Source organism: Microcaecilia unicolor, chromosome 3, assembly GCF_901765095.1.
Source record: "Microcaecilia unicolor chromosome 3, aMicUni1.1, whole genome shotgun sequence".
NCBI lineage: Eukaryota > Metazoa > Chordata > Amphibia > Gymnophiona > Siphonopidae > Microcaecilia > Microcaecilia unicolor.
This window is the reverse complement of record NC_044033.1, coordinates 354,291,982-354,868,697: the sequence shown is the minus strand read 5'-3', so window position 1 is coordinate 354,868,697 and position 576,716 is coordinate 354,291,982. Positions and strand designations below refer to the sequence as shown.

At 44.2% G+C, this 576,716-nt stretch overlaps 2 protein-coding genes across 2 annotated transcripts; both read right to left on the bottom strand.

The window, feature by feature from the left end:
• Positions 1 to 234,762: 234,762 nt before the first annotated feature.
• SLC35D3 (solute carrier family 35 member D3) lies at positions 234,763 to 239,090 on the bottom strand. Its single transcript, XM_030195517.1, has 2 exons — positions 238,655 to 239,090; positions 234,763 to 235,982 (listed from the first exon to the last, which is right to left on the bottom strand). The coding sequence occupies exons 1-2, from the start codon at positions 239,088 to 239,090 to the stop codon at positions 235,159 to 235,161; spliced, it is 1,260 nt and encodes a 419-aa protein (XP_030051377.1). The 3' UTR covers positions 234,763 to 235,158.
• A 41,125-nt stretch (positions 239,091 to 280,215) lies between these two features.
• Positions 280,216 to 576,057, bottom strand: PEX7 (peroxisomal biogenesis factor 7). Its single transcript, XM_030198517.1, is given in 11 exon segments — positions 280,216 to 280,530; positions 303,278 to 303,377; positions 369,000 to 369,055; positions 387,881 to 387,921; positions 387,924 to 387,993; positions 423,738 to 423,844; positions 518,351 to 518,459; positions 528,952 to 529,029; positions 539,667 to 539,817; positions 560,409 to 560,466; positions 575,835 to 576,057. Coding segments are annotated over 11 exon segments (969 nt in total). The 5' UTR covers positions 575,965 to 576,057; the 3' UTR covers positions 280,216 to 280,461.
• Between the last annotated feature and the right edge of the window lie 659 nt (positions 576,058 to 576,716).

Genomic DNA, 576,716 nt, shown 5'->3' with positions numbered 1-576,716 from the left:
TATCCCACATTTTCCCACCTATTTGCGGGCTCAGTGTGGCTTACAATACATTGTAAATAATGGAAATACAGTTTGTTACATTACGATTATGGTTACATTGTGAATAGTTAAGGAAGACAGAGTTATATCGGTCACTTTTGGGGCGTAGAAACTATAGGATGTTATGTAGCTGGGCTTCATTTCATTTTTGTTCAAATGAAAAGCATTTTTAAAAGAAATTCCTAAAAAAAGATGGCACATTTCTTTTACTAAATGACCTCTTCGGCTTCATGGCAGATGGTCTTCATAAGCGTATCCCTGCCTTCTGCCTCGTTTTCCACATCACTGTTGCTATCCTGATATATAGCCATTGCCCAGTCAGTAAACCTTAAATGTTGCAGAACTGGGGCAAAGTTTTTTTAACAGGGGGCCTTGGTGAAAGGTGCAAAAAAGGTGCCTGTTTTATGCAGGTAGCACAGGAGCCTAAGCACCTTTATAACACAGACTCATACAATAATCCCCAGTAGTGCACGAATGCTCTCGAACAATTGTACTTTGGCTCGTAAGAGGGAGTAAGTCTGTGAGTGAGTGTGTGTGTGTGTGTGTGCCCAAGCTTCTCCCCCAAACACTGCCTGCAGGAATTCCTTTGTACCAACCACACATAAGGGCCCTTTTACTAATTTGCAGTAAAAGGAGGCCTGTGCTAGTGTCAGCGTATGTTTTTGATGCACGCTGAGGCCCCCTTTTACCGCAGTGGGTAAAAGGCTCTCTTTTAAAAAAAAAAAGGAAATGGCTATGCGCTAACCTGCTTATTTTCGAACGAGAAGGCCGGCCATCTTCCGAACACAAATCGGGAGATGGCCGGCCTTCTCCTAAAGCCGGCCAACTCGGAATAATTGAAAGCCGATTATGGCCGGCTTTAACTGCTTTCCGTCGCAGGGCCGGCCAAAGTTCAAGGGGGCGTGTCGGCAAGGTAGCGAAGGCAGGGCAGGGGCATGGTTAAGAGATGGGCAGCTTTGGCCGATAATGGAAAAAAGAAAGCCGGCCCTGACGAGCATTTGGCCGACTTTATTTGGTCCCTTTTTGTTCACGACCAAGCCTTAAAAAGGTGCCCCAACTGACCAGATGACCACCAGAGGGAATGGGGGATGACCTCCCCTTACTCCCTCAGTGGTCACCAACCCCCTCCCACCCCAAAAAAAATATATAAAAAACATTTTTTTGCCAGCCTCTATGCCAGCCTCAAATGTCATACCCAGCTCCTTGACAGCAGTATGCAGGTCCCTGGAGCAATTTTAGTGGGTGCAGTGCACTTCAGGCAGGCGGACCCAGGCCCATCCCCCCCTACCTGTTACACTTGTGGTGGTAAATGGGAGCCCTCCAAATCTCCCCCCCCCAAAACCCACTGTACCCACATGTAGGTGCCCCCCTTCATCCCTAAGGGCTATGGTAGTGGTGTACAGTTGTGGGTAGTGGGTTTTAGGGGGGGGGGTTGAGGGGCTCAGCACCAAAGGAAAGGGAGCTGTGTAGCTGGGATCATTTTGTGAAGTCCACTGCAGTGCCCCCTAGGGTGCCCGGTTGGTGTCCTGGCATGTCAGGGGGACCAGTGCACTACAAATGCTGGCTCCTCCCACGACCAAATGCCTTGGATTTGGCTGGGTTTGAGATGGCCGCCATTAGTTTCCATTATCGGCGAAAACCAATGGCAGCCCTCTCTAACGCCAGCGATCTCTAAGAGATTTGACCGGCCCCGACCGTATTATTGAAACAAAAGATGGCCGGCCATCTTGTTTTGATAATACAGTCGGGTACGCCGCTTGACAGGGCCGGTATTAGAGATGGCCACCCTTATAGATGGCCGGCCCCATTCGATTATGGCCCTCTAAGTGAACCACTTACCGCATGGACATTTCAGGGGACAGCACTTACCGCCACTCATCGAGGTGGCGGTAAGGGCTCCTGCGCTAACCCAGTGCTAACCGGGCAGCTGATTACCGCCGGGTAAACACCGGTGCTGCAAAAATAGAAAATACTTTTTGTAGCACCGGAAATGGTGCATGCTGGGGGTGGGAACTACCGCTGGGCTGCTGTGGTAGCCCAGCAATAGTGCCTGTTTGGCACATGGTAAGCCCATCATGGGCTTACCACCACTTAGTAAAAGGGCCCTATAAGTAGGTGGTGTCTTATGGTGAGCCTGCTTTTAATGTGTGTAAACCACGAACAATTCTTGTAGCACTTCTACATGTAACACATGTTGTACATGCAGAAAAAAAAAAAACCTTTTTCATAGAAATAGCACTTTCCCAGCTTACATTTGAAGGAAACAGTTTGAACAAGTTCAGATCAAAGCCAGAAGTCATCTTACTGTATACAAAATGTTTGAGTATCACTACCAGTCCAGGACTGCGAAGTGGATCACAAAAGCATTGCAGACATAATGGAGGTATTTGTAAAGCCTATTCTAAATTAAGAAAAGGCCTCATAGAAAATTGTAAGAAGTAGAGCAGAGAGCAGAACAGAAGTCCAGTGAATTCTTTATTAAAAGAGGCCCGACGTGGCCACGTGTTGCCAAAATGGCTGTATCAGGGGTAAGAGAAAACACTAACCAGGGGTGAAAGCTATGCTTACACCAACCGACAAATGTATATCCAAGATTACAATCAGCAGTTCTTGAAAAACAGAAAAGCAGTTGGAGACAGGGCAGCACCCTCTCTTCTCTTTCCCACAATAGAACCTTCACCTCTGGTTAGTGTTTTGTCAAATCTCTGATGCAGCCATTTTGGTAAAACGTAGCCATCTCGGGTCTCTTTTAATAAAGAATTCTCTGGGCTCCTGGTCTCCTCTGTGTCCTACTTCTTGCTGTTTGCTGCGGACCTGAAAAAACCACTCTTTTCGTACTGTGCTCATATCAAATTGTGCAGTGGTACACGTACATATAATTAAACATGGTGACAAGACAATAAAGCTCATTTTCAAAGCACTTAGACTTACAAAGTTCCATAGGTTCTAAGTGCTTTGAAAATACGCTTCAATGTGTACTTACACATGCACCATCTACAGGCATTCCTAGGAACATAGGAGTTCAATATTCACTGTTATGGGTGAGTGGGAAATCTCTCTCTCTCTTCCAATTTTGAACCCAATTTTAGGCAGTGAAATGATTAATCTTCTATCTGTGGTTCTTAGTTTAGGGGTTTGGTTGGATTCTGCACTGAAGGGAAATTTTCAAATTAAACATTTATCCTCATGGGTATTTTTTCAGCTTTGTTTAATATGTCAGATTCGGTCTTACTGTTCTTTGAACGGTATGCAAAAAATGTCTCATGCTTTGATACTCTCAGGAATTTCTTACTGCAATTTGTTGTATTTGGGTCTTTCTAATTCCTTATCTAGGATTTAATTACTACTGCAGCAACAGTTCTGCTTTACAGATCTAAGGGCTTCTTTTACAAAGCCGTGTTAGCGAGGCAGATGAGAGGAAGTCCAAAGGAACTGAATGGGCTTTCTTTCATTTGCAGTACCAAGAATCAGTACAGCGGCTTTGGAAAAGAGGCCCTAAGTTTGACAGGGTAACTCCTTCATTAAAATCTCTGCATTGGTTCCCTGTTGCTGCTAGGATAGAGTTCAGGGGTCCTTTTACTAAGGTGCGCTGAAAATGGTTTGTGGTAGTGTAGCCACGGGTTTTGGGTGCACACCGATCCATTTTTCAGCATGCCTGTAAAAAAGACCTTTTTTAAAAAAATTTTGCCGAAAATGGACGTGTGGCAAAATCAAAATTGCCGCGCGTCCATTTTGGGTCTGCGACCTTACCACCAGCCATTGACCTAGCAGTAAATTCTCACGCAGTAAACGGGTGGTAATGATCTATGCGCATCAAATGCCACTTGGCATGCGCCCAATATGCGCATCTGAAAATAAAAATTATTTTTTGGTCGCGCGTATTGAACGTGCACCAAAAATGAAATTACCGCAAGAGCCACATGGTAGCTGGGCGGTAACTCCATTTTGGCGTGCATTGGACGCTTACGTGGCTTAGTAAAAGGGTCCCTCAAAATTTAAAGTTTAGATTTTTTAAATTTTGTATGGATGTAGGCCTGAGTATTTAGCCTTTTTAGTTTTCTTTAAGGCTGGTCGCAGGTTTGCAGGTTTGATTCTCAGGAACAAACTTAATCCTTCTTGTAAGAAACTATTTAGCTTTTCAGCAGTTGGATTATGAAACTCTTTGCCAATAGACCTTAGATTGGAGTAAGATTATCTGAAATTTTGAAAAGAGCTGAATTTTTGGTTATTTCAGAAGTATTTTAATTATTAGAAAGACTGATTTCTGATAGCTTTTTTAGGGCTGATTTTTGATTAAAATTCGTAACTACAATTAATCGCGCAATTAAAGGTATGTTTTATTTATTTATTTTCCAACTGCAGCTCCTTGTGACTGAGCAGTGGCAGGTTGAGGGGTCCTTTTACCAATCTGTGGGAAAAAGGGTCCTGTGCTAGCGGCACAGGAGCCATTTTTTCTGCGCACCAGGGCCCTTTTTACCACAGCGGGTAAAAGACCCCAGGCAACCATGGCCATGCAGTAAAAGCACTCTTACTGCATGGCCAAGCGACAAGGAGCCCTTACCACCACCCAATGGCCGATTAACGCTGGGTTACTACCACGTAAGCCATTTCTGGGGGTTTTTTCCCCCTCCGGAAATGGCAGCGCTCGGGGTGGGACTACCGCCGCCGGCCACGTTGGGCTTACTGCCGCTGTGTAAAAGGACCCCTGAGTGATTTGCCCAGAGTCACAAGAAGCTGCAGTGGAAAAAAAATAATAATTAAATAACATACCCTTAATCGCATGATTAATTGCAATTAAAAATTTTAATCAAAATGCAACCCTAAATTGTATGTAATATATTGTTTTTGATAGTTATTATTTTGTAAAAACCATTCAGAGATACTGGTTGATGTGGAGGGGCATAATCGAATGCGAACGCCTATCTCCATGGGCGTCTATGTCCGAAAACGAGTATGTGAAGAGGCGGGATAGACCGTATTTTCGAAAAAATGGACGTTTTTCAGCTGGGCGTTTGTTTTTTTTAGCGATAATGGAAACTAAAAATGCCCAGCTCAAAAACGTCCTAATCCGAGCCATTTGGTCATGGGAGGGGCCATGATTCGTAGTACACTGGCCCCCCTGATATGCCAGGACACCAACTGAACACCCTAGAGGTCAGTGTGGTGGACTTCAGAAACATCTCCCACATGCATAGCTCCCTTACCACGGGTGCTGAGCACCCAATCCCCCTCCCCCAAAACCCACTACCCACAAATGTACAACACTACCATAGCTCTTAGGGGTGAAGGGGGCACCTACATGTGGGTACAGTGGGTTTTGGGACCTCCCATTTATTTTATTTATTTATTTTGTTACATTTGTACACCGCGCTTTCCCACTCATGGCAGGCTCAATGCGGCTTACACGGGGCAATGGAGGGTTAAGTGGCTTGCCCAGAGTCACAAGGAGCTGCCTGTGCCGGGAATCGAACTCAGTTCCTCAGTTCCCCAGGACCAAAGTCCACCACCCTAACCGCTAGGCCACTCCTCACTAGGCCACTCCTCCACCCCTTTTGGAGGAGTGGCCTACCAGCACAAGTGTTACAGGTAGAGGGGGATCGGCCTGGGTCCACCTGGCTGAAGTGCACTGTGGTACCCACTAAAAGTGCTCCAGGGACCTCCATACATGCAGGCCTCTAGGACTTGTTGCTGCTATATAACATTGGCACACCAGTTGACATCTGAAGACTAATCTCTCCGAAAACGTCCTTTATTGGAATAAACACGCTTACTCACAGTTAACTGCAGATCAGAGGTTGTGCCCCACTGGCAACGAGTCTCCCTGGTACTTAGATTAGCAGTAGGTCAGAGCTGGCAGAATGCTATACAATGTCCTCTTTCAGCCACATTCAAGGTAAGAACTAAGTTCTGTAAAGTGGCTAACACGTGAAAGGGATCTAAAACTGGCTTACAAAAATGGCCACTACCTCATGGACTACCGGAAACAAAACAGGGCACACCCTGACCCAGTAAGCAGGGGGAAAAGCACCATGGGAGTAGAGCCTACCAACTACCAACATCGTGAGCATTTAACACAAGCTAGTGGAATCACGGAGCCCAATACCCTACACCCACATAACAGAAAAGGTGTCACACTCACCCGAGAGACACATCAGAACCAGGGAAAGGCTGTCACAGGATAGAACACATTCTGCTGTCATAGAGGTGGGTACGGCATTTGAGGTTGGCATAGAGGCTGGAAAAAAAGTATTTAAAGTGGGGGGGTTTTGATGAGAGGGGGTTAGTGACCACTGGGGGAGTCCGGGGAGGTCATCCCCGATTCCCTCCAGTGGTCATCTAGGCAGTTGGAGCACTTTTTTGGGACTTGTTCGTGAAAAAAAAGGGTCCAACAAAAGTGACCCAAAATCGTGGTAAAAACGCCTTTTTTTTCGATTATCAGCTAAAGACGCCCATCTCTCCTCGGCCGATAACCATGCCCCAGTTCCGCCTTCACCACGCCTCCAACACGCCCCCATCAACTTTACCCGTTTCCGCGACGGATTGCAGTTGGAAACACCCAAAATTGGCTTTCGATTATACCGATTTGGGCACCCACGGGAGAAAGACGCCCATCTCCCAATTTGGGTAGCAATATAGGCGTTTTTCTCTTTCGATTATAAACAGGAATGTATACAATATTTTTAGGGCACTGTTTACTAAGGTGTGCTAGCGTTGTTAGCATGTGATAAAAGTTAGCATACCTACAGCATAGCTTAGTAAATAGAGCTCTTAACATTATGGACTGTTTTGTTCCACTGTTTCTTCTCCATACATTTCTCCTTTTTCTTCTTTCATATCAATTTCTAAAAATGTCTATTAACCTTTTTTTCTCTCTCTCTTTCCCTGTCAGGCCTTAGTTCAGAGCAGTGCCGTAGCGAGGATGCCTGACACCCGGGGCGGGTCGCCGCTGCGCACCCCCCCCCCAGGTGCAGGGCACGGCGCACCCCCCCCCTCCAGAGTGCTCCCCCCCGAAACGCACCCTACCTTTCAGCGGGGGGCAGGCGGGAGGGCTGATCCGCCCCCAGTGCACGTCACTGGGAGCTGCGTCGGCTCTGCTGCTTCCCTGCTTTCTATGCCCCGGAACAGGAAGTAACCTGTTCCGGGGCAGAAAGAGCAGAGAACCAGCGAGCCGACACCCCCCCCCCAGCGCGTGCACCCGGGGCGGACCGCCCCACCGCCCCCCCTTCCTACGCCACTGGTTCAGAGCTTCCCAAACCCTTATCTAGTTAGGTTTACATAACAGACACAATGACTGAGCATGAAGCAAATTTACACATACTGGGTTTCCCAAGTAGGCCATATACCTTATGCATATTCATTGTGGGCATACTCTGAAATTCAACTGACTAGTGAGTCACCAGGGGCAGGTCTGGAGAGTCCTTCCTTAATTTAAGGTGTATTTCCATGCACATAGACAGCTTATAAAGCACCAGTTGCTACTGCTATCAGTTGAAGGCTAGCCTTCCACCGGTGGTGCTGCTCCTCCTGCTCTACACCAGGATGTCAGCTTCAGGTAACCACTCGTCTATGACAGCTTAGCGTAATAGAGCCCAGCAACCACACCTGCTTTTTAGCTTACTTTCGCAAAGGACAGTTTTGTAGAGATGTCAATGGGGTTCTTGTTAACCCATATATCCCCCAAAATAGGGTCCAATACAGTGTACAAGAAAATAAATGGCATAACATATAAATCTGTCAAAATAGTTTACAGTTAACCTAGAACAATAACATAAAATCATAATCTATCAATCTATCAACCAGTCCATAAACCGCTACTAAATGGACTTGGGGAAAAATCCACAATTCCAGGAATAACATGTATAGAATGTTTGTACGTTTGGGAAGCTTGCCAGGTGCCCTTGGCCTGGATTGGCCATTGTCGTGGATAAGATGCTGGGCTCGATGGACCCTTCGTCTTTTCCCAGTTTGGCATTACTTATGTACTTAGTTGTGGGCCCTCGCTCCAGCTGGTATGAGAGCTTTTATGAAGCGTGCATCTGTTTTGGGTAAAAAGACTATTCTTGGCAATTGGCTCTCACCGGATTCCCCCACAGTATTGCGATGGAGGTCATCTGTGATCACTATGAGCACCTTGGATTGTAAGGATATCCATGATCATTCTTCTGTTAAAGGTGACCAATATCTCAGACTCTGGTCTCCTTTTTGGGACACGTTGACTTCACTTGCTCGTAGAAGAATATTGAATGGCTAGCATTCTAGCACAGACTGAGAGGACACTGAGTGAGAGGAGAGTTAGGTTGTTTTCAGTTATTCTCTGGAGTATTACTGGCTTTGTGGCTTTTGTTACCTGTTCTCTTTCCTTGAGTGTAGTGTTCGCACTCTAGCTCTACTGTTGGCCTATTTACCTTTGTTATTTAAATAAAAATAATTTGGGGAAAAAAATCATAATCTATCAAACAAAATTTTTTTTAAAGTTTCTTGTGAAACCTGAAATAACTCATCTCATTCCTGATAAGAAGAGGAAGAGAATTTCAAAAAAAGATTGCCAAAACCGAAAACATAGTATTTGCCATTTTAACAGAACGTATATCTTCTAAAAAATGGAGGCCCAAGAGTGAGTTGATTATATAAGTGAGAGGAAAATCTAGACAGAGCAATAGCAATTAAATTTATCACTAATTCCCAGGTAACCCCATAAAGCATTTGAAACATCAAACAGGCTGATTTGAACAGAATCCTTTCATGGAAAGGCAACCAATGTAATTTAGCTATATAACGCAATATACTACTAAACTTATTGAGTTTGAAAATTAATCTAGCCAACAGTGGCGTAGCCAGACTGCCAATTTTGGGTGGGCCTGAACCCAAAGTGGGTGGGCACAAACTTTTTTCTCTACCCCCCCTCCCCAAGCAAAATTTAGTCACACTAATCAGATGCATTTGTCACACAGGGGTAAAGTGCTGCTTTTCAGTGCATCAGGTTTCAGAAAATAATTTATTTAATAGCCTAACACCCTTTTCAATGAGCTTTCAGAGGCCAAAACCTCCTGCCTCAGGTCAGTATAATGCTGTTATGGTATCCTCTCCTGACCTAAGGAAGTATTGGTCTCTGAAACGTTATTAACACAGGTACCATATTACTTTATCCTAAATTTAAAATAACATTATTTTCTTTACCTTTGTTGTATTGCCATTTACTTTTTCTCATTGTGTTGCTCCCAGTCTCTAGATTCTGCTTTCCTTCATTTTCGCTTAACTCTTCTGCACCATTTGTCATTTTTCTCTCCTTTTTCTTTGCCGTCTTCAATATTTTTCAGTCTCTCTCTCTGTCCAGATTTAATTCATTCTTACTATCCTTTCTTTAATTTCCTTCTTTTTCCTTCATCTACCTATGGCTTTTCATCTTTTTCTCACCCTTGTTCTCCCCATGCCCCTTCCTCTTATTCTCCAGTCTTTCTCTACTCCCCTTTTCCATCCGGCAGCTCTCCTCTTTCTCTCCCCATCCTTCCAATGTCTTTCTGCATCCTTCCATCCAGTGTCTCCTCTTTCTCCCTACCCTTCCATCCAGCGTCTTCCCTCTTTCTCTCCCCATCCTTCCACCCATCTACCCTGATCCTTCCATCTAATGTCTCTCTCCCCCTCCTTCTATCCAGTGTCTCTCTATCTCTCTACCCTTTTCTGTTCAGTGTCCCTTCTCTCTCCACATCCTTCCAGTTTCTCCCCTTTCTCTCTGCATCCATTCATCCATCTCCCCCTTTCTCTCCCCATCCTTCCATCTGTTTTCCCTCTTTTTCTCCCCATCCTTCCATCCATCTACCCCCTCTCCTGATTCTTCCATCCAGGCCCGCCCACCCAACACACACCTGCCAAGTCTCCCATGAAACACGCAGCTCCCATTTCCGGCCTCTGCTGCTTCTCCTGTTGAGCAGCAGCGGTGCTACAAAACAAAAAGAGATAAATTAAACAACCAAAAATGTTTTTAAAAAGCAAGCACGGCACCGCAGGCAGCCATCAGGCATTGGCTGTCGGCTCTGCAGCCGCTCCCCTCGCCTCTCATGTCATTGCCCCTGGAGCAGGACCCCGAGGTGTAGCGGCCGCTGCTGCTCAACAGGAGAAGCAGCAGTGGCTGGAAATGGGAGCTGGCACCGCGTGTTTTGCGGGAGACTTGGCAGGTCTGTGTTGGGTAGGTGGGCCTGGGGAGAAAGTGGCTGGGCCTGGGCCCGCCCGTGGCTATGCCCCTGTCATAATTACCAAGCAGAAAACCAATTAGCAGACTACTTGCTGGTGATTTGGAAACACAACAGGACACGCTGTTTATGCTGGGTTTTTTTTGCATTTCCTTTTGCCTTGTCCTGATATGCAATTTGCAATTGTTCTTATTCGTAGAGATACAGACTAGCCCCTGATGCAGCCCTTTTGTGGGCGAAACATGGCTTGTGTCGGGCAACTGTCTTAGATACGGTATCTTCAATAAAATATTTTGGATACTATACTGATCTGCTTGCTCATTTTCCAAATAACAAAACTTTTACTTAAGTACAGTAGCTAGTTACATTTACTTAATTACTATATAACACTGCCTTTCAGACATGCTGACTAGATCTGATGCTAGACTCCAAGTCAGTGGGATCCTGAGTGCTGATTTAGGTCCTTTGCAAATAAAGAGAAAATTGAAAGGTTTCACTTCCTTCCACTTGAAGGAATCTTGAAAAAAGACAGCAGATAGTTTGAGGAAGAGGACAAGGATCAACAGTCAATATTTGATGTTAATTGGCAATCATTTGGAGTTTTGTGCGGATCTATCCTGCACCCTTTTCTATAAAATGCGCACCTAAATTTCATAGTGTGCTGCTCAAAAGGGAGAGTGCCAATGGGAGGGGCATTGACGGGCCAGGGGCATTCCCAGAAATTAGGCGTGATGTTATAGAATAGGGTCATTTACACACCCAACTGCCGTTAGTTCCGGAACCGTGATACCATTTGATTTTGGATTAGTTGCGCATCAGCGTTTACACCAGGTTTCAGCATGCGTGCGTGCCATTCCCAAACTTATTCACGAGATCCACGCTAAACTGGTATTCCATAAAGGGTGGTTCATGCAGATTGCCTTTTGCAGAATACTAGCTTAGGGGCCCTTTTACTAAGCCGCAGTAATTTTCTATTTTCTACCACGGGGGCGTTCCCGGTGGTACTACTACTTATCATTTCTATAGTGCTACTAGACGTACACAGCGCTGTACACTTGAACATGAAGAGACAGTCCCTGCTCGACAGAGCTTACAATCTACTTAGGACAGACAAACAGGACAAATAAGAAATAAGAGAATATTAAAGTGAGGATGATAAAATAAGGGTTCTGAACAAGTGGATAAGGGTTAAGAGTTAAAAGCAGCATCAAAAAGGTGGGCTTTTAGCTTAGATTTGAAGATGGCCAGAGATGGAGTTTGATGTAACGGCTCAGGAAGTCTATTCCAGGCATATGGTGCAGCCAGATAAAAAGAACGGAGTCTTGGGTTAGCGGTGGAGGAGAAGGGTGCAGATAAGAGAGATTTACCCAATTGTAAGAAATATAACGTGAAAAGAGTTGAAAAAAGTTCACAGCAGCAGGAAAGTGCTGACAGTGATTGATTAATGCAACCTCCCCCCCATGTCTTGAGAGAGAGTGCTGCAGAACGGGCAAAGGCAAGGCGCCTGAGTGTCTGTAAGAGAAAGTCTGTGGGATAATGGGAACCAGATGCAGCATATGTTCTGCTGTAGGATTTATGGTATGGTACAGCCTGCAAGCACGTGATATCAGGAGAAGATTATAAGGAGAGTGGAACAAAGAAATAAGTAAGCATTTTGAATTTTTCTTTGTCTGTCTATAGCATTTTTGATTTGCCTTAAGCTTGCTGTATATTGCTTGTGTGTGTAGATGTGTATTGAGTACAGAAATGCTTCCTGACTACCCCTATTGATGGTAATCAGCTTGTACACTAAACAAATGAGTAAATATTTTATATTAAATATGAAATTCGTCTAGCCGTCTCTTCAAGTGGCGAGCCAGCCAGGAGTAGGCCGCACACGGAAAAGAGAAGGCGAGACGAAGGACAAATTAAGTGGTTGTTAATGAAGTTTTTTACAGGATTGAAAGTAAAGCAAGCGTTGTTTAAACCTGATGATTTCTGTGCTCCATTGATGTGGGATTGATCAAACTACTGACGTGGACATACAGGTGATAACTCCTGGGCTTGCTAAAAAGAGAAATAAGAAGACGCGTGAGTAAGCTTACACTGTGGCCTTATTACCGATATATTTGTTTAGCTTTGTAGTTTTCTTTTTTGTATATTTTCTTTGTTTAAGTGCATTAGTATATTTTTGTAGATTGTGGCTTTATAGGAGAAATTGTAATAGTCAGAATACAATGAAAGGGAAAGGGGCAGATAAGAAAGAAAAGCCTCCTGTATATGCTATGTATTTAGATTTAGATAGTTCAAAAAAATGCTCCCCTTTGCAGCATGTCATAGAATTATTCCCATTAGAAAAAAAACAGATTGAAAATATACATGAGAAATGGATCAAATATGATGCAAAAGATTCTGTTTTGAGCTGGTCTCAGGATGGATCGTTTGATCGTCCAAAATTATTATCTCTCCTGAGCTATTTACAAGAAAATAAAAATAAAACTAGGCAGAAGAAAAGCTTAGAGAAGCATCTTACAATTTGGAATTTATTTTCTTTAGCAGCAGATCTGTTTCATGCTGATGTAGATAGGATACAAAAAGAGGCAGAAAGAAATAATCCCCCGTCGTATGAATCTAGCAGGGACATGTTGTGCCCCATAAGGGCGACTGATAAAATGAAGGAATCAAAGTCAAAGCGCCCTGTGCCATGCGCTGGGTATTAGGCTCTTGATGACCCCCCCAGTGATTCAGAAAGTGAAAAGGGAGGGGATAATGAGGACAGTGATGTGGGGACTGGGGAACAGAAAAAGGAAAAAAAAAAACGGGTGAGACAGAAAGAAAAAGGAAAATCTAGTGCAGAATCAGGCACTTACCCTGATTTGAAAACTCTAATTACATCAGAACAATATGATTTGGCAACGCAGTTCCAAATTGAGGGTAAAATTCGAGTATGCTCTCCAGAAAAGGACATATTCCCTGGTAAGGTTGACAAAGTAACAGATAAATCTGTTCCTGTTATCTTCCGGAAAGAGAATGTTAAGAAAGAAATGGCTGACACAGGCTGCACTAAATATGGTGAGGACTGGTGGGGGGCAACAAAACATTTTTTTGATTCGCGCCGTATTGAAATGCCATGCCACCAGGGAGGTCCTGGAACATTACAGGATATTGAAGTCCTTGCCTCAGCAGTACTGCGCCATGGTTCAGGTTTAGGAAAAGATTCCTTCGTAAGGGAAGGCTTAGAATACTGGGATAATTGGTTTAAGATTCTGGCCAAAATGGAGGCTGAGGACGCTGCCCATTCCTTACATTCCTCATCGAAATTGGAAAAAGGAAAGGAAGGGCTGATGGAGGGGGCATGTAATCAATCAGCCTTCCCAGTCATGACACGAATAGATGCAGGAGGAAACCGCATGCAGCATTATAAACCATATACTCCTGTAGATGTTACAATGTTGATTTCCAAAATTCCTAGTGTTGTGAAAGGAGCCCGCATGTGGTTAGAAGGGATAGAACAGGTTACAGCAGGCACTCTATTGACTATAGGTGATTTTAAAGCTTTGTGTGCAGCCTCGGGCATTAATATTTCTCAATTGGCAGTACAATGTGGATATCCGCGCCTGCCGTCATATACGGCCGACGGGGATATCTACGCGGGACAAATTAAGGCGCAGCTTTCTGCAGCGTTGCATATTATGTACCCAACCCCAATTGATTTTTCAGCCATTACCGGTAGTAAGTGGGATCCAAAGACTGATTTTGCAGCCCACTTAACGCAGTGTTTGACCTTGTATAAAGCACAGACAGGGCAGGATGCGGATGTAGCTCATAATGTTGCCGTGTTTTTGCATCTTTTTATGTCTACCTTGCCTGGTAATATGCGTAAAAATTTGGATGCTGTTATTGCTCTGTCTTCAAAACCATGGCCAGAAATAAGACAGACTTTGATGCATTTTAGCAATGTGCATCGGAAAATGATAGAAACCCCTCAGAAAGAACAGGCAAAATTAACTTCTAAGTTAATGACTATGCAGTTAAAGGATTTGGAAAGCAAGGAACAGGATAGAAATAAAAAACAAGAAACAATTGTAACACCCTCTGCCTCACCTCCACAGGTCATTTACTATGTACAACCGGGATATAGCCGGCCGTACCAACCAAGGGGACGAGGCATGGTTAGAGGCAGGGGTAGAGGTCGAGGGATGCAAGGATCAGGACTATCACCTAATAGAAGGGCACATGTACAATGTTGGGGATGTCAGCAATTTGGTCACTATGCCTCAGAATGTTATCAGAATGCAGGAATGCCCCAAGTACAAATGCAGACGCAGCAAGGATTAATGCCACAAGTAGTAGGGATACCTGCGAGTGCCCCGCAGACTGCAATACAGCAGCCAGCGACGCAATCACAGGGACCAGGAGCGGCAGTACAGAGACAGGGTACTGTAAATGCTTTTCCAACTTGGCAGAATACTCCAGACCAATGCTATTGACTGGAAGCAGACCAGTGTCAGGAAGAGGGAATGATTTTCAGATTAGACACAAGGGAACCCTTTATTACATTGACAATTGGCAAATATGGAACTCCTGTGAGATTTTTGATAGATACAGGGGCGAGTACCTCTGTGTTGTGTGCAAAACCACAGGGAGTTAAACTTTCAAATCAGTATAGAACAACAGTGGGATTTATGGGGATAGAACAAAGAAAAAGGCTAACAGAACCGACTCTGGCGCGACTGGAATGCCAACCGCACGGTTCAAGGGAGGCTGTGGTACCCTTCTTAGTGGCACCTGATTGCCCAGTAAATTTGTGTGGTAGAGACTTATTGTCTCAATTAGGATTGTGTTTAGATTTTGGAAATAAAGAAATACCAAGTTTGCTCACCATGGTTCAACAGTTGAATAATGAAAATAAAGTAAAGGTTATGGAAGAATTACCACAACATATTTGGAGTACAAGTGATTCACCATATGGACTAGCCATAAATGCAAAACCCCATAAGATAGAATTAATAGAAGGGGCAAAGGGGCCGAAGCAAGACCCTTACCCCATACGACCTAAATTAGTATCCAAAACCTTGGAACACATTGGTAAATTATTGAAATGTGGTATTATTGAACCTTCAGTATCCCCGTATAATACCCCATTGTTTCCGGTCCCGAAAGGGGAAAACAATGTAAGGATAGTACATGATTTAAGAGAGCTAAATGAGATTACAAGAAATCAATTTCCGATTTGTGCAAATCCTGCTACTCTTTTACATACCCAGAATATATATGCATATAACACTGTTATTGACTTGTCTAATGCATTCTTTTCAATACCTCTTCATCCAGAGTCTAGGGATTTGACGTCATTTATAGTACAGAATGAGGCATACAGGTGGACTAGGATGCCTCAAGGCTTTACTGATAGTCCATCGGTATTCTCAAAACAACTAATGATGGATTTAAAGGATTTCAGGAGTCAATTGCCTGGCACGGTGTCATTGTTTGTCTATGTAGATTAGGATATAAATGTAACAGGGAAAAATGTGTTATAGCTCAGTCTACTGTCACCTTTTTAGGACAAAATGTTTCAGCAGAACATAAGGTCATTATACCGGAGGTTATATCTATTTTAAATGAGACTCCGGTACCGCAAACAGTTACCCAGTTACGTGCTGTTTTGGGAATGTTAAATTACTGCAGACAATGGATACCAAATTATACACAAAAAGTAATGAGACTTTATAAACATTTGAAACTGCCCGCAGCCACACCAAAGAATACACTAATTGTATTGGAAGAACAGGATAAGATGGTATTGGCTAAGATTGTGAGGGATTTATTATCTCCAGGACCGTTAGCAGTAATAGATATCCAATCACCTGTGCATCTGTGGGTAAAAGATATGGGAAATAGTTGGGCAGCTATGATTAATCAAAACAATGAAGTAAATGCACCAGTAGCTTTTTTGTCAGGCTCTTTTAATCATGTGGAGAAGGGAATGAAAGAAATACCAAAGTTACTGACAGCTATAGTGGCTGCAGTAGGTAAATGGAGAGCACAAATGCCTTTTGTTCCTATTGTAATACATACCAACCACACGATTAAAACGCTGTTGAGCCCTAGCCAGACGGCATTGACAGCCACTAGATTTGGAAAATATCAAGCAGTACTTTTAGGACAAGATATAAGAATAATACCATTAACTAAAGAACAGAGAAATAAGATAGATCTGCTTTTTCCTGTCGATCAAAAGGGTGAGATCGATACTATAGAAATCCCTACATTTCACTGTCTTACTTTTGAACCCTTATCTGATGGATTAATATGGTTTACAGATGGAGCTTGTGAAAGGACTGTTGCAGGCTTTGCCTGCGTGCAGGTAGATGAGAATCTAAGAAAGATAATGCAAGTACAATATAAAACCCCTCCTGACCAGACTGCACAGCATGCTGAACTTTTAGCCGTTATTACGGCCTTACAACACACTGATATGACTCAAAATGTCACTATATATACTGATAGTGGTTACGTTGCAAATTCACTACAGTATCATATATTAAAATGGCAGCGTAGGGGGATGATAACCAGTGCAGGTAAAAATTTACAACATTACACATATTGGAAATTGCTGTTTGAAATTTTGGCAAGAAGGGAACGTGAAGGTAGAAAAACTGCAGTTGTGTGGACCCCGGCCCACACTGAAAGGCCAACCTTTGAGGCACTAGGTAATGCAATGGCTGATGCAGCAGCAACGGAGGTGGTTAAGCAAAGTGAAAAGATTTTGTATAATACTAGACAGACACAGGAAGGGCCACTTACGAATGTAGATAAGATTGAAATGTGGCAGCCAGAGGGACAGGAAAGTGAAAAATGGTTGAAGAGAGGATGTATGAAATTGGGAAGTGAATGGTTTAATGCAGAAGAAGGATTACCTTGCATGCCAATGAGCCAGGCGATTAAGGTATTGGCTGAGTGGCATGCAACCATGCATTGGAATAAGGAAACAATGAGACAACAGTTTGAACAAAGGTTTTGGACTTTGAAAATTGATAACCTGATTCAACAGGTTGTGCAAAATTGCATGGTATGCAATATTAACATACCTAAACGAGGTCCTAAAATATCACCTGGGACACTTCCAATACCAGAAGGCCCAGCAAAAGAATGGTATATCGATTTCACCGATATGATTGTTCCAGTGCAGGGAAAAAGATATTTGTTAGTTTGGGTGGATGCTTTTTCAAGGTGGATAGAAGCATTTCCATGTAAAAGGGAGACAGCACATGAAGTGGTACAATGCCTGGTAACTCATATTATGCCAAGACATGGGTGTCCGTCTAGAATAATTTCTGATAGCGGGACACATTTTAATAACAGTGTTTTGAAAGAAATGGAAACGATTATGGGTTTAACACACAGAAAAGTATCAGTGTAACGCCCCACCTCCAATGGTTTGGTGGAGCGCTACAATGGTATTTTAAAAACTAAATTGAGAGTATTACTGAAGGCTTTAAACAAGGAAACAGCAGGTAAACCATATACCTGGCTTGATTTGTTACCATTAGCTTTGATGGTTATAAGGGCCCAACCTAATGGGCGTACTAAATTGACCCCATTCCAAATTCAGACAGGACGTCATTTCTTCCCGATGCAGACAGCAAGTACTGATAGCACAGCTCAGTACTGGCAAAAGCTACAACCTATGTTGAACCTGACAAGTGATATGATCCGAACAAATGTAGCATCACAGGCAGGGACTACTAATGATGTTTGTGCTTTTAAAGTAGGTGATCTAGTACTACGAAAGAACTTTACACATAAAACATGGAAGGATCCTGTGTATGTAGGACCTTTTGCTATCACGGCCCTTACTCAGACTGCTGCCCGTCTGGAAGGTCATACTTCTTGGATACATTTAGCAGATATTCGACGAATTAATAACATTGAAATGGACAAAGAATAAACAAACATCATGTCCCTAAACATGATGGTATTGGGATGTTGTTGTTTGTTAATGGACAATGAACACATATGATAATAGACTTGTTGCAGCGGCCAAAATGTTGAATTTGACTGATTGTACCATATGTGCCCACATCCTTGTCCTTGCCAGCTATGATGTATGGGACTACAATGATAAAATTGAGTGGGCACCATGACTGTGATCCCAATAATACCTGTGTAAGAGATGATGAAAACCTTCATTGGACAAATGAGACTATTTATAAGCAAGCCTTGCTTATGGACAAGTGCCCACAGACATCATGTTGGTGTCTGATTAATAGTATGACAACTGAACACATTCCCCCGATAAAGTGCACTTACACGCAGAATGTTGTAACAACTGATTCAATGAATGTTATGCTTTTAATTTGTGTAATTTTTAATGCCACATCAGCTAATGAAAAGTAAGAATGAATGACAGTGTATTCCCCTTTGATGAAGCTCACTGTCTGTATTCAAAGGAAATATAAATTTTGTACCCTAGTACAATTGAATCTGTTTAATGCAACATGTATTAGCATGTTTGCAAAGATGTGCCAGGATGTTTTTAAAATGATAATGATAACTGAAATCAGGAATGAATAGAACTTTAATATGTCAGCTGAAATATTGAAAGATGTATGATAAAGATGATGGAAAGACAGAGCTTGCAGGCATAGCATGCCATAAATAATGAGGGGGTGGATTAGAGGAGGTATATATATATGAATGTCCTATTTTCTAATCTCGCAGACAAAAGGAAGCCAGTACCAGACCCAAAAGAATACTTGCACGCACATAAGAAAGTGTGAGACCTGACAAGTCAGATCTCACAGGGAGGATTGTAAGAAATATAACGTGAAAAGAGTTGAAAAAAGTTCACAGCAGCAGGAAAGTGCTGACAGTGATTGATTAATGCAACCTCCCCCCCATGTCTTGAGAGAGAGTGCTGCAGAACGGGCAAAGGCAAGGCGCCTGAGTGTCTGTAAGAGAAAGTCTGTGGGATAATGGGAACCAGATGCAGCATATGTTCTGCTGTAGGATTTATGGTATGGTACAGCCTGCAAGCACGTGATATCAGGAGAAGATTATAAGGAGAGTGGAACAAAGAAATAAGTAAGCATTTTGAATTTTTCTTTGTCTGTCTATAGCATTTTTGATTTGCCTTAAGCTTGCTGTATATTGCTTGTGTGTGTAGATGTGTATTGAGTACAGAAATGCTTCCTGACTACCCCTATTGATGGTAATCAGCTTGTACACTAAACAAATGAGTAAATATTTTATATTAAATATGAAATTCGTCTAGCCGTCTCTTCACAATGAATGGAGTTCCCTGGGAGGAGTGTATGGAGAGATGAGAGTGGAGAGGTACTGAGGAGCTGCAGAGTGAATGCACTTATAAGTCAATAAGAGGAGTTTGAACTGTATATGGAAACGGATAGGGAGCCAGTGAAGTGACTTGAGGAAAGGGCTAATATGAGCATAGTGACATTGGCAGAATATTAGTCGTGCAGCAGAATTTGGAACAGATTGAAGAGGAGAGAGATAGCTAAGTGGGAGACCTCTGAGAAGCAAGTTGCAATAGTCTAAGCAAGAGGTGATAAGAGTGTGGATGAGGGTTCTGGTAGTGTGCTGAGAAAGGAAAGGGCGAATTTTGGTGATATTATAGAGAAAGAAACGACAGATTTTAGCAGTCTGCTGAATGTGTGCCGAGAAGGAGAGGGAGGAGTCAAAGATGACCCCAAGGTTACGAGCTGATGAGACAGGAAGAATGAGAGTGTTATCCACAGAAATAGAGAATGGGGGATGAGGAGAGGTTGGTTTAGGTGGAAAGATAAGAAGCTCAGTCTTGGTCATGTTTAGTTTCAGATGGCGGTGAGACATCCAGGCAGCAATGTCAAACAGGCAGGCTGATACTTTGGCCTGGATTGCTGCTGAGATTTCTGGTGTGGAGAGGTAGATCTGGGAGTCATCAGCGTAAAGATAAAACTGAAAACCATGGGATGAGACCAAGGGAAGAAATATAGATGGAGAAAAGAAGAGGTCCCAGTATAGATCCCGGAGATACACCAACTGACTGTGGGATAGAAGTAGAGGAGGATCCACCAGAGTATACACTAAAAGTACGCTGGGAGAGATAAGAAGAAAAACAGGAAAGAACAGAGCCCTGAAATCCAAGTGAGGACAGCGTATCAAGGAGTAGGCTGTGATCAACACTGTCAAAAGCAGCAGATAGATCGAGAAGGATGAGGATAGAATAGAGCCCTTTGGACCTGGCCAGGAACAGGTGATTGGAGACTTTTACAAGCGCTGTTTCGGTTGAATGAAGGGGTGAAAGCCAGATTGAAGTAAATCAAGAATAGCTTGAGATGAAAGAAAGTCAAGGCAACGATGGTGAACAGCACGTTCAAGTATCTTGGATAGGAAAGGGAGATAGGGCAATAGTTGGAAGGACAGGTAGGGTCCAATGAAGGTTTTTTTAAGGAGTGGTGTGACTAAGGCATGTTTGAAGGCATCAGGAACAGTCACAGTGGAAAGTGAAAGATTGAGGATATGACAGATAAAAGGGATTGCAGTAGGATAGATAGTGTTAAGTAGATGGGTGGAAATAGGATCAGAGGAACAGGTAGTTAGTTTTGAGGAGGAAAGAAGATGTGTAGTTTCCTCTTCAGTGACTTCAGAAAAGGATGAAAAAGAGGCAGGGGTTGGAGGGCTGAGAGAATGGACTAAGGGAAGGAGAGGTGGAGGTGACCTGGTTGAGAATTCAAGTTTAATCTTGTGAACCTTATCATGAAAGTACTCAGCCAGAGTCTGGGGAGAAAGTGAAGGGGGAGTTGGAGGTGAAGGCACTTTGAGGAGAGAGTTCAGTGTGGCAAAGAGACGTTGAGGGTTTGAGCAAAGAGAATTTGTCATCTGGATGTAATAGTCCTGTTTGGCAAGTCAAAGAGCAGACTGGAAGGACGTCAACAAGAATTTGAAATGTATGAAGTCAAAAAACAACACAGAGTGGAGGAAAAAAACAAATCCAAGTGACCAGCCAAGCACAGCGGTGAGAGCTCCAAACAAAGTTTATTAGGCCCCAACACGGTCCGTGTTTTGGCAAAAAGCCTTCCTCAGGGATCGATAGATCCTCTGCAGAACGTATAATCAACTGTGCGTGCTTGGAAAGCACAAATCTAATGCCATTGGAATCCGTGAAAATGGACACTGCCAGTGCGATTGAGAAGATTGAGAAGCATAAGAGTCAGAGGGATCATTAGCATGAATGTTAAAATTCCCAAGAATGAGGAAAGGAGATGAAGGTTCAAGAAAGAAGGAAAGCCAGGCATTAAAGTCAGTGAGAAAGGAAGAAAGGGACTTATCAGGGAGTCGATAAATGACTGCTACTCAGAGAGGCAGAGGAGCGAATAGACGGATGGAGTGGACTTCAAAGGAAGAAAAGCAGTGAGACTGAGGTGGATGAAGAGGTTGAAATCTACAAGAAGGTGAAAGTAGTAGCCCAACACCACCTCTGCGGCCAACCGGGTGAGGAGTATGGGAAAAAAGATAAACTCCATGGCATAGGGCTGCGACTGAAGCAGAGTCTTCAGGGTAAAGCCAAGTTTCAGTTAGGGCAAGTAAATGGAGAGTACGAGAGATAAAGAGGTCATGGATGTAGGAAAGTTTGTTACAGACAGAGCGGGCATTCCACAGAGCACAAGAGAAAGGCAGAGAAGAAGGGGGGAGGAGAGGAACAGAAATTAGATTGGAGATATCATGGTATGACCTGCACAAATAGGATGAGAGCTGATGTGGAGGACTAGGATTGGGATTAATGTCCCCAGCGGAGAGCAGGAGAAGGAGCAAGAGAGTATGGAGAAGAGTAGGAGAGGTATGATGACAGCGACGAAGGCGAGATGTACTCAGATAGAAAGGAGAGGGATTAATGGAAGGAAATGTTGAAGGTTGAGAGCTGAGAAGAAGCAAGAGAAAAAAAGAGATGGTGAGATGATGAATACAGAGGGTGGACAATGTGTTCCTGCAGTGTACAGTGGTTTCAGATGGAGAAACAGTTTAGGAAGGGACAGTACCAAGAAGAGAAAGTGTTCTGGAGCCATAAGTAGTAATTCGGAGAAAAACAAATGTAGAGAAAAAAAATGTGGCGCGGCACCTAGAGCAGAGGCCCTGAGTGGATCGGAGTGGACCTGGGAGCCACCCCGAAGAAGGCTGTAAGGATATGCAGATGAGCTGCAAGTCCTCCACAGCACCTGAAAGGTGCTGCTACATTGCCACACGTTGTCTCACTATCATAGGAATAGCGTGTGAGCCCTTACCGCCAAGTAAATAGGTGGTGTAATGGGCTCAGGCAGTAAATAGCCGCTCGCTACTTTTTATTTTAGCGCATAGCCATTTACTGCCCCATTTTAAAAAAGGCCTTTTTCCCACCATGGTAAAAAATGGCCTACTGCATGACAATTTCAAGCGCTCACACTAGCATAGCTCACTTTTTACCCAAACTTTTTTTTTAATTGAATTTGTACCCCACATTTTCCCTCCTAGTGGTAGATTCAATGTGGATTACAGTTTACTGAGGGATTGAGCACTTTACATGTTCAGGGTGATAGATTACAAGTTTTAGGGGGGAAGAGAATACATGTTCCAGGGTGAAGAGAATAATAGGTTGCATGTTTAAGGGGGGGAAAGGTTAAATGTTTGAAGTCGTGCAGTACGGTTAAGCCTGGTTCAGTTTCAGTTCTCGTTTGGTCAGTTGAAGATTTGTGGTTGTATGGGCATTGTCCAATTGGTTGCATGGTTGTGAGGTTGTCGGGGAGGGGGGGGGGGAGTTGATTTGTACAAGTAAGCTTTCAGGTGTTTTCTGAATTGTAGGTAGTTGTTCATGTTTTTTAAGTCTTTTAGAAGGGAGTTCCAGGTTTTGGTGCAGATGTAGGCGAAGCTTGTTTCATATGAGGTTTTGTATTTCAGGCCTTGGCAGCTGGGGAAATGGAGAGTGAGGTAGTATCTTGTGTTCTTGTCTGTGTTGCGTTGTGGTAGCATTATAAGGCCTGTCATGTAAGCCGGGGAGAGGCCGAAAATTATTCTGTAGGCTAGTGTAAGCTTAGTAAAAGGATCCCTTAGTGCAGATCTTCCCGGCATCTAACATTGAGCTCCATGTACTGAATTTCTCCCTATCTGGATATTGGCACTGAACATCTGGATTTTTTGTTAGCAGTGGCAGCTGGATAGTTTTTTATTTTTTTAAATGCTAACTGCCCTTGTTGAATGCTGACCTGTATATTTTGAATTGTTTTTCCAGAGAGGACAGAAGCATTTTTGAGTAAAGGAATCCTGGCATGAAAGTCTGAAAGACACCGAGAGAGAGTAATTGTCCATAATCTCTTCCTTACACCCTTAAGGACCCACAAGAAAAAGGTAAGGAAGTGTCCTCCTCTTTCATCTGAAACCTCTAGAGCTGAACACACAGTCCAACTGGGGACCTGCTACAGAGTGATACAGTTAGTGCTTTGTGCTGTGGAAGAAAACATGTAAACTGCTTCTCTGAAACAGGGATTCAAGAAAAGTGTTATTGTAAATCTGGGTGTCAAGGAAACCAAAAAAGGGAAAATAAAAGTGAGGTAAGAAATCTGTTTGACCAGCAGATGGCAGCAGATAGACAATTATGAAAAGCTGGGAGATACATTCAGACAGGAAAAAAGTTCACAAGAAGTGAGAACTGAAGACTTGGCTAAAGCCTGAGAGGGAATGTGTGAAGGATAGGTGCCTGTTTCTGGCCTAGCTTATAAAGATATGTGGAATGGCATTTTCAAAAGGACGTCCAAGTCAGAATTGGGACATCCTGCTCATAACGTCCCAAAAAAGTCCATCTCATAGCCATTTTCTTTTTTTTTTTATTGATGCTTTTACAATACATTTACAAGTCATACATAAACTTGAACTGGTAATGCGGAGCTGAATATATAAAAACATTGGTAAATTTACCCAGAAGAAATTATAATATTTTGTCCTCTTTAGACAACAATATTAGGAGGCCACATGAAGGAAATACAACAGGAGAAGTTTTAAGCAAAAACAAAATCAAATTATATAGCTTAGTACACATCTATCCAATCTAAATATCAACAAACTAAATCTACCCAGTAGTGAATTTCTTTATTTTTACAAATTCACTAAGATGTTCTGGTTGAAAAAACACATATTTTATCCCTAGGAATTTAACCACACATTTACAGGGGTAATTAAGATAGAAAGATGCTCCCAGAGCTATGGTTTTGGCCCTAAGAGATAGAAAAGCTTTCCTTCCCTCCTGGGTTAATTTAGTTACGTCTGGGAACTTCCATATTTTTTTTCCTAAGAAAAGTGAGTTTGCATTTCTAAAGTAAAGGCGTTTAACCGCCTCCAAATCTTGTTCAAATACAAAGTTCACTAATAGTGTCAATCTTTCAGAGTCTTCAGTCATAGAAGTTTCTAGAAAGTCAGTTAGATTCACAATATCCTTGTTTTTTGGCATTTCGGAAGCCCCTGGATCTAGCTGTACATCAGATACTTTCTTTGGCTCTATATGGTAGCGCTTTAGAAATGTTAAGTAGTAGTAGTAGTATAATAAATCTTGTTTATTGGTGGAAACATTTCAGGGGAAAAATGTAGGACTTCCAATAGATATTTCTTAAATGCATCAGTGGGCTAACCCCCGAAGACCTTGGAAAATTCACAAAACGTAGTGTTATTCTACAATGAAAATTTTCAATCTGTTCTAATTTTCGATGGAGAAAAGTCCTATCTTTAACTGTTGTCACTTTAAACTCCTGTAAATTCTTCATTTCTTGTTTTAAGTCCAACACATGCAAGTTAAATTCTTGCTTTGTATTTTCCATAGTTTTAGAAAGTAAATCCACTTTACTTACAAGTGATGAGATTTCTTTCGTGGAATTCAAAAAAGATTTGCAACAGAGTGGACACCCGGGAGGGAGTGCAAAGCATGAAACAGGATCTGAGGAAGCTAGAAGAATGGTCTAAGGTTTGGCAATTAAAATTCAATGCGAAGAAATGCAAAGTGATGCATTTAGGGAGTAGAAACCCAAGAGAGACTTATGTGTTAGGCGGTGAGAGTCTGATAGGTACGGATGGGGAGAGGGATCTTGGGGTGATAGTATCCGAGGATCTGAAGGCGATGAAACAGTGTGACAAGGCGGTGGCCGTAGCGAGAAGGTTGCTAGGCTGTATAGAGAGAGGTGTGATCAGCAGAAGAAAGGAAGTGTTGATGCCCCTGTACAAGTCGTTGGTGAGGCCCCACCTGGAGTATTGTGTTCAGTTTTGGAGGTCGTACCTTGCGAAGGATGTTAAAAAAATGAAAGCGGTGCAAAGAAAAGCTACGAGAATGGTACGGGATTTGCTTTCCAAGACGTATGAAGAGAGACTTGCTGACCTGAACATGTATACCCTGGAGGAAAGGAGGAACAGGGGTGATATGATACAGACGTTCAAATATTTGAAAGGTATTAATCCGCAAACAAATCTTTTCCGGAGATGGGAAGGCGGTAGAACGAGAGAACATGAAATGAGATTGAAGGGGGGCAGACTCAGGAAAGATGTCAGGAAGTATTTTTTCACAGAGAGGGTGGTGGATACTTGGAATGCCTTCCCGCGGGAGGTGGTGGAGATGAAAACGGTAACGGAATTCAAACATGCGTGGGATATGCATAAAGGAATCCTGTGCAGTAGGATTGGATCCTCAGCAACTTAGCCGAAATTGGGTGGTGGAGCAGGTGGGGGAAGAGGGGTTGGTGGTTGGGAGGTGAGGATAGAGGAGGGCAGACTTATACGGTCTGTGCCAGAGCCGGTGATGGGAAGCGGGACTGGTGGTTGGGTGGCAGGAAATACTGCTGGGCAGACTTGTACGGTCTATGTCCTGAAAAAGGCAGGTACAAATCAAGGTAAGGATACACATATGAGTTTATCTTGTTGGGCAGACTGGATGGACTGTGCAGGTCTTTTTCTGCCGTCATCTACTATGTTACTATGAATTGGCTACTGAAGTATCCAAACGCTGGAGAGCATTCCAAATACTCTCCAGCATCACCGTCCCAGACCTAGAAAATGGAGCTCTTTGCTCAGGAAGGGAAAATTCCTTTCCCTTCCCTCCGTCGGTTTTTGCCCCTCCACTCCTCGATCCGTGGGGCCCTGTATCACCACTTCTGGTCCCAGAGTCTCACGCTGGAGAAGGCGTCCTTCGGGTTGGGGCGGCGATTCGAGTTCCGGGGGAGGAAAGGTAACATCGAGTCCCAAGCCCCGAGGGTCTCCTTCCGACGAGGCAGCGGGACTATTCCCGGATATTGGGGTAGATGTGATTGTGGCGTATCTCTCCATTGTCTGGTGCCCTCTGGGGGGTCTAGGCATCGAGGTCTCGCCTCTGACCGATCCCTTCTGCTTGGTATGGGGCATTTTTGGGAAAAGAGGTAACGTTTTGGGAAACAATTTTCAGGAGCTCACAAGCCACAAACTAACGTGCCGCCATCTTATCACGTGACCTCATCTCATAGCCATTTTCAAATGGGAAATATGTTGGGGTTTCCTATTTGAAAATACGTGAGAATTCTCTAAAATGAGCAGCCATTTTACAAACCGAGGAGCCCTTTTATTAAGCTGCAGCAAAAAGTGGCCCGCGGCAGTGCAAGCACATCTTATGGGTGTGCGGCAGACCATTTTTTATCACGTACTGGAAAAAGGGCCTTTTTTTTAAGGGGCCAGAAAATGGACGTGCGGCACAATGAAAACTTTTAGCCTGAGACCTCACCACCACCCATTGACTTAGCGGTAAGGTCTCCCATGCTACCCAAGCAGTAAGCATGCATCACACGCCCACTGCCGTTTACCACCAGGTAAGTGCCCTGTGGTCAAAACTAGAAAATATATCTGTTTCTGAATATGTATGTTACCGGAGGGCTCACAATTTAAAGGGGGGGGGGGGGGGAAAGAGTGCTGAATTGGGATTTGAACCTGGATCCCCTGGTTTACAGTGCACCACACTGACAACTAGGCTACTCCTCAGACCTGTTTCCTGTTTTGTTCAGAATACCCATAATATCTGATGCTGTCATAGAGCCTTTCCAGTTTCACTTTCAAGGGAAAGAGAAGAGGGATAGCAACCAATGTAGGATTCATGAGGGGTCATGCCTTAATCTCTCCAGTGGCTGTCTGCTCAATAAGAGCACCTTTTTGTACCCTAGACATGACTGAAGCAGGACTAAATAAAAGCATCCTTCCCGTTTTTCCCATTCGATTATCGCTGTTGGATGTCTTAATTATGGGCCCTCTCTATTCCTACCTAAAATGCACTCACAACATGCCCCCTTGCTATTTGGACAAACTGCAGTGTAGGACGTCCAAAATTGTGCCATTCCAAAATCACAATTTGGACATTTTTGTCAGATGGACTTTTTTTTTTTTTTGCCATTTTGAGATGTCCATGTGCTTTCACAATGAGCCCTTAGTAACATAGTAGATGACAGCAGAGAAAGACCCATACTGTCCATCCAGTCTGCCCAACAAGACAAACTCATATGTGCTACTTTACGTGTATACCTGACTTTGATTTGTATCTGCCATTTTCAGGGCACAGACCATGGAAGTCTGCCCAGCACTAGCCCCACCTCCCAACCACTAGCCTCGCCTCCCACCACCAGCTCTGCAACCCAATCTCCGCTAAGCTTCTGAGGATCCATTCCTTCTGAACAGGATTCCTTTATGTTTTTCCCTCACATTTTTGAATTCCGTAACCGTTTTCATCTCCACCACCTCCCGCGGGAGGGCATTCCAAGTATCCACCACTCTCTCCATGAAAAAATACTTCCTAACATTTTTCTTGAGTCTGCCCCCCTTCAATCTCATTTCATGTCCTCTAGTTCTACCGCCTTCCCATCTCCAGAACAGGTTCGTTTGCGGAATAATACCTTTCAAATATTTGAACATCTGTATCATATCGCCCCGTTTCTCCTTTCCTCCAGGGTATACATGTTCAGGTCAGCAAGTCTCTCCTCATATGTCTTGTAACGCAAATCCCATACCATTCTTGTAGCTTTTCTTTGCACCGCTTCAATTTTTTTTACATCCTTAACAAGATACGGCCTCCAAAACTGAACACAACACTCCAGGCGCGGCCTCACCAATGACTTATACTGGGGCATCAACACCTCCTTTCTTCTGTTGGTCACACCTCTCTCTATACAGCCTAGCAACCTTCTAGCTACGGCCACCGCTTGTCACACTGTTTTGTCGTCTTCAGATCCTCAGATACTATCACCCCAAGATCCCTCTCCCCGTCCGTACATATCAGACTATCACCACCTAACACATAGGTCTCCCATGGATTTCTACTCCCTGAGTGCATCATTTTGCATTTCTTCGCATTGAATTTTAATTGCCAAACCTTAGACCATTCTTCTAGCTTCCGCAGATCCTTTTTCATGTTTTCCACTCCCTCCCGGGTGTCCACTCTGTTACAAATCTTTGTATCATCCGCAAAAAGGCAAACTTTACCTTCTAACCCTTCAGCAATGTCACTCACAAATATATTGAACAGAATCGGCCCCAGCACCGATCCCTGAGGCACTCCACTACTCACCTTTCCCTCATCCGAGCGAATTCCATTTACCACCACTCTCTGGTGTCTGTCCGTCAACCAGTTCCTAATCCAGTTCACCATGTCAGGTCCTATCTTCAGCCTGTCCAGTTTATTTAAGAGCCTCCTGTGGGGAACCGTGTCAAGAGCTTTGCTGAAATCTAAGTAGATTACGCACGTCCATGATTCAATTCTCCGGTCACCCAGTCAAAGAATTCAATGAGATTCGTTTGACACAATTTCCCTTTGGTAAAACCATGTTGTCTCGGATCTTGCAACTTATTGACTTTCAGGAAATTCACTATCCTTTCCTTCAGAATTGCTTCCATTACTTTTCCAATAACTGAAGTGAGGCTTACCGGCCTGTAGTTTCCAGCTTCTTCACTATCACCACTTTTGTGAAGAGGGACCACATCCGCTGTTCTCCAATCCCATTGAACCTCTCCCGTCTCCAAGGATTTATTAAACAAATCTTTAAGAGGACCCACCAGAACCTCTCTGAGCTCCCTCAATATCCTGGGGTGGATCCTGACCGGTCCCATGGCTTTGTCCACCTTTAGGTTTCCTAGTTGTTCATACACACTCTCTTCCTTGAACGGTGCTACGTCCACTCCATTCTCATATGTACTTTTGCCAGTCAATCGTGGTCCTTCTCCAGGATTTTCTTCTGTGAAAACAGAACAAAAGTATCTATTTAGCAAATTTACTTTTTCTTCATCATTATCTACATAGCGGTTCGCAGCATCTTTCAGTCTCACAATTCCCTTTTTAGTCATTCTCCTTTCACTAATATACCTGAAGAAATTTTTGTCACCCTTCCTTACATTTCTATCCATTTGTTCTTCCGCTTGCGCTTTCGCCAGACGTATCTCTCTCTTGGCTTCTTTCAGTTTCATCCGGTATTCCTCTCCATTTTCCTCTTCTTGAGTTTTTCTGTATTTCAGGAACACCAACTCTTTAGCCTTTATTTTCTCAGCCACTTGCTTGGAGAACCATATCCTGTTTTAAAGATATTCAATGTTCAGCAATCTAATTGGGATAAAAAAAAAAATCACTTTGTATAGAAAGGGAGTTCATGCACTTCTTAAACACTGCCCAGTCAATGCTTGATTGCATCAAACCGGCTCCAATGATTGAAATCTGTGAATCCAATGTGCCTCTCATCTTTGCAGGAAGATTCAACTTCAAGGTCAAGGAAAAAACCTTTCAAATCTGTAAATTTATGTGAGAAAGCTGTACAATGTTTCACTAATGGTTCATCCTGTTTATAAATCTTGAAATTGGATTTATGTTCCAACATATGAATCTTCAGACCACTACTTGTTATCCCCACATAAATCTTAGAGCATGGACACTGGATAACATAACTAATATACTCAGTTTTACAATTGCTAAAGTGTCTCAAAACATATCTCTTCCCATCAGAAGGATTGATAAATTCTTTTAGCTGTAATGTTACTGTACTGCTAATACAGTTCATACACTTAAAGTGACCTAATGGAAGTACTGAAGAATTTTTAACATTTCTTACAAATGCTGGACATAGCAGTTCTTTTAAATTTTTTCCTCAAATATCCATGTAAAAACATTGTAAAGTATCAATCTATTAAATATATATATATTATTTGAGCCCTCTCAACTTTCATCTTTCATTAGCAGTAAGACGACAACTTCTAGTTCACCGGTCCAAGTGGGAACATAGTAGTATGTCATTTGTTGGACTCTCACCATTTAATTTTCGTAATTGCTGATATGATAATAATTTTAATTATAATTTTTCCTATGATTTTCTATTGATATTCTCCCCTATTTTTATGGACTTTAATAATCGTATTATTTTCCTTTAAGGTTGACATTGTCTGTTTTCTGAAATATTTCTTTTTTGGATTTCTAATATTTCTGTACACGTGTTTATCCTTGGATTATATTGAAAAATTGCATTAAGAAATAAAAATGTTTAAAAAAACAATAATAATAATAATAACAACAACTAAATATTAGCATAGCATATAGCTAGAAATCTTAAGGGACTAGTTTCTATATTCCCACTCCATTAGCAACTTAATTAAGAAATCATCAGTAGTCCAGCAGCGAGATGGGGGCTATCCAGTCTTTTGCACTGAGTGTCACATGTTTGATTATCTCCCAGTTGCTGAGAAGTCATTATGTGTGTACTCGTTGCAAACAGCTCCTAGCACTCAGGGAATGGGTCTGACCTCTGGAGGCTAGAATAGCAGACCTAGAGGAGCTGAGTCAGACAGAGAGGTTTATAGAGGAGGCTTACAGAGACATAGTAGAGAGGTCCCACCTCCAGTCTGGCAACTTCTGTGCTGCCATAGAGGAGAAAGGTCTCCTGAAGGCAGAGCATCACTGTGGAGTGGCAGGAAGTGGACCTGCCCTCCAGGGGATGCACCATTCTATTCTCTCACACCAAGGATGTCTCTCCAGGGGCTTCTGCCCAGCAGGGAACGGTTAGGACTGCTGTTGTAGTTGGAGATTTGATCATTAGGAATGTAGATAGCTGGGTGGCTGGTGGACGTCAGGATTGCTTGGTCACTGGTGCAAAGGTGGTGGACCTCATGCGACACCTAGATAAAATTTCAGACAGTGCTGGGGAGAATCCTGCTGTCTTGGTTCATGTGGGTACCAATGATATTGGAAAAAGTCGGAGGGAGGTTCAGGAAGCCAAATTTAGGCTCTTAGGTAGAAAGCTCAAATCCAGAACCTCCAGGGTAGAATTTTCAGAAGCACTCCCCGTTCCATGCACAGTGCCTATGAGACAGGCAGAGCTCCGAAGTCTCAATGCATGGAGGAAGCGATGGTGCAGGGAGGGTACCTTTAGATTTTTTAGGAACTGGGCAAGATTCTGGGGAAGGGGGAGCCTATTCTGGAATAATGGGTTCCACCTTAACCAGGGTGGAACCAGGATTTTAAAAGGAGATAGAGCAGCTTTTAAACTAGAAACTGGGGGAAGGCTGATGTCTTTAAATAAAAAGCAATCAGATTTTCAAGACTGCAAATTATCACTGTCAACTGCTGAGCAAGTTGTAAATAGGAACAACAAACATGTCTATATGCAAATGCCAGAAGCCTAGGAAATAAGATGGAAGAGTTAGAATATGTTGCACTAAATGAAAAGAGAGATAAAATAGCCATCACTAAGACCTGGTGGAAGGAGGATAACCGGTAAAACACTGTCATATCAGGGTACAAATTATTTTGCAGTGATATGGTGGATCGAATTGGTGGAGGGATAGCATTAAAAGTTAAGAAGGGCCATGAATTGAATAGACTAAAAATTCTGCAGGACATAAAAATATCTTGGAATCCCTATGGATAGAAATTCCACGTGTAAAGGGAAAAAGGATAGTAATAGGCCAGGATGAACAGACAGATGTAGAAATGTTATCAGAAATTAGGAAGGCTAACAGATTGGGGAACACAATAACAATGGGTGATTTCAATTACCCTGATATTGACTGGATAAATGTAACATCAGGGCATGCTAGGGAGGTAAAATTCCTTGATGAAATCAAGGACTGATTTATGGAGCAGCTGGTTCAGGAACCAACAAAAGGGAGAACAATTCTAGACCTAGTCCTTAGTGGGGGCCTGATCTAGTGCAGGAGGTAATGGTGCTGGGGCCAATTGACAACAGTGATCATAACATGATCAGATTTGATATAAGCTCTGGAGTAAGTACACACAGAAAATCCAACATGTTAGCATTTAGCTTTCAAAAGGAGACTATGATAAAATGATAAGAACAGTAAAAAAAAAAAAAAACTTTGAGGAGAAGCTGCAAAGGTGAAATATTTACTTCACACATGGATGCTGTTCAAAAGTACCAACCTGGAAGCCCAGACCAGATATATGCCATGTATTAAAAAAGGAAAACAGAAGGCCAAATGACAGCCGGCATATTTAAAAAGTGAGGTGAAGGACGTTATTAGAGCTAAAAGAATATCCTTCAGAAAATGAAAGAAAGATCCAACTGAAAATAATAGGAAACAGCATAAGGAATGGCATGTCAAATGTACAGCACTGATAAGGAAGGCAAAGTGAGACTTTGAAAAGGAGATTGCATTGGAGGCAAAAACATCTAGTAAAAACTTTTTAAAGTATATTAGAAGCAAGAAGCCAGTAAAAGAATCAGTTGTTAGTAATATATAATTTATCTTTAAAATCAAGCATGATACCGAACGATTGGAGAGTGGCCAGTGTAACAATAGGGTCCCAGGGGTGATCCGGGAAATTTTAGACCAGTGAGCCTGACACTGGTCCTGGGCAAAATGGTAGAGACTATTATAAAGAACAAAATTACAGAACATATTCAAAAGCATGGATTAATGAGACAAAGCCAATGTGGACTTTTTTTTTTTGTTACATTTGTACCCCGCGCTTTCCCACAAATGGCAGGCTCAATGCAGCTTACATGGGGCGATGGAGGGTTAAGTGACTTGCCCAGAGTCACAAAGAGCTGCCTGTGCCTGAAGTGGGAATCAAACTCAGTTCCTCAGGACCAGAATCCACCACCCTAACCACTAGGCCACTCCTTAGTGAAGGGAAAGTTTGCCTCACCAATCTACTACATTTCTTTAAAAGGGTGAACAAACATGTGGATAAAGTTGAGCCAGTTGATATTCAGGCTTATTTTCAAAAGAGAAGGGCGACCATCTTTCGACACAAATTGCAATATGGGCGTCCTTCTCACAGGGTCACCCAAATCATCATAATCGAAAGCCGATTTTGGGCGTCCTCAACTGCTTTCCATCGTGAGGACGACCAAAGTTCACAGGGGCATATCGGAAGCATAGTGAAGGCGGGACTGGGGCGTGGTTAACACATGGGTGTCCTCAGCCGATAATGGAAAAAAGAAGGGTGTCCTTGGCGAGCACTTGACTGACTTTACTTTGGTCCATTTTTTCTTGCGACCAAGCCTCAAAAAGGTGCCCAAACTGACCAGATGACCACTGGAGGGAATCAGGGATGACTTCCTCTTACTCCTCCAGTGTTCACTAACCCCCTCCCACCCTAAAAAAAACTTTAAAACTATTTTTTGCCAGACTCTATGCCAGCCTCAAATGTCATACCCAGCTCCCTGACAGCAGTATGCAGGTGCATGGAGCAGTTTTAGTGGGTGCGGTGCACTTCAGGCAGGCGGACCCAGGCCCATCCCCCCTACCTGTTACACTTGTGGTGGTAAATGTGAGCCCTTCAAAACCCACCAGAAACCCACTGTACCCACATGTAGGTGCCCCCCTTCACCCCTTAGGGCTATGGTTGTGTTGTACAGTTGTGGGTAGTGGGTTTTGGGGGTTTTGGGGGGGCTCAGCACCCAAGGTAAGGGAGCTATGCACCTGGGAGCTTTTTCTGAAGTCCACTGCAGTGCCCCCTAGGGTGCCCGATTGGTGTCCTGGCATGTCAGGGGGACCAGTGCACTATGAATGCTGGCTCCTCCCATGATCAAATGGCTTGGATTTGGTCGTTTCTGAGATGGGCGTCCTCGGTTTCCATTATCGCTGAAAACCATGGACGACCATCTCTAAGGTCAACCTAAATGTTGAGATTTGGGCGTCCCCAACTGTATTATCGAAATGAAAGATAGCCACCCATCTTGTTTTGATAATATGGGTTTCCCCACCCCTTCGTGAGGACGTCCTGTGAGGACGCCCTCAGGAAAACTTGGGTGCCCCGTTTGATTATGCCCCTCATTGTGTATCTGGATTTTCAAAAGGCATTTGACAAAGTACCTCATGAAAGCCTCCTGAGAAAATTAGAGAGTCATAAGAGGTAATGTCCTATTGTGGATTAAAGACTATTAAAAGATAGAAAACAGAGAGTAGGGTTAAATGGTCAGTATTCTGAATGGAGAACATAGTAACATAGTAAATGACAGCAGATAAAGACCTGTCCAGTCCATCCAGTCTGCCCAACAAGATAAACTCATTTTACAAGGTATGTGATACTTTATACCCAAGTTTGGTTTGTCTCGGGTATAAAGGGTAGATAGTGGGGTTCCGCAGGGGTCTGTGCTGGGACCGTTGATTTTTAATATATTTATAAAATGATCTAGAGATGGGAATAACTAGTGAGGTAATTAAATTTGTTGATGACACAAAGTTAATCAAAGTTGTTAAATCACAAGAGGATTGTGAAAAGTTACAAGAGGACCTTATGAGACTAGGAAACTGGGCATGGTAGATGGCATTTAATGTGAGCAAGTGCAAAGTGATGTATGTGGGAAACAGGAACCCAAACTATAGCTACGTGATGCAAGGTTCCAGATTAGGAGTCACTGACCAAGAAAAGGATCTAGGTGTCATCGCTGATTATACTTTGAAACTCTCTGCCCAGTGTGCAGCAGTGGCTAAGAAAGCAAATAGAATATTAGGTATTATTAGGAAAGAAATGGAAAGCAAAAATGAGAATGAATTCTGAAAGTTGACTGCCAGTTGCAGAAGTTGCCAGTAAAGTTACTTTGCATTAAATGACAACTCTTGGAGTGCCATGTGGTCTTGGTTTGAGAGCGAGACTGAGATAAGTACCACTATATAGTTCATCCTGGTCTCCCAATCCCCTGGATCGCTATTCTGGACCATTGGTCCACTCCCAAGCTTGATGACTGGCGAACTGGAACTGTGAATGTGGTGTGTGTGGTCCTCTGTGACTCAGAGATGAAAATTTAGCTTGTGGCCTGGGTCAGACTCCGGATGCAATGGAGCTGAGCTAGTGGGGCATGAGACCCGGGTTACACTGTCATAGAGGCTGGTTTCTTTCACATCATTGGGGGATAGGAGGAGGTCAGTGACCAATAGGGGAGTAAGGAGGGGAGTCATGCCTTAATCCCTCCAGTGGTCATCTGGCTATTTAGGCAACCTTTTTGTGTTCTTTGTTGTGATTGAAACAGGTCTAGACCAAAATGTCTAACTTTTAGCTGTTTTTGTTTTGTTACATTATGACAGAAAAACATCCAAGTTCTGGAAATACCCAAATCCCATCCCCAACATGCTCCCTTGTGATCTGGACACACTGCAGATGAGCTGCATAGAAAAATATCATAAAAATGTATTTCAAAAATAGCAATTTGGACGTTTTGGGGAAAAAAGGACATCTTTTGCTTTGCAGTGCTGCCAGAGAGCTAAGTTTTGAATATTCAGATTATTGTTTTGGTTTGATTTCATAGATTCTAATCTGCTCTTACCTGTGGTCCTTTTCTTAATATCGCCTTGATAATCTGCTGACCTTACCTCCATCTATCTTATAAGGGAAAAAAGCTCCCTTTCTTAACTCCTTATAATTTATTATTGCTCTCTTGCATTGTGTTTTTATATTTTATGCAGAAATTATTTTAAGGGTGCTTTTATTATCAGAACTGTGTTTTGTACCTTTATTCTACTGCAGAGTTGCCTGTGATTTAATCTAATCAATTTGATTCCATGATTTGCCCTTAAATGTGGGACGGCTCTGTGGAGACTTGATAAATCCTGAACCGAGAACACATTCTTTAGAAAAAGGATTCTTGGGGACAAATTCAGACAGTATGTTTCTAGACATTTAAAGTAGAGGGTGGGGGTGACAAAAGGAAACAAGGGAATTCAGAAAGTCACTCCTAGAAAAAAACATGATGGCAGAGGGAAAGGTCATGTAAATATAGAAAACCATCCTAACTCACTTAGCACATGGAAAGCAATAAACACAGATGCTCGTAGTCTAAGTAAAAAGGTTCAAGATTTGCAAGCAATGATGTCTGAGGAAAACTTGGATATTGTTGTATTGCAGAGACATGGTTCAATGATTCCCATAAATAGGATGTGACCATACTGGGCTATAATCTTTTTAAGAAGTATAGGGAGGGCCGAAGAGGTGGAGGAGTGGCGCTGTATGTGAAAACCAGTATCAGAGCGGCTGAAATACAGGGAACCTGGGGAAAGGAAGAAACTATATGGATCATCCTGGAAAGAGAAGATGGAACCTATATCCACATGTGTGTTATCTAAAGACCTCCGGCACAACTGGAGAAGCTGGACAAGGATTCGATATTCATAAGCTTGGAATGAAAGGGGAGGCACTATTGAGAGGGATCCGATATTCATAAGCTTGGTATGAAAGGGGAGGCACTATTGAGAGAGTTCAACTTGCCTGATGTGGATTGGAACATCCCGTCTGCAGTATCGGAAAGAAGTAGAGAAATTGTGGATGCCTGTCAAAGTACCTTGCTCAGACACATGGTGACAGAACCCATGAGGGAAGGGTCGATAATGGATCTAGTGCTCAGAAATGGAGGAAATGTTTCCAATGTCCGTATGGGTGCCCACCTAAGTAATAATGATCATCACACAATATGGTTTGATATAAGAGCAAAAGTGGAGTGCAGATGCACAAAACTCAAAGTACTGGATTTTCAAACATACTGATTATGGTGAAATGGGGGAATACCTGAAGAAGAAGCTAATGGCATGGGTGGAAGCGCAGTAGTCCAAGCTGAAAACTGCTATAAATATGGCAACTGATCTTTACACAAGGAAAGTAATTAAAAACAAGAGAAACAGGAAGCCTATATGGTTCTCCAAACAAGTGGCTGAACAAATAAGGACAAAAGAGGTTTCATTCAAGAAATATAGAAAAACACAAGAAGATCACCCAATAGATTACTGGATTAAACTCAAAGAAACAAAGAGAGAAAGCGCAGTCTGAAGAAAAAATGGCTAAAGATATAAAGAGAGGTGACAAGACCTTTTTCAGATAAATTGGGAAAGGAGAAAAGAGAGGAATGGAACTGTGAGACTGAAGGATGCTGAGAATAGCTATGTGGAGAGTGATGAGGATAAAGCAAACATGCCAAACAAATACTTCTCGTCAGTATTCAAAGAAGAAAATCCTGGGGAAGGACTGCAGTCGGCTGCCAAAGGAATATCTGAGAATGGAGTGGATATTGTTCCGTTCACAGAAGAAAGCATTTATAAACAGTTTGAGAATCTGAAAGCGGAGAACGCTATGGGGCCGGATGGAATACAACCCAGGATACTGAGGGAGCTCAGAGAAGTCCTGGTGGAACCTCTTAGGGATTTATTTAATAGATCTTTAGAGACTAGAGAGGTTCCATGGGTTTGGAGATAAGCGGATGTGGTTCCTTGTCACAAAAGCAGAGACAGGGAAGAAGTGGGAAACTACAGCCAGTAAGCCTCACGTCGGTGATAGGCAAAATAATGGAGTCACTGCTGAAGGAAAGGACAGTTAACTTTCTAGAAACCAATGGGTTACAGGATCCGAGGCAACATGGCTTTACCAAAGGAAAATCCTGCCAAATGAATCTGATTGACTTCTTTGACTGGGTGACCAAAGAACTTGATGAAGGACATGTGCAAGATGTAATCTACTTGGATTTCAGCAAAGCCTTTGATGTGGTCCCTAACAGAAGAGTCATGACAGGTGACAGAGGGTGGTGGTAAATGTAATCCACTCGGAGAAAAAGAAGGTGATTTCAGAGTCAACTTTAGGGCCTACTCTGTGTCAGCTTGAGACCTCTGGGAGAGCAGTTCTGACATTCCCCCTCCCCTCTCCTAGTCTGATCCCTGGGAATGTCAGTGAAAGACAGGATGTTTCCTAACACCTGTGCTTCCGAGCAATAAAACAAACCATAACCAACGCTCAGGAAGAACAATAGAAATAACCCACTGTCTCCATGAACTGTGCCTTCACAAGAATTCACACCTCCTTGGTAAAACTAACAGTGGCGTTCCTAGGGTGGCTGACACCCGGGGCGGAACACCGATGCGCTCCCCCCTCCCCCCCCCCCCCCCCGCGTGCAGAGCGCCCCCCCCCCCCCCCCCCCGGCAAAAGGAACCTCCCCCTGGTGAAAGGACACCCCCCCCCCCCGGGTGGATTTTTACCTGCTGGGGAGGGGTGCCGCGTGCCTGTCGGCTTCGCTTGTTCCATGCTCCCTCTGCCCCAGAACAGGAAGTAAACTGTTCCGGGGCAGAGGGAGCAAGGAACGAGCAAGGAACGAGCGGAGTCGACAGGCGCACGGCACCCCCCCCAGCGGCATGCACCCGGGGTGGACCGCACCCACCGCCCCCCCCCCCCCCCCACCCCTTGGTACGCCACTGAAAACTAATTAAATTATATCATAGGCCAGTGATTGGGAAAAGAGTTCAGTTATGTAAAACTCAGAGAGGGACAAAGAGAGACAGAGATACATACACACACACACACATGTAAAAAAGGGAAGGGGGATGAAGGGATATATTTGGAGAATTACATTAACCTGCACTGTAATGTTTAAGGACATGTGCTCAGAACATAAAGATCAGATGTTTACCTTTAAAATGTTTATTTACAATACAGGTAATGCAATAATGTTAAAAGGCAGTTTTTAAGGATTTTACACAAGGGAAATGTGCCACAAGATAAATATTGTTAGAAAGTCTGAATTATTAATTAGGCTGGATTAATAGTAACTCACTTTGATGAAGGCTGCTGGTTGGAGAGGTGAATGAGATCCTTGATGGAAAAGGAGTCTTTTTGTTGCAAAGTTGTGTGTGAAGTCCATCAAGGCCCAGAGATTCAGTGAAGGTCCAGAGAGGTACAGATCATCCAGCAGGCAGGGTGCAGAATCCAGAGTGAAGAGAGGAGAGGAGGAAGCATGGCCGACTGTGAATGTTCCAGGGTTTTATAATTTCTTGTTGGACCAATAGGCTGAAGTCAGGTGGGGTGTATTTGATCCAGTGAAAATTCTGGGATAGCTGAAAACTAATTCCATCTAGATGGAGAATGATGGCTGATCACATGTTTAAATCACATCATAATAATTCCTGGCTGACTATCTGCTGTGATATACACCCAGAAGGTATGACAGGATTAAGAGTCATTGTCTGGAGTAGATGGGCTTTCTTTTGTCAGATTAGGTGGGTCATGATCAGGGAATTTCACTGTCTTTTGTTAACTCCAGTCTCTGTGATTGCTGTCAATATGCAGATTTTTGTTCTTTGGAGATGTGGTAATTGACTTTTTAAGTATCCACCGGCTAGCCTTTCTTACACTGGTATCAGTGGTCTTCAGGGGGAGGGTGAAGGTCAGACCAGTTTTTCTGATACTGCTCCAACTATATATATATATATATATACAGTGCACTCCATTTAAGTGCACGTCGGATAAGCGCATGCTTTATTTAACTGCATGCCGTACTTCCACCCCGTTTTTGGCACCATCAATTTCTATGAGGACAAACTTTGGTTTAGCGCACCACTGATAAGTGCAAGATTCGCTTACATGTATGGTTTAAGACCGCTCCTCTGCAGGGAAGACTCCGCATAAGCGCGCACACGGAATTTGGAAGCCGATTGGCGCGTGACAACCAATGAGATTTCAAATTTACCGCCCCTTTAACTGCCACAAGCAGAATAAGCGAAAGAATGTTGTTAGAGTGTACACTCGGGTAGTCGTTGTTGTTGTTGCGGCGGAACTGTAAGACTTTAACACTGGCTGAACGAATAGAAGTTCTTAAAAAATTAGAAAACAAAGTCAAGCATCTATTGCTAAAGAATATGGTGTCAATCCCAGTCAAATTTCATGTGTCTTGAAGCAGAAAGACCAGCTTCTGGAAGACTGGCAAAACAATACAAATCCACAACGGAAACGAAAATGGGCGGGAAAAGCTGAGGAGGTAGAAGATGCTCTTCTTCGGTGGTTTTCTTGAATCAGGAGTAGACAATTTCCTGTCAGTGGTGCACTGCTTATGGAGAAAGCTAACCAGCTAGCTGAAAGTCTTGGACTAACTGAATTCAAAGCCATTGTTGGATGGTTGGAAAGATGGAAGGAGAGGAACAACATAAAATTCAAGAAACAGCATGGTGAGAAACAAGACACTGATGACTTTGATGCTGAAAATTGGGTTGTTTCAGTTCTTCCTACCATCTTGATTGAGTTTGCACCTCGTGACATTTTCAATGCTGATAAAAACGGTCTCTACTGGCGAGCGATTCCTGATGGAACACTTGCATTCAAACATGCTGAAACTACTGGAGGTAAAACGTCGAAGGACCGACTGACGATCCTCCTTTGCTGCAATACGGATGGGAGTGAGAAGTTGGAACCCCTCATCATTGGAAAGAGCAAACAGCCCCGTTGCTTCAAGAAAGTTAAGCGACTTCCTGTGTCATACGAGGCTAACACAAATTCATGGATGACTGGGGAAATTTGGAAGCAGCGGCTAAAGAAGTTAGACACTAGAATGCGGGCACAAAAGCGTCAGATTTTGTTGCTCTGTGATAATTGTGCTGCACATAGGGATGATGTCAGGCTGTCTAACGTCAAGGTGGTCTTCCTCCCACCAAACACTACCTCTCTGATCCAACCTATGGATAATAGCCAATTTCAAACAACATTATCGGACTCTTGTGCTACGTCGTCTGATGAGCGTTATGGATAACCAGACTGGCAAGGATAAACGTGCTGTTGAACTGGCTTGTAATCTATCATTGTTGGATTCCCTACATATGGAGAAAGAAGCCTGGAATCATGTTACACAGGCAACCATTGTGAACTGCTACAAGCGGGCAAGCTTTTTTAAGGATGTGGAGAGGGACGAAACAGATGCAGCTATTGCAAACGCGTCAGAAGAACAGGTTATTGACATCCCAGCCAGTGTTACTGAAGAGGAGTTTCATCGTTATGTAGCTGTTGATTACGATCTACAAACAGCTGACGACAGCACTGATGTCAAGATATGCGCCTACACACAGGCAACAATGGCTGATGACGAAACAGATGATGAAATGAGCAGCGAGGCATATGCTGATGAAATTCAACAACCTCCTCCTGTCACTTTTGCAAGAGCGCTGGAGAGTCTCAACACCGTGCGGGCCTATCTGGAGGTCACTGGATGTCAGTACTATGACAGTTTTTACTGTCTGGCATATGTAGTCTATGGAACTCACAGACCCAATAGTGTACAGAGGACTATAACTGATTACTTCAAGTAAGCCTAATGTCAGTTAATGGAGACTGTATACTTTACGTATAATAATAAACAGTACTGTACATGTTTATCAGATGTCAAGCTTCTTTGGGTCACAACGGTAAAGTGCACGCTCCGGTTAACTGCATGCATTTCACCCTTGCACTTAAGCGGATTGCACTGTGTATGTATATATATATTGTAACCAGGTACCTCTCTTGTGCAGCCAAGGATAGAACAATCTCCTCCAGCCACAGGCTCCCGGCACAATGAAGAAATAGATGTCCACCAGTAATTTCAATCTTAAGGACTTTTATTCCATTCAGGTTTCTAGTACACAGTTCCAACAGCAGCATAGCACATACCAGGATTCAATACAGGCTTACAGGCTCCAGTCTGGGCTCTTTATCCAGTGCACAATAAACAGTAATTCAATTCCCAAGACAAACAGTTCTTTCAGTTCATCATCACAGTTCAGTCACCAAGCAGCAGTTTCTCCCTTCTATCCTCTTTACCTTCAGGAGATGTCAATATTTTAGGGACTCCTTCTACCCAAGGGTTTTCCCCTGCATCAGCTTCCCAGTGAATTCAATACTTTTGGGACTTCCTCTCACCCAAGGAATCTCAGCCTGCTTCAGTACTTTAGGGACCTCCCTGCCCAAGGATTTTCAGCCTGTAACTACCAGTACTTTAGGGACCTCCTTGCCCAAGGATTTTCAGCCTGCAACTGCTTCTCTCCTTCTGCTTCTCTCTCCTGAACTGAACTCAACTGCTGGGACTCCTTCCCACCTGCCTAATCAATCCCTGGCTTCAGCTACCACCACCAATCATTCTCCTTCCATTAGCTTCCCCACACCCATACCAGCTGAGTTGAGCATTAAAATAATGAGACCAATGATGAGCTCCTGCACACAGGGTTTCCTAACTCTCTTTCCACCTAGTGGCAGCCACTCTACACCACCTGCCAGCTTACACCCATGTCTGATTGCAGCTAGGAGTCCAGTCCGGGTTCTTCATCTCCCCCTCTGGCTCCTTGCCTGCAATGCCTTCTGGGACTTGTATTTCAGACTGAAACTGCCTTAACCCAACTACCCTGGATGTGACTTTATCACTATATATATATATATATATATATATATATATATATATATATATATATATATATATTTGTATCTGATTCCAGCAAAATCAATAACTCTGAAAATTCCTCATATCATACTACACACACACACACACACACATTCAGACACACATCCACACACCCTCTCCCACCTGTAGCCATTCCACCCACATCCTCCTGCTCAGCACAGACATTCATTCACTAATAGATATCAGGAAGACCCTGAGACACACAGAAGCAGTGCTATATTATCTTTCTGCCCTAAGCATGTATGCCTATTTCCAGATAAAATATCTTTTGCCAAGCCACCTTTGTGTATTGTATTATTCTGATAAAAAATCGACTTCCCCTAAGAAGTGGACCTGGGACCAAAAGGAAGGAATCCAGAGAACCAGACCAAGCCAAAGGCTGACATCTGACCTCTAGGCCTATAATGGACAGGTGAATAATTGAATGTCTCAGGGATCGGTGCTGGGGCCAATTCTGTGTAATATCTTTGTGAGAGGCCTTGCTGAAGAGTTAGCAGGAAAAGGTTGCCTTTTTGCAGATGACATAAAGATAGCCAATAGAGTGGATGACCTAGAGGGAGTAGAAATCATGAGAATGAATCTCCAAATCTTGGAAGAATGGTCAAGAGTTTGACAGTTAAACTTTAAAATGCCAAGAAGTGCAGAGTGATACACTTGGAGTGCAGAAATCCAAATGAGATTTATCAGATAGGAGGAGAGAGAGATTGGTAAGCTTGGCTCAGGAGAGGGATCTTGGGGTGATGGTGTCCAAGGATCTCAAGGTGACAACATAATGCAATGAGGCAGTGACTGTGGCCAGAAGGATGCTAGGCTGCATAGAGAGGGGTATAACCAACAGAAGAAAGAAGGTATTGATGCCCCTGTATAAGTCATTGATGAGGCCTCATTTGGAGTATTGTGTTCAGTTTTGAAGGCCATATCTTGCTATGGACGTAAAAAGTCTTGAAGCAGTTCAAAGAAAAATATCAAAAATGGTATGGGGTTTGCATAGCAAAACATACGAGGAGAGACTTGCTGACTTGAACATGTATACCCTGGAGGAAAGGAGAACCAGGGGTGATATGATACAGACATTCAAATATTTGAAAGGTATTAATCCACAAACAAGCCAGAGATGGGAAGGCAGTAGAAGTAGAGGACTTGAATTGAGGTTGAAAGGGGGCTGACTCAGGAATAATGCCCAGAAGTATTTTTTCGCTGAGAGGGTGGTTGATACCTGGAATGCCCTCCTGCAGGAGGTGGTGGAGATGCAAACAATATCGGAATTTTAAAAATGCATGGGATAAACACACAGGAATCCTGTTTGTAAGGAATGGATCCAAAGAAGCTTAGCGGAGATTAGGTAACAACACCAGTACTTGAGAAACAGAGCCAGTACTGGGCAGACATCTACAGTCTGTGCCATGATCAAGGCTGAATAGAATTGGATGGGCTGGAGTGGAGCTTTTTAGGGGCTTTGACGACAACTTCAGAAATTTTAGAACAAGGACAGTGCAGGACAGTCTTCTCCAGTCTGTGCCCTTAAAATGGCAAGGACAAATCAAGATCAGGTATACATATGAAGTATCACATACCATATGTAATGAGTTTATCTTGATAGGCAGCAGGGTGGACTGTACAGGTCGTTATCTGCCATCATCTACTGTGTTACTATCTGCCGCTTTGTGCTGCTTTTTGAACATTTTTCTGTTTCGAAAATTAGCCTCTAAATCAATTTATCATGCACTAAATTTTATAAGGTGTTCCTATGAACCAAAATGTGCACTAACAAATCACATTCCTATTGCACATATGAATAACAAACCAAATGTTCAGGTCAGAGATTGTACTCAGGGTTGTTAGAAGTTAAAAAGGATAAAAGTACTCTGGGTGGGGGGTTGTTCTGCCTCCAAAATTCTAAAGGCAGTCCCCTCCTCTGAAAATGTGGGATCTCTCTCTCTCTCTCTCTCTCTCTCTCTCTCTCTCTCTCTCTCTCTCTCTCTCTCTCTCTCTCTCTGTCCAGGTGGAGGTAGCTAGTCAAACCCGTATTCACACACTCTCGCCATACAGCAGGGAAAAATCTATTTATTTATTTGTTACATTTGTATCCCACATTTCCCCACCTATTTGCAGGCTCAATGTGGCTTACATCTTACCGTAAGGCGATCGCCAAGACCGGTATGGAAACAGATACAATTTGATATTAGGGTCGGGTAAAGTTAGTATATTCAGGTGCCTAGGGATCGAAGATAGGAAGTAATATATAATGTCCAATACAGTCTATGGTTTTGCTGTGTTGCAGATTGGAGGCATCTAGGTTAGGTCGGTGGGGAATGCTTTTCTGAATAGGTAGGTCTTTAATGATCTCCTGAAGTTTAGATGGTCGTAGATTCATTTCACAGTCTTTGGCAGTGCCTTCTACAATTGTGTGCCTATGTAGGAGAAGTTGGATGCTTAGGTTAGTTTGTATCTGAGTCCTTTGAAGCTTGGGTAGTGGAGATTCAAGTAGGTACGTGATGCTCTGGTTCTGTTTCTGGTTGGGAGATCAATCAGGTCGACCATATATCCTGGTACTTCACCATAGATAATCTTGTGGACCAAGGTGTAGATTTTGAAGGTGATACGTTCCTTGATTGGGAGCCAGTGCAGTTTTTCTCGAAGGGGTTTGGCACTTTCAAAACGTGATTATGCAATCTGGCACCACTGTACCCAGTGACAAGGTCTGTGAAAACAGAATCTGCAGCATCTCATGGGGCTGGGGAGTACGGGAGTCCTGTATCATGCCTGTATTTCTGTAAGCACAGATAACTAGGGCTCTTTAAAGTAATCCTATTTTCCATCACAGTTCATGGTATTTCAAACCACTGCATTGGGAAAAAAAATGAATAGTTATGTAGCTAAAATAATTTTCACCGTGCTTCAGTCTTTTTGAATGTTCCAAGGGCACTAGTCAGTAATTTATTATTCCATAGAAGTCTAGGGTCTTATCTTCCCTATTGCATTAGGTACAATTTCATATGGTAGAGGGTATAAATAAAAAGTGCTTTAGTGTATACAGTACTTTTATTCAAAGGAATGAAAGCTTTTCATACACTGCATATGCAATTTTTTTGTGCATTTTCATCAGTATCTTTTCTGCTTTAGAAGTGTGCCTTGGAAACCCCTCACCCCACCCCTCCAGCAGCTTGCTTCGTTACCTTTGAAAGAGCTCCTAGAATTTCAGAAATTTCAAGCATGACATTAAAATGCAATCAGTGTATCAATCCCTTGTATTGCTTTAAAAGTAATTCACAAATCCAAGCACTTCTGATTCCAATTTGTCCTTTTCAAAGGAGTTTTGTTCCAAAATGGACACCAGCCTCTACACTGCAGCAGCCCAAGCTCCTTTCCCATTAGTGGCTTAGTACAGAGGGTCTTGCAGGAAATCAAAGCAAGCTGGCTCTAAATACATTTCCTAATACAGATAACCAAACAGTCTAATTTTCTGTCGTATTTCATATTGAAGGAGTCAGTGGAAAGGAGGGGAGCTCATGAGCGAGAGCTTTGAAAGCAGGTCAGGAATAGGCAAGACCAGTGTTGAATTCAGAAACATTGTTCCAGGAGAGGGGGCAATCAAAATAATGGGGGATCACCAAAGTTAATACTACTTTTGGGGGTGAGGAGGGCAGAAAGATCACCCAGGTTTCTAGGGGGTGAGAATTTGGAGAGGCAGTGCCTATGTTCAACACAAGATAGCATAAGAACGTATGTGGTTCCATGCTGGGCTGAACCAATGATCCTTTAAACCTAGTACCCTTTCTCCAACAGGGGCCAATCCAGTCCCTTGAAAAAGAAACCCAACATATCCTAATGGGGAACTCCATGCCTTCCTTCTTGTTCAGGCTCAGGTGATGATCCTTCAAGTCAAAAACTGACCACTAAGCATTAATGGACCTGTTCTCCAGAAGCTTCTCCCAAACTGTTTTAAAGCCACTATACTATTGGCCCTGATCACAGTCTTTGAGGCTATTTTACTTAAGTGTGGTAAAAATGTGCTGTTACCATGCATTAGTTGCAAACTGTAAGGCACAGAAACTGGAAATCCTTTGCTGTAAATGTTGGAGCACACCCAGCATCTTCCCCTACTATTAACACTGTATTAACTGCATTGCAGATAGCACAGATTCACTTGACAGCAACGACTGAAGTGGTATTAAGGACTAGATTCTGTAAATGGTGCCCGAATGTGGACGCTGAAAAAAATGAGTGCAATTCTTTATTTATTTGGATTTTTGCTGACATCTTTTTAGTAGTAGCTCAATGTGACTTATATTCAGGTACACTGGGCATTTTGCGCAATGTGTAATTAAATTTGTTGCCAGAGAATGTGGTAAAAGCAGTTAGCTTAGCAGGGTTTAAAAAGGTTTGGCCAAGTTCCTACAAAAAAAGTCCATAAGCCATTATTAAGATGGAGTTGGGAAAATCCACTGCTTATTCCTAGGATATGTGGCATTAAATCTGTTTTACTCTTTGGGATCTTGCCAGGTACTTGTGACCCGGATTGGCCACTGCTGGAATCAGGATACTGGGCTTGATGGACCTTCGGTCTGTCTCAGTATGGCGATGCTTATGTTCTTATGTTCTAATACGGGTGCCGGCAGTATTTCTAGCCCCTGCACATGCCACTTCCTGCACTGGGGAAAATAGAGCTCGATTTTTTTGTGTGGTGATTACCAGCAGGTTAGCATGGGGGCTTTTACCGCCATCTCAATGGGTGGCAGTTTAAGTGCATAACTACAAATTAGTGCTAATTAGTATTTGTTGCTGCCAATTATTGGTACTTAATGTCAATTTAGATCATTTAGTTTTGTTCATAAATGACCCTGGCACGCCCAATTGTGCGCATGGTTTTTAGCACCCTTTATAGAATTTGGGGGTCTGTGCTTGACCTGCTTCAGTTAAGAGCTCCTTTGCCAACAAATTCTACATCTTAGTTGCACGTTGACTGAAGAAATGTTTTCTTAAATGAGTTTTGAATCTGTTACTAATTCGCTCCATGGAGTACAAAGACCAGGGGACACTCAATGAAATTACATGGAAATACTTTTAAAACAAATAGGAGGAAATATTTTTTTCACTCAACAAATAGTTAAGCTGTGGAACTCTTTGCTGGAGGATGTAGTAACAGAAGTGTGTGTTATCTGGGTTTTAAAAAGGTTTAGACAATTCCTGGAGGAAAAGTCTATAGTCTGTTATTGACATAGACATGGGGAAGCCTCTGTTTGCCCTGGGATTGGTAGCATGGAATGGTGCTACGATTTGGGTTTGTGTCAGATACTTGTGACTTGGATTGGTCACTGTTGGGAGCAGGATATTGGGCTCGATGTACCATTGGTCTGACCCAGTATGGCTATTCTTATGCTCTTGTGATCTTAAATTGCTTCAGACCTATGGGAAAGTAATGGTTAAAGGGAAAGGGGGAACATGAAAAGGAGCTTAGAAGGAAAAATAGAAACAAACAGTACAAACAGGGCATCAGACTGTGTTAGCTGCAGTAGTCATTACTTGCCATTACCCAGCTTTTCTGCATTTGCACTATAACTATAACATCCTGTAATCTAGGTTTTGCGAGTGGCATATCAATAACTTAACTTCATGTTGCTTTGACTCTCTCATCAGAAGTCAGCATTAAAAATAAAATTAATGTATTCAATCTCCTTATGAAAAGTAAATTTCAAGTATATTATGCTAATTGCTAAAGCTATAGATTTTTTTTCCTATTCTTTTGCAGCCAAAGTGAGAATCTATTTTAAGATGCTGCTTTTACTTATTGTACTTTCTATCAGGACTTGCTGTTACCGGGAATTTCTAATTTTATACTTTAATTACTTCACTTGTCCTAATTGTTATATTAATGAGCTATCTTTCTTCTAGCTGTTAGAAATGCATTATGTGGATCCAGCTCTACTTCAAAAGAAGTTAATTTAAAAAATTAAATATGATCTAAATGTAAAAACTGTCAAAAATCAAATTGAAGGTTAAAGCCTCGATGACTGCTCAGAAGTTTCAAAGTTGTGCTAACTCAACACCTTTTTCTAGGGGAAAGAAATTCCATGTGTGAAAGGAAAGAATATATGCTTAGGGCTATATTACCATCCACCAGGTCAGAACGATCAGACAGATGAAGATATGTTAACAGAAATTAGAAAAGCAACAAATTTGACAACAGTATAATAATAGGTGATTACAATTAACACTAGTAAGGAATCTGTAGAATACCAATCACACAATTCAACGAAAAAATTCTACATGTATGTTCTGTATCAGGAGAATCGCATTAATCATAAAAAAAGTGGAGAAAAAAAGGCCTCAGTAGAAAAGGACACACACCTTTCTGTAAGGCAAGCTTTCAAAGTATATAGGCGGCTCACAATAATCATCAGTCGTAAAAATCTCCACTTCAAATATTTAAGTCAAAAAGTTTCTTTAAATAGCAAATATTCTCACTGATAGAGCATCCATTATAAGAACTCATACGTTGCAAATACATAGATCTTTTACAGTACTTATCTTGGTCTTTATCTCTCTTTCAAAATTGTTTTCTTCAATCCTGAAAGGGGGTCCCTGTTTCGCAATCAAAGCTGCCTCAGGGGAAAATAAGACTTTAAACAAATCCATGACCAAAAAAAAAATGTTTTTTAATGAATTGCAACCAGAAAAAAATAGCACTGGCACTCACAAAATGATGGTGAACAAATGAAAAGATGCCCCGATTTTTATGACTGATTATTATTGGAGCCGCCTTTATACATTGAAGGCTTGCCTTACAGATAGGTGTGTCTCCTTTTCTACTTTTTTATGATGAATGCAATTCTCCTGATACAGAACATTCATGTAGAATTTTTTCATTGAATTGTGTGATTATAATTAACCCAATTTTGACTGGTTAAATGCCACATCAGGGAACACTAAGGAGGTAAAATTCCTAGAAATAATAAATGACTGCTTCTTGGAGTAACTGGTCCAGGAACTGAGTAGAGGGAGTTTATTTTAGATCTAGTCAGTGGTGTGCTGGTAAATTTTCAACAACAGGCTCTCTCCCCGGTCCACCTCTGCACCCCCCTGTCCACCTCTGTGCCCCCCCTGTCCACCTCTGCGCTCCCCCCCCCCCCCCCCCCACAAATTGTAGAGCTGGCTGTACCCAGGGAGAGAGCCGGGGGGGGGGGGGGGGTCATGCATTACTCTCTCCGGGAATTTTTTTTTTTTTAAATGCTCCAAGGTTCCAAATTTAATTCATGTTTAATGTGGGATAAAATACCATAAATAAGTAAATAGATAGAAACTCTGAACATTGAGAACCTGATTCCCATATCATGATGTCTGTTTTAGAAGCCCATTACCAGGAGAAAAAAAAAATCTCTGCACCAGTAACAGGGTTAAATGTCATAAACAAGTAACCAAATAAATAAATAAATAGAAACTCTGAATTTGAGCACCTGATCCTTATAATATGACATCTATTTTAATGGCCCTTTACCAGGAGAAAAAAGATCTCTGCACAAATATAATACATGCTAGGGTGTCCCTATAACCAGCCCCTCTAAATGACACACTGATTATGATTTATAACAAATTACTACTCTATCTATGAAAAGTTATTCCATTACTATACTTCCTCTGACCTCTGTGTACATCTGGGGCGTATCTGAGGTTCAGCGGTAGGGGGGGGCAGGGGCTAGAGTGAGGGGGCACATTATAGCCTCCCCCGGCCGCCGCTGCCGCCGCCGCCCCACCGCCGTCAACCCTCCCCTGCCTACCGCCGTCGCCGTCACCTACCCCGCCTAGGTCCGCTTCCTCCTGCCGGTGCCTTTAAAAATATTACTTCAGCTGGCAGGGGACCCCAACCCCCACCAGCCCAGACAAGGTCTTGTTTTAAGTTCTTCTTCCTCGTGCTGTTGAAAGTTGCAGCCTGCATCCCTTCCAGTTTCGGACGGAGTCTGACATCGCAGCACGTTGACGTCCTGCACGTACAACATGCTGCGACGTCAGACTCCGTCCAAAACTGGAAGGGATGCAGGCTGCAGCTTTCAACAGCACCAGGAAGAAGAACTTAAACAAGACCTTGGCTGGGCTGGCGGGGGTTGGGATCCCCCGCCAGCTGAATAATATTTTTAAAGGCACCAGCAGGAGGAAGCGAACCTTGGCGGTGGTAGGTGATGGCGACGGCGGGGGAGGGTTGACGGCGGTAGGGGGGTCCAGGGTGAAATCTGTGGGGGCCCAGGCCCCTGTGGCCCCACGCAGATACGCCCCTGATCTGTATGCGGCAAAAGCTGGCATGTTTGAAAGTATAAGTGAGATTAAATTAAAATGCTACCAGCAATAAAGAATGACAACATAGAAGCAGCAACTCATAAGTCTGCTTGATTTTGTTTTGGTTTTAATGGCGAAGACAGCTGCGCAGGAAGGGGAAACAGACTAACCTAAATAGCTTCAACTTTTTTTTTTTTACTTCATAGTAACATAGTAAATGACGGCAGATAAAGACTTGTAGGGTCCATCCAGTCTGCCCAACAAGATAAACTTGTGATACTTTATACCCAAGTTTGATTTTGTCCTTGCCATTCTCATGGCACAGACTGTAGAAGTCTGCCCAGCACTGTTCTTGTACTAAGTTCTGAAGCTAACATTGAACCCCTGTTCTAGATCATTATGATCATCATCTGCCCAACAGAATTTTCTCATGATATCATCTTTTCAATAATTCACCTCAATGCTATTCATCACTCTATTTTTAGTGTGGTGGAAATTTTTATTTTATGGAAACCTACCTAATTATCTCAGACTAGAAACCTCTGATCAGATATATAAGTAAGGTTTTAAGACCATTTTGCTTAAGGATGTCTTTGGAAGTGACTCTGTAGTACCTCTAGGCAAATAATTAACATAGTAGTTTGTCTAAGCAATCACAGTGTAATTCAGCTGTTAAAATGGGGATTACTGGAGTCACTGGGGGGAGGAAGAGAGGGATGTCCCTGGGTGGGAGGAAAGCCCAGCCCAGTCCAAGGGAAGTGTATTGTGGAATAAGTTGCAGAAGAAAATGTTTCTGGTTTATGATTGACTGTAGAGGTGGAGTTTGAAGGTAATAAAGTTCCTGTTTGTTTGTGCACATGGTCTTTTGTTGCCTTCACCCCCACTGGGACCCTAGAAAAAGAGGGGGTATCCTGGAAACAACACAGTTTATACCTAGTTGTTCAACCACCAGTAGGATTCACCTTTGGGTTTAAAAAGCAAACCATTTGTATGTAAGGTCTAGATAAACAAATTAAAACAATCAAAGTTGAAAGCAAATGCCCATATGCAATACGTGGTAGCAATAATGAAACAATGATGGAACATTCACATAGCAGGCAGACCGAGCCAACAGATTTATTTTCCACTGAACATAATTAACTTTGTATGAACTTGGCAGCTAATAGTGTGCTGAACTGGACAATGTTGGCACATTTAGACTGACTCTGGACTTCTGCATGAAGGCAGCTCTGTCCTCATTATTCCATGCCTGTCTTTTAAATAATAGTAATAAAAATATCAAGTGCATTTTTATAATATACCTCTGCAATCCACAAAATGAGCAAGTTCCCACATGCCATCTTTTTCTTTTGATGTAAGCACAGGAAAAAAAAAAGATTTAAAATGCTCCCAGGTTTCAACCTAATTCATGAGTAATGTGCGGTATAAATGTAATAAATAAATAAATAGAAAAACTGAGTGTTAGGCACCCGATTCTCATAACATGATGTCTGTTTTAGTGGCCTTTACCAGGAGAAAAAGAAATCGCTGCACGAATATAACACATGCTAGAGTGTCCCTATAACCAGCCCCTCCAAATGACACCCTAATTACGATTTATAACAAACTAGTAAAAAAGGCCCGTTTCTGACACAAATGAAACAGGCGCTAGCAAGGTTTTCCTTGACTCCCCTGCAGCTACCCGTGTCCAGCGACCCTCCTCTCCCCCTGCCCCCCCTGCAGCCACCCATGTCCAGCGACCCTCCTCTCTCCCCTGCCCCCCTCCAGCCACCCATGTCCAGCGACCCTCCTCTCTTCCCTGCCCCCCACTCCAGCCACCCATGTCCAGCGACCCTCCTCTGGACATGGATCAGCTGTGAGGCATGTTTCCCCCCCCCCCCCCCCCCCGGGTTCTGAAGTTGACATCATAATGGCTACGGTGATGTCAGCCTGATCTACGGAGCCGTCCTGACCAACTCGGAATGAGCCACAGTCCCAGGCAACAAGTCAGAATGTTGGAGGTGAGAATTATTATATAGGATTACTACTCTTCCTATGAAAAGTTATTTTGTTATAATAATTCTTCTGTGTATATCTGTATACTGCACAAATCGACATGTTTGAAAATATAAGTGAGATTAAATACAAATGCTACCAATAATAAAGAGTGACAATGTGGATGCAGCAACTCATAGGTTTGCTTGCTTTCTTTTGCGAGTATGGTGATGATAGCTGCGCGGAGAAGGGGAAACTGAGACTGGCCTAATTGGTTTTAACATTTTGACATCACTTGGTCTCCTGTCAATTAAAACCTCCTTCGAGCTGCCAGAGGATGAACCGTGGGAGCAGGCCAGGGAGATATGTGGCCCCAAGGAGGATGGGGAGTGCTGAAAGAGACAGGGAAGAAGGTTAACATGGGGAGAGAGAAGGATATAATAAATGCTGGACAAGGAGGGAGAATTACACAGAGTCAATACTGGACAGGGAGAGGGTAGGGACATTGGAACGCAAAAAGGCAGTGCTAGAAAAAGAAGAAATGGGGACAAAGGGCACTATGGAAAAGGGGGAGAGATAGGGGCTCTACTGAAAAGGAGGGGGATAGGGACACAGGGGAATTACTGGAAAGGGGAGAAGGAGATAAGGACACAAAGAGGGCACTACTGGAAAGGGGAGGAGGAGATAGGGACACAGAGGGGCACCACTGGAAGAGTGAATGGGGATATGGCGACAATGGTGAAAAAGGGGTGAGATGGGGACAGAGAATGCTAGAAAAGGGGGAAGATGGTAACAGGGGTAATGCAGGAAAAAGAGGAAGATGGGGACACAGGACAATGTTAAAAAAAAAAGGGAGAGGTGGGGACACCAGGACAGCAGATGCTAGAAAGGGGGAGATGAGGAGACCAGATAGGCTTATGCTGAAAAAGAGGGGAGATGGGGACACAGAAAGGGCAGATGCTGAACATGGGGGTAGGATAGGGACAAGGGACACAGAAGGAAGATGCTGGACAGGACAAATAGTGGTGCAAAGGAAAAAAGGATGGTGCACTTGGAGACAGAAGAAATGTCAGATGGGCAAGAGACCCTGTAAAGGCAGAAGAAACAGAGAAAAACAGAAAAGAGACAGTGGGACCAAAGCAAATGAGAAAATAAATTGTTCAAACAACAGTAGAGGGGTCCGAATACATTTTCTTAAGTCATTTTGGATGTCCTGCAGCACAGATTTTGATGGGTAGAACCAGGGACTGCAAATCCCACATGAATTTGGGATGTGAGTTCACACTAGGAATTGGCAGCTCTATACACAGCTATTTGATAGTGGGGACATAAAATGAAAGATCAATACCAAACAGATGTAGAGAAGGAAAGGAAGAAGACAAGAGGCGAGAGAAGAAATGGAAAGGCCAACCTGGAAAAGAATGTGTAAGCCTGACTCATGGAACATGGAAAAAAGACTGGGGCCAGCCAGATTCCCAGACAACAAAGGTAGAAAAAATGATTTTTATTTAATACTTTGTAAGGACTGAGATGTACCTGCTTTGTAAAATGTACATTTTTTCCTATTTTTATTTTGCAAAGTACAGGAGAAAATGCATTTCTGTCTCTTTTTTTTACCAGTATTGCACTGTTTACAGCCTGGCTTCCTTGGGCGGGGGGGGGGGGGGGGGGTCTCTATTTCAATTTTTGTTGTTGTTGTTTTTTTTTGGGGGGGGGAGTTTGTGGCTCCCTATTCTGCATTAGATTAGTAGCATGGAATGTTGTCACAATTTGGGTTTCTGCCAGGTGCTTGTGACCTGGGTTGGCCATGTTGGAAACAGGATACTGGGCTAGATGGACCATTGGTCTGACCCAGTATGGCTACTCTTATGTTATATAGATGAAGATCTGGCCATGTTCTGCATGTGTGGCTGAGGTGAAGGATTCTGCTAGCATGTAGTATCTGTGTAGGAATGTGTAACAGTGCAGCTTGTTCCAGTTTCCCAATAGTAGGTATATTGGTGCTCCAGAGCCCAGTGTAATATAAATAGCACTGTCTTCTGATAGGTGGGTTAGGGCTGTTATGGTGTGGTGAGTTTTGTGTTCTAGGGCAGTCCTGGAGTATCCCCTTGCCAGTCAGGTTTTTAGGATATCCACAATAAATATGCATTGATTTGCATATACTGCCTCTATTACATGCAAATCTTTTTTATGCAGATTCATGTGGATAGCCTGAAAACCTGAATGGCAAGGGGGTACTCCAGGACCACCTAGGGAAACACTTTTCTAGGTCCCACTGTAATATTTATAGCATTGTCTTTTCATAGGTGGGTTAGGACTGTTTTGGTGTGGTAAGTTTTCAGTATAGGTTTTGGGTGTCTTTTTGCAGGGGTTTGTGTTACTTCACAAAGTGTCTAGCCCTATTTGAAAGTAGGGTCTGGGGCAAGGGCCACCAAAGGTCACCCAAAATAAAAATGCTCAAGACTAGTATTCTTCACATCCTGTAGAGTTGCCACACAAACAAAAGCCCATCTGATTTAAACAAGGTGTCTAGCGGTGGAAGGACTGGGTGTGCTATTCCTGAGGTGATGGTCATGATTTGAATATTTTTATTTGAAGTTAAGAAGACAGGTTGCCTGCTCTGGCCAGTCCAGGGACCTCTTCTGCGTCCTGCCTCCTGATGTAACTTACTGTTTCCTTGTAGGCAGGACACATCAGAGACAGCCTGTATTAATCACTGCCCGCCACAGCCCCTGAGCAACAACACAGGCACTGCTGTCTAGCTGACACCAACTGGCGCCTATTTTATAAAAGTCTGCTCCCCCTGAGATAAAAACCTGGCTACACCTCTGTCTCATGCCCAAAATCTGGCACAGAAATCATCTCTAAGTTCTATTCTATAAACAGCACGCAACTCGAGGCAGATTTTTTTCAGTGCCCAAATTTGGATGCCATTTATTGAATCTAGTTCTATATGCAATCATTGGCATGAGTTTGGTTGAGTTTGTTAAATATTTTTCCAGATAAACCAATGTTTGCATATCAATGGAATAGCACTATAGGAAAATGTGGAGCCCTTTTACAAAGACGTGCTGAAAAATGGCCTGCGATAGTGTAGCTGCATGTTTTGGGCGTGTGCAGAATCATTTTTCAGTGCACTTGTAAAAAATGCCTTTTAAACATTTTTGCCGAAAATGGACGTGCGGCAGAATGAAAATTGCCACGTGTCCAATTTGGGTCTGAGACCTTACTGCCAGCCATTGACCTAGCAGTAAGGTTTCACACGGTAACCAGTTGGTAATGGTCTACGCATGTAAAATACCGATTACTGCCCGTGCGCCAGAAAATTAAAATATTTTCCGGGTTGTGTAGTGGATGCGTGTCAAAAATGAAATTACTGTAGGGGCCACGTGGTCGCCGGTTGGTAACTCAAAACTTACATTTGAGCACATGTAGACACCTACACAGCTTAGTAAAAGGGCCCCTGTTTTTCTTCTGAAAAAAACAAGAAGTCGTGGATCGAAGAGAGGAGGTCAGTCACATTAAATGTAGCCATTGCCAATGGTGTTCATCTTCTATTGATGTATCGCAAAACTGGACATAAATACAAATCTCAATTTTTAACATCATGTGATACTCTGTTTACAATTTATCTTAATGAATGCCCATTAAGATTGGTAGAAGTTGAGAAAGTGAAATTGAGTTTAAATGAATATAAACTGAGGATTCGCACTGGAAATGAATCAGCTCCAATGGTGACCCACTGGATTTCAAAACATCATTCAACAACTGATATTAAATGATGAATCATTGATGTGGTGACGAGAGGGTGGGAGGAAGGTAATTATGAGCGATTTCAAAATTATAAGGAACAGTGGTAGGTCAGACTTAGTGACACGAAACAAGCTTAATGAAGAGCGGGAATGGATGACTCTCGTGTAAGCCAGAACAGCAGGTCAGCTAACTTTAATATAAATGCCATTTATAAATGCTAGTGTCATTTTGAGATGAAAGCAAAATGTGAGCACTGCTTTAGCGTATGTTGTGTGGATGTTTTACAAGTATGCTACTGTCAGGGGCATTTTCAAAACAGAAGGGCGCCCATCTTTTGACACAAATCGCGAGATGGGAGTCTTTCTCTCAGGGTCGCCCAAATCAGCATAATCGAAAGCTGATTTTGGGCACCCTCAACTGCTTTCCGTTGCGGGGACGACCAAAGTTCCCAGGGGCGTGTCGGAAGTGTACCGAAGGCGGGACGGGGCGTGCTTAAGAGATGGGCATCCTCGGCCGATAATGGAAAAAAGAAGGGCGTCCCTGATGAGCATTTGGCCGACTTTACTTGGTCCCGTTTTTTCACGACCAAGTGTCGAAAAAGTGCCCGAACTGACCAGATGACCACCGGAGGGAATCGGGGATGACTTCCACTTACTCCCCTAGTGGTCACCAACTCCCTCCCACCCTCAAAAAAAATAAAAAACAACATTTTTCCAGCCTCTATGGCAGCCTCAAATGTCATACCCAGCTCCATGACAGCAGTATGCACAGTGGCGTACCTAGGGTAGTTGACACCCGGGGCCAGTCATTTTTTAACACCCACCCCCCCCAAAAAAAAAAGAAATCCAGTACTAGGCATGCCGAGAATACAAAACACTCAGGACCTGTAGAGCAATTCTACCATACCATAAGCAGTCATTTCTACGAGTCACACAAGGAAAAGGAAAGCATCTTAAACACTACAGTGAGCACTAGAACATCAATTCACCTATTGTAAAACGAAACCAGACAGAATAGTACAGATCGTAGATCCTGCACAGTCAATGCCAACTGAAAGCCATGTCTTTTTCACAAACACAGATACACCCTAATCCACTATAGGATAAGTAATCATAAACTTTCTATTTAGACAAAAATTAAACTGAACCCCCAATGCCAGACTCTGCATACAATGCAACACCACAGAAACAGAAACTGTCCCCTAGTACTGTGCAAAATATAAAGACAGCAGATGTAAATTTGAAAAAAACTAACAAGTACCAATCACCACTTTACAAATTAACAAATAGAAATAAAACAAATATAGAAAGTAAAATAATACCATTTTATTGGACTAATACATTTAGCTTTCAGAGGCCAAAACCTCTGTCCTCGGGTCAGTACAGTATAGTGCTGTTACAGTATCCTATCCTGACCTGAGGAAGGGGGTTTTGTTCTCCAAAAGTTAGTCAAAATGTATTAAAATTAGTCCAATAAAAAGATTACCTTGTTTACATGTTCTATTATAAACATTTATTAACACAGCTACAATACTACTTTATCCTAAAGCAAAAAACAAAAATATATATTTTATTTACAGTTTGTTGTCTCTGGTTTCTGCTTCCCTCATCTTCTTTTCACCATCTTACTTCCATCCAGCATCTGTCTTCGTTCTCTGCCATCCAGTGTCAGCCCTCTCTGCTGTCCCCTCCATCCAATGTCTGCCCTCTCACCCTGCTCCTTCCATCCACATCTGCCCTCTATCTCTGCCCCTTCCATTCACTGTCTGCCCTTTCCCTTCCATCCACTCCACTGTCTGCCCTTTCTCTCTGCCCCTTCAATCCACCATTTGCCCTCCCTCTCCCATCCATCCAGGGTCTGCCCTCCCTCTCGCTCCCCCTTCCATCTAGGATCTGTCCCCTCTCTAACTTCCCCTTTTTTCAGCCCCCAGTTCCAGTCCCCTTCTCCCCTCCCCTTCTCCTGTCTGTGACCCCCACCCCAGTCCTCTTCTCCCCTCTGAACACCCCCACCCCAGTCCCCTTCTCCCCTCCCCCTCCCCTGTCTGAGACCCCCACCCCAGTCCCCTTCTCCCCTCCCCGTCTCCCATCTGAGATCCCCAACCCAGTCCCCTTCTCCCCTCCCCCTCCCCTGTCTGAGACCCCCACCCCAGTCCCCTTCTCCCCTCCCCGTCTCCCATCTGAGATCCCCAACCCAGTCCCCTTCTCCCCTCCCCCTCCCCTGTCTGAGATCCCCACCCCAGTCCCCTTCTCCCCTCCCCTTTTCCCCTCTGAACACCCCCACCCCAGTCCCCTTCTCCCCTCCCCTTCTCCCGTCTGAGACCACCACCCCAGTCCCCTTCTCCCCTCCCCTGTCTGAGACCCCCACCCCAGTCCCCTTCTCCCCTCCCCTTTTCCCCTCTGAACACCCCCACCCCAGTCCCCTTCTCCCCTCCCCTTCCTTCTCCCGTCTGAGATCCCCACTCCAGTCCCCTTCTCCCCTCCCCCTGTCTATGACCCCCACCCCAGTCCTCTTCTCCCCTCTGAACACCCCCACCCCAGTCCCCTTCTCCCCTCCCCTTCTCCTGTCTGAGACCCCCACCCCAGTCCCCTTCCCCCTTCCCCCTCCCCTCCCCTGTCTGAGATCCCCACTCCAGTCCCCTTCTCCCCTCCCCCTGTCTATGACCCCCCACCCCAGTCCTCTTCTCCCCTCTGAACACCCCCACCCCAGTCCCCTTCTCCCCTCCCCTTCTCCTGTCTGAGACCCCCACCCCAGTCCCCTTCTCCCTTCCCCTCCCCTCCCCCTCCCCTGTCTGAGATCCCCACCCCAGTCCCCTTCTCCCCTCCCCTTTTCCCCTCTGAACACCCCCACCCGAGTCCCTTTCGCCCCTCTCCTTCCCCACCTCAGTCCCGTTCTCACTACTGTCTGAATCGGCGAAGCAGCATCGCAGGCAGCGCCTCGTCTGCCCTGCTTGTAAAAATCAAATCTCCTTCTCCTCGTCTTGACGTCAACTCGGGCCTTCCAATCAATCACTATGTCCCGCCCGCCCTCGCGGAATTTACCTTAGAGGAGGGCGGGACATAGTGATTGATTGGAAGGCCCGAGTCGACGTCAAGACGAGGAGAAGGAGATTTGATTTTTTTCACAAGCAGGGCAGGCGAGGCGCTGCCTGCGACGCTGCTTCGCCGATTTTTGTTTAAAGGAGGCTGCGGGAGCGGAGCACCCCCACCCACTGGCACCCGGGGCGGACCGCCCCCACCGCCCCCCCCCTTGGTACGCCACTGAATATGCAGGTCCCTGGAGCAGTTTTTAGTGGGTGCAGTCACTTCAGGCAGGCGGACCCAGGCCCATCTCCGCCCTACCTGTTACACTTGTGGTGGTAAATGTGATCCCTCCAAAACCAACCACAAACCCACTGTACCCACATCTAGGTGCCCCTCTTCATCCCTAAGGGCTATGGTAGTGGTGTACAGTTGTGGGGAGTAGGTTTTGAGGGGGGGGTTGGGGGCTCAGCACCCAAGGTAAGGGAGCTATGCACCTGGGAGCAATTTCTGAAGTCCACTGCAGTGCCTGGTTGGTGTCCTGGCATGTGAGGGGGACCAGTGCACTACAAATACTGGTTCCTCCCATGACCAAATGGCTTGGATTTGCTTGTTTTTGAGATGGGCATCCTCAGTTTCCATTATCGGTGAAAACCGAGGTCACCCATCTCTAAGGTCGACCATCTCAACATTTAGATCTCTTAGGTCGACCTAAATGTTGAGATTTGGACATCCCCGACCGTATTATCGAAATGAAAGATGGCCGCCTATCTTGTTTCGATAATATGGGATGCCCCGCCCCTTCGCGGGACCGTCCTCAGAGATGGGCGCCCTTAGAGATGGTCGTCCCCGTTCGATTATCCCCCTCCACATCTTTCTAGCTTTTTATAATATTTATTTAACAATTTTTTACCCCGCTTACACCTAAGCGGTTTACAAAAAATACATAAAATATCATAAATCCACAAGATCAATCACGTATAAACATTAAAGTACTGCTGAGCCACCTTCCACGTCCCACCATACTATTAAAAACTGAAGGGCCCTTTTACAAAGCAGCAGTAAGCCTAGTGCAGGTGTACCACACACTAAAACTGAACTATCACTGGGGCAATACAGCCACTGGCGGTAGTTCCAGGTTAACTGCAGAGGCAGTGCTAAAACCAAGATGAAAAGCACGCTTAATCGGGGTTACTGAATGGGATCTCTCAGCAGCAGTTTTCAGGCCCAAGGATCAACATACAGTGCTGTTCCAACATGTAAATTAACTTGAAATAGCTTTGACATGAAGCGTCGCTTTACTCTTTCCAAAAATACTAGGAGTTGGAGGCATTCAATGAAGCTACAAAGTAGTAAATTTAAAACGAATCAGAGAAAATTTTCTTCACTCAACATGTAATTAAACGCTGGAATTCGTTGCCAGAGAATGTGATAAAGGCAGTTAGCATAGCGGGGTTTTAAAAAGGTTTGTACGGCTTCCTAAAAGAAAAGGCAATAGAACATTATTAAAATGGACTCGGGGAAAATCCACTGCTTATTTCTGGGATAAGCAGCATAAAATGTTTTGTACTTTTGGGGGATCTTGCCAGGTATTTGTGACCTGGATTGGCCACTGTTGGAGACAGGATGCTGGGCTTGATGGACCTTTGGTCTGTCCCAGTATTGCAATACTTATGTACTTATCAGCTAATAAGTTCATGAAATGTGGAGCTTATGCAAAGTACCACAGTACCCATTGGCACAGAAAATGGATACCTATGCAAACTGCACTGCAGATGCACTAATCCAAAAGCATAAATAGATCTCAAGGAGGTCTAGTTATGCTTTTGTAACACTGTCCATATGTTCACAAGAAACTGTATGCAGGCACTTTGTGGTCTGCCTCATCCACATGTCATTAACACCCACTGCTAGTGCATGCAATAGATACTCGGTTTGTGTGCATTCATGGCCAACATCAGTGCACAGGATTCTCAGTCTATGATTATTTTTATCTGCTCACATTGCTTAATACAGTTTTGCTAGAAATTTATGTAAGTCTCAGGCAGGGGTAGGGGGGAGGGGCGAAGTCAACCATGAGGTGTTTGTGCTCCAGATTCACAGATGAATTAATTTGATTGTATTGTCCCAGCAGCCCCCAAAGCCACCCTGCACATGCAGTAAAAAGCATCTCCTGCTAAGAGGCCGTACCTGCTGAGGGGCAGGCGTATGAGCAGTTCAGTGAAAGCAATTAGCATCTCAATAGCTGCTATATGAGGATAACTGCAGGAAATTATAGGGTTTTACAGTAACAGCTGTTAAGTGAACTACAACTTTGAAAGCTCCTTACAAAAATTTGAAAACTGTAATAGTAAAAAATAGTAACATAGCCATATGTGGGGCCTATAAAGATGCCGTGCTCAGCTAATTTAAGCAAGGAAGGTTTGGATATCAGACATGAATTGCAGTGCCAAGCACTCGGGGGAATTTGAGTTTAAAGTTACACTCTCAAGATTATATTTTTGAAAGAATATATTTAATGCACATTGTGTACAGAGAAGTCAACAAAAGGGTGTAATGAATGGCTAATTCAAGCTATAAGAGTCTGATAGATAAAGCAGGAATTATGATCAGAGCCAACGGCATAACCAGGAATTTTTAACAGGGTGTGTGTGTCCCCAGTGTGTTTCTTCTAGCAAAAAAGGTGCCGGTACTCAAATGTCAGGCCACCCTTCAGGGATGAGGTGATCACTGAGGGACTCACCCCACAATAGCCAGGACCCCTGAAACCAGTCACAGAATCTATGACAAGACAGAATTGGTGTGTAGAGCCTGAGGTCTTTCATTAAAACTTGGGAACCATGGGCCAATTTCAGCACACAATGGAAAAGGTGTCGGTACTCAGTACCCCCTCAAAAAAAGCCCTGCCCCCCCCCCCCCCCCCACACACTTCTGTTCCAGTCCAGGGCAATGGCAGCTACACTCATAGCCGGCCTGCACCAGGACTTTCTCTCTGAACTGTCCCTTCCTTCACAAAACAGGAAGTTGCATCAGAAAGGGTGGAACGGTTTAGAGAGAATGTCCAGGTGCAGGCCACAGGAAGCCTATGAGTACCGCTGCCGCTGCCCTGGCAAACACAGGAGCAAAGATTATTTTACAGCATGGGCAGGGAGGCATCTACTTCATAGGACCTGTTTTTATCTGCCAGGCTGTGCTCTGAACTGAATTGTGCTGGCTGATTCTGCTAATTGTTGTGTCTGTTGGACTACATTTGAAGATACGGTATTTATGTTTGTTTTATGTATGTTTTATTCTCCACCCTGAATAAGGATGGATTATAAATAATACATGTAAAAAAAAACTAAAATTGGTTGACAGAGTGGCCTCATGGTTTGCCACTCATTGAAGGCTGCTCATTTAACAAGGCCTCAAAATCAAATATTATCAACTGCAAGACCCATAGCATGAAATCAATCAACCCCCCACTCCCACCCCCATCCCACCACCACCACTTAAATTATGAACGTCAGAATTTTTATCTTTTAGGATGAGACTTAAAACCTTTCTGTTTATTAAGGGTTTTGGGGAAGTAGCTTCATAATTTAAATTTTAACCAACTGCTTTATAGTGATACTTTTGTAATTAGATGGATGACTTATGAAACATGTGATATAGATTGTAGTGATGTTGCAACTCTTTTAGGATATATGTTGGATTTTATTTTATTGTTTCTAAGAGATTGATTTTAGTTGTGTACTGTATTTTATAACTATAAGTACATAAGTAATGCCACACTGGGAAAAGACCAAGGGGTCCATCGCAGTGGTGTTCCTAAGGGCACTGACACCTGGGGCGGATCGCTGATGTGCCCTGCCCCCCCGGGTGCAGCGCCCCCCCTCCCCCGTGCAACGCAACCCCCCCCCCCCCCCCCCGGTGAAAGGACAACCCCCCACCCCGGCGAAAGAACCCCCTCACCCCCAGGTGCATGCCGCTGGGGGGGTGCCGCGCGCCAGTCAGCGTCGTTTGTTTCCATGCTCCCTCTGCCCCGGAACAGGTTACTTCCTGTTCTGGGGCAGAGGGAGCATGGAAACGACCGCCCCCACCGCCCCCCCCCCCCCCCCCCTTGGTACACCACTGGTCCATCGAGCCCAGCATCCTATCCACGACAGCGGCCAATCCAGGCCAAGGGCACCTGGCAAGCTTCCCAAATGTACAAACATTCTATACATGTTATCATAGGAGCCACCTTTTCAAAATTATTGGGGGTGCTAAGCCCAATGGAAATGACCCCTCCCTGGACACATACAACGAATTTTCTCAATACTGGGGGTGCTCAAGCACCCACAGCACCCACAGAGTTGGCTCCAATGCATGTTATTCCTGGAATTGTGGATTTTTCCCAAGTCCATTTAGTAGTGGTTTATGGACTTGTCCTTTAGGAAACTGTCTAACCCCTTTTTAAACTCTGCCAAGCTAACCGCCTTCACCACATTCTCCGGCAACGAATAGCAGAGTTTAATTATGCATTGGGTGAAGAAACATTTTCTCCGATTTGTTTTAAATTTACTACACTGTAGTTTCATCACATGCCCCCTAGTCCTAGTATTTTTGGAAAGCGCGAACAGACGCTTCACATCCACCTGTTCCACTCCACTCATTATTTTATATACCTCTATCATGTCTCCCCTCAGCCATCTCTTCTCCAAGCTGTATAGCCCTAGCCTCCTTAGTCTTTCTTCATAGGGAAGTCGTCCCATCCCCACTATCATTTTAGTCGCCCTTCGCTGCACCTTTTCTAATTCTAATATATCTTTCTTGAGATGTGTCAACCAGAATTGAACACAATACTCAAGGTGCGGTCGCACCATGGAGCGATACAACGGCATTATAACACCCTCACACCTGTTTTCCATACCTTTCCTAATAATACCCAACATTCTACTCGCTTTCCGAGCCGCAGCAGCACACTGAGCAGAAGGTTTCAGTGTATTATCGACGACGACACCCAGATCCCTTTCTTGGTCCGTAACTCCTAACGTGGAACCTTGCATGACATAGCTATAATTTGGGTTCTTTTTTCCCACATGAATCACCTTGCACTTGCTCACATTAAACATCATCTGCCATTTAGCCGCCCAGTCTCCCAGTCTCGTAAGGTCCTTCTGTAATTTTTCACAATCCTGTCGCGAGTTAACGACTTTGAATAACTTTGTGTCATCAGCAAATTTAATTACCTCGCTAGTTACTCCCATCTCTAAATCATTTATAAATATATTAAAAAGCAGCGGTCCTAGCACAGACCCCTGAGGAACCCCACTAACTACCCTTCTCCATTGTGAATGCTGCCCATTTAACCTCACTCTCTGTCTTCTATCCTTCAACCAGTTTTTAATCCACAATAGGACATTTCCTCCTATCCCATGACACTCCAATTTCCTCTGTAGCCTTTCATGAGGTACCTTGTCAAACGCCTTTTGAAAATTCAGGTACACAATATCAACCGGCTCCCCTTTGTCCACATGTTTGTTTACTCCTTCAAAGAATTGAAGTAAATTGGTCAGGCAAGATTTCCCCCCACAAAAGCTGTGCTGACTTGGTCTCAGTAATCCATGTCCTTGGATGTGCTCTGTAATTTTGTTTTTGATAATAGCCTCTACCATTTTCCCCGGCACCGACGTCAGACTCACTGATCTATAATTTCCCGGATCTCCCCTGGAACCTTTTTTAAAAATTGGCGTTACATTGGCCACCCTCCAATCTTCCGGTACCACACTCGATTTTAAGGATAACTTGCATATCAGTAACAGTAGCTCCGTAAGCTCATTTTTCAGTTCTATCAGTACTCTAGGATGAATACCATCCGGTTCAGGAGATTTGCTACTCTTCAGTTTGCTGAACTGCCCCATTACGTCCTCCAGGTTTACCGTGAAGTCAGTAAGTTTCTCCGACTCGTCCGCTAGAAATACCATTTCCGGCACCGGTATCCCACCCAAATCTTCCTCGGTGAAGACCAAAGCAAAGAATTCATTCAATCTCTCCGCTACATCTTTATCTTCCTTGATCGCCCCTATGGATTTCACCTGTAACTCACCAAGAAGAGTTTGACTGGCAAGAAATAAATACTGTGATAATAAGAATAGGAATAATATAGATTAAACGAGGATCATTGTTCATACTTGAATCATATAAACAAACTTGGTTTTGCAAATATTAACTAGTTGAAAAGTGAACACTTACAGCTCCACTTCCACAATTCACACACGATGAAAGTAGACAGTAGGCTGGTAGCAGCTGTGTAGCTGAGTGGGTAGGGGAGACTATGAGATCTATGTGGTGATTGGTATGATATCCATGTTGTGTCTGTGGACTATAGATGACTACATATGCATGGTGTGAGGGTGTTTCTGGCTCTAAGCATTTCTTTCCCCTTCACTTCATGTACTCTCACCTTTTCTCCTGCACTGTCTTCCTCACCCCCCCCCCCCCCCCATATTGTCTCCCTTCTCTCTTGCAGTCTGTAATCTGCACTCCCTTTCTCCATATGCATCTTTCCTTCTCTTCCTACCTGTACTCCCACGTCATCTGTCATCCATTGCACTCACCCTTCATGCCTCTCTCTCCCATTCTCCTTTGCACTCTCTTCTTCCTAACACAAAGTCTTCCATCCTCCACTGCTCCCTCTCCATTCTCCCTCAATACTCATATAAACCCCCTGGTGGCAGAGCAAGGTATTACAATGATGGTACCAAATATGTCACAGTGTTTCCCCGAAATGACTCAACACCAATCAGGGAATTTAACAATAAAAAGAAAATATTTTTTATTAGTGAATTATATTTAAATGCTAATGAAATTTTATCAACTTGCAAATTTAACATTTGTATTCCAATTACAGGTTAGCAACACAAATCAGTTTAGTCCTCAGATAATTATAAATATTAGTTACATAAATCCATTTGAGTACATTCAATTCCACAAAACACCAGACTCTTCAAAGTCTCCCCTCTCCTGTCCCTCAGACCCCTGGAGACCCCCAAGGATCTCAACATGTAAGTTTTCCTTTACTCTTTTCTTTCTTATTTTAGTTATCTCTCACTTATTGTTCAGGTTTCCTTTACTATTTTCTCTTATGTGCACTTTTTAAAATAGTTTCAGTCACTTAGCTGCTCTCTTTGTTTTCTCTCTCTGGCTCTCTTGAACGGTGGGCACCTTTTCTTTCAGGTGATGATCTCCAGCATCAACTTTCTTCCAGTCTTTCCCTAGTAACATGTTCTCACCAATAGAGCTCTCTCCCAACTGCCAGCCTGAGCTGTTTTTCACTCTCCTGAAAGTTCCATCAGCATGCGGAACACTCAGCGCATGCACACAGACCACTCAGTTTCCTGCACTGCTCACTGTCTCCACACCAGATCCAGAATGAGCCAGGTAATCTTTTAACATTTAACCCATAGGGTTACACTCACTTTTTGGTCTCCCTCTCCCTGTCTATTCCCCTTGTATTCACCCTTCCATCCTTCCCTACTTCCGTTCCCTCCTTTTCTCTCTCTTCCTTGCTGTCCTTCCTCCCTTGCATTCTCTCCTTTTTCATCAATCTTCACTTCCTATTTTCAGTGCCTTATTCTGTGATTGAACTCCTTTACTCCTCCTACCTGAAAGTTAGGTCCCCAGTGGCAATTCAGCCCTGTCTATGCTGTAGCTGAAGTTCCTATGTGTCTTCTGCTGTGTGATTGGGGGGGGGGAGGGGGTGCTGGCAGCATCACTGCATGTCTTGGCTATGGTTGCAGCTCCTGTATTTCCCCTGCTGCTGGAGTTTGAATTGCCTCTGTAGGTTTCATTCTTTTTTTTTTGGGGGGGGGGGGGTATGGCAGGAATTGGAGTCCCTCTAGCACCAACTTTCTCAATTTTCCACTAGTCTTCAGTTAGCAGGGCTTGGCTTTCTCTTTATCCCACTTGGTTCTACATTGGGTGCTCTTGCCAATGCAGATAGATGGACAGACAGACAAGCCCTGCCCCACAGATACTATTGTATATGTGAAATGCAATTTAAAATGAAGTTTTGCAACAGTGGGATTCCTTGAATTGTAAAAATGTTACCTGTTTCTACCTGCACTTTTGGGCTTCCAGCTCAATCAGCAACACATTGTGTTGGGCTACAGTTCCATGAGCTTTCATTCTCACTGCCCAAGGACTTTTCCCTTTTATGGGGTGAATGAATTCTATAAATCTCGCCTAAAAAATTGGTGTGGAAAAAAACCCCTAAATGTATTCTATAATCCATGCCTAAAGTTCAGCTTGGTTTATAGAATAGCACATAAGCAGAGAGGTCGCACATAAATTTAGGCGCTGCCATTTGCACCAACGAAAACATGGTACAAATGCCCGTACCTAAATTTATGTGTGGAACCACCATATTCTATCATTTTTTTTTGTTACATTTGTACCATGTGCTTTCCCACTCATGGCAGGCTCAATGTGGCTTACATATTATATATAGGTACTTATTTGTACCTGGGGCAATGGAGGGTTAAGTGACTTGCCCAGAGTCACAAGGAGCTGCCTGTGCCTGCAGTGGGAATCAAACCCAGTTCCCCAGGACCAAAGTCCACCACTCTAATCACTAGGTCACTCCTCCACTCCAAAAAATTATGCGTCTAACTCAAAACCACACCCCTGATCCACCCAGAAACACCCATGACCCTCCCATTTCCATGTCCCATTTTTCAGGCCACATATACCGCACCTAAATTTACACATGTAAGTTCCAATTAAATCTAATTAGTGCCAAAGATTGCTTGTTAAAAAGCCAATTCTTGGCACTAATTGGCTCGTTATTCTATTAAATTGCACGTACAAATTGGGCATGCTCACAAATTTTGACAACTTTTATAGAATCAGGGGGTATATGCAGTGGTGTGCTGGAGCCGGCTCGCACCGGCTCGCAAGAGCCGCTTGTTAAATTTATTGGCATCTTGCGAGCCGGTTGTTGGCCAGTGTGAGCCGGCTCGCCTCTGCTCCCCCGTTGCCCCGGTCGTCCATCATCCGTCTGCCCTCTGCTCCCCGACAGACCTGGTTTCCTTCCTGCGCTGCTGCCCTGCCTTTAAAAATTTTATTTTCCCTCGAGGCGCGCCGGCGTTGAAGTGAAGGCAGCAGGCTCAGCTCGGTTCCAGCCTTCCGTTCCCTTCCTTCGCATCATGGCTCCGCCCTCTTCTGACATATTTCCTGTTTGCGCGAGGGCGGAGCCATGATGCAAGGGAATGGAAGGCTGGAACCGAGCTGAGCCCGTTGCCTTCGCTTCAACGCCGGCATGCCTCTTCTGACATATTTCCTGTTTGCGCGAGGGCGGAGCCATGATGCAAGGGAATGGACGGCTGGAACCGAGCTGAGCCCGTTGCCTTCGCTTCAACGCCGGCATGCCTCTTCTGACATATTTCCTGTTTGCGCGAGGGCGGAGCCATGATGCAAGGGAATGGACGGCTGGAACCGAGCTGAGCCCGTTGCCTTCGCTTCAACGCCGGCATGCCTCAAGGGAAAATAAAATTTTTAAAGGCAGGGCAGCGACGCAGGAAGGAAACCAGGTCTGTCGGGGAGCAGAGGGCAGACGGATGATGGACGACCGGGGCAGCGGAGGGGGGGCTGGAAGAAGGCAGATGGAGGGGAGGAGGGGAGGAGGGGAGGAGGGCAGGGGGAGACGAGGGTCGCTGGACATGGGTGGATGGAAGGCAGGGGAGAGGAGAGGAGGGTTGCTGGACATGGGTGGATGGAGGGCAGGGGAAGGGAGGGTTGCTGGACATGGGTGGATGCAGTGCAAGGGAGACAGGAGGGTTGCTGGACATGGGTGGATGGAGGTCAGGGGGAGAGGAGGGTTGCTGGACATGGTGGATGGAGGGCAGGGGAGACGAGGGTTGCTGGGCATGGGTGGATGGAGGGCAGAGGAGAAGAGAGGAGGGTTGCTGGACATGGGTAGATGCAGGGCAGGGGGGGAGAGGAGGGTTGCTGGACATGGGTGGATGCAGGGGATGGCAGGGGGAGAGGAGGGTTGCTGGACATGGGTGGGTGGATGGAGGGCAGGGGAGGGTTGCTGGACATGGGTGGATGGAGGGCAGGGGAAGGGAAGGTTGCTGGACATGGGTGGATGCAGTGCAGGGGGGAGAGGAGGGTTGCTGGACATGGGTGGATGGAGGGGAGAGGAGGGTTGCTGGACATGGTGGATGAAGGGCAGGGGAGATGAGGGTTGCTGGGCATGGGTGGATGGAGGGCAGGGGAGAGGAGAAGAGGGTTGCTGGACATGGGTTGATGCAGGGCAGGGGGTAGAGGAGGGTTGCTGGACATGGGTAGATGCAGGGCAGGGGGAGAGGAGGGTCGCTGGACATGGGTGGATGGCAGGGGGGGAGGGTTGCTGGACATTGGTGGATGGAGGGGAGAGGAGGGTTGCTGGACATGGGTGCATGAAGAGCAGGGGAGAGGAGGGTTGCTGCTGGACATGGGTGCATGGAGGGCAGGGCAGGGGGAGAGGAGGGTTGCTGGACATGGATGGAGGAGAGGGAAGGGAGAGAGAAGAAATGCTGGACATGGATGGAGGGAAGGGAAGAGTGAGGAAAGAGATGAAAAGATGGAAAAGGAAGAGAGGAGAATAACTGCACATGGATGGAGAAAATAGGCTGAAGCTGGATCCACTGGACAGTCAAGTCTGCGGAGGACCCAGCTTTTACTTACAGATGTAGGGCAAGAAATGAAGAAGAAAGGCAGAAAGTAAAGAAATAAATGGAAAGGAAGCCCTGGAAATGGAGTTAAGAGGACAGATAGCAGCAGAATCGGAAACTGGGCCGGCATGATCAGAAAAACAAAGTCACCAGACAACAAAGGTAGAAAAAATCATTTTCATTATAGTGTTTGGAATATGTCCACTTTGAGAATCAGGTGCTCAACATTAAAAGTTTATTTTTATTTACTTATTTATGGCATTTTATCCCACATTAAACATGAATTAGATTCCCCCCCCCCCCCCCCCCTCCAGGCTCTCTCCCCGGCTATAACCAGCTCTGCAATTTGGGGGGGGACGCAGAGGTGGACGAGGGGCGCAGAGGTGGACGTGGGGTGGGAGTGCCGAGGTGGACCGGGGAGAGAGCCTGTTGTTAAACATTTACCAGCACATCACTGGGTATATGCCCCATCCCAAAGCACTTAGCCAAGCCATGGCAGAAACAATCTTTGGCTAGGGATCATACAACAGGGCTCCTTCTGGAATCCTGCATTCATGGTGTGAAGAAACAGTATGTTTTACGCCTATAAAATGTATTGGATATTTTCCTGTCTTAAATATGTCTGAAGTGTATTTCTCCTGTTTGTTCAGCAGATGGTTCATGTTTATGTTTAAAGCTGTTACAGAGGACTGACTTCTCTTTCTTTTATTTGTCACACAGATAATAGGAAGGGCCTGAAGTGATGTAACCAATTTTTATTTGAAATTTGACTGTTAGCTTGTTATTCAATTATCAGCCCTAATTAGCTTGTTATTCAAATAAATTGCATGTGCAAATTCAGTATGCACCCAAATTTTAAAGTGCAATTTTTAGCAACTTTTATAGAATTTGGGGAATAGTGGCATTTGATATTAAAAAAAAAAATTTAAGTCATGACTAGCTTTTAGAAATCCTCCTGCTTGCCCCTTTTCAACAAACTTGGGAGTATGAGGACTGAGGCCGGGGGTTGTGTGCCAGGAGATTGACAAAAAGGAAATCCCGATGTGTACCTGGGGGGAAGGGAGAGCAAACTTGGAGGTATCAGCTGGAGAGAGAGCTGCAAGGAATTGGTCCTACGAGAGCTTGAGGAGAGAAAGAGAAGTAGGATCTTGCTGGGGGGAGGGATAAGAAAGACAAAAAGAAAGCTGGTAGATGCAGTGGAAAGACCAAACTTGTGGGCAAAGAGAGAAAGCTGGGGGGGCTGGGTGTGTTATACTGAAGCCACTGCTACTAGAGACACAGCTATGCATTCACCACCACTAGAGGGCGTACTATGATGGAGCATCAATTGGTAAGTCGAGGGGAGGAGCATGTAATTCCCCTCTCCTTCCACAGCACAGAGTAAGATAAAGGAGGAAAAGGATGACAATCAGATCTAAAGCAGGTAAGAGGCACTATGGTACAGAAAGAGAAAGAAAGATGGGAAGGAGGACCAGGGATGGTCTGACCATTCAGGCAACCAGACAGTGCCCAAAGATCCAGGGCAGTTTTGGAGCCCAGTATCACCTCCCCACTTGACTGACATCTCTACTACTACTACTACTACAAATCATTTCTATAGCGCTACCAGTCGTACGCTCCCCTCTGTCCCTGAGTCTGATACTCCCCCTCTCTCTCACCCCCTCCCCCACTCCGGCATTTCCTCTGTTGGATTTGGGGAGGGGAGAAAGATGTTGGATCTTAGGAGGGGGAGGGGAAAGAACTGTTAGATCCAGGGGGATGGAGGAAGAGAGGGAGAAATGTGGTACGCAGGGTGGGGGCATGGCCCGTATTGCCCAGGGGCTCAGATCCCTGTCAGTACACCCCTGAAGAGGACCAGAGATGAGTATTGGAGAGAGAAAGATGAGAGGAAATAAAAACTAGGAGACAGAAGAAATGGGGCATTTTCTAATATGTTGCAATTGCCAAAATTTACTGTGTAGGTAGCAATCCATCTTTCAAGCACACAAGTAGGTACCTCCAACTAGATAACTTTCTTCCTTTTCTGCTTCCTTAGTGATGCCTGCATGAAAGATGGTGAATATTAAAGTTTGAGATTATTACTCTTTAATTTCCTCAGAAAGGCTCTTCACTGTAAATCTTCTTCACAGTTTTAGTTCACATTAATTCAGCCTTCAGACCTCTAATGTAGTTCCTATTATCTGCAGCAGTTCAAATTGTAAATTCATATTGCTGAGGAACAGTTTAATAGTCTCCATATTCACAGATATCAATGGGAGCTTAACACCCTCAACTGAACCAAGTAATTCAAAAGCATCAGCATTTTACAATCTTATCTCTTTTCACTCCCTAATGCTCACAGGTTTGCTCAAATTAAGCAACAGTCACAGTTTTCTTTAAAGTTTGACCCTCTGGGGCTCATTTTCAAAGACTTACCATGGGGCTTATTTTCGAAAAAGAGAGAAGCGTTTAAAAAATGGCATGAAAGGCTGTTGAACGTATTTCTCGTCAAAAAACATCCAAAGTGTATAATCAAACAAAAGAAAAAAAACGGTCTAAAGCACCAGTACATCTACGTCACAACAACTCCAGAAGGGGCGTTCTGAAGGCGTGATGTGGGCGTGACTCACCTCCTTACCTTTACCTACTAGCCCCTCCAGCCACACCCATTCCCCTGCATTTCTCCCCCTTCCCCCATCCCCCAACTACATCTGCTTACCTGCTTCTTCTCTGTCTCTCAGTGTTCCTCTGTTTGTCCAGTCACAGTTTGTCACCGCATTCCTCTCTTTTCTTGTCACTGCTAGCTTCTAGTCTGTCCCAGCTGTGAACACAGGGCCTGACCCAGCCCACCATTTCCATTGCCTTACCTTGATGACTTCCTTACCCACATCTCAGACTACATCACCTTTCCCACTACCTACCCCCCAGGCCCTGAAGAACAACATGGCTCAGTTCTATGGCATAGCTCACTTCCCCTCGGTTATAGGCATCATCGACTGTACACACCAGTGGCGTAGCCAGAAGTCAATTTTTGGGTGGGCCAACAGGTTGGATGGGTGGGCACTAGACAGATGTGTGCTGGTAAATGTTTAACAACAGGCTCTCTCCCCGGTCCACATAAGGGGAGCATGGCTTGCCATTTGTCTAATTTGGGATGCACACCTCCACCACATGTTTACTTCCAGATGGGGTGAGAAAGAGAATGAACCCAACCTGGCCGGTGTGGCTGGCATGGTGGGGTATTTCTCTTGATTGGGCTCTTGAGATAGTTTCAAAAGCTTACACCACTGCTCTTGTGTCACCAGGTTACCCTTCCAGTGGTTGACCTGGGTTGCACCTGCTTACCTTGCTGCTTTTATCTTCTGACATACACCTTTGCCACATGTGTGGCTCCATGTAAGGGGAGCATGGCTTGCCATTTGTCTAATTTGGGATGCACACCTGTGTGGCTGGCACTGTGGGGTATTTCTCTTCATTGGGCTCTTGAGATAGTTTCAAAAGGTTACACTACTGCTCTTGTGTCATTGGGTCTCCCTTCCAGTTCTTGGCCTGGGTTGCACCTGCTTAGCTTGCTGCTTTTCTCTTCTGACATACACCTTTGCCACATGTGTGGTTCCACATAAGGGGAGCATGGCTTGCCATTTGTCTAATTTGGGATGCACACCTGTGAGGCTGGCAATGTGGGGTATTTCTCTTCATTGGGCTCTTGAGATAGTTTCAAAAGGTTACACCACTGCTCTTGTGTCACCAGGTCCCTCTTCCAGTGGTTGACCTGGGTTCTACCTGCTTAGCTTGTTGCTTTTCTCTTTTGACATACACCTTTGCCACATGTGTGCCTCCTCATAAGGGGAGCATGGCTTGCCATTTGTCTAATTTGGGATGCACACCTCCACCACATGTTTACTTCCAGATGGGGTGAGAAAGAGAATGAACCCAACCTGGTGGGTGTGGCTGGCACTGTGGGGTATTTCTCTTCATTGGGCTCTTGAGTTAGTTTCAAAAGGTTACAGGACTGCTCTTGTGTCACCAGGTCTCCCTTCCAGTGTTTGGCCTAGGTTGCACCTGCTTAGCTTGGTGCTTTTCTATTCTGACATACACCTTTGCCACAGGTGTGGTTCCACATGAGGGGAGCATGGCTTGCCATTTGTCTAATTTGGGATGCACACCTGTGTGGCTGGCACTGTGGGGTATTTCTCTTCATTGGGCTCTTGAGATAGTTTCAAAAGGTTACACCACTGCTCTTGTGTCACCAGGTCTCCCTTCCAGTGCTTGGCCTGGGTTGCACCTGCTTAGCTTGGTGCTTTTCTCTTCTGAGATACACCTTTGCCACATGTGTGGCTCCACATAAGGGGAGCTTGTATTGCCATTTGTCTAATTTGGGATGCACACCTCCACCACATGTTTGCTTCCAGATGGGGAGAGAAAGAGAATGACCCCAACCTGGTGGGTGTGGCTGGCATGGTGGGGTATTTCTCTTCATTGGGCTCTTGAGATAGTTTCAAAAGGTTACACCACTGCTCTTGTGTCACCAGGTCCCTCTTCCAGTGGTTGACCTGGGTTGTACCTGCGTAGCTTGTTGCTTTTCTTTTCTGACATACAACTTTGCCACATGTGTGGCTCCACATAAGGGGAGCATGGCTTGCCATTTGTCTAATTTGGGATGCACACCTCCACCACATGTTTACTTCCAGATGGGGAGAGAAAGAGAATGACCTCAACCTGGTGGGTGTTGCTGGCATGGTGGGGTATTTCTCTTGATTGGGCTCTTGAGATAGTTTCAAAAGGTAACACCACTGCTCTTGTGTCATCAGGTCTCCCTTCCAGAGTCTGACCTGGGTTGCACCTGTTTAGCTTGCTGCTTTTTTCTTCTGACATACACCTTTGCCACATGTGTGGCTCCACATAAGGGGAGCATGGCTTGCCATTTGTCTAATTTGGGATGCACACCTCCACCACATGTTTGCTTCCAGATGGGGAGAGAAAGAGAATGACCCCAACCTGGTGGGTGTGGCTGGCATGGTGGGGTATTTCTCTTCATTGGGCTCTTGAGATAGTTTCAAAAGGTTATACTGCTGCTCTTGTGTCACCAGGTCTCCCTTCCAGAGTCTGACCTGGGTTGCACCTGCTTAGCTTGTTGCTTTTTTTTTCTGACATACACCTTTGCCACATGTGTGGCTCCACATGAGGGGAGCTTGTATTGCCATTTGTCTAATTTGGGATGCACGCCTGTGTGGCTGGCACTGTGGGGTATTTCTCTTCATTGGGCTCTTGAGATAGTTTCAAAAGGTTACACCACTGCTCTTGTGTCACCAGGTCTCCCTTCCAGTTCTTGGCCTGGGTTGCACCTGTTTAGCTTGCTGCTTTTCTCTTCTGAGATACACCTTTGCCACATGTGTGGCTCCACATAAGGGGAGCATGGCTTGCCATTTGTCTAATTTGGGATGCACACCTCCACCACATGTTTACTTCCAGATGGGGAGAGAAAGAGAATGACCTCAACCTGGTGGGTGTGGCTGGAATGGTGGGGTATTTCTCTTGATTGGGCTCTTGAGATAGTTTCAAAAGGTTACACCACTGCTCTTGTGTCACCAGGTCTCCCTTCCAGTTCTTGGCCTGAGTTGCACCTGCTTAGCTTGCTGCTTTTTTTTTCTGACATACACCTTTGCCACATGTGTGGCTCCACTTAAGGGGAGCATGGCTTGCCATTTGTCTAATTTGGGATGCACGCCTCTGTGGCTGGCACGGTGAGGTATTTCTCTTCATTGGGCTCTTGAGATAGTTTCAAAAGGTTACACCACTGCTCTTGTGTCACCAGGTCTCCCTTCCAGTGCTTGGCCTGGGTTGCACCTGCTTAGCTTGGTGCTTTTCTCTTCTGAGATACACCTTTGCCACATGTGTGGCTCCACATAAGGGGAGCTTGTATTGCCATTTGTCTAATTTGGGATGCACACCTCCACCACATGTTTGCTTCCAGATGGGGAGAGAAAGAGAATGACCCCAACCTGGTGGGTGTGGCTGGCATGGTGGGGTATTTCTCTTCATTGGGCTCTTGAGATAATTTCAAAAGGTTACACCACTGCTCTTGTGTCACCAGGTCCCTCTTCCAGTGGTTGACCTGGGTTGTACCTGCGTAGCTTGTTGCTTTTCTTTTCTGACATACAACTTTGCCACATGTGTGGCTCCACATAAGGGGAGCATGGCTTGCCATTTGTCTAATTTGGGATGCACACCTGTGTGGCTGGCACTGTGGGGTATTTCTCTTCATTGGGCTCTTGAGATAGTTTCAAAAGGTTACACCACTGCTCTTGTGTCACCAGGTTACCCTTCCAGAGGCTGATCTGGGATGTACCTGCTTAGCTTGCTGCTTTTTTCTTCTGACATACACCTTTGCCACATGTGTGGCTCCACATAAGGGGAGCATGGCTTGCCATTTGTCTAATTTGGGATGCACACCTCCACCACATATTTACTTCCAGATGGGGAGAGAAAGAGAATGACCTCAACCTGGTGGGTGTGGCTGGTATGGTGGGGTATTTCTCTTCATTGGGCTCTTGAGATAGTTTCAAAAGGTTATACCACTGCTCTTATGTCACCAGGTCTCCCTTCCAGAGTTTGACCTGGGTTGCACCTGCTTAGCTTGCTGCTTTTTTCTTCTGACATACACCTTTGCCACATGTGTGGCTCCACATAAGGGGAGCATGGCTTGCCATTTGTCTAATTTGGGATGCACGCCTCTGTGGCTGGCACGGTGAGGTATTTCTCTTCATTGGGCTCTTGAGATAGTTTCAAAAGGTTACACCACTGCTCTTGCGTCATCAGGTTACCCTTCCAGTGGTTGACCTCGGTTGCACCTGCTTAGCTTGCTGCTTTTCTCTTCTGAGATACACCCGTGCCACATGTGTGGCTCCACATAAGTGGAGCATGGCTTGCCATTTGTCTAATTTGGGATGCACACCTGTGTGGCTGGCACTGTGGGGTATTTCTCTTCATTGGGCTCTTGAGATAGTTTCAAAAGGTTATACCACTGCTCTTGTGTCACCAGGTCTCCCTTCCAGAGTCTGACCTGGGTTGCACCTGCTTAGCTTGTTGCTTTTTTCTTCTGACATACACCTTTGCCACATGTGTGGCTCTGCATGAGGGGAGCTTGTATTGCCATTTGTCTAATTTGGGATGCACGCCTGTGTGGCTGGCATGGTGAGGTATTTCTCTTCATTGGGCTCTTGAGATAGTTTCAAAAGGTTTCACCACTGCTCTTGTCTCACCAGGTCTCCCTTCCAGAGTCTGACCTGGGTTGCACCTGCTTAGCTTGGTGCTTTTCTCTTCTGAGATACACCTTTGCCACATGTGTGGCTCCACATAAGGGGAGCTTGTATTGCCATTTGTCTAATTTGGGATGCACACCTCCACCACATGTTTGCTTCCAGATGGGGAGAGAAAGAGAATGACCCCAACCTGGTGGGTGTGGCTGGCATGGTGGGGTATTTCTCTTCATTGGGCTCTTGAGATAGTTTCAAAAGGTTACACCACTGCTCTTGTGTCACCAGGTCCCTCTTCCAGTGGTTGACCTGGGTTGTACCTGCGTAGCTTGTTGCTTTTCTTTTCTGACATACAACTTTGCCACATGTGTGGCTCCACATAAGGGGAGCATGGCTTGCCATTTGTCTAATTTGGGATGCACACCTGTGTGGCTGGCACTGTGGGGTATTTCTCTTCATCGGGCTCTTGAGATAGTTTCAAAAGGTTACACCACTGCTCTTGTGTCACCAGGTTACCCTTCCAGAGGCTGATCTGGGATGTACCTGCTTAGCTTGCTGCTTTTTTCTTCTGACATACACCTTTGCCACATGTGTGGCTCCACATAAGGGGAGCATGGCTTGCCATTTGTCTAATTTGGGATGCACACCTCCACCACATGTTTACTTCCAGATGGGGAGAGAAAGAGAATGACCCCAACCTGGTGGATGTGGCTGGCATGGTGGGGTATTTCTCTTCATTGGGCTCTTGAGATAGTTTCAAAAGGTTATACCACTGCTATTGTGTCACCAGGTCTCCCTTCCAGAGTCTGACCTGGGTTGCACCTGCTTAGCTTGGTGCTTTTCTCTTTTGAGATACACCTTTGCCACAGGTGTGGCTCCACATAAGGGGAGCATGGCTTGCCATTTGTCTAATTTGGGATGCACACCTGTGTGGCTGGCACTGTGGGGTATTTCTCTTGATTGGGCTCTTGAGATAGTTTGAAAAGGTTACACCACTGCTCTTGTGTCATCAGGTTACCCTTCCAGTGGTTGACCTGGGTTGCACCTGCTTAGCTTGCTGCTTTTCTCTTCTGAGATACACCTTTGCCACATGTGTGGCTCCACATAAGGGGAGCATGGCTTACCATTTGTCTAATTTGGGATGCACACCTGTGTGGCTGGCACTGTGGGGTATTTCTCTTCATTGGGCTCTTGAGATAGTATCAAAAGGTTATACCACTGCTCTTGCGTCACCAGATCTCCCTTCCAGAGTCTGACCTTGGTTGCACCTGCTTAGCTTGCTGCTTTTCTCTTCTGAGATACACCTTTGCCACATGTGTGGCTCCACATAAGGGGAGCATGGCTTGCCATTTGTCTAATTTGGGATGCACACCTGTGTGGCTGGCACTGTGGGGTATTTCTCTTCATTGGGCTCTTGAGATAGTTTCAAAAGGTTACACCACTGCTCTTGTGTCACCAGGTCCCCCTTCCAGAGGCTGACCTGGGATGTACTTGCTTAGTTTGCTGCTTTTTTCTTGTGACATACACCTTTTCCACATGTGTGGCTCCACATAAGGGGAGCATGGCTTGCCATTTGTCTAATTTGGGATGCACACCTCCACCACATGTTTACTTCCAGATGGGGAGAGAAAGAGAATGACCTCAACCTGGTGGGTGTGGCTGGCATGGTGGGGTATTTCTCTTGATTGGGCTCTTGAGATAGTTTCAAAAGGTAACACCACTGCTCTTGTGTCACCAGGTCTCCCTTCCAGAGTCTGACCTGGGTTGCACCTGCATAGCTTGCTGCTTTTTACTTCTGACATACACCTTTGCCACATGTGTGGCTCTGCATAAGGGGAGCATGGCTTGCCATTTGTCTAATTTGGGATGCACACCTCCACCACATGTTTACTTCCAGATGGGGAGAGAAAGAGAATGACCTCAACCTGGTGGGTGTGGCTGGTATGGTGGGGTATTTCTCTTCATTGGGCTCTTGAGATAGTTTCAAAAGGTTATACCACTGCTCTTATGTCACCAGGTCTCCCTTCCAGAGTTTGACCTGGGTTGCACCTGCTTAGCTTGATGCTTTTTTCTTCTGACATACACCTTTGCCACATGTGTGGCTCTGCATGAGGGGAGCTTGTATTGCCATTTGTCTAATTTGGGATGCATGCCTGTGTGGCTGGCATGGTGAGGTATTTCTCTTCATTGGGCTCTTGAGATAGTTTCAAAAGGTTACACCACTGCTCTTGTGTCACCAGGTCTCCCTTCCAGAGTCTGACCTGGGTTGCACCTGCTTAGCTTGGTGCTTTACTCTTCTGAGATACACCTTTGCCACATGTGTGGCTCCACATAAGGGGAGCTTGTATTGCCATTTGTCTAATTTGGGATGCACACCTCCACCACATGTTTGCTTCCAGATGGGGTAAGAAAGAGAATGAACCCAACCTGGTGGGTGTGGCTGGCACTGTGGGGTATTTCTCTTCATTGGGCTCTTGAGTTAGTTTCAAAAGGTTACAGGACTGCTCTTGTGTCACCAGGTCTCCCTTCCAGTGTTTGGCCTAGGTTGCACCTGCTTAGCTTGGTGCTTTTCTATTCTGACATACACCTTTGCTACAGGTGTGGTTCCACATGAGGGGAGCATGGCTTGCCATTTGTCTAATTTGGGATGCACACCTCCACCACATGTTTGCTTCCAGATGGGGTAAGAAAGAGAATGAACCCAACCTGGTGGGTGTGGCTGGCACTGTGGGGTATTTCTCTTCATTGGGCTCTTGAGTTAGTTTCAAAAGGTTACAGGACTGCTCTTGTGTAGCCAGGTCTCCCTTCCAGTGTTTGGCCTAGGTTGCACCTGCTTAGCTTGGTGCTTTTCTATTCTGACATACACCTTTGCCACAGGTGTGGTTCCACATGAGGGGAGCATGGCTTGCCATTTGTCTAATTTGGGATGCACACTTGTGTGGCTGGCACTGTGGGGTATTTCTCTTCATTGGGCTCTTGAGATAGTTTCAAAAGGTTACACCACTGCTCTTGTGTCACCAGGTCTCCCTTCCAGTGCTTGGCCTGGGTTGCACCTGCTTAGCTTGGTGCTTTTCTCTTCTGAGATACACCTTTGCCACATGTGTGGCTCCACATAAGGGGAGCTTGTATTGCCATTTGTCTAATTTGGGATGCACGCCTCTGTGGCTGGCACGGTGAGGTATTTCTCTTCATTGGGCTCTTGAGATAGTTTCAAAAGGTTACGCCACTGCTCTTGTGTCATCAGGTTACCCTTCCAGTGGTTGACCTGGGTTGCACCTGCTTAGCTTGCTGCTTTTCTCTTCTGAGATACACCTTTGCCACATGTGTGGCTCCACATAAGGGGAGCATGGCTTACCATTTGTCTAATTTGGGATGCACACCTGTGTGGCTGGCACTGTGGGGTATTTCTCTTCATTGGGCTCTTGAGATAGTATCAAAAGGTTATACCACTGCTCTTGCGTCACCAGATCTCCCTTCCAGAGTCTGACCTTGGTTGCACCTGCTTAGCTTGCTGCTTTTCTCTTCTGAGATACACCTTTGCCACATGTGTGGCTCCACATAAGGGGAGCATGGCTTGCCATTTGTCTAATTTGGGATGCACACCTGTGTGGCTGGCACTGTGGGGTATTTCTCTTCATTGGGCTCTTGAGATAGTTTCAAAAGGTTACACCACTGCTCTTGTGTCACCAGGTCTCCCTTCCAGAGGCTGACCTGGGATGTACCTGCTTAGTTTGCTGCTTTTTTCTTGTGACATACACCTTTTCCACATGTGTGGCTCCACATAAGGGGAGCATGGCTTGCCATTTGTCTAATTTGGGATGCACACCTCCACCACATGTTTACTTCCAGATGGGGAGAGAAAGAGAATGACCTCAACCTGGTGGGTGTGGCTGGCATGGTGGGGTATTTCTCTTGATTGGGCTCTTGAGATAGTTTCAAAAGGTAACACCACTGCTCTTGTGTCACCAGGTCTCCCTTCCAGAGTCTGACCTGGGTTGCACCTGCATAGCTTGCTGCTTTTTACTTCTGACATACACCTTTGCCACATGTGTGGCTCTGCATAAGGGGAGCATGGCTTGCCATTTGTCTAATTTGGGATGCACACCTCCACCACATGTTTACTTCCAGATGGGGAGAGAAAGAGAATGACCTCAACCTGGTGGGTGTGGCTGGTATGGTGGGGTATTTCTCTTCATTGGGCTCTTGAGATAGTTTCAAAAGGTTATACCACTGCTCTTATGTCACCAGGTCTCCCTTCCAGAGTTTGACCTGGGTTGCACCTGCTTAGCTTGATGCTTTTTTCTTCTGACATACACCTTTGCCACATGTGTGGCTCTGCATGAGGGGAGCTTGTATTGCCATTTGTCTAATTTGGGATGCATGCCTGTGTGGCTGGCATGGTGAGGTATTTCTCTTCATTGGGCTCTTGAGATAGTTTCAAAAGGTTACACCACTGCTCTTGTGTCACCAGGTCTCCCTTCCAGAGTCTGACCTGGGTTGCACCTGCTTAGCTTGGTGCTTTACTCTTCTGAGATACACCTTTGCCACATGTGTGGCTCCACATAAGGGGAGCTTGTATTGCCATTTGTCTAATTTGGGATGCACACCTCCACCACATGTTTGCTTCCAGATGGGGTAAGAAAGAGAATGAACCCAACCTGGTGGGTGTGGCTGGCACTGTGGGATATTTCTCTTCATTGGGCTCTTGAGTTAGTTTCAAAAGGTTACAGGACTGCTCTTATGTCACCAGGTCTCCCTTCCAGTGTTTGGCCTAGGTTGCACCTGCTTAGCTTGGTGCTTTTCTATTCTGACATACACCTTTGCCACAGGTGTGGTTCCACATGAGGGGAGCATGGCTTGCCATTTGTCTAATTTGGGATGCACACGTGTGTGGCTGGCACTGTGGGGTATTTCTCTTCATTGGGCTCTTGAGATAGTTTCAAAAGGTTACACCACTGCTCTTGTGTCACCAGGTCTCCCTTCCAGTGCTTGGCCTGGGTTGCACCTGCTTAGCTTGGTGCTTTTCTCTTCTGAGATACACCTTTGCCACATGTGTGGCTCCACATAAGGGGAGCATGGCTTGCCATTTGTCTAATTTGGGATGCACACGTGTGTGGCTGGCACTGTGGGGTATTTCTCTTCATTGGGCTCTTGAGATAGTTTCAAAAGGTTATACCACTGCTCTTATGTCACCAGGTCTCCCTTCCAGAGTCTGTCCTGGGTTGCAACTGCTTAGCTTGCTGCTTTTTTCTTCTGACATACACCTTTGCCACATGTGTGGCTCTACATAAGGGGAGCATGGCTTGCCATTTGTCTAATTTGGGATGCACGTCTCTGTGGCTGGCACGGTGAGGTATTTCTCTTCATTGGGCTCTTGAGATAGTTTCAAAAGGTTATACCACTGCTCTTATGTCACCAGGTCTCCCTTCCAGAGTCTGACCTTGGTTGCACCTGCTTAGTTTGCTGCTTTTTTCTTGTGACATACACCTTTTCCACATGTGTGGCTCCACATAAGGGGAGCATGGCTTGCCATTTGTCCAATTTGGGATGCACACCTGTGTGGCTGGCACTGTGGGGTATTTCTCTTCATTGGGCTCTTGAGATAGTTTCAAAAGGTTACACCACTGCTCTTGTGTCACCAGGTCTCCCTTCCAGTGTTTGGCCTGGGTTGCACCTGCTTAGCTTGGTGTTTTTCTCTTCTGACATACACCTTTGCCACATGTGTGGCGCCACATAAGTGGAGCATGGCTTACCATTTGTCTAATTTAGGATGCACACCTCCACCACATGTTTACTTCCAGATGGGGAGAGAAAGAGAATGACCCCAACCTGGTGGGTGTGGCTTGCATGGTGGGTTATTTCTCTTGATTGGGCTCTTGAGATAGTTTCAAAAGGTTATACCACTGCTCTTGTGTCATCAGGTTTCCCTTCCAGTGGTTGACCTGGGTTGCATCTGCTTAGCTTGTTGCTTTTCTCTTCTGACATACACCTTTGCCACATGTGTGGCTGGCACTGTGGGGTATTTCTCTTCATTGGGCTCTTGAGATAGTTTCAAAAGGTTACACCACTGCTCTTGTGTCACCAGGTTACCCTTCCAGAGTCTGACCTGGGTTGCACCTGCATAGCTTGCTGCTTTTTACTTCTGACATACACCTTTGCCACATGTGTGGCTCTGCATAAGGGGAGCATGGCTTGGCATTTGTCTAATTTGGGATGCACACCTCCACCACATGTTTACTTCCAGATGGGGAGAGAAAGAGAATGACCTCAACCTGGTGGGTGTGGCTGGTATGATGGGGTATTTCTCTTCATTGGGCTCTTGAGATAGTTTCAAAAGGTTATACCACTGCTCTTATGTCACCAGGTCTCCCTTCCAGAGTTTGACCTGGGTTGCACCTGCTTAGCTTGTTGCTTTTTTCTTCTGACATACACCTTTGCCACATGTGTGGCTCCACATAAGGGGAGCATGGCTTGCCATTTGTCTAATTTGGGATGCACACCTCCACCACATGTTTGCTTCCAGATGGGGTGAGAAAGAGAATGAACCCAACCTGGTGGGTGTGGCTGGCACTGTGGGGTATTTCTCTTCATTGGGCTCTTGAGATAGTTTCAAAAGGTTACGCCACTGCTCTTGTGTCATCAGGTTACCCTTCCAGTGGTTGACCTGGGTTGCACCTGCTTAGCTTGTTGCTTTTCTCTTCTGAGATACACCTTTGCCACATGTGTGGCTCCACATAAGGGGAGCATGGCTTACCATTTGTCTAATTTGGGATGCACACCTGTGTGGCTGGCACTGTGGGGTATTTCTCTTCATTGGGCTCTTGAGATAGTATCAAAAGGTTATACCACTGCTCTTGCGTCACCAGATCTCCCTTCCAGAGTCTGACCTTGGTTGCACCTGCTTAGCTTGCTGCTTTTCTCTTCTGAGATACACCTTTGCCACATGTGTGGCTCCACATAAGGGGAGCATGGCTTGCCATTTGTCTAATTTGGGATGCACACCTGTGTGGCTGGCACTGTGGGGTATTTCTCTTCATTGGGCTCTTGAGATAGTTTCAAAAGGTTACACCACTGCTCTTGTGTCACCAGGTCCCCCTTCCAGAGGCTGACCTGGGATGTACCTGCTTAGTTTGCTGCTTTTTTCTTGTGACATACACCTTTTCCACATGTGTGGCTCCACATAAGGGGAGCATGGCTTGCCATTTGTCTAATTTGGGATGCACACCTCCACCACATGTTTACTTACAGATGGGGAGAGAAAGAGAATGACCTCAACCTGGTGGGTGTGGCTGGCATGGTGGGGTATTTCTCTTGATTGGGCTCTTGAGATAGTTTCAAAAGGTAACACCACTGCTCTTGTGTCACCAGGTCTCCCTTCCAGAGTCTGACCTGGGTTGCACCTGCATAGCTTGCTGCTTTTTACTTCTGACATACACCTTTGCCACATGTGTGGCTCTGCATAAGGGGAGCATGGCTTGCCATTTGTCTAATTTGGGATGCACACCTCCACCACATGTTTGCTTCCAGATAGGGTGAGAAAGAGAATGAACCCAACCTGGTGGGTGTGGCTGGCACTGTGGGGTATTTCTCTTCATTGGGCTCTTGAGATAGTTTCAAAGGGTTACACCACTGCTCTTATGTCACCAGGTCTCCCTTCCAGAGTCTGACCTGGGTTGCAACTGCTTAGCTTGCTGCTTTTTTCTTCTGACATACACCTTTGCCACATGTGTGGCTCTACATAAGGGGAGCATGGCTTGCCATTTGTCTAATTTGGGATGCACGCCTCTGTGGCTGGCACGGTGAGGTATTTCTCTTCATTGGGCTCTTGAGATAGTTTCAAAAGGTTACGCCACTGCTCTTGTGTCATCAGGTTACCCTTCCAGTGGTTGACCTGGGTTGCACCTGCTTAGCGTGCTGCTTTTCTCTTCTGAGATACACCTTTGCCACATGTGTGGCTCCACATAAGGGGAGCATGGCTTGCCATTTGTCTAATTTGGGATGCACACCTGTGTGGCTGGCACTGTGGGGTATTTCTCTTCATTGGGCTCTTGAGATAGTTTCAAAAGGTTATACCACTGCTCTTATGTCACCAGGTCTCCCTTCCAGAGTCTGTCCTGGGTTGCAACTGCTTAGCTTGCTGCTTTTTTCTTCTGACATACACCTTTGCCACATGTGTGGCTCTACATAAGGGGAGCATGGCTTGCCATTTGTCTAATTTGGGATGCACGCCTCTGTGGCTGGCACGGTGAGGTATTTCTCTTCATTGGGCTCTTGAGATAGTTTCAAAAGGTTACGCCACTGCTCTTGTGTCATCAGGTTACCCTTCCAGTGGTTGACCTGGGTTGCACCTGCTTAGCGTGCTGCTTTTCTCTTCTGAGATACACCTTTGCCACATGTGTGGCTCCACATAAGGGGAGCATGGCTTGCCATTTGTCTAATTTGGGATGCACACGTGTGTGGCTGGCACTGTGGGGTATTTCTCTTCATTGGGCTCTTGAGATAGTTTCAAAAGGTTATACCACTGCTCTTATGTCACCAGGTCTCCCTTCCAGAGTCTGTCCTGGGTTGCAACTGCTTAGCTTGCTGCTTTTTTCTTCTGACATAGACCTTTGCCACATGTGTGGCTCTACATAAGGGGAGCATGGCTTGCCATTTGTCTAATTTGGGATGCACGTCTCTGTGGCTGGCACGGTGAGGTATTTCTCTTCATTGGGCTCTTGAGATAGTTTCAAAAGGTTATACCACTGCTCTTATGTCACCAGGTCTCCCTTCCAGAGTCTGACCTTGGTTGCACCTGCTTAGTTTGCTGCTTTTTTCTTGTGACATACACCTTTTCCACATGTGTGGCTCCACATAAGGGGAGCATGGCTTGCCATTTGTCCAATTTGGGATGCACACCTGTGTGGCTGGCACTGTGGGGTATTTCTCTTCATTGGGCTCTTGAGATAGTTTCAAAAGGTTACACCACTGCTCTTGTGTCACCAGGTCTCCCTTCCAGTGTTTGGCCTGGGTTGCACCTGCTTAGCTTGGTGTTTTTCTCTTCTGACATACACCTTTGCCACATGTGTGGCGCCACATAAGTGGAGCATGGCTTACCATTTGTCTAATTTAGGATGCACACCTCCACCACATGTTTACTTCCAGATGGGGAGAGAAAGAGAATGACCCCAACCTGGTGGGTGTGGCTTGCATGGTGGGTTATTTCTCTTGATTGGGCTCTTGAGATAGTTTCAAAAGGTTATACCACTGCTCTTGTGTCATCAGGTTTCCCTTCCAGTGGTTGACCTGGGTTGCATCTGCTTAGCTTGTTGCTTTTCTCTTCTGACATACACCTTTGCCACATGTGTGGCTGGCACTGTGGGGTATTTCTCTTCATTGGGCTCTTGAGATAGTTTCAAAAGGTTACACCACTGCTCTTGTGTCACCAGGTTACCCTTCCAGAGTCTGACCTGGGTTGCACCTGCATAGCTTGCTGCTTTTTACTTCTGACATACACCTTTGCCACATGTGTGGCTCTGCATAAGGGGAGCATGGCTTGGCATTTGTCTAATTTGGGATGCACACCTCCACCACATGTTTACTTCCAGATGGGGAGAGAAAGAGAATGACCTCAACCTGGTGGGTGTGGCTGGTATGGTGGGGTATTTCTCTTCATTGGGCTCTTGAGATAGTTTCAAAAGGTTATACCACTGCTCTTATGTCACCAGGTCTCCCTTCCAGAGTTTGACCTGGGTTGCACCTGCTTAGCTTGTTGCTTTTTTCTTCTGACATACACCTTTGCCACATGTGTGGCTCCACATAAGGGGAGCATGGCTTGCCATTTGTCTAATTTGGGATGCACACCTCCACCACATGTTTGCTTCCAGATGGGGTGAGAAAGAGAATGAACCCAACCTGGTGGGTGTGGCTGGCACTGTGGGGTATTTCTCTTCATTGGGCTCTTGAGATAGTTTCAAAGGGTTACACCACTGCTCTTATGTCACCAGGTCTCCCTTCCAGAGTCTGACCTGGGTTGCAACTGCTTAGCTTGCTGCTTTTTTCTTCTGACATACACCTTTGCCACATGTGTGGCTCTACATAAGGGGAGCATGGCTTGCCATTTGTCTAATTTGGGATGCACGCCTCTGTGGCTGGCACGGTGAGGTATTTCTCTTCATTGGGCTCTTGAGATAGTTTCAAAAGGTTACGCCACTGCTCTTGTGTCATCAGGTTACCCTTCCAGTGGTTGACCTGGGTTGCACCTGCTTAGCTTGCTGCTTTTCTCTTCTGAGATACACCTTTGCCACATGTGTGGCTCCACATAAGGGGAGCATGGCTTGCCATTTGTCTAATTTGGGATGCACACCTGTGTGGCTGGCACTGTGGGGTATTTCTCTTCATTGGGCTCTTGAGATAGTATCAAAAGGTTATACCACTGCTCTTGCGTCACCAGATCTCCCTTCCAGAGTCTGACCTTGGTTGCACCTGCTTAGCTTGCTGCTTTTCTCTTCTGAGATACACCTTTGCCACATGTGTGGCTCCACATAAGGGGAGCATGGCTTGCCATTTGTCTAATTTGGGATGCACACCTGTGTGGCTGGCACTGTGGGGTATTTCTCTTCATTGGGCTCTTGAGATAGTTTCAAAAGGTTACACCACTGCTCTTGTGTCACCAGGTCCCCCTTCCAGAGGCTGACCTGGGATGTACCTGCTTAGTTTGCTGCTTTTTTCTTGTGACATACACCTTTGCCACATGTGTGGCTCCACATAAGGGGAGCATGGCTTGCCATTTGTCTAATTTGGGATGCACACCTCCACCACATGTTTACTTCCAGATGGGGAGAGAAAGAGAATGACCTCAACCTGGTGGGTGTGGCTGGCATGGTGGGGTATTTCTCTTCATTGGGCTCTTGAGATAGTTTCAAAAGGTAACACCACTGCTCTTGTGTCACCAGGTCTCCCTTCCAGAGTCTGACCTGGGTTGCACCTGCATAGCTTGCTGCTTTTTACTTCTGACATACACCTTTGCCACATGTGTGGCTCTGCATAAGGGGAGCATGGCTTGCCATTTGTCTAATTTGGGATGCACACCTCCACCACATGTTTGCTTCCAGATGGGGTGAGAAAGAGAATGAACCCAACCTGGTGGGTGTGGCTGGCACTGTGGGGTATTTCTCTTCATTGGGCTCTTGAGATAGTTTCAAAGGGTTACACCACTGCTCTTATGTCACCAGGTCTCCCTTCCAGAGTCTGACCTGGGTTGCAACTGCTTAGCTTGCTGCTTTTTTCTTCTGACATACACCTTTGCCACATGTGTGGCTCTACATAAGGGGAGCATGGCTTGCCATTTGTCTAATTTGGGATGCACGCCTCTGTGGCTGGCACGGTGAGGTATTTCTCTTCATTGGGCTCTTGAGATAGTTTCAAAAGGTTACGCCACTGCTCTTGTGTCATCAGGTTACCCTTCCAGTGGTTGACCTGGGTTGCACCTGCTTAGCGTGCTGCTTTTCTCTTCTGAGATACACCTTTGCCACATGTGTGGCTCCACATAAGGGGAGCATGGCTTGCCATTTGTCTAATTTGGGATGCACACCTGTGTGGCTGGCACTGTGGGGTATTTCTCTTCATTGGGCTCTTGAGATAGTTTCAAAAGGTTATACCACTGCTCTTATGTCACCACGTCTCCCTTCCAGAGTTTGACCTGGGTTGCACCTGCTTAGCTTGCTGCTTTTTTCTTGTGACATACACCTTTTCCACATGTGTGGCTCCACATAAGGGGATCATGGCTTGCCATTTGTCTAATTTGGGATGCACACCTCCACCACATGTTTACTTCCAGATGGGGAGAGAAAGAGAATGACCTCAACCTGGTGGGTGTGGCTGGCATGGTGGGGTATTTCTCTTGATTGGGCTCTTGAGATAGTTTCAAAAGGTAACGCAACTGCTCTTGTGCCACCAGGTCCCCCTTCCAGAGGCTGACCTGGGATGTACCTGCTTAGTTTGCTGCTTTTTTCTTGTGACATACACCTTTTCCACATGTGTGGCTCCACATAAGGGGATCATGGCTTGCCATTTGTCTAATTTGGGATGCACACCTCCACCACATGTTTACTTCCAGATGGGGAGAGAAAGAGAATGACCTCAACCTGGTGGGTGTGGCTGGCATGGTGGGGTATTTCTCTTGATTGGGCTCTTGAGATAGTTTCAAAAGGTAACACCACTGCTCTTGTGCCACCAGGTCCCCCTTCCAGAGGCTGACCTGGGATGTACCTGCTTAGTTTGCTGCTTTTTTCTTGTGACATACACCTTTTCCACATGTGTGGCTCCACATAAGGGGAGCATGGCTTGCCATTTGTCTAATTTGGGATGCATACCTCCACCACATGTTTACTTCCAGATGGGGAGAGAAAGAGAATGACCCCAACCTGGTGGATGTGGCTGGCATGGTGGGGTATTTCTCTTCATTGGGCTCTTGAGATAGTTTCAAAAGGTTATACCACAGCTCTTGTGTCACCAGGTTTCCCTTCCAGAGTCTGACCTGGGTTGCACCTGCTTAGCTTGCTGCTTTTTTCTTCTGACATACACCTTTGCCACATGTGTGGCTCTGCATGAGGGGAGCTTGTATTGCCATTTGTCTAATTTGGGATGCACGCCTGTGTGGCTTGCATGGTGAGGTATTTCTCTTCATTGGGCTCTTGAGATAGTTTCAAAAGGTTACACCACTGCTCTTGTGTCATCAGGTTACCCCTCCAGTGGTTGACCTGGGTTGCACCTGCTTAGCTTGCTGCTTTTCTCTTCTGAGATACACCTTTGCCACATGTGTGGCTCCACATAAGGGGAGCATGGCTTGCCATTTGTCTAATTTGGGATGCACACCTGTGTGGCTGGCACTGTGGGGTATTTCTCTTCATTGGGCTCTTGAGATAGTTTCAAAAGGTTATACCACTGCTCTTGTGTCACCAGGTTTCCCTTCCAGAGTCTGACCTGGGTTGCACCTTCTTAGCTTGCTGCTTTTTTCTTCTGACATACACCTTTGCCACATGTGTGGCTCTGCATAAGGGGAGCATGGCTTGCCATTTGTCTAATTTGGGATGCACACCTCCACCACATGTTTACTTCCAGATGGGGAGAGAAGGAGAATGACCTCAACCTGGTGGGTGTGGCTGGCATGGTGGGGTATTTCTCTTGATTGGGCTCTTGAGATAGTTTCAAAAGGTAACACCACTGCTCTTGTGTCACCAGGTCTCCCTTCCAGAGTCTGACCTGGGTTGTACCTGCTTAGTTTGCTGCTTTTTTCTTCTGACATACACCTTTGCCACATGTGTGGCTCTGCATAAGGGGAGCATGGCTTGCCATTTGTCTAATTTGGGATGCACACCTCCACCACATGTTTACTTCCAGATGGGGAGAGAAAGAGAATGACCCCAACCTGGTGGATGTGGCTGGCATGGTAGGGTATTTCTCTTCATTGGGCTCTTGAGATTGTTTCAAAAGGTTATACCACTGCTCTTGTGTCACCAGGTCTCCCTTCCAGAGTCTGACCTGGGTTGCACCTGCTTAGCTTGCTGCTTTTCTCTTCTGAGATACACCTTTGCCACATGTGTGGCTCCACATAAGGGGATCAAGGCTTGCCATTTGTCTAATTTGGGATGCACACCTGTGTGGCTGGCACTTTGGGGTATTTCTCTTCATTGGGCTCTTGAGATAGTTTCAAAAGGTTACACCACTGCTTTTGTGTCACCAGGTCTCCCTTCCAGTGCTTGGCCTGGGTTGCACCTGTTTAGCTTGGTGCTTTTCTCTTCTGACATACACCTTTGCCACATGTGTGGCTCCACGTAAGGGGAGCATGGCTTGCCATTTGTCTAATTTGGGATGCACACCTGTGTGGCTGGCACTTTGGGGTATTTCTCTTCATTGGGCTCTTGAGATAGTTTCAAAAGGTTACACCACTGCTTTTGTGTCACCAGGTCTCCCTTCCAGTGCTTGGCCTGGGTTGCACCTGTTTAGCTTGGTGCTTTTCTCTTCTGACATACACCTTTGCCACATGTGTGGCTCCACATAAGGGGAGCATGGCTTGCCATTTGTCTAATTTGGGATGCACACCTGTGTGGCTGGCACGGTGGGGTATTTCTCTTCATTGGGCTCTTGAGATAGTATCAAAAGGTTGTACCATTGCTCTTGTGTCACCAGATCTCCCTTCCAGAGTCTGACCTGGGTTGCACCTGCTTAGCTTGCTGCTTTTTTCTTCTGACATACACCTTTGCCACATGTGTGGCTCCACATAAGGGGAGCATGGCTTGCCATTTGTCTAATTTGGGATGCACACCTGTGTGGCTGGCACTGTGGGGTATTTCTCTTCATTGGGCTCTTGAGATAGTCACCTTTGCCACATGTGTGGCTCCACATAAGGGGAGCATGGCTTGCCATTTGTCTAATTTGGGATGCACACCTGTGTGGCTGGCACTGTGGGGTATTTCTCTTCATTGGGCTCTTGAGATAGTTTCAAAAGGTTATACCACTGCTCTTGTGTCATCTGGTCTCCCTTCCAGAGTCTGACCTGGGTTGTACCTGCTTAGCTTGCTGCTTTTTTCTTCTGACATACACCTTTGCCACATGTGTGGCTCTGCATGAGGGGAGCTTGTATTGCCATTTGTCTAATTTGGGATGCACGCCTGTGTGGCTGGCATGGTGAGGTATTTCTCTTCATTGGGCTCTTGAGATAGTTTCAAAAGGTTACACCACTGCTCTTGTGTCACCAGGTCTCCCTTCCAGAGTCTGACCTGGGTTGCACCTGCTTAGCTTGCTGCTTTTTTCTTCTGACATACACCTTTGCCACATCTGTGGTTCCACATTAGAGGAGCATGGCTTGCCATTTGTCTAATTTGGGATGCACACCTCCACCACATGTTTGCTTCCAGATGGGGAGAGAAAGACAATGACCCCAACCTGGTGGGTGTGGCTGGCATTGTGGGGTATTTCTCTTCATTGGGCTCTTGAGATAGTTTCAAAAGATTACACCACTGCTCTTGTGTCACCAGGTCTCCCTTCCAGTTTTTGGCCTGGGTTGCACCTGCTTAGCTTGCTGCTTTTCTCTTCTGAGATACACCTTTGCCACATGTGTGGCTCCACATAAGGGGAGCATGGCTTACCATTTGTCTAATTTGGGATGCACACCTGTGTGGCTGGCACTGTGGGGTATTTCTCTTCATTGGGCTCTTAAGATAGTTTCAAAAGGTTACACCACTGCTTTTGTGTCACCAGGTCTCCCTTCCAGTGCTTGGCCTGGGTTGCACCTGTTTAGCTTGGTGCTTTTCTCTTCTGAGATACACCTTTGCCACATGTGTGGCTCCACATAAGGGGAGCATGGCTTACCATTTGTCTAATTTGGGATGCACACCTGTGTGGCTGGCACTGTGGGGTATTTCTCTTCATTGGGCTCTTAAGATAGTTTCAAAAGGTTACACCACTGCTCTTATGTCACCAGGTCTCCCCTCCAGAGTTTGACCTGGGTTGCACCTGCTTAGCTTGCTGCTTTTTTCTTCTGACATACACCTTTGCCACATGTGTGGCTCCACATAAGGTGAGCATGGCTTGCCATTTGTCTAATTTGGGATGCACGCCTCTGTGGCTGGCACGGTGAGGTATTTCTCTTCATTGGGCTCTTGAGATAGTTTCAAAAGGTTACACCACTGCTCTTGTGTCATCAGGTTACCCTTCCAGTGGTTGACCTGGGTTGCACCTGCTTAGCTTGCTGCTTTTCTCTTCTGAGATACACCCGTGCCACATGTGTGGCTCCACATAAGGGGAGCATGGCTTGCCATTTGTCTAATTTGGGATGCACACCTGTGTGGCTGGCACTGTGGGGTATATCTCTTCATTGGGCTCTTGAGATAGTATCAAAATGTTGTACCACTGCTCTTGTGTCACCAGATCTTCCTTCCAGAGTCTGACCTGGGTTGCACCTGCTTAGCTTGCTGCTTTTCTCTTCTGAGATACACCTTTGCCACATGTGTGGCTCCACATAAGGGGAGCATGGCTTGCCATTTGTCTAATTTGGGATGCACACCTGTGTGGCTGGCACTGTGGGGTATTTCTCTTCATTGGGCTCTTGAGATAGTATCAAAAGGTTATACCACTGCTCTTGTGTCACCAGATCTCCCTTCCAGAGTCTGACCTTTGTTGCACCTGCTTAGCTTGCTGCTTTTCTCTTCTGAGATACACCTTTGCCACATGTGTGGCTCCACATAAGGGGAGCATGGCTTGCCATTTGTCTAATTTGGGATGCACACCTGTGTGGCTGGCACTGTGGGGTATTTCTCTTCATTGGGCTCTTGAGATAGTTTCAGAAGGTTACACCACTGCTCTTGTGTCACCAGGTCCCCCTTCCAGAGGCTGACCTGGGATGTACCTGCTTAGTTTGCTGCTTTTTCTTGTGACATACACCTTTTCCACATGTGTGGCTCCACATAAGGGGAGCATGGCTTGCCATTTGTCTAATTTGGAATGCACACCTCCACCACATGTTTACTTCCAGATGGGGAGAGAAGGAGAATGACCTCAACCTGGTGGGTGTGGCTGGCATGGTGGGGTATTTCTCTTGATTGGGCTCTTGAGATAGTTTCAAAAGGTAACACCACTGCTCTTGTGTCACCAGGTCTCCCTTCCAGAGTCTGACCTGGGTTGTACCTGCTTAGCTTGCTGCTTTTTTCTTCTGACATACACCTTTGCCACATGTGTGGCTCTGCATAAGGGGAGCATGGCTTGCCATTTGTCTAATTTGGGATGCACACCTCCACCACATGTTTACTTCCAGATGGGGAGAGAAAGAGAATGACCCCAACCTGGTGGATGTGGCTGGCATGGTAGGGTATTTCTCTTCATTGGGCTCTTGAGATTGTTTCAAAAGGTTATACCACTGCTCTTGTGTCACCAGGTCTCCCTTCCAGAGTCTGACCTGGGTTGCACCTGCTTAGTTTGCTGCTTTTCTCTTCTGAGATACACCTTTGCCACATGTGTGGCTCCACATAAGGGGATCAAGGCTTGCCATTTGTCTAATTTGGGATGCACACCTGTGTGGCTGGCACTTTGGGGTATTTCTCTTCATTGGGCTCTTGAGATAGTTTCAAAAGGTTACACCACTGCTTTTGTGTCACCAGGTCTCCCTTCCAGTGCTTGGCCTGGGTTGCACCTGTTTAGCTTGGTGCTTTTCTCTTCTGACATACACCTTTACCACATGTGTGGCTCCACATAAGGGGAGCATGGCTTGCCATTTGTCTAATTTGGGATGCACACCTGTGTGGCTGGCACTTTGGGGTATTTCTCTTCATTGGGCTCTTGAGATAGTTTCAAAAGGTTACACCACTGCTTTTGTGTCACCAGGTCTCTCTTCCAGTGCTTGGCCTGGGTTGCACCTGTTTAGCTTGGTGCTTTTCTCTTCTGACATACACCTTTGCCACATGTGTGGCTCCACATAAGGGGAGCATGGCTTGCCATTTGTCTAATTTGGGATGCACACCTGTGTGGCTGGCACTGTGGGGTATTTCTCTTCATTGGGCTCTTGAGATAGTTTCAAAAGGTTATACCACTGCTCTTGTGTCATCTGGTCTCCCTTCCAGAGTCTGACCTGGGTTGTACCTGCTTAGCTTGCTGCTTTTTTCTTCTGACATACACCTTTGCCACATGTGTGGCTCTGTATGAGGGGAGCTTGTATTGCCATTTGTCTAATTTGGGATGCACGCCTGTGTGGCTGGCATGGTGAGGTATTTCTCTTCATTGGGCTCTTGAGATAGTTTCAAAAGGTTACACCACTGCTCTTGTGTCACCAGGTCTCCCTTCCAGAGTCTGACCTGGGTTGCACCTGCTTAGCTTGCTGCTTTTTTCTTCTGACATACACCTTTGCCACATGTGTGGCTCCACATAAGGTGAGCATGGCTTGCCATTTGTCTAATTTGGGATGCACGCCTCTGTGGCTGGCACGGTGAGGTATTTCTCTTCATTGGGCTCTTGAGATAGTTTCAAAAGGTTACACCACTGCTCTTGTGTCATCAGGTTACCCTTCCAGTGGTTGACCTGGGTTGCACCTGTTTAGCTTGCTGCTTTTCTCTTCTGAGATACACCTGTGCCACATGTGTGGCTCCACATAAGGGGAGCATGGCTTGCCATTTGTCTAATTTGGGATGCACACCTGTGTGGCTGGCACTGTGGGGTATATCTCTTCATTGGGCTCTTGAGATAGTATCAAAAGGTTGTACCACTGCTCTTGTGTCACCAGATCTCCCTTCCAGAGTCTGACCTGGGTTGCACCTGCTTAGCTTGCTGCTTTTCTCTTCTGAGATACACCTTTGCCACATGTGTGGCTCCACATAAGGGGAGCATGGCTTACCATTTGTCTAATTTGGGATGCACACCTGTGTGGCTGGCACTGTGGGGTATTTCTCTTCATTGGGCTCTTGAGTTAGTTTCAAAAGGTTACAGGACTGCTCTTGTGTCACCAGGTCTCCCTTCCAGTGTTTGGCCTAGATTGCACCTGCTTAGCTTGGTGCTTTTCTATTCTGACATACACCTTTGCCACAGGTGTGGTTCCACATGAGGGGAGCATGGCTTGCCATTTGTCTAATTTGGGATGCACACGTGTGTGGCTGGCACTGTGGGGTATTTCTCTTCATTGGGCTCTTGAGATAGTTTCAAAAGGTTACACCACTGCTCTTGTGTCACCAGGTCCCCCTTCCAGAGGCTGACCTGGGATGTACCTGCTTAGTTTGCTGCTTTTTTCTTGTGACATACACCTTTGCCACATGTGTGGCTCCACATAAGGGGAGCATGGCTTGCCATTTGTCTAATTTGGGATGCACACCTGTGTGGCTGGCACTGTGGGGTATTTCTCTTCATTGGGCTCTTGAGATAGTTTCAAAAGGTTATACCACTGCTCTTGTGTCATCTGGTCTCCCTTCCAGAGTCTGACCTGGGTTGTACCTGCTTAGCTTGCTGCTTTTTTCTTCTGACATACACCTTTGCCACATGTGTGGCTCTGCATGAGGGGAGCTTGTATTGCCATTTGTCTAATTTGGGATGCACGCCTGTGTGGCTGGCATGGTGAGGTATTTCTCTTCATTGGGCTCTTGAGATAGTTTCAAAAGGTTACACCACTGATCTTGTGTCACCAGGTCTCCCTTCCAGAGTCTGACCTGCGTTGCACCTGCTTAGCTTGCTGCTTTTTTCTTCTGACATACACCTTTGCCACATCTGTGGTTCCACATTAGAGGAGCATGGCTTGCCATTTGTCTAATTTGGGATGCACACCTCCACCACATGTTTGCTTCCAGATGGGGAGAGAAAGACAATGACCCCAACCTGGTGGGTGTGGCTGGCATTGTGGGGTATTTCTCTTCATTGGGCTCTTGAGATAGTTTCAAAAGATTACACCACTGCTCTTGTGTCACCAGGTCTCCCTTCCAGTTCTTGGCCTGGGTTGCACCTGCTTAGCTTGCTGCTTTTCTCTTCTGAGATACACCTTTGCCACATGTGTGGCTCCACATAAGGGGATCATGGCTTGCCATTTGTCTAATTTGGGATGCACACCTGTGTGGCTGGCACTTTGGGGTATTTCTCTTCATTGGGCTCTTAAGATAGTTTCAAAAGGTTACACCACTGCTTTTGTGTCACCAGGTCTCCCTTCCAGTGCTTGGCCTGGGTTGCACCTGTTTAGCTTGGTGCTTTTCTCTTCTGAGATACACCTTTGCCACATGTGTGGCTCCACATAAGGGGAGCATGGCTTGCCATTTGTCTAATTTGGGATGCACACCTCCACCACATGTTTGCTTCCAGATGGGGTGAGAAAGAGAATGAACCCAACCTGGTGGGTGTGGCTGTCACTGTGGGGTATTTCTCTTCATTGGGCTCTTGAGATAGTTTCAAAAGGTTACACCACTGCTCTTATGTCACCAGGTCTCCCCTCCAGAGTTTGACCTGGGTTGCACCTGCTTAGCTTGCTGCTTTTTTCTTCTGACATACACCTTTGCCACATGTGTGGCTCCACATAAGGTGAGCATGGCTTGCCATTTGTCTAATTTGGGATGCACGCCTCTGTGGCTGGCACGGTGAGGTATTTCTCTTCATTGGGCTCTTGAGATAGTTTCAAAAGGTTACACCACTGCTCTTGTGTCATCAGGTTACCCTTCCAGTGGTTGACCTGGGTTGCACCTGCTTAGCTTGCTGCTTTTCTCTTCTGAGATACACCTGTGCCACATGTGTGGCTCCACATAAGGGGAGCATGGCTTGCCATTTGTCTAATTTGGGATGCACACCTGTGTGGCTGGCACTGTGGGGTATATCTCTTCATTGGGCTCTTGAGATAGTATCAAAAGGTTGTACCACTGCTCTTGTGTCACCAGATCTCCCTTCCAGAGTCTGACCTGGGTTGCACCTGCTTAGCTTGCTGCTTTTCTTTTCTGAGATACACCTTTGCCACATGTGTGGCTCCACATAAGGAGAGCATGGCTTACCATTTGTCTAATTTGGGATGCACACCTGTGTGGCTGGCACTGTGGGGTATTTCTCTTCATTGGGCTCTTGAGATAGTATCAAAAGGTTATACCACTGCTCTTGTGTCACCAGGTCTCCCTTCCAGAGGCTGACCTGGGATGTACCTGCTTAGTTTGCTGCTTTTTTTTTGTGACATACACCTTTTCCACATGTGTGGCTCCACATAAGGGGAGCATGGCTTGCCATTTGTATAATTTGGGATGCACACCTCCACCACATGTTTACTTCCAGATGGGGAGAGAAAGAGAATGACCTCAACCTGGTGGGTGTGGCTGGCATGGTGGGGTATTTCTCTTGATTGGGCTCTTGAGATAGTTTCAAAAGGTAACACCACTGCTCTTGTGCCACCAGGTCCCCCTTCCAGAGGCTGACCTGGGATGTACCTGCTTAGTTTGCTGCTTTTTTCTTGTGACATACACCTTTTCCACATGTGTGGCTCCACATAAGGGGATCATGGCTTGCCATTTGTCTAATTTGGGATGCACACCTCCACCACATGTTTACTTCCAGATGGGGAGAGAAAGAGAATGACCTCAACCTGGTGGGTGTGGCTGCCATGGTGGGGTATTTCTCTTGATTGGGCTCTTGAGATAATTTCAAAAGGTAACACCACTGCTCTTGTGTCACCAGGTCTCCCTTCCAGAGTCTGACCTGGGTTGTACCTGCTTAGCTTGCTGCTTTTTTCTTCTGACATACACCTTTGCCACATGTGTGGCTCTGCATAAGGGGAGCATGGCTTGCCATTTGTCTAATTTGGGATGCACACCTCCACCACATGTTTACTTCCAGATGGGGAGAGAAAGAGAATGACCCCAACCTGGTGGATATGGCTGGCATGGTGGGGTATTTCTCTTCATTGGGCTCTTGAGATAGTTTCAAAAGGTTATACCACTGCTATTGTGTCACCAGGTCTCCCTTCCAGAGTCTGACCTGGGTTGCACCTGCTTAGCTTGGTGCTTTTCTCTTTTGAGATACACCTTTGCCACATGTGTGGCTCCACATAAGGGGATCATGGCTTGCCATTTGTCTAATTTGGGATGCACACCTGTGTGGCTGGCACTGTGGGGTATTTCTCTTGATTGGGCTCTTGAGATAGTTTGAAAAGGTTACACCACTGCTCTTGTGTCATCAGGTTACCCTTCCAGTGGTTGACCTGGGTTGCACCTGCTTAGCTTGCTGCTTTTCTCTTCTGACATACACCTTTGCCACATGTGTGGCTTCACATGAAGGGATCATGGCTTGCCATTTGTCTAATTTGGGATGCACACCCGTGTGGCTGGCACTGTGGGGTATTTCTCTTCATTGGGCTCTTGAGATAGTTTCAAAAGGTTACACCACTGCTTTTGTGTCACCAGGTCTCTCTTCCAGTGCTTGGCCTGGGCTGCACCTGCTTAGCTTGGTGCTTTTCTCTTCTGACATACACCTTTGCCACATGTGTGGCTCCACATAAGGGGAGCATGGCTTGCCATTTGTCTAATTTGGGATGCACACCTCCACCACATGTTTACTTCCAGATGGGGAGAGAAAGAGAATGACCTCAACCTGGTGGGTGTGGCTGGCATGGTGGGATATTTCTCTTCATTGGGCTCTTGAGATAGTTTCAAAAGGTTATACCACTGCTCTTATGTCACCAGGTCTCCCTTCCAGAGTCTGACCTGGGTTGCACCTGCTTAGCTTGTTGCTTTTTTCTTCTGACATACACCTTTGCCACATGTGTGGCTCCACATAAGGGGAGCATGGCTTGCCATTTGTCTAATTTGGGATGCACGCCTCTGTGGCTGGCACGGTGAGGTATTTCTCTTCATTGGGCTCTTGAGATAGTTTCAAAAGGTTACGCCACTGCTCTTGTGTCATCAGGTTACCCTTCCAGTGGTTGACCTGGGTTGCACCTGCTTAGCTTGCTGCTTTTCTCTTCTGAGATACACATTTGCCACATGTGTGGCTCCACATAAAGGGAGCATGGCTTACCATTTGTCTAATTTGGGATGCACACCTGTGTGGCTGGCACTGTGGGGTATTTCTCTTCATTGGGCTCTTGAGATAGTATCAAAAGGTTATACCACTACTCTTGCGTCACCAGATCTCCCTTCCAGAGTCTGACCTTGGTTGCACCTGCTTAGCTTGCTGCTTTTCTCTTCTGAGATACACCTTTGCCACATGTGTGGCTCCACATAAGGGGAGCATGGCTTGCCATTTGTCTAATTTGGGATGCACACCTCCACCACATGTTTACTTCCAGATGGGGAGAGAAAGAGAATGACCTCAACCTGGTGGGTGTGGCTGGTATGGTGGGGTATTTCTCTTCATTGGGCTCTTGAGATAGTTTCAAAAGGTTATACCACTGCTCTTATGTCACCAGGTCTCCCTTCCAGAGTTTGACCTGGGTTGCACCTGCTTAGCTTGATGCTTTTTTCTTCTGACATACACCTTTGCCACATGTGTGGCTCTGCATGAGGGGAGCTTGTATTGCCATTTGTCTAATTTGGGATGCATGCCTGTGTGGCTGGCATGGTGAGGTATTTCTCTTCATTGGGCTCTTGAGATAGTTTCAAAAGGTTACACCACTGCTCTTGTGTCACCAGGTCTCCCTTCCAGAGTCTGACCTGGGCTGCACCTGCTTAGCTTGGTGCTTTACTCTTCTGAGATACACCTTTGCCACATGTGTGGCTCCACATAAGGGGAGCTTGTATTGCCATTTGTCTAATTTGGGATGCACACCTCCACCACATGTTTGCTTCCAGATGGGGTAAGAAAGAGAATGAACCCAACCTGGTGGGTGTGGCTGGCACTGTGGGGTATTTCTCTTCATTGGGCTCTTGAGTTAGTTTCAAAAGGTTACAGGACTGCTCTTGTGTCACCAGGTCTCCCTTCCAGTGTTTGGCCTAGGTTGCACCTGCTTAGCTTGGTGCTTTTCTATTCTGACATACACCTTTGCCACAGGTGTGGTTCCACATGAGGGGAGCATGGCTTGCCATTTGTCTAATTTGGGATAAACACTTGTGTGGCTGGCACTGTGGGGTATTTCTCTTCATTGGGCTCTTGAGATAGTTTCAAAAGGTTACACCACTGCTCTTGTGTCACCAGGTCTCCCTTCCAGTGCTTGGCCTGGGTTGCACCTGCTTAGCTTGGTGCTTTTCTCTTCTGAGATACACCTTTGCCACATGTGTGGCTCCACATAAGGGGAGCTTGTATTGCCATTTGTCTAATTTGGGATGCACGCCTCTGTGGCTGGCACGGTGAGGTATTTCTCTTCATTGGGCTCTTGAGATAGTTTCAAAAGGTTATGCCACTGCTCTTGTGTCATCAGGTTACCCTTGCAGTGGTTGACCTGGGTTGCACCTGCTTAGCTTGCTGCTTTTCTCTTCTGAGATACACCTTTGCCACATGTGTGGCTCCACATAAGGGGAGCATGGCTTACCATTTGTCTAATTTGGGATGCACACCTGTGTGGCTGGCACTGTGGGGTATTTCTCTTCATTGGGCTCTTGAGATAGTATCAAAAGGTTACACCACTGCTCTTGTGTCACCAGATCTCCCTTCCAGAGTCTGACCTGGGTTGCACCTGCTTAGCTTGGTGCTTTACTCTTCTGAGATACACCTTTGCCACATGTGTGGCTCCACATAAGGGGAGCTTGTATTGCCATTTGTCTAATTTGGGATGCACACCTCCACCACATGTTTGCTTCCAGATGGGGTAAGAAAGAGAATGAACCCAACCTGGTGGGTGTGGCTGGCACTGTGGGGTATTTCTCTTCATTGGGCTCTTGAGTTAGTTTCAAAAGGTTACAGGACTGCTCTTGTGTCACCAGGTCTCCCTTCCAGTGTTTGGCCTAGATTGCACCTGCTTAGCTTGGTGCTTTTCTATTCTGACATACACCTTTGCCACAGGTGTGGTTCCACATGAGGGGAGCATGGCTTGCCATTTGTCTAATTTGGGATGCACACGTGTGTGGCTGGCACTGTGGGGTATTTCTCTTCATTGGGCTCTTGAGATAGTTTCAAAAGGTTACACCACTGCTCTTGTGTCACCAGGTCTCCCTTCCAGTGCTTGGCCTGGGTTGCACCTGCTTAGCTTGGTGCTTTTCTCTTCTGAGATACACCTTTGCCACATGTGTGGCTCCACATAAGGGGAGCTTGTATTGCCATTTGTCTAATTTGGGATGCACACCTCCACCACATGTTTGCTTCCAGATGGGGAGAGAAAGAGAATGACCCCAACCTGGTGGGTGTGGCTGCCATGGTGGGGTATTTCTCTTCATTGGGCTCTTGAGATAGTTTCAAAAGGTTACACCACTGCTCTTGTGTCACCAGGTCCCTCTTCCAGTGGTTGACCTGGGTTGTACCTGCGTAGCTTGTTGCTTTTCTTTTCTGACATACAACTTTGCCACATGTGTGGCTCCACATAAGGGGAGCATGGCTTGCCATTTGTCCAATTTGGGATGCACACCTGTGTGGCTGGCACTGTGGGGTATTTCTCTTCATTGGGCTCTTGAGATAGTTTCAAAAGGTTACACCACTGCTCTTGTGTCACCAGGTTACCCTTCCAGAGTTTGACCTGGGTTGCACCTGCTTAGCTTGATGCTTTTTTCTTCTGACATACACCTTTGCCACATGTGTGGCTCTGCATGAGGGGAGCTTGTATTGCCATTTGTCTAATTTGGGATGCATGCCTGTGTGGCTGGCATGGTGAGGTATTTCTCTTCATTGGGCTCTTGAGATAGTTTCAAAAGGTTACACCACTGCTCTTGTGTCACCAGGTCTCCCTTCCAGAGTCTGACCTGGGCTGCACCTGCTTAGCTTGGTGCTTTACTCTTCTGAGATACACCTTTGCCACATGTGTGGCTCCACATAAGGGGAGCTTGTATTGCCATTTGTCTAATTTGGGATGCACACCTCCACCACATGTTTGCTTCCAGATGGGGTAAGAAAGAGAATGAACCCAACCTGGTGGGTGTGGCTGGCACTGTGGGGTATTTCTCTTCATTGGGCTCTTGAGTTAGTTTCAAAAGGTTACAGGACTGCTCTTGTGTCACCAGGTCTCCCTTCCAGTGTTTGGCCTAGGTTGCACCTGCTTAGCTTGGTGCTTTTCTATTCTGACATACACCTTTGCCACAGGTGTGGTTCCACATGAGGGGAGCATGGCTTGCCATTTGTCTAATTTGGGATGCACACTTGTGTGGCTGGCACTGTGGGGTATTTCTCTTCATTGGGCTCTTGAGATAGTTTCAAAAGGTTACACCACTGCTCTTGTGTCACCAGGTCTCCCTTCCAGTGCTTGGCCTGGGTTGCACCTGCTTAGCTTGGTGCTTTTCTCTTCTGAGATACACCTTTGCCACATGTGTGGCTCCACATAAGGGGAGCTTGTATTGCCATTTGTCTAATTTGGGATGCACGCCTCTGTGGCTGGCACGGTGAGGTATTTCTCTTCATTGGGCTCTTGAGATAGTTTCAAAAGGTTATGCCACTGCTCTTGTGTCATCAGGTTACCCTTGCAGTGGTTGACCTGGGTTGCACCTGCTTAGCTTGCTGCTTTTCTCTTCTGAGATACACCTTTGCCACATGTGTGGCTCCACATAAGGGGAGCATGGCTTACCATTTGTCTAATTTGGGATGCACACCTGTGTGGCTGGCACTGTGGGGTATTTCTCTTCATTGGGCTCTTGAGATAGTATCAAAAGGTTACACCACTGCTCTTGTGTCACCAGATCTCCCTTCCAGAGTCTGACCTGGGTTGCACCTGCTTAGCTTGGTGCTTTACTCTTCTGAGATACACCTTTGCCACATGTGTGGCTCCACATAAGGGGAGCTTGTATTGCCATTTGTCTAATTTGGGATGCACACCTCCACCACATGTTTGCTTCCAGATGGGGTAAGAAAGAGAATGAACCCAACCTGGTGGGTGTGGCTGGCACTGTGGGGTATTTCTCTTCATTGGGCTCTTGAGTTAGTTTCAAAAGGTTACAGGACTGCTCTTGTGTCACCAGGTCTCCCTTCCAGTGTTTGGCCTAGATTGCACCTGCTTAGCTTGGTGCTTTTCTATTCTGACATACACCTTTGCCACAGGTGTGGTTCCACATGAGGGGAGCATGGCTTGCCATTTGTCTAATTTGGGATGCACACGTGTGTGGCTGGCACTGTGGGGTATTTCTCTTCATTGGGCTCTTGAGATAGTTTCAAAAGGTTACACCACTGCTCTTGTGTCACCAGGTCTCCCTTCCAGTGCTTGGCCTGGGTTGCACCTGCTTAGCTTGGTGCTTTTCTCTTCTGAGATACACCTTTGCCACATGTGTGGCTCCACATAAGGGGAGCTTGTATTGCCATTTGTCTAATTTGGGATGCACACCTCCACCACATGTTTGCTTCCAGATGGGGAGAGAAAGAGAATGACCCCAACCTGGTGGGTGTGGCTGCCATGGTGGGGTATTTCTCTTCATTGGGCTCTTGAGATAGTTTCAAAAGGTTACACCACTGCTCTTGTGTCACCAGGTCCCTCTTCCAGTGGTTGACCTGGGTTGTACCTGCGTAGCTTGTTGCTTTTCTTTTCTGACATACAACTTTGCCACATGTGTGGCTCCACATAAGGGGAGCATGGCTTGCCATTTGTCCAATTTGGGATGCACACCTGTGTGGCTGGCACTGTGGGGTATTTCTCTTCATTGGGCTCTTGAGATAGTTTCAAAAGGTTACACCACTGCTCTTGTGTCACCAGGTTACCCTTCCAGAGGCTGACCTGGGATGTACCTGCTTAGCTTGTTGCTTTTTTCTTCTGACATACACCTTTGCCACATGTGTGGCTCCACATAAGGGGAGCATGGCTTGCCATTTGTCTAATTTGGGATGCACACCTCCACCACATGTTTACTTCCAGATGGGGAGAGAAAGAGAATGACCTCAACCTGGTGGGTGTGGCTGGTATGGTGGGGTATTTCTCTTCATTGGGCTCTTGAGATAGTTTCAAAAGGTTATACCACTGCTCTTATGTCACCAGGTCTCCCTTCCAGAGTCTGACCTGGGTTGCAACTGCTTAGCTTGCTGCTTTTTTCTTCTGACATACACCTTTGCCACATGTGTGGCTCTACATAAGGAGAGCATGGCTTGCCATTTGTCTAATTTGGGATGCACGCCTCTGTGGCTGGCACGGTGAGGTATTTCTCTTCATTGGGCTCTTGAGATAGTTTCAAAAGGTTACGCCACTGCTCTTGTGTCATCAGGTTACTCTTCCAGTGGTTGACCTGGGTTGCACCTGCTTAGCTTGCTGCTTTTCTCTTCTGAGATACACCTTTGCCACATGTGTGGCTCCACATAAGGGGAGCATGGCTTACCATTTGTCTAATTTGGGATGCACACCTGTGTGGCTGGCACTGTGGGGTATTTCTCTTCATTGGGCTCTTGAGATAGTTTCAAAAGGTTACACCACTGCTCTTGTGTCAGCAGGTCCCCCTTCCAGAGGCTGACCTGGGATGTACCTGCTTAGTTCGCTGCTTTTTTCTTGTGACATACACCTTTTCCACATGTATGGCTCCACATAAGGGGAGCATGGCTTGCCATTTGTCTAATTTGGGATGCACACCTCCACCACATGTTTACTTCCAGATGGGGAGAGAAAGAGAATGACCTCAACCTGGTGGGTGTGGCTGGCATGGTGGGGTATTTCTCTTGATTGGGCTCTTGAGATAGTTTCAAAAGGTAACACCACTGCTCTTGTGTCACCAGGTCTCCCTTCCAGAGTCTGACCTGGGTTGCACCTGCATAGCTTGCTGCTTTTTACTTCTGACATACACCTTTGCCACATGTGTGGCTCTGCATAAGGGGAGCATGGCTTGCCATTTGTCTAATTTGGGATGCACACCTCCACCACATGTTTGCTTCCAGATGGGGTGAGAAAGAGAATGAACCCAACCTGGTGGGTGTGGCTGGCACTGTGGGGTATTTCTCTTCATTGGGCTCTTGAGATAGTTTCAAAGGGTTACACCACTGCTCTTATGTCACCAGGTCTCCCTTCCAGAGTCTGACCTGGGTTACAACTGCTTAGCTTGCTGCTTTTTTCTTCTGACATACACCTTTGCCACATGTGTGGCTCTACATAAGGGGAGCATGGCTTGCCATTTGTCTAATTTGGGATGCACGCCTCTGTGGCTGGCACGGTGAGGTATTTCTCTTCATTGGGCTCTTGAGATAGTTTCAAAAGGTTACGCCACTGCTCTTGTGTCATCAGGTTACCCTTCCAGTGGTTGACCTGGGTTGCACCTGCTTAGCTTGCTGCTTTTCTTTTCTGAGATACACCTTTGCCACATGTGTGGCTCCACATAAGGGGAGCATGGCTTACCATTTGTCTAATTTGGGATGCACACCTGTGTGGCTGGCACTGTGGGGTATTTCTCTTCATTGGGCTCTTGAGATAGTATCAAAAGGTTATACCACTGCTCTTGCGTCACCAGATCTCCCTTCCAGAGTCTGACCTTGGTTGCACCTGCTTAGCTTGCTGCTTTTCACTTCTGAGATACACCTTTGCCACATGTGTGGCTCCACATAAGGGGAGCATGGCTTGCCATTTGTCTAATTTGGGATGCACACCTCCACCACATGTTTACTTCCAGATGGGGAGAGAAAGAGAATGACCTCAACCTGGTGGGTGTGGCTGGCATGGTGGGGTATTTCTCTTGATTGGGCTCTTGAGATAGTTTCAAAAGGTAACACCACTGCTCTTGTGTCACCAGGTCTCCCTTCCAAAGTCTGACCTGGGTTGCACCTGCATAGCTTGCTGCTTTTTACTTCTGACATACACCTTTGCCACATGTGTGGCTCTGCATAAGGGGAGCATGGCTTGCCATTTGTCTAATTTGGGATGCACACCTCCACCACATGTTTACTTCCAGATGGGGAGAGAAAGAGAATGACCTCAACCTGGTGGGTGTGGCTGGTATGGTGGGGTATTTCTCTTCATTGGGCTCTTGAGATAGTTTCAAAAGGTTATACCACTGCTCTTATGTCACCAGGTCTCCCTTCCAGAGTTTGACCTGGGTTGCACCTGCTTAGCTTGATGCTTTTTTCTTCTGACATACACCTTTGCCACATGTGTGGCTCTGCATGATGGGAGCTTGTATTGCCATTTGTCTAATTTGGGATGCACACCTCCACCACATGTTTGCTTCCAGATGGGGAGAGAAAGAGAATGACCCAACCTGGTGGGTGTGGCTGCCATGGTGGGGTATTTCTCTTCATTGGGCTCTTGAGATAGTTTCAAAAGGTTACACCACTGCTCTTGTGTCACCAGGTCCCTCTTCCAGTGGTTGACCTGGGTTGTACCTGCATAGCTTGTTGCTTTTCTTTTCTGACACACAACTTTGCCACATGTGTGGCTCCACATAAGGGGAGCATGGCTTGCCATTTGTCCAATTTGGGATGCACACCTGTGTGGCTGGCACTGTGGGGTATTTCTCTTCATTGGGCTCTTGAGATAGTTTCAAAAGGTTACACCACTGCTCTTGTGTCACCAGGTCTCCCTTCCAGTGTTTGGCCTGGGTTGCACCTGCTTAGCTTGGTGTTTTTCTCTTCTGACATACACCTTTGCCACATGTGTGGCGCCACATAAGTGGAGCATGGCTTACCATTTGTCTAATTTAGGATGCACACCTCCACCACATGTTTACTTCCAGATGGGGAGAGAAAGAGAATGACCCCAACCTGGTGGGTGTGGCTTGCATGGTGGGTTATTTCTCTTGATTGGGCTCTTGAGATAGTTTCAAAAGGTTATACCACTGCTCTTGTGTCATCAGGTTTCCCTTCCAGTGGTTGACCTGGGTTGCATCTGCTTAGCTTGTTGCTTTTCTCTTCTGACATACACCTTTGCCACATGTGTGGCTGGCACTGTGGGGTATTTCTCTTCATTGGGCTCTTGAGATAGTTTCAAAAGGTTACACCACTGCTCTTGTGTCACCAGGTTACCCTTCCAGAGGCTGACCTGGGATGTACCTGCTTAGCTTGTTGCTTTTTTCTTCTGACATACACCTTTGCCACATGTGTGGCTCCACATAAGGGGAGCATGGCTTGCCATTTCTCTAATTTGGGATGCACACCTCCACCACATGTTTACTTCCAGATGGGGAGAGAAAGAGAATGACCTCAACCTGGTGGGTGTGGCTGGTATGGTGGGGTATTTCTCTTCATTGGGCTCTTGAGATAGTTTCAAAAGGTTATACCACTGCTCTTATGTCACCAGGTCTCCCTTCCAGAGTCTGACCTGGGTTGCAACTGCTTAGCTTGCTGCTTTTTTCTTCTGACATACACCTTTGCCACATGTGTGGCTCTACATAAGGGGAGCATGGCTTGCCATTTGTCTAATTTGGGATGCACGCCTCTGTGGCTGGCACGGTGAGGTATTTCTCTTCATTGGGCTCTTGAGATAGTTTCAAAAGGTTACGCCACTGCTCTTGTGTCATCAGGTTACCCTTCCAGTGGTTGACCTGGGTTGCACCTGCTTAGCTTGCTGCTTTTCTCTTCTGAGATACACCTTTGCCACATGTGTGGCTCCACATAAGGGGAGCATGGCTTACCATTTGTCTAATTTTGGGATGCACACCTGTGTGGCTGGCACTGTGGGGTATTTCTCTTCATTGGGCTCTTGAGATAGTATCAAAAGGTTATACCACTGCTCTTGTGTCACCAGATCTCCCTTCCAGAGTCTGACCTTGGTTGCACCTGCTTAGCTTGCTGCTTTTCTCTTCTGAGATACACCTTTGCCACATGTGTGGCTCCATATAAGGGGAGCATGGCTTGCCATTTGTCTAATTTGGGATGCACACCTGTGTGGCTGGCACTGTGGGGTATTTCTCTTCATTGGGCTCTTGAGATAGTTTCAAAAGGTTACACCACTGCTCTTGTGTCACCAGGTCCCCCTTCCAGAGGCTGACCTGGGATGTACCTGCTTAGTTTGCTGCTTTTTTCTTGTGACATACACCTTTTCCACATGTGTGGCTCCACATAAGGGGAGCATGGCTTGCCATTTGGCTAATTTGGGATGCACACCTCCACCACATGTTTACTTCCAGATGGGGAGAGAAAGAGAATGACCTCAACCTGGTGGGTGTGGCTGGCATGGTGGGGTATTTCTCTTGATTGGGCTCTTGAGATAGTTTCAAAAGGTAACACCACTGCTCTTGTGTCACCAGGTCTCCCTTCCAGAGTCTGACCTGGGTTGCACCTGCATAGCTTGCTGCTTTTTACTTCTGACATACACCTTTGCCACATGTGTGGCTCTGCATAAGGGGAGCATGGCTTGCCATTTGTCTAATTTGGGATGCACACCTCCACCACATGTTTACTTCCAGATGGGGAGAGAAAGAGAATGACCTCAACCTGGTGGGTGTGGCTGGTATGGTGGGGTATTTCTCTTCATTGGGCTCTTGAGATAGTTTCAAAAGGTTATACCACTGCTCTTATGTCACCAGGTCTCCCTTCCAGAGTTTGACCTGGGTTGCACCTGCTTAGCTTGATGCTTTTTTCTTCTGACATACACCTTTGCCACATGTGTGGCTCTGCATGAGGGGAGCTTGTATTGCCATTTGTCTAATTTGGGATGCATGCCTGTGTGGCTGGCATGGTGAGGTATTTCTCTTCATTGGGCTCTTGAGATAGTTTCAAAAGGTTACACCACTGCTCTTGTGTCACCAGGTCTCCCTTCCAGAGTCTGACCTGGGTTGCACCTGCTTAGCTTGGTGCTTTACTCTTCTGAGATACACCTTTGCCACATGTGTGGCTCCACATAAGGGGAGCATGTATTGCCATTTGTCTAATTTGGGATGCACACCTCCACCACATGTTTGCTTCCAGATGGGGAGAGAAAGAGAATGACCCCAACCTGGTGGGTGTGGCTGCCATGGTGGGGTATTTCTCTTCATTGGGCTCTTGAGATAGTTTCAAAAGGTTACACCACTGCTCTTGTGTCACCAGGTCCCTCTTCCAGTGGTTGACCTGGGTTGTACCTGCGTAGCTTGTTGCTTTTCTTTTCTGACATACAACTTTGCCACATGTGTGGCTCCACATAAGGGGAGCATGGCTTGCCATTTGTCCAATTTGGGATGCACACCTGTGTGGCTGGCACTGTGGGGTATTTCTCTTCATTGGGCTCTTGAGATAGTTTCAAAAGGTTACACCACTGCTCTTGTGTCACCAGGTCTCCCTTCCAGTGTTTGGCCTGGGTTGCACCTGCTTAGCTTGGTGTTTTTCTTTTCTGACATACACCTTTGCCACATGTGTGGTGCCACATAAGTGGAGCATGGCTTACCATTTGTCTAATTTAGGATGCACACCTCCACCACATGTTTACTTCCAGATGGGGAGAGAAAGAGAATGACCCCAACCTGGTGGGTGTGGCTTGCATGGTGGGTTATTTCTCTTGATTGGGCTCTTGAGATAGTTTCAAAAGGTTATACCACTGCTCTTGTGTCATCAGGTTTCCCTTCCAGTGGTTGACCTGGGTTGCATCTGCTTAGCTTGTTGCTTTTCTCTTCTGACATACACCTTTGCCACATGTGTGGCTGGCACTGTGGGGTATTTCTCTTCATTGGGCTCTTGAGACAGTTTCAAAAGGTTTCACCACTGCTCTTGTGTCACCAGGTTACCCTTCCAGAGGCTGACCGGGGATGTACCTGCTTAGCTTGTTGCCTTTTTCTTCTGACATACACCTTTGCCACATGTGTGGCTCCACATAAGGGGAGCATGGCTTGCCATTTGTCTAATTTGGGATGCACACCTCCACCACATGTTTGCTTCCAGATGGGGTGAGAAAGAGAATGAACCCAACCTGGTGGGTGTGGCTGGCACTGTGGGGTATTTCTCTTCATTGGGCTCTTGAGATAGTTTCAAAGGGTTACACCACTGCTCTTATGTCACCAGGTCTCCCTTCCAGAGTCTGACCTGGGTTGCAACTGCTTAGCTTGCTGCTTTTTTCTTCTGACATACACCTTTGCCACATGTGTGGCTCTACATAAGGGGAGCATGGCTTGCCATTTGTCTAATTTGGGATGCACGCCTCTGTGGCTGGCACGGTGAGGTATTTCTCTTCATTGGGCTCTTGAGATAGTTTCAAAAGGTTACGCCACTGCTCTTGTGTCATCAGGTTACCCTTCCAGTGGTTGACCTGGGTTGCACCTGCTTAGCTTGCTGCTTTTCTCTTCTGAGATACACCTTTGCCACATGTGTGGCTCCACATAAGGGGAGCATGGCTTACCATTTGTCTAATTTGGGATGCACACCTGTGTGGCTGGCACTGTGGGGTATTTCTCTTCATTGGGCTCTTGAGATAGTATCAAAAGGTTATACCACTGCTCTTGCGTCACCAGATCTCCCTTCCAGAGTCTGACCTGGGTTGCACCTGCTTAGCTTGCTGCTTTTCTCTTCTGAGATACACCTTTGCCACATGTGTGGCTCCACATAAGGGGAGCATGGCTTGCCATTTGTCTAATTTGGGATGCACACCTGTGTGGCTGGCACTGTGGGGTATTTCTCTTCATTGGGCTCTTGAGATAGTTTCAAAAGGTTACACCACTGCTCTTGTGTCACCAGGTCCCCCTTCCAGAGGCTGACCTGGGATGTACCTGCTTAGTTTGCTGCTTTTTTCTTGTGACATACACCTTTTCCACATGTGTGGCTCCACATAAGGGGAGCATGGCTTGCCATTTGTCTAATTTGGGATGCACACCTCCACCACATGTTTACTTCCAGATGGGGAGAGAAAGAGAATGACCTCAACCTGGTGGGTGTGGCTGGCATGGTGGGGTATTTCTCTTGATTGGGCTCTTGAGATAGTTTCAAAAGGTAACACCACTGCTCTTGTGTCACCAGGTCTCCCTTCCAGAGTCTGACCTGGGTTGCACCTGCATAGCTTGCTGCTTTTTACTTCTGACATACACCTTTGCCACATGTGTGGCTCTGCATAAGGGGAGCATGGCTTGCCATTTGTCTAATTTGGGATGCACACCTCCACCACATGTTTGCTTCCAGATGGGGTGAGAAAGAGAATGAACCCAACCTGGTGGGTGTGGCTGGCACTGTGGGGTATTTCTCTTCATTGGGCTCTTGAGATAGTTTCAAAGGGTTACACCACTGCTCTTATGTCACCAGGTCTCCCTTCCAGAGTCTGACCTGGGTTGCAACTGCTTAGCTTGCTGCTTTTTTCTTCTGACATACACCTTTGCCACATGTGTGGCTCTACATAAGGGGAGCATGGCTTGCCATTTGTCTAATTTGGGATGCACGCCTCTGTGGCTGGCACGGTGAGGTATTTCTCTTCATTGGGCTCTTGAGATAGTTTCAAAAGGTTACGCCACTGCTCTTGTGTCATCAGGTTACCCTTCCAGTGGTTGACCTGGGTTGCACCTGCTTAGCTTGCTGCTTTTCTCTTCTGAGATACACCTTTGCCACATGTGTGGCTCCACAGAAGGGGAGCATGGCTTGCCATTTGTCTAATTTGGGATGCACACCTGTGTGGCTGGCACTGTGGGGTATTTCTCTTCATTGGGCTCTTGAGATAGTTTCAAAAGGTTATACCACTGCTCTTATGTCACCACGTCTCCCTTCCAGAGTTTGACCTGGGTTGCACCTGCTTAGCTTGCTGCTTTTTTCTTGTGACATACACCTTTTCCACATGTGTGGCTCCACATAAGGGGATCATGGCTTGCCATTTGTCTAATTTGGGATGCACACCTCCACCACATGTTTACTTCCAGATGGGGAGAGAAAGAGAATGACCTCAACCTGGTGGGTGTGGCTGGCATGGTGGGGTATTTCTCTTGATTGGGCTCTTGAGATAGTTTCAAAAGGTAACACCACTGCTCTTGTGCCACCAGGTCCCCCTTCCAGAGGCTGACCTGGGATGTACCTGCTTAGTTTGCTGCTTTTTTCTTGTGACATACACCTTTTCCACATGTGTGGCTCCACATAAGGGGATCATGGCTTGCCATTTGTCTAATTTGGGATGCACACCTCCACCACATGTTTACTTCCAGATGGGGAGAGAAAGAGAATGACCTCAACCTGGTGGGTGTGGCTGGCATGGTGGGGTATTTCTCTTGATTGGGCTCTTGAGATAGTTTCAAAAGGTAACACCACTGCTCTTGTGCCACCAGGTCCCCCTTCCAGAGGCTGACCTGGGATGTACCTGCTTAGTTTGCTGCTTTTTTCTTGTGACATACACCTTTTCCACATGTGTGGCTCCACATAAGGGGAGCATGGCTTGCCATTTGTCTAATTTGGGATGCATACCTCCACCACATGTTTACTTCCAGATGGGGAGAGAAAGAGAATGACCCCAACCTGGTGGATGTGGCTGGCATGGTGGGGTATTTCTCTTCATTGGGCTCTTGAGATAGTTTCAAAAGGTTATACCACTGCTCTTGTGTCACCAGGTTTCCCTTCCAGAGTCTGACCTGGGTTGCACCTGTTTAGCTTGCTGCTTTTTTGTTCTGACATACACCTTTGCCACATGTGTGGCTCTGCATGAGGGTAGCTTGTATTGCCATTTGTCTAATTTGGGATGCACGCCTGTGTGGCTGGCATGGTGAGGTATTTCTCTTCATTGGGCTCTTGAGATAGTATCAAAAGGTTATACCACTGCTCTTGCGTCACCAGATCTCCCTTCCAGAGTCTGACCTGGGTTGCACCTGCTTAGCTTGCTGCTTTTTACTTCTGACATACACCTTTGCCACATGTGTGGCTCTGCATAAGGGGAGCATGGCTTGCCATTTGTCTAATTTGGGATGCACACCTCCACCACATGTTTACTTCCAGATGGGGAGAGAAAGAGAATGACCTCAACCTGGTGGGTGTGGCTGGTTTGGTGGGGTATTTCTCTTCATTGGGCTCTTGAGATAGTTTCAAAAGGTTATACCACTGCTCTTGTGTCACCAGGTTTCCCTTCCAGAGTCTGACCTGGGTTGCACCTGTTTAGCTTGTTGCTTTTTTGTTCTGACATACACCTTTGCCACATGTGTGGCTCCACATAAGGGGAGCATGGCTTGCCATTTGTCTAATTTGGGATGCACGCCTCTGTGGCTGGCACGGTGAGGTATTTCTCTTCATTGGGCTCTTGAGATAGTTTCAAAAGGTTACACCACTGCTCTTGTGTCATCAGGTTACCCCTCCAGTGGTTGACCTGGGTTGCACCTGCTTAGCTTGCTGCTTTTCTCTTCTGAGATACACCAGTGCCATATGTGTGGCTCCACATAAGGGGAGCATGGCTTGCCATTTGTCTAATTTGGGATGCACACCTGTGTGGCTGGCACGGTGGGGTATTTCTCTTCATTGGGCTCTTGAGATAGTATCAAAAGGTTGTACCACTGCTCTTGTGTCACCAGATCTCCCTTCCAGAGTCTGACCTGGGTTGCACCTGCTTAGCTTGCTGCTTTTCTCTTCTGAGATACACCTTTGCCACATGTGTGGCTCCACATAAGGGGAGCATGGCTTACCATTTGTCTAATTTGGGATGCACACCTGTGTGGCTGGCACTGTGGGGTATTTCTCTTCATTGGGCTCTTGAGATAGTATCAAAAGGTTATACCACTGCTCTTGTGTCACCAGATCTCCCTTCCAGAGTCTGACCTTTGTTGCACCTGCTTAGCTTGCTGCTTTTCTCTTCTGAGATACACCTTTGCCACATGTGTGGCTCCACATAAGGGGAGCATGGCTTGCCATTTGTCTAATTTGGGATGCACACCTGTGTGGCTGGCACTGTGGGGTATTTCTCTTCATTGGGCTCTTGAGATAGTTTCAAAAGGTTACACCACTGCTCTTGTGTCACCAGGTCCCCCTTCCAGAGGCTGACCTGGGATGTACCTGCTTAGTTTGCTGCTTTTTTCTTGTGACATACACCTTTTCCACATGTGTGGCTCCACATAAGGGGAGCATGGCTTGCCATTTGTCTAATTTGGAATGCACACCTCCACCACATGTTTACTTCCAGATGGGGAGAGAAAGAGAATGACCTCAACCTGGTGGGTGTGGCTGGCATGGTGGGGTATTTCTCTTGATTGGGCTCTTGAGATAGTTTCAAAAGGTAACACCACTGCTCTTGTGTCACCAGGTCTCCCTTCCAGAGTCTGACCTGGGTTGTACCTGCTTAGCTTGCTGCTTTTTTCTTCTGACATACACCTTTGCCACATGTGTGGCTCTGCATAAGGGGAGCATGGCTTGCCATTTGTCTAATTTGGGATGCACACCTCCACCACATGTTTACTTCCAGATGGGGAGAGAAAGAGAATGACCCCAACCTGGTGGATATGGCTGGCATGGTGGGGTATTTCTCTTCATTGGGCTCTTGAGATAGTTTCAAAAGGTTATACCACTGCTATTGTGTCACCAGGTCTCCCTTCCAGAGTCTGACCTGGGTTGCACCTGCTTAGCTTGGTGCTTTTCTCTTTTGAGATACACCTTTGCCACATGTGTGGCTCCACATAAGGGGATCATGGCTTGCCATTTGTCTAATTTGGGATGCACACCTGTGTGGCTGGCACTGTGGGGTATTTCTCTTGATTGGGCTCTTGAGATAGTTTGAAAAGGTTACACCACTGCTCTTGTGTCATCAGGTTACCCTTCCAGTGGTTGACCTGGGTTGCACCTGCTTAGCTTGCTGCTTTTCTCTTCTGACATACACCTTTGCCACATGTGTGGCTTCACATGAGGGGAGCATGGCTTGCCATTTGTCTAATTTGGGATGCACACCTCCACCACATGTTTACTTCCAGATGGGGAGAGAAAGAGAATGACCCCAACCTGGTGGATATGGCTGGCATGGTGGGGTATTTCTCTTCATTGGGCTCTTGAGATAGTTTCAAAAGGTTATACCACTGCTATTGTGTCACCAGGTCTCCCTTCCAGAGTCTGACCTGGGTTGCACCTGCTTAGCTTGGTGCTTTTCTCTTTTGAGATACACCTTTGCCACATGTGTGGCTCCACATAAGGGGATCATGGCTTCCCATTTGTCTAATTTGGGATGCACACCTGTGTGGCTGGCACTGTGGGGTATTTCTCTTGATTGGGCTCTTGAGATAGTTTGAAAAGGTTACACCACTGCTCTTGTGTCATCAGGTTACCCTTCCAGTGGTTGACCTGGGTTGCACCTGCTTAGCTTGCTGCTTTTCTCTTCTGACATACACCTTTGCCACATGTGTGGCTTCACATGAGGGGATCATGGCTTGCCATTTGTCTAATTTGGGATGCACACCCGTGTGGCTGGCACTGTGGGGTATTTCTCTTCATTGGGCTCTTGAGATAGTTTCAAAAGGTTACACCACTGCTTTTGTGTCACCAGGTCTCCCTTCCAGTGCTTGGCCTGGGTTGCACCTGCTTAGCTTGGTGCTTTTCTCTTCTGACATACACCTTTGCCACATGTGTGGCTCCACATAAGGGGAGCATGGCTTGCCATTTGTCTAATTTGGGATGCACACCTCCACCACATGTTTACTTCCAGATGGGGAGAGAAAGAGAATGACCTCAACCTGGTGGGTGTGGCTGGCATGGTGGGGTATTTCTCTTCATTGGGCTCTTGAGATAGTTTCAAAAGGTTATACCACTGCTCTTATGTCACCAGGTCTCCCTTCCAGAGTCTGACCTGGGTTGCACCTGCTTAGCTTGTTGCTTTTTTCTTCTGACATACACCTTTGCCACATGTGTGGCTCCACATAAGGGGAGCATGGCTTGCCATTTGTCTAATTTGGGATGCACGCCTCTGTGGCTGGCACGGTGAGGTATTTCTCTTCATTGGGCTCTTGAGATAGTTTCAAAAGGTTACGCCACTGCTCTTGTGTCATCAGGTTACCCTTCCAGTGGTTGACCTGGGTTGCACCTGTTTAGCTTGCTGCTTTTCTCTTCTGAGATACACCTTTGCCACATGTGTGGCTCCACATAAAGGGAGCATGGCTTACCATTTGTCTAATTTGGGATGCACACCTGTGTGGCTGGCACTGTGGGGTATTTCTCTTCATTGGGCTCTTGAGATAGTATCAAAAGGTTATACCACTGCTCTTGCGTCACCAGATCTGCCTTCCAGAGTCTGACCTTGGTTGCACCTGCTTAGCTTGCTGCTTTTCTCTTCTGAGATACACCTTTGCCACATGTGTGGCTCCACATAAGGGGAGCATGGCATGCCATTTGTCTAATTTGGGATGCACACCTGTGTGGCTGGCACTGTGGGGTATTTCTCTTCATTGGGCTCTTGAGATAGTTTCAAAAGGTTACACCACTGCTCTTGTGTCACCAGGTTCCCCTTCCAGAGGCTGACCTGGGATGTACCTGCTTAGTTTGCTGCTTTTTTCTTGTGACATACACCTTTTCCACATGTGTGGCTCCACATAAGGGGAGAATGGCTTGCCATTTGTCTAATTTGGGATGCACACCTCCACCACATGTTTACTTCCAGATGGGGAGAGAAAGAGAATGACCTCAACCTGGTGGGTGTGGCTGGCATGGTGGGGTATTTCTCTTGATTGGGCTCTTGAGATAGTTTCAAAAGGTAACACCACTGCTCTTGTGTCACCAGGTCTCCCTTCCAGAGTCTGACCTGGGTTGCACCTGCATAGCTTGCTGCTTTTTACTTCTGACATACACCTTTGCCACATGTGTGGCTCTGCATAAGGGGAGCATGGCTTGCCATTTGTCTAATTTGGGATGCACACCTCCACCACATGTTTACTTCCAGATGGGGAGAGAAAGAGAATGACCTCAACCTGGTGGGTGTGGCTGGTATGGTGGGGTATTTCTCTTCATTGGGCTCTTGAGATAGTTTCAAAAGGTTATACCACTGCTCTTATGTCACCAGGTCTCCCTTCCAGAGTTTGACCTGGGTTGCACCTGCTTAGCTTGATGCTTTTTTCTTCTGACATACACCTTTGCCACATGTGTGGCTCTGCATGAGGGGAGCTTGTATTGCCATTTGTCTAATTTGGGATGCATGCCTGTGTGGCTGGCATGGTGAGGTATTTCTCTTCATTGGGCTCTTGAGATAGTTTCAAAAGGTTACACCACTGCTCTTGTGTCACCAGGTCTCCCTTCCAGAGTCTGACCTGGGTTGCACCTGCTTAGCTTGGTGCTTTACTCTTCTGAGATACACCTTTGCCACATGTGTGGCTCCACATAAGGGGAGCTTGTATTGCCATTTGTCTAATTTGGGATGCACACCTCCACCACATGTTTGCTTCCAGATGGGGAGAGAAAGAGAATGACCCCAACCTGGTGGGTGTGGCTGCCATGGTGGGGTATTTCTCTTCATTGGGCTCTTGAGATAGTTTCAAAAGGTTACACCACTGCTCTTGTGTCACCAGGTCCCTCTTCCAGTGGTTGACCTGGGTTGTACCTGCGTAGCTTGTTGCTTTTCTTTTCTGACATACAACTTTGCCACATGTGTGGCTCCACATAAGGGGAGCATGGCTTGCCATTTGTCCAATTTGGGATGCACACCTGTGTGGCTGGCACTGTGGGGTATTTCTCTTCATTGGGCTCTTGAGATAGTTTCAAAAGGTTATACCACTGCTCTTATGTCACCAGGTCTCCCTTCCAGAGTTTGACCTGGGTTGCACCTGCTTAGCTTGATGCTTTTTTCTTCTGACATACACCTTTGCCACATGTGTGGCTCTGCATGAGGGGAGCTTGTATTGCCATTTGTCTAATTTGGGATGCATGCCTGTGTGGCTGGCATGGTGAGGTATTTCTCTTCATTGGGCTCTTGAGATAGTTTCAAAAGGTTACACCACTGCTCTTGTGTCACCAGGTCTCCCTTCCAGAGTCTGACCTGGGTTGCACCTGCTTAGCTTGGTGCTTTACTCTTCTGAGATACACCTTTGCCACATGTGTGGTGCCACATAAGTGGAGCATGGCTTACCATTTGTCTAATTTAGGATGCACACCTCCACCACATGTTTACTTCCAGATGGGGAGAGAAAGAGAATGACCCCAACCTGGTGGGTGTGGCTTGCATGGTGGGTTATTTCTCTTGATTGGGCTCTTGAGATAGTTTCAAAAGGTTATACCACTGCTCTTGTGTCATCAGGTTTCCCTTCCAGTGGTTGACCTGGGTTGCATCTGCTTAGCTTGTTGCTTTTCTCTTCTGACATACACCTTTGCCACATGTGTGGCTGGCACTGTGGGGTATTTCTCTTCATTGGGCTCTTGAGACAGTTTCAAAAGGTTACACCACTGCTCTTGTGTCACCAGGTTACCCTTCCAGACGCTGACCTGGGATGTACCTGCTTAGCTTGTTGCTTTTTTCTTCTGACATACACCTTTGCCACATGTGTGGCTCCACATAAGGGGAGCATGGCTTGCCATTTGTCTAATTTGGGATGCACACCTCCACCACATGTTTACTTCCAGATGGGGAGAGAAAGAGAATGACCTCAACCTGGTGGGTGTGGCTGGTATGGTGGGGTATTTCTCTTCATTGGGCTCTTGAGATAGTTTTAAAAGGTTATACCACTGCTCTTATGTCACCAGGTCTCCCTTCCAGAGTTTGACCTGGGTTGCACCTGCTTAGCTTGTTGCTTTTTTCTTCTGACATACACCTTTGCCACATGTGTGGCTCCACATAAGGGGAGCATGGCTTGCCATTTGTCTAATTTGGGATGCACACCTCCACCACATGTTTGCTTCCAGATGGGGTGAGAAAGAGAATGAACCCAACCTGGTGGGTGTGGCTGGCACTGTGGGGTATTTCTCTTCATTGGGCTCTTGAGATAGTTTCAAAGGGTTACACCACTGCTCTTATGTCACCAGGTCTCCCTTCCAGAGTCTGACCTGGGTTGCAACTGCTTAGCTTGCTGCTTTTTTCTTCTGACATACACCTTTGCCACATGTGTGGCTCTACATAAGGGGAGCATGGCTTGCCATTTGTCTAATTTGGGATGCACGCCTCTGTGGCTGGCACGGTGAGGTATTTCTCTTCATTGGGCTCTTGAGATAGTTTCAAAAGGTTACACCACTGCTCTTGTGTCATCAGGTTACCCTTCCAGTGGTTGACCTGGGTTGCACCTGCTTAGCTTGCTGCTTTTCTCTTCTGAGATACACCTTTGCCACATGTGTGGCTCCACATAAGGGGAGCATGGCTTACCATTTGTCTAATTTGGGATGCACACCTGTGTGGCTGGCACTGTGGGGTATTTCTCTTCATTGGGCTCTTGAGATAGTATCAAAAGGTTATACCACTGCTCTTGCGTCACCAGATCTCCCTTCCAGAGTCTGACCTTGGTTGCACCTGCTTAGCTTGCTGCTTTTCTCTTCTGAGATACACCTTTGCCACATGTGTGGCTCCACGTAAGGGGAGCATGGCTTGCCATTTGTCTAATTTGGGATGCACACCTGTGTGGCTGGCACTGTGGGGTATTTCTCTTCATTGGGCTCTTGAGATAGTTTCAAAAGGTTACACCACTGCTCTTGTGTCACCAGGTCCCCCTTCCAGAGGCTGACCTGGGATGTACCTGCTTAGTTTGCTGCTTTTTTCTTGTGACATACACCTTTTCCACATGTGTGGCTCCACATAAGGGGAGCATGGCTTGCCATTTGTCTAATTTGGGATGCACACCTCCACCACATGTTTACTTCCAGATGGGGAGAGAAAGAGAATGACCTCAACCTGGTGGGTGTGGCTGGCATGGTGGGGTATTTCTCTTGATTGGGCTCTTGAGATAGTTTCAAAAGGTAACACCACTGCTCTTGTGTCACCAGGTCTCCCTTCCAGAGTCTGACCTGGGTTGCACCTGCATAGCTTGCTGCTTTTTACTTCTGACATACACCTTTGCCACATGTGTGGCTCTGCATAAGGGGAGCATGGCTTGCCATTTGTCTAATTTGGGATGCACACCTCCACCACATGTTTGCTTCCAGATGGGGTGAGAAAGAGAATGAACCCAACCTGGTGGGTGTGGCTGGCACTGTGGGGTATTTCTCTTCATTGGGCTCTTGAGATAGTTTCAAAGGGTTACACCACTGCTCTTATGTCACCAGGTCTCCCTTCCAGAGTCTGACCTGGGTTGCAACTGCTTAGCTTGCTGCTTTTTTCTTCTGACATACACCTTTGCCACATGTGTGGCTCTACATAAGGGGAGCATGGCTTGCCATTTGTCTAATTTGGGATGCACGCCTCTGTGGCTGGCACGGTGAGGTATTTCTCTTCATTGGGCTCTTGAGATAGTTTCAAAAGGTTACGCCACTGCTCTTGTGTCATCAGGTTACCCTTCCAGTGGTTGACCTGGGTTGCACCTGCTTAGCTTGCTGCTTTTCTCTTCTGAGATACACCTTTGCCACATGTGTGGCTCCACAGAAGGGGAGCATGGCTTGCCATTTGTCTAATTTGGGATGCACACCTGTGTGGCTGGCACTGTGGGGTATTTCTCTTCATTGGGCTCTTGAGATAGTTTCAAAAGGTTATACCACTGCTCTTATGTCACCACGTCTCCCTTCCAGAGTTTGACCTGGGTTGCACCTGCTTAGCTTGCTGCTTTTTTCTTGTGACATACACCTTTTCCACATGTGTGGCTCCACATAAGGGGATCATGGCTTGCCATTTGTCTAATTTGGGATGCACACCTCCACCACATGTTTACTTCCAGATGGGGAGAGAAAGAGAATGACCTCAACCTGGTGGGTGTGGCTGGCATGGTGGGGTATTTCTCTTGATTGGGCTCTTGAGATAGTTTCAAAAGGTAACACCACTGCTCTTGTGCCACCAGGTCCCCCTTCCAGAGGCTGACCTGGGATGTACCTGCTTAGTTTGCTGCTTTTTTCTTGTGACATACACCTTTTCCACATGTGTGGCTCCACATAAGGGGATCATGGCTTGCCATTTGTCTAATTTGGGATGCACACCTCCACCACATGTTTACTTCCAGATGGGGAGAGAAAGAGAATGACCTCAACCTGGTGGGTGTGGCTGGCATGGTGGGGTATTTCTCTTGATTGGGCTCTTGAGATAGTTTCAAAAGGTAACACCACTGCTCTTGTGCCACCAGGTCCCCCTTCCAGAGGCTGACCTGGGATGTACCTGCTTAGTTTGCTGCTTTTTTCTTGTGACATACACCTTTTCCACATGTGTGGCTCCACATAAGGGGAGCATGGCTTGCCATTTGTCTAATTTGGGATGCATACCTCCACCACATGTTTACTTCCAGATGGGGAGAGAAAGAGAATGACCCCAACCTGGTGGATGTGGCTGGCATGGTGGGGTATTTCTCTTCATTGGGCTCTTGAGATAGTTTCAAAAGGTTATACCACTGCTCTTGTGTCACCAGGTTTCCCTTCCAGAGTCTGACCTGGGTTGCACCTGTTTAGCTTGCTGCTTTTTTCTTCTGACATACACCTTTGCCACATGTGTGGCTCTGCATGAGGGTAGCTTGTATTGCCATTTGTCTAATTTGGGATGCACGCCTGTGTGGCTGGCATGGTGAGGTATTTCTCTTCATTGGGCTCTTGAGATAGTATCAAAAGGTTATACCACTGCTCTTGCGTCACCAGATCTCCCTTCCAGAGTCTGACGTGGGTTGCACCTGCTTAGCTTGCTGCTTTTTACTTCTGACATACACCTTTGCCACATGTGTGGCTCTGCATAAGGGGAGCATGGCTTGCCATTTGTCTAATTTGGGATGCACACCTCCACCACATGTTTACTTCCAGATGGGGAGAGAAAGAGAATGACCTCAACCTGGTGGGTGTGGCTGGTTTGGTGGGGTATTTCTCTTCATTGGGCTCTTGAGATAGTTTCAAAAGGTTATACCACTGCTCTTATGTCACCAGGTCTCCCTTCCAGAGTTTAACCTGGGTTGCACCTGCTTAGCTTGCTGCTTTTTTCTTCTGACATACACCTTTGCCACATGTGTGGCTCCACATAAGGGGAGCATGGCTTGCCATTTGTCTAATTTGGGATGCACGCCTCTGTGGCTGGCACGGTGAGGTATTTCTCTTCATTGGGCTCTTGAGATAGTTTCAAAAGGTTACACCACTGCTCTTGTGTCATCAGGTTACCCCTCCAGTGGTTGACCTGGGTTGCACCTGCTTAGCTTGCTGCTTTTCTCTTCTGAGATACACCAGTGCCACATGTGTGGCTCCACATAAGGGGAGCATGGCTTGCCATTTGTCTAATTTGGGATGCACACCTGTGTGGCTGGCACGGTGGGGTATTTCTCTTCATTGGGCTCTTGAGATAGTATCAAAAGGTTGTACCACTGCTCTTGTGTCACCAGATCTCCCTTCCAGAGTCTGACCTGGGTTGCACCTGCTTAGCTTGCTGCTTTTCTCTTCTGAGATACACCTTTGCCACATGTGTGGCTCCACATAAGGGGAGCATGGCTTACCATTTGTCTAATTTGGGATGCACACCTGTGTGGCTGGCACTGTGGGGTATTTCTCTTCATTGGGCTCTTGAGATAGTATCAAAAGGTTATACCACTGCTCTTGTGTCACCAGATCTCCCTTCCAGAGTCTGACCTTTGTTGCACCTGCTTAGCTTGCTGCTTTTCTCTTCTGAGATACACCTTTGCCACATGTGTGGCTCCACATAAGGGGAGCATGGCTTGCCATTTGTCTAATTTGGGATGCACACCTGTGTGGCTGGCACTGTGGGGTATTTCTCTTCATTGGGCTCTTGAGATAGTTTCAAAAGGTTACACCACTGCTCTTGTGTCACCAGGTCCCCCTTCCAGAGGCTGACCTGGGATGTACCTGCTTAGTTTGCTGCTTTTTTCTTGTGACATACACCTTTTCCACATGTGTGGCTCCACATAAGGGGAGCATGGCTTGCCATTTGTCTAATTTGGAATGCACACCTCCACCACATGTTTACTTCCAGATGGGGAGAGAAAGAGAATGACCTCAACCTGGTGGGTGTGGCTGGCATGGTGGGGTATTTCTCTTGATTGGGCTCTTGAGATAGTTTCAAAAGGTAACACCACTGCTCTTGTGTCACCAGGTCTCCCTTCCAGAGTCTGACCTGGGTTGTACCTGCTTAGCTTGCTGCTTTTTTTCTTCTGACATACACCTTTGCCACATGTGTGGCTCTGCATAAGGGGAGCATGGCTTGCCATTTGTCTAATTTGGGATGCACACCTCCACCACATGTTTACTTCCAGATGGGGAGAGAAAGAGAATGACCCCAACCTGGTGGATATGGCTGGCATGGTGGGGTATTTCTCTTCATTGGGCTCTTGAGATAGTTTCAAAAGGTTATACCACTGCTATTGTGTCACCAGGTCTCCCTTCCAGAGTCTGACCTGGGTTGCACCTGCTTAGCTTGGTGCTTTTCTCTTTTGAGATACACCTTTGCCACATGTGTGGCTCCACATAAGGGGATCATGGCTTGCCATTTGTCTAATTTGGGATGCACACCTGTGTGGCTGGCACTGTGGGGTATTTCTCTTGATTGGGCTCTTGAGATAGTTTCAAAAGGTTACACCACTGCTTTTGTGTCACCAGGTCTCCCTTCCAGTGCTTGGCCTGGGTTGCACCTGCTTAGCTTGGTGCTTTTCTCTTCTGACATACACCTTTGCCACATGTGTGGCTCCACATAAGGGGAGCATGGCTTGCCATTTGTCTAATTTGGGATGCACACCTCCACCACATGTTTACTTCCAGATGGGGAGAGAAAGAGAATGACCTCAACCTGGTGGGTGTGGCTGGCATGGTGGGGTATTTCTCTTCATTGGGCTCTTGAGATAGTTTCAAAAGGTTATACCACTGCTCTTATGTCACCAGGTCTCCCTTCCAGAGTCTGACCTGGGTTGCACCTGCTTAGCTTGTTGCTTTTTTCTTCTGACATACACCTTTGCCACATGTGTGGCTCCACATAAGGGGAGCATGGCTTGCCATTTGTCTAATTTGGGATGCATGCCTCTGTGGCTGGCACGGTGAGGTATTTCTCTTCATTGGGCTCTTGAGATAGTTTCAAAAGGTTATGCCACTGCTCTTGTGTCATCAGGTTACCCTTCCAGTGGTTGACCTGGGTTGCACCTGTTTAGCTTGCTGCTTTTCTCTTCTGAGATACACCTTTGCCACATGTGTGGCTCCACATAAAGGGAGCATGGCTTACCATTTGTCTAATTTGGGATGCACACCTGTGTGGCTGGCACTGTGGGGTATTTCTCTTCATTGGGCTCTTGAGATAGTATCAAAAGGTTATACCACTGCTCTTGCGTCACCAGATCTGCCTTCCAGAGTCTGACCTTGGTTGCACCTGCTTAGCTTGCTGCTTTTCTCTTCTGAGATACACCTTTGCCACATGTGTGGCTCCACATAAGGGGAGCATGGCTTGCCATTTGTCTAATTTGGGATGCACACCTGTGTGGCTGGCACTGTGGGGTATTTCTCTTCATTGGGCTCTTGAGATAGTTTCAAAAGGTTACACCACTGCTCTTGTGTCACCAGGTTCCCCTTCCAGAGGCTGACCTGGGATGTACCTGCTTAGTTTGCTGCTTTTTTCTTGTGACATACACCTTTTCCACATGTGTGGCTCCACATAAGGGGAGAATGGCTTGCCATTTGTCTAATTTGGGATGCACACCTCCACCACATGTTTACTTCCAGATGGGGAGAGAAAGAGAATGACCTCAACCTGGTGGGTGTGGCTGGCATGGTGGGGTATTTCTCTTGATTGGGCTCTTGAGATAGTTTCAAAAGGTAACACCACTGCTCTTGTGTCACCAGGTCTCCCTTCCAGAGTCTGACCTGGGTTGCACCTGCATAGCTTGCTGCTTTTTACTTCTGACATACACCTTTGCCACATGTGTGGCTCTGCATAAGGGGAGCATGGCTTGCCATTTGTCTAATTTGGGATGCACACCTCCACCACATGTTTACTTCCAGATGGGGAGAGAAAGAGAATGACCTCAACCTGGTGGGTGTGGCTGGTATGGTGGGGTATTTCTCTTCATTGGGCTCTTGAGATAGTTTCAAAAGGTTATACCACTGCTCTTATGTCACCAGGTCTCCCTTCCAGAGTTTGACCTGGGTTGCACCTGCTTAGCTTGATGCTTTTTTCTTCTGACATACACCTTTGCCACATGTGTGGCTCTGCATGAGGGGAGCTTGTATTGCCATTTGTCTAATTTGGGATGCATGCCTGTGTGGCTGGCATGGTGAGGTATTTCTCTTCATTGGGCTCTTGAGATAGTTTCAAAAGGTTACACCACTGCTCTTGTGTCACCAGGTCTCCCTTCCAGAGTCTGACCTGGGTTGCACCTGCTTAGCTTGGTGCTTTACTCTTCTGAGATACACCTTTGCCACATGTGTGGCTCCACATAAGGGGAGCTTGTATTGCCATTTGTCTAATTTGGGATGCACACCTCCACCACATGTTTGCTTCCAGATGGGGAGAGAAAGAGAATGACCCCAACCTGGTGGGTGTGGCTGCCATGGTGGGGTATTTCTCTTCATTGGGCTCTTGAGATAGTTTCAAAAGGTTACACCACTGCTCTTGTGTCACCAGGTCCCTCTTCCAGTGGTTGACCTGGGTTGTACCTGCGTAGCTTGTTGCTTTTCTTTTCTGACATACAACTTTGCCACATGTGTGGCTCCACATAAGGGGAGCATGGCTTGCCATTTGTCCAATTTGGGATGCACACCTGTGTGGCTGGCACTGTGGGGTATTTCTCTTCATTGGGCTCTTGAGATAGTTTCAAAAGGTTACACCACTGCTCTTGTGTCACCAGGTCTCCCTTCCAGTGTTTGGCCTGGGTTGCACCTGCTTAGCTTGGTGTTTTTCTCTTCTGACATACACCTTTGCCACATGTGTGGTGCCACATAAGTGGAGCATGGCTTACCATTTGTCTAATTTAGGATGCACACCTCCACCACATGTTTACTTCCAGATGGGGAGAGAAAGAGAATGACCCCAACCTGGTGGTTGTGGCTTGCATGGTGGGTTATTTCTCTTGATTGGGCTCTTGAGATAGTTTCAAAAGGTTATACCACTGCTCTTGTGTCATCAGGTTTCCCTTCCAGTGGTTGACCTGGGTTGCATCTGCTTAGCTTGTTGCTTTTCTCTTCTGACATACACCTTGCCACATGTGTGGCTGGCACTGTGGGGTATTTCTCTTCATTGGGCTCTTGAGACAGTTTCAAAAGGTTACACCACTGCTCTTGTGTCACCAGGTTACCCTTCCAGAGGCTGACCTGGGATGTACCTGCTTAGCTTGTTGCTTTTTTCTTCTGACATACACCTTTGCCACATGTGTGGCTCCACATAAGGGGAGCATGGCTTGCCATTTGTCTAATTTGGGATGCACACCTCCACCACATGTTTACTTCCAGATGGGGAGAGAAAGAGAATGACCTCAACCTGGTGGGTGTGGCTGGTATGGTGGGGTATTTCTCTTCATTGGGCTCTTGAGATAGTTTTAAAAGGTTATACCACTGCTCTTATGTCACCAGGTCTCCCTTCCAGAGTTTGACCTGGGTTGCACCTGCTTAGCTTGTTGCTTTTTTCTTCTGACATACACCTTTGCCACATGTGTGGCTCCACATAAGGGGAGCATGGCTTGCCATTTGTCTAATTTGGGATGCACACCTCCACCACATGTTTGCTTCCAGATGGGGTGAGAAAGAGAATGAACCCAACCTGGTGGGTGTGGCTGGCACTGTGGGGTATTTCTCTTCATTGGGCTCTTGAGATAGTTTCAAAGGGTTACACCACTGCTCTTATGTCACCAGGTCTCCCTTCCAGAGTCTGACCTGGGTTGCACCTGCTTAGCTTGCTGCTTTTTTCTTCTGACATACACCTTTGCCACATGTGTGGCTCTACATAAGGGGAGCATGGCTTGCCATTTGTCTAATTTGGGATGCACGCCCCTGTGGCTGGCACGGTGAGGTATTTCTCTTCATTGGGCTCTTGAGATAGTTTCAAAAGGTTACGCCACTGCTCTTGTGTCATCAGGTTACCCTTCCAGTGGTTGACCTGGGTTGCACCTGCTTAGCTTGCTGCTTTTCTCTTCTGAGATACACCTTTGCCACATGTGTGGCTCCACATAAGGGGAGCATGGCTTACCATTTGTCTAATTTGGGATGCACACCTGTGTGGCTGGCACTGTGGGGTATTTCTCTTCATTGGGCTCTTGAGATAGTATCAAAAGGTTATACCACTGCTCTTGCGTCACCAGATCTCCCTTCCAGAGTCTGACCTTGGTTGCACCTGCTTAGCTTGCTGCTTTTCTCTTCTGAGATACACCTTTGCCACATGTGTGGCTCCACAGAAGGGGAGCATGGCTTGCCATTTGTCTAATTTGGGATGCACACCTGTGTGGCTGGCACTGTGGGGTATTTCTCTTCATTGGGCTCTTGAGATAGTTTCAAAAGGTTATACCACTGCTCTTATGTCACCACGTCTCCCTTCCAGAGTTTGACCTGGGTTGCACCTGCTTAGCTTGCTGCTTTTTTCTTGTGACATACACCTTTTCCACATGTGTGGCTCCACATAAGGGGATCATGGCTTGCCATTTGTCTAATTTGGGATGCACACCTCCACCACATGTTTACTTCCAGATGGGGAGAGAAAGAGAATGACCTCAACCTGGTGGGTGTGGCTGGCATGGTGGGGTATTTCTCTTGATTGGGCTCTTGAGATAGTTTCAAAAGGTAACACCACTGCTCTTGTGCCACCAGGTCCCCCTTCCAGAGGCTGACCTGGGATGTACCTGCTTAGTTTGCTGCTTTTTTCTTGTGACATACACCTTTTCCACATGTGTGGCTCCACATAAGGGGATCATGGCTTGCCATTTGTCTAATTTGGGATGCACACCTCCACCACATGTTTACTTCCAGATGGGGAGAGAAAGAGAATGACCTCAACCTGGTGGGTGTGGCTGGCATGGTGGGGTATTTCTCTTGATTGGGCTCTTGAGATAGTTTCAAAAGGTAACACCACTGCTCTTGTGCCACCAGGTCCCCCTTCTAGAGGCTGACCTGGGATGTACCTGCTTAGTTTGCTGCTTTTTTCTTGTGACATACACCTTTTCCACATGTGTGGCTCCACATAAGGGGAGCATGGCTTGCCATTTGTCTAATTTGGGATGCATACCTCCACCACATGTTTACTTCCAGATGGGGAGAGAAAGAGAATGACCCCAACCTGGTGGATGTGGCTGGCATGGTGGGGTATTTCTCTTCATTGGGCTCTTGAGATAGTTTCAAAAGGTTATACCACTGCTCTTGTGTCACCAGGTTTCCCTTCCAGAGTCTGACCTGGGTTGCACCTGCTTAGCTTGCTGCTTTTTTCTTCTGACATACACCTTTGCCACATGTGTGGCTCTGCATGAGGGTAGCTTGTATTGCCATTTGTCTAATTTGGGATGCACGCCTGTGTGGCTGGCATGGTGAGGTATTTCTCTTCATTGGGCTCTTGAGATAGTATCAAAAGGTTATACCACTGCTCTTGCGTCACCAGATCTCCCTTCCAGAGTCTGACCTGGGTTGCACCTGCTTAGCTTGCTGCTTTTTACTTCTGACATACACCTTTGCCACATGTGTGGCTCTGCATAAGGGGAGCATGGCTTGCCATTTGTCTAATTTGGGATGCACACCTCCACCACATGTTTACTTCCAGATGGGGAGAGAAAGAGAATGACCTCAACCTGGTGGGTGTGGCTGGTTTGGTGGGGTATTTCTCTTCATTGGGCTCTTGAGATAGTTTCAAAAGGTTATACCACTGCTCTTATGTCACCAGGTCTCCCTTCCAGAGTTTAACCTGGGTTGCACCTGCTTAGCTTGCTGCTTTTTTCTTCTGACATACACCTTTGCCACATGTGTGGCTCCACATAAGGGGAGCATGGCTTGCCATTTGTCTAATTTGGGATGCACGCCTCTGTGGCTGGCACGGTGAGGTATTTCTCTTCATTGGGCTCTTGAGATAGTTTCAAAAGGTTACACCACTGCTCTTGTGTCATCAGGTTACCCCTCCAGTGGTTGACCTGGGTTGCACCTGCTTAGCTTGCTGCTTTTCTCTTCTGAGATACACCAGTGCCACATGTGTGGCTCCACATAAGGGGAGCATGGCTTGCCATTTGTCTAATTTGGGATGCACACCTGTGTGGCTGGCACGGTGGGGTATTTCTCTTCATTGGGCTCTTGAGATAGTATCAAAAGGTTGTACCACTGCTCTTGTGTCACCAGATCTCCCTTCCAGAGTCTGACCTGGGTTGCACCTGCTTAGCTTGCTGCTTTTCTCTTCTGAGATACACCTTTGCCACATGTGTGGCTCTACATAAGGGGAGCATGGCTTACCATTTGTCTAATTTGGGATGCACACCTGTGTGGCTGGCACTGTGGGGTATTTCTCTTCATTGGGCTCTTGAGATAGTATCAAAAGGTTATACCACTGCTCTTGTGTCACCAGATCTCCCTTCCAGAGTCTGACCTTTGTTGCACCTGCTTAGCTTGGTGCTTTTCTCTTCTGAGATACACCTTTGCCACATGTGTGGCTCCACATAAGGGGAGCATGGCTTGCCATTTGTCTAATTTGGGATGCACACCTGTGTGGCTGGCACTGTGGGGTATTTCTCTTCATTGGGCTCTTGAGATAGTTTCAAAAGGTTACACCACTGCTCTTGTGTCACCAGGTCCCCCTTCCAGAGGCTGACCTGGGATGTACCTGCTTAGTTTGCTGCTTTTTTCTTGTGACATACACCTTTTCCACATGTGTGGCTCCACATAAGGGGAGCATGGCTTGCCATTTGTCTAATTTGGAATGCACACCTCCACCACATGTTTACTTCCAGATGGGGAGAGAAAGAGAATGACCTCAACCTGGTGGGTGTGGCTGGCATGGTGGGGTATTTCTCTTGATTGGGCTCTTGAGATAGTTTCAAAAGGTAACACCACTGCTCTTGTGTCACCAGGTCTCCCTTCCAGAGTCTGACCTGGGTTGTACCTGCTTAGCTTGCTGCTTTTTTCTTCTGACATACACCTTTGCCACATGTGTGGCTCTGCATAAGGGGAGCATGGCTTGCCATTTGTCTAATTTGGGATGCACACCTCCACCACATGTTTACTTCCAGATGGGGAGAGAAAGAGAATGACCCCAACCTGGTGGATATGGCTGGCATGGTGGGGTATTTCTCTTCATTGGGCTCTTGAGATAGTTTCAAAAGGTTATACCACTGCTATTGTGTCACCAGGTCTCCCTTCCAGAGTCTGACCTGGGTTGCACCTGCTTAGCTTGGTGCTTTTCTCTTTTGAGATACACCTTTGCCACATGTGTGGCTCCACATAAGGGGATCATGGCTTGCCATTTGTCTAATTTGGGATGCACACCTGTGTGGCTGGCACTGTGGGGTATTTCTCTTGATTGGGCTCTTGAGATAGTTTGAAAAGGTTACACCACTGCTCTTGTGTCATCAGGTTACCCTTCCAGTGGTTGACCTGGGTTGCACCTGCTTAGCTTGCTGCTTTTCTCTTCTGACATACACCTTTGCCACATGTGTGGCTTCACATGAGGGGAGCATGGCTTGCCATTTGTCTAATTTGGGATGCACACCTCCACCACATGTTTACTTCCAGATGGGGAGAGAAAGAGAATGACCCCAACCTGGTGGATATGGCTGGCATGGTGGGGTATTTCTCTTCATTGGGCTCTTGAGATAGTTTCAAAAGGTTATACCACTGCTATTATGTCACCAGGTCTCCCTTCCAGAGTCTGACCTGGGTTGCACCTGCTTAGCTTGGTGCTTTTCTCTTTTGAGATACACCTTTGCCACATGTGTGGCTCCACATAAGGGGATCATGGCTTCCCATTTGTCTAATTTGGGATGCACACCTGTGTGGCTGGCACTGTGGGGTATTTCTCTTGATTGGGCTCTTGAGATAGTTTGAAAAGGTTACACCACTGCTCTTGTGTCATCAGGTTACCCTTCCAGTGGTTGACCTGGGTTGCACCTGCTTAGCTTGCTGCTTTTCTCTTCTGACATACACCTTTGCCACATGTGTGGCTTCACATGAGGGGATCATGGCTTGCCATTTGTCTAATTTGGGATGCACACCCGTGTGGCTGGCACTGTGGGGTATTTCTCTTCATTGGGCTCTTGAGATAGTTTCAAAAGGTTACACCACTGCTTTTGTGTCACCAGGTCTCCCTTCCAGTGCTTGGCCTGGGTTGCACCTGCTTAGCTTGGTGCTTTTCTCTTCTGACATACACCTTTGCCACATGTGTGGCTCCACATAAGGGGAGCATGGCTTGCCATTTGTCTAATTTGGGATGCACACCTCCACCACATGTTTACTTCCAGATGGGGAGAGAAAGAGAATGACCTCAACCTGGTGGGTGTGGCTGGCATGGTGGGGTATTTCTCTTCATTGGGCTCTTGAGATAGTTTCAAAAGGTTATACCACTGCTCTTATGTCACCAGGTCTCCCTTCCAGAGTCTGACCTGGGTTGCACCTGCTTAGCTTGTTGCTTTTTTCTTCTGACATACACCTTTGCCACATGTGTGGCTCCACATAAGGGGAGCATGGCTTGCCATTTGTCTAATTTGGGATGCACGCCTCTGTGGCTGGCACGGTGAGGTATTTCTCTTCATTGGGCTCTTGAGATAGTTTCAAAAGGTTACGCCACTGCTCTTGTGTCATCAGGTTACCCTTCCAGTGGTTGACCTGGGTTGCACCTGTTTAGCTTGCTGCTTTTCTCTTCTGAGATACACCTTTGCCACATGTGTGGCTCCACATAAAGGGAGCATGGCTTACCATTTGTCTAATTTGGGATGCACACCTGTGTGGCTGGCACTGTGGGGTATTTCTCTTCATTGGGCTCTTGAGATAGTATCAAAAGGTTATACCACTGCTCTTGCGTCACCAGATCTGCCTTCCAGAGTCTGACCTTGGTTGCACCTGCTTAGCTTGCTGCTTTTCTCTTCTGAGATACACCTTTGCCACATGTGTGGCTCCACATAAGGGGAGCATGGCTTGCCATTTGTCTAATTTGGGATGCACACCTGTGTGGCTGGCACTGTGGGGTATTTCTCTTCATTGGGCTCTTGAGATAGTTTCAAAAGGTTACACCACTGCTCTTGTGTCACCAGGTTCCCCTTCCAGAGGCTGACCTGGGATGTACCTGCTTAGTTTGCTGCTTTTTTCTTGTGACATACACCTTTTCCACATGTGTGGCTCCACATAAGGGGAGAATGGCTTGCCATTTGTCTAATTTGGGATGCACACCTCCACCACATGTTTAATTCCAGATGGGGAGAGAAAGAGAATGACCTCAACCTGGTGGGTGTGGCTGGCATGGTGGGGTATTTCTCTTGATTGGGCTCTTGAGATAGTTTCAAAAGGTAACACCACTGCTCTTGTGTCACCAGGTCTCCCTTCCAGAGTCTGACCTGGGTTGCACCTGCATAGCTTGCTGCTTTTTACTTCTGACATACACCTTTGCCACATGTGTGGCTCTGCATAAGGGGAGCATGGCTTGCCATTTGTCTAATTTGGGATGCACACCTCCACCACATGTTTAATTCCAGATGGGGAGAGAAAGAGAATGACCTCAACCTGGTGGGTGTGGCTGGTATGGTGGGGTATTTCTCTTCATTGGGCTCTTGAGATAGTTTCAAAAGGTTATACCACTGCTCTTATGTCACCAGGTCTCCCTTCCAGAGTTTGACCTGGGTTGCACCTGCTTAGCTTGATGCTTTTTTCTTCTGACATACACCTTTGCCACATGTGTGGCTCTGCATGAGGGGAGCTTGTATTGCCATTTGTCTAATTTGGGATGCATGCCTGTGTGGCTGGCATGGTGAGGTATTTCTCTTCATTGGGCTCTTGAGATAGTTTCAAAAGGTTACACCACTGCTCTTGTGTCACCAGGTCTCCCTTCCAGAGTCTGACCTGGGTTGCACCTGCTTAGCTTGGTGCTTTACTCTTCTGAGTTACACCTTTGCCACATGTGTGGCTCCACATAAGGGGAGCTTGTATTGCCATTTGTCTAATTTGGGATGCACACCTCCACCACATGTTTGCTTCCAGATGGGGTAAGAAAGAGAATGAACCCAACCTGGTGGGTGTGGCTGGCACTGTGGGGTATTTCTCTTCATTGGGCTCTTGAGTTAGTTTCAAAAGGTTACAGGACTGCTCTTGTGTCACCAGGTCTCCCTTCCAGTGTTTGGCCTAGGTTGCACCTGCTTAGCTTGGTGCTTTTCTATTCTGAGATACACCTTTGCCACATGTGTGGCTCCACATAAGGGGAGCTTGTATTGCCATTTGTCTAATTTGGGATGCACGCCTCTGTGGCTGGCACGGTGAGGTATTTCTCTTCATTGGGCTCTTGAGATAGTTTCAAAAGGTTACGCCACTGCTCTTGTGTCATCAGGTTACCCTTCCAGTGGTTGACCTGGGTTGCACCTGCTTAGCTTGCTGCTTTTCTCTTCTGAGATACACCTTTGCCACATGTGTGGCTCCACATAAGGGGAGCATGGCTTACCATTTGTCTAATTTGGGATGCACACCTGTGTGGCTGGCACTGTGGGGTATTTCTCTTCATTGGGCTCTTGAGATAGTATCAAAAGGTTATACCACTGCTCTTGCGTCACCAGATCTCCCTTCCAGAGTCTGACCTTGGTTGCACCTGCTTAGCTTGCTGCTTTTCTCTTCTGAGATACACCTTTGCCACATGTGTGGCTCCACATAAGGGGAGCATGGCTTGCCATTTGTCTAATTTGGGATGCACATCTGTGTGGCTGGCACTGTGGGGTATTTCTCTTCATTGGGCTCTTGAGATAGTTTCAAAAGGTTACACCACTGCTCTTGTGTCACCAGGTCCCCCTTCCAGAGGCTGACCTGGGATGTACCTGCTTAGTTTGCTGCTTTTTTCTTGTGACATACACCTTTTCCACATGTGTGGCTCCACATAAGGGGAGCATGGCTTGCCATTTGTCTAATTTGGGATGCACACCTCCACCACATGTTTACTTCCAGATGGGGAGAGAAAGAGAATGACCTCAACCTGGTGGGTGTGGCTGGCATGGTGGGGTATTTCTCTTGATTGGGCTCTTGAGATAGTTTCAAAAGGTAACACCACTGCTCTTGTGTCACCAGGTCTCCCTTCCAGAGTCTGACCTGGGTTGCACCTGCATAGCTTGCTGCTTTTTACTTCTGACATACACCTTTGCCACATGTGTGGCTCTGCATAAGGGGAGCATGGCTTGCCATTTGTCTAATTTGGGATGCACACCTCCACCACATGTTTACTTCCAGATGGGGAGAGAAAGAGAATGACCTCAACCTGGTGGGTGTGGCTGGTATGGTGGGGTATTTCTCTTCATTGGGCTCTTGAGATAGTTTCAAAAGGTTATACCACTGCTCTTATGTCACCAGGTCTCCCTTCCAGAGTTTGACCTGGGTTGCACCTGCTTAGCTTGATGCTTTTTTCTTCTGACATACACCTTTGCCACATGTGTGGCTCCACATAAGGGGAGCTTGTATTGCCATTTGTCTAATTTGGGATGCATGCCTGTGTGGCTGGCATGGTGAGGTATTTCTCTTCATTGGGCTCTTGAGATAGTTTCAAAAGGTTACACCACTGCTCTTGTGTCACCAGGTCTCCCTTCCAGAGTCTGACCTGGGTTGCACCTGCTTAGCTTGGTGCTTTACTCTTCTGAGTTACACCTTTGCCACATGTGTGGCTCCACATAAGGGGAGCTTGTATTGCCATTTGTCTAATTTGGGATGCACACCTCCACCACATGTTTGCTTCCAGATGGGGTAAGAAAGAGAATGAACCCAACCTGGTGGGTGTGGCTGGCACTGTGGGGTATTTCTCTTCATTGGGCTCTTGAGTTAGTTTCAAAAGGTTACAGGACTGCTCTTGTGTCACCAGGTCTCCCTTCCAGTGTTTGGCCTAGGTTGCACCTGCTTAGCTTGGTGCTTTTCTATTCTGAGATACACCTTTGCCACATGTGTGGCTCCACATAAGGGGAGCTTGTATTGCCATTTGTCTAATTTGGGATGCACGCCTCTGTGGCTGGCACGGTGAGGTATTTCTCTTCATTGGGCTCTTGAGATAGTTTCAAAAGGTTACGCCACTGCTCTTGTGTCATCAGGTTACCCTTCCAGTGGTTGACCTGGGTTGCACCTGCTTAGCTTGCTGCTTTTCTCTTCTGAGATACACCTTTGCCACATGTGTGGCTCCACATAAGGGGAGCATGGCTTACCATTTGTCTAATTTGGGATGCACACCTGTGTGGCTGGCACTGTGGGGTATTTCTCTTCATTGGGCTCTTGAGATAGTATCAAAAGGTTATACCACTGCTCTTGCGTCACCAGATCTCCCTTCCAGAGTCTGACCTTGGTTGCACCTGCTTAGCTTGCTGCTTTTCTCTTCTGAGATACACCTTTGCCACATGTGTGGCTCCACATAAGGGGAGCATGGCTTGCCATTTGTCTAATTTGGGATGCACATCTGTGTGGCTGGCACTGTGGGGTATTTCTCTTCATTGGGCTCTTGAGATAGTTTCAAAAGGTTACACCACTGCTCTTGTGTCACCAGGTCCCCCTTCCAGAGGCTGACCTGGGATGTACCTGCTTAGTTTGCTGCTTTTTTCTTGTGACATACACCTTTTCCACATGTGTGGCTCCACATAAGGGGAGCATGGCTTGCCATTTGTCTAATTTGGGATGCACACCTCCACCACATGTTTGCTTCCAGATGGGGTAAGAAAGAGAATGAACCCAACCTGGTGGGTGTGGCTGGCACTGTGGGGTATTTCTCTTCATTGGGCTCTTGAGTTAGTTTCAAAAGGTTACAGGACTGCTCTTGTGTCACCAGGTCTCCCTTCCAGTGTTTGGCCTAGGTTGCACCTGCTTAGCTTGGTGCTTTTCTATTCTGACATACACCTTTGCCACAGGTGTGGTTCCACATGAGGGGAGCATGGCTTGCCATTTGTCTAATTTGGGATGCACACGTGTGTGGCTGGCACTGTTGGGTATTTCTCTTCATTGGGCTCTTGAGATAGTTTCAAAAGGTTACACCACTGCTCTTGTGTCACCAGGTCTCCCTTCCAGTGTTTGGCCTGGGTTGCACCTGCTTAGCTTGGTGTTTTTCTCTTCTGACATACACCTTTGCCACATGTGTGGCACCACATAAGTGGAGCATGGCTTACCATTTGTCTAATTTAGGATGCACACCTCCACCACATGTTTACTTCCAGATGGGGAGAGAAAGAGAATGACCCCAACCTGGTGGGTGTGGCTTGCATGGTGGGTTATTTCTCTTGATTGGGCTCTTGAGATAGTTTCAAAAGGTTATACCACTGCTCTTGTGTCATCAGGTTTCCCTTCCAGTGGTTGACCTGGGTTGCATCTGCTTAGCTTGTTGCTTTTCTCTTCTGACATACACCTTTGCCACATGTGTGGCTGGCACTGTGGGGTATTTCTCTTCATTGGGCTCTTGAGATAGTTTCAAAAGGTTACACCACTGCTCTTGTGTCACCAGGTTACCCTTCCAGAGGCTGACATGGGATGTACCTGCTTAGCTTGTTGCTTTTTTCTTCTGACATACACCTTTGCCACATGTGTGGCTCCACATAAGGGGAGCATGGCTTGCCATTTGTCTAATTTGGGATGCACACCTCCACCACATGTTTACTTCCAGATGGGGAGAGAAAGAGAATGACCTCAACCTGGTGGGTGTGGCTGGTATGGTGGGGTATTTCTCTTCATTGGGCTCTTGAGATAGTTTCAAAAGGTTATACCACTGCTCTTATGTCACCAGGTCTCCCTTCCAGAGTCTGACCTGGGTTGCAACTGCTTATCTTGCTGCTTTTTTCTTCTGACATACACCTTTGCCACATGTGTGGCTCTACATAAGGGGAGCATGGCTTGCCATTTGTCTAATTTGGGATGCACGCCTCTGTGGCTGGCACGGTGAGGTATTTCTCTTCATTGGGCTCTTGAGATAGTTTCAAAAGGTTACGCCACTGCTCTTGTGTCATCAGGTTACTCTTCCAGTGGTTGACCTGGGTTGCACCTGCTTAGCTTGCTGCTTTTCTCTTCTGAGATACACCTTTGCCACATGTGTGGCTCCGCATAAGGGGAGCATGGCTTACCATTTGTCTAATTTGGGATGCACACCTGTGTGGCTGGCACTGTGGGGTATTTCTCTTCATTGGGCTCTTGAGATAGTTTCAAAAGGTTACACCACTGCTCTTGTGTCACCAGGTCCCCCTTCCAGAGGCTGACCTGGGATGTACCTGCTTAGTTTGCTGCTTTTTTCTTGTGACATACACCTTTTCCACATGTGTGGCTCCACATAAGGGGAGCATGGCTTGCCATTTGTCTAATTTGGGATGCACACCTCCACCACATGTTTACTTCCAGATGGGGAGAGAAAGAGAATGACCTCAACCTGGTGGGTGTGGCTGGCATGGTGGGGTATTTCTCTTGATTGGGCTCTTGAGATAGTTTCAAAAGGTAACACCACTGCTCTTGTGTCACCAGGTCTCCCTTCCAGAGTCTGACCTGGGTTGCACCTGCATAGCTTGCTGCTTTTTACTTCTGACATACACCTTTGCCACATGTGTGACTCTGCATAAGGGGAGCATGGCTTGCCATTTGTCTAATTTGGGATGCACACCTCCACCACATGTTTGCTTCCAGATGGGGTGAGAAAGAGAATGAACCCAACCTGGTGGGTGTGGCTGGCACTGTGGGGTATTTCTCTTCATTGGGCTCTTGAGATAGTTTCAAAGGGTTACACCACTGCTCTTATGTCACCAGGTCTCCCTTCCAGAGTCTGACCTGGGTTGCAACTGCTTAGCTTGCTGCTTTTTTCTTCTGACATACACCTTTGCCACATGTGTGGCTCTACATAAGGGGAGCATGGCTTGCCATTTGTCTAATTTGGGATGCACGCCTCTGTGGCTGGCACGGTGAGGTATTTCTCTTCATTGGGCTCTTGAGATACAGTGGGGGAAATAAGTATTTGATCCCTTGCTGATTTTGTAAGTTTGCCCACTGACAAAGACATGAGCAGCCCATAATTGAAGGGTAGGTTATTGGTAACAGTGAGAGATAGCACATCACAAATTAAATCCGGAAAATCACATTGTGGAAAGTATATGAATTTATTTGCATTCTGCAGAGGGAAATAAGTATTTAATCCCTCTGGCAAACAAGACCTAATACTTGGTGGCAAAACCCTTGTTGGCAAGCACAGCGGTCAGACGTCTTCTGTAGTTGATGATGAGGTTTGCACACATGTCAGGAGGAATTTTGGTCCACTCCTCTTTGCAGATCATCTCTAAATCATTAAGAGTTCTGGGCTGTCGCTTGGCAACTCGCAGCTTCAGCTCCCTCCATAAGTTTTCAATGGGATTAAGGTCTGGTGACTGGCTAGGCCACTCCATGACCCTAATGTGCTTCTTCCTGAGCCACTCCTTTGTTGCCTTGGCTGTATGTTTTGGGTCATTGTCGTGCTGGAAGACCCAGCCACGACCCATTTTTAAGGCCCTGGCGGAGGGAAGGAGGTTGTCACTCAGAATTGTACGGTACATGGCCCCATCCATTCTCCCATTGATGCGGTGAAGTAGTCCTGTGCCCTTAGCAGAGAAACACCCCCAAAACATAACATTTCCACCTCCATGCTTGACAGTGGGGACGGTGTTCTTTGGGTCATAGGCAGCATTTCTCTTCCTCCAAACACGGCGAGTTGAGTTCATGCCAAAGAGCTCAATTTTTGTCTCATCTGACCACAGCACCTTCTCCCAATCACTCTCGGCATCATCCAGGTGTTCACTGGCAAACTTCAGACGGGCCGTCACATGTGCCTTCCGGAGCAGGGGGACCTTGCGGGCACTGCAGGATTGCAATCCGTTATGTCGTAATGTGTTACCAATGGTTTTCGTGGTGACAGTGGTCCCAGCTGCCTTGAGATCATTGACAAGTTCCCCCCTTGTAGTTGTAGGCTGATTTCTAACCTTCCTCATGATCAAGGATACCCCACGAGGTGAGATTTTGCGTGGAGCCCCAGATCTTTGTCGATTGACAGTCATTTTGTACTTCTTCCATTTTCTTACTATGGCACCAACAGTTGTCTCCTTCTCGCCCAGCGTCTTACTGATGGTTTTGTAGCCCATTCCAGCCTTGTGCAGGTGTATGATCTTGTCCCTGACATCCTTAGACAGCTCCTTGCTCTTGGCCATTTTGTAGAGGTTAGAGTCTGACTGATTCACTGAGTCTGTGGACAGGTGTCTTTCATACAGGTGACCATTGCCGACAGCTGTCTGTCATGCAGGTAACGAGTTGATTTGGAGCATCTACCTGGTCTGTAGGGGCCAGATCTCTTACTGGTTGGTGGGGGATCAAATACTTATTTCCCTCTGCAGAATGCAAATAAATTCATATACTTTCCACAATGTGATTTTCCGGATTTAATTTGTGATGTGCTATCTCTCACTGTTACCAATAACCTACCCTTCATTATGGGCTGCTCATGTCTTTGTCAGTGGGCAAACTTACAAAATCAGCAAGGGATCAAATACTTATTTCCCCCACTGTAGTTTCAAAAGGTTACGCCACTGCTCTTGTGTCATCAGGTTACCTTTCCAGTGGTTGACCTGGGTTGCACCTGCTTAGCTTGCTGCTTTTCTCTTCTGAGATACACCTTTGCCACATGTGTGGCTCCACATATGGGGAGCATGGCTTACCATTTGTCTAATTTGGGATGCACACCTGTGTGGCTGGCACTGTGGGGTATTTCTCTTCATTGGGCTCTTGAGATAGTATCAAAAGGTTATACCACTGCTCTTGCGTCACCAGATCTCCCTTCCAGAGTCTGACCTTGGTTGCACCTGCTTAGCTTGCTGCTTTTCTCTTCTGCGATACACCTTTGCCACATGTGTGGCTCCACATAAGGGGAGCATGGCTTGCCATTTGTCTAATTTGGGATGCACACCTGTGTGGCTGGCACTGTGGGGTATTTCTCTTCATTGGGCTCTTGAGATAGTTTCAAAAGGTTACACCACTGCTCTTGTGTCACCAGGTCCCCCTTCCAGAGGCTGACCTGGGATGTACCTGCTTAGTTTGCTGCTTTTTTCTTGTGACATACACCTTTTCCACATGTGTGGCTCCACATAAGGGGAGCATGGCTTGCCATTTGTCTAATTTGGGATGCACACCTCCACCACATGTTTACTTCCAGATGGGGAGAGAAAGAGAATGACCTCAACCTGGTGGGTGTGGCTGGCATGGTGGGGTATTTCTCTTGATTGGGCTCTTGAGATAGTTTCAAAAGGTAACACCACTGCTCTTGTGTCACCAGGTCTCCCTTCCAGAGTCTGACCTGGGTTGCACCTGCATAGCTTGCTGCTTTTTACTTCTGACATACACCTTTGCCACATGTGTGGCTCTGCATAAGGGGAGCATGGCTTGCCATTTGTCTAATTTGGGATGCACACCTCCACCACATGTTTACTTCCAGATGGGGAGAGAAAGAGAATGACCTCAACCTGGTGGGTGTGGCTGGTATGGTGGGGTATTTCTCTTGATTGGGCTCTTGAGATAGTTTCAAAAGGTAACACCACTGCTCTTGTGTCACCAGGTCTCCCTTCCAGAGTTTGACCTGGGTTGCACCTGCTTAGCTTGATGCTTTTTTCTTCTGACATACACCTTTGCCACATGTGTGGCTCTGCATGAGGGGAGCTTGTATTGCCATTTGTCTAATTTGGGATGCATGCCTGTGTGGCTGGCATGGTGAGGTATTTCTCTTCATTGGGCTCTTGAGATAGTTTCAAAAGGTTACACCACTGCTCTTGTGTCACCAGATCTCCCTTCCAGAGTCTGACCTGGGTTGCACCTGCTTAGCTTGGTGCTTTACTCTTCTGAGATACACCTTTGCCACATGTGTGGCTCCACATAAGGGGAGCTTGTATTGCCATTTGTCTAATTTGGGATGCACACCTCCACCACATGTTTGCTTCCAGATGGGGAGAGAAAGAGAATGACCCCAACCTGGTGGGTGTGGCTGCCATGGTGGGGTATTTCTCTTCATTGGGCTCTTGAGATAGTTTCAAAAGGTTACACCACTGCTCTTGTGTCACCAGGTCCCTCTTCCAGTGGTTGACCTGGGTTGTACCTGCGTAGCTTGTTGCTTTTCTTTTCTGACATACAACTTTGCCACATGTGTGGCTCCACATAAGGGGAGCATGGCTTGCCATTTGTCCAATTTGGGATGCACACCTGTGTGGCTGGCACTGTGGGGTATTTCTCTTCATTGGGCTCTTGAGATAGTTTCAAAAGGTTACACCACTGCTCTTGTGTCACCAGGTCTCCCTTCCAGTGTTTGGCCTGGGTTGCACCTGCTTAGCTTGGTGTTTTTCTCTTCTGACATACACCTTTGCCACATGTGTGGCGCCACATAAGTGGAGCATGGCTTACCATTTGTCTAATTTAGGATGCACACCTCCACCACATGTTTACTTCCAGATGGGGAGAGAAAGAGAATGACCCCAACCTGGTGGGTGTGGCTTGCATGGTGGGTTATTTCTCTTGATTGGGCTCTTGAGATACTTTCAAAAGGTTACACCACTGCTCTTGTGTCACCAGGTCTCCCTTCCAGTTCTTGGCCTGGGTTGCACCTGCTTAGCTTGCTGCTTTTCTCTTCTGAGATACACCTTTGCCACATGTGTGGCTCCACATAAGGGGAGCATGGCTTGCCATTTGTCTAATTTGGGATGCACGCCTCTGTGGCTGGCACTGTGGGGTATTTCTCTTCATTGGGCTCTTGAGATAGTATCAAAAGGTTGTACCACTGCTCTTGTGTCACCAGATCTCCCTTCCAGAGTCTGACCTGGGTTGCACCTGCTTAGCTTGCTGCTTTTTTTTTCTGACATACACCTTTGCCACATGTGTGGCTCCACTTAAGGGGAGCATGGCTTGCCATTTGTCTAATTTGGGATGCACGCCTCTGTGGCTGGCACGGTGAGGTATTTCTCTTCATTGGGCTCTTGAGATAGTTTCAAAAGGTTATACTGCTGCTCTAGTGTCATCAGGTTCCCCTTCCAGTGGTTGACCTGGACTGCACCTGCTTAGCTTGCTGCTTTTCACTTCTGACATACACCTTTGCCACAGGTGTGGTTCCACATGAGGGGAGCATGGCTTGCCATTTGTCTAATTTGGGATGCACACCTGTGTGGCTGGCACTGTGGGGTATTTCTCTTCATTGGGCTCTTGAGATTGTTTCAAAAGGTTACACCACTGCTCTTGTGTCACCAGGTCTCCCTTCCAGTGCTTGGCCTGGGTTGCACCTGCTTAGCTTGGTGCTTTTCTCTTCTGAGATACACCTTTGCCACATGTGTGGCTCCACATAAGGGGAGCTTGTATTGCCATTTGTCTAATTTGGGATGCACACCTCCACCACATGTTTGCTTCCAGATGGGGAGAGAAAGAGAATGACCCCAACCTGGTGGGTGTGGCTGGCATGGTGGGGTATTTCTCTTCATTGGGCTCTTGAGATAGTTTCAAAAGGTTACACCACTGCTCTTGTGTCACCAGGTCCCTCTTCCAGTGGTTGACCTGGGTTGTACCTGCGTAGCTTGTTGCTTTTCTTTTCTGACATACAACTTTGCCACATGTGTGGCTCCACATAAGGGGAGCATGGCTTGCCATTTGTCCAATTTGGGATGCACACCTGTGTGGCTGGCACTGTGGGGTATTTCTCTTCATTGGGCTCTTGAGATAGTTTCAAAAGGTTACACCACTGCTTTTGTGTCACCAGGTCTCACTTCCAGTGCTTGGCCTGGGTTGCACCTGCTTAGCTTGCTGCTTTTCTCTTCTGACATACAACTTTGCCACATGTGTGGCTCCACATAAGGGGAGCATGGCTTGCCATTTGTCTAATTTGGGATCCACACCTCCACCACATGTTTGCTTCCAGATGGGGTGAGAAAGAGAATGAACCCAACCTGGTGGGTGTGGCTGGCACTGTGGGGTATTTCTCTTCATTGGGCTCTTGATATAGTTTCAAAAGGTTACACCACTGCTCTTGTGTCACCAGGTTACCCTTCCAGAGGCTGACCTGGGATGTACCTGTTTAGCTTGCTGCTTTTTTTTTTCTGACATACACCTTTGCCACATGTGTGGCTCCACATAAGGGGATCATGGTTTGCCATTTGTCTAATTTGGGATGCACACCTGTGTGGCTGGCACTGTGGGGTATTTCTCTTCATTGGGCTCTTGAGATAGTTTCAAAAGGTTACACTGAGGCAGTGGACAAAGAAATGATATTAAAAGTCTGGTGTTTAAAAAGTTCAATTTTTTACCTTGCAACTAAAGTGAAGGAATGCCAGATGGTTCAGATTATTTTCAATGTCTAGCTTGGCCGAGCAAAAGGTTAGAAAGGTCAGTGAGAAATGAAACTCTGTCCCTTGTGAATGATGAAGGCTAGCTCAACATTTGTATACTATTAGGCATATTGAATAGTTTTGCAAGCAGGCATGAGCCAGACATATGACATATTGTAGTTTAAGGAATAGGCTGAAATACTATTTAGAAGTTCTTAATATGTAGATATTCCTGATGTTTAGATTTGTTTTATAGGGAATTTGATTATGCTTATTTTAGAATATGTATTCTGTGTAGTTAATGTGTAGAATGTCTTTCTAAATTCTGTATTACTCTTTGTCTGACTTTCTAAGCAAAACTGTAGTTGAAGAGATCAACATATGGTTTGACTTAGCCATAGTTCTGGCTGGTTCAATGTATAAGCTGATAGGTGAAAAAGGTCAGGACTAGTCAGCTCTCTTCTCCTTGATTAATTATAGGTAAAATGTAGGAATGGTCCTGAAAGAAATAACAAACTATAGCTGTATGCTATTAAGTAAGATTGGCCCTTGACCCCTTTAATGAATGCCAGAGTTTAGTTAGCAGTTAGTACTAGGAATATGAGAATAATAAATGTAAGAATATCCATTATCCTCTAAGTGAACCCAGGTTAAGCTATAGATGAGAAATCAATCATAATAACATGCAGGAGTTCTGGAGCCCAATTGTCTAGCTTGAGGGGCCCCCAGGTCATAGGTCAGTTGAGAAATATTAAACCTATATAACTGATATTTGTATAGAGCTGATTGGTTGAGGCAAGGTAATCACTCTATTCCTTAACCAATTGGAGAGTAAGGGGGGCTAGGCTAGGCTAGATAGAACTGTATTTAAGTGGGAGAAGAAGCAGTTTACGTCAGAAGGAGCTCAGAAGAAAAAGAAGAACAGAAGGAACAGACAGAAGAAGGAGAAGACAGCATAAGAAGAGAAGCAGCTGAGACAGAAGCCACAAAGACACAGAGAGCTGAGAAAGAGAAGAAGAGACTTAATGCTGATGTTCTACTTTGTTTGCTGGCAAATAAAGAAGATTTCTCTCTCATTCTGGTGTGCTGTCTGACTCCTGAAGTATCATAAATTCATGCATCCATTCCTGCAACAATTATTGGTGGCAGCGGTGGGATCCTGAATCCTGCATTAATCCCAGCACCCAACTGACTGGAGAACATTCGCCGGGTATGTATTCTGTATTCTGTATTGTAATCCTAGCTAGGAAATTGTAAACCAGCCCCTCAAAAATTGGGGGAAGGAGAGTCTGATCAACTCTCAGCGAAGGCCCTAGTACCTTCTAGTCTAGTGGAGATTAGAAGCGAAAACGCTTAAGCTTATCTGTATCTGAGAAATCTGAAATTGTTGGGTGGGATTTTCTGTACTGAATGAATGTGTGATGCCTGAATGTTAATGAGTGCGGACTTCTTATAGCTGCGTTTCCAATTAACGCGAGTTCAATTGGCCAGCAACGGAAGGAAGCGATTGTTGTCTGTCTACCATTTTGTTTCTGGATCTGCGGACCCCTTACCGCAAATCCAAAAAAAATCCCCCCCCCCTCTTTGTGTGTTGTAACTGTAAGCATTATGGGAGGGAAATCGTCTAGACAAATTGATACTCCCCTAGACTGTATGCTTAAGAACTTCAAAAAAGGATTTTTAATTAATGACTATGGACAGACTTTAAGCTCAAGTACTCTAAGAACCTTGTGTGAAGTTGAGTGGCCATCTATGGGAGTGGGGTGGCCCCCTAGTGGCAGCTTAGATATTGAAGTAATCCGGAAGGTCTACAGCATAGTTGTAGGAGAACCAGAATATTCTGAACAACTCCCTTATATAGATTCCTGGGACAGTCTTGTGACTGACCCTCCCTCTTGGTTGAAACTTATATGGGATCCCCAGTAAAATTCATGTTAGGCCGTGCTCAAAGAAAGATTAGAAAATCTAAATTGGAAGAGGGAAAGAGCCCCAGGAAGCCTACCACCCAATCGGTGGCTTCCGCCCCTACCCTGTCTGAGAAACCCATACTCTCTGATGACCCCTCAGATCTTGAGCCACCACCTTATGGCCCATTGTTGGGGTTCCGTGCCGCCCCTAGAGATCCACGCCGCCCAGCCCAAGCTTCTCCAGTACAGGCTTCTCCGGATAGTTCCTCCCCCACTGTGCGAACCCCACCACATCCTAGGTTGGACTTTTCAGCCAGTCTCTACCCTCCTCTGCCACATCCTTCCCTGTTAACCTCCGAAGACCCGCTTTGGGCTCCACTCCCTGATTCCTCAACTCCTGACAGCCCAGCCTCTCCCTCTAATACCCCTCCCCACTCATCAGGGGCCCGGCATCCCTTTCAATGGACTGAATCACCTGTGACCACCTCTCAGTCTATGAGTACCCCTCCCCATCCCTCAGGGTTTCAACCTACCTCCCCTGAATGGGTTAGACCTGCTGCAATCACCTTTGAGCATGATAGGAGGGTAGCTCCTAGCTCTACCTCAGATTCCATTCCCACCTCCTCGAGAGTTCTGCCACTCCGACAGGTAACCATCACTCGACCGGATCCTAATAATCAGGGTCAGGTTATACAGGCACAGGCCTATCAGTATGTACCCTTCACAACCACCGATCTCCTGAATTGGAAGACGCATTACCCCTCTTATACTGAAAAGCCTCAGGCAGTGGTGGACCTAGTGGCTAGCATTATGGCCACCCATAACCCAACCTGGACTGATTGTCAACAACTTCTCCTGACCCTCTTCACAACTGAGGAGAGGCGGAAGATTTTGCAAAATGCTGAGGCCATCACGCGAGCGCGTGCCCCCGAGGGGACACAGAACCTAGAGGAATGGGTTAGAGCTCGGTTCCCTCGCGCAGCTCCAGCTTGGGATCCAAATAATGGGCAGCAATATGAACTGTTGTCTGGCTATTGCCGGGACTTGCTGTAAGGTATGAGGAAAGGCATAAAGAGGCCCATTAATCTGGCAAAGGTTTCTGAAATTCTCCAAGGGGCAACAGAATCCCCTGGGGCCTTTTTAGAGCGACTAATTGAAGCCTACAGAACATACACCCCATTTGATCCTGAGGCACTAGAAAACCAGAGAATGGTGAATAGTGCATTGGTGGCCCAGAGTATGCCAGATATCCGGAAGAAGTTGCAGCGTCAGGAGGGATTCGCAGGGATGAATACCACCCAGCTAATTGAGATCGCAACCAAGGTTTTCATTAATAGAGATCAGGAGGTGCGCCGAGAGGCTGACCGGAAGATGCAGAAGAAGGCCGACCTTTTAGCGGCAGCCATTACTAATTCCACCCTTAATCGAGGTCGACCTCTAGCTAATGGGAAGCCAAAGTGGGACCCCGGACCACCAGCCAGGCCCCGAGATTCCTTCAATCAATCCCGGCCAAGGGGGGAGAATCCCAGACCAAGATTGGAGAGGGATCAGTGTGCCTATTGTAAGGAAAGAGGGCACTGGAAAGATGAATGCCCCCAGAGGCGCCAGGGACTGAGAAGGGGACCAGGAGATCGAGGAAGCCGAGGCCGAGTTCGAGAGGGAAGATATGAGCCTCCTGAATCTGACATCATCGGGATAGCCGAGATGGCAGAATGGGACGAATAGGACAGACCGGGTTCCTACAAACTGGGCTCCCAGGAACCTATGGTCAAGTTAACTATAGGGAGCCGTTCAATTCCATTCATGATTGATACAGGAGCTGAACATTCTGTTGTGACGGAGCGATTAGCGCCTGTGTCTGGAAAAACTGTCCGAGTGGTGGGAGCCACGGGGGTGCAGAACCGGAGGCCCTTCCTGACAACCCATAGATGCCAATTAGGCTCACACACAGTCACTCATGAATTCCTGTATATGCCAGACTGTCCAATCCCTTTGTTAGGTCGAGACCTGCTGTCCAAGCTTAGGGCCCAAATTTCCTTTGACTCTGATGGCCAGACTTCGGTCTCCTTTTGGCCCCCGATATCCAGCCCTAAGGGTATATTGAGTTTCTGCTGCCCTCTTGAAGAAGAATGGCGGCTGCATCAGTCACATGGCCAAGTTGACCTACCCCTGGCGGACAGCTTTCAGGTCAGTGGGGTATGGGCAGAAGATAATCCCCCAGGGTTGGCCCGAAATATTCCTCCTGTCCATGTAGACTTACTTCCAAGTGCCCGGCCAATCCATCTTCGCCAATACCCAATTCCCAGAAAGGCTCTGGAAGGGATCCAAGCACACCTGAATCGTCTGTTATCCCATGGAATTATTCGTCCTTGTCAGTCTCCATGGAATACGCCACTGTTGCCAGTTCAGAAGCCAGGGACTGAGGACTACCGGCCAGTCCAAGACTTACGAGTGGTCAACAAATCCACTATTTCATTACACCCTGTAGTGCCTAATCCATATGTCCTGTTAGGATTGATACCTTCTGGAGCTACCCATTTCACGACACTAGACCTAAAAGATGCCTTCTTTTGTATTCGGGTGGCCCCCGCCAGTCAACTGCTTTTTGCCTTTCAATGGGAAAACCCAGTAACAGGAAGGAAGCTTCAGTATACATGGACCCGCCTGCCACAGGGGTTCAAGAATTCCCCCACTATTTTTGGGACTGCCCTAGGACAAGACCTTAAGACTTTTAAATCTGAGCCTTCCAGGCGAGTTTTACTCCAGTATGTAGATGACCTCTTGATTGCAGCAGTGACTCAGGAAGAGTGTTTTGAGGCTACCAGAGAATTGCTGGAGCTACTCTTGGATGCAGGCTATAAGGTCTCACGCTCAAAGGCCCAACTTTGTCAGTCAGAAGTGAAGTATCTGGGCTTCTGTATTTCCCAGGGAAGTCGGAGACTGGATGTCAGTAGGAAGCAAGCAGTTGCTGCAATTCCTCAACCCAAGTCCAGAAGAGAAGTTAGGGAATTTCTGGGAGCAGCCGGATTCTGCAGAATTTGGATTCCAAATTTTGCACTGATGGCGAAACCCCTTTACCAAGCCACAAAGGGGGGTGAAAAGGAACCATTTGAATGGGGACCTACTGCTCAACAATCCTTCATTGCCATAAAGAAAGCCCTATTCCAAGCCCCTGCGTTAGGCCTTCCTGATGTGGAGAAACCTTTCTCATTGTATGTCCATGAGCGACAGGGGGTTGCTCTGGGTGTGCTGACCCAGATGATGGGATCCTGGCAGAGGCCTGTTGCATACCTGTCTAAACAGCTGGATGGAGTGGCTAAAGGATGGCCAGCCTGCATGAGGGCCATTGCAGCAACAGCCTTACTGGTCCAGGAAGCTGATAAGTTGACCTTGGGGCAAGAACTGGTTGTTAAAGTCCCCCACGCAGTTCTTACCCTCATGGAGTATAAGGGCAACCACTGGTTTACAAATAACCGCATGGTTAAGTACCAGGCTAGCTTATGTGAGAATCCACGGATACACCTGGAAACGGTGGCTACATTCAATCCTGCCACTCTTTTGCCAGCATCTGAGGGACCACCGGATCATGATTGTATCCAAACCATGGATGAAGTGTACTCCAGTCGACCAGATCTTAAAGATGTTCCGTGGAGGGACCCAGATGTAATTTATTTCACAGATGGAAGCAGTTATGTGGAGAACTCCAAGCGATTGGCAGGCTATGCTGTGGTGACAGAGGACAAGGTGATAGAAGCAAGAGCCCTGCCCCAAGGAACTTCAGCCCAGAAAGCAGAACTTGTGGCCCTCATACGAGCTCTGGAGTTAGCAGCAGGACTGGTGACCAACATTTATACTGATTCCAAGTATGCCTTCACAACTTTACACGCTCATGGAGCTTTGTATAAGGAAAAGGGACTCATAAATGCTGCAGGCCAACCTGTTAAGTATGGACCTGAAATACTTCAGCTGCTAGAGGCTGTGTGGGCCCCTAAGAAGGTAGCTGTTATTCATTGCAGGGGACACCAAAGGATAGATACTCCAGTGGCCCGAGGGAACCGCCATGCTGATCGGGTGGCCAAGGAAGCTGCTCGAGGACCCCCAGCAAGTACTGTGACTCCCCTGTTCCAAATTCGATTGCAAGAATGGACACCTATGTATACCCAAATGGAAGAGAAATGGGCTCAAGAGGAAGGTGCAGTAAGGAGACCTGATGGCTGGTTACATCTCCCTGATACCAGAGTTCTGGTGCCACGCCACCTAGCTTGGCCTGTAGTGTCTCAAGCTCATGACCTATCACACTTAGGGAAAACAGCACTAGCCCGCCTACTCAGTCGAGTAGTGGTGCTGGAAGGATTGGATAGTCTGGTTGCCACTGCCTCTGCCCGATGTACTCTCTGTGCCCAGAATAATGCTCGTCAGGGACCCCGTATTTCACCAGGAGTTCAGTCTAGAGGACTAACACCCTTTGAGTCCCTAGTTATAGACTTCACAGAAATGCCCAGGAGCGGTAGGCTCCGATACCTCTTGGTCATGGTCTGTACCTTTTCTGGGTGGGTGGAAGCATATCCTACAGTCACTGAGAAAGCCACAGAAGTAGCTCGAGCCCTCCTTAGGGATGTCATCCCCAGGTATGGACTGCCCCTTGCCATAGGTTCAGATAATGGTCCCGCCTTTGTTGAAGCTACACTTCAGGCCCTGTCCCGCGCATTGCGCATTACCTGGAAATTGCATTGTGCCTATCGTCCCCAGAGTTCAGGGCAGGTTGAGCGGGCAAACAGAACCTTGAAAAATAGCCTAGCAAAGATTTGTCAGGAAACCCAACTGAAATGGCCACAGGCACTGCCACTAGCCCTCTTCCGCCTCCGATGCACCCCAACTAAAGGAACAGCCCTCTCTCCCTTTGAAATTGTGTATGGGAAGCCCCCAGCCATTTTGCAGGGAATTAAGGGAGACATAGGGATTTTAGGGTCTGCCCAGGTGCAGGAGCAGGTAGCCCTCTTGGGCAAGATAATTTCTGAGCTTCAGTCTTATGTGAGAGAAATAAACCCTGTCCCCTTCCAGGCTCAGGTACATTCCTTCCTGCCAGGGGATAGAGTTTGGGTGAAAGACTGGAGGCTCCAGCCTTTGGGGCCCCGATGGAAAGGACCTTTTACTGTTTTGCTTTCTACCCCTACAGCTGTGAAGGTCGCAGGGATAACTCCATGGGTCCATTGGTCTCGAATTAAGTCTGCTGACCAGACTGAGCCCAGCACGGATCAGACGGAGCCTAGACAGTGGAGAGCAGAAAGTGATCCAGCGGAGCCATTGAAGTTGCGCTTGACCCGAACCAAAGAATCTACTAGCTGAAAAGAAGGGTCAACTGCATACTGCAGGAGCTGCTGAACTTCGGCTTCACACTGAGACTCTTTCTTGCCCAGATTCTGGCTTTCTTGGAATTTGAGAGCTTGATCCTTGTCAGTTGAGGGTCTATCCCAACTGGTATAAGAACTCAAAGACTGAGAACATTATATTAGAATAATCTGTGATTAGCACAGACTGTTGAAATATTATTGCTTAATTAGTTTGCTGTATTTGTTTTAGATTAGGAAGAAAGAAAATGTTAGTAGTTTGGATGCTTTTGTTGTTTTCTACTCCTTGCCTCCTTGTTCCTAAAACCCCAACTCGCTCCAACCTTTGGTTACACTCTGTCCAGGAACTAATTAGCCAGGCAAAGATTACTTCCCCTTGTATTGTGTGTTCCCGATTTTCTCCTTATACTACAGATGTCCCAGCTGTTCCTGTTCCTGTGCAGCTCCCAGCTCTTATACCTCCCTACTTTTCGAGTTCAGGTCCTTGGAGCCAGGATTATACTTGGTGGTCCTTTTATAATGCTACTTCCCCCTCTGACTCTTCTCTAAGGCCAGTTTTTACGTCTCCCTATCCAGCTTCTGGAGTGTTTTGTTTAACAAGAGACATCTCAACTGTTCTTCCCATTCCCTGTAACTATACTAATGTTCTCCCAGAGAAGGAGGAACCTGTGTGGGTAGTTTCTCCAGGTACTCCTATTTGCCCTACTACCATACCTGCAGATTATGACCAAGGTGATTATCTGGCTCCTAACTATACTACTGAGAAGACTATAGTGTCCCATCCTATTTTCTACTTTCATAAGTCCCCGGGGTATGAAGGGGTTGCATCATATGAGCGGTCTGTTACAATTGGGGATTGGCACCTATGGTGTACAAAGTCTCCATTTCTTCTTCGTTCCCCCTGGGATAGGGGCTCGCATTATGGGCATCCTAATCTCCATCCTGTGCCTACATTTATTGGGAACTTTCGTCGCCCTCTCCTTGGTCATTACTGGCTCTGTGATAATGTCCTCCACATGATTCTTCCCCCCACATATGATTTTTGTGTATTGGTAACCTTGAATTATTTTCCTAAAGTTATTCCTCTTCTCAAACCACCATCCCCGCACCGCTCTAAGCGAGAGGCCTTGTCCTTACCCTCCTCCGTTGCCACAGAGGATGAGGCGATTGAATTAGCCCTCCAGTATATCAATTCTACTTATCCTCTGACTAAAAAGAGACTTGTAGCCCTTTCTGCTACGGCCTGGATTCCAATTGGGGGCCCGGTAGCTGGTATTACTGAACTAGGTATGGCCACCCGGAGACTTCAATCCCTACTTCATGTTCTAGTTCATGAGCTGAACGTGGTAGTCAATGCATTGCAGGATCAAATTAATGAATTAAGTATAGTTTCTCGGTATAACCGTATGGGCCTTGATTATCTCTTTGCAGCCCAGGGTGGCCTCTGCACAGTGCTAAATTCTTCAGAGTGCTGTACCATTGTCATAAATAGGACGCATGTAGTTAGGCATGCCATGGATAAAGTCCTACAGTTGGCCAGCCTTAATGTGGAGGATTTTCGAGGAGGATTAGACCTTACCTCCTGGTGGTGGTCATTGACCTCCTGGATACGTCCCTTGCTCATTTCCCTAATAGTCTTAGTTCTAGCAGGGTTGTTGTTTTGTTTCCTGGCCTCATGTACTTCGGCAGTATGCCGTCGGACCTTAACAAGTAGGGTAATGGTGGTTCATAAGTCTATTCCCAGTTAGGATCACTATAATCTCCAGAGTTTGAGTTGTGAGACTTATCTCTGCATAAGCTGATTTTAGTCTCAAAGGGGGGAATGAGGCAGTGGACAAAGAAATGATATTAAAAGTCTGGTGTTTAAAAGTTAAATTTTTTACCTTGCAACTAAAGTGAAGGAATGCCAGATGGTTCAGATTATTTTCAATGTCTAGCTTGGCCGAGCAAAAGGTTAGAAAGGTCAGTGAGAAATGAAACTCTGTCCCTTGTGAATGATGAAGGCTAGCTCAACATTTGTATACTATTAGGCATATTGAATAGTTTTGCAAGCAGGCATGAGCCAGACATATGACATATTGTAGTTTAAGGAATAGGCTGAAATACTATTTAGAAGTTCTTAATATGTAGATATTCCTGATGTTTAGATTTGTTTTATAGGGAATTTGATTATGCTTATTTTAGAATATGTATTCTGTGTAGTTAATGTGTAGAATGTCTTTCTAAATTCTGTATTACTCTTTGTCTGACTTTCTAAGCAAAACTGTAGTTGAAGAGATCAACATATGGTTTGACTTAGCCATAGTTCTGGCTGGTTCAATGTATAAGCTGATAGGTGAAAAAGGTCAGGACTAGTCAGCTCTCTTCTCCTTGATTAATTATAGGTAAAATGTAGGAATGGTCCTGAAAGAAATAACAAACTATAGCTGTATGCTATTAAGTAAGATTGGCCCTTGACCCCTTTAATGAATGCCAGAGTTTAGTTAGCAGTTAGTACTAGGAATATGAGAATAATAAATGTAAGAATATCCATTATCCTCTAAGTGAACCCAGGTTAAGCTATAGATGAGAAATCAATCATAATAACATGCAGGAGTTCTGGAGCCCAATTGTCTAGCTTGAGGGGCCCCCAGGTCATAGGTCAGTTTGAGAAATATTAAACCTATATAACTGATATTTGTATAGAGCTGATTGGTTGAGGCAAGGTAATCACTCTATTCCTTAACCAATTGGAGAGTAAGGGGGGCTAGGCTAGGCTAGATAGAACTGTATTTAAGTGGGAGAAGAAGCAGTTTACGTCAGAAGGAGCTCAGAAGAAAAGAAGGACAGAAGGAACAGACAGAAGAAGGAGAAGACAGCATAAGAAGAGAAGCAGCTGAGACAGAAGCCACAAAGACACAGAGAGCTGAGAAAGAGAAGAAGAGACTTAATGCTGATGTTCTACTTTGTTTGCTGGCAAATAAAGAAGATTTCTCTCTCATTCTGGTGTGCTGTCTGACTCCTGAAGTATCATAAATTCATGCATCCATTCCTGCAACAACACCACTGCTCTTGTGTCATCAGGTTACCCTTCCAGTGGTTGACCTGGGTTGCACCTGCTTAGCTTGCTGCTTTTCTCTTCTGACATACACCTTTGCCACATGTGTGGCTCCACATGAGGGGAGCATGGCTTGCCATTTGTCTAATTTGGGATGCACACCCGTGTGGCTGGCACTGTGGGGTATTTCTCTTCATTGGGCTCTTGAGATAGTTTCAAAAGGTTACTCCACTGCTCTTGTGTCACCAGGTGTCCTTTCCAGTGTTTGGCTTGGGTTGCACCTGCTTAGCTTGGTGCTTTTCTCTTCTGACATACACCTTTGCCACATGTGTGGCTCCACATAAGGGGAGCATGGCTTGCCATTTGTCTAATTTGGGATGCACACCTCCACCACATGTTTACTTCCAGATGGGGAGAGAAAGAGAATGACCCCAACCTGGTGGGTGTGGCTGGAATGGTGGGGTATTTCTCTTGATTGGGCTCTTGAGATAGTTTCAAAAGGTTACACCACTGCTCTTGTGTTATCAGGTTACCCTTCCAGTGGTTGACCTGGGTTGCACCTGCTTAGTTTGCTGCTTTTTTCTTCTGACATACACCTTTGCCACATGTGTGGCTCCACATAAGGGGAGCATGGCTTGCCATTTGTCTAATTTGGGATGCACATCTGTGTGGCTGGCACTGTGGGGTATTTCTCTTCATTGGGCTCTTGAGATAGTTTCAAAAGGTTACACCACTGCTCTTGTGTCACCAGGTCCCCCTTCCAGAGGCTGACCTGGGATGTACCTGCTTAGTTTGCTGCTTTTTTCTTGTGACATACACCTTTTCCACATGTGTGGCTCCACATAAGGGGAGCATGGCTTGCCATTTGTCTAATTTGGGATGCACACCTCCACCACATGTTTGCTTCCAGATGGGGTAAGAAAGAGAATGAACCCAACCTGGTGGGTGTGGCTGGCACTGTGGGGTATTTCTCTTCATTGGGCTCTTGAGTTAGTTTCAAAAGGTTACAGGACTGCTCTTGTGTCACCAGGTCTCCCTTCCAGTGTTTGGCCTAGGTTGCACCTGCTTAGCTTGGTGCTTTTCTATTCTGACATACACCTTTGCCACAGGTGTGGTTCCACATGAGGGGAGCATGGCTTGCCATTTGTCTAATTTGGGATGCACACGTGTGTGGCTGGCACTGTTGGGTATTTCTCTTCATTGGGCTCTTGAGATAGTTTCAAAAGGTTACACCACTGCTCTTGTGTCACCAGGTCTCCCTTCCAGTGTTTGGCCTGGGTTGCACCTGCTTAGCTTGGTGTTTTTCTCTTCTGACATACACCTTTGCCACATGTGTGGCACCACATAAGTGGAGCATGGCTTACCATTTGTCTAATTTAGGATGCACACCTCCACCACATGTTTACTTCCAGATGGGGAGAGAAAGAGAATGACCCCAACCTGGTGGGTGTGGCTTGCATGGTGGGTTATTTCTCTTGATTGGGCTCTTGAGATAGTTTCAAAAGGTTATACCACTGCTCTTGTGTCATCAGGTTTCCCTTCCAGTGGTTGACCTGGGTTGCATCTGCTTAGCTTGTTGCTTTTCTCTTCTGACATACACCTTTGCCACATGTGTGGCTGGCACTGTGGGGTATTTCTCTTCATTGGGCTCTTGAGATAGTTTCAAAAGGTTACACCACTGCTCTTGTGTCACCAGGTTACCCTTCCAGAGGCTGACATGGGATGTACCTGCTTAGCTTGTTGCTTTTTTCTTCTGACATACACCTTTGCCACATGTGTGGCTCCACATAAGGGGAGCATGGCTTGCCATTTGTCTAATTTGGGATGCACACCTCCACCACATGTTTACTTCCAGATGGGGAGAGAAAGAGAATGACCTCAACCTGGTGGGTGTGGCTGGTATGGTGGGGTATTTCTCTTCATTGGGCTCTTGAGATAGTTTCAAAAGGTTATACCACTGCTCTTATGTCACCAGGTCTCCCTTCCAGAGTCTGACCTGGGTTGCAACTGCTTATCTTGCTGCTTTTTTCTTCTGACATACACCTTTGCCACATGTGTGGCTCTACATAAGGGGAGCATGGCTTGCCATTTGTCTAATTTGGGATGCACGCCTCTGTGGCTGGCACGGTGAGGTATTTCTCTTCATTGGGCTCTTGAGATAGTTTCAAAAGGTTACGCCACTGCTCTTGTGTCATCAGGTTACTCTTCCAGTGGTTGACCTGGGTTGCACCTGCTTAGCTTGCTGCTTTTCTCTTCTGAGATACACCTTTGCCACATGTGTGGCTCCGCATAAGGGGAGCATGGCTTACCATTTGTCTAATTTGGGATGCACACCTGTGTGGCTGGCACTGTGGGGTATTTCTCTTCATTGGGCTCTTGAGATAGTTTCAAAAGGTTACACCACTGCTCTTGTGTCACCAGGTCCCCCTTCCAGAGGCTGACCTGGGATGTACCTGCTTAGTTTGCTGCTTTTTTCTTGTGACATACACCTTTTCCACATGTGTGGCTCCACATAAGGGGAGCATGGCTTGCCATTTGTCTAATTTGGGATGCACACCTCCACCACATGTTTACTTCCAGATGGGGAGAGAAAGAGAATGACCTCAACCTGGTGGGTGTGGCTGGCATGGTGGGGTATTTCTCTTGATTGGGCTCTTGAGATAGTTTCAAAAGGTAACACCACTGCTCTTGTGTCACCAGGTCTCCCTTCCAGAGTCTGACCTGGGTTGCACCTGCATAGCTTGCTGCTTTTTACTTCTGACATACACCTTTGCCACATGTGTGACTCTGCATAAGGGGAGCATGGCTTGCCATTTGTCTAATTTGGGATGCACACCTCCACCACATGTTTGCTTCCAGATGGGGTGAGAAAGAGAATGAACCCAACCTGGTGGGTGTGGCTGGCACTGTGGGGTATTTCTCTTCATTGGGCTCTTGAGATAGTTTCAAAGGGTTACACCACTGCTCTTATGTCACCAGGTCTCCCTTCCAGAGTCTGACCTGGGTTGCAACTGCTTAGCTTGCTGCTTTTTTCTTCTGACATACACCTTTGCCACATGTGTGGCTCTACATAAGGGGAGCATGGCTTGCCATTTGTCTAATTTGGGATGCACGCCTCTGTGGCTGGCACGGTGAGGTATTTCTCTTCATTGGGCTCTTGAGATAGTTTCAAAAGGTTACGCCACTGCTCTTGTGTCATCAGGTTACCTTTCCAGTGGTTGACCTGGGTTGCACCTGCTTAGCTTGCTGCTTTTCTCTTCTGAGATACACCTTTGCCACATGTGTGGCTCCACATATGGGGAGCATGGCTTACCATTTGTCTAATTTGGGATGCACACCTGTGTGGCTGGCACTGTGGGGTATTTCTCTTCATTGGGCTCTTGAGATAGTATCAAAAGGTTATACCACTGCTCTTGCGTCACCAGATCTCCCTTCCAGAGTCTGACCTTGGTTGCACCTGCTTAGCTTGCTGCTTTTCTCTTCTGCGATACACCTTTGCCACATGTGTGGCTCCACATAAGGGGAGCATGGCTTGCCATTTGTCTAATTTGGGATGCACACCTGTGTGGCTGGCACTGTGGGGTATTTCTCTTCATTGGGCTCTTGAGATAGTTTCAAAAGGTTACACCACTGCTCTTGTGTCACCAGGTCCCCCTTCCAGAGGCTGACCTGGGATGTACCTGCTTAGTTTGCTGCTTTTTTCTTGTGACATACACCTTTTCCACATGTGTGGCTCCACATAAGGGGAGCATGGCTTGCCATTTGTCTAATTTGGGATGCACACCTCCACCACATGTTTACTTCCAGATGGGGAGAGAAAGAGAATGACCTCAACCTGGTGGGTGTGGCTGGCATGGTGGGGTATTTCTCTTGATTGGGCTCTTGAGATAGTTTCAAAAGGTAACACCACTGCTCTTGTGTCACCAGGTCTCCCTTCCAGAGTCTGACCTGGGTTGCACCTGCATAGCTTGCTGCTTTTTACTTCTGACATACACCTTTGCCACATGTGTGGCTCTGCATAAGGGGAGCATGGCTTGCCATTTGTCTAATTTGGGATGCACACCTCCACCACATGTTTACTTCCAGATGGGGAGAGAAAGAGAATGACCTCAACCTGGTGGGTGTGGCTGGTATGGTGGGGTATTTCTCTTCATTGGGCTCTTGAGATAGTTTCAAAAGGTTATACCACTGCTCTTATGTCACCAGGTCTCCCTTCCAGAGTTTGACCTGGGTTGCACCTGCTTAGCTTGATGCTTTTTTCTTCTGACATACACCTTTGCCACATGTGTGGCTCTGCATGAGGGGAGCTTGTATTGCCATTTGTCTAATTTGGGATGCATGCCTGTGTGGCTGGCATGGTGAGGTATTTCTCTTCATTGGGCTCTTGAGATAGTTTCAAAAGGTTACACCACTGCTCTTGTGTCACCAGATCTCCCTTCCAGAGTCTGACCTGGGTTGCACCTGCTTAGCTTGGTGCTTTACTCTTCTGAGATACACCTTTGCCACATGTGTGGCTCCACATAAGGGGAGCTTGTATTGCCATTTGTCTAATTTGGGATGCACACCTCCACCACATGTTTGCTTCCAGATGGGGAGAGAAAGAGAATGACCCCAACCTGGTGGGTGTGGCTGCCATGGTGGGGTATTTCTCTTCATTGGGCTCTTGAGATAGTTTCAAAAGGTTACACCACTGCTCTTGTGTCACCAGGTCCCTCTTCCAGTGGTTGACCTGGGTTGTACCTGCGTAGCTTGTTGCTTTTCTTTTCTGACATACAACTTTGCCACATGTGTGGCTCGACATAAGGGGAGCATGGCTTGCCATTTGTCCAATTTGGGATGCACACCTGTGTGGCTGGCACTGTGGGGTATTTCTCTTCATTGGGCTCTTGAGATAGTTTCAAAAGGTTACACCACTGCTCTTGTGTCACCAGGTCTCCCTTCCAGTGTTTGGCCTGGGTTGCACCTGCTTAGCTTGGTGTTTTTCTCTTCTGACATACACCTTTGCCACATGTGTGGCGCCACATAAGTGGAGCATGGCTTACCATTGTCTAATTTAGGATGCACACCTCCACACACATGTTTACTTCCGATGGGGAGAGAAAGAGAATGACCCCAACCTGGTGGGTGTGGCTTGCATGGTGGGTTATTTCTCTTGATTGGGCTCTTGAGATAGTTTCAAAAGGTTATACCACTGCTCTTGTGTCATCAGGTTTCCCTTCCAGTGGTTGACCTGGGTTGCATCTGCTTAGCTTGTTGCTTTTCTCTTCTGACATACACCTTTGCCACATGTGTGGCTGGCACTGTGGGGTATTTCTCTTCATTGGGCTCTTGAGATACTTTCAAAAGGTTACACCACTGCTCTTGTGTCACCAGGTCTCCCTTCCAGTTCTTGGCCTGGGTTGCACCTGCTTAGCTTGCTGCTTTTCTCTTCTGAGATACACCTTTGCCACATGTGTGGCTCCACATAAGGGGAGCATGGCTTGCCATTTGTCTAATTTGGGATGCACGCCTCTGTGGCTGGCACTGTGGGGTATTTCTCTTCATTGGGCTCTTGAGATAGTATCAAAAGGTTGTACCACTGCTCTTGTGTCACCAGATCTCCCTTCCAGAGTCTGACCTGGGTTGCACCTGCTTAGCTTGCTGCTTTTTTTTTCTGACATACACCTTTGCCACATGTGTGGCTCCACTTAAGGGGAGCATGGCTTGCCATTTGTCTAATTTGGGATGCACGCCTCTGTGGCTGGCACGGTGAGGTATTTCTCTTCATTGGGCTCTTGAGATAGTTTCAAAAGGTTATACTGCTGCTCTAGTGTCATCAGGTTCCCCTTCCAGTGGTTGACCTGGACTGCACCTGCTTAGCTTGCTGCTTTTCACTTCTGACATACACCTTTGCCACAGGTGTGGTTCCACATGAGGGGAGCATGGCTTGCCATTTGTCTAATTTGGGATGCACACCTGTGTGGCTGGCACTGTGGGGTATTTCTCTTCATTGGGCTCTTGAGATTGTTTCAAAAGGTTACACCACTGCTCTTGTGTCACCAGGTCTCCCTTCCAGTGCTTGGCCTGGGTTGCACCTGCTTAGCTTGGTGCTTTTCTCTTCTGAGATACACCTTTGCCACATGTGTGGCTCCACATAAGGGGAGCTTGTATTGCCATTTGTCTAATTTGGGATGCACACCTCCACCACATGTTTGCTTCCAGATGGGGAGAGAAAGAGAATGACCCCAACCTGGTGGGTGTGGCTGGCATGGTGGGGTATTTCTCTTCATTGGGCTCTTGAGATAGTTTCAAAAGGTTACACCACTGCTCTTGTGTCACCAGGTCCCTCTTCCAGTGGTTGACCTGGGTTGTACCTGCGTAGCTTGTTGCTTTTCTTTTCTGACATACAACTTTGCCACATGTGTGGCTCCACATAAGGGGAGCATGGCTTGCCATTTGTCCAATTTGGGATGCACACCTGTGTGGCTGGCACTGTGGGGTATTTCTCTTCATTGGGCTCTTGAGATAGTTTCAAAAGGTTACACCACTGCTTTTGTGTCACCAGGTCTCACTTCCAGTGCTTGGCCTGGGTTGCACCTGCTTAGCTTGCTGCTTTTCTCTTCTGACATACAACTTTGCCACATGTGTGGCTCCACATAAGGGGAGCATGGCTTGCCATTTGTCTAATTTGGGATCCACACCTCCACCACATGTTTGCTTCCAGATGGGGTGAGAAAGAGAATGAACCCAACCTGGTGGGTGTGGCTGGCACTGTGGGGTATTTCTCTTCATTGGGCTCTTGATATAGTTTCAAAAGGTTACACCACTGCTCTTGTGTCACCAGGTTACCCTTCCAGAGGCTGACCTGGGATGTACCTGTTTAGCTTGCTGCTTTTTTTTTTCTGACATACACCTTTGCCACATGTGTGGCTCCACATAAGGGGATCATGGTTTGCCATTTGTCTAATTTGGGATGCACACCTGTGTGGCTGGCACTGTGGGGTATTTCTCTTCATTGGGCTCTTGAGATAGTTTCAAAAGGTTACACTGAGGCAGTGGACAAAGAAATGATATTAAAAGTCTGGTGTTTAAAAAGTTCAATTTTTTACCTTGCAACTAAAGTGAAGGAATGCCAGATGGTTCAGATTATTTTCAATGTCTAGCTTGGCCGAGCAAAAGGTTAGAAAGGTCAGTGAGAAATGAAACTCTGTCCCTTGTGAATGATGAAGGCTAGCTCAACATTTGTATACTATTAGGCATATTGAATAGTTTTGCAAGCAGGCATGAGCCAGACATATGACATATTGTAGTTTAAGGAATAGGCTGAAATACTATTTAGAAGTTCTTAATATGTAGATATTCCTGATGTTTAGATTTGTTTTATAGGGAATTTGATTATGCTTATTTTAGAATATGTATTCTGTGTAGTTAATGTGTAGAATGTCTTTCTAAATTCTGTATTACTCTTTGTCTGACTTTCTAAGCAAAACTGTAGTTGAAGAGATCAACATATGGTTTGACTTAGCCATAGTTCTGGCTGGTTCAATGTATAAGCTGATAGGTGAAAAAGGTCAGGACTAGTCAGCTCTCTTCTCCTTGATTAATTATAGGTAAAATGTAGGAATGGTCCTGAAAGAAATAACAAACTATAGCTGTATGCTATTAAGTAAGATTGGCCCTTGACCCCTTTAATGAATGCCAGAGTTTAGTTAGCAGTTAGTACTAGGAATATGAGAATAATAAATGTAAGAATATCCATTATCCTCTAAGTGAACCCAGGTTAAGCTATAGATGAGAAATCAATCATAATAACATGCAGGAGTTCTGGAGCCCAATTGTCTAGCTTGAGGGGCCCCCAGGTCATAGGTCAGTTTGAGAAATATTAAACCTATATAACTGATATTTGTATAGAGCTGATTGGTTGAGGCAAGGTAATCACTCTATTCCTTAACCAATTGGAGAGTAAGGGGGGCTAGGCTAGGCTAGATAGAACTGTATTTAAGTGGGAGAAGAAGCAGTTTACGTCAGAAGGAGCTCAGAAGAAAAAGAAGAACAGAAGGAACAGACAGAAGAAGGAGAAGACAGCATAAGAAGAGAAGCAGCTGAGACAGAAGCCACAAAGACACAGAGAGCTGAGAAAGAGAAGAAGAGACTTAATGCTGATGTTCTACTTTGTTTGCTGGCAAATAAAGAAGATTTCTCTCTCATTCTGGTGTGCTGTCTGACTCCTGAAGTATCATAAATTCATGCATCCATTCCTGCAACAATTATTGGTGGCAGCGGTGGGATCCTGAATCCTGCATTAATCCCAGCACCCAACTGACTGGAGAACATTCGCCGGGTATGTATTCTGTATTCTGTATTGTAATCCTAGCTAGGAAATTGTAAACCAGCCCCTCAAAAATTGGGGGAAGGAGAGTCTGATCAACTCTCAGCGAAGGCCCTAGTACCTTCTAGTCTAGTGGAGATTAGAAGCGAAAACGCTTAAGCTTATCTGTATCTGAGAAATCTGAAATTGTTGGGTGGGATTTTCTGTACTGAATGAATGTGTGATGCCTGAATGTTAATGAGTGCGGACTTCTTATAGCTGCGTTTCCAATTAACGCGAGTTCAATTGGCCAGCAACGGAAGGAAGCGATTGTTGTCTGTCTACCATTTTGTTTCTGGATCTGCGGACCCCTTACCGCAAATCCAAAAAAATCCCCCCCCCCTCTTTGTGTGTTGTAACTGTAAGCATTATGGGAGGGAAATCGTCTAGACAAATTGATACTCCCCTAGACTGTATGCTTAAGAACTTCAAAAAAGGATTTTTAATTAATGACTATGGACAGACTTTAAGCTCAAGTACTCTAAGAACCTTGTGTGAAGTTGAGTGGCCATCTATGGGAGTGGGGTGGCCCCCTAGTGGCAGCTTAGATATTGAAGTAATCCGGAAGGTCTACAGCATAGTTGTAGGAGAACCAGAATATTCTGAACAACTCCCTTATATAGATTCCTGGGACAGTCTTGTGACTGACCCTCCCTCTTGGTTGAAAACTTATATGGGATCCCCAGTAAAATTCATGTTAGGCCGTGCTCAAAGAAAGATTAGAAAATCTAAATTGGAAGAGGGAAAGAGCCCCAGGAAGCCTACCACCCAATCGGTGGCTTCCGCCCCTACCCTGTCTGAGAAACCCATACTCTCTGATGACCCCTCAGATCTTGAGCCACCACCTTATGGCCCATTGTTGGGGTTCCGTGCCGCCCCTAGAGATCCACGCCGCCCAGCCCAAGCTTCTCCAGTACAGGCTTCTCCGGATAGTTCCTCCCCCACTGTGCGAACCCCACCACATCCTAGGTTGGACTTTTCAGCCAGTCTCTACCCTCCTCTGCCACATCCTTCCCTGTTAACCTCCGAAGACCCGCTTTGGGCTCCACTCCCTGATTCCTCAACTCCTGACAGCCCAGCCTCTCCCTCTAATACCCCTCCCCACTCATCAGGGGCCCGGCATCCCTTTCAATGGACTGAATCACCTGTGACCACCTCTCAGTCTATGAGTACCCCTCCCCATCCCTCAGGGTTTCAACCTACCTCCCCTGAATGGGTTAGACCTGCTGCAATCACCTTTGAGCATGATAGGAGGGTAGCTCCTAGCTCTACCTCAGATTCCATTCCCACCTCCTCGAGAGTTCTGCCACTCCGACAGGTAACCATCACTCGACCGGATCCTAATAATCAGGGTCAGGTTATACAGGCACAGGCCTATCAGTATGTACCCTTCACAACCACCGATCTCCTGAATTGGAAGACGCATTACCCCTCTTATACTGAAAAGCCTCAGGCAGTGGTGGACCTAGTGGCTAGCATTATGGCCACCCATAACCCAACCTGGACTGATTGTCAACAACTTCTCCTGACCCTCTTCACAACTGAGGAGAGGCGGAAGATTTTGCAAAATGCTGAGGCCATCACGCGAGCGCGTGCCCCCGAGGGGACACAGAACCTAGAGGAATGGGTTAGAGCTCGGTTCCCTCGCGCAGCTCCAGCTTGGGATCCAAATAATGGGCAGCAATATGAACTGTTGTCTGGCTATTGCCGGGACTTGCTGTAAGGTATGAGGAAAGGCATAAAGAGGCCCATTAATCTGGCAAAGGTTTCTGAAATTCTCCAAGGGGCAACAGAATCCCCTGGGGCCTTTTTAGAGCGACTAATTGAAGCCTACAGAACATACACCCCATTTGATCCTGAGGCACTAGAAAACCAGAGAATGGTGAATAGTGCATTGGTGGCCCAGAGTATGCCAGATATCCGGAAGAAGTTGCAGCGTCAGGAGGGATTCGCAGGGATGAATACCACCCAGCTAATTGAGATCGCAACCAAGGTTTTCATTAATAGAGATCAGGAGGTGCGCCGAGAGGCTGACCGGAAGATGCAGAAGAAGGCCGACCTTTTAGCGGCAGCCATTACTAATTCCACCCTTAATCGAGGTCGACCTCTAGCTAATGGGAAGCCAAAGTGGGACCCCGGACCACCAGCCAGGCCCCGAGATTCCTTCAATCAATCCCGGCCAAGGGGGGAGAATCCCAGACCAAGATTGGAGAGGGATCAGTGTGCCTATTGTAAGGAAAGAGGGCACTGGAAAGATGAATGCCCCCAGAGGCGCCAGGGACTGAGAAGGGGACCAGGAGATCGAGGAAGCCGAGGCCGAGTTCGAGAGGGAAGATATGAGCCTCCTGAATCTGACATCATCGGGATAGCCGAGATGGCAGAATGGGACGAATAGGACAGACCGGGTTCCTACAAACTGGGCTCCCAGGAACCTATGGTCAAGTTAACTATAGGGAGCCGTTCAATTCCATTCATGATTGATACAGGAGCTGAACATTCTGTTGTGACGGAGCGATTAGCGCCTGTGTCTGGAAAAACTGTCCGAGTGGTGGGAGCCACGGGGGTGCAGAACCGGAGGCCCTTCCTGACAACCCATAGATGCCAATTAGGCTCACACACAGTCACTCATGAATTCCTGTATATGCCAGACTGTCCAATCCCTTTGTTAGGTCGAGACCTGCTGTCCAAGCTTAGGGCCCAAATTTCCTTTGACTCTGATGGCCAGACTTCGGTCTCCTTTGGCCCCCGATATCCAGCCCTAAGGGTATATTGAGTTTCTGCTGCCCTCTTGAAGAAGAATGGCGGCTGCATCAGTCACATGGCCAAGTTGACCTACCCCTGGCGGACAGCTTTCAGGTCAGTGGGGTATGGGCAGAAGATAATCCCCCAGGGTTGGCCCGAAATATTCCTCCTGTCCATGTAGACTTACTTCCAAGTGCCCGGCCAATCCATCTTCGCCAATACCCAATTCCCAGAAAGGCTCTGGAAGGGATCCAAGCACACCTGAATCGTCTGTTATCCCATGGAATTATTCGTCCTTGTCAGTCTCCATGGAATACGCCACTGTTGCCAGTTCAGAAGCCAGGGACTGAGGACTACCGGCCAGTCCAAGACTTACGAGTGGTCAACAAATCCACTATTTCATTACACCCTGTAGTGCCTAATCCATATGTCCTGTTAGGATTGATACCTTCTGGAGCTACCCATTTCACGACACTAGACCTAAAAGATGCCTTCTTTTGTATTCGGGTGGCCCCCGCCAGTCAACTGCTTTTTGCCTTTCAATGGGAAAACCCAGTAACAGGAAGGAAGCTTCAGTATACATGGACCCGCCTGCCACAGGGGTTCAAGAATTCCCCCACTATTTTTGGGACTGCCCTAGGACAAGACCTTAAGACTTTTAAATCTGAGCCTTCCAGGCGAGTTTTACTCCAGTATGTAGATGACCTCTTGATTGCAGCAGTGACTCAGGAAGAGTGTTTTGAGGCTACCAGAGAATTGCTGGAGCTACTCTTGGATGCAGGCTATAAGGTCTCACGCTCAAAGGCCCAACTTTGTCAGTCAGAAGTGAAGTATCTGGGCTTCTGTATTTCCCAGGGAAGTCGGAGACTGGATGTCAGTAGGAAGCAAGCAGTTGCTGCAATTCCTCAACCCAAGTCCAGAAGAGAAGTTAGGGAATTTCTGGGAGCAGCCGGATTCTGCAGAATTTGGATTCCAAATTTTGCACTGATGGCGAAACCCCTTTACCAAGCCACAAAGGGGGGTGAAAAGGAACCATTTGAATGGGGACCTACTGCTCAACAATCCTTCATTGCCATAAAGAAAGCCCTATTCCAAGCCCCTGCGTTAGGCCTTCCTGATGTGGAGAAACCTTTCTCATTGTATGTCCATGAGCGACAGGGGGTTGCTCTGGGTGTGCTGACCCAGATGATGGGATCCTGGCAGAGGCCTGTTGCATACCTGTCTAAACAGCTGGATGGAGTGGCTAAAGGATGGCCAGCCTGCATGAGGGCCATTGCAGCAACAGCCTTACTGGTCCAGGAAGCTGATAAGTTGACCTTGGGGCAAGAACTGGTTGTTAAAGTCCCCCACGCAGTTCTTACCCTCATGGAGTATAAGGGCAACCACTGGTTTACAAATAACCGCATGGTTAAGTACCAGGCTAGCTTATGTGAGAATCCACGGATACACCTGGAAACGGTGGCTACATTCAATCCTGCCACTCTTTTGCCAGCATCTGAGGGACCACCGGATCATGATTGTATCCAAACCATGGATGAAGTGTACTCCAGTCGACCAGATCTTAAAGATGTTCCGTGGAGGGACCCAGATGTAATTTATTTCACAGATGGAAGCAGTTATGTGGAGAACTCCAAGCGATTGGCAGGCTATGCTGTGGTGACAGAGGACAAGGTGATAGAAGCAAGAGCCCTGCCCCAAGGAACTTCAGCCCAGAAAGCAGAACTTGTGGCCCTCATACGAGCTCTGGAGTTAGCAGCAGGACTGGTGACCAACATTTATACTGATTCCAAGTATGCCTTCACAACTTTACACGCTCATGGAGCTTTGTATAAGGAAAAGGGACTCATAAATGCTGCAGGCCAACCTGTTAAGTATGGACCTGAAATACTTCAGCTGCTAGAGGCTGTGTGGGCCCCTAAGAAGGTAGCTGTTATTCATTGCAGGGGACACCAAAGGATAGATACTCCAGTGGCCCGAGGGAACCGCCATGCTGATCGGGTGGCCAAGGAAGCTGCTCGAGGACCCCCAGCAAGTACTGTGACTCCCCTGTTCCAAATTCGATTGCAAGAATGGACACCTATGTATACCCAAATGGAAGAGAAATGGGCTCAAGAGGAAGGTGCAGTAAGGAGACCTGATGGCTGGTTACATCTCCCTGATACCAGAGTTCTGGTGCCACGCCACCTAGCTTGGCCTGTAGTGTCTCAAGCTCATGACCTATCACACTTAGGGAAAACAGCACTAGCCCGCCTACTCAGTCGAGTAGTGGTGCTGGAAGGATTGGATAGTCTGGTTGCCACTGCCTCTGCCCGATGTACTCTCTGTGCCCAGAATAATGCTCGTCAGGGACCCCGTATTTCACCAGGAGTTCAGTCTAGAGGACTAACACCCTTTGAGTCCCTAGTTATAGACTTCACAGAAATGCCCAGGAGCGGTAGGCTCCGATACCTCTTGGTCATGGTCTGTACCTTTTCTGGGTGGGTGGAAGCATATCCTACAGTCACTGAGAAAGCCACAGAAGTAGCTCGAGCCCTCCTTAGGGATGTCATCCCCAGGTATGGACTGCCCCTTGCCATAGGTTCAGATAATGGTCCCGCCTTTGTTGAAGCTACACTTCAGGCCCTGTCCCGCGCATTGCGCATTACCTGGAAATTGCATTGTGCCTATCGTCCCCAGAGTTCAGGGCAGGTTGAGCGGGCAAACAGAACCTTGAAAAATAGCCTAGCAAAGATTTGTCAGGAAACCCAACTGAAATGGCCACAGGCACTGCCACTAGCCCTCTTCCGCCTCCGATGCACCCCAACTAAAGGAACAGCCCTCTCTCCCTTTGAAATTGTGTATGGGAAGCCCCCAGCCATTTTGCAGGGAATTAAGGGAGACATAGGGATTTTAGGGTCTGCCCAGGTGCAGGAGCAGGTAGCCCTCTTGGGCAAGATAATTTCTGAGCTTCAGTCTTATGTGAGAGAAATAAACCCTGTCCCCTTCCAGGCTCAGGTACATTCCTTCCTGCCAGGGGATAGAGTTTGGGTGAAAGACTGGAGGCTCCAGCCTTTGGGGCCCCGATGGAAAGGACCTTTTACTGTTTTGCTTTCTACCCCTACAGCTGTGAAGGTCGCAGGGATAACTCCATGGGTCCATTGGTCTCGAATTAAGTCTGCTGACCAGACTGAGCCCAGCACGGATCAGACGGAGCCTAGACAGTGGAGAGCAGAAAGTGATCCAGCGGAGCCATTGAAGTTGCGCTTGACCCGAACCAAAGAATCTACTAGCTGAAAAGAAGGGTCAACTGCATACTGCAGGAGCTGCTGAACTTCGGCTTCACACTGAGACTCTTTCTTGCCCAGATTCTGGCTTTCTTGGAATTTGAGAGCTTGATCCTTGTCAGTTGAGGGTCTATCCCAACTGGTATAAGAACTCAAAGACTGAGAACATTATATTAGAATAATCTGTGATTAGCACAGACTGTTGAAATATTATTGCTTAATTAGTTTGCTGTATTTGTTTTAGATTAGGAAGAAAGAAAATGTTAGTAGTTTGGATGCTTTTGTTGTTTTCTACTCCTTGCCTCCTTGTTCCTAAAACCCCAACTCGCTCCAACCTTTGGTTACACTCTGTCCAGGAACTAATTAGCCAGGCAAAGATTACTTCCCCTTGTATTGTGTGTTCCCGATTTTCTCCTTATACTACAGATGTCCCAGCTGTTCCTGTTCCTGTGCAGCTCCCAGCTCTTATACCTCCCTACTTTTCGAGTTCAGGTCCTTGGAGCCAGGATTATACTTGGTGGTCCTTTTATAATGCTACTTCCCCCTCTGACTCTTCTCTAAGGCCAGTTTTTACGTCTCCCTATCCAGCTTCTGGAGTGTTTTGTTTAACAAGAGACATCTCAACTGTTCTTCCCATTCCCTGTAACTATACTAATGTTCTCCCAGAGAAGGAGGAACCTGTGTGGGTAGTTTCTCCAGGTACTCCTATTTGCCCTACTACCATACCTGCAGATTATGACCAAGGTGATTATCTGGCTCCTAACTATACTACTGAGAAGACTATAGTGTCCCATCCTATTTTCTACTTTCATAAGTCCCCGGGGTATGAAGGGGTTGCATCATATGAGCGGTCTGTTACAATTGGGGATTGGCACCTATGGTGTACAAAGTCTCCATTTCTTCTTCGTTCCCCCTGGGATAGGGGCTCGCATTATGGGCATCCTAATCTCCATCCTGTGCCTACATTTATTGGGAACTTTCGTCGCCCTCTCCTTGGTCATTACTGGCTCTGTGATAATGTCCTCCACATGATTCTTCCCCCCACATATGATTTTTGTGTATTGGTAACCTTGAATTATTTTCCTAAAGTTATTCCTCTTCTCAAACCACCATCCCCGCACCGCTCTAAGCGAGAGGCCTTGTCCTTACCCTCCTCCGTTGCCACAGAGGATGAGGCGATTGAATTAGCCCTCCAGTATATCAATTCTACTTATCCTCTGACTAAAAAGAGACTTGTAGCCCTTTCTGCTACGGCCTGGATTCCAATTGGGGGCCCGGTAGCTGGTATTACTGAACTAGGTATGGCCACCCGGAGACTTCAATCCCTACTTCATGTTCTAGTTCATGAGCTGAACGTGGTAGTCAATGCATTGCAGGATCAAATTAATGAATTAAGTATAGTTTCTCGGTATAACCGTATGGGCCTTGATTATCTCTTTGCAGCCCAGGGTGGCCTCTGCACAGTGCTAAATTCTTCAGAGTGCTGTACCATTGTCATAAATAGGACGCATGTAGTTAGGCATGCCATGGATAAAGTCCTACAGTTGGCCAGCCTTAATGTGGAGGATTTTCGAGGAGGATTAGACCTTACCTCCTGGTGGTGGTCATTGACCTCCTGGATACGTCCCTTGCTCATTTCCCTAATAGTCTTAGTTCTAGCAGGGTTGTTGTTTTGTTTCCTGGCCTCATGTACTTCGGCAGTATGCCGTCGGACCTTAACAAGTAGGGTAATGGTGGTTCATAAGTCTATTCCCAGTTAGGATCACTATAATCTCCAGAGTTTGAGTTGTGAGACTTATCTCTGCATAAGCTGATTTTAGTCTCAAAGGGGGGAATGAGGCAGTGGACAAAGAAATGATATTAAAAGTCTGGTGTTTAAAAAGTTAAATTTTTTACCTTGCAACTAAAGTGAAGGAATGCCAGATGGTTCAGATTATTTTCAATGTCTAGCTTGGCCGAGCAAAAGGTTAGAAAGGTCAGTGAGAAATGAAACTCTGTCCCTTGTGAATGATGAAGGCTAGCTCAACATTTGTATACTATTAGGCATATTGAATAGTTTTGCAAGCAGGCATGAGCCAGACATATGACATATTGTAGTTTAAGGAATAGGCTGAAATACTATTTAGAAGTTCTTAATATGTAGATATTCCTGATGTTTAGATTTGTTTTATAGGGAATTTGATTATGCTTATTTTAGAATATGTATTCTGTGTAGTTAATGTGTAGAATGTCTTTCTAAATTCTGTATTACTCTTTGTCTGACTTTCTAAGCAAAACTGTAGTTGAAGAGATCAACATATGGTTTGACTTAGCCATAGTTCTGGCTGGTTCAATGTATAAGCTGATAGGTGAAAAAGGTCAGGACTAGTCAGCTCTCTTCTCCTTGATTAATTATAGGTAAAATGTAGGAATGGTCCTGAAAGAAATAACAAACTATAGCTGTATGCTATTAAGTAAGATTGGCCCTTGACCCCTTTAATGAATGCCAGAGTTTAGTTAGCAGTTAGTACTAGGAATATGAGAATAATAAATGTAAGAATATCCATTATCCTCTAAGTGAACCCAGGTTAAGCTATAGATGAGAAATCAATCATAATAACATGCAGGAGTTCTGGAGCCCAATTGTCTAGCTTGAGGGGCCCCCAGGTCATAGGTCAGTTTGAGAAATATTAAACCTATATAACTGATATTTGTATAGAGCTGATTGGTTGAGGCAAGGTAATCACTCTATTCCTTAACCAATTGGAGAGTAAGGGGGGCTAGGCTAGGCTAGATAGAACTGTATTTAAGTGGGAGAAGAAGCAGTTTACGTCAGAAGGAGCTCAGAAGAAAAAGAAGGACAGAAGGAACAGACAGAAGAAGGAGAAGACAGCATAAGAAGAGAAGCAGCTGAGACAGAAGCCACAAAGACACAGAGAGCTGAGAAAGAGAAGAAGAGACTTAATGCTGATGTTCTACTTTGTTTGCTGGCAAATAAAGAAGATTTCTCTCTCATTCTGGTGTGCTGTCTGACTCCTGAAGTATCATAAATTCATGCATCCATTCCTGCAACAACACCACTGCTCTTGTGTCATCAGGTTACCCTTCCAGTGGTTGACCTGGGTTGCACCTGCTTAGCTTGCTGCTTTTCTCTTCTGACATACACCTTTGCCACATGTGTGGCTCCACATGAGGGGAGCATGGCTTGCCATTTGTCTAATTTGGGATGCACACCCGTGTGGCTGGCACTGTGGGGTATTTCTCTTCATTGGGCTCTTGAGATAGTTTCAAAAGGTTACTCCACTGCTCTTGTGTCACCAGGTGTCCTTTCCAGTGTTTGGCTTGGGTTGCACCTGCTTAGCTTGGTGCTTTTCTCTTCTGACATACACCTTTGCCACATGTGTGGCTCCACATAAGGGGAGCATGGCTTGCCATTTGTCTAATTTGGGATGCACACCTCCACCACATGTTTACTTCCAGATGGGGAGAGAAAGAGAATGACCCCAACCTGGTGGGTGTGGCTGGAATGGTGGGGTATTTCTCTTGATTGGGCTCTTGAGATAGTTTCAAAAGGTTACACCACTGCTCTTGTGTTATCAGGTTACCCTTCCAGTGGTTGACCTGGGTTGCACCTGCTTAGTTTGCTGCTTTTTTCTTCTGACATACACCTTTGCCACATGTGTGGCTCCACATAAGGGGAGCATGGCTTGCCATTTGTCTAATTTGGGATGCACACCTCCACCACATGTTTACTTCCAGATGGGGAGAGAAAGAGAATGACCTCAACCTGGTGGGTGTGGCTGGCATGGTGGGGTATTTCTCTTGATTGGGCTCTTGAGATAGTTTCAAAAGGTAACACCACTGCTCTTGTGTCACCAGGTCTCCCTTCCAGAGTCTGACCTGGGTTGCACCTGTTTAGCTTGCTGCTTGTTTCTTGTTTCTTCTGACATACACCTTTGCCACATGTGTGGCTCCACATAAGGGGAGCATGGCTTGCCATTTGTCTAATTTGGGATGCACACCTCCACCACATGTTTGCTTCCAGATGGGGAGAGAAAGAGAATGACCCCAACCTGGTGGGTGTGGCATTTCTCTTCATTGGGCTCTTGAGATAGTTTCAAAAGGTTATACCACTGCTCTTGTGTCACCAGGTCTCCCTTCCAGAGTTTGACCTGGGTTGCACCTGCTTAGCTTGCTGCTTTTTTTTTCTGACATACACCTTTGCCACATGTGTGGCTCCATTTAAGGGGAGCATGGCTTGCCATTTGTCTAATTTGGGATGCATGCCTCTGTGGCTGGCACGGTGAGGTATTTCTCTTCATTGGGCTCTTGAGATAGTTTCAAAAGGTTATACCACTGCTCTAGTGTCATCAGGTTTCCCTTCCAGTGGTTGACCTGGGTTGCACCTGCTTAGCTTGCTGCTTTTCACTTCTGACATACACCTTTGCCACAGGTGTGGTTCCACATTAGGGGAGCATGGCTTGCCATTTGTCTAATTTGGGATGCACACCTGTGTGGCTGGCACTTTGGGGTATTTCTCTTCATTGGGCTCTTGAGATAGTTTCAAAAGGTTACACCACTGCTCTTGTGTCACCAGGTCTCCCTTCCAGTGCTTGGCCTGGGTTGCACCTGCTTAGCTTGGTGCTTTCCTCTTCTGAGATACACCTTTGCCACATGTGTGGCTCCACGTAAGGGGTGCATGGCTTGCCATTTGTCTAATTTGGGATGCACACCTCCACCACATGTTTGCTTCCAGATGGGGTGAGAAAGAGAATGAACCCAACCTGGTGGGTGTGGCTGGCACTGTGGGGTATTTCTCTTCATTGGGCTCTTGAGTTAGTTTCAAAAGGTTACAGGACTGCTCTTGTGTCACCAGGTCTCCCTTCCAGTGTTTGGCCTAGGTTGCACCTGCTTAGCTTGGTGCTTTTCTATTCTGACATACACCTTTGCCACATGGGTGGCTCTGCATAAGGGGAGCTTGTATTGCCATTTGTCTAATTTGGGATGCACACCTCCACCACATGTTTGCTTCCAGATGGGGAGAGAAAGAGAATGACCCCAACCTGGTGGGTGTGGCTGGCATGGTGGGGTATTTCTCTTCATTGGGCTCTTGAGATAGTTTCAAAAGGTTATACCACTGCTCTTGTGTCACCAGGTCCCTCTTCCAGTGGTTGACCTGGGTTGTACCTGTTTAGCTTGGTGCTTTTCTCTTCTGACATACACCTTTGCCACATGTGTGGCTCCACATAAGGGGAGCATGGCTTGCCATTTGTCTAATTTGGGATGCACACCTCCACCACATGTTTACTTCCAGATGGGGAGAGAGAGAGAATGACCTGATAATATAAAAGAATCAGTTTTGATGTTACAAGATTCTTAATAGTGTACGAGATCGAAATAACACTAAGTGCAGAAGATGTATTTTATTGCATAAATTAAGATGTATTTTATTGCCTAAATTATGTCTAATGTTACATGAATAAACAGAGTAAAAACTGTTAAAATTACTTTGAAAGTCTAAAATAATGTTAAAAAGTTAAAATGTATTAAAATTATAAAATTCAGTTTAAAATAGCCTTAAGACCTAAGTGGATCCAGTTTACACTTAATAGTTCTCTAATTTCTTCCTAGCAGCAACAATACTGCTGTGAATACAATTCAACTTTTCCCCATGTAATAGAGTAACATTCAGATATGTATAAAGTTTTAAGTTTTTTGTGCTATTTCAAATTTATTTGAACTTAGAATTTGACTGTTTGTGTATAAATGTTAATTTTCTCTTCAGTATCACTGAAGGACAGTAGGTATCTTCTTAAGTCATGGTTTTGTGTATATGTGTATTCAGGGGTTTTTTCTGTTATCTTTAAAGTTCAAAATGCCCATTTAAGCACTTCTTTCTTTCTACTTATCTGATTTTCAAACTCTGTTGATTAATTCTTCATCTGTATGGTGGAAAATTGCTCTTTATCTTCTGCTTTATACCCATATCTAACTTTAAATAAATAATGACTCTGCCTACCTCATGGGCTATTACTCAGAACCTAATGCCAGCGCTAAAGTTGATTAGCGCTGGACTAGTACCAGTGTTAATCTGTGCAGAATGTTCAGAGGGCTGCAGCACAGGAAACAAAGTGTGCGCCAAGGATTAGTTCAAATTGTATGTAAATGAGTCAAACAGATGTATATGAGATCCTTTGCTATTTCCTCCCAATGCTCAGAGAATAGCACACAAGCCCTGTCCTTCAGTGGAGTAGCTATGTGGGGCCAAGGGGGGCCTGGGCCCCCGTAGATTTGGCCATGGACCCCCCTGCTGACGATCCTCTTGACCCCTCCTCCCGCCACCAACTCTCCCCTGCTGCCGTCATCACTGTCAGCTACCTTTGCTGGTGGGGGACCCCAACCCCCGCCAGCCGAGGTCCTCTTCTTCTGGCACAAGGCTTCATTCTGTTTCTCTGAGTCAGACTCACAGAAACAGAACAAAGCCTTGCAGATCAGCCAGCAACGTGTTTCTGTGAGTCTGACGTCCTGCATGTTGTACGTGCAGGACATCAGACTCGCAGAAACAGAACGAAGCCTTGCGCCGGAAAAAGACCTCGGCTGGCTGGGGTTGGGGTCCCCCACCAGCAAAGGTAGCCGGCGGCGGGGGAGGGTTGAGCGGGTTGGCGGCAGGAGGGGGGTCAGAGTTGGTGGCAGCGGCAGCAGGGGGTGTTGAAAATGGCGGGGGGGGGGGGGTCGGCGGCACCAGGGGGGCTAAAATGTGCCCCCTCACCTCAGGCTCTGGACCCCCCTCCCGCCAAAGTCTGGCTAAGCCCCTGCTGTCCTTACCACTGAAAACCTAATGCCAGCTCAGAGCTGGCATTGGGGTACTTGAATAGAGGATTTCTCACTTTTTTTCGTATAAAATCTGCTGGTTCTGATTTATTTCGGAAGTGGAAGGAAGCCAATGCAAGCCTCTAAGTGGTGGGAATGAAAAACAAACGTGTGCAAGTCCGAACAAAGCCAAAAGTGAAAGCACACATTAGTGCCTGTTTTCTGCGCTATAAATATAAGCCTTTCAAGTGAAAAACATTTTTAAAAGCTTATATTTAAAGGCGCAGAGGAAAGGCGTCAATGTGTACTTCACTTCCTGGTTTGCCTGGGCATGCACAGAAGAGCTGTGCTTACCGTAAAACTCTTCAGTGGATGCTCCAGACACAGTCCTCCTCCTTACATTCAGTCTCACAGTATGCATACCATTAGCATTGAGGAGCTAAGTTTTGACACTGTTCTCTATTGTAAAGGAGTTCTGAGCATCACCCCATCACTGTGTGTGCATCTGTTTTATGTTCCTGTCGATTCAGGATTCTTTTTCACTGTAACGTATAGCTAAAGAAATCATTGTTTTTCCCCTGTTAGAACTATGAGGAAGGGTTTGGCTTTTCTTCAGCTGCAAAAGCTAAGCAGTCCTGCACTCACTCACTCACTCACTCTCAGACTCACAGAAGGAATGTTTAATATTACTACTACTACTACTTAACATTTCTAATATTTCTTTATTATTTTCCAAATTTTCTTAAAGCAGATACTTACGTCAGGAATTCTGTCAGCAGACCTTTTAATTAGTTTTAGCCCTGCATAACCTCACTGCTTTCAGTTAAAACTCGTACTAGTCTCAAAGTTATGTTTCTCCTAAAGTTCCAGTTTTAATTTATCTTATACTTGAATTACTGCAACCAACAAAAGTTTTCCCTTTGTCTGTATTATTTTGAATTAGGAATATAAATTATGAGGTATTTCTCTATATCCAGTGTACTCTGCCAAACAAAAGGGTTTTTTAAAAAATATAAAGTGGATTCTTGGCAGGCAATATTTATCTATGAAATTAATCAAATTCAGCTCTTTTTTTAAATTAACTCTCACTCCTCAAACACATCCACAACAGCACCTCCTTCTTCAAGCTCCAAACTGTTACTCCCCAACGATTCTCTGAGGCATCAACATAAATCAAATACTCCTGCCGGAATTGTATGCCAAAAGATTTGAAATTCTACAAGTTTAAAGTTTCTTTAAACAGTATTTTTAATCCACCCTTGTTCCCATCCCCCCTCCCTGCACTCGCACTTAACCCATCTTACAGCCCACCTCCCTGTACAGATAACATTCATATTTATTTTTTCCAGCCCTCCATCCCACCCACCCTCGCACCCACACTTCACCCACCTTACAGCTCCTTCCCTCCCTTTACACAGATACCAATCATCTTTTCCAGCACCCCCCCCCCCCCCACCCCCACACTCACTAGTCCAGCACAGGAGAACCTGCAGAGGCACAGATTGAGAGTACCTCTTAGGGCAGGAAAGAACCTCACTCTTTTCTGCCCGCTGCTCTTGCTCTTGCTGGTACCACTGCGTCTTCAAAATGGCCACCGAGATGTCCTGTGGCAGCCTCATGAGATTGCTGCTGGTAATCTCGACATCCATTTTGAAGAAGCAGTGGTACTGTTAAGATGTGGCGGCAGTGGGCAGAGTAAGGTTCTTTCCTGCCTCCAATGAAGCACTAGGGCATTTTAAGATAGGCCCAGGGAGGGCCCACTGAGGCTCGAGGGATGGGGTGGCATCTCAGTTCCCACGGTACTGTACTGCACTGCACTGTGGGAACGGGGACCGCAGTAAAGATTCTGCATGAAAAAAGTAAAATCTACATGACTGGCAAATTCTGCACAGCGCAGTCACACAGAATTCTGTAAGGAGTAATCAAAACAGAATTCTGAAGCAAGTTTACATAATTACATAAGTTTTGCCATGCTGGGACAGACCGAAGGTCCATCAAGCCCAGCATCCTGTTTCCAACAGTGGCCAATCCAGGTCACATGTACCTGGCAAGATCTCGAAATAGTAAAATACATTTTATGCTGCTTATCCTAGAAATAAGCAGTTGATTTTTCCCTAGTCCATTTTAATAATGGTCTTGCGTGCCCCCTAGTCCTAGCATTTTTGGAGAGAGTAAACAAGCAATTTACGTCTATCTGTTCCACTCCACTCATTATTTTATAGACCTCTATCATATCTCCCCTCAGTTGTTTTTTCTCCAAGCTGAAGAGCCCTAGCTACTTTAGCCTTTCCTCATAGGGAAGTCGTCCCACCCCCTTTATCATTTTCGTCACCTCCTCTGTACCTTTTTTAATTCCACTATATCTTTTTTGAGATGCGGTGACCAGAATTGCACACAGTATTTGAGGTGTAGTTGCACCATGGAGCAATACAAAAGCATTATAACGTCCTCATTTTTGTTTTCCATTCCTTTCCTAATAATACCTAACATTCTATTCGCTTTCTTAGCTGCCGTCACACACTGAGCAGAGGGTTTCAACATATCATCAACAATGACGCCTAGATCCCTTTCCTGGTCAGTGACTCCTAATGTGGAATCTTGCATTATGTAGCTGTACTTCGGGTTCCTCTTTCCCACATGCATCACTTTGCACTTGCTCACATTAAATGTCATCTGCCATTCAGATGCCCAGTCTCCCAGTCTCGTAAGGTCTTCTTGTAACTTTTCACAATCCTCTTGCAATTTAACATCTTTGAATAACTTTGTGTCATCAGCAGATTTAATTACCTCACTAGTCACTCCCATCTCTAGATTATTTATAAATATATTAAAAAGCAGCAGTCCCAGCACAAACCCCTGAGGAATCCCACTATCTACCCTTCTCCATTGAGAATCAGACCATTTAACCCTGCTCTCTGTTTTCTGTCTTTTAACCAGTTTTTAATCACAATAGGACACTACCTCCTATCCCATGACTCTCCAATTTTCTCCTGGAGTCTTTCATGAGGTACTTTGTCAAACACCTTTTGAATATCCAGATACACAATATCGACTGGCTCACCTTTAGCCACATGTTTGTTCACCCCTTCAAAGAAATGTAATAGATCGGTGAGGCAAGATTTCTCTTCACTAGATCCATGTTGGCTTTGTCTCATTAATCCATGCTTTTGAATATGCTCTGTAATTTTGCCAAGCACAGATGTCAGGTTCACCTGTCTATAATTTCCCGGATCTCCTCTGGAACCTTTTTTAAAAATCGGCTTACATTTTATTTTATTTATTTATTTATAGCATTTATACCCTGCTCTTTCCCGCTCGATAGCAGGTTCAGTGCGGATTACAATGTATGTTTGTGCAGCGCTGCGTACGCCTTGCAGCGCTATAGAAATGCTAAGTAGTAGTAGTAGTAGTATTACAGAGATAACACAATGTATGGGTACAAAGTATCATAGAGGTATCATAGAGGTGATACAATGTGTGGGAAAAACACAGTGTATGGGTACAAGGTGTCATAGATGTAGTGCAAAGTATGGGAAAAAGTATCACAAAAATAATACAATTGTATAGAGAAGGACATAATGATAGTGGCTTGGATTAGGCCACTAAGAGGCTCATTTTCAAAGCACATAGACTTACAAAGTTCCATAGGTTTCTATGCAACTTTGTAAGTCTAAATGCTTTGAAAATGAGCACCACAGTATTCCAATCTTCCGGTACCAAGCTTGATTTTAAGGATAAATTACATATTATTAACAATAGTTCCGCAAGTTCTATCAGAACTCTGAGATGAATACCATCAGGTCCAGGAGATTTGCTACTTTTCAGTTTATTAAATTGCGCCATTTTATGCTCCGTGTTTATAGAGATTTCATTCAGTTTCTCTGACTCGTCAGCTTTGAATATCATTTCTGGCACCTGTATCTCTCTCAAATTTTCCTGGAGAAGACTGAAGCAAAGAATTCATTTAATCTCTCCACTTTGGCTTTGTCTTCCCTGAATGCCCCTTTTATCCCTCGGTCATCTAGTGGTCCAACCAATTCTTTTGCCATCTTCTTGCTTTTAATATACCTAAAAAAAAATTTTATTATGTGTTTTTGCCTCCAATGCAATCTTTTTTTCAAAGTCCCTCTTTGCAGTGGCGTAGCTATGGGTGGGCCTAGGTGGGCACAAGCCCACCCTGTAATGGCCTTCAAAATAGTTCAGCAGCAGCTGTTTCACTCCCCTCTCTCCCTCTCCTCTACACCCAGATCTGGCATTTGCCACCTGCAGCTCCACAGCACCTCTTTTCTACCTCAGCAAATTCCTCAGCAGCAGCAGCAGAGATGTATGTCCACTGCCTCCATCAGACCTAGAGACTTCCCTTTGCCTTGCCCTCACTAACATCACTTCCTGTTCCCTCCCTGGCAGGATGAGGCAGAGGGAAGCCTACGGGGTTGGCCAGGCAGTGGATGTACATCGCTGCTGTCAAAAGTATTGAGGTATAGGGGTAGTTTCAGAGAGAGGGGAGATGCTGGGCAGCCTTAAAAATTTTTAAAACGTTGGCTCCTATGCCTTGGGGAGGAGGGAATGCTGGATCTGGGAGCGGAGGAGAGGGAGAAAAATGCAGGACAAAGGAGGGGGTGATTTTGGAAGGCTCACCCATCCAAACTCTGGGCCCACCCAAAATGAAAGATCTGGCTATGCCCCTGCCTCTTTGCCTTCCTTTTTCAGCGCTTTGCATTTGACTTGACATTCCTTATGCTGTTTCTTATTCTTTTCAGTCGGATCCTTCTTCCATTTTCTGAATGATTTTCTTTTAGCTTTAATAGCTTCCTTCACCTCACTTTTTAACCATGCCAGCTATCATTTGGTCTTCCTTCCTCTTTTTTTAATACATGGAATATATTTGGCCTGGGTTTCCAGGATAGTATTTTTGAACAGCTTCCATGCCTGATGTAAATTTTTGATCTTTGCAGCTGCTCCTCTAAGTTTTTATTTCATCATTCTTCTCATTTTATCATAGTCTCTTTTTTGAAAGTTAAATGCTAATGTATTGGATTTCTGGGCAATGCAGTCAATCCGAATCTTGCTTACAAAAAGTCTTGAGCACAGCTACACTCCCATTTTCAAACACATTTAAAATTAATTTATAAGTTTTGTTTTTACTTCAAATATTACTAATAAATGTTAGCTGCACTTGCACTTTGTTTTTCTAGAGAAATTTCTACCTTTTAAACCTTATTTTCAAATCAGCTTCATACATTTTCTCCAAGTGCATGCTTAGACAACTTGTTTATATGACACTAAATAAATCACACAATATACTATATAAAGTAAAAGACATTTTTATATTAGGCTAATATCCTTAACAGTGGCGTTCCTAGGGGGGCTGGCACCTGGTGCGGATCGCCGATTCGCCCCGCCCCCCTGATGCAGCGCGGACCCCCCCCCCGGTGAAAGGACACCCCTGTGAAGGAAACCCCCCTGCCGGGTGCACGCCACCGGGGGGGGTGCCGCGCGCGCCTGTCCTCTGTTGTTCCATGCTTCTTCTCTGCCCCGGAACAGGAAGTAACCTGTTCTGGGGCAGAGAAGAAGCATGGAACAACGGAGGGCAGGCGCGCGCGGCACCCCCCCCCCCCTGGCGGAATGCACCCGGGGCGGACCGCCCCCCCCCCTAGGAACGCCACTGATCCTTAATACCTTAGCAAGTTTTAAATTATTGAAAAACTCAAAAATACTAAGATGGAGTCAGCAGTCCCGCAGTGAGAGGGGTGCTATCTAGTCTTTTGCATTGAGTTTCACATGCATGATTATCTCCCAGTTGGTGAGATGTCATATGTGTGTGCCCGACGCAGAGAGCTCCTAGCTCTCGGAGAACGTGTCCATTCTCTTGAGGTTAGAGTAGCAGACTTGGTGGAGCTGAGGGAGACCGAAAGGTGCATAGAGGAGACCTACAGTGATGTTGTAGAGAAGTCCAACCTCCAGTCTGGTAGCTCCTGTGCTACCTTGGAGGTCTCCTAGAAGGAGAGTATCACCCTGGGTATGGGATTTGCGTTACAAGACGTATGAGGAGAGACTTGCTGAACTAAACATGTATACTCTGGAGGAAAGGAGAAACAGGGGTGATATGATACAGACGTTCAAATATTTGAAAGGTACTAATCCGCAAACGAACCTTTTCCGGAGATGGGAAGGTGGTAGAACGAGAGGACATGAAATGAGATTGAAGGGGGGCAGAGTCAAGAAAAATGTCAGGAAGTATTTTTTCACAGAGAGAGTAGTGGATGCTTGGAATGCCCTCCCGCGGGAGGTGGTGGAAATGAAAACGGTAACGGAATTCAAACATGCGTGGGATAAGCATAAAGGAATCCTGTGCCGAAGGAATGGATCCTCAGGAGCTTAGTCAGGATCGGGAGGCGGGGCTGGTGGTTGGGAGGCGGGGATAGTGCTGGACAGACTTGTACGGTCTGTGCCAGGGCCGGTGGTGGGCAGCGGGACTGGTGGTTGGGAGGCGGGGATAGTGCTGGACAGACTTGTACGGTCTGTGCCGGAGCCGGGGTTGGGAGGCGGGGATGGTGGTTGGGAGGTGGGGATGGTGCTGGGCAGACTTGTGCGGTCTGTGCCGGAGCCGGTGGTTGGGAGGAGGGGCGGGTGGTTGGGAGGCGGGGATAGTGCTGGGCAGACTTATACGGTCTGTGCCCTGAAGAGCACAGGTACAAATCAAAGTAGGGTATACACAAAAAGCAGCAAATATGAGTTATCTTGTTGGGCAGACTGGATGGACCGTGCAGGTCTTTTTCTGCCGTCATCTACTATGTTACTATGTTACCCTGGTGAAGCAGGAAGTACTCCTGTAGCCAGGACCTGCACACCAGGAGATGTACTATCCTCTCGCATCGAGGATATGTCTCCGAGTGCTACCCAGGAGAGAAGGGTTAGGACAGCTGTTGTAGTTGGTGATTCGATTATTAGGCATATAGATAGCTGGGTGGCTGGTGGACGTGAGGATCGCCTGGTGACTTGCCTGCCTGTAGCGAAGGTGGCGTACCTCACGTGTAACCTAGATAGGATTTTAGATAGTGCTGGGAAGGAGCCAGCTGTCTTGGTACATGTGGGTACCAATGACATAGGAAAATGTGGGAGAGAGGCTCTGGAAGCCAAATTTAGGCTCTTAGGTAGAAAGCTCAAATCCAGAACCTCTAGGGTAGCATTTTCTGAAGTGCTACCCATTCCATGCACAGGTCCCAAGAGACAGGCAGAGCTCCGGAGTCTCAATGCATGGATGAGATGATGGTGCAGGGAGGAGGGTTTTAGATTTGTTAGGAACTGGGCAACATTCTGGGGAAGGGGGAGTCTATTCCAAAAGGATGGGCTCCATCTTAACCAGGGTGGGACTAGGCAGCTGGCATTGGCATTTAAAAAGGAGATAGAGCAGCTTTTAAACTAGAAACTGAGGGAAGGCCGCCAATTGCTCAAAAGCGTTGGTTCGGGATAAGGTATCTTTCAAAGATATCACCAAAACAGGGAAGATAGGGTATCCCGAAAGTGAGGTTGCAAAAGAGTCCGTAGTTGATCAGGTGTCCTTACATAAAAATAAAAATCAGACAAAAGATTGCAAATTAATACTGTCCAGTACTGAGCATGTTGTAATTAGGAACAACAAACAGTTTGAAATGTCTATATGCGAATGCCAGAAACCTAAGAAATAAGATGGGAGAGTTAGAATATATTGCACTAAATGAAAAATTAGATATAATAGGCATCTCTGAGACCTGGTGGAAGGAGGATAACCAGTGGGACACTATCATAACGGGGTACAAATTATATCGTAGTAATAGGGAGGCTCGAATTGGTGGAGGGGTAGCATTGTCTGTTAAGGACAGCCTTGAATCAAATAGATTGAAAATGCCGCAGGAAACAAAGCACATCTTGGAATCCCTATGGAATGAAATTCCATGTGTAAAGGGGAAAAGGATACATAAGTACATAAGTATTGCCATACTGGGAAAGACCAAAGGTCCATCAAGCCCAGCATCCTGTTTCCAACAGTGGCCAATCCAGGTCACAAATACCTAGCAAGATCCCAAAAATGTACAAAACATTTTATACTGCTTATCCCAGAAATAGTGGATTTTTCCCAAGTCCATTTAATAACGGTTTATGGACTTTTCCTTTAGGAAGCTGTCCAAACCTTTTTTAAACTCTGCTAAGCTAACCGCCATTACCACATTCTCTGTCAACGAATTCCAGAGTTTAATTACACGTTGATTGAAGAAAAATTTTCTCCGATTTGTTTTAAATTTACTACATTGTAGATTGATCGCATGCCCCCTAGTCCTAGTATTTTTGGAAAGCGTGAACAGACGCTTCACATCTACCCGTTCAACACCACTCATTATTTTATAGACCTCTATCATATGTCCTCTCAGCTGCCTTTTCTCCAAGTTCAAGAGCCCCAGCCGCTTTAGCCTTTCCTCATAGGGAAGTCGTCCCATCCCCTTTATCATTTTCGTCGCCCTTCTCTGCACCTTTTTTAATTCCACTATATCTTTTTTGAGATGCTGCCACCATCTCCTCTCTGTCCCTATCTTCTCTTGTGTAGAATCACCTTCTGTGTCCTTATTCCTCCTCCCATGTCCAGCATCTCTTATCTGTTTCCCTCCTCTTATGTCCATATCCCTCCTCCTCTGTCCAGAATCATCCCTTTGTATCCATATCCCTCCTCCCATGTTCACCATCACTCCTATGTCCTTATCCCCCATGTCCAGAATCTCCCCTCTTTGTGTCCCTATCTTCCCCTGCTCAGCATCGCCCTTTTATGTCATTATTCCTACTCCCATGTCCAGTATCTCTCCTGTCTCCCTATTCCCTGTGTCCACCATCACCCCTGGTTCCTTCTCCTCCCCTCATGTCCAGTATCTTCCCCCACCTCATGTCTCTCTTCCTGTCCTCATTCCATGTCTAGCATCATCCATATCTGTCCTTCCATGTCCAGAATCTTCCCTCTGTCCCTATACCTTCCCAATTCAGCTTCTCCCCCCACTTCCCTCCCTCTGCCATGGTCCATCAACACCTCCTTGTCTACCCTTTCCACTGGTCAAGCTACTACCCTTAAACCTTCTACATTCCTTACCTGCCATGTCTGCTCCATCATGAAAGGTATCAGGCTGCAGAGCCACATACTCAAGTGGTCTCTCAGGTTCTGGTGGTCCCACCCCCTCAGAAGCAGGAAATTAACACCAGGAAGCAAGATCAGCAAAGCCTGAGAGTCTGTTTGAGCATGTGGCTCCGCCTGTTCCCTTTTATTGTAGTGCAGAAACACAAGCAAGGAAAAAAATGTAAGAGGTTTGAAGGGAGTGTCTGGACCAGTAAGGAAGGAGGGACAAAAGGGGCATTGGAGGACCATGGCAGGGGTGAAGAGGCAAGAGGGAGATATGCTGGACTAGAGGGGCAGGGGGAGAAGCTGGATATACAGAGGGATAGGAACATAAGAGGGCTGGTTGGCAGTCCTAACTGCAGTGCTCTCAGCTGTATTGATACTTCCCTGCCCTATTTGCCCTACAGAATCAGGGCTTTTTGCAGGTAGTACAAAAAGGTGCCAGTACACCATAATGGTGCATTCTGCCTGAAAAGAAGCCCTGCATGTATCACTCCTAGAACTGGAGGCAAAAACTGCCAATTTGAAATGGCACTAAAATCAGTTTTTTTTTTCTCTCCTTTTCAGAATCAAAATTATAGTATTTAGCAAGAAAAAAAAAACACCCAGTCTCCAGATGCAGAATCTCCTGTTTCCATGCGTTTCTTTTTAGAGACATGGGAAATATTTCCAGCAACTGCAGAAATTATACTGATTTACAGGAGCAACTTTTCAGTATCTTGTAGCCAACCTATGAAGCATAAGCTAATTTATGAACAATTAATAGCCTGCTCTGGATCTCTAAAAGCTTGATGCTAAAAACTGAAAATGCAAAAATCAGGATAATATCAATGAACACAAGTGTGCAGAGATCTAAAACAGTGACTCACCAGTAAGCAGATAACATTGCACAAAGGTGTAGACTTTTAGAAAGAGCTGACGACCAGACATGGAGGTGCAGCCTGGAAATCCTGTGCATGCTTTAAATAAGACAACTGTCTTTTTTATTATTAAATTCAAACCTGTTTATTGAAACTTATACATATTTATAATTAACAATAACTTAGCCACCATCCCCCAGATTCTCTAAAGGTTGTCAGAACTTTCAATTGAACATCCAGTCATAACACATCAATGGGGGGAAAATGACAGTGGTGTGTATATGAACGATTGCGTATGTTACCCATGATGAGAACCTTAAATCTTTGAAGACACTTCAGAATTTGGTCATCCCCAGCAGTGGCGTACCAAGGGGGGCGGTGGGGGCGGTCCGCCCCGGGTGCACACCGCTGGGGGGTGCCGTGGCGCGCGCCTGCTGCGAGAGTTCGCTAACTTCTCTCGTTCGCTGCAGCTCCCTCTGCCCCAGAACAGGTTACTTCCTGTTCCGGGGCAGAGGGAGCTGCAGCGAACGAGCCAAGTTAGTAAACTCACAGCAGGCGCGTGCTGCGGCACCCCCCCCCCCCCCCCCCCAGTGGCATGTACCCGGGGGGGCTCTTTCGCGGGGGGAGTCTTTCGCCGGGGGGGGCGCTGCACCCGGGGAGCGGGGCGCCCCCCCCTAGGAACGCCACTTATCCTCAGAGTTCTTATGTTCAATGGCTTCCACTGAAGCATTGTTTCAGGGCTATGAGAACCACATCTAAAAAGAGACATAGAGGGGCATTTTCAAAAGAAATGTCCAAAGTGGGATTTGGACATCTTTGTAAAACGTCCAAATTCGTGGACGGGGAAAACTGTATTTTCAAAATAAGATGGACGTCCATCTTTCATTTCAAAAATACCGAGGACATCCTTGGATTTGGACGTCTTTAGACATGGACATCTTTGACTTTCGGCGATTTTCAAAACCAAAGACTTCCATGTCTAAAATGTCCAAATGCAAACCATTTGGACATGGGAGGAGCCAACATTTGTAGTGCACTGGTCCCCCTGACATGCCAGGACACCAACCGGGCACCCTAGGGGGCACTGCAGTGGGCTTCATAAATTGCTCCCAGGTACATAGCTCCCTTACTGTGTGTGCTGAGCCCCCAAAACCCACTACCCCCAACTGTGCACCACTACCATACCCCTTACAGGCACCTAGATGTGGGTACAGTGGGTTTGTGGTGGGTTTTGGAGGGCTCGCTGTTTCCTCCACAAACATAACAGGTAGGGGGGTATAGGCCTGGGTCCGCCTGTCTGAAGTGCACTGCACCCATAAAACTGCTCCAGGGACCTGCATGCGCTGTCATGAACCTGAGGCTGGCATAGAGGCTGGCAGAAAATATTTTTAAAGATGTTTTTTGAGGGTGGGAGGGGGTTAGTGACCACTGGGGGAGTAATGGGAGGTCATCCACGATTCCCTCCAGTGGTCATCTAGTCATTTGGGGCTCCTTTTTGTGCCTTATTCGTAAAAAAAACACGTTCGGGTGAAAACATCCAAGTTTTACTTTAGGACGTCCCTGCTTTTTTCGATTATGGCTCAAAGACGTCCAAGTGTTAGGCACGCCCTAGTCCCGCCTTCACCACGCCTCCAACACGTCCTCTTGAAATTTGGACATCTTTGCGACGGACTTCAGTTAGAGATGTCCAAAATTGGGTTTCGATTATACCGATTTGGATATCTCTGGGAGATGGATGTCCATGTTCTGATTTATGTCGGAAGATGGACATCCATCTCTTTCGAAAATGAGCCTGATTGTGGAATTAGAAAAAGTACAAAGAAGGGTGATGAAAGTGATAAAGGGGATGAGATGATTTCCCTATGAGAAGTGTGATGTACACACAGAAGAAACAAATCTCTGCAGAAATGTGAAGCAAAACAGCGAAGATGACTCAAAAATAATGGACGACGCTCCAGATGAAGAAAACTGTTTATTAAAGATGATAAAGACTCGACACAGCTGTGTTTCAGCCAACTAGGCCTGCATCAGCAGTCTAAAATCATATTAAAATAATACATTTCAAATAAAACTGTAATTATACAAAACAACTTTTAACAAAAAGTCCATAAGCCATTATTAAGATGGACTTAGGAAAATCCATTGCTTAACCCTGGTAGAAGCCTATTAAGAAAAGAAGGTGCCTACTTTCCTATCTAGAATACCAGCATAACCAGGTACCTACATTCCTATGTGGTTAGGTATGCACAATTGCAGCAGCAATAGAGCTGATATAAATGCTTTCGCCTAAATATTACAGAATACTGTAAATAATGCATGTAAGTGGGGGCTACATCCATGCTTTGCCCATGTATACACAATCTGTAGACACAGATCCTAGATGTGCACAGAAGCTAATTAGTCAATTAGGTGTCAACAATCAATTACTGGAGTTAATTGGCACTAGTTATGAGTTAGGCACACATATACCCTATGCCCTATGCCAGTGGTTCCCAAACCTGGTCCTGGAGGCACCCCAAACAGGTTTTCAGGATATTCATTAGATAGATTTGCATGCAGTGGAGACTGAGATATTTGCATGCACTTGTGAGAAGAATGCCCATCTTCCAATTTGTGTCGAAAGATGGGCGTCCTTCTCTTTCGAAAATGAGCCTGATAGGCACATAAAGGACTATTTTCCATCTATGTGCTATTCTGTAAAATCATACGTGATATGATGGAACATACTTTGCAGTTGGGTGTTCACATGAGTGGAGCATGGATTGGGTATATATTTAGACATATTGATTATAAAATACTCAACAGTAGAGGTTGACGCAATGTCTTCCATATGAGGAGTAGTAAAATATAGGCACTTAAAGGATTAAGTGTTCCCATCTTGGATAACATGCTCAATCATTCATATAGTTCACTGTCATTTTCACCAATTGATTACCGTGCTATGATTGGATGTGTGAGTGAAAGTTCTGATAGCATTTACTCAAGGCTCTAAGTTCTTAAATGCTGCTGTAGTGGAGGTCACTACCACAGATGAACATCCTTCTGCAATCTACAACATTCCTGGTACTAAGCTTTTAGCAATCGGACTACTGCGGCTCTTCTAATCTCAACCAAACTGGCTGGTTTCTTCATTTGTATCTTGAAATCTTAGAAACATAGAAAATGACAGCAGATAAAAAAACATATGGCCTATCCAAACTGCAAGTCCATACCATCTATTTCTCTTAAAAATCCTATACGTTCGTCCCACGTTTTCTTTAATTCAGATAGAGCCTTCATCTCCACCAACCTCCAGCAGGAGGTTTCTGCACATCCATCACCCTTTCCTTAGATTAAAGACATATTTCCTTAGGTTACTCCTGAGTTTGTTCCCTTTTTTCTTCCTATGTCCCCTCATTCCAAATCTTCCTTTCAGTTGACAAAGAGATTCACATCCTGTGTATTTATGCCACAGGAGGCATTTAAATGTCTCTATCATATCTCTTGTCTCCCAACTTTCTTCCAAAGTATGCATATTGAGGTCTTTAAGCCTGTCCCCAAATGCTTCATCTTTCTGATGAAGAAGACTGACAATTTTAAGAACCCCTTCTGAATTGACTCCATCCTATTTATATATTTGAACAGGGCCGTGCCAACACAGTAAGCACGGTAAGCATCGCAGGGGGGTGCCCGCCTTCAAGGGCGCCACACCGTCGAGCTGTATTTTTAAAAAAAAAATCTTACTCCTCCACTCCATCCCCGATTCCCTGGTGCTTTAAATTTACCTCGCTCCGCCTCCGATGTCTGCGCAGCGTCAGTGAAAGCGCTGCCTGTCTGACATCTCTCCACCAGCCTTCCCTTCACTCGTTCGTTCCCTCTGTGTCCCGCCCTCAAGGAAATGACGTCAGAAGAAGGTGGGACACAGAGGAAACGAACGAGCGAAGGGAAGGCTGGTGGAGAGACGTCAGACAGGCAGCGCTTTCACTGATGCTGCGCAGATGTCGGAGCCGGAGGAGGAGAGGTAAATTTAAAGCGCCAGAGAATCGGGGATGGAGCAGAGGAGGCTCAGGCCAAACCCAGCCATTTCCTCCATCGCGCCCCAGACGGTAGCTTGGGGGAGCAGCACTCGGCTCTTTGGCACTGCCCAGCTCTTCACGTGCCTTGGAGCTAGGCAGGTCCAGGGGGAGGGCGCACCAACTGATAGTCTGCAGGGGGGTGCCAACTGATGGTCTGCAGGGGGGGCGCCAGAGACCCTAGGCACGGCCCTGTATTTGAATCTCCAGAATTGTACACTGTACTCAAAATGGGCTCTCACCAGAGAATTATACAGCAACACTATCAACTCTTTTTTCCCACTGACCATTCCTCTCCCTATGCCCCAAGCATCATTCTGGCTTTGGTATCATATTTTCTACCCATTTGGCCACCTTAAAATCATCAGATACAGTCACCCCCAAGTCCTGTTCTTTTGTACACAGAAATACATCACCCCCTGTACTGTAACGCTCCCTTGGGTTTTGCAGTCCAAATGCATGTGGATTGTTGATAATGTGGGTTTCAAGTGGCTGCTGCACCTATTAACCCTTAACTATAAAGTCACTGCTAGAGCACATTTAGTAAGTGTGTTATACCCATCCTGTATGTACAATGCTGTGCCTAGAAGCAGGTACAGTTGGCCATGAGAGCAGTAAATCGTAAGGACCACTGATGGTTGGCAGGGATACATATGTGAGTGCAATAGATGCTACACGGTTCATGGAAGAATATATGTGTGAAACCAGTAAAACTGAAATTAGACAAACTCATGGAGGCAGATGAGATATATCCTAGGATTCTAAAGGAGCTCAGAGGTTCAGCTAGGTCTGATGAAGGATGTGTTCAATAGATCTTTGGAGATGGAAGTGGTTCCACTGAATTTGAAAAGAGCCATTGTCCCTCTTACAAAAGCAGTAACAGAAAGGAGACCTTCCTTCTGTGATGTAAAAATGAATGGAGATGCTACTGAAAGAAATGATACTGAACAATCTAATCTCCAGTGGGCTGTAGGATTCACATTCAGCATTTTTACCAGAGCAAATACAAAGTGATGCATGTGGGAAAGAGGAACCCGAAATATAGCTATGTGAAGCAAGGATACACATTAGAAGTCACCAACCAGGAAAGGGATCTAGGTGTCATCACTGATCTGCTTAGTGTGCAGCGGCTAAGAAAGCAAATAGAATGTTAAGTATTATAAGGAAAGGAATGGAAAACACAAATGAGGACGTTATAATGCCTTTGTATTGCTTCATGGTGCGACTGCACCTCAAATACTGTGTGCAGTTCTGGTCACCACATCTGAAAAAAGATATAGTGGAATTAGAAAAGGTGCAGAGAAGGGTGACGAAAATAAAAAAAGGAGATAGGATGACTTCCCTGTGAGGAAAGGCTAAAGCTGCTAGGGCTCTTCAGCTTGGAGAAGAGACGGCTGAGGAGAGATATGATAGAGGTCTATAAAATAATGAGTGGAGTGGAACAGATAGACGTGAATCGCTTGTTTTTCTAAAAATACTAGGACTAGGGGGCGCGCAATGAAACTACAAAGTAGTAAATTTAAAACCAATCAGAGAAAATGTTTCTTCACTCTATGTGTAATTAACCTCTGGAATTCATTGCCAGAGAATGTAGTAAAAGCGGTTAGCTTAGCAGGGTTTAAAAAATGTCCATAGGCCATTATTAAAATGGACTTGGGGAAAATCCACTGCTTATTTCTAGGATAAGCAGCATAAAATGTATTGTACTGTATTGGGATCTTGTCAAGTACTTGTAACCTGGATTGACCACTTTTGGAAACAGGATGCTGGGCTTGATGGACCTTCGTTCTGTCCCAGTATGGCAACGCTTATGTTCTTATATTCTTAGAGAATTTTAAGTCAAATGGGTGGCCTTTTTGATTGGATAACTAGATAATTAAATCAGATAAATGCACTGTATTTCATTTACTTGGATCTCAGCAAAGCCTTTGATAATGTCCCACACAGGAGGCTCATAAATAAACTGTGCTGCCTGGGAATAGGTTCTAATATGGTGAACTGAGTGACAAATGGCTCAATGACAAATGACAGAGGATAATGGTAAATAGAATTTATTCTGAGGAGAGAAAGGTGATAAGTGGAGTGCCTCAGGAATTAGACTTGGAGTTATTTCTGATCGATATTTTTGTGAGAAACACTGCAGAAAGGTTAGAAGAAAAAGTCTATCTTTGCAAAAGACACAAAGATTTGCAACAGTGTGGGAATCCCTAAGGGAACAGACAGAATGAAAAAAGATTTTGCAACAGAGTGGGCATCCCTAAGGGAGAAAACAGAAAGAAAAGTAATCTAAGAAAGTTTGAGGACTGCTAAATGTTTGGCAGCTAAAATACAATGCTAAAACAATGTATAGTCATGCATTTGGGGTGCAGAAATCCACAGGAGCTGTACGTGATGGGTGATGAAAGACTGATATACATGGACAAAGAGACAGACCTCAGAATGATAGTGTCTTATCATCTTAGGGTATCAAAGCAGTGTGACCCAGTGGTGGTTACGGACAGAAGAATGCTGTGCTTCATAGAAAGAGACGTGGAGGGGCATAATCGAATGGCGCCGGCCATCTATATAACCGGCACCGCAAAGAGAGGTCCCGAACCGTATGATCGAAAAAGATGGCTGGCCATCTTTCGTTTCGATAATACGGTTGGGGACGGCCAAATGTCAGAGATGGCTGGGTTTGAGATGGCTGGCATCAGTTTTCGCCGATAATGGAAACCGAGGCCGGCCATCTCAAACCCGGCCAAATCCAAGACATTTGGTCGTGGGAGGGACCTGCTTTTGCAGTGCACTGGTCCCCCTGACATGCCAGGACACCAACCGGGCACCCTAGGGGGCACTGCAGTGGCCTTAAATATGTGCTTCCAGATGCATACCTCCCTTACCTTGGGTGCTGAGCCCCCCAAATCCCCCCCAAAACCCACTCCCTACAGCTGTACACCACTACCATAGCCCTTAGGGGTGAAGGGGGGCACCTACATGTGGGTACAGTGGGTTTGGGGGGGTTGGAGGGCTCAACACTTACCACCACAAGTGTAACAAGTAGGGGGGGGGATGGACCTGGGTCCGCCTGGCTGAAGTGCACTGCACCCACTAAAACTGCTCCAGGGACCTGCATACTGCTGTCATGGAGCTGGGTATGACATTAGAGGCTGGCAAAAAATGTTTTTAATTAATTTTTTTAGGGTGGGAGGGGGTTGGTGACCACTGGGGGAGTACAGGGAGGTCATCCCTGATTCCCTTTGGTGGTCATCTGGTCAGTTTGGACACTTTTTTGAAGCTTGGTTCTGAAAATAAATGGACCAAGCAGGGGCATAGCTACGGGTGGGCCTGGATGGGCCCAGGCCCACCCAGTTTAGCCTCAGGCCCGCCCAGAAGATCCTTACCCTCTCCCACCCCTGCCACAGTGCTTCTTTTAATGCTTTTGGCGCTGCTGTGCACAGTCTCCCACCCCCGAGGCAGCGCTTAAACTTCGCTACGGCGCTGCCTGCCTGCAACTCTATAGATGCGGCACCGATGTCCAACTTCCTACTCCGGGGCCTTCCCTCTGCCGCTCTGATGTAACTTCCTGTTTACGGAGGCGGGACATGGAAGACGTCGGTGCCGCATCTGTAGAGTTGCTGGCAGGCAGGCAGCGCCGTAGCGAAGTGTAAGCACCGCCGCGGGGGTGGGAGACTGTGCACAGCAGCCAACAGCATTAAAAGAAGCGCTGCAGGGGTGGGAGAGGGTGAGGAAGTCAGTGGGGTGCTGGCCCAGGAAGGGGAGGGGAGGGAACAGAAGGCTGAAGGGTGCTGGACTTGCCAGGGGCAGAGAGGAAGATGGAAGGAAGGGGAGAGGTTTGGGATTTGCAGAGGGGAAGATGGAAGGAAGGGGAGAGGTTTGGGATTTGCAGAGGGGAGGTTGGAGGGAAGGGGAAAGGTTTGGGATTTGCAGAGGGGAGGTTGGAAGGAAGGGGAGAGGTTTGGGATTTGCAGAGGGGAGGTTGGAAGGAAGGGGAGAGGTTTGGGATTTGCAGAGGGGAAGATGGAAGGAAGGGGAGAGGTTTGGGATTTGCAGAGGGGAGGTTGGAGGGAAGGGGAGAGGTTTGGGATTTGCAGAGGGGAGGTTGGAGGGAAGGAGAGAGGTTTGGAATTTGCAGAGGGGAGGTTGGAGGGAAGGGGAGAGGTTTGGGATTTGCAGAGGGGAGGTTGGAAGGAAGGGGAGAGGTTTGGGATTTGCAGAGGGGAGGTTGGAGGGTAGGGGAGAGGTTTGGGATTTGCAGACGGGAGGTTGGAGGGAAGGGGGAGGTGCTGGATATGCAGGGGGGGGGGTGGAGGGAAAGGGGAGATGTCCTGGATATGCAGAGGGTTGAAGTGAAGGGAAGAGGTGCTGTACATGTAGGGGGGGCTGGATGAAAGGGAGAGAGATGCTGGACATGTGGGGGGGGGGGCTGAAGGAGAGGTGCTGGATATGCAGATGATGGCTGAAAGGAAAGGAGACAGATGTGGACCTGCAAGGAGGGCTGGAGCAAAGGGAAAAAGGTGTTGGACCTATGGGAGGTGTTAGAGGGAAGGGAGAGAGGTGCAGGGAGAAAGAGCCAGATGCATAAGGGGAAGGAAAGAGAGGAAGAGAAGCTGGTTGGGGGGTGGGATCAGAGAGGAGAGGGACACATTGGTGTGTGTGGAGGAGGGAGAAAGGGGACATAGGGAAGTATACAGATACAGAAGGGAGATGATGGGCATTAGGTGGGAGCATGGGGACAGGGACACAAATGTGAGATGCTGTATGGGGATGGCACATGGGCACAGAGGGGCCTGACAAGGGGGAGAATAGGAATACAGAAGGGATATGCTGGGCATGGGGTGCATAGGTGCACAGAGGAATGATGATGGATGAGGGGATATGAACACAGGGAAGATACTGGACAAGGAAATATAGGAAAACAGAGATGGGAGATGGATGATGGACATGAAGAAAGAAGAAATGTCAAATAGGAGACACTGGCAAGTTATTTAAGAGAAGACAGAGGGAAGCAGAAACCAGAGACTAGGACCAATATGATTTGAGAAAAAATGACCAGACAACAAAAAGGTATTAAAAAATATTTTATTTTCAATGTTGTGAATATAACATGTTGGATTTGAAATGTACATCTTGCCAAAGTTGATGTTAAACATGGCTGGGGTCCAGAACAAAAATTTAGGAAAGGACCCCAAAGTCCATTACCAGGCTGCGCCTTCAGCTTCCAGCATGCAGGCTTTCCCTGGCCAAGGAACCAAGCACAATTGCAATAGTTCCATCCCCTAACACCATCCCTGGCATGTGCCATCTTTATATTTTGCACAGCAGCAAATGCTTTTCTTTCTTGTTTCTCTGGTGTTGTACTACATGCAAGGTCTAATTTCTTGGGGTTTCTATTTAATTTATATTTCTAGAGTTTGTGGTCACTTATTCTGTATTTGGCATTTGTGTCTTGTTTGTGTGACTGAGGTATTCTGTTAGCATGAAGTTTCCATGTAGCATTCTGTAGTAATTTGGCTTGTTCAGCTTTCCTGATAAATGTATTTGTATTTTAGGGCCCTACTATAATATTTAAGGCACTTCTTTTTCATAGTTAGGATCTTTGTTTTTGGAAGTTAGTGTTGGCATGCTAGATTTGTTCTAGGTTCTGAGTGACTTTTGTTTTATAGATTTTTTTAAAGTTAATTTATAATATGTCTGTAATTGAGATTACACTAGAAAACAAAATTTCTTTGTATGATGAGTTTTATGGAGAATTGTCCTTGCTGTGCTCTGTATCCATTGTTGGTGGAGAGCCAGGAGGTTCTCTGGATGCAGAATGTGTGGCTCAATGGGGCTGAATAGTGCAGTCTATTGTACTTCCCTTAGCTCTCAATGAAGCCTGCACTGCAACCCTCATTGAAGTTATGGGGAGTGTGGTAGGGACAGAGCATGGGTGCATCAGGTTGCTGTTTTTTCTCTTTCAAAAAAGTTGGCAACTCTAGTGCCCACCCATCCAACCTGTTGGCCCACCCAAAAATTGCCTTCTGGCTACGCCACTGGGACCAAGTGAAGCTGGGCGAAGTGCTCGTCAGAGCCGGCCTTCTTTTTTCCATTATCAGCCGAAGCCAGACATCTCGTAACCACACCCCCCGTCCCGCCTTCCATACCCTGCCGAAACACCCCCTTGAAGTTTTGCCAGCCCTGCGACGGAAAGCAGTTGAAGCCAGCGAAAATCGGCTTTCGATTATACCGATTTCGCCGATTTGTGTCGGAAGATGGCCGGCCTTTTCGTTCGAAAATAAGCAGGATAGCCAGCAAGACAAAAAAAAAGAGACGATAATGCCCTTGTATAGGTTACTGGTGAGGCCTTATTTAGAATCATGTATTCAGTTCTGGAGGCCGCATCTCCCAAAGGACAGGGAGATATGGTCCAGACTAGACAGGCAAATAAAATTGTATGGGGTCTCATAGGATATGAAATTTAGAGGTATATATATACATATGCCCTAATAATATGATTTTCAGACCAAGATCCATCAAGTCCTATGTCCAGCAATGGCCAGTCCAGGACACAAGTATTCAGCAGATTCAAAAAACATTAATCTATTTCTCATCTCATTTCCAAGAGATGCAAAGGGATATTATACAGATGCTATAATATTTGAGATATTAAAAGTGTACAAGAAACAAAACCTTTCCAATGGAAAGTAACCCGTAGAACTAGGGCTCATATTATAAATGTCATGATTTTTTCTTGGAAAGAATTGTTCCTGAAATGCCCTCCTGGGCAAAGATGATGATAATAATGAAATTCAAAAAGGTGTAAGATAGACATAGAGGACCCTTACTGCTGCCCTGCACCTGTCTCATTACCCTGAAACGCTGAGGTTTCTACTGCTACTGTTATCTCCATAGTAGTCCATGCCAGACGCTCAATCCTGCCTCTTCTCTTTGCTTTGTCCCTCACAGCACCTTTATTGGCGTGTAGGTAGGGGCCTTTAATGCATGCGAATTTCAGAAAAACTTAACTTAATAGCAGACTATTATAGAAAGTGTTGTATAATAACTAAGTAACTAGTTAATGTAGTAAAATGTTTTGTCACTTTTACTCAAAAGAAGTACAGGAAACATTTGTTACTTTTACTTCTACCAAGGTAATAATTTCACCAATTTTTATTTAGTTACATCTGATGCTTGCAGTTAAAAGTAAAGGATAAAGCAAGATATAAATGATGATTCCTCAGTAAACCAAATGAAGGAGAAAAAGCGAACAGAATTTTGGTAATGCAGACCTCATCACACAAACAAAGGATCATCTCATCTTCAGTTTTGCTGTGGATTTGCCTTTGTTGGTTGAACTGGTTACTGGTGTTCTGATCTCTTAAAGCGGAATATCTTCTTAAAGCAGGCATGTGCTAAAATAATCAGATAGTATAATCTCGGCATGGCAGCAAACACCAGAAGTCTCTTATCTTTTTCTGAAATTTACTTTTATTGAACAAATGTAGCCAATTTACTCACAGTAGATTCTCAGAAGTTACTGCCCCGAGGTAAGCGATTTTGTAGTTCTGAGAGCTGTGTCGGAGGGTGGAGATGGAAATTTGAAGAGAAAGAAGCTTTGTGGCAGAGGTGGAGGTAGGTGGTAGGTGAATGAAGGTAGTTCAGAGATGGGTTGCTGATTTGTGCAATATCTTGTGCTGGCATCGGCATTTAAAAAGGAGATAGAGCAGCTTTTAAACTAGAAACTGGGGGAAGGCCGAAAGTCGATCAAAAGCTCATGGGTCGGAATAAGGTATCTTTCAAACATATCACCAAAACAGGGAAGCTAGGGTATCCTGATAGTGAGGTTGCAAAAAAGATCACAGTAGATCAGGTGTCTTTAAATAAAAATAAAAATCAGGCAAAAGATTTCAAATTAATACTGTCAAGTACTGAGCATGATGTAAATAGGAACAACAAACATAGTTTGAAATGTCTATATGTGAATGCCAGGAGCCTAAGAAATAAGATGGGAGAGTTAGAATATATTGCACTAAATGAAAAATTAGATATAACAGGCATCTCTGAGACCTGGTGGAAGGAGGATAACCAGTGGGGCACTGTTATATCGGGGGTACAAATTATATCGTAGTGATAGGGTGGAACAAATTGGTGGAGGGGTAGCATTGTATATTAACGAGAGCCTTGAATCAAATAGATTGAAAATTCTACAGGAAACAAAACACTTTGTGGAATCGCTATGGATTGAAATTCCATATGTAAAGGGGAAAAGGTTAGTGATAGGAGTGTACTACAGTCCACCTATCCAGGATGAACAGATGGATGCAGAAATGTTAAAGGAAATTAGGGACGCAAACAAATTGGGCAACACAATAATAATGGGTGATTTCAATTACCCTGATATTGACTGGGTAAATGTAACATTGGGGCATGCTAGGGAGGTAAAATTCCTTGATGAAATCAAGGACTGATTTATGGAGCAGCTGGTACAGGAGCCAACGAGAGAAGGAAAAATTCTAGACCTAGTCCCCGCGGGAGGTGGTGGAAACGAAAACGGTAACGGAATTCAAACATGCGTGGGATAAACATAAAGGAATCCTGTTCAGAAGGAATGGATCCTAAGGAGCTTAGCCGAGATTGGGTGGCAGAGCCGGTGGCGGGAGGCGGGGATGGTGCTGGGCAGACTTATACGATCTGCGCCAGAGCCAGTGGTAGGAGGTGGGACTGGTGGTTGGGAGGCGGGGATAGTGCTGGGCAGACTTATATGGTCTGTGCCCTGAAAAGGACAGGTACAAATCAAGGTAAGGTATACACAAAAAGTAGCACATCTGAGTTTATCTTGTTGGGCAGACTGGATGGACCGTGCAGGTCTTTTTCTGCCATCATCTACTATGTTACTATGTTACTATGTAGTCCTTAGTGGAGCACATGATTTGGTGAGGGAGGTAATGCTGCTGGGGTCGCTTGATAACAGTGATCATAATATGATTGGATTTGATATTAGCTTTGAAGTAAGTATACATAGGAAATCAAATACGTTAGCGTTTAACTTTAAAAAAGGAGACTATGATAAAATGAGAAGAATGGTGAAAAAAAAACTTAGAGGAGCGGCTGTGAGGGTCAAAAATTTACATCAGGCGTGGATGCTGTTCAAAAGTACCATCCTGGAAGCCCAGGCCAAATATATTCCGTGTATTAAAAAAAAAAAAGGAGGACGGAAGACCAAACGACAGCCGGCATGGTTTAAAAGTGAGGTGAAGGAAGCTATTAGAGCTAAAAGAATATCCTTCAGAAAATGGAAGAAGGAACCGACTGAAAATCATAAGACACAATATAAGGAATGTCAAGTCAAATGCAAAGCGCTGATAAGGAAGGCTAAGAGGGACTTCGGAAAAAAGATTGCGTTGGAGACCAAAACACATGGTAAAAATTTTTTTAGGTATATTAAAAGCAGGAAGCCAGCAAAAGAATCGGTTGGACCGCTAGATGATCGAGGAGTAAAAGGGGTGATCAGGGAAGACAAAGCCTTAGCGGAGTGATTAAATGAATTCTTTGCTTCGGTCTTCACCAAGGAAGATTTGGGAGAGATACCAGTGCCAGAAGTGATATTAGAAGCTGACAAGTCGGAGAAACTGAATGAAATCTCTATAAACCAGGAGGATTAATGGGGCAGTTCTACAAATTGAAGAGTAGCAAATCTCCTGGACCAGATGGTATTCATCCCAGAGTACTGATAGAACTGAAAAATGAACTTGCAGAACTATTGTTAGTAATATGTAATTTATCCTTAAAATCGAGCGGGTACCAGAAGATTGGAGGGTGGCCAATGTAAAAGCCGACTTTTAAAATGGTTCCAGAGTTGATTCGGTAAATTGTAGACCGGTGAGCCTGACATTGGTGCTGAGCAAAGTGGTAGAGACTATTATAAAGAACAAAATTACAGAGCATATTCAAAAGCATGGATTAATGAGACAAAGCCAACATGGATTTAGTGAAGGGAAATCTTGCATCTCCAATCTATTACATTTCTTTGAAGGGGTAAGCAAACATGTTGATAAAGGTGAGCCGGACGATATTGTGTATCTGGATTTTCAGAAGATGTTTAGACTCCAGAGGAAATTGGAGAGTCATGGGATAGGAGGTAGTGTCCTAGTGTGGATGAAAAACTGATTAAAAGATAGAAAACAGAGTGTAGGGTTAAATAGTCAGTATTCTCAATGGAGAAGGGTAGATAGTGGGGTTTCCCAGGGGTCTGTGCTGGGACCGCTGCTTTTTAACATATTTATAAATGACCTAGAGATGGGAGTAACTAGTGAGGTAATTAAATTTGCTGATGACACTAACAGGCTTATTTTCGAAAGAGAAGGGCACCCATCTTTCGACACAAATCAGGAGATGGGCATCCTTCTCCCAGGGTCGCCCAAATCGGCATAATCGAAAGCCGATTTTGGGCGTCCTCAACTGCTTTCCGTCACGGGGATGACCAAAGTTCACAGGGGCATGTTGGAAGCGTAGCAAAGCGGGACTGGGGCGTGCCTAACACATGGGTGTCCTCGACCGATAATGGAAAAAAGAAGGGCATCCCTGACGAGCACTTAGACGACTTTACTTGGTCCATTTTTTGTTACGACCAAGCCTCAAAAAGGTGCCTGAACTGACAAGATGACCACCGGAGGGAATCGGGGATGACCTCCCCTTACTCCTCCAGTGGTCACCAACTCCCCCTCCACCCTAAAAAAATGTTTAACATATTTTTTTCCAGCCTCTATGCCAGCCTCAAATGCCATACCCAGCTCCATGACAGCAGTATGCAGGTCCCTGGAGCAGTTTTAGTGGGTACTGCAGTGCACTTCACATAGGCGGACCCAGGCCCAACCCCCCCCCCCCCCCCCCACCTGTTACACTTGTGGTGGTAAATGTGAGCCCTTCAAAACCCCCCAGAAACCCACTGTACCCCATCTAGGTGCCCCCCCTTCACCCCTTAGAGCTATGGTAGTGGTGTACAGTTGTGGGGACTGGGTTTTTTTTGGGGGGGGGGGTTGGGGGTCTCAGCACACAAGGTAAGGGAGCTATGCACCTGGGAGCAATTTATGAAGTCCACTGCAGTGCCCTCTAGGGTGCCCAGTTGGTGTCCTGGCATGTCAGGGGGACCAGTGCACTATGAATGCTGGCTCCTCCCACGACCAAAGGGCTTGCATTTGGTCGTTTCAGAGATGGGTGTTCTCGGTTTCCATTCTTGGCGAAAACCAGGGATGACCATCTCTAAGGTCGACCTAAATTTCGTGATTTGGGTGTCCCCGACCGTATTATTGAAACGAAAGGTACGTCCATCTTGTTTCGATAATACGAGTTTCCATGCCCCTTTGCTGGGATGTCCTGTGAGGACGTCCTCAGGAAAACTTGGGCACCCCTTTCGATTATGCCTCTCCACGTTATTCAAAGTCGTTAAATCACGGGAGGATTGTGAAAAATTACAAGAGGACTTAACGAGACTAGGAGACGTGTCTAAATGGCAGATGATGTTTAATGTGAGCAAGTACAAAGTGATGCATGGGAGAAACAGGAACCCGAATTATAGCTACATCATGCAAGGTTCCACGTTAGAAGTCACCGACCAAGAAAGGGATCTAGGTGTCGATCGTCGTTGATTATACGTTGAAACTTTCTGCTCAGTGTGCTGCAGCGGCTAAGAAAGCAAATAGAATGTTAGGTATTATTAGGAAAGGAATGGAAAACAAAAATGAGGATGTTATAATGCCTTTGTATCACTCCATGGTGCGACCGCACCTCAAATATTGTGTTCAATTCTGGTCGCCGCATCTCAAAAAAGATATAGTGGAATTAGAAAAGGTGCAGAGAAGGGTGACGAAAATGATAAAGGGGATGGGACAACTTTCTTATGAGGAAAAGCTCAAGCAGCTAGGGCTCTTCATCTTGGAGAAAAGACGGCTGAGGGGAGATATGATAGAGGTCTATAAAATAATGAGTGGAGTGGAACGGGTAGACATGAAGCGTCTGTTTACACTTTCCAAAAATACTAGGAGTAGCGGGCATGTAATGAAGCTACAAAGTAGTAAATTTAAAATGAATTGGAGAAATTGTTTCTTCACTCAATGTGTAAACAAACTCTGGAATTCATTGCCAGAAATTGTGGTGAAGGCGGTTAGAATAGCAGAGTTTTAAAAAGGTTTGGACGGCTTCCTAAAGGAAAAGTTCATAGACCATTATTATATTGGACTCGGGGAAAATCCACCATTTCTGGGATAAGCAGCATAAAATGTAATGGTCATGGTAGTTTTTTGGGATCTTGCCAGGTATTTGTGACCTGGATTGGCCACTGTTGGAAACAGGATGCTGGGCTTCATGGACCTTTGGTCTGTCCCAGTATGGTAATACTTATGTACATAAAAAGACAAGTTCTCTTCAGGGGAGCAGGACCATGTGCACCCAGAAACAAGATGGAGAACGTCTCACTTGTGGAGACAGAGTAGCAAGAAGAGCCCATAAGACCAGGAGGTTGAAATAAAGGGACCAAGAGGGACAGAGCCTGAGACCAAGTAGCAGAGGTGATCATAGAAAGCAGTCCTTGATTGGAGGGACAGGTCCCTACTGACCCATCAGGACAAAGATAGTAGAGATGATCAAGGAATGACACTAGGTAGACAAAACAACTATGCATTACTTGTATATCATTGCAAGAAGTGATTATAGCAGTAAAAAACCTTAGAAGTGAGAAGAACATTAAAGGCATTAAAGGTTTCTATCCAATGATGGAGTATCTTAGATTGCAACTGGGGTCTCATAGGATACGAATGTCCATCAATGTTCTATATTTGATAATTTGTTTATGGCTTTGTAAACCTTGTTTGTTGTTTATTTACTGTTAGCCACATCAAACTCAAGTATGTTTGGGATAATGTGGGGTATAAATGTCAAAAATAAATAAATACAATAAATGCATTTTAGTGCTACACTATAAAAACAGTATAATGCTGCTGGGGGCAGAACAACTGGTCTCTAGCCAAATAGAACAGTGATAAGTTGGATCACTTTGAAGCAGATGTGAAGCTGATATAGCCTGTTCAGCTTGTTTTAAGGTTGTTGCCCATACACTCTGGAATCAACTTCACCTGGATATCAGATTAGAAACTTCTTTCAAAAGATTCATCAGACCCTGAAAACATATTACTTCACAAATCCATTTCCCCTGATTAAGTACATTTCTGCATATGAGTCGTCGGGTTTATACCTTAAAATCACCTGGTTTGTCCCTTGTAATTTTGTTCCACTTCCTTTTTATATCCTTTCCTTTCTTTTGTAGCTTATACCGCTGGCCCAACGCAGCCACTGGCAGAAGTCCCGCCCTGAACGCACCATTTCTTGGGGAAAAAGAAAACCCACAGCAATGGCTTACATGGCAGTAACCCGGTGGTGATCGAGCATCACTGCGCCACCTCAATGGGTTTTAAAAGTATTTACCATATAACTTCATGGAGAGGGACCTAGGATCTCAAGGTGATGAAACAATGCGACAAGGCAGTGGCTGTGGCCAGAAGGATGCTAGGCTGCACAGAGAGAGGTATAACCAGCAGAAGAAAGGAAGTGTTTATGCCCCAGTACATTGTTGAGGCCCCACTTAGAGTATTGTGTTCAATCTTGGAGGCCATATCTTGCTAAGGATGTAAAAAGAAGATGGGAAGGTGGTAGAACTAGAGGGCAAGAATTGAGGTTGAAAAGGGGCCAACTCAGGAATAATGTTAGGAGGTGTTTTTTCACTGAGAGGGTGGTAAGTGGTAGGTACCTGGAATGCCCTTCCGCGGAAGGTAGCGGAGATGCAAATGGTAACAGAATTCAAAAATGCGTGGGATAAATACAAAGGAATCCTGTTTGGAAGGAATAGATCCAAAGAAGCTTAGCAGAGATTAGGTAGCAACACAGCTAATTGGGAAGCAAAGCCAGTACTAGGCAAGACTTCTATGGTCTGTGCCCTGATTGTGGCTGAATAAATTTGGATGGGCTGCAGTGGAGCTTTTCAGGGGCTTCGACAACTTCAGAAATTTAGATCAAATACATTGCTGGACAGACTTCTACTGTCTGTGCCCTGAAAATGACAAGGACAAATCAAGATCAGGTATACATATGAGGTGTCACATCATACCATATGTAATATGTTTATCTTGTTGGGCAGACTGGATGGACCGTACAGGTCTTTATCTGCCGTCATCTACTATGTTACACCATTGGTCCCTTTCCTAAAAATTCCTAGCATTGTTTGCTTTTTTTTTTTCTGCCACTGCACACTGAGCAGATATCAACATATTGTCCACCAAGACACCTAGATCTTTTTCTTGGGTGGTGACTTCTAAAGTAGGATCTAGCATCAAGTAGCTATGACTTTTTATTATTCTTCCCAATGTGCATCACGTTGCATTTGTCCACATTAAAATTTCATCTGCCATTTGGACGCTCAGTCTTCTAAATTTCCTAAGGTACTCCTGCCATTTCTCACCGTCCGCATGCGATGTAACAACTTTGAATAGTTATGGTTATCTGCAAATTTAATCACCTCACTTGTCATTCTCATTTTCAGATCATTTATAAATATGTTAAATAGTACAGGTCTCAGTACAGATCCCTTGGGCACTCCAATTCTACCTTCCTCCATTGAGACCCTAATCTCTGTTTTCTATCTTTTAACCAGTTCCCAATCCATACCAGAACATTGCCTCCTATCCCACGACTTTTTAATATTCTCAGGAGTCGCTCCTGAGGAACTTTGTCAAAAGCTTTCTGAAAATGTAGGTACGCTACATCAACCAACTCGACTTTATCCATGTTTATTAACACCTTCAAAGAAATAAAACAAATTGATGAGGCAAGATTCCCATTGGCTGAATCCATGCTGACTCAGTTTCATTATACTAACAAATTATGAGAATACAGGTAAACATTATTAAAGAATACTTTTATTCAATTCACCATATATAGAAAAATTAGAAAAACATTTTTACAATATAAACATCAAAATTCAGTCCCTCTAAACAGTATTGAGACTATTACTACCCTCCACCCCTCCACAGATAAACCTTTTCTTATTTGTATCACAAACACATTCCTAAAATATATGATACTTACCTGGCAATGTAAAATATCCCTTATGATAGAAAAACCAGCTTAGCTTCAACATAATAATAGAAATCAATCCTTAGAAGCTGAGTCGTCAGTAATGAATGATGAATTATTATAACATCAAAGGTTCTCAATAAACTGTCCGAGAAGCTGCCAGAATGTTCCAGCTTATGCTTGTTCACACTGCAAATAGACATGCAGCTAAGGTTCAAATCATGTTCAAATCAGCAAAAAGCTAATGCAACAATTCAGCAAACTTCAATGAAAAGTTATTAGCTGCTTGTCTATTTGCAGCGTGAACAAGCACAAGTTGGAACATTCTGGCAGCTTGTCGGACAGTTTATTGAGAACCTTTGATGTTATAATCATTCATCATTCATTATTGACGACTCAGCTTCTAAGGATTGATTTCTATTATTATGTTGAAGCTAAGCTGGTTTTCCCATCATAAAGGATATTCTGCGTTGGCAGATAAGTATCATAAATTTTAGGAATGTGTTTGTGATACGAATAAGAAAATGTTTATCTGTGGAGGGTAGTATTCTAAATACAGTTTAGATGGACTAAATTTTGATGTGGTTTATATTGTCAAAAATGTTTCTAATTTTTCTATAACTATATGGTGGATTGAATAAAAATATTCTTTAATAATGTTTAACAGTATTCTCATAATTTGTTAGTTTTATTTGGGAGATCCGTGTGAAGTTTATATTATATTTTGATTGTATCAATTTCATTAAAACATGTTTGTTTATATGTTCAGTAGCTATATTCATTATAATAGTTATCATTTTGCCTGGCACTGAAGTCAGGCTTTTCGGTCTGTAATTTCTTGGTTCACCCTGGAACCCTTTTTAAAAATTGGCATTACATTGACCACCCTCCAATCTTCAGGTACTATAGATGATTTTAATGACAGGTTACAGACCACTAATAGCAGATCAGCATTTTCATGTTTGGATTCTTTCAGACCCTGAGATGTATACCATCCAGTCCAGGTGATTTACTACTCTTTAATTTGTTGATTTGGCTCAGTAAATCCTTCCAGGTTCATTCAGATTTGTTTCAGTTCCTCCATTTCATCACCTTAGAAAACTGTTTCTGGTACAGGTAGATCTGGTTCACATTAAATTTCATCTGCCATTTGCATGCCAAGTCTTCCAATTCCCTAAGGTCTTCCTGCAAGTTTTCACAGTCCGTATGTGTTTTAACAACTTTAAATAGTTTTATGTCATCTTCAAGTTTAATCATCTCACTTGTCTTCCAATTTCCAGATCATTTATAAAAGTTAAATAACTCCGGTCCCAGTACAGATCGCTGTAGCACTCTACTATTCATCCTTCTCCATTGAGAAAAATGGCCTTTTAACCCTACCCTCTGTTTTCTGTCCAAAAACCAATTCCTAATCCACAACAGAACATTGCCTCCTATCCCATGACTCTTTAATTTTCTCAGGAGTGTCTCATGAGGAACTTTGTCAAAAGCTTTCTGAAAATCTAGATACACTATATCTGCCATAGCCTTGTCTTCTCTGTGTGTCCCCTTTTACTCCTTAATGATCTAATGGTCCTGCTGATTCATTCATAGGCTTTCTGTTTTTGATATACCTAATCTGATTTATGGACCCTTGAACCAATTAGAAGGCTAGAAAATTAATTAGGACATCTCTATCAGCCAGTAATTAACTTTTAGAAATAGTCTACTTAGGTCTATAGAGGGGAATCTATTACTACTAATCATTTCTATAGCACTACTAGATATATGTAGTGCTGTACACATTATATGCAGGTACTTTCACTGTCCCTAGAGGGCTCACAATCTAAGTTTTTGTACTTGGGGCAATGGAGGATTAAGCGACTTGCCCAAGGACACAAAGAGCTGCAGTGGGAATTAAACCCAGGTTGCCAGGATCAAAGCCTTCTGCCCTAACCATTAGGCCACTCCTCTACTCCAATCTACAAATAGCAATACAAATAATAAAAATAATGTTTAAAAAGCCCTAAATATTAGCATAGCCTAGAATATAACTAGCAATTATAGGGTCTACAAATTCCTACTCTATTAGCAATTTAATTAAGAAATTATCAATAAGATGCAGACAGCTGTCCAGCTGCTAGATGGGAGATATCTAGTCTTTTGCACTGTCACATGTTTGAGTATCTTCCAGTTGGTGAGAAGTCATATGTGTTTAGTTGATGCAAAGAGGAGGCCTATAAGAAGTCCCACATGTAGTCTGGCAACCTATGCGCTGCCATGGAGGACATAGGTCACCTGAAGGGAGAGCAGAATCTAGGAAAGGCATGAAGTGATCCTGTAGCCAGGACCTGTTCCACCCCCTTCCCCCTCAGGGGGATGCAATATCCTCTCGCACTAAGGATGTGCCTCCAGGGGCTTCTGCCCGGGAGGGAAGGGTTAGGATGGCCATATTAGTTGTAGAAATCATTAGGCATATAGATAGGTGGGTGGCTGGTGAACGTGAGGATCGCTTGTTTACTCACCTGCCTGGTGCAAAGGTGGTGGACCTCACACATCACCTAGTTAATATTTTAGACAGTGCTGAGGAGGAGCCAGCGTATGCCTTGTAGTGCTATAGAAATGCTAAATAGTAGTAGTAGTAGTAGTAGTAGTAGTACATGTGGGTACCAATGACATAGGAAAATGTGGGAGGGAGGCTCTGGAAGTCAAATTTAGGCTCTTAGGTAGAAAGCTAAAATCCAGACCCTCCAGGGTAGCATTTTCAGAAGTGCTCCCTGTTCCATGTGCAGGACCCAAGAGGCAGGCAGAGCTCTGAGGTCTCAATGCATGGAGGAGACGATGATGTAGGGAGGAGGGATTTAGATTTGTTAGGAACTAGGCAATATTCTGGGGACGAGGGAGCATAACTTAATGATCACACAATACCACTTCAGGTACACTCTTAACACTCTCTCGCTATGCCAGTATGCTTAATTCTATATTGCTATCAATACACCCCATGCAACTCTAATGTATCACTTACTCCAGAATGGCGAATGCCATAACGGAACTTTGTAAGCTAATTCGATATTGTCATCCATGAATTTCATGTAACACCAATTGTTTCTTTTACTCTGGAATGACGAATGCCATAACGGAATATTGTAAGCCACTTTGAGCCTGCAAATAGGTGGGAAAATGTGGGATACAAATACAACAAATAATAATAATAATAATAAATATTCCAAAAGGATGGACTCCACTTTAACCGGGATGGAACCAGGCTGCTGGCACTAACATTTTAAAAGGAGATAGAGTAGCTTTTAAATTAGAATGGGGGGAGGGAGCCGACAGTCGCTCAGGAGCACATGGTTCGGAGTGAAGTATCCTTGAAGGATACTATTACAGTCAGGTTTCAAAAAATGTGAAGAAAGCAATTCTGAGTGTCAGATGAGGAATCCCTCTTCTTTGCTTGGCTTTGCCAAATGTATAAAGCTCAGAGCAAGCTAGAGAGGATGTATTATAAACCACTTTGTCATCAGTTTTTGCATTACAACCCCAAAATGTAGGAACTTCAAGTAACAAGTGTGATAAGATGTAACTACTCCTCTCTCATGTAGGATTCAAGGAGGGTGGGATGGGTAATAGGTTTTGGCTTACAGAGGTAGAGTATGAGTGTTAGGTGTGGCTGGAGTGCGCTGGTGTGAATGATGCATGCCTATAAGAAGGCAGTGAGGGAAATAGTGTGGATAATGTAAAATAAAAAGTGATGCAGGGACTATTAAGTGAGGATGAAGCAAGGGGACCAATGGCATAAAAGTGTGCCCAAATATTTGTTGAGAGCATAGCTGAGTATCTGTACTTAATTACACATAGAGGGCCATAATCGAATGGGGCCGGCCATCTATAAGGGCGGCCATCTGTAATGACGGCCCCGTAAAGCAGCGTGCCCAACCGTATTATTGAAACAAGATGGCCGGCCATCTTTTGTTTCGATAATATGGTCGGGGCCGGCCAAATCTCAACATGTGGGCTGGCCTTAGAGATGGCCGCCATTGGTTTTCGCCGATAATGGAAACTAATGGCGGCCATCTCAAACCCGGCCAAATCCAAGCCCTTTGGTCGTGGGAGGAGCCAGCATTTGTAGTGCACTGGTCCCCCTCACATGCCAGGGCACCCTAGGGGACACTGCAGTAGACTTCAAAAATTGTTCCCAGGTGCATAGCTCCCTTACCTTGGGTGCTGAGCCCCCCAAATCCCCCCAAACCCCACTCCCCACAACTGTACACCACTACCATATCCCTTAGGGATGAAGGGGGGCACCTACATGTGGGTACAGTGGGTTTTGGGGGGGGGGGTGGAGAGCTCCCATTTACCACCACAAGTGTAACACGTAGGGGGGATAGGCCTGGGTCCACCTGCCTGAAGTGCACTGCAGTACCCACTAAAAACTGCTCCAGGGGCCTGCATACTGCTGTGATGGAGCTGGGTATGACATTTGAGGCTGGCATAGAGGCTGGCAAAAAAATGTGTTTAACATTTTTTTTTGGGTGGGAGGGGGTTGGTGACCACTGGTGGAGTAAGGGGAGGTGATTCCTGATTCCCTCCGGTGGTCATCTGGTCAGTTTGGGCACCTTTTCAAGGCTTGGTCGTGAACAAAAAGGGACCAAGTAAAGTCGTCTAAGTGCTCGTCAGGGCCGGCCTTCTTTTTTTCCATTATCGGCCGAGGCCGGCCATCTGTTAACCACGCCCCGTCCCGCCTTCGGTACACTGCTGACACGCCCCCTTGAACTTCGGCCGGCCCTGTGACGGAAAGCAGTTGAAGCTGGCCAAAATCGGCTTTCGATTATACCTATTTGGCTGGCTTTAGGAGAAGGCCGGCTATCTCCCGATTTGTGTCGGAAGATGGCCGCCCTTCTCCTTCAAAAATAAGCAGGATAGTCTGTTATCCTTGGAAATGTGTATGTAACATGTTAGTAAAGATATTTAAAAATAAAGAAGCAGTGATGGAAAAGAACTCAAAGAAAGAGGAAATATATGGGGAACGAGGACTGCAGTGCTGATGATATATAGAGAGAAATTTTCAAATCCGTTTGCATGGATCACAGTGTTTTTCATTGTGCAAATAGGTTATTTGAATATTGCCCACCCTCTGGATGGGCAGGAGTGTTCATGTTGTTCCTCAATTCAGTACGTCTACCTGCATTTATCAGAGGCATTCTCAAGAAACAATAAGTGCAGTTTTGTATTTACAAAAGTATGCACACTGTTTTGTTGGAAAAGGACCCACAAACGAAGGAAGCACAAACATCTGCAAATACTTTCACAGGCAATTTTTTAAATGAAATTACATGTATACTTTTTCTTTGAAAATCCATTCAAACTCTGTGTGTAAAAAGTACTGGTGGACTTCACAACAATGCAAGCATCATGAAAAATGCAGCCATAACGTAGGCTCCATGTGAACAATTAAGCAGCTGGTAACTCACTTGTATGGAGAAGCTGATTCGGGGAGATCCCCAAAGAACTCTCAGACACTCACAATCTCCTGTACCTCTACCCTCATTCATTTGCCTTCTTCTCTTACTGTCCCCTCCATACAATGCTTTCCAGGGTCGGCCCTAGCACCCTCCTGCATTCTATTAGTCGGCGCCCCTACCCATCCAGGGGCGGGATCACGATGGCTCCGCCCCCACAGTAGACACACCCCTTTTACCAGCCATGGCATCATTGAAAACATTACACCAGTATAGAAGAAAAATAACTTAGCACACAGACCAGGAATTAGGAGAACAGACAGTCTTGCCAACTCTGGAAAACAATGTGTTATCAAAATTTCAGAATCTAACAAACAGATCCCTATTCAGTCACACATGTAGAACAGAGATAGCCCCTCTTCAAATTCTTCAAAAATTAACCTGAAATCCTAAGAAGTTAGATTCTGCATGCAGCTCAATAGCCTTCACATCCAGCACAGCTTAGGATCTAGCTAGGGCAGACTTAATCAGCATAAACTAACATATTCTACAATCTGAGTTGGACAGACTAACAGGAGTTACTGAAGTGGGAATGAGAGATAGGAGATTGGTGATGGTTAGGAATTGAAAGCAGGCATCTAGCCCTCCTGTCCTGTGAGTTGCTGTGTTGAGGGGGGGGGGGGGGTGGAAAAGGGTGGGTCAGGTGCAGCACTAAACAGCAGTCTATGACAAAACAAGGGTCCAGGCTCTGCTGTGCTGTCTCTGAGCCCTCTCTGGGCTGGATTCCAGCTCCTGGTTTCACTCTCAATCCCAATGTGTTGAAGGGGTGGCTGCAGAGAATACTATGCTGCTGCTTAGCTCCTGAGCTCAGCCAGGCATAGTGAGTGCCTGTGCTGGAGCCTCCTCAGGCTTTCCTTCTTGCCCTGAAGCCGCTTGTCACCAGGGGGGGGGGGGGGGGGCAGGGGGCAGAGGTTAGCTGAGCTCCCACAAGTTATTTCGGAGCCAGATTCAGTTGGAGCAGTGACATCCTCTGACAAACACAAGGAGGATATTTCTCTGCTTGGGAGGGGGGAGGGGACGGGACGCTTTGGAGCCAGACTGAGATGAGCTGCAGAGATTAGATACTGAAAAACAAAAGCCTCAGCAGAGCTTGCTTGCTTGCAAAGCGGCGCCCTTGAAGGCAGGCGCCCTCCTGCAGTGCTTACCCTGTTTACCGGGTTGGACCGGCCCTGATGCTTTCTTGCACTCTCCTCAATCTGACCCATCCCTGGTCAGTGCAGGAGTTTGTAAAATGTTTCTCCCCCCTCTGGCTGCTGATTGGGCTTGACCAGCAAAATGAGCTAATCAAAAGCAGGAGATGGAGAAATAGCAGGCACAACAGGCAGACAGTTGCCTCTGACTTTTTACCTTACCATCCTTAAGCCCGTTCAAGTCTCATCTTAAATTTCAGTGCTGTGTGATCCACCTCTTCCTTCTGTCTGCCATTCTTATACTGGGTGCCTATGGAGGGGGGAGTAAAATAATAAATAGGATGATTATTCTTCCTGGATTATGCTTGATGACATCATAAAGTTAAAAAAAATGGCATGTTCCATGAGGAAAACAGTCTTCCCTATTACAGATCTGATGATGGTGTTAAGAAGTTAAAACTTGAGCAAGGGGACAAGCAAGATGAAGCAGGAATACTATAAAAAGAATAGAAAGTGACATAACCTGGGGTGCTGTTCAGGCTGTTAAAGTGATAATGGTATAAAAGGGCCAAAATGAACACATCAATAAGTGCTACCTCAGAGGCACTTTCTCCACATTCAATTTCACACCAGTTTAGAAAGTACACGAACAAGCTCCATGATCTACAGTATCAGCCTATTTTCATCAGGCAAGACATATGGTACAGTTAAAAAAAACAACAAAAAATAGCCAGTTTCCTGGTCTGGTTTTGCAGATGTCATTCAAGGCCTTTATTTTTTTTTTTCAGGCTTATCTTGTGACATTCTTATTCCTTGCATTGGTACACATGTAGCATTTCCAGTGGTTAAAGCAGCTTTCATGACCATTGGGTGTTAGTCACCAGTTATACCCAGTTCCTATGCCAAACTGATTTTCTAAAGCAGTGAGCATAATTCAGTCACTAATTTTAAAGACATTGCTATGTCTTGATGAATTAGTGTGCCACTAAACAATATGTTTGCAATAATTCAAAGGACTTAAAGTCAATAATTAATGTCCAGTTACAACCAGAATTTTTTAAATGGGTGTGTTGATAAGCAGGCTGCACCAGGCAGGAGCGAATGGGCATTGCTCCTGCTCCTTTTTCCCCAAACCAATAGGAATCCACAAAGGTAGTCCCAGGGGACCTACGGGGATGAAAGATAGGGGGCTAGGGCCTGGAGCCACCCTAGATTTTCTTCAAGAGTGGGTGGGTGGGGGGGATCAGAAGAGGGGGGCCACTGGACCTTACTGGCTGCCACATGGAGGTAAACTGGGCACTGACCGATATTCAGACTGGTGACTGGTTAAGCTCACCATAAAAAGTTTGGACCAGTGGCATAGCTATGGGGGGGGGGGGCACAGGGGCCTGAGTCCCCCAAATTGGCTCTGGGGACCCTGGTCTGGCTGGCTGGGATCCCTAACCTCCGCTAACTGAAACGTTTGTCCCATGTTGGTCTCTCCGCATTGCTTATCCTGCTCTTCACAGTCGCACCATGCATGCTCATTTTAGTGAAACTGAGCATGTGCGTCACTTTGCACATGCTCAGTTTCATCAAAACGGGGTGCACAGTGAGACTGAGAACAGAGCAGGGCAGGCAAATGCAAGACCAGCATGGGATAAATGCTTCAGCAGGTGGGGATTGGGGACCCCTGCCAGCCAAGGTACCATCATGTGGTGGTGGTGCAGGGGGCAGTGGGGAGGCAGGCCAAAATGTGCCCCCCTTTGAGCTCTGGCCTCCCTCCCCATTGAGGTCTGGCTACGCCCCTAGGACAGCCTTTTTCTGTCCTAACTTTACACAGTCACATAGCAGTAGGCAGACTGAATAATCACAACTAACTGGATAGGTTGCTGCTCCATCCAAATTCTGCCCCTAATCTCACCGGTTAGGTGATGGCTGGATAGTGGGAACATTCAGAGGCAGTCTCCAGTTATGAGCCACTGAATATCCCTGCTTAGCCCCCAACCAAGCGATTTAAACAGTTAAGAGCCTCTCCTGGCTGTTTAAATTGCTTTGAATATCTATTCCTTTATCTACAGAGTTAAACCGCAAATATTGTGAGAATTTTGTGGCATGGCTGCAGTACTAGAATCAGACTTAGGAGCCCTTTTACTAAAGTGTGGTAAAACTTTGCGCTTATGGCATGGCAAGCGTCCAAATTACCACATGGTAACTGCAAAGCCTGTGTGCTTAATAGTTGGGCGCATTTCCAGCATGTTCCCTTATACTTACCATACAGAAAGAAAATGCACAGTTAAGTGTAGTGAAAGATAGCATTGACGCACTATGGCTATCTGTAACAGTGACAGCATGTGATAAGTTACCATGCACTAACTGTGATGCTTAGTCCATGTCCATCCCCCTTCCAAAACCCACCCCTTTCCCACTCCTTAATGGGATATGAAGTTAGTGCATGGATTAGCAAACACTAAGTGTCTTGCTGAAGCAGTAACTCTATGTTCTATTACATATTGTGTTGACTATGCCATACTTTGTAGTATTTGAATATTTTTTACTGCTGTAATTGTCTATTGCTCATGTTTGATTTATTCTTACTGTACACAGCTTTGAGTGAGTCCCTTCAAAAACTCGGTAAATAAATCCTAATAAATAAATAAATAAAATCATTCATGTGGTACCTGTGGCCAAAGGTCTCCTGAATGTGACCTGAAGTTTTTTTTTTTTGTTCTAGCACTACCAGACACATGCAGCGTTCTACAGGTCCACAGAAGAGACCGTCCCTGCTCTACAGAGTGTAGATCAAAGAAGAAAGGGTGCATTGGCAATGCTAGGATATGAACCTTGGTATCCCAGGGGTATGCAGATATGAAGGGCAAGTCATGCCTTATGCAATGACTTTCTTACTCTATGATGACAGCTATGACTGTGTACATTAAGATCAGCACATTGCACATGAATGCAAAGTCAACAGTGAACTTTAATCAACTTAATCAACCAACTGGACGAAATGTTTACGCTTACAATATGTTTCATATATTTTAATTAAACAAATGTTGATAATTTGTACTGTTTAAATAAAGAGTAGAAAATGCCAACACCACAAAGAAAGCACACTCAATAAAACCAGGAAGCATATTTTTAAAAAAACAGGAAACCCTGAGCACATATATCATAAACCAGCATGGGAGACTTTTACAAAGAAATGTACTGATTGTGTGGATGACTTATCAGTTCTCTTGGAAACCCACTCACTAGACTATTGAAAGAGGTTGCTCACTAGAAGCAATGAAGACTTGGTCCACATTATGTACTGACATTCCCAAGCTTGAAGAAACGAGCCAGCAACAAAAAGGGAATACCTGGCTGCTCTGGAGGGAAGGAATCCACTGCCATATTCAGCAGCAGACATTTCTTCCATCTAGGTCCACCTTTCATTAGAATCAGCAGTTGGTGTGCTTGTCCTTAACAGCCAAACCTTAGAACTGAGGAGGAAAATTACCTGTTCATTGTGTGCCTAACATTTAAGGAGGAATTTCAGGATTTCAAGACTTAGAAGATAATGACTGCTGTTCACATGCGGACTGTGAAATGTTGCAGGAAGACCTTAGGAAGCTGGAAGACTGGGTATCCAAATGGCAGATGAAATTTAATGTGAATAAATGCAAGGTGATGCACATTGGAAAGAATAATCCAAATCATAGTTACCTGATGCTAGGGTCCACCTTGGGGGTCAGCACTCAAGAAAAAGATCTGGGTGCCGTTGTAGATAATACGCTGAAATCTTCTGCTCATTGTGCAGTGGTGGCCAAAAAGCAAACAGTATGCTAGGAATTATTAGGAAAGGGAAGGTGAATAAGACCAAAAATACTATAATGCCTTTGTATCACGCCATGGTGCATCTGCACCTGGAGTATTGCATTCAATTCTGGTCGCCGTATCTCAAAACAGATATAGCGGAATTAGAACAGGTTCAAAGAAGAGCGACCAAAACGATAAAGGGGATGGAACTCCCCTCATATGAGGAAAGCCTAAAGAGGTTAGGGCTCTTCAGCTTGGAAAAGAGACGGATGAGGGGAGATATGATTGAGGTCCACAAAATCTTGAGTGGTGTAGAACGAGTAGAAGTAAATCAATTTTTTACTCATTCCAAAAGTACAAAGACTAGGGGACACTTGAAGTTACATGGAAATAACAAATAGGAGGAAATATTTTTTCACTCAACGAATAGTTAAGCTCTGGAACTCTTTGCTGGAGGATGTGGTAACAGTGGTTAGTGTATCTGAGTTTTAAAAAGGTTTGGACAAATTCCTGGAGGAAAGGTCCATAGTCTGCCAGTGAGACAGACATGGGCTTGCCCTGGGATTTGTAGTATGGAGTGTTGCCACGATTTGGGTTTCTGCCAGGTACTTGTGACCTGACTTGGCCGCTGTTTGAAAAACTGGATACTGGGCTAGATGGACCACTAGTCTGACCCAGTATGGCTACTCTTATGTTCTTTCTATGCAGAATGCTGGTTCAGGCTATTGTATAACTTCAGTTGGATTATTGTAGTGTTTTATATATCGGATTAAGTTCAAGATTAGTTATAAAAAGTTGCAGTTATTCCAAAATATTGCAGCCAACCTGATCTATGGCTGTTCTCACTATGATCACGTGACACCTTTGCTTAGAAGTCTACATTGGTTACCAGTTTCTGCACGGATAGTTTTTAAGACTGTTTGTATTGTATTTAGCATACTACAGGAGAACTGTGCCTCCCTTCTTCCACAGCTGATAGCTTATCCAGCTCTTCATATCAATTCCCGTTTTCATTCTACTTTATTGTTGGGATTTCCATCCGTCAAAAAAGTTCACTATAAGAGATTTCACAATGGTTCTTTTTTATTTTTCAAGCTAGTAAATTATGGTATTCTATACCTGCACAATTTGGGTGACTTTTACAATTCCATAAAGGATTGAAGACCTATCTTTTTCCTGTGTTGAAAAAGAAAGTACATCTACAAGATTTTGTAAAATTTATTAGGATTTATTTACCGCCTTTTTGAAGAAATTCACTCAAGGTGGTGCACAATAAGAATAAATCAAATGAGCAATAGACAATTACAGCAGTAAAAATATTCAAATAGCAATACAAAGTATGGTGATAGTATACTACTTACAATGCCAACACAATAAATAATAGAACATTTTAATCGACAGTGTAGGGTATAAGCAAAGATGAAACATAAAGATAGATAAGAGAGTAAGAGGAGTTAGAAAGTAAGGTGACTAATTTAAAGAAAGTTGAACATGAGGTCAGAGAGATGGTTAAATATTATCTCAGCTAGGGTACGAGTGGATAAAAATGATTCAAGTTTTCATTCTGAAACAGATCCAATGACAGTGCTTCTTGCATTCTTTTAAAACCATTTTAAAATCCAACAGAAATAGTGTAAAAAATGTAGGCAGTGGGAGACCGTGGGAGATAAACATGTAAAGGGAGTATGTTTGCAAGAGGCAGAGGGGATGGAGGAGTGAGTGGACAGCATGGGAGGAGGAGGAGGAGGGGAATTGGCATGTTGTTCTTTGTCATTTGCTCACACACCTGTGCATTTTTTAAATCATTTAAAATGCTGTTCAAGCAGGGTGTAAAATATACTTTTTCCTGCACTGATCAAACCACACTTCAAAACGCGCTCTCTCTCTCTCTCTCTCTCTCTCTCTCTCTCTCTCTCTCTCTCTCTCTCTCTCTCTCTCTCTCTCTCTCTCTCTCTGGGAGAAGGGAGGGGTAGGGGGTTTGCTTCTGAGATAATGAGGATAATGAAGGTTTGTTTAAACAATAACACAGGTTTACAGCAGTGACAGGTTTACAGTCTTTTTAAATCCACCAGGTATGCATTTTTGGTCTTTTTCTATTAGTGTTTTTTCTTTTCCTAAATTTTTATTCTCTGATATTTCTGTAGGGTCCCAATATTGGGGGCTATGAGAGGATATTGTTTCTTTTATATTTATTTTCTGCTTACATTTTTTATTTCCTTTCTGATCCTGTTTTTGTACAAGTATTATTGCTTGCTATTCTTGGGTTAAAAGCATTTTAAAAAATCCACCAAGTACAGTTTTGCAAAGCTTGAGAAATCATTGTAAAATGGGAGGGTGTTTGTAAGAAGCAGAGATGAAGAAGGAGTGAATGGATGTGGTTTGTTGTTTTACACCAGAGTGCGGAGAAGGGGGTGGAGAATCAGCATGCCATTCTGAGTCATCCACTCTCTGCTCACAGTAAAAAAAAACACACTTTAAGGGCTAGGAAATAAATAAATAAAGGGAACCCAACTATCCATGCTCCACCGACACTGTAGGAGGCAGTGTAAGGTAACAGATGGCATTTCCTGTGATGTCACTGATCCAAGATGGTGACGCCCATGATATCACTTCTGGTTTCCATTACTTACAGCCATCTTGGATTTGTGCAACCCATGGGAGCTGCCATCTTGGAAAAGGGGCATGGCATGGGGAGATTTATTATGTCACTTCTGGTGATGTCATCAAAAATGGCGGTTTTTAAAGATGAGTTCTGACATCACTTCCGGTGTTGTCATCAAAAGTGCAGGGGTGGGAGAAGGGCAGAGTTTGGGCAGAGAGCTTGCATGGTTTCAGTGGGGACTGAGCGTGGCATGGGTGGATCCTCAATTCTGATTAGCTGGTAAAACCAGAAGTAAGTGTGGCCTTCTGTCAAAATATGAAAATTAGTTTTGACAAAAGCTAGTGTACTGTACTATTTACATGTTTATTTGTCAGCACCCTCATGCTTATTTTATAAAAGTCTACACATTCAGCACACCCTTTGATAAAATACTTGCAGAACTGTAAACTTCCTGACCTGAATGTTTCAATTCCTTACATCGATATCTTATGCAAAATGAGACTTCACATGAATGTGTGCTAGCTTCCTTCCTCCATCTAGAGATTTTTTTTTCATTTATTTGAAATACTTCTTGCCCGCCTATATCCTAAGCGTGTTCCATTAAAAAACATACATATTAAAATGCAAAATAACAAATAACAGAAATACATACATGACATAAATTGCTGCCGTCACAAACTCTCCAACCCTACATTGCCCATCAGAAAAAAAGCTTGGACAAAAAGCTGTGTTTTTAACATTTTCATAAATTGCTGAAAACTAGCTGTTATACGCAGCTGACCACGCAAAGAATTTCACAAAAGCGTTCCTGCAACTGAAAAAGCATAATGCACAGAAGATACCAAATGCAGATTCAAACATTTAATGAAATCATTTCTTAAAGACCTTCCAGATGAGAACAAAGTGAAAATCTAATCACAATACCATGGCATTTTACCATGAGCAACTTGGTAAAGGAGAGTCAAAACTTTATATTGCACTCTGTTTCACAGGCAACAGTGAAGTTGTTTCAACACTGGTGTTATATATTTGAATTTAGAAATGCCAGCAACCAATCTAGCAGCTGCATTCTGTACTATTTGTAATGCTTTAAGCCCATACTCTAAAACACCCAAATAAAGAGAGTTGCATTTTTGCAACATAGGTTTTAAATGGAACAACATCCACAGTTGATGAAAGGCTGACTGAACCGCATGTACAATTTGATCTTTCATTGAAAGCTGGGAATCCAAAATCAGACCCAATAACATTATTTCCTTTTGCACTGGTACATCAATTTCACCTGGGGAACAGTAGGGGCTTCTTTTATCAAGCTGCTCTAGTGGTTCCCACACAGCGATGCAGACAGAACCCAGTAAAACTGAATGGGCTTTGTCAGCATTACTGCACCTGTGACCACTAGCACAATTTGATAACAGAGGCCCTAGCTGTACAATGGAAGCCAAGGTCTACTTATAGCAGTAGAAAAAAGTAAGAAGACAACAAATAATAAATATATGAATAAAGAAATGACCACTGGAAGCTAACAAATACAAACAAGACAGTAAAAATTACTACATTAACAAATACAGAGGTCCTTTTACAACAGGCATCAAATTAGAACTACCACCCAGCTACCGTATGCTCCGGGTAGTAATTCTAATTTTTATGTGTGGAAGAAAATATTTTTTATTTTCTACCACATGGCACTAACCGGGCAGTAGACAAAGACAAATGGGGTTCACACTCTCCACAGGAACGGAACACAACAGTAAAGGGGTGGAAAGGATCCAAAATCAAATGATCAGTCAGCCGAAACACAGACCGTGTTGGGTCTGAATAAAGGGTTCTTTCGGAGCATCTTACCCTTGTGTGGCTGACTGATCATTTGATTTTGGGTCCTTTCCACCCCTTTACTGTTGTACTAACCGGGCAGTAATCAGCAGTGTATGCGAGCTGACGATTACCGCCCAGTTAACGAGTGAGACCTTACCACTAAGTCAATGGTTGGCGGTAAGGTCTCAGGCCCAAAATGGATGCGCGCCAATTTTTATTTTGCCGCATGTCCATTTTCGGCCAAAGAAAGGCCTTTTTTTGCAGGTGCACTGAAAAATGGGCCTGCGCTCATCCAATACACGCGCCTACACCAGTGCAGGCCATTTTTTGATGCACCTTAGTAAAAGGGCCCCACACGTTTTTAGAATTTAGAGGTATAGTTAATATATCCAGATGTAGATATTCCTTCGAGTTGATCTGACTCCTAGTGATCACACAATGAAGGACTCCCACCACCCACTCCAACCCCTTTTATAGCTTTCTTGGCATGATTCAGGAGTGGATTGCCATTGCCTTTTCCTGCACAGTGTGTCACCACTGTGTTGCTGCTGCCTCATACAGGGCTGCACAGAGGTGTAGTCAGACTCAGTATTTTGGATGGGCCCAGAGATAAATTGGATGGGCCCTTCCACGTGCACATGCTGCCCTCCCCCCTCACACCATACCACACAACACAACAAATATCTTCCTGGAGATATTTTATAAGAGCACAGATTGTTTTCACCAATCCCACATCTTCTTCCTCTCCTCCGCAGCGTCCCCGCACCTGCGCTCCTGTCTCTGAAGCCCGTCCCTCCTCGGTGTCGGTACAGGCCTCCTCAGAGCCTGCAGCAATTCATTCTCGTTGCTTGTGCTGACCCCGCAGGCTTCCATCTGCTGTGTCCCACCCTCGCTGACATCATTGCCTGTGTCCTGTCTGACGGAACACAGCAGATGGAATCCTGCAGGGCTGGCGCAATCAGCAAGAATGAATTGCTGCAGGTGCCAGGGATGCCTGTACCGACACTGTGGAGGAAAGGGGTTCAGAGACAGGAGTGCAGATGCCAGAACACCGTGGAGGAGAGGGGGAAGAAAGCAATGTGGTGCTGCAGCTGGGTGGGCCTATGGCCACCCAGGCCCACCCATAGCTACGCCACTGGACCAGTGACAGTTGGGGAAGGCTGATGCTAGACTGGGAGTTGATGCTTGACTGGGTGTTGTGAGATAGTTGAAGACAGCAGCAGAAGGGTAGAGCTGTGGTTGGGGAAGAGGAGCTTAGCCTCCCCAGGTCTTTTATATGGGGTGCCTAAGACAAGGAGAAAAGAGATGCAGCACAGGTGACACAAATAGAGCAGCAGAGAGGGAAGCAGCCAATTTACTTTTTACTGTAAGTATCAGATTTTTTCTGCAATTGTTTTTAACAAGTAAAAGTGACAAGACTTTCCCTTTGTTACTGTACATCACTGCTCCAGAACCACCTCCTGGATCCCAGGAAAGCATAGCAAGGGGGAACAAGGTATGTTAAGAAATCACCAAGGTAGTATTTTTCATGTATCTTATAAGTGTGCATAATGTGTTTGTTTCAACACGCAGATGTAATCCTAAGTAAATAGCAGCACACTGTACTCTGTTTCCAGATCATCAGGTTGTGGTACACAATAATGGACAGGGTCAATTTAACAATGAGCGATCACTGATCATGAATGTGTTTGTCATCGTTCTCATTGCGCTCCAGTAACTGGTGTGTCTGGCCGCAGTTGTGCTTATACATTTCACAGCTGAATCTTCTTGTGGTCTTGCTGTTTCTGTGTGGTTACACCAAAGAGCTTTATCCAATTCTGTCTTGTGACTGGTGTACAGGTTTTGCAAATATTGCAGCCAATGCATAAGCTTGATGAGTGCATCTTAATCTAATCTTTACGAAATACCTTACACGATCTGTTTATGTGCCTTTGTTGCTTGCACATTGTACACACAATGGATGGAAAAGTGACTGCAGAATTTTCATCAGCTAAGTGGCTGTTTCATTGTAATAAGCTTTCCCCTGGAATCAGCAGTACTTCAGACAGGAGTGGCATAAAGAGACCTGTGTTAAGATCTATGTCTCCTTATAGTGATATTATGCATAGCCATTAATCAGGAAAGCAACCATTAAACCGCTTACAGTATGTGGTCAGAAAACCTACAGAATGCACCGTATGCAATGCAAATAAAGTTTACTGAACAGGGAAAAAGAAGACATCATACTGTGTCAACAAACTACAATACAGCTAAACAACAAAACATCTGTTTGCAAAACATCGTCTGGGAGGTGGAGGTGCAAAATTGTTTCAGACTCTCTGTGACTCCCTTGGTCAGGAGGACGTAATGGCAGTTTGAATGGAGAACGGCAAACACAGAAGAAAGCGGACCTCCGCGATGGAGAAACCAAGAAAAGAACACAGCGAAGATGGCAAGTTTGAATGGAGACCCTCTTTCTCTCTCCAATGCATGGTAAGGGCTGAGGCATGGTGTTCTCAGGCGGTCCAGTTTTGTGCCTTTATAAGCAGGTTCACTCCAAGGCCAGGGAGTCTACAGCTCTTAGGTTTGCTGCCATCAGGCCTACACTTAACAACCGTATTTACTGGATCAGGTGCTGGTGCAGTAAAGCCTCCAGTCCTTAGTCACTCCAGCTGGAACCACTAGGTTCTGTGATAATGTCCTCTGTAGCAGAGGGTGCCGGCTAAGCAAGCTGCACCTTCTGTGGGGGAAGGAAGAAGAGTTAAACCTTGAAGTATCTCCTGGGGCTGCTTTACTGATTGGAAATTAGGCATTAGTAGCCTAGTGGTTAGTGCAGCGGACTTTGATCCTGGGGATCTGGGTTCGATTCCCACTGCAGCTCCTTGTGACTGTAGGCAAGTCACTTAACCCTCCATTGCCCCAGGTGCAAAATAAGTACCTGTGTGTATGTAAACCACTTTGAATGTAGTTGCAAAATACCACAGAAAGGTGGTATATCAAGTCCCATTTCCCTTTCCCTTTCAACAGAGGTTGTGCAGCACTCCAGAATGATTCATCTATTTGGTGTGAAGTAAAATCCAGCAAAGGCTTAAGATCCATGTCCAGGGCTGACCCAACCATTAGGCAGAGTATGCTATCGCCTAGGGAGCAAAGAGCAGCTGCAGTCAAAGCAAAACAATAGGTCTTGACAGCCACACAAAGAACCATCAATGCATGGTTTTATCTGCAGGAAGAATGGGCCATTTTCAAACTTGTTGTACACTGCCTGACGTGAATCATAAAGGTGGTCAATATATCCTAATACTGTATATAAGGCAAATAAATCATAGTCCATTTACCTTTGTAAATGGATTGTGAGGTTAATATTGAAAAGTATGATGTGAATTGGTCTTGAAGGGATGGTGTTGAGATGACCATGATTGTTTATCAAAATCCTTGTGGCGGGGGGGGGGGGGTTAAAGTTAATTGAGAGGGGGTGCAAAGCTGAAGGTTTGCTTAGGGAGCCTAATATCTTGCACTGGCCCTGTTCATGTCACCACTGTCAGGAGGACTGCAACAATGCAAACCGCTTTCATTTTGCTATGAATTTGTGGTGTATCAAATAAATATGAAACACGACACAGTAGACAGGCTCTTCCTGTGTGAAGCAGAAATTTAGAGAAGGATTTAATATATACATAGCCGACTATTGTACATTATGCCAAGATTAATATGCATCACCTGTACTGAATAAGTAACTTAAAGAACAAGTGTATATCATTGAAAAGAAAAGTAACTATACATTTATTTATCCAAATGAGGTTCTAAGGAGCCATGACCTTGGTCATCACATCAACAATAATATAAATAAACAGGGCAATTCTATAAGTTCATGCCTAGCGCTATGCACTTCTTACACGCATCAAAGGCTCCTTTAATTTGGCAGTTTCATGCATAAGTGTACTAGGCGGTATTCAATTAAGTAGCACCTAAGTGGCATAGAGCGTTGGTGTAAACATGGGAGGAGCATGGGCAGATCATGGGCGTGGCACCAAGTGATGCGCATAAATTATACTATACTATCAGTTACACACATCACTTGGTACAGTTAGGAACCCTTTTACTAGAGGGTTGTTGCATGGCAACGGGCTTGTCGCATGGCAACGGGCTTGCCGCATGGCAACCCGGAACTACCACCTGCCCAATGTGGCTGCCAGTGGTAGTTCCACCTCGAGCGCATGCCATTTCCAGCGCTACAGAAAATAATTCTAGAATTTGTAGAGTGGCGCTAACCTGGCTTACTGCTGGGTTACCACGGGAGCCCTTAATGCCACCTCAATGGGTGTTGGTAAGTGCCCCCCCCCCCCCCATGGCCACATGGTAAGAATAATCTTACCACATGGCCATGTCTTTTTTAGGGGCTTTTTACCCGCTGCTGTAAAAAGGGCCCTGGCACACAGCCAAAAAGGCCCCTGTCGCTACTGCAGTGCCCTTTTTACCACAGCTTGGTAAAAGGACCCCTTAGGTAGGTCTATTTACTCCTGCTATTGATTTGGCTAAGGGGGTTATGCCTAAGTTTTGGCATAGCAATATGGGCTTGCACTAGAATTCTGTTACAATTTAGGCATGTCTGAGAGACATTATCGAATTGCCACCTAACTCGACGTGGCAAGTTACAGAATTGCCTATATGGCAAATTGTTAGCACTCTTCTAGCACTATCAGATGTATGCCCTGCCTCAAAGAGCTTAAAATCTACCAGAAGTGGGTACATGAAGCAATGGGAGATGAAGTGAGTTGCCCAAGATTACAAACAGTGTCTGCGGCAAAAGCTAGAACTGTTTCCTGGTTTCTCTGTTTCTTAGTCCATTGCTCTGATCACCGAGCCACTTCCTCTCCCTTGACAATCAATAGATAATGCTGAAAGCACACTTTGGGGCTGATGTAATAAGCCATGGATTAAAACAGTGCAATGAGCTTTAGTGCAAAGTATGCTCATGCAGGCACTGAAACATCTTTCATTCTTGATGCAGTAAACAAATGGCATTCAAATTACCCAGCCTTAAAAGTGTGCACAGGCAGAAAAAAAAAACAACACATCCCACCATGGTAAAATATCATAGTTTGCTACACTGAATTTAAGAAGGGCAATTCTATAATCTGGGCTCCCAAATTTGTGCATGCATTACTTACATAAATGTTAGAATAATTGCACATATTTAAAAAAAATGTTATTTAAGCATTTATATAGCACCTACACCTAAGTGGTTTACAATTTTCATTACAGGTACTGGCACTGTCCCTAATGGGCTCAGAATCTAAGTAGTATGTTGTACCTGGGGCAATGGTGGACTGTGATTTGCCCAAAGTCACACGGAGCTGTAGAAGGAATTGCGCCTGGTTCCCCAGGATTTCAACCCACTGCTGGCTGTCAGGCAGCAACGGGAATTGAACCTACTTCCCCAGGTCTGAAACCCGCTGCACTAACCATTAAGCCACTCCCATACATGCAAATTTATTGCCTAAGTGCTATTCTTCAGATATCTGCTTAATTTACATAGGATCAGATTCTATATATGGCCCCTAAAAAATCTGTGAGGTAAACAGTTCCGGCTAAGCGTATTCTATAAGCAACACCTAGATTTAGGCATGGTATATGGAATATGCTTAGTGGCATACAATCTCTGTACGTAGATTTACATGCACTGGGCCATATTCTATAACTACATGCATAAATTTTGGATGCCAATGAAATACCATTTTCTGCCTGAAACTATGCCCCTTTTGAACTGTGCGCATTAGAATTTAGGTGCAGTCTATTACAGAATATGCTTAGCGAGTTGAGTGCATAAATTCTAATTATTGCCAATTAGTGCTCATTATTGCTTGTTAGGTGCTGTTATCAATGCTGATTAACTTGTTAAGCCAATTAAGTTACGCTTGTTGTTATGGAATATCCTTAGATTTCAGCATGGAACACTAGGCGTGATATATAGGATCTGGCAGTGTGTATTTGCAAGGGGTGGAGCAGGGGCTGAACATAGGTAGGGGCCCCACTTACACATTTAGGAGTGAATTCTATACATAGCACTGAAAAATTTGGCACTGAAAAAGTGCTATTCTATATGCCACACTTAAAGTTAGGCGTGGTTTATAAAATAGCGCTTATGCCCAGGAATCACATCTAACTTAAGGTGTGGCCATTTGCACATATCCCTGTTATTCTATAACAATGCCCATAAATACTAGGAACGCCCCCCGTTTCACGATGACCCTTAATTTCCACACCCCCTTTTTCAGATTGCACCTAAAATTCAATTAAATTTAATGAGTACCAATAATTGCTTGTTAAAAAGCCAATTGGTACTAATTAGCTTGTTATTCAATTGAATTGCACATGCAAATTGGGTGTGTGCCCAAATTTGGGCAGATCATTTTTGGTGTCTTTTATCGAATTAGGGGGATAACTTATACATTACTGGAGTGTACCGGTCACACTCAGGTTCTCTTACTTATGCCAGCTCTATGACTGGCAGAGGGGCGAAATAAGAGTGGTCTGGGCCCACGAGCAATGAGGACCGTTGGGCATGGCCCCTCCCTCAGTCCTGTGCCACCCCATTTCCCCTGATCCTGCAGCCACCCCCCTAAGTCCTGCTGCCTCCCTCCCCTGGTCCTGCTGCCTTCCTCCCCCCCCCCCCCCCATTGACCTTTTCATTTGGTCCCGCAGCTAAATCAGCCATCTGCCACTGAGACTGGAACTTCCCTCTGCTGTGACTCGCACTTGTGGAAAAAGGAAGTGACATCAGAAGTGGGCGGCCACAGCAGAGGGAAGTTGCTGTTTTAGCTGCCAGTGCCCCCGTCTGCAAAGGGGGGGGGGGGTTCTGGGATGGGAACGCAGGAGGGGAAGGAGATGGGGGTGTTCCAGTCCCCAGTTCCAGAGGAGAGAGAAGGACATTGCACATTGGACATATGGGAGGGAAGCACTGCCCCCCCACACACACACATACACACCTCTGGACCCTCAGGCACTGCCCGGTTGCCTGTATGGTCAGTCCACCCTTGGACTGGCATATGTGCAGGTGCCTAAGTGTTAGACAAAATGATCCTGTGTTACGCTAGTATTCTATGACTGAACCTGGATGTCTAGTATTCTTCATAGAATAAGGATTCTACTGCACACCCTTGAAGCACCTAAATGGAGGTGCCCAGGTATAGAACTGGGCATCTTCTCAAATGTGTCTCCCTTCCTATTAGTGTGTGAGTATAGGGTTACCATATGGCTCCAGAAAAAGGAGGAAACATTGATCCAGTCCAGGTTTTGCTTCTATTGAAAGCAATAGAAGTAAAACCTAGACTGGCTCAAACTGTCCTCCTTTTTCTGGAGCCATATGGTAACCCTATGTAAGTAGGAACTGGCTCACAAACTGACAGAAAGGAGACAATAAAATATTCCTGGTGGCCCAATGGGCCCGGAGCCTCTGATCCCACAAAGTCATCCTTTGTACCACTAGAGATCAAGCCATGCCATTTTGAAGAAGGCAGAATTAGAGGCAGGGGTGGCATTGCTCCTGCCTCCCAACCCAAAGGTAGGCGAGGAGGCCAGGGAATCCAGGAATGGCTTTGAGGGCTCAGTGGTCTAGGCTTCAGTCCACCAGGAGTAGCTTTGTGAGGTTGGGGGGTTTGGAGCCCACTTTGATAATTAGGGAGATCTGCCAAGAGAGGTCATTGGAGGTGAAGTGCTGCACTTCACCTCAGATCCTGCACTGCATCTTCACTTCAGCCCTGAGCTATAGTAAAGATTCCATGCTATAAAGGGAATTATAATTGTGTGTGTTTTTTTTACATGAGAAATAAGTAAATATACAGCCTTTTGCATGCATTTTGCATGATCATATGTTTTACATACATTTTGCAGCTGCATATGTATGCAGGTACATTATACTCACTGTTTCTCCACTAGCTAGATTTTGAAAGGGAATTCCTGCATAGGATTTCGTTTGAAAATGCTCTTCGTCAAATGTAAAAATTTCCCCATTTATTTGCTAAATTTAACAAATCTTCCTCCTCCTCCTCCTCCTCCTCCTCCTCCTCCTGAGCAATGGTGTTTACACCCCCCTGGATTCCCTCCATCTCTCAGCATGTATTTGGTCCAGAGTACTGTTGCAGAGGAGTCGACTGCAGAGGTGTTGAAGAGACTCCTCCAATGCCTTAGACATGCCTCTGGTGTTCTCTGACACTGGTTTCTAATTTGCTATTGAAGTCAACTGATATTTTCTTACTTATTTTATGAGGTCCACTTTCCAGAGAAGTTCTCATAATCATTCAGGGCCTTCTCCCTGGCATTGCATTCTCTTCATCTCAGAACTTGACATTTCTGGCCTTTGAATGAGAGGATTGTGAGTCTTTGTCCGCAATAAGTATTGTTTCTGACTCAGACACATGAGTTTCCAAATGTTCTCTAGACCTGGCCTCCTGAATTATTTCTTTTTCCTTCCTACCCCCACTCCTTCCTTCCCACCGCTTCCTCATTCCTCCCCATCATTTTCATTAGGATTTGTTTATTAGGATTTATTTACCGCCTTTTTGAAGGAATTCACTCAAGGTGGTGAACAACAAGAATAAGTCAAACATAAGCAAAAGACAATTACAGCAGTAAAAATATTCAAACAACAATACAAAGTATGGCATAGTATGCTACATTACATTGTCAACACAATACACAATAAAACATTTTAATAGACAGCATAGGGTGTAAGCAAAGATGGAACATAAGATAGAATAGCAGAAGTAAGAAAATAAGGGACTAATTTAAAGAAAGTTGCAAATAAGGTCAGAAAAGTACTTGAACATTATCTTAGTCAAGGTAGGAGTGAATAAACATGTCCTGCTATAGTATGTGCAGCTAGTGTCATTCCTTGTATGTGTGTGACTAGCAAGTTAGTTACTTATTCTAATAAAAGCCTGGTTAAAGAGCCAAGCTTTCACTTGCTTCCTGAAGTAGAGACAGTCTTGTGTTAAGCAAAGTCAAGGAGTGTATTTCAGAGCATGGGGGCTACTCTAAGAAGGTTGACTTGCGGGTATCACGTGGTGTGATGTCCTTTGGAGAGGGTGTGGTTAAGGATACTCCTTAGGATGACGTTAGTGACAGTGAAGATGTGTAGAGGGAGATCCTGTTCCTCAACTACTCTGGGCCATTTACTGTAAGGGCCTTGAAGGTTAAGCATAGAGTTTTAAATTTAGCCCTGTATTGTACTGGTTGCCAGTGAAGTTTTTGCAAAAATGGTGTGTTGTGGTCACGTTGCTTACAACCTTCTATTAGTCTTGCCACAGCATTCTGAATCACCTGGAGCTGGTGGCACTTTGCACCATCACTCTCTCCTTTCACACTTGCTTCTACTTTGCCTTGCACTCCCACTGCCACTCTGTCCTACCTGCACCCTCCCACCCCCTCACTCGTTCCCCCAGTTCTCCTTTCTTCTTGCCACACCTCTCCAACCCATAATACAGAAACACATAAGGACAGACAGGTACAAAGTAAGAGGACCTCTCGCATAAGCACATAATTTACACAAAAGACAGGTAGGGAACACAAGAACAACTTTTGAGAACAATACATAAAGACAGTTCATGCAGAACTTATAAGTTCTTCAACCTACATCCAGGCATGATCTCTTCATCATTCCTCAACAGTACAACTGTTTTTGAATAGGGTGTTTTTATAGTCTACTGGAATTCCTCATAATACTTTGCAAGATATTAATTATTGCACTGTATTCTTTGCACACTTTGTTTTTTTTAACACATGCTACTAATATGCAAATGATTAGGTCAACATGCAATACTCAGGATTACCTTAGTTAAACTTCATCATTTAGCGCATGCTAAGTTTCGTCATGCCTTACAGTAATTAGAGCTATCGCCATTTATTGAATAGAATACCAGATGCTCTTTAGAGACCTAGAACTCAAACAGACCCCTCAAATAAAGTAGACAATGCAACAAATTACTAAGAAGAAAAACGGGAAATGAACTTTTTTTGGGGGGGGGCAAAATAAAGAGGAACAAGGAAGGAAAACATCTGCAAAAAGAAATGCATTTAAAACATAAAAGGAGCAGTTTGTGGCACTGGCAGCACAGGGTCAGTTTGACTTCCATATGTAGAAACATCCTGGTGCAAATCATCAGGCAGTTTGGAAGCACCTAGGTGATAACAGGTTCATGTTTATGTTTATTAAAAAATTTGATATACCGCTCTTTCTGGTTCCCAGATCAGAGCGATTTACAATAAATTAAAACAACAGTCAAGAAAGTATGAAAAGTAACAACATTTACAATAGGAAAGGTCACGCTCATACAACAGAAGATAGAAGGAGACTAAAATCAGCTGTAATTGTGCCATTGTACAGGTCGACCTAAAATCAGTGGGCAGATAAATGAGAGATACCAAAAGCAAGTTGAAAAAAGTGTGTCTTGAGAAGAACCTTAAACCTGTTAAATGATAGTACCAACCGGATGGGTATTGGTAGATCATTCGATAACTTCCGAGCAACGAAAAAGAATGCTGAGTTTCTGGTCAATTCATGATAGGCCTTTTTTGGCAGAGGTGTAATGGATAATGGTTATTGATTTACTGCCTTTCTGTGGCACAACCAAAGCAGTTTACGCCTATTGGGGGAGATTCTGTATATATGGCGCCTGGAAATTCCACACGAATCATTTTTGCCCAAGCGTATTTTTAAAAAGATTTAGATGTGATATATAGACTACGCTTAGTTGATACCCCAGCGCCTAAAACAACGTGCATCCATTTACACCAACAAAAATGTGGCATAAATCCCAGCACATAGATTTAGGCAGACAGTGCAATACTGTATAACAAAGCATGTAAATTTAGGAATGTCCACAAAACACCCATTTCCCCACCCCTAACCACGCCCCTTTTGGGATGTGCGCGTTCAAATTTAGGCGCAGTGACTTACAGCATACGCTAAGCAAGTTATGTGTGTAAATTCTAACTATTGGCAATTAGTGCTCATTATTGCTTGTTAAGTGCTGTTAACAACGCTCATTGGCTTGTTAAGCCAATTAAGTTACATGCATTGTTATGGAATATGCTTAGATTTAGGCGCAGAATGCTAGGCACAAAATATAGAATCCAGCAGATTGTGTGCAAGTAATAAAAGCTAATCACCATAGATTGAAACCAATGAAACCTTCCTTTTGACACAGAGAGAGGCCTAGTAATTGGAGAGAAATCAGTACATGGGGTACATTTCAACTGTAGTAAGGCTTGTGACATCGTTTCTTATGATGTATGCATAAAATAGGAAGATATGATTTAGCTCATACCTATAAGATCAGGGTAGAGAGTAGTTATCACCAATGACGTGACCATCTAGAAGAACACATCAAGTAGGTACATAAGTATTGCCACACTGGGACAGACCAAAGGTCCATCAAGCCCAGCATCCTGTTTCCAACAGTGGCCAATCCAGGTCACAAATACTTGGAAAGATCCCAAAAAAGTACAAAACACTTTATGCTGCTTATCCCAGAAATAAGCAGTGGAGTTTCCCCAAGTCATTGTAGTAATGGTCTATGGACTTTTCCTTTAGGAAGCTATCCATAGACCACAGGTGGTCAGTCCTGGGAGCAACAATATTTTCATTCATGTGCTAGATCCACCACTCATTCATAGGTGAGTCGGGAAGGAGTTGCAAGCAGTGTAAAGGACAGGACTAGAGTTCAAACTATCCAGAGAAGCTGAAGGAATGGGCAAGAGCAAGAAAGCTGAGAACCGGTAGATGCTTTCAGATAGTGAAATACAGGCTGAGGGGCCTCCTGTTGGCTGATCAGTAAATCTGTAGACCAAACATTTGTTGGTTTCAGTTCCTGCTGGGAAACATGTTTTCTCCTTCTGTGTTTCTGATGACAACTCTTGTGTTTTAGTCTTGGAATTGCAATCTATGTCCCAGAAACAACAAAGAAAGACCAAGTTCAAGTGTATAATAACATGTACATTGTGGAGGAGTGGCCTAGTGGTTAGGGTGGTGGACTTTGGTTCTGGGGAACTGAGTTTGATTCCCGGTACAGGCAGCTCCTTGTGACTCTGGGCAAGTCCCCATCGCCTACCATGAGTGGGAAAGCTCGGGGTACAAATGTAACAAAAAAAAAAAAAATCTAGAATTGAGAATGAATGTGACTGTTGGGCAGACTGGATGGACCATTCAGATTTTCATCTGCCATCACTTACTATGTTACTGTGAACTGTTATTGAGTCAGGTTCAGATTAGTTCTATACTAGCCGTTAAGCCCGTACCAACGGGCTGCTCTTTTGTTTTCCTATGCACCCCCCCCCCCCCGGTCCACCAACCCTGCTCTCCCCCCAGCGTCTGTTTCCCTCAGTTCCGCCCCCTTCTTCCCTCCCTGCTCCCTCCTCCTCTGATTTCCACGCCCAAGTCCAAGCCCTCCTCCCTTTTGGTCTGTACTGCTGGTGGAGGCGGGGCTTGGACTTCTACACTCTCAGCGTTCCAACTCTACTGCACATTTGCAAGTGAGTCGGTCACTTGCCATTTATATGTTTGATAGGCCAGGGCTGCTATATCCTATAATTTCTTCCCCAGAGAGATGGGAGCCGGGGGGGGTGGGGGGGGGGGGGGAGTGATGCTGTGATAAAGATATAGAAAGGTGTAATGATATGAGTTGTCCACTGGGTATCACCTGGACAGTGAACATAGGAGCACAGCCCAATGTTTGAAGGGTTTCACTTCTTTTATTTACTGGCAGCCAGGTGATATGTGCAGTGTAGACTTTTCCAATCTGCTCCTTAGAAGGGTGTTTATCTGTTTTAGTGAAAAAGAAGCTATCACTATTTGTAATTCTTCCAAGGCTTTCATTTCAATATTTTGGAGGCCCCTGACATAACTAAAGAATCAAAACTATCTACCAAATTCACATACAACAAACAAAAGTTTATTTAATTAAGTTATGATTGCACTTTTTAAAAATTCTTATATACCCAATACTTCAACTAAAGGGTAAGCAGTAATCTAAAAAAAAAATAAATAGAGTTAAAATGAAGGTTGCCAAACCCCCATACACAGCAAATTGTAGATTATTTCCTTGCCCTGCATATATACTGTCTCTTATTTCTCTTCCCAATCTGTTGTATCTCTCTCTCCAAGTAGGCCTTTCTTCCAGCCTGTCTGCAACCTGTCTCTTTGCCTTAATGTATTCTCCCTTTCATGACTCCACCCCTGACTCCATTCTCCCAATGAGTACCTACATAGTAACATAGTAGATGACGGCAGAAAACGACCTACACGGTCCACCCAGTCTGCCCAACAAGATAAACTCACATGTGCCATTTTTTGTGTATACCTTACCTTGATTTGTACCTGTCTTTTTCAGGGCACAGACCGTATAAGTCTGCCCAGCACTATCCCCACCTCCCAACCACCAGCCCCGCCTCCCACCCCCGGCTAAGCTTCTGGGGATCCCTTCCTTCTAAGCAGGATTCCTTTATGTTTATCCCATGCATGTTTGAATTCCGTTACCGTTTTCTTCTCCACCACCTCCCGCGGGAGGGCATTCCAAGCATCCACCACTTTCTCCGTGAAAAAATACTTCCTGACATTTTTCTTATTTATTTCCCTGTGTACCTATTCTCCAGTAGGTCTCTTATTTATTACTTTCTTCCTTAGTCTCTTCTCCCTTCAACCTCTCTCACTCCTCCTTTGTTCTTCCTCTTAACTTTTTGCACTGCATGTGTGTAGTACAGACACACACATGGAACATTTTAGATTTAACAACTACTTTCCCATAAATGTAGGCCTTTGCACATAGCACTTCCAGAGAAAGGTACAAATCTATGATCATTCTACACCTTCTTTCTCTCCTTGCCCTATTCTTCAGTTTCTCCACCCCATCCACTCTTTTCCCTTATCTCCAGAGTAATCCATCCTCTGATCTCATGATCCACTTGCCTCTCTGTCATAAGTTCTTCTTTCATTCTCACTTTCTGCCATCATTTAGTCTCTGTTTCCAAAGCTTATCCCTTCTCTCACATTTGTTCCCAGCATACTGTCATCTGTCTCCTAAGAGTGGAGGGGTAAGAGTGTAGGCAACTCTGGTTTATTTTTCAGGAGTTTATCACTTCTTAAAATATAGGATCCTTAGTTGTACTGATAACCGTAAGAACTTCAGAAAGGTATTTTTGGCTTCTCTGTACTACAGACTAGGTGTCATTAGTAGAGTCTGTCTCAAGTGTGTTTGATCTCCCAGGCAGCACTATTGTCAGTGCTTCCCACCTTTCTGATGCTCTTACGGTTATCAATACAACTATATTTTAAGAAGTGACACTGACAGTTACAGCCACAGAATTTAAGAAGATTCCTGAGGCAGGCCATAGGGCCAAAACACGGCCGTGTCGAGTCTGATTTGATGATAATAAACTTTTAAGATTGGACAGCATCATCGTTTCATTTTCCTGGTCACCTCCTGAGGGACTCTAAGCAATTACATGAGCCCTGGACTGTTCTGTACCTTTTTCCTATTTTTATGTACTTTACAAATATGATGGTTTCTACTGCCAAGCAGGTAACTTCCAACCAGCTGAGCAGTGCTGTTACCACCCCAAAGATCAGTTCACAAGTTGCTACTCATCTAGATCTAAAGAACAAGTCTGGATCACCAATCCTGAAAAGAATGAGGACATGAGAGGTAGGGTTGCAAACTTATTCAAGAAAATGGAGGTTCACAGTAATTGGCTCAAACTACTCCCATGTAAACACTGCTGTATATGAATTTACTGGTCACACCTTCAATGCTTTGCCAAAAATTTAATACCTCTTAACTAACATATCTGTAGTTTCTTCAGACCTGGCCAATGTCTTTCAAAGTTGACACTGTTTTTCGGTGGTATCACCATGGAAAATAAAATATTGCATACAGGCAAATGTTTCATACATGTGACTTGCAAGAAAACCTTAAAATATAAACAAAACATGTATTTTGCTGATCAGAGCTTCTCAATGTTCTCTCTTTTAAATGACTTACTGATTAAATCAGTACCCTTCAGAAAGCTGCAATACGTCCCTTTCTTATTTGGCAACCCCAAATCCAACTTCAAAAGATAGAAGGCCCTCATCCAGCAATATTTAACAAGACCTGCTTTTCAAGGAGATGGCAATTCTTCATTTTCTATCAAATGATCTTTTTCTGAATACTTAACACCCCTAACCAACCTCCATACTCCAAGGTAAGCATCCGTTAATAGATTCTTTTTGGGTCGATCAGAGCTGGAATCCACTTGGCCATTGGATGCCAATACTTCTCCCACTGTGTCTTTCTTTTCTTCTCCACCCAATTGTCTGTCCCCATTTACTGTCTCAGCTAAGTCTGCCCCATCCGTCCCTTTCTCCTGGGACATCTCCTCCATTACAAATGGTGGCTGGCCAGTATGCTCTTCCTCGTCTTCCCCCCTGGTCTCTTTCTCCAGGTCCTCATACTTGCTCTGCCTTCTAGTGTCAATGTACTTGGCCACACAGTAAATGATAGAACCCAAGGTATTAACCACTACACCTGCAATGAAAAGTGACGTGGGTTCCACATCGTTGAATGCCACCATGCCTACCGTGATGGTAGCGATGCTCTTCACCACACCGACAAAACTGGTGGTCACTGCTGAGTTGATGTACGTGCAGTGGAGGGTGGTAAAGTTCATGGCACAACCTATCATGATACAAGTAATAAATATGCACACCATAGCTGGGTCTTTCCAGCATGGAGAAGACCAAGCATTGATGGAATCCAGACTGGCAAAAGAGAAGATGATGAGGAAAGGTGTAGCAGAAACAGCAATGGCATACTGGGCAGTGAGGGGGCCATGGTCACTATCTGCGCTGGTCTTCTGAATAAGCACCAAGTATGCAGCGTGAACTAGAACTGCCAATGCTCCTGTCACGTATCCTACAGGATCACCAGTCAGGTCACCAGCTCCTGTCAGAAAAGAGAAAGAAATATATGCATTTATGTTTATTTGGCATACACTATGTGGCGGTGTTTGAAATAAACACAGTACAAACGAGATTGTTATAATCTGACTCAGCCTCAAAACACACTATGTTTTTATTTCCATGGGTGTGTTGATAGTATCGATTTCTGAAAAATTGTGCAGCCACTTGATTATCTTTGGACTGAAAAACCCTGATGCTTAGAAAATCCCTTCTGATTCATAGTGCTATGCACTCACGATGTAATCCCCATTTTATCCATTAACCTCTTACCAATACCAGTATGGACCTGTACCTATATAAGGCATATCTCAGGGATCCCTGCCTCTGCTTCAAAAGTACCATCTTTCCCATTTTAAGAGCCAGTATAAGATTCCAAATATAATACCAATTTTTGAACAAGTTATTAAATCTCATTGTACAGGACCTCTTTAGACAACTGTATCAGACTTAAGGGTGCCTCCATCTCTTATTAAGTTCTGATTTCTTTGAACTGAGATAGTGCATGGGTTTCATTATTTTCCTTATATTTGTCTTCCACAGAAATAACCATTTTTTTAAAAATAGCACTTTTTATGGAATACACCTACCACCATCCACACAACTAAAATATAGGCGCATTTATGCCAATGAAAAGCCGGTGTAAATGCCCACACCTAACTTTAGGTGCTGAACGGGTTAAACGCTGCATGTAAATTTTAGGAATGCCCATGACCCACCCATGCTCCTCCCGTGGACAAGCCCACTTTTGAGATCCATGCGGTAGAATTTAGGTGGACTACTTTATAGAATACGCTGAGTGAGTAGTGCATATAAATTCTAATTAGTGCCAATTAGTACTGATAATTACTTGTTAACATCCAATTATCGGCACTGATTGTCTTGTTAACCAATTGAGTTGCTTGTGCAAATCAGAATATGCCCAGATTTGCGTGCACAACTCTAGTTGAACTAGAATTTGGGGGGGGGGGGGGGGGGTTCATCTTCAAACTGGTGGAAATAAGAGACAGAATATATAGATAGATAGACACACACACACACACACACACAGAAAATGACGGCAGATAAAGGCAATATGATCTATCCAGTCTGTCCATCCATACCGTCTATCATCCCTTCCTCTTCTGGGTTACTTGCTTTTACACTTTGCATTTTTAACAGGTCAATAGAACTAGAAAACTTTATTTTGCCCATATGCAACTCTGGACAAACACCCTAGCTGTTTATAGTAAAGCACTGATTTTCTTCAAACGGTCAAATGCTCCCGGATTAGTGCGAGATAGATTTATCCTCATTCGTCTTCCATTTTTCTGAGTGGTTAAACAGCGATGCAAACAAATTCTCTAATCGGAATCTCTGCACAAATCCCTGGAAATGGCTTCCTCATTGAATCTTTTGCATTTCCAAAGAACCCATCACGTGCCACTTTAAGACTGCTCAATTCTTTCTTACACGCTACAGTATACTATCTCCCCAGTGCCTCCAAAGTAAAGATTAAAGCCACACGGAAAAACTACTGCTTATGCAGAGAGTCCTGAGAAAAAACGCCTCATGCAAGAATCTTCCCGGTCAGATTTATATAACCCCTCTGATGTAAAGTGTACACATTGAGCGATCTCACACACACATCCCTCCTGAAGACTTTCACTGCTTTTTGGTTTGCTTAACCGTTTTATGTGCTTAACATTGACTAGTATAGAGACAGAAATCTTCGGGAACTAAACGAAATCGATTTTTGAAAAGTGTATACATAAAAGATCGCCAAATGAGTCCGTTTCCTATTGAAACTCTCCCTTCGGTTGAATAACTGTTTTCCTCGCTGTGGACCGGAGAATTTCTGTTTAGTGGCATAATGAAGATAAAGAGTTAGTCTGCCACTGTTCCGCCTCCAAAACCTTAGCTGCCTTCGCAAAACTTCTGAGTTTTTTTTTTTTTTTTTTTTCCCTAACGGGAGTCATTTTCAAGAGTCCTGTGCCCTGCAGTGAACACAAAATTAGGATCAACCAGGTTAGAATTCAATGAGCTTCTTTGAGAATTTCAGATAAGACTATTTCCCTCCAAGGCTGATCATTTGAGTCACGAGAAACTCGTTTTTACTGTCCGAAAGTTGCAAGGCGCCCAGGGTCTACTCTTTGTTTCAATGATGTGAATTGGGTGCGGTGAGTTTGAAACCTCTTCCCCCTTAAACTGAGTTGTCGGTTTCCCTTATTCTGTGGCCACACGATGCTGACTCTTCCCCTATCCCTTTAGTGACACTAGGCTAAAGGAGAGTACTGCAAGACTGCCTACTCCCCACCTGTATGATTCAGATTAACAATGTTATTCCGATCTTTTCCCTGCGACAAAATATGTAACTATGTTTTGGAACGATTGATTTGGTCCGCTTTAGCGGAGAGCTGGGGAGTTTCTGTGATCTCACTTGTATGATTCAGATTAACGATGCATCTTTCTTTCTTTCTTTCTTTCTTACCTCCGGCAAAACATTTAGGGGAGTTTGGCAAATTGCTTTGGTCCGTTTTCCCTGTAAGTCCCTTAACAGCCTAGTCACTGGTAAGAAAAATTCACTTGCAGCAACCCCACTTATTTCAAAGTCCCCCCCCCCCCCCCAAGCTAAGCGGGCAGATGGAGATTATGCGCGCAGTCTGTTAGCCGTCTTACCTGCCAGGGCGGCTCCACAGGTGGTGATGAGCACGGCCAGCAGCACCCCCAGCGAGGGCCGGCCATTGCGCAGCACCAGCACCCCGATGAGCAGAGTGACCAGGGGCAGGCAGCGCTTGAACACCACGTACATGGGCAAGCTGAGACCCCGCAGGGACCAGAGGGTCAGGCTGGACTGCAGCGTGGACAGCACGGTGACCCCGGCGAAGAGCCGCGCCAGGGACAGCCCGAAGGCGGGCACGGCCACCTTGCCCCAGCGCCGCAGCAGCTCCAGGCTCAGCGCCGCCGTGGTGCTCGTCAGGCATTGGACCAGCGTCAGGAAAGTGAAGTGGTAGCGGCTGATCAGAAACTTGAGCAGGATGTTCAGCGAGCCCGAGAAGACCCCGTGCGCCACGGCCACCGAGACGCCCAGCAGCCGACCCCGGCACCAGCGCATCCTGCCCCCGGGGCTCCTGGCGCAAGCTTTCCCTGGGACGACGAGACGGCAAGGGGGGCGAACAGCATCCGCTCCGCTCTCTGGGTCCTGAACAGTGCCGGCGGGGAGTCACCTAAAGATGAAACGAGCAGTGGCAAACTGGCAAAACATCTAGAGAGTCTGAAAAAGAGCCCGAGCTGCTGACGCATGTATGCAGTTTCCATTTACTTAATTAGATGTGAGTGCCTGGATTGCATTTGCAATTTTTTTGTGTTTCCCTCATGACGAGGCGGATTTTTTTATTATTATTAGGAGTGTGGGGGAGAGGACGAAGAGCAGATAGGGTGGGAGGGGGAGATAGAGGAGGGAAAACTCCAATACCAACTCATTTGGCTACAGTCTTGTGAACTCTGCAATCACTTTGTTTTACTAAGTGACTGGTGATAAACGGGTCCCTGAAATCGGACTGCTGCCCTAGGACTCGATTACCAGCTAGTCTTTCTGGTTTAAAATTTAAGCACACCTACACGTTCACGTTAGTTGAAGAGGTCTTTTTATTAAATACAAGATAGAAACAGAGGAACTGGGAACCAGGAGCAAATATCTGATCCTGAATCCGAATCGATCTCTACGTATTCAGTTAGTTTTGAGCATCTTAACCTAAATGAAATTTAGGGAGGCAGCTAACTGGGAAGTAAAGTGATGAGAGAGACAGGAAATTAAAGCTGGAAATTATTTCTTGTTAGATTTCAAATAGGGACGGGAGCTTGGAGCGGTGAATGAATCTGAGTAAGTGATCATTGCCCTGCAGAGTTGCTGCATTTTCTCCACTTTTCTTTCAGCCCAAGTGACTAGTGTAGGGAGCCGCCTTTTCAAATGCTTAGCGTGTCAGTTAAGGTTATCAATAGAAATCAAACAAAATAAAACATGGAAAAGAAAATAAGATGATACCTTTTTTATTGGACATAACTTAATACATTTCTTGATTAGCTTTCGAAGGTTGCCCTTCTTCCTCAGGCAACCTTCGAAAGCTAATCAAGAAATGTATTAAGTTATGTCCAATAAAAAAAGGTATCATCTTATTTTCTTTTCCATGTTTTATTTTGTTTGATTTCTATTGATAACCTTTAACAGTGGACTAACACGGCTACCACACCTCTCTACGTGTCAGTTAAAAAAGAGGAGTCCCGTCTATGAAAGAGCGCCCGTTTCCTCAGTAATTACTTTAAGGACATTGGACAGCGTCTTGAGGGTTTTTCCAAATACTGCATTCAGAACTGCAGTATCAATAGAAATCAAACAAAATAAAACATGGATAAGATGATACCTTTTTTATTGGACATAACTTAATACATTTCTTGATTAGCTTTCGAAGGTTGCCCTTCTTCGTCAGATCGGAAATAAGCAAATGTGCTAGCTGACAGTGTATATAAGTGAAAACATTCAAGCATTACTATGACAGTCTGACAGGGTGGGAGAATGGGGGTGGGTCGGAGGTATGCATGGGGACATCAAAGCATATCACTGATATTCTAACAGGATGGGTGTGGGTAGGTGAGGGGAGGGTGATCAACAGAGACATACAGCTTTATGGTTTATAATGGGCTAGGAACCCCAGGACCTTGTTAAGTCCTTTCTGTTGGGTGTTAAAATATTCAATCATTCTGACTTCAAAGGTCTTACGTTCTTGTATGGTTTTAAAGTTACCTTTCAGTATTCTCACTGTGAAATCACTGGTACAGTGTCCTGGTTCTGTGAAGTGCTGTCCCACCGGGGTGGGGGCCCTACTGGCTGTATTGTTCATGTGATGTCTATGTAAATTGAATCTTGTCTTAAGCATCTGGCCTGTTTCTCCAATATAGCATCCTTCGTTACATTTTTTACACTGAATGATATATACCACACTCCTCTACTTAAGATGGAAGAACTGCAGTAGAATGTTAACTCCAAGATCTTAACCACTAACTACCTACAACGTCCTTATTCCCCCCTCCCCTTATTGTTACCTTCCTTATTTAACATGTCCCACCCCCTCCTTCAAGCATTTATGCTTTAAGACCCCAACTCTGCTTACAATAATTCAACAACACACAAATTGGAAGTAAACGGTAGGTCGCAGCTTTGTTTATTCACAACTCTTTAAATTGACAATCAGGAAATCTAAATAATACCCCTAAGCTACACATAAAATGTTACAAAAAAAAACCTCTCCTCTGGCCACTCGCCATGTCAGCTAAGAAGCAAGTCCATCGCCGTTCCATCTCCGCTGATCTCAGTTTTCACAGTTCCACCTTGATAGAAAGAGCCCTGGGCCAGGTATGGACCTCCATGCCCATTAGCCATGTCTTGTGATCCACCATGATAATCAAATCTTGTACCTTGCTTATTATGACTCATTCTCCATGAGCTACAACCCCTGTAGCTTGGGTGTCTGCCACAGGGGCCACTAGCATGATTCAAAGGCCTCCGTCCCTCAAAAGATCCCACAGCTGCAACCTACAACACCACACTATGGAAAGAGTATTCAATAAGTTCTTATGTATCATTGAGGAAAAGATCAATTCCTATATCAGATAAATGAATTGTATCCCATCTAAACAGCTCTACACATCGTGTGTCAACCCAATCATGTCTGAGCTGGCAACCTCCTCACATTATCAGCCAGACTCCCACCTGCCTGTTGATTTTTGCCAAACCCAGGTTCCACTTCCTCAGCAACAGATAAGCAGGCCTAGGAATTATGTCAGACCAATCTACCCTGGAAGATGAGAACCAAGACAGTATGAATCTAAAATCATCCTTAATAGTATCAATGAGTCTTTTTCCAGTCCAGTCATCCACATCATTTCCTTCCAGGTGGATGATCATCAGGTGTGGATGCCAAGGTTTGGATCACAGACTATACAGAAGCGGGAGCAGCTGGTACCACCTCATATCTCACTCCCCAAGCCAGGAAATCCATAACCTTCAATGTACCATGCCTAAATGGATACCACCTACTCAATGTGCAGCTCTGTGGGCAGCAGAATGAATGCCCAATGATCCAGACAGAGCGCACCTTGCCAACAGCATCTGGAAAAGACAACCAGTCAACGGGAGAAGGCAAGAATGCAGAGGCAAAGAACAGTGATAGTACCAGGGCCACCAGCAGAGTGGAGAGACAAGTAACAGGCTCAAGAAAGAAATAATGACATGCAGAGAAATGCCCATAGTCCAAGATGTTGAGAATGTATCCCAAACATAAATCTGCTACACCCTGCCTTAGTCAAAATCAAGACTGGAAAGGACAAATATAACCCTGAAAGAGAACCAATGCCCTGTACTATTAATGGTCTCATCACCTAACCCACTGCACTGGCACTTGTCATCATATCTATTCAGAAGGAATGCATGCCAAACTGCTTTTGATTTTCCCCATCTGCTGCAAGACATTTTTTCAAGACTACAGAAAACTGGTGCTTATTTAAGGCCACCCTATCAGTGTGCACAAGGAAGGATGGGGTTCTAGATGGGCAGGCCACTAGAAAAGCCATCACAAGACTAACTGGACAAGTATCAATACCTTGGACTCATTTCAACACAATAGACCACCCTATCCCCAGCTGGTCAGTATTGGAGAAAACCAGTCGAATGTGAAGGGTGGTGCCATGTACAAACCTCCAGCCCCATGGGCTCCTTTTGCCTGGGTCACCAGTTCACTCACCCTAATGCACCATAGAAAGCCAGTGTACATAACAGCAGGCAAAACCATCAACAAAGTAGCCAACAGGTCATGTGTGATTGGCCCCCTGGAATCCAGCATGGGAGGATGCATCCTACCCCAACCTGCAAACATACATCACACAAGGAAGTTAGATGCTGGATTCCCCCAACCAAAAGCCTTACACAAAAAGGCAAATCCAGTCACCTGCCTGACAGCTGCACCTTTGGAATAAGCCTGGTCTTTTGCATGTAATGCATATTCAGCTTCAAAACACCAGCCCCTAATTCCCAGCCCCTTTGCTGCAAAAATGCAACAACTCCTTCAAAACTTGCAACATAATCTGACCATGTTGATGTCGTAACAGAGTTTCTCAGTATCACCCACATTCCTGACTGCCCAACCTCTACAGATGCAATGGCATTGGTATGCCCACCTCATCTGCATCTGGTGCAAGGGTCCAAAATCAATTTAACTGGAAATGAGAAAGTGTGTCAGCTTTTTTGTTAGTAGATCTAGGGATATGCCTAGCTCTAAGACAGAGGTTAAGTCTTAAACAGTGTAAGACCAATTCTATGACTAAGGAGTTCACAAGCAAACATCTGGCCTCCTGCTTATTCAAAACCTCAACCACCCCTTTATTGTCACACTACACAAAGATCTGCTTGTCCCACAATCTGTCCAACCAAATCTCACAAGCTACTACAAAAGGAAAGAGATTGAGAAAGGTAATATTCTTCATCAAACCAGCTTCTATCCAGGATGTAGGCCAAGATGTGGCACACCTCAAACCTCTATAGTACACCCACTGCATCCATGAACAATTATAGGTCAACACTGGACACCTCAGTGCTCTGCAACACTAAAGTCCTATTAAAGGAACCCAAGAACTCCAGCCACATCTGAGATCCATCTGGATACCAGTGGCCAAATGCACTTAATGATGAGGCTTCCTGATGCCAGCCATCACTAAGGCCAGTCACTGAGAAATGCACAGCCCATTGGAATGACCCTGCATGCAAAATTTAGACTACCCCAAAAGAGGCTGGACAGTACATAAGGGTGCCTTCTGAGCTTGCATAACAGATGTATTGAGCACCTCTAACTGCTCCACCTTGTCCTTCAGCAACCTGGTCACCATCTGCACAGAATCAATCTTGATAACCAAGAAGATAATAACTAGGACTGGACCCTCGGTCTTATCTGCAGCCAAAGGTATAGCAAAGTGGACGACCACCTCAATGAAAGTATACATGAGTCTGTCACACTCATTGCTATCAGCAGGGCCCACAAACAAAAAGTCATCCAAGTAGTAGACCATATTGACAAGGCCTGTCCTCAACAGTCACCCAATGAACAAATGAGCTGAACAGCTCAAAGTCCACATAGGAAACTGAATAGCCCATAGGCATGCACATGTCAAAACAGAATGCATCATTGACTTGAAAACTCAATAACGGAAAGGAGAAAGAGTGGACCAGCAACAACTGAAAGGCAGATTCAACATCAACCTTCACTATCCTGGCTCCATTTGTATACCTATGAACCAATCCAAGAGCACAGTCAAAGGAAGTATACTTCTAATTGTGGACTAAAATTTTCTTTTTTTTTACCTTTAATTGCAAATGTTCCTGTAATATCATTATGTGATTTGTGTGATTTATGTTTATTGCATAAATGTAATGTTAGAATAATCATAAATAAAATTTTAAAAAAGGAAGTATACTGGACCATACACAATTCTTTTGGTATGCCATCATTGACCAAATGACGAAAGATCAACCGGATGAGAGAGGTAATGAATCAATCTGAACGTCCCGGGCTCCTACTTAGCGATTACAGCCAAAGGAGAAAGCATCAACACCAGGAAAGGCCTGCAGCCAAAAGGGCCAGCAATCCTGCCCAGATGAAGCTCCTTCCTCAATTTTTTTGTCACAACTTCTCTCAGCCGCTTTATCAATGATGAATTGTGAATAATATTATTTACCAATGAGTCCTGGAATGGAATAAGAAACTCTTTGGTGAAACCTCAATAATGAATTGTGAACAACATTATTTACCAATGAGCCCTGGAATGGAATAAGAAACTCTTTGGTGAAATCTCTTTCTGGCACCTCTGCCATTTCTATATCGTTGTATCAACGCAACCAAGAGTGCATAGTACAACCAGTACTGAGGTATGCACTTTACTAAAGGGATTATAACTTTACAGTGGGGGTAGGTCCACTGGCTCACTTCTTGGGACACTTACCAGCTTATAATCGAAAGTGATCGCCAGCCATCTTCCGACACAAATCGGGAGATGGCCGGCGATTTCTTAAAAGCGGCGAAATCGGTATAATCAAAAGTGGCATTTTTGACAGCATCGCCGCTTTCACGTTGCTTCGCCGGCGAAAGTTCAAGGGGGTATGTCGGTAGATTAGCGAAGGCAGGACATGGGCAGGCATGGGCGTGGCTACCAGATGGCCGGCTTTCGCCGATAATGGAAAAAAAGCGGCATTAAGCAGTATTTCGCCGGCTTTACTTGGTCCTTTTATTTTCACAACCAAGCCTCAAAAATGTGCCCCAACTGACCAGATGACCACTGGAGGGAATGGGATATGACCTCCCCATACTCCCCCAGTACTCCCCCAGTGGTCACCAATCCCCTTCCAAACTAAAAAAAATAAAACTAAAAACCTTTTTTGCCAGCCTGTATGCCAGCCTCAAATGCCGCATCCACCTCCATGACAGCAGAATGTGTTGTATCCTCCGACAGCCTTTCCCTGGTTGCGATGTGGCTCTCGGGTGAGTGTGACACCTTTTCTGTTAGGTGCCCTGCAGAGTCACATTAGCAATGCATTGTGGTGGGTGTAGGGTACTGGGCTCTACTCCCATGGTGCTTTTCCTCCCTACTAACTGGGTCAGAGTGTGCCCTGTTTTGTTTCCTGTTGTAGTCCATGCGATAGTGGCCATTTTTGTAAGCCAGTTTTAGTTCCCTTTCCTATGTTACCCACATTAGAGAACGTAGTTCTTACCTTGAATGGTGCTGAAAGAGGGCATTGTACACCATTGTGCCAGCTCTGACCTACTGCTAATCTTAGTACCAGGGGACTCTTTGCCAGTGGGGCACAACCTCTGATCTGCAGTTAACTGTGAGTAAACGTGGTTATTTCACGAAAGGACTTTTTCAGAGAGATTAGTCTTCAGGTGTGAACTGGTGTACCAAAGTTATACAGCAGCAATAAGTCCTAGAGGCTGTAGGCAGGTCCCTGGAGCAATTTTAGTGGGTGCAGTACATTTGCGGGTAGTGGGTATGGGAGGGGGTTGGAGGGCTCAGCTCCCAAAGTAAGGGAGCTATGCACGTGGGAGCTTTTCTGAAGTCTACCGCAGTGACCCCTAGGGTGGCTGGTTGGTGTCCTGGCATGTCAGGGGGGCCAGTGCACTAAAAATGCTGGCTCCTCCCATGGCCAAATGCCTTGAATTTAGCCGGGGTTTGAGATGGCCGACATAACTTTCCATTATTTCTGAAAAACAAACCCAGCCATCTCAAACCCAGTGAAATCCACGGCATTTGGCCGGGCTAAACCGTATTATCGAAAAAAAAGATGGCCGGCCATCTTTTTCGATAATATGGTTCCGGCCAGCTGTAGCGCCGCCGCCAACATAGATCACCGGCGATCTATTTGGCCGGCGACGTTCGATTATGCCCCTCTTGGTGGCCGAATGTCCCTGTCCACATTGTGAAGTGGAGTGGCAAAACGTGCAATCTGGGAACAATCTAGCCACCTCCAGACCCTGAGGCACCGCCTCCTGTTCCAGGGGAATGAAAAGAGTGATTGACCCAGAGGCAGGCAGAACTATCTTGCTCACACTAGTCACACCCATCATGACTGACCGAGGTGCCATGTGCATGAGTCACATGTTATTATCCTTTATTCCCCATGACGTGAAGATTTTCTTCCATCTTATCATGGAAGGTTTCATCATAAGTCAACCATGACCATCCCCAATTCTCTGGAAGGCATCAAGCACCATGTCATCAGCATAAGTCAACAAAAGGCAATACTGACCCAGGTTTCCATGCCCCCACACACTTGCCAGTCTAAGGAAGGAATGCATCCAATTAACAATATTTTGAGCTACCCTCTTCTTGAGCTACCTTGTTCTCTTTCCTGACCTCACCCTGCTTCTTTGACTTCTTTCTATGAATCCCGCCATCAATTTAAACACAACTATACACACCCACTTCCTGATTTTTTATGCAGAGCATGTGGGACCTGCTTTCACAATTTATACAATGCTACTAGAGCAGTTGGCCCACTAGCCTGCTCTCCCCTCCTTCGCTGCCTCAGATGACAGCAGGGCTGCACCAGAAGATAAGGAGGAGGAGGAAGAAGAACTAGACCCAGAAGAAGAGGAAGAAGAACTCGCATGTCTTTTCCCTTCCCTCTTCTCCTTTTCTTAGCACCGCAATCATGCTTGGAAGCTTTTGGAGGTCTATTACCAGGCTCCGATGCACTAGCTCCTGTCATAGTTGTCTTAGAGACTGTAGCAGAGCCTTCATCAGCTGATCCCCAAAGAGGGTACCTCGATGATGATGCAGCAGCATCTTCAGGTCAAGCAAGACTATGCTCAAGTGAGCCACTAGTACAGGTCACTTTGGGCTGCTGGTCTGCTGATGAACCCTTTGCAATTGCTGGCCTACTTGTAGAAGGCTCTTCACCAGGCATTGCTCATCCTTGGATACCAGCTAGAGGTTCCTGTGAAGACACAAGAAAGACACCAGCAGAATCAGCCCTAGGTTCACCCACCCATGCCTCTACGCCATGGAATGCTCTGTCCTCTCCCATAAGCCAAGATTGATGCTGGTCCAGAGGCTGAGGCATAGCCTACCTCTCCCAAGGGCCAAAGGGGCCCACTGGATGGAGGCCTGCCCAAGAGGCCAAAAGTACTGGTGCCCATCCCTCCAGGCATTCCCATGCTCTGAGGATCCTGTTGTGAAACCTCACAACAAGCCAGGAGATCCTGGAGGCCAACTCCACAACAAGCCAAGGGCCAAGGTGTGCCTGTGCATAGCCCAAATAAAAAAGACAGCACTGCTAAAGCTGATAGAAATCAATATCATTTCATCAATAATAATAATAAAATACTCTGACAGCTGAATTGTATAGGAAAGGATTATGAAAAAGAGTTAAGGGGAGGTTGTTCACCGCTGAAGACTCAGTCTAGGGCAGTTTCCTTTTCATCTGCTTTTGGTTATTACAGAAGATTTGTGAATCTTTTCTCACTGGTTATAAGTTTTCACAGTAGTCTGATCTTATACTATTGATAGTATTTTACTGCAGTCTTTGCTTGATAGATTTCTTTATCAATTTCCCAGTTTATTTTTTCATTTTCTATCTAGCTCCAGTAACAGAGCATGCAATACATGCCTCACTAGGACCTTCCATTCTCAGCACTTTCTTACATCTGCATATCCATTTTCTGCACAGTTCAGACTCTATAATTTTTTTACTTGGAAGAAAAAGAAAACATTTCCAGCACAGTTCCTCCAAGACATCTGGTTTGCAACCCCTCTCCTGTTTACATTCCAGTGTATCCAAAATGTACACTTTTAATGCCCAGCTTTGAGTTCTACCTCACTTCTGCTGCAAGTCTCTCTGGATAAAAGTGTTCTTATCTTAAAAACAAATAACAGCGACTGTCATTTACAATGTATTTTAAAAGTCTTTAGCTGAGTAAATTGAGTGCACGTGCCCCAAGGCTTCTGTTCTTCTTAAACACCGTATCTCTGTTTTCATATATTTTTTTACTCTGAACTAGTAAGAGCTTTACGGATGCATTAAAGATTAATTATGGCTTGGGTTTATTTGTAAAATGAAACCTTAGGCAGTAGGCACATAGCCTTCTGTAAAGGTTTGTGAAGGGAATATTCCCCCCCCCCCCCCCCCCCCCAATGGACTTTGCTCCACTTTTCAAAAGAAAATACTTTCTGTTTGACAGGAGGAAATGCCCACACAGATTTGGAACTGCTTTTTTTATTATTATTATTTTTGCAAGTACTGTACTTCTGCAGAATTAAATGCATGTTATTGCCTCCTCAACATAACCCTTCCCCGAGTCCGCTTTATTTTCCAATACAAGTATGTGCCTTGTAGATCCTCACATACTTTTACCCATATACAGGGTGTGCGCACTGTTCCTTCTAAGATGAGCAGGAATCCTCCATTTACAGTCCTGCATGGGGGGGGGGGGAGGGTGCTGTTTTACTATTTCAATAGGGAGGAACAGGCAAGCTCTGCAGGACTCCAGGAAAGCTGCCTGTACCTAGCAAATGAAAGCAAATATTAGTGGTAGCAATGTAGTTGAAGGATTCCCACTCAGCTTAGAAGGAACAGTGGATGGGTGGTATTCAGATAGTTTCTTTACCAGTAAATGGCCTGTGGAAACCACTCTCCCTATGCATATTAGAGGCTCCTCAGAATTCATGTTGTAAGAGACCTGTTGATATCAGTATTAAAAGTGCAGTAGTGTGTGCTGATAAGAAGCTTTCCTTTACTGTTCTGCATCCAGTCTGTTGTTCTTTAAGTCATCTACATTCATGTGGGTCACTACCTGAAGTAATCTGAACAATACAGTGATAGCCTGTGGCTGTGACAAAGTGAACCAGCAGAAGATCTTTAAATCTTGCCTTGCATGGTGTCAAACTGACCAAGATAGGCTGCTGCAAAGCTCTCTGTCTCAGTTAGTTGCTATCACTCAGCAGGCTACTGGGAAATGGACTGCATGACCCTTTTATTTTTTTTGTTACATTTGTACCCCGTGCTTTCCCACTCATGGCAGGCTCAATGTGGCTTACATGGGGCAATAGAGGGTTAAGTGACTTGCCCAGAGTCACAAGGAGCTGCCTGTGCCTGAAGTGGGAATCGAACTCAGTTCCCCAGGACCAAAGTCCACCACCCTAACCACTAGGCCACTCCTCCACTCTATTCCTCCTATCATCCACTTCCTTTTGCAATATCTCAGCATTCCCCCCCCCCACACACACACACACACACACACACACACACCATAACCTTTGGCTTTAACCTGGCTTCCCAACCTCTAGGATGTTTGTATCATGCTTTCTTGGATTCCTAAACTAGTTTTATTTCTTCCTTCACCTCCACTTGGAGGCTATGCATCTAACCCCTTTTAAGGGCAAGATCATGCACAAGGAACTGACCGAGGTACTGAATAAACCCTGAATAGTGCATGAAAAAATCCTCTGAATCATCCCTTGAGCTTTGGAAGATGGAGTTTAAAAACACTTTTGATACAGTGACTACCCTGAAAAGATGCACCATTCATCACCATAGTATACCAACAATCTTTGCTTGTTAAAATGAGCTGGCCGTGAACTTGAAGAGCAATAAGGAGAGTCAAGGATAAATTAAAATGGAGATTACATTACAATGTTTATAAAACAGAGATTGAGAAAGCAAAAAGTTCTTTATAGTGCAATAGTGCAAAATGATAGAGACTATTATAAAGACGAAAATTACAGAGCATATGCATAGACATAGATTAATGAGACAAAGCCAAAATGGATGTAGTGAAGGGAAATCTTGCCTCACCAATCTACTGCATTTCTTTGAAGGGGTGAATAAACATGTGGATAAAGGTGAGCCAGTCAAGATTATGTATCTGTATTTTCAAATGGCATTTGACAAAGTACCTCATGAAAGACTCCTGAGGAAATTAGAAAGTCATGGGATAGGAAGTAATGTTCTATTGTTGGTTAAGAACTGGCTAATATTTAGAAAACAGAATAGGGTTAAATGGAGAAGGGTAGATAGTGGGGTTCCCCAAGGGTATCTGCTGGGGCTGCTGTTTTTTTAAACATATTTATAAATGATCTAGAGATGGGAATAACTAATGAGGTGATTCAATTTGTAGATGACACAACATTTTTCAAAGTTGTTAAATTACAAGAGGATTGTGAAAAAATTGCAAGAGGACCTTATGAGACTGAGCATCCAAATGGCAGATGATATTTAATATAAGAAAGTGTAAAGTGATGCATGTGAGAAAGAGGAAGCCAAATTTTAGCTACGTGATGCAAGGTTACACATTAGGAGTCACTGCTCAGGAAAAGGATCTAGGTGTCATCGTTGATGATACATTGAAACCCTCTGCTCATTGTGCAGCAGCAGCTAAGAAAGCAAATAGAATGTTAGGAATTATTAGGGAAAAAAAAGCCGAGAATATTATAATGTCATTGTATTGCTCCATTATGCAACTACACCTTGAATATTGTGTGCAATTCTGGTCACCGAATCTCAAAAAAGATATAGCAGAATTAGAAAAAGTACAGCGAAGAAAGATGAAAATGATGAAGGGGATTGGACAATTTCCCTATGAGGAAAGACTAAAAGAGCTAGTGCTCTTCAGCTTGCAATGAAGATAGCTGAGGAGAGATATGATAGAGGTATATAAAATACTGAGTGGAGTGGAGTAAAATACTAGGACTAGCGGGAATGCAATGAAGCTACTAAGTAGTAAATTTAAAACAAACCAGAGAAAATATTTTTTCACTCAATATGTAATTGAACTCTAGAATTCATTCAGAGAATGTGGTAAAAGCAGTTAGCTTAGTAGGATTTAAAAAACATTTGGATCATTTCATTAAAAAAAAATAGTCCATAAGACATTATTAAGATGGACTTGGGAAAATCCACTGCTTATTTCTAGGATAAGCAACATAAATCTGTTTTATTTTTTTAAGATCTTACCAGGTACTTGTGATCTGAATTGGAAACAGGATACTGGCTTGATGGACCTTTGGATTTCTCCCAGTATGGCAACTCTTTTGTTCATATCAGGGAATTCTTTAAGGTAGTCTTTCAATTACTCCTTCCTTTAGGCTCACTACTAACTGAATATAAATAAAGCTCACCCTTTATTGTAACATTTTGGATTACCATATTGCAAAGAAAATAAAAAATGTCGTGGAAGATAGAGGTGCATTTTTTTACAAAGGTTCTTAGCAATGTAGCCACTGCAGCATTTTACCCTCTATTATGAATTAGATTTTCTCTCCAAGAATCAAGTAACTTAAAGAAAATATTAGCTTTGATGAATCCATTAGGGATAGGCATTTTTTTAGTGTGCAATCAGTTCATTAGTACATCTTTAAATTGTTAGTGAATGAAAAAACAATTTAGTGAGCATTATCCTATGATTTGATGCTTGCAAAGTCAATCTAAGTACTGTATTTTAAAAAGTTCCCAAAAAATGTCCAAAATTTGGGGAAAAGCCCAAAAAATGCAAAAATGAACCAAACAATTTTCTTGCACAGCTCAAGAATCTATTTGATTTCATGACCCTCATCAGTTAGGGTTCTTAAAAGAACATAGTAAGAAAACAGTTCTGTTGGTGCTGATTTGTAATCATGGCTGTACTTTAGTTAAAGGGGACTCCTCATTACTGATGTTATTGGATCTTTTGCCAGAATGAATACACTAGTTGCGTTGGGGCACAGGGAAAATGTCCTGAGTTTGGTTCTGCTCTTCTTTTACAAGCAAAAACTCAAAACGTAGCTGTGGTTGAATCCTCTTCAAAAACTATCAATCGTGTAATATTTCAATGTTCTATATTATCACACATTCTCTTTAATATTTATTTGGCTTCCTTTGAAAACATGATTAATAGGTTAGGTATAAAAGACATCCAGATCATTCTTTCCTTGGACACAAATCCAAGAGCAACTACCAGACTCCTTAATCAATACCTGGCAGCTGTTTCCATCTGGATGCAGGAGAGCAAACTTAAACAAAATCTCAAAAAAGATGACATTCCTGTGGGATAGAAAAAAATATTTATTCAGTTACTTCACATGATCCAAGTATTGGATAAGACACCATTCTTAATAAAAGAGGAAGTCTGTAACCAGGGTTTCATTCTGGACTCTGTTAAAACTAGAATAAATTGCAGAGTTTTTGAAACAGGATTTTGTCAAACAGAGATTAGTATGGCAGCTGAACTCCTATATTGTTTCTGATGATTTGAAGTTGAATATGCAAGAACCATTCACATCACATTTAGATTAATGTAATGCTCTGCTTCTTGGTCTTTCCAACAAATTGAAGCTGCTACAAAATTCTATTGCTGGAATGATGTCTAGGGTGAAGGGTGAAGAGAGAATTAGCCTTCTTAGGAAATTACCTATCAATGCAGTTTAAGTCTCATTTCAAGATCTGAATATTATTCCTGTTGTTCAGGGGAATCAGGACCATTGTAGCCGGCTAAGCAATTTGACTAGCATGTCATTATCTTAGGTCAGCACATGAGTCATTCTTACATTTACTGACACAGATTTCTGTCTGACCAGGATGAGATGTGCTGTTACATGGATGGATCCACCTCTTTGGAATATATTCCAAGAAAGACTCAACTAGATCCAGGATATTTTCCTTTTAGATGTCAGATAAAAATTTGACATTTTAATATTGCTTTTAGAGTCTAAGGATTTATGCTGTTATATATTAGTATTTTCCAGCAGATAGATTTGGATATTATTTAATTTTGAAGATAAATTTCTACATTGTGAATCTCCTTAGGGGCAGTTTATACATAAGGCCAACTAGACAGTTGCCTAGAGTGACAACCTCTGTGGGACAGCAAAGAGCTGCTACAGACAAAGCAAAACAATAGATCCTGAAAGTCAATGAAAAGAGCCAATAAAATGCATTTTTACCCTCAGGGAGGATGGACAATTTTCAAATAGCTCATGTACCTGGATAAATAGCCATTTACCCAGGTAAAGGGCTTTTGCAAACTGCCCTGATTAAGTGTATACCTACTAAACAAACTTTTAATATTTAAATGTGATATCTTCATATGCATTTTATATATGATAATGTTGGGATTATCATGAGTGTTAAGTTTAATTATCAAAATATTGAGGGGGGCTATAGGGCCATGAAAGAGAGAACTGAGTGGTTGCTAGTGCACTGATGTCCTGGGCACCCCAACCTTGAATGCTACTCATATTCTCAGGATAAGAGAGGAAGGAGAAAGATCTCTGAGGAACCTCATGGTTTGACAAGGTACCTCATGAAAGGCTACAGAGGAAATTGGAGGGTCATGGGATAGGAGGAAATGTCCTATTGTGGATTAAAAACTGGTTGAAGGATAGGAAACAGAGAGTGGGTTTAAATAGGCAGTATTCACAATGGAGAAGGGTAGTTAGTGGGGTTCCTCAGCGGTCTGTGCTAGGACCGCTGCTTTTTAATATATTTATAAATGATTTAGAGATGGGAGTAACTAGCGAGGTAATTAAATTCAAAGTTGTTAACTCGCAACAGGATTGTGAAAAATTACAGAAGGACCTTACGAGACTGGGAGACTGGGTGGCTAAATAGCAGATGACGTTTAATGTGAGCAAGTGCAAGGTGATGCATGTGGGGGAAAAAGAACCCGAATTATAGCTACGTCATGCAAGGTTCCACGTTAGGAGTTACAGACCAAGAAAGGGATCTGGGTGTCGTCATCGATAATACACTGAAACCTTCTGCTCAGTGTGCTGCTGCAGCTCGGAAAGCGAATAGAATGTTGGGTATTATTAGGAATGGTATGGAAAACAGGTGTGAGGATGTCATAATGCCGTTATATCGCTCCATGATGCGACCGCACCTTGAGTATTATGTTCAATTCTGGTCGCCGCATCTCAAGAAAGATATAGCAGAATTGGAAAAGGTGCAGCGAAGGGTGACTAAAATTATAATGGGGATGGGACGACTTCCCTATGAAGAAAGACTAAGGAGGCTAGGGCTTTTCAGCTTGGAGAAGAGACAGCTGAGGGGAGACATGATAGAGGTATATAAAATAATGAGTGGAGTGGAACAGGTGGATGTGAAGCGTCTGTTCACGCTTTCCAAAAATACTAGGACTAAGGGGTATGCGATGAAACTACAGTGTAGTAAATTTAAAACAAATCAGAGAAAATGTTTCTTCACCCAACGCATAATTAAACTCTGGAATTCGTTGCCAGAGAACATGGTGAAGGCGGTTAGCTTGACAGAGTTTAAAAAGGGGTTAGACGGTTTCCTAAAGGACAAGTCCATAAACCACAACTAAATGGACTTGGGAAAAATCCACAATTCCAGGAATAACATGTATAGAATGTTTGTACATTTGGGAAGCTTGCCAGGTTCCCTTGGCCTGGATTGGCCGCGGTCATGGACAGGATGCTGGGCTCGATGGACCCTTGGTCTTTTCCCAGTGTGGCATTACTTATGTACTTATGTAAGTGGCCTCATGAGCTTTGTTCAGCACCTCTTTTCTAGAGATTCCCCATAACTGAGTGAGTGTCAGGAAACACTACTCTCTCCTTGTTTTTACCTCATTGGTCTGAGTCTAGCGAAACTCTGATGTTTCTAGCAAGGATCCCTTCTCAACTCTTTGTTTACTCACCTGAAGCTTAGACCGCGGTTTTATTTTCTAAAAGATAAACCTAGGGATGGAAGTTTACCTCCCTCACTGTAAGCGTGCTCTCCCCTCCAGATATTAACACAGGAACAGACAACCCTACGAAATTTCAAGGTCCCCACCAGAGAGGCAGACTGTAGGGGGCAATACATTCAGTTGGCATGAAATATTCACCAGTATGGTACATTCTTGCACAAAAGTTAAAAAAAAAAAAAGATATCAGAAACAATGTCTACACTGCAAGCCAGAGAGAGAAGGCTGACTTTCTCCTTCTCCTTCTCTCTCTCTAATTCTCTTTCAAAAATTTCCCTTGGGCCACTATATGACACCTCTGGATTGTGTCATGCCAGTCACTTCTTTTCGGAAGGCCTTGCACTAGGTCTCTTTCCTGAACCCTGTATCATGGGCTTGAAATCTAGCCACCAGATACACACTTGCTGATGGCTTTAGCCCCACCCCCACTCTGATGATGTGGATGCTACCAGATGGGGGGAAAAAAAGTCCCAGCAGAATTTCCAAATCTGGTGGCTTTTTGAGGCATTCATCATTCCTCCTACTGGTAGTCACTGCTTCTTCTCCCTGTGATGTGAATGCTGCTCCATGTCATCCCCTGCCTCTGTGATCCAGGGTGTGGAAGACCTGTTCTGAGAACTGAACCAGGGACCTTATATTTTTTTTATGATTCTTTCTGTTTATCTACAATAAAATATCCACTGTGTAATCTAATGAACTGAAAGGTTTCAGGTGATGTTTCTCAAGTGATTTTTCTACCAGAATAGTCATGAAGAGAAACTGCAGTGCTGTTTTCACAGAATTATATCAGGGAATACACAATTGTTTTGTGACTGGTTCCAGCAGTGGTGCACAGCTGGACCCAGTATAGTCCCAGTATGGTATGTAATTAAACACTACCACTGTTAAAATGCTGTGACATAGCCTGTTTTCCCTTAACTAATCTGCAATTGATTACTAACACTAATATGCTGTATGTGAATATAGCAGCTTGTTATTTCTAAAGATAGTAGTATATTTTCAATTTGAACACTGTACTGCAATCGATCTGGCTTTCTCCCCAAGCAATAAGCATGACAATATCCTCCAGTGCACTAATTCCAAGTCATGGATTTCTGGAGGCATGTGGAATCTTTCCATTACTGAGTTCACGTCACTTAAAAAAAAAACTTTGCATTCGTTGTTTGTTGATTTGGTTTCTGTCTTTTGTTTCTTAAGTTTCATTTGGACTAATGCATCTGCCCTTCTGTTTTAGTTAAGAGGGAGATGGAATTCTGCTTCAGAGAAAGTTTCATGGAAATTAGTATGCCTTTTCTTTGTCTGCTTCTGAACTTCAGATTTCTCGGTGCTACATCTCAGGCATGTTTGAGGGTGACCACTGGAACCCCCATTGTTTGTCTGTAAATACCAGTTTGAAATATCATCATAAGAAAAGCTCAGCCCAACAGATTTGTCAAAATGGAGGATTGCAGTGTCCTCTTGTTTTTCTGTTATTCAACGAGTTAAGCAATCGTTTCCTATTTAACTGTTCCATCACCCTTATAATTTTATAAACTTCCCCTCTCAATCGTTTTTTCTCCAAGTTGAAAAGCTTTACCTATTTACCATCTCTTCAACAGGAAGGCATTCCTTTTATCATTTTTGTTGCCCTTCTTTGAACTTTTCTAGTTGTCCTATATGCTTTTTGAGATGGGAGGACCAGAACTGCACACAGCAATCAAGATTCAGATGCACCAGGGACCTACGCAGAGGGGCTTCATGATATTCTCAGTTTTCTACTCCGAGTATTTTAAGGCTATACTATAAAGACCCAGAAGTGCTTATGTGTCCATACAAAATGCTAGAGGGAAAAGTGGGAGAAATTGTGCCTAGATTGGTAACAATATTTTATAAACAATGTGCATAAACTGTTACTTCACCTGCGGTCTGCCCAAAACTCTGTGTGGTCTCATCACGTACAACCTTTTGCTGCAGCATTCTGAATCAACTGGAGTGGTTGCACATCCTTTATAGTCGGACCATTATAGAGTGCAATACAGTAATCCAGTCTTGATGTTATGATGGCATGAACCACTGTGACTAAAAACATATATACAAATAAAGAATCTAATAAATAAATGACAGACAACCTATTGCTATGAATCATTATACTCCTAAGTTATATTTATACATTATTATGTTTGTTTGTTTTATCCTCATTATTTGGAAACATAGATATATGTCGCTTGCACATTTTTATGTATTTATACTATGTTGAAAGGAATTTCATTTATTTATTTGATTCTTTATTTGTATATATGCTTTTAGAGACTCCTGAGGAAGGCCCTCGTGGGCCGAAACACGACTCGTGTCGAGTCCTGGATGTTTAAGTACATAAGTACATAAGTAATGCCACACTGGGAAAAGACCAAAGGTCTATCGAGCCCAGCATCCTGTCCACGACAGCAGTCAATCCAGGCCAAGGGCACCTGGCAAGCTTTCCAAATGTACAAACATTCTATACATGTTATTCCTGGAATTGTGGATTTTTCCCCAAGTCCATTTAATAGTGGTTTATGGACTTGTCCTTTAGGAAACCGTCTAACCCCTTTTAAAACTCTGCTAAACTAACCGCCTTCGCCACGTTCTCCAGCAATGAATTCCAGAGTTTAATTACACGTTGGGTGAAGAAACATTTTCTCCGATTTGTTTTAAATTTACTACACTGTAGTTTCATCGCATGCCCCCTTTTCCTAGTATTTTTGGAAAGCGTGAACAGACGCTTCACATCCACCTGTTCCACTCCACTCAATATTTCATATACCTCTATCATGTCTCGCCTCAGCCGTCTCTTCTCTAAGCTGAAAAGCCCTAGCCTCCTTAGTCTTTCTTCATAGGTGCAAGTTTGTACATCATCTGCTGCCCCCCTTTTTTGTCACCCTTGTTGTGACTGATTTGTCTGTGTGTCTACAAGGGTTCCTGTTTTTCTTTTCTGTTGTAACCATTGTGACAACACTGACCTTCTCAATGTATGGAAAGAGGTTGTGCAGTTGCAAATAATAGAAGCAGCTCTTGTAGGTTGTTTGGGCTTGAGGGATAATTGTAAGAGTTGAGTCTAGCTGTAACCCAAGGTTCCTGACCGGTAATTTAAAGGAGAATTTGTATCTCCCAAAAGAGATTTTGATGTCAGGTATGTGACCACTTGTGTTAGAGACCCACAGGAGCATAGCTTATTTGCGTTCCGGCAAATATTTGTTGTTTTTAGCTCATTCTTGAACTGTAGTTAAACAAGTAGTCAGTTAATGAGTGGAGGAGTAGCCTAGTGGTTAGTGCAGCAGACTCTGATCCTGGGGTACTGGGTTTGATTCCCACTGCAGCTCCTTGTGACTCTGGGCAAGTCACTTAACCCTCCATTGCCCCAGGTACGAATAAGTACCTGCATATACTATGTAAACAGCTTTGAATATAGTTACAAAAATAAAAAACACAGAAAGGCGGTATATCAAGCCCCAGCCCCATTCCCTTTCCCCCCTTTCCCTTTATTCAGGGCTATAGGTAAGTCTGGTTCAATGGGTATGAGTAGCTGCACATCATCTGTGTAGATGTAGAACTGAGTGTCCATTAACTGAATCAGCTTTGGCTATGGCTTGAGGTAGACATTGAATAGGCAATAGTATTAGTACTTGTGGTATCCTGCAAGTCAACGCCCATGGTGATGATGAGGTGCTGCTAAGCAGTATAGACTGCTGGCTATCTGAGAGATAGGATCTGAATGAAGCAGTACTATGCAACTGATACCTGTTTCTGTCAGTCATGGTAGCATGATATTGTGGTCCACAGTGTCAAAGGCTTCTGAGAAATCCCCTGCCTAAAATCACCTAGTAGGGATACAAAGGACTGTTTTCATTCCATAACTAGGTCTGAATAAAGATTGACCCTTTATCTAGTCAGTTTCTCTCTTCAAGCCAGTCATTCAGTTGAGCACAGACTGTTCTATAAGTATTTCCTAGAAATGGGATGTTAGGTATAGGCCGGTAACTTTCAAACTTGTCCTGGTCAAGGTTGTTTTTCTTTAGCAAAGGATGTACCACTGCCTTTTTTAATGCTGTTGGAAGAATTCACAATTTTTTGTGGCCCCTTCTAGGAGGTTCCTGTTTGCCTGCTGCATTATCTTTGATGGACAGGGGTCAAAGGACCAGGTAATTGGTGGAGGCCTCTTAGGATTTTGTTAAGGACCTCCTCTGTTATTGGATTAAAAGAGTCACATATGCCTGTGTGATGAGGGGAGGAAGTTTGTGCACTCCTGGTTAAATGACAGGAAACTGGGTGAGAATGCCTGAAAATCTTGATGGAGACTTTTAATTTTGTTGCCATAATAATCAGCAAAATCATTGCAGTTCAGTTTGGACTGGGCAGGCTGGTTCTGTTGTGGGGGTTGCAGTGGGCTGTTTAGGTTGTTTACTATGCTAAACAGGTGCTTGATTGAATTGTCAGCCTGTTCAATGCTTTGATTGTTTTTTGGCTGCTGGTACTCTGGTGGTACTCTGACATGTGTCTCCACAGTTTAGCCTGTTCTCATCCAGGCAAGATTTATGCCATCTTCTTTCCAGTTTTTATCCTTTATGTTTAAGGGTCCGAAATTCTGGAGAGAACTAAGGTGAGCACCTGTAAGTGGGACATAAGATCTTTTTTTAGTGGTGTATTATTTTCTACTAGTAAAAAAGGCCCGTTTCTTAACGCAATGAAACGGGCGCTAGCAATGTAATGAGTTACTGCCATTAATGTTTCCACGGTTGTATTCTGAATATAATTGTTGTTTACATGTGTAAGATTTCTTTATATACAATATTTTTTGTGTAAACTATGTTACAATGTGGTAAAAGTTTTCCTTGTTCAGGCCCTTCAATCAGCTTAACAATCACATCAGAGAGCTCCTTACTCGTGAGAATGCAACATACAGTTGCCCATGTGAGAGCCTGAGAGTGACAGTGTGTTTTACAGACAGTGTAAGAGAGAGATACACAGAGTGATTGAGTGTGTGTGTGTGTGTATGTGTTTGAGTGACAAAGTGATTAAATGTTTGTCTTCCCTTCCGTTCTGTGCGCTTGCCTCCACTGATGTTTGTACCTCCCTGTATATGATTGTTTGTTAGAGATTCAATCCACTCCACTTCCCTCCTCCAAGTTCCGTTCTGTCTGATTGGTTCTTCGTTCCTGTGACATTGTGTTTGTTTGCTTGGCAACTATGCAGCATTCCGTTTCCTCGATGAGAGGCGGGGACAGTGAGAGCCAATGAAACGCTGAACTACAGACTTACGAACCCTACACTGCCACAGTGCCACAGAGTCAGCTTCAGAATGTTGGAGGTGCTTTTTATTACATAGGAAGGTTTTAGCTAAGTGTGTATTCCAAATATCAACCTGCTCTGACTCTGTAGTTGTCTTTTCATCCACATGTGGATAGTCTAAAGCCTCTAGGAAATTCTCAGCAGTCAGCTTTTCCTTAGCTCCAATCTCTTTCCAAACGCTGCAAAGTGCTATTTGTTTCAGGAGGTCACATAGAGAAAATTTGATTAGAAAGTGATCTGTCCATGATAGAGGTGTTACTTCAATACCGCTATCCCAGTATTCTGGGATGTTAACCCCCTTGTAGAACACCAAGTCTAGTATGTGACTCTTTTTGTGGTTTGGAGAATTCATCACCTGTGTGAATTCTAGTGTTATCATTGTGTCCAGGAAGACAGCTGTGGTGGTATCTGGAGTTTCAATATAGAGATTAAAGTCTCCCTTAGTCACCAGCCTAGAGAAAATCAAGGCCATCTCTGTAATCAGATCAAGGAGTTCTTGCACAGATGCCCCTGGATTCTATATACAACACTGAAAATTGGGTGGACAAAGTTAGGTGTGTGCACAACTTAATTGGGTAATGAGCCAATTAGTGCCAATAATTGAGTGCTAACAAACAATTATTGGCATTAACTGGCAACAAATTGGATTTAGGCATGCATCTTCCTAAGTGCTATTCTATAAAGGTGCACACATAAAACTTTTAGCATGCAACTGAAAAGGAGGCGTGCTCATGGAAGGAGCATGGGCAGGTCAGGGGCATTCATAAGGACAAAAGAATAGCAATGGGTTAGGTCAATTGTCCATCTAGCCCAGTATCCTGCTTCCAACAGTGACCAATCCAGGTCACACGTACCTGGCAGAAACCCAAATAGCAGCAACATTCCATGCTAACAAACCCAGGGCAAGCAGTGGCTTCCCCCTTGTCCATCTCAATAACAAACTATGGACTTTTCCTCCGGGAACTTGTCCAAATCTTTTATTAAAACCCAAATACGCTAACCACTATTACCACATCCTCCGGCTGCAAGTTCCAGAGCTTAACTATTCTTTGTGTGAAAAAGTATTTCCATATAATTTCATTGAGTGTCTCCTGGTCTTTGTACTTTTTGAAAGAGTAAAAAATCGATTCATTCTACCCATTCTACACCATTCAGGGTTTTATAGACCAAAATCATATCCCCCTCAGCCATCTCTTTTCCAAGTTGAAGATGCACATACTATTATAGAATTTGGGTGACTGAAGTCTAAATTAGACAAGGGGATTTAAACCAGGTTTCAGTGGTGTAAATCCTCAATAATAAGCTAGCTAAGGGAATTACAATGTTCAGCAATGGCAAGGAATTCACTAAATAAAAACGCTTTATGAAATTAGATGCGGAGATTGGGTGGCAGAGCCGGTGGGGGGAGGCGGGGCTAGTGGTTGGGAGGCGGGGCTAGTGCTTGGCAGACTTCTACGGTCTGTGCCCTGAAAATGGCAGATACAAATCTAAGTCAGGTATACACATAAAGTAGCACATATGAGTTTATCTTGTTGGGCAGACTGGATGGACCGTACAGGTCTTTCTCTGCCATCATGTACTATGTCTGTAGAAACTATGCCCAAAGTTGGGTTTTGGATCCCAGTCCTACATGCTATTCTATAAACAGCACCCAACTTGGAGCATCATTTATAGAATGAGCTCATGTTCTCATTTTTTTCAGCGTCCAAATTTAGGTGCCGGAATAGTCCATGATGTGTTGTTACGCGGTGCTAGCTATACCATGAGCAGCCATATGTAATCCAGCTAGAAGAGGAGAAACCAAAGAGATTATAATTCATTTATTTAGCCAGGGAGGGTGGAGATTCTGAGAAGATTGATTGTGTCCTGAATCAGGACTCCTACAAGTCCACTCCACCTCCCTGGTCTTGCTTGGTGTTAGATATTGAAACCTGTTGGACATAGTTTAGATAGCGGCAAACCTATGGTTTCATCTAGCCAGGTTTCACCTATTCCTAAGATATCAAGATGCTGTTCACAGATATTTCCTAATTTTTGGGCTGGTCTTCCCTCTTCTAGAAGGACTTGGGAATGAGCTCTATGTCATTCAGCATCAGCTGTTAATGCAGCAGATAACAAGCATTAACTGCTAAGGCACCATGTTAATTGTTAGGATGCAGTAAATTGCTGCACTACCCCATTAGTGCCCAATGTTCCCATAATAAGCCACCAGGGGGGTCCTCTTACTAAGGTGTGCATTAAATGATAAGACACCCATAGGAATATAATGGGCATCTTATCATTTAGCCCAGAAGCAATGGATCCACAGAAGCTTAGCAGAGATTGAGTGGCAGAGATGGTGGTGGGAGGCAGGGCTAGTGGTTGGGAAGCGGGGCTAGTGCTGGGCAGACTTTTACGGTCTGTGCCCTGAAAATGGCAGATAATGGCAGATACAAATCAAAGTCAGGTATACACATAAAGCAGCACATATGAGTTTATCTTGGGCAGACTGGATGGACCGTACTGGTCTTTCTCTGTCGTCATCTACTATGTTACTATGTTACGTGCTAAATCTGTTAGCGCACCTTAGTAAAAAGACCCTATATTAGTTAGCTTGCCACCAGAACCAATAAGTACAAAATATCTATCAGTCACATTGGGATAATGTCTTATCTAATAGCAAACACTGTATGCCTTCTGTTTTAATTGCTCTGTAAACCATGTTATAGTTCCATCTGGAACCTGAAAGTGAGGGCAGTCATTCTCTGTCTTTGCCCCTTCTGTAAAGGTTGCTGCTTATTGTGACAAAAAAAGCACAGGATACCTTTCCGCTGTGCCAAATGAGCCAGACAAATATAGTCCATTGAAAAAGCTTTAACTTAATTTTGATAAGCAAATAAAAAAATAAAATAAAGCTGGAGGAAATGGCATACACCAAATCACAACATCTGCCAGGCAGAAGCAGACGTGATTACCCTCGACGAATCTTTCTACTAGTTCCAATAAGTGCTTCTCAACATGGTTATGCACAGACTTCTTGTGCATTGCTGATGGGTCCAGCCGTGGCCAGCTGAAGGGTGACAGTGACCAGCACCAGTGGATTTGCTGACAGTTGTGAGCATGTGAACTAATCTGCATGTTCTTATTTCTTGATCCTAATGTGATTTCACACATGTCTTGCTGATGTTGCAGATGTGTTCCGGTGTATGCCACTTCCTTCTTTAATGTATGTTGTTATATTTATCAACATGATGTTAAAAGAAGATCAGCTTTCTAGTCTGTATTTTTTGCAAGAATTTACAATTTATTCATATTTACTTGTTCCATTCCACTCAGGATTTTGCAGACCTCTATTGTATCACCCCTCAGCCTTCTCTTTTCAAAGCTAAAGAGACCTAAACTCTTTTGCTTTTCCTCATAGGACAATTGTTCTATGACTTTTATCATTTTGATCACCCCTCCCTACACCTTTCCTAATTCTGCTATGGGGCTCATAAAGCAAAAAAAGTTCAAAAAATGGCATAACTGGCAGATGTACATATTTGTCGCAGAAAAAAGTGTAAAGCACATAATCAACCCAAAATAAAAATCCATTCAAGTCCAATAGTTACCGAAATGAAGACGTGCCCAGAAGGGTCATTTCATGGGTGTGACATAGGTGCAGGTTACATGATGAATGTTTTTTGGCAATAATGGATAGCAAAACTGCCGTCTAGGGGTGGAAAGAAAAACATCCAGAATTAGACCTGCTTTAAAAGCATCTAGGGTAAGGCTAAACCTGTCTTTTGATCCATGTGTGATTTTGCTGGAGAGTGGAGAGGTGGAAGTGGTCGTTTGTGAGAAATGGTGGAGAGTTGCTGAGAGCTTTGTTACTTTTGAGTGTTTGTCCCAGTCTGAACCTTTTGACGCTCGCATTTCCTGCCTTGCTTCCTGTGTGTCTCACCTCCTCAACTCCGTGCAACACCTGCTAGCCTCCCAAGCCACTCTCATCCCTTCCCCTGTATCTGGCCCTTTTCCCCCACCAAACCTTCACTGTCCCCAATCCTCCATACCTCCCATTATACCTCCCTACCTGCTTGTCCTGTCTCTCATTATTTCTCTGTTTATCCAATCCCAGTTTGTCACTGTGATCTGTGCTGCAGCTGTGTGTGTCAGTACTGTTTGTTGGTGACGGGAGAGTGAGTGTTTTCTGCAGCTGGTGTGTATCTCACGACCGTGGGCTGGTGCTCGGTCTCACGTAGTGCTGTCCAATTCGCAATTCAAATCGATTTGCCAATTTATTTTTGGCAAATCAATTTGAATCAATTTGGGTGTTTTTTAAATTGGATACTTCGATTCCTCCCATGTACCTTTTAAAACTGCTGCTCTTCACCGACAGCAAGAGCAGCTAGCAACACTGTTCATGCTGGCTGCACAGCCTTCCCAGTGACACGACTTCCTGTTTCTGCAGAGGTGGGAATATGCAAGAGGGAAGGCTGTGGAGCCCGTGGGAGAAGTGTAGTCATTGGTTGCTGCCTGTTTGCTGCTGAAGATCAGTTTTACAGTAGTTACAGAACTAGCTGCTACACTGGATGAAAGCATAGTGAGATTTTTTCCCTATCTCTGTCTCCATCAGCTTACATGGGGACACAACCCATTGTGTGGCATGGATGATAAGAACTACTACTACTACTACTATTTAGCATTTCTATAGCGCTACCAGGCGTACGCAGCGCTGCACAAACATAGAAGAAAGACAGTCCATGCTCAAAGAGCTTACAATCTAATAGACAAAAAATAAATAAAGTAAGCAAATCAAATCAATTAATGTGAACGGGAAGGAAGAGAGGAGGGTAGGTGGAGGCGAGTGGTTACAAGTGGTTACGAGTCAAAAGCAATGTTAAAGAGGTGGGCTTTCAGTCTAGATTTAAAGGTGGCCAAGGATGGGGCAAGACGTAGGGGCTCAGGAAGTTTATTCCAGGCGTAGGGTGCAGCGAGACAGAAGGCGCGAAGTCTGGAGTTGGCAGTAGTGGAGAAGGGAACAGATAAGAAGGATTTATCCATGGAGCGGAGTGCATGGGAAGGGGTGTAGGTAAGGACGAGTGTGGAGAGATACTGGGAAGCAGCAGAGTGAGTACATTTATAGGTTAGTAGAAGAAGTTTGAACAGGATGCGAAAACGGATGGGGAGCCAGTGAAGGGTCTTGAGGAGAGGGGTAGTATGAGTAAAGCGACCCTGGCGGAAGATGAGACGGGCAGCAGAGTTTTGAATCGACTGGAGAGGGGAGAGGTGACTAAGTGGGAGGCCAGCAAGAAGCAGATTGCAGTAGTCTAAACGAGAGGTGACAAGGGTGTGGATGAAGGTTTTGGTAGAGTGCTCGGAAAGAAAGGGGCAGATTGTACGGATGTTGTAAAGAAAGAAACGACAGGTCTTGGCAATCTGCTGGATATGAGCAGAGAAGGAGAGAGAAGAGTCAAAGATGACCCCAAGGTTTCGAGCTGAGGAGACAGGGAGAATGAGAGAGCGATCAACAGAAATAGAAAACGGGGGGAGCGGGGAGGTGGGTTTGGGGGGAAAAATGAGAAGCTCGGTTTTGGTCATATTTAATTTCAGGTGGCGTTGAGACATCCAGACAGCAATGTCAGACAAGCACGCTGAAACTTTGGTTTGGATGCAAGGTGAGATATCAGGGGTAGAAAGGTAGATTTGGGAGTCATCAGCATAGAGATGGTAGGAAAAGCCATGGGATGAGATTAATGAACCAAGGGAAGGAGTGTAGATGGAAAAGAGGAGGGGACCAAGAACAGAACCCTGAGGTATGCCGACAGGCAGAGGGATAGAAGTAGAAGAGGATCCACCAGAGTGAACACTAAAGGTGCGGAGGGAGAGGTAGGAAGAGAACCAGGAAAGGACAGAGCCCTGGAATCCAAGTGAGGACAGGGTATCGAGAAGTATGCTGTGATCGACAGTGTCAAAAGCAGCGGAAAGATCAAGAAGAATGAGGATGGAATATTGACCTCTGGATTTAGCCAGTAATAGGTCATTGGAGACTTTAGTAAGCGCAGTTTCGGTTGAGTGGAGAGGGCGAAAACCAGATTGTAGTGGGTCAAGAATAGCATGTGAGGAGAGAAAATCAAGGTAGCGGTGGTGAACAGCACGCTCAAGTAATTTGGAGAGAAAAGGAAGGAGGGAGATGGGTCGGTAATTAGAGGGACAAGTAGGGTCGAGTGAATGCTTCTTAAGGAGAGGTGTGACCACAGCATGTTTAAAGGCAGCAGGGACAGTCGCAGTGGAAAGTGAGAGGTTGAGAATGTGACAGATAAAAGGAATAAGAGCAGGAGAGATGGCATTAAGAAGGTGGGTGGGAATGGGATCAGAGGAACAGGTGGTACATTTTGAGGAAGAAAGGAGAAGTATAGTTTCCTCAATAGTACGAAAAGTGCCATTCTTTAGGAAATCTAACTTTTAGACACTAGCCAAATGTTGGTGTTAGCAGCTGTCTGGAGTTTCTTCCTTTTTAGTTATATTAAGACATTGAACATTATTTACACACCTGATCAATGTGCTTGGAGGGTGCTGGGAAAACATCAGGCATGCTATGTTAATATTGGAAAAGCATTCAGTATGTAGATGTTCCCCCCCCCCCCCCCCCCCCCCCCCCCCCCCCCATTTTATTTTAATCACATCTTTCTTTCAATTTAAGAATTTGGTAAGAATTTTAAAGTTGAGAATCAAAGCATCATATAAGGGGATGTGGTGCTGGTTTGAAGAATAAAAGTGTTCTAAATTTGTCATTACATTGCAACAGTGCTGGAACCTGCTGCAATGTACGGGGAGAGAAGGAGAGCAGAGTGACCATGGATGGAAGGAGGAGAGAGAAGGAGGGAAGAGGCTGGATGGAAAAGGGGCAGAGAAATAGAGCAGACAGTGGATGGAAGGGGGAGATGCTCATCATAGTAGGAAGATAGGGCAAGGACACAGAAGGGAGCTGAATAATGGACATGGACAGAGAAGAAATGCCAAATGGACCAGGAGACCCAGGCAAAAAAAGAGTTAAGAAAAGACAGAGGAAAGTGGAAACCAGAGACTGGACTAACATGATTGCAAAAATTAAAAGACCTAACAAGGTAGAAAAATTAAAATTATTTTCTATTTATTCATAGTAGCCTTAAAGAACTGACTCAAATTGAATCAAATAAAAAAAATCAATCCATATGAATGAATCAAATCGAATATTTTTTGGCCAAATCAGACAGCACTAGTCTCACAAGGTGCAGTAGGTGGAAGTGTGCACAGTGGTATTTCTGGGGTCAGTGGCTTGCACCTGTGGTTGTGGGACACCTGCATGTCCATCATGGATGCGCTGAATGTTTTGCTGCCACACCTTGCTGGAGGTTTGAAGGGAGGCCCTGGAGGAGATATCCATATCAGAGAGTCTTCAGGCCCTGGACCCACTTCTTGAACCTCACTAACCAAGAATGCCTTACTATGTACCGCTTTCACAGGGCTGTCATACAGCAGCTCTCTGACCAGGTACAACTTCTACTCCAGCCCAGAACATGTAGGAATAATACTGTGCTAGTCCACCTGAAGATCACTTCCTCCCTCGCCTTTCTGGCCACCAGCACTTTCCAGTTAGTGCTAGCAGTCAATGCAGGCCTCATCCAGCCCACCATCTGCAACTATCTCGCCCAGTTCCTTGATGCCTTCCTCACCCACACCTCATACAATATTACATTCCCTACTACCGCCCAGGCACTATAGGAATAGAAAATCATATCACTCCATGAACATGAAGGTCATGAGTAATGCCCAGTGCATGCATGTGTGTCCACTACCCAGGCTCCACCTATTATGCCCACATCCTCTAGCATTAAGAACTTACCGCAGGTTTGACCAAGGGGAGATCACCAGCGACCGGCTCCTAGGTAAGCAGTACAGGGATTCCCAACCCCATACCCCTCCTAACCTTCAACATACTCCCTCTTTCTAGATGCCCCCAAAACCCACACCCATTACCCCACCTCCACAAGGTCACCATACCAGCCAATACACACTTATGTCTGTGATTGTGCTTTCCCCCACAAGTGACAGAGGCTACCCCCAGTGAACCTGGCTCATGACTCCCATAGTCCAACCCCTTAAATGAGACACAGGAGTAAAACAAGAGACATAGGAGCATCCACACCATCATAAAACAGACCTTTGGCCAAGCTCAAGAATCACTTCAGATGTCTGGACCATTCTGGAGGTGAACTCCACAGCCCTGAAAAGGTTACCAAACTCAGTAAAGGTAAGTGCACTATTTTTGCACAGCACCTCTGTAACATCCCCTCGACCACCACCTCAAACCCTAGCCCTCTCCCCCAGCACATCCCCACCCTCTCACCCCAGCAAACCCCCCTCTCTCCAGCCACCCCATCCAGCCCCTCTCCCCAGTACACCCCCACCCCCTAGCCATCCCCTCCCCCTGCACACACATATACCCACCCCCTCCCCAGCATATATCACCATAGCATGGCAATTTGGTTGCTCACAGCCTTACCTCATCCTCTCTCTCTCCCCTTCTCTGACCCCTCTGGGAGCCACCTCTCCCACCCTGTCCCCAAGCTGCTGCTGATGGCCCTGGCCTTGCAGGAGCAGAAAGTGGGTTAGAGTTCTCCCCTATGGGGTTCCCATTATCCTCACAGTCATCAGTCCAACCTACTGCTTCTGCTGCACCCTGGAAATATGGCTGGGCCCAGCACCGAGCAAGGGAGTGTGTGCTGCCTCTGAGGGAACTGGCCTCATGGTTGTCCCACTGGTGAAGCTTGACTGGGCAGTGTGGCCACTGATGACACTGGTTCCAGTTGGAGGCTCAGGTGCTTGCTATGTGGGCAGTGTACTCACCAAGACTGATGTGTAATCCTAGAGATCTCACCGGATCCCCAGAAGCTACTGCCAGGTATTCTGGACCGCCTCCTGGCTCTCCTGCTGCATGGTCTGCAGTAGCTACCTGCATTCCTGTTGGACTTGGAGCCCCTCATACAGCAGCTGTAGCTTCTGCTGCTGGTAGTCCACCAGCTGCAAATTTAGTGCCAGCAGTTTGTAGGCCAGCCACAGCACCTGCCACCTGTGGTGGTAGGGTCCCCTGTGGGCTGGCTGTGGCTCCTCATCAGCCTTCTCTGTCTCTATTGGACCATCTGCAAATGCCACAGGGGGGGGGGGTGGATTCCACCACTAATTGCTCCTGCTCGTCATCCCCTGTAGGTAGCTCCTGATTGGTGTCCTCAGCATGCTCTTCCTCTCCTACTGTGCCCTCCTGTGAGTCCTCAGCTGCTCCTGACTCGCCCTCCTGATGTGCCTGTACTGTCTTATGGCTGCTGGTTCCAGGCTCTGCATCAGACTCTGTGTCCTCGCCTACATAGGGAAAATACAGAAAATGTGTCTGTTGCACTAGCTAACCTGGCAGTCTGCTGCAGCCATCCTAAACATAGCCCTCCATGTGCACTTCTAGACAGCTGATGAGGAATGCCATTGTCACTTGTCTAATTTTCATGTGCTCAGTACTTAGCCAAGTAAAAGAATAGGGAGAAAAATGGAGAGGGATCAATGTTTGGAATCATAGATACACATGAGGATAAATCGCCATAGATATTCACCAGCATACACCACCACTCTAAGCTAAGTGATTTTGTCAAGAATTTTTAAGAGAACACTGATGAATTAGGAAATTTTAATACTATTATTTAAGAACTGCAGGCAAAAAATAATATACAGAAAAAACATCATCAAGATCCAGTGGATAGTTTTGACAAATAATAGGAGGCAGGGGGATGGTGCAATGATGGAAGATTACACAGTGCAGCAAAAGGTGATTGCATCTCATGTGGTATGCACTTTATTCACACAGAGCACCAAAAATTTAAAAGAATATTTTTTAAAGATTAAGGGAAGTATGAATAGCAGTTCACTGGTGAAAAATTAGAAGGATTTTGAGTTTACACCAGTATTAGAATATAGAACCCAGAGTAATTTAACAGATTAAATTTTAACTGCCAGATCCTGGACCATTCTTCTAGCATTTGGAGATCCCTTCTCATGGTTTCTACTATTTCCAGGGTATCCACTCTATTGGCTATCTTCGTATCATCCGCAAAAAGGCAAACCTTTCCTTCTAACCTTTCAGCAATGTTTCGCAGAAATATATTAAACAGAATCAGCCCCAGCACCAATCTCTGAGGCACTCCACTACTCACCTCCCTTTGCTCACAGCCGATTCCATTTACCATCACCCTCTGCTGCTTGTTGGTCAACCAGTTTCCAATCCAGTTCACCACTTTGGGTCCTAAGTTCAGCCCTTTTGGCTTATTCACAAGTCTTCTGTGAGGGACCGTATCAAAGGCTTTGTTGAAATCCAGTAGATTACAACTAGGGCATGTCCTTCATCCAGTTCTTTGATCACCCAGTCAAAAAAGCCAATCAGATTCGTTTGGCAGGATTTTCCTTTTGCCAAGACCATGTTGCCTCAGATCTTGTAACCCGCTGGCATCTAGAAAGTCAACTATCTTTTCCTTCAGCAATGATTCCATTATTTTTCCTACCACCAATGTGAGGTTTACCGCCCTGTAGTTTCCCACTTCTTCCCCATCTCTGCTTTTGTGAAGAAGGACCACATCAGCTCATCTCCAATCCCGCGGAACCTCTCCCATCTCTAAAGAACTATTAAATAAATCCTTAAGAGGTCATGCCAGGACTTCTCTGAGCTCTCTCAGTATCCTGGGATGTATTCCATCTGGCACCATAGCTTTGTCCATTTTCAGATTTTCAAGCTGTTTATAAATGCTTTCTTCCATGAATGGCGCAATATCTACTCCATTCCCAGATATTCCCTCGGCAACCAACCACAGTCCTTCTCCAGGATCTTCTGCTGTGAACACCGAAGAGAAGTATTTGTTTAGCATTTTCACTTTATCCTCATCACTCTCCACATAGCTATTCTCAGTATCCTTCAGTCTTGCAATTCCATTCCTATTTTTTTATCCTTTCCCAATGTACCTAAAAAAGATCTTGTCACCTCTCCTTACATCTTTAGCCATTTTTTCATTTGCTAGCCATATTTCCCTCTTCCCTTCTTTGAACTTAATCCGGTAATCTTTTCCATGATCCTTTTATTGCGTTATTCTGTATTTCTTGAAAGAAGCCTCTTTTGCCTTTATTTTTTCAGTCACTTGTTTGGAGAACCATATAGGCTTCCTGTTTCTCTTGTTTTTGTTTACTTTTCTGCTTAAAGATTGGTTACCATATTTATAGCAATTTTCAGCTTGGACCACTGCACTTCCACTTCTCCAATTCCTAACCCTGCTGTCAGCTCGATCTTCAAGTATTCCCCCATTTTACCAAAATCAGTATGTTTGAAATCCAGTACTTTGAGTTTTGTGTACCCACACTCCACTTTTGCTCTTATATCAAACCGTATTGTGTGATGATCATTATTACCAAGGTTGGCACCCAAATGGACATTAGAAACATTTCGTCCAATTTGTGAGCACTAGATCCAAAGTCAGCCCTTCCCTCTTGGGTTCTGTCACCGTTGTCTGAGCACGGCACTTTGACAAGCATCCATGATCTCTCTACTTCTTTCCAATTCTGCTGATGGGACGTTCCAATCCACATCAGGCACGTTGAAATCTCCCAATAGCTCCTCCCTTTTCACACCAAGCTCATGACTATCTTCTATCAGTTTCTTGTCCAGATTCTCCATTTGTGCCAGAGGTCTGTAGATAATACCTGTGTGGATACAGGTTCCATCTTCTCTTTCCAGAACGATCCATATAGCTTCTTCCTTTTCCCAGGTACCCCACATTTCACATCTCTCTTCAGCTGGCTTCTCTTGTTTGGTGGCAGTCCGTCGCATCTGCATTTGTGTGGTAAACCCTATTAAACTTTTTCCATGTGTCCACCCATTCCTAGGGTTGAGAGGGACCATTTTATTTATATATTGTAATTGCCTAAAAAGTTAACTCACCCACACAATCATCAGAATTCTAGCATCTTTTAACCTTCTTCCTGTTCTGCCCCTCATGTTCAGTAGGCCCTGAGGTGGGCCTCTCACCGTCTAAAGGATCATTTACAAATTCCACAAGAGGGCTTCCAGTAACTGTTCCTGCTCTTTCTACCCTGCAGGCAGCTCCTGGATGATGCCTATATTATTCCTCTGCCTTCTGACTTGCTGAAACCAGAGTAAATTCTAGTGTCTGCTATGGCCAAGCACACCTACTGGTTAGTACTTGACGCAGCTATATGCGAAATATGCCGCATGTCAGCGAGCAGTCCCAGGAGTACTAATCACATATAAGTTCACTGTACTATTGATGAGTGAGATTATTATTTTAAAACGTTTTCTACAAAATCAATATATTGAAAAAATATGACAAACAAATCAAAATATAGAAAATAATTATTGATCGCCATTTTGTTGCCTTTACAATTTTGAAAGATTCCTGCTGTGTTTTGCGTGATGTTGCCCTCCTGAGGCAGAAACTAAACAGGAGGCCTTCTGTCAGGAATATTATACAGTGCTACAGTTAGAATACCTCGAGCGTCTCCCAGGGGGATTTTGGAAGAATTGGACACTGCTTTTGAAGCTTTGAAGTCGACGGTCACCACTCGGGTGGTTAAGTTAAATGAACGGGTTTCCTTATGTACACTTTATATTTAAGTCAGGAACACATTATTGACTCTATCTCATTATATTAGTGCAAATGGCTTTTTGCCATTCTCCTCTGTTTTTTTGACTGCAAGGTTTTTTCTCCATCAGGGAATTGTTTTTCTTGCAGTGGGTTTCAGATGTTATATTGGAACCAGTAGTGGGGGTAGTCTATATCTTTTTTGATATATAGTGATCACAACTGAACGCAGTACTCAAGGTGAGGTTGCACCATGGAGTGATAGAAAGGCATTATAGTACTTTTTGTTTTATTTACCATCCCTTTCCTAATAATTCCTAGCATCCTGTTTGCTCTTTTGGCTGCCACTGCACACTGGGCAGAAGATTTCAGTATATTGTTTACAATGACACCTAGATCTTTTTCTAGGGTGCTGACTCCCAAGGTGGAACCCTAGCATCAGGTAACCATGATTCAGATTATTCTTCCCAATATGCATCAATTTGCATTTGCACATTTTAGTTCAGTGGTTTTCTATTGATGCAATGTGATGAGTGGTGCTGATATACAGTAAATGTCATACTCTAATGAACTGTGTCCTTTGGATCTTTTATTCACTCTTTATGTAGGCTCAGGTATGAAAATCAGATGGCAGTGATATCGGAAGCAATTCCTTCAGCATCAGAATGTCATGAAAGTTGATTGCATGTGATTCAGAAATCAGGGAAATCATACAGAACATTCATTGATCCATTAGATCTGTGTAAAAAGATGCATAGCAGGGAGGTCACTGATTGCACACATATGGCCCTTAGTCTCCCACGAGAAAGGAAGCCACATATAGGAAACACAAACCTTTTCATTCACTAAACACGCAGGTCATGTGCAAGCACAAGCTGAAATTGCAGATATGTGCTCACGTTTTCCAAGCTCACACATTCTGCAGCACTCAGGCATCTATGACAGGCTTGAAGGTGAACAAGTCACTAGCAGATTGATACTGGGTGAGGAAAGATCCAATGCACGCATGTACACACACACACAACTCCAACATGGAGGGAAAAAATATGTTACAAACTCAGATTTACACCCACTATCAAGAGCCACCTCAACAGACACACAGTGCTCCACTCAACTGACGTATGTTGTGTTCCATCCTAGACAAGAGACATGGGATACCAACAAAGGTGATCGATGACCCACAGACAAGGCAGAGGAGCAGTATAATAGGGCCCCACTTTCAAATGCGAAAGTCTCACCAAAAAAGCTCCCTTATCCAGGTCTGCAATGTTATGTTTGATTTTCCAGACAGAGCTTTTTCTATGCCAGAACCTGCTATCTCAGAAATAATCTCCTGTAAGCCACGCATTCCTCTGTATCTTGACCAAAACACATATTCTATATGGACAGTTAGGAGGTGATTTTAGAGCAGGGGAAATACCCACTGTACCTGAATTTAACTCCCCTTAGCTACAATTGAAAAAGGTGTGAGCTACATCCAAAACTCCCTTGTTCAGGTATAAGTAGGCTGAAAGGAAGGAAATATTTATAAGTATAGCCCTCAGTCTCCTGCAGGCTGCAGCAAGAGTTGGAAATGGCTTTGAAAATCATCCTCCCCATATATAACCTACATAAGAAAAAGTAGTTTGGTTTTTAAATAAAAATCTTTTTTTGTTGTTTTTCTGTTAATTCCTTATGTAAGACCATTCCACTTGAAGGCATTTTGGCATCCAGGGACAAGACAGCTGACCTCCCTGTGAAGTTCTCAGATGAATGCAAAATGTTAATCAAATGATATATGTTATCCCCCCTTGAATGATGTATGATACTGCCCCCTTGAAAAATCCTATTTGGTGTGGGTCAGTAATTTGAGATATATAACTTTTAATATGGCGTGGAAGAATGGTCCAATGGTTAGTGCTGTGGGTTGCGGACCTGGGTTCAATTCCCACTGCTACCTGACAGTCAGCAGTGAGTTAATATCCTGGGGAACCAAGTTCAGTTCCCCCTGCAGCTCCATGTGACCCTGGGTAAGTAACTTAGCCCCCCCATTGTTCCAGATACAACATTCTATACAGATTGTGTGTCCATAAGGGACAGTGCAAAGTACCTGTAATAGAAATTGTAAACCGCATAGTTGCCTCAGGGATCAATTGCAGTATATCAAGTGCTATAAATACATTTTTTGCTTCTGTTAGTCCAACTTCGTGAGTTTATCAGGTGTTACTGAGATCAGTGAATGTGAAGTTTAAGATTGAGATACATAGCTTCTAGTTTACAGCCTGGCAGATCACAATGCTTGATTTTTCTCAAAAGAAATTATCACGGGATTTGTGTTTTTTCTTTCACCTTACAGCCTTCTATACTTTTGAGCTTTTAGCTGAATCAGAATCATCTCCCAGTAGGGCTACAATGGCCTCCTCAGACTTCATTGGGAGTTTAATATTTCTCCAGATTTAACTTCTCACTCCATCTAACCCAGTCATAATCTTGGCAGCCCTTGGCAAGGAGCCACAGATGGCAATTCTCTGCAAAACCCAGTGTTTATGCTCCCAGGTGGCACTGCTGTGTGATGGCTGTCACTGTGCCACACAGCAAGTCTTAGAATGGAATTTTACTGGGCAAGCCAGATCTCAAAGTGGCATATGTTTTTTAAAAACTGCCAAATACAGAACATATTTCATCCAATGCCATTTTGGAAAATAGTGAAAGTGTATTAAAGGGAAGCAATTATTTTGTACTTATCAACTAGGAACAAACAGATTAATGTGGAAATATCAAAACCAGAAAAAGGATTTGGCTGTACCACAAAGGAAATCAAAAATAAAAATGTGTAAGGCAGTAAGCACTGCAGGGTACAGATCATTAGAAAGGGCAAAAAAATCTTTGTTTTCTCTCTTAGAGCAGTGAAGTGTGAGCCACGGCAGCGCTAGAAGTTCTGAGTTTAAATCCTAACCTTTACTCTGTGACCTTTGTTAGACATCATTAACATACGTACACACATTTTCAATTCTTCTCTCTCTCTCTCTTACAGGGGGAATTGTTCTATTATTTGTGCCAATAGTTATGCTTAAAATGCTAAAAGCTGTTCATTACTTTTGATCTAAATGAATGTATTTCTTTAAGAAGTTCATTGTAAAGGTGATCATTCATCTATAACAGGTTTTATTTTCCTGTTTTGTGGTTGCTTATGTTAAACACAGCACTAAGGGGTCCTTTTACAAAGGCGCGCTGAAAAATGGCCTGCGGTAGTGTAGACGTGTGTTTTGGGCGCGCGCAGAATCATTTTTCAGCGCACCTGTAAAAAAAATGCCTTTTCAAAATTTTTGCCAAAAGTGGACATGTGGCAAAATGAAAATTGCCACGTGCTCATTTTGGGTCTGAGACCTTACCGCCAGCCATTGATCTAGCGGTAAAGTCTCACGCGGTAACCGGGCAGTAATGAGCTACACGCCGATTTTCGGATGCACATATCGGACGCGCGCCAAAAATGAAATTACCGCAAAAGCCACGTGGTAGCCGTGCGGTAACTCCATTTTGGCACGCGTAGAAGCTTACGCGGTGTATATTCCTTCCTATATTACGCCTCTTGCTAAGGGCCAGGCCTACTACTGGGGCCTGTCAGTTTGGTTCTCACAAGATGGCCTAACAAGTTATCTTTGCAACATACAGTGCTTTTCTCAGGAGCTGGGAGCTGAGATCATGCCTTTCATATAAGGTAACCTTGGCAGTTGCTGACAGGCTGAGGACACAGTGTGAGCCTAACATATCAAGACTGTTGCATTTGTGGAGAGAGACAGAGAGAGGACACAAGGGTATTGTTCTGACTGTGCACGCAGAACAGATAACCGGCTAGCCAATGGCTACTGACTTTGCACGTGAACTCCCATCAGGAGAGACTGATAGAATACAGGAACAATCCATATATGGTATAAGGCAACCTAATGGTGCTAGTTTATGGGAAATCACATGATTTATGAGAAATTAAATTTGCAACAGTATATATATGTGATGTCCGGGAGGTGTTAGGAGAGCAGTCCTTGTCTTTCAGGATGCACATTTGCTGACTGACAACCTGCATCAGGGAGAGAACTATTGTGATAATAAAGGTAATTTATTGGCTGCGCCTAATGGAGTCTAAGTTCTCTTCCTTATCTGTGTTTTCCCTCCCTGTGGGGGGGGGGGGGGGGGGCTAAGGGATGGAAATACACAGCGGCTTAGTAAAAGGGCCCCTAATATATTTGCTTTACATTTTTCTATTTTTTTCATTGTTTTCAGTAGTTGGAGCTGGAGCTGGAGCTCCTGCTCATCCATGCCATCTCTGAAGGAATTGCTTTCAGATGGAGAGTGTGAGCAGTTGTGGAAAGGTTGTTTATATCAGTAGGTTCAACAGGAGTCAACATTCTAGCACACTGTTTCCCAAGTCCAGTCCTGAAGTACCCTTTGCCAGTCAGGTTTTCAGGATATCCAAAATGAATATACATGAACCTGAATGGTATACACTGCCTCCATTATATGCAAATCTCTTCCATTCATATTCATTGTGGATATCCTGAAAACCTGACTGGCAAGGGGTACTTCAGGACTGGACTTGGGAAACACTGTTCTAGCACTATGCAGAGTAAAATAAAGGAATACAAAGTCAGAACTAAAGGCAGGAAGAACTCCGCCCTTTCCTCTCCCCCATTTCATAGGTTAAAGTTCACCTTGAAGCAGCACTTTCTATTCACTGTTTCTTTCCTTTGTGATATTATTCATAGCTCACCCTCCCGTTTTTCCTCCCACAAACGTTTCAAACACTGGCTGAAATGACCTATCATAAATAACAGGCTGAAAAGGCAGTTTTGGCCGTGCACGTCCTAATGTCTTCAGACTCTCCCTTTGCTACATTCTCTCAGCCATTCACATGCTGTCTCTCATTAGCCTCTTACACACTATCCCACACTGAGTTTTACAGCAGGCTAACAGCTACCACCTACTAATAATAACGGACAGTGCGGTAAAAATCCCACGCTAACTGCTTAGCATGGGATGGGGCACTGAATGAGCTAGGCATTGGCTGAACATTGCATTTAGCACAAGGCAAATAGTGTGTGCAGTCATAAAATGACATTAGGTGCATCTTAGCTAATCGTGCTTGATTATCAACACATGGTACAGAAATTGCCTACAACTGACACACATCCAACAGTTATCCCACAGCCTTTGCAATTACCACATGCTACTTTTTGCACCTAATGTATGGTAACTGCAAAAACATACTGCATTTTTTCATAAATAGGCTCCTATGTTTTTCATTCCCATACAGATGTGGAATGAGAGAAAAGCTTTAGCGAATCAGGATTGTCATTTGAAAATAAACAATGAAAACCAAAAAATGTGTTTTTTGGAAAAAAATAATTTACTTAGGGATAGAGGCTGGCCGAAACTGAAACTACCATCAAAACTCTCTAAAAGCTTTTGCCCTAAACCGAAACTCACCACCTGGTTTTGGTCGAAGCTGAATCTGAAACTGACAACTCAAGTTTGGTTGTGTGAATGTGAATCAGTGAGGGCCCCTGGCGACTGTCAGAGCTTGCAGTCTGCATCCTTCTGCTAAACCCACACTATCCATTTAAATAATGAAAGACCATATTTTACCTTCAAGTAAAATAGCCTCCACACACACATGGACCACAGCTAATGGAAACTGAAACTAAAAGCCACAGTGTTTTTACAGTGGCTGACTTTGCGCCACACTCAGAATGACAACTGATGTCATAACTCCATAGAGAGGCCAATTGTTAAGGAGCTTATCATTCTAAATTTACAGAGTTAAACTCCTACTAAAATTTGTTATCAAAAGCATCTATTTGGAGAACTCTATTTACCATATAAACTATTCTGCATGATCATAACTGCATTACTTGAAATCACAGTACAAAAAAAAAATACAAACAGTAGCTGTACGATCCCTGGTGATCTAGTGGTGTAGTCGGAGCAGGAGTGATGCCCCAATCATGGCAGCGTTTTGAGAGCAGAGCTGGAAAGGGCAGAAGTAACTGGGGATCGCTCCTGTCCCAACTACACCCTTAGACCACCAGGGATTGTAAAATAGGCCTGGGGGGTGTGGCTTATGGGTGGAAGGGCGGTCCAAGAGGGGGGCAACTCCTGTTTAGGGGAGGGAGGCAAATAGGACAAAGCACACATTTTTGGCTTCAATACATGGTCATTTTCCGCAGAAACTGAAAACATGGTCAAAAATTAAAATAACCTTTCGGCCAACACCGAAACCAGGCAGAAAAAAGATTTTTGCGTCAGTTTCAACACTATAACCGAAAGCAAAGTTCTGTCACCCTCTCCTTTGGGAAAGGAAATCATTCCTTTACAGAAGTAAGAAACTACTCTTTAATCCTTTACTGCTGTAAAATTTTTTCTAGTAAAAAAAATTAATTCAAAGACCTTGTCATCTTCTCCCAAAATGACTGGATTCTTGATTGTTGGTAAGCATTACAGTTGTCTACTGTTAACAAATCAAATCATTTAGAGGGTCATTTACTTACAAGTAAAGCATATTATTAATCCCGGGGCCCATTTTGGGCTACAGTTTGCTGCTAAGCTTCTAAATTAGATCCAATCATTTAACTCAGAAATTTTATATTGCTGCTACCTTTCAGTAGGTGTGAAGGAAACATTTAAATTGTGATTTGTGTGATGGATTTTTGCATGATTTTCTCATAGCAATGAGGTGGATCATGACGAAGGAAAGGTCAGGAATGGAGGCACCCCAATTCCACAATTTAAAAGGCTGTTTTTTAATTTGCTTTGTTTTTAAAGTACATGAAATTATTTTATTCTCAAAAGGATGCATGTTCAGCATGAAAGATAAAATTGTCATTACTGTAACCTCCAGTAGTACATCCAACAGGTATCCATGAACATTCTATACAACAGTGGATCCCAAATCTGGTCCTGGAGGTTTCCCAGACAGTCAGGTTTTCAGCATATCCACAATGAATATTCGTGAGAAAGATTTGTATGCACTGCCTCCACTGCATGCAAATCTCTCTCATAAATATTCATTATGGATATACTGAAAACCTGACTAGGCTGGCGTGCCTCCAGGACCAGGTTTGGGAATCACTGCTATACAAGTTACTGGAAATGAAATGAAGTACTTAAAACTGAATTAGAAACAAGCACTGTAAAAGTTAGGTCATTGTTAATTGTCAAATGTTAAGTAGTAGTTAATTCTGTTGACCAGGGTTAGCTTCCTTGTTAATAGGCTGGCTCCTTCTTTTAATGCAGATGGTGGCTTCTACACGGATGCTGTCAGACATGATGGGGTATAGATCTTCACTGTTTCATCCCAGGCACAATCTACCACCTGCAAAATACAGAGAATTTTCTAAATGTTCAATTTAACATATTTTATGATCAGAAATATAGTACTTCATTAACCTAAGGACGCTGTTGTACTTGGGTTTACAAGGATGCAAAGGTCCCTTTTCTTAGGCGTAATCTCCTAACTTTTGAAGAAAAGTCTTTAATATAATAGCTTTGGCACAAAGGACTTCTCTGGGGCTCTCGTGGCCTTAGATGAGGAAAAGGCCTTTGACAGGATACAGTGGCCTTTGCACGTTTCGAGAAATATGGATTTATATGGTGTTATATGCAGACTCCAGTGCCAGGGTTGTGGCTAATGACATGATTTCAAGACCCTTCCCAATTTTAAATGATACGTACCAGGGATGCCTATTGTCTACCCTACTTTTTGACCCTGTTGTAGAGATGCTTATTTGTGTCATATGCTTGGACAACAGATTTGTCAGATTTAAGATCTGGGAGGAGGGGGAAATGCTTTCTTTCCCTGATTTACGAGAGGAGTATGGGCTCCCGGCCTCTAACATTTTCCAGTATCATCAAGTGCGAGCCTTAATTATCAGAAGAGCGCAAAGTGAGTTGGGGTTGGTAGAATCCCAACTGGAGCAAGCAATATGGTGGGAGGGGGAGGTAAGGGAGGGATTTCCCGACTATATAGAGCCCTTCTTTCTTATTGTTATGTACTACCTCCTTAAATGGGAGTCTGTTCTGGGAGTCTCATATGAATACTCGCAGTGGGAACGAGTATTTAAATCTCTTCTTAAGGTGTCTGTATCTAGTGCTCTGATGAAAAATGAGTACAAAATTCTGGTTGGTATTACACACCTAAGTGTTTAGCTGCTATATTTCAAACGGGGTCTCCAATGTGCTGGCGTCTGTGCGGCATGGTGGGAGACATGGGCCACATATGGTGGTCCTGTCCTCAAGCACAGGAATTCTGGATTAATGTTTTGAAATTTGTTTTCTCTCTCACCAAAACTTCATACCCCCCTGAAGTTAGAACACTGTCTCCTGCATTTCAGACTGCGGGGTGTGAAGGTGGCTGTCCACCAGCTAGTTTCACATGTGTTTGTAGCGAGTAAGTTGATACTTGCCGCGGCCTGGAAGAAACCTACCTTACCGGGACTTGGGGCTATTTTGCGGAAACTAGCCCATATTCATTTGATGTCTAAACTAACGGCTCTGCGTAGAGGACAATTATTGGCCTATTCTCGCATCTGGGACCTTTATGTGCAGTGGACTGCCCATCTTGACTCTTCTCTATCCATTTTGTAGTTGGTTTACTAGGGGGGGATTGTTCGGGGAGAGGGGGGTTTAGACTTATTGTTATCTGATGTTTAGTAATCTTTTTGATGATTGTGGCATTGTTGCATATATTTTATGTGATTAAGCTTTAATAAAATTTTTGAAATGCAAAATAAAAAAAAGGAAGGAATGGATCTACGGAATCTTAGTGGACATTCAGTGGCAACGCCGGTAATTGGGAAGCAAAACCGGTGCTGGGCAGACTTCTACAGTCTACGCCCTGATCATAACTGAATAAATAAGGATGGGTTGGAGTGTAAATTTAAGGGGCTTCGACATTAGCTTCAGAACTTTTAGTACACGAACAGTGCTGGGCAGACTTCTACGCTCTGTGCCCTGAGAATGGAAAGGACAAATCAAACTTGGATATACCTATAAAGTATCACATACTATGTAAAATGAGTTTATCTTGTCTTTATCTGCTGTGAATTACTAGGAGGCATATTTTCAAAGCACTTAGCCTTCCAAAGTTCCATAGAAACCTATGGAACTTTGGAAGGCTAAGTGCTTTGAAAATATGCCTCTGCGTTACCTTTTCAGCTGCTATTTTTGAGAACCAAAGAGGCCTTCTTTTCCTCTTACTTTTATTTACTTTCCTAACAAAAAATGTTTTCACTCTAAAATAGCTCTACTTCCCTTTCCCCCATCTTGACAACATTAGTTCTTTTAAAGTCTAGAACCTTCAACTCTGAATAAACCCTCTCAACGTGTGTCTTAATTTTGAACCACACAATCTGGTGATCAACAGATGCCAAATGATCACTCACTGTAATCACAGAAACACTTTCCCCATTTGTAAGTATCAGGTCCAGTGTGGCATCATCTCAAGTGGGTTCCATTACTAACTGCTGAAACAGTTCTCCCTGTAGGTGTTCAAAATCTCCTTACTTCTAGATGAGTTTGCAACAGGGATGCCCCAATCAGCATCTGGTATAGTGAAGAGAGTTGCATGGGACTACTGTCCCCACCCTTCCCCAATGGAATCTTACCTGTCCTCGCATGAATTTAATGGTGCTCTAATAAAGTGAAGATACTTACCTGCAACAGGTATTCTCAAAGGACAGCAGGCTGATTGTTCTCACATGTGGGTCGATGTCCACGGCAGCCCAGGAATCGGCAAAAATGTTTGCAAGCAAAATAAAATCAAAGTCTTTCGAGAGAGTTCCATTGTGCGGGCAGTGCAAACCGCGCATATGCGAACGACTCCCTGCCTCTTTAGTTTAATCAAAAAGCATTTAAACAAGAAACAACAACAATAAAAACAACTCCAAAGGGGAGGAAGGCGGGTTTGTGAGAACAATCAGCCTGCTGTCCTCGGAGAATACTTGCTACAGGTAAGTATCTTTGCTTTCTCCGAGGACAAGCAGGCTGCTTGTTCTCACATGTGGGGTATCCCTAGCACCCGGGCTCACTCAAAACAATGAACATTGGTCAATTGGGCCTCGCAACGGCGAGGACAAAACATATATTGACCTGAAACCAAAATCAACTAACTGAGAGTGCAGCCTGGAACAGAATCAAAATGGGTCTAGGGGGGTGGAGTTGGATTCTAAACCCTAAACAGATTCTGCAGCACTGCCTGCCCAAACCAACTGTCGCATTGGGTATCCTGCTGAAGGCAGTAATGAGATGTGAATGTGTGGACTGATGAGCACGTTGCAGCTTTGCAAATCTCTTCAATGGAGGCCAACTTTAAGTGGGCCACTGACGCAGCCATGGCTCTAACATTATGAGCTGTGACGTGACCCTGTAGAGTCAGCCTAGCATGGGCATAAATTAAGGAAATGCAATCTGCTAGCCAATTGGAGATTGTGCGTTTTCCGATGGCGACTCCCCTCCTGTTGGGATCGAAAGATACAAACAACTGGGCGGACTGTCTGAAGGGTTGTGTCCGCTCCACGTAAAAGGCCAATGCTATCTTGCAGTCCAAGGTATGTAAACTGCTTTCGCCAGGGCGGGTATGAGGATGGGGAAAGAATGTTGGCAAGACAATTGACTGGTTCAGATGGAACTCCAACACCACCTTAGGCAGGAACTTAGGGTGAATGCGGAGGACTACTCTGTTGTGGTGAAACTTGATATAAGGTGCATGCACTACCAAGGCCTGAAGCTCACTGACTCTACGAGCTGAAGTAACAGCCACCAAGAAAATGACCTTCCAGTTCAAGTACTTCAGACGGCAGGAATTCAGTGGCTCAAAAGGAGCTTTCATCAGCTGGGTGAGAACGACGTTGAGATCCCATGACACTGGTGGAGGTTTGACAGGGGGCTTTGACAAAAGCAAACCTCTCATGAATCGAACAACTAAAGGCTGTCCAGAGATAGGCTTACCTTCTACGCGGCAATGATAAGCACTAATCGCACTAAGGTGAACTCTTACGGAGTTGGTCTTGAGACCAGACTCTGACAAGTGTAGAAGGCATTCAAGCAGGGTCTGTGTAGGACAAGAAAGAGGATCTAGGGCCTTGCTGTCACACCAGATGGCAAACATCCTCCATTTGAAAGAGTAACAACTCTTGGTGGAATCTTTCCTGGAAGCAAGCAAGACTCGAGAGACATCCTCTGAAAGACCCAAGGAGGCGAATTCTAAGCTCTTAACATCCAGGCCGTGAGAGCCAGAGACTGGAGGTTGGGATGTAGAAGCGACCCCTCGTTCTGGGTGATGAAAGTTGGAAAACATTCCAATCTCCACGGTTCCTCGGAGGACAACTCCAGAAGAAGAGGGAACCAAATCTGACGCGGCCAGAAGGGAGTCCGCAGTCTTGTTTGAGTTTCAGCAAAGTCTTCCCTATTAGAGGTATGGGAGGATACGCATACAGAAGGCCTGTTCCCCAATGCAGGAGAAAGGCATCTGACGCTAGTCTGTCGTGGGCCTGAAGTCTGGAACAGAACTGAGGGGACTTGTGATTGAGCTGAGTGGCAAAAAGATCCACCAAGAGGGTGCCCCACGCTCGGAAGATCTTGCGGACTTCGCCCATGTTCAGTGACCACTCGTGAGGTTGCATTATCCTACTCAACCTGTCGGCCAGACTGTTTACGCCTGCCAGATATGTGGCTTGGAGAAACATACCGTGACAGCGTGCCCAAAGCCACATCTGGACGGCTTCCTGACACATAGGGCGAGATCCGGTGCCCCCCTGCTTGTTGGTGTAATACATGGCAACCTGATTGTCTGTCTGAATCAATATGACTTGGTTGGACAGCAGGTCTCTGAAAGCCTTTAGAGCGTTCTAGATAGCTTGCAATTCCAGGAGATTGATCTGAAGACCTTTTTCCTGAAAGGACCAAGCTCCTTGAGTGTGAAGTCCATCTACATGAGCTCCCCACCCCAGGAGGGATGCATCCGTCGTCAGCACTTTTTGTGGCTGAGGAATTTGGAGTGGACGTCCCAAAATCAAATTGGATTGAATCGTCCGCCACTGCAAGGAATTCCAAAAGTCAGTGGACAGTTGGATCACATCCTCTAAACTCCCTGCAGCTTGACACCACTGGGAAGCTAGGGTCCATTGAGCTGATCTCATGTGTAGCCGTACCATGGGAGTCACATAAACTGTGGAGGCCATGTGCCCCAGAAGTCTCAACATCTGCCGAGCCGTGATCTGTTGAGACGCTCGAACCAAGGACACTAGGGGCAGGAGGTTGTCTGCCCTCGCCTCAGGGAGATAAGCTCAAGTTGTCTTCGTGTTCAACAGTTCTCCAATGAAGTCCAATTTTTGAACAGGGGTGAGATGGGACTTGGAGTAATTGATCACGAACCCCAGTAGTTCTAGCACCTGAATAGTCATTCGCATGGACTGTAGCGCGCCCGCCTCCGAGGTGCTCTTCATCAGCCAATCGTTGACATAAGGGAACACATGCACTCCCAGTCTGCGCAGCGACACTGCGACTACAGCCAGGCACTTTGTGAACACCCTGGGCGCAGATGCCAGACTGAAGGTCAGTACACAGTACTGAAAGTGCTGTGTGCCTAGCCGAAATCGAAGATACCTCCTGTGAGCTGGAAGTATCGAGATGTGTGTGTAAGCATCCTTTAAGTCCAGAGAGCATAGCCAATTGTTGTCTTGAATCATGGAAGAAGGGTGCCCAGGGAAACCATCCTGAACTTTTCTTGAACCAGATATTTGTTCAAGCCCCTTAGATCTAGGATGGGACGCATCCCCCCTGTTTTCTTTTGCACAAGGAAGTACCTGGAATAGAATCCCAGCCCTTCTTCCCATGGTGGAATGGGTTCGACCGTACTGGCCTTTAGAAGGGCGGAGAGTTCCTCTGCAAGTACCTTCCTGTGCTGGGAGCTGTAAGAATGAGCTCCTGGTGGGCAATTTGGAGGTTTGGATTCCAAATTGAGGGTGTATCCTAACCGGACTATTTGAAGAACCCACCAGTCGGAGGTTATGAGAGGCCACTTTTGGTGAAAAAACATCAACCTCCCCCCTACCGGCAAGTCGTCCAGTACGGACACTTTTACAGAGGCTATGCTGATCTGGAGCCAGTCAAAAGCCCGTCCCTTGCTTTTGCAGGGGAGCAGAGTGGGCCTTAGACGCACGCTGTTGATGAGAACGCGCGCGCTGGGGCTGAGCCTGGGCAGGCTGCCGAGAAGCAGGAGTGTACCTACGCCTAGAGTAGGAATAGGGAGCACTTCTCTTCCCTCCAAAAAACCTCCTAGATGAGGAGACTGTAGCGGAAGGCGCACAGTGGGAGAGAGAATCCATAGCATCATTATGCTTCTTGATCTGATTAACGAGGTCCTCTACTTTTTCACCAAAAAGATTATCCTCCCGGCAAGGAACATCCGCCATTCGCTGCTGGACAGAATGATTGAGGTCAGAGACACGCAGCCATGAGAGTGTGCGCATCACTATACCTTGAGCAGCGATCCTGGATGTCACGTCAAAAGTACCCCTGGCCAGGAACTTGCGACACACCTTCTGCTGCCTGACCACCTGGCGAAAAGGCTCGACCAGCTCCATAGGGAGTGTCTCAACCAAGCTGGACAGTTTGTACGCTCGTGAAAAGCTGGTATGACTGGATCTTGGCAGAGAGCATAGTGGCCTGATACGTCTTTCTCCCAAAACATTCAAGAGTCCTAGCTTCTCTGCCTGGGTCACCGAAGCATAGTCTCTAGTACTCCTAGCTCTCTTGAGAGCGGAACCCACCACCATGGAATTGTGGGGTAATTGGGACCTCATCAATCCAAGTTCACTGTGGATCCAGTATTGGGACTCAGCTTTTTTGGGAACCACAGGGCCAGATAGAGGGGCAAACCAGTTTCGCATAAGGACTTCCTTCAGTACCTTATGCAGAGGGACTGTCACTGCCTCTTTAGGTAGAGAAGAATCATCCAGAACCTCGAGCATCTCAGTCCTGGGCTCATCCTCAACCTCCACAGGGAAGGGAACAGCCGTAGCCTTTTCCCTAAAAAAGAAGGAAAAAGACAGAATCTCGGGTGGAGATAGTCTTCTTTCCAGCGGAGGGGAAGGGCCAGAGGGAATCCCAAAGGACTCATCAGAAGAGAAGTACCTGGGACCTTCCTCTGATTCCCACGAGTGCTCCTGCTCAGTGTCGGTACAACCTGTGTCAAGGTACTCCGACACTGGACCTGCCTCGATGCCAAGGAATGATGTCCTCTGTGGCGATGTCGAGAAGTCAACGCCCGATCCAACTGCAGCGAAGCTCCCTCCACCAACGTCAAAAGGGAGTTGACCTGGGTGGCAGCCGACGCCGATGCCACAGGAGGCACTGCAGTTGGAGACCTCACCACAGGAGAAGGGCCAGACACCGTGCAGCAGATGGCACAGAAGGCGCAAGCACCCCGACACCGAAGCTGATTGTTGCAGTAAGCCTTCCAGAAGTTCTGGAAACAAGGCCTGGATACGCTCGTCGAGAGCCGCCATCGGAGAAGGCTGCGGGGCCGGTGGAACAGGTGGTGTCAGAATCCGTGGACGCTTGGGAGCAGGTACCAAGCTGCCAAGAGACTGACACATCGGCACCTCCTGTACTAAGGGGGAGCAGTCCTCTCGGCGCCGACGCTTCTCGGGTGCCGACTCTCTCAATGCCCCAGAGCTCCCTGTACCATGCGTTGAAGGAGAACGATGACGGTGCTTCTTAGCCTTTGCTCGACGCCCGTCATCGAGACTCCTCGATACCGATGAGGACGTGGAATCCTCACATCTTGGGGCCGGGTCCAATGAAGGTCGGTCCCTGGGGTCTGCATAACAAGAGGCCTCGAGGCAGGTGGAGACCCACTTGACACCTCAATGCTCCCAGCGCGAGTTGGTCTCTCAGCAGCCATTACCTCTCTCCTCGACGTCGATGCTCCTGTCGGTGTTGATGACCTCGGTACCGATGTCGAAGGACTGGACTGAGCCCCAAAAAGCTTCTCTTGCTGGGCCTCTTGAGACGCTTGTGTCCGTTTCTTCATACGAAGACATAGACTACAAGCAGCTGGGCTATGGTCGGGCCCAAGACACTGGATACACCAGGCGTGGGTATCTGTAACTGAGATGGTCCGGCTGCACCGAGTACACCGTTTGAAGCCGCTGGGTGTCTTCAATGACATGGAAGAAAAAACGGCTTCGGCGAAATCAAACGACGCGATTGTGCCAAGAAAGAAAAAGCACAAAAAAGGGAAAAACCTGACCGCGCGGCCCAAAGGCTGGCCGCGTCGAAAAAGAAAGGAAACTTTAAATGTGGACAAAAAATAAGAAAACTACTTTTTTTAAAAAATATATATATTTTTTTCTTTAAAAAAAGAAAATAAAAGTGAAAATAATATGAAATTCAGTCGCGAAGAGTAGCTCTCTTCCTGGGCCTGATGGAGCGCAGAGGAAACACTGCCGCACATAACCATGGAGAAAAAAGAACTAAAGAGGCACACTCACGTGGCGGGAAGTCGTTCGCGCATGCGCGGTTCGCGCTGTCCCCGCGACGGAACTGTCTCGAAAGACTTTGATTTTATTCTGCTTGCAAAATGTTTTGCCGATTCCTGGGCCTCTGCGGACATCGACCCATATGTGAGAACAAGCAGCCTGCTTGTCCTCGGAGAAAGGACATTTGCCAGCTGTCAGTTAATAAACTCTGACAGCCTTAATAGTCTATAAAGACATCACCAATCTCTTATTTTTTTGCTGCTTTGATTACAACACCACCCCTCCCCCCGGATGTTTTGATTTGGCTGGACAATTATGACAATAAAAAAAGAAGCTGATACCCTTATATATATAATTGCTATTGCTGTTTGAACAGTTTTGGCTGTGCCTGTATTACACTCAGGCAACACAATCCAAATTGTAAGCCAATTTATAATCAAATGCACTAAACATTTTTCCTCCAGACAATATTGCAATCAAAATGTAGAAAGACAAGGTAGCTATTTCCAGTAGATAAGAAACAAGCTGTCACACTGTAATGTGCTCTTTGTTGCCAGATTATTACATTAAAATTGGAATCTCAATCTCCTTACCGCCAATGCCGCACTGACTCCGGAGCAGTGGGACTACGGGAGGGAGCAGAACAGACAGCGATGATGACAGCATGTATTGCATGCCGGCCACACACTGCATGGACTCAACACCAGCATGGGAAAAAAACGCATGCCGAGCAGTGCACCTGCGCCAAACCGTGCTGTTCAGTGCTGATATCCTGACAGGGGGTGTGCATGCAGTGTATGTGCCTTGTATGGATACGCCACTATCCCCTCAGGAACTGCTTCTGTCCCCACGGGTACCCCGAAAAGCTGCTCTCTCCCCACAGTAATCCCGCAGCCCCGGTGTGGATTCCCACAAACCCCGTTCCTGTGCAGGTCTCTAATTGAAATCTCCTATTAATATCACTTCTCCTTTCATTGCAATCTTATGACTGTCTTCAATCAAATCTCGGCCCACCTCTTCTGTCTGTCGTCATGGGCTGGGGAAATCTGGAATGCCAATGCCTTAGCTCTTTCTCTGTGTTTCTCCCCCTCCCAGACAGAAGCAACAAGGAACAGTTCTTAGAAATATGCCAAGGTGCTTTACAATAGTTCTCAAAACAAAAACACAGCCTTCGCTTTGGCAGATTATTCTCTCTGCAGATTACAAACAACAAACGCCGCTTTGGCAGATATATGCTCTAGGCTGTTTCCAAACAGCAAACATAGCTTTGGCAGATATATTCTCTCTGCAGTTGCTCAACCAAAGTCCTCAAACACAATAGTCAAAGCAGTCCCAAGTTCCTCTTCATCTCAGCATAATGCAAACCCAAAGGAAATACAGCCCTGCCATTTAGAACTTAAGCCATATGGGCTGGGCAGCCAGATTTCACATACTTCAAGTGCCTTCCACAGCTTCCTGATCTAGAATCCTCTTTAGGGTCCTCTTTACCCCAGGTTGGGTAGCCCATTTATTCCTGTGGGTCATCTGCTGTGAGGGAGCTCCTCTTCCTGGGCTAGAGCACTTCCCTCTGGTTCCTTCTCTCTCTCACCCCCTTCTGCCCCTTAGCTCTCTCCTTTCTACTGCAAGCTTTCTCAAACTCTTTCCTTTGCCCCCCTCCCTTCCATTGATTGGCAGATAGTTGTTGTTTAGGGAAACTAGAAACTTTTCCCTGTAGGCAACTTCCCTGTTTCTTATGGAACACTAAAACCCCTATCAATCATTGGGATTCTGCTCCGTGTTTTCTTCCCCTCCCAAGCTTTAAATCTCTTCTAAGTCTCCTTTATACAACCCCAAGTGGGAGAAGTGGAATGGGTGCCCTGTGACTGCTCCTCTCAACACCACACTGTGAAGGAGGCCTCCCAGCCCATCTTCAAATCCTTGCTCAAAGCCCACCTCTTCAATGTCGCCTTTGGCACCCAACCACTCTACCTCTATTCAAGAATTCTAGACTGCACCAACTTGACATTTCGTCCTTTAGATTGTAAGCTCCTTTGAGCAGGGACTGTCCTTTTTGTTAAACTGTACAGCGCTGCGTAACCCTAGTAGAGCTTTAGAAATGTCAAGTAGTAGTAGTAGTATATCACACCAATGTAAATACATTGTCCATTCGCTCTATCCAGATTAACCCACAGTGTCTCTTCTTTACCCTTTAAGTACAGCAGTTTTGTTGCATTAATATTAATGCCACTCCTCTGCCCTTTTTCCCTACCTGCCTTTCCTGAAAAGAGTATGGCCTGGTATAAAGATATCCCAGTCATGGCTCTCCTTGAACTATGTCTCTGTGGCCACCACTAAATCCAAGTCAGCCTCATCTATCACAATCTTTAGATCCAAAACATTGTTCCCCATACTATGGTTACTGATATGCAAAGCTATCCAGATATTGCTCTTCTTTTCCTTTACTGTAAATGTGTTTAGTGTTTTACTTGCCTGGGGAATTTGAAGTACCAGGGTGCTATGTTCACCCTTCCCCACTGAATTTAACTTAAAGCTCTCTTCAGTATGTTAGCCAGTCTGCTGTGGAAGACACTTCACCCTATCTTTGACAGATGGACACCATTCTCCCAATTATCCACTTTCAATCACCCCTCACATTCAGCCAGGTAGCAGCTCTCCCCCTCATACTCCTGATGCCTTCATAACTTCCAGGCACTTTGCAGTAAAGACAGTATTTCCAGTTTCACTGCTGGGTCTGATGGGGTAAAAAAACAGAACTGATATCTCAATAGGTCCAGAAAAGGATGGTTATCTTAGCATAATTACCCCAGGGTAGTAATTATCTAAGGTTAGTTATCCTGAGGTAATTACACTGGAAAATTATCATTACCCTGGGGTAATAATCCTGGAGTATTAATCCTAGGATAAAGACCTCATCGGGATTATCAATTATTATTTAAGAACAGGTTATTTGAATATAACAATTGCAAAATATCAATTGTTATGGCTCTTACTACGAGACTTGGTGATAACTGCTAAATTTATGAATTCATATCACAGAATGCTTGCTGTGAAATCTGGCTCCACTGGCAGGAGGAGATGATGTCTGCTTAAGCTCTTCCCTTCTGCCAATCTTTCTGGGGCAACTGAAGTGGATGATCAAGAGGCAATGAAGCAACAATGTTCACATCTACACCACTTAACCCCTTCCCAGCATGCCAATGCCACATGTAGCCTACTTGCCCCACGAACCATCACTTGGATATTCATGACACACCAGTATGTTGCAACACCTTGGCTGAGAACCACCGTGGTAGACACAATCCACTGCCACTCTGACCCTCTGTACAAACATCTGTTCTGGTTCATTTAAACACATATAGGCTATAGCAGTAAGATAGTGCCAACTCAAAAACTGCCTGCAACAGTTGCCAATCCTGGTGCAGATGCTATCTGTGGATCAGTATTAAATTGCCTGGTGCTCATCAGCGCTGGCTTCTGATGAATCAGCCTGTTAGAATTCTGTCAGTTCAATAATATGATACTAGCTAAAATTAACATTTTATCTGAATCAAAATAAACTTTAATCTAGTTTTGCTTGTCTGTTGAAGAAAAAAGTGAATAATAAAAAATAACTTACTTACTGCCTAAAATAGATATTATTAGTATACAATTCCCATATGTAATGTGAAAGAATAATCAGAATATATAAAAATAACTGAAGGGCATACATATAGGTTTTAACAGAAGATCTAAGAATAAATTGTATTGCCCTTCAGGTATCAAAACTAGCGGAATTACCCAGCATGAAAAAAATATATATACTGGGACAAGGAAGGGTGTCACAATGGGGCCTTTCTACTAAAGCTTAGCATGCAATAACGGATTTAGCATACACTAAATGCTGCATATCTTAGTTTATATCTATGGATCACATGGCACTTAGTGCATGCTAATGTCCTTTAGTGCGCACTAAAAATAGGCATGCGTGAAACGCTAGAGACGCCCATAGGAATACATAGGCATCTGTAGCGTTTAGCGTGCGCATATTTTTAGCACGTACTAAAAATGCTAGAACGCTTTAGTAAAAAACCCCCTAAGCTTTCATAAGATGGCCCCAACATCTGGTGACCAAAGTCACAAGTCTGTGAAGCTCCTGCAGAGCCTTAATTATTCTTAAAACTGCATGCTCATCAAACTAATTATTTATGAAAATGGCAAGAGAGATTCATAGAAAAAAATCTTTATTTATTTATTTATCTGCTATCTGGTTGGAGCAAGCAACAAAAGCATGCATATCAGGCAAATATGCTGTACTGGAGAAACTGAGCCAAGTGGACTTAGATTTCAGTGATGTGGTCAATTCTCTCAACTTTTCAGAAAATGATGAATTCATTCTTCAATAAGATTACATCAAGTATAAATGCCAAACTTGAAGGAGACCTCAAAAAAGTTGCATAGCTTGTTTCTTCAGTTCAGAAGAGCACCTGGATTGAAGAGGCTAAGATTTGCTTGAAAGACTTGGATGCCTCTTGACCCATACGAGACAAGAGATGGAGTTTTAGGAGAAGAAAACGGATGAAGTAGCTGATGAGATCAAACACGTATGGACTGTCAGGCCTTCACAAGCAGGTGATACTGTATTTCTATAATTATATCTTCACAAGACAGTCAAAATATAAGACACACAGACACACATCTTCCGTGCTTGTCGGTCTTCTGATTCATCAACTGCTTCTGACTGACAGATATCCAGCTCGGTGAGGTCCTTTCAACTGCTTGATGCCACATCTGTCTTGGCCTTCCTGGACATCTTTTCCATTCTGATTTCCATCCATCCTTTGTAGGTGCCCAAACCATCTAAGTTGTTGTTGCTGTACCATCTAAGTTGTTGTTGCTATATTATCTTTCAAGTTGTTGGCTTCTTATTGTACCAGATCTTATCCAACCTGTTCACAAGTAATGTTGCTTTACCAATTCTACTTTTCACTTCTTTTGCAGTATCGTTGACTTCTGTTACCAGACTTCTTAAATAAATTGTGGCACTTCTTCTAGTTCAGCATCTTGTTTGTTTATAGTCACAAATTTAATCTTTTTGCTAGATATAATTAGAATAATTCAGTTTGGTGAACAGATTGGGTTAACTGTCTTGACCTGCACTGCCTGAAGAGAACTCGACAACAAGGCCACATCATCTGCAAAATGCAAGCCCTCTAACTGCTTGTTTTCATGCCACGTGACTCCTCTATTTTTATCTCCTACCATTCCTTGGCTAAGCTCAATGACTGACTCCAGTTACTTTTTTTAAACAATTTGTGTAAATGTCTTCCACTGTGACACATTATTCACTTATCCCATACAGGTTTTTGATCATTCTGATGAACTTGGTTGGTGTTCCATATGATTTCATAATACTCTAGAACACTGAAACAGATCAATTCGACTATAACAATTATGCCTATCAGAAAAAAAGGAGTATTTTCAGCCCAAAGCGTTTAAAACACTCCAAACACTGGTGATACTATGGGCCCTGTTTAATAAGTGCGCTAGCATTTTTAGCGCATGCTAAAAATTTGAGTGCACTGTGTAGACTCCCATAAGAATATTATGGGCATCTACATGGTTAGCATGTGCTAAAAACACGCACCTCTAGCGCGGTTAGTAAACAGGGCCCTATATGTTTTGATCAAGTGCAAATAACTCCTTGGGGGGGGGGGGGGCTTATGACCATGGGATTAGACTGGTCCAACATTGAAACACTCCCACTACTAGATAGTTCATGTCAAAATCTGCCAACGCCCCATGAGAGTACTAAACAAAATTCACCCTGCCGTTGGTTAGGGCCATGGATATTCACCAATTTATGATATTGGTTTGAATGAAGTGGGGGAAGGAAGGGGAATGAACCGAGATAGGATTAAAGCTGTCTTATTGTACACAGAAAATGAACTTTTAACTCACCTTGAATACTAGTTTAATGAGATGTTTCCTCAAATAAGTATAATCAATTATTCTTTTATTGTATCACATATATATATAAAGAGCCTTGGACACCATTTGCGTGCATGGGGGTAATTCTATAAAGGTTTAGCCATGTGTAAAGGCCCTATGGTACATCCCCATATACGTAAGTATGATGGTGAGAAGATGGCACACATGTAAATATGCATCATGTACAGACACTTCTAGAGGTATAGTTTGGGTTGAGCAAGGGTGGAGTTGTGTTATACCCATATATTTTACAAAATGTGTAAGTAGATACCTATAGTACATGGCACATTTACTCCTGCTTCAGAGCAGATGCAAACATGTGCCTCAGCATTAGTGCATTAATAGAACCAGTCCGCCATATTGTTTTCAAGGTAGTGAGGATACCACATGTTTGCCACCAGTATTTTGGAGCACAGTGACAGTCTGCCCCTGAAGAAGAAAAATGAAACAGGGCGCTCTGTCATGCAACTTGTGTTTATTATCTATATAAGTGTCTTTTTATGTATTTGTGATGGATGTGTATATAGCTGGTTGGCTATTATTCAGTGGACTGTAATTTTTTAATTGAACATTGATTCTTATTATATGTACACTACTGAATATTGCACTAGTTTGGTTCTTATGAGTTTTGCACATTAGGGGAGGGGATTGATGATGGATACATGAGTTAAAGCTTTAGTCATCTACTAGCATGTTGCAAATAACAGGATCTGTGAACTGCTGATTGGTTCCATTGACTGAAATCTCCCTCTTAAACTTATCAATAGAAATCAAACAAAATAAAACATGGAAAAGAAAATAAGATAATACCTTTTTTATTGGACATAACTTAATACATTTCTTGATTAGCTTTCGAAGGTTGCCCTTCTTCGTCAGATCGGAAATAAGCAAATGTGCTAGCTGACAGTATATATGAGAAACATCAAAGCATTACTTTGACAATCTGACAGAGGGGTAGGGTGGGGGTATGCATGGGGACATCAAAGCATTTCATTGATATTCTAACAGGATGGGTGTTGGTAGGTGAGAGGAGGGTAATAAACAGAGAAATAGAGAAATACAACTTTATGGTTTATAATGGGTTAGAAAACCCAGATCCTTATTAAGTCCTGTCTGTTGGGTGATTTCATAGTAACATAGTAGATGACGACAGAAAAAGACCTGCATGGTCCATCCAGTCTGCCAAACAAGATAAACTCATATGTGTATACCTTACCTTGATTTGTACCTGCCTTTTTCAGGGCACAGACTATACAAGTCTGCCCAGCAGTATTTCCCACCTCCCATCACTGGCTCTGGCACAGACCATATAAGTCTGCCCTCCACTATCCTCGCCCCTCAACCACCAACCCCTCTTCCCCCACCTGCTCCGCCACCCAATTTCGGCTAAGCTTCTGAGGATCCATTCCTACTGCGCAGGATTCCTTTATGCATATCCCACGCATGTTTGAATTCCGTTACCGTTTTCATCTCCACCACCTCCCGCGGGAGGGCATTCCAAGCATCCACCACCCTCTCCGTGAAAAAATACTTCCTGACATCTTTCCTGAGTCTGCCCCCCTTCAATCTCATTTCATGTCCTCTCGTTCTACCGCTTTCCCATCTCCAGAAAAGATTTGTTTGCGGATTAATACCTTTCAAGTATTTGAACGTCTGTATCATATCACCCCTGTTCCTCCTTTCCTCCAGGGTATACATGTTCAGGTCAGCAAGTCTCTGCACATACGTCTTGGAACGCAAATCCCATACCATTCTCGTAGCTTTTCTTTGCACTGCTTCCATTTTTTTAACATCCTCCGCAAGGTACGGCCTCCAAAACTGAACACAATACTCCAGGTGGGGCCTCACCAACGACTTGTACAGGGGCATCAACACTTCCTTTCTTCTGCTGATCACACCTCTCTCTATACAGCCTAGCAAACTTCTCGCTACGGCCACCGCCTTGTCACACTGTTTCGTCGCCTTCAGATCCTCGGATACTATCACCCCAAGATCCCTCTCCCCCTCAGTACCTATCAGACTCTCACCGCCTAACACATAAGTCTCTCGTGGGTTTCTACTCCCTAAATGCATCATTTTGCATTTCTTCGCATTGAATTTTAATTGCCAAACCTTAGACCATTCTTCTAGCTTCCTCAGATCCTTTTTCATGCTTTCCACTCCCTCCTGGGTGTCCACTCTGTTGCAAATCTTAGTATCATCCGCAAATAGGCAAACTTTACCTTCTAACCCTTCGGCAATGTCACTCACAAATATATTGAACAGAATTGGCCCCAGCACCGATCCCTGAGGCACTCCACTACTCACCTTTCCCTCCTCCGAGCAAACTCCATTTACCACTACCCTCTGCCGTCTGTCCGTCAACCAGTTCCTAATCCAGTTCACCACTTCGGGACCTATCTTCAGCCCATCCAGTTTATTTAAGAGCCTCCTGTGGGGAACCATGTCAAAAGCTTTGCTAAAATCTAAATAGATTACGTCTATAGCACGTCGATGATTCAATTCTCCAGTTACCCAATCAAAGAATTCAATGAGATTCGTTTGGCCAGATTTCCCTCTGGTAAAACCATGTTGTCTTGGATCTTGCAACTTATTGGCTTCCAGGAAATTCACTATCCTTTCCTTCAGCATTGCTTCCATTACTTTTCCAATAACCGAAGTGAGGCTTACCGGCCTGTAGTTTCCAGCTTCTTCCCTATCACCACTTTTGTGAAGAGGGACCACATCCGCTGTTCTCCAATCCCTCGGAACCTCTCCCGTCTCCAAGGATTTATTAAACAAATCTTTAAGAGGAGCCGCCAGAACCTCTCTGAGCTCCCTCAATATTCTGGGGTGGATCCCGTCCGGTCCCATGGCTTTGTCCACCTTTAGCTTTCCAAGTTGTTGATACACACTCTCTTCCGTGAACGGTGCTATATCCATTCCATTCTCAGGTGTACTTTTGCCAGTCCCTCGCGGTCCTTCTCCAGGATTTTCTTCAGTGAAAACAGAACAAAAGTATCTATTTAGCAAATTGGCTTTTTCTTCATCGTTATCTACATAGAGGGGCATAATTGAACGAAAACGCCTATCTCCATGGGCGTTTATCTCCGAGAACGGGTCCGTGAAGGGGTGGACCGAACCGTATTTTGGGAAAAAATAGACGCCCGTGTTTTATTCAACAATGTGTGAGCTGGGCGTTTTTGTTTTTCAGCGATAATGGAAAATGAAAGCGCCCAGCTCAAAAACGAATAAATCCAAGACATTTATTCGTGGGAGGGGCCAGGATTCGTAGTGCACTGGTCCCCCTCACATGCCAGGACATCAACCGGGCACCCTAGGGGGCACTTTTACAAAACCAAAAAAACAGGTAAAGAGCTCCCAGGTGCATAGCACCCTTCCCTTGTGTGTTGAGCCCCCCAAATCCCCCTCAAAACCCACTGCCCACAAGTCTACACCATTACTATAGCCCTAAGGGGTGAAGGGGGGCACCTACATGTGGGTACAGTGGGTTTAGGGGGGGTTGGACGACTAATAAGCATTAAGCAGCACAATTGTAACAGGTAGGGGGGATGGGCCTGGGTCCACCTGCCTGAAGTCCACTGCACCCCCTAACAACTCCTCCAGTGACCTGCATACTGCTGCCAGGGAGCTGGGTATGACATTTGAGGGTGAAAATAAAAAGTTGTGAAACATCATTTTTTTGTGGTGGGAGGGGGTTAGTGACCACTGGGGGAGTCAGGGGAGGTCATCCCCGATTCCCTCCAGTGGTCATCTGGTCATTTAGGGCACTTTTGGGGCCTTATTCGTGAAAAAACAGGGTCCAGGAAAAGTGTCCTAAATTCTAGCTAAAAACGCATACTTTTTCCCATTATCGGTGAAATGCGCCCATCTTTGTTCGGCAGATAACCACGCCCCAGTTCCGCCTTCGCCACACCTCTGACACGCCCCCATCAACTTTGTCCGCATCCGCGACGGAGTGCAGTTGAAAACGTCCAAAAATCGGCTTTCGATTATACCGCTTTATTCGTTTTTGTGAGATAAACGTCCATCTCCCGATTTAGGTCGGAACTTGGGCGTTTTTCTCGTTCGATTATAAGCAGGATAGCGGTTCACTATATCTTTTAGTCTCACAATTCCCTTTTTAGTCATTCTCCTTTCACTAATATACCTGAAGAAATTTTTGTCGCCCCTCCTTACATTTCTAGCCATTTGTTCTTCCGCTTGCGCCTTTGCCAGACGTACCTCTCTCTTGGCTTCTTTCAGTTTCATCCGGTATTCCTCCCCTTGTTTCTATTGATAACCTTTAAGAGTGGACTAACACGGCTACCACACCTCCCTCTTAAACTTAAAATTTACAAAAATATAATTATAGTTGTGTGTCAATGCTCTAAAAACTATGTATAAAATTTTGGGAAGAGGCTTTTTTTCTATTGCCATTTTATAAACCTACATGTATAAGTGGTGCTAATTGGTGGGGGGGCAGATATTGTATCAAGCTGAGTTTGGGCACTAACATACATTAAAGTAAGTAAAAGGGCTCTAACACAGTTGTGCTGCCCTAGTGCTGCATTATTAAGATTATCCTTCATTACATATGAGATGCAAAACATGCAAATGCATGTAAATGAGCTCCCTCCCTGCACACACACTTCTATCGGTCCTCATCTGAGATTCAGAACAGTAAACGCTTACTGCTTTGGTGACAAACCACAATTAACTGCCACTCTGCAAGTCCTACCTTCAGTAATTCAGTGCCACACTTGTTCTCTGCCCAGGCTGATGCAGCAAGGCTCACACTGTGGTGAGCTCATTGTTAGATAGACTACTATTGAATCAGGGGGAAAAAAGCATTGCTTTTACAATTTGATTTATCGAGTGCTTTCAATCTGGTGAATCATGAGGCTACGGTATCTATTATAAGTGATTTGGGTATAGCTGGTAATGTTTCAAACTGGTTTTGTCACTTTTTAACTGATAGATCCTATAGAGTAGTCAAAGAAAGGGTCTTTTCAAAATGCTGTGCAAGTACCTGTGGAGTGCCCAGGGCTCACCACTGTCTTCTAGTTTATTTAATGTTTATTTACATTCTTTGGGTTTTATTTTGGAAAATTCAGGTTTTTGTGTTTATATATCCGCTAACAATATAACAGTGTTTTTGCCTGTGGCTGGTAATTTGGAGCAGGCTTGTCCTTGGATTCTAGATTGTTTGTCCTTGAGAATCATGAATGATGAAACATGCACTGAAATTAAATAGAGACAAAACTAAATTTTTATTAGTAGCAGGAAATTCAAATAGCTGTCACCCAATGTCAATCATGGTAAATAATACTGAATTTGCTTTATCATCATCAATTAGAATTTTAGGAGTTCTTTCTGACAAAACATTTGTACTAGAACCTCGTACCAATCAGTTAATTAAAAAGTGTTTTCTTTTAAAGCGAAAGCAACATAGAATTTGCAAGTATTTTGAATTGGAGCAATTCAGATTGCTTGTGCAGGCATTGTTGTCGCAGATAGATTATTGTAATTTACTCTTCAAACTCTACAGAATACCTCAGTTAGGTTAATTTTTTTTCTCTACCCAAGACAGCAAGAATATTGATGTTTTATCAAAAATTACAATAGCTTCCAATTGAGGGAAGGATTATTTTTTAATTGTTATGTGTCCTTTATAAGGTTTTGTAAGGATAACTACCTTCTTATATGCACACTCACTTTCGAATTACTATGCAAGGGAGAAACCAAAGAAAATATTCACCGTTTTCGTTACCTTCCCCTACAGCAGTGATGGCGAACCTATGGCATGCGTGCCAGAGAAGGCACGCAGAGCCCTCTCTGTTGGCACGCGCGCCGTCGCTGGTCTATCCGTCCACGCACCATCGCTGGTCCATCCGCCCTCCCTCCCACCAAGCACCAGGCCGCCCGCCCACCGTCCCTCTGAGCATCAGGGCCTCCCCTCCTCCGAAATTTAAAAGGCATATCTGGTCGGGGTTAAGGTGGCGTTGGCAGCAAAAAGTGTGTTGTTTGCTCGGTGCACCTTTCGGCCTTCCCTTCTGTCTCTCAAGCTCTGGTGCCGCCGGTATTTCCTGTTTCCGCAAGGGCGGGACCAGAGCTTGAGAGACAGAAGGGAAGGCCGAAGGCGCACCGAGCAAACAACACACTTTTTGCTGCCAACGCCACCTTAACCCCGACCAGGTATGCCTTTAAATTTCAGAGGAGGAGGGGGGGCCCTGGTGCTCGGAGGGAGGGTGGGAGGGCTGGTGCTGGGTGGCTGGAGGGGAGAGTAGGGTTGCTGGACATGGATGGAAGGCAAGAAATGAAGAAGAAAGGAAGAAAGTAAAGAAATAAATGGAAAGGAAGCCCTGGAAACAGAGTTAAGAGAACAGATAGAGAGCAGCAGAATCAGAGATTAGGACCAATATGGATAGAAAAACAAAATCACCAGACAACAAAGGTAGAAAAAAAATCATTTTATTTTCATTTTAGTGTTTGGAATATGTCCAATTTGAGAATTTACATCTGCTGTCTTATTTTGCACTGGGTATACTGGAGCTGTAACAACTTACAGAAATGATTTATAATGAAAGAAAATCATGTTATTTTTTTCTCCTATACTAGTATAATATTTTCAATGATGTCTGTTTATATGCACCATGGCTGGTGTAAAGGGGTGTGGCTATCATAGGGGTGGAGTCATATGTGGTGACCCCACCCATAATGAGTACCAGCACCTGTTATTCAGGTTAAATTGCCCTGTTGACACTTTGCGATAAATAATTAGATTTTGGGTTGCTGTTTGGGCACTTGGTCTCTGAAAGGTTCGCCATCACTGCCCTAGAGGGATGAAATCCTTGATTTTATTTTATGCTTCATTAGTTTATAGGCAGCTAAAGTGTGGGGTGACCTTCCAGAGGATCTATGAAGTATAACTCATTGTTATTGTTTTAGAAAACATTTAAAAACTTTTCTGTTTAGAAAATATGTTTTAGGATTGATGTCTTGAAGTATTAAGTTTTTTGTTGTTTTATATTGATTTTGTTGTTCGCTGACATATTACTGTAATCCGCTTAGAACTTAAATTTGTTTTAGCAGACTATAACTTAAAATGTTATGTTATGTTAAGCACGGGCCAGCTGCACATGGAGGTCATCACATGTGTGCGCCAGTAGATCAGGTGACCTCTGTTGCTGCTGGCCCATGCCTGTGTCTATGTGAGACTTAATGCATCAGCCTGGGCAAAGTGCGGTTGTGCTGAATTATTGAAGAGAAGAGAAGGAGACGGTACTAGGATGTCATGGAGGATCCTGGGTAGGTAGGTGGTCACTGAGAGGCTCGTACACTCCCACAGGAGGTGAAGCAGGAAGTGGGCATCCTCTCCATGCTAAACAGTAGCTGAAACCCGGTTGCAGCTTCCTCCCTGCCTCAGGGCAGCAGTGCTACCCCCGCCCACGCCTCGACACCCCCAATCTTCGCCGCACACCAAGACAGTGCTGGCTGCCTGGAGCTGCAAAGAGAAGAAAGCAGGGAGCACACAAAGCTGTACAGTCAGGGAAGGGCAGGGCACAGGAGATTCCCGTGGGATCTCCCCTTGACCGCAGCACACCTGATGAGCCACAGTGGCACACTGTTTGAAAAGTGCTGATCTAGACAAAAGGTGCATGATCCTAAATGCCTCTTTCAGAACAAAATATATAGCACTGATGCTTTAAGCTTTCATAACATGCAGTGTGAGTCAAGAACCAAAGAGGGAAATTAAACTTATGTGAAGGAAGCAGGATTAATTGTACAAAACTTCCCAGCAAAAGGAAATGTCCTGTCCATCCAGTATCGAGGTGATTAGTCTTGTTGCTAATGTGGAAAGGAGAGAGATTTTACTTCTGCTTTGACTTAAATTAGCTTCAGAAACACAATGCAAGATGAAGAAAAGGAGGAACGATAAAGGGCAGGCTTTTCTATTTAATTTTGTCATTCCCAAAGCAACTATTTATTGGTGCTGAAGAACACGGATTTTGCTCACCTGGTACAAGATTAGTGTAAGTTCCATACCTGTGTTAATTCAGCCTACCTGGTTTGAAAAATGTTCATCTCAATGTAGCTAAAAGGATCTGCATTCTCTTAGCCACATGGAGAAAAGATGCTTGCAGTGGAAATGGATTTGATTTTAAAATCTATGCATGGTACTTTACAAACATCTCTCTGCCAGTGCCCACTGACTTTGCAGGTGTGAGGTCCCCAAATGTTTGAATCCACAGACCTTGTAAGGAATTTACAAAGGGAAATTCTCTGTGTAGTTTTTCCATGTGAAAATCAGCTATGGGTATCTATGGGTAAAAACTAGCTATGGACTTTGCAGCTATAAGAGTAAATAAAAATGTGTGTGAGTATTTTGCTGCCCCATCTCGTGAATTCCATTCATTATTTTTTCTAAAAAGAACACTGGTCCCTGGAATCAAGAATTAGCTAGCCAGTTGTTTTGTTTGTATGTCTTATTTATTTAAATCTTTATTTATTTATGTATTTTGCCAGACCTTTTTCATAAGGCTTTTGGCCTACTTGGGAGTAGGAAAGTCTGTAGCTTGTGTGAACTATATTGGGCACCAAAGAACAGCAAAACAAATCCAAGTGCTCTACCTGACCAGGCGTGTGAAGGCTTAAATCTAGTCCACATGTAAACTCTGAATGATGCTCAACGGTCTCCAACAATGGGGAAGGCTTGGCAAAGTCCCAGAATCTGTGGACACAAACAAGCAAACACAATTCCGTAAATAAAGCACTGTGTTACTGTTTTAACAACAAAATATGTCGACAAGACTGAAGCAGCAAAGGCTGCTTTTTAATAAATTGATCCACTTTACTAAAATAACAAACAATAATGGAAGAGATATCTGTTGACCTGTAGTAAAAATACTGATAATTACAGACATAGCCGTATCATTTAGGGGCCCTTCTTCTAAAATGCGCTACAATTTGCAGTTACCACAGCTTAACACGGGATATTACTGCAAGGTAACTGCAAATTTTATATGGCCACTTTTCTGTACTTTCCCAAAATATTTTATAGCAGGTTGTGCATTAATGTTGTCATTGGCATGCAGTAACTGCTGAGAGAATGCAGGAACACTTACCATCTTCTATTTTGGAGGCGGTAAGTGGTACTGCATTAACTCTGTGTTAGGCAGTTAGAGCACACAAAGTGCAGCATATTAACTGCCAAATGCGTTCTACAGTCACTCTCTGCCCATACCATGCCCCCTGAAACCAAAGCACTTACTCCCGGAATCTCTATAGTATGCCTAAAGATTGTTGCCAAAATCACCGCGGATTCTAAAACAATGCACATAATTTAACATGCTTAGGGGCCCTTTTACTAAGCCGCATAAGGCTCTACGCGCACCCAACGTGCACCAAAATGGAGTTACCACCTGGCTACCGCGTGGCTCTTATGGTAGTTTCATTTTTGGCACACATCCAATATGTGTGTCAGAAAAAGTTTTTTATTTTCGGACGAACGTATCGGACGTGCGCCAAGTGGCATTTGGCGTGCGTAGTTCATTACCACCCGGTTACTACATGAGACCTTACAGCTACGTCAATGACTAACGGTAAGATCGCAGTTACCCAAAATGGATGCGCAGCAATTTTGATTTTGCCACACGTCCATTTTCGGTGAAAATGTTAAAAAGGCATTTTTTACCGGTGCGCTGAAAAATAATTCTATGTGCGCCCAAAACACGCGTCTACACTACCGCAGGACATTTCTCAATACACCTTTGTAAAAGGGCTCCTTAACAAGCTAATGAGCACTGATAACAGCACTTAACAAGCAATAATGAGCACTCATTGGCACTGATTAGAATTTAGGAACACAACTCGCTAAGCATGTTCTGTAACGAAGTGCATCAAACTTCTAACATGTGCAGGTAAAAAGGGGCCTGGTTATGGGTGGGGAAATGGTCATTTCCTGGGTGTTGCAAAATTTACGTGCCTAGTTATAGAATATGGCTTAATGGGCATAAATCTACGCAAAAGGATTAACACCATGTTTTCGTTGGTGTAAATGGATGCGTGTAGATTTAGGCGTTAAAATATGAACTAAGCGTATTTTATAATCTTATAGAACAGGCTTAGTTGGCACTGATTTCAGTGCCAATTTTTTAGGTGCCATATATAGAATCTCCTCCTTAACGTCCAGTATACCATGTGTTAACTGCAAAAATACCACAAAGCCCCTTAATGCGGCTTCGCACTAGCAGTTAGTTTGTCCATCTCTGCAGCAATTCAAGAAGATGATTAAGATGCATTTAGTTACGCAAACACTCCTCAACTTTGGGGTTTGAGTGTGATACTGTGGCGCTCAACTGTTTTTGGTAATCTGCTTTGTGTAGTGCTTGGTTAGTTTGCAGTTTTGTATGTAAACTGCCTAGGGATAGGCAGGGTATACATTTTTAAATAAATAATAAATAAATTAATTAATTAATTAACCGTGCATTAAGTGCTAACGCATTTTAGTAGAAGGGCCCCTAAATTATATAACAGATTTAGTTAAAGCAAGATACTTGATTTGTAGTTGCTGATGCAGTGTTTCAGAGACTCTGCTAGGATCAAGTATTGCTTCTAATTAAAGCTATTAGATTTTTCTGCTTTAATTATCTGTTCGTGCTTTTCCAGCTAAAGAATTGACTCACTTAAATATCTTCTGCCTGGTACCTTGTGGTAAATGTCCTATGCTGACACATACAGTTTAGTATTTTTTCTGGAATGTTGCCTCCTTCTTCTGGGTCAGGAGAGCACATCAGGGGGTGGAGAGAGAGCTCGCACACTACCAGCTAACACTCTCAACACTGACCAGGCAAGTCACTGCAAGAATCACCAGGGTTCTAAAGAGAGCCAGAGGGCACTGTACCAGGGGCTCTGGACTACTACCAGGCTGCAATCCTGATACTGTCAACACAGGATTGTTAGAACTAAATGAAGAGAAGCTAATTTATTATAAGGAAAACCACAAAAGCTTTTCAAAGACTCCCATCACTTTCTTCATGTTGAAAATACTCAACTGTGATTGTTAAGCAATGTGATATGCTAGGAAGGGCCAATGAAAATGAAAGAAAAAAAAGAAAAGAAACTGTATATAATTAACACACCAACTGACTCCCATTCCATACCTGCCAGACAGCTCTGCATTTGATGAACTGAGGTTAAAAAAAATGGCACTCAATAGGGATATACTTCACCACCACAACTATGTATATGCCAATTTGTTTATTCATCTACTTTTCATCTCATATAAAGCTGAATATCACATGACTAAAAAACTCAATCATACTACTCGGATTACACCAAAACGCTGTGAACAATATCGAATCAATATACAGTAATACCTCGGCTTTCGTTGACTTCGGTTATCGTCGGTTTCGGTTTTCATCAATTTTTTCCGCAAAACTTTTGTCTCGAATTTCATCAGTTGCCTCGGATTTCACCTGCGTGCCCATGTAACCTCGCTGCTAATTTTGCGAAAACAAAGGGCAATCCATGCGTTCTCCTGCTCAGGAAATAATTGCCTTGGTTTTTGTTGGTTTCGGATTTCGCCGATTGTTTTCAGACAGATTATATTTCTTATATTTCTAAACCCCACCAAACATGAAATTTATACAGAATCACTACTGTTCATATCTCCGTTTGTAGCGTTACCGCTTCTCATTATTTGTCCATGTCCATATAAACTGCAGAATGATCCTGAAGTTAGTGTGGGTTTAATAGTTCAATGATTCACTCAAGCACACATATACCAGTTCCTTTGGGTTCCTGCTGTTCACCAATCTCAGCATTTATGGTGGTCAACCCGCCATTCGCTTCTGTAGTTCTTATCGTTTTACAATTGTCCCATATCGCTTCTATTGATCTTTTACGACCCTACACGATGCCGTGTTTCACTCTACAAGAGCGTCATCAGGGGTCTCAGTTCGCTCCTACCGAGCGTCATCAGAAATCTGTGTAGTTGGAATACAATTATAGTAAAACTGTTCACAGCATTTTGGTGTAACCCGGTATGATATATTACTGAAGATGAAACAGTTGGTTAATTAGGTCTATTTCTGCCGTCATCTACTATGTTACTATGTTATGTTATTTAAGAGAAGTGTGAATAATTGGATGAATAGATGGGCAAGAATGTGTGTTGAGTGAGTATGAGTAGTATGACTGATTGAGTTTTTTAGTCATGTGATATTCAGCTTTATATGAGATGAAAAGTAGATGAATAAACAAATTGGCATATACATAGTTGTTGTGGTGGTAAAGTATATTGTGAATTAATTTACAGCTATATTGGAACTGTTTCAACCCAATGTTTTGTATATTGCATGACTCAATAAGGATAGTCATTCTTTTTTCATAGAGAGGGTGGTCAATGCCTAGAATACCCTCATGAGTGAGGTGGTGAAGAAAATGATGACAGAATTTAAAAAGGTGTGGGATAAACACAGAGGATCCCTAATTAGAAAATGGATTAAGTGGAGGAGTAGCCTAATGGTTAGTGCAGTGGGCTTTGATCCAGGCAACCTGGGTTCAATTCCCACTGCAGCTCCTTGTAAACTTGGGCAAGTCACTTAACCTTCCATTGCCCCAGGTACAAAAACTTAGGATTGTGAGCCCTCTAGGGCCAGAAAAAGTGCCTGCATATAATGTGTACAGCGGTGCATATGTCTGGTAGCGCTATAGAAGTGATTATTATTAGTAGTAGAGTTGACGTGTTGGCTGATGCTTAGATGGCAATTCCAGCTGTGAAGAACTAAGGACAGTTCCAGGCAGACTTCTACAATCTGTGTCTTGCATATGACAAGACCGATAGAGACAGGCTGGAGAGGGCTTCAACAGCAACTCCAGTAGTTGGAATAGTGCCGGGCAAACTTCTATGGTCTATGTCCCCACTCCCCCCACCCCCCCAAAAGAAAAGAAGACCAGGATCAAGTATTTTTATTGTACAAATAAAAAAGAGAGGCTCTTCAGATCCGCACCAGAAGCAAATGCAAAACACAGCGGGTCCAGAAGTAGTTATAAAATCAGTGTCTTATTAAAGGAGCAAGAGAAGTATGTAGGTCTGTGGCAGCCTGTTCTCGTAGTTGCTGAACAAATGCTCTCTTTGGGATTGAGATTCTTTTTATCAGTCAGTTTGTTACCCCTGAAGCAGCCCTTGTGTGGGCGAAACATGGACCATGTTGCATGATTTTTAAAATAAAGACACCGATTTTATTAACCACTTTTGGAACCGCTGTTTTGCATCAAGTGTTTTTATACCTCATTCATTGTTGTTTTAATCATGAACTGATAATGAGTATGACTGTTGGGCAGATTGGATCTACTATGTTACTATCATTCAGATTCTGTATAGGTTGCCCAAAGTTAGGTGCTGAATTTTGGGCACAGATTGCAGATTGGCATGCAAAGTAATAGACTAAATTGGCTCTATCAATCCATAATTGGTGTTAAGTGCTTAATTGGCAGTAATTAGGAGTTACACACAGACCTGCCCTAAGCACTTTTCTATAGCATGCACGCCTGAATTTCACAGCATGCAACTCATAAGGGGTAATGACCATAGGAGGGGCTTGGGCAAGTCAGAGGCATTCCTAGAATTTAGGTGTGGTGTTATAGAATACCTGCATTTCTGCATCTAACTGCCATTAGTTGGATGCAAGCATTTATATCTCGGGCAATCTCGCCACTCTTATTTAATATGTATCTTAGCTCTCCGGGCAAATTATTTTCGGAGTTAAGCGTTATAGTTTTATTTTACGCTGATGATATTTTTCTGCTGATTCTAGCTTTACAAAAATTAGAAGACACTTTAACTTCTTTAAAATATCATATTTCACTTATAGATAATTGGACAAATAAACACTTTTTAAAATTAAACAAACAAAAACAGAGACTTTATGGTTTGAGGACTTTGAAAATATTCTGAAAAAACAGCTTGAACTATCTATCTTCTGTTGAGAATTTAAAAATAGTGGATCATTCTATACTCTTAATTTGTCCTTTAAAAGACATATTAATGCAATAACAAAGAAAATCTTTTTTTAGACTAAAGACAGCTTTGAGCTACACGATCTTCACTAAATTCACAAAGCTTTAGAATTATAACTCACGCAATTCTCCCACAACTACATTATTACAATTCATTATACTGCAATATTTCGACTAAGCTTCAGAGGAAGTTGCATTTGTTACAAAATACCACTGCTAGATTATTATTTAGTAAATGCAAGTTTGACAGCAGTGATCCACTTCTGATAAACCTACATTGGCTACCTGTTAATAAACGTATTAGGTTTAAGTTGGCTTGTTTAGCTTTTAAATCAATTTATGGCCAAAATTCAGGTGGAGTTACTGACTTATTTGTTATTCTTCCTTATATACATAATTCTTCTTTTCTGCAAATTTTATACATAAGATACCCTTCACTTAGAAATCTTTACTTAAAGTCTGTTTATGATCGTTGTGTTCCTGTTCCAAGGTGCAAGAATCTAGAATGCTTTGTCTTGTGAGTTAAGACAAATTCCATCTTACCTATGTTTTAGAAGGGCCTTGAAAACATATTTGTTCGAAAACTAATGTGATTGTTTATGAATGTGCTATTGATTATACATCCCTCAGATGATGAGGTTCTTTTTTGAGTGTTAACCGCTACCAATCCTATTTGGAATGCGGGCGGTATACAAAACATAGAATAGAACAGAACCTCTGAACAAGTCTCAGGTTAACCTGATTCTTTATAGAAAGGCCAGAATCTATCAAGTCTAACATGATCATCAGGTTTGGGGGGGGAGTGGGTTAAAACAGTACTTTGTGCTCATGGGAGGTACCCAACTGACGCAAAAAAAACCTTCTGCATTCTGGATATTAAGAACCAATTTCTTTTGAAATTATCAAAGATTAGTGTTACTAGATGGCTCCAGGTCATAGAGAACTGAGCCAGTCCTGGGTTTACTTCTACTGAATGTAATGAAGAAGAAAAAAGAAAAAAAAAAGACCTGGAGCAAAATTAAATCTAAGACATACATCTTCAGGGACAAATAACTGAACATCATCAGGATACAGATGATACTGAACACCCAGGAACTGCAATACCAGGCACAGTGGCTTAAAATAGTGCTGACAGTGCAGACCCTGGGGGAATCCCATGTACTTAAGGTTTTTCAAAATGAACAAGAGTCACCAATATGAACCCTTTGAAACCTACTGGTCAAAAAGGGCAGAAACCACTGTAATATGATCCCAGTCATACCATGAGCATGGAGACAGATAAAATATATATATATATATATATATATATATATATATATATATATATATATATATATATATATATATATATATATATATATATCATGACTAAAATCCTTGCTCAATATTTCTGTAGGTGCTGACCATTAAAGTAGCCCCACCATCATCTATCTGATTGCTAGCCTCAGTGCTGGCTTCATTAAGATAAGTCTCTATACTACATTCAGGGTGAAAACTGTATTGAAAATCATCAAGAATGGAAATTTCATCAAGAAAGTCTTGCAACTAATACAGGACAACTTTTTCTATAATCTTTCCTAAACAGATAATATATAATCTAATTTCCAAATTAGGTATGGGAAGATAGTTACTCAGTACTAGAAGATTTAATATACACTTCTTTAGTGTACAGTGAGCAACAGCACATTTCAAAACAGAAAGATACGTTTCCTGGAAAAAGAAGGTAATTATAATTGTTTTAACTATTTCCACCAGTGGCTCTCCCAGAGCCAGCAGAAACTGGGATGGGCAAGGATCTAACCAATGTAGATACCTAAAACTGCTGAAAAAATATTCATAACCACACATGGGGGGCAAAAAGGAGAAATCTGCCCCAACTGGACATAACCAAAATATCTGGAAGTGCAGAAATATATTCTAAAAAGGCTGAGGGGGGTAATTCTATAAAGTGACTCCTAGAAGTAGGCACCAAAATGTGGCAGCTAGGCCTATGTACACTAGTACCCTCATGATCAAAAGCAAACGCTGGCGCTAGAGGCTGTTAGCGCCATACTAGCACCGGTGTTTGGTACCGCCCCATAATTAGAGCCCTCAAGCGTGTGAAACAATGCACTCGAGGGCTCTTACCGCAAGTAGCATGCAAATGCATGCTAAAGGGGGCTTAACGCATTCATCCCCAATGATAAGCGACCAGCGTGCCAAAGATTGGGTTGCTGGCCGCAACAAACCCTACGCCAGTTCCGAGCTAGCGTTAGGGTTTGCAGATCATTGGGGAGGAATGGTGAGCCCTGTCCAGCATGCATTTGCATGCTGGCAGGCCCCCATTCCCCCCAATGACGCAAAGCACCCACCAAAGACAGGGGACTGGAGGTCCAGCGGACCTCCGGTCCCCCCCCCCAGACGATCCCACCCCCCCACCCCCAGGTTCAGGGAGGGCTGGAGATCCGGTGGGTCTCCAGCCCCCCCCCCCCCAAACCCCCAGAAAAAAACTCCCTGGTGGTCCAGTGGCTGCCGGTCAACCCCCTCCCTCCCTCCCAGCGAGCGACAGGGGTGGGCGGACCTCCAGTCCACCCCAACTCCCCGAGTTGTCTGCCGCTGAATCCCTGGTAAAAATAACCCCGAACCCCCTACCTTAGTTGGAGGAGGGACGCAGCCTGCCTCCCTCTTCTTCCTTCGACGCCGCAAAATGGCGGCGCCCAGCCCCGCCTAGTACATCCTCTGACACGCCCACGGGAACTTTGGTCGTCCCCGTGACGGAAAGCAGTTGGGGATGCCCAAAATTGACTTTCGATTATGCCGATTTGGGTGACCCTGGGAGAAGGACGCCCATCTTCAGATTTGTGTCGAAAGATGGGCGTCCTTCTCTTTTGAAAATAAGCCTGTTTATCTTTCTAATCATCTTGTTCCCTGTTTCTGGTTCTGCTTCCCTGTGCTCTGAACCCTGTTTCTAGGGCCTCCTGTCTCTTCACTATTTCTTTTTTTTTTTCTTCTCCTTCATTTCCTGCCCTATATCCATCTTTCACATTCAAATTTCTTCCATTTTTCTTTCTCCTTCTCAAATTTATCTAGTTTCCACCTCTTCCCTTTTCTTTCCCCTTAATCCATGGGCACCATCTCCTCCCATCTCTCTTCTCTCCCTTTCCCCTCCTCTCCACGGGCAACATCTCTTCCCTTTTCCCTTCCCCTCCTCTCCTTTCCATGGGCACTGTCTCCTCTCATCTCCCTTCCCTTACATGGGCACCATCTCCTCCCATCTCTCTTCCCTTCCCCTTCTGGGCCACAACGCTAATGCCCAAAGCCTTTCCTGCCTTGCCCTGGACCCAAAGTGCTGCGGGCTCATACCTCACAGTTACTTCTAGGTCGCAGGTGCACACCTCCATCTTCCTCACACCTCTGACAGCTGCGTCTTCCCACAGCAGCAGGGCTGACCTGGGACCCAGCAGCCGGTCTAAATTTTAATTTAGATGGGTGAGGAGGGAAACGGATCAATGCTGGATGGTTGTGGGTGCGAGAGAGACCTACCATTAGCGTGTGTTAAAATTTTTAACGCACGTTAAACATTTATTTATTCATGTATTTAGCCCGCTCCACCGATAATACCCAGAATGGGTTACAAAAAATACATACAGAATCATAAACAAACGATACATCAATAAGTCAAATTACCTTAAAAATTACCTTTAAAAGTAACAGATCAAAATATACTCAGTATCCTAAGGTACTGAAAAAATAAGACCTAATTAAACAAAAAGGTCTTAACATTTCTGCGAAAAGGTCATAACATTTCTGCAAAAAGTTAGAAGATCATCAGTATTTCTAATTGATTGAGGAAGACTACCTGATCTATAAGAATATAAAATATGTTTGTATTTCAGCTGTGATTTTTTACATTTTTTTCTGTGATTTTAGATCACAATTAGCAGAACCACATGGCAAACACCCAAGTTCTATGCAAGGTTTTAAGATTCACAGAATTAATGTTTTATTGTACATTTCTAGCAACAAAACCTTTAGTTATCTGTAATACACATTTCCACATTTATTTCTTACCCCCGAGACAAAGGAAATTCATGGGTACAGAACGAGCACTATAATTTTTCTCTCTGTTACTGTCTTCTTATGCAACACTTCAAAATATTCCACTTGCTCTGCCTTTGCTAAAATCAAATGTAAGATCTGAGCTATGAGTTAACAGAGGTCCCTTCTTGGCCTGTTGGCTGAGAGTGAGAACCTGTATAATACCCACTGAATCCTTTAAGACATGTTTATATTACAACTATAGCCAAAACTGGAGAATTTAATCACCTGTACAAAAAAAAAAAAATCAAATACCTGGTCTTTGGAAAGACTATATGAGGTTTAATTATTTCTTCACACTGTCATTATGAACTATAGAACCAATTATAAGACTGACTGACCAACATAAGGGTCCCTCTGCTGCATTAAGATTTTGGAGAGGAGAAGGGGGCAGAAATATACACAAATAGATCCCACACCCACTTCTATAGAAACTTGTGTAGCTCCTGGTTTAAGTGTCTACCTAGGTGGCTGTCTAATGCTTGTCCCATGGACTGGAAACCAGATACACAATCACATTTTTTGGTTTTGGGACCAAGGCTGAGGCTAGATAAATATCTAGGAGGCCAAATAAGCAGCTCAGATGTTTATAATTCTCCACAAGAATAACTCAGCTGACTCCAATGATGTGCTTCTGAATCAGAATCTTTACTAAAGTCCTTAACAGTGGAAAGGCATCAGAATCTAGTAAACAATTTTTAAATGTGGCAGAATTATATACAAGTCTCTCTCTTGCAATTCACTTCTGTCACCAGTAGTACTGCATTCTCTGAACTTCTTTTTAACACCAAAATCTACACCTGGGAGTTCCAGGGCCAAACATAGTTTTCCTTATCTCAGTTCTAACTGCAGGGTGCAGATAGAGTAAACAGTTCCACTAATAAGACTATCAGTGTTCTTATCACTTACAGAGTTGCAGGCAGCATTGCTGAGACTGGGAGCCAGATGCACAAAGGTCCTGTTAAGGATCCGTCTGAGTTTCCAAATTGGTAAAAATTTACCGATTTACAAACACAGAGGGATTCACTAAGAAAATCGCATGCAAATGAGCTGCTCGTTGCTTTTGCGACCCAGCTCATTTGTATGCGATATGGGGGAAGCAAGTCGGTGAGCTGAGCATGCACAGAACAGTCAATCGCTATGTGGAGGGCTAGTAGTCCCACTGGACCACCAGGATCTTTTTAGAGTTTGGGGGGGTGGGCTTAGGTTTCACAGGTCCAGGAGAAAATCCTCTTCTGCTGTTTGACAGGTCTGGGCTTTTATTTTATTTGACAGATCTGGACCTTTTTTTGACAGCCCGGACCTGTCAAACAACTTCTGTGGGAGGATTGTGCCTTGGAAACAAGTTCAGGCACAATCCTCCCGCAGAAGTACCCCTATGATCAGAGCTAACAGTGCGCCTAAATTTGCATGCTATTAGCTCTGATAACAGGGACGTTAATGCCTCATGCTGTTCCGGCAATAATTTTAGAGTGCTGTTTGGAACAGCATGGGGCTTCTGATTGTGTGCACCTTAGTTTTTCTGATACATCAAAGATACTTACCTGTAGCTGGTGTTCTCCGAGGACAGCAGGCCACTTAATCTCACATGTGAGTGACATCATCTGATGGAGCCCCGGTATGGACATGAATTGCTAGCACTAGAGAAGGTTCTAGCAGTGTCCCACCACACAAGTGCTGATGCCTTCCTGCCCAAAGCTTGAGCATGGGTCCCTCAATCAGGTGACGAGCATAAAAAGTACAACCAAAAACAACTCATAGGGGAGGTGGGAGGGTATGTGAAAATAAGTGGCCTGCTGTCCTTGGAAAACACTAGCTAGAAGTATCTTTGCTCTCTCTGAGGACAAGCAGGCCGCATTATTCCGTATGTGGGAATCCTTAGCTACCAGGCTCACCATAAAAAAGAAAGCTAATGGAGTCTCAAAATGTCGAGACTAAAACTGTATACATACTAGCTATGTAGGTGCAGCCTAGAACAGAATAAAACAAGGCCTAGGAGGGTGCAGTTGGATTCTAGACACCGAACATATTATGCAGAACTGCCTGTCCAAACCAACTGTTATGTTGGGTGTCCTGGTCCTAACAGTAGTGGGATGTGAATGTGTGGACTGAAGACCACGTTGCAGCCTTGCATATCTTCTCCATGGAGACTGATCTCAAGTGGGCTACTGAAGCAGCCATGGCTCTGACATTGTGAGCCATGACATGTCCCTCAAGATTCAGCCAAGCTGCACATAAGCAAAGGAGATGCAGTCTGCTATCCAGTTTGAAAGTGTGCATTTGCCAATAGCCACCTCCAACCTGTTGGGGTGAAAAGAAACGAAAAGCTGGGTGGACTGTCTATGTGCTTTAGTCACTCCAGACAGAAAGCCAGGGCCGCCAAGAGGGGGAGGGGGCAGGGGGTGCAAAATTCCCCAGACCCAATCAAAACAAGCGTCTTCCTGCCTGTCCTCTCCTGCTCGTGTGTGCTGCCCAGGACCCAGATGATTGCATTAATGTGATATCGTGTTAATGCAATCATCCAGGTCCCGACTCTCGGCACAGACAGAAGCAGTGTTGGAGAGGACAGAGTGAGAAAGCAGATGGAAAGATGCGGGGTGACGGCCTGAGTGTGGGGAGCAGGGGTGTGGCACAGTGCCTGGGGTGGGTGGGGCATTCCTGGCAGTCCAGTCCTGCCCCGGGCTCGGCTGTGTCTCTTGGTGGCCCTGCAGAAGGCTAAGACTCGAAATCTAAAGTATGTAGTACACTTTTGCCAGGATGGGCATGAGGTCTGGGGAAAAATGTTGGAAGAACAATTGACTGGTTAAGATGGAACTCCAACATGACCTTAGGAAGGAACTTGGGGTGCGTGCGAAGGACTACTCTGTTGTGATGAAATTAAACATATGGGGGTGAGCTACTAGGGCTTGGAACTCACTGACTCTGTGGGCTGATGGGACCACCACCAGAAATACAATTTTCCAGGTCAAAAACTTCAGATGGCAGGTATTTAGAGGCTCAATAGGAGCTTTCATCAGCTGGGTGATGTTGAGATCCCATGACACAACTGGAGGTTTGGTAGGTGGCTTTGCAAACAATAAACCTCTCATAAAGTGAACAATTAAAGGTTGTACAGAGATAGATTCACATCTGATATGCTGATAAGCACCAATTGCATTAAGATGAACCCTTACAGAGTTGGTTTTCAAACCAGACTCAGAGAGGTGCAGGAGGTACTCAAGCAGTTTTTGTGTAGGGCAAGAGAAAGGATCATACCAGATGGCAAACCTTCTCCATTTAAAAGAGTAACACCTCTTAGTGAAGTCTTTCCTGGAAGCCCGCAAGATATGGGAGACACCCTCAGGCAATCCAAGGGATTCAAGTTCTATGCTCTCAACATCCAAGACGTGAGGGCCAGAGATTGGAAGTTGGGATGCAGAAGGATCCTGTCACTCTGCGTGATGAGACCACTGGGAGGCTAAGGTCCACTAGGCCTCTCTTAAATAGAGTCATTCCATGGGAGTGACATGCACTGTGGAAGCCATGTGGCTCTTCAGTCTCATCATTTGCCGAGCTGAAACCTACTGGCTGCTGCGGAACTACGAGGCAAGTGTTACCAAGATATCAGCTCTAGCTGGAGGAAGGAAGGCCAGAGCCTGCGTTGTGTCTAGCAGGGCTCCTATGTACTCCAACTGTCGTACTGGATGGAGATGGGATAATTTATGAAAAAACCCCAGTAGCTCTAGCACCTGAATACTCAACCGCATTGATTCGATTGCTCTGAGATGTGTTCTTGGCCAGCCAATTGTCCAGGTAAGGAAACACATACAGTCCCAGTCTGCGTCAATATGCTGTGACTACCGCCAGACACTTGACACTTAGGGCCAGATGCTAGGCCAGATAGCAGAACGTGATACTGGACATGGCATTTCCCCATTCAAAATCTAAGATACCTCCTGTGACTGAGAAGTATTGAAATATGGTCACAGGCATCCTTTAAGTTCAAAGAGAATAGCCAATCATTTTCCTGAATGAGAGGAAACAGGGTGCCAATGGAAATCATCTTGAACTTTTCTTTCACCAGAAATTTGTTCAGGGTCCTTAGGTCTAGGATGGTCCAGAAATCCCCCCCCCCCCTCCATTTTGTTGATAACAAGAAAGTACCAGGAATCGAATCCCTGCCCCTCCTCCCCTGGTGGTACAGGTTTGACCACTCAGGCCTGCAGAAGGGAAGAGATTTCCTATACAAATACTTGTTCGTGCTGAGATCTGATGTAAGGTGCTCTTGGTGAGCAATTTGGAGGTCGCTGATATCAATTTGGCGCATTCCCGCGATGAACTATTTGAAGCACCCGCTGGTCAGAGGTTATAAGAGGACATCTGTGGTGATAAAAAGTGAGCCTTTTTCCGACTGGTAGGTTGTCCAGAATGAATTTGTGCAGCCATGCTTTGACTGAGGAGCTGGATGGGATTTTTGGGGATGGGGTTGGCGAGACCTGGGACAGGGCTCTGAATTGCCTGAGTAGATGAAGCAGAAGGTTGGTACTTATGACTTTGACAGTAGTAGGACCTGCATCTCTGCCCAGCTGAAAATCTTCTTGTTGAGGAATATGCAGATGAAGGTTGCCGAGAGTTTGGATAGTATCATATGCTTTTTAACGAGGTCCGCATCCGCGACCTCTTCCACTTTCTCACCAAATAAGTTGTTCTTTCAGCAGGGTACATCCGCCAACCTCTCCTGAACAGCCTGTTCCAAGTCAGAGACACACAGAGCCATGAGAGTCTGCGCATCCCCACACCCATTCTAGAGAGTCTGGACACAATATCAAAACTGTCATAAGCACCCCTGGCCAAATAATGCCCAACACTCCATCTGCTTATTGGCTGACTGGTGAAGCTCAGTGGCTTGCTCCACAGGGAGAGAATCCACCAGATTAAGTGTACTATTAACTAGAGACTCCAAGTAAAGGTTTGTGTAGAGCTGGTAAGACTGGGTACGGGCAATGAGCATGGAGGCATAAAAGGCTTTCCTCTCAAACGAGTCTAAGGTTCTGGCCTTTCACCCAGGGGTTGCCGAGGCATGAGACCGAGAGCTCTTAGCTCGTTTGAAAGTGGATTTTACTACCAAAGAGTGGTGAGGCAACTGGGCCCTCTTGAATCTGGGTACCTTCTGTATATGATATTGCTTATCCATCTTCTTAGGTGCTATCTGCACTGAGAAGGGAGATTCCCAGTACCTCATCAGTACATCTTTAAGGATAGGGTGCAATGCACTGGTCTCCTCCTCCGTCTTCAACTTAAATGGGATGGCTGCAGCCATTTTTGTCTCTCTTGAGGAGGTGAGGGATCAGAAGAGATACCATACGACTCCTCCTCCGAGAAGTAATATGGATCTTCATTTGATACCCATAAGCGGTTCCAGTCAAACTCCTCTTCCTCTTGAGAATCAGGAGACTGAGTCTACACTGGCCTTGATCTAATGAAACAAAATCCATGCCCCGAGGAGCATCGAAGTGCAAGCCCTTCTCTCAGACTGTGGGGAAGTTTCCTCACCCCATGTCAGAGGGGGTACTTCCTCCTTTCATGGCTGAAAATTTGATAGCTACTATCTAGTGGACCTACTGCCATTATCCTCTGCACCAGGACCTGTGTGCCAATAAGAACTAAATCTGAAGTGTTTTCCTTTCTAGACCAGCTGCTCTCTGAAAACACTGATAGCATCTAGAAGCATTATCTCCCTAGCATGTCCCCATGAGACATCTACAGTATTGAGGTAACTGAAATATCCCATTATTACTGTTTTACCAAATTTGTTAGCTTTCCTAAGTTCTGTTAGAAATCCCACATGTGACGGGAAGGAGCATAGTGGTGGTTGTATACTATTGTTCAACTGGATAAGACAATAGGCAGACAATGAAATGCTATCCATAAAGATTCCACAATGCATTTTGTTTCTTTCAGAACTTTTATCCTCTATGCCATCCTTAACATAAAGTGCCACTCTCCACCAATTTGATCTACCCTATCATTTTGATATAATTTGTACCCTGGTATCACTGTATCCTACTGATTGTCCTCCTTCCACCAAATTTCTGAGATTCTTATGATGTCTAGCTCTTTATTTATTGTCATGTACTCTAGTTCAACCATCTTAATTTTTACAATTATGGCATTCACATCTATACATAGCCCCTTATTCCCAGCAGTCTCTCTCTCCCCCTTTCTATCACTATATCTATATCTTTCTACCTATACACACACACACACACACATATATATATATATATGTACATACACCTGCAAAGAGTGCTATACTACAGTTTAGTTATCCCTGGTCAAATTATATGTTTCAATGTAACTCTAAGTGAACAGAAGCTAATATAAACACAGATGTCTCCTAACAGAAAATGACTATTTTCTGGTTGAAAAGTTACCACTGATTTTTGTGTTTTATGTTTAGGCCAACAAATCATAGATCAGGAAACCATATTGTTTCAGGCTTAGATTTTTTTTTTGTTTTTGTTACATTTGTACCCCGCGCTTTCCCACTCATGGCAGGCTCAATGCGGCTTACATGGGGCAATGGAGGGTTAAGTGACTTGCCCAGAGTCACAAGGAGCTGCCTGTGCCTGAAGTGGGAATCGAACTCAGTTCCTCAGTTCCCCAGGACCAAAGTCCACCACCCTAACCACTAGGCCACATTTGTTCTTAGGCCTTTATCTAGGTTTATCAATAAGTTTTTGTAATCATTTGCTCCACTGGTAAAAGCTCATTTGTATGATTCCTCTCTGTTACATTGTTATGTCAAATTTCTTTATTACTCATGCACGACTGATAGAAGACTGCAAACGGTGTGACCTCATCACACCCTTCCTGCAAAAACTACACTGGCAAACCAGTGCCTTACAGGGCTAAATTTAAAACTCTATGTTTGACTTTCAAGGTCCTCAGACAAAATGTGCCAGAGTATTTAAAGAATAAGTTAGCTCTTTACACACCTTTGAGACCTCTAAGATCCTTTCAAAGAGCATCACTATCTGTCCCCTCATCAAAGGAAATTGTATGATGTGATACCTGTCAGTGAGTCTTTCTCAGGAGTAGCCCCATCGCTGTGGAATTTACTTCCAAAGGGGCTGCATATAACTCGAGACTACCTCTACTTCAGGAAGCAGGTGAAAGCCCGGCTCTTCTCCTAAATCTTTAATACATAGGGTGACTAACTATACACTCATTCTGCACCTGGACTAGCTTGCTACACCCACTGTAACTTAGACCAGTTCCTTATACCTTGATTAACCGTACAAAGAACTTGCTTTTAGTTCAGCCACCCATTTATTTATCCCAACTGACTCTGTACCACGCTTCTTGTCCCCAAGTATATATCTGCACCTGGCCCATCAGCTATATGGTAAGCTGTATTGTTTAAAAAAAAAAGCATTAGTATCATAGCAATGTTATTTTCATCTTCAAATCTAGGCTAAAAGCCCACCTTTTTGATGCTGCTTTTAACTCCTAACCCTTACTCACTTGCTCAGTCCCTTATTTTATCATCCCCTCCTTAGTAATTCCATTTTCCTCTTATTTGTCCTGTTTGTCTGTCATAATTAGATTATAAGCTCTGTCGAGCAGGGACTGTCTCTTCATGTTCAAGTGCACAGCGTTGCATACATCTAGTAGCACTATAGAAATGATAAGTAGTAATGTACTAATTGTGTGCTTTTTAGATATTCCATCACTATTATACTTACATCATATATCTCTTATCTGAATTTTAGTGCTGTTAAATATGTATATTTTTGATCCAGTTTAATGGCAGTCTCCCCCTTCTTCCAGTTCATTATCTCCCTTCAATGTTCTCTCCCTTCCTCTAGTTCATCTTCCCTTTCAAAGCTCTCTCTCGCCTCCTTCTCCAATTCATCCTCCCCTTCAATGCTCTCTCTCCCTTCCCCCAATTCATCTCCCCTTTGCAATGCTCTCTCTACCTATCCCCAGGTCATCCCCTTTGAAGTTCTATCCCCCTTTCCCCTCAGTCATCTCCCCTATGCTACCTACATCCCTCCCCCAGCTCATGCCCTCTGCACCACTTTCTCCCTTTCCCAAAGTCATTCCCCTTCAACACTCTCAGCTCACCCCACTCCATGTCTCCTTAACTCCTGACTCCCTCAGTTAATTCCTTCCCCAGCTTGTCTCTTACTCCATAAGCTCTGCTGAAGACTCTCGCTCTTTTCTTACCTCCTCAGCACACAAACATCTCTCTTTCTGGCACAATGTGTTTCCTGCATTGTGCAGTGCACAAAACAAGAGCTGATGCTACACAACGGGCAGAAATTTGGGCAGACTGTGTCTTCTTCAGATCCAGGGAGGCACTTGTCCCGATTACACCCCCTTACATCAGTCCTGTCCTAAGTCCAGTCTTAAGAGAACAGCACAGGAAGTTGGGCACTGCAAGGCTCACACACTGAGCAGGAAGTTGACTGCACTGGGACCTCTTCACTCATGCCGCATTGCTGGTCTTACCTCCTCCTATATAGTTGCATAATTCTCCAATCTGTGTCAAATAGGTGTATATGTGTGTGTGTGTGTGCGCGTGCGCATGTGCTCATGCTTTTTCAATAGTACTTCAAAGTAAGGCACGTTATGGTGCAGTAGGAATTTTCCTGTCCCAAGAGGGCTTACAATCTAAGTTTGAATCCAAGACGATGAAGTCCAAGATCACAAGGAGTATTTGAACATAGTTTCTCTGGTTCCCTGCTTTAGCCATTAGATTACTCCTCCTCTCTTTATCCCCAGCAGTCTCTGTCTCTTCTGTACATTATTAGTAGTCTCTCAATTCCTCCCTCACCCACCATCATTCTCTCTCATTCAACAGAAACCATATCTATAAATAATAAGTACATAAGTAATGCCACACTGGGAAAAGACCAATGGTCCATCGAGCCCAGCATCCTGTACACGACAGCGGCCAATCCAGGCCAAAGGCACCTGGCAAGCTTCCCAAACGTACAAATATTCTATACATGTTATTCCTGGAATTGTGGATTTTTCCTAAGTCCATTTAGTAGTGGTTTATAGACTTGTCCTTTAGGAAACCGTCTAACCCCTTTTTAAACTCTGCCAAGCTAACCGCCTTCCAGAGTTTAATTATGCATTGGGTGAAGAAAAAGTTTCTCTGATTTCTTTTAAATTTACTACATTGTAGTTTCATCGCATGCCCCCTAGTCCTAGTATTTTTGGAAAGCGTAAACAGACGCTTCACATCCACCTGTTCCATTCCACTCATTATTTTATATACTTCTATCATGTCTCCCCTCAGCCATCTCTTCTCCAAGCTGAAAAGCCCTAGCCTCCTTAGTCTTTCTTCATAGGGAAGTCATCCCAGCCCCGCTATCATTTTAGTCGCCCTTTGTTGCACCTTTTCCAATTCTACTATATCTTTCTTGAGATGTGGCGACCAGAATTGAACACAATACTCAAGGTGCAGTCGCACCATGGAGCGATACAACAGCATTATAACATCCTCACACCTGTTTTCCATACCTTTCCTAATAATACCCAACATTCTATTCGCTTTCCTAGCCGCAGCAGCACACTGAGCAGAAGATTTCAGTGTATTATCGACAACGACACCCAGATCCCTTTCTTGGTCCGTAACTCTTAACATGGAACCTTGCATGATGTAGCTATAATTCGGGTTCTTTTTTCCCACATGCATCACTTTGCACTTGCTCACGTTAAACGTCATCTGCCATTTAGCCGCCCAGTCTCGTAAGGTCCTTCTGTAATTTTTCATAATCCTGTTGCGAGTTAACGACTTTGAATAACTTTGTGTCATCAGCAAATTTAATTACCTCGCTAGTTACTCCCATCTCTAAATCATTTATAAATATATTAAAAAGCAGCGGTCCCCTGAGGAACCCCACTAACTACCCTTCTCCATTGTGAATACTACCCATTTAACCCCACTCTCTGTTTCCTATCCTTCAACCAGTTTTTAATCCACAATAGGACATTTCCTCCTATCCCATGACCCTCCAATTTCCTCTGTAGCCTTTCATGAGGTACCTTGTCAAACGCCTTTTGAAAATCCAGATACACAATATCAACCGGCTCCCCTTTGTCCACACGTTTGTTTACTCCTTCAAAGAATTGAAGTAAATTGGTCAGGCAAGATTTCCCCACACAAAAGCCGTACTGACTTGGACTCAGTAATCCATGTCCTTGGATGTGCTCTGTAATTTTATTTTTGATAATAGCCTCTACCATTTCCCCCAGCACAGACGTCAAGACTCACCGGTCTATAATTTCCCGGAACTCCCCTAGAACCTTTTTTAAAAATCGGCGTTACATTGGCCACCCTCCAATCTTCCGGTAACACGCTCAATTTTAAGGATAAATTGCATATCACTAACAGTAGCTCAGCAAGCTCATTTTTCAGTTCTATCAGCACTCTAGGATGAATACCATCCGGTCCAGGATATTTGCTACTCTTCAGTTTGCTGAACTGCCCCATTACGTCCTCCAGGTTTACCGTGAAGTCAGTAAGTTTCTCCGACTCGTCCGCTTGAAATACCATTCCCGACACCAGTATCCCACCCAAATCTTCCTCGGTGAAGACCGAAGCAAAGAATTCATTCAATCTCTCCGCTACGTCTTTATCTTCCTTGATCGCCCCTTTTACCCCTCGGTCATCCAGTGGCCCAACTGATTCTTTTGCTGGCTTCCTGCTTTTAATATACCGAAAAAAAGTTTTGCTATGTTTTTTTGCCTCTAATGCTATCTTTTTTTTGTAATCCCTCTTGGCCTTCTTTATCTGCGCCTTGCATTTGCTTTGACACTCCTTATGCTGCTTCTTGTTATTTTCAGACGGTTCCTTCTTCCATTTTCTGAAGGCGTTTCTTTTAGCCCTAATAGCTTCCTTCACCTCACTTTTCAACCATGCCGGCTGTCTTTTGGACTTCCATCTTTCTTTTCTAATTCATGGAATATGTTTGGCCTGGGCCTCCAGGATAGTATTTTTGACAGCGTCTGTCACGTCTGTGGCCGTGACCACCCTCATACTTACCCTGTTTCTGGGAGTCAGTGGCTGTGCTGGCTTCTGCTTGTCTCTGTGTCTGTCTCTGTCTTAGTTTCTCTCTGGCTCTGTGTGCTGATTGCCCTACTGAATCTCACCTGTGTGGGCTTTGCCTCTTCCAAGATGGCTGCCGCTTCCTCCTGCTTGCCAGTATCCAAGATGGCTCCCGCTGTTCCTTCCTATGGGATGACTGCTTTGTGTGTCAAGCCTCTGTTTGGTAGCAAGGTGATTGCTGCAGCTGTGGCTCTGGTGTTGATGAGCTTTATTAGTGACTTGGAGACTACAGTCCTGGCCTTTGCATTGCCATTTCCTCCGCAGTGCCTTAGGTCCCGAGGTTAGTGTGCTGTTAGCACTGTTTGCTTTCCTTGTCTTGTGCTCTGTGGGTTTCCAGCCCTTCTGTGTTTATTGCTCTGTGGGTTTTCAGCCCTTCTGTGTTTATTGTTCTGTGGGCTTTCTGCCCTTCTGTGTTTATTGCTTTGTGGGTTTCCAGCCCTTCTGTGTTTATTGCTCTGTGGGTTTTTTGCCCATCTGTGTTTATTGCTCTGTGGGGTTTCTGCCCTTCTGTGCTTATTGCTTTGTGGGTTTCCAGCCCTTCTGCTCTGTGGGTTTCCAGCCCTTCTGTGACCATTGCTTTGAACCTGCCTACTGCCAGAACCTGGACATTCCCTGCCTGTCTGCCTTGCCATCGCCCAGGGGCCAGGGGGCACTCCTGGACCTTCATTCCGGCGGTTCCTGTAAGTCCTACCGGCTGCCAGAACCTGAGGGCTCAACCCGAGGGGGAAGGCAGTCAAGTGTAGATGAAGCCTAGGTCCAGGGGGTTCCAGTTCCGCGGGTTCCGCTCCAGTGTGTTCCAGTCCAGCGGGTTTCACTTTTGTATGTTCCTGTCCAGTGGGGCCACTCCTGGGTGTCCAGTCCAGCGGGCCCCACTCCAGTGCGCACCCGTCCGGTGCGTTCCAGTTCCGAGTGTCCCGGTGTAGAACTCCAGTCCGGAGTTCCGGTCCTGTCTTGTCTCATCTCTACCTTGTAGGTGATCTTGCCTGCCACTGCCGCTCCACGGTAGTGGTCCAAGGACTCACGAAACCAGTGCTCCCGGGGAAGAAGCCTGACAGTGTGCCAAGGTCTTCGGGCACGCGACAGCGTCCATGCCTGTTGTACAGTTTTTACCCTCTCAGTTGCCCCCCTAAGTTTTTTTAACCGTTCTTCTCATTTTATCATAGTCTCCTTTTTAAAAGTTAAACGCTAATGTATTTGACTTCCTGTGTATAGTTACTTCAAGGTTGATATCAAAACTGATCATATTATGATCACTGTTATCAAGCAGCCCCAGTACCATAACGTCCCTTACCAGATCATGCGCTCCACTAAGGACCAAGTCTAGAATTTTTCCTCTCTCATCGGCTCCTGCACCAGCTGCTCCATAAAGCTGTCCTTGATAATAATAATATTTATATACCATTTTAACCACTGAGTTCTAAACGGTTTACAATGGCTAACTAGAGAAAAGAAAAGAAAAGAAAAACCTAATACAGATATTTCCCAAATAACCAAGTTTTCAGCCCTTGCTAAATTTCAGGTAATCTAATTCACATCTCAATTTGCATAGCACACAGTTTCATAAGTTTGGTAGAAGTTGACTTCTAAGAGTAAAAAGAGATGACAATCCAAATGTATTTAGATGTAGCATCCTCTTAGATTTTAAGCCCAATTTTCTAATTCAATATTTTTCAAAATATAAAGGACATTCATCATACAACATCTAGAACGTTACACATAAAACTTTAAAATCAATTTGTGCAGCTACTACAAGCCAATGTAATGTTTGTAACAAAGGGGGTATATATTCACCTAACAGAATACCTCTTGCTGATTGATCTTGCTTCTAAGGGCTCTAATAAGTTCTGCATGGCACATTGGGAAGCCCAGGGTTCAACTGAATTTTTGTAAGGACAGTTCCTACAACCTTCGATTTGAAACAGTCATATCTTCCTATATTTAACATTATCTGTGACTCTTGTTAGCATCTCCAGAATTAGATAAACAATGACTGCTTCTCTCAGAAGCAAACTGTAAATTAAAAAAAAAAAAAAAGGAAAATTCATCACTGAGTCATCTTAGTGCAGGGAAAGCGCTGCAGGTTCAGCAAACATAGAGAGACAATAGAATCAGTCTGTTTAACCTGACTGCATTATTCCTTTGATAAATGACTTATATGCTATCAAGAGAATGAATAATCCATAGCAACAACACTCTTCCCCCTTTTATAGGCCTTTCTACTATGGTAGTGAAAAATAATTTAAATGCAAACAAGAGTGTACTTCAGAACACCTAAACTTGAAGCGATTGAGCCTGTACAAATATTATACTGAGGAACAGCCTCACTCCCACTCCTATATTTGTGAACATACCATTCATTTAAAAATGAGGACAGCAATAAATTATTTTAGCCCTAGTTGTTTTTGTATTTTCATTTATCAATAATTTGAATTTATGTACAAAAATAGAGGTACACACAAGACAGGAAATATTCCTAAAAGGGAAAAAGAAAATAAAGAAATATATTTTAGCCAAGTTTAAATTTTCCCTTCTTTTTTTTTTTTTTTATTTTGGAACTTAAATTTCTCCAGTGCTGACACAATTTAACCAATGCATAAGTGCTTCACTGAGACAATTTCATAATGTATCCACCCTCTGCTGAAGAAAAAATAAATTTTACAATCAACACAAAGAGAGGAAAACCTCCGCAGGACACCGAGGTCGATCAAAAGTGTGAAGGACAAAGTCCAGGGATTGCAGCGTATAAATAATTAAATAGGTAAGTCATTATTATTACTTTTATTGATACATTAATTATCCATGTTTGTTTCAGCTCCTTGCCTGCATCAGAGGTCATAAATGTTTAAAAACTAAGCAGACAATTCACACTGTGAATAAACAAATCAGACAAACACTTATACAATATATATTGAACTAACACACTAAAATTTGCAAGTTTCCAAGTTTATTAGAAGCTTGATATACGCTCACAGGAAGTCCATCAGAGCGGTTTACAATACAAATTTAATGAATAATTGTGGAAACAGGAAAGAATTCCATTCTGGACAGGAAAGAAAAAAACAAAAAGAGTATAGGAAGGTGGGCAGAGGGAGGGAGAGGATAGGTCGGGGGGAAGCAGATAAGACACTACTATGAAGGGGCAATCGAGCCAGCAGAAGGCAAAGGCCACAGTAAACAGATGGGCCTTAAGCTGGGCTTTAAAGGTCTGGAGAGAGGTTTAAAGTTGGAGGGCCAGAAGAATAGTGTTCCAGAGTTGAGGTCCAGCTATATGCGGGTACGTATAGTAGAGAGATGGATTTGACGAAATGAGGGAACCTGAAGGAGGTGAGCCTGGGAAGAGCAATGGGCCTGGATAGGATAGTAGGGGAGAAGATAATGGGACAGATAGGGAGGCTGACCAGAGTGATAAAGTTTGTGCACCAGAAGGAGTAGTTTATGCAAGGTTCTAAAGGAAACAGGTAACTAATGCTCTGCACGGAGAAGAGGGGTGATATGATCATACCACGATGTGCCAAGAAGACATATAGTTGTGTTTCGAGCTAGTTGAAGTCGATGAATATCTTTTTTTAGGAAGTCCGTAAAGTAAGGCATTACAGTAGTCAAGGCATGAGAGTACCAAGGAGTGAAGGAGAACATGGAGCGCTGAGGTCAAATCGAATACAGCATTTTTAATATAAAGAAGCAGCAACGGATAACGCTGAATATGTGTGGACGGAAAGTCAGACCTTCGTCCAAGGTGACACCAATGAGAGAGGATTGCTGGCTATGGTAATAGAGCAAGCCAGGGAGCAAGAATCAGAGCGAGAGTGAATGAGACCTGTACATATCCTGTAATTCAGTAGAAGGTTGTGATTCTGTAGCCAAGTAGCAACCATAAAAAATAGGATTTATACACCCTTCACATCCAAAATCATAAACAGCCCCATTTTAGAAAGGACAAAGAGGTCAGAATTGAGACCAATGGGTGAAGACGTCTCAAGTTTCACTAGTATTTCAAGACAGAATCTGCAAAAGTAGAACCTATTCAAAAATACAGGAGAAATGGACGTTTATGCGCTGGCTATGTGCAGAATAAACATCCATTTTAGAAAAATTAGAGCCCTGTTTACTAAGAAACGCTATAAGAACGCTAGCGTTTTTAGCGAGAAATACTAAAGACACCCATAGGAAAAGACACGGATGTGAGGAGATATGATTGAGGTCTACAAAATCCTGAGTGGTGTAGAATGAGTAGAAGTAAATCGATTTTTTACTCGTTCCAAAAGTACAAAGACTAGGGGACACTCGAGGAAAGAGGAAATATTTTTTCACTCAACGAATAATTAAGCTCTGGAACTCTTTGCCGGAGGATGTGGTAATAGCAGTTAGCGTGTACCTGGGTTTAAAAAAGGTTTGGACAAATTCCTGGAGGAAAAGTCCATAGTCTGCTATTGAGACAGACATGGGAAACAACTGCTTGCCCTGGGATTTGTAGTATGGATTGTTGCCAAGATTTGGGTTTCTGCCAGATACTTATGACCTGGCTTGGCCACTGTTTGGAAAACAGGATACAGGGCTAGATGGACCATTGGTCTGACCCAGTAGACTACTCTTGTGTTCTTATATCTTAGTAAACAGGGCCCTAAATGTTTAACATTTCAACAGACTGAAAGCCAGAACATAAATGTGTATGTTTTGGCTTTCGCCAGTTTAGAAATATAAATGTGTATTTTCCTGATACTGTCACAGTGACCGGTATCCTTTGCCAGTTTGGCTTTTTTGAGGGATAAAAAAACTACTGGTGGATTAAGGGGGCAGCCTCTCTTAATGCTTCCAGTGCAGTGCTGCTTAATCGAAGCAGTCAAAACCTTAGGGCCCTTTTACTAAGGCGTGGTAGACCTAACGTGGGCTAAAATGGCACTACTGCAGGATGTGCTGAGGCATCCCACCGTAGTTTTTGGCTTAGCGCACACTAATCCTGCCCTGGAAAATATTTTTTATTTTCCAGCATGGGAGGCGTGGCCATGGGCAGATAGTAACTGTGCCTGTGCTCATCGAGAAGCACGGGATCCCTTACCGCTTCCTAAACAGGTGGCGATAAGGACTCCCTCAGTAATGACCACATGCTAATTGGAAAATTAGCACATGTCCATTACAAAAAAAACTTAATAAGCATCCATTTTACTGGCATGCTAAAGGTGGCCGTATTGAATGGGAAACCCACATGCTAAAGGTAGCGCAGGCACTTTTCAGAGCACCTCAGTTAAGGCCCCCTAAATGTTCTTGATAGCAGTTGATCTGTTAGGACACTGATGTTTAATGAGGAATAAATGTGTATCTTCTAGTCATGCCCAAAAAACACCCCCTTGACATTTGAGTTTATCTTGTTGGGCAGACTGGATGGACCGTACAGGTCTTTATCTGCTGTCATTTACTATGTTACTATAAGAACAAAATGAAAAAAAAAGTGAAAATGACACAGGAAACCAAACAAAATGATTTTTTCTTTTTGCCTACAAACGCCTATTATTTACTGTGCCTATATGTAGCTTGCTATGAAGAAGACAGTCCAAAATCTATTTCATAGCATGTCTGTGGGAAAATTGAATCTGGAAATTATTTCTCATCAGTGCACTTTAGCCTCCTATTTCTTTCAAAGTCTCCCAAAAGACAATGCAGCCAAATCAGTTCAGCCAAAGCTTACTATGCATGAACAGATAAACATGCATGGTGATCCTAACATATGCTTTCACTTCAGTGCAAACTGCACCTAAAAATTCAACTTCTTACAATCAAAACACTTTGATAAATATCAAAAGACCCGCTGAAAAGCCACCAATATTTCAGCAAAGAAACTATTTTGATGGAAAATGTTCTGATGATTTGAGCAATCCTGAGTTTTCCAGAATGCAGCAGCTTAAGAACATAAACATTGCCATACTGGGACAGACCGAAGGTCCATTAAGCCCAGTATTCTGTTTCCAACACTGGTCAATCCAGGTCACAAGTACCTGGCAAGATCCCAAAACAGTAAAACAGGTTTTATGCCGCTTATCCTAGAAATAAGGAGTGGATTTTCCCAAAGTCCATCTTAATAATGGCTTATGGACTTTTCTTTTATGAAACGATCAAACCTTTTTATTTGTAGCATTTGTATCCCACATTTTCCCACCTATTTGCAGGCTCAATGTGGCTTACATTATGCCGTGACGGCAATCGCCATTTCCGGGTACAGGATTTCAAATGGTATTATATTTAGGTGCATTATGTGCATACATACTTGGTAAAGAAGAGTACATTGTGGTATTGCATACAAATGGTTTTGCATTAAGGTGCATACATACATGGTACAGAGGAATGCATTATGGCATTGCATAGAGGTTTCTAAGTGATAAAGTGAGTTTTAACATAAGTTAGGTCATCGACTATAGAGATGTCATTTTCAACTTTTAAACCCTGCTAAGCTTACTGCTTTTACACAGTCTCTGGCAATGAATACCCGAGTTTAAATACACACTGAGTGAAGAAATATTTTCTCAGGTTTGTTTTAAATACACTACTTAGTAACGTCATTGCGTGCCACCTAGTCCCAGAGGTCTGTTGAAAACTAACTTCTTCTTTACAGTGCATTTTTTCTAGTAAAAAAAGGTGCCGGTACTCAAATTCTAAGCCACCCTTCAGGGGTGGGGTGATCACTGAGGGACCCACCCCACAATAGCCAGGCCTCCTGCAACCAGTCATAGAATCTATTACAAGGCAGAATTGGTGTGTAGAGCCTGAGCTCTTTCATTAAAACTTGGGGTCCATGGGTCAATTTTAGCAGACAATGGAAAAGGTGCCGGTACTCAGTACCCCAAGTACCCCCTCAAAAAAGCCCTGCCTCTTTACATAATGTTTCACAGATCACACACAGAACTTTGTAGAGACCAATCAAGCAATGAATCCATTCACAAACCAAACCATATTTAAAATATCTAGATTTCAATACTTGTCTTCAAAGCAGCATTTTATATTTATGACCTCACCTCTGTACCAAACAAATTAAGTGAGAGCTTTAAGCGGCCAGCCTGATAAATTAAAGAAAGTTATTAACCTGGTATAGAGCCAGCTCTAAGAGTGCATTTATATATGAATGTTTCTGAAGCCAAGAATTATTGGAGTGAGCACAGACTCTTCCAAAGAACTGAAAGACCTAGCATCTCAGCCTTTTACTTAAGAAAATAAGGCTTGTCGTACTGGATGAAGCCAAAAATCTATCAAGCCCAATACTCTGTTTCCAATAGTGGACAATGCAGGTCACAGATGTCTGGCAGAATTACAAAAAGTAGCTAGATTTCACGCAGTTTACCACCAGCGGATTTACCAAAGTTTACACCAATAAAGGTTTACAGAGTTTAGGTCCAGAAACTTGTTCAAACTCTTTTTAAACAACTACCACTGAATGCTTTCAACAATATCCTCTAAAAATGAATTTCAGATCTTAATTATTAGTAGAATGAAAACATATTTTCTTTGTTTTGTTTTAAATGTATTACTTAGTAACTTCATGGTCTGTGCCCTAGTCTTTGTACTTTTTGAAAAAGTAAATAGCCAATTCATGTTTACTTGTTCCACTTCACACATGATTTTATATACCATTGTCAAATCTCCTCTCAGCTGTCTCTTCTCCAAGCTGAAAAGCCCTAATCTCTTTGGCCATTCCTCTTAAATGAGTCATTCTATCACTTTATCATTTTGTTTGTCCTTTTATGTACCTTTTCTAATTCCGTTTTATCCTTTTTGAAACGTGGTGACATGGAGGGATTATAAGATTCTCCCTTTTATTCTCCATTCTGTTTCTTTTTTTTTTTAAGTATCTTTATTGAATCAGAGGACCATAAAAATGCTTACAACAAAGTGCATCAAGAGCACTACAACAAAATACATTGCAAATCATAGCAGAATACACCAGGCAAATTCAAACTGAACAGACTCATCCCAATATTCCAAGGTGCCAAGACAAACCTCAACTCCCCCCTCTGATTCACAACTTTTAATTTTATCTCCCCCCCATCTCCTCTATCTCTCCCCCCTTTCCCTACCCTCCCCCTCCTTCCACACGAACACTCAAGGAAGTGTATCCACCACAGCAGTCTCTGATACATATAAAGAAACGTATCTGCTCCATATATCTCGGTACTGACAGTGCCCCACTGAGGTCAAAAACTTAAGAGACGTAAGCAGCCAACTTGCCATTCCCCGCATAAAACCATGACAGGCACCTATTGAATGTTTTTAGGCTGCTTGTACCCCTCCCAAATTAGCATATACCAGCCATCCACAATATGGGAGAATAAAAGAAACCAAAGCTATGTGCATATGAGAAAGTATTTTTATTTGCTTACCAAGTACAGATACAATTAATAGTTTCTCATGAGAGATCAGTACAGTTACCTAAAAAGATATTCACTGTCTGCATCTCTGAAATACTGTTCTAATTCTGGTGCTTATATTCTGGACTGATCCTTTGGGATTAAAGGAAAGAAAATTACCAGATAATTAACTAAGTTTTCCTTCAACTATGTCCCAAGGATCAGTCCAAACAAATGGGATGTACAAAAGCAATCCCTAAGAGGGAAGGGACCGTGATATCCCTGCAGTGAGAACTGTGGCCCCAAAGGAAGCATTTCCTCAAGCAGACACATCCAAACAGTAATGCAAAGGAATGAGAAGACGACCATGTTGCTGACCGACAGAGCTCTGCCAACGAAATTGCCCTAGACTCTGCCAAAGAACTGGTAGAATAAGTATTGACTTACATGGGAGCAGATCTACCCTTCTGAATGTAAACCGAAGAAATAGCCTCCTTAAGCAATCATGGACACAACACAATTCTCCCGAGTATGACGCCCCTATGTGGCCATGCCACAGGAACCTTATCCTATCTCATGTGGCTATACCACATGAACCTATCTTATCTCTACATCACACTGTATTTGTTTACACCGGAGTCTGCAATCGCATCTCCGGCACTATGTAAGCCACATTGAACTGCAAATAGGTGGGAAAATGTGGGATACAAATGTAAGAAATAAATAAAAAAAATTGTCATTGATCCATCAGCTGTTGCTCGCTTTCTGACTTTGGGGAAAAAAACTTTTTCACAATTTACTTTTGAAAATCTTTGGTGTTAAGGTTTGATTCAAAGTAACATCTCATGACTATGATTTTCTTTGACTGTCCATTTCCTAGTTCTTCCAAACACTTTGCAGCTGGTTGCTCTGGTTTTCTAGAAGACACAGCAGAGCCTGGTAGTCCACTTGTCAACTGATGCCCAGGAAACATAGCATCAAACCTGGCCCTTGTTACCCTGGGCGATGGCCAATCTGCTATGGATTTCTTTTGCCTTGTATTTACCATTAAGAATGGTTTGTGTTTGTACCATTCTTAGTCTGGCTCTTCAACAAACCTGTTTAGCTTGGGGAAACCCTCCTAGTAACTACAGTACTGCCAGAATAGTTCTAGGGCTCAATGAGGTACGCAAATCATAAAGGTGGAGATATTATATTACTATCATTATTATTATTATTATTGTGGTTTTGCTTCCCATACTACTACTTATCATTTCTATAGCGCTACTAGACGTATGCAGCACTGTACACTTGAACATGATGACACAGTCCCTGCTCAAAAGAACTTACAATCTAATCGAGTCCCTGCTTGAATGAACTTACAATCTAATCAGGACAAACATGACAAATAAGGCATAAGGGAATTACTAAGGTGGGAATGATAAAACATACATGGGTATTGTACAAGTGAATAGGGGTTAGGAGTTAAAAGCAGCATCAAAACAGTGAGCTTTAGCATAGATTTGAAGACGGCCAGAGATAGAGCTTGACGTACCGGCTCAGGAAGTCTATTCCAGACATATGGTGCAGCAAGATAAAAGGAATGGAGTCTGGAGTTGGCAGTGGAGGAGAAGGGTACAGATAAGAGAGATTTACCCAATGAACAGAGTTATCGGGGAGGAATGTAGGAAGAGATATGAGTGGAGAGGTACTGAGGAGCTGCAAAGTGAATAAAATTGTAAGTCAATAAGAGGAGTTTGAACTATAAGCAGAAATAGGGAGCCAATAAAGTGACTTGAGGAGAGGGCTAATATGAGCATAGCGACACTGGCGGAACATAAGTCATGCAGCAGAATTTTGAACAGACTGAAAGGGAGAGAGAGATAGCTTAGTAGGAGACCTGTGAGAAGCAAGTTGCAATAGTCTAAGAGAGAGAGGTGATAAGAGTGTGAATAAGGGTTCTGGTAGTGTGTTCAGAAAGGAAAGGAAATTTTTGGTGATATTATAGAGAAAGAAACGACAAGTTTTAGCAGTCTGTTGGATATGTGCAGTAAAAGAGAGAAGAGAGGAGTCAAAGATAACCCCAAGGTTACGAGCTGATGAGACAGGGAGGATGAGTGTGTTATCCACACAGATTGAGAATGGGAGAAGAGGAAAGGTGGGTTTAGGGGGAAAGATAAGAAGCTCAGTCTTGGTCGTGTTTAGTTTCAGATGGCAGTGAGAAATTCAGGCAGCAATGTCAGTCAGGCAGACTGATACTTGGTCCTGGATTCTTGCTGAAATTTCTGGTGTGGAGAGGTAGATCTGGGAGTCATCAGCATAAAGGTGATACTGAAAACCATTGGATGAATTCAGAGAACGAAGGGAAGAAGTACAGATGGATAAAAGAAGAGGTCCCAAGACAGAGCCCTGAGGTACACCAACAGAGTGGGACAGAAGTGGAGAAGGATCCACCAGAGTATACACTAAAAGTGCGATGGGAGAGATAAGAAGAAAACCAGGAAAGAACAGAGCTCTGAAATCCAAGTGAGGAAAGCATATCAAGGACTAGGCAGTGATCAACAGTGTCAAAAGAAGCAGATAGATCGAGAAGGCTAAGGATAGAATAAAGACCTTTGGATCTGGCCAGGAACAGGTCATTGGAGACTTTAGCAAGGGATGTTTCAGTTGAGTGAAGAGGGTGAAAGCTGGACTGAAGTGGATCAAGAACAGCTTGACATGAAAGAAAATCAAGACAACAGCGGTGAACAGCACATTCAAGTATCTTGGATAGGAAAGGGAGGAAGGAGATGGGGCAATAGTTAGGGCAGGTTGGGTTCAATGAAGGTGTTTTCAGGAGTGGTGTGACTAAGATATGTTTGAAGGCATCAGGAACAGTTGCAGTGGAAAGTGAAAGATTGAGGATATGGCAGATAGAAGGGATGACAATAGGAGAGATAGTGCTAAGTAGATGGGTGGGAATAGGATGAGAGGAACAGGTAGTCAGTTTGGAGGAGGAAACAAAATGTGCAGTTTCCTCTTCAGTGATTTCAGAAAAGGAAGGAGGCAGGGGTTGAAGGAGTGTTGAGAGAATGGGCTGAGGGAAGGAGAGGTGACACGGGATTTCAGCCAAAGACGTTCAGTAGATTAGCACAGGAACGTAGGTAGCGAATTCTAGAGGTCAGCCAAGGATGGGGTTTGGTACACCTTACAAAATGGAGAATGGGAAGAACAAGAGCATCCAGAGCAGAGGAGAGAATAGTATTATAGGAAGAGACAGCCTCATTGACAAATTTGGATAACATAGTGGTTGACAAGAGGTTTGAAACACTGGAGGGCAGAGTAGAAGAGTCAATAGCCTGAAGCTTCCTAAATGTATTGGTAGAGATTGGATGGGAGGGGGGGGGGGGGTTGTTTAAGTGTGAAAGTTATCAGATGACATTCAGAGAGGGGAAGAGCTAAGGCACAGAAACTGGAGAGTGAGCAGCTAGACAAGAATATAAAATCAAGACAGTGGCCATTCTGGTAAGTAGGGGTAGTGAAGCACAGCTGAAAACTGAAAGAGGATGTTAAAGCAAGAAACTGAGAAGCATAAGAGTCAGAGGGATCATTAGCATGAATGTTAAAATCCCCAAGAATGAAGGAAGGAGATGAAGGTTCAAGAAAGAAGGAAAGCCAGGAGTCAAAGTCAGTGAGAAAGGAAGAAAGGGACTTATCATGGGGGGGGGGGGTCGATAAATGACAGCTACTCAGAGAGGTAGAGGAGTGAATAGATGGATGGAGTGGACTTCGAAGAAAGAAAAGCAGTGAGACTGAGGTGGAAGAAGAGGCTGAAATCTACAAGAGGGTGAGAGTAGAAGCCTGACACCACCCCCGCAACCAACCAGGCAGGGGGTATGGGAGAAAAGGTAACCTCCATGACATACGGCCACAGCTGAAGCAGAGTTCTCAGGGGAAAGCCAAGTCTCAGGGCAAGCAGATGGAGAGTACGAAGTCATGGCTGTAGGAAAGTTTGTTGCAGACAGAGCAGACATTCCACAGAGCACATGAGAAAAGCAAAGAAGAAGGGGAAATGAGAGGAACAGAAATTAGATTGAAGACATCACTGTGTGACCTGCAGGAATAGGATGAGAGCTGATGTGGAGGACCAGGATTGGTCTTGATATACCCATTGGAGAGCAGGAGAGGCATGGCAATAGCGATGAAGATGAGATGTACTCAAACAGAATGGAGATGGAATGAAAGGAAGTATAAACATTGAAGGTTGAGAGCTGAGAAGAAGGAAGAAGACAAAAGGGATGGTGAGATGATGAAAGCAGAAGGTGGGCAATGTGTTCCTGCAGTATACAGTGGTTTCAGATGGAGAAAGAGATTGGGAAGGGAAAATACCAAAAAGAGGAACTGTACTGGAGCCATAAGAAACAGCAGTGCGAAGGCCATGGGTGAATTAGGGTGGAGCTGGGAGTCACCCGGGACTAGGCTGTAAAGACATGCAGATGGGCTGCAAGTCCTCCAGAGCACCTGGAAGGCAGCTGGTGGAAGAACTAAGCATCTGGAGCGAAGGTCTTGGGTGGATCGGGGTGGACCTGGGAGTCACCACGTAGAAGGCTGTGAGGATATGCAGATGGGCTGCAAGTTCCCCTTCCTAGCTCCAACAGTGACCAATCCAAGTCACAAATACCCATCAGAATCCCAAACAGCATCCCTTGTTCCTCCCACCCAAATAAACAATGTTTTGGGGGTTTTTTTCCAAAACTACCTAACAATGGTTTATGGCCCTTTCTCTCTATCTGCTGCAAGGTCCACTACATATGCACTTCTCTTCCAGAAAACTTGTCTAAAGCCTTTTTAACCCTTCAATCACCTCTTCCAACAACAAATTCCACAGCTTAACTATGCATCAAGCGAATAAATTCTGTCCTATTTGTTTTAAATATGCTACCTATTAGTTTTATTTACTGTCCCCTAGTCTTAGTACTATTTAGAAGGGTGAACAACTTTCCGTATTTAGCCATTCCACCTCATTCATGATTTTATTGAAGATCTCTATCATAACCCCTCTCAGCCATCTCTTCTCTAAGTTGGAGCTGTAACTTGTTTAGCTTTATATATAGGGGAGCCATTCCATCCTTCTTTTCATTGAAGTATACAGAGGTATTATACTATTCTCTGTTTTATTATAGTTTAATTTATTAGAACATTTATATACCATCTTCTCCCTCCTTTTTGAATAATTACTAACATTCTATTTGCTGTTTTGACCACCACCACCACCACCACACATTGAGCTAAGAATTTCCACAATCACTCCAATATCCTTTTCTTGGATGGCAACTCTAAATATGAAACCCAGCATCATGCACAGGTGTCAACTATTCAACTACACTCTCTGGACACAGTGAAGGATTTTTCCTCAATATTAGGGGTGCCCCTTCACACACCAAGTTGCCACCTATGGCATCACATACTACAGTTAAGATTATTTTTTTTCTCTATAGGCATCACCATGCATTTGTCCACATAAAATGTCATCTTTCTCTTTTAGATGCCCAGCCCCCAGTATCATAAGGTCCTCCTGTAGTCACCTTGCTAATTTCTACCTTTGCCAGATAACATTAAATATGGTGAGCACTCGCAAGCTTTAATCAGCATTGCTGCATACAGCTTATGCTCCGCTAGCCTCTATTTATATCCTTCACCATCTGGACTAATAGCATAGCGAATTCACATAAAAATAGTGCCTCCAGATTCAACGTGTCTTCTTTGAAACAACAAAAGCCAGAAACATCAGCTCACTAATGCAAAGGAGTAAAAAAAAAGCGAATCTCGGACCGCCATTGCCAAGTAAATCAGAGGCAGGCAATGGTATCATATACTACAGTTAAGATTATTTTTTTTCTCTATAGGCCCTTTGTTTCTCTCCATGGGAGTTGTTTGTTTGCTCTTTCCCTGTACTGTTGATTAACTGTTGTCTGCAGTGCTCCCTGCCTCTGGCAGCTGTGTGATTCAGAGTTTGGTTTAACCCTTTGTCTGCAGTGTTCGCTGCCTCTGGCAGCTATGTGTGTTCAGAACTTGGTTTAACCCTTGTCTGCAGAGTTTCCCTGCTTCTGGCAGTTGTCTGCTTAGTGCAGTCTTCCCTAGTCCTTTTTTTGCAGTACTATCTTCTGTATTGCTGAGCACTGTTCCCTTTCTGTGCTGGGTGTGTGTTAGGCTTGGCACTCTATTTTGCTGACTTTTCCTTTCCCTGTCTTCTGAGGGTCTCCGTTTACAGTATCTTTATTTCGCAGTCCCTCATTTCCTTTGTGTGCCATGGGGTACTGCTTGACGTGTGTCTGTGTGTGCTTCCCTTTCTCCCTTCCCTACGTGTGAGTCGGTTCTGGTTAGGCCGTGAGGCCCGCATGCTTGAATTCTGAGTAAATGGGTTCCTGATAGGCCGTGAGGCCCGCCTGAATGCCCTTTCTTCCCTTTTCTGGAGGTGCAAGTTGGTTGTTGCGTGTGTGTGCAGGGCTTGGTAGCTGGGGTAGTGTGTAGTGCCTGTTTGGCCCATCCTCGGCCGTGGCCTAACACCTATACTAGGCCTCGGCATAAGGGCTCACAACCAGAACAACATTTTTAAAGTTCCCAAAGCATTATGAAGGGGTAAATTTCCCAGATTTTATTAACTACCACACAGCCTTCATTCTCAACCAAGGTAGTCAATGGTTCTCTACACTGTATAGCTTTGCATCTCCTACCTGGCCTAGAACTGAGGCGGCAATTCAAAACATAGTAACATAGTAAATGACGGCAGATAAAGACCTGAACGGTCCATCCAGTCTGCCCAACAAGATAAACTCAGGGTAGACTTCTATGGTCTGTGCCCTGAGAAAGGCTGGACAAATCAAACTCGGGTATAAAGTATCGCATACCATGTAAAACATATCCCCTTAAGAATTTCAGCTAATATGTCATCTCCTAAGTTTCACTCCCTTTCTGTTATGAAAGCAACATTACAAGCCTTTCGTGGTTTGAGTACGATTTTACCATGCCAACCAAATACAAAGTATAATACTGTCCTCTGGAATAATTCAAACATATTAATAAGTGATAAACTGGCTAATATGGCAATCTCACAATATCTGGTACCTAGACCAATTAATAACCACAATAATTTTAAATCCTTTGCATAAATCCAAGAAGAATTCAGTTTACAAAGTTCAGAATTTTACTCTTGGTTCCAATTACAGCACTCTCTTAAGAAATTTATTAAGAATTCTAAAAGTTTTTCCCGAGAGTTTATTCTTGACACACTTATCAAGAAAAGGTTTTGTCTTCCTCACCATGCTTTGCTATTCTACAAAGAAAAAGAAACCACAGCAGCAGAAACCAAAAAGGTTGGGAAAAGGACCTAAATAACAATCTATTGAAATATCTTTGGTGTATCGTCTAGTCCAAGAACTTCAATGTTTGCGTCCATTACACAAACTCTGCATTTTATCCAACACAGCACACTTTGGACTACTAGGAATTCTAAAGCCAGCGGTCATTCAACATCTGATCTCTGTTGATCATGTCAAAAAGAAATTGGAACTCTTAACAATGTGTTATTCAAATCTAGTAATCTCCAGCTTTTCTGGAATGACATAATAAAATCCTTACTATTTTACAATTTAATGACACTATCTCACTTAAACATGCTATATTTATTTATTTATTTATTGCATTTGTACCCCACATTTTCCCACCTCTTTGCAGGCTCAATGTGGCTTACAATGTGTCATTATTAGTAGATAGTAGATTAGGCGATAACAGTTAGTGTTACATAAAGAGTAGCATAATCGAAATTTGAACAAGTAAAAATAAGTAGACAACATTACTGATAATAGGTAAGGTGGAGATGTCATAGAAAATAGCATGATCTAAATTCAAACAAGTAGATATAAGCAAGAACATTGTTGATAGTAGGTAAGGTTGCGATGTATTACATTTATAGTTGCAGCTCTTATTGGTATGCCTTGTTGAATAGGTGGGTCTTCAGGGATTTGCGAAAGTTAGTTAGTTCATAAGTAGTTTTTAAGCTGCACGGCAATGCGTTCCATAACTGTGTACTCAGGTAAGAAAAGTTAGACGCATGCATTAGTTTGTATTTTAGGCCTTTACAGCTGAGGATGTGCAGATTTAGGAATGTGCGGGACGACCTTTTAGCGTTCCTGGGTGGCAGGTCTACCAGATCTGACATGTATGCTGAGGCATTTCCGTGGATGATTTTATGAACTAGAGAACATATCTTGAATGTGATGAGTTCTTTAAGTGGAAGCCAGTGTAGTCTCTCCCTCAGGGGCTTACACTTTCATATTTTGTTTTTCTGTATATGAGTCTAGCTGCGGTATTCTGGGCAGTTTGCAGTCTCTTGATGATTTGTTCTTTACAACCAGCGTAAAGTGCATCCACTCTCCTCTCTGGATCTCTCTCAGATGATGACAAACTCTTATTTGATTTCCTGATTTCCATTGCCCTTAAACTAATTGTTAATCACTGGAAAGACAATTCCCATCTCTCCGTACAAATGTGGTGGAACTGGGTATTACTCTACAAGAAGTATGAAAATGTTTTGGAATTTCAGACTCTAAGGAAGAGTCACCAATATTCTAAATGGAAAAAACTAGACACGTACCTTTCTAAATAACATAAATAAATTTTTGTTCTTTATGAGATCAGTCATCAAACCTTTTAAGATACTATTTTAATTAAACAACACTCATGTATTTCTTGTTTATGTGTTAAACTGACAGTTTGAATATTTTGATTCACTGTTATACCAATGTTGTTTACTTGTAAAGTACAAAATTTAATAAAAATATCTTGATACAAACAAAATGATGTTAAGTGGTTAGGGTGGTGGACTTTGGTCCTGAGGAACTGAGTTTGATTCCCACTTCAGGCACGGCAGCTCCTTGTGACTCTGGGCAAGTCACTTAACCCTCCATTGCCCCATGTAAGCCGCATTGAGTCTGCCATGAGTGGGAAAGCAACAACAAAAAAAAAAAGTATGTTATAAAGCACTGGCCTCAGTAAGGACCACCAGGCCACTCCTCAATTACCTTTCTTTGAAAACCTATTACTAATAATCTGTAACCTATTATTAAAACTGTGCAAAGACAATTAAGTAGAGTGGATATTACATTGACAAATGGGCATAACCCCAAATGTGAATGAGTTTTCCTTTTTCCAGAGGTAGGAGATTTTAACTGTACCCTTCTGCAAATAGGTGGGAAAATGTGGGATACAAATGTAACAAATAAATAAATAAATAATTTTTGAGAATTTAGGGCTCTGTTTACTAAGGTGCGCTAACGCTAGAGACACCCATTGGAATATAGGGGTGTATCTAGCATTAGCGCGTATTAAAAATGTTAGGGTGCCTACAGCATGGCTTAGTAAACAGGGTCCTTAGTAACAAAGCTCACACTACAGTGCTCCACAGTAGAGACAGAAAGAGAGGTTAAACTTGTTTCTCACAAGTCTATACAATATATTTCTGCATAGATTTCTGGTTCCTACACAATGGCCATCCTTAAAAACGTGAGGTAGCTCCCATTGTACTGATTAATCATGCCTTTATTAAGGTAACACTGGAGGGTCTACAAAAAACAGACTCCACAAAGAAATTGGTCAATGAACAGATTAATGCTTAATGATACAGCTTTTAGAGTTAAGCTTGTTTTGGCACTGTAAGAATCCTTGCAGCTTAATTATAATAATGAGGTTGACTTATTTACTGTTTGGGATGTGGCCAAGGCTTTCTTAAACGGCACTGTGTCTTCCTTGGCAGCATGCAAAAAGAAGCAATTGGCAGCTAAGGCAGAGGCTCTTAAAACTGAGCTGATTAGGCTGGAAGCACTGAATAAAAAGAAGAGAGACAATGACACATTAAGAATGATATTATTTACAGAAAGGATGGTGGATGCCTGGAATACTCTCCCAAAAGAAGTGATGAAAGCAAAAACAGTGCTAAAAGGTGGATTATACACAATGGATCCCTAAAGGTAAAGAGCATGGAAATCAAGCATCATTTCAGCTAAAACACTTGTGAAATTACTTCTGCACTTGAAAGAAATTATGGAGAAAATAACCTTCACTGTGTGGCGGCCACAACTCTAAAAGCAAAGGTATAGGGGAAGTAAATTGCACTGCGTGGCAGGTAAAACCCCATCCTCCTCACTGGGCAGACTGAATGGGCCATGTTGGTTTTTATTCATCCTCATCTCCTATGTTACTATTGGGGTACATCTATATAGTGGGCACCAACATCAAAGCACCACATAAATGCCCAAAAGTGCAGTGGCAGCCTAATGGTTAATACAACAGGCTTTGATCCTGGCGACCTGGGTTCAATTCCCATTATAGCTCCTTGTGACCTTGGCCAAGTCACTTAACCAGCCATTGCCCCAGGTACAAAAACTTAGATTGTGAGTCCTCTAAGGACGGAGAAGGTACCTGCATATAATGTGTACAGCACTGCATACGTCTAGTAGAGCTATATTTAGTTATCTACTATAATAAAACGCACCCTCAACGTTCTGAGGACACTGACGTCACTGCAGGCACTCAGACACCGGTTCGTAAATTCATGGTGGTGAAGCCAGAACACTCACCATGTCTCCATGCCCCGCCCTTGTGTCACACGTGATGACGTCGAGGGCGGAACATGTACACAACCACACAAATGAACAAACGGGGAGGAGTAGGGAAACACGCGTAGCATGTTGCCCTACTCCTCCCTTTCCAACGAATCGCAGCCGCCGAGGACGTGCCCATCACCCCGCCCCTTTAACGCTAGCACCCCGCCCCCGGTCGCCCCCTCTTCCCCCCCATCACCTTCCCTCCCCCCTGTCACCTCCCCTCCCCTTATGCTACTATCCCTGGTGGTCTAGAGGTACCTGTTCGCTCGGGGCAGGAAAGAAAGAGCCCCCGCTTTCCTGCCCGGAGCGCTGCTGCTAGCTGCCCTGATGCATCCTCTGTGAGTCGGGCTCTCGGCGTTTCAAAATGGCCGCCGAGAGTTGAAGCAGCCTCGGGAGACTTCAACTTTCGGCGGCCATTTTGAAACGCCGACAGCCGGACTCGCAGAAGATGCAGCAGGGCAGCTAGCAGCAACGCTACGACCAGGAAAGAGGGGGCTCTTTCTTTCCTGCCCCGAGCGAACAGGTACCTCTACACCACCAGGGATACTAGCGTAAGGGGAGGGGAAGGGAGTCCCGTGCCCGCTAGGCAGAAACGGGCCTTTTTTACTAGTTTATTTATAACATGTGTATTCCACATTTTCCTGAACAAGCTCATGTTCCATGTGACCTACATTCAAGAACAATATCAAAAATATGATACAGTCAGATAATTAATTATAACATTTAACATACTAAGAATAATTTTGTGTTTGTCATGAAGCTAGGCTAGAGTATTGATTATGTCGACGGCAACATTAGTTTATTGTCTTTTGATAAGATATGTACTTAATAGAAAAGCCTTTAGTAATTTATAGAATCTCAGATAATTTTCTAAGTACCTTAATTGCCTGGGTAGAGAATTCCAAAGTTTGGCTTGTGAAGCCCGCGACAAGGACTGATTTGTAAGAAAGACCTTTGCAGTTTGAATAATGGAGAGTAAAGTATTTTTTAGATGATTTTACTATATTATGTGAAAGTAAATCAATAAGTTGTTGCATATAGGAGAGTGATAAACCATATCTGATTTGGAAAGGAGAAACAGGAGTGACATGATTTGGGGGGGACACCGGTGCCGGAAAGAATATTTGAAGCGGGGGAGTCGGAGAAACTAAACAAATTCTCTGTAACCTTGGAGGATGTAATGGGTCAGTTCAGCAAGCTGAAGAGTAGTAAATCACCGGGACCTGATGGTATTCATCCCAGAGTATTAATAGAACTAAAAAATGAACTTGCGGAGCTACTGTTAGAAATATGCAATCTGTCCCTAAAATCGAGTGTAGTACCGGAAGACTGGAGGGTAGCCAATGTTACTCCGATTTTTAAGAAGGGTTCCAGAGGAGATCCGGGAAATTATAGACCGGTGAGTCTGACGTCGGTGCCGGGCAAGATGGTGGAGGCTATTATTAAGAATAAAATTGCAGAGCATATACAAAAACATGGACTGATGAGACAAAGTCAGCACGGATTTAGTGAAGGGAAGTCTTGCCTCACCAATCTAATGCATTTTTTTGAGGGGGTAAGCAAACATGTGGACAATGGGGAGCCGGTTGATATTGTATATCTGGATTTTCAGAAGGCGTTTGACAAAGTGCCGCACGAAAGACTCCTGAAGAAATTGCTGAGTCATGGAATCGGAGGTAGGGTATTATTATGGATTAAGAACTGGTTGAAAGATAGGAAGCAGAGAGTAGGATTGCGTGGCCAGTATTCTCAGTGGAGGAGGGTAGTTAGTGGGGTCCCGCAGGGGTCTGTGCTGGGTCCGTTGCTTTTTAATGTATTTATAAATGACCTAGAGATGGGAATAACTAGTGAGGTAATTAAATTCGCCGATGACACAAAATTATTCAGGGTCGTCAAGTCGCAGGAGGAATGTGAACGATTACAGGAGGACCTTGCGAGACTGGGAGAATGGGCGTGCAAGTGGCAGATGAAGTTCAATGTTGACAAGTGCAAAGTGATGCATGTGGGTAAGAGGAACCCGAATTATAGCTACGTCTTGCAAGGTTCCGCGTTAGGAGTTACGGATCAAGAAAGGGATCTGGGTGTCGTCGTCGATGATACGCTGAAACCTTCTGCTCAGTGTGCTGCTGCGGCTAGGAAAGCGAATAGAATGTTGGGTGTTATTAGGAAGGGTATGGAGTCCAGGTGTGCGGATGTTATAATGCCGTTGTATCGCTCCATGGTGCGACCGCACCTGGAGTATTGTGTTCAGTACTGGTCTCCGTATCTCAAAAAAGATATAGTAGAATTGGAAAAGGTACAGCGAAGGGCGACGAAAATGATAGTGGGGATGGGACGACTTTCCTATGAAGAGAGGCTGAGAAGGCTAGGGCTTTTCAGCTTGGAGAAGAGACGGCTGAGGGGAGATATGATAGAAGTGTATAAAATAATGAGTGGAATGGATCGGGTGGATGTGAAGCGACTGTTCACGCTATCCAAAAATACTAGGACTAGAGGGCATGAGTTGAAGCTACAGTGTGGTAAATTTAAAACGAATCGGAGAAAATTTTTCTTCACCCAACGTGTAATTAGACTCTGGAATTCGTTGCCGGAGAACGTGGTACGGGCGGTTAGCTTGACGGAGTTTAAAAAGGGGTTAGATAGATTCCTAAAGGACAAGTCCATAGACCGCTATTAAATGGACTTGGAAAAATTCCGCATTTTTAGGTATAACTTGTCTGGAATGTTTTTACATTTGGGGAGCGTGCCAGGTGCCCTTGACCTGGATTGGCCACTGTCGGTGACAGGATGCTGGGCTAGATGGACCTTTGGTCTTTCCCAGTATGGCACTACTTATGTACTTATGTACTTATGTACTTATGATACAGATGTTCAAATATTTGAAAGGCATTTATCCGCAAACAACTTTTTTCCGGAGACGGAAAGGCGGTAGAACTAGATGACATGAATTGAGGTTGAAGGGGGCAGACTCAGGAGTAATGTCAGGAAGTACTTTTTAACGGAGAGGGTGGTAGAAACATGGAATACCCTCCTGCGGGAGGTGGTGATGAAAACGGTAATGGAATTCAAACATGCGTGGGATAAACACAAAGGAATCCTGTTTAGAAGGAATGGATCCAAGGAATCTTAGTGGAGATTGGGTGGCAACACCGGTAATTGGGAAGCAAAACCAATGCTGGGCAGACTTCTACAGTCTCCACCCTGATAGTGACTGAATAGATATGGATGGGCTGGAGTGTAAATTTTAAGGGGCTTCCACATTAGCTTCAGAACTTTTAGTACAAGAACAGTGCTGGGCACACTTCTACAGTCTGTGCCCTGAGAATGGCAAGGACAAATCAAATTTGGATATACATATAAAGTATCATATACCATGTAAAATGAGTTTATCTTGTTGGGCAGACTGGATGGACTATACAGGTCTTTATCTGCCATCATTTACTATGTTACTATGTATGTAAACTGTCACATATATTTTAAAGGTTATCCTTGTGTTTATGGGAAGACAGTGAAATTTTAACAAGCGAAGGGAAACCTTCTTAAAGCAAGGAGCATTGCATACAAGGCGGGCAGCGGTATTTTAGCTGTTTGTAATTTTTTAAGGAGTGGCATTTTAATACACGCATATATGGCATTACAATAATCAAATTTGGATAGTACAGAGATTGGATGACAATATGAAGTGTGGAGCTTGGGAAGAAAGGACACAACCTTTCTAGCTTCCGTAGTGTATGAAAGACACTTGAGACCACCTTTGAGACCTGAGTTTGGAATGATAAATGCTGGTCGATGATGATGTCCAAGATTTTCATTGATTGATCTAAGGCATATAATGTGTTTTAATGAAATGGGTTGATAGGGGTTGGTAAGTATGAGGAATTTAGTCTTTTCCTGATTTGTTTGAAACCGGATATCTGAGATTCCATCAGGTCTTTTTAATCTCATGTATAATTTCTAGTAATTTCCTTTTGAAGGGGATATAAATGGTGGCATCATGATATTGAATAATATGGGTGACAAAAGAGAACCCTGTGGAACTCCACATATAGAGTCCCAGGGTGAGTGCATATGACCTGATTGTTTTACTTGATAGGATCTTGATAAAGTATTAGGAAACCGTGGAACCACTTTAAGACAGTTCTACTAATACCAAAGTGGTCTAATAATTATAACAATATATTATGGTCAACAGTGTCAAAGGCACTGGACCTATCAAATCGCAAAATTATGATTTTTCTATCCATGCTCAACTCCTTTCTGAAATTTGCAATAAGGGTGGTGAGCACTGTCTCATTGCTAAAGGATGGCCAGAATCCAGATTGTGTACTGTGAAGGATGGAAAAGGCCTGTAGGAACTCCATAAGCTGACTAGCTACTAAAACTAAACCTTCCATCACTTTTACCAATAAAGGAATAGAGGCTACAGGTCTATAATTAGATGCTTTGCTTCTACTGGCCTTGGAATTCCGCAGAAGTCTCATGAGGTCACCACGTGAACTCTCAGAAGTCATTTTGAAGTAGCGCCAGGAGCGAGACGGTCTGTGGCAGTGCTAGGCAGGAAAGAGGGGGGCTCTTTCCTGCCCCAAAGAGGCCACTAGATCACCAGGCACGATGCTACAGGACGGGAGGGGATGTGATGTGGATGGAGAGAGATATTTTAAAAAAGGTGGGTGGAGGGACGCTGGAAAATAAATTGGGGAGGGGACATACATGGGGGAAGAGGGAGGGAATTTGACTTTCTTGGGGGGTCAAGGTGACACTGCAGTGCAGGGGCATGGTGGGGGTGTGACAGAGGTCCTATTTTTTATCACAGCAAATATGGTAACCCTAATTCTTTGCTCAATCAGAAGTCAGTTTTATTTCTAAAGTAAAGGCAAAGCATGGTCCAATCTTTTAGCATGGCAGAGGAGTTTAATCACAGTATTTTGTAACGTTTGGAGGTGCTTTAGAGAATAACAAGGGGACCCTAAGTAAATTATGTTACAGTAGTCGATTCTAGAGATTAGTAAGAGAGAATAAGCGAGTAGAACGTGTCGTGGTCAAAGTAACTACTGACTAATCGGAGTTGTCTGCCAATGAAGAAATCTGTTTTACATAGTTGAGATATCTGAGCAGAAAATGCAAGTCGTGAGTCCATAATGATGCATAGGTACAGGGGCAGACTGACAGTGGTCTGGGCCCCTGGGCAATGAGGACCATTGCCCCCCCCACCACCACTGACCTTTTCCTTTAAGTCCTGCAGCTAAATCAGCCATCTGCCACTGCCGCCGGAATTTCCCAATGCCACGGCCCATCCTTGATGAAGAAGGAACTGACATCAAAAGGGGGCAGGCCGTAGCAGATGGAAGTTCCTGTGTCAGCGGCAGATGGTCAATTTAGCTGCTGGTGCCCTGCCTTCGAAGGAAAAATTAGGACATACCTGATCATTTTCTTTCCTTTAGTCGCAGCATATGAATCCAGGAACTGGTGGGTTGTACCCGTCTACCAGCAGGTGGAGATAGAGAACACTAAAAGCAGGCATTGACCCCCTGTGTACAGGTCCTTCTACCTTTAGTATAGCAAGAATTCCAAAGCAGAGAAAATTAATAGTAACATCACTTAACCCACAATAAAAGAAACGCACTCAACCGGAATGAACAATACTCATAACAGAATAACCAATGGAACTGTCTAATGCAGATTTTGCTTAAATTGACCACAGACTGCAACAAGGGAGGGATTCTGTATTCATCTTCTACAACTAAAGGAAAGAAAATTATCACATATGTCCTAATTTTTCCTTCCTTAGCTTCAGCAGCAGATGAATCCAGGAGCTGATGGGATGTACCCAAGCACTCCCTAAACTGGACAGGAAGTTGTAGCTCCCCGAGAGAGAACCGCCGCTCCAAAGCGCACATCTTCTCATGCCGCAACATTCAGGCAATAATGTTTAGCAAACAAAAGGTGAAAACTTAAAAACTTAATACAGGTAAGTCTCCGCCCAAGAAGAAGCCTGCGCCCATGTGGAATGTGCTTTCAAAGCATCCGGCGGAGATTTCCCAGTCAAAAGATAAGCTTAAGCAATCGCTTCCTTTAGCCACCACGCAACTGTGGCCTTAGAAGCTGGAAAACCTCACCATGGACCTGAAAATAGAACGAACAAGTGATCAGAGCACCAAAACTCATTCGACATCTGTAAGTACTGCAAAAGAACGCACAGGACACCCAAAAGGCGCAGTTGTCGAAAAGACTCCGGGCAGTCCTCCTTCCGAAATGAGGGAAGAAAAAGAGGTTGATTCAGATGAAACGCTGACACCGGATTCTGAAAACTGCAAGAAGGGATCTCGACACGAGAGGGCCCGAATCTCTGACAATCTATGTGCCGATGCCAGGGCCACCAAAAAAACTGCCTTAAGCGTAAGATCTTTTGCTGAAGCCTGACTAAGTGGCTCAAAGGGCGCCGAATGCAAAGCCCACAAAACAAGCCACAAACTCCAAGAAGGACATGACTTACGCAACAGAGGAAGAAGCTTCAATACTCTACGCAAGAAGAGCACCACATCCGGATGAGCCGCTATCAAAGAACCAGCCACTCGGCCTCAAAAACACGCTAGTGCTGCCACTTGTACCCAAAGAGAATAGTAGGATAGACCTTTCTGCAGACCCTCCTGCAAAAAAGCCAACATCTGTGAAACCGAAGCCTGTATTGGCGACCACACATGCGCTGAACACCACATCTCAAAAGTACGCCAGACCCAAGCGTAGGCTGTAGTCATGGATTGCTTGCGAGCCCTCAGCAAAGTTGCTATCAGTTCATCAGAATAACCTCAACTTCGCCCATTCAAGAGCCAAGCCGTAAGACCAAAGCGGCAAAGATCTTCCATAACCACGGGACCCTGATGTAGAAGGTCTGGGAGGAGAGGAAGATGGAACGGATTCCCCACCAGAAGTCGCCGCAAATCCGCATACCACGGATGATGTGGCCAGTCTGGAGCCACCATAAGTACATAAGTACATAAGTAGTGCCATACTGGGAAAGACCAAAGGTCCATCTAGCTCAGCATCCTGTCACCGACAGTGGCCAATCCAGGTCAAGGGCACCTGGCACGCTCCCCAAACGTAAAAACATTCCAGACAAGTTATACCTAAAAATGCGGAATTTTTCCAAGTCCATTTAATAGCGGTCTATGGACTTGTCCTTTAGGAATCTATCTAACCCCTTTTTAAACTCCGTCAAGCTAACCGCCCGTACCACGTTCTCCGGGTGAAGGCGGATCCGAGTGAAGGCGGATCCGTTGAAGAACCTGACCGATCAAGGGCCAAGGTGGAAACACATACAGAAGTGTGAATGGCGGCCACAGTTGTGCCAGGGCATCCAGCCCCGCGGACCCGTGTTCCCTTCTTCTGCTGAAGAACTGCGTGACCTTGGCATTGGAGCTGGATGCCATGAGATCGATCCCTGGCATGCCCCACTTGCTGCAAATCTGCTGGAATGCTTCCGTTGCTAATTCCCACTCCGCTGGATCGAGGGCGTGGCAACTGAGAAAGTTGGCCCATACATTGTCCAGGCCGGTGATGTGGGCTGCCGATAACAGAAGAAGATGATGCTCCGTCCAAGTCAGAATGGCAGCTTCTGTCGTATTGTCTGACAGAACGCGCACTGCTCGTCACTTGAGGATCCTGTGAAACGCCAGAAAAGCCTGTCGAATGGCCTTCAGTTCCAGATGATGATTGATGGACCAGCTGGACTCCACACTTGACCACAGTCCTTGCGCATAATGGTGTAGACAGTGGGCCCCCCCATCCCGAAAGACTGGCATCGGTAGTCACCATGATCCATTGAGGGGAAGCAAACGGCATTCCTCACCTGAGATTGATTCTGGATAGCCACCAAGTCATGCTGTTCCTGGCTGCTGGAGTCCAGGGCAACCGACATTTATACTCCAGAGACATCGGAGACCATCGACTGAGTAAGGCATGCTGCTGAGGCCTCATGTGAGCCCTCGCCCGCGGCACCACGTCCAAGGTGGCTGCCATGAGTCCCAGCACCTGGACATAATCCCAAGCTCGAGGAAGTCCCATTAATCAGAGAATCTGCAACCGTAACTTGAGGCGCCTGCTGTCAGGAAGAAAAACACAACCCAGTTCCGTGTTGAAGGAAATCCCCAAATATTCGAGAGACTGAGAGGGAATTATATGGCTCTTTGGGAAATTGACGACCCAACCGAGGGACTGGAGAACTTCGATAACTCGTGAAGTAGCTTGACGACTCTCTAATTACTACTACTACTATTACTACTATTTAGCATTTCTATAGCGCTACAAGGCATACGCAGCGCTGCACAAACATAGATGAGCCAATCGTCCAGATAAGGATGGACTCTGACTCCTTCTTTCCGCAAGAAGGCCACCACCACCACCATCACCTTGGAAAAGGTGCGCAGTGCTGTGGCCAGCCCAAACGGTAAGGCGCAGAACTGAAAATGCTGGCCTAAGATCGTAAACCGTAAGAATCTCTGATGAGAAGGCCAAATTGGGATATGGAGATACGCCTCTTTGAGGTCCAATGAGGTTAGAAACTCCCCAGGCTGCACTGCTGCTATAACCAAACACAGTGTCTTCATGCGGAAATGTCACACTCTCAGGGACTCTTTCACTTTCCGTAAGTCGAGGACCGGCCGGAAAGACTCCCCTTTCCAGGGTACCACGAAATAGATGGAATAGTGATCTCGATGCTCGGGCTGAGGAATGGGAACCACCGCTCCTAGATGTAACAGAGAGCGCAACGTGTCGGTCACCGCCGCCCGCTTGACGGCAACGGGATTCCAAAAAGGCGTCTCCAATGGGTGCCGCAAACTCCAAATTGTAGCCGTGCTTGATCAGGTCGAGGATCCATAGGTCTGTCATGATTTTGTCCCTCTCTTCGTGAAACAGGGTCAAATGGCCCCCTATGTGAGGAATCGAAGAGAGGATCGGCACCCCATCATTGGGAAGCACAGTTGGGGCCTCCCTGTTTCTGTGCAGGATTAGCGGATTTTTTGTCAGAACAAAAGGAACGCTGTTGATATCTGGAACGCTGAAAAGGAACAGAAGTTCAGCCAGGGTGATAACGCTGAGCGTCACGAAATCTCGGCATCACAGCAGAAACTCTGGGACCAGACTTAGGTCTGTCCTCCAGCAGGTGCTATGACTTGGAATCACCCAAATCTTTAACAATCTTTCCAAGTCCTCATCGAACAGCAATTTACCCCTAAAGGGCAATTTCGTGAGCCGCTGCTTCAAAGCCATATCAGCCACCAAGCTGAAACAGCAAGGGACATCTGCTTAGCCGAGGCCCGTACCAAATCGTAGAGGGCATCAGCCAAGTACGCAAGCCCTGATTCCATAAAGGGGGCTACATCTGACAAGAGGCAGAAACTTCCAAATTCTGCTGCACCGCGTATTAAAGCCAAGAAAGACAGGCTTTAGCTGCATACGAACTACAAACATAATGCTTTCCCACTTATTATAAATTGGAATTACTTCAGTTCACTATCTTACAGTGATTCAGAATACTGCTATTAAGCTGGTCTTTAATGTGAATCGGTTTGACCATGTAACTCCCCTTACCAGTAGCACGACAGTGGTCTCCTGTTCTCTGGAGGATAAAATACAAGTTATTGTCATGAACACGCAGAGCTTTTATTTCTAGCAAGAGAACACTAGGTTTTTAATACCATATAATCCTTCCAGATATCTTCATTCTCAAAATAAGAATCTTCTTATAGTTCTGTCCCCAGTAGTCATTTGATCGGAAGATACCCAATGAACCAAATTATCTTATTCAAGGGCATTTCTTTGGAAGTCATTCCCTTTCTCCCTTAGTGAAGAATCTTCATACTGAAAATGTTAAAAAGTCTTCAAATTACTTTTGAACCATTCTTCTTCTTAGAAATCTGGTGGCTGTGACCAGCTGGAGCCATTGGCTGCATGGCTATTCGGTCGTCTAACATATTGTAGCTTGTTTGGAGCTTGTTGTATGTCTTCATTATTATTCTTTTTCTGGGTTAATAGGCCTTTGTTCATTTATTTACTATATTCACTGTAAAGTGCTCTGGTGCATTTAATGAAGGATGGTATATGAAATTTTAAATAAACTCAACTCAGCAAAACTAAACTAACTACAGGCTCTCTTAGAGGAAATATGTGAAAAGCTGAGAAATCTTAAATCACTTAAATTGCAAGATCATATCAAAGAAAAGCGTTAATCAACCTTTCATGCTAGATAAGTATATGTATCTATTAAAGGAATGGAAAATAACAAGTCAGAAGATCCAGATTCATTTCTGGCAGAATTGTATAAACACTTCTCAGTTAATCTGGCATCTAGGCTATTGGATATCTTTAGTGCAGTCCTTCAACTTGGGAGACTCCCTCTTCTTACTATATTGCTGTCATTTCTGTTATCCTAAAGAGAGAACATATGTCTTATCGTGCTCCAAATACATACCTATATTTTAGCTGAATGTGACTACAAAATATTTGTTAAAATTCTGTGCTTAGATACTGAAAATTATATATCTAAATTACTGACCCACACACCAATTAGGATTTTTCAAGGGAGCAGTAACATACATCATTCAAGGGGGGATAACATACATCATTTAATTAATATTTTGCATTCATCTAAGAACTCCACAGGGAGGTCAGCTATCTTGTCCCTGGATGCTGAAAAAGCCTTTGAGTGGAATGGTCTTACCTATTTATTGGATCAAGTACTAACTGTTTTGCACAAAAATGTTACTGTGTGTTACCACTGGGCCCACTGCACAAAATAGGCACTGTGGTAGATAATGCATAATAACAGCTTTACACACAATAGCTAATAATAAAAGACCAACTGAATCATACAGATAGACCCAAGGGGACATAACGTTGTGTGGGGTTCCTACCAGATGGGGCCAAACGCAATTCTGAGGTATTTCTGGGGGGGAGGGGGTATTTCAGAGGGAGCTCCCAGGTGGGGGGAGGGGGACTTTCAGGAGGGTTCTTCTGATTGGGGAGGGCTTCTCCATGGGGGGAGCCCTTAATAAGTTTATCAATTTGATATACCTCCTCTTTCGAAGCATGAATCGAGGCGGTTTACATATAACTATTCAGGTACTTGTACTGTCCATGATGGGCTCACAATCTAAGTATATTGTACCTGGGGCAATGGAGGGTAAGTGACTTGCCCAGGGTCACACAGAGCTGCACACAAAGACAAAAAGAAAAAAAAACACACACACAAACCACAAGTTAGAGCAGTTTCTGTGCAAGAAACTTTTGGACCAAAGCAACGTCTGACTATTCTAAACTTTAACAGTGCCACCTTTGTATAACCTGATAGGCCAAAATGTGATATAAAATGGATGTGTGGTTCAAAGAAAATATTGACCCCCTGAAGCAGGCATTATTTGTTGCCAAAACACAGCCGTGTTGGGTCTTTTCTCTGCCACAGATGCTGGTTTCAATAAAGATAGATCTTGGTATACAAGTTGGCGTTATCTCCTCATTGCTGTTTTCTACTGCTTTCCCCTTACTGCCAGGATGCCTCCAAACATTTTGCATGGATGTCTTACACTTAATACACATTTAAAATTGATGCCAATGCACTAATGTTCTATGCAGTTTAGTAATTAGGCCCATTAAAGAGTTATTTGTCATTACCCCTTATACTCCACTAACAGTTTTACAGACATGCCAAGACAAACACATTCGGCGTGTGACACACGCATCTGGGCATAGGCGCCCAGTATAAGGGGCTTGGGGAGGCTAAGCCTCCCCAGCTCAGGTCCACTCACTTGCAAAATCGTTTACCTGAAGTTGTGATTTTCCTCTCTCTGCTAATCGTCCTGGCAGCGCAGCAATGCTCACTGAGGCAGGCATGCTCTGCTGAAGTTGCTTACATACAACCAGTGCTATATATGTCTTTGGTGTGGGAAGAACTTCTCATTTGGGGTGAGCTTGAAGTGAACAACATTCAAATTAAAGAGAACAGGTTTGGAGGGAGGTGTGCAAGTGAGACTGGGGAGAAATAAAAAAGAAATAGTGTAATTGTTAAAATCTTTAAATGGTTCAAAGTTTTTTTTTCTGAGCATATACACCGAAAGGAGGGCATGACTGCAATGATGTGTGCATAATTATCAGGTAACCTGGGATATCTACAGCTAAAAGCAATTTCATTGGCTGATGGATCCAACAATATGTTCAAAGAGGAAGTTTAGCTGACGTGAGTGTTGACAGAGCTGGTAAGTGAAAATCTGATTGCTTTTTTTGGATAGGAAGAGTTTGTGATATGTGAAAATACATTTCGCTTTTATGAAATTGCTAAACTTTAGATTCAGAGACTTACCAATCAGGGATACATACAGTGCTTTTTTTGTGCCGTCACTGAGTAGGGAAGGCTCAAGGCTGGTTAAGAGTGGCTGTCTGAAGTTTTCCCACTTCCTTCCCAGACCCAGACCATAATAATTCGAGGAAATTGTGGCACGTAGCGCACAATTTGGATTTCAGGAGAGGTAGGTGCTGACTCTGAAGGGTTTAAGTCAAAATAAAAAAATTAATATTTTGTTTCATGCAGACCTCTTTTGTTTAAACATAACTAAATGGGCTATAAGCCCCTAATGCTTTTGGTTTTCCTATATTTTGTTTGTGATGACTTATACTGTGCCAAAATTGAAATTTGAAAACTCTTATCTCTATCTGGTCATTAATAAAAGGAGCTCATTCTGAACACTATCCACCCTAAAAGGGTGTTTTGTGGCTCTACATGAGAATTGTGATATTATGATCCCTTGTTTCATATTGTTGATGGTCTGCATTTTCCGTATGGGTGGTATATTGGTGTATTAAGGTCTGCTCAGTGTAATATTTATGGTACAGTAAGGTTCTGAGTGTGTTTTTGCACAAAGTTGTGCATAGTGTTTTGCAGCTGAGTGATTGTGGTTAGTATATGCTTTGAGCAACCACTTTATTCTTTGACATATGATACATATCTAATATCATAGAGTAACAAAGAGAGGGAACCGAGTACAAAAAGACCAAACAAAAAAGAAGAGCACAAAGGACCTTTAAAAACAGGAAGGAACACAGTTTTTTCATTAAAATTATCCTTTAATGGTGAACTTTGATTGAAGAGAGACCCGACTGACGCTGCTGTTGTGTGAGTTTCGCCAATTTATTCGGAGGAGGAATATATTATACAAAATTTCGGAAAGAATTAGTCTATTGAAGCCTCCTTTGTCATTGGTGTGACCCCTGACGCAGGTGCGGCAGCACCGAAACACGGCCCGTGTCGGGTCTCTCTTCAATCAAAGTTCACCATTAAAGGATTATTTTAATGAAAAAACTGTGTTCCTTCCTGTTTTTAAAGGCCCTTTGTGCACATATCTAATATCTAAATTTAATAAAATGTATTAATTGTGACTATTTTATTTTTACTTATTTTTTTTTCTGTGTGTTGTCAGACAATTATGGATGTAAGCTCCGCCCCTGGCCACACCCCTAACCCCACCCCCTTTAGCCTCCCCAAACAGTTCGGCCACCGACCGCCTATGAATCTGGGCCCCTTCTCCAGCTCCTGACCTTCCCTAGCCTCCTGTGGGTCAGGCATCTCTCCCCACCCTGAGTGCAGTACCACTCCCCCCCCCCTTTTTGTCCTCCCCCCCTCCACAATCCAGTATCAATCTTTCCTTGCCTCAATTAATCTTGCTGTGCACTGCCGGCACTCAGCAATAGCAGGCTGCTTCAACCAGTCCAGGGACCTTCCTTCAGTCGCATCCCACCCCTTCTAAAGCAACTTCCTATTTCTTAGAGGATGGAATGCATCTGAAGAAAAGCCTCCCATATTGGTTGAAGCAGTCTGCTATTGCTGAGGGTGTGGGCAGTGCACAGAAAGATTAATCGCGGCAAAGAAAAAAGGAGAGAGAGTTACCGGATTGTGTGTGTGTATGGGGGGGGGAGAGAAAGGTGCTGCATCGTGCGGGGAGGGGGGGCAAGGAGGTGCTGCATCGGGGTGGGGGACGAGGAAGAGAGGTGCTGCATAAGGGGTGGAGGTAAAGAAGAAGAGAGGTGTGGCATCAGGGGTGAGAATAAGGAAGAAGAGAGGTGCTGTACCAAGGGTGAGGGCAAGGAGGGAGAAAGGTGCTGTATAAGAAGGGGCAATGAAGGCCCTCAGATTGGTTGAAGCAGCCTGCTACTGCTGAGGGTGCCAGCAGTGAACAGAAAGATTAATAGCGGCAAGAAGAGAGATATCAGATTGGAGGGGAGGACAAAGAGGGAGACAAGTGCTGCATCAGGGGAGGGGGCAAGGAGGGAGAGCGGTGCTGCATCGGGAAGGGGGAGGAGGAAGAGAGGTGCTGGACAGGGAGGTCAGGTAGGGAAGAGAGAGATTCAATAAGCGGGTGTGGAGAGGGAAAGAGGTGCTGGATGGTGGGGGGCAGGACCTGCAGGGAAAGAAGGAACAGGGAGAGGTGCTGGTCCTACAAAGGGAAGACAGAACAGGAGCAAGGGAAAAGAGGGAGGAACACTTCCTAGACTCTTGGAGGGGGGCTGAGCTGAGTACTGGAATATATTACCCCTGTACATTCACCATAGTCCTTCTTATAGTATTTTTAGGAAGCAAATGAAGACATGGTTGTTTGAGAATGTTTTAAATCAAACTACACTATTAGTATGCAATATGCTGTGTACATTTATTTTTTAATAATTTTGTGTCTGATTGTAACCCGCTTTGAACTTATAAATGTAGGGATTTCACGGGATATAAGACCCAATTAGCATAGCATAGCACAACATAACAGTCTTTAGATTTAATACTTTTTGAAACCAGGGATGGGTTTTCTTTTGTGAGAATATTTAGTGATTGGATGCTGCTTAGAATATAAGAACATAAGAATAGCCATACTGGGTCAGACTAAAGGTCCATCTAGCAGTACCTGGCAGAAACCTAATTAGTAGCAACATTCCATGCTACCAATTCCAGGGCAAGCAGTGGCTTCTCCCTTGTCCATCTCAATAATAGTCTATAGACTTTTCCTCCAGGAACTTGTCCCAATCTTTTTTAAAATGAGATACGCTAACCACTGTTACCACATCCTCTGGCAACGAGTTCCAGAGCGTAACTATTCTTTGAGTGAAAAAATATTTTTCCTCCTATTTGCTTTAAAAGTATTAGTATTTCCATATAATTTCATTGAGTGTCCACTGGTCTTTGTACTTTTTAAAAGAGTGAAAAATCGATTCATTTTTATCTGTTCTAAACCACTCAAGACTTGTAGACCTCAATCATATCCCCCCTCAGCCGTCTCTCTCTTCCAAGCTGAAGACCCCTAACCTCTTTAGCTTTTCCTCATGTGAGAGGAGTTCCATCCCTGTTATCATTTTGGTTGCTCATCTTTGAACCTTTTCCAATTCTGCTCTATCATTTTTTTAGATACGGTGACCAGAATTGAACACAATATTCAAGGTGAGGTTCACCATAGAGCGATACAGAGGCATTATGATATTTTTGCTCTTATTTTGCTTACCTTTACTAATAATTCATACCATCCTCTTTGCTTTTTTGGCTGCCGCCACACACTGGGAAAATGATTTCAGTGTATTGTCTCTACAATGACACCTAGATCTTTTTCTTGAGTGCTAACTCCTAAGGTGGACCCTAGCATCAGGTAACTATGATTCGGATTATTCTTCCCAATGTGCATCACTTTGCGTGTCTAAGTATTAAATATAATCTGCCAATTGGGATGCCCAGTCTTCCAGTTTCCTAATGTCTTGCTGCAATTTTTCACAGTATGCATGTGTTTTGAAAATTTTGAATAGTTTTGTGTCATCTTCAAATTTAATCACCTCACTTGTCGTTCCGATTTCCAAATCATTTATAAATATGTTAAATAGCACCGGTCCCAGTACAGATCCCTGCGGCACTCCACTATTAACCCTCCTCCATTGAGAAAAATGGCTGCTTAACCCTACCCTCTGTTTTCTGTCCAATAACCAATTCCTAATCCACAGAAGGGCATTGCTTCCTATCCAATGACTTTTTAATTTTCTCAGAAGTCTCTCATGCGGAACTTTATCAAAAGCTTTCTGAAAATATTTGCATTGCAAACCATATGAGAGACTTGCTGATCTGAACATGCAGACCTTGGAGGAAAGGAGAAACAGACATTCAAATATTTGAAAAGTATTAATCCCAAACAAACCTTTTCTGGAGATGGGAAGGTGGTAGAACTAGGGGACATGAATTGAGGTTGAAGGGGGGCCGACTCAGCAGTAATGTTAGGAAGTATTTTTCCAGGGAAAGGGTGGTAGATACGTGGAATGCCCTCCCGCGGGAGGTGGTGATGAAAACGGTAATGGAATTCAAACATGCGTGGGATAAACACAAAGGAATCCTGTTTAGAAGGAATGGATCCAAGGAATCTTAGTGGAGATTGGGTGACAACACCGGTAATTGGGAAGCAAAACCAATGCAGGGCAGACTTCTACAGTCTCCGCCCTGATAGTGACTGAATAGAAATGGATGGGCTGGAGTGTAAATTTTAAGGGGCTTCGACGTTAGCTTCAGAACTTTTAGTACAAGAAGAGTGCTGGGCAGACTTCTATGGTCTGTGCCCTGAGAATGGCAAGGACAAATCAAACTCGGGTATACATATAAAGTATCACATAACATGTAAAATGAGTTTATCTTGTTGGGCAGACCGGATGGACAGTTCAGGTCTTTATCTGCCATCATTTACTATGTTACTATGTAAAATCCAGATACACTATAATAACTGTCTCACCTTTATCTACATGTTTATTAATGCCTTTAAAGAAATGAAGCAAATTGGTGAGGGAAGACTTCACTTGGCTGAACCTATGCTGACTCTGTCCAATTAAACCATGTTTGTCTATCAGGCTCATTTTCGAAAGAGAAGGACGCCCATCTTTCGACACAAATCGGAAGATGGACGTCCTTCTCACAGGGTCATCCAAATCGGTATAATCGAAAGCCGATTTTGGACGTCCCCAACTGCTTTCCATCGCAGGGACGGCCAAAGTTCAAGGGGGAGTATCGGAGGTGTAGCGAAGGCGGGACTTGGGCGTGCCTAACACTAGGACGTTCTCGACCCATAATGGAAAAAAAAGGACGTCCCTGACGAGCACTTGGACAACTTTACCTGGTCGTGTTTTTCTTACGACCAAGCCACAAAAAAGGTGCCCGAAATGACCAAATGACCACCAGAGGGAATCAAGGATGGCCTCCCGTTACTCCCCCAGTGCAAATATCTTTCAAAATATTTTTTTGCCAGTCTCAGTTGTCATACTCAGGTCCATGACAGCAGTATGCAGGTCCCTGGAGCAGTTTTAGTGGGTGCAGTGCACTTCAGGCAGGCGGACCCAGGCCCATACCCCCCTACCTGTTACGTTTGTGGAGGAAACAGCGAGCCCTCCAAAACCACCACAAGCCCACTGTACCCACATCTAGGTGCCCCCCTTCACCCGTAAGGGCTATGGTAGTGGAGTACAGTTGGGGGTAGTAGGTTTTGGGGGCTCAGCACACAAGGTAAGGGAGCTATGGTCCTGGGAGCAATTTCTGAAGTCCAATGCAGTGCCCCTTATGGTGCCCGGTTGGTGTCTTGGCATGTCAGGGGGACCAGTGCACTAGAAATGCTGGCTCCTCCCATGACCAAAGGGCTTGCATTTGGTCGTTTCTCAGATGGATGTCCTTGGTTTCCATTAAGTCTAGGGACGACCATCTCTAAGGACGACCAAAATTTCAAACGAAAGATGGACGTCCATCTTGTTTCAATAATACGGGTTTCCCCGCCTCTGCATCGGGACATTTTGCAAGAACGTCCTCATCAAAACTTGGACGTCCCTTTCGATTATGCCCCTCCACGTATTCTATAATTTTATTCTTTATAATAGTTTCCATTATTTTGCCCAGCACTGAAGTCAGACTTACCGGTCTGTAATTCTCGGATCACCCCTGGAACCCTCTTTAAAAATCTGCGTTACATTGGCCACCCTCCAGTCTTCAGGTACTATGGACGATTTTAATGACAGGTTACAGATCACTAGCAGCAGATCAGCAATTTCATTCTTTAGTTCTTTCAGTACCCTGGGGTGTATACCATCTAGTCCAGGTGATTTATCACTCTTTAAACTTGTCGATTTGGCTCAGTACGTCTTCCAAGTTCACTGAGATTTCTTTCAGTTCCTCCACATTATCACCCTTGGAAACCATTTCTGATACAAGTAGATCTCTGAAGAAAAACAAAGCAGAAGAGACCCCCTGTTGCAAACAACAAACATAGAAGCACACACAAAAAAGGGGGACAACCACTGAAGTTCCAACTCAGGGATATTTATTAACAAATCAAAGCCCAAAATAAACATCCTAGATATCTAGGGTGTTTATTTCATGGTTTTAATTTGCTAATAAATATCCCTGAATTGGAACTTCAATGGTTGTCCCCCCTTTTGTGTGTGTTTCTATACAGTTAGATCTCTTATATCTTTTTCTGTAAAGACTGAAGCAGACAATTCATTCAGTCTCTCTGCTATGGTCTTGTCTTGCCTGAGTGCCCCTTTTGCTCCTTCACAATCTAAAAGTCTCACAGATTCCCTCACAGGCTTTCTGCTTCTGATGTACATGAAAAGGTGCTACTATGAGTTTTTGTCTCCACGGCAACTTTTTCTTCATATTCTCTTTTAGCCTTCTTTATCTATGCTTTGACAATACTTATGTTGCTTCTTATCTTCTTCATTCAGATCCTTTTTCCGTTCTTTGAAAGATGTTCTTTTGGTTCTAATAGTTTCTTTCACTTTACTTTTTAACCATGCTGGCTGTCATTTGCTCTTCTTTCCACCTTCGCTAATATGTGGAATACACGCCTGGTCTGGGCTTCCAGGATGGTATTTTTAAATAACGTCCATGCCAGATTTAAAGCCCTAACCTTTGCAGCCAATGCTTTAGCTTCTTTTTAACCATTTTCCTCATTTTGTCATATTCACCCTTTCGAAAATTAAATGCTGATACAGTAGATTTCCTTAGTGACTTCACTCTAGAAATCTCAAATTTAATAATATTATGATCACTGTTTCCCAGCAGATCCAACACCATTACCTCTGATACCATGCCCTGCATTCTACTATGGACTAGATCTAAAATAGCTCCCCCTCTTGTCAGTTCTTGGACCAGTTGCTCCACGAAGCAGTCATTTATTACATCTAAGAATTTTACCTCCCTAGTGCTCTGTTGGTGTAACATTTATCCAGTCAATATTGGGGTAATTGAAATCAAATACAATCAAAATTTCCACTCTCTTCCAATGTGAAAAAAGGAATAACCACAATTTAATATGTGGAGAAAAAAATTCCTCAGTCAGACAGGAGCCACGGCTGTCTCAAAAGTATACTCACTAATAATCATAAATCAGAAAAAAACTCCACAATAATCAACTTAACTTTCAGCACATTGAGAGGAGGCATTCCCAGGAGGGAGGAGAACCATGTGATCAGCTAAGCATCCCCAGGGCATATTTAGGCCCGTGGAGGAAAAATATGGGCACAGATGACATTTTTTTGTCTGTAACTCACCTTGAGGTTGAATATGGAAAATGTAAGTGATCAAATTTAAAACCCAAATGCATAACAAAATATTTAAAATCTATGTGCATACTTTTCCAGCAAAAATTTACCTGCATGAAAAGCAGGTGTAAGTGACTCCCTCTGAAAACTGCTGTGGGGCTAAAGCATGTACAAAGTATGTGCATGTGTTCCCTTAGAAACTCCATGCAAAGCCTATATGCAAAAAAGTAAACACAGTCTTTGCTGTAGTGCAGACAGTTTAAAAATGTTCCTCTTCAATATGCAACCAGCTATCATGGAAACCATGCACACAGAAGGAAAAGACGCACCAGCATAAGGGAAAAGTTCACCAGCTGTAAATGAACTACCATGACTTGTGCATGATAGGGCTCAAATCCCAGTTGGGTCGGGACTCCAAATGGAGTCACAAAACCTGTGTTTGGGGTGGGTCATGACTTGGGTGGGCTCTCCATAGGTTCATCATTATTCTGCACCTCCAGCAGGAGGGGGGGGGTCACACAATTTGATTTGGCCACTGTCATGGGGACGTGGCCACAAAACGATTGAAAAGTACTGCCCTAGACTGATGTAAAGGAAATACTCATCTCTAAAACTTACAGGCTTCCTTTCTTCCAATCTTACCTTTTGCCTTCAGATTAAGAATGCGGAAAAAAAAAAACCCATGGGCAGATTCACAATGCCTGCAGTAAGAGATGACATTTTGAGAAATAGCTTGGACTTTCCTCATTTCCTGGCACTCCGGTGTGGGAGGAGAAACCTGACAGTGCAGAAACAGGGTTTCCCACTAAAAGGTCAGTGCACAAAATCAGAAGTATTTTTTCCCAACATAATGTAATGCATTACTGATGGCTTCAATGATCCAGTATGAAAAAAATAAGTAGAGCACACAAATGACAAAATTACCCAAACGTCTAGAAGATTTATCACTACGATTTTTCCTCTTCCTGTTCCGCATAGGCCATTTAAAGAAATTGGTTGCAGCCCTTTTATTCTGGATTTCTTCTTAGAAAATGGTGCTCTACAGACAGGCCCACAGCTGACACAGGAACTTAAGCTCAGTCACATAAATAATGTGTCCCCATGTATATGTGATATTCTATTGGGAACATATTTTAGATGTAAATAAAATTAAGCAATTTATGTCAGACAGAATGCTGACTTGGCAAGACCAGAAGGTAAACTTATGGATCTGCTGCACTTAAAAATACTGAGATTGAATTCTTCACTTGAACAGGAACAATTAGCAAAGTGTTATATCTCAGCATGCCAAAAAAAAAAGGGGGGGGGAATGACAATCACATGAAAACACAGCAGTGGTGATCTGAGGGGACTCAAAAGCCAGGGAGTTGTTAACACAGTGAATCAATATGCAATACTAATTTATCTTAGGAAACCCTGCTCATCTCACCAAAGCGCACAATTTTTATCATTTCAGAAAAATGTACAGGAATTTTCCTTTTCAAATCTGATGGACACCGTGAACAAAAATAAAAAAAAAAAGCAGCTTGTAGTTATTGTGAAGACAATCAGAAAACAAAGGGAAAGGAAACATTCAACAAGCGAGCCCACTGTGGAGGAGTGGCCTAGTGGTTAGGGTGGTGGACTTTGGTCCTGAGGAACTGAGTTCGATTCCCACTTCAGGCACAGGCAGCTCCTTGTGACTCTGGGCAAGTCACTTAACCCTCCATTGTCCCATGTAAGCCGCATTGAGCCTGCCATGAGTGGGAAAGCGCAGGGTACAAATGTAACAAAAACAAAAATACATAATAGCACATTTAGACCAATTGGCCCATCCTGTTTGCTCAGTTGAAATTCTCCCTCTCTGGTTTTCTACCATTTGGTTATATGTAAATCTACATTTTCATATTTGAATCAATACCAGCCTACTCCAACCCCTTCATCGTCTTTTACTCCTCTGCTACTACTACCCTCATACCTGCCCAGGTATATTGAAAAGTCATTAGAGTGTTGGCCTCCACCACTGCTAGGCTAATCCAAGCCATGTTATCTTTCTTCTTGGTTCTTCCAAGCCCTATACTTAATCCAACACCTAGGAGGCCCTTTCCCATGTCATACCACCGAAACTAGCAAGTTACACAGTTCAGGGGAATTACTGTACCAGTAAGAAGGTGTAACAATGTCATGTCATTTCAATCTAGTCATTCTTTCTATGAACAACTCTATAGTATATCCATTATGTGTTACATTTCATAAGTATAATATAAAAAATATCATTATATCAGCATAAAATATAAACATATAAATTCCCCACTACAGACTGACCTGCCACCTATTCTTACTAGGGAATGAAAAGAGACTGCATTACATACTCAACGATATTTATAAATTTACTCCCTTCCAAAACAACTATACGTTAATAAAATAAATATATACAATATTAAATCTTCTACGGTCCCCAGCTCAAGCTTCCAACAACCTCTAGAATACTCACAGTAGCAGCAAAGTTAAACACAAACCATGCTATCAAAACTCCCAACATCCAAGCCCTCTCAAAGGAGCTCCCAAAGGAGTGACCCCTTTTTTGTGTGCTCTGCCTGAATTAATAAGAAAATTAAAAGCTCTTCTCATTCCGTCGACTCCCTCAGTGGTATCTACTCTATTGCAGAACTTCATACCATCCACAGAGAGACAAACTTTCCCTTCTAATCCCTCAGCAATATTGCTCACAAAAATGTTTTAACAGAAGCAGCTCTAGGACCAGTCGCCGAGGTTCTCCACTAATCCCTTTCCATTTCTCTGAGTGAATTCCATTTACCACTGTTCAATGTTTTCTCCCACTCAACCAGTTTCTAATTCAGTTCACCCACCTTAGACCCACTCTCAGGCCTCTGACAGTGTCTCAGTAAATATCTTCAAACTCTTTATATTTTATGTTCTGCTGTCTAAAAATACAATCAAAAAGTATAAAGGAGAAGTCTGTTTTACACAGTGGCATTCCTAGGGGGGCTGACACCCGGGGCGGATAACCGATGCGCCCCTCCCCCCGGGTACAGCCCCCCCCCCGGAACAGCGCAACGCCCCCCCCCCCCGGGTGCACGCCGCTGGGCGGGGGGGGGGGGGGGTGCCCGCGTGCCTGCCGGCTCTTCGTTTTCATGCTCTCTCTGCCCGGAACAGGAAGTAACCTGTTCCGGGGCAAAGGGAGCATGAAAACGAAGAGCCGACAGGCGCACGGCACCCCACCAGCGGCGTGCACCCGGGGCGGACCGCCCCCACCCTTGGTACACCACTGGTTTTACATACTCTACACTTGCAACATGAAAGAAAAAAATTATATAAAATATTCAAAAAGAAAAGAATAATTAAGAATAAGAAACCAAAAGTCTTGATTGTGTAACTCATTCCTCTCCTTGATTCAATACTTTATTTATTTATAATGACATTTATATTTCACATTGAACCTGAACTCTATTTGGGATAATGTGGCTTACAATCCAGACAATTTAGTACATAATTAATATAGTTATAAATCTTCTGATAAAGGAAAAATATTGAGTAAATCTTCTATATACTTGATGAAAGCTCCTTTTGCAGCAATAACAGCAATGTGTCATTTAGGATAATTTGGCAAAGCGGGATGGTGCAATTTTTGCCCATACTTCTTAGCAGAATGCAAGCTCTTTCAAGTTGGTTAGGATCATCTGTGAATTGCAATCTTCAAAGTCCTGCCACAGATTTTATATTCGATTCAGGCCACTTGATGATATCCATTATCTTCTTGCTGAACCACTCTATTATTGCTTTTACCATATGATTTTGATCACTGGCCCCCTGAACCTTCTCCCCAGCCCCAGTTCTACGGAAACCTGAAACAAGTTTTCTCTGAGGATCTGCCTGTAATTTACATCATCCATCTTTCCCTCGATCTTCATAAATCTCTCTGTCCTTACTGCTGCAAAACATCTCTATGGCACAATGCTGCCCCCATCATGCTTTACATCACACACACAGAGTAGTAATTCTATATAAGGTGTCTAATTGTAGATGCAAAAACAGCAGATAACGGTAGGTAAGCACCAAAACATGAGCGAAACAGCAGTTAGGCATGAAATTACACCTAGGTGTTATTCACCATTGATACAATTCAAAGCTCACCTTAAAATGTTCTTATTTCAAGATGCCTTTTCTTAGATCTCCCTCTCTAGAATCCTGTGCAGTAATCCTTGTAAGGCACGGATAATACCATTCTTTTGACTATCCCCTCTCTCCTGCTTGCAACTGTAGTTCTGCCCCCTCCCCTCACTTTGAAATATCATGTCTACCCTTTTGCACTCCCCTCCCCAAATATAATGATGGGCCTGATGGAACCTCAAGGGACAGTGAAAACATGATGAAAATGTTATTGCCTCTTGTTAACACTCACTGAGATAAGGCTGGGGGACAGTGTGTAATGGGAGAAGAGTGTTAGGGGATATCTAGGCTGGGGAGATAAATGGGCTGAGAGACAGGAGGAGTATGGAGAATCAAATTTCATTTTATTTACACATATTGTTTAGAGTGCACCTAAGTAAATGGACTGGCTATACAATTGTTATGTTTGATTTTATTGTTGATTGTTTGGTTTTATTAAGTGTGTTTTCTGTAATCTGCTTAGGTTGTGGGCAGACTATAAAATAAACTACATACATATAATAATAAGTTTGACTGATTTTACTTCATTTTTTGGAAGGAGGAAAAGACCTCAGATGCTCAGCTTGTTGTTACTATCACATCAACAAAAATGCTGTGCGAAACGTCCTCACAACTTATTTTTTTGAAATATTGGTTAATCCTTTTCTTTACTTTAAATTTTGATCATTATTCCCTATAAGGGACCTTAAGACTTGAAGGACACTTATCTGCTTCAGACGAAATTCTTCTCTTCTCAGTTTGCTCAACAGAGCACCTCCGTTTCACCGTGTGCTTCCTTGGGAGACAAACCACCAGCTTTATATTCATAGTGTTCTGTCCACGAGAGAAGAAATGAGTAAAATCTAGAGCTACATGAACTTTATACTTCAGCTTTTTACTTACTATTTTAATGATAGCCTTTACTTTTACCTAATGGTGTTCTTGCAAGGCCGACTCCATTGTGTTAACAAATTTGAAGACAGCGTCCACCATTTTTAAAAGGACGCTGACATGGTCGAACCAATCATCGGATGATATGCTTTTTACTCCATCTTAAAGGGACCGATAAAGGCTGCTTCTCCACATCATTAAGTGACTACCAAACTTGTTTACAAAAATGCTTTCCACTCATTTCTTTGAGTTTAATCCGATAATCTTTTCTGTGATCCTCACATTGCGTTCTTCTGTATTTCTCGAATGAAGCCTTTTTTGCCCTTATTTTTTCAGCCACTTGTTTGGAGAACCATATAGTCTTCTTGTTTCTCTTGTTTTTGTTTACTTCACATATACTTGTGCTGTGTATGTGAAGACAAGAATAAAACTCCACTCTTAAAACAGGCATTTTGGGTACGATCTCTCAGACTTACTGTTAGTGCTTTTCTGAATGCTTGTATTGTGTCAAACAGCTTCCTTCCAGAATCTGTATGGTGTGATACACACAATTTATTGATATGAGCTTGGAAGTTCTTTTTAATCAAGCCACTAGTGCCTGGATTACTACCCTGGTCAGGTTCAGGCTCCTAAAATAGGTATGCATGCTGTTAGTTTCTGACTGTATCTCTTGGTACTGGATGATCTTCTCTGTGGTTTTCTCCTCTACCATTGCCTGGTTTTATAGAATCAAACTTTTCATTGGTTTGGAAATGTTCCATATGAATGAATAATTATATGATTTGTGCAAAGAAATACTAACATTAAATAAAAATGAAAAGTAAGATATCAGCAGTGGGAGCTGAGAGGCGGAGCTGGTTGGTTTGCTTAACTCCCCCCCACCACCAACCAAAGAGGTGTTCTACAGCCCCTGGAATAAATAATGTTGCTATTGCTACCTTTACCTTTCAAAACATACCAAGACTGGCCAGATTATTATTTAGCAAAGCTATGAGATAATATTCCTAACAGCATCTGTCAACACAGACTTCTTTCAAAAGACCTGTTTGGTTTAAACTTTCAGAATCCTAAAGAACCCTTAACAATGGGGATCACACACACAGTACAAAATCTCACAACAAAAAGATGATCCTATAGATAAAAATAAGTAAGGGGTAGTGACAAACCCCGAACAAAATAAAACAAATTTTGAAAGTGGGTCAGGGAGAAGTTCAGTATAAAAACTGGATCCATCAGATTAGTGAGGAACCTTAACGAAAACACCATTATTTCGGACAACTATTTATGCATCCATTACCATCACCACTCTCTCGGTCTCCTAGTGTATTGTCATGAAAAGTGAAAAAGAAAAACCAAATCACTATTGTAGTGGGTTTAACCCTTTGACATAATGAACAATAAATGGACTATAATATTGTCACAGAAATGGAAGGCCTGTAGTATCACTTCAAACATAATTAGGTATGTTTGACAGAGAAATGTCTTGCTTGCACACACATAAGTAAGCTTTTTAGCATGTCTGTGACTGACAAAATCTTCCTACAGATGCACAGCAAGTAGGCAGAAAAGACAAACTGTACCTCACAGTGAAGTCGTAGGAGCAGGAGGCCAAAACGGTTCCATGAAATGGTGAAAACTGTAATGAAAATAATGCATTGGTGATAAAGAAAAACAAATATAAATTGAAAGCAAACCAATACATTTACTATACAACTAGACACTTCCTCTCCAACCTCCCTCTCGCCCTCCCCACCCACAAAAAAAAAATAAACCAAACGAAGATAATTTGTTTCCAAGATTGCATTGCAAGCCAGCATATAACAGGAATAAAAAGAAAATGCTTTCATTAACAACTGCTATACCTTCAGCATCGTGTGAAATGAGATCTTTGTCACAGTTTCTGGGATTTCATTATCAGAACATGGTGATGCACAGTGGCAATGAAAAATACGATGACTGCTTAATGTCACTTTATATTAAGATGTTGCTACTGATGCCTACTTCTAGAAAATAACTAAGAACCTCATCTGTTTTGTATAGGAGAATAAAACAAGATGACTTCCTGTTAATTTTCTTTTATGGCTAATCAAATTAACTCAAATTTTAAAAGCAGGCAGGCACTCTAATCTTCCATTATACAAATTTATTCCATAACAGGTACCCAAATAACTAATATTTCTGTTCAGAAACACACTGCTGCTTTAGCTCAGCAACAGAAGTGTAGGAGCAGACAAGAGAGTAGGAAAAAGAGATGGTAATGGGTGGCAGGATCTGAGGAGTGGCAACTGGAGGAACTGGCTACTAGAATAGGTGAGACTACAAGTGCAATGGGAGAGCCAGAGAAAAAGTGGTTGGAGACAAAGGGGAGGAGTATGGTGGAGTGGTGGCCATAGGCAAATGCTAGCATTACCAGTTGTGACTTGGCTTCCATACTATGGAACTTGTTTGAGGGCAGAGGATTCCTAAAGCAGAATAAAAGTAAGGGTAAAGCCTTGATTATTTTTCAATGGTTTTCAGCAAAAGATAAAATGTGTTGGCATCTGGAATCGGTAAGCAATGGTCATCCAGTCTACTGCCTTCACTGTTTAGTGTTACGTCTGCCTTAGCAAGTAGGTTGTAACCCCTGTTGTGTCTCCCCCCACCCCCCTTATGTCTGTGTTTTGTGTAAATGGAGGTATATATACTTTTCCTGACTTGCTATTCTGTGTTCTGGAAGGTACATTATATACCGCTGTGATATGCTCAACAAATGGTGGTATGCCAATGAAATTAATAATATAGTGATTAAAATGAATGCTGCACCAAATGCAGCTGAATCTAATCTAATGCCACAGTGAACTTCTATGTACTGTTGCTTAGTTCCTGTGTGAGCTACTCTGAAATTTCTGCAGAGACACATAGGGACAAAGACAGGATGTTATAAAACCCAACAAAAAAGAACAGAATAAAAAAGAAAGATGAGGACAAAACACACCAGCAAGGCATATTCACAAGGAACCTCTACTTCACCCACCTCCATGTCCCAGATACCTGCATCACTGTTACTAAATCAGAAATGTTTTAGTTCAGGGGTTCTTAACCTTTTTTATTTCCCACACCCCATTAACTGGTCTATGAAACCCTTGCACCCCTTTCCTAAACAAGGTGTCCACTAATGACTACTGACAGCTATGTATAAAAATGCTAAATAGTAGTGAGGCAGCCTGGGCAGAGAAATCATATTTGTTAATTCTGTTTGTTTGGTTCAGTCCTGTAAAGTGGTAGAATGCCATCTGGGTTTAATTACTCAGAAGTCTAGCTTTTGCTAGACTAGAGGTTAGAAAGGTCAGCGAGAAATGAAACTTCTTTGTCCCTTTTTGAGTGATGGATTGTTCATAGGTATTATTTACCACATCTGGATGCCATTCTGAGTAAGGCATACTGGACAATCTCGAGGGGATCAGCAAGCAAGCTGTTTTAAAAGATTAGACTGAACGTTGTTTAGAAGGAGATAGAGTAGAGTTAGATATTCTTGATAATTTAGATTTGTCTTGTAAGGAATTCTGATTTCTGCTTATTTAAAATATGTTTTATTCTGTTTAATTAATAAGTTTTATTTCTCTATGTAGAATATCTTTTCAATTCAGTGTTACATCTTTGTCTGACTTTTCAAGTGAGATTTGTCTGCAGTTTAAGAGGTCATCATCTGGTTTGAATTATCCACAGTCCTAGCTAGTTCTGTGTATGAAGCTAATAGGTGAAAGAGGTCAGGGAAAGTCAAGTCTTCTCCTTGATGGATTATAACTAAGTGTAGGACTGGTCTTCTGAAAGTAATAACAAACCATGTCTGTGTGCCATTAAGTAAGATTGGCCCTTTAATGAACCCATATGACTGGGAATCTGAGAATTTAATAATAATAATAAAATGCAGGATATAGGTGCCACATTGTCTGGTTTGAGAGGCCCCAGGTCATAGGTCAGTTTAGGAAATATCTCAAACCTATGTAACTGATATTTTTGAGTAAATGTATAGAGATAATTAGTTCAAGACAGGGTAATCAATCTATTCTTTACCATCTGGTGAGAAAGGGGGGCTAGAAGGGTTTAGGACCCTATATAAAGGAGAGCAGAAGCAGCTTACGTTAGAGAAGGAGCTGAGAAGAGAAGGAGCTGAGACGAGAGAGACAACAGACAGGAGAAGACAGAAGGACAGGACACAGAGAGAGCTAGAGCTGATATCCTACTTTGTTTGCTGGCAAATAAAGAAGATTTCTCTCTCATTCTGGTGTGTGGTGTTTGACTCCTGAAGTACCACATATTCTGCTAACAATAGTGGTAATTCCTGCAACAGTAGTAGTAGTAGTAGTATGTCCCTGTTAGCTGCTAACAGTGCTAACTACTAGCATATCGCTAAAATTACTGAAGTACACAGTTATACTACCGGTAACTGTCCTAATTATTGCCTTTACTCTGTCTACAAAGTTTCAATAAATTGCCTCAGATTATCACTGGTTAAGAGCCCCTGTTTTAGACAGATAGAAGTTAGATAAGGTAAGAAAGATATGTAGCATGATTGTCTAGGAAATGTTTAAGTTGCTTGGGGTTACAAAAAATATACTTAACACTGAAAAAATGTAATTACACATGAAGAAGGAAGTGTCAACATAAAAGTTGCCCCAATAGAATATCTGCTGTATCTCCTCCAGAAAGGCCTTTGAAATACTGGAAATAAATGGAAATCTTGGCCTTCAGGAAATATTCATTTCTAAGCTTTTAAAATAAAGCCATGAAGAGCAATTCTATAACAAGGTGCATACAGTTACGTACCACTTACACACACACATGTACAGATAACGCAGCACATACATATGCCAGTGCCAGCAAATCAACTGAGTATTACTGTGTAAGGGCGCATGAAGTGGCATAGTACGTAATGCAAGAGAATATTCACATGGGCAGAGCTGGGTAGGGGCATTGATGGGGCTGCCATTTATACGTACAACTTAAAGATACAGCATTTATGCACCCGCACTAACTAGGTCTATGGATGTTGGAACTGTGGGTGTCGATACTGGATAATGCTAGTATTCTAAAATGGAATGTGGACCCTCATGAGGCTCCGCTCATTTTCCCTTGCTTCACCCTGTGCCTGGAACAGTCTTCCTGAATCCCTACGCCAAGCCCCCTCCCTACCCATCTTCAAATCCTTGCTTAAAGCTCACCTCTTCAATGCTGCATTCGGAACCTAACCTTTCGAACATATAGGTTGTCTGACCTATATGATTAACTGTACATTTGTCTTTTTAGATTGTAAGCTCTTCGAGCAGGGACCGACCTTCCATGTTAAACTGTACAGCGCTGCGAACCCTAGTAGCACTTTAGAAATGTTAAGTAGTAGTAGTAGTAGATGCTGGTTACAGAATAGGCTCTCACTGTGAACTGCCATCTCAGTGTCCAGATCATTATACTCAAAAGCATAGGAAACCAAACACATTCCTCTGCTCTGAGTTTTTTTCTATAAAAATCCTCCAGCAATCCTGATATTTGTTATCTCCCCCTCCCCTCCTTGCTGTTTCCCTTCCAGTTCCTCAAGGCAGACAATAAAGGCTCTGGTAAATGAATGAATTGACATCAATGGAACCTTAAGTATCTCTCTAGAGTAGCATCACAGCATCTCTCATGGTTGCACCAGAGCAGAGTTGGAAAATTTGATAAATCTAAGATTGAGCCTCTTGGTATAATTCTCAAAAGCTTCAAGCTTATGGTGGACTACAGTCTGATCTTTTATTAAAGCCAATTCACTGCTCAGCATTAGTCTGGGCTTAGGAATGGACAACATGAGACATGATCTACAAAATTTAGGGGTGTGGATTAATGCTTGGCAGTTAAGCTTTAATATCAAGAAATACAGAGTGATGCACTTTGGTTATATAAATCCGAAGAATCTGTATGTGATAGGAGGAAACAGGCTACTATGCCAGATTAGGAGATAGACCTCGGGGTCAAAGTATCTGAGGATCTCAAGGTGGTGAAACAATGTGATATGGCAGTACCCAAGGCCACTGCAATGACAGGAGGTGATAATGCCCTTGTACAAATCGGTTTTGAAAGACATCTGTCTCTAAGGATATGAAAAGACTTGAAGTGGTTCAGAGGAAGACAATAAAAATGGAATGGGGTCTGTAGCAGCAAATGAATGACAAGAAACCTTAAGCCCTGTATACGTATATCTGCATTCGATTTACTATGCTATAATTAGGACTGAAGTTAAATAAAAATGTTTAATCGTGATTAAAACTTTTAGTCACACAATTAAAGGCAGGGCATAGCCAGCAGTCCATTTCCTCTCACTCCCCACCCCCTCCACAATAGATATCATACCTTAGCTAGTAGGGATGCCGAAGCCCCGCCAGTCGAAGAAACCCACTGCAAAAGCAGCCCCCTTCCTCCATGTGCTGCCTCAGGAGTGAAACCAAGCATGATTTGGGACTGCAAGCATTGGTGGTTGGAGGAACCGCGCTGATTCCTCACTCCTGAGGCAGTACGAGGAGGAAAAGACCGACTCAGGCAGCAGATTTCTTTGGTTGGCAGGGCTTCATCTACCCCACCAACCACTGAACAAGTACTGCAACTTGGAGGGGGCCTGACTTGTTCTTCTTTCATACATGCCCCCGTGCCTTCATCCATTCTCTCTCTCTCATGTGCTCCCTGTACCTTCATCCATTCTCTCTCTCTCATGTGCCCCCGTGCCTTCACCAATTCTCTCTCTCTCTCATGTGCCCTCTGTGCCTTCACCCATTCTCTCTCTCATGTGCCCTCTGTACCTTCACCCATTCTCTCTCTCCTTCATGTGCCCCCCGTGCCTTCACCCATTCTGTCTCACTCATGTGCCCCGTGCCTTCACCCATTCTCTCTCTCATGTGCCTCCTGTGCCTTCACCCATTATCTGTCTCTCATGTGTTCCCTGTGCCTCCACGTATTCTCTCTCACACATGCCCCCCTGTGCCTTCACTCATTCTCTCTCATGTGCCCCCTGTGCCTTCACCCATTCTCTCTCTCATGTGTCTCCCGTGCCTTCACCCATTCTCTCATGTGCCCCCTGTGCCTTCACCCATTCTCTCTCTCATGTGCCCCCTGTGCCTTCACCCATTCTGTCTCTCATGTGCCCCTGTGCCTTCGCCCATTCTCTCTCTCTCATGTGCCCCCTGTGCCTTCACCCATTCTCTCTCTCATGTGCCCCCTGTGCCTTCACCCATTCTGTCTCTCATGTGCCCCTGTGCCTTCGCCCATTCTCTCTCTCTCATGTGCCCCCTGTGCCTTCACCCATTCTCTCTCTCATGTGCCCCCCTGTGCCTTCACTCATTCTCGCTCATGTGCCCCCTGTGCCTTCACCCATTCTCTCTCTCTCATGTGCCCCCTGTGCCTTCACCCATTCTCTCTGTCTCTCATGTGCCCCCCTGTGCCTTCTCCCATTGTCTCTCATGTGTCCCCCTATGCCTTCACCCATTCTCTCTGTCTCTCATGTGCCCCCCATGCCTTCACCAATTCTCTATGTGCTCCCCTGTACCTTCACTCATTTTCTCTCTTTCATGTGCCCCTATGCCCTTCATACCATTCTCATGTGCCCCCTTTACCTATTCTCTCTCTCGTGTGCCCTCCTGTGCTTTCACCCATTCTCTCTCTCAAATGTGCCTCCCCCAGATTTTTCTGACTGATGATGATGATGACGACGACATAAGAAGTTTATGTCTACTTGCTGAGTGATAAGTAGCATGGCTCTGAAGTCTTTTCCTACCACATCTTAATTTTGGTGGAGTGCATATCGTTGATGTGACAAAAGTATTCTTTAGGGTTCATACTCTATTTTTTTTGGTGTTTACAATTATTTTTTGGACTCTTTCCATCTTTTCAGTGTGAAAATTAAATATAGATCATAATGAATAAAAATGCATTCTATAAAGGAAAGAGAAAGGGGCAATTTGCTGGGTGCTGGGAAAGTTGTCGAGGGATACTTTTGGGGGAGGGGAGGTCATTTGGTGGAGGGGGGGGTAGTTTTGGTGTGGGGGGCAGAGAACAAAAAGTCAGTTCAAAAAGTGAATGATACATACCTGTAGCAGGTGTTCTCCGAGGACAGCAGGCTGATCGTTCTCACGACTGGGTGACGTCCGCGGCAGCCCCCATCAACCGGAAGAAGCTTCGCGGGCGGTCCGCACGCAGGGCACGCCCACCGCGCATGCGTGGCCGTCTTCCCGCCCGTGCGTGACCGTTCCCGCCAGTTGAATGACAAGCAAAAATGATGATGAAACGCAACTCCAAAGGGAGGAGGGAGGGTAGGTGAGAACAATCAGCCTGCTGTCCTCGGAGAACACCTGCTACAGGTATGTATCATTCACTTTCTCCGAGGACAAGCAGGCTGCTTGTTCTCACGACTGGGGTATCCCTAGCTTTCAGGCTCACTCAAAACAAGAACCCAGGTCAATTGAACCTCGCAACGGCGAGGATACAACAGAAATTGACCTACGAAGAACAACTAACTGAGAGTGCAGCCTGACCAGAATAAATGCAGGTCCTGGAGGGTGGAGTTGGATTTACACCCCAAACAGATTCTGCAGCACCGACTGCCCGAACCGACTGTCGCGTCGGGTATCCTGCTGGAGGCAGTAATGTGATGTGAATGTGTGGACAGATGACCACGTCGCAGCCTTGCAAATCTCTTCAATAGTGGCTGACTTCAAGTGGGCCACTGACGCTGCCATGGCTCTAACACTATGAGCCGTGACATGACCCTCAAGAGCCAGCCCAGCCTGGGCGTAAGTGAAGGAAATGCAATCTGCTAGCCAATTGGAGATGGTGCGTTTCCCGACAGCGACCCCTAGCCTGTTAGGGTCGAAAGAAATAAACAATTGGGCGGACTGTCTGTGGGGCTGTGTCCGCTCCAAGTAGAAGGCCAATGCTCTCTTGCAGTCCAATGTGTGCAACTGACGTTCAGCAGGGCGGGTATGCGGCCTGGGGAAGAATGTTGGCAAGACAATTGACTGGTTAGATGGAACTCCGACACCACCTTCGGCAGGAACTTTGGGTGGGTGCGGAGCACTACTCTGTTGTGATGAAATTTGGTATATGGGAGCATGAGCTACTAGGGCTTGAAGCTCACTGACCCTACGAGCTGAAGTAACTGCCACCAAGAAAATGACCTTCCAGGTCAAGTACTTCAGATGGCAGGTATTCAGTGGCTCAAAAGGAGGTTTCATCAGCTGGGTGAGGACGACGTTGAGATCCCATGACACTGTAGGAGGCTTGATAGGGGGCTTTGACAAAAGCAAGACTCTCATGAATCGAACGACTAAAGGCTCTCCAGAGATGGCTTTACCTTCCACACGATAATGGTAAGCACTAATCGCACTAAGGTGATTCCTTACTGAGTTGGTCTTGAGGCCAGACTCTGATAAGTGCAGAAGGTATTCAAGCAGGTTCTGTGCAGGGCAAGAACGAGGTTCTAGGGCCTTGCTCTCACACCAAACGACAAACCTCCTCCACTTGAAAAAGTAACTCTTTTTAGTGGAATCCTTCCTAGAGGCAAGCAAGACACGGGAGACACCCTCAGACAGACCCAACGCAGTGAAGTCTACGCCCTCAACATCCAGGCCGTGAGAGCCAGGGACTGAAGGTTGGGGTGCAGCAATGCTCCGTCGTTCTGCGAGATGAGAGTCGGAAAACACTCCAATCTCCACGGTTCTTCGGAGGACAACTCCAGAAGAAGAGGGAACCAGATCTGACGGGGCCAAAAGGGCGCTATCAGAATCATGGTGCCGTGGTCTTGCTTGAGCTTCAGTAAGGTCTTCCCCACCAAAGGTATGGGAGGATAAGCATACAGGAGGCCGGTCCCCCAATGGAGGAGAAAGGCATCCGACGCTAGCCTGCCGTGTGCCTATAGTCTGGAACAGAACAGAGGCAGCTTGTGGTTGGTCTGAGAGGCGAAAAGGTCCACCGAGGGGGTGCCCCACTCTCGGAAGATCTTGCGTACCACTCTGGAATGAAGCGACCACTTGTGCGGTTGCATGACTCTGCTCAGTCTGTCGGCCAGACTGTTGTTTACACCTGCCAGGTATGTGGCTTGGAGGAGCATGCCGAACTGGCAAGCCCAACGCCACATGCCGACGGCTTCCTGACACAAGGGGCGAGATCCGGTGCCCCCCTGCTTGTTGGTGTAATACATTGCAACCTGATTGTCTGTCTGAATTTGAACAATTTGGTAGGACAGTCGATCTCTGAAAGCCTTCAGTGCGTTCCAGATCGCTCGGAGCTCCAGGAGGTTGATCTGCAGATCCTTTTCCTGGAGGGATCACAGACCCTGGGTGTGAAGCCCATCGACATGAGCTCCCCACCCCAGGCGAGATGCATCCGTCGTCAGCACTTTCGTGGGCTGCGGAATTTGGAATGGACGTCCCAGGGTCAAATTGGTCCGGATGGTCCACCAGAGCAGTGAAGTGCGGCAACTGGTGGACAGGCGGATGACATCTTCTAGATTCCCGGTGGCCTGAAACCACTGGGAAGCTAGGGTCCATTGAGCAGATCTCATGTGAAGACGAGCCATGGGAGTCACATGAACTGTGGAGGCCATATGACCCAGAAGTCTCAACAACTGCCGAGCTGTGACCTGCTGAGACGCTCTGGTCTGCGAAGCCAGGGACAGGAGGTTGTTGGCCCTCGCTTCGGGAAGGAAGGCCTGAGCCGTCTGGGTATTCAGCAGAGCTCCTATGAATTCCAGAGACTGTGTTGGCTGGAGATGGGACTTTGGGTAATTTATCACAAACCCCAGCAGCTCCAGAAGTTGAATAGTGCACTACATAGACCGGAGGGCTCCTGCCTCCGAGGTGCTCTTGACCAGCCAATCGTCGAGATATGGGAACACGTGCACTCCCAGCTTGCGTAGGTACGCCGCTACCACCACGAGACACTTTGTAAACACTCGTGGGCAGAGGCGAGCCCAAAGGGCAGCACACAATACTGAAAGTGCCGTGCGCCCAGGCGGAATCTGAGATACTGTCTGTGAGCTGGCAGTATCGGGATGTGAGTGTATGCGTCCTTTAAATCCAGGGAACATAGCCAATCGTTTTTCTGAATCATTGGCAGAAGGGTGCCCAAGGAAAGCATCCTGAACTTTTCTTTGACCAGGAATTTGTTCAGGCCTCTCAGGTCTAGGATGGGACGCATCCCCCCTGTTTTCTTTTCCACAAGGAAGTACCTGGAATAGAATCCCTGCCCTTCTTGCCCGGGTGGTACGGGCTCGACCGCATTGGCGCTGAGAAGGGCGGAGGAGTTCCTCTGCAAGTACCTGCTTGTGATGGGAGCTGAAGGATTGAGCTCCCGGAGGACAATTTGGTGGCAGGGAGGCCAAATTCAGGGCGTATCCGCACTGCACTATTTGGAGAACCCACTGGTCGGAGGTTATGAGAGGCCACCTTTGGTGAAAAAATTTTAACCTCCCTCCGACCGGCAGATCGTCCGGTACGGACACTTTGAGGGCGGCTATGTTCCCGTGGATCCAGTCAAAAGCCCGTCCCCGGCTTTTGCTGTGGAGACACAGGGGGCTGCTTAGGCGCACACTGTTGACGAGAACGAGCGCGCTGGGGCTGTTCCTGTGCCTGACGAGGCCTTCGGGCCGGCTGGGTGTACCTACGCTTTGCAAAAGAATAGGGCACAGCCTGCCGGGCCCGGGAAAAACGTCCACCTGCTGAGGTGGGTGCTGAGGCGCCCGGTGGGAGAGCTTGTCGAGAGCAGTTTCCCGCTGATGCAGTTGGTCCACCAGCTGCTCGACCTTCTCACCAAAAATATTATCCCCCCGGCAAGGGACGTCGGCCAGTCTCTGCTGGGTGCGGTTGTCCAGGTCAGAGGCACGCAGCCATGAGAGCCTGCGCATCACTATACCTTGGGCCGCAGCACGAGATTGCCACGTCACAGGTGTCATAGATACCCCTGGACAGGAACTTTCTGCACGCCTTCAGCTGCCTGACCACCTCCTGATAAGGCCTGGACTGCTCCGGCGGGAGCTTATCGACCAGGTCCGCCAGTTGCTTCACATTGTTCCGCATGTGGATGCTCGTATAGAGCTGGTACGACTGGATGCGGGTCACGAGCATGGAGGATTGGTAGGCCTTCTTCCCAAACGAGTCCAGAGTGCGAGACTCCCGCCCCGGGGGGCGCCGAGGCGGTATCCCTCGAACTCCGTGCCCTCTTGAGAGCAGAATCCACAACCGCCGAGTCATGGGGCAATTGGGGCGCATTAACTCTGGGTCCGAGTGGATTCTGTACTGGGACTCTGCTTTCTTGGGAATGATGGGATTAGATTGTGGTCTCATCCAGTTCCGAAGCAGTGTCTCTTTGAGGACATTGTGCAACGGCACAGTGGAGGACTCTCTAGGTGGTGATGGATAGTCGAGGACCTCGAGCATCTCAGCCCTCGGCTCATCCACAGAGACCACGGGGAAGGGAATGCAAAATAGACATGTCCCTTACAAAGGAGGCAAAGGAGAGGCTCTCAGGAGGCGAGAGCTTCCTCTCTGGTGAAGGCGTGGGGTCCGAGGGAAGACCCGCAGACTCCTCTGAGGAGAAATATCTGGGGTCTTCCTCTTCCCCCCACGAGGCCTCTTCCTCGGTATCGGACATAAGCTCATGTAGCTGAGTCCTTAACCGGGCCCGGCTCGACGTCGAGGCACCGAGGCCTCGTGTCGTCAGAGCGGTGGACTCCCGCGCCGGCGGGGACGAAGCTCCCTCCATCGACGTCGACGGGGACTCCACCTGCGTGGCGGTCGAGACCGGCGGCGGTGTCGACGGCCTCGGCACCGGGCTAGAGCTCGCCGGCGCAGCACCCCCCCGGCGCCGGGCACAGCCTGGCGCATCAGCCCTTCCAGGATCCCCGGAAAGATGGCTCGGAGGCACTCATCCAGGCCCGCTGCCGGGAAAGAACGGGGGCCGGTAGAGGTGTTGGTGCCGGAAGCTGCTCGGGTCCAGGAGACTGCACCGAAGTGCTGGGACCCTGACGCGTCGGTACCTCCACTACCGAAGGGGATCTCTCCTCTCGACGCGGACGCTTCTGGCGTCGACTCCTCGCCGGTACCGAGAGCCGGATGCATCGAAGGCGGACCGATGACGGTGCTTCTTAGATTTCTTGCGGTGCCCGTCATCGGGCCAGGTGGAATGGAGGAGGAGGAGGTCGATCCCCCTCGGTCTCGAGGACCGGGTCAGACAGGGAGTGAGGGAGTGACCGGGGCCGATTGCCCACGCGGCTCTAGCCCCTACCCTCACCGGAGGACCGGGCGGGCCGACGGGACCCTGTGCTCCTGGGGTCGATGCCATCGGTGCCGATTTCGCGGGCATCGATACCGGTACCGAAGAACCGGCCGTCGATACCGATGCCGTCGAGGTCGACGTCGAGGGGCCGGCGCAAGTTTCCGAAAAGACGGTCCCGTAGAACTTGCCTCGCAACCTGAGTCCGTTTTCCGGAGACCAAGACACAAAAGAGCACGACTTGATATTGTGCTCCGGCCCGATGGCACTGGAGGACACCAAGCGTGGGTGTCAGTCTGCGAGATAGGCCGGCCGCACCGACACACTTCTTAAATCCACTCGGGACCTTCGAGGACATCGACGGAAAAATCGCGTCGGCGAAATTAAAGTCGTCGATGGTGGCGGTAAATCACACCTCAAAAAATAAATCGGCCCGCACGGCCACAAGGCCGCAACGCGACGCCCCCCGCTAGAAAACGAGGGAAAACAAGCGCGTTCACACTTTTTTTTTTTTTTTTTTGAAGAAAAAGAAGGCCGGAACGCGCCTAGAAACAAACAAAAAAAACTAAGAAATTCGCGAAAACGCGACGGTTTTTCGGGCTGAACAAGAGAGAGCGGCGACGCACGACTCTCTCCAGCGGCAGAAAAAACAAGACTGGTGGGAACGGTCGCGGCACGGGTGGGAAGACGGCCCTGCGTGCGGACCGCCCCGCAAAACTTCTTACGGTTGGTGGGGGCTGCCGCGGACGTCACCCAGTCGTGAGAACAAGCAGCCTGCTTGTCCTCGGAGAATAGCAGTTTCCTAACTGATGGTTTAATTTAACAAACTTAGTGCCCTGTTCACTAGCTGTGCTGTAGGCGTGCAAACATTTTAGTGCGTGCTAACAATAGGGATACCCAAAGGAATACAATAAATATCTCTATCGTTAGCGCGCACTAAAAGGTTTATGCATCTACAGCGCGGCTTAGTGAACAGGGCCCTTAGAGGCCCTTTTACTAAGCTTAGTGTGTGATTACTGCACGCTAAATTCTGCATGTCCTACTTTATAAATATGGGCCACGTGTCACATAGCTTATGATAATGTTTGTTAGCATGTGCTAAGCTTTAGTAAAAGAGTCTCTTAGTTTGCCCGACATTTGAAATATGAATGTAAGTAAGGTTTTCAAATAACCCCCTCTTATCATAAATTCTTAATGATACTAGACTGCTAGACATGACTTCAGAAACTTTGGTCACTTTGAGGGAAAAGCATCAGAGAATTAATTGCTGTTATCTGTGGCATTTAACTAGGTAATGGAAAATTAAATATCCACCTGCAGAACTGGATAAAATGACATCCATCTATAGCAAAACCTAGCACATTTGCTACAAGATAGTTTCTATGATCTTAGAAAGAGCAGCCACTGGGACATAGGTAGCTCATATGCCAGCACCAGAGCCTGAGACAGAAGTCTAAGGGCCCCTGTTTACTAAACCACGTATAGGCATGCTAGTATCTTTAATGCACGTAAACACGTACACGCACTACCCGTGTAGGCACCTACAATATCCCTATAGGCGCCTACATGGTTAATGCACACGCTAATTGTAGGTGTGTTAAAAATGCTAACACAAGGGGGCGCTGATGAGCCTCGAGAAGCATGGCAGCCTGATCTCACAGCTCCCGTCTTTTTTCTGCAGAAACCTGAGTTTACCTTCTCTTAGGACTCCTTTCTTCGTCTTTAGTTGCTGGATATACAATAACTTCTCCGGAACTTATGCTGGTCGATATTCCAAGACAGATCCGAACACAATTCCACTTCCAGCGTCTAAAGACATAAACACGACCCTCGCTCACCCACCAAGATGGGCGACGGAACCGGAATCTGAAATCTCACTAAACAGTATAATGGGAGAGCTTCTCTCTATTAAAAATCTCCTTCAAGACAATCAAACTCTGTCGGATATAAAAGAAGAAATATCATGGAGATTCAACTCCACAATGCTATAAGATGATAAATTTGTTCAATACATCAAAAACAAAATTCTAGAATACTATGAATTTAATCCTATTGGAGACTATAAAGCTTTCATATGGTGGGATGCGTTCAAAGCCAATATAAGAGGTCACATTATTAGCTTTTTGGCTGGGGAAAAATCGTGAACCGTAAAAAGGATCTATCAGACAAAATCTCGAATATTAAAAACTTAGGAAAACAGATTTCTGGTTGTTAATGACCCAGCCACTCTCCTCACCTTACAAACAATGAAATATGACCTTAATACTGATCTCTCTAAAGAAGCTCTAGAAGTGATACATCTTCAATAATCTACCTTATAAGCAGAAAATAATAAAGCAAGTCACCTTTTAGCTCAATATCTTAAAGCTAGACTGGAATAGGACTAGAATATCTCAAATCATTGATTCCACAGGTATCACACACACTAGTGACAATGATATTGCTCAACAATTCCAAAGCTATTATAAGCAACTTTATGATTCAAAAATCCAATTTCCAAGACTCCTTCCAACAGTTTGTAAACGATTTTCAACATCCTATGGTCACCTCTTCTCAGAACTCTATACTGGATAACCCTTTCTCTCTACAAGAAATATTAGATGCTATTAAATCTCTTCCCAAAGGGAAACCCCCGGAAATGATGGCTTTACTGCCAAAGTTTTGCAGATCTACCGATTCCTAAATTGAATATTATTTATAAATCGTTAATCTCCGATAATCATCAAACTGGTTCCTTTTTTTCATTCCACTATAATTGTTTATTCCAAAACCTGATAGAGATTCAACTAATGTTGCCAATTATCACCCTATTTCATTAATTAATATAGATAACAAAATATATGCAAAAGTCCTAGCTCTACACTTACAAAATGTTTCTCCTTGATATTATACAAAGAGATCAGAATTGTTTTACTCCTAATAGGCTTCCTAATGATAACAAGACTCTTCTGGAATATTCTCACATAACAGAAAATATCAAGAAACCCTTTGTTGCTGTTTCACTTGATGCTGAAAAAAGCATTTGATAGAATCCGGAATGGCCTTATCTTTTCCAATGTTTTACACTAGTTTAATTTTAGTCCGTTTTTTATTAAGATGGTTCAACTTCTCTATAGTAACCAGTAGCTTCAATTGCAGTTAATGGTTCTTTACCCATTTCTTCAATCTCAATAGAGGTACCAAACGGGGTGCCCATTATCTCCTTTGCTTTTTAATATTACTCTGGAACCCCCTAACTCTTGCAATTAGAGCTAACTCCAGCATAACTGGGATCTCCTCTGATAACGAAGTATATAAACTCGCCATATATGCTTACGATATATTAGTGTATACCACACCAAATTCTCTCCATCACTGCTGGAGGTAATAGATTCCTTTTCTCCACTTTCAGGATACAAAATCAACTGAATCAAATCAGCAGTTATGCCTTTGAACTCCTTTGTTTCAAAACATCAGATATCACATTTACCATTCTCCTGGGAACCCAACAAAATTAAATACCTCAGTATATGGTATTCCAACTCAATTGACAAGTCAATGACTCAGATTAGGGGTCATATTCTCTCCTTAACTACTTTGATTCTAAATACTTGGTCCCCTCTATATCTCACCTGATTGGGGCAGAAATGAAGCTATTAAGATGGTTCTAGCTCCAAAATTAAATGACATCTTCAGTGTGATCCCCTTTTCTTTTACAAACTCCTTATACAAAGTACCTGATTCCTTATTAAACAAATTTATGTGGAAACAAAAACCTCCCCGTATAGCTCTGAATAAACTCAAATAGCGAAAAGATAAGGGAGGTCTTAACATTCCTGATTTCAAAAATAATATGGCCTTTAGATTGGAACAATCTCTATTTTGGTTCCAAAAGATTCATCTCTAGATACTCCTAGATGACTCACATTTGAAGCCTCTCTGGTTCAATCTTGTCCACTTCATCTTCTCCCTTTTATGGATAGGTATCCATATACTAGACCTCTACGTTTATTAAGACTTCAGCATGTGTTATTAATGAGTTAAAACAGGTCTTAACCTTAAGACTGATACTTTAGAAGATACATCAATATGGTATAACTCAATTTTTAATTTTACTCCATTATCTCACTATGAATATGAATGGGGGGGGAAAGGGTATATGGTCTTTATCTCAATTATATTATCTGGTAATTTACTGTCTATGCAAGCTATCTCATTATTATACCACATCATAGACTCTGAGTTATGGAAACATATCTCATCTTACATTTCCTCATTCCAAGCATCCAACTCTCTTTCTCCAACCTCTTCTACATTTTATTCCTTTGTCAAAGCATAATCTTGGGAGAAAAAAAGCCTGAACGATCTACAAAAACCTACAAGAATGAACAATACAAATGAAACTCTAACAGAACTAGCCTGGGAACAGGAACTTGACTTATCATCATCAAATTTTGATTGGTGTGCTTTCTGGACTAATAACTCTTCATCCTATAAAGTCTTGCAGCTATATCTCAATCCTCCTTTTTTATTATGCATCATGCTTATTTGACCCCTTTATGCTTGGCTAAGATTCCAAGAAATCAATCCTCCTCGAATTAATGGTCATGTCTGCTATACTGGTGACTTGTCTCATATGATTTTCTCTGTAAAATGTAAGAGCATATTGGAATCTAATAGGGTCTCGTATTCTCCTTATATTCCATTTACCTATGAACCTCACCATCAATTACAAATTGTAATCCTGCGCTCATCTCATCCTGACATTAATCTTCTAATCTCTGAAATGAAACCATTTGATTCAATGTTAGCTGTAGTTTCTCAGCTTATAATTTGTAATAGGAAAAATAACCCTAATCTATGCTTTAATGAATGGTGGAGCTATATAGGTATAATCAGAAAATATGAAACATTATTAGCCTATAAACTTTATAGGGTCAAAACGGCCTCTAAGATCTGGGCTTCCTCTTGACTCTTTTTGTCTTCAAACTCAAATTGAGTATCAGGGTGACCTCTGAAGTTTTTTTTTCCTTTTATGTAGTCTTCTCTTTTCCAAGATACTAAACAGGGTAATGCATTTGTATGTGCTGATTATTATTGAAGCCATTGTTAATTGTTTTATCTTCTTACACGTTAAGTTGTGATTTCTTTCTTTGTAATTGAAAAATCTCCTAATGAAAATATGCAAACAAAAAACGCTAGCACGCTTTAGTAAACAGGGCCCTAAGTAGGGGGGCAACTGAAACTTTTTTTTTTCAGTTTCAGCCAAAGCTTGTCTAAAAGCTTTTGGCTGAAGCTGAAACTCATCAACTGGTTCTGCCAAAACCGAAAATTCAAGTTTCATTATGTGAATTTGAAGGTCAAACACAAGCTGTGTTATTCATTTTGCATAATAATAACCTGTTCTGCTTCTACCTACAAGTTTTTCATCTTATTTTTATTTAATTGCATTATGCTAAAAAAAGAGCATTATTCTCTTAGTATACATTAGTAACTAACCATGTTAGTTTCTTATTTTGTTTTGCTTTTATATTCGCTCTTGCATGCTATAATGCAGACTTTATTTGATGATTTGCCTTTAGTTTTATTTCACAGTATTTTATTTGTCCCGTTTGCAAATGGCTGCTTTTTTGAGATTTTTTTTTCATTTATACCATCTTTCTAAATGCTGCATTAAAAAAAATTATAAAGCCAGAAAGCCAGGGCAAAAAATTAGACGTAAAACTGTTACAAAATCAAGTGTACTGGAAGAGTTACATGTTCCTCTTTTGGTTCTGGATCTTTTATATGGTTAACCCAATCAACTAGGGTCAGTGATACACATTTTTATAAGTATCGATTTCTATTATGAGTGCAGCACCTGTAAATCTTCTCTAAATCATGTGTCCCTCAACGATCAGCATCTTGTCCTCCTAGCCCTAAGTCTGCTCATTATGAGTCAACCGGTGTAGTGCTTTCGACTTTCTTTCTTTCACCTCATATGGTTGTTTAGCTGCAGTAGCAACACAGTTACATTGAAACTGGTTGAAACTTAATCCAGAAAAATTTTAAAGCCATGTGGCTTATAGACAGATATTGGTACCCACTATGCATCTAGGATTTTAGGAAATACATTGTCATTATCATCTTTCTTTGAGATTTTAGGGGTATTTTTTACTTCCAAATTACTTTTAAATTAAAAAACCTCTACAGCAGTGAAAGCCTGCTTCTTAATACTACTAAAAATTAGAGCTATTAAATTCCTACAATGGAAGGCTCTTCAGGACCCTATTGTTTTCATTAGTGATTAACCACAAAGACTACTGCAATGCAGAATACAACAGTATTACCGCGACCACTCATGCCATTTGCAACTAAAACAGAATATAGTGATGAAGTTAATTTCAGGTTCCAGTAGATACAATCATGTTACACCATTATTTGAAGAGTACCATCGGTTACCAATTTAGCTATCAGATCAAATTTACGGTATTAGTATTGGCCTACAAAGCACTTCTATAGTGACTCTCCTTGTTATTTGAATGATCTATGTATCCCTTTACACACCTCATGGGACACTACAGTCATTGACATAAAATCAATTTAAAACTTCTGTCTCCTAACATGACCAGATTAGATGTTACACGAGAATTTGCTTTCTTTTATCTTGCTCCAGCACTTTAGAACACCTTACCCCAATATTCTAGGGAGATGAATTAAGTTTCAACAAATTTGAAGTGGGGCTCAAAACTTATTGCTTCATTAAGGTATTTGAATTGTAGGGGTCTGGATTCGACTGATGGGTTATTGGGGGAAAACTGATGGACCAGAAACAAGGCTACTGTTTTATTTGGTTTTGTTTTGTTGTTAATATATGCTTTGTTTATATTTGGCTTATATTTGTATCTTAATTTTTTTTTTGCACAGATTGATTAATTGTAATATATTTGTAGCTATTTTTATTTATTGCTGGATGTAAACCACTTTAATTTTCTGAAAGGTGGTTATAGCTAATGATGTAATAAACATACAAGTTTATCTCATACATAGTCATTGTGGATATATTGAAAATTAGACTGGTTATTGTATTCCAAGGTCTGAATTGAGAACACCTGGTCTAGAATAGGGAAGTAGTACCAAAGGACTGTGTCGGTTATAAGAGTTCTGAATAGCACCTAAATGTACAGTTCATGGTAAAATAATAGACATGGATAAAAATAAACAAAAATATACCTACTTTTACTCTCCTGATAGCCATAAGCATGGCCATAAGGTCAAGACAGGCTGCCGTACATTTCTCAGGTCCCAGCCTTTCAAACTGCAGTCAACTGCAACAGTCACCAACAAGTTCTGCAAGCCAGAAAGACAAAACACAAGTAGTTTTTCCTTGTATTCTCATCTAGTTGACTTTGAGGGGCATAATCGAAAGGATACCCAAGTTTTGCTGAGGACATCCTCGCAAAACGTCCCGGTGGAGGGGCAGAGAAACCCGTATTATCGAAACAAGATGGATGTCCATCTTTCAATTCGATAATACGGTCGGGGATGCCCAAATATTGGCATTAGGTCGTCCATACAGATGGTCGTCTCTAGACTTGGTCGTTTCTGAGTTTCGGCTATAATGGAAACCAAGGACGCCCATCTCAGAAACGACAAATGGCACAGCCCTTTTGGTCGTGGGAGGAGCCAGCATTCGTAGTGCACTGGTCCCCCTGACATCCAGGACACCAACCGGGCCCCATAGGGGGCACTGCAGTGGACTTCATAAATTGCTCCCAGGTACATAGCTCCCTTACTGTGTGTGGCTGAGCCCCCCAACCCCCCCCCCCCCCCACCAAACCCACTACCCACAACTGTACACCACTACCATAGCCCTTACGGGTGAAGGGGGGTGCCTAGATGTGGGTACAGTGGGTTTCTGGTGGGTTTGAAGGGCACACATTTACCACCACAAGTGTAACAGGGGGGCATGGCCTGGGTCCGCCTGCCTGAAGTGCACTGCACCTACTAAAACTGCTCCAGGGCCCTGCATACTGCTGTCATGGACCTGAGTATGACATTTGAGGCTGGCATAGAGGCTGGCACAAAATATTTTTAAAGATGTTTTTTGAGGGTGACCTCTGGGGGAGTAAGGGGAAGTGATCCCCGATTCTCTCCGGTGGTCATCTGGTCAGTTCGGGCACCTTTTTGTGGCTTGGTCGTAAGAAAACAGTACCAGGTAAAGTCGTCCAAGTGCTCGTCAGGGACGTCCTTTTTTTCCATTATGGGTCAAGGACGCTCATATGTTAGGCACAACCAAGTCCCGCCTTCACTACGCCTCCAATATGCCCCTGTGAACTTGGTCATCCCCGCGACGGAAAGCAGTTGGGGATGCCCAAAATAGGCTTTCGATTATGCTGATTTGGGCAACCTGTGAGAAGGACGCCCATCTTCCAATTTGTTTCGAAAGATGGACGTCCTTCTCTTTCGAAAAATCGCCTGATAGGTTGGTTTGGTGGTTGTGAAGAATTTTCTGCTGTGATATTACCTCTGCAGTACAATAATGAGCTAGAACTAGAAACCTAATTAAATCTTGATTACACTTAAAAATGCTCCAGTGTCGCACAGAATAACTTTTTAAATTAAGCATATCCCTTTTTTGGGAGGAGGAGGTCGTTCCTCCTTCCTTCTCAAACAGAACCAGTACAAAGCTTTTCATGCCTGAGCCTTCTTACTTTGCAAAGGCTTTGTAGATTGTTTCTGTTAAAAGTCAGCCCACATTTTTTTTTGTTACATTTGTTACCCTGCGCTTTCCCACTAATCGCAGGCTCCAAAGTGGCTTCACATCGGAAGCAATGGAGGTTTAGTGACTTGTCCAGAGTCCCAAGGAGCTGCGCCTGAAGTGGAGGAATTGCGTACTACTCCAGTTCCTCAGGACCAAGTCACACCACCCTAACCACTAGGCCACTCCTCCACACCCCCCTAATTCTTGGTCTATGTGATTGTAGCAACGTCCTGAGGCTGAGGTCGTCAAGTACCAAAGCTCCTCCTGCAACCTTGCAATATGTCACAGTCCGCACATGTTTTAACAACCTTGAATAGTTTTGTGTCATCTGCAAATTTAATCACCCCCTCACTTGTTCCGATTTCCATATAATTATAAATATGTTAAACAGGAAAGGAACAGAAAGAGAGCTGATTAGTATGCATTTGCTGTCATTGCGCTGGGAGCAGGTGGGCTTGTTGTCTTCACGTGTTCATTGGCTCTCAGCGTTCTGCAGTAGCAAATGGGGTGCTAGTCCAGCGCTAACGGCATTTGCTTTTGAGCATCAGGGCATTACTGTTAAATCCTGGAAGGACTGTTGGCTGTTGGTTAACAGAATGGTTTCACCGCCCCCCCGCCCCCATGGGTCATTTCCCTTTGACAGACTTACTTTTACTGTCCCTCATTCAAATATCTGGGTGTCATATTGGATTCAGAGCTTCACTTTTTTCCTCAGATTTTCTGCCACATTTAAAACCAGATTTTCTTGATCTATGATGGTTTTACAATCAGTTTGTAACTATTTAGAAACTGGCACCCTACACATACTCTTTTTTGCATTTATTAATACTTGCTATGCTTATTTTAACATTGTTTCTGCAGGTATAACCAAATTTAACTTGAAGAGATTACAGACATTACAAACCACTGCTGCAAGAATACTGGTCACGTGAACGCAAAGATCTTGTTATCCCACTTTTGAAATGGTTAACTTCCAATTGAATATATAGATCAATATTGAATATATAGACTTTAACCCACGAGGTTCTATATGGAAAGTGCCTCCATATCAACACACTTTGGGCCCGTTTTACTAAGCTGTGTTGTAGGCACGTTAACTTTTTAGTGTGCACTTGATAGAGGAACCCATTATACTCCTATGAGTGTCTACAGCATTAGTGTGCGCTATAAAGCTTACGTGCCCTACAGCGCAGCTTAGTAAACAGGGCAATTAATATTCCTTATACTGGCAGCCATGAACGCTCCGCATCCCCTAAATGATAATAGGTTAGCAGTCTCTACCTAACCCATCTGTGTAAGATGGAAATTGACAAGGCAAAAGTACATTCTATTTTTCTGGCTCCAGCTTTGTGAAATTCTTTACACATCCTATCACACTTGAAAAGTCTTATAGCACCTTTTTTGTTCTTTATTTAAATCTTATTTTTTTCAAGATTCTTTCAACTACACATAATTTCTGCTTTGACCTATGAGGAGACGGGGGCAGTTTTTGTGGGTTGTTTCTTGTGAGATTGGGTGTCTCCTTCCTAATTATTAAAGGAGTTCTGTTTCTATTTTATATTGATTATGTGTATATTTATACTGTAAACCACTTTGTTTTGCACTGCTATTTAGTGGTATATCAAACCTATATATAAGACATGATACAACACAATTGGTGGAGAATCGAAAAGGAATATCTTTTTTTTTTATTACCCTAGATAATAACTCAGATGTCACATTCCACTGCTAAAATCATAATACATACCAATTCCCACAGGCCCAATGGCCTTGATTAAAAGAATCTGAATCTCTTCTGCCATACTGGCAATACACAGTTGTTCCAATCTGTTCCTTAAATTAGTGCTTCTTGTATATGCTTATACAGGACCAGGCTGGGTAAACAAGATGTATGAACAATATGTCCCAGTGGTTGAGGCAACAATCCCAGCTATATTAGAGAGCCAATATTTACTAATCAAGGGCCAGATATTCAGCCGGCAGTGATCAGCATTTTGCTGCGCTGGTGTTACACCTGAAAATTCAATGCCAGGCCCATGTCCACACTCCAGCATTGAATTTCAGGTATACAGAGCTGGCAAAAAAACATAGTAGGCCTAAGTACAATTCAGCACTTAACCCAGCTATGAAGAACCGCATAAAGTAGGATTGCGTTTTATGCAGACCTATTATGCAGTTATCATAGCCAGTTAATAACTGGCTAAGTGCCAACTCCACCCCAGAATGCCCACAAAAATAGCCAGTTGATATCTGAAAAAGCATAACTTCACCTGCAAGTTTCTAAATTTATGCACCTAAATTCAAACAACTCTTGAATAGATCATGAAAAACCATAGGGACAAAGAGAGGCTCTTATCTAAAAATGTCTGTTGAGAATGTCAAAGATATGACAACAAATTAATAACATGATCATGATAGATAGGGGAAACCCTAGATTCTAAAGGTGTCACCTAAAAATTTAAAACTGGGTCTATCGTGTCACGTCAGCATTCTGCTGCTGGATCAATCACAGGGCCCCAACCAAACTGATACTTGGTAGACCATATCTGATGTGTGGCCACCTGTTGTGGTCCTTGGCCTGTGTCCATATTTTACAATGAGTGGAGTAGTAGCCTCGGCAAGCTGAAAACCAGAAAGCCCAGTTAAAATCCCACTACAGCTCCTTGTGACCTTGGGCAAGTCACTTAACTCTCAATTGTCCCAGATACAAACTCAAGATTGTGAGGTTTCAAGGGACAGAAAATACCTACTGTAACTGAATGTATTCTGCTTTGATAGCATTCAGACAGTAAATTTTAGGGTGGGGAGAGGAGTTATCAAGGCGCGGGTAAAAAGTGAGCTTGATTTACTACAGGTGTCACCAACCATGAGCCACTCGAATGCAGTTAGTCCATCAAGCCCAGGAACACTGGGCCTCAAAGCGCAGCCTGATGCTCCCCAGCCACATCTAAAAGGGGCTGCAGTGCTGTCCCCACACCCCTGACTAGCACCTGTACCCCTACCCTGATCTCAGCACCCTTAACAACAACCTCCACCAATAACAAGTCCCCCCACCCTCCAGAACAATTTCCCTAGAGATAGTACTTGCAAGACTACTGCCAGGATTGTTCTTACACAAGAGCTCTATTCCACCAGGCATCCAGGGTTATGTGGGGAGTGCTTTGAATGGATGAGGAATTGATTTGGGGAGGGGGGTCTTATTGGGGGTAGGATACAGGCTTAGCTCAAGTGGTGGAAGGACAGCACTGCGGCCCTTTTAAGATGCAGACCAGGAGTATTTGGCCATGCTTTGAGGCCCTATGTTACTGGGATGGAAAAATAACTCCAGCTTTTGTTCACCACAAATAATGTTATAGAATTTGCATAGTAAAGAGTTGCTTTATAAGCATTTGCATGTTTTCCATCTCAAACTCAAAACACAAACCAGAACACTAGAACGAGCATGGAAAAATGCAAAAGACGAAATCACACTTCATGCTTGGAAACAAATACACAGAAAATACAAATATGCAATAAGACAAACCAAAAGGTCCTACTACAAAACCAAACTAGGACCAGGAAACGTAGCGAGGCAAACTCCGCCGGATAATCCTCTCTTCGAAAAGACGGAAGATAAACCGCCTGATTGCTGTGGAAAGCCAAAACCACTTTAGTTAGAAACGACGGCACCATCCGAATCGACATCCCTGCTTCAGAAAACTGCAAAAAAAGATCTCTGGAAGACAAAGCCTGAATTTCAGAAATCCTCCTTGCCGAAGCCCCCATCAATGGCCCACAAAAACCCTGTCTTAAGTGTTAGATCCTTCTCAGAAACCTTATTCAACGGCTCAAATGGTACCCACATTCAACACTGCCATGCTGGGCACGGCATGCCACGGAAGAGCCCCCCCCTAGGAAACGGACCACAATGGAGCTGCGACGTTGGCCCCTAAAACAAGCTAGCGCGGCCACCTGCACTCAAAGGGAAATTATATGCCAATCCCTTTTGAAGATCATCCTGAAGGAACTCCAGAATAACCGGAATGTCCAACCAAAAAGGCGATTCAGCACGCAAAAGCACACCACACAAGGAAGCTTTCCACACTTGCGCGTACGCTGCTGAAGTAGACTGCTTCCGTGCCCCCCAAAAGAGTGGCAATGACTGGTCCCTGAAAATCCCTTCTTCCTCAGCTGCTGCCCCCTCCAATAGCCAGGCCGTAATTGATCACCAAAGTGGGAGGGATTTTCCATCTGAACCGGCTCTTGATGCAGCAGATCGGGAGTCACCGGAAGTTGCTCAATGGTGACTCTGAGAGTGCTCGAACGAGATCCGCATACCACAGCCGACGGGGCCAGTCTGGGGCCACTAGAATGACCGGCCCCCGATGCCGCCCTATGCGGCAAAGAACTCTCCCTATCAGAGGCCGCGGAGGAAAAACATACAGTAGCTGTTGTTCCGGCCATGGCTGGAGAACAGCGTCCAATCCTGCGGATTCTGGCTGCCATTTGTGACTGAAGAACTAGGGAACTGCCATGAAATCCATTACTGGTCTTCTCCAACGTTGACAGATCAGCCAAAAAGCCGAGTCCGACAGCATCCATTCTGCTGCGTCCAAAAGAGTCCGGCTGAGAAAATCCACTTGAACATTGTCTTGACCCGCAATGTGCGCTGCCGACAGACTCTGAATATTGGTGCAACAGACATCTGTAGATTCTATAAGAAAGAACTAAAAACAGCCACTCATCTTGCAGCTGCGTGCAAAGTTTTGAAACAAAAAAGGAAATCAATCCCATTAAAAAAACTCATTGCAACTTGCAGACACCAAGGGACCTGCCAAATAATTCAATCCAATATGTTTTTTGGGGGGTAGGGGCGTTTAATATATAAAAGGAGATAAGGAGAATTCAGACAGGTTGAACCAACAGCAGAGCTAGATCTCAGTGAGAAACACCAACAGATTCAGCTTACTTAAAGTGCCTCTCTAAATCATTAGACTCCTTAATATTTCCTTCGCCAAACTTTTTAAATAATATTCTTTATTTCTATACATATTTTATATTTCTTTAAACCAACAGGTCCCTAAAGAGACTGAGTGCCAGAAAAATAAAAAATGTCCATCTGTTCTTCTGCAATTGTTGTCTATGTCATAATTTGTCCCTGTTTGAAACATTACGTAGGGCGTACCACTAGGACAATTAGACATAGACTGAATGAACATCCATGTAGATTAAAGACAAAACTATTAACTGCTCCAATGGTGACACACTGTATTAAGCACAAGCATAATTCCACTGATATGAAGTGGTTCATCATAGAACGGATCTCTCAACATTTCAGGGACACCGGAAGCTTATTTAGCTTTGCGAGAACAGTATTGGATATTTGAAGTGAGTTCTGTCTCTTCTCTGGGATTTTAACCGATTTTATTGAGTGGAATGGTACTTTGTAATTTATTTATAAACTAGTAAAAAAAGGCCCGTTTCTGACACAAATGCAACGGGCGCTAGCAAGGTTTTCCTCGGAGTGTGTATGTTTGGGAGAGTGTATGTGAGATGGGACTGTGTGAGAGTCAGAGTGAAAGTGTGAGTGTGTGTGTGTGAGCGAGAGAGTGAGTCTGGGTGTGAGTGTGTTTGTGAGAGAGTGTGTGTGTGAGAATGAGAATGTGTGCAAGTGTGTACTGTGTAGGACACAGTGTGAGAGAGTGTGTGTGTGTGTGTGTGTGTGTGTGTGTGTGTGTTGTGTATGTGTGGTGTGTGGTGTGTGTGTGTGTGTGTGTGTGCTGTGTGTGTGTGTGTGTGTGTGTGTGTGTGTGTGAGAGAGAGAGAGAGAGAGTGTGTGTGTGAGACACAGATTCTCTGTGAGAGTGAGTGTATGAGACCAAGCGAGTGTGTGAGTGACTGTGTGGCACATAGAGAGTGAATGTGATACAGTGTGAGACAGAGTGTGTGAGAGTGAGAGTCAGAAAGACATTGTATATGAGAGAGAGAGTGTGAGCCTTGCCCTCCCAATCCATGCCCATCTGTCCCCTGCCCCCTCCATTCATCCTTTTCCAGCAATTCCCCTCTCTCCCTGAGCCCTGCCCTCCCAATCCATGCCCATCCATGCTCCTCTGTCACCTGCCCCCCTCCATTCATCCCTATCCAGCAATTCCCCTCTCTCCCTGAGCCCTGCCCTGCAATCCATATCCATCCATGCCCATCTGTCCCCTCCATTCATCCCTATCCAGCAATTCCCCTCTCTCCCCCTGCCCTCCCAATCCATGATCATCCATGCTCCTGTCACCTGCCCCCTCCATTCATCCCTATCCAGCAATTCCCCTCTCTCCCTGAGCCCTGTCCTGCAATCCATATCCATCCATGCCCATCTGTCCCCTCCATTCATCCCTATCCAGCAATTCCCCTCTCTCCCTGAGCCCTGCCCTCCCAATCCATGCCCATCCATGCTCCTCTGTCCCCTGCCCCCTCCATTCATCCCTTTCCAGCAATTCCCCTCTCTCCCTGAGCCCTGCCCTCCCAATCCATGCCCATCCATGCTCCTCTGTCCCCTGCCCCCTCCATTCATCCCTTTCCAGCAATTCCCCTCTCTCCCTGAGCCCTGCCATCCCAATCCATGCCCATCCATGCTCCTCTGTCCCCTGCCCCCTCCATTCATCCTTTTCCAGCAATTCCCCTCTCTCCCTTCCATGCCCCCCCCTCACATCCATGCTCCTCTCTCTCCCATGTCCCAGCCTGGCCCGCCCTCTTCTCCCCCCCCCCCCTTCGCATCCATGCCCCCCCCCCTTCGCATCCATGCTGTCGTTTCTCCCCTGCCCTCCAGCTCCCATTGTTCAACTTTACTGCCCACCCTCTTCTCTCCCCCCAACATCCCTTTTTTTTTTTTCTTTTTAAATTTACCTCGGTGGCGGTTCTGGCAGCGCAGCGTCAGGGAAGGAGGTGGCGCTCCCGACGTCTAGCCTTCCCTTCGCTTTGTTCCGCCTTCTTCTGATGTCATCCTTGACGTCAGAAGAAGGCGGAACACAGTGAAGGGAAGGCTAGAGACGTCGGGAGCGCCGCCTCCTTCCCTGACGCTGCGCTTTGGTTTTTTTTTTTCCGCCCTCGACGTCATGACGTTTGCCCTCGACGTCATGACGTTTGACGCGAGGGCGGGGCAGAGACGGCTGGCAGCCTGGCTGGCTTCACACCATGAATCCACGAACCCTACAGGGAGTGTTTGAGTGGCTTCAGAACGTTGTCTTCAGAACGTTCACGGTGCGTTTTATTATATTAGATTAGGGTGAAATTCAGTGATGTCATTACGCTCAACGGAAGTTTCTATATTTTTAGGCATGGCACCGCCATGCTGAGGACACTTTGAAAAGAGATACATTGCTGATATTTGAGGACTATGGAGGACCTGTTGGTTTAAAGAAATGGTATAGAAATAAAGAATATTATTTTAAAAAGTTTGGCAACAAAATATTAAGGAATCTAATGATGTACAGAGCACATTAAATGAGATGAATCTGTCAACATTTCTGAGATCTAGCTCGGTTATTGGTTCTAGCCTACTACTGAATTCTCCCTTATTTACTTTTATATATTATTTTAAAATATATATTCTTTTTAAAAAAAAACTATTGTATTGCATTGCATTATTTACAGGTCCATTGGCATCTGTCGAGTGGCAGCAATTTTTATGGGATTGACTTTCCTTTTTTGTTTCCCGCATATTTATCTCTCCCTTAGGGTTTACACATGTTTTTAGTGCCCAAAGTTTGAAGGCCAGAAAATTTCTATACACTAAAGACACAAGGCTAGCACAGCTCATCTATTGGAAATTTTGTAAACATTATAACATTGCTGTACCAGAAAAGCACTGGAGTGAAGATCCTAAAATAATTATGGAAAATGAAGAGGTTATGATCACATGGGACATCCACATTCTGACCATTAAAAGCTGGATGCAAAAAAATCGGACATAGTGGTGAAAGAGAAAAACACCAGAATGGCATTGATCATGCAAGCGTCAGTCCCAAACTATGACTCTTTGAATCATGTAGAGAAAGAAAATAGCAGTCCAAGAACAACAAAATGTGGCAGAAGGATACAGCAATATTTCCCATCATTTCGGATGCCACAAGCCTGATAAAAAGGAATTTTCAAGCATACAAGTTACATATACATGCTACATGTTACATCTTATGAACTCCAGAGGGAAGCTCTCTTTAGCATATTGTAAGCTTATTTATTTTATTTTTAGGTAATTTGATAAACTACACACATTCAGGAGCCATCATGGTGTAGTACACAAAATATCTTTGATATACATATTTGACATACACATATTCACAATAAGCATTTGATCTAAACCAAAGACAGAGGTTGGCGGACTGATGTATAACAATAATAATTACCAGAAGACAATAATAACAGAACACATAAGAGAAAGGATAATGATCACGCCACCTCCTAGTAATGTAGGTAGAGACATATAAACGCTATTATGCGCTCTGGATTTATTATGGTTATTATTATATCACATTTCCAAATAGGCGATTCTGAAGTCTACCTTTTATCCAAATAAACTAACTACATGAAGAGATAGAACAATAACAAGGACTTTATTTATAGAAAGAAATAACAACTGTGTACATGAACAAAGCAAAAAAAAAAAAAGACCTACAAATGCTAGGAATTCCCAGAATATAAATGGATCAAACACCTCCTTCTCTGGATAGGAAAATGAGTATCACCTGTTATTTCCCGGCTCCAGACTGCAGGATCAGAAGGGCTGTAGCCTTCTCGGGATGCAGGCAGGAATGGCTGGCAGTGCTTAATCTCGGTTCCATTGCCATTCAGAGTAGACAGCTAATATGATGTGATGAGCTGAGATGAGTAGAAATAGGGAACAAGGTACAAGGGTCTTTCTGTTTCAGCTAGAGATGCCCATCTTATATTCAATTTTGTTATCAGTGATGTTCAAAACTGCTAGATAAGATAAGAACATAAAAACAGTCATACAGGGTTAGACCAATGGTCCATATAGCCCAGTATCCTGCTTCCAACACTGGCCAATCCAGGTCACAAGTACCTGGCAGAAACCCAATTAGTAGCACCATCCAAGCTACCAATTCCAGGGCAAGCAATGGCTTCCCAAGCATCTCAATAACAGACTATGAACTTTTCCTCCAGGAATTTTACCAAACCTTTTTTAAACCCAGATATGTTAACCGCCGTTACTACATCCTCCAGCAACAGATTCAAGAGCTTAACTACTCATTGAGTGAAAAAATATTTCCTCCTGTTTTAAAAGTATTTCCATACAAATTCATTGAGTGTCCCCTGGTCTTTGTACTTTTTGAATGAGTGAAAAATCGATTCACCTCCACCCGCCCCCACACCACTCAGGATTTTATAGACCGCAATCATATCCCCCCTCAGCTGTCTCTTTTCCAAACCGAAGAGCCCTAATCTCTTTAGCTTTTCCTCATATGGGGGGAGGTGAGTTCCATCCACTCTATCATTTTAGTCGCTCTTCTTTAAACCTTTTCTAATTCCGCTATACCTTTGTTGAGATACAGAACTGAACTCTAGGTGAGATCGCACCATGGAGCAATATAGAGGCATTATAATATTTTTGGTCTTATTTTGCCTCCCTCTTCCAAATTATTCCTAGCTTCCTGTTTGCTTTTTGGCTGCCGCTGCACACTGGGCAGAAGATTTCAGCATATTGTCTACAATGACACCTAGGTCTTTTTCTTGAGTGCTGACTCCTAAAGTGGACCCTAGCATCAGATAATTGTCATTTGGATTATTCTTCCCAATGTGTATCACTTTGCATTTCTCTACAAAGTTTCATCTGCCATTTGGATGCCCAGTCTTCCAAGTTCCTAAGGGGCCCTTTTACTAGGCCGAAATAAGCGTCTGCGCATGGCCCAACGTGTGTTAAAATGGAGTTACTGCCCGGTTTACTGTGTGGCTCTTGCGGTTATTTCATTTATGGCACATGTCCGATACGCGCATCCGAGAAATAATTTTTATTTTTGGACGCGCATATTAGGTGCGGCACAAGTGGCATTGGCACGCGTAGGTCATACTGCCCAGTTACGTGTGAGACTTTACCACTAGGTCGATGGCTGGCGGTAAGATCTCAGACCCAAAATGACAGAAGGCATTTTTTTGAGGGTGCGCTGAAAAATGATTCTGCACGCGCCCAAAACACACATCTACACTACTGCAGGCCATTTTTCAGTGCACCTTAGTAAAGGACCCTAAGGTATTTGTGCAATTTTCACAGTCCACATGGGTTTTGACAACTTAAATAGTTTTTGCTGTCATCTGCAGATTCGTCGTTCCGATTTCCAGATCATTTATAAATATGTTAAATAGCACCGATCCCAGTACAAATCCCTGCGGCAGTCTACTATTCACCCTTCTCAATTGAGAAAAATGGCCATTTAACCCTACCCTCTGTTTTCTTCCAATAACCAGAAGAACATTGCCCCCTGTCCCATGACTCCTTAATTTTCTCAGGAATCTCTCATGAGGTACTTTGTCAAAAGCTTTCTGAAGATCTAGATACACTACATCAACTGGCTCACCTTTATCCATGTGTTTATTCACATTTTTAAAGAAATGAAGCAAACTGGTGAGGCAAGACCTCCCTTGGCTGAACCCATGCCGACTCTGTCCCATTAAACCATGTTTGTCTCTGTTTTCAATAATATTATTCTTTATAATAGTTTCCACTATTTTCTCTGTCACTGAAGTCAGGCTTACCAGTTTGTAATTTCAAGGATCATCCCTGGAACACATTTTAAAAATCAGACTTACACTGGCCACCCTCCAGTCTTCAGGTACAATGGATGATTTTAACAACAGGTTACAGATCACTAGCAGCAGATCGGCAATTTCATGTTTGAGTTCTTTCAACTCCCTGGGGTGTATACCATCCAGTCGAGGTCATTTATCACTCTTTAACTTGTCAATTTGGCTTAGTACATCTTCCAAGTTCACCAAGATTCTTTCAGTTCCTCCGCATCATCACCCCTGAAAACCATTTCTGGTATAGGTAGATCTCTTACACCTTCGATAAAACCAAAGCAAAGAATTCATTCAATCTCTCCACTATGGCCTTGGCCTCCCTGAGTGCTGCTTTTACTCCTTCCTGATCTAACAGTCCCACAGTTTCCCTCGCAGGCTTCCTGCTTCTGATATATCTGAAAAGAGTGTTACTATGAGTTTTGTCTGTCTCTGCAGCAAGTTTTTCTTCATATTCTCTTTTAGCCTTCTTTATCAATGCTTTGCATCTGGCTTGACAGTGCTTATGTTGTTTCTTATTTTTTTTCATTCAGATCCTTTTTTCCATTTTTGAAGGATATTCTCCCAGCTCTAAAAGCCGCTTTCCCCTCACCTTTACCCATTATGGCTGTTGTTTGCTTTTTTTTCCATCTTTGTTAATATGTAGAATACATCTAGTCTGGGCTTCCACAGTGGTATTTTTAAACCATGTCCATGCCTGATTTAAAGCCCTAACTTTTGTGGCCCACCTTTCAGCTTCTTTTAAACAATTTTCCTCATTTTGTCATAGTCACCCTTTCAAAAATGAAAGCTGCTACAGTAGATTTCCTTAGTGACTTCACTCCAGATATCAGCTCAAATTGATCATTTTATGATCAGTTTCCCTGCGGATCCAACACTGTTACCCTCACCCATTATTATTATGTTGCCCAATCTACAGCTTTCCTAATTTTTGTAAACATGTTTTCATCTGTCTCTTCATTCTGTCCTAGTGGACGGTAGCATAGCCCTATCAGTATATTCTTTCCCTTCATGCCTAGAATTTCTATCCATAAAGATTCCACGCTGCTATCTGTTTCATTGTAGAATGTTTATTTTGTTTGACTAAATTCCCTTTTTAACATATAGTCAACCCACCCCCCCTCCACTTTGATCCACTCTATCATTGTGATATAATTTGTACCCTGAAAACACAGTGTCCCATTGATTGTCCTCTGTCCACCAGGTCTCTGAAATGTCTATTATATCTACTTCATTTAGTACTATATACTCCAAATCTCCTAGTATTAGTTTTTAAGGCTTTAGCATTCGTATATAGACACTTCAAATTGTCTTCTTTCCTTGAATCTACAGGCTGCTTTGAAGTTAATGGCGATAATTTCATCCTTTACTCTGTTCTCCATTGAACATTCCTAGCTTCTTTTCACCATTATTGAAACCTGTCTACCAGGATTCCCTAAACATCCTGTTTCAATAGTATCCATCAAGGATACTCCACACTGAACCATGTGCTCCTGGGCGACTGTTGGCTCCCCCCCCCCCCCCCCTCCATTTTAGTTTAAAAGCTGCCCTATCTCCATTTTAAATGTTAGCACCAGCAGCCTGGTTCCATCCCAGTTTAGGTGGAGACCATCCTTTTGAAATAGGCTCCCCATTCCCCAGAATGTTGTCCAATTCCTAACAAATCTAAATCCCTCATCCCTGCACCATCGTCTCAAACAAGATTTGGAGCTCTACTTGCCTCTTGGGTCCTGCACATGGAACAGGATTTCAGCTTTCTATCTAGGAGCCTGAATTTGGCTTCCAGAACCTCCCTCCATAGTTCCTATGTCATTGGTACACATATGTACCAAGGCAGCCGGCTCCTCCTCAGCATTATCTAAAATCCTATCTAGGTGATGCGTGAGGTCTGCCACATTCAAACCAGGCAGGCAAATGACCAGGTGATCCTCACGTTCACAAGCCACCCCAGCTATCTACATGTCTAATAATTGAATCATCAGTTACAACAGCCATCTTAACCCTTCCCTCCTGGCAGAAGCGCCTGGAGACAATCCTCAGTGTGAGAGGATATTGCATCCGCTGGTGAGCTGGTCCTGGCTACAGGATTACTTCCAACTTCACCAGGGTGATGCTCTCCTTTTAGGAGACTTATCTCCTCTAAGCAGCCACAGGGACTGCTAGACTAGAGGTGGTTCTTCTCTACAATGTCCCTGTAGGCCTCCTCTAAGTACTTCTCTGTCTCCATTAGCTCCTCTAAGTCTGCTACTCTAGCCTCAAGAGAAAGGGCTCATTCTCTGAGGACCTAGGAGCTCTTTGCATCGAGCACACACATATAACTTTCTCATCAACTGGGAGATAATCATACATGTGGCATTCATGCAAAAGACTGGGATAGCACCCCTCTGGTTGCTGGACTGCTGTCTGCATCTTAGGTCTTATAGAGCTGTTTAGTTAAAGCTTCTTAAGAAACATTAGATTAATATAAAGAGCCTTAACACTATATGGTATAATGTGTAATTTATTTAGTGTTTGCCTCTCAAACTAATTAGATGTAATTAAAACTCTAATGAAAACTGTCCTCTTGTTATCCTAATTATAAGAATTGACTATAAATGAAGAGATGTGCTAGTGGTGGGTGGGTGGAAATCAAGACTGAACTAGGACTATGCTTTCTAGAGGCTGTTAATACCGTGGCAGAAAGTTCAAGTTTTAAAACTATAGGGAAAATAGTATAGAGAATAGTGAATAACATTTGCTTTTTTTAAATTCTGTCTTTATCAATAATGTACAATTCCTCTTTTAAACCCCAATCTTTAAGTTACCAAAGCACAAAGTAAAATAATGTTCACCTACCCAGAGAAATGTCCTCTTCTTTCAGGTAATTAGTTATGCCACTCTGTTATCACTTCAGTGACCACAGAAATGTCTTGTGGCATTATTTTTGGAGGGTTTCTAGGAATTCAGGCTCCCGACAGACTGAGGGACAACCTAAACCTAAATTTGTCCTGACTGCCACATTCTTTTGTCTTTTTATTTTCCTTGATATGCCACCTCAGCAACTTTGGCTGTTTCACAGGTATCTTCTGCGGCATAAGCATTAGCAAGGAAGGACGGCAAATTTTGTACACAGTTCATCCCAATGGCTTTAAACATAATCAAAGTTCCTGCTTCCCTGGAGCATTAGCAATGCATATTGGTAGTCTGTAGCATGGGTACGTGCTCAGTCAGGGCCTAAAATGCATTGCTTCACCCAACGCGTAATTAAACTCTGGAATTCGTTGCTGGAGAATGTGGTGAAGGCGGTTAGCTTGGCGGAGTTTAAAAGGGGGTTAGACGGTTTCCTAAAGGACAAGTCCATAAACCGCTACTAAATGGACTTGGGAAAAATCCACAATTCCAGGAATAACATGTATAGAATGTTTGTACGTTTGGGAAGCTTGCCAGGTGCCCTTGGCCTGGATTGGCCGCTGTCATGGACAGGATGCTGGGCTCGATGGACCCTTGGTCTTTTCCCAGTGTGGCATTACTTATGTACTTAGGGGCTTACACTCCTACAGACAGGCATCTGAGCTAGGTGCTTCCAGCAGTCCACTGAATGTTAGCAGTAAATTTGAGAGACTAGATCATACTCCACATACCCTAGCTTAGGAGTGAGGTTCATTACTGCCATGGTATATGCAAAAATAACTCATTTTGAGACATTACCCCCTAAAAGATAAACTAAGGAAGCACTAGCAGCCAGTGCATCAAAGAGGGTTAGAGATGCACAAGTACGTGAACACCAAACAAGGGTAGAGATGCACCAAAGAGGGGTAGAGATGCATATGAACTCTTTGTAGTGGACTAGCTCTCTACATATACAAGTACAGAACTAGGGTTAAGTAAGTAAGGTACAGCAGCCAACTCTGTTATTTACCTCAGCTGCCACATATGACTGCCAGAGTTGCTTCACTGCTACTGCTCCCAACACTCAGATTAAATCACATCCAGTGCTCAGTAAATGCTCTCGCCATCTCATTCCACCTAGGGATATGCCAGAAGCTGGAAGCATTCAAAGGAGGCAATACTATATGCAATGTGTGTTATACAAAGTGGGGCCAGCTATCTATGCCCTCCATACTGTCCTTTAATGCCCACACTCCAGATCTAATGCTGTAGCAAGGAAAGAAAAGCATTTACTGAAAAAGAAGCCCCTACACATTTAAGAGCTGCCATTGGTTCTCTACTTGCTGCAAAGGGCTGAGAGCTAGAGCCCAGATTTTGCTGGTCCGGATCTGAGCGTCGAGCAACAGTGATTTTTCCATGGCATAAATGATCACATCCAGTAGCATAATAGTTGTAAAACAGTACTATATAATAAATGGGATTCTCTCCTACAGCCCAATATGTGGATCCCAAGGGAGAATCTGGCCTATGTTAGCACTCTCCACGTAGGAACAATATCAGACGTGTGAGTTTGAAACTCTAGCCAATGCTGGTTGTGCATGATGTCTTCAAGGAGAGATTGCTGTTTATTTATTTAGATTCTACTCACACCTTTTTCCAATAGTAGCTCAAGGTGAGTTACATTCAGGTACACTGGGTATTTCCCTGTCCCAGGAGGGCTCACAATCTAAGTTTGTACCTGAAGCAATGGAGGGTTAAGTGACTTGCCCAAGATCACAAGGAGCAGCAGTGGGATTTGAACCAGCCACCTCTGGATGTCAAGACCAATGCTCTAACCACTAGGCCACTCCTCCATTCCACTTTTTGTGTGTCATAGAAAGAAGAATTTAATAGATTTATTCTTTCTGTCAAATTAAAATCATTGGCGTCTCCTCAAAGAACCGTTAATGATAAAATCACCTTAGGCTATTTTAATCCGCAAACGAATCTTTTCCGGAGATGGGAAGGTGGTAGAACGAGAGGACATGAAATGAGATTGAAGGGGGGCAGACTAAGGAAAGATGTCAGGAAGTATTTTTTCACGGAGAGGGTGGTGGACGCTTGGAATGCCCTCCCGCGGGAGGTGGTGGAGATGAAAACGGTAACGGAGTTCAAACATACGTGGGATATGCATAGAGGAATCCTGTGCAGAAGGAATGGATCCTCAGAAACTTAGCTGAAATTGGGTGGCGGAGCAGGTGGGGGGAAGAGGGGTTGGTGGTTGGGAGGCGAGGATAGGGGAGGGCAGACTTATACGGTCTGTACCAGAGCCGGTGATGGGAGGCGGGACTGGTGGTTGGGAGGCGGGAAATACTGCTGGGCAGACTTATATGGTCTGTGCCCTGAAAAGAACAGGTACAAATTCAAGGTAAGGTATACACATATGAGTTTGTCTTGGGCAGACTGGATGGACCATGCAGGTCTTTTCTGCCGTCATCTACTATGTTACTATGTTACTATGATGTGATTGCCAGTCTTGGCATAAGCAGTCAAAGCATTTCGCATTGTATTTATCCTTGAGTTTAAGACATATCAAAGCAAGACCTTTATAAACTACAAACCAACTGGAGTGATTTATAATGATCTGGTGTCCATTTAATAGAATACATATGAATAAAATTAGACAGCGCCTCTGAACAGGGATGTTCCATATAGGCAGAACGGGTGATGAAAGCAAGTGAGGGAAGCCAGGCACTACATCCATCCACCTTCCTAAGTATCTATGTAATTACTGACTGGCAAAGAATAGTCAAGCCTTACCAAATCTGAGGGTAAGCAACAGGAGCTATAAACCAGTGGAGTGTGCCAACTACAGCCACTACCCAGGGCATTCAGGTGCCTGGTAGCAGCCCTGCCTTTAAACATGTATTATGGAAAAGTGGAGCTATCATAGTGCAAGTGTAGTTAAAAAAAAAAAGGAAGCCTGCTAGATCAATGAAAAGTTCCTGGTTGGCTCCTCAGATCACACCTTCCACTCCTGAAGTCAGCTATGGACTTGTGGACACTACAGCAATATCTGGTGGACATATTCAGAGCTCATGCCTTTAAGCTTCTGGAAGAAGACTTGGCACATAGCCTCTTGCCCAGATCCATCACTGCAATCACCAAAATAGGTATATTGGAAGACAGGATAGAATACAAGTGAAAAATATTCCTGGGGAGTTGCAAATGAAGGCTCCTGGTGCCAGATCCCAGAACTGGTTCTGATTAACTTGGAAATATAAAACAGCAAGCTGAAAACTGCTGGGTCAAAAACAACAGCAGCAACAACAACAAAAAATCCCTGTGTGTTCTGAAAACAAAAAACAGACTTGAGCACAGAATAAAGACTCTAAGCCTAAAAATTGTAATTAGTAATTTTAATGACAGGGTAATGCTTAAAGCTGATAGTATTTATAGCCTCATGAGAACACTTCACAAACCTTAAGCTCATACAGTTAATTTAATGTCTTATCTGAACATTCATACCCATAACCAATTCATTTTGACTATACTGTCATTTGCAAGCCTGCCTTTCTTAAATTCCTCCACAATTTACATTATATATTATGCTTTAACAACTCAGCATCACTTCCACTCCTAACCAGGATACGCATCGTGATATCTGCTGTAAAAAATCAGCTGTCTCAAAGCTTTCAATCTGTTGCCTCTATGAGGCTCTTTTCAAATAAGATAATGCAGCACTTCTTGACCGCTGCACAAGAAGAAGAAAAATATATTTCTGCTATGGCACCAGTAACCCTAGTACCAAAGTCTAGGGATTATAGCTAAGGTTACCACATTTGCAGAGACAAAAAAAGAGGGCACAAATATAATATGCCGCCTCTCCCCTGCCATGCCGCACAGTCACCTTGACCCCCCCCCAAGTAAGCCAGATTCTATAAGCAGTGAAAATACTGATAAAAGTAACAGAAATGTATTTTCTTCCATACTCTGCTAATTACAAATTTAGAAAAGATGAACATTTCCAAAAATGCAAACATAAAAGAGCAGCATGACCCCTTTTCTTTCCCTCCCATCCATGAGCAGCATATCCCCCTCTCCATCCTTTTCTATCCATGTGCTATATTTCCCCCTTTTCCCTCCCATGTACATCCCTCACCAATCTTTTTTCCAGTCCCCCTCCCTCCCTGCACCCACACTTCAGCCATTTTGAAGAAGCGGCTGCAGCAAGCAGGCCAGCAGCAACGGGCAGTGGAAAGAGTGGGGTTCTTTAGCCCACTAGGTCGCATTAAGGTACATTCAGGGAGGGCAACCTGAGGCTCGGGGGAGGGGGGAAAGGCCATCCAGTTATTAGCCAGCCTGACCGCCCAGAAACCTGGACAAATGGGCAGGCTGGAAAAAAACACTGGACCCCCAATAGTCGCCTGAAAAGGAGGATATGTCTGGGGAAATCTGGACATATGGTAATCCTAATTATAGCAAGCTGGGATAAGAGGCAGCAAAAGATCTCAAAAGATGGGGGGGGGGGGGGGGAAGTGACAAATCCCTGGAGAGAAATGAGGAGCAAAACAGGACCAAGCACAAGTATAATAATGATTTTTGGAGATTATTCCATATGGATATACTTATTCTATTCATTACATTTATTAAATATAGAAAAATAAAGGTAGATAAAGACCACATGGCCTATCCAATCTGCCCATCCATGCCATCTACTCTCCCTTAAGAGATCCTATGTACTTGTCCCAAGCAGGGCCGACGAGAGACATGCCCCCCCACCACTCGCACCGCCGCTCCCATACCTTTTTGTCTTTGCCTCTAAGGGGGAGACCGCGCCGGCAAGCCACGTCCGGCAAGTCTGTCCTCTCCTTCTCCTGTCTATGCTGGGAATCAGGACCCTGATGACTGAATTAACCCAATTTCGTGCTAATGCAATCATCCGGGTCCTGGGCAGCATGCAAGAGCAGGGAGGACAGACCCGGAAGTAGGCAGCAAGAAGAAGCTTGTCGGCCACGGGCCCAGGCCCCTCCTTGGAGGCCGGGCCTGGGGAATTTTGCCCTTTCGGCAGTCCTGGTCCCAAACTTTGAGTTCAGATCGTTTTTGCCTCCACGAGGAGGCTGTCCCATGAATTCACCACCATTTCTGTGATGCAGCATTTCCTTAGGCTACTTCTGAGTCTATAACCTTTCACCCCATTCACCCAATAAAGGTTCTAAGCGACTTACAAACCCGCAGAAGAACCAATGCATTCACCAGGAATTTCCAAAACATATACAATATATAACAGAGCACCTGCTATTCATTAATGTTTAGCAAATTAAAATGTCGAGAGCAAGATGAAAGACAAGGAAAAAAAGAATCTGCCTAATTCTTCAAAGGAGATCACTCCAGAGTTTAGTAACCTGAAATCTAAAAGAGGAATCAAAAATATATTTAAATTGCCCTTGTGGCAGGTCTTTCCACAGCTATGTCTCCAATTTACAAGGCATCGCTGATTAGACGTCTTTGAACCCATCTCTGGGTCAGATGTGACCAGTGACTACATGGTGAAGGGATCATCTTTCTTTGATGAACAACTCACATGGTAGATGCTGGTTCCCTACCTCTCTCTTGCCCATGCAGTCCATTCTGCCACCTCTGGACTAAAGCAGTCTCTCATCTGCCCAACTCTTGCTGCTGTTTTCAGCTCAACACTACTTCTCATCCATGTGACTTAAGCTGCTGCCTTAAGTCTGAGCTCCCGCCAAGCTCATGCTGCTCCTATCTGTCCGTCTCCTGTCCAACCCATTTAGCCCCCCTCCCTCACCACCTTCCATTGCTGCCTGCCTTCCTCCCTATCACTCCTACCCAATCCTGTTTAGTTCTCTTTCCTTTCCCTCTCAGTGTTAGTGCTGCTGTTGACCATTTTCCTCCTTTCTCCCAGTCCAGTCACCAGCACTGTTCCTCTGCCTCCTTCTGGTTCCCCTGCTACTCTCCTCCTTCTTCTCACAGGATGAAGGAAAAGAAACAGAATACGGGGGAAAGGTGGAAAGGATAGAGAAGGTGAAAAGTAGAGCGTGATAGAGTATAATAAAGGGAGGACAGAGAGAAGGAAAAGAACTTATGATAATTTACTAAAGTAGAAAGATAAAAAGAAAAAGCAGAACTAAAGTAGAAAATAAAAAGAAAGAACAAAGACATCAGTGGAACAGACAGTCCACAAAGAAGCAGCAGCAGAGCAAGAAATAAGCCAGACACACTAAAATTAAGACAATTATTTATTTTCTCACATATACCAACAATATAAAGAATCTTAGGACCCAACTCAAAAGTATTATGGTCTGCCTGTATTGTATGTCTCACTGAAAGAGAAGTTCTATTATCCCAGAAAAAGCTGAATTTGATTGGCTGATTTGGCCATTTTGTGTTGAGGAAACTTAAAGAATGTTTTTTAAGTGTCACAACATCGGTACGTTGGTAAAAGATTTTCTGGGAAAAATTACCTGAATTATTATTTTTTTTAATAATAAACTTGCTTACTCACAATGCTTATTAGTACTATGTCCCGACCAGTCCTAGGAGGCACACTAACAAATTTGGTTTTCAGGATGCTAGAAATAAATATGCATGAGAAAGATTTGCAATCATCAGAGACCCATGTATGGAAATCTATCTCATGCATATTCATTGTGAAAATCAAGACAAGTAAGATATGTCTCCAGGACTGGACTGAGAAACAGTGAGAAACGATAATACCCTATTTGGCCCTATCTGTCTCCATGGCTCCCATTCTATTAAAACTACGTCACTCAAAAGTCTTCCTATACTAAAAACATACTACTATTACTAGCCATTGCTAAGGTATAACCAGCTATACACAGCTCTGTGAGGCACATATAAGAGAGGCAGCCTCTGCTCTACAGAGCTTACAATCTAACTGACATACATACACACGACAAATAAGACATACACACACATGACAAGAACGTGCAGGAGAATGTAAAAACCAACTTCAAAATGGTGAGCTTCCACTTTGGATTTGAATATGGCCAGAAAAGCAAGATGCACTGACTCTGGAAGTCTGTTCCAGGAAAAAAACACAACATAACTGAAAAAGCAGAGTCAGGAATTAGCAATGGAGGAGAAAGGCACAGACAAAGTGAATTTCTGGATGAACAGAAATCACAAGGAATGGTGTATGGAGAGATAAGCAACGAGGAGCTACAGAGCAAATGCACCATTAGGTGAGCCACAGGCGCTTCAATTGTATATGGAAGCAGATGAGAAGGCAATGTAAATATTTGAGAAGAGGGGTTACATAGTCATAACAATGCCAAAGAAAGATAAGTTATAAAGCTGCATTTTAGATAGCCTGCAGTGGAGCAGAGGCATAGCTACCATTGAGCCAGCCCAGCAAAACGCCCAGGGCCGTCTGAAATTGGAACTCCTCCACCATATGGGTCCAACATCTGCCTATCTCCATTTGTCCGTCCCCCCACTGGTCTTCCAAACGCTGGCAGGTCATGGAAGAGGCAGTGCTGAAGGCTGCTGTCTGGCGGGGCTTTCCTCTGCCATGCTTCACACAAAGGAAGTCACATCACAGAGGTGGGACACAGCAGAGAAAAGGCCCCGCCAGCCAGAGAAAAGCCTTCAACATTGCCTCTGCTGTGACCCATCAGCATTTGAAGGACTGGGGGGAGGGGGATGGAGGCAAGCAGATGCCAGACACACGTAGGTGAACGGGGGGGGGGGGGGGGGGGGGGGTTTGATGCTGGACCAGGGTTTGGAAAAAAGACGGTTGAGGGAACATATGATTGAAGTCCAAAATCCCGAGTCGTGTAGAACGAGTACAAGTTAATCGATTTTTTACTCTTTCAAAATGTACAAAGACACTCAATGAAATTAAATGTAAATACTTTTTAAACAAATAGGAGGAAATATTTTTTCACTCAACGAATAGTTAAGCTCTGGAACTCATTGCCAAAGGATGTGGTAACAGCAGTTAACATATCTGGGTTTAAAAAAGGTTTGGACAAGTTCCTGAAGGAAAAGTCCATAGTCTGCTATTGAGACAGAATGGGGTTGCCACTGTTTGCCCTGGGATTGATCGCATGGAGTTTTGCTACTATTTGGGTTTCTGTCAGGTACTTGTGAATTGGCCACTGCTGGAAGCAGGATACTGGGCTAGATGGACCATTAGTCTGACTCAGTATGGCTGTTCTTATGAATGTGGCCCATGAACAGGTTTAGCTGCTTACAGGGACCAAGAGAAATTTTTAGAGGACAAATCAGGGGCGTATCTGCGTGGGGCCACAGGGCCTGGGCCCCCGCAGATTTCGCCCTGGCCCCCCTCCCCGCCGTCAACCCTCCCCCGCTGCTTACTTTTGCTGGCGCCGAGGTCCGACCCGCAATCTCCGTTTTTCGTCTACCTCCGTGGCCATGCTTCCAGGAAGTAACGCTGCAGTGCTGATTCGTTGAATCCAGTTCGGCGTCTGACGTCAGACGTCGAACTGGATTCAACGAATCAGCACTGCAGCGTTACTTCCTGGAAGCATGGCCAGGGAGGAAGACGAAAAACGGAGATTGCGGGTCGGACCTCGGCGCCAGCAAAAGTAAGCAGCGGGGGAGGGTTGACGGCGGGGAGGGGGTGGAGAGAGGCGGCGGCGGCGGCGGGGGGGGGGGGGAGGGAGGCAAAATGTGCCCCCCCTCTCTGGCTGTGGCCCCCCCTACCGCCGGATTCCAGATACGCCCCTGGGACAAATTGATATAGCAGCATAATATCTAGGAAGTTCTTGTGAAGTGTAAGAGTGTTATCAATACTAAGTTGGAGAGTTTTTAAAATTTTTTGAGATGTAGCTTGCATTTAATTAATTTTCCCTATACACACTTGGTATCTCCAATTGATTTCTTTTAGAAGTTATTTACATAGTAACATAGTAGATGATGGCAGAAAAAGACCTGCACGGTCCATCCAGTCTGCCCAACAAGATAAACTCATATGTGCTACTTTTTGTGTATACCTTACCTTGATTTGTACCTGTCCTTTTCAGGGCACAGACCGTATAAGTCTGCCCAGCACTATCCCCGCCTCCCAACCACCAGCCCCGCCTCCCACCACCGGCTCTGGCACAGACCGTATAAGTCTGCCCAGCACCATCCCCACCTCCCAACCACCAGTCCCGCCTCCCAATCTCGGCTAAGCTCCTTAGGATCCATTCCTTCTGAACAGGATTCCTTTATGTTTATCCCACGCATGTTTGAATTCCGTTACCGTTTGACTGAGGTTCTGAAAATACAATCTATTCCCTTGGTGACTAGAATATATTATGTACTGTACCTTGTTCTGAAGAAGACTACTGAGTCGTGTATAGATCACTGAGTGTGCACAACAATATTTCACTAAACCTTCTCAATTTGTCTACAATAAACTTTCCCTGGTATTATTTATTTAAATGCTATCATTGCTCAGTGCCTTCCACATTCTCATGCCATCACATTATCCAATTCCTCTATACTGGGGACACAGGCCTCCTCTTTCCATTCCCACATCCGCCTCTCGGGTAAGACACTTATCTTATATTTCACCTATTTCTATAATCTTCTTTGTAAATGCAAAAACACAAACCCTATTGTATCTTGCCTTACTAAATGAGTGATTCCTTAAAGGGAAACAAGAGTCTAATTCTAAAAGATGAACTAGATTTATTGTATATGATTGAAATGGATCTCAGATTCAGATATCTCTTACTTAACCCAAGGCTCCCCTCCTGGTTTTGCTCAACTTTATTACAACTGACCTAAAAAATGAGGACGTGGTCTAGCAGTCCTATTTTTCTCTCACATTCCCCTACAAACGATTAGTCTTCCTTTTGCCTCACCCTCAGAACATCTATTGTTACAATTAAGTACTTGGTACTTCACCAACATTGCACCTTCTCCTTATCTATTACCCTCCTTCAATGCGTCATCTTATCAGGTTTTTCAAACCCTTAGCCATTACTGCCTTCATCTAGCTCGTCTTATTATCCTAAGTGATCTCAATGTACATTTAGACTCTGTTCAGGCCCCCTTCAGTTTGGGCTTCTCTCACTTCCTCGATTTACATCTCACCCACTATATTTCATTTCAAACACATTTATTTGGCCACACCTTAAACACTGTTATGTCTTCCTTATCATCCCTTCCATTTGTGTACATACACATTTCCACTTATTTTTCATGGACCAGTTCATCTTACTCGTTTTTGTCTAAATACTCCCTCATTACCAGAGATTAGTGACTCCAGCCCTAAGCTCAAAAAAGACTTCTGCAACCTGACAGCTTCTCATTCTCTCTTGGCACCTTTCAGAATTTGCCTACTGTGGCTTAGTAACAAGGCCCCTCAGTCTCCTCTAGCAATTACACTGACCTGGATTGGCCATTGTTGGAAACAGGATACTAAGCTAGATGGCCCATTGGTATGACCTAATATGGCTATTCTTATGTTCTTATTGACAGCAATATTCTTTAATTAAAAAAAAAATTAAACATACAAAGAAACAAACTATTATCATTGTAGAAGAGGATACCATACTGCCGTGAATTAGGTATTCAAGGCATGCATAATTTGAGATGGTATACTGTAGTTTAATTCTGTTGTTACCAGCCAGACTGTTGCTTTGAACGATTTCTCTTGATTACTTTGTTGATATCTGTAGACCACCTTATAGGAATGATTCATGTACTCTATTAATGTAATTGCAATCCCAGGACTGGGATCAAGCAGATGGTGAAAATCACTTTGACATCTATAACATATGGACTCCTATCATAAAGAAACAGCACAGAGAGAGAACGGTAGCTTATGGTATTATAACGTCTTCTTTCCACTGATGATTAATCCTAATGATAGCTCCTGAGGGAAAGGAAACACTGGGGGGTGGGGAGGAGGAGGAGGGAGTTTAGGTGTTATCTTGGTTCCATAATTTCCTCCACCTTCACTGGCACAGATAAAGGAAGCCCAAGTTAGTAATACTGCAATCCATAGAGTAGCCAGATGAGAACCAACAGGCTAACACTAGGGTGATCAACTGTTGGATTTTGACCAGACAATCCAGTTTTTTCTGCTTTGTGTACAATGTACAGTTACAAGTAATAATTGGACACTATAATATCTGATCAAGGTGTGAATGGGCCCAGCAGCAGCTGAATTTTGGCATTAGGCATTTGCTGCAGCTGGTGTATAAGCAGAAAAAGCAAAGACATATGAAAAAAAAATTATTCTGTGCTTCCTTTGCACCTGTAGCTAATTTTCCAGGCACCAACTTGCAGCATGCGACCCCCCCCCCCCCCCCCACCCGCCAACTGCCTGAGCCTGCTTGTAGCTGTATTTACCCCCACTGTTATTACAGTGCCATTCCAACTCTAATGATGAGCACTCATACTCAATCACTCCCATGACCACTGCATTGCCTGCCTCTGCCTGGCCTTTGTTCCCACTGAATCAATCAGTCAGCCTGTTCTGTGGTGTTGAGCCCTTGCTGCTATAGTGTTGGTCTGGAGCTTGGCCTGGCTCTGGTTCTCAAGTCTTTGCTCTCCCATGCACTGGCTCTTTCTGACAAGTCTGCCACCGCTCCCATGAGGGGTGCCCCAACCTAATGCTCCTTGACCTGATGAAAAATAAGAGATGGTGGGGCCTACTAGCTACTGAAACCCTGTAGCCTGTAAAACTGGGGTCCTCAAATCCAGTCCTCAAGATCTACATCCCAGCCTGATTTTCAGGATTTCCACAATGAATATATATGAGATCTATTTGCATTCACTCCTTCCATTGCATGCAAACAGATCCATATTCAATGTGGAAATCCTGAAAATCAGGCTGGGCTATAGACTTCAAGGACTGGATTTGAGGACCACTGCTGTAGAAGTTACAGCTTTCAGAGCTCTTCAGCCTTCCACTGTGATCTGTGCTGAATCCTGGGAGGAAGAGAGTTCATGTAGTGTGAGTGGGCGAAGAGGATGGATGGAGCGATGGCTGAGTGGGATGGAGGCCTGGGTGAGTGAAGTAGGGGTGAAAGTGGGTACAGAGAGTATGAGGGTAGGGAAGAAAACATGGGTCCAATGGGGTGAGGGAATATCAAGTGGGAGAGTAGAGATGAGTAGGGGACAAACAAATGGAAAAGTGCAAGAGTAGACTCAGGTATGCAGAGAAAGCAAGAAGCACAGTGGAAGAGTGAGAGGAGGAATAAAGGTAGGTGAAAGACCCTATGGAAGGAAGTGGGGGTAGGAAAGAGAGGGTGGGGTTAGGAGAGAAATTGTAAGGTCAGCTGAAATGGAGTGGAGAGGATGCAAGATGTTCCCAGGTGGTTCAATTAGGGGTTGATTACATGATATTTTATAAACTATTAAAATCCTCTTTTAGTCTGACTTTTGCTTAATTAACTGTGTTTATATTTTTATATTAACTGTCAATTTTTACAATGTAATTATAATTGTACTTTATTTCTTACCATTGTTTTATGTTAGAAAGGAAAAAGAAAAAGTATTTTTCAGAAATATATATAAGTTGATATCCAGAGTAATTCAGGGACCTATTCACTAAAAATGTATTAAGTTTTTGCACATACTACATGTTAGTTGCAAAACTTAATGTGCAACAAGTTCAAGCCTATGCAGTAAACACTGGGAGAGTAGCCAACTTCTGCCCTGCATTTATCACACAGGGCAGAAAATCAGTACAGGAGCCCACATTAAAGGCTTTGACAGACAGCATGGGTGTATCAAGCACTATCTACTGATGCATTTACCACAGCCTCATAGGTACATCAAAAAAACTTACCCAATCCACCTTCTGAACCCCCCAAGGCATATCAGCAAGCCCCCCACCACCCCAACCTTGCAAAGGCAATTCAACCTGACTTTCCTTCACCCTGCCCCCAACTTTCAAGACTGTCCAGGACCTACCAAGGAGTTTCCTAGTGTCTAGGGGCTAAGTGCAGGAGTGATCCCCAGTCGCTCCTGCCCTTAGCACCTAGAAAGTTACAGTCTTTGTGGATTAGAGTAGGAAACCTCCCAGACAGGTCCTCAGGGATCTTTGGGGGATAAGAAAGGGTCAGTTATTCCATTCCATTCTATTTATTAAAAATTACTAAACCGCCCTAGTCACTAAAGCAAATCAAGGCAAAGTACAATAAAAACAAAAATATATCAGAAAACGAACGCCATAATATGAAAGGATAGATAACATCCAACCAAGAATCACATAAAATCAAATCAGCCAAAACAACTAGTTGTTTGTCACAACCCTGGGACATGACCTACCCCCCACCCACCTGTGGACCTTGGTGAGGAGATGGGGCAGGTCCATGATCAAATTTCACATATTGACATCCCTTTCTTCTACAAAGAACTTAGAATGGTTTACAGCAAATAAATATGAGTAACATACAATAAATATCACATCACAAAATACATTAAAGATATAGAAGCTCATTTTCAAAGCACATAGACTTACAAAATGCACTATAAAGTAACTCCTTGTTTACATCCCCTAATCCCAAACCCTCTCTCTCACAGAGGAGCAGAAATCTCAAAGGAAGTCAATATATACCGAGCACTACAAAAGCAAGAATACCGTGAACTGTGCAATTTACACTGACATCTACAGAGATACAGATCAAACATACTGTCTAATGAAAAAAATTGTACAACAATTAAATGAGGGTTGAGGAAAAGGTTTTCTATATTTGTCTGAATCTATCAGGCCTTTTTAATCCTCTTAGCTAAAGCTTTGGCATTTAAGCAAAGAGAGAAAGTAGCCTTTGGTAGTTTGGAAGGCCTTTTGCAAGTTATGGCCAAAGTGAAAAATATTAAGGAAAAAAGTTATGGCCAAAGTGAAAAGAAAGCTCAATCTAAAGCACCAGAAGCTTAATTGGCTGAATCACCTCCACCTGTAAATTTGAACTGTTCCACTTCAGATAGTGGGAAAATTCATCCACATGACCTATGGTTTAAAAAACAAATGTAGCACTTTGTTAACAGGCCATAAAAACCTGAATGAACTTGGGCCCCATGAATGTGGATGGCCCCCTGTATAAGATAACAGCTCTAAAAGCAACACTGGGGATGTCTCCATTACCTACCACATGCTATTGTGCCAATGTTTCCTACCTAACAAACAAGAACCATACAAAAAGCATTCAAAATAGCTATTCTTACAGGCGGGCGCTCAGGATTAAAAAACACTGAAGCAATCTGTTCTCTGACATTCCCCAGAGTTGACAAAGGCTGCTGTTCATGCCTCTACTGCAGTGGCCAGCTTGTGATCACAGAACAGAAGGGGGAAAGGAAGGCTCTCACAGAAGTACTCAACCTGCTGGCAATAGTCCCAGGGAAATCACTGCCAGATAGGGCCTCACCAAGCCAGGATCAGCAGGGTCAGCACTTTGGGCCTAAAAAGGTCAACATCTGCTCAGTCAGGAAAACGCTACACAGATTGATCCCTGAAACCCTCTACAGGTCAAGGATGTAACCTAAGGGCCACAGCAGTCATGCCCAAAAGAAAATATCCTGCTGCACCAGTACAACCTGCACCATCTGCTGAAGGCAGAGAAATACTAGTATGTTCCAGCCTGAAAGCAGCCAGAAAGAGCACAAGGCACCTTCAAGAAGGGGGCGTCACACCAGTACTTTATTGATAAGACCTGACACGGTCTGTGTTTCAGCAAAACCGCATGCATCAAGGGTTTAAAAGTCGAAAAACAGTACAAAGGCTCAGCAGAGTGTTTCCTGAAGAGTAGCGTTTTAGTCCGCAGAAACCCAAATAGTAGCAACATTCCATGCTACCAGTCCTAGGGCCAGCAGTAGCTTCCCCCATGTCCATCTCAAAAGCTCTTTATGGACTTTTCCTCCAGGAACGTGTCCAAACCTTTTTAAACCCAGATACAGTAACCGCTGTTACCATATCCTCTTGTAAAGAGTTCCAGAGCTTAACTATTCATTGAGTGAAAAAATGTTTCCTCCTATTTGTTTTAAATATATTAACATATAGCTTTATTCAGTGTCCCCTACTCTTTGTACTTTTCTAAAGAGTAAAACACTGATTCACTTCTACACCATTCAGGATTTTGTAGACCTCAATCACATCCACCCTAAGCCATCTCTTTTCCAAGCTGAAGAACCCTAATCTTTTTAGCCTTTCCTCCTATGAGAGGAGTTCCATCCCCTTTATCATTTTGGTCGCTCTTCTTTGAACCTTTTCTAATTCTGGTATTTTTTTTTTTTGAGGTATGGTGACCAGAATTGAACGCAATACTCAAGGTGAGGTCCAACCATGGAGTGATACAGAAGCATTATAGTATTCTTGATCTTATTTACCATCCCTTTCCTAATAATTCCTAGGATCCTGTTTGCTTTTCTGGCTGACGCTACTGCCCACTGAGCAGAACATTTTAGTATGACACCAAAAGCACTGACATCTCTCCTCACTCGTCTCCTCTCCATGTTGAAGAGTCTTAACCTTTTTAGCCTTTCTTCATAAGACATTCTATCCCCTTAATCATTTTGATCACCCTTCTCTGGACCTTTTCCAGCTCTATCTTTTTTAAGATGACGCAACCAGAATTGCACACAATACGCAAGGTGTGGTCTCACCATGGAGCGATACAGAGACATTATTATATTCTTTGTTTTGTTCTCTCTTCCTTTCCTAATAATTCTAGCCTAGCGGTTAGTGCAGTGGACTTTGATCCTGGGGAACTGAGTTCGATTCCCACTGCAGCTCCTTGTGACTCTGGGCAAGTCACTTAACCCTCCATTGCCCCTGGTACAAAATAAGTACCTGAATATATGAAAACCGCTTTGAATGTAGTTGCCAAAACCTCAGAAAGGCAGTATATCAAGTCCCATTTCCCTTTCCCTTCCCTAACATTCTGTTTGCTTTTTTTGGCTGTCGCCACACATTAAGTTAAAGATTACAATGACACTGAAATCCTTTTCCTCATTGGTGACTCCTAATGTGGAACCTGGCATCATTGTAACTATAATTTTGATTATTCTTTCCAAGGTGCATCACTTTGAACTTGTCAAATTAAATTTTAGCTGTCATTTTGAGGCCCAGCCTTCTAGCCTCCTGTAATTTCATGCAGTCTGCATTGAATGCAACAATTTGAAATAGTTTTGGATTATTTGCAAATTTGATCACCTCACTCATCATACCCATTTCCAGATCACTTATAAATATGCTAAAAAGAACAGGTCCCACTATCTACGTGCAGCACTCCACTATCTACCTTCCTCCATTTAAAGAGCTGGCCATTTAACCCTATTCTCTGTTTTCAATATTTTTACCAGTTCACAGTCCACTTCAGAACATTGCCTGCTACCCCATGGATTTTTAATTTTCTCAGAGTCTCTCATGAAGATCTTTGTCAAAAACTTTCTGAAAATCTAGATATACTACTTCAAATGACTCATCTTTATCCTCATATTTATTCATGCTTCAAAAAAATGTAGCAAATTGGTGAGGCAAGAATTCCTTTGGCTGAACCCATTTCAGCTCTGTCCCATTAAGCCAAGTCTATTTGTTCAGTAATTTTGTTCTTTATAATAGTTTCTACTATTTTGCCATGGTACTGATGTCAAGTCTTACCAGTCTGCAGTTTCCCAGATCACCCCTGAAGCCCTTTTAAAAATCTGGCATTATATTGGCCACCTTCCAATGTTCTGGTACAACATGGACAATTTCAATTTACCAATAATACAAAACATGAAAAACTTTCAAACTCAACATACATGTAGCAAATCTGCCATACAAACATAACATTAATTCCTATAATTCAAACAGGAAGAACCCTAACTATAAATAGGCAGCACTACAATATTACCACTGGACCCTAGAACACCAATACACCTACTACTGGTAAAAAGAACATCTGGGAGAGCTACAGATCTCCACACAGAAACTACATGAAACAAAATACTGCACCTCTGTCACACACAAAACAAAGACAGACTCTCATCAAATAGAGAATAAGAGATCACAAAATAGAAATTTGAAGAGAACAATTGACCTTGAGATGCCAAAATTCAGCACATACCACAACACTGGAGCAATATCTATTCCCCATTACCACAGTTCTACTCTCTACATGCATTATCCTCCTCTCACTCATCAACTTGACAACACCCCAGTGCCTTTCCCACAAGGTTTCACCATTCCCAGTATCACCTCTCCCTCCCTCTCCTTCTCTCTCCCCCAACCCTTGTAGCTTGGCATCTCACTGTCCCTTCCCCTCCACCCCACAGCATCTCCCTGTCACATCTCTCTTCCCTCCTGCCCTCCCCCCCAGTGGTTTAGCATCCTTCCTTCTCTCCCCTCCCCCATGGTCCAGCATCTCTCCATTTCTATTCCCTCCCTCCAGATGTCCAGCATCTCTTCCTCCCCTCTGCCCTAGGCCTAATATCTCTCCCTCAACTCCCCTCTTCCAAGCCCACAATCCAGTATCTGTCTTCTCCCCCTCTCCCTCTCAACCCCCTTCACTCTACCTTTAAACTCTGTATCTCTCAATGATGCAACTACATCTTGAGTACGGTGTGCAGTTCTGGTCACCCTATCTAAAAAAAAAAAAAAAAAAAAATAGAGCAGAATTGGAAAAAGGTACAGAGAAGGGGTGACCAAACTGATAAATGGGTTATCTTATGAAATTTCTCCCACATACTTCTGGGTTGATTTCTTTTTTGTTTTTCTTTAAGCATTTCTACAAAAAAATCTATTAAAAAAAAAGATTTTTTTTCCTTTGAAAAGCAAGTGATTTACAGAAAATCATGAAAGGCCCTTCTTCTTCCTCGGCTGGGGGAAGGGGGAATGGAGCCATAGGATGAAGCATTATGTTCACCATTTTCTTTTTCTTTATACTTGTTGATTCAATAAAGTGACCTTTGAAAAATAGAATAAAATGTGTCTTTTCTTTTTTTCACTTCTACTATGGGAATTAAAATTGCACAGAACTATGGCAGATCTTAAAAATGATTCCACTGGGGTGGGGAACTCCAGTGGGGACACACTTTCCTAATCGTGTATCTGTCAGGCACAGCAGTGAAGAAAGGCTAAAGAGGTAGGGCTATTCAGCTTGGAGAAAAGATAGCTTAGGGGAAATACAGTATTATAGAGGTCTATAAAATCATGTGTGGAATGGAACAGATAAACATGAATTGACTGTTTACTCTTTCAAAAAGAACAAAGATTAAGGGACACACTATGAAGTTACTAAGGAGTATATTTAAAACAAATTGGAGAAAATATTTTTTTTTACTCTAACATATAATTGTCCAAGGGCCCTGTTTACTAAGGTGCACTGGCATTTTTAGCATATGCTAAAAATTAGCACACGCTGGGTAGATGCCCATAGGAATATTATGGCCATCTACATGGTTACGCGCTAAAAACACTAACGTGCCTCTAGCGTGACTTAGTAAACAGGGCCTCAAATTTATTGTGAGAGGATGTGGTAGAAGCAGTTAGTGTAGCTGGGTTAAAAACAACGTTTTGGAAGGCCCTGAGGTAGACTTAGAAAAAGCCACTATTTTTCCCTGTGGGAACTATCATGGAATCTTGCTACTCTTTGGGATCCTGCCAGATACTTGTAAACTTGATTGGCCACTGCTGGAAACAGGATACTGGGTTTGGTGGATCTTTGGTCTGACCCAGAATGGTAGGTTTTTTTTTAATATATATACCCAGTTGCCTTATTGAGATTAACTACACCCCTCAGCATGGAGTCCCTCACACAAATAAGGCTGAGCCTGCCACTGTTGGAAGAAGAAATATGCTATTGTGACACACAATAAGTGTGTACTTATTTAATAGACTAATTCAGTGTTAGCATGTTGTAAAATCCAAGTTCATGGCTTCCTTGGCTCCCTCTTGGCTGCAATGATTTTGGATATCTCCATCCTAACAACCTGTTCATCACTGCTCAGTGTAGCATTCACATGTTTTTATTTTCTATATTTCATTTGTTATGTACTCCTACATATTCCTTATACATATATACTACTGTGCACATTCACGTTGCTGTTACATAAGTACATAAGTACATAAGTAGTGCCATACTGGGAAAGACCAAAGGTCCATCTAGCCCAGCATCCTGTCACCGACAGTGGCCAATCCAGGTCAAGGGCACCTGGCACGCTCCCCAAACGTAAAAACATTCCAGACAAGTTGTACCTAAAAATGAGGAATTTTTCCAGTCCATTTAATAGCGGTCTATGGACTTGTCCTTTAGGAATCTATCTAACCCCTTTTTAAACTCCGTCAAGCTAACCGCCCGTACCACGTTCTCCGGCAATGAATTCCAGAGTCTAATTACACGTTGGGTGAAGAAAAATTTTCTCCGATTCGTTTTAAATTTACCACACTGTAGCTTCAACTCATGCCCTCTAGTCCTAGTATTTTTGGATAGCGTGAACAGTCGCTTCACATCCACCCGATCCATTCCACTCATTATTTTATACACTTCTATCATATCTCCCCTCAGCCGTCTCTTCTCCAAGCTGAAAAGCCCTAGCCTTCTCAGCCTCTCTTCATAGGAAAGTCGTCCCATCCCCACTATCATTTTCGTCGCCCTTCGCTGTACCTTTTCCAATTCTACTATATCTTTTTTGAGATACGGAGACCAGTACTGAACACAATACTCCAGGTGCGGTCGCACCATGGAGCGATACAACGGCATTATAACATCCGCACACCTGGACTCCATACCCTTCTTAATAACACCCAACATTCTATTCGCTTTCCTAGCCGCAGCAGCACACTGAGCAGAAGGTTTCAGCGTATCATCGACGACGACACCCAGATCCCTTTCTTGATCCGTAACTCCTAACGCGGAACCTTGCAAGACGTAGCTATAATTCGGGTTCCTCTTACCCACATGCATCACTTTGCACTTGTCAACATTGAACTTCATCTGCCACTTGCACGCCCATTCTCCCAGTCTCGCAAGGTCCTCCTGTAATCGTTCACATTCCTCCTGCGACTTGACGACCCTGAATAATTTTGTGTCATCGGCGAATTTAATTACCTCACTAGTTATTCCCATCTCTAGGTCATTTATAAATACATTAAAAAGCAACGGACCCAGCACAGACCCCTGCGGGACCCCACTAACTACCCTCCTCCACTGAGAATACTGGCCACGCAATCCTACTCTCTGCTTCCTATCTTTCAACCAGTTCTTAATCCATAATAATACCCTACCTCCGATTCCATGACTCTGCAATTTCTTCAGGAGTCTTTCGTGCGGCACTTTGTCAAACGCCTTCTGAAAATCCAGATATACAATATCAACCGGCTCCCCATTGTCCACATGTTTGCTTACCCCCTCAAAAAAATGCATTAGATTGGTGAGGCAAGACTTCCCTTCACTAAATCCGTGCTGACTTTGTCTCATCAGTCCATGTTTTTGTATATGCTCTGCAATTTTATTCTTAATAATAGCCTCCACCATCTTGCCCGGCACCGACGTCAGACTCACCGGTCTATAATTTCCCGGATCTCCTCTGGAACCCTTCTTAAAAATCGGAGTATTTATGTTATAAATAAAATTAGCATAATAGGCACAAAATTGCTGATGAAACTGTTCACTAGAAGATGCTCTTAGCCAATCTAAGCAGACTTCAAAGAGCAGTCAGTCGCCTAGCAGTAAACACAAGAAAATCAGCTCATCTGGCACATTAATAATTATACCTCATCATATTTGCACCAGTCGCAGGTCAAAATCTCAGCCTGATGGGCTGGAATCACGATTTTGGATCCAGGCATCTTCACATCCCAAACTCGTAAAGTCTGGTCACCTAAAACAAAGATAACACTATTACTTAAATCCTAATAATTCTTAACTGAGACGTCAATAGCTGAAAATTTCCTTCAGGCTCATGTATCAGATGTTAAGGCTTACCAAACAGGAAAATATTATCACTACTACCAATTCTCATTGCTATAATGCTATTAGATGTATACAGTGCCATACACAAACACATTAAGTGACAGTCCATGTTCAACAAAGCTTAAACATACACATAGGCTAGTATCTTTTATGCCACATTCATTGACTCTGAAAACCAAATTTGGATCCCATTTCATGAACTGCAGCTCAATATGACATTGATATTTTTGAAAGATACTGTAAACATGTTTTCCTTTTTTCTATAAATGGATATGCTGCCTTTCTCAGTAATATTTTATGCACCCAAATAAAGTAAAAGATGAAGGGAGTATGAAAATAAGGCAAAGTTGTAAGAACAGAGGCGTCAAGAGTTTTTTTGAATATGCTGGGCACATTTCTGTTTCTATAGGGATTTCATGTCACTAGAGTGACTCTGAATGTCCAAAAAAATAATAATGAACCTTCTGTATATTTAAATGAGGCTAACAATGCATTCCACACTTTTGGAAGGCTTCAGACTCAAATGATCTCATTAAGTGCTCATTATCAGTCTTTTTGTTTTTAGGTCTTTAGAGAACATTTGTTGTCAGAATATTTGCCAAGGCCTCCTAAGGGAGAGGGATTCCAATTGAATAAGCAGAGATGCAAGACAGATCAAGTGAGTTAAGGGTGAACAGATTTACAGTGGCTCACGCAAGTTGGAAGAGATAGTGATGGAGAGCAGGATGCTGCTTGGTGGTCATGATTTGTGAATGCTGGAACAGCACATTCCAAAAACAGCAATGCACTGGATTCCCGTACACCCCTCATTCTTCATCCTCCGAAATGCAAGGGTTTGAAATACAAATACAAATCAATGCATGCATCTACCTTTTCCTTTACGAGCATGCAGCTCTGGAATGCGCTACCACGCAACCTGAAAATGATCTATGAACTGACCAATTTCCGAAAACTATTAAAAACCTATCTCTTCGACAAGATTTATCACAAAGATCAACATGCAAATGTATAATCTTCTGAACTTCTAACACTGTCTTATAATGTCTTTTGCTTTCTAGCACTGTCTTATAATGTCTTTTGCTTTAACACCATTATATAATTCACCACCATGTAACACAAATCTCCTGTAAACCTAATGTATATGCACTCCTATTTCCAGTACCCATGATGTATTGTAAGCCACATTGAGCCTGCAAAGAGGTGGGATAATGTGGGATACAAATGCAATAAATAAATAAATAAATTCCACATTGCGGAAGGAGAAGCAGCAGACAACTCAAGACCTGACACTCAACATTTAAAGAAGGCTTAAAAACCACTGGCATCACCTGGGAGATGGAAGAATCCACAGCAGCCAAAAGAAGAGTACTAGTTGCCCAATGTGCCCAGTTGCACAGGAGGAACGAAGCCTAAGTTAAGGTTAGGAGTGAATTGAGTCCTTCTAGAGCTATAAATGATATATATTTGGATAATGAATAACCATCCAACTGCCACCCACAAACTCACTACTAACCATGAAACTGAAAGGTATCACCATCAAAATATGTCAGAGTCTCTGTGGTTTCAATACTAGGTCATTCACACCCTAATCCAAGTTTTTTCTGTTTGTTTGTCTTATATTAAGAAATAAAACACTATTACAGAATGAAGATAAAACCCAGATGCAATAACAGGTTGGCAGCTGGTCTCTTGTACCAAAGACAGTGTACAGTTTTTGATTCTTATGACAATTAATTTCATAAACCTAGATTGAAAGAAAGCTTTTTAAGCAAGACAGACACTGTATTTCGCCCTCTCTCTAATACCTTTCCCAACATAGACATTAAATACAAAGCAATTAAAAAAGCACAGCTCTGCCACTGTGAGACAAGAATCAGTTAATGCAATCAATGCCAGACTTCGCTCTGAGGTACAGCATTCAGAATTTGGAAAGGCTAGGCATTGCATTTAAAAGATTAATGATCAATAATGTTGCTGAATTGAAAGCAGAGAGGAAGAAGGGAGTGAAAGCTCAGGACACAGTACAGCTACGAACTGTTTGCAAGAAAGTACATCCAGACAGCTTCCTGACACAAAAGGCATGATCCAGGGCCCCCCCTGCTGGTTGGTGTAATAAATTGCAACCTGGTCATCTGTTTGAATGAGCACAATTTGTTTGGACAGCCGAACTCTGAAAGCCTTTAGGGCGTTCCAGATCTCCCGGAGCTCCAAAAGATTGACCTGAAGACCTCTTTCCTGGAGGGACCATGCTCCCTGAGTGTGAAGCCCCACTACATGAGCCCCCCAACTGAGGAGAGATGCATCCATCGTCAGCACCTTTTGTGGCTGAGGAATTTGGAATGGAAGTCCCAGGATCAAATTGGATCGAACAGTCCACCAGAGCAGAGAGTGAACAAGGTCTGGAGACACTCGGATAACATCTTCCAGTTCTCCCGTACAATTGGGAGGCTAGGGTCCATTGGGCTAATTTCATATGAAGGTGTGTCATATAAATTGTGGAAGTCACATGGCCTAACAACCTCAACATCTGCCAAGCTGTGACTTGCTGAGAGGCTCGAATCTGAGAGGTCAAAGCGACTAAAGTGTCCGCCCTCGGCCCTGGGAGGAAGGCTTGAACCTTCTCAATATCGAGCAGGACTCCAATGAACTCCAATTGTTGAGTGGGGTAAAGATGGGACTTAGGGTACTCTATAACAAACCCTAGTAGTTCTAGCACCCAAATAGTTCTCCGCATGGACTCCCGAACACTGTCCTCCGATGTGCTCTTCACCAGCCAATCGTTGAGATATTAGAACATATGGACTCCGTGTAGCGATGCTGCAACTACCACTAGACATTTGGTAAAGACCCTCAGAGCAGTGGCGTAGCCAGACTGCCAATTTTGGATGGGCCTGAACCCAAAGTGGGTGGGCACAAAATTTTCTCTCTACCCCCCTCCCCCAGCAAAATTTAGTCATGCTAATCAGATGCATTTGTCACACAGGGTAAAGTGCTGCTTTTCAGTGCATCAGATTTCAGAAAATTTATTTAATAGCCTAACACCCTTTTCAGTGAGCTTTCAGAGGCCAAAACCTCCTGCCTCAGGTCAATATAATGCTGTTACGGTATCCTCGCCTGACCTAAGGAAGGAAGTATTGGTCTCTGAAACTTCATTAACACAGGTACCATATTACTTTATCCTAAATTAAAAATAAAATTATTTTCTTTACCTTTCTTGTATGGCCATTTACTTTTTCTCATTGTGTCGCTCCCAGTCTCTAGATTCTGCTTTCCTTCGTTTTCGCTTAACTCTTCTGCCACGGTTTCCTGGCCATTTCTCATTTTTCTCTCCTTTTTCTTTGCTTTCTTCAATATTTTTCTGCCTCTCTCTCTGTCCTGATTTAATTCATTCTTACTATCCATTCTTTAATTTCCTTCATCTACTTATGGCTTTTCATCTTTTTCTCACCCTTGTTCTCCCCATGCCCCTTCCTCTTATTCTCCAGCCTTTCACTACTCTCCTTTTCCATCCAGCAGCTCTCTTCTTTCTCTCCCCATCCTTCCAGTCTCCCCTCTCTCTCCCCATCCTTCCAGTAGTCTCCCCTCTTTCTTTCTGCATCCTTCCGTCCAGTGTCACCTCTTTCTCCCTACCCTTCCATCCAGCGTCTTCCCTCTTTCTCTCCCCATCCTTCCATCCATCTACCCTCTCTCCTGATCCTTCCATCTAATGTCTCTCTCTCTCTTTCTAACCAGTGTCTCTGTATCACTCTACCCTTTTCTGTTCAGTGTCCCTTCTCTCTCCACATCCTTCCAGTCTCTCCCCTTTCTCTCCCCATCCTTCCATCCAGAGTCTCTCTCCCCATCCATCCATTTTCCCTCTTTCTCTCCCCATCCTTCCATCTGTTTTCTATCTTTTCTCCCCATCCTTCCATGTTTTCCCTCTTTCTCCCCATCCTTCCATGTTTTCCCTCATTCTCTGCCATCCTTTCATCTGTTTTCCCTCTTTCTCCCCATCCTTCCATGTTTTCCCTCTTTCTCCCCATCCTTCCATGTTTTCCCTCATTCTCTGCCACCCTTCCATCTGTTTTCCCTCTTTCTCCCCATCCTTCCATGTTTTCCCTCATTCTCTGCCATCCTTCCATCTGTTTCCCCTCTTTTCTCCCCATCATTTCATATTTTCCCTCTTTCTCCCCATCCTTCCATGTTTTCCCTCATTCTCTGCCATCCTTCCATCTGTTTTCCCTCTTTCTCTCCCCATCCTTCCATCCAGAGTCTCTCTCCCCATCCATCCGTTTTCCCTCTTTCTCTCCCCATCCTTCCATCTGTTTTCCCTCTTTTTCTCCCCATTTCCATGTTTTCCCTCTTTCTCCCCATCCTTCCATGTTTTCCCTCATTCTCTGCCATCCTTCCATCTGTTTCCCCTCTTTTCTCCCCATCATTTCATGTTTTCCCTCTTTCTCCCCATCCTTCCATGTTTTCCCTCATTCTCTGCCATCCTTCCATCTGTTTTCCCTCTTTCTCTCCCCATCCTTCCATCCAGAGTCTCTCTCCCCATCCATCCGTTTTCCCTCTTTCTCTCCCCATCCTTCCATCTGTTTTCCCTCTTTTTCTCCCCATTTCCATGTTTTCCCTCTTTCTCCCCATCCTTCCATGTTTTCCCTCATTCTCTGCCATCCTTCCATCTGTTTTCCCTCTTTTCTCCCCATCCTTTCATGTTTTCCCTCTTTCTCCCCATCCTTCCATGTGTTCCCTCATTTCTCCCCATCCTTTCATGTTTTCCCTCTTTCTCCCCATCCTTCCATGTGTTCCCTCATTCTCTGCCATCCTTCCATGTTTTCCCTCTTTCTCTCCCCATCCTTCCATTTGTTTTCTATCTTTTCTCCCCATCCTTCCATGTTTTCCCTCATTCTCTGCCATCCTTCCATCTGTTTTCCCTCTTTTCTCCCCATCCTTCCATGTTTTCCCTCTTTCTCCCCATCCTTCCATGTTTTCCCTCATTCTCTGCCACCCTTCCATCTGTTTTCCCTCTTTCTCCCCATCCTTCCATGTTTTCCCTCATTCTCTGCCATCCTTCCATCTGTTTTCCCCTCTTTTCTCCCCATCCTTTCATGTTTTCCCTCTTTCTCCCCATCCTTCCATCTGTTTTCCCTCTTTTTCTCCCCATCCTTCCATGTTTTCCCTCTTTTCTTCGACGAGGTCTGCCCTGCATGCCAGCGCCAGCCCCAACTCCCATTGCCGGCCACTGCTGCTTTTCCTGTTGAGCAGCAGGGCCGGCGCTACAAAAAGAAGAAGCGCTAACGGCGCTAAGGACGAGAAATGTTTTTTAAAAAAAAAGCGCGGCACCGGCAGGCACTGTCTAGGCAGCCTTGAGGCATTGGCTGCTGAGGCATTGGCTGCTGGCTCGCAGGCTCCTCCCGTCGACGGGAGGAGCCTGCAAGCCAGCAGCCAATGCCTCAGCAGCCAATGCCTCAAGGCTGCCTAGACAGTGCCTGCCGGTGCCGTGGTTTTTTTTTTTTTAACATTCCTCGTCCTTAGCGCCGTTAGCGCTTCTTCTTTTTGTAGCGCCGGCCCTGCTGCTCAACAGGAAAAGCAGCAGTGGCCGGCAATAGGTGCTGGGGCTGGCGCTGGGCGGGCCTGGGCTGAAATTGGGTGGGCCTGGGCCCAGCCAGGCCCACCCGTAGCTATGCCCCTGCCTCGGAGCTGACATAAGGCCACAAGGCAACACACTGTACTGGTAGTGATATGTTCAAAATTCTGCTGCATGACTAATATTCCGCCAGTGTCGTTATGCTCATATTAGCCCTCTCCTCAAGTCACTTCACTGGCTTCCTATCCGTTTCCGCATACAGTTCAAACTCCTCTTATTGACTTATAAGTGCATTTACTCTGCAGCTCCTCAGTACCTCTCCACTCTCATCTCTCCCTACATTCCTCCCCGGGAACTCCGTTCACTGGGTAAATCACTCTTATCTGCACCCTTCTCCTCTACTGCTAACTCCAGACTCCGTTCCTTTTATCTTGCTGCACCACGTGCCTGGAATAGACTTCCTGAGCCGGTACGTCAAGCTCCATCTCTGTCCGTCTTCAAATCTAAGCTGAAAGCCCACCTTTTTGATGCTGCTTTTAACTCCTAACCCTTATTCACTTGTTCAGAACCCTTATTTTATCATCCTCACTTTAATATTCCCTTATCTCTTGTTTGTCTGTCCTAATTAGATTGTAAGCTCTGTCGAGCAGGGACTGTCTCTTCAGGTGTACAGCGCTGCGTACGTCTAGTAGCGCTATATAAATGATGAGTAGTAGTAATAGTATGTTCCCAGCCGAAATCGAAGATACTTCCTGTGGGCTAGAAGTATCAGGATGTGAATATATGCATCCTTCAAGTCCAGAGAGCATAGCAATAATTTTCTTGAATCATGGGAAGAAGAATGCCCAGGGAAAACATCCTTAACTTTTCTTTGACCAGGAGTTTGTTCAGGGCCCTTAGGTCTAGGATGGGATGCATCCCCCCTGTCTTCTTTTGCACGAGGAAATACCTGGAATAGAATCCCTGCCCTTCTTTCTCGGGTGGAACGGGTTCGACCGCATGGGCCTGTAGAAGGGTAGAGGGTTCCTCTGCAAGTACCTGCTCATGCTGAGAACTGAATTAATGAGCTCTTGGAGGTTTAGGAGGTTTTCTAATCCAATTTAGTGTGTATCCGAGACAGACTATTTGGAGAACCCACCGGTTGGAGGTGATAAAGGGCTACCTTTCTTGGAAAAACTTCTGCCTCCTCCCTGACCGGCAGGTCATCCGGTACAGACACTTTGATAGCGGCTATGCTCTGCTGAAGCCAGTCAAAAGCTTGCCCCTTGATAAGACTGGGGGAACAGCAGGGGCCTTAGGCACACGCTGTTGACGAGAACGAGCATGCTGGGGTTGAGCCTGAGCAGGCTGGCGAGAGGAAGTGATGTACCTACTTCTCTGTGAGTAGGCGGCACCCTTCTTCAACTTGCCAAAAGACCTCCTAGCTGAGGCGGCTGATGCATAAGACGCCCAGCGGGAGAGAGAAGAGATGGTATCAGTATGGGAGGCTAGGGTCCATTGGGCTAATTTTATGTGATTTTTGATTTGATTTTTGATTTGATCAGCGACCTCCTCAGCCTTCTCTCCAAAAAAGGTTACCCCCCCCCCCCCGCCCCTAGCATGGGGCATCCGCCAACCTCCGCGGAACCGCCGACTCCAAGTCAGAAACATGCAGCCATGAGAATTTGTGCATTGCCATACTTTGAGCAGAGATCCTGGAAGCAACATCGAAAGTGTCATAGGTGCCCCTGGTCAAGAGTTTTCGACACACCTTCTGCTGCTTGGCCAACTGGCACACTGATTTGGCCTGCTCCTGTGGGAGAGGATATGCTAAGTCCATCAACTTGCGCACCGAGTCCCACAAACAGATGCTTGTAAACAGTTGGTATGATTGTATACAGGACACAAGCATTGAGGCCTGGAACATCTTCCTCCCAAAAGAGTCAAAGGTCCTAAGCTTCCCTGCCTGGGAGCGCCGAGGCATTGTCTCTAGAATTTCTGGCTCTTTTGAGAGCGGACTCCACCACCATGGAGTTGTGAGGCAATTGAGGCCTATCAAAACCAGGTATACTGTGGATCTGTTCTTGGGCATGACAGGGACCGACAGAGGGGACTCACAGTTCTGACTGAGGACTTCCTTGAGTACCTCATGGAGAGGGACAGTCACAACCTCCCTAGGAGAAGATGTGTAGTCCAGGACCTCGAACATCTTAGCCCTGAGTTTGTCCTCCACTTCCAAATGAAATGGAATAGCCTCAACAATTTCCTTTACAAAAGAAGGGAACAAAAGGCTCCAGAGGAGACTTTCTCCTTTTAAGTGGAGGGGAGTGTTCAGAGAGGATACCACAGGATTCATCTGAAAAGTACCATGGATCCTCTTCTGACTATCAGAAAGTCCTCGTGGGAGGGCTGAGAACGAGCCTGCCTCAACTTTGAGGAGCTATGTCCCTGAGAGGGGCATTGAGGAGTCGGCTCCCACTTCAACTCTGGCGAAGCTTCCTCCACCGACGTCGAGGGGGTACCGGCTTGGGTGGCAGTAGACACCGGGGCGCATGCAGCACCGGAGGCCACATCACAGGTTGAGGGCCAGGCGGGGCCACTGCGGGCTGGACAGTAGGTGCAAGAACCCCTCACACCGATGCACAATGCTGCAAGATGTCATCTAGCAGCTCAGGGAGCAAGGACCGGAAATGCTCGAGGGCCGACACTGGGAAAACTAGGGTGTCAGCTCTGAGACAGGCTGCAGAACAGATGGGGCCGAGAAGGAAGTTGGGTCCTGGCTGCCTGGAGACAGGCACACCAGCACCTCCTGGAAAGAAAGGGGGAGCTATACTCCTGGCAGCAACACTTCTCAGGTGCCAAGTCCCTTGACACCCCGGAGCTCCCGGCACCATGTGACGAGGACGACCGATGCCGATGCTTCTTGACCTTTGCCTGAAGCTCAGTGTCGAGACTCCTCAGTGCCGACAAGGACAACGTTGAATCCTCACGTTGCCTTGGGGTCGGGTCCAACGCTGGCCGGTCCCAGGGGCTCTGTTCAGCAATCGGCGACAAGACAGAGACCCACTCAATGCACTACTGCTCCCAGTGTCTCTGGGTCTCAAGGCAGCCGATGCTTCCGATGCTGTATTTAATGTCAACGACACCAACCTCGATGCTGATGTCAAGGACCGGACTTGACTCCAAAAATCTTTTCTCATTGAGCCTCTCTTGACAGTTGAGCCTCTTCTGTGACAAGGCAAGCCCCAGAGATTCCCCAGTGAAGCAGTTGAGCCCAGAACTACAGGTCCCAGAAGTCCTTGCAAGAGTGAGAGAAGAGAGTAGTCCTAAAAAATGGAATGGATTCCCAGCCCCAGCAGGGGGAGCAAACGTCCAAAACCAAGTCCTTTGGTCGTGGGAGGAGTCAGCATTTGTAGTGCACTGCTCCCCCTCACATGCCAGGACACCAACCAGGCACCCTAGGGGGCACTGCAGTGGACTTCACAAATTGCTCCCAGGTGCATAGCTCCCTTACCTTGGGTGCTGAGCTCCCCAACCCCCTCCCCAGGTCCACCTCCCTGAAGTACACTGCACCTACTACAACTGCTCCAGGGACCTATTTACTGCTGCGATGGACCTGAGTATGGCATTTGAGGCTGGCAAAAAAGTATTTTTAAACTTTGTTTTTATGGTGGGAGTTAGTGACCACCGGGAGAGTAAGGGGAGGTCATCTGGTCAATTCGGGCACCTTTTTGAGGCTAGTACTTGAAAAAAATGGACCAAGTAAAGTCGGCCAAGTGCTCATCAGGGACGCCCTTCTTTTTTCTATTATCGGCCGAGGACGACCATCTCCTAATCAAGCCCCAGTCCCGCCTTCGCTACCCTGCCAACATGCCCCCGTGAACTTTGATCGTCCCCGCGACAGAAAGCAGTTGAGGGTGTCCAAAAATCGGCTTTCGATTATGCTGATTTGGATGACCTTGCGAGAAGGACGCCCGTCTCCCGATTTGTGTCGAAAAATGGGTGTCCTCTTTCGAAAATAAGCATGTTAATCTATTTTCTTGTGGACTAAAAGTGTTAGTTCTTTTTTCTTGTTTTTTTACATTTACATCTTACTTCTGACATCTATAATTTACTTTCTTTGTAATGTAAATAATTTCAGAAATAAAAAAAATAAAATAAAATAAATTATCTTGGAGGTATTTTCTGGTAAAGCAAAATAAAGGGGCCCTTTTACTAAAAGGGGTCCTGCACTATCCTCTGCATGTGGATTTGCCATGTGCTGCTTTATCGCTGTGAGTTCTGTGAAAAAAGGAAATGGCTGTGCGGTAAGTAAATACTTGCCTTGTGGTCATTTCCTGGGGAAGCCTTTACCACCTCCTATTTAGGAGGCAGTAGGGACTCCCGCGCTAACCGGGCAGCACATGGCACCTCACAATTACTGTTGGGTAAGCCCCGGCGTAAAAGATTTTTTTTTTTACATTTCCAGCTCGCCAGAAATGGCGTGTGGTGGGGGTGGCACTACCACCGGCTCTTGTGATAGTGCTGGATAGGGCCTCAAAGTTTGCTTTTATTATACAGCTTTCCCATTTTTACCAAAGCATAAAATTTCAAAAGTGTCTAAACTGTTTCCATGGGAAGTTACTGGGGCTGTCCATGTCCCTCAAACAAGAGTACATATATTTGAATTTGTAGGCTGCCAGAGAAGAACAAAGGGTGTTTTATGTGATTGGGTCTTTGTATGCATGTCTGTGGGCAAAAAAAAAAAGAACATGCTCCAAATATCCTAATTTAGGACCTGCTAAGTATTTTTATCTTTCAGTGTATCATCTGCTTTTATAGTTACTATTCAGATGTTTGGCTTTATCCACCTTCCAGAGGCCAAAACAAATTTTGGTGAATCAAGCCCAATATGAATATTCATTTGATGAGCAGATTAAAAAATAATGCAGCACTTCTAAATTACCACACAGATACATCCAACAATCGTCACGCATACTTACCATCCCAAAAATTGATTGTTATATTATTCTCAATGTTAAGATAATGTATAATAATAATTTGTTTGTCCTTCTCTTATGCTCAGCATATTACATACCCTTCTTTTTTGGGTCCCTGCTATAAACAGCTGTGGTTATCTAAATCCCTAAAAGTCAAGTTTATATATATATATTTTTTTTTTTTTGAGAGAGAGAGAAATCAAAAATGTAAATATATTGCCCTGAAGCAATGCTGTATTCTCTGGGAACAGACTGAACTTATAACTCACCTGGGGATCAATTTTTTAATTCCCCCCCCCCCCCCCCTCAAGACACAGCGGTTCTCTCATTAAGCTATGTTAAGTAGCTAGAATGGATTTTATCAGCTAGCTGGCTAGCGTAGCTTAGCATAAGAGCCCCTATATCTCTGAGGTATGTCAGATGTGCCAAGGGGTATCAGGTGGGGTGCTGGTGGGGGGGGGGGGGGTCATCTGTGGGAGGAAATCTGTTGGAAGAGGGGGATGAGCTGGGGGATCTGTTGGGGAGATCTATTGGAAGAAAGAGATGTACTACCGCAGCGGTGCTTTATTTCTGTATGGGCCCATACCGTGCTATATGCACTGGCAGATAGCACAAGTGCTCCCTCTCTATCTGCGTATGGCCATTAATAGAAAAGATTGAAATGTAGCCATTTTGGCCGAAGTGCGCGGAAAACCAACATGCTAAACACAGCACCGGCCACATTTTAGCACAGCTTAGTAAACGGACCCAATAGGCACCTATGGGGGTAATTCTATTAGGTGATGCCCAGTTTTAGGCATGAACAACAAACACCAATGTTGGTATTTTAGTCACTGTATACACAGAAGAACACAGTCTTCGCAAGCTCAAAACCACAAAGAGCACAGCAAAGATGACACAAGAAAAAGGTCTTAGACGATGTGTAAAAAGTCCATTTTAATTGATGAGTCCAAACCAAAATTGTAACTCAAGGAGACTTGGCACGGCTGTGTTTCGGCCAACTGGCCTGCCTCAGGAGTCTTTATGTTCTTTTGGAAGGGTCTGTAGAAACAAATTATGTCTGTCAATCTGTGGGTCCAATGAAGATCTTCAGTCACAGTAGTTTAAAAAAAAAAAGAGTTGTGAAAGATTGTAGGACCTTGCCAGATTGAAGAACTGGGTGCTTTATGCACAACACCAAAATTGAGCTGTTTGAAGACTGACAAAATAGGCGAATGGGACTTGCGCAACAGCAGGGCCTGCAAATCTTTCTCCAGCAGCAAGCTTTCCCTTCTCCCATGCATAAATGACCGCTTGTAGAACACCAACTACTGGAAATGTATGCATCATGATTTCATGTTGTATACTTTGTTGGTGGGCGTGTGCATGGACGTGGAAGGAGTGCAGAAGCACCCACGTAAATGTTAGAATACTATAATTGACACACGTTCTTGCAAAGTTCATTTACACCAACTACATAGCTGATGTACACGCTTGCGCCTTAAATGTAAGAATGTTTTTGGCCACTTGAGCTAATCCTATATAATAATTCTCACCTCCAACATTCTATGCGTCTGCCTGATGTGTCCGTAACTTTCTTCACAGATGGGCTCCGAAGCCCTAGCTGATGTCACTAGACCCATTATGACGTATCCTATATAATAATTCTCACCTCCAACGATCTATGCATCTGCCTGCCTTTGTCCGTAACTTTCTTCACAAATGGGCTACGAAGCCCAGAGGGTTGGCGGCGGGAAGGGGGGCTCGAGAGGGTCACGGCGGGGGGGGGGGGGGGGGTCCAAGGGTCAGGAACGCCGAGGGGGGGGGCGGGAAATAGGAGGAAGGGGGGTCTGCAACTCAGAGGGAGGGGCAGGGAGGTGGGGTCTGGAACTCAGAGAGAGGGAGGGGGGTCTGCAAATCGGAGGGAGGGAGGCAGGGAGGTGGGGTCTGGAACTCGGAGGGGGGTCTGGAATTCAAAAGGAGGGAGTGAAGGGGGTTTGGAACTCGAGGGAGGGAGGGAGGGGGTCTGGAACTTGGAGGAGGGGACGAGAGGGGAGGAGGGGGGGAATGCACCACCTGTACAAAAACTTTAAAAAAAACAAAAAAACGAGGGGACGACCCTGGAACTCGGAGGGAGGGAGGTGGGACGACAACCCTGGAACAGGGAGGAAGGCGGGACGCTGGAACTGGGTGAGAGGGAGGGGCCCCAGGCACACACACTCTCTCTCACAGACACACTCGCACCCAGTCTCAGTCTCTCTGTCACACACACACACTCGCAGAAAAGTGGGAATCCACCTTTCTTTATAGAATAGGCCTATATAGGCACTATAACCAGCACTTTCAGAAGGCACCCTGTTACTACTTACTACTACTTATCATTTCTATAGCGCTACTAGACATACGCAGCGCTGTACACTGTTATAAAAATTTACCCTCCATTAAAAAAAAAAATCTAGGCATAAAATGACAGAAATTACATCTAGACTGAAGCTGTGGTTAACACATACCTTATAAACAACATTTGTAAATCTCAACTCTACCCACACTCTTGCCTCTGAATGTGCCTGCGGATTGTGTAAAACTTTGTGCCTTGTCGTCACAGCTCTGGGTAATTTTATAAAAGCCCTTTTACATGTGTAAAAAGGCTTTTTTTATGTACAAAAAAATCCTTTATAAAAAAAAAACCTTATGTTTCTAGTACACCAGCTCATCTATGTCAATAGATCCAGGGTCAGATCAATTCACAGACTACCTCTTCGGTATCCGAGTGTCTCATTAGGTGTTTCACCAGCTGGTAATAATTGATGGCCTGCATGTTTAGGGCTTTTTGCAGAAGGAATGACACTAATTGCAGACTTATAATTCACTGAAAAATAGTCAATAACCAAAGAAGTTATAAAAACAATTCTCTTACTGATCTTTTTCTTGGGCTTCCAGTTTGACACTATGGCTCATTTGATTGTTGTAGGTGCCTTTTTATTAAAGGGTGTTAAGCACTTAACGCACAGTTAGCAAAAAGTAACAGGCTACCAAAACTGTGGAGTTGGGAGTTGGAAGCAATTTTGGGTGGAGCTGGAGTCTGTAAAAATATACCAACTGACTCCAGAATACTAACTATATGGTAAATTTATCATTTTGTACATACACATGCACACACACACACACCTTATATCCTCGATTAAGACATAATTTTTACTCATTTTATTGCTCGTGGAAAGTAGGTGCATCTTACATTCAATGATAAAATATAAATCGACCAAAGTTTTAGACTTTGCATGGACAATGTTCTGCCATAAGTATACCAAATGATGGCAGAATAGGCTTTGGTCTTACCGGTAAGTGGAAATGAGGTGACACATACACTACGGCAGTGGCATAGCCACGGGGGCCAGAGACCCCTTCCCCCCCCCCCCCCCATTTGAGCTCAGGCCCCCTCTACAACCAAAGTATGGTACCTGTTGAATGGCTAGTGAGGATGCCCAATCCCCATCAGTCAATGAGATCTGCTGCCCGGAACTGTCCCAGTGCTGCTTCAACAGTCAAGAAATTGGTGGCTCCCTTTCCAGCTGCTGACACTGGGACTCCTCACGCATCCCATGCTCAATTTGATCATGAACTGAGCATGCGCAAGGAGTTCTGGTGTCAACGGCTAGAAAGGAGATCACTGACTTCTTTGCTGCTGAGGCAGCACTGGGGCAGCTCCAGGCCATGGATTTCATCGGCTGGCGTGGATTAGGCATCCCCACCAACAAAGATAAAATTACTGGCGTTAATGGAGCGGATGGAGGGAAAGTAGAGAGAAAACATATACACCCCTGGGCCCTCCCCCCAAAATGTAATCCTGGCTACAGCCTTGCCTGTGGGGATTGTATCCTGCTTTTCCTTCTACATGTTTAGAATCGATGGTTTATTTTTCAGTTCTGCAAAATGAGAATGCGTCTTAGAATCAATGGCGTCCTAGAATCAAAGGTATATAAAGTACTTGTAAATATAAGTTATATTTACTAGTACTTTAGATCCAGAAGAAAAAATTTAAAGCCTAGTATCAGTAGAAGTCAGAGTCTTAGGTTTACTGTACCGACTCCACAGCCCTGCAGGCCACCACACAAATGTGTTAAGGGGTTGTGTGGTAGTTTGTCTGTTACCACGTTTTAAACCGTGCATTAATGAATTTTTTTAGAATTGTTCTATCTGGGGGCATGGCATGGGTAGAGTGGGCATGGAAGCGTAAGCTAGCGCATTATACTTAGCACCCTTAACTGACTAATGCAGAGTTATCACAGGGACTACTGTAGCGGGATCTATGTTGGTTGTCATGAATATCTACTATGAAAACTCCAGACAGCCCAGAACACGGCTGCTAGATTAATACTCGGCAAATCGCGCTTTGCCCATGCACAACCATTGACCTGCACTGGCTCTCAGTCAAAGATTCCATCATCTTTAAAGTCTGCTCTTTAACGCACAAGATCGTATATGGAGAGGCCCCTGAATACATGCTCGACCTAATTGATCTGCCCCCAAGAAATGCTTTGTCAACATCACGCAACTTTCTCTGTCTTCATTATCCCAGCAGTAGGAAAGTCATATACAAACATATGTTTGCATCGTCTTTCCCATATACCAGTGCTAAGTCTTGGAATGAACTACCGAAGCAATTAAAAGGGATATTAGACCATCAATTATTTAAGAAGTTCTTAAAGACATACCTATTCATGAAAGCCTATTCCTTAATGACCCCACCATTTGACTCTCCCGTTGTAATTTGAAATGGGACTCTAACCCACTTGCTCTTGTTGGACAGTTTTTCCTTCCCATGTCTTTTCTGTGAATTCATCCAAACTCTGTCATCCTATGTTTATACCTTTCTTTTATTCTAATTTCTCTTGAGCTACTGTTCGCCACATCCTGCCTGCGCTTGTGGGAAAATGTTTGATAGAAATGCACTAAAACAAATAAATAAAAGGTGCTGCATTCAATCTGGGCTTAGCATGCAGCAAAATCCTGCATTATAACTATTAAGACCAGATTCTAGTGCACTTTAGTAAAAGGGCCCTTCAGTGATTTATCCTGGTAGAAAAGATCTAAAACCATCAGCTGTTCTTCCACTTGTGGTACCATTGTTCAAATATCAGCTTGGATATATTCTATGCTTTCAGGATTATAGTTGTCTAGCAGTTCCCATAATACAAATAGCCTATCACAAACAATTACAAAATCAAATATTTTCTATTACAGCTCCTGAGCTTTTAAGAACTGAAATGGACCTGCGGGGCTTTTGATATTAACAGTTACAGTATTATGCTTAGACTATGCAGCAACTGTCAAAATAAAAAATAAAAAAAAATTAGATATAGTTTCAGCTCTCACTATGGCTAGTCACGTAGAAAGAACCTTTATGAGAAAATATACCTTGAAGGTTCTCTAAAGAACAAGTACCTTGAATTCTCCATTGATACAAACTGGATTGCTTACCAAACTTGGTTTTTTTTTCCAGGAACATCCACATTAAACAAAAACATTTGAAATAAAAAAAAATGTTTATATTTATATGCATCATTGTTCTTTAAACATATTCCTAAGTACAATTCTATTCCCAACTCAATTAACGTTTTTCAATTTTTGGTAATATCATATAAGAAATAATATTTTAGAAAACTACAGGAAACTGATAATATGGAGCCAGTGATACAGACCTCTCAACAAATTATGGGTAAACAAAACATTGGTTCTCAAAATTTTGAGTCCCAGAAGTTTTTAGAGATAGGCCAGGCATTAAAGGAGCACTCACGTCAGAGAAGATGAAAAGAATAAAATCGAACAGCAAGACAGCAATTTGTAAATTGTCTTCAAAGAGCAAAATTACACATACAGTATTAAATCTATAAAAGAAAACAAATGAATACTTTTCTCTTTGATACAATATTAATTTGCAGAGTCTCCTTTGTTTTTGATAAGAACTGGCTTCAAACCAAATGAGAGAGGTCTGAGAGTCACTCTGGTATAAAACAACTGTGTTGTTTTAAAGGGGAAACAACATGGTAAATTAAGTAGCTAATTGGGTGGTATACAATCGGTTCTTATGTACTGCAATATCGACAATCAGTTTTCAATTTTAAAGGTTTGCTGACTCAAACTTATTTTAAAACAGTGCAGGTTTTAACTCATTGCTATGGGAGCTGTTCAATGTAGCATGGGTAAAAAAAGAGAAACATCCTTATTTGAGAAAAATCACAAGATGGCCCACCATTTAGTTTTATGCTTTGAAGAAACATACCTGCATCACTTCAGATATTAGCTCATTACCAGTACTGTTAAACTGTTACCTAATGATATTCTGTTTATATCCAACACATTTATTTATAGGGCTTGCCCAGAGATTAATCCTGCCTTGCATATAGCTTCTTTCTGCAAACAGTCCCCACAAATTTGCACACAGGCCACACATAGCTTTTCACACACCTTAGAAGCCTTGTGTGTAGATGTAATTGCCGCAGGATGTTTTTGGGGTCCAAAAAATTCCTGATCTTGCAGGGGAATACACATATAGTTTAAAGCATTTCCCTGTCAGCTTTTGTATACAGTAAGTGACACCAAAATACTCATCTTGGTCAGGACTTTAGAAGCGTGAATTAAGGGGCAACTGTGCATAGCCCTCTGTTATTTTAAATGTCCTCTACAAAGTAAAAATATGCCTTTAGGAAATAGGGGGCTGATGCACAAAGCTTACCGAGCTTGAAATGTTCACTTTAGACCGGTTGTAGCCAGTCTAAAGCAAACGTTATTTTGCGAGCAATGCACAAAGGGGTTTTGTGTGGCTCTAACCATGTGCCATAGCAGCAACCGAGAATCCTATGCAAATGTATTGCAATGAGCTCATTAGTATGTTGAAGGTAAGTGCAATGTTTCTGATTGTCGGTCAGAGTTTAGTGCAGTGGATGTTACTACTACTACTATTTGACATTTATAAAGCGCTACTAGGGTTACGCAGCGCTGTACAATTTAACACAGAAGGACAGTCCCTGCTCAAAGAGCTTACAATCTAAAGGTATGCAAGTAGAGTGTGTAGTTTAGTCTTTAAAGCATGTTAACAGCCCGTTTAATTTGTGTTCTACAGGATTGTTGAAAGCATTGAAGTCTGATATTTCGCCATCTCTTCCGTTGCTTGTTAACTGGATGTTTGATGAGGCTGTGGTACCTGAGTACCTAAAGAAAGAGGCAGTTCGGCCATTGCTAAAGAAGCCGTAGTTGAAAACTGTGAGGAGAATTTTCGTCCAATTTCGAATCTACATTTCTTGGCAAAAATTTTGAAGAAATTGGTGTTGTCAGAGTTAGTTGATTTTGTAGAGCGTCACTCCTTGTTGGATCCTTTTCAATTTGGATTTTGTATGCGGCATAGTACTGAAACATTATTGCTTAATATGTTGGATTTGATTGTGGTGATTGGTTCTTTCTGATTTCCTTGGAAGTTGCTGCCGCGTTTGAGTCTGTGAATCATGAGTTGTTGTTGCATCATTTGAAATCATTTGGGATTACCGGAAAGGTGTTGCCTGGTTTTGGTCTTTTTTGGAAGCCCGAACGTTTCAGGTAGTACAAGGCTCTTCAAAAGTCAGCATGGATGACTGTGACTTCAGGAGTACTGCAAGGTTCTTGTTTGTCTTCATTATTGTTTAATTTATTTTTGTTGCCGGTTTGCAAAGTTTTGGCCAGATCGGGTGTTTGTTATCGCTTGTATGCCAATGACATACAATATTATTTTCCTTTTCCAAATACAGCAGTCAAGAGTGTTCAGTTAGTGGAATCTCATTTTTGTACGATTCAGACCTGGTTAAGGATGAACGGATTAAGTTTGTATGTGGCAAAGACCCAAATTTTGTGGTTGTCATGAGTGGGTGAGGTTTGTCGGGTTTTTTATTTGGATTCTGTTCGGAGTTTAGGAGTGACCTTAGATACGACCTTGTCAATAAAGGCACATGTTGTGTCAGTGATTCGTGTAGTGTTTTTTAAACTGCACTTGATGACTCAATTACAAGGTTTTCTCTCGGAGCAGAATTTTCATACGGTTTTGCAAAGTTATGTGTTACCGCACTTTGATTATTGTAATGCCTTGTTGTGTGGATTACCACGTGGAGTGTTGCGAGATCTGCTGTCGCCACTAATTACAGACACCCCAATTCACTGACTGTAGGAATTTAATTTAAAAAATGGGTTTTGAGGAGAAACTTAAGTTTAATAAAAGAAAGTTCAGACAGGATGTGTAGAGATAAATCATTGCACAATTTTGAAGCTAGGAAAAAGAAGGCAGACTTTCTAATGGAATCATAATGTGCCTTTTTTGGTCGAGGAAGAACCAAGAACGAACCATCTGCAGAGTGAAGAGCATGATTTAGGGTATAGAGAACTGTCATTGAGGATAACCAAAGAGACGTGCCTAAGTGAAACACCATGGGCTAGACTCTATATATGGCACCAAAAAAATGAGCGCCAAAAAAAGCACTATTCTATAAACCGCGCTTAAAGTTAGGTGCGTTTTGTAGACTAGCACTTACACCCAGTGGTCATGCATGAATTTAGGTATCACCATATACACCAACAAAAATGTAATGCAAATGCCCACATGTAAATTTGCAACCAGAGCGCTCATATTCTACAATTATGCGTGTAACTCAAAAACACCCCCCGATCTGCCCTGAAGCACCTATGACCCTCCTATTTCCACGCCCCCTTTTTTGGGCTGCGTGTAAAATTTAGGCACAGATCCTGCACCTAAATTAACACGTGCAAGTTCTAATTAAATCTTAGTGCCAATAATTGCTTGTTAAAAAGGTAATTATTGGCACTAATTTGCTCATTATGTAATTAAACCATGTGCAAATTTGGTGCGCTCACAATTTTTACAGAATTTGGGGGTTTATGGGCAAGACAGAGGATCTTGAACCAAATATGATAGCCTATCAGTAGCCAATGCAGCTTGATCAGTAATAGGGTGGAAAAAGTCATATTTCTTGGCTTTACAGAGAAGCCGGGCAGCAGAATTTTGTAATGTCTGTAAACGATGTACCTGGTATTTTGCTATTACAGTAATCCCAACAGGAGATTAAAAATGCATGAATAAGCATACATGTTGAGGGAAAGTCTACAAATTTACTCTGGAAAGGAAAACCCTGTTTAATAGCCTATGAAATATGCTTATCAAATGAGAGCTGAGAATCAAAAATTACCCCAAGATATCATAACTCAACTGTAGTATACTGAAAAGAAAGGGAGTAAAAGATGTGAGTGTCCCTATTTTACATGCTATGCCACTTACAGAATAGCACTTAATAGCTTTGCTGCCACTTACCCTTAGAAGTGCTGGTATCTTATACACTTACAAGTACAAGGATCACAAAAAATGCAAATGCCCAGTTATGAATTGCCTTTATATTATTTAAACATGACTTCAGGAGTACCTCAAGGTTCTTGTTTGTCTTCATTATTCTTTAATTTGTTTATGTTGCCGGTTTGCACATTTTTGGCCAGATTGGGTGTTTGTTATCGCTTGCATGCCGACATACAATATTATTTTCCTTGTCCAGATACAGCAGTCAAGAGTGTTCAATTAGTGAAATCTCATTTTTGTACGATTCAGTCCTGGTAAGGATGAACGGATTAAATCTGTATGTGGCATTAAATCTGAATGCTCTGATAGTACATTAGAAACAAAACGAGTGCTTCAATTAAAATGGTCCTCTTTACTTCTCTTGAGGTTATTACACAGAGAATAACCCTGTTGGTAACCTTTGCGTTGGAAATAGATAGGGACACAGCACTCAAACTTTCCCTAAGACACTTGGATTCTATGTTTCTAGGTTCAAAAGTTAGAGTCTTTCCGGATTTGTCCAGGGAGACTCAAAAGAGACGTAGGATGTTTTTGTTGTTACGACCAAGGGCACAAGCAATTGGTGCTGATTTTCTGTTGAGATTTCCCTGCATATGTAGAATTAAATTTCAGTCTAAACAATATCAATTTTTTGACCCTAAGCAGTTAGAGGATTTTCTTATAAGCAGGGAAGAAGTCGATGTACAGGTTTAGTCACATATGTAACACTGTAAGGCAGGCTTGAGTGAACCACTCGGGAATTAAGCTACCTTTTGATTTTGATTATTTCTTTGTTGCTTAATTATTAAGTATGATATTTCTTTTCTTGGGTCAATTTACCTATATAGTGGTCGATAGTAGCAATTGACTTTTAAAAATTATTTTCTTTTTCTTACAGTAGATTTTTCAGATTTGTGTATTAACACTCATATGTGTACTATGACTGTTAAAAAATTATAAATAAAGAATTTAAAAAAAAAATGGTCCTCTTTAGCACTCTTTTCCCTTTCTCTCGTAAAGGTGGTCTAAAATCACACTTTTCTGCAAGTAGGAACCACTGATGCTTTAACGTCTTTGCACAGTAAGCACTGCAATAAATTTATGTAGTGTATTTCAAGCATCAATGCTCAGTATCAGCAACATCTAAAGCTGTTAAATAAAAATGACCTGCCTCTTGTGAAAGAGTAATACACTGTTCAATAATAAAACAAACTGAGCTAACGACTGAACTGCCTTTTGCTCTATGGGAAGCAGGGGTGGGGAGTGGAAATAGTTGAACAAAATTCAGTGTGCTCTTTTACTAAATATAATAAGCACCTGGTACCTTCTGTATGTGTAGAGCATCACGTTTTCCAGGTATAAATGATTTTCAGGGAATTGACACAATCACTCATTGAATTTTCTCAGGCACCAGGCCCTCATCATTATTCTCATCTCTGTAATCATATTTTCCACATGGTTGAACTTTCACTGTCAGTTAGACATTTATCAAGCACCTGTGCTGCACGAGCAGTCTACCATGGACTACCTTCTTATCTTATCAGCTCCCAAATTATTACCGACATCAGTGTACAACTTATTTAAATACGTGACGCCAACTGAGTTAACAGCTTTCAGCTACTGCCACTTATAACCTCAATACAGCGACTAGGCAGCAGGAGTAAGGCAGCACTGAATACAAACCATAGGAACAGCAGCCAGACTGTCAATTATTGCCTGACATTTTATATAGTACAGAAAAGACCTGGGCATAACCTCTAATCCCCTTCCCCCACCACCTCCTACCCACAAACTGGCAGCCTGCATCCACAGAGCACATTAGTACATAAGCAAGTTTCATGACGGATGCTGAAAAAGTGTCACAGCAAGATCTTAACAGTGCTTGTAAATTACAAAGTCCTGACATTTTGCTTAACTCATAAACAGTTAAGTAAACACCTGGATTTGGTTCAGCAGCAGATGTTCTGTTACCACATACTTGAGTGAATAAACGAGTCAGCACATATTACTCTCAGCTGTTGCCTTTTGCTGTCCTGTGGCAGTTACACAGGCCTAGTTGAGAAAACTGAATAGCAGCTGGGCTGATCCAGCAGGCTGATGGCAGGGGTGTACAGCAGAAGTCCAAAACTTCGGACTGCTCAGAGATTGGGTCAGTCTGGATTTTTGGATTTTCTGGATTCTCAGGCAGCCCTGCCACATCACTCTCCCAGAGTATAGGAATGAGGGGGACAGAAGGGAAATGCTGGCCACAAGAGGAGGGATAGTGATACAGAGGGGGGGATTCTGAAACTAGAAGGACAGGGACACCGAGGGGCAGATGCTGAACATAGGAAGGAGGATGAGGATAGGGACAGGGACACAAAGGGGAAATGCTGGACAAAATGGATAAGGATGGATGATGGACATAGAGAGAAAAGAAATGTCAAAAGGATAGGAGGCCCTAGAAAGAGAGTTAAGAAAAAAACACAGAGAAAAGCATAAGATACTAAGACTAGAGCAATGCTCAGACAAAGGTAGAAAAAATTATTTTTTCTGAATAACTGTAATGTCAAGTATGGGAAATGTGCATCTCTGATATCTTGCATTTCAGATTCTATTTTTATTAAGGCAGGTCTGGAATGTACTTGCTTTTTACTAGGTTTGTTTGCTGGAGAGCTGAAGGGATTCTTCCTCCTTCTCCCCCCCCCCCCCCCCCCCCCCTCCCGGTTCTCAATACCTTGAGAGAAATGGTGTATAGGGAGCCTATCTAAATTTTTCCACTCTGGTCCATTCATTTCTAGCTATGCCACTGCTGCACGGGTTGTAATAATTACTAGTCCTAGTGGAAATGCAGGTGCTCACAGACTACCTCTGTGGCACTGGAAAAAAAGCAGCCCCCTTCCTATCTACTGAACCCCCCTCTACAGGAGAAGACAATGAGCACCTCCTGTTTTATACTTCTTTCCAATTTTTGAGATCTGCTGCAACTGGGTTGATGTCCCAGAATAAACCCCCCCCCCCCCCTTCAATAGTTTGACTGGCACTACTCTAGAGCAGGAGCCTTAATGCTCCTCCTGTAGCTGTAAAGGAAGAAACATTTTGGCTCTCGCAGTAGTAGTACTGCTGGCTATTTGGATTATTAGAGTCTTCTGCTTAGGTACGGGAAAGCTGTGTGAAGGCGAAAACTAAGTGGGGATCTTAAATGCTCTTCTACTCTGAAAAATGGAATACAAAGAAGGAAGAAAATAAAAGATTATCTGATTGTCCAGAGATCAAAAGTCCTTCAGGTGATCATATACTGTAGACCGAAGCTGAAATATATCCTTAGTTGTGTGAACAGGATAACTAGGCAGACTGAATGGGTGAGAAAGTCTTTTTCTGCCATCATTTAATATGTTACTTTAGGTTTGTGGATGGATTTGATCTAGAAATTCAATACAATGGTACTTGATAAAATAAGTAGAAGAACAACAAAGCAGCTCCCTTCGGAAGGGTGACAGATTCTAACTACATCAACAGAAGAGGCAGATTTTAAGTTCACTGCTAGAAACTTATGAAATCATTTCCCAGCCCTGATCTGTGTGTACAGAAGATGACTGGCAAGAACGGATACTAAAATGGATACATACACTCAAAGAAATATTCTCAGCAATTACTGTTCTCTGTCCAGTTAAGGACAGCCAATCAAAATGAAGTCACAAGACAAAGGAAGGAGAAATTAGATCTTCCCTAATAATTTTCTTTCCATAAGTCCTTCCTACTATTCCAGAACCTGTGGGACAGTTGTGTCCATCAACCTGCAGGTGGAGATAGAGAACTGAAAACTGAGCTGAAACATATCTCTCCTGGCATCCAGTCTAACTCCTCAGAATTTACAAAAACCAGCTGTAAGGAGAAAATCAAAACAAACACAACAACCTTAAACAACTCACTAAACTAACACTAACAAGACGAGCAAAAATGTGTGGACCTCTCATCTTTGGACAACTTGTAGAGAACAAGTACCATGCAATGTGACAGTTGTTATTTGACCCATTACTTTGCACCGACTAAATATGTCAGAAATCTTGGGCAGACCTCTGGGATAGTGGGAAGGACTAATTTAAAGAAAACAATCAGGTAAGACCTAATTTCTTTTATTACATAGCTTTCCACTATTCCAGAACATGTGGGATGTTCAAAAACAATCTCTAGAGTGGATGGAATCCTGGCACGACTGCCCTGAGGACTGAATCCCCAAATCCAATTAAGTATCCACCCTGTAGTGCTTGGCAAAGGTTTGCAGCATTGACCACGTCACCGCCTTGCGAATATCCACCAGAGACAGTAAGATAGTCTCCATCCAGGATGTCACTGTACGCCTCATAAAATGAGCCCAGAAGGCCTGAGGAGCCTGCTTCCCTGCAAGCAAATAAGCTGACGCTATAGTCTCCTTCAGCCATCTACAAACTGTGGGCAGCTATGAGGCCAAGCCTCTGTTTACCAAAAAGCACAAAACATGATTTTATAGGAGCACATCCTAATTTCTTCACCAGGAACCCATTCACTCTTAACCATGTCACTACCACCTTGAGGGCCAGATGGACTCTGCTGGTCTTTACTATGTTATTATATTAAAAATAAAAAAGTAGTAATGAATCAATTGGAAAGTGCCCAAACTTTTGCACTTGCCATATTCACTTTGTTATTTTTAATCTGTTAAAATCAGCCAATAAATAGTAATCATGTATTAAAATTTGCAGAAAGATGTCTATGCCAACACTCAGAAAAAGTTATATCTTCATTGGTTGCCAGAGACCATATAACTTCTCTATTCATATATTTTACATAAGTATTGCCATACTGGGACAGACCGAAGGTCCATCAAGCCCAGCATCCTGTTTCCAACAGTGGCCAATTCAGGTAACAAGTAGCTGGCAAGATCCCAAAAAAGTACATTTTATGCTGCTTATCCTAGAGATAAAGCAATGCTACACATGCACTTGAGGCAGTTACCGGAATTGGTGACTCCCCCTTGACAAAGTTAGCACGAAACGGGGACCTGTCGGGGTTCTTGAGTGCACCAACCTGCCTAAGTTAAGTGCTGCATATATTTTGTTGATCACGATTAGATTGCGAGAGATGTACTAATATAAATTACAAGTTGGTTAATAGCAAAGGTTGGTGGAGGTCAAGTCAATGATTAGAACATATACACGAATTATACATTCAGTTATTGAGTGAGAAAATTACTCTTTTCGTGTTATATATATGAGACTTCACTCCACTTTATATACAAAGAACCTGCATTCACATTTGTTTGAATACTTTGTGATATCCTAGAAATAAGCAGTGGACTTTCCCCAAGTCCATTTTATTAATGGTCTATAGACTTTTCCTCTAGGAAGCCATCCAAACCTTTCTTTAAACCCCAAGCTAACCGCTTTTACTACATTCTCTAGCAACGAATTCCAGAGTTTAATTACACATTAAGTGAAGAAAAATTTTCTACGATTCATTTTAAATTTACTACTTTGTAGCTTCATCGTAGTAGTTTTGGAAAGAGTAAACAAGCGATTCACAGATAGAATTAGGCTGAAAATATGACTGAAGCATGTGTGTACTTTGGGGTGGGGTGGGGTGAGGGAGGCATTGCCCCCCCCCCCCCAAATGAGCCCTGGGCAGGAGTAAGGACACGACAGCCTGGAGGAACCACAAGCTGCCCTATTACTTGCTCAACAACCTCTCCCTCCACCCTGTGACCACAAAACAAAATGAAACCGTGCACCGCTGCCAGCTTCCCTCTTCCTCCTCCCTTCGTAATGTAACTTCATGTTTCAGGGAGGGAGGAAGAGAGAAGCCGGCAGCGATGCACGCAGGGCTATGGTCCCTTACACGGTTTCATTTTGTTTTGCTGCAGTGGCGGGAGTGGAGTGAGCGATAAGAAGGCAGGGAAGTTGGCGGTTCTGGACTGGGGAGCTTTTAAAGAGTCACCAGGAGGGAGCGGGACGGAAAGAGAAAGAGAGAGAGAGAGGGATGGGACAATAGTGGAGTGAGGGGAAGAGAGATGGGACTATGCTGCATGATGGGGGAAGGGAAAGAGACAGGAGTATTGGGGACAGACAGGCCATGTTGAATAGAGAGGGAGGGAGGAGAGAGAAAGGGTAATGCTGGATGCTGGACAGAAGGGTGGTTAGATGGGGAAGAGCGGTGATGTAAGGGGGTGAGAGAAACAGAGGAGTGATGTTGGATAGTGGAGGCAGGGGAGGATAGGAAGGAGGGAGGGGGATAGGAAATCCTGGATGGCTGTAGCAGGGAAGGGGGAATGAGAGAGGAGATTCTGGATTGAAGGGGTGAGACACTGAATAGAAGAGGAAAGAGAGATGGGGAGACAGTGAATGGAAGAGGGAAATAAAGGAAGGGGAGAAAGGGGGGAGATGTTGGATGGAAGGCGAAAAGGAGGGATACTGAATGGAAGAGGAGAGAAAGGGGAGAAAGTGGATGGAAGGCGGAGAAAGTGGAGATGGTAAATGGAAGGGGATGAGAGAGATGGGAAATGTTGGATGGAAGGGGAGGTGAAAGACAGGATGGAAGAGGGGGGGGGAGAAAGAGCAGAAACACTGGATTGAGGGGGAAGAGAGGAGGAGGAGACACTGGATGGAATAAGGGAAGACACAGAGGAGATGGAAGGAGACATGGGATGGAATAGGAATAGAGAAGATGGAAGGAGGAGAGGCCAGAGTTAGTGAAAATCTAGGGAATATGAGGAAGGGGAATGGGAGGGCCAGGACGAGGGAAAGAGATGGAAACCTGTAGGTAGATGCAGTAAAAAGAGAGAAATTGAAGACTGGTTAGTAATAATGAAACCTGGACAGAGAGGCAAAATAAATAAATGGAAGAAGCTGAAAGGAAAAGATCAATGCTAGATGTAATAAAGGAAGTGAAAAAGACAGGAGGAGAGAGGAAAATGACAAATGAAAAAGGAAACCCTGCAAGAGAGTTAAGAGAAGAGAGAGGAAAGCAGAAACCAGAGACTAGAATCAACATGATTAGAAGAATTAAATGACCAGATCACACAGGTAGAAAAAAATAATTAAAATTTTTAATTTAGGATAGTGTCATAGCCAAGTATCCTACTCTAGAGGTTAATATATAAAAATAAAGCAAATATGTAGACAAAAATTAAACTGAACCCTTAAGAAGCTCAGGACACAATGCAACACAACAGAAAGAGAAACAGTGTTGTCTGTCCCCCTGTACTGTGGAAAATATAAAAATAGGTGTAAATTTTTAAAAACTGGCATATTACAAACAATATATTACACATTAAAATAAATATAAATTAAAAATGGAAAATAAGGTGATAGCTTTCTATTAGACTAAGTTAATAAATCAGTTACCTTTCAGAGGACAAAATCAACTTCCTCCGGTATATCATATTTAGGGGTCCTTTTACACAGGTGCGCTAATGATTAGTATGTGCTAAATGCTATGAAGTTCACAGGTATAAAATGGGCTTCTCAGCATTTAGCATGCACTAATCACTAGCGCACCTTAGTAAAAGAACCCCTTAATTTGTAATGTAGTATTTGGAATATGTCAGGTTTTGAAATTTACATCTGTTATCTTTATATCACGAGCTGACACTGTTGGACCCTGTTGCCAAAGCAGTGCAGTCCCGCCACCAAGAACCTGACGCAGCTAAACGAAACGCTGGCCATCGTTGGCTTGGGGCGAGGGAATTATACAGTGAAGTGCAGCGGTGAATTGAGTGCCGAGTTTGAAAGCTAAGTATCCTTTCAAACGTCATCTATATATCCACAGTGTTTATCTGTTGGGTTGAGTGGGTTAAAGACTTTTCAGTCATCACTTGGGACAGCGTTCTAAGGACTTGATAGTTTGCACACAGTCCATGCGGTTGGCCGATGATGAACAGAGGGTCCGTTTATGACCCGTTTCAGCTCTGTTTGACATGATACGTCTAGGAGCTCTGTGAGGCCTTTTTCCCTCTAATTAAATGTATTCAAGTCACATTGTTGGATATTTGTCACATTTTCATTTTGTGGAGATACATTCTATCTATACTATTATCTCACGATCATATATTTCCACACCCAAGTTTTTTTGTATTTATATTTATATTTTGCACAGTATGAGGGGATACACTACTATTTGTTTGGTGTTGTGTGCAGTCTGGCTACTTGGGAGTTCAGTTTAATTTTTGTCTACATATTTCTATTTTTAGTTTGTAGTTACTTATTCTATATTTGGTGATGGTCTATCTGCATTCTACGAGTGGGGAAGAGTTCTGCTTGCAATGAATGTCTGTGCAGGATCAATCTGTTGGCTTGTTTAATTTTCCAATAGGTATATTGATGTTCTAGTGCTCACCATAATGTTTACGGTGCAGCCTTTTCTTAGGTAGGTTCTTCTTGTGTGCCTCTTGGAAATTAGTGTTATTATGATATGGTAGAGTTGCTCTATAGTTCCTAAGCGACATTGTAGGGTTTTTTTTTATGACTTTAAAATATGCCTGACACTGGATTTTGGATTTGAATTTAGATTATGCCTTTCTCAATAGTAACTCAAGGCAAGTTACGTTCAGGTATAGTAGATATTTCCTTTTCCTGGATGGCTTACACTCTAAGCGTGTACCTGAGGCAATGGAGTGTTAAGTGACTTGTTCAAGAAATCAAGGTGCCACAGTGAGATTTGCTTCCCTGGTTGGCAGCCTGCTACTCTAACCATTAGGTACAGCTGATACCTATCCCAAACGTGTTTTGTAACCCAACAACAAACTAAAGCCAGTCAGATCTGAAAACTGGTGGCCATTTGGTAACCTACTAGGCAAATCACGTTATGGTTTCTGTTAAAGTGCTGCTGAACTCTCCCAACAGAAAGATGCTGGACCAGGGAGTTAGAACTGACTGCTAGCCAATAGTTAAAGTACCTGCATATATTACCAGAAAACTGCAAATACTATTCTGTTTAATAAGTTATATTATTTTGGTGTACATTATTTAGAATTTCTTTTTAAATTTGGCACACAGTGGTCCTTTTATAAAGGCACGGTCGCATTTTTAGCGCTCGCTAATGATTAGAGTGCGCTAAATTCCAGAAACGCCCATAGGAATATATGGGCATCTCTAGAGTTTAGTGCACGTTTATTAATAGCACACACTAAAAACGCTAGTGCGCCTTTATAAATGGACCCCATAATTCCCTGTAGTCTGTCTTCAGTGGCAGACGGTCTGCAAGCTCCAAGATGGAAAATGCACAAAGCAGATCGTTAAGAACGTAATTTATTAACACAATTCAAATAAAAATTATATATATATACACACACATATATAAATAGCCCGACACAGGCCGTGTTTCGCCCAGCAGGGCTGCTTCAGGGGCTACACAAAAATCCTGTGTCGGGCTATTTATATATATGTGTGTATATATTTATAATTTCTTAACGATCTGCTTTGTGCATTTTCCGTCTGTCTTCAGTGTGCATATTATTATCAGTAAGACAGCTAATAATGGGGTGGTAGCTGGTAGCTATGAACCAGAGACAATTTAAAGGGGACTTTCCCTGCTGTGTTCAAAAATACCCCTACTGTAACTTGCCCCATCATACCCCATCCCACGCCACCTTAGTCCCAGCCACCTGAGCCTCCCCAAACAGCTGAGTCACTGATTGCCTATGATGGATTGGAGGTCGAAAGTGGAGGTCAGCGTGAGGAGCAAGAAAATGGGGAAACTGTTGTGCAAAATCTTCATGGAGAAAAGAGATTTTGAAGGATATTTTAAGGGCAGTTCTATAAAAAAGACACCTATATTTAGGTACCTGATAGGAGCCTATTCTGTGAAGGGCAGTAGGTGTCTACTTTCCTTTATGTGTACTTGTGTGTGTGTGTGTAGGTGTGTGGGGGTAGGGGGGTAGAACTGGTAGGATCCGTGAGCCCCTTTTGTGCTGTTGTGAGGAGATGGGAGGTTGAGTGGTGGGACTGCCAAGCCCCGTTTGTGGTGGGGTGTTTTACAAGGGTATATTTTCTGCCTAGGGATTTGTAACAATCCAGCTTGTTTTGCTTTCCCAGTAGGAGATGTATTGATGTACTAGAGAAGTGTTTTCTAATCAGTGATCATGGTAAACTGGTGCCTTTTATGTTACGGCCCCTTTCTTTGGAATAACCTCCCTTTGAATATTAGGTATGAACCCTCTTTAAAAACATTTAAGGTAAAGGGCCTGGACGGCTGCTCTGTAGGAAATTGTGCTTGGTGGCCCGGAAAATAATTTTACAATATTGGGTGGGGTCGGAGATTCCCGCATTTGGGCATTGGCGGAATCAGATACACCAATTGATGGCATGGGAAGCTCGAGATGCGAAAGGCACTTTAAGATGTAAGAAACAGTTTTTGTCCATTTGGGATCCTTATTTACAAACAATGAGCCCGAGAGGTAGAAGTTTTATTATTAACAATTTGTAAACTACCTTGGGTAGTGTTAATAAGAGGTGAAGGAGGATAAGATGCTCACACTTTAGATAATTGAAAGATGGTTTTGAAAGGGAAGGTAGGGAGGGGGCAAGGGAGAGTTTTTGGGGGGAGGGGAATTGATGTTTAGTAGGTTAAAGGATTTGGGCTGGTAAGGGGGGGGGGGAAGGGGGAGAAAAATAAAAGTTTTGAGGCTACCTTGTATTGTTGTTCATTGATGGAGTTCCATGTCCTTTATGGGGTATATGGTCTTGTAACCGTGGAGGGTATGCATCTTGTAGAATTTTTTTTTTTTTAATTTTTAGAAGTCTTTATTGAAGTATAGAGTACAGAACAAAAAGAAACAACACTTCAATTCAATTCAACTCAGCTCATATCAATACAATCTACAATAAATGTTTCACCAATGACAGTCTTGAAAAGATAATGAAATTCTGTGTCCACTTAAATTTAGGTCAAATTACACTTCAAAACATTTTTGATTTTATTATTAGAATTTTTACAAATTGTTCAGTAAAAGTGGAAAGATACTGGAGATCTCAGGTAGAGCGGCAGCTATGTGTGTATTAGCATGGACTGTTAGACATTATATTAAGTGTGTGTTTTATGGATTCTGTTAATAAAAAGATTTAAACATAAAAACATTTAAGATTAATTTGAAGACCTATCTCTTCATCAAATTGTTTTTTCAGTGAGTCACTGGGGATGGCAGGTGCTTGGTGCACTTTAGTATACAGAATGTATGACAGCTCTCTGGAATGTAAGTGTCCTTTCCTTTCAATTGTATGGTATTCCTTTCCTATTGTTTTTTGGATCTTACATTATAAATCAATTTCAATTATGTGCTAAAAAAGCGATCCATCAAGTATTAACAAACATATTGTTAATGCTCATCTCAACCCTTTAATTATGTTTAAAATGGCTTCTTTCAGAAATTTGTAAGGTGTAACATTGATAAGCAGCATATCAAAGTGTATCTGTTTTTGGCAATATTACACCCTACAAACTTCTGAAGGAGGCTGTTTTTGGTATAATGAAAAGTGTTGCGATGAGCATTAACAGTACATCTGAGAGTCTGATATCATCTCTGGGCAACGTACTCTGATTTAAGAGTGAGGTTCATTCCTGTAACTGTTATGGAATTCACAAAACAACCCACTGGAAGATGTTATTCTGGAAGGTAAGAAATTACTTGCTGTCAATATCAGCCATTTTGCCTCCCAAATACAGCATTTCTACATCTAGAGCCTGTATAAGGTTCATACTGGCATGGTATGGAGGAAATAGTGGAGTACTGGGGGAAGAGGGAAAGCTGGCTAAAGGAAGAGGGAGGGCGGAAGAGAGAGCAGGCGGCAGTAGTAAGGAGAAGGGGTGCGCTGCCCTTGATAAATCATGGGACTGTAAGTGGGGGCACCATTAGCACTGTTCCCTCTAAACTGGGCAGGAGTCCTCCAACTGCATTGCTGCCAATGGGGGGCGGTGCTTCAATATCATCTCTTCCATCATTAGGGATAAGCAGGTTCCCTAGAGTCCTGCAGAGATTACCTGTCTCTCACTATTGAGAATGTGATGGTGAAACAGTGTCTTCTACTAGCAAGACTATAGGTGGTGGACTCCCACTTAGCTTAGAGAGAACAGTGACGATGAAACGAACTTCCCTTGGTGATGACTCATTACAGTGAAAAAAAATCTTCACTGTCCAATAAACTGGGTTCCTATCCAGTCTGTTTTTTGAGATAACCATAATGAATATGTATGAGACATATATATATGCAAATAAATATGCTGTGTCACACCTCACCCTTTATAATACCCCCCCCCCCAAATGGGACAGTCAAATTATATCTATGGACTGAAAGGCCTGAAATTAAGAAAGATACAGAGGGAGGGAGGACTGAGGACAGGCAATTTAGACCTGCAGAACAGTGGACAAACTACCCTGTTTCCCTGAAAGTAAGACATCCCCCGAAAATAAGACCTAGTAGAGGTTTTCCTGAATTGCTAGATATAAGGCCTCCCCCAAAAGTAAGACCTAGCAAATTTTTGTTTGAAAGCAGGGCTGCCGAGAGCCGGACAAGGCCGCCCCCAGGCCGCCCCCCCCCCCCCCCACCCACCCTCCATCGCTCCCGGAACTCCTTCCTTCCGTGCCCCGCCCTCACGGACGTTACATCGAAGGAAGGAGTGGCCTGCCCTGCTGCTGCTTGCTGCAAAGGTGAAAGGAGGTGTTTAAGGTTAGTTCCGGGAGCGACGGAGAGCAGGCAGGCCAACCCTGATCCAACCCCGATGTTTCCCCGAAAAATAAGACAGCCCCTGAAAATAAGACCTAGCGCATTTTTGGGGGGCAAAAATTAATATAAGACAGTGTCTTATTTTCGGGGAAACACGGTAGCACTGGCAGAGTGACCACCTTGTAAACAGGGTGAGACAAAAAAAAAAAGTAACCCTCTACAGTTTTTTGCCATTTTCTTATCAACCACTTTGAATTTCAAAAAGAAATTTTAAGTACTTAGAAAAAACATAGAAAAATGAAGGCTGATAAAAAACCATACGGCCTATCTAGGCTGCCCATCCACTATCCTTTCCTCTTCCTTAGAGATCTAATGTACTTGTGCCAAGCTTGCTTGAATTCAGATACAGTTTTTGTCTCCACTACCTCCACCAGGAGGCCATTCCACGAATTCACCACCCTTTCTGTAAAGTATTTCCTGAGGTTCTGCGTCTATCCCCTTTCATTTTCATCCCATGCTGCCTCGTTCCAGAGTTTCTTTTCAACTGTGTGTGTGTGTGTGTGTGTGTGTGTGTGTGTGTGTGTGTGTGTGTGTGTGTGTGAGGGTGCGGTGTGTGTGTCTTTTTTTGTTTTGTTTTTTGCTTGGGTGTTGAGGAAGGTGCTGTGCTGTCCTTGGTCGCTGTTTGCTGCTGGCTGGGTCGCGGGTAATCCTTCCAGCTGGGCCGCAGCTTGTCCTGTTCGCCCATGTCTCAGATGGTGACGGGCACGTTGTTTTCCGGCTCCTCTGACTCCATGTCAAGCGATCCCAAATATAGTCTGTGCTATAGGCCCTCTGGCACTCTTCAGTACTGGCATTAGGCATTTAAAAATTTCTTCCCCCCCCCCCCCCCCCCCCCCAGTCTATTTTTGCACATACCCACAGCAGGAATATTCTTCTCTCGTTCCAGCGGTGGTTCTGTGCTCTCCGTGCTGCTCAGATAATGAGCCATTCTGCTGGGGAATGCTCCTCCCTTATTGTCACGTAGTTTCCTCTGATTGGTCCGTCTTACGTTGCCGTGTTGGCTGGGAACGGTGTTGTGATGGTCCTTTGTGTTTCAGAATGTTGAGGGTGTTTTTTCTGATTGGTCCGTCATGCGAGGGCGGGGCAGAGAGACATGGTCAGTGTTGTGGCTTCACCACCATGAATCCATGAACCCTTCAGGGAGTGACTGAGTGACTTCAGAACGTTGTCTTCAGAACGTTGAGGGTGAGTTTTATTATAGTAGATGAGATCCCACCAGAGTCTTATACTGAGGCATCATCAACCTCCTTTTTTCCTACTGGCCATTCCTCTTTCTATGCACAGGAACTATGTGCTGCCCAAAATCCCACTCTATTCCCACAAAACTGACTATGACAATCTCACTGCAAGTTATGTGGTGACGGAAGAAAATAGAATAGCTGTTCAAAAGGTGGCACCACAACAAGCATCCAGAGAAAGTATACCACAAACAAAATACGAAAGTGCTAAACCCTTACGAGAGAAGCTACACTGGCTCCCACTTAAAGAGCGAATCACGTTCAAAATATGCTCCTTAGTCCACAAAATCATTCACGGAGATGCACCAGCCTACATGTCAGACCTGATAGACCTACCACCTAAGAATGCCAAAAGATCATCCCGCACATTCCTTAACCTGCACTTTCCTAACTGCAAAGGTCTAAAATACAAACTAAAGCACGCGTCAAACTTTACCTACTTGAGCGCACAGTTATGGAACGCATTGCCGCGCAACTTAAAAATGATCTACGAATTAACGGACTTCCGCAAACTACTGAAGACCCATCTCTTTAACATGGCATACCACAAAAATCAACCAATGTGAATATACACCACTCCACCACATATATTCAGAAATGTTTTACAATATCTGCTTGTTATATTCCTATCACTATCATGTTACCAAAAATCCTGCTGTAGTACTAATTATCTATTTTCTATATACTTCCATTATTCACGATGTATTGTAAGCCACATTGAGCCTGCAAAGAGGTTGGAAAATGTGGGATACAAATGCAACTACAAATGCAACCTCAATCCATATATCTACGCCGATGATGTAACAATATACATCCCTTTCAAACAAGACACCAAAGAAATCTTCAAGAAGATCAACCAAAGTCTGCGTATCATGAACACCTGGGCAGATGCATTTCGTTTGAAACTAAATGCAGAAAAAACTCAATGCCTGATACTCACTTCCCAATACAACACGAATAAATTTACCGCTATAACTACACCCAACCTAAACCTTTCAATCTCAGAAACGCTAAAAATCCTTGGAGTTACTATCGACCGCCACCTAACACTCGAAAGCCATGCAAACAACACAACCAAAAAAATGTTTTACAGCATGTGGAAACTGAAAAGAATAAGACCATTCTTCCCAAGATCCGTCTTCCACAGCCTAGTTCAATCCCTCGTACTCAGCCATCTGGATTACTGTAACTCACTGTACGCAGGCTGCAAAGAACACATCCTGAGGAAACTTCAAACAGCCCAGAATACAGCAGCCAGACTCATCTTCGGATTACCAAAGTATGAAAGTGCTGAACCCTTACGAGAGAAGCTACACTGGCTTCCACTCAAGGAACGTATTACCTTCAAAATATGCACATTAGTCCACAAAACCATCCACGGCGAAGCCCCAACCTACATGTCTGAGCTAATTGACTTACCACCCAGAAACGCTAAAAGATCATCCCGAACCTTCCTCAACCTCCACTTCCCTAACTGCAAGGGCCTGAAATACAAGAAGCTGCACGCATCAACCTTTTCTTACATGAGCACGCAGTTCTGGAACGAACTGCCGCGGAACTTGAAAACGATCTATGAACAAACCAATTTCCGTAAGTCATTGAAGACACATCTTTTTGATAAAATCTACGGAAAGAACCAAAACACCTAAAGCTCACACTCACTGCTCATTAATACATCAACATATCCACTTATAACCCTCAACCCCTAATCTCTTTTTTTTTTTTTTTTTATTCTTTATTTATCAATTTAGATATATTAAACAAGCAAAAATAAACTTGTCAAGTAAATAACATCACTGTTTAACTATATAAGGAAATCAATTAATATTCAAACATTTACAGCATGTTAATTAAAGTCCACATTATTGAGATTCAAAAATTACATCATGGATTCCAAAAGAAAATAATTAAGGAAGCTTTCCTTAATTCGGATGCTCATAAAAGATATCTTCTCTTAATATATAGGGTTCTAAGTTAATTACTCCCTTGTCCTTTTGCAGCTAAGAATGAAGAAAGCTGTGCCGGCTCATAAAACACATATTTATTAGATTGATATTTAACTAGGCATTTGCACGGGTACTTTAGAAAAAACGTACCTCCTAACTGAATTACACCAGGCCTCATAAGTAAAAATCTCTGTCTACGTTTTTGAGTCTCTTTAGTCACATCAGGGCAGAGACTAACTTTTAAACCAAGGAAACTCTTATCCTTATTTTGGAAGAAAAGTCTCATCAGCCAGTGTTTATCTGGCGACAAGGCTACTGTGGCAATTAAAGTAGATGCCTGAACTAATTCAGTATCTGAGGATTCCAGTATCAATGAAATATCCAATTCTGACTTTTCTTGAGGCACTGGGCGCTTCTGGGACAGGTAATATATTTGTGTAAATGGTGGAACCATTTCCTCTGAAGCGCCAAGTGTCTCAGTAATATACTTTCTAAGCATTTCCCTTGGTAAAACTCCAAATTTTTTTGGAAAATTTAAAAAGCGGATATTATTGTTTCTGGTTACATTCTCCAAGAATTCAGTACGTCTCCTCAAGGAAATTAAATCTTTAATCATAGTCTCTTGGTTTAAATGAACCTCTTTCACTTGTTTTTCCAATTCTTCTTGACGATTCGATATTGTCTCTACCTTGAGTTCAGTCTGTTGAACCTTGTGGTCCATATTAGACATTTCTTGAGATAATTGTTTAATTTGTGGACTTAAGGAACTCCCCAAGTCCACAATCAAAGTGTATAGAGTCTCTAATGTAATTTCAGTGGGTTTCTGGGATTTAGGAAATTGTACCTCTGTAACTGCAACAGCGGTCTGTAGTGCTTTATCTCCGGTCACAGCTTCCATCTGGTGCTGATTATTAGATGTCATATCTCCCCCTTGAGAGGCACCTAGATCACAAAAAGGGTCCACACTGTCCGCAGTTCGACTCTCCTCCTCGGTCCTGTGGACGACTACACTCTTCGGTGGCGTCCTGTTAGGATCCGGCGTCGACGTGCTCGCTCCCGAGGGTTGCGGGGGAGGCGCCCTATCATCGGGGCTGAGCGATAGCTCCAGTCCAGCGGTCTCCGAAATGGTTCCATTTCCACCCGGTCGACCTAGCAGACCTGCTCCCGGTGTTCCTGATATCTGTGCTCCACGAAGGTAATCAATCATTGTGGACTGTAAAGGAAGACTTTGCCGTGGAGGGGCAGCGGCGGAGGACAAGCGGCCCCTTCTCTTTGGCATTTTTCTTTCCCGGAGCTTTCTGAGCGTCCGAACTAGTCAGCGGCCATTTTGAATGCTCAACCCCTAATCTCACCACACTCACACCTCTACTCACAGAAAACGCCCTTAATTTCCTGTTGTTCCCTTCCAATGTCCCAATGTTCTTTTCAATTGATTTATTCCTTATTGATTTTGATTTTGCCACGTTTAATTCCTCAATGTAATCCATAACCTGAATTGTAACAAATTGTATTTCCACCAATCATAATGTACTGTAAGCCACACTGAGCCCGCAAAAAGGTGGGAAAATGTGGGATACAAATGCAATAAAATAAATTAATTAATTAATTAATTTAATTAAATAAATAAATAAAAAGTCTGCAGCAGATGGGGTGGGGACAGGATGTCTGCCTCTTTGGTCAATGATAGTCTTGGATTTCACACTGAAGTTTTTTTTTTTACACACTGGCCCCCACTTGAAAAATACGATTAGGGTTTTGAAGAGACACTGACAGTAGGAGGGCATTTTCTCCTGTTTAGGTTTGGTATAACAAGAATTTGATTTAATAAGCCTGAATACACTTCCTAACTTGCCTTTGTATTATTTTTACTTTTTAATAACCTTGCTTCTAGAGTAATTTATTTTGTTTGGTTTTGACTTTTCTTTCCAATTTGTAAATTTTATTGAAAAAACACTTCAACAACAACAAGGAGCACAAGTCTCCCCAAGCATTACCGTCACACAAATGTACAGGAAATCTAAAAGTTGTGATACAAACATTTTTCAGTAACCCCCCAGAATTCCCCCCTCCCCAGCCCCTATCTTCCCATCCCCAAACCTCTCAACCCCTCCCACTACTCCCCTCCCCCTTACCCCTCCCCCCCCCCCCACACTTCATTGGTCCTAAAAACCCCTCAGACTGTTACATTATTCAGGATACAATCTAGGTGTATCCATTCCGCCGCTTCGGGGCTATATTTCCCCCTACGTCGATCTGTCAATTTTTCCAATGCCGAAACTACTCTGATTTTGGCTATGCAATTGTGTACAGTCGGTCCCGCAGTTTGCTTCCAATACAGAACAATAGTGGTTTTCGCCGCAGCGAGACTCAATCTTTTGAGTCTACGCTGCCACTTCAGCCCTCTCTGGTTTCCCTATCCCAATAAACACCACTTGGGATCACATGGAAACAGTGACACCAAGGCTTTGGTCAATAACCGAGTTATTTCCATCCAAAAAGATTGCAATAAAGTACAGTCCCACCAGATATGATAAAAGGTACCCTTATCTTTCCCACATCTCCAACATAAATCTGAAGAACCCGGATACATAACTTTCACCCTATCATGAGGAGTTAAATTTATCTCCTATATCAAGATATACACATGGGCTCATTTTCAAAGAACTTAGACATACAAAGTAATATAGAAACCTATGGTACTATGTAACCCATGGTGTGTTAATTTAAATTGATATAAATAAGATTACAAATCTAAGCTGGAGTGGGGAAATTTAAAACGTAAAATTGCAACATATGCTGAAAACATGGCCATTTTTATCATTTCGCATTCCCTATAACTAGAAGAGCAGCAACTTCTGTGCTAGACTTTCATACACTAATCAGATGTCAGCTCCTAATCAATAAGAAGATATATCCCGCTGATGTCACATCATGTGATCATAGCTGAAGAATGCCACTGAAAAATTGCTTGTGACTTTTCATTGAATACTGTGATGAAAATGCATAAAGGATAAAATCAAAAACAAGTAGGGAAAGTATGTGGAACATGGCTGATGGAATTCTTTCCAACCCGTGTGTGTGTTTGCACGCAACCCCTCTCCATGCAAGTGTGTGTGTGTATTGCAGGGCCACACAGAGACACAGCCAGGCCTGGGATAGGACTGCCAACCGACCAGCCCTCCCACACACACCCAATTTGGGCCGCCACCCCCACCTGCCCCTTTCCTTCCTGTGTCTCCTGCTCCTGTGTGCTGGAACCCAGATGATTGCATTAATGCGATAACCTGGGTTATTGCATTAGTACAATCACCCGGGTCCTGGAACACAGGAGCAGGAGAGAGACAGACCCAAAAGCAGGCAGGCAGGAAGAAGCTTGCCAGTGCCAGGCCCTCCTTGGAGGCCAGGCATGGGGAATCCCCCCCCCACACACACACCTCCGTTGGTGGCCCTGGTGTGTTGGGAGGGGAAGGTTAGGTGTGTGTGTGTGTCTATGCATGTGTGTTTGTGTGTTGATATGTGTGTCTGTGATCAAAAAAGAGAGGAAGGTAGTTAGAAAGGTCAATTCCTTAATCACAATATTAGTGGATCAGTGTATATACTGCAGCTGTTAAAGCCACTTATTTTGGAGGGGGTTCATCTTTCACCTCCCACCAAATGCGAGAACTGCATTTGTACAGCATATAAACTTTCTCCAGATCAACTCCTTCCTTCCTTCATTTGAGGACAATTGCTTTCCAGTTCTCCATCTCCATGGCCTTCCCATTGGCTGTGTAGCAGTGTGAGTGAGGGTGGGGCCTTCAGCTTTCACAAACACAGCCAACAAACAGGGTTGCAGGTAAAATAAAAGCCCTTTATAGCTGCAGACCAATAAATATAAGACTGTTGCTTCACAGGCCTTAACGCCATGCCATTGAAGTCTTTCTCTCACAAATACACAAATCACTTTAGGGCTGCCTTCTAGCCTGGTCCAAATACAGTGGCTGCAGTTCAGAATGATCATGTACTAGCACTGTCTTGGGTCCTACCTGGACACACACACACAAAATCAGTTTCCCTCAAAATATAAGTCAAGAGCATCTCCGACCTTGGCAATCTTCCTTGTATATATAAAACTCCTGGAGGCAGAGACTTGAACGCTGCTTCTTACCCCAGGGATCACTCTTCCTTCCCTGATATTACACTCAGGTACTGCAGTCCCAGTTGCCACTCCCTTGGAAGATTCCTTACTCAGGGCTTCCCTGATATGCTCTGCTCCAGAGTAGAGACCTGCAAGGGAATGGGGTTTTGCAGGAATCGATGTGGGATTGTGGGGACGGTGGCAGTTCATGCAGGGTTCCCGTAGAAGTGTAAGCTGCACCAGCCTCTCACCTACCAAGTACCAAGTTCAGTAAATGCACCCTCCTCCTTGCTTTAACAGCGCAGATGCAGAAAGTCTTTTTCCATTAATCCTCTCTGCTCCTGGGTTGATACGTAGGCCTCAGCTCTGACAAATGCACGAGCATCAGAGGGAAAGGGAAATGGGACTTGATATACTGCCTTTCTGAGGTTTTTGCAACTACATTCAAAGCGGTTTACATATAATCAGGTACTTATTTTGTACCAGGGGCAATGGAGAGTTAAGTGACTTGCCCAGAGTCACAAGGAGCTGCAGTGGGAATCGAACTCAGTTCCCCAGGATCAAAGTCCACTGCACTAACCACTAGGCTACTCCTCCACTACCAACATTCCATGTAGAAGCCTGCCCTTGCAGATCAGCAATGCGGCCGCGCAGGCTTCTGTTTCTGTGAGTCTGATGTCCTGCACATACGTGCAGGACGTCAGACTCACAGAAACAGAAGCCTGCGCGGCCGCATTGCTGATCTGCAAGGGCAGACTTCTACATGGAATGTTGCTGGTGGAATAGCAACATTCCATGCAGAATCTCAAATAGTAGCAACAGAATCTCCAATAGTAGCAACATTCCATCTAGAATTTCAAATAGAGAAAGGGAAATGGGACTTGATATACTGCCTTCCTGAGGTTTTTGCAACTACATTCAAAGCGGTTTACATATATTCAGGTACTTATTATATACCAGGGGCAATGGAGAGTTAAGTGACTTGCCCAGAGTCACAAGGAGCTTCAGTGGGAATCGAACTCAGTTCCCCAGGATCAAAGTCTACTGCACTAACCACTAGGCTACTCCTCCACTCCACTCCACTCACCTGACCTACAGATGTGTGCATGTAGCAACCTCTCAGCACAAAGTGCCAGTGAATCAGAGACGAGTCTTACATGTGCAAACCAGATTGTTCCAAGTTTGAACTTCTATTCCTTCCTTACCTGCAGTGCTGTGGCTCAAACCCAGAGAGACAGAGAGCAAACCAAATTTTTTTTTTTTTTTAGGTAGTAAATTCTTGTGGGGACAGGTAAGATTCCAGCATGGACAGGTGGAAACGGGTTAGATTTCTCTCCATGTGCAACTCTACTCCAGAGCCTTTAACCTCCAGCCTGCCTGAGCCCCATCCCCCTAACTTAGCAGGTTACCTCAACCTACCTTAAAGTGACCCAATTTCAGCATCAGTGAGGGAGTGTTCTTAAGAAAATCTGCCTTTGTACCATTCACTCCCTCACATGCTGGACTCCACATACAGTTTCTTCTACAGGCAGGGCAAGCACACAGGTGGGGTGAAACCAGAGAACTGCAGATGGAGATTTTAAATTCTGATAAATGTCCAGACATATTATCTATCATTCTACCTTCTAGACATTAATGTAGAATTTTGATGTGCTCTGAACAAAGCCAGACAGTTGGCAATTCTGACCTCCCAAGTCCTAAGCACAACTCACAGGGCACCCCCCCCCCCCCCCCCCAAATACGTGGGCCCAAAGTATATGCAAAGTTTGCCAACGGATTAATTTGGCACTGCCCACAGTAACAGATGCTACTTGGTAATATGCATAGCAGCCACCAAGAAAACTGTATGATTCCTGAAAATTTTTTCAAAGAGAAATAACAACAAAGAAAATTAAATAAACTGATAGGGAAATATTAACATTCTCTGTGTGAGCATCTGTGGAGTCTGCAAGTGTAAGTACATCTCTGTTCTGTTCTGTGCTGTATCTGTACTGAGCCTGTGTTGTGTGAGGGAGGTAGCTGAGGTTGTAGGGGGCATTTGTGGGGTGCCAAGTTTGATGGGAGTAGTTTGGACTATGTAAGGGTGGTTCTGGGGGCCTAGTGTTGGAAGTGGAGAAATTTGTGGGATAGTGGGGCGTTTGCAGGGGGTACTTTTGGGGGGACAGGTTGTAAGGTATTGTGTCTGTTTCAGGTAAGGAAATTTTGAGGTATGGGATAGTCTGTAGGGAGTTTTTTTTGGTGGTGGAGCAGTTTTTGGGGTGGTGGGTTAATTACAGGGAGGTGGATTTGAGGGTAGAGCAGTTCAGAGAGTGGTGGGTCAATTGGGATAGCTTTTTTGGCAAGAGGTACTTTAACAGTGATATGGTAGCTGGACAGAAAATATTTTGGGTGTTGGGGCAGTACGCAGACTGGCATTAACAGCTGCAGAGCACAGTTTTTGGATATGGAGCAGTTTGCAGGGTGGTGGGACAGTTGAAGAAGGGTAATTTTTGGGCATGCAGCAGTTGCAGGGAAAACTAGACTGCTGTCAGGTCAAGGAAAAACTTTCATCTCTTGTGGCGTCCCGCAAGGCTCCATATTGTCTCCACTGTTTAACATCTTCTTAAGTCCTTTGGTCAGCCTGGTTCAAAGCTTTGCTCTAAGTGCGTACTATTATGCTGATTATGTTTTATTAATACATTATGCCAAGTCTGGCATCTTTGATCTTGCCCCATTTCAGGCTTCTCCCAAAAGCTTCCTCTCCTACTTCACCCCTACCTTTCCTCCATCAGGCTACGAGAGCAGAAACAGCAGACCAACTGCAGCATAGGAAACATACTGCTACTACTTATCACTTCTATAGCGTTACTAGATGTACACAGCGCTGTACACTGAACATGTAACAGACAGTCCCTGCTCAACAGAGCTTACAATCTAATCAAGACAGACAAACAGGACAAATAAGGGATAACGGAATTACTTAAGGTGGGAATTATAAAACAGACATGAGTGCTGAACAAGTGAATAGGAATTAGGAGGTAAAGGTGGGATTTTAGCCTAGATTTAAAGATGGGCAGAGATGGAGCTTGACGTACTGATTGAGGGGGTCCTTTACTAAAGCTTAGCTTGAGTTATCTGCAGCAGGCCCCATTTCTGCAGTGAGAAATGAGCCGCTGCATGCTGTGCTCACTATACCCAATGCTGCTGCTATCTGCTCCACTAAAGCTGAGTTTGCAGTGGCCTAGGGGTGAAGGAAATCAGTGGCAAATAGATCCCATGTTATCTAAAATCTGAGTTTCATCCCACACGGAGCACTGGGCAGCAGCATCCAGGTGCTTGTTGACTAGGGAACTTGAGAACAATCCTGTCTGTACCTATATGTTGATTATACATAAGTTTTTCTGTGAACTCTGTGCCTATTTCCCTTGTCCTTTAAAAACTACCTTCTCCACCCTCCCCCCCCCCCCACCCCAATTGAAACGAGTAGACAAACCCAATAAAGTTGTACTGTGTTCTTTGTTTATAAGCAACATTTATGGGCGGATTTCAGGAGACAAAATGTATCAGTTTCTCTCGATATATATAGTCTGAGAAGTTAATTTTGCCCTCAGTGACAAGTTTAATTATAAAGGGCAAGAACTGCAGATGCATTTTACATTAAGCTATACTTGAGATCCTCATTTGCAGGAACTACAGCATATGGAGAATAGATATAGAGGCCCAACCTTCTGACACTGGAAAATATGGATTTTGCCAATGCAGCACTGTCAGTATAAATGGATACTGCAAAGTAGGCATAGAACATTCCAGTTATGCTAAATATAGCCGGCAAAACAATAAGAACTATAAATGGCTCAGTGAAAGTATTGTACACTGCTATGAAGCAAGTCCCTGGTTTCAACCCCAGGTCATGACTTTAGCTCCCTGGGTCAGCTGGGAATGTCATGGTCAAGGATGACAACCGGTGGTCAGATTCAAGGTTCGGCTCCCCTCCTCTGCATGTCCAGCGATTCTCCCCTCCCCTCCTCTGCCCTCCCATCCCATCTCATCCATGTCCAGTGATCCTCCCCTCCCCACCTGAGGTCACAGTGGCGGCAGGTTCAGCTCAGCTCGCGTTACCTCCAGCCTTCCCTTGCCTTCCCTCTCAGTGTCCCGTCCTCCTCTGACGTCATTTTGTCTTTCCGTGAGGGCAGGACACAGAGGGAAGGGGACGCTGGAGGCGAGATGACGTAAGCTCATTAGCATACAGTTACGAACCCAGCCAGCCATCCAGGCACGCAGATTGACCAATTATTATATAGAGAGATTGGTACAAGGTGTTATCTTTGTTTCTTTTATTCCTTCTAGGATTAGTCATCTTCATCCTGTGCATGAGTTAGCCAAAACATGATGGGTATTTGAATGAAATTCTATTTTTATTTAATGTATGTTTTATTAAATAAATGCAATACTTTTTATAATTTTCAAGTTGTGTATCTTCTATATTGCTGGTTTGCGGGCCTGCTGCTTCTTGTGCGGTTGTTTAAAAATACAATTGTGGAAGCCCAGACAAAATAAATTCCACACATTAAGAAAGGTCAAAGGAAATCCAAATGACTACCAGTATGGTTAAATAATGCTGCGACAGGGTTACCAAAGTCAAAATAGCATCTTAAAAAAAAAAAAAAAAAGTAGCACCAAGTGAGAAAAATAGGAAATAGCATAAGCACCATTAAATCAGATGTAAAACATTACGAGCAGATCAAGGACAAATTTAAGAAGCTTGACAAAGGTAAAAACTAATAATAAAACTTTTTTAAATATAGCAAAAGCAGTATGTTTGTAACGGAGTCAACTAGACCACTAGATAACTGGAATAATGTGGGAATTCAGCAAGAAAAAAAAGTTAAAGCAGAAAAACCGAATTCTTTGCGTCAGTGTTTATATTGAAAGTGATGATGTGTAGATAGTCACAGTGAAAATATTCTTTGAAGCTGGTCATTCAAAGGAACTGAAGCAAGTCACTGTGAAACTTGAAGATGTACTCAAGCAAACTGACACGTTAATTATTAGCAATAACTAACCCCATGTTTTCAAAGCTGGGCTGTGTCAGCATTGCAGTGCAGCTTTGTAAACAGGGGGTTAAATTTGTTTAAATACATTTTGTATTACGAATTGTTCAAACTGAGTACTGTACTGAATCTGAGATCATATTATTTGGAAAAAAAAATACAGAATATCACCAAAGCCTGTTATTTCTCAAGTTCTGAAATCTGAAATTGCAGACCTGCTACTGGGATCTGTAGCCTGTTATTAAAATTTGAATATGTACCCATTGACTGGAAGATAGCCAATGTAATGCAATTTTTTTAAATGGCTCCAAGGGTGATCCAAGTAAAATAGTAGAAACTATAATTAAGTCCAGAATTATAGGATACACTGTATGGATAGACAAGGCTTAATGGAAAAGATCCAGCATGATACTACTTCTGTCCTTACACAGAAATGGTACGTTGATAAGGTTAACAAATGTTTAAAGAGAACCTTTTAAGTCAGTTAAGATATATTCATTTAACAAAGCAGTAGAAAGCTGCCTTTTGATTTGTTGGATTTCATTACTTGATTCTATTTTTGGCTAGCGTTTCCTTCCTACCACCTGAAATATGCAAGATACCACAATTTATCACTCAGAATATCTATGGTAGAACAGTTGTTTATGAGTTAACGTCACACTGCTCGGATCATGAAAGAAAGGGTTTCCAAAACTAACCTGTGCCTTTGCCACTTCTATCAAATAGCACTCCCTCCCTTCCAATCCAAGGACAACCACCAATTGTAAGGATACTTTTGGGACCCTCCTTAGTTCAGGAAAGAGGAAATGTAAACCATTTTGCTATAGCATCCCCAGCTCAGATGGCTGAAATGGTTCAGCCCCCTAAATTAGCCTGAGATTCATAGGTGGCAGTGTGGTTGTTCTCAACAGGGGTGTAGCCAGACACCTAATTTTGGGTGGACCTAGGCCCAACATGGGTGAGCAGAACTATGCCCTGTCCCACAAGCGATTTGGTCTCTCTCTCTCTCGCCTGCATGCCATATGGTCTCTCAAACATCCCCCCTCCCCCGCATACCGCAGATTTTCACCGGCAGCAAGCAGCAACTAATACACACTTCTCAAGTTGCCCCCACAGCCTTCCCTCTGATGCAACATCATGTTTCCAATTATGCTTGAATACATCAGAGGAAAGGCTGTGGGGCTGGAGTGAACAGTATGTATCAGTCGCTGATCACTGCAGGAGAAGATCTGCTATTTACAAGGTATGCAGAAGGGACGGTTGTTGGAAGTTTTCGGCTGGTGAGGCTTGAGAATCCCTGCTAGCCACATCATAGGTGGGCCCACCCTTGGCTAAGCCAATGGCTCTCCATGAGCAACAATATTTTCCTTTTGGCTTGCAGTCTTGAGTCTATTTATTTTATGTCTTGTGAAGAGGCCTCCCTTAAGCTTTAAGTTATGTCCTTCATGAAGTGCATATGAAAAGACAGAGGTTTTATCTACTCCTCTGCCTGAGTACAAAACAAGGAGTAAAGTAGGAAGCTTGGACTACAATCGAATAACAGAGAAAGCACCAACTGACAGCTTGACTAAAAAATAAATGGTATTGTGTGGGAAATTCCCAAGAGGAAGTGTGTGTGGAGGAGGATCTCATAGTGGAAGGAAAAACTTTTGTAAAGCTCAGTCAAAGGGGCTACATTTACACAGCGCTTGAGGAACCATCAACCATTTTCATCTGTGTCTGAAAATGACAGACACAGATGAAAGACCTATATGTGTATTACAGACTGCCCCAGCACTATCTGGTTCAGAGGAAATATTCAGCACCACTATTCAGTTAGTTCTACTGAATACCCTTCTCACCAGCACTTACCCAGTTAACAGCAGCTCCTAATAGGATAAGTGCCTTTGAATACTGACCCCATTTTGTTTCCAGCCCTCTCTCCACTTTCATTAAGTACATGCACTTTCATTATGTACATCCACTTCCATTAAGTACACGCACTCTTACTCTTGGGAGAAGGTTCTTCAATGGGAAGGAATTTTTCTGTCAAAGCGTGTATTTTTTCATGCCTTGCAACATGGAAGTTTCATGGGAGTTTCTCATGCGGTGCTCCAACTCAACATTACTGAAAACTTGTGCAAACATTGCCTACTTTGAAGTTGTTTTATTATTGTAAACTGCTGTCACAACTCAGTGAAAAATATTTTATGAAGATAATAAATCAAATCAAATCTCTAAATACATGGTGTAGAATGAAGTTTGGGTGCATTCAACTGCAAAATCTCACCTCTAGACAGCCCAGTCTTCCGGAATTCCTTATTTAGCATTATCGCCACTTAGAAATCCAGCGTGTTGCTTCACAAATGAATTAGATATCTAAACCTGTCCTTTTGGATATCTATATTGCAACTTTAGAGGCCCTTTTACAAGCCACAGCAAAATCTGGAATTAGTGCACGCTAATATGGGATTTTCCTGCACACTAAGGTGTCCTTTTACTGGGGTGCACTAGCAGATTAGTGTACACTAAATGATAAGACACCCATAGAAATATAATGGGCATGTTATCATTTAGCGCACGCTAATCATTATCGTGCACTAAATCCACTGCCAGGCTTAAGTAAAAGGATCCCTAAGTCCAGATTTACCATGGCAGTATAGTACAGTTTTATTTTTCAGGTCCCACTCTAAGGGACTCTTTTGCTAAACTTTAGCCTATTTTATATGGGCTTCTTACCATTTAGCACATGCTAAGCTTGTGCGGGACTTGCAAAAAAAACAAAAACAAACGCAGGAGCACTTACCGTCTCCCGTGTTCAGTCCGCATTATCTAGTTAGCTGGATAATGCTTCCATGACCATTCCCTGCCCATGCCATCCATGCCCCCTCCAAAAAAATAAATAGTGTGTGATAAGAGGCAAACTACCACAAAATAATTTAACATGTTTTGTAGTAGGCCTTTTTTATTTCTGTGTTAAGACAGCATTAGTGTTTAATATGGTTTAGTAAAAAGGGCCCCATAGATATGCAGCTGCAGTAGAAGCAAATAACTATTTAGTAAAATACAACAATGCAATACAATACTTATATTCCACATTTACCTTACAAAGGTTCAATGTGGATAAGAAGTACCAGTAACCATAAAAAAATACTGGAATTATACAAAATGTTTACATTAAATTTTTAATCTAAAAATTGACTAAATAAGAAAGGGGCCCATTTACTAAGCTACGTAAGCACCTATGTGCGCCCAATGCGCACCAATTTGGAGTTACCACCCAGCTACCGCTTGGGTCGCGGTAATTTCATTTTTGGCATGCATCCAATATGTGGCGCGTGTAGGTCATTACCGCCCGGTTAATGCAAGAGACCTTACCACTAAGTCAATGGCTGGCGGTAAGGTCTCAGACCCAAATGGACGTGCATGCCAATTTAAATTTTGCCGCACATCCATTTTCTGCAAACATTTTTTAAAAGGCATTTTTTGCAGGCATGCTAAAAAAATGGATCTGTACACCCAAAACACGCGCCTACACTTCCGGCCATTTTTCAGCGCACCTTAGTAAAAGGACCCCATATTGTTTAGTTTATTTTTAAAACTTGTATACTTAGTAGATGGAAACGAATTCCATATCTTCCCTGCTTGATAAGAGATTGAGAGTGAATACATTTATATCTAATATGAACAGATGATGAAAAGTGCAAAATCATTTTTTATTGAGTCCCAACATTTTTGAGTTTTTTTATTTTATTTTTTGTATGAAGTACTTTTCAGTAAAGCTGGTACTCAGGAGTTCCTGACAACTAAAGGAGTAAGAAACCTGGCACTCGTAATACACTCAGAAGACTCATCTATAACCCATACCAGTAGACCCATTTGATTCAGGTACAAATTATCCTGTCATGTCTGAGGAAAGTGGGATTGACAACAAGCCTGAAGAAATGTTTCCTGGCTGGACATGAAGTCCAGTACCTTGGATATTCCACTGGAAATGGGCAAGTGCAACCTCAGATCTGGAAAGTGGAGGCAATGACCCAGGTTCCCGTCCCTCAAACAAGAAAGTAAGTTCCTGGACTGACTATTACCAACCGTTATTCGCAGTTGAGCTGAGAAAGTGGAACTGTTGATTCATTTTCTTCAAAAAGCAGCTCTGGAAAATGTTCACTTATCGACGAAGTTGGATATTGCCTTCTGAAGCCTGAAGGATGCTCTAGGCTTGGAATCTGTCCTGACGAGACCTGACCATTTTGTTGTTTAAACTGATGCCTGGGCTCTGGTGCTGTCCTCACCCAAGCAGTAGATGGGGATGAACACCCTGTGCCTTCATCAGCCATAAATTGCTTCCTCATGAGAAGTGATTGAGGAGGTCCTGGCTGTCAAGTGTGCACTAGAAATATTTCAGTATTATTTATTGGGACAGCTATTCACCCTGGTCACAGAACAGCGGCCCTTCAAATGGCTGGCCTGACACAAAGAATCCAACAGCTAGATTATGGGATGGTTCTTCAGTCTCCAACCCTTTCAATATGAGGTACAGCACTGAGCTGGCCAGCAGTACAGAAATGCTGACATCCTTTCTTGGGAGGTGGCCTCCACTGATGCAGGTGCTCAACAGGTCATGGTTGAGCTGAGGGGGAGGGGTATGAAATAGAGTGCATAGGAAACTGCCAGTCCCCTTAAAGAAACTCCCTCAAGGGTCACCCTAAGAGACCAGGTTCTCCAAAGCATAGTAGAAAGCATGGGATTCAGCCTAAGCAGATTAAAAACCAGCCTAGAAACAAGTCAAAGTCCTAGGAACAGAGCAGCAAACCTCCAGCCTACACCTCAATAATCTATGTGTAAGATAATAGAAGGCTGCCAAAGTAAGAAGTTCTTTTCCTTGACTCACTCTGAGAATCCTGACAGGCTGGAGCCAGGCCCAGGTTTATGTATGTCTGTTTTAAGTCCTGGAAAAAGTGTTTGGGCCCTGGAAACAGAACCAGTCCTAGTAAGACTTTACAGTGATTTGTTATTTCATTTGTCATTTCTGTTCCACCTAAGACTAGGCAGATTACAAAATAACATGCATAATTACCACAATCATCAGGCTAACTAAGCACTACAATGCATTTACCAAAACAATAAAAGCAGAAAATAAACCTGATGCTCTGTGATAAACAGGAGAACAGATGAATTAAGGACCAGTTCCCAAAAGCCTATTATCAAAACGGAACACTCTCCCAAAAGCCTGCATTAAAAAATGGGAATTGAGCTGCTTCCTAAATGATGTAGCATCTGATATATCGAGACAGGTGACTTATTCCAGTCCAGTGATCCTGCATTTGAAAATAAGGAGTCCCCAGTGTCTGCAAAGTGGATTTTTACCAAAGATGGAATGAATAATTGCTGTGATCCTTCCAACCTCAGAACTCTGACTGGTTGATAGATTTTCAATGCAATACTTATATAATAGGATGCATCATGCTCTTTGAATCTATGTCAAGATCTTAAATATCACATGACACACTACGGGCAAACCAGTCTACAATTTATAGTTTATTTATATCACGGTAAGGAATGATATGATAATGTCTAGAGATCCCTCTAACCAATCATGCAGTAGCATTTTGCACCAATTGTAATGCATTCAGCCATGCCTGGAAAATCCCAATGTAGAGTTCACTGCAATAATGGAGATGCACCAGCCTACATGTCAGACCTGATTGACTTACCACCCAGGAATGCCAAAGGATCATCCCGCACATTCCTTAATCTGCACTTCCCTAACTGCAAAGGTCTGAAATACAAACTAACACATGCGTCAAACTTTACCTACATAAGCACACTGTTATGGAATGCATTGCCGCGCAACTTAAAAACGATTTACGAATTAATGAACTTCCACAAACTACTGAAGATCCATCTCTTTAACAAGGCATACCACAAAGATCAACAAATATGAATATACACAACTCCTCCGCATATATTCAGAGCTGTCTTACAATATATGCTTGTTATACCACTATCATGTCTTATCACTATCATGTTACCCAAGATCCTTCTGTAACACTAAATGTCTATTTTCTAATGTATTTCCACTATTCATGATTATTGTAAGCCACACTGAGCCTGCAAAGAGGTGGGAAAATGTGGGATACAAATGCAATACATAAATAAATAATCAAGTGATAAGAAAATCAAGTCTTGAACAACAGTCCTAATTTGTCAGTACAAATCCTAGGCTGCAGCTTACCTAACATACTCAGAGAAAATAGAATTAGTAAAGAAGGCAGCAACTTTGGGCATTAGATAAATGACTAGAAATCTCTGAGTCCCATTTAATTTAGGGTATTTTCATGACTTGCTATCTAAGAGACCTTTTTACTAATGTGTGGTAAGGTTTTGCTGTTACCACTCATTTGTTGCGCAAATTAATACATGGTAACTGCAGAACCTCCATGGTAACTGTTGAAGATGAAAGACAGCTTCTGCCCTTTGCAGTTACTACACAGGACCAGTGGCGTAGCAAGGGGGGGGCGGGAGGGGCGGTCCGCCCCGGGTGTCAGCTCAGGGGGGGTGCTCCCTGCCAGCTCCCCCCCCCTCGGCGAATCGACACCCCCCCCCCCCCGACCAGCTCCCGCACCCTACCTTTAAAAAGAATATCGGGAGGCGAGGCGCCCTGCCCTGCACGTAAAAGAAATGTGGACCGTCGGGTCTTCCCTCGCTCTGTCCTGCCCTCCGCTGACGCAACTTCCTATTTCCGCAAGGGCGGGACAGACAGCGAGAGAAGACCCGACGGTCCACATTTCTTTTACGTGCAGGGCAGGGCGCCTCACCTCCCGATATTCTTTTTAAAGGTAGGGTGCGGGAACTGGTTGGGGGGAGGGGGGTGTCATCGTGCTGCACCCGGGGGGGGGAGGGTTGCAACGGCGAACCGCCCCGCCCAGGGTGGCAGCCCCCCCTGCTACGCCACTGCACAGGACATAAATTTACTGCACTGTAAGTATTGCCATACTGGGAAAGACCAACGGTCCATCAAGCCCAGTATCCTGTTTCCAACAGTGGCCAATCCAGGTCACAAATACCTGCCAAGATCCCATTTATATTGCTTATCCCAGAAATAGTGGATTTTCCCCAAGTCCATTTAATAATGGTCTATGGTCTTTTCCTTTAGGAAGTCGTCCAAACCTTTTTTAAACTCCGCTAAGCTAACCGCCCCTACCACATTCTCTGGCAATGAATTCCAGAGTTTAATTACACGTTGAGTGAAGAAACATTTCCTCCAATTTGTTTTAAATTTACTACATTGTAGCTTCATCGCATGCCCCCTAGTCCTAAGATTTTTGGAAAGCATAAACAGACGCTTCACATCTACCCGTTCAATTCCACTCATTATTTTATAGACCTTTATCTACACTGAACTACTCCATCCCTATTGCAGATACTTTGAAGCTCCTCGGTGTCATTCTGGATTCACACCTGACCCTCAATCTTCAGGTATCAGCTATCCTGAAACGAATGTTCCTCTCCATGCGGTCTCTAAAACGTATCAAGAAGTTCCTTCCGTTTGACCTATTCCGGACTCTAATCCACTATCTCGTTTTGAGCCATTTCGACTACTGCAATGGGATTTACTCCGGATGCAAAGAACAAACCCTAAAGAAGCTCCAGATGGCGCAAAACAGGGCGGCGAGACTACTATTTGGTAAATCTCGGTTTGAAGCAGCAAAACCACTAAGAGAGAAGCTCCACTGGCTCCCGATAAAAGAGCAAATTGAATTCAAAATATGTGCTCTAACCCACAAGATCGTATACTGACTGACCTCCCTCCAAAAAATTCCAAGAAGCTGTCCCGTACTTATCTAACTCTCCACTAACCTGACTGCAGGAACCTACGGTACAAATTGCTCTTCGCCTCCACTTTTTGCTTTGTGAGTCCTCATTACTGGAATGCTCTGCCATCAGCATTAAGGGAGACTACCGACCACACCCTGTTCAAGAAACTCCTCAAGATCTATCTATGTGATAGAACTTATTCCGCTGTTAATTAACTTCCTAACGCCCCTCATTTGTTTCCCCTGTTGTTTTCCCCCCTTGATGTTCCTTCTTCTCTGTTCCCCCTTGCCTTTGTTTGATGCTCATTCTTTATAAACATTGTTAGCCACATAGAGCCTGCTATGCTGGGAATATGTGGGATATAAATGTTCTAAATAAATAAATAACCCCTCAGCCGCCTTTTCTCCAAGCTGAAGAGCCCTAGACGCTTTAACCTTTCCTCATAGGGAAATCGTCCCATCCCCTTTATCATTTTCGTCGCCCTTTTTCTAATTCCACTATATCTTTTTTGAGATACGGCGACCAGAATTGAACACAAATATTTGAGGTGCAGTCGCACCATGGAGCAATACAAAGGGATTATAACATCCTCATTTTTGTTTTCCATTCCTTTCCTAATAATACCTAACATTCTATTTGCTTTCTTAGCCGCAGCAGCACAATGAGCAGAAGGTTTCAACATATCAACGATGACACCTAGATCCCTTTCTTGGTCTGTGACTCCTAAGGTGGAACCTTGCATGACATAGCTATAATTCGGGTTCCTCTTTCCCCACACGCATCACTTTGCATTTGCTCACATTAAACATCATCTGACATTTAGACTCCCAGTCTCGTAAGGTCCTCCTGTAATTTTTCACAATCCTCCTGCGATTTAACGACTTTGAATAACTTTGTATCATCAGCAAATTATCTACCTTACTAGTTACTCCCATCTCTAGGTCATTTATGAATATGTTAAAAGGCAGCGGTCCCAGCACAGACCGCTGGGGAATCCCACTAACTACTCTTCTCCATTGCAAATACTGACCATTTAACCCTACTCTCTGTTTTCTATCTTTTAACCAGTTTTTAATCCACAATAGAACACTACCTCCTATCCCATGACTCTCCAATTTCCTCTGGAGTCTTTCATGAAGTACTTTGTCAAACGCCTTCTGAAAATCCAGATACACAATATCAACTGGCTCACCTTTATCCACATGTTTGTTCACCCCTTCAAAGAAATGTAGTAGATTGGTGAGGCAAGATTTCTTTTCACTAAATCCATGTTGACTTTATCTCATTAATCCATGCTTTTGAATATGCTCTGTAATTTTGTTCTTTATAATAGTCTCTACCATTTTGCCCGGCACCGACATCAGACTCACCGGTCTATAATTTCCTGGATCTCCTCTGGAACCTTTTTTAAAAATCGGCGTTACATTGGCCACCCTCCAATCTTCTGGTACCATGCTCAATTTTAAGGATAAATTACATATTACTAACAATAGCTCCACAAGTTCATTTTTCAGTTCTATTAGTACTCTGGGATGAATACCATCCGGTCCAGGAGATTTGCTACTCTTCAATTTGTACAACTGCCCCATTACATCCTCCAGGTTTAAAGAGAATTAATTCAGTTTCTCCAACTCATCAGTTTCGAATACCATTTCTGGCACCGGTATCTCACCGAAGCAAAGAATTCATTTAATCTCTCCGCTATGGCTTTGTCTTCCCTGATCACCCCTTTTACTTCTCAGTCATCTAGCGATCCAACCAATTCTTTTGCCGGTTTTACTCCTCAGTCATCTAGCGATCCAACCAATTCTTTTGCCGGCTTCCTGGTAATGTACCTACCATGGCTCCTGCAGCAACAACGGATCCCCCTCTGGTATTCTCAAGAACACCCTTCACCATCCTCATGGTGGCTAGTGGGGGAGAGGGCATGAGCAATCCCTGAACAGTCCTGCCCCATCTGCATCTGGATTCAAAATGGTACTTCTGAATCCTAGCAGTAGTCTCATGGTACTATCAGTAGAGGTCAATCTATCTCCACTAGCCACTAGGGAACCCAGTAAGATCTAGCAGGGAATTCCAACAGAGTTTGGGGTATTGTTAAAGATGCTGGGGTGGAGGAATTCTGTTTAAGATATTAGGACTGCAATAAGTGCATTACTGATAGTGGAATTGAACTTGCTGCCTCCTGTTCAGGCAGAAAATGTATCTGTATTACCTGCTATGGTGAGAGAGTGTGGTAATACACTGTGCACTAACTGCAAGATGCTGTTCATGCCCATAACCCACCCTTTGGGGCTCATTTTCGAAAGAGAAAAACATTAAAAAGTGGCATAAAGCAGAATTTGGATGTTTTTCTCACAAAAATGCCCAAATCAGTATTTTCGAAACCTATTTTTCAGATGTTTTTCTAGTGCTGTTCTTCTGCAGTGCATTCAGATCTCAAGAGGGCATGTTGGGGGGCGTGTTAAGGGCAGGATATGGGTGTTCCGAAGACTTGGCCATTTTTCAGCCATAATGGAACAAAAGAAAACCATCCAGGACTAAAGCTAAGACGATTTGAGCTAGACCTGCTTTTATAACAAGTAAGGAATAAAAGGTGCCCTAAACGACATGACCACTGGAGTGAATCAGGGGTGACCCCCCCCCCAATACCCCCCAGTGGTCATTTATTTGGGGGGGGGGGGTTTAATGGAGCAAAAAACCTATCCAAAGCACAAAACCTTGTTCGAAACACTATTTTCGGGAAAAAAAAAAAGATAGACAATTTTCTTTTTTGAAAATGACCTTCTTTCCTATTCAGAGTTTGGACATTTTGTGTAAAACGTCCAAAATCTGTCTTAGACGTCATTTTGAAAATGCCCCTAAACATCTACCCGTTTCCTGCCCCTTCCATAACATGTAGTTACCACAAGTATTACCATGCCAATTTTTAAAAAGGGTTTTGGGGCGATGCAGGAAACTACAGACCGATAAGCCTGATATCAGTGCTACTAAACACATAGAAAAACATGGTTTAATGGGCAGAGTAAATGTAGATTCAGCCAAGAGAAGTCTTACCTCACCAATTTGCTATACTTTTTGACACTGTTGTTCAAAGTACTAGGTCAAAGTACTTACGTAAAAGTAAAAATAAATGTGTATTGTAATACTTAAGTAAAAGTAAAATGAAGAACACATTAAAAAATTTACTTAAGTAAAAATAAAAAAAGTTACTGCCTAATATTTTTTTGAGTAAAAAGTAAAAGTACCATAACTACAGTGAATGCAACTGTTAACATTTTTATCCCAACAATTTTATTACTCTACAATTCAATCTACTTCACCGTTAGTAAAACTAAATTTTGAAAATGACTGTCACTCATGTGAGTGCACTTGTAATTCTTTAATCCAACACTGCTAAAAAGGTGTTCAATAACTGCACTATCAGAAAGTGGATTGTTCAGTCTAATAAAAATAATAATTAAAAAAAGACTATTACACACAAAAAATTACTACATTTGGCACTGATATTAAAAAACAATTCCAACTTATAAAAAATCTTTTAAACACAGATCCAGTGACAACCTCACCATCAAACCGTCCTTCGACTGACCAATTAGCAAAATACTTTAGTGACAAAATCACTAATCTTCGCAAATCAATTTCTCAAGGCAACATCACTGCAGACTCATTTCTTGACAAACTTCATCCCAGTATAAATGAAATACCAGCGGACCGATTTTGGTCTAACTTCACCCCCCTGACCACCAAAGAAGTCACCAAAACCATCTCCATAATCTCCAAGTCACAATGCCATCTAGACCCATTCCAAATTACCTTTTAAGAGATGCCCCAACATGCTTCATCTTGGATCTCACCACTCACATAAACTTCCTGCTTTAACGAGGTTCCTTCCCTACCAATCATGGTAATATTTTATTAACCTCTAGATACTAAAGACTCCAGAGCTATGAAAAAGCTTATTTTATTAACAAAATATCAATCATTCACACATCACAATATTTCACAATACAATGTTACCACTCATTCACCTTAACATGTGTCAACCAATTATCAAAATTCGGAAAAAACATATATAGCTGTGCCAATTGGTCTTTACATATTACTGTTCTTCTTCGATGCTTATATATAGTCCTTTAGAACAATGTACAGCTTATGCATTTGATATTATGAATTCATCTTCAACTCTGGTTCTATAAAATAGAACCAGCACGTGATTAGTGCTGAATGTCCTGCACTAAAACAGTTTTAGAACCATATTGCACCGTAATAGTATGCTCAGTCCATAAAAGTTCATAACTATTTTCTTGCTTACTAGCAACAATTATTAAGAATATTAAAACACTCCAAAATTGAAATGGCTGAAGACATGTAGGCGTGCTTGAAATTTTCACATCGCCGGTTCCCCGATGCTGATCGGCATTTCGTCTCCTTCTTCAGGAGGAACCAAAACTGTAACAATATTACAGCACATCATCCATTGTTCACTTCATGCAAAATGTATGAATTTTTTACATGCATTATCATATTGAAATGGGTATTTAATTCATGCGCCTTTTCGCCATGCGTATAGCAACTTCCGGAGATGTGATTCCTGTACGGAAGTACTGCCGACCGCCACGCTGGTGAGCAGCCAAGTGTTAGATTATTAGTAAGTACATTTCAATATGATAATGCATGTAAAAAATTCATACATTTTGCATGAAGTGAACAATGGATGATGTGCTGTAATATTGTTACAGTTTTGGTGCAATATGGTTCTAAAACTGTTTTAGTGCAGGACATTCAGCACTAATCACGTGCTGGTTCTATTTTATAGAACCAGAGTTGAAGATGAATTCATAATATCAAATAAGCTGTACATTGTTCTAAAGGACTATATATAAGCATCGAAGAAGAACAGTAATATGTAAAGACCAATTGGCACAGCTATATATGTTTTTTCCGAATTTTGATAATTGGTTGACACATGTTAAGGTGAATGAGTGGTAACATTGTATTGTGAAATATTGTGATGTGTGAATGATTGATATTTTGTTAATAAAATAAGCTTTTTCATAGCTCTGGAGTCTTTAGTATCTAGATGTTTAAATAGACTCTGGTTTTTGAACGTAATCCCTATGGTTAGATAGTTAAATATTTTATTAACACCTATACCAAAAAATCCAAAGAAATCTTCAAACAACATTACCAACTACCGTCCAATTGCCTCCATTCCTCTAATCACTAAACTAATGGAGAATAGAGTGACCTCACAACTAAATGAATATATTCAGAAATTTTCTATCCTTCACGAGTCACAATTAGGCTTCCGATCTGCCCACAGCACAGAAACGGTCCTCCTTACTCTAATAACTAAATTCAAACAGGAAATCGCAACTGGAAACAAAATCCTCCTTTTGCAATTTGATTTGTCAAGCACTTTTGACAGGGTAGATCATAACATTCTTGCTAAACGTTTGGACAAACTTGGAATTGGAGGTAATATTATCAATTGGTTAAGAGACTTCATCACAACCAGGTCTTATTAAGTTAAAGGAACCACAAATATATCATCCCCCTGGTCGTCTGAATGCAGAGTACCACAGGGATCTCCTCTCTCCCCAATACTCTTCAATATCATGATGATCCCCTTGGCCAGATTATTAGCCAAACATAGCCTTAATCCCTTTATATATGCTGATGACATCACCATTTTTATTCCCTTTAAATCAAATTTATCTGAAATCTCTGATAAAATCATTACTGGTATGTCCACCTTGATCTCATGGGCCAATGCCTTTAAGATGAAATTAAATAAAGAAAAAACTCAATGCCTAGTCCTCTCGTCTCAATACTCCCCATCTCTCCCGGCCACCCTCAATACCCCAGATGTAATCATCCCCATCTCCAGTAGTTTAAAGATCCTTGGAGTTACAATAGATAGTCATCTATCCTTCGATAACCACGCTAAGCTGATCACAAAGAAAATGTTTAATATGATGTGGATTCTGAAGCGAGTGAAATCCTATCTTCCATTGAACACTTTCCGGAACCTGGTTCAATCCACAGTCATCACTCAGGTTGATTATTGCAACAGTGTTTTCCTTGGATGTAAATCCCAAGTACTGAAAAGTCTCCAGACTGCCCAGAACACGGCAGCCAAACTTATATTTGGAAAGTCAAGATTTGAAAGCGCCTCACCCCTTCGAGAAAGGCTTCACTGGCTCCCCATCAAAGAGAGAATATACTTCAAGGTCCATACAATTATCCAAAAGATCATATCAGGAGAATCCCCCAGTTATATGAATAACCTGATTGACCTCTCAATTAGAAATAGAACAATGTGATCGCGAACATACCTCAATCTACACCTCCCAAACAGCAAAGGTGTCAAGTACAAAACATACTATGCATCCAGTTTCTCCTTTCTGGGTAGTCAACTTTGGAATGCTCTCCCACGACCCATCCGAGCTATTAATAACTATTTACCTTTCAGGAAAATGTTAAAGTCCCATTTTTTCAAGCAAGTTTACCCTAATGGACCAGCTTAATTCCACCAGGTCACCTACGATACGCCTGCTAAGACGTCGACGCTTACTCTGACCCCAATGTTATACTCAATCTCTCATCTTCTTCCCTCCATCCTTTACCATTTCCCTCCCATTCTCCTTCCCTTTCACCTATCATATCCTTGTCTACCTTCCCTATTCTAGTTCATTACGTTCTTTTCACATGTCCTTTGTAATGCCTTTCATAATGTAAGTAGTTATGATCATCACAATTTATAATACTGTTCCTACATTTCCTTGTTTTTACTGTATTCTTTACCATGTAAGATGCTTTCTTTTACTATGTAAGCCGCACTGGACCTGCTGTATGTGGGAAAGAGCGGGTACAAATGTAATAAATAAATAAATAATAAAAAGTTCCTTCAAATCAGGCCAGACCGCAATATTACTGATGCCTTTTAACTGGGTCTGCAGGTATTGATCAAAGGAATCTCTGTCTGAAACACTTGACTTCCTTGGAGTGGAGGAGTATTCTAGTGGTTATTGCAGTGGACTTTGATCCTGGGGAACTGAGTTCAATTCCTACAGTAGCTCCTTGTGACTCTGGGCAAGTCACTTAACCCTCCATTGCCCCTGGTACAAAATAAGTACCTGAATATATGTAAACCGCTTTGAATGTAGTTGCAAAAACCTCAGAAAGTCGGTATATCAAGTCCCATTTCCCTTTCCCTTATAGTAAAGAATGCTTTATCATCATTGTTGTCATTATCATCTACATTAGTAGCAGTGTTAATTCATCAATTGCATCTTCATCTTTGTTATCATTGGCATGATGTCCAATTACAGAGGAGGCTTTCACAAAGTTGAAATCATTGTCTGTTGTTGTCCTATTTTTTGTCTGATAGCAAACTCTGAATATCTTCTAGAACTGATGCAAGAATGTTATATGTAACTCTTCAGTCTTAAGGTCAGACAAGCAGGATATCAATCCAGTGGACTGTCATGCCAATGTAACGTTTTTTATGGGCTGCCAGCAGTCTGTTGTGCTAGAGACATAAGTACATAAGTAATGCCACACTGGGAAAAGCCCAAAGGTCCATCGAGCCCAGCATCCTGTACACGATAGCGGCCAATCCAGGCCAAGGGCACCTGGCAAGCTTCCCAAACGTACAAACATTCTTTACATGTTACTCCTGGAATTGTGGATTTTTCCCAAGTCCATTTAGTAGCGGTTTATGGACTTGTCCTTTAGGAAACCGTCTAACCCCTTTTTAAACTCTGCCAAGCTAACCGCCTTCACCACATTCTCCAGCAACGAATTCCAGAGTTTAATTACGCGTTGGGTGAAGAAACATCTGTCTGTTCACCAAGAACAAGGTACGGTTCAGCTTCATCTTCGCTTCAAAGTGACCAAACTAATCACAGTTCTGTTTGGCTGGAGACTAGTAGCCAGTTCAACAAGCACAGGCAATTCTACTGTTCTCATACGCTGTATTCCTGGAACACCAAAATTTAAGAAGAGATGATCCACTATTTGTGTAACAAGGTTTGCAACTGCAAAATCCTGTTCTAGCTTTAGCTGTTTCATTTAGGTCTCTCTGCCACTTTTACTTTTTACTTTTAACTGCAAGCATCAGAAGTGACTAGGTAAAAGTAGTAAAACTTGGCAAAATTATTATTTTGGTAAAAGTAATATATTTTTCCTTAAGATAATATAATAGTAAGAAATAAAGACCTACTTCTTAGCTGTATTCCTTATATACTTGCCAAATATGAATATGCAGCAGCTGAGAAGTATAATTCAATAACTAAATACAGGAAAATATGGACTCCCCTTCAAGATCAAATATGTAGTAGCCTTGTGTAGATATGTACTCTTAACTGTCTGTTTTCACGATATGACTACCTACCCATCGTTACTAATCCGTAATCATAATAATTGATATCCTTATCTTGTATCAGATGTGTATATTGTTTGATGCTTAGTTTAATGTTCATATTTGTATACTGGCTAACATTTTAGCCATTTGTGTTTTGTTTCATTGATAAAATCAAATAAAAAATATTGGAACTAAAAAAATATATTTTTCCTGTACTTTTTTACAAGTAAAAGTAGCAAAACTTTTACTTAAGTACAGCAACTAATTACACTTACTTAGCTACGCTACAACATTTTTTGAAGGCGTGAAAAAACATGCGGATAAAGGGGAGCCAGTTGATGTAGTGTAGCTAGATTTCCAGAAATCTTTTGACAAAAAAGCAATGACATAGGAGGCAATGTTCTGTTGTAGACTGGGAATTAGACAAAAGATAGAAAACAGAGAATAGGGTTAAAGGAGAAATTAGGTCTTGCCAGATTAATGGAAAGAAAATTGTCACAAAAGGTATTCCTCACTGCCCTGAGCTCCAAGCGATTTATCGACCACTGAGACTCCTGTTCCGTCCAGGTGCTCTGTGCTAGATGGAACTTGTAATGAGTTCCCCAACCCAACCTGCTGGCATCCTTTGTCACCACCTCTCTATTGTGCTATCGGGAAGGGAACTCCAACAGTCAAATTCTTAGGCAACAACCACCACTGCATACTCGGGTGGCAACTAGCATCCTAGGAAGATGAAGGTCATACTTCTGTAACACCGGAGACCAGCAGCTGAGATGAGATTCCTGTAATGCCCACATATGAGCCCTTGCCCATGGCGCCACTTCCATCACCACCATCGCTGACCCCAGAACCTGGACTCTGGGCCTGCCTTGACTGAGGAAAAGATGAATTTGTTGAACCAACTTCAACATCCAGTGCTCTGATCCAGTAAAATAGTTTTACCAAAGGTAAATCGTGCCAAACAAATTTGATTGAATTCTTTGACTTGGTGACCAGAGAATTGGATCGAGGACGTGCACTAGATGTAAATTTCAGCAAAGCTGGGGTGTTGACTCCTAGTATAACTATGATTTGGATTATTCTTCCCAATGTGCATCTCTTTGCATTTGTCCACATTAAATTTCATCTCTCATTTAGGTGCCCAGTCTTCCAGTTTCCTAAGGTCTTCCTGCAATTTTTCACAGTCTGCCCTGAAAGGGCAGTTTAACTAGAAGTAATTTTGACACCGCATTTGTTGTTCAATGCTGCAACTGGAGTTGCCGACATGCTGTAACAGTCAACGACATACTACAGGCCGTAACATGTCAGAAATAGCATCGGCCAAGTAGGCCAACCCCACTTCTAGCTGGGTGTTATGGCACCAGTCTTGTGTTGTGTGGAAATTTTAGTGCATATAATGGCTGCTTTCTTGAAAATGGAGTCTGTGTACTCTGTAACCCCTGACTGAAGCACAGCCTAGCTGTTTCATTAGGAGAGGTTGTGTAACAACAATAGCAGCTGTCTGTGGAAACTGACACCAAGTGAAGACATCAGAAGAGTATCAGAAGAGTAAAGAACGACAGACTCTAGGGTAGAATAAGTGCAGCTTAGAGATAAAGAGTGGAATGCGAAACTAGTGATAAGAAGAGCATTTCTGGAGAAATGAAACTGAGGAATATTATAAAAAAGGGGTAGGGTGTACATGAAATTAACTGCAATGTCAGCAGAAACTAGGAAGGTGGGAGGGAGTCAGCAGATGTTGAACTTTACATTTGTGCAGTTAGAAGTAAAAGGAAGAAAGTTATAAAAATAGGGTTGAAGAAAGAGAAGATGGGAACTTTAGTAGAACTGGTCAGCATTTCGCTGTAGATTTTGCTTTAGTTCCCCTCACATGAAAAAAGAGACCCAATTGCTTGTTACAGAATATATGTTTTATGAAACTTCAATGTAACTGGTTTTGTCTGATTGGTGTCTAAAATAAAAGGGTTTTTTTTTAAAGAAATTTCTTTTTCAAATTGGCTCAGAGTGTATCCCTTCCTGTGAAAATGGAACAGATACAATCTAAAGTGTAAAAGGATGAATCCTTGAAGAAGCACCCCTGAAAGTTTAGCCTGTACAGCCTTCCACTGATTATCCTTCCCAGGGATTTGGAAAGGGGAGCTAAACAGTTGCCAACTGCTGATGCCACTTCAGCCATGCTCTTGCCAAAAACGAGCTGCACACTGTTGCTTGAAGGCACAAAGAAACCACTTTGAAGGCTTGCTTCAGCATGCCTTCTAGCTTCCTATCCTGTAGGTCTTTTAGGGCAATGCCCTCTTCCACTGGCAAGGTGGTCTCAATCACCGCTGTAACCACAGAGCCCACCCTGGGAAGCTGCAATTTCTCTTTCTCCTCTGGAACTAACAGCTCTTCCCACTCTCAACCCTACATCCAATGAGACTCATTCTGCTGTAATAAGGTCCTGAATGTCTGGTTACATCAGGAAGGCCTTAGAAGAACATTTAAGCCTCCTCATGATCGACGAAGATGGAACTTCTGACACCGAAGCAGAAGGCTCTTCAATGGAAAGCACCACTAGTGGTGGGTAGCGTGCACCAAATCAGCACTACTGTGGGGCGCCCTAAGACATCCCACGGTATTTCGGAGATCCGCGTGTGCCGATTCCTGTGCTAGAAATGATTTTCTAATGCGCGGGGGGGGGGGGGGAGAGTGGCGGAAATTGGCTAGCGTGTGGCCACTGCCGTGCGCTGCCCGATTACCACATGATTACTGCGTAAGCCCTTACTGCCTGCTAACTAGGTGGCGGTAAGGGCTCAGGCAGCGATGACTGTGAACTAATTTGGAAATTAGCACTGGCCATTAATGACAGAAATTAAAAATGGTCATTTTATGGATACGCTAAAAAATGGCCACAGTGCATGGAAAATCCACGCCCTAAAAGTAGTGTCGGCTACTTTTTAGCATGACTTAGTAAAAGGACCACATAGTTTTCCAATGATGTAATACAGTGGTGGAAATAAGTATTTGATCCCTTGCTGATTTTGTAAGTTTGCCCACTGACAAAGACATGAGCAGCCCATAATTGAAGGGTAGGTTATTGGTAACAGTGAGAGATAGCACATCACAAATTAAATCCGGAAAATCACATTGTGGAAAGTATATGAATTTATTTGCATTCTGCAGAGGGAAATAAGTATTTGATCCCCCACCAACCAGTAAGAGATCTGGCCCCTACAGACCAGGTAGATGCTCCAAATCAACTCGTTACCTGCATGACAGACAGCTGTCGGCAATGGTCACCTGTATGAAAGACACCTGTCCACAGACTCAGTGAATCAGTCAGACTCTAACCTCTACAAAATGGCCAAGAGCAAGGAGCTGTCTAAGGATGTCAGGGACAAGATCATACACCTGCACAAGGCTGGAATGGGCTACAAAACCATCAGTAAGACGCTGGGCGAGAAGGAGACAACTGTTGGTGCCATAGTAAGAAAATGGAAGAAGTACAAAATGACTGTCAATCGACAAAGATCTGGGGCTCCACGCAAAATCTCACCTCGTGGGGTATCCTTGATCATGAGGAAGGTTAGAAATCAGCCTACAACTACAAGGGGGGAACTTGTCAATGATCTCAAGGCAGCTGGGACCACTGTCACCACGAAAACCATTGGTAACACATTACGACATAACGGATTGCAATCCTGCAGTGCCCGCAAGGTCCCCCTGCTCCGGAAGGCACATGTGACGGCCCGTCTGAAGTTTGCCAGTGAACACCTGGATGATGCCGAGAGTGACTGGGAGAAGGTGCTGTGGTCAGATGAGACAAAAATTGAGCTCTTTGGCATGAACTCAACTCGCCGTGTTTGGAGGAAGAGAAATGCTGCCTATGACCCAAAGAACACCGTCCCCACTGTCAAGCATGGAGGTGGAAATGTTATGTTTTGGGGGTGTTTCTCTGCTAAGGGCACAGGACTACTTCACCGCATCAATGGGAGAATGGATGGGGCCATGTACCGTACAATTCTGAGTGACAACCTCCTTCCCTCCGCCAGGGCCTTAAAAATGGGTCGTGGCTGGGTCTTCCAGCACGACAATGACCCAAAACATACAGCCAAGGCAACAAAGGAGTGGCTCAGGAAGAAGCACATTAGGGTCATGGAGTGGCCTAGCCAGTCACCAGACCTTAATCCCATTGAAAACTTATGGAGGGAGCTGAAGCTGCGAGTTGCCAAGCGAAAGCCCAGAACTCTTAATGATTTAGAGATGATCTGCAAAGAGGAGTGGACCAAAATTCCTCCTGACATGTGTGCAAACCTCATCATCAACTACAGAAGACGTCTGACCGCTGTGCTTGCCAACAAGGGTTTTGCCACCAAGTATTAGGTCTTGTTTGCCAGAGGGATTAAATACTTATTTCCCTCTGCAGAATGCAAATAAATTCATATACTTTCCACAATGTGAATTTCCGGATTTAATTTGTGATGTGCTATCTCTCACTGTTACCAATAACCTACCCTTCAATTATGGGCTGCTCATGTCTTTGTCAGTGGGCAAACTTACAAAATCAGCAAGGGATCAAATACTTATTTCCACCACTGTATATATGAAAAATGAGAATGGTGAAATCATTACTTGCAGGATCCAAACAGCATCAGAAATGACAGGCACAGATTACTAATGGCTTTCTCCAGTGGGGATTTAATGCCCTGAAACTGCTATCTTTCTCTCTTGAAGAGAATTAATCAAACTCATTTAGCAGCAGTTTTACTGAAAATAATGCACATATTAAAGGCAGTTTTTAATGTATTAGTAGTGGTATTTATCTAAAACACTGGAAAAGTCTTCGTGAATTAGGTATTTTGAGTTTCTGAAAAAAATGTTTAGCACATATATTTTAAATATTTCAATTAAAAATTTTCTATATGTAAGCTGTGCCATCATAAAACTACTTACATTTTTCCTGGGTGCTGAAGGCACCCTGTTTCATAAGGTATGAATTCAAGATGAAGGATTCATCAGCATGTTACCACTGGCATCCCTGAGTAAGACTTTTGAAACAGAAATTTCTGTAGGACGTTGGGAACTTACAGTGTATGAGCGACGGAGTTGTGAGTTGAAAATTCAGATGTCTGCTCCTGTTTGCTTCTCTATTTTCTAGTGTGGACATGAGTTGATGATGTGTAAAGACTCTTCTTCACTCAACAATTAGGAGTTCATTTTTCTCCTCCATACGGTGGACTCTGGCGACGCAGGACATTATTATTCTTATTTGGTTGTGATTTTACATTGCACTGTATATTCATGAACTTAATCCAAAATTTGGAGTGCCGCCTAGGTAGTGTCTCATGATGTATAGAGCTTTCCAAGTGAGCCTCTTTTGGGGCGGCTTGACTCACTGAAGTACTGCTCAGCTGTATTTACAGCCTATACTGAACTCTCCTTTGGACTCTAAAATTTATTTTATTGAATTTAGTTGGGTAGTTCTCTATTGTCTGTTTGATAGTGTCGTCAGACTCTCAACATTGCTGGGATTGACTCTTCATTGTTTGTTTTCACAAGGTATGAAGACATGTTACATGTTACTCTATAACTAAGTAGCTGCATGCATCTTTGGAAAGGATGCTAATGAAATGTTAAGTACTCTAGAAGTCTCTCATGTCTTATCAACTAATCTGCTGATTGAACAAACTTTGCAGATAAATTTTTTGCAGTCATCCTTCTTTCAGGCAGTCAGAATTTGAGAACACAGTATGACTCAAAATAAGGAAAAGCTGTATCCCAATTTTAGGGCCTCTTTTGCAAAGCTGCACTACTGATTCCCGAGAGGTAAATGAGAAGAAGCCGAAAGGAATTGAATGGGCTTCCTCTCATTTGTCACCCAGGAATCACTAGCGCGGCTTTGTAAAAGAAGCCCTTAATAGGTTGACAGGCATATCTGGTATCATTCATATTCTGCTGACATTTATCATATTTCTGCTATATGACTGTTTTGCGGGGCTATTAAATTGTTATGTTCCTAGTAATAGGACTAACATGATTCAGTATCAGAAACAAACATTTAATAGACCTGTAAAACAATCATATTACAGAAATAGAATTCTGCAGATATTTATCATATTACTAGGATTCAATTTTCCATCTCCAAGTTTACCTCATTGATTATACTTAGATTTATATTTGGTCAATTTACTATTGGTACATTGGTAACAAAATTATAAGTTTTATACCAAGGTGTACATCGCCTTCAGTGGGGGTATGCCAGCAAAATGTAAAGTTGTATGTACATATTTCTTTAAATAGCAATGAAACATTTTCTCCATGAATGCACACTGAAAATGCAATGAACAATTATTCAGATCTTCGAAGCTCTTTCTATACTTTCTACGTAAAAATAGTGAACAATTTAACCTAATTTTGTATGTGCTGTAAAGATCCAATCAATGAAATGAACTGGAATGGGAAATATGTTTTCCATCTAGAGTCTCCCTCCACCAGGAAGATGGTTCCAAAAATAACACTCTGAAATCTTCATCTTACATTTACAGGTTTTCTCAAACTTTCTATCTTTTTTTTAATTGATTCCTAAAATTATATTTATCAGGCACAATGTTTTGCATTTTAAACAAATGTTGTTGCAAAAAATACTGTGACTATTTTACTTGTGAGAAGACCAGTGGATAGAAGATACAACCTTCAACTTGTCATTTTGGGAACCATTTCCTCGATATGGTTGCAATCCTTCCCAATGAAAGATGCGATCAAAAAGTGAAAAGGTTGGATAACAATCACTTGAAAAATGATCAGTTTTAGATGCTATAAAAAGTAAAGGGAAAATAAAAACACAGAGCTTCAGGAGCAGCTCTTTCATTAGGCAAAATGATACAGCCACCTCAGGCAGCAAACTTTTGCGGGCTGAAGCAAGTATCTCTAAAATGCCTCTGCCATGGCTGCCTGACTTTGCTTTCCAGCAGGGGGAAGACTATAGTACTTTTCCTTTTCTCCTCCTCCACCCAGGCTGGCAAGCATGATGCCATTCAGTTAAAGGAGGCGCTTGAAGAAAAATCCCCAAACATGACTGAGAACCAGCAGAAGTAAAAAAGCAGCACAGAGCCTATGCATGTACTCCGAGACTGCCGGTTCTGTCCCCTCAGACACACAAGTCTGTGTTGAAGGAGTGGGATCAACAGACATAGGAGCCAACTTTTTAAAATGATTGGGAGTGTTCAACTTGGCACAAATTAACAAGTCCATATAACGGAAATTAAAGCATGGTGGGTTGTGAAAACAACTGGTCAGGCTGTCTTCAAATGAAGAGAACAGCAGGTTGGTGCGCACACACAGGGAGGACTTGTGGGTAAAAGAAATGCTAGGGCTAGCAATGCAAGTCTCACCAGTTTCTCTTCCTCCCCAACCCCAACTCATCGCCACAGTTTACCATCCTACTCCCACATGCTATGCCTTCCAGTCCACCTGACCCATATACAACCTATATTCTCCCTCTGCCAGGCAGTCCTCAATAGTCCCTCTTTCATAACTAACCTGTGCACACCATACACTTTTTCTCTCAGACCATCCCCACTTCTTTCTAAATCCCTTCCTGACCCTCATCCCTCTCATCTTCTTATTCTGTTTTTCCATCATTTCTTTCTCAAAATGCAGTTTGACTTTTGTTTGGGGGTAGGATGCTTAATACCTCCTCCCCTCCCCCCCCCCCCCCCCCGTACCTACAACACTCCCCTATTCCAATACTTCTCTGTTCTCTGCTTCTTCTAACCTGACCTGCCTTGCCATCTACTAATTTCTCCCCCCATTAGGTTTCCTCTCATTCTACCTTGGTCAGTGCCCCTCTCCTACAGAGAAGGTTCACCCATCCCTCATACTTCCTATTTCCACATTTCAAATTTTTTATCCTCATTCTTCCTGGAAAGGATCAGAGTCCTACTCACCTTTCTCAGAGCCCCAAACAACATTCATATCTACAACTCAGACTGAAATATTATAGCAGTTCCAAATTAAGGAAGGTCCTATAAGGTGAATAAGGCGACACTGGCAGTGCTACAAACAATTTACTGGATCAACTCTGGAACCATTTTAAAAATCGGTGTTACATTGACCACCCTCCAATCTTCCAGTACCATGCTTGATTTTAAAGATAAATTACATATTACTAACAATAGTTCTGCAAGTTCATTTTTCAGTTCTATCAGTACTCTGGGATGAATACCATCCGGTCCAGACAATTTGCTACTCTTCAATTTGTCAAATTGCACCATTATATCTTCCAGATTTATAGAGATTTCATTCAGTTTCTCTGACTCATCAGCTTTCAATACCATTTCTGACACCGGTATCTCTCCCAAATCTTCCTCAGTGAAGACCGAAGTAATTAATTCATTTAATCTCTCCGCTATGGCTTTGTCTTCACTTTATCTGTTTTGTAGAAGTTTATATTTTAGATACACAAATGGATTATTCTGTTTTCAGCATGCTTCAGGGACAACTGTCCAGCTTAATTCTACCATAAGATTTTCAGAAATCTTTTACTAGCTCTCATAGGTTTAGTTTTGGATGAATGGGGATGACAGCTGCGCGAAGGAGAGGGAAAGGGAGACCAACCTAATTGACTTTAGTTTTTTTACGTCATACCAGCTCCTGTTCTCAATCTAACCTCTTTGGTTGCAACTCCCTCCTCCCCTGCAGTCTATTAGACAGACACCTCCTGCCAATAGCCTGCAGGGGAAGGAAGGAACAGTAGCTAAGTTACAGAAAACTCCCTTCCTGCATGTTCCTGTTGCTCTGCAGTATAATTGCTGCCCCAGATCTACAACTTACAGGGAAAAATACTAGGGATACTCAGGCACTCATAGAGCTGGCACCTATACCAACAGATACTGAGCCCATGCATGGGCTCCAAGGTACAATGCTGCTCTTTTGCTTTCACTTCTACCACAAACCCAGGAGGGCAACAGCAGCAGTGAATGAAAATTAGGGGAGATACTGGCCAAAGGGGAAAGGAAGAGAAGGAAAGAATGGGGAAATGAGCTGAGAATAATCAACATTCCCACAGTTTCCATCTATTCTACTATACTGCTTGGCAATATAAGTTGTGTTCTTTTTCTCTTGCTATGGGTTACACGAGCTGCCGCCTGGAGTGGAGCGAGTGGTGCAAGGGAGGCAGAGGCCAGTGCTCTCCGGAGAATAATGTCCTAGCCTGTCTACCCCCAACCTATACCAAGGAGGAGTACAGCAGCCAAGATACAGAAATGATTGTGACACTCTCAGTAACTCTGGGCTTCTTTGCTATAGAGCTGGCCGGATTCCTGTCAGGCATGTCCATGTTTAACAACACATAGAGCCTACTCTCACTGAACACACACTGAAGCCTCCATCTGCCTCTCCTTTTTTGCCTTACAGAAGTGGGATTGCTTCATGTACTGGTACATCCTGGACTTCTGCAGCGCACTGCCTGCCTGCATCGAAGTCATCCTCTTCATTGCTGTCTTTGGCTTGAAGAAGAAATCACTATAAGCATTCTTTCAAAGGGAGAGCCATTGGCCTGGCATGGGGTCACTCTGCAAGGAAACAGAGCAGAAAAGTCTGCGGGGAAAGCCAACAAAAACCTAGTCTGCACATTCCTGACCCTTCCAGGGTACTTGCAAAAATAAAAAAGCTTCTTAAACTCAATTGTAATTTCTACCTGAACACCTTAAAGACAATTTTTTAGGCATTAGAAAATTGTTCCCTAGTGACTTTGTGTAACTTCAGAATATTCCTTAAAAGCTCAGTTCAGTAAACTGTCAAGTGTTACAGTTTCCTACAATTTGTGGGCAGTTACGTCAGGGACCTGTTCTATTTTCCGTTTTGTGTCCAGTTGCCCTCTTCATCTTTATTTCAGACATCCTTCTACCACCTCAGGGGCATCCACGATTTTCTGACAGTGAGCCACATGATTGGAAAGCCATGTGTGTGTGGGCTACATGAATCTTTTACCCTTATAGCACGATATATACTTATCAAAATCTTATCTGAAACTGTGACATCATATCCACCAAATAGCTCTTAACACTTCCAAATTGTATGTGCTGACTAATTAGCTAAAAAATTGTTTTACGAAAATCTAAAGTGGCCACATATAGCTCACAGGCCACAGACTGGATGCCCCTGTTCTACCTATCTGGACTTTATAGTCCACTGCACTGACCACTAGGCTACCCTTCAGATCACTACTATCTGGACTTTAAAGAAATCAACAGGAGAAATTAGCTATGCCCCTCCTCTGCAAAAGTGTTTCCAGGGCCAAAGATATGGAATGCTTTACCGTCTGAGATTAGACTGGAGAAAGATTTAGTTTTTCATAAGAAGCTGAAGATACTCTTGTTTCAAAACTCATTTAATATGTAATGAAACTGTTACTGCGCTGTCTGTATTTTTATGGCTGCTCAGGATTGTAAAAGTAAATGAAACATAAATTCTATAAATGGAAATTAAATTTTTGCCTCATTTGGCAGAAACCTTAATTAAGTCTGAATTTATCTGACTCAAAGACAAAAATACATATATCTCTAACGACCCTTACTCATTCACACACCATAAACATTCAGGGGTGTAGTTATCAACAAGTGTAATTGTTAAGATGAATTATTTTACAACTAACTTGTGCTGTTTTAGTCCACATTCCATTTTCTGCAATGAGACCTAGTTATACCAAAACTAAGCCAGGTTTTTTTCCCCCAACCCTTTAAAGCCATATTTCTCTCTGACACCAAGCTTCAGTTATTTAACCCACTTGATCAGTATTGTCTTATTTGTGAGGACACCAGTATTTTTATCTATATTCTTTTTATTATTATTATTTGTTGCATTTGTATCCCACATTTTCCCACCTCTTTGCAGGCTCAATGTGGCTTACAATACATCATGAATAGTGAGAATCCATGATAAAGTATACATTTAGTAATAAACAGAAAGATTTCTATATTTGAAGACTTAAAAGGAAGCTTACAAAAAGATCTTTCTTCTTGGGGTTTATTTATTTATTTTCGGCTAATCCTGTTTTGTTCACGCATTTTCAATCACACTCAGACTAAAGCAGAAATAAAAATGCTTGTGGCTGCTCAATCTTACTTTTCCTATACTCACTCCCCTTACCTGTTCAAATATTGGCTCAGGTTAAATTATCACTCACATTCATATAATTACAATTATTCTCCCAGTAAACAAACTTTTTGACAAATTTTGATATCTAATAATAAACTGTCCACCCAATATTTAAAACAAAAAGGCTGCTAAAATGGCACCTAAGCCGCTATCTGGCGATATTCAGCGCTGGATAGCCAGCTATCCGACAATGAATATCGCCAGATAGCAGCTTAAAGATAGCTGGTTATATTCCGCGATATAACCGGCTACCCCTGATTTTTAAAACCCGACCAGCCAAGGTTGATAATAGCTAGAATAACTTTGGCCACTCTAACTTTAAGCAGCCAGTGCTGAAAATTGGATCAGCCAAAATTAAACCGGATATTCAATCCCAGTCACCGGAAATGGACCGGCATTGAATAGCTGGGTTTAGTGCCGACTGCAGGAGACAGCCCAGCTATCTCCAACGGTCTAAATATTGGGGCCTAACTCTGGATGCTTCCCAAATTAGCTTTTGCTGAATTTTTCCCTCAGATTTTTTTCTCAGATCGCTTTAAACACAGCCGCATTTCCATATACTAACCCACCCAGGGTCCAACCCAGTGTGTCCATCTGTCTGTCACTTTTTTTTCCCTCTGCCTCGAGCCACCATTAAAATTTGACCAGCTGATCTCTATTCTCCTCATGACAGAAATCTTGAGATGTGGCGACCAGAATTGAACACAATACTCAAGGTGCAGTCGCACCATGGAGCGATACAACAGCATTAGAACATCCTCAAACCTGTTTTCCATACCTTTCCTAATAATACCCAACATTCTATTCGCTTTCCTAGCCGCAGCAGCACACTGAGCAGAAGGTTTCAGTGTATTATCGACGACGACACCCAGATCCCTTTCTTGCTCTGTAACTCCTAACATGGAACCTTGCATGACGTAGCTATAATTTGGGTTCTTTTTTCCCACATGCATCACCTTGCACTTGCTCACATTAAACGTCATCTGCCATTTAGCTGCCCAGTCTCCCAGTCTCGTAAGGTCCTTCTGTAATTTTTCACAATCCTGTCGCAAGTTAACGACTTTGAACAACTTTGTGTCATCAGTAAATTTAATTACCTCGCTAGTTACTCCCATCTCTAAATCATTTATAAATATATTAAAAAGCAGCGGTGGCCTAGTGGTTAGGGTGGTGGACTTTGGTCCTGGGGAACAGAGGAACTGAGTTCGATTCCCGGCACAGGCAGCTCCTTGTGACTCTGGGCAAGTCACTTAACCCTCCATTGCCACATTGAGCCTGCCATGAGTGGGAAAGCGCAGGGTACAAATGTAAAAAAAAAAAACCCCACTAACTACCCTTCTCCATTGTGAATACTGCCCATTTAACCCCACTCTCTACTTCTTATCCTTCAACCAGTTTTTAATCCACAATAGGACATTTCCTCCTATCCCATGACCCTCCAATTTCCTCTGTAGCCTTTCATGAGGTATCTTGTCAAACGCCTTTTGAAAATCCAGATACACAATATCAACCGGCTCCCCTTTGTCCACATGTTTGTTTACTCCTTCAAAGAATTGAAGTAAGTTGGTCAAGCACGATTTCCCCACACAAAAGCCGTGCTGAATTGTTCTCAGTAATCCATGTCCTCGGATGTGCTCTGTAATTTTGTTTTTGATAATAGCCTCTACCATTTTTCCCGGCACCGACGTCAGACTCACCGGTCTATAATTTCCCGGATCTCCCCTGGAACCTTTTTTAAAAATCGGCGTTACATTGACCACCCTCCAATCTTCTGGTACCACGCTCGATTTTAAGGATAAATTGCATATCACTAACAGTAGGTCCGTAAGCTCATTTTTCAGTTCTGTCAGTACTCTAGGATAAATACCATCCGGTCCAGGAGATATGCATTGACCATTTGCTAGATGTTTTTGTGCTCAGTGCATTTATCCTTTTGGGCCATTAAAAAAAAAAAAGGTCCACGTGAAAAACGTACAAAATCAAGCCACTGGGATGTAGAAGGAATCAGTATTCTTAGTAGACTGGCCACACAAGACATCCCAGCAGAGCTGTGGGGCCCCTTAGGGGGTGCTGCAGTGGACTTCACATAAAAGGTTCCAGGTACACATCTCACCGCAACCCCTTATATTGTACAGAGAGCCCTCCAAATCTCACTAAAAACATACTATACCCAACTGTACACCACTAAAATAGCCCTTATGACTGAAGGGGTCACCTATATTTATTTATTTTATTTATGTATTTATACCCCACATTATCCCCACAGACATGCAGGCTCCATGTGGCTTACATAAACCAGAAAGAGAGAGAGAGAGAGATCTCCAGGAGATATCATATACAAATTAGAATAATTGAGTAGAAGGGCAAGAAAGAAAGAATACTTTACATAGAACAGTACAGAAGAATAGGACTAAACAGGATCCACATATGCCAGCTGGCAGAGGCCAGAGTCTTACATTGTTCCCGGTGAAAATGCTTTGGTAAACAGATGCGTTTTCAGCGCCTTGCAAAAGGTAAGGTAGTCTCTCAGACTGGTGATGTCTTTAGGAAGTGCATTCCATAGTTGCGCGCTGATGAAGGGAAAGCTTGACACCTGAATAGAGCCATGCTTACAGCCTTTCCAACTGGGGTAGTGCAAGGTGAGATATAATCTTGAGGACGGGTCAGCATTTCTGGCTGGCAAATCAACCAGGCTCAGCATGTAACTTGGGACAACCCCATGGAGGATTTTGTGAAACATGGTGCAAACCTTGAATTCAATGCGCTCTTTGATTGGAAGCCAATGAAGTTTTACAAGAAGAGGCATCGCGCTATCGAACCGGGCTTTATTGAAGACAAGCCTCGCTGCTGAGTTTTGGACAGTCTGCAATTTTCGCAAGACAAAGCCCTTACACCCTGCCAATGTACCATTGCAGTAGTCCGTATAACAAAGCACCAATGATTGTACCATATTTCTAAAGAGTGGTCTCGGGAAGATATGGTGAACTCGCTTGAGCTTCCATAGCATGATGAACATCTTCTTGGCTTGTGCCTTTGCTTGACCTTCAAAAGTTAAAAAATGGTCAAATATTACTCCCAAAATTTTCAAACTTTCAGAGATAGGAAGGATGTGAACTTGCACTGGGAAGTCAAAACAAGGCAATGTGTTTTGTCCGCATTAAGTTTGAGCTTGAAAGCAGTTGCCCAAGAGTCCATTACTTGCAGGACGTTGCTGATGGACTTAATAATCTCTGATACTGTAGAACAGAAAGGAATATATACTACTACATCATCAGCATAGATAAACGAATGTAGTCCCAAATGAGCTAATGTGTGGGTACAGTAGGTTTTTGGTGAGTTTTGAAGGGCTCACACTTTCCACCACAAGTGTAACAGGCAGTGGTGTGCTGGTAAATTGTTAACAACACGCTCTCTCCCCGGTCCACCTCGGCGCCCCCCCTCCCCGTCCACCACTGCGCCCCCAACCACCTCTGCGCCCCCCCCCCCGTCCACCTTTGCGCCCCCCCCATCCACCTCTGCGCCCCCCCAAATTGCAGAGCTGGCTATAGCCAGGGGGGGGCAATGCATTACTCTCTCCAGGAAAAAAAAATTAAATGATCCCAGGTTCCAATCTAATTCATGTTTAATATGGGATAAAATGCCATAAATAAGTAAATAAATATAAGCTTTTAACGTTCAGCACCTGATTCTCAAAGTGGACATATTCCAAACACTATAATGAAAATAAAATTATTTTTTTCTACCTTTGTTGTCTGGTGATTTTGTTTCTCTGATCATGCTGGCCCAGTATCTGACTCTGCTGTTCTCTATCTGTTCCCTTGACTCCATTTCCAGGGCTTCCTTTCCATTTATTTCTTTTCTTTCCTCCTTTCTTCTTCATTTCTGGTCCTCCGCAGACTTGACTGTACAGTGGATCCAGCTTCTGCCTATTTTTTCCATCCATGTGCAGCTTCTCTCCTCACTTCCTTTTCCCTCATCTAATCTCCTTCCTCTATCTTCCCTCCATGTCCAGCATTTCTTCTCTCTCCCTTCCCTCCCCTCCATCCATGTCCTGAAACTCTCCTCTCTCCCCTGCCCCCCTCTACCCATCCATGCCCAGCAATTCTCTTCTCTCCTCTGCCCTCTCTATCCATTCATGCCTAGCAATTCTCTTCTCTCCCCTGCCCTCCATGCCCAGCAATTGTCTTCTCTCCCCTGCCCCCTCTACCCATCCCTGCCCAGCAATTGTCTTCTCTCCCCTGCCCCCCTCTACCCATCCCTGCCCAGCAATTGTCTTCTCTCCCCTGCCCCCCTCTACCCATCCATGCCCAGCAATTGTCTTCTCTCCCCTGCCCCCTCTACCCATCCATGCCCAGCAATTGTCTTCTCTACCCTGCCCCCTCTACCCATCCATGCCCAGCAATTCTCCTCCCTCCCCTGCCCTCCCCTCCCAAACATGTCCAGTGAATCGATTGTCCTCCCTCCCCTGCCCCTCCCCTCCATCAGAAGGCGGGACTAAGGGCACGAACGAACTCATCGAAGCAAACAGGGAAGGCTAGAGACAGGCAGCAGGGCTTTAAATAACACGCGCTTCAACGGAGAGGTAATAAAAAAGATGGATGGGAGCGGGAGGGGACGGTGGGGACGAAGGACAATCGCTGGACATGTTTGGGAGCGGGAGGGGAGGTAAGCATGGCCTGTGATGGTGCCCTCCTGCCATGCTTACCTTCTGTAATGGAGCCGGCTTGCCCCCAAGAACAACCGGCTCGCAAGAGCTGTCAAAATTTAACAAGCGGCTCTTGCGAGCCGGACCGAGCCGGCTCCAGCACACCACTGGTAACAGGTAGAGTGGGATACGGGCCTGGGCCCCCCTCTCCATAGTGCACTGCACTGACCACTAGGCCACTCCAGGGACCTGCTTGCTACTCTAATAGGACTGGCCATAACATCTGAAGCTGTTATACAGGCTGGTATGTACTGTTTCTCTCACATCTTTGGGGGTAGGAGGGGGGTCAGCAACCACTGGGGAAGTACTGGGGGGGGGTCATGCCTTAATCCCTCCAGTGGGCGCCTGGTCATTTAAAGCACATTTTTGTGCCTTGTTATAAAAACAGGTCTAGACCAAAATGTTTACACTGTAGCCCCAGACGTTTTCGTTTTGTTCCATTATGGAAGAAAAATGTGCAAGTGTTAATAGTGCTCAAACCCCAACCTCAAAACACCCCCTTGTGATTTGCACTCTCTGCCGACAAACTGCATACCAAAATGTTTAAAAAATGAGTTTTGAAAATAGAGATTTAAACATTTTGGGAAGCAAAACGTCCAAATGCTGCTTTGTGATGCGTTTTGAACAATTTTCTGTTTCGAAAATGAGCCCCTTTATATATTTTCACACAGCATGTAAAATAAATCCCTATTTTATATTCTGATGATTGAGAAAAACTGCTCTTTCAAGTTATTCTGTATGTCTCCTGAATCATGCTTGCTTCCATTTCAGGTAGACTTCCTTCTCCCTTGAAGAGCATCTATGATAATTATCCGCCATTGAAGTCCCTGACAGAAGTAGCAGTTTCAGGACAAGAAAATACCCTATCAACTCCTGCCATGGAGATCCATACAGAGAAGACTTTTACAGCAATTTTCACCTGTCTCATCTATTTCTTCTCTCAGCTAGTATCGTTGAATTTCAACATTAACTACTGCACCAATGTGTTTTTCTCATGTGCTTAAAATTCACATGCCTCTTCCAGATCCAGAGATAATGGATCAGCTGTGGGTGGACAGGCCAAGCAAATCAAAGTTTGGCTCCATCCCCAGGCTCTGTCATTACTGATGCTATGTTGGACAAAATACTGGTTGTGTCGTGACCCCTTTGGCTCACCCCATTCCGCAGCCTAGTCCAGAACTGTGCAAGCAATATCAGCAACAGTACACCAAGGAAGTCTGAGGCTCAATAAAACTATCGGTCACTATTTCATTACTCTTACTCTTAATGTAAAGTCTTCTGTCACACAAGCATCAGAAAATTATCAAACTAATTGAAAGATCTAAACCAAATGGTAATGATTTTTGTATTTATGATTAGTTGTCCTTGGACTGTTATCTCACAAAAGCACTGCTCACCTCCAGTCTAAAACTGGTAAGTAGTATTATATAACCTTAAGTGTAAGCTTATCAAAAAATAATCATGCTTGCCTTTTTGAGTGGAACATAGGTGCTGCTACTCCACAGGCCTCTTGAGCTTAACTCCCACATCTGCATGCACCCTCTCCAGTAAATGAGGACCAACAATCATTATTAAAGGGGGGGGTGAGGGAAAACATTTGTAATAAATTCCTCAAAAACATTTTGGCTTACAGTCATCCTTCCTTGCAGAAGAGCAAGGAGGATTATTTATTTATTTGTTACATTTGTATCCCACATTTTGGCTCAATGTGGCTTACACAGTACCATAAAGGCGTTCGCCAAGTCCGTTATGTGGTCACAGACAAGTATGGTACAAAACTAGAAGTCTTGCAGAGAAACGCAGGTATGAAGGTGATTTCAGAAGCCTTGTGTGGCATGTTAAGGGTGTGAGGCTATCAATGTGGGCTATCATTAAGATGGATTATTTTACTCGTAACCCCAGCTATAGGTCTTATTGCATAAAATGGAACCTGTGCTAAAATTGCATGAGTTAATGGTAAAATAAGTCTTAACTGTAGTCCCCATTGTTAGCTACACCCCTAAATGGTGATTTCAGAACGCTTGCTACTTTTTGGACTCTGCCAGGATTGGTCTGGATTGGCCACTGCTGGATACTGGACTAGATGGACCTTTGGTTTGACCCAGTACAGCAATTCTTATGTTCTTTCTTATATATAAATCTCTCATACATATTCAACAGGGATATCTGGAAAACCTGTTCCACTGACATCCCTCCAGGACTGAGAGTAGGGGGGGGGTAAGAAATAATACAAAACAAATAAAACAATATAAAGTTAATGCTAAATAGAAATAATTAAGCATCGTTACTAAGTAAAAGCCTTAACAAATAACCAGGTTTCACATATCTTCCTAAGTACCAGATTGTTACCAAGGAGATAAGACTGACGGGGGTGGGGGGACTGAGTTCAAGAGAGAGGGACTAGATAAAAGAAAGCATGTTTACTCTTATCTTTATATTTCACTGTTAAAGGAGACAGGAATGCATCCTTCCTTGAAAGATCATAGAGCTCAAATGAGCACGTATGGATTCAGTCCCTCCCCCCAATATGGAGGACCAGAGCCATACAGCGCCTGAAATATTGGGCATTTTAAGGAAAACCCTGAAAGCTGCCTGAAGGCAATATAGCCTTTCTAATGCCGGGATTACATCATCATGAACTTTTTCACTACAATAAGGATTCTTGAAACTGTGTACTTATATACTCCAGAAATGAAGCATTACAGTAATCCAACTACCTCTAACTAGGGTGTGAACCACAGCAGTCAGGTTATCTGTATTTAAGTAGGGGTGGAGATCATGGATAAAGCGAATGCTACATACCTGTAGAAGGTATTCTCCGAGGACAGCAGGCTGATTGTTCTCACTGATGGGTGACGTCCACGGCAGCCCCTCCAATCGGAAACTTCACTAGCAAAGTCCTTTGCTAGCCCTCGCGCGCCCGCGCGCACCGCGCATGCGCGGCCGTCTTCCCGCCCGAAACCGGCTCGAGCCGGCCAGTCCAGTATGTAGCAAGACAATACACTTCAAGGGAAGACACAACTCCAAAGGGGAGGCGGGCGGGTTTGTGAGAACAATCAGCCTGCTGTCCTCGGAGAATACCTTCTACAGGTATGTAGCATTCGCTTTCTCCGAGGACAAGCAGGCTGCTTGTTCTCACTGATGGGGTATCCCTAGCCCCCAGGCTCACTCAAAACAACAACATTGGTCAATTGGGCCTCGCAACGGCGAGGACATAACTGAGATTGACCTAAAAAATTTACCAACTAACTGAGAGTGTAGCCTGGAACAGAACAAACAGGGCCCTCGGGGGGTGGAGTTGGATCCTAAAGCCCAAACAGGTTCTGAAGAACTGACTGCCCGAACCGACTGTCACGTCGGGTATCCTGCTGCAGGCAGTAATGAGATGTGAATGTGTGGACAGATGACCACGTCGCAGCTTTGCAAATTTCCTCCATGGTGGCTGACTTCAAGTGGGCTACCGACGCTGCCATGGCTCTAACATTATGAGCCGTGACATGACCCTCAAGAGCCAGCCCAGCCTGGGCGTAAGTGAAGGAAATGCAATCTGCTAGCCAATTGGATATGGTGCGTTTCCCTACAGCCACTCCCCTCTTGTTGGGATCAAAAGAAACAAACAATTGGGCGGACTGTCTGTGGGGCTGTGTCCGCTCCAGATAGAAGGCCAATGCTCTCTTGCAGTCCAATGTGTGCAGCTGACGTTCAGCAGGGCAGGAATGAGGACGGGGAAAGAATGTTGGCAAGACAATTGACTGGTTCAGATGGAACTCCGACACAACCTTTGGCAGAAACTTAGGGTGAGTGCGGAGGACTACTCTGTTGTGATGAAATTTGGTGTAAGGGGCCTGGGCTACCAGGGCCTGAAGCTCACTGACTCTACGAGCCGAGGTAACTGCCACCAAGAAAATGACCTTCCAGGTCAAGTACTTCGGATGGCAGGAATTCAGTGGCTCGAAAGGAGGTTTCATCAGCTGGGTGAGAACGACATTGAGATCCCATGACACTGTAGGAGGCTTGACAGGGGGCTTTGACAAAAGCAAACCTCTCATGAAGCGAACAACTAAAGGCTGTCCTGAGATCGGCTTACCTTCCACTTGGTAATGGTATGCACTGATTGCACTAAGGTGAACCCTTACGGAGTTGGTCTTCAGACCAGACTCAGACAAGTGGAGAAGGTATTCAAGCAGGGTCTGTGTAGGACAAGAGCGAGGATCTAGGGCCTTGCTGTCACACCAGACGGCAAACCTCCTCCAATGAAAGAAGTAACTTCTCTTAGTGGAGTCTTTCCTGGAAGCAAGCAAGATGCGGGAGACACCCTCTGGCAGACCCAAAGAGGCAAAGTCTACGCCCTCAACATCCAGGCCGTGAGAGCCAGGGACTGGAGGTTGGGATGCAGAAGAGCCCCTTCGTCCTGCGTGATGAGGGTCGGAAAACACTCCAATCTCCACGGTTCTTCGGAGGATAACTCCAGAAGAAGAGGGAACCAGATCTGACGCGGCCAAAAGGGAGCAATCAGAATCATGGTGCCTCGGTCTTGCTTGAGTTTCAACAAAGTCTTCCCCACCAGAGGAATGGGAGGATAAGCATACAGCAGACCTTCCCCCCAATCCAGGAGGAAGGCATCCGACGCCAGTCTGCCGTGGGCCTGAAGCCTGGAACAGAACTGAGGGACCTTGTGGTTCACTTGAGATGCGAAGAGATCCACCAGGGGGGTGCCCCACGCCTGGAAGATCTGTCGCACCACACGGGAATTGAGCGACCACTAGTGAGGTTGCATAATCCTGCTCAACCTGTCGGCCGGTGCCCCCCTGCTTGTTGACATAGTACATGGCAACCTGATTGTCTGTCTGAATTTGGATAATTTGGTGGGACAGCCGATCTCTGAAAGCCTTCAGAGCGTTCCAGATCGCTCGCAACTCCAGAAGATTGATCTGTAGATCGCTTTCTTGGAGGGACCACCTTCCTTGGGTGTGAAGCCCATCGACATGAGCTCCCCATCCCAGGAGAGACGCATCCGTGGTCAGCACTTTTTGAGGCTGAGGAATTTGGAAGGGACGTCCCAGAGTCAAATTGGAGCAAATCGTCCACCAATACAGGGATTCGAGAAAACTCGTGGACAGGTGGATCACGTCCTCTAGACCCCCGGCGGCCTGATACCACTGGGAGGCTAGGGTCCATTGAGCAGATCTCATGTGAAGGCGGGCCATGGGAGTCACATGAACTGTGGAAGCCATGTGGCCCAGCAATCTCAACATCTGCCGAGCTGTGATCTGCTGGGACGCTCGCACCCGCGAGACGAGGGACAACAAGTTGTTGGCCCTCGCCTCTGGGAGATAGGCGCGAGCCGTCCGAGAATCCAGCAGGGCTCCGATGAATTCGAGTTTCTGCACTGGGAGAAGATGGGACTTTGGGTAATTTATCACAAACCCCAGTAGCTCCAGGAGGCGAATAGTCATCTGCATGGACTGCAGGGCTCCTGCCTCGGATGTGTTCTTCACCAGCCAATCGTCGAGATATGGGAACACGTGCACCCCCAGCCTGCGAAGCGCCGCTGCTACCACAGCTAGGCACTTTGTGAACACCCTGGGCGCAGAGGCGAGCCCAAAGGGTAGCACACAGTACTGGAAGTGGCGTGCGCCCAGCTGAAATCGCAGATACTGTCTGTGAGCTGGCAGTATCGGGATGTGTGTGTAGGCATCCTTCAAGTCCAGAGAGCATAGCCAATCGTTTTGCTGAATCATGGGGAGAAGGGTGCCCAGGGAAAGCATCCTGAACTTTTCTTTTACGAGATATTTGTTCAGGGCCCTTAGGTCTAGGATGGGACGCATCCCCCCTGTTTTCTTTTCCACAAGGAAGTACCTGGAATAGAACCCCAGCCCTTCTTGCCCGGATGGCACGGGCTCGACCGCATTGGCGCTGAGAAGGGCGGAGAGTTCCTCTGCAAGTACCTGCTTGTGCTGGAAGCTGTAGGACTGAGCTCCCGGTGGACAATTTGGAGGTTGTGAGGCCAAATTGAGGGTGTATCCTTGCCGGACTATTTGGAGAACCCACTGATCGGAGGTTATGAGAGGCCACCTTTGGTGAAAAGCTTTCAACCTCCCTCCGACTGGCAGGTCGCCCGGCACTGACACTTGGATGTCGGCTATGCTCTGCTGGAGCCAGTCAAAAGCTCGCCCCTTGCTTTTGCTGGGGAGCCGCGGGGCCTTGCTGATTCGCACGCTGCTGACGAGAGCGAGCGCGCTGGGGCTTAGCCTGGGCCGCAGGCTGTCGGGAAGGAGGATTGTACCTACGCTTGCCAGAAGTATAGGGAACAGTCTTCCTTCCCCCGAAAAATCGTCTACCTGTAGAGGTAGAAGCTGAAGGCTGCCGGCGGGCGAACTTGTCGAATGCGGTGTCCCGCTGGTGGAGAGACTCTACCACCTGCTCGACTTTTTCGCCAAAAATGTTATCCGCACGGCAAGGCGAGTCCGCAATCCGCTGCTGGATTCTATTCTCCAGGTCGGCGGCACGCAGCCATGAGAGCCTGCGCATCACCACACCTTGAGCAGCGGCCCTGGACGCAACATCAAAAGTGTCATAAACTCCTCTGGCCAGGAATTTTCTGCACGCCTTCAGCTGCCTGACCACCTCCTGAAAAGGCTTGGCTTGCTCAGGGGGAAGAGCATCAACCAAGCCCGCCAACTGCCGCACATTATTCCGCATGTGTATGCTCGTGTAGAGCTGGTAAGACTGGATCTTGGACACGAGCATAGAGGAATGGTAGGCCTTCCTCCCAAAGGAGTCTAAGGTTCTAGCGTCCTTGCCCGGGGGCGCCGAAGCATGTTCCCTAGAACTCTTAGCCTTCTTTAGGGCCAAATCCACAACTCCAGAGTCATGAGGCAACTGAGTGCGCATCAGCTCTGGGTCCCCATGGATCCGGTACTGGGACTCGATCTTCTTGGGAATGTGGGGATTAGTTAATGGCTTGGTCCAGTTCGCAAGCAATGTCTTCTTCAGGACATGGTGCAAGGGAACAGTGGACGCTTCCTTAGGTGGAGAAGGATAGTCCAGGAGCTCAAACATTTCAGCCCTGGGCTCGTCCTCCACAACCACCGGGAAGGGGATGGCCGTAGACATCTCCCGGACAAAGGAGGCAAAAGACAGACTCTCGGGAGGAGAAAGCTGTCTCTCAGGAGAGGGAGTGGGATCAGACGGAAGACCCTCAGACTCCTCGTCAGAGAAATATCTGGGATCTTCCTCTTCCTCCCACGAGGCCTCACCCTCGGTGTCAGACACAAGTTCACGGACCTGTGTCTGCAACCTCGCCCTGCTCGACTCCGTGGAACCCCGTCCACGATGGGGGCGTCGAGAGGTAGACTCCCTCGCCCGCATCGGCGAAGCTCCCTCCGCCGACGTAGTCGGGGAGCCTTCCTGGGAGGTGGCCGCGGTCGGTACCGCACGCGGTACCGACGTCGGGGACCTCAACCTGGGCGATGGGCCAGCCGGCGCCACGCTCGACGGTACCGGTGGCGCAAGCACCGCCGGTACCGGAGGGGTAGGGCGCAACAGCTCTCCCAGAATCTCTGGGAGAACGGCCCGGAGGCTCTCGTTTAGAGCGGCTGCAGAGAAAGGCTGAGAGGTCGATGCAGGCGTCGACGTCAGTACCTGTTCCGGGCGTGGAGGCTGTTCCGGGCTGTCCAGAGCGGAGCGCATCGACACCTCCTGAACAGAGGGTGAGCGGTCCTCTCGGTGCCGATGCCTGCTGGGTGCCGAATCCCTCGGCGACCCAGAGCTCTCGGTGCCGACACGGGGAGGAGACCGGTGTCGATGCTTCTTCGATTTCTTCCGAAGCATGTCACCAGAGCTCCCCGGCACCGACGAGGAGGACGTCGAATCCATCCGTCGCTTCCTCGGGGCCGAGACTGAAGAAGGTCGATCTCGGGGGGGCTGTACCGCAGGAGCCCTCAGGGTAGGAGGAGACCCACCCGAGGGCTCACCGCCACCAGCGGGGGAATGGACAGCCCTCACCTGCACTCCACCCGATGCACCACCGTCCGACGACATCAGCAGACGAGGTCCTGGTACCACCGACGTCGATGCAGCTATCCGATGTCTCGGCGCCGATGCAGAGGCCCGATGCCTCGATGCACTCGATGCAGGGGCGGCCGAGGAAGATGGTCTGGACGCTGACGACGTCGATGCACTCGAAGATCCCGGTGCCGATGCCGACGAAGAGCCCGAGAACAACACGTTCCACTGGGCTAGTCTCGCTACCTGAGTCCGCCTTTGAAGCAGGGAACACAGACTGCAGTTCTGAGGGCGGTGCTCGGCCCCCAGACACTGAAGACACGACGAGTGTCGATCAGTGAGCGAGATAACCCGGGCGCACTGGGTGCACTTCTTGAAGCCGCTGGAAGGCTTCGATGTCATGGGCGGAAAAATCACGGCGGCGAAATCAAAAGCCGAAATGGCGAAATTTGAAGCACCAAATTTAGAGGGAGAAAAAATCTCGACCGAGGCCGAAAAGAGGCCTACCCCGACGACGAAAGAAAACTTACCGGGGCAAAAAAGCTGGAAGTACGGGGAGGATTTACACGAAACCCGGCGGGGGGTTTCCGGAGCACTTCCCGACTAGGACAAAGCTTTCCCGAAGGAAAAAAACACGTTCAAAACAAATTGGACGCGCGAGGTCGACTTTCCGGGGCTCGACACGGCGAAAACACGACCGTACCGAGTGCGGACAAAAGAAGACTGGCCGGCTCGAGCCGGTTTCGGGCGGGAAGACGGCCGCGCATGCGCGGTGCGCGCGGGCGCGCGAGGGCTAGCAAAGGACTTTGCTAGTGAAGTTTCCGATTGGAGGGGCTGCCGTGGACGTCACCCATCAGTGAGAACAAGCAGCCTGCTTGTCCTCGGAGAATCCACAGTTGCCAAAACTGGAAATTTACTAGTAGGTTTGACATTCAAAACAAGTTCTACATTTACTGGCAGCCGGTGAACAACTAATGTGATTAACTGCGTAATTTCAAACCTTCAATGGATACTATTGGGCCAATTATCTCACTGAAGGGCCCGAAACAACTTGTATAGTAAGGGGCCAAGGCTGGTGCAGGACATGGTCAGACTACAAAACTTTTCAAGGTAGCAGTGATATTCAGCTGGTATCTGGATCTTTATATGTTTAATTTAGGCCTACACAATTACAGGCCTAAACTAAACGAATAGTGGCTATGTGCTCACTGCAGTATGGGGGCCTTTTACTAAAACATGGTAAAAGTTGCAGTTACCCTATGGTAAATGACCAAACATCTGTGCAGTAACTTCAAAACATCTATTGCACAAGCAGCTAACACAAAAAAAGTATAAGTAATGCACAGATAATGAAGATGCAGCTCACATCATCTATTAAGGTGGCTTTAAGTGATATATAGTGAGTTACCATGCCCATTCCCTACTATACAGTTAAAAAGGGAAGCAGTGCCTAACATTTAGGTGCCAGGAACACACATTAGCAATCCGAACACCAGAACATACTCCTGCAAATGACAATATTCCAGCTAGATGCTATTCTATAAAATAACATGTAGTCTACAGGTAGACATAGGTGTGGATGGAGTTTGGGCAAGATATACATTTATACGTGTAGATTACAGAATACTACAATCCAGTGCTTCTCAACCAAGGCCTCGGGGCACACCCAGCCAGTCAGGTTTGCAGAATAACCATAATAAATACGCATGAGAGAAGTTTGTATACCAAGGAGACAGGGCATGCAAATCTCTCATGTATATTCATCATGATTATCGTGAAAACCTGACTGGCTGGGTGTGCCCCGAGCCTGGGTTGAGAAGCACTGCTATGATCTATATGCAGTCTTATGCGAATTAGGTGCAATCATTTGGTTTTATGGGCATTTTTAGTCGTGGTTGCCATGCTCTGCCCTGATCGGAATGCACAGTGGAACACATGGCACCCAAGTTTGGAGGTCATGGCAAGTTTTTATGAAAACTTTTACATGCTTATCTTCACTCTTAGCCTCAGCATTGAATTTCTAAATTTTTAATTCTGATATGCAGAATCTAACTTCTTTTTTCCTTTTTAAATAACCCACAGTAATGCCTCGTAGTTACATGAATCCTTCACACCAAAAGGGAAAGCGAAGATACTTACCTGTAGCAGGTATTCTCCAATGACTGCAGGCTGATTGTTCTCACATGTGGGTCGACATCCGCATCGGCCAAGGAATCGGCATTTTGCAAGCAAAATATTAAAGAAGTTTTGCCAGAGTCTTCTGGTGCGCATGCAGCACATACCGTGCTTGTGCGGACTGATTTCCGGCCCGTCGCGTGAGCACTTCTCCTCAGTTAAATCCAAAAGCATATAGAGAAATAAATAACAACTCCAAAGGGGAGGTTGGCGGGTTTGTGAGAACAATCAGCCTGCTGTCCTCGGAGAATACCTGCTACAGGTATGTATCTTTGCTTTCTTCGAGGACAAGCAGGCTGCTTGTTCTCACATGTGGGGTATCCCTAGCACCCAGGCTCACTCAAAACAATGAACATTGGTCAATTGGGCCTCGCAACGGCGAGGACATAACATACATTGACCTGAAACCATAAACAACTAACTGAGAGTGCAGCCTGGAACAGAACAAAAATGGGTCTAGGGGGGTGGAGTTGGATCCTAAACCACGAACAGATTTTGCAGCACCGACTGCCCAAACCGACTGTCATGTCAGGTGTCCTGCTGAAGGCAGTAGTGGACCGATAACCACGTTGCAGCCTTGCAAATCTCTTCAATGGAGGCTGACTTCAAGTGAGCCACAGACACAGCCATGGCTCTAACATTATGAGCTGTGACATGGCCCTCTAGATTCAGCCCAGCTTGGGCATAAGTGAAGGAAATGCAATCTGTTAGCCAACTGGAGATTGTGCGTTTTCCGATGGCGACCCCCCTCCTGTTGGGATCGAAAGAAACAAACAACTGGGCGGACTGTCTGAAGGGCTTTGTCTGCTCCACGTAAAAGGCCAATGCTCTCTTGCAGTTCAAGGTATGTAACTGCTTTTGCCAGGGTGGGGACGAGGACGGGGAAAAATGTTGGCAAGACAATTGACTGGTTCAGATGGAACTCCGACACCACCTTCGGCAGAAACTTAGGGTGCGTGCGGAGGACTACTCTGTTATGATGAAACTTGATATAAGGTGCATGCACTACCAAGGCCTGAAGCTCACTAACCCTATGAGCTGAAGTAACAGCCACCAAGAAAACAACCTTCCAGGCCAAGTACTTCAGATGGCAGGAATTCAGTGGCTCAAAAGGAGCTTTCATCAGATGGGTGAGAACGATGTTGAGATCCCATGACACCGATGGAGGTTTGACCGGGGGCTCTGACAAAAGCAAACCTCTCATGAAGCGAACAACTAAAGGCTGTCCAGAGATAGGCTTACCTTCTACACGGTGATGATAAGCACTAATCACACTAAGGTGAACTCTAACGGAGTTGGTCTTGAGACCAGACTCTGATAAGTGCAGAAGGTATTCAAGCAGGGTCTGTGTAGGACAAGAAAGAGAATCTAGGGCCTTGCTGTCACACCAGACGGCAAACCTCCTCCATTTAAAAGAGTAAGACCTCTTCGTGGAATCTTTCCTGGAAGCAAGCAAGACTCGGGAGACACCCTCTGAAAGACCCAAGGAGGCAAATTCTAAGCTCTCAACATCCAGGCCATGAGAGCCAGAGACTGGATGTTGGGATGCAGAAGCAACCCCTCGTTCTGAGTGATGAAGGTTGGAAAACACTCCAATCTCCACGGTTCTTCGGAGGACAACTCCAGAAGAAGAGGGAACCAAATCTGACACAGCAAGAAGGGTGCAATCAGGATCATGGTTCCGCAGTCTTGCTTGAGTTTCAGCAAAGTCCTCCCTACCAGAAGTATGGGAGGATACGCATACAGAAGGCCTGTCCCCCAATGTAGGAGAAAAGCATCTGACACTAGTCTGTCGTGGGCCTGAAGCCTGGAACAGAACTGAGGGACCTTGTGATTGATCTGAGTGGCAAAAAGATCCACCGAGGGGGTGCCCCATGCTCGGAAGATCTTGCGGACTACGCCTATGTTCAGTGACCACTCGTGAGGTTGTATTATCCTGCTCAACCTGTTGGCCAGACTGTTGTTTATGCCTGCCAGATAAGTGGCTTGGAGAAACATACCGTGACGGCAAGCCCAAAGCCACATCTGGACGGCTTCCTGACACAGAGGGCAAGATCCGGTGCCCCCTGCTTGTTGGTGTAATACATGGCAACCTGATTGTCTGTCTGAATCAATATAATTTGGTTGGACAGCCGATCTCTGAAAGCCTTTAGAGCGTTCCGGATCGCCCGCAATTCCATGAGATTGATCTGAAAACCTTTTTCCCGAAAGGACCAGGCTCCTTGAGTGTGAAGCCCATCTACATGAGCTCCCCACCCCAGGAGGGATGCATCCGTCATCAGCACTTTTTGTGGCTAAGGAATTCGGAATGGACGTCCCAAGGTCAAATTGTATCGAGTTGTCCACTACTGAAAAGAATTGCGAAAGTCGGTGGACAGTTGGATTACATCCCCTAGAGTCCCTGAAGCTTAGTACCACTGGGAAGCTAGGGTCCACTGAACTGTGGAGGCCATGTGGCCCAGAAGCCTCAACATCTGCCGAGCCGTGACCTGTTGAGACACTCAAGCTATGGACACCAGGGACAGGAGGTTGTCTGCCCTTGCCTCGGGAAGATAAGCACGAACTGTCTTTGTGTTCAACAGGGCTCCAATGAATTCCAACTTTTGGACTGGAGATGGGACTTGGGTTAATTAATTACGAACCCCAGTAGTTCTAGCACCTGAATAGTCATTCGCATGGACTGCTGAGCACCTGCCTTCGAGATGCTCTTCACCAGCCAATCGTCAAGATAAGGGAACACATGTACTCCCAGTCTGCATAGTGACGCTGCGACTACCGCTAGACACTTCATGAATACTCTGGGTGCAGACATCAGACCAAAAGGCTGCGTTCCCAGCCGAAATTGAAGATACTTCCTGTGAGCTGGAAGTATCGAGATGTGTGTGTAAGCATCCTTTAAGTCCAGAGAGCATAGACAATCATTCTCTTGAATCATGGGAAGAAGGGTGCCCCGGGAAACCATCCTGAACTTTTCTCGAACTAGAAATTTATTCAGGCCCTTTAGGTCTAGGATAGGACGCAACCCCCCTGTTTTCTTTTGCACACTCCATTCTGGTTCCTATAAACTGTTTTATAGTTTATATTTATGATTGATTACACATATAGAAATAGAATTTTATATTATTATATTTGAATGTTAAATTTTAATGTTATTACGGTTTATCAGTTTTGAATGTTGAATGTTAATGATGTTGATGTTCACTATGCATTATGTTATGTTTACAGCCCAAGTAGGGTGAAACACGGCCGTGTCGGGTTTATTTTAATTTGATTCACCAAAAAATTCTCTTCAACATTTTATCTACTTGTCCACCATGGCTGCTTCTACAATTTCCTTCCTTCGGGACCTAGCAGACCACTTGCCTCCCTGTTTCTTGGGACCTACCTAGGAGAAAGGGCATGCAAATCTACCTCATCCACAGTCATTGTGGATATCCTGAAAACCTGACTGGCTGGGTGTCCCCCAAGGAATGATTTGAGAAGCACTGCTATAATCTACATGCAGTCTTTAGCGATTTAGGCACAATCATTTACACCAGCTCTATGAGGGTGTAAGCACTTGTGCCCAAATATTATTACTACTACTACTTATTACTTCTATATAGTAAAATAGTAGATGACGGCAGATAAAGACCTGTATGGTCCATCTAGTCTGCCCAACAAAATAAACTCATTAAATATGATACTTTATATGTATACCTATCGAAAAAAAAAATTAATTAGTGTGTGTTTGGTCTTTTGTGAGTTAGCTCTGAACATTGAACTGAGCTAAAGCTATTAGTCAAACAATGACTTTAATGAAAAAAATCAATATTTTCCTGTCTAGTAGTGTTTATCTGGGGTAATCACCAAATATTGACTGAACTATCTTCTGAATTCCCAATGTTATTCATGGTGTTGCTCAGACGTATGATGTATGAAACACTTCTGCCTCCGAATTTACACCACTCATAATACAGGATACTAACCCTGCAAAAAAAAAAAAAATCTTTTGAGTTTAAGGGGGCAATTCTCTATAGAGGAACAACCTAGACGCGCACTTAGTGCCAAATTCTATATATGGTGCCTAGAAAATCTGTGAGGTAAACATTTCCGCCTAAGTGTATTCTATAAGCAATGCCTAGATTTAGGCCCGCTATACACTACTAGACATACACAGCGCTGTCTCTTACTAAACACGTAAGAGACAGACCCTGCTCAACAGAGCTTATAATCTAATCAAGACAGACAAACAGGACAAATAAGGGATAAGGGAATTACTTAAGGTGGGAATTACATAACAGACATGAGTACTGAACAAGTGAATACGTAGGAGTTGGGAGTTAAACACAGCCTCAAAAAGGTGGACTTTTAGCTTAGATTTGAAGACGGCCAGAGCTGGAGTTTGAAGTACTGATTCAGGAAGTCTATTCCAGGCGTACGGTGCAGCAAAATCAAAGGAACGGAGTTTGCAGTAGAGGAGAAGGGTACAGATAAGAGAGATTTACCCGATGAATGCAGTTCCCGGGAAGGAGCTTATGGAGAGAGAAGAGTGGAGAAGTACTGAGGAACTGCAGAACGAATGCACTTGTAAGGTCAATATATGTGTGTACACAACCTGTTGCACTGGTATTCTATACGCACAAACTTTTTTTTATTGAACTCCTAATAAGTACCTCCTTACATAATTGCCCTCTGTGTCAAGCCTTGGTGTTAACTGTTAGCACAGCCATGCAACAACAGTCAAAAATGCCCTCCTCACACCACTTCCCAAGAACACTGCCCTGTCTGTACAGGGGGGGATTCAGCTCTCAAAGGAGTGCATGAGAAGGTGGAGCAGCAGTTTAAGCTGGGTCTTTCCTCAGTTACTGCAGGCTTACAGGCCTCCATTTGTGATAGTGACCACTGGGTGAGGCAGTACGGTTCCCCTTCTTGCTGCCCTTGCACCCTAACCCCTTAATTCTATGTGTCACTAAAAACTGTGTGCGCAAAATTGGACACGTGCCCAATTTGCATGTACAATTTAATTGAACAAGCAGCTAATTAGCTCCAAATGTTGGCTTAACAACCAATTATTGGCATTAATTAGATTCAATTAAAATATACACTCCTAAATTTTATGCATGAGTTCAAAATGGGGGTGTGGAAATGGGAAGGTTATGGGTGGAACGGGGGTGCTCCTAACATTTACACGTGTTGTTATAGAATGAGAGGGGATATGCGCCTAATTTAGGTGCTTACATTTGTATCACATTTCGGTTGGTGCAAATGGCTGTGCCTAAAGTTAGGCGTGATTCCCGGGTGTAAGCACTATTCTATAAACCGTGCCTAACTTTAAGCGCAGCTTATAGAATAGTGCTTTTTTCAGCACCATATATAGAATTCACCCCTTAATGTGCTAATTCCCACATTAACTGCTTAATAAAAAGATCCTCTATACATAAATCCAGGGTCACTAATTAAACAGGTAACAGCACTGAATATATATATTAAGCACTGGTGCTGGCAGTTAAATTAAGGAACTGTGTCGGCTGAATATTAACTCATAGTTTATTAACAAAGAGTTGCCCCTGGACTCTATATCCTGTGATTTAAATTGCGCACACAAATCCGGTCATATTCTGGATTTGTGTGCGCAACTTAATTAGTTAACAAGCCAATCAGTGCCAATAACTGCCAATTAACAAGTAATTGACACTAATTGACATTCATTAGAATTTACACGCACAACTGTCCAAGCGTATTCTGTAAAGTGATGCACGTAAATTCTAAGGTGCGTAGCTGAAAAGAGAATACACCTGGATCATGCCTAATTTGAGCATCAGCATTTACACCAAGTTTTACTTAGCATGACTGCCTGCGACTAAATTTAGTTGCGTGAACTTGCGCTTGGCATATTCTATAAACCGTGCTCAAATTTAGGCATATTCTATAAAAGTTACAGAACATACCTAGGCATATTTTTTTCCACACTGATTTTTTAGGCGTGATATATATAGAATCTAGCCTTTAGCCCAGAGTCTGAATATACTTCCAAGATGTTACCAATAAAATTGAAAGTGAAAAACTGTCAAAAATTAGAACACGTAGATCACCTCTTCTCTGTCATAGGATTCCATATTCTGCCAAGGACACTTCGCTCCCTACATGATGATGGATTGAATGTACCTACTATGCATCGCGCTTGTTTAGAATCAGTCTGCCACAGAAAACTCTTTTGGACTGCTCCTCTACTTTGGTACTCTCCACCTCAGAGTCTGCGAAGTCATCCGTTCTATAATCTGAGCAGCTCGAAAGACTTTTTTGTTTCAGAAGGCTTATAGCAATTTATAATGGCTGAGGCAAATACTTGGAGCAGATTGGCATAGCCTGTACTTTTATTCTCTTTCCTATTTTTGTAATGGCATTCTTTTCTCTTAATACTTCTGTGAATATTTTATTGTATAGCACTTGTCAGGAAGAGGGAAGTCTATGAAGTTCAATAAACCATAAACTACAAATTTCGTATTAGGTTTCCTAACCCAAAATAGTTTTGTTTTTAGACGATCAAATGCATCTTTCGACACCCAAAAAGGACATGATCTAAATGTCATCTACACACAGTATACACTTAGATCCCACACTACTGAGTAACCTAAAGGCTGCACATTTAGCCTGAATTATAGTAGGGGAAAGGACGGATCCCTGTGAGATGTCACAAGATAAATCACAAGACTCAGATATCTTCGGTGGTTTTCACTCAAAGTGTCCTCAAACTGAAAAAAAAACAAAACAACTGTTCATCTCACCTCAGACACCAAGAGTCATCAAACATTCCATGAGGAAGTCATGATCCACAGTGCCAGATTAATGAAAGTCCAAGGAAAATGACCACAGAATCACTGTTCGTATCAAGTGTTCACCACAAATCATCAATCAAACCTACCAGCAAGGTTTCAGTCTCAAGACTGGGGAGGAAACCAGACTGGCATGGCTGGAAAAAATGATTTTCTTTCAGTCAGTCACCCAATTGCATGGCTGTTGCTCATTCAATTATTTTGCCATATTGTGTAGTTCAATAAAACAAAGACCTACTTTAATGAATTTTTTGATTGTATCCAATGGTGTGAAGACTTTTGCAAGACAAGGTATATACAACAGGGCATGAAACTTCTTTCTTACCAGTGTCATAAAGAAATACTTTGAAGAGAAAAGAAGCTCCGAATTTACACCACCATTTGACTCTTTCATTTTTCAATTTTCCCTGACTATACACCACCATCTAGTGGATGTAATACATAATTACTTTTTGAAGTTAAAACAGGATGATGTTTACCTGAGGCAGATGCAAAACAGCCTGGGATGTGTGGAGACCATATTGTACTATAAATAACACCTTCATGGCCTCTGAAAGTGCACAGTGACTGCCCAACAGCTGGATCCCACTAGAAAAACAAAAATACATTCTGGTCATTTACTTAAAAAAAAAAAAAAAAAACTTATAGCCCTGGTGGTACCAAATTTCCATCTGAAATTCTGGTACCCTAATATATGTCAGACACAAGCACTTGTCTACCATTTTAATGCTTCATTCTCTGGATTTACACAATGAAGTAAGAGCCATCCTTTAATGTCAACTCTTTGAATCCAGTTCCGAAACTAGGAAGGGACATCAAAGTTATACAACTACCACCTTTTAACTTCAGACCAACATATACAACCACCTCCATACACCTGCACTCTCTCAGCACTGTGGTACAGGGCTCTAACTTCCCGTACTACTACCAAGCCAAAGAAGACTGTAAGAAATTTCCATCCCCTCCAGACAACAGCAAAATACTTGCCACTTTTTTAAGTGCTCTCTAATTCCACCATCATCTTACAAAACAAATGTTCAATCATCTCTAATACATAAACCAAGTATAAACAATTATTTTTGTCTAGTTACCAAATAATCAACTCCAGATGTAGTTCTTTTAATTTTGCTCCCTCCCTCTACATGGCCAGTTCCTGTTCAAATATAAACCTCCTTCACTCCCCAGTTCAAAATCCCATCTACCTCCTCCCTTCTTCTCCCTTTGTACCACAAATAAACCTAATCACAAATTCAACAAAGCACTTTGCACCATATAGGGAGTTCCTCTCTTACTGGTGACCAAGTATGCTAAAATCATCTTAAGGCTTTGCGGTTGGCATTCCTAGCATCTAATTTTTCAGTCTAACAATTGATACATTTTGTTTCTCCATTGTGTCAGAATGGAAGAAGCCAAAGGCCTTCAATTTCTCAGAATACATTTTTCAGCCTCAAAAGGGTATTCTCACAACTTCCTTACTCCTTTCCTCAGTGTCAGCTGTCTAGTGATATTAAAAAGCAGAAAGTCTACTTTAACCAGCAATTGACAACCTGTAATATGTTTTAGATATTTAACCAATTTCCCAGATGTGCTTGATTTTCTTACAGTCCCAAAACTTGTTCCATGACACACTTAGGCCGCTTTGGTTGTACTACAGAGGTATACCAAATACATGACACGATAACATTCCCCTTTAGAAGAAATTTGAGCCAAAAATGTCTGTCACAGAGAGACGTAAAGCCACAGCAAGGTTGATCATGAGAACTCCTTCAGCCCCTTTAATCAACTTACACATATCCTCCTCTGTGAATACTGCCATTTCTTCTCCAAGCTGAAGAGCCCTAACCCTTTACCATTTCTGTTTAGCGAAGCCATTGCATCTTTTTAATCATTTTGGTAGCCCTTCTCTGTACCTTATTTTAGTTCCACTATATTTGTTTTGAGATGGGTTGATCCAGTACTCAAGATGCTGTCTTCCCCTGGATCAGTCAATTCTTTTGTGTTCGTGACCCCATGGTATCAGCCAAATAAAACTCTGAGACCCCTGGAGATACAAAATACTAATGCACTTCTGGACAGCCCACCCAGGTCATGAAATCAAATATGGGTGACTCCCATTTGAGGTCCCAACCCACAGTTTGGGAAGCTCTGGTAAAGAAACATTATGATATCCTCTGGTCTAGTCTTCGTTCCTTTATAAAATACTCTAAGATTCTTGTCCTGAGTGGTGATACCTTGGGTACCTAGATTTAGAATTATTGCTCCCCAGTGTGCATTATTATTATTATTACATTATTTATATACTGCCTTTCTGTGGTACAAAGGGGTTTACATCTTGAATTCAGGCACTTTCTCTGTCCCTAATGTGCTCACAATCTAAGTTTTTGTACCTGGGGCAATGAAGGGTTAAGTGACTTGCCCAGGGTCATAATCAGCTGCAGTGGGAATTGAACACAGTTCCCCAGGTTCTCACCCACTGCACTAACCATCAGGCTACTCCTCCACGCATATATTAAACCTCATCTGTCATTTATACGTATGATGTGTTTACAGGTCAATTTGCATAGTCCTACTGCCAATTCCTCATAATTTAGTGTCATCTGCACATTTCATCACTTCATTTATTGCTCCCTTTTCAAAATCATTTATTTCCCAGTACAAATCATTAGGTTACTCTCCTATTTACCCTCTCCCTTGGGAAAACTGACAATTTAGTCCTAATCTCTGTTTTCTATCTTTCAATCAATTACCAATCCTGAGAACGCTTCATTTATTTTCTTCTGGTAAGAATAAACCCACCCTTTCCCAGTTCTCAAAATCACCTTCTCTTTCTGGGAAAGGGGGAGCCTGTTCAGAAAGGATAGACTCCACCTTAATCGGGATGGAACCAGGCTGCTGGCACTATTTATAAAGGAGATAGAGCGGGGGGGGGGGGGGGGAGCCGACAGTCACCTAGGAGCACATGATTCGGTCTGGAGTATCCTTGAAGGATACTATTGAAACTGGATATTTAGGGACTCCCAATAGAGAGGATTCAACAATGGTGAAAGAAAGCCAAGAGTGTTTTAGGAGACAGCAGAACAAAGGATGCAAATTATCCCTGTCAACTTCAACCTGTAGATGCAAGGAAAAAGCACAATTTCAAGTATCTGAATACAAATGTAAGAAGCCTAAAAAATAAGATTGGAGATTTGGAGTATATAACAATAAATGAAGAGGTAGCTATAATAGGCATCTCAGAGACTTGGTGGAAGGAGGACAATCAATGGGATACTAGTTAACAAGGTACAAATTAGATCGCAATGATAGAGTGGATCAAATTGGAGGGGGGTTGCAAAATAAACATTCTACATGAAACAGCAGCGTGGACTCCTTATAGACAGAAATTCCATGTGTGAAAGGAAAGAGTATACTGGTAGGGCTGTACTACCATCCTCCGGGACAGACCAGACATATGAGGAAATATTTATGGAAATTAGGAAAGTTGGCAAATTGAGCAACACTATAATAAAGGGTGATTTTAATTTTGACTGAATAAATGTTTCATCAGAGGGCGCTAGGGAGGTAAAATTCCTAGATATAATAAATGACTGCTTCTTGCAACAACTGGTCCAAGAACCAACAAAAGAGGGAGTTATTTTAGATCTAGTCCTTAGTGGAATGCAGGGCATAGTACGAGAGGTAATGGTGTTGGGTCTGCTGGGAAACAGAGATCACAACAAACAAATCTGAGCTAATGTCAGGAGTGAAGTTATAAAGGACATCTATTGTAGCAGCATTTAATTTTCCAAAGGGTAACTATGATAAAATGAGGGAAATGGTTACAAAGAACCTAAAAGGATTAGCTGCAGGTTAGGACTTTAAATCAGGCATGGATGCTGTTTAAAAATACCATCTTGGAAGCCCAGACCAGATGTATTCCATTTATTTACAAAGGTGGTAAGAAGAGCAAATGACAGCCAGCATGGTTAACAGGTGAAGTGAACGAGGCTATAAGCAGGCCTTTTTTTGAGGGGGTACTTGGGGGTACTGAGTACCGGCACCTTGTCCACTGTCTGCTAAACTTGACCCATGGTTCTCGTATTTTAATGAAAGAGCTCAGGTTCTACATACAAATTCTGCCTTGTCATAGATTCTATGACTGGTTGCAGGGGTCCTGACTATTGTGGGGTGGGTCCCTCAATGATCACTCCACCCCTGAAGGGTGGCCTGGCATTTGAGTACCGGCACCTTTTTTGCTAGACAAAATGCACTGGCTATAGGAGTCAAAAGAACATCCTTCAAAGAATGGAAAAATGACCCGACTGAAGAAAATAAGAAGCAACATAAGAACTGGCAAGTTAGATGCAAAGCATAGATAAAGAAACCTAAAACAGAACAAGAGAAACTTGCCACAGAGGCAAAAACTCAAAGTAACAACTTTTTCAGATACTTTAGAAGCAAAAAGCCTGTGAGGGAATCCGTGGGACTGTTGCTATGTTATGCTACACAGTCTATTCCACAATACCAAAATTAGTTTAATGCGGATTACAAATCCAAGATAGCTGACTAAAAGAAAACCGTGACATTACAGAAAATACAATTACAACAATATTATGACTACTTTAAAGAAAGTATTCATTGAATAGATAAGTTTTAATTACCTTGTGAAAAATAAAATAGTTTTGCAATGTGAATCTGCACTTGCAACAAATTCCATACTGACACTATCTGATAGTGAATAGAAGAATCAAATATTCAGCACTTTTTGACCTGATTTACAGATGGAAAACATAACACTTGATTAAAAGATCTACTAATAACTGCACTGGAGAGGAACACCACCCAATCATAGCTATGATGGAGCAGTTCCATACATGGGACCATTAGATCATGGAAGAACAAACGGGAGGACAAGGCCATAGTGGAGAGACTGAATGAATTCTTTGCTTCGGTCTTTACAGAAGAAGATGTAAGAAATCTACCTGTACCATCTGGTTTGGAAGGGTGATGATGCAGAGGAACTGAAAGAAATCTCAGTGACCCTGGATGACGTACTGAGCCAAATCGATAATTTAAAGAGTAGTAAACCACCTGGACCAGATGGCATGCACGTGAGGGTATTGAAACTGAAACAAGAAATTGCTGATCTGCTGTTAGTGATCTGTAACCTGTCATTAATCGTCCATAGTACCTAAAGATTGTAGGGTGGCCAATGTAATGCCGATTTTAAAAAAGGGTTCCAGGGGTGATCTGGAAATTACAAACCAGTAAGTCTGACTTCAGTGCCAAGCAAAATAGTAGAAACTGTTATAAAGAATAAATTACAGAATGCATAGACAAACATGGTTTAATGAGAGAGTCAGCATGGATTCAGCCAAAGGAAGACTTGTCTCAACATATTGCTTCATTTATTTATTTTATTTATTTATTGCATTTGTATCCCACATTTTCCCACCTCTTTGCAGGCTCAATGTGGCTTACAATACATCATGGATAGTGGAAATATATTAAAAAATAGACAATTAGTGTTACAGAAGGATCTTGGGTAACATGAATAAACATGTTGATAAAGGTGAGAGCCGGTTGATGTAGTGTATCTAGATTTTTAGAAAGCTTTTGACAAAGTTCCTCATGAGAGACTCCTGAGAAAATTAAAGAGTCATGGAATAGGAGGCAATGTTCTGTTGTGGATTAGGAACTGGTTATTGGACAGAAAACAGAAACATTTTTCTTAATAGAGGAGAGGAGAGTGAATAGTAGAGTACCACAGGGATCTGTACTGGGAGCGGTGCTATTAACATATTTATAAATAATCTGGAAATCAGAAAGACAAGTGAGGTGATTCAATTTGCAGATGACACTAAATTATTCAAAGTTGTTAAAACACATGCGGACTGTGAAAAATTTCAGGAAGACCTTAGGAAACTGGAAGCCTGCATTAAATTTCATCTGCCATTTACACATTGGGAAGAATAATCCAAATCAGTTACCTGATGTTAGGGTCTACCTTGGGAATCAGCACCCAAGAAAAACATCTAGGTGTGGATTAAAAACTGGTTAAAAGATAGAAAACAGAGAGTAGGGTTAAATGGTCAGTATTCTCAATGGAGAAGGGTAGTTAGTGGGGTTCCCCAGGGCTCTGTGCTGGGACCGCTGCTTTTTAACATATTTGGCAGAAACAAATAAAAAAAAATCAATAAAAAATATATGGGTTTCAATCTAATCAACCTGGTGTGGGTAAATCAGTAATTTCCAACAATTCCACCAGCTTAAATGATATATAACTCAACTACAATACTTTTTTTATTTTTAATTTGCAGTGCTCAGTAGTGCTGTAGTGTTCTCTGGTTCAGAACTGCAGCCATCTCACATCATAGCACAAGCCCTTCCTACCTTCCAATTCTCACAGGGTTAAACAATAAACACTCCCTGCAGAGAGAACACAAAAAGATGTAATACTGTAAACACTTATCCTTAGCTGTTTGTGGGCCAGTGCTGGGTCTGCAGTGCCTCCAGAGCACCCGTGATTGGTGTTCAATGTGATTAAAACAACCGGCTCAGTGAGATGGCTGCAGTTCTGAACCAGAGACAGTTGGTTTAAAGAACACTACAGCACTACTCAGCACTGCAAATTAAAAATAAAAAAAAATATTGTAGTTGAGTTATATATCATTTAAGCTGGTGGAATTGTTGGAACTTAAAGAAACAAATCAAAGTCAGGTATACACATAAAGTAGCACATATGAGTTTAAATTATTGGGCAAACTAGATGGACCATGCAGGTCTTTTTCTGCCGTCATCTACTATGTATGTATGTTATAAATGACCTAGAGAAAAGTAAATGGGGGATACTCCGATCAGTTTCGGATACAGCGTGGTACGCGCCAGGGCTGCCCCCTGTCGCCCTTGCTCTTTGCTCTGGCGATTGAGCCGCTGGCGCAGAGGATTAAGGAGACAGTCAGCATTGAGGGGATCTTGGTGGGCGATCGAGAGCACAAAGTGGCGTTATTTGCAGATGATATTCTTTTTTATGTAAGTCACCCGGAAGAGACCCTACATTCTATATGTATGGTGCTTAGGGCGTTTGGAGCTATATCTGGCTTTAAAGTTAATTACGATAAGTCAGAGGTGTTGGGCATTACGGGTCCCACTTTAGATCTGGAGAATCTGTTAACCAGATTTTCTTTTAAGCATGCCAGAGAGAGCTTTCGATATCTTGGTGTAAGACTTCCTCGGGACCTTGCATCTTTATATGGGATTAATTATGTCCTCTTATTTAGAGAACTTCGAGCAGACTTAAGTAGATGGAAAAATGGGTTGCTTTCATGGTGGGGCAGAATAGCGGTTATCAAGATGAACTTACTTCCTAGGTTGTTGTTCCTCTTCCAGACGCTGCCATTGGAAGTTCCTTCAGGTACCCTGAACAGATTACAGTCTGATATGTCAAACTTTGCTTGGGGAGAGAAAAGGGCGAGGTTATCCAAGCGAATTATGTGGAGTGGAGTTGAGGAAGGAGGGAGGGGGATGCCCAACATTACATGGTATTACCAGGCAGCACAATTAAAGCAGGTGGCGGAATGGAGTAAGGGGGAAAGGGTACCAGTAGCTGTATTAGAGCAACATTTGGAGCCTAGGTGTAATTTTGAACGGGGATTGTGGGGATCTGGAAGGATGTGCGCCTCCCGTAGGGGAACTGAAAATCCTTTTATAGGGCATTTGTTACATACATGGGATGTGCTGAAACGCAAATTTAAGAAGGGAGTTAAAACCTCAACAATGGCTCATATTATTCATGCGGTCGAATTCCCGGCTGGAGAAGCGGGGGGTACGTTTCATGAATGGTATAGAAAGGGCCTGCGGAGATTCCGTGACTTGTTGTCAGATGGTACACTAAGAACATTTGAGACACTAAGGAGGAAGTTTGCCCTGCGGGAGTCTGATAATTATGCATATTTGCAGGTCAAACACTATATGAGCAAACAGGGGTGGTTACAGGCTGACCCGAGGGAACAGGAGCCCTTAGAAAACATCTGGGTTACACTGGAGGTGGGGAGGAGAGGCATTTCCAGACTATATAATTATATTAGAGGCAGCACATTGATTAAACTACCTTATATGAAAGCATGGGAGCACGATTTGAATTGTGAAATGAGTGTGAAGGAATGGGAAAGGGTATGCCTAGAGGTAAAAAAGGCATCTGTATGTGTATTAATAAAGGAAAATGCCTACAAAGTCTTAAGCAGATGGTACTACACGCCAGATAGGTTAAAACGAATGTATGCTACTTATTCAGACCAGTGTTGGCGATGTGAAAATTACCTCGGTAGTTTTTTACATGTATGGTGGTCTTGTACTCTTGTACGCTCTTTCTGGGAAGAAATAATTATATGCTTGACCTCTATTTTGGATACAGTTTCCTGCAGAACCAAAGTGGTGTTTGCTGGGGTGGGGAAATAAAAGGGGCAAGAAATGGCAGAAGCTGCTAAAAAGACTATGTTTGTCAGCCGCGAAGCTGGAAATAGCAGCCCACTGGAAACAGAGAGTGGGTCCTACGATTGTAGACTGGAAAACGAGGCTTCGAAATATAATGGGACTTGAGCAACTGACGGACAGACGGAGGGGTAGATTTGACCCTGGTGCGGAGGAGTGGACACACTTAGAACGTTTATGGACTGCTGCTACTAATGTACAGAGTATTCAGCCTTAAAGTGAGGGAGGGGGGGAGGGAGGGGAGAAAATTCTTATGTTATCAATTGGTTATATTGCAGTTCACTCTATTTGTATCCGTTGTACAGCTGTTAGCTGATTATGTGTATGTATTTAGGAACAATGTGACTAAATAAAAATATTTTTCAAATTTAAAAAAAAAAATAAATGACCTAGAGATGGGAGTAACTAGTGAGGTAATTAAATTTGCTGATGACACAAAGTTATTCAAAGTCGTTAAATCGCGGGAGGATTGTGAAAAATTACAAGAGGACCTTACAAGACTGGGTGTCTAAATGGCAGATGACGTTTAATGTGAGCAAGTGCAAAGTGATGCATGTGGGAAAGAGGAACCCGAATTATAGCTATGTCATGCAAGGCTCCACGTTAGGAGTCACGGACCAAGAAAGGGATCTAGGTGTCATCATTGATGATACGTTGAAACATTCTGCTCGGTGTGCTGCTGCGGCTAAGAAAGCAAATAGAATGTTAGGTATTATTAGGAAAGGAATGGAAAACAAAAATGAGGATGTTATAATGCCTTTGTATTGATCCATGGTGCGACCACACCTCGAATACTGTGTTCAATTCTGGTCGCTGCATCTCAAAAAAAGATATAGTGGAATTATTAAAGGTGCAGAGAAGGGCGACGAAAATGATAAAGGGGATGGGACGACTTCCCTATGAGGAAATACTAAAGCGGCTAGGGCTCTTCAGCTTGGAGAAAAGGCGGCTGAGGGGAGATATGATAGAGGTCTATAAAATAATGAGTGGAGTTGAACAGGTAGATGTGAAGCGTCTGTTCACGCTTTCCAAAAATACTAGGACTAAGGGGCATGCGATGAAGGTACAATGTTGTAAATTTAAAACAAATCGTAGAAAATATTTCTTCACTCAACGTGTAATTAAACTCTGGAATTCATTGCCAGAGAATGTGGTAAACGCAGTTAGCTTAGCGGAGTTTTAAAAAGGTTTGGACCGTTTCCTAAAGAAAAAGTCCATAGACCATTATTAAATGGACTTAGGCAGAATCCACTATTTCTGGGATTAGCAGTATAAAATGTTTTGTACATTTTTGGGATCTTGCCGGGTATTTGTGACTTGGATTGACCACTGTTGGAAACAGGATGCTGGGCTCGATGGACCTTTGGTCTTTCCCAGTATGGCAATACTTATGTACTTATGTGTCATAGTAGACAATACACTGAAATCTTCTGCCCAGTGTATGGCAGCGGCAACAGCCAAAAAAAAAAAAGCAAACAGGATCAAGAATACTATAATCCACCTATATTGCTCCATGGTGCAACCTCACCTTGAATATTGCATTCAATTCTGGTCTCTGTATCTCAAAAAAGATATAGTGGAATTAGAAAAGGCTCAAAGAAGAGCAACCATAATAAGAAAGAGGATGGAACTCCTCTCATATGAAGAAAGGCAAAAGAGGTTAGGGCTCTTCACCTTGGAAAAAAAGAGATGGCTGAGAGGAGACATAATTGAGGTCTACAAAATCTTGAGTGTGTAGAATGGGTAAAAGGGAATCCATTTTTCACTCTTTCAAAAAGTGCAAAGACTAGAAGACATTCAATTAAGTTACATGGAAATTCTTTTAAAACAAATAGGAGGAAATATTTTTTTCACTCAAAGAATAGTTAAGCTCTGGAACTCGTTGCCAGGGGATGAGGTAACAGCAGTTAGCATTTCTGGGTTTAAAAAAAGTTTGGGCAAGTTCCTGGAGGAAAAGTACATAGTCTGCTATTGGGATAAGACATAGGGGTTGCCACTGCTTGCCCTGGGATTGGTAACATGGAATGTTGCTACTATTTGGGTTTCTGCCAGGTACTTATGGCCTGGATTGGCCACTGCTAGATGGACCATTGGTCTGACTCAGTATGGCTATTCTCATGTTAAGAACATAAATAAATAAATAAATAAATATACACATACATCCTATAGATATATAAAAAGATTTAAGGCCTTATATTCAGCAACTGTTATCATGACTTGCATGCCTGAGCTGCAGAGAAAAGATTAGAATAAAGCATTAAATCTCCTTGTATGTATTGGAGGTTGCATTTGGTCACATATTTTTTCTCATTGCTGATTTTCTTTGTTTATGAGCACATTATCCCCCAATCCAAATGCATATTTATGTCTTCAAAAAAAGATGAAGGCGGGAGAGAATAACATGACGCTGACACCATATTCTACAGCCAACAGGACGCCATACAAGCCAGTGAGCACCAATTACAGGCTTTAGCTCCAATATACAGCACTTCTGCACACCTGTTTGGCAGATTTCTGTTTCAACTGCTGACTACCTTCTCAAATATACCTGGGTTCGATTCCTTGCACACCACTATGCCAGAAATATTCAACTTTTGTAAAATATGCATACCAGTTTGGCCGTCTGATCCCAAGAGCCAGATACCACTAGCTGCTCTCCTCTCGTCTGACTCCAATCAACACTGTATACCTATAAAGAGAGCAAAAATAATGTGTTTCAATTCAGAATGAGGTTCTGCAACATGGGGTTCCTTTATTTCGTCCATTCATTTGGGTAAATGAGAAATAACAAATTTTGATTTCAATCACCTGCACATCCCAAGAATTTACTGGATTATTTTCAGAAAAAACACAGACCTGTAAGATTATCACCTAACTAATAATAAAAGATTCTTGAACACCACACAAGAAGTTGCTTTTTGCCCAGATCCTGCAGTGCCACTTGTTCAAGTGAAGCAGCTGCACATCAGATAGGCATAACCCATGTAAATGGTCAACCCATCTGTCTTGAAATGGGTGCAAAACTATTTTTGGTGCACATCAGTGAAAATAAAAACCAGTGTCATGCCTTTGCTCCTCTTAATCATGTGAATCAAATTTAAGTATATTTCTGTGATAGCTATCAAAGTTGTGTTATTGGCACTCACTCCTGATAAAGCAGCAGTGCTATCCATAATTGGAAAACCGCAATAAATTTGGCTGCAAGTTAGAAGTCAGAACTTTCTGCAGTGAAAGGTGTAAAACATGGGAGGCCTTTCATTCTAATGTGGTCTCAATATTTTCTTTTTAAACACAATTGAGAAAATGACTGCAGAACCCATCTCCCACACTTTCCTCTCCACATGCCCTTTCACCACCAGTCTTGGGGATCTTTTTATGTTAAATATTTATTATTCTTAGAAGCAAGAGGAAAGAACACAGCAACATCCCTAGCCAGGACTGAAAATAGCGCAGAGGCTGCATCACTTGCTGGCCTGTAATTGCTCAGTAGTGAGATGGAGGAGGAGGAGGAAATTAAAAGCACCATCTTCAAACAATTCAAACATAGTAGGAACTAACCTAGGTCTAGTGGTTACATTAATTTTCCATATTAATTTGTTCTTGTGGTCCATAATCTGTAGGCTCTGGCTTGGCAGCCTATATCATGCCAGAAGCAGTGGAAAGAACCAAAAATTCCCTATAGTAACATTCCAACAGTGGCGTAGCAAGGGCGGGGCGGTGAGGGTGGTCCGCCCCGGGTGTCAGCGGGTGGGGGGTGCTCTGCTCCCACTGCTCTCACCCTGTCCTGCCTTTAAAAAAAAATTTGCGAAGCGCCGGAGTGGCAGGCAGCGCCTCGCGTCTGCCTTGCTAGTAAAAATCTCCTCGACGTCTTCGGGCCTTCCCACATTGAGTCCCGCCCTCCTCTGAGGTAACTTCCTATTACCGCGAGGGCGGGCGGGACTCAGTGTGGGAAGGCCCGACGACGTCGAGGAGAGTTTTACTAGCAGGGCAGACGCGAGGCACTGCCTGCCACTCCGGCGCTTCGCAAATTTTTTTTTAAGGCAGGGTGGTAGCAGGAGAACGGAGCTGGTAGGTGGGGAGGGGGAGGACACAGATGGGAGAAGGGTGTGGGGTGGGTTTCTTGGATGGGAGAAGGGGGTGGGGAGGGGGTTCTCGGATGGTTGAAGGGGACTGGGGTTGGGGAGGGAGGGGGTTCTCGGATGGGAGAAGGGGATGGGTGGGGAGGGGACTGGGGTTCTCGGATGGGAGAAGGGGACTGGGGTGGGGAGGGGGTTCTCGGATGGGAGAAGGGGACTAGGGAGGGGAAGGGGTTCTTGGGTGGGGAGGGGGTTCTTGGATGTGAGAAGGGGACTGGGGAGGGGAGGGGGTTCTTGGATGGGAGAAGGGGACTGGGGTGGGGAGGCGAAGGGGTTCTCGAATGGGAGGAGGGGAGGGGGTTTTCAGATGGGAGAAGGGGCTGGAACTGGGGTCTGAGAAGGGGCCGTATAGGAAAATGGGGGCCATGCCTGGGGCTGGTGGGAAAATGGGGCATGTGTGGGTCCGGTGGGAGAATGGTTCTGGGGCTGAAAAAGGGGGCCCTAATACAAGGTATGTGGATGAAGGGGGCTGGAACTGGGGGCTGAAAAGGAGGGTAGGTGGGATAAGGGGGCCAGTACTGGGACTGGAGGCTGAAAAGGGGCAGGGGCTGAAACTGTGGGGACTGGGGGCTGAAAAGGAGACAGGGAGAAGTGGCTGGGGCTGAAGCTCGGGACTGGTGAGAGAAAAGGGCTGGGGTTGAAACTGGAGGCTGAAAAGGGGACAGGGAGAAGTGGCTGGGGGCTGAATCTCGGGACTGGTGGGAGAAAAGGGCAGGGGCTGAAACTGGGGACTGGTGGGATAGTGGGGCTGAAAAAAGGGGCAGAGAGATGGGCAGATCCTGAATGGAAGGGGGAGTAAGAGGGAGGGCAGACCCTGAATGGATGGGAGCGGGAGGGCAAATGGTGGATTGAAGGGGCAGAGAGAAAGGGCAGACAGTGGATGGAAGGGGGAGAGAGAGGGGGCAGACAGGGGCAGATGGTGGATGGAAGGGGCAGAGATAGAGGGCAGATGTGGATGGAAGGTGCAGAGATAGAGGGCAGATGTGGATGGAAGGTACAGGGAGAGAGGGCAGACATTGGATGGAGGGGGCAGCAGAGAGGGCAGACACTGGATGGCAGAGAGAGATCGAAGACAGATGCTGGATGGAAGGAAGACAGTGAAAAGAAGATAAGGAAAGCAGAACCCAGAGACAACAAACTGTAAATAAAATATATATTTTTATTTTTTTGCTTTAGGATAAAGTAGTATTGTAGCTGTGTTAATAAATGTTTATAATTGAACATGTAAACAAGGTAATCTTTTTATTGGACTAATTTTAATACATTTTGGCTAACTTTCGGAGAACAAAACCCCCTTCCTCAGATCAGGATAGGATACTGTAACAGTACTATACTGTATTGACCTGAGGAAGGATGTTTTGGCCTCTGAAAGCTAAATGTATTAGTCCAATAAAATGGTATTATTTTATTTTCTATATTTGTTTTATTTATATTTGTTAATTTGTAAAGTGGTGATTGGTATTTGTTAGTTTTTTTTCAAATTTACATCTGCTGTCTTTATATTTTGCACAGTACTAGGGGACATTTTCTGTTTCTGTGGTGTTGCATTGTATACAGAGTCTGGCATCTTGGGGGTTCAGTTTAATTTTTGTCTAAATAGAAAGTTTAAATATTACTACTTATTCTATAGTGGATTAGGGTGTATATGTGTTTGTGAAAAAGACATGGCTTTCAGTTGGCATTGACTGTGCAGGATCGACGATCTGTACTATTCTGTCTGGTTTCATTTTACAATAGGTGAATTGATGTTCTAGTGCTCACTGTAGTGTTTAAGATGCTTTCCTTTTCCTTGTGTGGTTCGTAGAAATGACTGCTTATGGTATGGTAGAATTGCTCTATAGGTCCTGAGTGTTTTGTATTCTCGGCATGCCTAGTACTGGATTTTGGAGTGGGGTGTTAAAAAATGACCGGCCCTGGGTGTCAACTACTCTAGCTACGCCACTGCATTCCAAACACATATAATCCATCAGGCCTCTTCACTGTGCATCTTCAGACATTCTCCCATTCCCATTGATACAGCTCCTTTTTTCTCCCACAACTTTTAGAGAACATTTTTTTTTGTTACATTTGTACCCCGCGCTTTCCCACTCATGGCAGGCTCAATGCAGCTTACATGGGGCAATGGAGGGTTAAGTGACTTGCCCAGAGTCACAAGGAGCTGCCTGTGCCTGAAGTGGGAATTGAACTCAGTTCCTCAGTTCCCCAGGACCAAAGTCCACCACCCTAACCACTAGGCCACTCCTCCTCTCGACTTTTGACTGCTTGTCCAGCCACTAGGGAGGCAATGGGTGAATCTCTTCAAAAAGGCGGTTCATAAATCCCAATAAATAAATAAATTCTATAACTGGGCATCACAAGTTATGCACCTAGATACAGTGGACTGAGCATTAATTCTATAACAGCATCACAAAAGCGGCTACGTGCACCCACATATATTTATCCATCCGCTCAGGAGGAGCAGTGAAATAAGTGCCTATTTTAAAAACTAAGCAAAAGCATCCAAATACAGGCACACGATAGAGTACTAAGGAGTTTCCCAATAACCACAAACAGATATTTCTCCCTAGAAAATTGACTTGAATTTGTATATCAGACCTTCAGAGGTGTCATTCGGGGGTAAAAGAATTTTCACCAAAAACTGTACACTATATACATCATAAAGTCCAATGTATAATTCTCAATATTTACCCCTCAGTTTTAAACATAACTAATTTATTCTTAACAGTCTACTTAAAATGGAAAAAGTGCTCATCTTTTAATTATGAGTCGGCACAGGGACTATTACTCTGACATAAATCATGTTTTGCACCAAGCTGCGTCAAGGATCGTCCCCTTACTAAAGCACACTGCTTGTCAGAGCAATAGTCCCCACGTCAACTCACAGTTAAAAGATGAGTAATTTTTCTATTTTAAGAATAAAAGATTGTTAAGAATAAATTAGGTTTAAAATTGAGAAGTAAATATCGAGAATTATACGTTGGACTTTATGACAAACATAGTGTACAGTTGTTGGTGAAAATTCTTTTATCCCCGACTGACGCCTCTGAAGACCCAATGAATTTTCTAGGGAGAAATATTTGTTGTTTGTCGTTATTCTATAAACTATGCACACACGTCATGATTCTGCCCATGCTCCATCCAAACTATCCCCCCAAACACATTTACACGTGGGTCAGATCAAAGCACGCACCATCTGGTCTTTGCACATACTATGAGGTGATTTTATACGAGTTCCTTTTTGCAGGTAAAACAGGGTTTAACCACGGAGAAAAGTTTAAAAATTACAGAATATCCCTATATAGCAAGAGGTTCGAATGAAAGCAAAACTTATGACTGTCACACGTCAAAACAGGCGGAGAGAGGTATAACCTGCAGGGAGCAGTAACTACAACCCTAAATAAAGGCACAGAGGTGGATAACGTGCATGGAGCAGCAGGTATAACTCTCGATACCTAACTGGGCAGAGTTAAGGCAGTGGCAAGGCAGTGGCATCAGGGGAAGAGAAGAGGTGGAAGATGCTGGACCAAAGGTAGAGTTAGGAAAAAAAGAAACGAGATGTTGTTCTCCTGCCATCCCTCTCCCCCTCCTCAAACTCTGTCACTCTAGGCAGACATCTAATCTACCATGTGGCAGGGCTAACCCTGCACACAGAATTAGAGTACTTAAAATACAAGCAACAGGTAAAGTGAGGGCCAGTATTCTACAGTAAAGCATCCCAACAAAATAAATTATGCATTTTCTGTATCACATCTCCTTTGAGCCTATGGATTAGTTAGTACTGATGCAACTCTAATTAATTCAATGCTTGCTTGTGTATTTATTTATTTAAAACAGTTTTAACCTGCTCTATCTTGACATTGCAGGCAGGTTACAAAATAAACATATATAAAAACCACAAACAACCTAAAATATAAATGAATCTGCTAAGACAAAACATAAAACTAAGGCAATTAACGTGAAACGGCTTTTGAAAACAAATGAGCCTGAAGTTGTCTTCTAAACTGTAACAGAGCTAATACTACATATTTCAAAAGGCAGTGCACTCCATAAACTAGCATCCTCAACATTAAAAAAAAAATTGATGAATGGTAGGTATCCAATCTAATATTTTGAAAAGAAGGAACATCAAGCAACAGCTTATCAGCTAAGCGAAGTCAGCATGCAGGGCGACAGATTCTTAGAAAAGTCGCAACTGAAATAGGGGCCTCATTATTCAGAGCTTTATGAATCAGACTTAGCACTTTAAATTTAACATACCATTGTATCTTTGAGGACTGGAGTGATATGCTGTATTCAAGATAAGCCAACTAATCATGCAGCTGTATTCTGTACAATATTGAATTACTAGAGTCAACCAGGCTGAGCTTTTATTGAATTTAAATTGTTAAATTAGAAGATATTTAGCCTGCCGTCATTTACTATGTTACTAATTAGTAGCTGGGCTGGTAATTTGGGCACATAGTAAAGGGAATGGGACTTGATATACCGCCTTTCTTTGGTTACAATCAAAGCGGTTTACATATTATATACAGGTTACTTATTTTGTACCTGGAGCAACAGAGAGTTAAGTGACTTGACGAGAATCAAAAGTAGCTGCAGTGGAAATCAAACCTAGTTCCCCAGGATCAAAGTCCGCTGCACTAACCACTTAGGATACTCCACCACTCCAAAGACCTCCACAGCATATCATGAGTTTCAAATAGCTTTGAATGAGGCAGAAGAGGCACTGGCAGCACCTACCCATCATACCACTAACTCCACTCTTTTGCTATCAGGTGGGATCAAGATGCCGAAGCAAGGAGGGAATCAGGGAGATGGGAAGAAAGAGAGAGAGCTGACAGATGTTACTTATGAGCAGCTGATAGAACTGCTACATACTTAAAAGACTCAGGGCCCAGAAGTAGATTGTAAAAATCTTTATTCAGCACCACTTGTGTATATGACCCGACACAGGCCTTGTTTCGACGGGACATACCCATCTGCTTCAGAGGTCTTACACTTACAGTAGAAACACAAAAAAAAGGATTGGTGCAGAATAATAAAATTTGTATTTGATACACCTATTAGGGTCCCCAAAGGGCACAAACACCTACTGAGAAAGAAGGAGACACTCTCTTTATCATGCTGCTAGCTACTGAGCTGTTTTTATTGTTTCAAATACAAGTTTTATCATTCTGCACTGATCCTTTTTTTTTTGTATGTGTGTGTTTCTACTGTAAGTGTAAGAACCCGAAGAAGAAGGGTGTGTCCTGTCGAAACACGGCCCCGTGTCGGATCATATACACCAGTGGTGCTGAATAATGTTTTTTTACAACCTACTTCTGGCTGCTAGACTGCTTGGATTTTATCTTGTATTATACATAGGGATTTTTACCTTTACCTTTGGGTTTTGTGTGTGAAACAACAAGGTAAACACCATGAACGGTGTAGAGGAAGGAAGGGAGGCAGCATCTTGGCCCTGGAGAAGGTGGCATCTCAGCCCGGGGGAGGGGAGGGGCATCTCAGCCGAAGGGGGTGGGGGCGGTATCTTAGCTCCACCTGAGGCCCTGGGCTTTGGCAATATTATCGTGATATCATCAGCGTACATATAAATATCCACTCCTAGTGCATTAACACATTAAACATAATTTGGGAAAGCGAGGATCCCTGTGGGACCCTGCAGCAAGTTCACCAAGGTTCTGAAGTAAACCATGCATCTTCACTCTATAATTCATCCCTATCTAGCACCTCCCCTCTCTTTGGACATATAAGTACATAAGAATTGCCATACTAGGTCAGACCAAAGATCCATCTAGCCTAGTATCTTGCTTCCAGCAGTGATCAATACAAGTCACAAATACCTGGCATAATCCCAAAAAGTGGCAATATTCCATGCTACTGACCCCAGGGATTAGTACTGGCTTTTCCTCCAGGAATTTGTCCAAACCCAAACACATTAACTGCTTTTACTGCATCTTCTGACGACAAGTTCCAGAGCTTAACTATTCGTTAACAGAAAACATATTTCCTCTGGCATTACCATGTAACTTTTTGGAGAGTCCCCTAGTCTTTGTAGTTTTTGAAAGAGTAAACAATTGATTCACGTTTACCTGTTCACTCAAGATTTTGTAGGATTCTCCAAACTGAAGAAGCCTAACCTCTTAAGACTTTCCTCATATAAGAGTAGTTCCAACCTCTTAATCATTTTGGTCACCCTTCTTTGTACCTTTTCTATATTGGTAATATCTTTGAGATGTGGCAACCAGAACTGCACACAATACTCAAGACGAGGTCATACTTTGGAGCAATACAGAGTCATTATATTCTTTGTTTTATTTATTTATTTATTACATTTGTACCCCGCGCTTCTACTCCTTTCCTAATAAATCTTAACATTGATTTTTTTTGGCCTCCGCTGCACACTGACCAGAATATTTCAACCTATTGTCCACTGTGACACTTAGATCTTTTGGGCAGTAACTCCTAATGTGGAACCTAGCATCATGTAGCTATGATTTGGGTTATTATTCCCAATGTACATCACACTGCACTTGTTCAAATTAAATTTCATCTGCCACTTTGATGCCCAGTCTTCCAATCTCCTAAGGTCCTTCAGTTTCTCACAGTTCAAATACAGTTCACTCGTTGTTCCCATTTCCAGATCATTTATAAATATGTTAAAAATTACAGGTCCAACTACAAATCCTTGTGGCAATACACTATTCATCTTCCTCCATTGAGAGAAATGGCCATTTAACAATACTCTCTGTTTTCTATCTTTTAACCAGGTCCTGATCCATACTAGAACACTGTCTTCAATCCCATGGCTTTTTAATTTTCTCAGGAATCTCTCATGAGGGACCTTTATCCACGTCTATTCACAGCTTCAAAAAATGTAGCAAATTGGTGAGGCTGAATCCATGTTAACTGTTCCATTACCATGTTTGTATATATGTTCAGTAAATTTCTTCTTTATAATAGTTTCTATAGTGTTGCCCGGCAATGACATAAGGCTTACTGGTCTGTAATGCAAGGTTCCACATTGAGTCACAGACCAGGAAAGGGAGTTAGGTGTCATCGTTGATGATATGTTGAAACCCTCTGCTCAATGTGTAACGGCGGCTAAGAAAACAAATAGAATGTTACTGTATCTCAAAAAAAGATATAGTGAAATTAGAAAAGGTACAGAGAAGGGTGACAAAAATGATAAAGAGGATGGGACAACTTCCCTATGAGGAAAGGCTAAAGCGGCTAGGGCTCTTCAGCTTGGAGAAGAGACGGCTGAGGGGAGATATGATAGGGATCTATAAATAACGAGTGGAGTGGAACGGGTATATATGAATCACTTGTTTACTCTTTCCAAAAATACTAGGGCTAAGGGACACACAATGAAACTACAAAGTAGTAAATTTAAAATGAATTGGAGAAAATATTTCTTCATTCAACATGTAATTAAACGCTGGAATTGTTTGCCACAGAATGTGGTAAAAGCAGTTAGCTTAGCGGGGTTTAAAAACAGGATTGACTAGCTTCCTAAAAGAAAAGTCCATAAGCCATTATTAAAATGGACTTGGGGAAAATTCACTGCTTATTTCTAGGATAAACAGTATAAAATGTATTGTACTGTTTTGGGATCTTGCCAGGTACTTGCAACCTAGATTGGCCACTGTTGGAAACAGGATGCTGGGCTTGATGGACCTTTGGTCTGTCCCAGTATGGCAATACTTATGTAAAGTGTTAATTTGTTTCTTTATGCTTCTCACTCATTGTCGTTCCTCTTCTGGAGTGGAGGAGTAGCCTAGTGGTTAGTGCAGTGGATTTTGATCCTGGGGAACTGAGTTCGATTCCCACTGCAGCTCCTTGTGACTCTGGGCAAGTCACTTAACCCTCCATTGCCCCTGGTACAAAATAAGTACCTGAATATATGTAAACCGCTTTGAATGTTGTTGGAAAAAAACCTCAGAAAGGTGGTATATCAAGTCCCATTTACCTTTCCTTTTCTGAGGTTTGGCTAATGTGATTTGTCCCCACATTCCCCTCAGTAGAAATAAAAAACAATTACCCACTGCTAGGCTCATCCTTTGCACCAACAGGATGATACAAATTATGTCATCAGCTTTTAAGGCTTATAGTAGAACCCAATATCTTCCGATAGTGAAGCTAAAGGAATAAACTGTGGACCAGCGTCCCATACATAAAGATCTAAGAGTCCACAACCTTGGAAACAGGGTCAGAGCTCATTCCCCAGGAAGGGGATATGGAATGAGGAGCCAAGGTTGGGGTGTGTCATGAAATGCCTAGCCACCCACCTGGGGTTACCCTGCAGCCACTTAGAGGGTTTAGCCCCAGCACAGCTCAGGTCCACCTGAACCTGCCGCTTGTACTCTACACTAGCACCCTCCTCCTACCAACTGGGTCACAACCGCCTCTGGGCGAGTCTCCCACTCTCCAATTATCCTCAGAGATTTCTAGGTTACAGAAGCCACACTCCCAGTGGTCCCACAGTTCCCAGAAAGCACTCACAGACTCCACAAACCACCAGGATTCTTTATCAGTTCAGACAAACAGGGTGAACTTATTCGCTTAAAAATATTGAACAGTGGAACAAAATAGTGTAATTGGCAAACAATAACAGGTAAGTGAAATAAGGCTCAATCATAACACTAACGAAACACTTGCTTACTTCCTAGAAAGTACCTGGGGAGATCAGGACATATATCTGTTCACACAGCTTCGGCAAAAGAGATCTCTCTCTCCTTCTCCCAGGCTGAAACTGAAGCAACAGCCAGCATCTGCTGAGTAATTTCAAAACTCTAGGCCAATTAGAGCTCATAACAGTCAAGTTTCAAATAAAAACTGGTTACATCACTGCAAGGCACTTCATATTATCTGTGTGCCAAATGAAAGGAAGAGAAGTCAGTCCTCTGTAACAGCTTTAAGCATAAACATGCACCATCTGCTGACCAAACAGGAGAAATACACTTCTGACATACTTAAGACAGGAAAGTATTCAATACGTTTTACGGGCTTAAAACACACTGTTTCTTCACAGTGTACCACAGGGGAGAGGAGGAATGCACTATGTGAATCATCAATAGCTTTCTGGTCTCTATGCAGAAGATGTATCACATTTTTAACAGAATCACTGTAATATACACAGAAAAATATTCCAACCAGGAAAGGTTTGGGGGGCAGGGTTTGTTGGTTTTACCTCCTGAGTGTGTTCCTTGTAGACCTGCAGTGGACCTCCAGGTTTTGCAGTGTCCCAGAGCTGTAGAGACCCGTCACCACTGCACGTGACCAGCACATGTTCATTGGTTTCACTCCATGTCACATCAAACAGGCCATCATTCCAGTCAAAACTAGAACCGAAACAACCAAGTCATTCAGCATATGTTCCATAAGTGACTGTCTACCAAAGCTCTAACTGGATGCCCTAGTCACTCTTCTATCCCAGTTTATAGTATCTTCACTTTGAAATGAAGATACTTCTGAAATAGATGACTCTGCCTTGCCTTTTATAGAAATCTGTAGTAGTCAGGGACTATGGAATTTTGATATCGGCGTGGAGTAGTCGTCTAATGGTTAGTGCAGTAGGTTGAGAACCTGGCGACCTGAGCTCAATTCCCACTGAAGCTCCTTGTGACTCTGGGCAAGTCACTTAACCCTCTATTGTCCCAGGTACAATACTTAGATTGTGTGCCCACCAGGAAAAGAGAAAGTACCTGCATATAATAAACGTAAACCACTTTGGTTGTACCACAGAAAGGCAGCATATCAAATCCACGACACTTTACCCTTTGACCCTTCGCAGGAGGCAGATTGTCCATGTCTGTATACAGAAGACCCTGATCTGAACACAACTGCATGTCTGACATTCCCGCAATTTACGGCGGGCAAGGCTCATCACTAAGGTAATGCACTTCATCTCCTGGTACAAGGGTGCACCTGAATATGAAACATTTGCTAGCTAAAGCTTGAGTTTACTAATGAAATCAGACTGACTCTTCCCCTGCTCAAAAGACATCACTGCAGTAAGGGGTGAAAAAATGATGGGCGACCAAAATTTCATGACTGGCACTTTCAATTTCACTAAACTACACACAGTGGAAGAGACTAGGGAAAAGAATAGAAGGAAGAAACACAATCAAAAGCTTAAAAAAATCTTCCACATTAAACAAACAGAAAAAAATGACAGAAAGACTTAAGCCAAAATTAAAACAAGACTGGTTCAGTGCTGTGTGCTGCCCGTGGAGAGACACAAGCTCAACTCCCAGCACAGGTCTACTGCACCCCAGGTCAGCCAGGGATAAGCAAGGGCTGGAGGCAATATTCCTACCCTTGGGGAGAAGAGCATTAAAGCAATTAAGCAAGGGTGGCGCCTAGTGCAGCAGCATTTGCTGCCAGTCCTCAAGAGCCACCAACAAGTCAGGAGTTCCAGATAGCTCTAATGAATATGCATGAGAGAGATCTGAATATGGTGAAGGCAGTATGCAATGAAATCGAATTCATTCATAACCATTAGGTATATCCTGAAACATGACATGATAGCAGCTCTTGAGGACTGGGAGTGAAAACCACTGACCTAATTAGCTAATTGCTGAATTTAAGACCCAAGACTGCAGAATTCTAGGAGGATCACCACAGCGATGAGTGCACTAGGCAAGCTGACAGCTAGAGAGCAGACGTGGAGGAGTTTAGGCAGACAAAGAGGTATATAAAGGAGGCCTACAGGGACATAACAGAGAAGTCCAACCTCCAGTCTGGCAACCTCTTTCTGCCATGAAAGGAAAAGGTCACCTAAAGGGAGAGTATCACCTTGGAGAGACAGGAATTGATTCTGTCACCAGGACCTGCCCTCCAGGGAATGCATATCCTCTCACACCAAGGATGCATCTCCATGGACTTCTGCCCAGGAAGGCAGGGTTAAGACGCCATTTTAGTTGGAGATTTGATCATTAGGTATATAGATAATTGGGTGGCTGGTGGACATGATGATCACTTGATCACTTGCCTGCCTGATGTGAAGGAGGCAGACCTCAGTGTCACCTAGATAAGACTTTAGATAGTGCTGGGGAGGAGCCCGCTGTCTTGGTACATGTGGGTTCCAATGACATAGGAAAATCTGGAAGGGAGGTTCTGGAAGCCAAATTTTGGCTCTTAGGTATAAAGTTCAAATCCAGAAACTCCAGGGTAGCTTTTCGGATGTATTTCTCATTCCACGTGCAGGACCCAAGAGACAGGCAGAGCTCTAGAATCTCAACACATGGAGGATATGGTGCAGAAAGAAAGGTTTTACATTTACTGTATAAGGAACTGGGCAACATTATACAGATGGGGGAAACTATTCTGGAAAGATGGGCTCCACCTTAACCAGAGTGGAACCAGTCTGTAACTTTGTAAGTCTAAGTGCTTTGAAAATATGCCTCTAAATGTTCTGCAGAACACGAAATACACCTCGGAATCCGTATGGATAGAAATTCCATGTATAAAAGGTAAAATTATACTACCGTCCACCTAAGCAGAAAGAACAGACAGATATTAAAATGTTAACAGAAATTAGGGAAACTAACAATTTTTTTTTAATAAGGTAAAGGGTCATAGATTTGATATACCGCCTTTCTGTGGGTACAACCAAAGCGGTTTACATATACTATATACAGGTACTTTTTTTTCTGTCCCGAGTGGGATCACAACCTAAGTTTGTACCTGGAGCAATGGAGGGTTAAGTGATTTGATCAGAGTCACAAGAAGCTGCACTGGGAATCAAACTTAATTCCCCTGGTTCTCAGCCCACTGCACTAATCATTAGGACACTCCTCCACTCCACAATAATAATGGGCAATTTCAATCACCCAAAAGAGAAGGTAGACCTAAAAACTGCAAAACACCAAAAAAAAAAGTCCACCTCCCTGTGACAAGAAATCTGGCACAATAACAAGATTCCAAAAAAAATTTAGGAGAGTGAAGAAAAAAGACCTCAGTCCACAAGAGCTATTTTTAAGTACTCGCTGCTGTCATCAATCAGCTCATTATAATCATCAGTCAGAAAAAATCTCCACTCACTACTTCATTCGGAGTTAGATGAAAATTGCCAGAGTTTTCTTATCAAAGGCAAAATATAATGTTACAAAAGAGGTTTCCTGTTTCTTTCAAAATTATACTGGAACAATGTTTATAAGCTTTAATAGTCAAACCCCTCAAATTTAAACAGTTACAGTTTCTTTCACTTGCTATATTGCTTAACGTACAATCTCAAGATCTAAGCGGTGTACATCCAAAATTAAAAACAACAGGTAAGAAAAGAACGCCATTAAAAGAAAGGACAGTCTCAAGCACACTAGGCCATTCATCGCCAGACATTTAAACCCATCTCATCATAAGCAAATTCTAATAAACCCTCTCCCCTAGCCCTCAGATAAGGAAACAGAAAATGCTAATCTAACAAAAAAATAAGGGCCCCAAAGTTGCACCGCCACCTGCTAGCGCGGCTTTGTAAACAAAAGAGTAATTTTTTAACGCATTGGTGGCCTTACCATTAGGCCAACTGAGGTGGAGGTCTATCGCCCCTCCACGCACTTCCTTCTCCAACCCCCTTCCTCAAATTTATCTATTATTTTCTTGTTTTCCAAAAGGTGGCGCAGCGATTCTCATAGGCTACCCTGCTGCCGGTCCCATCCTCTCTACTGTGGCCCACCTCTCTAACATAACTTCCTGTTTCCTCAGAGGCAGGCCAGGACTGACGACAGGGCAGCCTATGGGAATTGCTGCAACCACCTTTTGAAAAACAAGAAAATAAAAGGTAAACTCGGGGAAGAGTGTTGAGGAAGGAAGGGGGGAGATGTCAGACCTCAGGCGGCAGATTGTCTTGGGCCGGCCCTCTTTTAACAGTTCTATTTATCTTCACAAATCCATAGTCTCAGCATCATTAAGGACATTTGACAGTTTCCTGTCGTTGATGCTGAATAGTGTTACTAGCATGCGTAGATGTACACTTACCTGCAAATGTGAAATTCTGTAATGATGCATGTAAGTGGCATAGTGCCAAAATGCAAGTGGGGTGTATACATGGGTGGAGCATTGGCAGGGCTTCAATTTATGCACATAATTTACTAATTTATGCACACCCTTTCCAATTTTTCATAACTACAGTCATGCCAAGTCTATGGTTGGTGTAACCATGGCCATGCAAAGGTAAGGCGCTCTGATACTGGGTTAGGCTAGTATTCTGTAAGGCAGTGGTTCCCAAACCTGGTCCTGGAGGCACCCCAGTCAGTCAGGTTGTAAGGATATCCTCAATGAATATTCAGGAGAGAGATTTGCATGCACTGCCTCCACTGCATGCAAATCTATCTCATGAATATTCATGAAGGGTATCCTGAAAACCTGACTGACTGGGGTGCCTCCAGGACCAGGTTTGGGAACAACTGCCTTACAGAAATCTGGGTGTCCAGATGATGATATAGAATAGACTCTCACTGCACGGCATCAGCACGCTGAAATAGAGGCACTCGCTTATAGAATTGCCTAAGAGTCAGATTCTGCAAATTGTGTCTAAAATCTAGATGCATCCAAACAAAGCACTTAGCACTATTCTATATAATGCTCCCAAAGTTAGGTGTGGTGTACAGAATAGTACATTAGACCTGGGAAAATGCCTTCATTTAGGTGCGGTCATTTACGCCACTGAAAAGCGAATGCTACATACCTGTAGAAGGTATTCTCCGAGGACAGCAGGCTGATTGTTCTCACGTCCACGGCAGCCCCTCCAATCGGAATCTTCACTAGCAAAGTCCTTTGCTAGCCCTCGCGCGCCCGCGCGCACCGCGCATGCGCGGCCGTCTTCCCGCCCGAAACCGGCTCGAGCCGGCCAGTCTCATATGTAGCAAAAGAGATACAAGGGAAGACACAACTCCAAAGGGGAGGCGGGCGGGTTTGTGAGAACAATCAGCCTGCTGTCCTCGGAGAATACCTTCTACAGGTATGTAGCATTCGCTTTCTCCGAGGACAAGCAGGCTGCTTGTTCTCACTGATGGGGTATCCCTAGCCCCCAGGCTCACTCAAAACAACAACCATGGTCAATTGGGCCTCACAACGGCGAGGACATAACTGAGATTGACCTAAAAAATTTACCAACTAACTGAGAGTGCAGCCTGGAACAGAACAAACAGGGCCCTCGGGGGGTGGAGTTGGATCCTAAAGCCCAAACAGGTTCTGAAGAACTGACTGCCCGAACCGACTGTCGCGTCGGGAATCCTGCTGCAGGCAGTAATGAGATGTGAATGTGTGGACAGATGACCACGTCGCAGCTTTGCAAATTTCTTCAATGGAGGCTGACTTCAAGTGGGCTACCGACGCAGCCATGGCTCTAACATTATGAGCCGTGACATGACCCTCAAGAGCCAGCCCCGCCTGGGCGTAAGTGAAGGAAATGCAATCTGCTAGCCAATTGGATATGGTGCGTTTCCCCACAGCCACTCCCCTCCTATTGGGATCAAAAGAAACAAACAATTGGGCGGACTGTCTGTTGGGCTGTGTCCGCTCCAGATAGAAGGCCAATGCTCTCTTGCAGTCCAATGTGTGCAGCTGACGTTCAGCAGGGCAGGAATGAGGACGGGGAAAGAATGTTGGCAAGACAATTGACTGGTTCAGATGGAACTCCGACACGACCTTTGGCAAGAACTTAGGGTGAGTGCGGAGGACTACTCTGTTATGATGAAATTTTGTGTAAGGGGCCTGGGCTACCAGGGCCTGAAGCTCACTGACTCTACGAGCTGAAGTAACTGCCACCAAGAAAATGACCTTCCAGGTCAAGTACTTCAGATGGCAGGAATTCAGTGGCTCAAAAGGAGGTTTCATCAGCTGGGTGAGAACGACATTGAGATCCCATGACACTGTAGGAGGCTTGACAGGGGGCTTTGACAAAAGCAAACCTCTCATGAAGCGAACAACTAAAGGCTGTCCTGAGATCGGCTTACCTTCCACACGGTAATGGTATGCACTGATTGCACTAAGGTGAACCCTTACAGAGTTGGTCTTGAGACCAGACTCAGACAAGTGCAGAAGGTATTCAAGCAGGGTCTGTGTAGGACAAGAGCGAGGATCTAGGGCCTTGCTGTCACACCAGACGGCAAACCTCCTCCATAAAAAGAAGTAACTCCTCTTAGTGGACTCTTTCCTGGAAGCAAGCAAGATGCGGGAGACACCCTCTGACAGACCCAAAGAGGCAAAGTCTACGCTCTCAACATCCAGGCCGTGAGAGCCAGGGACCGGAGGCTGGGATGCAGAAGAGCCCCTTCGTCCTGCGTGATGAGGGTCGGAAAACACTCCAATCTCCACGGTTCTTCGGAGGATAACTCCAGAAGAAGAGGGAACCAGATCTGACGCGGCCAAAAAGGAGCAATCAGAATCATGGTGCCTCGGTCTTGCTTGAGTTTCAACAAAGTCTTCCCCACCAGAGGAATGGGAGGATAAGCATACAGCAGAGCCTCCCTCCAATCCAGGAGGAAGGCATCCGATGCCAGTCTGCCGTGGGCCTGAAGCCTGGAACAGAACTGAGGGACTTTGTGGTTGGCTCGAGATGCGAAGAGATCCACCAAGGGGGTGCCCCACGCTTGGAAGATCTGGCGCACCACTCGGGAGTTGAGCGACCACTCGTGAGGTTGCATAATCCTGCTCAGTCTGTCGGCCAGACTGTTGTTTACGCCTGCCAGATATGTGGCTTGGAGCACCATGCCGTGACGGCGAGCCCAGAGCCACATGCTGACGGCTTCCTGACACAGGGGGCGAGATCCGGTGCCCCCCTGCTTGTTGACGTAGTACATGGCAACCTGGTTGTCTGTCTGAATTTGGATAATTTGGTGGGACAGCCGATCTCGGAAAGCCTTCAGAGCGTTCCAGATCGCTCACAACTCCAGGAGATTGATCTGTAGATCGCGTTCCTGGAGGGACCAGCTTCCTTGGGTGTGAAGCCCATCGACATGAGCTCCCCAGCCCAGGAGAGACGCATCCGTGGTCAGCACTTTTTGTGGCTGAGGAATTTGGAAAGGACGTCCCAGAGTCAAATTGGACCAAATCGTCCACCAATACAGGGATTTGAGAAAACTCGTGGACAGGTGGATCACGTCTTCTAGATCCCCAGCAGCCTGAAACCACTGGGAAGCTAGGGTCCATTGAGCAGATCTCATGTGAAGGCGGGCCATGGGAGTCACATGAACTGTGGAGGCCATATGGCCCAGCAATCTCAACATCTGCCGAGCTGTGATCTGCTGGGACGCTCGTACCCGCGAGACGAGGGCCAACAAGTTGTTGGCCCTCGCCTCTGGGAGATAGGAGCGAGCCGTCCGAGAATCCAGCAGAGCTCCTATGAATTCGAGTCTCTGCGCCGGGAGAAGATGGGACTTTGGGTAATTTATCACAAACCCCAGTAGCTCCAGGAGGCGAATAGTCATCTGCATGGACTGCAGGGCTCCTGCCTCGGACGTGTTCTTCACCAGCCAATCGTCGAGATATGGAAACACGTGCACCCCCAGCCTGCGAAGTGCTGCTGCTACTACAGCCAAGCACTTTGTGAATACCCTGGGCGCAGAGGCGAGCCCAAAGGGTAGCACACAGTACTGGAAGTGTCGTGTGCCCAGCTGAAATCGCAGATACTGTCTGTGAGCTGGCAGTATCGGGATGTGTGTGTAGGCATCCTTCAAGTCCAGAGAGCATAGCCAATCGTTTTCCTGAATCATGGGAAGTAGGGTACCCAGGGAAAGCATCCTGAACTTTTCTTTGACCAGATATTTGTTCAGGGCCCTTAGGTCTAGGATGGGACGCATCCCCCCTGTTTTCTTTTCCACAAGGAAGTACCTGGAATAGAATCCCAGCCCTTCTTGCTCGGATGGCACGGGCTCGACCGCATTGGCGCTGAGAAGGGCGGAGAGTTCCTCTGCAAGTACCTGCTTGTGCTGGAAGCTGTAAGACTGAGCTCCCGGTGGACAATTTGGAGGTTTTGAGGCCAAATTGAGGGTGTATCCTTGCCGGACTATTTGGAGAACCCACTGATCGGAGGTTATGAGAGGCCACCTTTGGTGAAAAGCTTTCAACCTCCCTCCGACTGGCAGGTCGCCCGGCACTGACACTTGGATGTCGGCTATGCTCTGCTGGAGCCAGTCAAAAGCCCGTCCCTTGCTTTTGCTGGGGAGCCGAGGGGCCTTGCTGAGTCGCACGTTGCTGACGAGAGCGAGCGCGCTGGGGCTTAGCCTGGGCCACAGGCTGTCGAGAAGGAGGATTGTACCTACGCTTGCCAGAAGAGTAGGGACCAGTCTTCCTTCCCCCGAAAAATCTTCTACCTGTGGAGGTAGATGCTGAAGGCTGCCGGCGGGAGAACTTGTCGAATGCGGTATCCCGCTGGTGGAGATGCTCTACCACCTGCTCGACCTTCTCTCCAAAAATATTGTCCGCACGGCAAGGCGAGTCCGCAATCCGCTGCTGGAGTCTATTCTCCAGGTCACAGGCACGCAGCCATGAGAGCCTGCGCATCACCACACCTTGAGCAGCGGCCCTGGACGCAACATCAAAGGTGTCATACACCCCTCTGGCCAGGAATTTTCTGCACGCCTTCAGCTGCCTGACCACCTCCTGAAAAGGCTTGGCTTGCTCAGGGGGGAGCGCATCAACCAAGCCCGCCAACTGCCGCACATTGTTCCGCATGTGTATGCTCGTGTAGAGCTGGTAAGACTGGATTTTGGCCACGAGCATAGAAGAATGGTAGGCCTTCCTCCCAAAGGAGTCTAAGGTTCTAGAGTCTTTGCCCGGGGGCGCCGAAGCATGCTCCCTAGAACTCTTAGCCTTCTTTAGGGCCAAATCCACAACTCCAGAGTCATGAGGCAACTGGGTGCGCATCAGCTCTGGGTCCCCATGGATCCGGTACTGGGACTCGATCTTCTTGGGAATGTGGGGATTACTTAGTGGCTTGGTCCAGTTCGCAAGCAATGTCTTTTTTAGGACATGGTGCAAGGGAACAGTGGACGCTTCCTTAGGTGGAGAAGGATAGTCCAGGAGCTCAAACATTTCAGCCCTGGGCTCGTCCTCCACAACCACCGGGAAGGGGATGGCCGTAGACATCTCCCGGACAAAGGAAGCGAAAGACAGACTCTCAGGAGGAGAAAGCTGTCTTTCAGGAGAGGGAGTGGGATCGGAAGGAAGACCCTCAGACTCCTCGTCAGAGAAATATCTGGGGTCTTCTTCCTCTTCCCACGAGGCCTCACCCTCGGTGTCAGACACAAGTTCACGAACCTGTGTCTGCAACCTTGCCCGACTCGACTCCATGGAGCCACGTCCACGATGGGGGCGTCGAGAGGTAGACTCCCTCGCCCGCATCGGCGAAGCTCCCTCCGCCGACGTAGTCGGGGAGCCCTCCTGGGAGGTGGCCGCAGTCGGCACCGCACGCGGTACCGACGTCGGGGACCTCACCTCGGGCGATGGGCCAGCCGGCGCCACGCTCGACGGTACCGGAGGCGCAAGCACCGCCGGTACCGGAGGGGTAGGGCGCAACAGCTCTCCCAGAATCTCTGGGAGAACGGCCCGGAGGCTCTCGTTCAGAGCGGCTGCAGAGAAAGGCAGAGAGGTCGATGCAGGCGTCGACGTCAGAACCTGTTCCGGGCGTGGAGGCTGTTCCGGGCTGTCCAGAGTGGAGCGCATCGACACCTCCTGAACAGAGGGTGAGCGGTCCTCTCGGTGCCGATGCCTGCTGGGTGCCGACTCCCTCGGCGACCCAGAGCTCTCGGTGCCGACACGGGGAGGAGACCGGTGTCGATGCTTCTTCGACTTCTTCCGAAGCATGTCACCGGAGCTCCCCGGCACCGACGAGGAGGACGTAGAATCCAGCCGTCGCTTCCTCGGGGCCGAGGCCGAAGGAGGTCGATCTCGGGGGGGCTGTACCGCAGGAGCCCTCAGGGTAGGGGGAGACCCACCCGAAGGCTCACCGCCACCAGCAGGGGAATGGACAGCCCTCACCTGCACTCCAGACGATGCACCACCGTCCGACGACATCAGCAGACGAGGTCCCGGTACCACCGACGTCGATGCAGTCGTCCGATGCCTCAGCGCCGATGCAGAGACTCGATGCCTCAATGCACCCGATACACTAGCAGCCGAGGAAGAAGGTCTGGACGCTGACGACGTCGATGCACTCGATGCCCCCGGTGCCGATGCCGACGAAGAGCCCGAGAACAAAACGTTCCACTGGGCCAATCTCGCTACCTGAGTCCGCCTTTGTAACAGGGAACACAGACTACAGTTCTGAGGACGGTGCTCGGCCCCCAGACACTGAAGACACGACGAGTGCCTATCAGTGAGCGAGATTACCCGGGCGCACTGGGTGCACTTCTTGAAGCCGCTGGAAGGCTTCGATGTCATGGGCGGAAAAATCACGCCGGCGAAATCAAAATCTGAAATGACGAAAAGTGAGCACCAAAACTTTAAGGGAGAAAAATCTCGACCGAGGCCGAAAAGAGGCCTACCCCGACGACGAAAGAAAACTTACCGGGGCAAAATCTGAAAAATACGGGAAGGGGCAAATGAAACCCGAGAGGGCTTCCGGAGCACTTCCCAAACAGTTTTTGAGGATTTTCCGAAGAAAAACACGTCGAAAAAAGGACGCGCGAGGTCGACTTTCCGGGGCTCGACACGGCGAAAACACAACCGAACCGAGTGCGGACGAAAGAAGACTGGCCGGCTCGAGCCGGTTTCGGGCGGGAAGACGGCCGCGCATGCGCGGTGCGCGCGGGCGCGCAAGGGCTAGCAAAGGACTTTGCTAGTGAAGATTCCGATTGGAGGGGCTGCCGTGGACGTCACCCATCAGTGAGAACAAGCAGCCTGCTTGTCCTCGGAGAAACCTGGTGTAAATACCTGTGCCTAAATGTAGGTGCATTCCCATGAATTATATAACAATGCACATTAATTTGAGTAACGCCTCCGACATGCCCCTGGAGCCAGGGACATACCACAATGAACCTGCAAATAGGTGGGAAAATGTGGGATACAAAATGTAACAAATAAATACTTGAATCTAACTCACCTTCAACTACCAATCAGCTAAACATATATACATAAAGGAAAAACGTTTTAAAAGAATCTTTATTTATTATTCCAAGTTCACAGGACTTCCCTTGGTCTCTCTCTCTCTGAGTTGAGAATCTCAATAACAGTTTTGTAATTAAGTACTGAAATTATTACTAAAAATTAAGCATACATCCCAGCTTCTTCCATTAATGAGTCTTAGGAACATAAGAATTTCCATACTGGGCCAGAGCAAAGGTCCATGAAGCCCAATATCCTGTTTCCGACAGAGGCCAATCCAGGTCACAAGTACCTTGTAGGATTCCAAAAAGTAGAAAGATTCTATGCTACGTAGCCCAAGGATATGCAATGGATTTCCCCAATTCTATCTTAATAATGGTTTATGAAAATTTCCTCCAGGACCTTGTCCAAACCTTTTTTTAAACTCCGCTACACTGACTGCTTTTACCACATCCTCAAGCAAAGAATTCAAGAGCTTAATTATGTGTGATGTGAACAACCATTTTATCCAATTTATTTCAAATCTACTACTTAGTAACTTCAATGCATGGCCCCTAGTTTTTGTACTTTTTGAAAGTGTAAACAAAAAATTTGTATTTACATGTTCCACTTCACTCAGGATTTCATCTCCTCTCAGCCTTCCCTTCTCCAAGCTAACCTCTCTAGCCTTTCCTCAAAGGACAGTCATTCCATCCATTTTATCATTTTGGTTGCCCTTCTTTGCATCTTTTCTAATTCCACTGTACCTTTTCGAGATGTCGTGACTAGAATTACACACAATACTTCATGAAGCAATATAGAAGCATTACGATATTCTCTTTTTATTCTCCATTCCTTTCCTAAGAATGCCTGTGTTTTATTTGCGTTCTTGACTATCACCACACACTGAGCAGAGGATTTCAATCTATTATTCATGGTGACATCGAGAGTCTTTCCTTGAGTGATGTCTCCTAATGTGGTGCCTAACCATGAGGCTATAGTTTGGGTTGCTCTTCCCTGCATTCATCATTTTGCACTCATCCAAACTGAATTTTATCTGCTATCTGAATAACCAGTCTCCCAGTCTTAAAAGATCTTCCTGCAATTTCTCACAACCCTCTTGTGATTTAACAATTTCAAAAAAATGTTGTATCATCTGCATATTTATTTATAGCAGCATTTATATCCCATATATTCTAAACAAGTTTGGTTCAATGTGGCTTACAAATTTGGTTAGTACAGGTAGAGAATTAGATTTTAAGAAGCTGGAGGAGGGGGGAAGGAACAAGCAAATTACATTTTGATAGAGTTTCAGCGAAATGCAGATTAGGGGTGGAAGGAACAAGAATACTACATTTTGATAGAGTTTTGGCGAAATGCAGATTGAGAGACTAGATTGGTGCATAAAAGATTGAATGGGAGGTCTTAGCTAGGGAGTGAGGGAGCAGTTGGTTGACTTGGAGAGAGCCGGGGTAAAGTCAGCTAGTGTGTTCTTTTTTGTTTTTTGTGGGTATGAACTTTTTCAACAGGTAAGTCTTGAGGTGTTTCCGAAAGTTGGTGTCAGGAGTTAAGGATCGTAGTGATTTGTGGAGGGCATTCCACATCTTGGAGCTTTGGTAGGGGAAGTTCGCTGAGTGAACAAACATGTAGATTAGCTTGTGGTATTTGGGATAGTGAAGGGTTAGGTAGTTCCTCGCTCCCTTCAGGGTATTCTTAAGAGGTAGAATGATCATGTCTCAGAGGACTTAAGGAGATTCGCCATGCACTATGTGCGAGACCAAGGTGCAGAATTTGAATGTTATTTGGGCTTTGATTGGGAGCAAATGGAGTGCTTGTAGTAGAGGGGGTGGCTGTTTCATATCATGTCTTTCTGAAGATGAGTCTGGCTGCTGTATTTTGGGCAGTTTGGAATCTCTTTTAAGAGTTGCACTTTGCATCCTGAGTAGACAGCATTGCAGTAATCTAAGTGTGTAAGAACTAATAATTGAACAATGAGTTTGAATACATTTGTGAGGAAGTTGTTTCTGATTCTTAGTTTCCACATTGTGTGGAAGGTGTTTGTTACAGCCTTGTAATCTGGTGTTCAAACATTAGTTTTTGATCAATGATCACTCCCAGGAGTTTTAGGCTTTCTGCGAGAGAGTAGGCCATCCCGTCTATTGTTGTATTGGGTATGGTAGTTTTATAGGGTGATGTTACTACCAGGAATTGCGTCTGGTCTCTTTGAGTTTGAGCTTGAATGCGGTGGCCCAGTTTTCTAATGTGTTTAAGCATCTTTTGATTTCCTCTGTAATGTCTTTGATGTCATTTTCAATTGGGATAAAGATGGTCACATCGTTAGATGAATGGGTTTAGACCTTAGTTGCTGAGTGTTTTTGGCTAATGGGGTCCTCATAAGGTTGAATAGGATTGGAGAGATGGAGGAGTCCTGTGGGACTCCTGATTATGAAATCCAGGTTGAGGACTTGAATTTGAATATTTGATCACAGCACTTTTTGGTCCCTTGTTTCCCTTTCCCAGAAATCTCAACAATTGTTTTTCTTTAGCTGTTTGCTTCTGTATGGTACATACTATTTTTGACTTGCAGTTTCATTGAATAAAGATTTCTTTAAAATTAAAAAATATATATACATATGTTAAAAAGCACTAGACCCAGCACAGATACCAGGGTGTGCTATGACCCACTCTGCTATCCATCTTTCTCCATTGAGATAATTAACCATTTAGCCCTACTCTCTTGTTTTCTTTAAAATCAGTTCCCGATCCAAACAGCATATTGTCTCCTATCCCAAAACATTTTAATTTCATCAGGAGTTTCTTGAAGTACTTTTTCAAACACATTTACACATTCTTTTGAACAGGTGTGAATTTTGTGTACTACTGGGCATCACTGCAGGAGCCTATTTGATAAAGACACATAGAGGCATATTTTCAAAGCACTTTGGGAGGCTAAGTTCCATAGGTTTCTATGGAACTTTGGGAGGCTAAGTGCTTTGAAAATGAGCCTGATAGAGGCTTATTTTCAAAGCACTTAGCCTCCCAAAGTTCCATAGAAACCTATGAAACTTAGCCTCCCAAAGTGCTTTGAAAATATGCCTTATAGACATCTATGTTACCTTCATAAAACACACTCTTATCGATATTCAAAGGTAAAATTATGTATAATCATACCTGATAATTTTCTTTCCATTAATCATAGCTGATCAATCCATAGACTGGTGGGTTGTGTCCATCTACCAGCAGGTGGAGATAGAGAGCAAACTTTTGCCTCCCTATATGTGGTCATGTGCTGCCGGAAACTCCTCAGTATGTCGATATCAAAGCTCCATCCGCAGGACTCAGCACTTAGAGAATTACACCCACGAAGGGACACTCTGCCCAGCTCACCACCGCCGAAACGGGGGAGGGGAATTAACCCAGCTCATCCCCACACAAGTGGGGGAGGGGAATCCGTCCAGCTCATCCCCGCGGAGCGGGGGAGGGACACCACACCCGCCGATGCGGGGGGATCTGGCTTATCCTGCAACCGCAACCGCGGGAGGAGCTGACTGACCCTAGCACCGCCGAAGCGGGAGGGGTACAAAGCTGCCCTACAGCCGCACGAAGCGGGAGGGAGTGCCGGCAGAATTTATGTCTCAATCCAGCCCCGTAAAACGGAGGGGAGAGGAATGCAGCAGCTCACTGTAACACAAAGTCGTCTCAACTCTTGAAGAATCCAAGTGAAAGAAGAACTTGAACACGAAGTCCTCCTGAAGTAACTGAAGGCTAAACTTGAACCTAAAATTCAACCAGAATATAAACAGTACAGATATCTGGGAGGGGCTATGGATTGATCAGCTATGATTAATGGAAAGAAAATTATCAGGTATGATTATACATAATTTTACCTTCCATATCATCAAGCTGATCAATCCATAGACTGGTGGGATGTACCGAAGCAGTACTCACCCAGGGCGGGACATAGAAATCCCTGACCTCAACACTGAAGCTCCAAACCGGGCCTCCGCCCGTGCAGCCACAGTCAAACGGTAATGCTTGGAGAATGTATGAGCCGAAGCCCACGTTGCCGCCTTGCATATCTCTTCCAAGGAGACGGATCCGGCCTCTGCCATCGAGGCCGCCTGAGCTCTCGTGGAGTGAGCCTTCAGCTGGATAGGCGGCACCTTCCCCGCGGCCACATAAGCCGCTGCAATGGCTTCCTGGACCCATCTTGCCACTGTAGGCTTAGCAGCCTGCAGACCCTTACGAGGACCTGCAAACAGGACAAACAGATGATCCGATTTCCGGAAATCATTGGTCACTTCCAAGTATCTGATGATGACTCGTCTCACATCCAGATATTCAAGAGCGGAGTACTCCTCTGGGTAGTCCTCCCTACGAAAGGAAGGGAGACCGAGCTGCTGATTCACATGGAAGCGAGAACCAATCTTGGGCAGGAAGGAAGGCACTGTGCGAATAGTCACTCCTGCCTCAGTGAACTGCAGAAAAGGCTCTCGACATGAGAGCGCCTGGAGCTCGGAAACTCTTCTGTCTGAAGTGATAGCCACCAAAAAGACTGCTTTCAACGTCAGGTCTTTCAGAGATGCCCTCGACAAGGGTTCCAAAGGCGGCTTCTGCAATGCTCTTAGCACCAGGTTGAGATTCCACGCAGGCACCACTGAGTGCAGAGGAGGGCGCAGGTGATTAACTCCCTTGAGAAAGCGCACCACATCTGGCTGCGAAGCCAGGGAAGCACCCTTCAGGCGGCCCCTGAAGCAAGCCAGAGCCGCTACCTGGACTTTAAGGGAACTGAGCGACAGGCCTTTCTCCAGACCTTCTTGCAGGAACGCCAACACTGAAGAAATTGGAGCAGTGAAGGGAGAAAGTGAGCCTGCTTCACACCATGCTGCAAAGATACGCCAAACCCTGGCGTAAGCAGTAGAAGTAGAGCGCTTCCTCGCTCTCAGCATAGTGGCGATGACCTTGTCTGAGAAGCCCTTCTTCCTCAGACGCTGCCGCTCAATAGCCAGGCCGTAAGACCAAAGGGAGAGGGATCCTCCATCACCACGGGACCCTGATGTAACAGGCCCTGCTCCACTGACAGCCGCAGAGGATCGTCGACTGAGAGCCTGAACAAGTCCGCATACCAGGGACGTCTGGGCCAATCCGGACCCACCAGGATTACCCTGCCGGGATGCTTTGCCACCCGGTCTAGCACCCTGCCCAACATGGGCCAGGGCGGGAACACATAGAGGAGCTCTTGTGTCGGCCACTGTTGGAGAAGAGCATCTACTCCCAGGGATCGAGGGTCCCGTCCTCTGCTGAAAAAGCGCGGCACTTGGCCATTGGCCGATGACGCCATCAGATCTAGGCTCGGCTGGCCCCAGCGCTTCGTGATGTCCAAGAACGCCTGAGCAGATAGTTGCCACTCTCCGGGCTCCAAGGTATGGCGACTGAGAAAGTCCGCCTTGACATTCATGACTCCGGCAATGTGGGCCGCTGAAAGCTGCTCCAGGTTCGCTTCCGCCCACTGGCAAAGACTCATAGCCTCCTTGGCTAGAGGGGCGCTCTGGTACCTCCCTGGCGGTTGATATAGGCCACAGCCATGGCATTGTCCGACAGGACCCGTACAGGCTTCAACACCAGTACCGGGATGAACTCCAATAACACCAACCGAATGGCTCTGAGTTCCAGGAGGTTGATAGACCACTTGCCTCTGCAGGAGACTAGAGCCCCTGCGCTGTCCTTCCCAAGCAGTGGGCTCCCCAGCCCATCAAAGAGGCGTCTGTCGTGACGACAATCCACTCCGGGGTCACCAGAGGCAATCCTGCAGACAACTTGTCTGTCTGCGTCCACCAGCTCAGCGCCTTGCGCACTGCTGGGTCCACGGGAAGGCGCACAGCATAATCCTCCGACATCGGAGTCCAGCGCAGCAGCAGAGATAGCTGTAGTGGTCTCATATGAGCCCTGGCCCAGGGCACTACTTCCATCGTGGCCGTCATAGAGCCCAACAGCTGCACGTAGTCCCAAGCCCGAATAGGAGAGGCTACTAGGAACTAGTCCACCTGAGCCTGAAGCTTGACAATCCGATTGTCTGGCAGGAACACTCTGCTCACTTGGGTGTCGAATCGAACTCCCAGATACACCAGGGACTGAGTCGGGCGCAGCTGGGTCTTCTTCCAGTTGATGATCCATCCCAGGGAGCTCAAAAGAGCAACTACCCGGTCCATAGCTTTGCCGCACTCTGCATAAGAGGGGGCTCGGATCAACCAGTCGTCCAGATAAGGATGGACTTGTACTCCTTCCTTTAGCAGGAAGGCCGCTATGACCCCCATTACTTTGGAAAAGGTCCGCGGAGCAGTAGCCAACCCGAAAGGGAGGGCTCTGAACTGGAAGTGTCGTCTCAGGACTGTAAAACACAGAAAGCGTTGGAGAGGAGGCCAGATGGGAATATGCAGGTACGCTTCCTTGATGTCCAAGGAAGCCAAGAACTCTCCTGCCTTCACTGCCGCTATAACAGAGCGGAGAGTCTCCATGCGAAAGTGCCTCACTTTCCAGGCCCGATTGACCCCTTTGAGGTCGAGGATAGGCCGGACAGAACCTCCTTTCTTTGGAACCACAAAGGAAATGGAGTAACGTCCCTTGCCAATCTGATTTTTTGGCACCGGAACGACCGCACCCAGGCGGATCAGGTTGTCCAAGGTCTGCTGCACTACCACAGCTTGACCGGAGACTTGCAGGGAGAGAGTACAAACCCGTCTCTTAAGGGTTGGCAGAACTCTAGCTTGTAGCCGTCTCTGATGACTTCCAGCACCCACGCGTCTGAAGTTATAGTGGTCCACTCGCCCAGAAACGAGGACAGCCGTCCTCCAATCTGCACTGGGGCGTGGACCAAGGCCCCGTCATTGGGTACGAGACCCTGGGGGAGGACCGGAGGGAGCACCTCCGGGACGGCGGTCTCTGCGAAAGGAATGCTGCTTGGGGGAGAAATTCCTCTTGAAGGAAGAGGGGGCAGAGGAACCCGACTTGCCCGGGTGGTATGGAGGTATCGGGACGAGTACTAACCCGAGCCCTGACCTCTGGTAATTTCTTGCCCTTAGACGTGCCGAGATCGGTCACGATTTTGTCCAGCTCGACCCCAAAGAGCAGCTTGCCTTTAAAAGGCAATCTAGCCAGGCGGGATTTAGAGGCGTAGTCAGCAGACCAATGTTTCAGCCAAAGCCACCGCCGCGCAGAGACTGTCTGAGCCATGCATTTAGCTGAGGCTCTCCAGACATCATACAGCAAGTCTGCCAAATAGGCTAAGCCCGATTCCAGGGCCGGCCAATCAGCCCTCAAGGAATGATCCGAGGGGGAAGCCCGCTGCACCATAGTCCGGCACGCCCTGGCCACATAGGAGCCGCAAACTGAGGCCTGCAAACTTAAAGCAGCTGCCTCCAAGGACGACCTTAAGGCCGCCTCCAATCTTCTGTCTTGGGCGTCCTTTAGGGCCGTGCCACCTTCCACCGGCAACGCCGTTTTCTTAGTCACCGCAGTGATTAAAGAATCCACGGTAGGCCACAGATAGGCCTCACGTTCACTCACAGCCAAAGGATAGAGGCGGGACATAGCCCTAGCCACTTTAAGGCTCGTTTCCGGGACATCCCATTGAGCCGCAATTAAGGTGTGCATGGCATCATGCACGTGGAAGGTTCTAGGCGGGCGCTTCGTCCCCAGCATAATGGCAGAGCCAACAGGGGCTGAGGGAGAGACGTCCTCCGGAGAGGAAATCTTCAAAGTGTCCATGGCCTGTAACAACAGGTTGGGCAAATCCTCTGGGCTAAAAAGCCGCGCTGCAGAGGGGTCATCCGCTCCATCCGAGCGGGGATCTATCTCCTCCAAGGAATCCGCAAAGGATCGTTGGGAGACCTCAGACACGCTGCCCTCATCTACATCGGAGGAGACAAAAGTCCTCCAAGGCCTGGAAATCAACCCGAGGGCGTTTACCTCTGGGAACCTCAACCTCTTTATCAGAAGAGGGAGCAGGGGCAGCGTTTTGCATGAGGAAAGCCTGATGCAGCAGCAAAACAAACTCAGGGGAGAAACCCCCCAGACTGTGCACATCCGCAGCCTGGGCAACAGCCCTAGACGCACTCTCAACCGGCGCTCGCAATAGCGGGGGAGAGACATGCTGCGCATCCAAAATGGCGTCCGGCGCGAAACTCCGTGAAGGAGCCGCGCGGGAAGAACGGCGCTTAACTTTAGCCGCTTTTGTGCCGTCGCCCAAATTAAGGGCGTTCATGGCATTAATGTCTCCAACCTCAAGGGCGGCCCCGAAGAAGCCGTCCGAGCCGCGTGGCCGGCCAAGATGGCGGAGGCGAGGAGCGGGGGATGGGCGTTTATGGCGGGAAAAAACCGCCACGCCGGAGGAACGACCGGGACATTCATCGGTCACTAAACTATCACCCATCAAGGGCGAATCCGGTTGTAAAACCCCCGCATCCCCTCTAGAAGCGCTCCAGCGATCCGGGGAGCGACCCTTTGCGCCCTCGCCCTCCGACGCCATTGCCACGAGGAGAAGAATCGGGGAACCCCCTGCCCGCTATAAAAAGGTAAAATTACCTGCTTGCCGCTCCGAGCTGTAACGAACTGGTGTCCCAGTGAGTAGCTGCAATGAACGTTTAAAGAAACGTCGAATTAAACGCCTTTAAAGACGTTTAAAAATATTTTTTTTTTTTTTTTTTAAACGGAGCCAGCGGGAGGGGGGAGAAAAGGAGGGACCTGGCACCACCAGGTTTGCACTTGCTCAAAAGAGCCCTCAACCCCAGGCCTCAACAAAACCTAAGGATTAGGCTTGGAGGCCTAGCCAGAGCTGCTGCTGTGTGTGACCACCACCTGCTGAGATAGAGAACATACTGAGGAGTTTCCGGCAGCACATGACCACATATAGGGAGGCAAAAGTTTGCTCTCTATCTCCACCTGCTGGTAGATGGACACAACCCACCAGTCTATGGATTGATCAGCTTGATGATATGGAAATGATGATTTAACTGTCCAGAAGCAGCTGCTGACGGTTAAAATCGCTTGTTCAGGGCTATCCACTAATTTTTAGCAGCATATAACCAGTTACGGCAGCTGAAAATTAGTGGTCAGCGTCTAAGTGAAAACTGGCTATTGTGGGGGTGTTACAGGGGAGGAGTCAGAGAAAATCACCCAATGCCAAACAAAACTTACCCCAAAGAACTGACACTTCAGCGGCAACTTGGTTCACATGAGCCTCACGCTCATGGCTCACCTAGCCTTTTCACTGGGTCAGTAACATGCTTTGGTTTCTCTCATAAATAACTTTTATAAGTAAAGAGCACTTATCTTAAATTACAGATTGACCATGAATAGTAAAGACCAAGAGGTCAGTCTGTAATTTAAGATAAGTGCTCTTTACTACCACAATAATATATTTAAGTCTGGTGACTTTCTCAAATAAAGTATGGTTATAAAAGTTATTTGTATGAGCAAACCAAAGCACTTTACTGACTCAATGAAGAGGCTAGGTGAGCCATGAGTGTGAAGCTCATGTGAAATGAGTCGCCGCTGATGTGTCAGTGCTTTGGGTTAAGTTCTGTTTGGCGTTCAGTGATTTTCACTGGTTTACTGATAGCCCCGCCTTGAGATTTTGCTCCAACTTTATAATTAGATGTTACCAGGGAAGGAGTCAGCACTTGGTCAGTTATGTGCTGATATTCAGCACTTAACTGGCCAGGGTAACTGCCAGGTACTTGTGACCTGGATTGGCCACTGTCGGAAACAGGATACTGGGCATGATGGACCTTTGGTCTGTCCCAGTATGGCAATGCTTTTGTTCTTGTTTTGCAATCTCTGCTCAGTATCAGCCATACATTATGCACAATCTCCTTTACATTACCTACGAGTATTATGAAATCTATGTTACCTTGTAATTAGACGGATTCCAGCCTCACTTTGTTCCAGAACTAGGAGTACTCCACAACCTAAAGCAAAAACAAAGAAAGCCATAAAAATCTAAACTATAATTATTAATAATGTACATACCAAGCAGAGGAGAGAAAGGAAGAAAATGGCAGGAAAAAATATATACTGTGCGGTAGAGACAGACATTCAGTACAATAATCTCATATAATACCGTACAATAATCTCATATAATACCGAGCAAGTAAAGCAAAGCACTGCAGCAATGTATTAACACAACAGATAAAAGCACACAACATTTATAACAATCTATAAAAAATGAAATTTAATGTGGTGCTGAAACACTAGCAAAAATCAAGGAACTGGTTCTAAAATATTATTAAAATTGAAATGTTTCGGTACCAATACCCACTTCTAAAATTCAAAGATTGAGAGGTTAATCAGAATTCTTAATATCTGAAGAACTGTGCTGTCAAGGGGTAATGCACATTATTCATAAAGGGGTCCTTTTATTAAGCTGCAGTAAAAGGGACCCTGCATTAGCGGCAGTGGCTGTTTTTACCGCATGCCAAGGCCCTTTTTACCGCAGTGGGTAAAAAGGCCGAAAAAAAGAAATGGCAATGCGGTAAAACTGCACTTACCATGTGGCTATGCGGGGAGGGGGGAGCACATACCGCCACCTCAATGGCTCTCGCGGTAACCCATCAGCGCGATTACCACCAGGTAACTTCTGCAGTAAAAAATAGGAACCTAGTTTCTTAGCACTAGAAATGCCGTGTGCTGGAGGTGGAACTATCACCAGCGCCCATGTTGGGCCGGTGGTAGTTCCGGATTGCTATGCATTAAGCCTGCGGTGGGCTTACCACTGCTTAGTAAAAGGGCCGCAAAGTGCGCGGGACACTGATCAACCCAGGCAAAAGCTCTGAAGTGCAGAATCCAGTCATAAACCTTGAGCAGTCCAAGCAGTCATGGGAAACTATTTTGCTTGAGCTCCAAAGATATATGTATATATTTATTGGGATTGTTTTAACCAGCTTTATTTTTTTAACTTTACATTTATTGAATATTTTTTTCATTTACAATAAACGAAAACCAAATACACTATCCCTTCAGAAAATACAAGAAAACGGAAAAATAATGTTCAAGAATTAACAACTATCTCTTCTTCTTATTCTAAGGAAAACAAGGTAACATTGGGAAGAAGAAGAAGAACAAATCATAAGAAATGTAATAAAGGAACATTAAACAGATTAAACAGATTAACTGGTGGAGATGAAAACGGTAACGGAATTCAAGCATGCGTGGGACAGGCATAAAGGAATCCTGTGCAGAAGGAATGGATCCACAGAAGCTTAGCTGAAATTGGGTGGCGGGGGGAAGAGGGGTTGGTGGTTGGGAGGCGGGAAATACTGCTGCACAGACTTATACGGTCTGTGCCCTGAAAAAGACAGGTACAAATCAAGGTAAGGTATACACATGAGTTTATCGTGGGCAGACTAGATGGACCGTGCAGGTCTTTTTCTGCCATCATCTACTATGTTACTATGTAACTGTTGCATTACATGCCCCAATACAACTATATAACCCAAACAATTATGGCATTGAAATCCTACTGACTATTCAGACTATTTATTTACAAGCTGTTCCTGCGCTCTGAGAAATTCCCCCAAATGTGCAGGATCATAAAACACATAATCCTTGCTTTAAAAAGTAAACAAACATCTCCTACAATTCTTAGAAAAAAACATAAATTGTCCCTATAACCAAGGCTCCAGTACATAATTTAAGAAGCTCTCTATGAGTTTCTTGAGTCTTAGGTGATATATCTGGCTATACAGTAGTCTCTCGATTATCTGACATAAATGGGACCAGCCCCATGTCAGATAAGTGAAAAGTCAGATAATAGGGAAAACAATGAGAACTCCTTAAAATGCATCAACAAAGGCACAGCGTTCCCAATTTTCAAAAATAATTAAAAGCACTATAGCACAATCTGCAATATGACTGGAGCGCTAAAACATACTGTACTGTAATCACTGTACCATACCGTAAAATAAGACAAATATAGAACTGTAAAAAACAATCAGAAAGACTACATACTCTACTGTACACCTAGTAGCAATGCAACTGGTAAATATAAATTATAAAGCTGTTTTGTAAAATTTTGTGTTTAATGTTTGCTTTCCCATTTTAATTCTCTTCCTCGCTGCAAGGTCATGCCTGCATCTCAGTAACATCAGTATCTGTCACTTCCTCTTGTTGTCTGGTGTACAGCGCTGCGTATGCCTTGTAGCGCTATAGAAATGATAAATAGCAGTAGTAGTAGTAGTTGTTCCACATATGCCAGTGCAGCCTCAATTGCCTTGACACCTTCACTACGATTGACTTTTACAATTCTAAGTTCAGCCTCATTCGAGGTGTCTTCATCTCCACTCCCGTTCACCAGAGCAATCACATCATTGACAGTTAGCTCTTCTTGATTGTCTGCCATCTTCACAAGCATTCTCACCGCCTGGTATTTCTTATTACAAAGGAAGGAAATCTTTCTCAGCTGCTCTGTGTTCAGTGTCATGTCCTTGTTCACTTTCATTCTCAGGAATTAACTTTCTCCATGATTTTTCTAGGGTTGTAGGTTTGATTTCAACCCATGACTGAGCGATCCAGTAGATAACATCTTTGATATTCACTTTCTTTAGAACTTCATTCATTATTCTCCCTTTATCCAGTGCACAAACAAGCATTGTAAGAAGCTTACAGTGATATTTTTTCTTTAAGGTTTCCAGTACACCCTGGGTCCATTGGCTGACAATGATATGACTTTGGGAGACAGAAAGCACACTCATGTCGGCACTTTTCAGTTTGTCCATGTCAGAATGAGATGGTACATTATCCAAGAGGATTGTTTTCCTAGACAGGTTTATCATTTTCAAGAAGTTTATTTCTGATGGAACTGTAGCTCACCAGAAGTAAAGCGGGAACCATGTTTTTGAAGGCCCTAGGATATTTCAATTTTCCACTGAAAGTCAGTGGTAATTTATGTTTACTAATTACATTGCTACAGGCCATTTATAACCTAGAGCTGAGGCCTCAAGCCGTGATGCAAGAATTCTTGATGACAACATTTTAAAGCTTAACCCAGTTTTATCACAGTTCTATATCTGGTCCCTTGATACGCCTTCCTTTTTAAGGAGACGATTAAAACTTGCTTTGAATGTGACAAATTCCTCAGAGTTTGCTGACAGCTTTTCCTCAGCAATGTAGAACTGATTTATTCCATATCTTTTCTTCCAATGATCAAGCCACCCGATACTAGCAGTGAAATTAGGGTCACCTTCATTGAATTCCTTTTGAAAAAACAGGGCTTACTCTTGCAATATAGGCCCTGATATAGGTACACCCTTGTTTCTTTGCTCTATGAACCACAGGAATAAGGCTTTGCTCACCATCTCATATTCATAGTTTTTCTACTGTCCAACGAAAACGATGTGGCACAATTTGAGGCCCGTTTCTCCAGTTCACTGTGTTGCCTTTTTCCAGTCAACAACTGTTACTCTCCCCACTCCTAGTTCTGTTGCACTTTTTTGGATGGATTCACCCTTGTCAATTCTCTAGAAACAAATCAACATTTTTCTTCTTTAGACAAGCCATTTCAGAAGTGATCTTCTACAGACCTCAAGGGGATGAATAAAAATACTGTACTGTAGTACAGTAATATTACATATCTACTGAAATTACAAATATTGCAGAAAAAGAGAGTTAAAACTAACTGCACAATAAAAGCTTGATCCCGCCTCACAACTTTACTGTTTCATGGTTCACGCAGGTACCAGGCTCGAAACTGAACGTCTCAGGTGCAAAACTTCCCTCTCTGCTACGCCAGAAAACGGAAAGAGAAGACGTGCTTCTTAATGGCAATGTGATATCACCGGAGGAGGCCTGTTGGATATGCTGGATGGTGGGATTAGCGAAGGCCGGATAATCGAGACTGTACTGTACATAAATTCCTTCAACATGAAAAGGAATCAAATGTTCCTTTAAAAAGCCTGACAAAAAAAACATATCTCAATCAGATATGTTCAAAAAGAATACCACAGGGGTTCCTCTGTATGTGGATTCTTGAACCAATGTCTCAAGAATAGTTGTCAGACTAGCTTCTAATGGGTCACCACTTACAGTTTCTGTAGTTCTCTTAATAGTATTAGGAACATAGGGCCCTATTTACTAAGCTGCGTTAGAGGCGTGTTAGCATTTTTAGCGCGTGCTATAACTGTGTAGATGCCCATATTTCTATGGGCATTTACACAGTTAGCACATGCTAAAAACGCTAGCACAAATTAGTAAACAGGGCCCATAATAAAGCTCAGTTAGAACTGGAAGTGGGATCCATATGCAAAAAATCAACTGGATACTGATACAAAGACGGCTTATGTAAACAAGATTATTCACTTCCACCCAAAGCTGAATATAACCTGCAGAAAGAGAGTGCAGGATATCATAAAATTCAATTAAAGAATCAAAAGAACTAATATGCAAATTAAATAACAACGGGGAAAGTACAGACCCCTGAGGTAAACCACACTGTGAAGGAACCATATTTTATTCTCAATCTTCCCAAACAATTTTCTGAATCCAAAATGACAAATAAGAGCTCATTCAAGCATGTGTTTTCCTGTCAGACCCAAACTAAATAATATGATCAACTGTATCAAACACAGCACTAAGATCCAAACAAGCCAACAAAACTTGATGTCCTTCATGAAAGCTAAGATGTACATAATAATGGGACATATTGAGGGGCATAATCGAAGGGGACGGCCAAGTTTTGCTGAGGACGTCCTCACAAAACATCCCGGTGAAGGGGCGGGGAAACCCGTATTATCGAAACAAGATGGACACCCATCTTTCGTTTCGATAATACGGTCGGGGATCCCCAAATCTTGAAATTTAGATCGTCCTTAGAGATGGTCATCCCTAGACTTGTCGTTCCTGATTTTCGGAGATAATGGAAACCAAGGACGCCCATCTCAGAAACGACCAAATGCACTGGTCCCCCTGACATGCCAGGACACCAACAGGGCACCCTAGGGGGCACTGCAGTGGACTTCATAAAATGTTGCCAGGTACATAGCTCCCTTACCTTGTGTGCTGAGCCCCCCCAAACCCACTACCCACAACTATACACCACTACCATAGCCCGTACGGGTGAAGGGGGGCACCTACATGTGGATACAGTGGATTTGTTTTGGAGGGCTCAAATTTACCACCACAAACCTAACAGGTGGGGGGGGGGGATGGGCCTGGGTCTGCCTGCCTGAAGTGCACTGCATCCACTAAAACTGCTCCAGGGACCTGCATACTGCTGTGATGGACCTGATTATGACATTTGAGGCTGGCATAGAGGCTGGCACAAAATATTTTGAAAGATATTTTTTGAGGGTGGGAGGGGGTTAGTGACCACTGGAAGTGTAAGGGGAGGTGATCCCCGATTCTCTCCGGTGGTCATCTGGTCAGTTCGGGCACCTTTTTGTGCCTTGGTCATAAGAAAAACAAGACCAGGTAAAGTCGTCTAAATGCTTGTCAGGGACGCCATTTTTTTCCATTATGGGTCGAGGACGCCCATGTGTTAGGCACGCCCAAGTCCCACCTTCGCTATGCCTCCAACATGCCCACGGGAACTTTGGTCGTCCCCACGAGGAAAGCAGTTCGGGACGCCCAAAATCGGCTTTCGATTATACCAATTCAGGTGACCCTGTGAGAAGAACTACTACTACTACTACTATTTAGCATTTCTATAGCGCTACAAGGCGTATGCAGCACTGCACAAACATAGAAGAAAGACAGTCCCTGCTCAAAGAGCTTACAATCTAATAGACAAAAAATAAATAAAGTAAGCAAATCAAATCAATTAATGTGAACGGGAAGGAAGAGAGGAGGGTAGGTGGAGGCGAGTGGTTACAAGTGGTTACGAGTCAAAAGCAATGTTAAAGAGGTGGGCTTTCAGTCTAGATTTAAAGGTGGCCAAGGATGGGGCAAGACGTAGGGGCTCAGGAAGTTTATTCCAGGCGTAGGGTGCAGCGAGACAGAAGGAACGAAGTCTGGAGTTGGCAGTACTGGAGAAGGGAACAGATAAGAAGGATTTATCCATGGAGCGGAGTGCACGGGAAGGGGTGTAGGGAAGGACGAGTGTGGAGAGATACTGGGGAGCAGCAGAGTGAGTACATTTATAGGTTAGTAGAAGAAGTTTGAACAGGATGCGAAAACGGATAGGGAGCCAGTGAAGGGTCTTGAGGAGAGGGGTAGTATGAGTAAAGCGACCCTGGCGGAAGACGAGACGGGCAGCAGAGTTTTGAACTGACTGGAGAGGGGAGAGGTGACTAAGTGGGAGGCCAGCAAGAAGCAGATTGCAGTAGTCTAAACGAGAGGTGACAAGGGTGTGGATGAGGGTTTTGGTAGAGTGCTCGGAAAGAAAGGGGCGGATTTTACAGATGTTGTAAAGAAAGAAACGACAGGTCTTGGCAATCTGCTGGATATGAGCAGAGAAGGAGAGAGAAGAGTCAAAGATGACCCCAAGGTTTCGAGCTGAGGAGACAGGGAGAATGAGCCATCAACAGAAATAGAAAACGGAGGGAGCAGGGAGGTGGGTTTGGGGGGGAAAATGAGAAGCTCGGTTTTGGTCATATTTAATTTCAGGTGGCGTTGAGACATCCAGACAGCAATGTCAGACAAGCATGCTGAAACTTTGGTTTGGATGCAAGGTGAGATATCAGGGTTAGAAAGGTAGATTTGGGAGTCATCAGCATAGAGATGGTAGGAAAAGCCATGGGATGAGATTAATGAACCAAGGGATCCGTGTCGGAATTTGTGTCGGAAGATGGGCGTCCTTCTCTTTCAAAAATAAATGTGATTGAGTCCCTTCCAAAAGCCAGATTGTTTAGGGTTCAAACCTGGCCCTTTCTCAACAAATTCTAACAACTGTTAGAATATGTTGAGAAAGGGTTTGAACCCTAAACTGTTTATATACAAATCTTTCAATAAACTTTTCCAAGAGCAGCAGTTGGGAAACGGTGATAAGACGATGGTAACCCAAGGTCTAAACTTATCTTTAACAACTGGGGTGACAAAAAGCTACAGAAATCAACTAGATTTTGCTACTTAGAAAATATCTCCTAAAATGCTGTTACATTCAGATTCGTTCTAATCTACTGGTATTCTATTTCTAATAGTAAGAGCCCCAATAATTATGCTTAGTAATCTCTGAGCTTGTGTTCACCACAGAGCATATTATTTTTGGCACTGTGATTACTACTCAGGTCAGCTCACTGACCAGGTTATACTAGGAAATGAGGGGTTGTTACAAACATCAGTAAAGCCAGAAAATATCCCAAGCAGAGAAAGTAAATACTAATTTACAGAGCAGAGATTTCAACCTTTTTCATCTCAAGGGCACACTGACAAGGTGCAAAAATTGTCAAAGAACACCATCAGCTTTTTAAAGAATATATATATTATCATTTAACAAACCAGTATTAAGATTGTTTAAAGTTCAATAATTAAATTTTTAATTGTTATGTTATCTTTACAGTTGAATATTTTTATTGAAGATAAGTTGGCAAAAGGGCAACAATACAGACTTCAAAGGTATCAAAATTAGCCGCAAATAACATGTATTCAAAAATAACAATTTTAAAGAGAATACCCCTTCCCCCCTACACACACACACGCTGGTAGTGATCACATCCCTTCACTGCAACCAGTCTGTAGGCCTAAACTCCTTTATGACTCCCACCAGGAACAAGTTTATAAAACTACCCCCGTAATGACAAAGTAATGAGATCATACCAAAAGAACACAATCTGCGTATCACACAATCTGCCACAGGAACACATACATCAAACCTAAGGATTCACTATAATTGAGTCAGTTAACAATGTATGGCCAAATTAAATTTACTACGAAGGTTCCATTATCTTCCTCGTTGTACCTGGGTACACAAATTGGGGAACTTAGCTTGTCTGCTTTTCCCTTATCTATTTTCCTATAGTAGTCAATGGGAGTGGTCAACGGTGGCAGCAGCAGTAGCAGCTGACAGCGATTCAAACAGCCTAGCTGCACGAACTCCAGCTCTCTCTTTGACACTTCTTGCCTATGCAGAAGTGGGAAGTTATATTCAAGAGAAGACTTGGGCTTTGGCGCTAGTAGACTGTCTGAATCGCTGCCCGCTGCTGCCAATCGCTACAGAAGAGATCTTATAATTCCAGGTCACTGACTGGGGAAGGGACAAGAGTGGCAGAAAAATCCCTCAGCACACCTGGGAAGCAGCTGCGGCACTGCACACCGGTTGAAAAACGTTGCTATAGAGTAAAAAGATGTGCTACTGAACATGGAATTGTGCGTTAAGTGAGCTGCAGTTTCAAGGCTTCAAACTGAGAAACAAAAGCAGATATAATCACATTCTAGTAAAAGTCAGAGAAGTTCATCACACAGCAGATAGGCAAGTACCAAGAAGAGGTGGTTAAAAGAAGATGAATCCATGGAATAGCCAAAACCAACGATGACATTTAAGAAAGCTGGGGTAAACCCATCTAATGCCTCTCTGCAGCTTTTTATTTTAATTATATTTGTACCCTGCGCTTTCCCACTCATGGCAGGCTCAATGCAGCGGGCAATGGAGGGTTAAGTGACTTGCCCAGAGTCACAAGGAGCTGCCTGTGCCGGGAATTGAACTCAGTTCCCCAGGACCAAAGTCCACCACCCTAACCATTAGGCCACTCCTCCAGTTCAATATGCATATTGAACTGTATGCATATTTTACATTTTGTGATATTTCTTTGTCTTTACCACTTTTAGATTTGTATCAAATCTAAAAATTAAAACTAGTTGCAAAAAATGAAAGGAAAACCAAACATCAACTAAAGTCTATAGATTTGCAGCAAGAATAAAAAAGAATAAAACTGTACAAACTACACTGGCCTTAGGCACCTTACCTGCCATCATGTCCAAGGTATTTTTGGATTTTTTTTTTTTTTTTTAATAAGCCTGCCCTTATTTACAGCACAATCATTTATTAATAACTAGGATTCAATTTGCCATCTCAAGTTTACCTCATTGGTTGTATTTATGCTTACATTTGGAAGCATATTTTCAAAGCATTTAAGACTTACAAAGTTATGTGAAGGGGCATTTGTGATATGACATCTAAGTCCGACTTTGGATGTTTTGCAAAAAACGTTCAAATCTGAATGGGAAAGAAGGTCATTTTCAAAAAAGAAAAATGTCTATTTTTTTTTTTTTTTTCAAAAATACTATTTTCAAACAAGGTTTTGTGCTTTGGACATTTTCTTTTTGGTCCATTTAAAAAAAAAAAAAAAACAAATAAGTGCAGAACGTAGTAAATCAAGCCACTGAATGTAGGAGGAGCCAGCATTTTTAGCAGACTGGTCCCCCAGACATCCCAGGAGAACAATGGTGCACCCTAGAGTGCACTTCTGTGCACTTCATAAAAATTCTCCCAGGTGCACATCTCACCTTTTCTCCCTTATCTTGTCCCCTGAGCTCTCTGAAACCCACCCAATACCTACTGCCCCCCTACTATACAGTACTACAATAGCCCTTATGGGTGAAGGGGGCACCTATATGTGGAAACAGTAGGGTTTGGTGACTTTGGGAGGAGGGGACACATTTTCTACCACAAGTGTAACAGGTAGAGGGAGATAGGAACCTGGGTTCCCCACTCGATAGTGCACTGCACCAACCACTACATTACTCCAGGGACCTGCATGCTGCTAATAGACCTGGTTATAACACCTGAGGCTGTCATAGAGGCTGATAAGTCATATTTGTATTCACATTTTTTGGGGGTGGAAGGGGGTCATCCCTGATTCCTTCCAGTAGTCAAGTGGTCATTTAGGCACCTTTTTGTGCCTTATTCGTTATAAAAAAACAGGTGTAACTCAAAATGTCTTAGTTTTATTTTTGTTTTGTTCCATTATGACTGAAAAACGTTTTAAGTCTTAGAAATGCCCAAATCCCGCCCTTAACATGCCCCTGACAACGCCCCCTTGAGATTTGGACACACTGCAGACGAACAGCATAGAAAAACATCTGAAAAATAGGTTTCAAAATTACTGATTTGGACGTGTTTGTGAGAAAAACATCCAAATGCTGCTTTATGCCACTTTTAGACTTTTTCTTTAGAAAATGAGCTCCATAGAAATCTGTGGAACTTTGTAAGTCTAAGTGCTTTGAAAATGAGCCCCTTGGTCACTTTACTATTATTACACTGTTAACTAAACTAAGTTTTATGTCAAGCTGTACCTGCTATACCACCACGTTGGATGAATCTCATCATAAAGGCGTCATCTTCGACTCCTCCCTCTCCTTCTCTGCGCATATCCAACAGACTGCCAAGACCTGTCGCTTCTTCCTCCTCAACATCAGCAAAATTCGCCCTTTCCTCTCTGAGCATACCACCAGAACTCTCGTCCATGCTCTCATTACCTCTCGCCTTGATTACTGCAACCTACTCCTCACCGGCCTCCCACTCGGCCATCTATCCCCCCTTCAATCCATTCAGAACGCTGCTGCACGTCTTATACTCCGCCAAAATCGATATACTCATATCACCCCTCTCCTTAAATCACTTCATTGGCTTCCGATCAGATATCGCATACAATTCAAGCTCCTCCTCCTTACCTACAAATGCACTCAGTCTGCGGCTCCTCACTACCTCTCCACCCTCATCTCCCCCTATGTTCCCGCCCGCAACCTCCTCTCACAGGACAAAGCCCTTCTCTCAGTACCCTTCTCCACCACTGCCAACTCCAGGCTCCGCTCATTCTGCCTTGCCTCACCTTATGCCTGGAATAATCTTCCTTTACCCATATGCCATGCCCCCTCCCTACCCATCTTCAAATCTCTGCTTAAAACTCACCTCTTCAATGCTGCCTTCGGCGCCTAACCGCTCGAGAAATTTAAAATAGCCCAATCCATCCACCCTATCAGATTAACTGTTCACTCGTCCTCTAGATTGTTCACTTGTCTTTAGATTGTTCTCCTGTCTTTTAGATTGTAAGCTCTTTGAGCAGGGACTGTCCTTCTATGTTTGAATTGTACAGCGCTGCGTAACCCTAGTAGCGCTTTAGAAATGGTTGTTGTTGTTGTTGTTGTAATAAAGCCCAATAAAAACACAAACTAATTAGGTTAATAACAACATTGTCGTCATGAAATGTTGCATGCCATTTTACTACATCATATTTCTTTAACAGCTTCCATCAGGGGGAAAAAAAAAGATCATGAAGCTCATTTTCATAGCACTTAGACTTACCAAGTCGTATAGGTTACTAAGGAACTTTGTAAGTCTAAGTGCTTTGAAAATAAACCTCTATAGACTCTTGGGCCAGATGTATTAAACAGTTTTCACAGTGCTCTACGTATACTGAAAAATGCTTTGTAACATGTCATTGAAACCTGTGACAACATGGGAAGTAGGCAGAGGCAAGGTAGATCAAGGAGGTTTGATTGAGAACAGGAGACGGCATGACATCAAAAAGTTGAAGCTACTTAGGTTAGTCTATGTTTCTCCTTCCACGCGCAGCCGTTGTTTTGTGTGCACTCAAAACAAAGAAAGCAAACCTATGAGCCTGTGCATCCATGACATTCTTTATTGTTAGTAGCATTTTTATTTAATCTCACTTACATTTTCAAACATACCAGCTTGTGCACCATACAGATGTACACAGAGGAAGTATAATAACAGAATAACTTTTTATAAGTAGAGTAGTAATTTATTATAAATCGTAATCAGTGTGACATTTGGAGGGGCGGTTATAGGGACACTCTAGCACATGTTATATTCGTGCAGAGATTGTTTTTCTCCTGGTAAAAGGCCACTAAAGTAGATATCATGTTATGAGAATCAGGCGCTCAACTTTCAGAGTTTCTATCTATCTATTTACTTATTTATGGCAGTTATAGCCCACATTAATTAGTTTGAAACCTGGGAGCACTTAAAATCTTTTTTTTTCCTGTTCCTAGATCAAAAGAGAAAGATGGTTTGTGGGAACTTGCTCCTTTTGTTTTGTGGAATGCAGTGGTATATTATAAAAATGTACTTAATATAGGTTATTATTTCTATTTAAGAAAGATATTAAATAACTAGTAAAACAGGCCCGTTTCTGACACAAATGAAACAGGCGCTAGCAAGGTTTTCCTCGGAGTGTGTATGTTTGAGAGAGAGTGGGTGTGAGAGAAAAAGTGTGTGAGAGAGATGGAGTGTGTGTGTGAGAGAGAGAATGAGTGAGTGAGAGACAGAGTGTGTGTGTGTTTGTGTCAGAGAGAGAGAGTGGGTGAGAGATGGAGTGCGTATGTGAGAGAGAATGAGTGAGAGACAGACAGACGAGTGTGTGTGTGTGTTTGTGTCAGAGAGAGTGTGAGAGACAGAGAGGCATATTTTCAAAGCACTTAGCCTCCCAAAGTTCCATAGAAACCTATGGAACTTAGCCTCCCAAAGTGCTTTGAAAATATGCCTCAGAGTGTGTGTGTGAGTCTGTGTGTGAGAGAGCGAGTGTGTGAGAGACAGAGAGTGAATGTGTGTGTGTGAGAAAGTGAAGCCTTCAAGCCTTGAAGCATTCGTGCGCTCTGTAAGGTTCCATTTCCTCAATTGACGACACGTAGTTCCGGAACGTTGCAGGAATGCTTCAAGGCTTCACTTTCTTGGCTTCAGAATGTTGGCGGTGCGTTTTATTATATAGGATGAGGGCAGAGCTACCCTCATGCAGAAGTCCAGAGTCAGTCAATGTGAACATTTTCCAGTTCTGTGATATATATTTATTTCTTCTTCAAGTCAGTTTTCAACAGCATTTTCTTAGTTATTACCCAAATGTGAACACAATTATAATGTTAATAAGTTTTGGATGTTACTAAATTCTATTATTCTGTCTCACTGTTATTTCCAGTTTTGGCACAGTATAGTCATCACAAGGACAAAATATAAGAAAACCAATGGACTGCATTAGGGGCTTATCTCCCATTTAGTTATGTTTAAACAAATGAGAGACCTGCATGAAAGATTTTTTTTTATTATTTTGACTTATGAAAACCACTTGTCCCTTAAACATGCTCAAAACAGAATAATCCATTTGTACAAAACAGATGAGATGAAGATATGATTCCATGTGCCCCAATGAAAGGAGAGTTAAATTTTACTTCCAATCTTTATAACACCAGGCTTCCCAAGGCAGATTAGAACAGTTAAGATGAACCTATCATTAAACAGGATATCCTCACTGAAATCTGGCCATGTACTACTTTATAAAAATGAGCAAAAAATACAGCATTTATTAGTGTTGTTTCCATCAGCTACAATAATTTTTGAAGCTGTATTAGTGATATTGTTTTGATTTCATGATATTTATATCTACATATGGGTTGCTTTCAAATAAATTAAAAAGCTGTAAAATAAGTAAAAATAAAATCTTTTGTTTGTCCTCCTCCTTTTAAGGTACTGCCTATCCAACTGGAACTGCCTTTAACTTTTTACAGATGGACCATGCATAAGATGCCAATATTTCTAATAATCTTTTACTATTGCTTTCAGTAGCATTTACTATTTTTTTGGGTGTACTTGTGACTCCACCTACTGGCTTCATCCAATATAATGGGCTACATAACCTCGTACCATCTCCTGTTCTCAATCTAACCTCCTTGGGGTGGATGAAGTAATTCTTAGTTGCAGACATTTGTTTATTTATGTAGTTTCCATATTTTCTTTATTCTGTACTAGTTATAAGTTTAAACTGTTTATATTTCCTCTCTCTCCACTCCTTCTTGATTTCTTGCAGTTTCCCCTCAATCTTTATCTCCCCTAAGCCAATGTGTCTCAATTGGCTCTTGGAGACGCACCCAATTAGCTGGGTTTTCAGGATTAGGATAATAAATATGCATAAGAAGTTTATATATATTGGAAACTCGTATCCAAACCTACTTCATGCATATTTTATTTATTCATTCATTCATTCATTTAATAGTCAGGGAGTATATTGTTGCTGTACAATTATGATCGGTATTAAGTAGTAATTTGTGGTATCATTGAGATCCTCAAAGCCTATCTGGCTACTTGTGGCTCCAAGAGGCCGATTTTCAAAACTCCAGAGCTAAAGCCAACAGCACCCACCCCATACCACCAGAACAGCTCAGAAACCTTGTCCTCCAATGCTCAAAGGAAATGGTACTCTAATTATGTGTGTGCTATGAAACTGAAAGCGAGGAGGAAAGTGCCTGGCACATGCACACAAGAATTTTGTGAAAAGCACAGCTCTTGTGCACATGCCCAAGCAAGACCGAAGTGCAAGCACACATAGGCACTGTTCTATAACCTTTTCAAAAACTGTTTTTCACTTACGAGGCTCATATTTTAGTGCAGAAAAACAGGCGCCAGTGTGTGTTTTTACTTTCAGTTTTACTGACTCGCACACATTTGTTTCTCACTATCAGCATTTATAGGCTGCACGGGCTTCCTTCCTCTTCTGAAAGGCGACAAAACCTGCAGTTTAAAAGTGAGAAATTCTGAAGAAATTCTCTCTTCAAAACTTTCAATGCCACCCCTGAGTTTGCAGTAAATTTCCAGCATTAAGGGCACCATTTGTTTCTGCGCTGTTCTCTGAACATTGGGAGGAAATACCAAATGACCTCATTAACATCACATTTAAATACAATTTGCACACACATAGTTTCCTGCACTAGAGTCCTCTGAATATTCTGTGCACATTAATTAACATGCAGGCCAGTCCGACTCCAGCAGCACTTATTACTTCTAATGCCAGCATTAGGTTTTCAGCTACGGGACCCAACTGGAACCACTATCTGAAGGAAAAAAAGATGCACAGATCCTAGGATTGTCAACTGGCTCCAGATTGCCTGACACAATGATCCAGTACTAGGGGGGATGGGAATTGATATACAGCCTCTGTGGTTACAATGTGAATAAAATGGTGTGGCATCCATGTTAGTCCACTTTTACAGGTAATATATATAAAACAAAAAGGGGAAAAAAAGAAAAAGTGGTTTACATTACAAGTACTTATTTTGTACCTGGGACAATGGAGAATTAAGTTACTTGTCCAAAAGTCACAAGGAGCTGTAGTGGGATTCGAGGTTTACGCCCTTTACATATGGGGACTTCTAGGTCAAATGTGTCCATTACATCACCAAAATCAGATTATAAATCCCCAAACACAATGGAATAAACCTAAGACTGGATCTATCTGACAAGCAAACTGGAAGCACAAAATGTGAACTAGTTTCTTTACTGAAACTGAATTATTTACAACAGTATCTGTGCTGTTACAACTGAACCTGGCAATTACAGGTACAGCACAACAGCCGCTCCGCCCGCCCTATGTGCGATGGATCCTTCCCTTCCCCTCTCGATCACCTGTGATGCCATAATTCTGCGCTGCAGCGCATGCCAACCCCGCGGGGAAGTAGGGCGAGAACTCCACAGCGTACCCGTGTCGCCCTGCGGGGAGCCGAAAGGCCCGCGCGCCCCCAGGCGCTTCGCCCATGTCACAGCGCCCCGTACTAGCCTCTCCCGAGCCAACCCACACCTCACCACCCCGTCCCCCTAAGTTTGTCGTCACACCGCGACATTTGCGCTAACGTCACGCCCCGTACTAGCCTCTCCCGAGCCAACCCACATCTCATTAGCTCGACCCCCCCCTACATTAGTCGTCAACACCGCGACACCTGCGCAAACGTCACAACAGTGCGGCCTTGTAATTTGAGAATCAAGATTAGATTGAGAACAGGGGAAGGCATGAGCCTATCTAACACGAAGAAGGTTAGATGACAGGAGCCCTGATGACGTCAAAACGTTTAAGGCAATTAGGTTTATCTCCCTTTCTCTCTCCACGCAGCCGTCATCCCCGTTCACGCAAAACAAAGCAAGCAGATCTATGAGCTGCTCTATGCATGCTGTCGTTCTTTATGGTTGGTAGCATTTTTATTTGATCTCACTTATATTTTAAATATGTCGGTTTGCAACATACGGATGTACACAGAGGAAGTATTGGTTTCATCGGTTAGAACAAGGAGACAGGGTGAGCCTATTTAGCCTATTACATGGGCTGAAGCCAGTAGGCAGAGCTTGCCGCTCACTTAAAACAATAGCAAATGCAATTGAAAACAAAAAAGATTATTAGAAATAAGAGACTAGCCGTAGGGCTAATAAAAGATTTGTATACAGTTTGATATGGATGCTCTTGAATGCTTGTATGGTTTTTGCTTTGATTTCAATAAAAACTGCAAGTTCAAAAAA

What these genes read in the sequence shown, in the direction of transcription:
- SLC35D3 (XM_030195517.1), bottom strand. Translation starts at nt 239,090, where the DNA reads ATGCGCTGGTGCCGGGGTCGGCTGCTGGGCGTCTCGGTGGCCGTGGCG. An exon ending in CTGTGGAGCCGCCCTGGCAG is followed by an intron (nt 235,983 to 238,654) that starts GTAAGACGGCTA and finishes CTTTTCTGACAG; the next exon opens with GAGCTGGTGACCTGACTGGT.